Source organism: Narcine bancroftii, chromosome 8 (assembly GCF_036971445.1).
Source record: "Narcine bancroftii isolate sNarBan1 chromosome 8, sNarBan1.hap1, whole genome shotgun sequence".
NCBI classification, from domain to species: Eukaryota; Metazoa; Chordata; class Chondrichthyes; order Torpediniformes; family Narcinidae; genus Narcine; species Narcine bancroftii.
In genome coordinates this window covers 92,651,665-93,228,380 of record NC_091476.1, presented here as the reverse complement: position 1 = coordinate 93,228,380, position 576,716 = coordinate 92,651,665, and the positions used below count along the sequence as shown (strand labels likewise).

At 42.1% G+C, this 576,716-nt stretch overlaps 4 protein-coding genes and 4 long non-coding RNA genes across 14 annotated transcripts; 3 read left to right on the top strand and 5 right to left on the bottom strand.

The window, feature by feature from the left end:
- Window positions 1–80,932: 80,932 nt before the first annotated feature.
- Window positions 80,933–144,942, bottom strand: LOC138741041 (calcium-binding tyrosine phosphorylation-regulated protein-like). 3 transcript variants are annotated; one of them, XR_011343283.1, is made up of 9 exons: window positions 144,860–144,942; window positions 138,729–138,896; window positions 134,570–134,640; window positions 120,740–120,829; window positions 119,560–119,658; window positions 114,748–115,272; window positions 106,292–106,395; window positions 88,921–89,001; window positions 87,318–87,404 (listed from the first exon to the last, which is right to left on the bottom strand). XR_011343283.1 is itself a non-coding variant. In XM_069894514.1 (8 exons), exons 2-8 carry the CDS (start codon window positions 138,880–138,882, stop codon window positions 86,714–86,716), a joined length of 1,734 nt encoding a protein of 577 aa, XP_069750615.1. In that variant the 5' UTR covers window positions 138,883–138,896; window positions 144,860–144,942; the 3' UTR covers window positions 80,933–86,713. The 3 variants fall into 3 exon arrangements, 2 of the variants coding, with proteins under 2 accessions (XP_069750615.1, XP_069750616.1); XM_069894514.1 differs by lacking the exon at window positions 88,921–89,001 and having other exon boundaries at window positions 80,933–87,404; XM_069894515.1 differs by lacking the exons at window positions 87,318–87,404; window positions 88,921–89,001 and adding an exon at window positions 92,169–92,363.
- A 10,227-nt stretch (window positions 144,943–155,169) lies between these two features.
- Window positions 155,170–210,166, top strand: LOC138741038 (uncharacterized). Of its 2 annotated transcripts, XR_011343279.1 has the most exons (5): window positions 155,170–155,605; window positions 156,391–156,451; window positions 169,048–169,201; window positions 199,217–199,308; window positions 208,530–210,166. It is a non-coding gene; the product is annotated as an uncharacterized lncRNA (long non-coding RNA). The 2 variants fall into 2 exon arrangements; XR_011343280.1 differs by lacking the exon at window positions 199,217–199,308 and having other exon boundaries at window positions 155,176–155,605.
- LOC138741037 (V-set and immunoglobulin domain-containing protein 2-like) lies at window positions 165,603–238,255 on the bottom strand. Of its 2 annotated transcripts, XM_069894513.1 has the most exons (8): window positions 238,111–238,255; window positions 227,070–227,150; window positions 194,320–194,483; window positions 189,908–190,115; window positions 187,078–187,239; window positions 181,702–181,827; window positions 169,525–169,663; window positions 165,603–166,104 (listed from the first exon to the last, which is right to left on the bottom strand). In XM_069894513.1, the coding sequence occupies exons 2-8, from the start codon at window positions 227,092–227,094 to the stop codon at window positions 165,990–165,992; spliced, it is 939 nt and encodes a 312-aa protein (XP_069750614.1). In that variant the 5' UTR covers window positions 227,095–227,150; window positions 238,111–238,255; the 3' UTR covers window positions 165,603–165,989. The 2 variants fall into 2 exon arrangements, with proteins under 2 accessions (XP_069750614.1, XP_069750613.1); XM_069894512.1 differs by lacking the exons at window positions 227,070–227,150; window positions 238,111–238,255 and adding an exon at window positions 224,187–224,327.
- Window positions 233,544–243,164, top strand: LOC138741039 (uncharacterized). The gene is made up of 3 exons (XR_011343281.1): window positions 233,544–233,656; window positions 237,962–238,057; window positions 243,023–243,164. It is a non-coding gene; the product is annotated as an uncharacterized lncRNA (long non-coding RNA).
- Window positions 238,555–243,551, bottom strand: LOC138741040 (uncharacterized). Its single transcript, XR_011343282.1, has 2 exons — window positions 241,944–243,551; window positions 238,555–240,467 (listed from the first exon to the last, which is right to left on the bottom strand). It is a non-coding gene; the product is annotated as an uncharacterized lncRNA (long non-coding RNA).
- Window positions 243,552–243,772: 221 nt separating this feature from the next.
- LOC138741035 (endothelial cell-selective adhesion molecule-like) lies at window positions 243,773–377,854 on the bottom strand. Of its 2 annotated transcripts, none has more exons than XM_069894511.1 (8): window positions 377,840–377,854; window positions 357,037–357,115; window positions 274,223–274,371; window positions 268,619–268,817; window positions 267,525–267,680; window positions 263,129–263,251; window positions 262,784–262,925; window positions 243,773–246,162 (listed from the first exon to the last, which is right to left on the bottom strand). In XM_069894511.1, exons 2-8 carry the CDS (start codon window positions 357,089–357,091, stop codon window positions 245,781–245,783), a joined length of 1,206 nt encoding a protein of 401 aa, XP_069750612.1. In that variant the 5' UTR covers window positions 357,092–357,115; window positions 377,840–377,854; the 3' UTR covers window positions 243,773–245,780. The 2 variants fall into 2 exon arrangements, with proteins under 2 accessions (XP_069750612.1, XP_069750611.1); XM_069894510.1 differs by lacking the exon at window positions 377,840–377,854 and adding an exon at window positions 357,323–357,480.
- Window positions 357,382–370,490, top strand: LOC138741036 (uncharacterized). 2 transcript variants are annotated; one of them, XR_011343277.1, is made up of 3 exons: window positions 357,382–357,485; window positions 359,737–359,901; window positions 370,215–370,490. It is a non-coding gene; the product is annotated as an uncharacterized lncRNA (long non-coding RNA). The 2 variants fall into 2 exon arrangements; XR_011343278.1 differs by lacking the exon at window positions 357,382–357,485 and adding an exon at window positions 357,502–357,640.
- msantd2 (Myb/SANT DNA binding domain containing 2) lies at window positions 371,262–421,028 on the bottom strand. Its single transcript, XM_069894509.1, has 4 exons — window positions 420,456–421,028; window positions 403,313–403,661; window positions 379,227–379,287; window positions 371,262–377,928 (listed from the first exon to the last, which is right to left on the bottom strand). Exons 1-4 carry the CDS (start codon window positions 420,825–420,827, stop codon window positions 377,061–377,063), a joined length of 1,650 nt encoding a protein of 549 aa, XP_069750610.1. The 5' UTR covers window positions 420,828–421,028; the 3' UTR covers window positions 371,262–377,060.
- Window positions 421,029–576,716: the final 155,688 nt, after the last annotated feature.

The following is a 576,716-nucleotide window of genomic DNA, read 5'->3' as shown; positions in this document are numbered from 1 at the left end:
TGTTTACATTTGTTATCGGTTTACAGTTCATTATTTGTTTACAAGTATACGCTGTGTAGAGTATTTTTTTGCACCACCAATCAGTGGTAATTCTGCCTTGTAAATAAGTATCTCACTTGTATCTAATTTCATGTACCTATGTATTTTGACAATAAATCTGAAATTGTGCTTTACATCCAGGTGAAACCGTTTAGTGGGGGAATGGAGAGGGGAAATTGAAATGACATGAAACCAGATGCTCAAAATACCACCAAACAGGCAGATCAGGTGTTCTTCAAAAATGTTACCTCATCTACATTTGGTGCCTTGGATGTCAAGGAGCTCACATTGTGAGCATCAAATCTTATAGACGAGGTTAGAGGAGGTGCACATTAATTTCCGCCTCACAAAGGGTTGGTTAGGTCACTGGATGGTGGTGAGGGAGCAAGTGCAGAGACATGGGTTGCATTTCATTTATTATTTTGCTGGAGATAGTTAGAAGGAACAGGGAGGGGTTGGTGGGAAGTGGTAAGAGAAATAGAGGGTCATGGAGAGTGTGGTCTCTGTAGAAAGCAGGGAGAGGGGAAGAAGGGCTGAGATGTTGGACTAGACACAGAGGGTTGGGAAATGAAAGGGTCTGGTGAACTCTACCTCTGTTCTGTCTGGGCTAAAGGCCAGTGAGAGCAGAATTTCTGAAATGGACAAACTGGGTCTGAGGGCCCCATCAACAGAAGGGAGAAGCTATGTTTCCCAAAAAAGGAGAGCATTTCAGAAGTCCAAGAGTGGGAAACCTTGCCTTGAGAGCAGAGAGAGAAAAACAGGAGAAGGATTATAGGAGACAGAATTGAGGTCTATAGGTTTACAATAGATATTGGTAGATGATTTGTCTCATGTTAAGGAGACAGTGAGAATCAGAAACAGAAATGTCTGAAAAAAATCCACACAAGCAGGGTGGAAACTGATGGCAAATGTACCTTTGGACATCCTAAAGTAAGGAAACTATTTCCTGAATGAAAGTTTTGCACCTATTTCACCCTGGTTGTAGAAAGTTTGAACATTTATGCCTCAGCCTTTTCTAAAATATCAGCAATTATATTAACTACAATTATGGATCCAGTTTTGCATTCCCGTTAAAACAAAATAGTAGCTAAGGGAATTCCTCTGTAGCTGTAAGTGAAAACTAAATTGGCCCTACTGTTTGGGTGAACACAATTCTGGATGGTTTATCTTCATTTTCAAAAATGTAAACAATTATGCTGAATGTTATCCTTTTCGAAATAAACTAGGATCATAAAGAAACAAAGATTTGACATCAGTACACAGTAGCAACCAAATGATTGCAATGAAAATGCTGGTTATGGGTTGAGGCACATAAAATCCATTGTATCTGTAATCCTGTTTACTTCTTCTCACTTAAAATGTTAACTGAAATGTTTTGAGTATAAATACAGGTGGTTGATTGATCAAATGGCATGCCTTCTCTCTCTCACATAGATGCATGCATACAGACACAAACACATACGAACACACACAAGTGCATGCATGAACCCATACACACATGCCAACACTTGCCCAAACAAATGTATGCACGAACAAACACATGCACATATGAGCAAATGCACATGCCTAAACACATACATGCACAAACACACAAGCACATACATGAACACACGATCATGTACAAACACATGCATGCACAAACATACACATGCATAAAGAAATGCCCACACACATGCACGCATGAAACACACACATGCACGCATGAAACACACACATGCATGCATGAAACACACACATGCTTGAATACATACACATGCACAAACACCTGCATGCATGAACACATTCAAATGCATGCACACAGGCATGCAAACATGTAAAAATGCAGACACACACATGCTTTCTAAATCCAGTATTTTGTACATCATTTTCACTTTGTGGGAAATAATTTCCTAGTTATTTATTTTAAACACTGTTCATATCAATAATATACTTCTCTTCTAGTGATGGATTCTTGCATATTCTTCACACCCTCACTCTATACTAACAATTTATTCACTCACATTTACAACAAGAACAATTTGTATTTTTATAGTGTCCTTAACAGAACAAAATGTCTCAAAGTGCTTCACAGCAGTGTTATTATAGTCTGATATTCTGCATTAGGAACACTTGACCAAAGGTGCATATTTTAAAGAGAATTTTGTGGAATGAAAGGGTGATAGAGCAGTGGAGAGGACTGGGAACGCCAGGGTTCCTTCTTCAGGCAGCTCCTCAAACTGACGATAACTTACTTCCACTTGAGCTCTGAGGTGGTTAATGACACCAATGTGGGAATTGCAGACCATTCCACAGAAGTGGCAAATGGAGACTGAGTGAGTGGTAAGGTGATGCAACCCTTGTATACCATCTCCTCTATCAGCACATTCTGGATATTCATATCCTCTGTGTGAAAAACTTACCTCTCACTTCTCTTAAACTTCTCCCCATCAGCTTAAACTTGTGCTCTCTAGTTCCAAACTATGCTATCTATGTTCCCCATAATTTTATGATTCTATTAGGTTGCCGCTCTCCATTCTCACTATGTTCCAATGAGAATAAAACCAATCTCCACTTCCTCAGAAGTTTGCGGAGTTTTGGTATGACATTGGAAACTCTGCCAGATTTCTATTAATGTATGGTGCAAAGTGTATAGAGGAGATCACAATGGGAGCACTAGATGTAACATATGAAGCCTGAAGATTCACGTGTTGCTTTACTTTGAAGGACTGTTTTGAACCCTGCACTGTGGTGAGGGAGGAATAGATGGCAAAGGGGTGATTGGTGTGAAGGGAGGAGTGGACAAGTGGAGCCATGGAGGAAGTAGTCTCTACAGAAGACAGAGAGGGGAGAAGGGGAGAAGCATGGAAGATGTGTCTGGTGATGGTATCATATTTGATAGAGGTGTTTAAGATAATGAAAGGGATAAATAGAGTTATGTGGAAAGAGTTTTCTCATTGAGAGTAGGAAAGATGAATACAAGAGGTCAAGGGTTGAGAGTTGACAGGCAAAGGTTTAGGAGTAACATGAGGGGGAACGTCTTTACTCAGAGAGTGGTTACTGTGTGGAAAGGGCTTCCGGGAAAGGTGGTGGAAGCAGGGTCAACTTTGTAATTTAAGAGTTGGATAAGTATATGGATGGGAGGGGAATGGAGGGATATGGGCAGAGTGCTGATAAGTGAGATTAGAGGAGGGTACTTGGATCAGTGCAGATTAGAAGGGCAAAATTGGCCTGTTTTCATGCTGTAATTTTTATATGGTTATAATAGGCTGCAGAAATGAAGGATGATAAGCTGGATAAGGAGGTTGTTGGGATGGTATGCGAGGACACAATGAATCCTGTCCTTGCTACCCATTGGGGTGAAGGGGGCAGGGCAGATGTGCGGGAAATGGTGGATATATGGGTGAGGGCTGAGTTCATGTTAGTAGAGGGGAAGCTACATTGTTTGAAGGTCATCACTGATGATCCTGCATGGTAGACCCTATCCTGGGTGCAGATGCAATGGAGGCAAAGGAATTGAGAGAAAGGAACTGAATCCTTAAAGGGGACTGGTTGCATGGGAGTTTGTAGGTTGATAGAAGTTTGTCTCTTGAGGTGGGGACAGAGAGATCCAGAATGAAAGCAGTGTTGCTAAAGATGGACCAAGTGAATTAAAGTTCAGTGTGGAAGTTGACAGAAAAGTGGGTAAAGTCAATGAACTAGGGTGTGTGTGTGTGTGTATAAAAATTTAAATGGTATTGCATAAACAACAAATCCAAATAAACCTTATATATAGTAACCTATGACCATGTCCTCCTTTGGAATAACCACCCTAATAAAATGCATCATGGATGCATGAGACAGCACCTAACTAGTTGTCAATATAGATGAGGAAGAGTTGAGAGGCTACCAATATTTCCCTCTCTCTTCTTTGGCTTGGCTTCGCGGACGAAGATTTATGGAGGGGGTAAAAAGTCCACGTCAGCTGCAGGCTCGTTTGTGGCTGACCAGTCCGATGCGGGACAGGCAGACACGGATGCAGCGGTTGCAGGGGAAAATTGGTTGGTTGGGGTTGGGTGTTGGGTTTTTCCTCCTTTGCCTTTTGTCAGTGAGGTGGGCTCTGCGGTCTTCTTCAAAGGAGGTTGCTGCCCGCCAAACTGTGAGGCGCCAAGATGCACGGTTTGAGGCGTTATCAGCCCACTGGTGGTGGTCAATGTGGTAGGCACCAAGAGATTTCTTTAGGCAGTCCTTGTACCTTTTTTTTGGTGCACCTCTGTCACGGTGGCCAGTGGAGAGCTCGCCATATAACACGATCTTGGGAAGGCGATGGTCCTCCATTCTGGAGACGTGACCCATCCAGCGCAGCTGGATCTTCAGCAGCGTGGACTCGATGCTGTCGACCTCTGCCATCTCGAGCACCTCGACGCTAGGGATGAAAGCGCTCCAATGGATGTTGAGGATGGAGCGGAGACAACGCTGCTGGAAGCGTTCTAGGAGCCGTAGGTGGTGCCGGTAGAGGACCCATGATTCGGAGCCGAACAGGAGTGTGGGTATGACAACGGCTCTGTATACGCTTATCTTTGTGAGGTTTTTCAGTTGGTTGTTTTTCCAGACTCTTGTGTAGTCTTCCAAAGGCGCTATTTGCCTTGGCGAGTCTGTTGTCTATCTCATTGTCGATCCTTGCATCTGATGAAATGGTGCAGCCGAGATAGGTAAACTGGTTGACCGTTTTGAGTTTTGTGTGCCTGATGGAGATGTGGGGGGGCTGGTAGTCATGGTGGGGAGCTGGCTGATGGAGGACCTCAGTTTTCTTCAGGCTGACTTCCAGGCCAAACATTTTGGCAGTTTCCGCAAAGCAGGACGTCAAGCGCTGAAGAGCTGGCTCTGAATGGGCAACTAAAGCGGCATCGTCTGCAAAGAGTAGTTCACGGACAAGTTTCTCTTGTGTCTTGGTGTGAGCTTGCAGGCGCCTCAGATTGAAGAGACTGCCATCCGTGCGGTACCGGATGTAAACAGCGTCTTCATTGTTGGGGTCTTTCATGGCTTGGTTCAGCATCATGCTGAAGAAGATTGAAAAGAGGGTTGGTGCGAGAACACAGCCTTGCTTCACGCCATTGTTAATGGAGAAGGGTTCAGAGAGCTCATTGCTGTATCTGACCCGACCTTGTTGGTTTTCGTGCAGTTGGATAATCATGTTGTGGAACTTTGGGGGACATCCGATGCGCTCTAGTATTTGCCAAAGCCCTTTCCTGCTCACGGTGTCGAAGGCTTTGGTGAGGTCAACAAAGGTGATGTAGAGTCCTTTGTTTTGTTCTCTGCACTTTTCTTGGAGCTGTCTGAGGGCAAAGACCATGTCAGTAGTTCCTCTGTTTGCGCGAAAGCCGCACTGTGATTCTGGGAGAATATTCTCAGCGACACTAGGTATTATTCTATTTAGTAGAATCCCAGCGAAGATTTTGCCTGCAATGGAGAGCAACGTGATTCCCCTGTAGTTTGATAAAACAAACATTTCCCTCTACCACATTTGCATCCATACAATTCATTAGCTGTAAAATGCCTCAGTATAATCTAAAGCTGTGATAAAAATATCATTTCTTTATTTCTTCAATTTACAGAATAACCAAAGGTTGTTGCTTAACAAACAATCCTAATTAATTAAACAAAACAACAGGTTATCTAATGGGGAAACAGCAAAGATTTTCTGCCAGACCCAAGAGAAAAGGAACAGAAGATTCTGTCCATAACCTGGCCTTCACAGCGAAGAGAAACACAACATCTTGTTACTCCTCCAATTAATTGGAGGAAATTCACTTGTGAATCAATTAGAGAAACATTTTTCTTACTCCCATTAGAATGAGGGATATCCTTCATGGTGAAATTTATTCCTGTTATGGATCTCATGTTAAGGTTAAGTTATATTTCTTATTTTAAAAAGTCTTAGTAAAGTAATTTATAGAGTTAAAATATTGTTTATGTATTCTTAGTAAGTTAGTTGAGGGCTGGTACAGAGTCACACACAGGTCACCACACATTTATAGAGAAACATTGTACTCAGAGTAGAGTTCATTCTTGGGGTCTCAGCATCTTGGAAAGAAAGCTAATGGATCTGAAGTGGTTCTTAATTATTCAAGAACAATGGAATGTTTGTTTTATTAAAATCTGAAGTATCTAAGTATTCACTAAGAAGTGCTGAGGAAGCCATCTGATTTTAAACTAAACCACTTAAGCCTCTTGAACAGAGATGGTCATAGGTTGTTATAGATATGGTTTTGAAAATGGAACAAAATTTTGGTAGAAATAAAACTGATAGTCAGGTCATTTCCAAGAATTGGGACTGACCTTGTTGATGATACTATTACATGATTTGGAGAAATATATTATCGAATTCAGACATTTTTGGATCAATTTCAGTTATAGAAGTCAAAACCCTGTGACACACAGGGGTTGGAACCTTGTGAAAGATAGGGTTGAATTACAGTAACCAGAATAGGTACTGTTGTGTATTCCTCCTGGCAAAAGGGGAACACAGAATAAGTGGCTTTTGAAATAAGTAAGGCCACTTTGCTATCTCTTTGGAAAATAGGACAGAATTCTACTGGGTCCATATATTCATGGAGTTATCCATCTTCAATGATTCAAATGTTTGTTTATATATTTGTTTAATGTATCTTCCTTCATCACCACCTCAGTTTCCAAGCAGGGTTTGGCGGGAGTTTTTAAAAAAAATTAAATTTAAAAAAGTTGTAAAAAGCACAAACAGAACCAAAAATAGCCTAAAAATCTTCTAAAACCACCAATCAGCATTTTCTGCCACCAACTGATTCAAGAAAATGCCAAATTTCAGCCAATTGGCACCAAAGGAGCTAAATCTGGCAACCCTGATTCCAAGGATCTTTTGGACAGAAATATTCTTCATAAGATCCTCTCTATACCTCTTATTCTTTCCCCTAAAACTATGCCCTTTAGTTGTAGATGCCTTTCTCCCTCTTGATGATAGACTGCTGTTGGGGCAGCCACACAGGTAAGTAAGATACACCAACTAAAACAGTATACATTAAATTATCACAATATGCTAAAATGGAAAATAAATATTAAATATAAAAGGATAGATATATAAATATCCACATTTAGTGCATGAAAAATCCCAATGTTTTAATAGTGCAGGCAGATCTTTTCTTGATCCTGGAATCTAACAGGAGGTTTAACAGCTTGAAAGTTGTTGGATAAAAACTGTTATTGAACTAAGAAAGTGGTGGTCTTCAGGCTTCTGTACCTTCTGCCTGAAGGTGATAGCAAGAAGAGATTGCGAGCAGGGCGATGGGGATCCTTTATGATGTGTTCTTCAAGCTGCATTTCATATAGGGATCTTCAATGGACAGGACGGTGGTGTCCACAATGGAGTTGGCTCGGATTATCACCAGTATTCAATTAGCATAGGATTATCATGTATTTAGGGCCCTGATGAGATGAGTTGGTGGAAATATTGTGAACAGGTCAATTCTCCCCATCTAAGGAAGAGCAAGCTTGTGACAGAATGCAATGAGGGTGTACCAGTGAGTTTTTCATTTGAGAATGATTAAGCAGGCCAAGCCAGTGCTCACTTGTACACCTCTGCTGACCAAGTCGTGAATTCTCAATGGAAACTGTGCTTCAAGTTGTAAAGTTGGATATCCTACTCCTGATTCCTTTGACAAGAGTCTAAGTTTTGAAGAGCATTGCCTTCTGCTAAAGTTGACTGTGAATTTTACTGTTTGATAATCAAAGTCACCAAAAGGTATTACAACTGAAGTAAATAAGAAGGAAAAAGATACATTTAATTTTTTTTTAAAAAGAAGATAAGGAAACCTATAATTTAAAAAAAAAATCAATGAAAAACAAAGCCATTTACTGCCTGATCTATAAGCCAATAAAATCAATGGGCCTCCGATCCAATGCCAGAGCCAGCTGGTAGATGTGAAACAATTCCCCAGACTAATGCTTCATCCCATAATAATAATGGTTCAGATGAAGTGCTCAGCACTTCATCCCTGGTCACCAGAATTACATGTGTCATATAGTATTGTCTGCACATTGTACAGTCCCTCAGGATTTTAATCCATTAAGTATCATGGAATGAATATCAGTTATAATATGTAGAGATTTAGCATCATTTCTGAACTTCTAGGGAAATATGTTTTAATACTTAACAACTCTGCTGCTCTCCAAATGCTTGGTATCTGCTCCATTTCTCCACTCAACAGGGGTGCTTGAATAGTTTGTCCACACAGATGCCCTGTTTGAGTTTGAAGTGGGAATGCCATCAAGAAAAAAAAAGAACAGAACTATTTTTTATTTTACAACTTTGGAATGTAATATAAAGTATCAACAAAAAGTGTATTGTTTGTGTGGCTGTTTTTCATTAATCTGCTAGCTGCAGTTTAGCTGAAAACAGTTCAGAGAGAAGACAAAATAAATTTGTGGTTGAGGGGAATTCACAACTCACTTCAGTGAAGGAGCCCATCACATAAGCATCAAAAGTTGACTCCTTTGGAAGTTAGACTTTTACCTTTTCATACAGTGTAATTAAATACTTTATCACCGATGGGCTCATGGAATTTGGAGAAAGACTCTCTGTGGAATATGCTTCTTCCTGGCTGAAATCCAACCTTCAGAGCATAGTTATTCGATCTAAAATAGATTCCATGCTTTTTGTTAAAATGTGTATTACATATTTAACAAAAAAATTAACCCACTTCATCCATCTTAACTGCTTTTGTGGATATTATTTTGCTCATTTGAAGTTCCAAGGCCACTATCCTTTATTCTCTGTACTGGAAAACTAATATTTTTGTATTTCTCTGTTGCATGGAATAAACTGGTGACAGCAGAACAATGACAGCTTAGTTCAAATGTGACCACTCAGCACAGCAGTTGTGCACTTAATGAGAATAATTCCACGTTATCAAATGATTGAATAAGAATGTCAATAGCCACATGTATCCTAATTAACCAAATAAGTTGACCTTTACACAGTTTTCTGCAGTATCATCTCTGTATATTCTTCTCCAAAGCCATGAATAATCCACAAGAGTCTACTTAATATATTCCATGCAGTCGTTTGTACACCATGGAGAACACCACTGACCTTAGCAGCATCTGCCATCAGTGTAACTGGATGGCCGAGGATTGATCCGGTCAGTCGGTGTGTATGTTAATGTGGACAGAATAGGTTGTAGAAAAAAATTAGTGGGGAATGGGTTTTGCTCTCTGAGCTCCCAAAGATTTAATGGGGCAGAATGACCTCCTTAATTGTAACAAAATATTAAAATTGATTGATACAATGGGATTTACTCCAGCACTATTCAAAGCAGGCAAGATGCATTAGTTCTATTTGCAAGAGCACCGGGCATATGGTCTTTTGCCTATCCATAAGATGGTTAGGGGCACAACATCATGATTGGAACTCTGTGCTCAGGAAAAGTGTTACACAAGGTCACCTACTAGGCATCAATTGGGAGGAACATGAAGCACTGTTAAAGGAGCTGCTCTTCCCTCCACCCCACCCCAGAACCACTAAATTCTCATCCAATATTTGGATAGCTCCCCATTTAATTAGCTCATCTTTAGTTATCAAACTGTACGCTTCCAAGACCTTATGCTCTGGAATTAATTTCTAAAATCCTTTTGCTTTAGCTCTCTCTCTCCGCTTTAAAACATTCCTTAAAATCTGAGCAAACTCTTTACCTTCTACCCCAATATGCCTTTACAAACCACAATGTCAACCAAGAAGCCATGATTTTTCTTTAAACTCATACTTCACATTATAAGACAAGATGCTTCTGCACAGCATGAGAAGGTTTGAAGAACCATTTTGTTTCTCAGGTTATAAATGACCCAATTTCTGGATCATTATATTCTGAGCCATTACATTCCACTGGGAGATGCTGCAAGAACAGAAGACACTTGTATAATACTTTATTCCACTCATTACTTCACATTCTCTCACAATGATAGGATTAGTTTTGAATTACAGTTGTCTTTATTGCGATGGAGGTCAATTGCATCAGGAAAAAAAAACAGCATAGCAGCGCAGTTGCAGAACTGGCAGAGCCACTGCCTCACAGCAGCAGTGACCTGGATTCAATCCTAGCCTCAGGTGCTGTCTGTGAGGAGTTTGCATGTTCTCTTTGTGTCTGCATGGGGTTTCCTCCAGGCATTCTGTTTCCTCCCATGTCAAAGGCATGTGGGTTGGCAGGTTAATTGACTTTAAATTGACTCATATGTGTAGGAGAGTGGCAGAATCTGGAGCAGAGTTGATAGGAATGTGAGGAGAATAAAAATAGGTTGAATGGAAACAGGGTGTTGGTCACCATCTACTTGGTGGGCTGAAGGGCCAGTTTCTGCCATGAACTTTATGTAAATGAAAACAATTGACATTTAATGAGCATTTCACTTTGGAAATGATGATTAAAAAGATATATTTCCATCCTGAAATCCTTCACATAGTCTGCATGAACAGTCAGGCTTCCTGGAATATAATGAGGCTCTCAGGTATACATTAGAGCAGCTTATGGAGCAGTTGTTAAAAGTAGGTTGGCTCAATACTGTAGGCTGAAGGACCTGAAGATTTCAATGTTGCATAACTTATAATTAAGGTTGCAGAGGTAAATTCTATTTAGTGGTTGAAAAGATATATTTGTCAAATTGACCAAAGATGGTACCGTCAAAGATCTGCGTGGGTGTAGCATCAAAATGGAAACTTCGTTGATTTGCATTTTGCAGACTATTACATCCAAATTGATTTGGAGATACTGATTTAACTTTCCATGAATTTAATTAAACTTTATGAGACATCTATGGTCTCAGAAGGCAAAGTGAATTTAAATGTTTTTCTTAAATTTAGACATGCAGCCCTGTAATAGGCCATTTCAGCCCATGAGTTTGTGCTGCCAAATTTACACCCAATAAACCTACATCCCCAATACGTTTCAAATGGTGGGAGGAAACTGGAGCCCCCAGGGAAAACCTACACAAACACAGGGAGAACGTACCAACTCCTAACAGACAGGGTGGGATTCAAACCCTGGTCCTGATTGCTGGCACTGTAAAGGCGTTGCGCTAACTGTTCCGCCAACTGTAAATATAAAGAGATTTTTCTTTTACTGTGATTTTCTCAATAACCTGCACTATGTTTCTGTATGCCTCTCTCTTCTCTGCACTATTTGACTATTGTAGCACTATTCCTCACACCCCTGCCTTATTGATGAATGTATTTATTTGCTATCATTGTAAAACTCACTTTACGTTAACTTGCCTGGATAGCACACAAATCAAGGCTTTGACAATAAAAGAACAATTCAACTGAGTGACTCTTTCCTGGATTGAAGACAATAGAGGAATACAGAGAATAGTTGAGTTATTTAGCTGAGCAATCTTCAGAAAAGTTAAAAAAGCAACACTCTGGCATCCGAATATAATGATTGAATGTCTTGCCAGGATTAAATGGAAGCTGCGGTGAACAGGTATAAGGAATGGTGCAGAAGGCTTGTTAATTAGAGCAAACTGCCTTTAGCTGCAGTGAATGACTGCACGTGAACACATTCAGAGAAGAATATCCAAGGAATGTACTGTAAAAACTGGAAGTGAAGGATGCTAAAGATTTTAAGTGTGTTTGAGAAATGCCCCATAATCTTCCAGAGGAACCGTGTCATTGAAAGATGAGTTTTAAGATGCTTCCTCTCGCGTTCACCTTCATTGACGAAAAAGAGCCACAGGCAAAATGTTCAGTCAACATTTGATAATGTTCCTCCATGAGAATATATTAGACGCACAATTGTACGACAATTCTTTACAAATGGCATATAAACAATAGGTTCAGTGGTCAAGTCAAACAACTCATTCAGCTCAATTCATCGAAAGCAGATAGACCATAAAAAAATGCAATGCTAAGCATGACTAAAATAGAAATGAATGAATATTTTATATTTTGTCTCCTTCCCCCTTCTGTGTTATTGTTTTTCTTTGTGGTGGGAAAGCCGTTCAATGGTACATGGGTTAAGAGTGAAAGGGGGAAAATTTAGGGGGAATGGAGGGAGTGTGGAATGAGCTGCCAGCTGAGTTGGTGAATGTGGGCTCAATTTTAACATGTAAGAAGAATTTGGGTTGGTACCTAGATGGGAGAGGTATGGAGAGCTATGGACTGGGTGCAGAATCACAATTTTAACATGTAAGAAGAATTTGGGTAGGTACCTAGATGGGAGAGGTATGGAGAGCTATGGACTGGGTGCATAGTCACAATTTTAACATGCAAGAAGAATTTGGGTTGGTACCTAGATGGGAGAGGTATGGAGAGCTATGGACTGGCTGCAGAATCACAAATTTAACATGTAAGAAGAATTTGGGTTGGTACCTAGATGGGAGAGGTATGGAGAGCTATGGACTGGGTGCAGAATCACAATTTTAACATGTAATAAGAATTTGGGTTGGTACCTAGATGGGAGAGGTATGGAAGACCTATGGACTGGGTCCATATTCACAATTTTAGCATGCAAGAAGAATTTGGGTTGGTACCTAGATGGGAGAGGTATGGAGAGCTATGGACTGGGTGCAGAATCACAATTTTAACATGCAAGAAGAATTTGGGTTGGTACCTAGATGGGAGAGGTATGGAAGAGCTATGGACTGGGTGCAGAATCACAATTTTAACATGCAAGAAGAATTTGGGTTGGTACCTAGATGGGAGAGGTATGGAAGAGCTATGGACTGGGTGCAGAATCACAATTTTAACATGTAAGAAGAATTTGGGTTGGTACCTAGATGGGAGAGGTATAGAAGAGCACCGTTGTGCCATCTTACAACATTACTATATATTTAAAAAAAAACTCAGGAACCAAGAGGGCTGAATCCAGCCCATGGACCCCGGGACGTCGATTAACAAGGTAAGTACGCACATTTTGGCTCTTACCTGTTCGTTTGTCAAATACAACATAATCCGTGTAAATTTTATATTTTTTCTTATATTGAAAAAAATTTGGTAACAAGTCACATAGGTCACAGTATCTGTATAACATAATCTAATATTATAGGAAAAGCATTCCAAGATACTGAAAATACCATAACAAAATAAAATCACAATTAAACACCAGCATTAAAGATTTGTACTTTGCCATTTCAAAAATTCTAGGTGTAACTTTGGTTTTCAAGATTGGTTAAAAAAAATACAGTAAGTTGATATCTTCTGTCCCTTTGGTGTTGAGTGATGGACCTGAGTGTCTTTGATTCAGTGATTGTTCAGGAATCTGGTGACAGTGGGGAAGAAACTGTCCATGTGCCACTGAGTGCTCGTCTTTAGGATCCTGTACCTTTTCCATGATAGTAGCAGAGGAAGAGGGAATGGCCTGGGTCAGTGGGACTCGGCTAAAAAATAGTTCAGCACAGACTTGAAGGGTCGAAGGGGCCTGTTTCCATACTGTAGTATTCTATGGTTCTATCATTCTAATAGATGTAAACCAATGGAGACTATCTTGACCACTTGAGTTTCTAACAAAGGATATTCTGAGACTTCTTTTTCCTGTAACTCACTTTTAAGGTGATGCTTATCTAAAGCCTACAAAGACCAAAGTCTCAGTGATGGAGGTGAAAAGTTTTCATCAGAAGCTGCAAGAGCATCCTGCAAGGTAGGCGAACGTAGAAGGAAGTGACAGTTTGGTTCTGCAAGCTTCCACTGGGGAAGATCAAATTTCCTATCCCTGAACCTATAGAATCCCATTAACAGTGACTAGCTTTGCTGGGACAGGTTTTCCTGTTGTCACAAGAGAGAATGGGGTTCCATTCCCTGATATTCTCCGAGCTTCACTTTTTCATCGTTTTCCGACTGCATCCTATGGTTTGCATCTCCACTGTGCTTCTGTCCCTTGCTCTCTCTATCTAATGAGCCCTGGTCTCACTTTTTAAAATGTGCCACAGTCCACGATTCTTCTGCACACTCTGCAGCTTCAAAATGATATTTAAGCCATGGCCTTTGCCTTCCCGCCCATTTTTTCAGCAATGCAACCTTACATCCCACCTGACAAGCTTTTCTTCCATCTCGAGGACTCCTTTCCTTTTGGCCATTTACTGCTTCAGTGTAACATTAACAACCTTGACTTCCCCTCACTCTCTTCAATCTTGCCACCATTAAACACGCAGCACTCTGCTTACTTCAGTCGTTAAATCTGTGGACAAGGCAGACTGCCCTGGTTGCATCCCCAAATGTGGCTTTATTCTCGACTCTATCCTATTTTCCATTCTGCTGTCTCTTCCCAACTATATCCAGATCACCTCTCGTTTCCTGCAACGTTTTGATAACTTTCAATTCCATAATCTTTACAATGATTATCCAGTCGGAATACATCTCCATTCCCCATCAGATAGGTCTTCAAGCCTTCCATTTCTTCCTGCAACAAACTCCCACCCAGTTCCCTTCCACGAACACACTTCCACATGGCAAACATGTTTTTTCCTCAAAACCTTTTTTGATTCCCTTTACTTTCTGCATATCAAAGGTGTAGCATTAGCCCAAATGACACCTGTCCTTGTTACAAACCAACATTACCACCAGTCCCCAATTCCTTCACCACTGCATTGATGCCTGCATTAGTGCTACTTTCTGCACTCATGCAGAACCCATTGAAGTTATTACCTTTGCAACAACTTCCAGCTGTACTCAAATTCATCCCCAGGCTATTTCTAACACTTTTTTTCTGGACCTCATGTCTCCATATTAGAAGGCAAACTATTCACCAACATTTACTATAAACCTATGGACTCCTACGGTGGTCTTGATTACATCCCCTCCCACAATGCTCCCTGCAAGGTGGCAACCTTTTCCCTCAATTTCTCCACTAAATCTATTTTCAGCTTGAGGCTCTCAGTTTTCAATTTAATTGTTTAAATTTAGACATACAGCACAGTAACAGGCCCTTTTGGCCCAATTGCACTGAATTGACCTACACCCGCAGTACATTTTCCATGGTGGGTGGAAATCGGTGCTCCCGGAGGAAACCCATGCAGACATGGGTTTACAGACAGCAGAAGGATTCAAACCTGGGTTGTTGCTGGCGCTGTAACAGCGTTACACTAACCACTATGGTAATCATGCTGTACCTCACCTCACCTTTCATTCTACCTGCCTCTTCATCTCGTACAGTGATTTTCATCCTTTTGAAACAGTTCGAAAACCACTGTTTTAATCGTACCCAATTGACTCATTATGTGCAGTTTCATTAACTCCAAAGGAAATTTTTCTCAAGCAAAATATTTCAGTAGCAATAGGGTCTAGAGCAGTGATTTTCAACCTTCCCTTCCCACATCCCACTTTAAGCAATCCCTTACTAATCACAGAGCACTTATGGCATCAAGATCACTTAAAATGGGAAGAAAAAGGTTGAGAACCACTGCTCTAGCATATCAACCTTTGCCATTTCTGTCAGTTCCAACAGCATCCCACCATTGTTCACATCTTCCCCCACTCTCGATACCTCCTTTCTGCACAGATTATGCTCTGCATGACTACCTCGCTACTTCATTTCTGCTCAGACTACGCTCTTCTCCTTTCCGACCCACCCACCCATCCTTCCCTGTCCCCTGACTCTTTTTCCTGCAAATGTAGGTGGAATACTTGTCCCAAAACCATCTTTCTCATCACTATGCCGGGATCTGAATGCCCCATCGAGGTGAGGCATAAATTCATGTGCACCTCTTCCAACTTGATGTGCTAACTTCTACATTGGTGAGACCAAAAGTAATCAAAGCAAAGCACTTGCTCTCAATAAATAAGTTATACTGAGCTTCTCACTCCTACAACAACCTGTCCATCCTTGCCTTCTCCTCTTGCTGTAATGAGGCCAAATACATGCACAAAGAACAAATTCTCCTAATCCACTTCAGGAAGGTCTTGTGCCGCAATACAGTGAATTTTCTAATTTCATGTAACCCCCTTCCATACTGACTCACAACCAGGTTCTCTTTCCCTCCCTTCCCAACTCCTCTCAAAACCTCAACCCAATACCCTTCCCCCTGCTTCCATCCACCCATCACTCATGCCTATCCACTTGTGTCAACACCTTTCCCTACCTCCTTCCATCTGCCTATCACCCACAAACCCATCTACCTGTGCCTTCTCTTTATTCTTCCTTGATTCCTCCTTTCTTTCTCCCCTCGACTGAAAGGGCAGCGCTGGAGTGGGGAGCGGTCTCAATGCTCCCCTGTGGGTTCAACCGCCCAGTCTGACTGCTGTCAGTTATATACATTCCTTAAATGGCTTGTTAAAGGATCTGATGGTGATTTATTTTAAAATCCCATGACCACGGGGTTTGGGCAAGATGGTGGTGTCTATGATCGGCAGTGGACACATGGGGATTCAGACTCCAGGGAAGCAGAGGACTGGTGCAGGGCAGCATAAAATGAGAAAACCACACCCACTCACCCCCCCCACCCCCATTTGAGAAGGAGAAACAGAGGAGTTGACCAACAGGATGGTGACCTTGGCAGCAAACCAGTGAGAGATTCTAAGGGCTGCAGAACCCACAGGATGTAGGCTGCTGGTGTCTGTAGTCAAAGGACTTGCACCAGGCTCTGGACTGCTGGAGACTGGCTGATTAGGGTATCTGGTACCAGATATGAAAGGGCACTGGAGGCTTCCTGATCATGTCAGAGGTGCACATCCGGATTGCTGTTGATTCGGACTGAAGCCTGAACGCGGAGGCTGCTGGAGCGCTGGAGGTGAAACCACAGACATCCCTGGCAGGACTCTCTTTTGCTTCTCTCTCTCTCTCTCTTTCTCTCTCTCTCTCTCTCACTCTCTCTCTCTCTAGGTCTAAGTTGGGTGGGGGGGGGGGGGGGGGTGGTCTACTGCCTTACAGTAGACTAAAGGAAATTTAGTCTTGTATCACATTTTGCTGTTTTATTACATGAAGATAAAATAATAATTAAATTTTCTTAAATCTAATTCCATTTGTAAATCGTTTATTTTTATTGGTTGTAACTGAAGAGACGTATACTAATGTTTTTCATTGTTCTGTGGAGAAACTGTGTGGGAGCTCAGTGCCTTCTCCACACTGGCATTATAAATCTTTGACATGTGCATATAGAGTCACATCCTCTGGTGAGTTTTTTTAATTGTTTGATTTCCTCCAGTCAAGACAATATAGTTGCATTTTCCTACATATTCTTTATCTAAGTCGTACAAAAGGATAGTCCCCAAAATAAATGTCGCAGCATCACACTCATTGCAAAATTGTAAATTCAGATGTCTACATCATTATACTGTACACATTTAGTGCATGGATCCATAGCTACAAACCGATACACTAAGATTCATTAAACCAGCTGTTCAGTTTATTAAAAAGTAGCTTTGCAACCCACACAATATCCCAGAGATGCATTTGCCCAGTCACATTAAGACAATTTAATGTAGTACATGATGGAGAGTTATTGCCTGTTTGATCTGAACCCAGCAGCCGCTGTGGGGCATGACATAGGTACTAAAAATGAGTTTCACTGACACTTTTTAAGACTGAATTAAAAATGCAGACGGTGAAAGTCAGCACTCGTGTTTGCTGGCAAGCAATTAGGAAAATGCGGACTTTCAGATAATGGATAAACTATAATAATTTCTTTAGCTTTGATCATGACTATTAGGCCTTTACAGCAACAGCGATCAGGGTGGGGTTTGAATCCCTCGCTGTAAGGGGTTTACACGTTCTCCCTATGTCTGCATGAGTTTTCCCCAGGGGCTCTGGTTTCCTCCTTTTGTTCAAAACATACCGGGGGGGGGTGTAGGTTAATTGGGTGTAAATTGGGCAGCATGGCCTCATGGGCTGAAGTGGCCTGTTACTGTGCTGTATGTCTAAATTCAAATTACATCTGAGTATTATGAGGAATTAACTTTTTTTAAATTCTCAGCTTTCTTCCAGCCACCGTGATGTGTTTATAAGATCTTGCATCCTGTAATTTTTATAATATTTGCTTTATAGGTTTAATGAGAAGCACGTTACAAATAGGAGAACAATGCAATAACAAAAAAAACTGGGGTCTGTCTATTTGTAGTATTTTTGGAAGTATACAAAAATGGTGGCCCTACATCATTATGGATTATAAACAATTTGTACCTCTTTCTATCTTTAAAGTTTGTAATTTTTGCCAGTTCCAGCTAAAAATGGCTTGTCATAACCAATGTATTCACATCAAGATAAGATGTCATCAATCAAAGAAAGAATAGATTGATGTGCAGTAAAGTAGAGCAACTGAAGACCTGCCGTTGTTAGCAAAAAGATGGATTTATTGGCCACCTTAAATGTTTAAATGTCTATACAAACCATTTATGTCCTTGATGATAACATTGGAACTGAATGGTTTTGCAGTTATACTGCAACTATTTTTCTAATTAATGATTTAATAAATCATTATTATTTTCATCATAAACTGTCAAAAAGCTAATAATAAATTGAAATGCATACGTGGTTTTTAGATGTGGCTTCAAGATTAATCCAAATCTTAGCATTTATTTGAGCAACAACTATATTTACCATTGTAAATAACTATATTTACCACTGCCCATTTACAAACAAACAATGTTCAGAAATGATGAATCCTATCAAATAATTAAGAAAATCTTTTCTGCAATGCATCTCCAACGTTATGAAATGCTTTGAGCATCTGATGAAGGAACACATCCCTCAGAGACACTGGACCCATTTAAATTCACCTATAGAAGAAACCATTGCACTGACAATGCTATCCTGGCGAACGACGCCTCATATGCCAACCTGCAGTTCATCGACTTCAGCTCGGCGTTTAATGCAATCATTCCCCAGAGGCTGGTGGAGAATCTGTCCTCACTAGGAGTCAAATCCCCCCCCCCCCACCTTCCAATTGGATTCTAGACTCCCTAACAAAAAGACCACAGTCTGTCTGGGTCAGCAGCAGAACGTCGAGCACCATCACGATAAGCATTGGAGCACCTAAGTGCTATGTGCTCTGCCTGCTCCTGTTCACACTACTGACTCCTGACAGTCTCATCAAGTTTGCAGATGACACAACAGTAGTCGGCCTCATCAGCCACAATGATGAGTTGCATTATAGAGGAGGTGGATATTATAACCTGAGTCTCAATGTGGATAAGACTTAAGGAGATGATTGTGGTCTTCAGGGGGACTAGGAATGGCCACCCTCCAAGTACACATGAATAATTCTTAGTGGGCAGAGTGGAGAGCACGAAGTTCCTCCAAGTCCAATGAACATGTGATCCATCCTGGCCACACATTTCCTCACTTGTCAGGAAGGGGCATCAGCGACTGCACTGAGAAGTCTAAAGTGGGAAATGCTACCAGCCATCATGCCAACTTTCTAAGAGAGCTCCATCAAGAGTGTCCTGGCCAGCTGCGTCACATTGTGGTACAGTTCGTGTAGAGAATTGGATTGGAGGTCAATCCATAGGTCCACAAGAGTGGCAGAGAGAATGACTGGGGTCTCTCTTGCCCCCATCAATGTGATCTACTGGGATCGTTGTCTGAAGAGGGGATGAAAAATCATTGAGAACCCTTCCCACACAGCATAAAATATCTTAGAGTCAACAAAGAGATAGAGGAGTACCAGATCCAGCAACTCCAGGCTGTGAAATAGCTTATTCCCCATGGGCAGTGAGAATGCTGAACAACTAAATGAATTGCTTGTGATGAACTGTGTTACTCTGCAATTGCGGACCCCCGCAGGATCATGAGTTCCCGGTGGCCAGGGGTGTGCAAAGAATTCTGGAGGTGCATGACTTCAGAGGTCAGGTGATTGTGAAAGCATGCCAACTTTAATTTTTTAAACTCCTACTGTTACGAGCCCAGAGGACCCCAAAACCCAGCAGCAACAGAAATTCACCGACAAATGGTTACTTAAACATCAGTAGTGGCCACGATGGCCGGCCACAAGAACCTACTTTTCCCCTGGGATTGACTCTCTGGCCATCAGTTCTTGGTTGACACTGGTTTAGTGTGTTTTCCTCCTCTGGTGTGTTCAGGAAAGAAGAACCCTCCTCTCACAGCCGCCAACAACAGCAGAATCCAGACGAACGGGTCACGGTCAATTCTACTCAATTTCTGCTTGTCGTGGTTGAGCCGGTCCTTCACAAAGTGGGTGATTTTGTTGCGAGCACACTTCCTTCAAGTAGATCTCAAAGGTCACAGCCTAGTTAATTCGAAGACTTTCAAGTCCCTTGCCTTGCACCCCATACAGTTGCCCACACTTCACCTAGACTCGGTGACACTCCCAAAAGTTGAAACCTAGTGGAATTCCCCAGCATTATTACTTTGCAGTTCTTGCTGGCCCTACTGAAACATTGAGTACAGCACCGCATTCCAACTCATGGACGTCCCTGTATGCTTGAGTGTGCAGGCTAGCTCTGGAAAAATTGCGATTGGCTATAGACGAATTTTAAGACATGAAGGAAATGTAGATTGTTCGTTGCTCTGACAACCCTTGGGCATCACTGCTGCATATGGCGTCTGAAGGGTAGAGACCTTGTGGGGACTACGAGCATCTGAGTAACATCTCTAAGGCTGATCACTACCTGGTTCCCCATATACAGGATTTCTCTACAATCCTTCACGGCGCTAAGATTTTCTCCAAAATCAACCTGGTTCGCGGGAATCAGTTCACCCGAATGACATTTCTAAGATTGCCTTGATTACCCCGTTTGGCCTATTTGAATTCCTCTGTCTGCCTTTCAGTTTAAAGTAATGTGGCCCAGATATTTCAATGCCCAATGGACACAGTTACCCAGGGCCTGGATTTCGTATTCATTTATTTGGACAATATCCTTATCGCCAGCCATTCACAGCAGCATCTCCAGGCCCAACTCGTCAACTATGTCAGCAGTTAGATGACAACGAATTAGCAATCATCCTGGCTAAATGCCAGGATGGCCTCACATCAATCAATTTTCTTGGCCACCATATCGGTCAGCATGGAGCGGTTCCACTACCTTCCAAGGTCAAGGCCATTTGCAAATTTCCCAGAGCGTCTACCATTAAAGGCCTGCAGGTGTTTGTTAGTATGATTAACTTTTACCATCGTTTCATGCCAACTGCAGCCAGAGTTAACCAGCCACTTTTCAAACTCTTGTCCGGACATCCCAAGGAACTGAAATGGATTGATGAGGAAATGGCCGCATTCGAGACTGCCAAAGGAGCCACTATGCTTGTGCACCCAAGGATTGACATGGCAACAGCTCTGTCAGTGGATGCGCCAGACTCTGTGGTAGCCAAGGTCCTGGAGAAGCTCATCAACAGCATCTGGAAACCCATTTGAGACCACTGGAGCAAAAGTACAGTGCTTTTGACAGGGAGCTCTTTGCTCCATACTTGGCCATACAGCATTTTTGCAATTTCCTAGAGGGCAGAGGGTGCACGGTCAACACAGATCACAAGCAGTTGACTTTCGCTTTCGCCAAGATGTCAGATCTGTGTTCAGCACAATAATTCTCCTACATTTCAGAGTTTACAACTACAATAAAACACATCGCTGGGAAGAACAATCTAGTCACCGACATTATCCCTCACCACCATAATTTCCTTCCATTCACCTACTCCCAGTATAGACTATACAGCTTTAGCAGCAGCTCAGCAGGAAGATGAGGAGATGGCCACATATCACACTGCCATATCGGGACTGAAATTGGAGAACATATGTTTTGGTCTAACAAATGCCTCCCTACTTTGTGTTATATCCACCGGCCAACTGAGGTCCATTGTACCTGCTACATCAGGTGTTTGGCCCACTCTTCGATTAGGATGACAAGGCTCATGGTGGGCACATTCATATGGCATGGCCTGTGAAAGCAAGTCAGTGCTTGGGCAAGGACATGCATCCAGTGCCAGACCTCGAAACTTCAACCACACCAAAGCCCCACTACAGATTTTTGCACCCATGCAGCACAGGTTTGATCACATTTACATGGATATTGTTGGTCCATTGCCCCCGTCCAGGAGTGCTACTCCCCTCTTCACGGTAGTAGATAGGTTCATGAGGTGGCCAAAGGTTGGCCTGTTCTCCAACAACTCTGCCTCAATTGGATAGATGAACAGCCTTGAGTACTTTTAGGTATCTGTGTGGCACTGGAGGATCTGGGTACATCCTCTGTAGAATTCATTTACGGAGCTCCCCAATAATCCCATGGGATTTCATTCTGTCAGCATGTGGGCAGCAGGAATTTCCAACTTCAGTAGTCACACGCTTAAGGAAAAAGGTGGGTACACTGGCGCCTATCCCAACCACCCAGCACAGGTCTACAACATCATATATTCTGCCTGAACTCAAGGTCAGCCATTATGTTTTCCTGCACAAGGATGTGCACAGGACACCATTGCAACAGCCACATGAAGGTCCTTTCAAGGTGGTACAGAATGACGGCTCCACGTTTGTTGTTGTCATTGGCCCCAGGCAAGAAATTGTTTCTGTAGATTGCCTTAAGCTGGCACCTAGATCAGCCAGTACAGGTGGCATGCCCCTGGCGCAGGGGCCGACCACCAGCCTGTTCTAGGTGAGTCTGCAGTCTCACCTCTGAACTCCAGTTCTGGGGTGGGGTGGGGTAGGGGCATATGTGTGGAGTTATGTGATGAACGGTGTCACTCCATTATCAAACCAATGTCCATATTTGCGGGCCCCGTAGGATCAGGAGTTCCCGGTGGCCGGGGGTGGGGGGGGGGGGGGAAAAAGAGAGGACAAACAACTCTGGGAGGTGCTGCACCACTCGTTACATGATCGTACTAATCCTCTAAGATTCTACAATCTATTTATTTATTTATGTATATTTGTTCTGCACATGTATTATATGTCTGTTACATTTGGTGGTGCATCTGCATGTTTTGCACCACTAACCAGAGAACACTGTTCATTGGATTGTTTTTGTGCAATCAGATGATGAATAAACTTGAAATTGAACATGATCTCACAACTCTTCACAGAAAATGATGTGCTTTTTTGAAATATAGTCATGGTAATGCAGAGAAAAATGTCAGAAAATATATTATTTGACTAAAATAGAATGAGCTTAGCAGATTTGGGAAGACCACTTTGTGCTAACCTCCTTACAAAGTAATACATTATCGCATAAGATGTAAACAAGATAGGCAAAAAGATTGTGGATCTTTCTTTACCTGCCCCGTTGCTTGGTTCTAGAATGTGTGGGGTCCCTGCCCACCTACACTTACCTTTCCTGAAGGCAGAATGAAACATTCTGATCGCCCCATCCCCACAGATTCATCACATGGCCAAGCCAGTTTCAAGTGATAGATGAGTGCAGTTCGAACATCATTCCGGAAGCTTGATACCAATTAAGAGATAGCAGCACACTTGATTGGCTCCTACCCCATCACTAAACTTATTTCATGCACCAGTGGTTTCCACCACTTATAGGATGCATTGCAAGAATTTTACAAGAATCCTTCAATCAAACAAAAATCCCAACTCCATTTCCTACATGCATACAGCATAAAGCACGTCGGAACCATCTGCAAATTCTTCTCCCACCCATTCAACTCAATAACACCCAACTCTTTGATCAAGGCTTTGATTGTCCATCTTAATTTTGCTCGACTTTATCTCACTGCTTTGTTTTGGATTGTTTTATTTCTACATTAAAACCAATGCATGTGAATGTAAATCAATTTCATGAAATATATTCCACAAACTGTATGCACATTGTATCTATCTCAAATCCAAGTTAATACTTTGTGCCCAAAAGAAAAATTCTTCCGATGGTAAAAAGCTTTAAATAAAAATGCTGGAAATGCTGAGCAGATCAGGCAACATCTGGATTGTGAGGGGGGAGGTCATGCCTCACAAGTTTAATTGAGATTTTTTTAAGGAGGTAACCAAAGTAATTGATGAAAGTAGGGTGATACATGTGGTCCATAGGGAATTTAATAAGGCATTTGACAAGGTCCCCCATGAGGTAGTTGTTCATAAAGTCATGAGGCATGGGATCAATGGAAATGTTGCTTTGTGGATATAGAATTGCTTTGCCTGTAGAAAGCAGAGAGTAGTAGTGGACAGAAAGTATTCTGCCAAGAGTTCCACAAGGATCAATTCAGGAACCCCTGATCTTTGTTATTTTTATAAATGACCTGGATGAAGATATAGAGGGATGGGTCAATAAGTTGTGGATAGTGATGAAGGTTACATGGGATATAGACAGGATGCAGAGTTGGGTGGAAATGTGGCAAATGGAGTTCAATCTGGATAAGAATTGAGGTGATGCATCATGCAAGGTCAAACTTGAAGTCAGAGTACATGGTTAATGATAGGATACTCAACAGTGTGGAAGAACAGAGGGATGTTGGAATCCAAATCCATAAATCTCTCAAGGTTGGTATGCTGGGCATCATTAGCTGGGGGATTGAGTTCAGGAGCACTGAGGTGATGTTGCAGCTCTATAAAACTCTGGTGAAGCCACACATAATATTGCGTTCAGTTCTGGTCACCTCATTTCAAGAAGGATGTGGAAGCTATGGAGAGGGTGCAGAGGTGATTTACCAGGATATTGTCTGGATTGGAAAATACTGTACAACTTATACAACAAGGTTAGCAGACCTAGAACTTTTCTCTTTGGAGTGTAAAAGGGTGAGAGGTGACTTAATAGAGGTTTAAAAAATTATAAGAAACATAGATAAGGTAGACAGCCAACACCTTTTCCCCAGGGTGGGGGGAGCAAAGTGAGGGGAGGACACTTTTGGGGAGACATCAGGGGAAACATTTATTCTATTTTTTTTTTTTTTTTTTTTTTAAAACACATGGAGTTGTGAGTTCCTAGAATGCATTGCCAAGGGTGGTAGTAGAGGCTAGAATAATTGGGGCATTTATGAGACTCAGACAGGCACATAGATGAAACAAAAATAGAGGGTTATTTGGAAGGAAGGGTTTCTTTTTTTTAAAAATATGGTATATATATTGATTGGCACAACATTGTGGGCTGAAGGGCCTTTACTGTGTTATAATGTTCTATGCTCTATCCGAGGAGATTTTTTTGATCTACATAACCATTGGATTTATGAACTTAGCTGCAGGTAGAGAAGGTCATAGTTATTCAAGCTATAGTTCCAGAACAAAACCTTGATGCAGCTGGTGAAAGGCAAATAAAGAAGAAACTTTTGATAAAACCTGTAAACACGTTGAACCATACATGCAATTCCAAGTTCAGGTATTCTGTAAATGAATCTCCAGGACTTGCTCTTTGGTTGATTTGAGCCACAGTTGACGGGGTCTATAGCTCACAGATGCTCAAGAAAACAAATTCCAGAAAAATTTTATCACGTCATGAACCACACCTCCTAACTAATCTCGCTATTATTTATTTTATTTTGTGGGTCAGATGAGACACTGGACAATGAGGAGTATTTTTAAATTTTAATTTTTAAACTTTTTTTAAAATGTAGACATACAGCGCTGTAACAGGCCAATTCAGCCCTACGAGTCCATGCTGGCCAATTTACCCCCCATTAACCTACACTTTCAGTACATTTCTGAAGAGTGGGAGAAAACCAGAGGCATGGGGAGAATGTACAAACTCTTTACAGTGTGATTTACAAACCCCGGTCCAGTCCCCATCACTGGCATTGCGCGAACTGCTACTCCAACCGTGCCGCCCAGGGGAAAAAAAAGGAATATTTGTTCGTGGGACGGCCTAGGGCTGAGTTTGCCCAGGTCAATCTTGCACAAATTCAAGTTAACGCGCCACACCAGCAGTGGTAGAAGGCATGGTAAGAAAACTCTCACAGGAGGAAACCAAATCAAGGAAATGTTCTATCAGGGAGGAAGTGAGTTGTTTTCCCACTGGCCAGGATAACATAATTTTCTCACCTTGTGGGTTTCAGGTCTGTTAATGGGACCATCTTAGTAATGGTCCCAGAACACACTTTTTTCTGGCATATCCATTACTGATGGCGTGGAATCCTGTAAAAAAGATGTGTATTCGCGAATCTAGGTATAAACCCTAGACTAGATTTTTTTTAGCAATTCAAATAAAGCCTCTGAACTGAGATTATTCCAGAGTATTTTTTTTTGTGTGTTATTGGCACCCTCTTACAATGAGATAATATGTCAATTAACATAATAAAAAAGGACTTTTAACTAATTCCTGTATTTCTTTTTTTAAACCACTACAAGAGCTTATATGCTGAGGTGAAAGTTTGACATATTTGCAGAGGACTAAAGAGCAGGCCAGTCTTAATTATACAAAGCTCTGTTTCAATGGTGTGCTTCAGAAATATTTCTGTTGTACCATATACTGTATAGCTTTAACAATACTCTTCAAAAATTTGTAAAATGTATGACATTTTGAGGAGGAAAGCATGAATCATGTGTCACAATATTCTTCCACTGGCAATTATTAATAATCTCCAGTTACTAAACTTGTACTCCGGATCCCTCAGAGAACATTGCATTCAGCACCAGATTGTACTGATCTCATCCCAATGCCTGCATGGATCGTGAGAGGAGAAACAGTGACGACCTTCAGCAAAAGCAACTCTAAACGAAAGAAAGAACGCTCTTCTAACATTTCCAGCAACCTAGTTTAGTTGCATTCCCAATAGGATACTTTCACTCCCCCACACGCTGCCCGACCACAATAGAGAAAGCTGAACCAAACGTTTTACCTGGTTATTACTGCAAATACAGCACGATTCAATAGTCTATTGTGGGCAAGACGTTGTCTTCCTGTTGCTTAACTCCACAAACACCAAACCAATGCGACACTGTGTCCTCTGATGCCCCAGGTAAAATTAAATTCTGATCATTTATACTGTGGCCTCCTGCCTTCCCCCAAGGAACTGTGCTGAGGAATTCTCCCACTGTGGTGGGATTTAATTTTTATGTTAGTGTGTGCACCCCTCTTGAACTTGACTGAATAAATTCAATTTTCACGGATTTATTTCTCCTTATCAGTAACAGTTACTAGTTTCAATGAATTATTTATTATTCTTCAGATCACAGGTGGATGTCTATTTCATATTTTTGCCTGCATCTGGAAATGAGCGGGCAAAAAAACCAATAAAATGAAAGGGGTACCGTTAATTGAAATTTAAACATATCATACCTAGTTTGTCTCTCCTTGTAATTTCTTAACTACCTTAGTGAGCAGCACGACTTATATTCAAAGATCTTTTTTTGTGATTGCTGGTTGCCACGCGGCCATTTTATCTAATCAACTATCAGACTTGCATTAATCTCTATCCCTTTGCTTCAAAGGACAGCAGTTGCTTAGCTATTTCATTTTTTATCTATTTGATCTATAGAGTGGAAATTTGAAAATTGTATATGCCAACAAAGCAGATTTTCATATCTTAAAAAAGAAATTGGTACGATGTGAGGAATCATGAACTGCAGCACAATAACAGCAGAACAGAAAGAAAATAAAAAGATGAGATGAATCATGTGTTGATCCTCTCCATGAAGTCTAAATTGTAACGGTTAATAGGCAGATCTTGATGGAGACAATTTTAATCTAGATTCACTTGGCATAAGGCCAAGGATTTACATAAAACAGATTTCAGATTTATTGTCAGAATACATACATACATCGCATAACACTGATTCTTTTTTCCTGCGGGCGCAGCAGAATTACCACTTATTGGCAGTGCGAAGTAAAACTACGTTCACTCATAAACAAATAAATAAGTGACGGTAGGAGTAAGAACTGAGCATGTGCTGGGTGACGTGGATCCTTGATGATTGCTGCTGCTTCCTGATGGCAGTGTTCCCTGTAGATGTTCTCGATGGTGCGGAGGGTTTTACCCATGATGTCAGGGGCTGCATCCATTATCTTTTGCAGGGCTTTACGCACAGGGGTATTGGTGTCCCCATACCAGACAGTGATGCAGCTGGTCAGCACACTTTCCGCCACACATCTGTAGAAATTTGCCAGGGTTTCTGGTGTCACACCAAACCTCCTTGAGGAAGTAGAGATGCTGACGTGCTTTTTTCACGATGCCGTATGTGTACTGGGTCCAGGAAAGATCCTCCAATGCCTCCCCAATCCCTACATCTACACCAGGTGTACCAAAATGCAGCTCCTTAGGGGCAGTGTTAAGGAATTAGACCTGTGGCTTGATGATCTACTGCTCATTATGGAGAGAGGAAATAATAGACAGGAGCTACAGGGAGTTGGTAGAGAGCACATTAGTAGCCGTCCCTCTCACCAATGGGTATATCATCTTGGATAATATTGCTCAGGTTGACCTGCCACACCTCCGGCAATGTGTCTAGCACTGTGTTGTAGAAGGTGAAGAAGCATGCAGATGTGATCGGCATTTACAGTGAGGAAGATGGGAAAGAGATTCTGCAGGTCTGATGAAGACACCTAGATGGTGTGTTACCTCCCAGGTGCCAGGCTATAGGATGTATCTGATTGGGTCCAAAACATTCTGAGGAGGGAGGGTGAACAGCCAGACATCTTGGTACATATTGGTACACATGATATAGGAAAGTATGGATGTTCTGAATGGAAACTACAAGGAATTATAAAAGAAGCTGAGGAGCAGGACCTCCTGCATGGTCATCTCAGGATTACTGTCTGTACTTTGTGCTAGTGAGGGAAAAAATAGTGAGATCAGGCAGATAAATGAGTGGCTAAGAAACTAGTGCAGGGGCAGGGATTTAGATTCTTAGATCTCTGGGATCTCTTTTGCTGAAGGTAGTGTTACGTACCAGACAACAGTGATAAAATTAGCCCAGTCAGTGTTATATTTAAAAGAGTAATTTTAATTATTAATCAACAATTATATAACACCTACTCTAATTTAACTAACTTAACTAAACTTAACTAAATTATATACAATTATCTCACTTAAACTCTATGTGTGAATAAATTGGTGTGTGTGGATACCCCAAGCCACTACATCTCAAGGCTCAATTCTCGGAAGGCAGTTCAAAGTTCAGTTTCAGAAATTCACTGATTACATGAGGGCTTGAAATTGATGCAACATGTGGGCTTTAAGATGGGTGAGACACGCAGGTTTTAAGATGAAGTTAGCAGTTCCTGAAGTTGGTGACAGAACATTGATTACTCATGACACCCTGGTTGAAGTGCTTCAGAGAAATATCCGTTTTAGATAAGTGCCTTCTTCTGCAGTTAGAACCCTTTCTGTGGGTCAGTCAAAGTCAGTGCAGTATTACTTCTGTAACTTTAAAACCCTTTTTGTGGGTCAAAATGGTCTCTCATCCCTCTATAAGCAAATGGAGGAAATCTGAGATTCTGTTTATAACCACATAATGAAGCCAAGTGGGTTTCTCATTGCCACAAAGGAGGTCAAAGAACTGTTTACTGCTGTTCTTGCTTCCTTAAAATGGCCTCTTGAACAAATAATGCTCAGTCTTTTTAAGAAGCTGGTCACATGGTCTTTGCAACTACCTTCTCCAGGGCTTCTGAGTTGACTGCAAATGCATCCAGTAAATGCAACATGATGTTCAAACCTTACTACTAGTTTCGTAGTCACTTCAAATCCTACAGACGGTTTGTTAAATCTGTTCTCCCACTCAAATAAAATGATATAAAAAATGGGAGGATGTCACAGTATGGCCTATACAAAAAGGATGGAATACACCTGAACTCAAAGGGGTCCAAAATCCTGACAGGTAGTTTTAATATAGATATTAAGAAAGGTTCAAACTAATTTTGCAGGGGGATGGGAACCAAAGTGTCAGAGCTGATGAAGGGTGAAATAGAAATAAACCAAGGATAGTGTGCAGCAAAGATGACAGGCAGGTGAATGGACAAAATTGGACCTGGAGGGATGACAGAGACACAGAGATATTCAAAAAGTAGTCTCAAGGTTTCATACACAAAAGCACACAGAATTAGAAACAAGGTGATGATCTTGCAGTTCAATTACAGATTGTGGCCATTACCAAATTGTGACTTAAGGATGGGTGCCATTGGGAGCTGAACATCCAAGGACACTCATTTTATCGAAAGGATAGCCAGGTAGGCAGAGGAGGTAGTGTGGCTCTGCTGGTAAACAACAACATCAAATCATTGGAAAGAAGTGACATAGGATCAGAAGAGGTAGAATCCTTATGGGTTGAGTCAAGAAATGGTAAAGGTAAAAGGTCCCAAATGGCATTTATTGACAGGCCTCCAAACAGCAGCCAAGATGTGGACTACAAAACAAAAAACAGGAATTTTTTAAAAAATGTCAGAAGGACAACGTTACAATAATCATGGGAGATTTTAACATGAAAATAGATCAGGAAAGTCAGGTCAGGATCTGAGGAAGAGAGAAGAGTTTGTGGAACACCTACATGATGGCTTTCTGGAGCAGCTTGTTGATGAGCCCACCAGGGGGATCTGCTGTTTTAGATTGGGTGCTATCAAATGAACCAGAGGTGATTAGAGAGCTGAGGGAAAAGGAATCCTGGGGAGCCAGTGATAACAATAGGATTGATTTCTCTGTGAAATTTGAAAAGGAGAGGCTAAAGCCCAATGTGTCGATATTTCACTGAAGTAAAGGAAATTACAGTCGCATGAGAGAGGATCAAGCCAAAGACACACTAATGGGGAAGACAGCAGATCACCATTGGATGGAGTTTCTGCATAAAATGAGGAAGTGCAGGACAGGAACATACCAAAAGGAAAGAAAGTTGTGAATGGAAAAATGAGACAATTATGGCTGACAAGGGAAGTTAAAGCCAAAGTAAAAGCAAAATAGAGGATATACAAGGAAGCAAAAACAAAAGTGGGAAGAGAGAGGACCGGGAGACTTTTAAAAACTTAGGAAGACAACTAAGAAGGTGATTAGGAAGGAAAAGATAAATTATGGAAGGAAGTTACTAAATAATATCAAAGAGGATACTGAAAGCTTTTTTAAGTTTGCAAAGAGCAAAGAAGAGACAAGAGTAGACATAAGACCATTAGAAAATGATGCTTGAGAGGTTGTAATTGGAGACAAGGAGATGGCAGAGTAACTGGATGAATATTTTGGATCAGGTTTGATGGTAGGAGACATTAGTAGCTCAGCAAACTCTCAAGGGTCTCTGGGCAGTGAAGTGAGTGCTGTCAAGATCATGAGAGAGAAAGTACTTGGGAAGCTAAATAGTCTAAGTGTAGGTGGAATGCACCCTCAAGTTCTGAAAGAGGTTGCTGCAGAGATTGTGGAGGCATTGGCATGGTTCCAGAGGACTGGAGAGTCACAAATGTTACTCCGCTGTTTAAGGGAAGGAGGTAGCAGAAAGGAAACTATAGTCCTTTTAGTCTGGTGCCAATGGTTGTGAAGATGTTCAAATGAATTGTAAAAGATGTGTTAGGGAGTACCTAGAGGAGCATCACAAGATCGTTCCAAGTTAGTATGGTTTCCTTAAAGGAAAATCATGTTTGGCAAATCTACTACAATTTTTTGAGAAGATAACAAACAGGATAGACAGAGGAGGTGGTGGATGTTGTGTAAAAAGGCATTCAACAAGGTGCCACATATAAGGATGCTTAACAAGAGAGCCCATGGAATTACAGGAAGGAGAGAGCATTGGTTAATAGGCAGAAAACAGAAAGTGGGAATAAGGGGATCCTATTTGGGTTGGTTGCCCCTTATAAGCGGTGTTCTGCAGAGGTCAATAGTGGGGGTGCTTCTTTTTACACTGTATATAAATGATTTGGATAATGGAATAGATGGCTTTGTAGCTAAATTTGTGGATGACACCAAAATAAGTAGTAGAGCTGGTGGTGCTGTGGACACTTAACAGGCCGCAGAGAGCTTAGGTTAGATTAAGTGAATGGACAAAGAGATGGCAGATAAAACACAATGTTGGGAAGTGTCCAGTCATACATTTTGGTACAAGAAATAGATGGGCAGACAATTATTTAGATGGGGAGAAAATTCAATGATGCAAAGAGACTTGAAAGTCATCTAGTAGGATACCCAAAAGGTTAACCTCCAGATTGAGTCAGCAGTGAAGAAAGCAAATGCAATGTTGCCATTCATTTCTAGAGGAAATGTAATGAAGCAACTCTATAGGGCACTCGTGAGACCTCAGTATTATGTACAGTTTTTGCCACCTTATTTGAGAAAGGATGTGCTAGCATTGGAGAGGGTTCAGAGAAGATTTACTAGCAATGATACCAGGAATGAAAAGGTTAGCATAGGAGGAACCTTTATCGGCTCTTGGACTGAACTCGCCAGAGTACAGAAGGATGAAAGGGGACCTCAGAGACATTTCAAATGCTGAAAGATCTGGATAGAATAGATGTGACAAAGTTCATTCCCATGGAAGTCTAGGGCAAAAGGCCACAATTTCAGGATAAAAGGGTGTCAATTTAAAATATAAATGCAGAGAAATTTCTTTAGTCAGAGGGTCGTGAGTGTAATTTGGTGCATTTAAGACTGAAATAGACAGGGAGAAGTCCGGGGAATGTTGTTCAATTGGTTGCAATTGGACGGCAAGGGCTCATGGACTGTAAGGGCCTGACATCATGTTGTATATCTATGTATGTATAAAGCAAAGAGAAAGATGGAGAAGAGGCTTTGACAAAGACATAGCTTTGCTTGATCCCATTCATTGCTGGAGTTGGTCCTGTGATGGGTCCTTTAGTTTGAGTCTCCCTGAGAAGCACCATGGTCCCTATGTGCTTCAAAGCCGCCACCATTGTCCCCGTGCTGAAGAAGTCATCTGTGTCCTGCCTCAATGTCCATCATCATGAAGTGCTTCGAGAGACTCATCATGGGGCACATCAAGCTCCTGGTGCCCCTATCAATGGACCCCCTGCAGTTCACATATAGATCCAACTGCTCTATGGACAATGCCATCACCACCACCCTCTATCTAGCCCTCACCCACCTGGAAAATAAGGACTTGTATGTTCAAATGCTGTTTATTGTCTTTAGTTCAGCATTTAACACATTCAGACCTCAGTACCTGAAAGGAAGTTGAGCCTGCAGGGTCTAAACACCTCCCTCGACTATTGGATTCTTGACTCCCTGTCAGGGAGACCTCAAGCAGTCCGGATCAGTAACAGCACTCCCAAGACCATCACACTGAACAGGCTGCGTGCTTAGTCCACTGATGTTTACTCTGCCGACCCAAGACTGTGCAGCTAAACACAGTTTGAACCACATCATCAAGTTTACTGATGACACAACCATAGTGGCCCTGATCAGTAAGAGTGAGGAGTCAGTGTACAGAGATGAGGTGCAGTGGCTAACAGACTGGTGCACAGCCAACAATCTGTATCTGAATGTTAATAAAACAAAAGAGATGGCTGACGACTTCAGGAGGGCCCGGGGGGACCAAGCTCAGCTAACCATTGATGGTTCAACCATTGAGGTCGACAAGAGTACAAGGTTGCTTGGAGTGCACTTGGCAGAGAATCTCACCTGGTCCCTTAACACCATGGCCAAGAAAGCTCAGCAACACCTCTACTTCCTGTGAAGGCTGAGGAAAGTTCATCTCACTACATTCTACAGAGGATGCATTGAGAGCATCCTGTGCAACTGAATCACCACCTGGTTTGGAAGCCGTACCTCCTTGGACCGCAAGACCCTGCAGAGGATAGTGAAGTCAGCGGAAAAGATCATTGGGGGCTCTCCTCCTACAATGAAGGACATTTACAACAGTTGATGCAGGCGAAAGGGAATAAACATTGTGAAGGACTCCACACATCCCTCAGATAAATTATTCTCCTTTCTACTATCTGGTAGGAGGTACTGTAGCACTCAGGGCATTACGTCCAGATTGGGTAACAGTTTTCCCCCCCCAAGCCATCAGGCTTCTGAATTCCAAGAACATATGTGGGTAGTGTACAGTGGACTTTTACTGTATACATCTTAATATTTTAATATTTTAATGTGTTTAACTATTCCAACTTATATTTACGTAAATATGCTCTTTGGTCTTGGAGAAACACTCTCTCGTCTTTATCGTACTAATGTGAAATGAACGATAAATAAAGGTGACTTGACGGAGTAATAACATGCAAGTCATTGGACTGAAACCACATTCCTGAGGACAGAAAAATATATGATCAAGAAGTCCAAATGTACAATATAATGCTGTCCCCTTTTTTCTCTTGGAGTTGTTGAGTGATGAAAATAATGTCATTAGGCTGAGTTGAGCAGACGCTGCAGTTCGGCCAAAGCCCTTGGGAAAATACATGAAGGGAAACACCCACAATGACATTCCTTGTGTCAGACAGCAAGGAGACCCCTCTATAATTTCTGCAATTGGATTTTCTCCTAAGAGTTTGCTGTGAGGTGGAACTACAGAGGACTTCCAGACTCTCCACCTTCTATGCATGTCATTTCTCTTGTTTAATCGGAGTTAATTGGTTGTCTTGGAAAAGTCGTCTCAGTAGGGTCCCAGAGACCTTCAACATGATTTACATGGAATATTATTTTAGTTAATGCCTTTGGTTTGGAGCCTGACAAATGGAAAAAACAACGTGAATGAAGCAGTGGTCAGTGTCTGCTCATCAGGATCTGCCATGGAGTAGTTGACACAGACAGCCTTGAGGTTTCCCACTCAGAGAATGACATAATAACAGTCACTATACTGCAAAAAGAGAATCCTAAATCAACAGTAATGCATTTTGGAAAGTTCCTTATCTGTGAAAGCTAGAATTTTTTTTATATTTGGAAAAGAAAGTTTTCAGATTGCCTGCAGTGATGCCTAAATTTTACTAAATTAATCAAGTCCATGAAATATCAAGGATAGATATACTGTACATGATGCATCTTATTCAGACTTCTGACAGAAGTAAACAAACACTGAGGAAGACATAACAATGGGAGAATTAAACTGGAAATTCTCCTGCCCACAGATGTCATTATTTGGAAATCTCGCGCATATAATCTGGTTTCACAAACTCAACACAAGAAATGGACAAGCTATTTAGAATGTGCAACTCATTCTTCATCCCTGAAGTCATAATATTGCCATGAAAATTTGATTGGTCTCATTACCATTGGTAAAATATCCCATAAAATTGCTTCCTAGGATAACTCATCAATGCAACTTTTGCTATTTTTGTTTGGAGTTGATTGCTTGCATTCAACTCAAAGCAGTTGAAAAATCTCTCGATTTTTATAAATTGCCTGCTTATTAAATAACTAAGCCATACCCATATCCAACCAATGAGAGAAAAATGAAAGCAGAAAATTGACTGCTTCTCTCTCTGCAAATATTGCCTCACCTGCTGGGTATTTCGGTCCATACTCTCTATAGTTCAATAAGATGAATCTCACACTGTCTGTAAAGAGTTTGTATGTTCTCCCCATATCTGGGTACTCTGGTTTCCTCCTATGCTCCAAAGATGCAATTAAAAATAAAACATAGCATGGATTATGTCCTCTCTTAACAGCCCACTTTGATAGCTTCATTAAGAGGGAGTGAGTCCTTGCTGAATGAAAAATGTCTGTGTGTGTATATATATATATATATATATATATATATATATATATAACAATAGGAATGTATGAAGGGCTTGAGCTGAGTTTCTCCAGCAGACTTTTGTGTCTTACTTCTTATCTGGTCAAGGAGTGAGCAGCTGTAATCATAGAGTGAGCATGTGGACTAAAGAATCTAGACAAAGGAATGAGAAAACAATGAGGTGCTGGACCCGAAATGTTGATGGACCATCTCTACCCATGGATGCTGCCTGACCTATTGGGATCCTCCAGCAGCTCCTTGTTGGCTCAAGATTCCAGCATCTTTTAAAAAATTTAGACATACACCATGATAACAGACCACGAGTCCATGAGACCTCATTTAACCTATAACCGCCTGGTACATTTTGAATTGTGGGAGGAAACCAGAGCTCCCCCCTCGCATGGAAACCCACACTGACACAGGGAGAACGTACAAACTCATTACAGACAGCGCAGGATTCAAACCCCGGTTCCAATTGCTGGTGCTGTAAAGGCGTTACACTGACCGCTACGCCAACCCGCGTGATCTTTGTGTTTCTCAAGGTGGAAGTTGTGAAATGTACAGCAGGAGGATAAGTCACAAGCACAGGTTTTTCATGTCTTCCACTCCCAGATGAAATAAAAGAAAACAACTTGAGATAATCTCACAGATGGATGACTCGTACTAACTGAGAAATCACATTTCCTCAAGTCAGAAGATCCAATATTCAATTCAGAAGGCTACAATGCAGCCAGATTTAAAAAAAAAAAAAAGAAATTCTTTTCCTCAAGCTTGCAGTGGGCCTCACTGTAACAGCATAAGACAAATCAAATTAATGTGGCATGTGGCAAACATCAGGAAGTTTAGAGTCCCACATGTGGACTGAACGCAGATATTCAACAAATCAATCACCCAATCTGTATTTGGTTTCTTCAGTGCAGAGGAAACCACATGGTAACCCAATTATTTCTTTTTCAGTTTTGACCAAAATTGACTTTCTCTTCATGTAGATACAAACTTTTGTTTTAGTTTTCCAGCACCTGTAGTTTTGTTGATTTTATTTTCTTCTTGTCAGATTTGCCCATTGTGCCTTCCTCAATCAATAAAGTTCAGACATCTTAACCTTTCCTACTCTGAGCAAGACCACCCCATCCATTCTACCTTTTTCCATTTAATTCTCTCCTTCCTTCTATTGACTGTCCTTCAGAGTAGGTTGTGAACTAGAAATAGTGAAGCACAAGGTTCTAGAAATTCAAAAGTTCATGAAAATAAATGTGAATGTACCACTGCACAAGAAGACCTCAAGCTTGCATTGGGCCTCAATGTAAAAGTATAGGAGGCCACAAATCAAATTGTATCAGACGTCAGACATCAGGAAGCTTAGAGTCACACATGTGTAATGGACCATAGTAGTAAGAATGATGAGTCAGCGTACAGAGATGAGGTACAATTGCTAACGGACTGGTGCAGAGCCAGCACCCTGTATCTGAATTTTAATAAAACAAGAGATGGTTGTCAACTTCAGGAGGGCCCAGGGGGGGACCACGCTTTGCTGACCATTGATGCTCTACCATTGAGTTTGACAAGAATATCAAGTTCCTTGGAGGGTACTTGGTGCAGAATCTCACCTGGTCCCTTAGCACCAGCTCCATAGCCAAGAAAGTCCAGCAGTGCCTCCACTTCCTGGGAAGACTGAGGAAGATTCATCTCCCACCCTCCATCCTCACTACATTCTATAGAGGATGTATTGAGAATATCTTGTGCACCTGTATCACCATCTGGTTTGGAAGCTGTACCTCCTTGACCACAAGACCCTGCAGAGGATACTGAAGTCAGCAGAAAAGATCATTGGGGGCTCTCTTCCAACCATGAAGGACATTTACAACACTCGATGCAGGTGAAAGGAAATAAACATTATTAAGGACCCTACTCTCCGCTCAAGTAAACAGTTCTCCCTTCTACCATTTGGTAGGAGGTACTGTAGTACTCAGGTCCTTATGTCCAGATTGGGCAACAGTATTTTCTCCAAGCCATCAGGCTTCTGAATTCCCAGAATATATGTGTGGACTTTTACTGTGTACATCAATATTTTAATATGTTTAACTTTTATTCTAACATATTTATATATATAGGCTCTATGGTCCTGGAGCTATCTCGTCTTTACCACGTGAACATGGTATGAACGATAAATAAATGTGACTTGACCGTGACATTATTGTGGCTGTGGGCCAACATTGACTATATCATCTTGTTGATTTCACTTTGCTTGGTCAGTTTCTTTTGTGACTCAGTTGAAAATGGACAAGGTGTGGGAATGAAAGGCACAAATAGAATTTATATATCATCAATTACTTGTAAATGAAAATAGATAGCAAGATTAGGGAAGATCAGGGTGCAAGAAGAATGGAGTCTGAGGCTACTAGCAGTTTCTATTTTGCCTCAGAAGCAGCTGGTATCATTATTGTCAAAAGTCAAGTCAATTTATTATCATCTGATTGCACAAGTACAACCTGATGAAACAGCATTCTCCAGTCCTCGGTGCAAAACACGCAGACACACAACCATAGAGACAAATAATACATATGCAGGACAAGTATTCAGATACAAATAAATGAATATTGTTTCATCAATAAGAGAGTCTTGAGAGTCTCGGATGGTTAGTGCGAGCAGTTCCTTTGGTTGTTCAGCGTTCTCACTGCTGTGGGAAGAAGGTGTTTCTCAGCCTGGTGGTGTGGACTTTGTATCTCTTTCCTAACAGGAAAGGCTGAATGATGCGGGGTGGAAGGAGTCCTCAGTGATTTTGTGCACCCTCTTCAGACAATGATTCTGGTAGATCACGTTGATGGGGAGGGTGGGGGCAAGGGAGATTCCAGTGATTCTCTCTGCCTCTCTTGTGGTCCTGTGGATTGACCTCCGATCTATTTCTCTGCAGCAACCGTGTGATGCAGCTGGCCAGGACGCTCTCGATAGAACTCATGTAGAAGGTTGACATAATGGTAGCTGGTGACTTTCTGACAAGTGAGGAGCTGTTGAGTATTCTCAATAGGTCACCAGTTAAGTGAACTCCTAGGAACTTAGTGCTGTTCACTTTCTCCACTTGTTGATGTGTAGTGGAGGGTGGTCAAGGAACAATTTCTTTAACTGGAGTTAGATCAACTGGAATCTGGCACTATCCACTTAGCTACTGGTGCTTGAATTTTAAATCATTTTACAATATCAGTGAGCTCAGAACACTGGCACACCTCAGGGCTATGTATTCAGCCTACTCCTGTTCACACTACTGCCCCACGACTGCATCACCAGATCCAGCTCCAACCGAGTCATCAAGTTTGCAGATGACACAAGATTAGCGAGCCTCATCAGCAACAATGATAAGTTGCACTGCAGAGAAGAGGTGGAAAATTTTGTGATATGGTACAAGTCTAAAAATCTGATTCTCAGCAAAGGAGATGATCATACACTTTAGGAGGACCAGGAATGACCACCCTCCACTACACATCAGCGACTCTAGTAGAGAAAGTGAAGAGCATAAAGTTCCTTGGAGTTTGCTTAACTAGTGATTTATCGTGGAGCACAACATCTCCTCACTTGCCAGGAAGCCACCACAGTGTCTGCACTTACTGAGGCGACAGAAGTGATAAAACTACCAGCCACAATTATGTCAACCTTCTAATAGGAGCTCAATCAAAAGCATTTTGGCCAGCTGCATCACAGTTTCGTGGGGTGGCTGCAGAGAAATGCATCAGAGGTCAATCCACAGGACCATAAAAGTGGCAGAAGGGATCACTGGAACCTCCCTCCCCCCCATCAACGTGATCTACTGGAATCATTGTCTGAAGAGGATATGCAAAATCTTTGAGGACCCCTTTCAGCTGCCCCGTTGGGAAAGAGATACAGGAGGATCAGAGCCAGCACCGGCAGGTTGAGGAGCAGCTTCTTCCCACGGGCAGTGAGGATACTGAAGAACCCACGCTAACCATCTGAGACTCTCATATTAATTGAATTAATTTTTTTTTCTATCTCTGAATACCTGTCCTGCATATGTATTGCTTGCATGTATGTGTGTTGTATCTGGTTGTGTGTCTGCGTGTTCTGCATCAGGAGAAAATAGTTTTGTTGGGTACAATCAGATGACAAATTTGACTTGACTTGAGAAAGCATCTCATTGAGTATTGAGCAACCTGTGTGTTGTGACGCTGGTTGATCAGTTGCCAATGACTGACTGAGCCAGAGCAAGTGTGAGAAAAGCTTGGTGGGGGGGGGGTGTATGTTGAAAACATAGCAAATAATGTTCCATACATCCTGCTTTATTGTGATTTTGATGGGTAAGCAATAAGACTACAGTGAAATTGAATTGTTCTTGCCATTTTTTAAGGTGCAAGTTGGCTTTAAGCAATGCAGACTAGCTTTAATAGAGCTAGCATATCATAATATTCGCCACTGGTGATATAGGAATAGAGTTAGCACTGTGTACTCCCTGCAATCATTAACATGAAGAAGCTATGCAAAGTTTTCATTGCTGTCTGCAGCACAATTCACAGGCTTGAGCTAATCACTCATCACCCTTTCAGAAAGTTCTTGTGGAGCTATGAAATTTGGCCCTCATTAAGTGCCACTGAGATCAAGATGTGATAAACAGGGAATTGACAATTTAAGTAAGTTATTCTTATTCTGGCTATCTCATGTCTAAAATGAGGGCCTCATTTGGTACTCAGCTGAAGAAAAATACCAGCAAACTATAAGCTCAAAACAGTCTCAAGGACATTTCCTACTTGCATCCAATTAGTGCTGGATATGATTAAATCATAATTTTAAATCCTAACTATAATTCATCCTCATGAGAAAAATTAGTCTCCTGTTTAATAATCCATCTAGTCTCTACCCTTTAGCTATCTTTGCAATTTGAGATATTACAATAAGGCATCTTATTTTGTCACTTAATTCTCAGAGCTTTCTAATGTTCTGGTTTCTATAGCAAATCTTAGGTTTCATTAACTTAAAAATCAGTTTTGAATAACTTACAGTTGACAGGCTAATCTTGTTCAGTTTTAGCCACGAGCAAAGACCTTGCAAACAGTGTGATTCGTGCATTTCAGATCTTGGTTAAACCAGAAAGGGCTGTCAGGGATAGTCAATTGTCGAATGTATCCCAATTGAAAACAAACAAAGCTGGAAACATTCAGCAGGTCAAGCAATATCTGTGGAAAGAGAACCAGAATGAATATTTTACATTGAAGACCCTTCACTTTAACTGGGAAAGAATAGGTCCTATCTCTTTAAATAGAACCATAGAACATTACATTAACTCTTAGCCCTCGGTGCCCTTTTTAAACCCTCCAAATCAATGGCACTCACCACCTCTGACTTGACTGTGAATAAAATGAGGGGGACAGAGTAAACATAAACTTTTTCCACTGAGGGTAGGTGAGATACAAATCAGAGGACATCACAGCACAGAAATAGGCCACTTCAGCCTTTCTAGTCTGTGCAGAACCATTTTTTTTCCTAGTCCCACTGACCGGTCCAAATTTTTAAATATTATAAGAGTTTTTTTCTAAAAAATATAACTATTTAGAATATGAATTATGGACATGATTTACAATTTGTGTATGTTAGTGATATACAGAATATCTATTTTATGTAATTATGTTATGAGTGAGGAAACAGGTTTGGAAGGTCTCAATGGCAAGGGCTCTGAACAGTTTTGATGGGGAAGCATTTTATTTACAGAAGGCAAGTATGGGAAATGGTAAATGATGCAACACACACACACTTTACTGCAGCCATGGAAAAGAAATAGCAGATAATTAATAATGAACATGGGGGAAAAAAAGCAATGGAACAAAATATACACATGCATACAATGATCAAGGAAAAAATCTCTACAATGCCCCACCACCCCTTGACTCAGTGCAGGCAAGTGACACTAATTAAATGTTCCCAACCCTTTTAACAGTGCACATCTTACCAACAGTTTCTCCAGCACCCTAGAGTGAATTAGGGTGGTCCCAAGCTAGCAAAGAGAAAGAACAAAGAGCACATGGCACCTTTATAGTGTTGGAGGTTCCAGACCCAATGGCTCAGTGCCAGGAGAGTTAATCCAATTACAACAGCTAATGGCCCAAGGCCAAGTAAAGGCAGGTTGGAGAGTCCAATCCAAGTAATTTACATGGAGCCAAAAACAAGGTGTGCACCAGTGGATGGGGCAGAACCAAACCTTGATTGGCAGCTGATGTGTCCTCCAACTAGGTAAGGGCAGTGCTGTCACATGACAGCCACAATTTTTCCCAATACAAACTATCCATACTATGTAATTGAATTGTACCCTTTTTGTTTGTATAAGTTATTTATTAAAATCAATAAAAATATTTTAAAAAGAAAAAGAAATATTAAATTTAAGCCCACATTAATCATCTCAGCTGATAGCTTGCTCTCTGTGTGAAGAAGTTTCCTTTCACTCTTAACCCATATCCTCTGATTTGTATCTCACCTACCCTCAGTGGAAAAAGTCTATCTACATTTTCTCTGTCTGTCCCCCTCATTTCATTCACAGTCAAGTCAGAAGTGGTGAGTGCCAGTGATTTGGAGGGTTTAAAAAGGGCACCGAGACCTAAGAGTTAAGACAATTAAGAGTTAATTTTTGGGAGTGAGTTTTGTGTTAATTGGGTGGCAGGGACCAATAAAAGGAGGGGTAGCTAAAGGAGTGACCAACTTGGAGTGGCTTAATGTAAGAGTGGAGTTTTGAGGCTTTGGCTGGTAAAGGCTGAGAAAAAGCTAGCTTGTTTGCTACAAGAGAGGTAAGGCAGTTTAATCCTTTAATTAAAGTTAGGTAACATAATCAGCTAGGACAGTGGGTAATCTGGGACAGTGTATTTGTCCCTGATGACTACATTTACAGAAGGTGCATCCAGCTGCAGCTCCTTACAACTTGAGTTGGAGAACTGGAGCAGGAGTTAGATGAAATGCAAATCTTGAGAGAGGTAGAGGTAGTGGCAGACAGGAGTGTCAGGGAGACAGTCACCCCTATAATTCAGGAGACAAGTAGCTGGGTGACTGTCAGGAGAGGGAAGGAGAAGATGCAGACAGTGCAGTGAACCCCTGTGGCTGTTCCCATCAACAACAGGTATACCATTTTGGATACTGTTGATGGGGACCTACAAGTTGAGGTGGTCATGTCTCCGGTGCAGAGGCTGGCCCCCGCAGCTCAGAAAGGAAGTTGGGGAGAAGAGGAGAGAGATAATGATTGGGGATTTGTTGGTTAAACAAATGGATTGGAGGTTTCCTGGATGGTATGTTGCCTCCCGGGTGCCAGGGTCAGGGATGTCTGATTGAGTGCACAGTATTCTGGAGGGAGAGGGTGAGCAGCCAGATGTTGTGGTCTATGTGGGGACCAATGATATAGATAGAAGTGGGGAGAGGTCCTGAAGGAAGACTATAGGGAGTTAGGGAAGGTGGTAATCTCAGGATTGCTGCCTGTGTCATGCACCAGAGAAAATAGGAAGATGTGGCAGATGAATGTGTGGCTAAAGAGTTGGTCCAGGGGCAGGGGTTCAGATTTGCAGATCATTGGAATCTCTTCTGGGGAAGGTCTGACTTGTACAAAAGGGATGGACTGCACCTGAATTGGAGGGGGATCAATATCCTGGCAGGCAGGTTTGCTAGATCTGCTGGGGAGGGTTTAAACTAGTTTGGCAGGGGGATGGAAATCAGAATGAGAGTTTGGAGATTAGAGTAGAAGGACAACTCTATTTGAAGGGAGAGAGGAATCAGATTGTTAAAATTAATGAAGAAAAGGGATTAGTAGGTGGTAATCAAAGGAGCAATTGTAGGGGACATGCTCTTAAATGTATATATTTCAACGCGAGGAGCAGGGTGAGTAAGATGGATGAGCTTAGAGCATAGATTGACACATGGAAATATGATATTATAGCCATCAGTGAAACTTGATTGCAGGAGGGGCATGATTGGCAGTTGAATGCTCCAGAATTCGGTTGCTTTAGGCATGATAGGACAAGGGGGATAAAAGGTAGAGGAGTCGCATTGTTTGTTAGAGAAAACATTACAGTGGTGTTAAGGCAGGATAGATTGGAGGGCTCATTCAGTGAGGCTATTTGGTTAGGAATGGGAAAGGAATGAAAACACTAATGAGGGTGTATTATAGACTCCCTAATGGACAGAGGGAATTAGAGGAGCACATTTGTAAGGAGATAGCATATATGTGTAGTAAACACAAGTTGGTGATTCTAGAACTTTCTGGGATGCCCAAACCATAAAAGAGCTGGATGGATTGGAGTTTGTCAAATGTGTTCAGGAAAGTTTTCTAAATCAATACATAGAGAGAGGGGTCTGTATTGGATCTCGTATTAGGGAACATGATGGGTCAGGTGACAGAGATTTATGTTGGGTAACACTTTGGGTCTAGTGATTATAATACTATATGTTAATTATGAAGAAGGATAGGGCTGGGCCTACAGTTGAGATTCTTGATTGGAACAAGACTAATTTTGAGGAGATGCAAAAGGGTTTAGAAGGTGTGGATTGGGATCATTTATTTTCTGGGAAGGATGCAACAGATAAATGGAGGATATTTACAGGGGAAATTCTGAGAGTACAGAGTCAGTCTGTCCCTGTGAGGATTAAAGGAAAGGTTAGAAAATATAGGGTGCCTTGGTTTTCAAGGGATATTTGGAATTTGGTTTGGAGGAAGAGGGATGTATACAATGGTTATAGACAGCACGGAATAAATATGGAATATAGAGTGCAAAAAAAATCTTAAGAAAGAAATTAGAAAGGCTAAAAGGAAATATGAGGCTGCTTTGGCAGGCAAGGTAAAAAAAAAATTAAAAGAGTTTTACAGGTACATTAAAAGTGAAAGTGAGGCAAAGGAGGAAAAACCCAACACCCAACCCCAACCAACCAATTTTCCCCTGCAACCGTGTCTGCCTGTCCCGGATCGGACTTGTCAGCCACAAACGAGCCTGCAGCTGACGTGGACATTTACCCCCTCCATAAATCTTCGTCCGCGAAGCCAAGCCAAAGAAAGTAGAAGAAAAGTGAAAGAACAGTGAGGGATAAATTGGGCCCCTTGAGGATCAGAGGGGTAGGCTTTGTGAGAAGTCAGAAGAGATGGGGGAAATTTTAAATGACTTTTTTTCTTCAGTATTCCCTATGGAAATAGAGTCAGGTGAAGTAAGGAAATCTGGTAGTGAGTTCATGGAAAATACACAGATTAATGAAGAGGTAGTACTGGCTATTTTAAAGAGAATGTGGTGGAACACTGTAATACATGCATCGTACTGGCTGGCCCACCCTGATACTGCAACTCCTCTCCCTCAGGATTCCGAATCAAGGTGGTACTGCCCAATCCCCTCCCTCAGTACTGCCTTGGAATCGGACCAACAGCATGTAAGAGATGCCTATAAGCTTATAGCTTCCAGCCAAAGTGGTAGATGCGGCCTCGATTTAAGGAAAAGTTGGATAGGTATATGGATGAGACAGGTATGGAAGGTTATGGGATGGGTGAGGATCAATGGAACTAGGAGTGAGAAGGTGTTTGGCATAGACTAGAAAGGCCAAACTTGCCTGCTTCTGTGTTGTTATATGGTTATAATTTTAAATAGGTCCATCAAATCTCTCCTCATTCTTCTAAGCTCCAGGGAAAAAAGTCCTAACCTATTTAACTTTCCCTGTAACTCAGTTCCTGAAGTTCGGGCAACATCCTAGTAAAGATTCTCTGCACTTTTCTATCTCATTGATATCTTTTTCTATAGTTAGGTGACCAAAACTGCACACAATACTCCAAATTTGGGCTTTCCAATGTCTTGTACAACTTTAACATTAAATCCCAACTCCTATACTCAAAACTTTGATTTATGAAGGCCATATGTCAAAAGATCTCTGTATAACCCTATCCACCTATACCACTTTCACGGAATTCGTTATCAGTATTCCCAGATCTCTCTGTTCTATCGCTCTCTTTAGTGCCCTGCCATTTATAATGTAGGTCCTTTCTTGTTTTGTCCTTCCAAAATGTAACACATCACACTTGTCTGCATTAAATTCCATTTGCCATATTTCAACCCATTTTTCCAGCTGGTCCAGATCCCTCTGCAATTTTTGAAAACCTTCTTCGCTGTCCACAACACCTCCAATCTGTAAACTTGCTGATCCAATTTCCCATATTATCATCCAGATCATTGTTATAGATGAAAAACAGCAATGGTCCCAGCACTGATCCTTGAGGCACACCACTAGTCACAGGCTCCAGTCTGAGCGGCATTCATCAACCACGACTCTCCCGCCCAGCCATTACTGAATCCAGTTCACCACTTCACCAGGAATACCTAGCGTATAAACTTTCCTGACTAACCTCCCATGTGGGACCTTGGCAAAGGCCTCAATTATATTTGCTCTTGCTGATGGCAGCACATTGGTTGGTGGAAAGAATAGAAAATACAAAAGCTGTTTGCACTCAAAGACCAAGTCAGTAAACAGGGAGATTACCTGGATTTTTTTAATGGACTTGAATTAATGGAATGATGAGGAAAACAAAGTTGTTAATTTGTCCTTAAAGCAGAGATAGTTAAGTTGAAATTCACAGATGTTGAGATTCAGGAAGAATTTGCATAAAATAAACATGAGATTATTTCCATTAGCGGGGGATGTATTATAAAAATATGCTGGAATATTAAGACATTGACCTCAAGAAAATGCAAGTAGATTCAATAGGGACTTTCAAAGTTTAATTTATCCATATCTGAAGAGGAAAATAAACTGGAGAGATATGTTTAAAGGACAAGGGAGTGGGATTTATTGGCTGGCAATTTGTAAAAGAAGGTACAGGTACAAGTGTGATTACATGAAACCAGTTTACTTCATCTTCTTTTCATTGGTATTTGAGGATCTTAGATGACTCATGTTTTGTTTTGCTTATTCTACTTCTATATTGTGAGTCTAGAATGCAAAATTTTGAAGGAAAATATTTGTCATGCCAGGACTAACTTCACTTTTTGCAGGGCAATTCTCATTTAAAAAGAGAACCTGACTGTCGCTGTGAACTTCAAAGCAATGATTAAAAATCATCTGGGCTCTCATGCAATTAAAATTAGCATTTGGTTACCACAGGTATCTTGATCCTTTAATTAAATATTTGTGGAGAATAATGGGTCAATGTGAATCCAGGACTGTGTAGCTGCTTTCAATTGGTAGATATCAGGTGCTATTGGTAGTTATATCTACATTAAATTAATGGGAAAACACTCACAGTGTGTGCTAATATGTGTCTTCAGCCCTCAACATACCCTAGACACACTCTGGAAATGGCAGTTGATTTACAATTTACCTAGTTTTATGAAATTTACAATTTACCTAGTTTTATGAAATATAATTACTGAGAGAAAAGGGAGGAGCAGGTGAGTAGCAAAACAATTCAGATCCTAGTCAGAGTTAAAGAAATGGAAATAATAAGATAGTCGATCCTTCATTTTAACTGAGGTTTCCGTGCTTGAGCTATGCAAATATTGTATTACGACAACCTTTAAATAGAAACAAAAATTCACTGCACTTTTAAGGAGATTGTGATGGCATACGATGCATAAATCTTCCGCTGCCACATCTAAAAAGTATAAATTAGAAAATAAAACGTGTTCAGTGATGTGGCATTTTTCTCGCCGTCTTGAGGAGATGTTGCTTCATTCAAGGCATTTGCATGATTTGACACAACTGAGGTCTGTGCTTGGTTGCCTGCAATTACTAATTCTCCTAATACATCTTTGGCAATCGCTCTAAAATCCTTGGAGATTCTTTCCCTCACAATTTTACTGAGATGTTTCTTAAAAGGAGAAAACAGATGAAATCCACATCAGCAACATGTATTAAGAAGAGAAAAAAAAAATCACGAGCTTCATCACTAAGCCTTAATTATCAGGGGGAAAATTCCGAGCTCCATTCACGCCGTCTTTTTGTTCTCTTCCAGTTGATCTTTGCGTCAAGACAACCACTAGATCATATTGATTGTCACTGGGAACTTGATGTTCCTAGTCTCAACATTCTTGAGGGAACATTGTAGAGCAAGAATAAATTCAAAAATGGAAATGCAGCAAAAGCTGTTCCTTTAATCACCTGACTGAGGGGCTCATGTTCCAGACAGAATTATGTTGATAACAGCAAAGAGGATCAGCATAACTAGCTCAGTGATTACTCACATCTGCAATAATCGATATGCTCATTAAAAGTTAATGATTCTTTAATAAACACATATAAATTGCAGCATGAGTCATTCTAATGATTTCCTAAAAATCACTCTGCTGCGTGAAGTTTGCATATCCCAAAGCTTAGGTTTAGACAGCAAATTGTCAAATTTATGCATTCATCACTGCATGAGGGTAAAGGAAAATTAGGACACCTTAATAATAGTGCAATTTACTCAAAATAACATTTGGGTGCAATTTACATGAAAAGAGTGTACACAATGAAACACACAGAAAATATAACACCAGTACCATACATTATGAACTGCACAATGCCACAGCTAGTAGCCGTCGAATCTGTAAACACATCTATAGTCACACAATCATGGAATGATACAGAAATTGGCCCTTCAGCCCACCATGACTATGCCAATCATTTTGCCATCCACATGAATTCCATTTTCCCAAATTAAGTCTGTATCCTCTGCCTTGTCAATTCAGATGTGAGATTTCTGATTTATTGTCAGAGTACATACATGAGTTCACTTGCGACCAGGTATGGTCCGACCTAGGAGGGGAGGCAGGCCCCTCCAGCCCGGGTAAGAAACCTGCATAGGAGAAGGCCACTCTGATATAAAAGCTACGACCCAAGGACCTCGCTGCCACGTCCCAGCTTCCTTGGCCACGGCACACGAACCATGGGTGTAAAGGGTGGGCCCAGTGCTGCGCACACTGCACTCCACCTAAAAGCTCCTTTGTGCAGGCCCAAGGACATGTCCACATCCTCCCCCTCCACATACATGAGTTCACATACAACCCTGAGATTCTTTTTTGATGCAGGCATGGCAGAATTGCCACTTATTTGTAGTGTAAACAAAAATGTACATAGTGTGCACATGTAAACAAATAAATTAATGTCAACAAATTGTGTAATACAGAGAGGGAAAAAACAATAAAGTGCACAAATAAGAGCCCTTGAATGAGTCCCTGATTGAGTATATTGTTGGAGTCTGATGGTGGAGGGGTTGCAGCTGAATCAGATGGTGCGAGTCTTGTGGCACCTTGTACCTCTCTCCTGATGGCAGTAGCGATAGCAGAGCAGCCCTCCGATGGCAGCGTTCCTCATGGATGTTCTCAGTGGTGGGGAGGGTTTTATCTCTGATGTCCTGGGCTGTGTCTGCTACCTTCTGCAGGTCTTTACGCTCGGGACTATTGGTGCCCCCACCAGACAGTGATGCAGCCGGTCAAGCATTTCCAACACATCTGTAGAAAATTTGACAGGGTCTCTGGTGTCATGCCAAACCTCTGCAAACTCCTGAAAATGTAGAGGAGCTGACGTGCTTTCTTCATAATGCCATTAATGTGTCAGGTTCAGGAAAGATCCTCCAAGATAGTGACACCAAGAACTTAAATTTGTTCCGATTCTTCAATGATCACTGGATCATACACCTCTGGTTTTTCCTTCCTGAAGTCAACAATCAGATCTTTGGTTTTGGTAACACTAAATGGAAGGTTATTGTTGCTGCACCATTCGCCCAAGTTTTCATTCTCCCTCCTGTATGCTGATCCATCACCACATTTTATACAACCCATTACAATGGTATTTTCAGCAAATTTGTAGATGCTATTGATGTCATACCAAGCCACAAAGTCATAGGTGTAAAGCGAGTAGAGAAGGGGGCTCAGAAAGCAGCCCTGTGGTGCTCTGGTACTGATGGAGATTGTGGAGATGTTCTTACCAATCTTCACTGATTGAGGTGTGGAGGTGAGGAAATTCAGAATCCTGTTACACAGTTGAGTCCTAGGAGTTTACTGATCAGTTTTGAGGGGATGATGGTGTTAAATGCCAAACTCTAGTCAATAAAAAGCATTGTTGCTGTTCAGGTGTTCCAGGGCTTTGTGCAGAGCCATTGAGATGACATCTGCTGTAGACTTGTGGCTATGATAGGTGAATTGGAATGGATCTATGATGTCGCTCAGGCAGCAGCTTATATGCTTCAACACCAGCCTTTCAAAACACTTCATCACTGTTGATGTGAGTGCCACTGGCTGATAATCATTTAGGCAGGTTACCACAGTCTTCTTGGGCACCAGTATGATTGACGCCTGTTTGAAATAGATGGGTACCATGCCCTGCTGGAGTGAGATGCTGAAGATATCCCTGAATGCATTGATAAGTTAGTCAGCACAGGCTTTTAATACTCAGCTGAGTTCTCTGTCCAGATTGGATGTGTTCCTCAGATTCACTCTCCTGAAGGCAGCCCGTGTGTCATCTCTGGATATGGACAGGAGAGGATCATCAGGGGACATGGGGTGTGCAGTGGTGGTTCTTTTTTGTTCCTGTGGTCTGGGAGTGAAGTTTTCCCATCTCCTACTGCATTGAATTCGGTTTTGTACCAGGTTATATTTGATTTTGCTACCTCCTCTGGCAAGAATTACCAGATATCAACAAAATTCTGTTTTTTTTTAAATTCTTCTCAAATACCTTTTAGAATTCCTTCGTCTTGCCTAAACCTTATTCTATGGGGAAAAAAAAATCTGACTATCTATCCTATCTATGCTTCCGAGATATTATCTACCTCACTCCTTACGTCATTGCACCATCTCTTTCACTCATGGGATGTAATGATCCACATTGCTTTAGCTCTGCGATAAAGACCTTGGGTTTAGGTCCTGTCCTTGGGTACTGCATGGAATTTGCACTTTCTCCCTGTGATTGCATGGATTTTCTTTAGGTGCTCCAGTGTTCTCCTCCGTCCTAAAGAGGCTGGGAGGTCAGCCGGTCACTAAACTCTGGTAGTGTGGAAGAGAGCGGCAGAATTTGAGGCAGGGAATGGCGGGAGGGATTGTTGGGAATTTGGGGAGAATATAAAGGTATAGTTTCTGTTCATTTCATTTCTGTTGACTTAATGTAGCAACTTCCTTCCTATTTACTTATGTAACTGCTTGGAGACCAAGTTAGGGGATTTGTCTGTGTCACGTTTTCAATCATTTCCAGTACAGGTTCAGTGGTCTTTAAATCCTTTATTGTTAACACACAAAACTTGTAATCTTTTTTTCTGATATCCTGGGTAGTAGATTCTTAACAACAAAACATTCATATAAAAGTTAACGAGAACTAAATGATGTTCAAATAATACTTCATGATTCTGAAAGAACATTGCAGACAAACCCCTAACTTAGGCTCCAAGCAACTGCATAAGTTAATAGGAAGCAAGTCACTACATTAAATCAACAGAAATTGCTGTAATAAATCAGCAGAAATTGTCACAGAAATTGTTGTACTAAGTCGGAAGAAATTAAGTGAACAGAAACTATGGTATTTTATTAATAAAGAATTATTGTTGGAACAGAAAATAGAAGGATGGAAGATAGAAAATAATCCCTCTGTGTTTGGAGTGATATTGAAAAATTATATGGTGGCCACCTTGGAAATCTCTCAGGCTTGGGGAAGTTTGTAATCCACATCCATCTGCCTCGAGTATTGGCCAGAAAGGGATCTGGATCTTCTAATCTTATAGCAGTGTGTCCTACAGACAAGTTGGTAAAACCATTTCTTGGAAAATAAAAACATTTTGGACAGTTATCAAAGGGGGCAGCCATCATAGAAATGTGGAGTTGCTTTGCAGTTTGCAATCCACATTCATTGGCCTGAGTAATGGCCAGAAAAGGGATTCAAAACTTCTAATTTGTAAAGGCCACAATTCTAGTTAAAGAAATCTGTAGGAGCCCTAAGTGGAACCAGTCAAATTCTTTACAGGAGGCTTCAAAAAATGCTGTGGCAGTTGATGAGTTTGAAAAAACTAATGTCATTCGAATTTTACCTTATCTATGGCCAACTATGGGAATGAAAGAAAAAGACTAGCAAACCGGTCACAGGGAAGGTTAAGACTTGTTCATTGAAATCCAGAGAATCAGATAAATGTTCCAAATCTGGTGCTAAAAATTCATATGAGTAGCGAAATGCTGTAAAAAGGGAGAAATCCAAATGACATGCTGAAGACGTACCTCGTTAAATTTAAGCAGAAAGCTGTGTCTGTTCTGGCTGAGGAAGATCTGAGGTTTACTGGTGGACGTTTGTAACTCAAGGCTTCTGCAGAACACAGAGAAACTGTAATGAGCACAAAACTGACTTTATTTTGTTGGATTTTGTGTTTTGTACTTTGTGCATAAACAGACTCCAGGGTGGTGATAGATGAAGAAAGAAGACCTATGTAATGTTTCAAATGTTATGTAGTTAATTGTTATATAATGGATTAAAGTTGTGTAGTTATTATTATTATTAGAGACATCTCATTATAATAATTAGGGGCCAGTGTAAGAGCCATAGGCGGCTCGGACCTTACCTGTTGCGGTTGCAGGGGTCGGCTGTGTCCACTGGGGTGCGTAGGCCTCTTCCCATCAGTGCATGCGCGAGGGTCAGCACCGTTTATGGAGCGGGGCGGCGGCTGCGCAGTTGGCTCTGCCCGGCAGCCAGGGTCAGCATGTCCGTCAGCATGCTTGCACTTTGGAGCATGATGACACTTATAAATATTTCAGCATGAAAACCAAGTGGGGAATAAAAGCCGTAATATCATTCATGAGTAATTAATGTCCATCTTTTATTGAACACAGCAGAAGAAGGGCTCAGGCCAAAATTTAAAACTGTCTTCAGCTTTCCATAGCTGCTGCATGGCCTGTTGAGTCTCTCCAGCATTTTTGTGAGCTGCATATCTTTAAATTGAAGTAGCTCATAATGGACATTTTTTTGAGATTTTTAACTGATAAACTGATGAGAGAAAGAAGCAGGGAAATATAGGTCTATATTTCAGGAGAAAAAAAGTCATTATCTGGCTCGGGAAGAGACCTCTACTCTAGAGAGTGCAGCAGGATGAGAATTCCAATTGCACTTTGACCAGCTGTGAATGAGTGAGAATAACCATTGATGGAATGATTTGAATCTCCAAAGCAGACGCTTACGGAAAGCAATTTTCTTATGCTGCAGAGGCCATATTCGGGGAGGTTCTTCGCTATGCCAAGAAAGACTACAAAAGCCTGTGATCAATTCATTTAACGGTTGGCAAAGCAGTTAGTGCAATATCTTTACAATGCCAGCGATAGGGACTGAATTCTGTGCTGTCCATAAAGTTTGTACAACACCCCCACCCCCCACCCGTGTCTTTGTGCCTTTTACTGGGGGCTCCAGTTTCCTCCCACCATTCAAAGCGTACTTTGGGTTTAGGTTAATTGGGTTTAAATTGAGTGGCACGGAGTCATGGCCCAAAAGGGCCTGTTACCATGCCATATGTCTTTAATTTAATTGAGACCGAGGCTGGGGAGAGAAAAAATACTGCCTATTCCAGCACTGAACTGAGAAGTGGACAAGGTACGGCTTCCAAGAAATTATCTGGGCAAGCACTCAAGGCTAATTTTAATTTTGTGGAGAAGGCTCAAGCAGCTGAAAAAGTTGCCAGCCCTGATTTAACTGAAAACTTCAATCAAGGCCTGCCTTCTCTCAGAAGTGAAATGGTTCCATCTCCCACTACCCCCTCTCCCAACCCTCTTATAGACACACACACACACACACACACACACACACACACACCACTCCATATTTAATCTGCCAAGATTGATGAAAAATAGTGACAGTCGGCAAAATGGTGTTCACAGTTCACCTCAGATTTTAATATTTAACAAAGGGAATTAAAAGGCAAAGAGAGGTAATCTCGTTTTATTAAGAGAGAATTTTTTTTGATTCTTCTGTTCCCAAAGGATTCTTTCCCCATAATTAATTAAAAGTTCACTGAAAGAATGACAGACAACAATAACTTGGGTTAAAATTCCTTGTTCAAGTTGGAAGATGCTGCACACTTCTTTGAATGCTGCTTTATTTAATTAAAAGCAACATTCATGGTGTATGAAATAAGATCAGGCCTTGAGGTTTGCAACAAATATCTGAAGCTCCTCAATTTACTTGTGCAGGCCTCCTTGCAATTTCACTCATTCATTCACAGCTGATCAAGTTGCTATTTCTTGGACAAAGATCTCCTGTGATTCATGGAGGAAAGAAATTTAATTTGCAGTGGGTGAAATCTGAAGGTGAGAATGTGGCACTAATGAGAAGCTGAGACAGGACCGGTCCAGTGCCATATAACATGATCAGCCTCTGTGCTCCAGCACCTCTGAGGAATTTTATGTAAACTACACAGATAAACAGCACACTTGAGGGAGCAAATTAAAATAGTATGTGTGTATAAATTCACTGGGGTTTGTCTGGTCATGCTGAATTGTCAGTTTGCAATAGTCCAACACATGATTTGCTCAAAAATTGCGGGGAAACCATAAAGTAGTGTGATAGTACAGATTCTATCATCAATGTGTATATGTACAGATTGTAGTGTAGGATGACTGCGATTGGCTGAGAGCATATCCACGCCAACTGGCAGGACTTAAAGGGTTGCTACTAGCCAGACCAGGTTATTCTGGACTCGTCATGTGATATGCTCCAGTCTTTTAGTTAATAAAATTGTGAGCATGTCGAAAGAACCAAAGACTTGTTAATCCAGACCAAGGCTTTTATTAACTAAAAGACTGGAGCATATCACAAGTAGGTCGACCAGTCCAGAATGACCTAGTCTGGCTAGAAGCAATCCTTTAAGACCTGCCAGTAGGCGTGGCTACGCTCTCAACCAATCACAGTCATCCTACACTACGATCTGTACATATACACATTGGTGATAGAACCTGTACCATCACAAATAGATATAGCAAAAAGAGGAGGCCATTTTGCCCATCATGTCTATGCCAGCACTCTACCAAAATGAATCCATGTATACACCACCGAATACATTTTTTCTTCATCGTACATTTATTCAACTGAAGAGCATAAAGGAACCTGTCTCCATCACATTTGCAGGCAATGCATTCCAAGATGTTGTGAAATAAAGCATTTTACCTCATGTTACTCTTAATTCTCTTCCACTTCATATTTTAACAGGGCTCCAGCAAAGGGAAAAGTGTCCCATTGTCCAGTCTGTCCAGCCCCGTCATCATTTAATGTACATCTTTAGGCCCTTTCAAGCAAGGAAAATGCCCGACTGTAAACGTGGAGGTTCTCCACCCTTACGCCTAGAGACTTACCTTTCTGAATGCAAGACGCCGAGTCCAACCCTTCTCGGGGAAGGATAATCGGAGTAGCTGCTGGCTTGAATGTACAGCTGTAGCAAGCGATTGGTTAGGGGCAGGCTGATAACACCGTCAGCCTGCAACCCATCTCCCTGCTCATACCTCAAGGCTGGGTCGGCGAGCAGGAGCCGGCAGGGCAGTGGGAGCCAACAGGGGGCAGCCAGTGCAGGCTGTGACAGCCTCACCGGGCTGCTTCGGCCTTCGGGGCCGCTCTCTGCGGCTCAAAACGTGGCAGATGATGATGGCCGTCTAACCTACCCGTAATCTCCCATGCAACTGGAACTGTTCTGGGAAACACAGAGTGGTTCCAGGTGGAGACCTGGCATGAAATGGCCTTTTGAAACCATTCTCAACTCTGTAACCATAAACCTTTCCTGGATCCTCAGTGACGTAGTCACGTCCTCCCGCGAATGAGGTGACTGCATTTCAAAACAATACTCCAGCAAAAGCCAGACCAGTGTTTCATAAAGGTTCATCATTCCTTCTGTGCTTCAATCTGAGGCGCCTGCAAGTTCACACCAAGACACAAGAGCAACTTGTCCGTGAACTACTCTTTGCAGACGATCACTTTAGTTGCCCATTCAGAGCCAGCTCTTCAGCGCTTGACGTCCTATTTTGCGGAAACTGCCAAAATGTTTGGCCTGGAAGTCAGCCTGAAGAAAACTGAGGTCCTCCATCAGCCAGCTCCCCACCATGACTACCAGCCCCCCCACATTTCCATCGGGCACACAAAACTCAAAACGGTCAACCAGTTTACCTATCTTGGCTGCACCATTTCATCGGATGCAAGGATCGACAATGAGATAGACAACAGACTTGCCAAGGCAAATAGCGCCTTTTGAAGACTACACAAAAGAGTCTGGAAAAACAACCAACTGAAAAACCTCACAAAGATTAGCGAATACAGAGCCGTTGTCATACCCACACTCCTGTTCAGCTCCGAATCATGGGTCCTCTACCGGCATCACCTACGGCTCCTAGAATGCTTTCACCAGCATTGTCTCCGCTCCATCCTCAACATTCATTGGAGCGACTTCATCACCAACATCGATATACTCGAGATGGCAGAGGCCAACAACATCAAATCCACGCTGCTGAAGATCCAACTGCGCTGGGTAGGTCACGTCTCCAGAATGGAGGACCATCGCCTTCCCAAGATCATGTTATATGGCGAGCTCTCCACTAGCCACCGAGACAGAGGTACACCAAAGAAGAGGTACAAGGACTGCCTAAAGAAATCTCTTGGTGCCTGCCACATTGACCACTGCCAGTGGGCTGATATCACCTCAAACCACGCATCTTGGCCCCTCACAGTTCGGCGGGCAGCAACCTCCTTTGAAGAAGACCACAGAGCCCACCTCACTGACAAAAGACAAAGGAGGGAAAACCCAACCCCAACCAACCAATTTTCCCTTGCAACTGCTGCAACTGTGTCTGCCTGTCCCGCATCGGACTTTTCAGCCAAAAATGAGCCTGCAGCTGACGTGGACATTACCCCTCCATTAATCTTCGTCCACGAAGCCAAGCGAAAGAGTAAAATGTGGAATTGTGTGTCTTATTAATCATTTTTTTTAAATTTTCCCTATCACTTTCACATGTTGTCAATGTCATAGAGGCATAGTGTCACACAGCACAGAAACTGTGCTCATGCATTTGATGGTCAAATTGGACATAAAGGGTTATTTGTCCATCAAGTGCCTACCAATACAATTCCCATTTACTAGGATTGTACTTAGTCCATGCCTTTCAATGCCTTGGCAAATCAAGTGCTTGTTCAAATATTTCTTAAATATTGCGAAAGTAACCTCATCATCTCATCAGACAGTGAGTTTCAAATTGCTTCACCGATCCAGCATGCCTTCACAGCTTCAGTAGAGGACTTGGATATGTGGTATTGGGGAGCTCGTCCTGCAACAGAAGGAGATGGATCAGGCTGCAATTGGGAAGGGTTGGTCAAGAATTGGAAAGGTAGGGGTCAGGGTAAGTTACTGGAGTAACTAAATTTTAGTTCTCGGGAGTCACTATCTCGGAGAATCTTTCCTGAACCCAACTAATGGCACCATGAAGAAAGCACATCAACACCTCTATTACCTCAGGAGTTTTTGAAGGTTTGGTATGACACCAGAAACCCTAGCAAATTTTGACAGATGTGTTAAGGAAAGTGTGCTGACCGGCTGCATCAGTTTGTTATGGAGACACCAATACCCCTGAGCATAAAAGGTCTCCAAATGGTAGAGGACCCAGCCTAGGCAAAACCCTCTCCACTATTGAGAATATCTAGATCATCAAAGATCCACAACACCCAGCACTCGCTTTGTTTTCACTGCTGCCATCAGGAAAGAGGCTTAAGTGCCACAAGACTTGCACCACCAGGTTCAGGAAGAGCTGCTACCCCTCCACCATCAGACTCCTCAACAACAAACTCCATCAGGGACTCATTTAAGGGCTCTTACTTCTGCACTTTATTGATTTTTTAAAAATTTTCTGTATTCTAGAATCAGTTTGTTTACATGCATTATTTGTTTACATGTGTATGTCGTGTACAATGTTTTTCCACTACAAATAAGTGGTAATTCTGCCTCGCCCACAGGGAAAAGAATCACAGGGTTGTAAGTGAGCTCATGCACTGTATGTATTTTGACAATAAATCTGAAATCTAATCTAAATCGAGAAAGATCCAGGAAAAAAAAGAGTTCAGAGAAAATTTATTATGATTTTGCCCGGACTTCAGAAACTGAGCTACAGGGAAATGTTAAACAGGTTAGAATTTTATTCTGTGGAACGTAGAAGAATGAGGGGAGATTTGATAGATGTATTTACAATTATGAGGGGGATAGACAGAGTAAATATAGATAGGCTTTTTTCCACTGAGGGTAGGAGAGATGCAAACCAAAGGTAAAGGGCTAAGAGTAAAAAGGGAAAATTTAGGGGGAATGTGAAGAAGAACTTTTTCACACAGAGTGATGAGAGTGTGAAATGAGCTGCCACCTGAGGAAGTGAATATGGGCTCATTTTGAATATTTAAGAGGAATTTGGACAGGTACATGGATGGGAGAGGTATGTAAGGCTATGGACTGGGTGCAGGTCAGTAGGACTGGGTTAAAAAGAATGGTTCGGCACATACTAAAAGGTCCAAAGGGGCCTGTTTCTGTGCTGTAATTTTCTATGGTTCTAAAAGTGAAGGTGTCAGAGTAGAGGTTGGTACAAGTTTTAATTCACATTTATTGTCACACGTAGAGAGGTGCAGTGAAAACGTGTGTTTTGCATGCTATTCAGCAAGTCTTATCCATATCTAATTAGAGCAGAATAAAATACAGTGCAGAGAGTAGAGTAACAATGAGTCATCAATTTGAATGGAGCAATAACATAATCACATAAGAAATAGGAGCAGGGGTTGGCCACCCAGCCCGTCAAGCCTGCACTGCCATTCAATGAGATCATGGCTGATCTGATAATAGGCTCATCTTCACCTACCTTCATTTTCCCCATACCCCTTAATTCCCCTACTATGTAGAAAAAAAACTATCCAACCTTGTCTTAAATATATTTACTGAGGTCGCCTCCACTGCTTCAATGGGCAGCGAATTCCACAGATTCAACTCCCTCTGGGAAAAGCAGTCCTTCCTTAATCTCTGTCCTAAATCTTGAGGCAGTGTCCCCTGGTTCTAATCTCCCCCACCAATGAAACAACTTACCTACCTCTATCTTATCTATGCCTTTCATAATTTTGTATGTTTCTATAAGATCCTCTCTCATTCTTCTAAATTTCTATGAGTACCATCCCAGACGACTCAATCTCTCCTCATCTCTGGAATCAATCTGGTGAACCTCCTCTGCACTGCCCCCGAGTCCAGTGCATCCTTCCTCAAGTAAGGAGACCAGAACTGAAAACAAGATAAATAAACACACAGCTTGTGGAAGGGTTGGACAAGGAATCAGAGAGGCAGGTTATTAATTGGTTCAGGAGGAAGCTGGCAGGGAGGTTGGGAAAAATTGATGGATGGGTTAGAACTGGGGGAAATTAGGGGAGGTTTGTGCAGTGGTGGATAAATTAATGGAGATGTCAGAGAAGTTGCTGGGATGATCAGGGTGGGGTGGAGTGGGAGTTAGTAGAGAGAGGAACTTGCCGAAAATGTTAGGGATCAATTGAAAAAGGGGAAAAGAAAAGAAGTGATTTAAAGAACTAAAATAAGGATTAGCTGGTAATAATTGCACGGAAGGGAGATTTGCAGATCAGTACTCCAAAGGAATTGAGCAAGGTTCACAAGTTGTGGAAGGGTGATTATCATTACTAAGTTAAGAAACATGTGCTCTTTCACCATCAAGAGGATATGAGTTTGGAAGAGGAATTCAGTCATTATGATGAACAGTTAGAAGTAGTCACATTCCACAGAGAGTGACTGAGGAGAATGGAATTTAGTAACTTAGTGGTGGGGAACAAGGACAATGACTTCTATCCTGTCATTGTTTATTTAGTAGAATTTGTTTAAGCCCTATTCAGTACTGAATCTCAGGTTCAACCCAGAGGTAATAAAATAGTTGAGAGAGGTTTGGGTTACAGTGACTCCTGCAAAATAACATGGAAAATACAACTGAAGCCTGTTCATCTGTGCTTTCCCTCATCTGTCCATTAATCTCAAGATGTTGGTAGAGAATTTGGAACAAATGAATCATCCACTTAAAGTGACTCTATTGTAATAACAAGCAAGTAATGAAAATACATCATCTGATATAGTTTCTCTATAATAAGAGACAAAGTGTTTACCTGCCATTGGGTGTAATTGATTGCAGAGCAATGCATTTAATAAATTATGGAAATAAATGTCCATGTGTCATCACTCGTATGATGTGCAGGACTGACTGTAGAATTTATCTTGATATATTGTTATTGAATGAATCCAAATTCACTCGAGGTTAAATGCAGTCAGAGTTCTCAATGAGCTGCTCAGGGAAATGAATGAGTGAAGGTCCCAAAGAGGCAGACAGAAGTGTCAGGAACGAATTACTTCTGACAATACTTCACTTTCTTTAGAAACCTCTCTCAGTCAGCCTTGAAAATAAAGCATCACATTATCACCAACCATTTATTGGTTAATTTTTCAGTTAGTTCACTTCCCCGAGTGAATTTGTTCAAATTTTATGCGCCTTGAGGTGAAGCTTGATACTGAAAAGTCAGAAAGACACTAGGTAATAAAATAGGTAATTGAGCAAAAGAGGTCAAGCCTCATTGTTTCCATGTTTATATGTCTTTGTGAATGTGTAGAGAAACATCATGCTCATATCCGAAAAGATAATGCTTCACTTTACAAGGCAGGACCTCTTATTTTTGTACTTTGGGAGCTTAAGCTGTTGGAAAAGTCTAATCAGTGGTTCTCAACCTTTTTCTTTCCACTCACATACCACTTTAAGTATTCCCTATGGCATATGTGCTCTGTAAGGGATGTGGGTAGAAAGAAAAAGATTGAAAACTATTGTTTTAATCGCACCTCATTGACTCGTTATGTGCACTGTTTCACAACTCCAAAGAAAATGAGCCAATGACTATTTTTCTCAAGCAAAATATTTCAGTAACAATAGGGTCTAGAGCAGTGGTTCTCAACCTTCCCTTCCCACTCGCACCCCACCTTAAGCAATCCCTCACTAATCACAGAGCACTGATGGCATGGGGATTGCTTAAAGTGGGATGCGAGTGGAAAGAAAAAGGTTGAAAACCAATGGACTACCAGACTACCTGTAATTATAATACATCACAGGCACATGACAAGAATCCCTACTTCAATAATATTAAATAATAATTAAAAATAATAACAATATTTTTTAATTCAATAATACAGATACAGGAAGAAAAACAAGTACATATATGACTTTTTAATGCTTAAAGCATAAATTTGATTCAGGTAATATCAATATATGTAATTAATGCAAAACCATAAATCTAGACTGATAAACAGTTTTGGAAGTCTTCCTGAGCCCTATACCACTCTGGGGTTGCACGCAGGCTCTTTATTTCTCGATCTGAACTGAAAGTGTTCTGTTTCAAATTTTGACTTGCGTGGATTTGATGCTTCCCGAAAGTTTCCCCAGACCCACTTCAGGTACCAATCAGTTATTCGATAACCAGTCTCACCTCATCAGACATTATCCCATGGCCCGATTTGTTACTCTCTCTGTGAAAACAATTTGTTTCTCTCTTCCCCTGCTTCGACAAACAGTGTTCAACTTGAAATGTCCATTCTATTTTTTTCCCCACTGAATATTTTCAGTTTTTATTTCAGATCTCCAGCATCTTCATTTTTTTTATTATTCAAACGGTTCATTTTCAGTCAGGATTATTTGATTTACAAGAAATCTGTGGAATCTGTCATCAATTTCAATCAACTTTCCTTAGATTTCACTCTCCTCAAATGTGATTTGCGTATCATAACTCTGCAAGTTTGACTTGCTCGGTGAGCTAAGAACATAAACAACTTGTTTTTACCCAAAATGTATTGTTTCTGATTGGTGTTATGTTGATAGTTTCACTTGACTGCTTCTATTCTGTTCTAAACCAAATTTGGTCAAACAAAGAAGGACCAAAATATTGGCTATCTTTTTGCCTCCACAGATGCTGCCTGAAACCTCTGAATTCCTCTAGCAGTTGTTTTTTGCTCTGAATTCTGTTCTTGATCTGCTCAACATGAAGATCTATATACCCTGTGGCTGTATGCAGAATTGTTCTGTACTTCAGTACAAATGGAGCAAAGTGATTTTCAGTGCTGAGGTTTGCATATCTTGCTTAAATATTCCAAATGGTCTTTCGGACGATCTATTTGAAGCTTACCACTATGAAGAAACAGATCAGACTGCAGATCATTTCAGAAATGAGCTTTTCTGGTAAATCATGAGATTCATATGTAAATCTCAGCACTCAGATCACGACAGGCAGTAGTGGTAATGAAGAAATGGGTTTCACATCAATCCATTTTGAATAGGTATAGATCAAAACCAGAAAAGGTCCAGTAGGCTACAAACATTCAGTATAAGATTCTGCCAGAACCTTTTCTCTCAAATATTAGAACCATAGTACAGTAGGGCACACTAACAGGCCCTTCAGCCATTCTAGTCTATTATTCTGCCAAATCCCACTGACCTGCACCCAGACCACATCCATCCATATCCCTCCCATCCTAGATGTCAAAATTGAGCCTGCATTTGCCAATTCACATTCTCATCACTCTCTACTCCTCCTAATTAAAAAAAAATTAGACATACAGCAGACTAACAGGCCATTTTGGCCCATGAGTCTGTGCCATCCAATTTACATTTAATTAACTTACAACCCCAGTTCATTTTTTTTTTAAAGTTCCCTTTAAACTTTTCCCCTTAACCCTTGCCCTCTAGTATTTATCTCTCCTAAGCTCAGTGGAAAAAGTTACCCATCATAATTGCGAATATCTCTGTCAAATCTCCTCTCATTGTTTGACACTCCAGGGAATAATATCCTGACTTGTTTTAACCTTTCTATGATTCCTCTCAACCCAATTCTGACAAGACAACTCAATGAGGTGACCTTAGGACAGTTCAGTTCCTTGTCACTTCACTGTTCAAATTGTCCATTCTTTTTATGAATTTGAATAGAGTTCTGACAAGGAATGGATAATGTTCCTCCACCACACTTGATTTTTATTGTGGCTTCAAAGGCAGTTCCTGGAAAATCCACTACAGCCACACTAAATATTTTTATTTTCAACATCAGAGCACTCAAGCAATAACTAATAATGGAACACTGTGGAACTCCCACACTTATCTGTCATCATCATTGCTTGATGTCATCTTTGTATCCTTGATACTGCCATAGAAAGTATCATGGATTTGGGTCAACTATTGCTGGTAATGGCTTATCATCAAGTCCTATGGATCGAATCTACCGAGTAAAAACTGATGGAGTATTTGTAGCAACATACCAAATGCTTTAGAAGCTCAGCAGGTCAGGCAGCAAACATGGAAGGCAATAGATAATCAATGTCAGAAATGGCTCCTGATGAAGGGTTACAGCCCAAAGTATTGACTATTTATTGCCTTCCATGGATGCTGTCTGACCTATTGAGTTCCTCCAGCATTTTGTGTGTTACTCCCATTCTCTAGCATCCACAGTCTTTCTTATTTCCTTGATGAATATCACCAGTCTGTGGATTTATTCACAATTAATCTCGTTTGCGTGAGTGAGAGAAGAGCAATGGGTTTCTCTTCCCCATCATCTGTCTCGTGGTTTATCACTGAACTTACACGCAACTCCACACATGACATGCTAATTTTAATCTGCATATGGTGACAGAGTGAAACAATAAATCCTTGAAAAGGATCCCAATCCAAAATACTGACTGACCATTTCTCTCTATGAATTCCTCTCATTGTTTTAAAAACGCAAAAATGCAGGAGGAACTCCGCAGGTCTCACAATGTCCATATCAGGTACACGTATAACCTTCGTAAATAGCATATAGCGGATATAGCCTTTATAACCTGCGTTTCAGGCCTGAGCCTCATTATTTGCACAGAAGTAGGGTAATCTAACATTAGCTCCCATATCCTGAGGATTCTCTGTGTTCAGATTTCAACTAACATAATCAAAATTTGTCAATAGAGGTCAACAGAAGGAGAAGAGATATTGAGATGGCAAAAAAAACTATTAATTCATCAGTGACTGCAATATCAGGAAAGTCTATATGGAACATATCATGATTAGTTCCTTGGTTAGTTTGGCCATTCACGAATATTTTAAGTGATAAATGGAAACTTTGTGTAAATGGTTCGTTCAATTCCGTGACCCAGTTTCTCTAAATCATCTAAATACACGGGGCTCTGCTCTTTCAACAGCCTTTGTAAATGACAGCGTTAATAAACTGGTTTCCAGTCAATTGCAGCACAAATGTCCTGTAGAATATAGCATCATATAGAAAAGAATTTGATGGGAAGGGGAAAAACTGTCATCCTAATGAGAACCTACTGAGAAAGAAGTTCTACTGAAGAAGTGAGAGGATCTAAATTAACAAGTGGAACTGCAAATGTGATCATCTGCAGCTTGCATTGAGCCACATGAAAATTGGTAGAAGTTCAATCGGAGCAAAATGTGTTTCAAAGAGTTTTTCATTCATGGTTCACCAGAAACCAGCACTGGGAGCTGTTACCATTGGTAACTGAGGTGAGACGTTTTACCGAGCATCTGACATGATCCTGTAGATATTTTAATAGTGATAATCCCCAGAATAATGGTGGTCATGAGATCCACCCAGATCATCAACAGCTCCTTGCTCCATGGGTCGCAACAAAGATGAGACAAGCAGCATTACCAATCTCAATGGCAATTGAAATTGACAGATTTGAAATGAAGGGATAATTTCACAAACTAGGCAATAGAGAACTGGAGTTGATGATCATGGCTCAGCATGAATATTATTTGCATTTTATCAGGCCCATTCCTGAGTTATCTTGGGCCTGATACATTCAGGAATGTATTGTCTAAAAAGTTGTGAATAGGACAGAATTTGGTGCAGTTAACTTCTGGCCTTATGATTTATCTCACAACAGTGACTGGGGTAATTAAAATTCAGTCAATTAAATGCTTCTCGAATAATGCATGGCTATCAGAAAGGTGAGCGTGAAATGAGAGAAATCCAGCTAGATCACTCCATTCCTTAGGATAAGAAATGCTGTTGCTATTATCTAATGAGGCATATATGTGAAAAAAATGAGTTCCCTGATCTCAATTGCCTCCTATTTACCATGGACATCCAATCATTATTCATCTCCATCCCCCATACTGAAAGCCTTAAAGCCCTTAGTTTCTTTCTGGACACAGATCCAACCAGTCCCCCTCCATCACCACCCATCTCCAGCCAGCAGAACTTGTCCTCACTCTCAATAACATCCTTTGACATCCCACTTTCTCCAAGTCAAAGGGGTCACCAATGGTATGCACAGGGGCCCGAGCTATGCCTGCCTTTTTATTGGCTATGTGGAGTAATCCATGATACAAGCCTCAAGCCTACACAGGCAAGGCCCCTCAACTCTTCCTCTGCTACTTTGGTGCTCAATGAGCTCATTGACCATCTACTTTGCTGACAACTTCCATATAAAATTCATTTGGTCCATCTCCAACAGCACTTTCCCTTTCCTCCATCTCGGGAGCCAAACTCTCGACAGACATCTTTTAGAAACCCACCAAATCCCACAGCTATCTTGACTACAACTCTTCATACCCTGATCCCTGTAAGTATTCCAGTCCCTTCTCTCAATTCCTGTCACCGTTGCACCTACTCTGAGAACATCAGAGATGTTCTCCTACTTCAAGCAACATGGCCTTCCCTCAACCACCATCAACTTGGCCCTCATCCATTACATCCACATCCTTCCCAGCCCCCTCTGCCCCCATGTGCAACAAGGACAGGATTTCCCTTGTTCTCACCTACCACCCCACCAGCCTGTGTGTCCATCAGATCCTACTCTGCCAATTTTGCACCACTAGAAATGTATTTCCCTCTTTCCCTCTCCCTTTCTGCAGGGACTGCTTCCTCTGTGACTTCCTTGCCCACTCCTCCCTCCTCACCAATTGTCCACTTGGCACCTACCTCGGTGACCGTAGGAGACGCTCCACTTGCACCCACACATCCTCCCTCATCATCATTCCAGGCCCCGAACAGTCCTTCCAAGTGAAGTAATGTTTCACTTGTGAATCTACAGGGGTCATCTACTGCATCCGGTGCTCCCATTGTGGTCTCCTCTACATTGGAGAGACTGGAAGATCGCTTTATTGAGCACCACAGCCTTGTCTGGCACAATAGTGGGGATCTCCTAGTGGCCATGCATTTCAATTCCCAATCCCATTCCTTTGCTGACCTGGTCTCATGCACTGCCAGATTGAGACGACCGTCAAATTGGAGGGACAACACCTCATCCTCAATCTGGACACCCTCCAACCTGATGGCATTATCATCGACTTCTCTGGTTTCCATTAACCCCCTCCACCACCAACTTTTCACCCCTGTCTCCTCTCCCTCAGCTCTGTCTCTTTCTCTCTCCCTTTTTTCCCTTTTCCTTCTGTCTCCTTTCACTGAGCCAGAATCATTTCTCAGCTCTCATTTTATCATATCCAATTAACACCTTTTATTGTTTGGACTCCACCCCATGCCAGTCTTCAGTCTTTATTATGATCCCTTCCTGTTCTTTGCTTATACCTTGAAGACAGGCTTAAGCCTGAAACATCAGTAATAGATCTTTACCTCCTGTGGATGCTATGAAACTGGTTGAGTTCCTCCATCATTTCTATGTGTTTTTAACTCAACACATGTGATTCTAGATCTACAGCATTGCTCTTGACTCTTAACTGCTCTCCAAAATGGCTTCATCACTGGCAATGTAAATTGTTCTGCAATTAACCTGGAAATGTTGTTATTTGCAGTGGGGGGAAAATAGATGATTACTTTCCACCTGCTGCCCAGATAGGCTGCACACTGATATCAGCGATATTATGCCATTTCTATATAACAAGCTGTGTTAACTCAGTCAAGCCTCTGCCTCGTGCAAGTGATTAATGATGTTATTTTTGGCTGCTTCTTTAGCAAGTAACTAAAGCAGGTCAAAGGACACAGTGCTGTTGGCTATATATGAATACATGAATGTAGAAGCAGTATGCATTCACTGACATCGATAAAGGTGCTCTGTGATAAAAAAAATATTTCCAAACAGTAGTACAATGCATTCCTAAAATAAAATATTGTATCCTATTTGCTCTGCACTGGTACAATTCCAGTCTTCATATATAAAAAAAACACATGTGACTGTCCTAGATAATACCTTGGAAAGTGGGGCATTTAGCCTGCTCTACATTCAAGGTGACATTGTAAGCAAAACAATGGACAATTAACCCAGTATATAGCTGTGACTAGTGTCGATGGATGTAGGTTGTGTGTCAAACCTTTACATTACAGCGTAAGCAAACAATACAGCTGACAAACCACTAGAAAGGTGTTGTTTCATTATCACAGGTGCCAAATTTAAGAACCCTAAATATCATTTCAATAATGAAGGGGAATTGTCCAGCAGCCTTTTTGATATTAATGCTTAATTAATTACCAAAAAATACAAGCATAAAAATTGGTTATCACTCTCAATCTTTATTTTTAAGCTTGTGCATAAAATTCAACATTTATGCCAGCTATTCGCAACCTATTTTTGTCTCTGTTCAAAGTTTATAGGCCCCCTTCCCTGCAAAGAAGTCACAAAGAAGGTTCCTTCTGTGCTTCTCTCCTGCCAACTACATAAAACATTTTTAAAATATTTTATGATTTCAGACCCTGGTCCCCTTAAATGTGCTATGGCCCAGAGTGGCTGATTTATGGTCACAAGATTTGCCCAGCATACATGAAAAATACATAGTATAAAAATTGACTAATGCCAATTGAATGTCTCTTCTTTCCAACTTTTTGAAAATTGATCAATGAGGATATATGGTGGAACAAAGTGGAAATGTTTTCCTAATTATTGCAGTAAAGACCTCAGGGAGTTTCATTCATCTGATTGAAGCTGCTCCATTTCGCCATCTTCTGCCCACCTCCTGTAATGTCATCAGGGGTCAGTGAATCATTTGCTACCTCATCGTTCAAACCTACTTTTTTTCTTGTCCCCAGATCCTTCAGGAGTGTGCTTGAAGTGGCACAGTTAGAGTAATGCTTAGCATGACATTATTACAGTGCAGAGACCCGGGTTCGATTCCAGCACTGTCTGCAAGGAGTTTGTACGTTCTCCCCGTGTCCTGCATGGGATTTCCCCGGCTGTTCCGGTTTCTTCCCACCCTCCAAAAGATACTGGGTTGCACATTAATTAGGTGTAATTGAGCAGTGTGGATCTCAATGGCTGAAATTGGCTTCTATGGTGTTGTTAAAAAAAATTATGTTAAATTTAAGCACAGTCCTTGACATCTGACTGCGGTTCAATATTCTTGCCTCAAAGCCATGTCCCTCTCTTGAGAAATGAATAAAAGAATTTAAGTTGACACTTCTGAGCAGTATTCATCCAGTGCTGCTCCACGGAAGGTATTGTCTTTAAGATGAGATGGCATACCTATTGCCATCACAGGTGGATTTAAAAGATGCTATGATATGACCTAAGACATTACATTAGCAACCTTCTATATAGATGCAGTTATTGGAGTTTTAATGGAGCTTTTTTCAGAGCCTGCATCTATGTATTTTGTATAATTCATACAAAGGATAAGGAATAATTATCATCAGAGGAAAGCATAATTATTACATTTCCTTTTCTTCTTAACCTCATCAAGAAGGAAGGAGCAATCTCACATGAATGGCTTGCGACAAAGCATTTGGGCTAGTGTGAGGGTTGGGCGTGTGTCTGAATAACCTAGTCAGAGCCTATTCAGAGGCGGCGGCCATCACAGGTGAGCAGAATCTGCTTCATCACGGTGTGGCCAGGACTATAGAAATATGAAGGTTAAAGGTCAATGTAAACTGTATTATTGTTAAAAAAAACAGCTAGAATCAATAAGACGCTGGATACTATGACTGGTAAACGTAACAACTCCAGTCAAAGTTTGATGAGCGTAGGTGGCCTTGCTCATTAAGAATGTCCTAAAATCACATGTTTCAAATGACAAATAAGCCATCAGCCCAATAAATCTAAGCTATTTTTTTCTCCAGAAGGCAGTCTCCTGCTCACTCCCTGTGATGTTCAAATACTCTCTTTTACAACCAGCTTTGTAACTGGCATAGAACCATAGAATATTAAAGCACAGAAACAGGCCCTTTGGCCCATCCAGTCTGTGCTGAACTATTATTCTGTTTAATCCTGCTGACTTACACCTGGACCTTATTCGTCCATACCCCTCCTATTCATGTACTTGTCCATATTTTTCTTAAATATCTATAAGAAAATGAAAATTATGTTAATAGAACCAGAGGACATTACAGCACAGAACCAGGACTCTTCTAATCAGTGCCGAACCATTTTACTGCCAAATCCCACTGGCCTCTTCCCTCCATACCTCTCCCATCCATATACCTGTCCAAATTCTTCTTAAATTGAGCCTGCATTCACCACTTCAGCTGCCAGTTCGTTCCACACTCCCACCACTCTCTGTGTGAAGAAGTTCCCCCTATGTTCTCCTAAACCTTTTCACTTTCATTCTTAATTCATGTCCTCTGGTTTGCATTTTACCTTACCTCAGTGGAAAAAGCTTATCTGCATTTACTCTGTCTATCCTCCTCATAATCTTGGCACCGCTGGTGTAGCAGTTAGCGCAATGCCTTTACAATGCAAGCGGTCAGGACTGGGGTTCAAATCCTGAGCAGTCTGTAGGACTTTGTATGTTCTCTCCATATCTGCATGGGTTTTTCCTGGGGCTCCGGATTCCTCCCACCATTCGAAATGTACTGGGAGTGTAGGTTAATTGGGTGTAAATTTAGTGGTACGGACTCATGGTCCGAAATGGCCTGTTACCGTGCTGTATGCATATGTAAGTTTAAAATTTAAAATTTAAATTTAAAATAATTTTAAATACCTCTATCAAATCTCCCCACATTCTTCTACGCTCCAGGAAATAAATTCCTAACCTATTTAACCTTTCTCTGTAACTCAGCTCCTGAAATCTGGGCAACATCCTAGTAAATCTTCTCAGGACTCTTGCTATCTTACAGATATCTTTCCTGTAGTTAGGTGACCAATTTTGAACACAATATTCCAAATTTTGCCTCACCAATATCATATACAACTTTATCATAACATCCCAACTGAATAATTTGATTTATGAAGGCCAATGTGCCAAAAGATCTCTTTACAATCCTACTAACTCTTGGTTTGTCCTTCCAAAATGCATCACCTCACACTTGTCTGCATTAAATCCCATCTGCCATTTTTTCCAGCTGGTCCAGATCTCTCTGCAAGCTTTGAAAGCCTTGGCTATCCACAACACCTCCAATCTTAATGTCATCTGCAAACTTTCTGATCCAATTTACCACATTATCATCTAGATCATTGATATAGATGACACACAACAATGGTCCCAGAACTGATCCCTGAGGCTTGCCACCAGTCACAGGCCTCCAGTCTGAGAAGCAATCATCCACCACCACTCACATCCAGCCATTGTCAATCCAGTTCACTACTTCACCATGAATACCGAGCATCTGAACTTTCCTCACTAACCTCCCATGTAGGACCTTGTCAAAGGCCTTACTAAAGTCCATGTAGAGAACATTCACAGCCTTTCCTTCACCAACTTTCCTAGTAACCTCCTCAGAATATTCTAAAATACAGCGTTCCATACAAAAAAGCCATATTGACTATCCCTAATGAGTCCCTAGCTATCCAAATAATTGCATACCCCATATTTACCTACTACTGACGTCAGGCTAACTACCCTCCAATTTCAAGATTTAATTTTGGAGCCTTTATCAAACAACAGAACTATGTGAGCTACCCTCTAACCTTTGGGCACCACACCCGTGGTTAAGGACATTTTAAATATTTCTGCAGAGCCCCTATACTAACCTCCCTTGAAGTCTAAGGGAATATCTTGTCAGGCCCTTGGGCTTTATCCATGCTTATTTGCTTTAAGAGAGTAAGCACTTCCTCTTCTTTAATCTGTATAGGATTCATGACTCACTGTTTGTTTTCCTTTCTTCCCATTGACTCTGTGCCCACTTCCTGAGTGAATGCAAAAAAAAATAATTTAAGATCTTCCCCATCTCTTTTAGCTTCATACATAGCCAACCACTCTGATCTTCAAGGGGACCAATTTTGTCCCTTACTATTTTTTGGCTCTTAATTTACCTGTAGAAACCCCAATGAATTTCCTTCACATTGGGCCATTTCAGTTCGGGCTTCTGCCTGGAGACCGGCTTACGGGGTGGATTGAAAATCTGGTCTGCAGCCCATTCAAAGGAGAAGCGCCTCATAGTTCCCTCCAGATCCCAGTGTAGTTGGGCCGACTGGTGCCATAGCGCCACCCGTCACCAATACACGGCAGAGCCATGGCCATCTTCCCTACCCATAATCCCCCACACAGTTGAAACCGCTCTATGGTTCCCAGAACAGTTCCAGCTGCATGGGGGATTATGGGTAGGGAAGACAATCATTGCTCTGCTGCATTGTGAGCCACAGAGAATGGCCCCGAAGGCCGAAATCCCAGCCCACACCAGCTGCCTCCTGATGGTCCCTGCTGCCCCGCCGGTCCCCGCTGCCACGCTCTACCCAGAATGCTCCTGCTGCCCAGACTGCCCTGAGGACTCCCCGCTGCTCCTGACTTGGAGGGAAAGGGGTGAGTGGGGAGATGGGTCACGGGCTGACGGCATCATTGGCCCACTCCCAAACAGCCGCCTAGTGCAGCTGCCAATTCAGATTGATCAGCAGAGGGCTGCATTGTGGAGATTATCCCTCTTGGATAGGGGTTGGAATATGCGGCTCGGAGACCACCTCTGCTCATTCAGAAAGGTAAGTCATTATGCATATTGGCGGAGTTTTTTCGCCTTTATATCCCAACTTTTGGGTTATCTGAAATGGCTTATTGCCTGCCAAAGCAACCTCGTGTTTTCTTTTAGCCTTCCTGATTTCTTTCTTGTGGTTTTCTTGCATTATTATACTCCTCAATACCTCATTTTCTCCATGTTGCCTATACCTGCTGCATACTTCTCTCTTCCTTTGAACCAGATCCCTAATATCCCTCAAAAACCAAGATTCACTATGCATACTAACTTTGCCTTTAATCCTAACAGGAGCATTCAAACTCTGCCCTCTCAAAATTTCACCTTTGAAGGTCCTCCACTTACTTCACACATTCTTGCCCAGAAACAACTTATCCCATCTAGATCCTTTCTCATTTCCTCAAAATTGACCTTTCTCCAATTTATAATCTCAACTCAAGGCCCACACCTATTTTTCTCCATAATTAACTTGAAAATAATCTTCTTTAAAAATAGGACTGACGAAGGGTATCAACTGTAAGGTAAAACATCATGAGATGGGAATGTGTAGGGAGTTACCCTGTACAGGGCAGTAACAAGAAGGGGAGGTGTCCTTGTACTCCTGTTAGGTAAAACATCATGAGATGGGAACGTACAGGGCTGTAACAAGATGTAAATGCATCCTTGTACTTACAAGATAAGAGAGACATTGATGGATTGAGAGGCAGGAAGCTAGCAGGGAAAGGATAGCAACAGTTTTAGTCATTGGACAAGTAATGATATGATGATGTTCTAAGCACATATCCAAGGGTATAAAAAATCACCATTTTGCTGATAACGGCAGAATGCATTCTCCGACTAACTTTGTTAGTCGCAAGTGTTACAATCCGGTAATAAAGAACAAAGAACCCTGATTTCGACTCAGCCTGGTGTTTGTCTCACTCATTCATGAACAAAGCAGACCTAACACAACCCATTTCCCTTCACAGATGCTGCCCTGACTTACTGAGCTCCTCCAGCAGTTTGCTTTCTGCTCCAGATTCTAGCATGTGCTCTTTCTCATGTTGCTAGGAATCCTGCTGCTGTTTATACCAGCAAAGTGTAATTGCTGGTATTCACCAAATGTGCAACCATTGCCTGAAAATTCAATTGCATTACTTATTTTTGTAGTTGGATGTGAATGTTTTTTGTCTGTAAAAAAAACTGAGTAATGAAACTCTAGCCGCTTTCAGGTGGCCAGACTACCTGACTGTAAAGCCACCTATTCTACCCCAATGCGGCTGTCGGGCAGCCACCTGAAAGTGGAGAACCTGGCCAGGAGGAGCACTTACCTAACCATCCTCCTGTAGCTATATTCTCCGGCTCGGAGCATCGCCCGTTGCACCTGAAAGCAGCCGGCACGTTCAGGTGACAGAAAGGCGCCTTCTCTTGGGCCAACTGAACATCCCAGCTGCACTCCCCCAGCCGCGTCCGCCGGCGCATCATCTGCGTCCGAGCACCTGAAAGCGGCTATTGACTGGCTGTTGCCTTCCATAGATGCTGCATTGGCCTGCTGAATTCCTCCAACACGTTTGAGTACTGCACTATTACCCTGCTATTTTGTATCATGGCAACCATTTTGATCAGGCATTTCCTGTGATCCTCATGTCGCGAACTCTTCTTTGTCTTTTATCCATTTGAATTTAGAAAACATGATCTCAAAACCACAGCATCAAGCTCTGAAAACACACAACTAATTACTTAAACACATCCATGAGCCCTTAGTCATTCAATACCCACTTATCTTCTACTTTAAGCTCTCCATTCATTTTTTTTTGCTGATTCATGATAATTCCTGATAATTTCACAATCTGACATCTCCAACACTGTAAGTTTTCCTTCACTCCCTCTGATTCCAAACCTGTACAACTCGCTTGTTCCACTCCTAAACCCAATTCACAGGCTCGCCTGCTCCATCTCAACGAACCCTCCCATTTCAACAGGCGGGCCTCATTTGCAGCCAAAGTAGTTGTGTGGTCCAAAACCAAAGCAGGCATGTGGCCCAAAACATCTGTACCATCCCAGCACGCCTTAGTGAGTGCACAGTAATTTTATGTATGTTGGCTTTCCCTGACTAACAACCCTTTTTTATTCATCAACTTCTGTTCACTGACAGATATTTTCCAACTATTTTCAGACTTTTGAATGGACCTCTAATAAGATGATGCTCCTGGACTTTTTAAATGTACACTTCTCTCTATTCTGCACTTTGTTCCAGTAACACTGTTCCCTGCACATTTGTTTCAATATTAAGACCATATGACACTGGAACAGAAATAGGCTAGTCAACCCATTGGGTCTGCCCCACAATTCAATCATGGGCTGATCCATTTTCCCACTCAGCTCCACTGCCCGGCCTTGCCCCCCCCATATCTTTTGATGCCCCAGATAATCAAGAACCTATTACTCTCTGCCTTAAATATACCTAATAACATGGCTTGCACAACTGCCTGTGGCAACAAATTCCACAGATTCACCACCCTCTGGCTAAAGAAATTATTTGTCTCTCTATTCCAAGTGGTTGCCCTTTAATCTTGAAGTTGTACCTTCGTGTCCTAGACTCTGCCACCATAGGAAATAACCGTTCTGCATCTACCCTGTCCATGCCTTTCAATATTCGGAATGTTTCACTGAGATCCACCCCTCATTTTCCTAAATTCCAACGAGCACAGCCAAAAGCCATCAAATTTTTCTCAGATGATAACCCTTTCATTCTTGGAATCATCCTTATGAACTTCCTCTGAACCTGATCTGACATCAGTGTATCCTTTCTTCAAAGAGGTGCCCAAAACTGCTCACAGTACTTCGTGAGGTCACATAATGCCCAAAGACCTCAACATCACATCCCTGCACTTATATTCTATTGCTCTTGAAATTAATGCTAGCATTGAATTTGTCTTCTTCACCTCCAAATCAACCTGCAAGTTTACTTCAGGAGACTCCCAGCTCCTCTTGCATCTGTACATTTTCCATTTTCTCCCCATTTAGGAAAAAAAGTCTGCCCATTTATTCCTTCTCCAAAAGTGCATAATCGTACATTTTCCGACACTGTATTTCATTTGGCCTACTCTCTGTGAATAGAAACTGTGAAACTATGGTTTCGGGACTGTGAATGCAAGAGAAATGAAAAATTTGGGAGAACAGAGTGTTGGGACCAGGCTTTGGGTAAGTGAATTTTAAAAAAGGGAGCAGAAGACAATTTAAGTGTTAATTAGAAAGGTGATTGGTGGGAGTGGGCAGTAACAAGGAGGGGAAGCGGAGTGACCAGTCCAGAGCGGGCAGCGTTTGAGTGGCTAAGAGGGCAAGTGATGCTTTGGCTTGCAAGGCTTCGGTGAGAAAAGGCTGAGGACGAGCTTCTTTCAGGTAACATCTTTGCATTTAAACAAAGAAAATGTAATGGAGATGGCAGCTAAGGCAGCAGAATGCTTTGAATGCAGGATGTGGGAAATCTGTGACAGCACAATTGTCCCTGATAACTACACCTGCAAAATGAACATCCAGCTGCAACTCTAGTTAGGGAACTGGAGCTGGAACTGGTTGAACTCCAGATCATTCGGGAAGCAGAGGGCAGGTAGCTGGGTGACTGTTAGGAGAGGGAAGGGAAGTAGGCAGACAGTGCAGTACTTCCTGTGGCTGTTTCCCTCAATAATAAGCATACTGTTTTGGATATTGTTGGTGGGAATGATCTACCAGGAACAAGTTAAGTCACAGAGTCTGGCCCTTTGGCTCAGAAGGGAAGGGGGAGAAGAGGAGAGCTATGGTGATTGGGGATTTGTTGGTTAGGTGAACAGATAGGAGGTTCTATGAATGAAATCAAGGCTCCCAGATGGTATGGTTTCCCCAGGTGCCATTGTCAAGGATGTCTCTGATCAAGTTCATAGCATTCTCAGGTGGGAGGGTGAGCACCCAGATGTCATGGTTCACTTGGGGACCAATGACAAAGATGAGATTAGAGATGAGGTCCTGAGGAGGGAATATAGAGAGTTAAGAAAGAAGTTGAAACCAGGACCTCAAGGGTGGTAATCTTGGGATTACTGCATGTGCCACGTGCCAGTGAGGGTAGAAATAGGAAGTTGTGGCTGAAGAGTTGGTACATGGGACAGGGGTTCAGATTTGTGGATCATTGGGATCTCTTATAGGGAAGGTCTGATCCGTGCAAAAAGGACATGCTTCATCTGAACTGGAGAGCGACCAATATCCTGGAGGGTAGATTTGCTAGAGCTGTTGGGAAGGATTTAAACTAGTTTGGCAGGGGGAATGGGAACAAGAATAAGAGTGCAGAGACTAGAGCAGAAGGTGAAAAGCAAGATGCAGTGTTCTGAGTTTGTGAGGAATGGTAGGCAGGGGAGGAAACATAAATGTAGTCAGTTAGAGAGTTTGAGATGTCATGCACTAGGAGCATGGGGAATAAAGGAACAGAGCAAGGATCAATATATGGAACTATGATGTTGTGGCCATTACAGAGACTTGGCCTGTAGAAGGACAGGATTGACTAATGCAGGTACTGGGGTTTAGGTGAAGGAATAGGATGGGAGGTAAGAGACAGGGTTGGGGGGGAGGGGGGGGAGTTGCTGTATTAATCAGGGATAGTATCACAGTTATAGAAAGGGAGGATGCTGCAGAGGGAATGTCTACTGAGTCAGTGTAGGTGGAAGTTAGAAATAGAAAGTGAACAATCACTCTACTGAGAGTAGTCTACAGGCCCCCAAATAGCCCTTGGGACACTGAGGAACAGATAAGGAGGCAGAATTTGGAATGGTGCAGAAATTACAGGGTTGTTTTATGGGAGACTTCAACTTCGCTAATACTGCCTGGGACTTTCTGACTGCAAAGGATAGATGGGGCTGAATTGTCAAGTGTATTCAAGAATGATTCCTGATACATTATGTGGACCAGCTAACAAGAGGAGATACCGTACTGGATCTAATACTGGCTAATGAACCTGGTCAGATGGTAGACCTCTTGGTGGGGGAGCATGTTGGTGAAAGTGATCACAACTACCTGGTTTTTAGCATAGCTATGGACAAAGATAGAAGCAGCCAAAATGGGAAAGTACTTAATTGGGGAAGGGCTAATTACGAATGGAAGAGGCAGGAACTAGTGAGAGTAAAATGGAAACAGCTGTTCAAGGGTGAAGGCACAGAACTAATGCGGAGAAAGTTTAGAGACCACTTGCACTGAGTTCAGGATAGGTTTGTCGCACTGGGACAACGATAAGAGGGTAAGAAAAGGTAACCATGGTTGTTAAGAGAAAGAAGGAAATATACATTAAATTTAGAAAGTAGGAAACAGGAAGGTCTCACAAGAAGTATATCGTAGGCAGGAAGGAACTTAAGAAAGGATTTATGAGAGCTCAAAGGGAAACCCCAAGGACCCCTATGTGTATGTGAACAACGGAAGAATGATGAGAAGGAAGGTGGGACCGCTTAAGGATAAATGAGGCAACATGTGCCTGGAGGTGGAAGAGGTTGGGAAGGTCCTAAATGAATACTTTGCATCAGTATTCACAAGAGAAAAAGACCTTAATCAGGGTGAGGTCGATGGATGATGTTGAGATCAAGGAAGTATTGATTCCTGAAAGATCATTATCAATGCCTCCACAATTTCTACCACTACTTCTTTCAGAACCCAAGGGTGCAAGCCATCTGATTCCAGAGACTTAATTATCCTTAGACCATTCAGCATTCAGAGCACCTTCTCCCTTGAAGTTGTAAATACATTCATTTCTTTTCACTAATACCATTTGACATCCAGCACATTGTTAATACCTTCTGCAGTGAAGGTTGATGCAAAATACTCACTTAGTTCCTCTGCAAACTCCATGTCTATTATTATTTCTCTGGCATCATTTTCTGGTGGTCCTATAGAATATCTACTCTCACCTCTCTTTTACTCTTTATATTCTTGAAGAAGCTTTTTGCATCCTCTTTGATATTGTTTGGTAGCCTACTTACATACTTTATATTTTCCCTCCTTATGAGTTTTTTTTAGTCACCTTCTGTAAGTTTTTTTTAAAAACTTCCCAGTCTTCTAACTTCCCACTCATTTCTGCTTCCTTGTGTGCTCCCTCTTTTGCTTTTATATTGGTTTTGACTTCCCTTGACAGCCAGAGTTGTGGCATTTTTTTCCATTTAAATATTTTCTCTTTTTTTGGTATGTATCAATCCTGCACCTTTCTCATTTCTCACAGAAACTGCATCCAATGCTGCTCTGCCATCCTCCCGACTAATGCCCCCTTCCAGTCTATTTTGGCCAGTTCCTCTGTCATGCCACTGGAATTCCCTTTACTCCACTGAAGGGCTGACACATCTGACTTCAGTTTTTCCTTATTGAATATCAAATTGAACTCAATCATATTGTGATCACTTTCCCCCTAATGGTTTGTTTACCCTAAGCCCTCTAATCATCTCTGGTGTATTGCTTAACACCCAATCCAGCACAGCTGATCCCTGAGTGGATTCATCAACAAGCTGCTCTAAAAAAACAATCTTGTAGGCATTCAACAAATTCTCTCTCTTGAGATCTAGTCCAAACCAGTATTTCCAAATCTACTTGCATGATAAAACCCCCATTTGCCTTTCTCACACGCCTTTTCAATTTGCTTTTGTAATTTGTTGTCCATATTCCTGTTTGGAGGTCTCTATATAGCAGCCAACAATGTCTTTTTATCCTTGGCAATTCTTAGCTCAACTCACAATGATTCTACATCTTCTGATCTATTTCACCTCTTCCTAACGATTTCATGTTATTCCTTAGCCACAGAGCCACACAACACCCTCTGCTTACCTGCTTATCCTTTTGATATACTGTGTATCCATGGACATTCAGCTCCCAATGACATCCATACTCTGCCAGGACTCTGCGATGGCCACTGTGAATCTGTAGTTGTACTACAAGCTCATCCACTTTATTTTTCATGCTACGTGCATTTAAATACAAAACCTTTTGCTTTCTATGTGTTATATTTTTTGACTCAATGGCTGCAATTTTGCCCTATCTGCCTTTCTTTCAGCACATTCTCCCAACCAGCTATCTCTATGTGTGTGCCAACCACCTCTTCTTCTGCCTCTTCAATTTGGTTCCCAACCCCCTGCGAATTTAGTTTAAACCCCTCCCCCTCCAGACAGCAATTAGCAAACTCCCTGCTCAGATATTGGTTCCTATCTAATTCCGGTGCAACTGCCCCAACCCTCCCCCCCCCCCCACCCCCCACCCCCCCAACCCCTGTGCAGGTCACTCTTTCCACATAAAAGGTTCTAATAATCCAAGAACTTAAAATCCTGCTTCATCTCCTCAGCTACTCATTTGTCTGCACTATCTTCATATTCTGACCTTCCCTAGCTCGTGGCACCCAGAGTAATCAAAGATAACCACATTGGAGGCCCTGTTCTTCAACCTCTTTCCTAACTCCCTAAACTTGCTTTCAGGTTCTCTAACCCATTTCTGTCTATGCCATTGGTTTCCATATGTACCACAACATTTGGCCGCTCACCCTCCTCTTTAAGAATATTCTGCAACTACAGTGGGGAATGGCTGCAGGATGACCTTGCACTGACTTCTTTCTCCCCTTATCTCTCTTAGTGTTCACCTATCTACCAGCTAAATCCTGCACTCTGGGTGTAACCAGCTCCTCAGAAGTTTTTATCTATGATTTGCTTAGCCTCCCAAATGTTGTTCACTTCATCCAACTCCAGCACCAATTCCTTAATATGGACTTTCAGATGAAATTGGTTGTCCTTCCTGCAGGTGTCATCATCAGGGAAAACAGCACATTCCATAAATTCCCACATCCTACAGGAGGAGCATTCCACTGCCAAATCAGCCATCACTCCTGCAATGTAGTACCAGCTACCAAGACCAAATCAGCACTAATGAAAGGAAAATACTTACCCGCTTCTTTGGCCGCAGCGTCTTCTTGCCAAAGCCTCAACTCCCCACTCCTACATTGGGCCACTTACGCAATGGCACCACTACAATGGCCGCCCCGTTTGTGCATACTTCATTTTTCTTGGTTCATGTTAATAAATCACGATTTGATTAGTCCGCTAAAGTGAAAAGCCCTGCAAATGCTCCTTTTTAATCTTTTTTTCCTGACCTGTGTGTAACTCTCTGTGTCCTAGTGAATCGATAAGTTCGTTTACATTGTACTACCTGTTGTAATTAAGTATGCATTGATTTGCCTGGATAGCAGGTAAAACAAAGCTTTTCACTCAATCTTGGTACATGTGACAATAAATATATCAATTCTAAAAAAAATTGATTTATCATTGCAAGGCACCTGGCCTTTTTCACCAGTTCGTACATGAAATTAATTACCTGAAAAAGCTGGAGTGAAACAAGGAAGTTAGCAGATGCTGTGACTGTAGTAAACACATAAAAATGCTGGATGATCACAGTGTCCAGAGGAGGTAAGATCGTTAACCAATGTTTCAGGCCTGAGCGCTTCATCAAGGTATGAGCAAAAATCAGACAGGCACCTGTATAGAAATAGTTTTGGAGGGAGAGAAGAGTGGGCATGGGAAAAAAAATCACAGGCCGAGAGCCAAAAGATCAAAATTGGACATGGTTAAGAGGAGAGAAAAGATGAGTATTGATTGGAGAAGTAGGTGTCTCTATGAGTGCAGAACTGGAGGAAAGAAGACATAGGGATAGGAGAAAGGGAATAATGGGGGGAGGGGGCAGAAACTGGAGGTCAATGTTATTGCCATCTGGTTGGAGAGTGCTCATAAGGAACATGAGGTGTTGTTGCTCCAATATGCATTTCACATGAATATGCAGGAGTCATCTACTGGATGTGGCACTTCTGTTGTGCCCTCCTCTACATCGGAGAGACTAGGAGATGGCTTCATTGAGAATCTTCACACAATAGCAAGGATCTCCTTGGGGCAACCCATTTTAATTCTCCACCCCATTCCCATGCCTGTCTTTCATGCCTATCCATGGTCTCATGCACTGTTAGACTGAGACCAACTGCAAATTGGATGAAGAACATCATATTCTCTCTGGGCACTCTCCAACCTCAACATTGACTTCTCCAGTTTCTAATCACTCCCCCCTCCTCCATCCCTCCACCCTGTCTCTCCTCTTCCCCTATCCCTATGTCTCCTTTCATCTAGCTCTGCATTAACAGAGCCACCCCCTCCCTCAATCAATTTTTATCTTTTCTCTCCTGTCCAATTATGGTTATTGACCTGGGCTCCTCCCCTGCTCTTTCTTCCATCTTCCCTCAGCCTCTTCATTCAGGTGCCTGGCTGCCTATGCTCTAGATGAAGGGCTCAGGCCCAAAAAAAAGTCCACCATTTTTGTGTATTTACCCCTGAAAGAGCTAATTGCAGTACCATTCTAGCTAATAAAAATATTCAGTCACCCATGATTGCATCAGTCTTCCCTTTTTCAAAGATGCATTTGAACCTCTTTGCATGAACAGAGTGTTAATTGGCTCATTGCTCCACATGGCTTCCTGTCTCAGTTATGTTAAGTTTTGTTTATGGTGTCACTTTGAAAAACTCATCCAAGGCAAATCTATCCTGTGAAGTTTTGAATTTGAATTAGGTTTTTTTTTACAGCTGGCCTTATGATACAACTTAAAATAGGGCTCAACTAAGAAAAAAATTGGTTCCTCACATAGCATTCAGGTGCATGAAGAGTGGAGACACATAAATATATAGAGCAAATGTAAATCATTTAAAGCTAACTACAACCATTCAATTTTTAATCAATATATTAGGTGCTTTATTACACTTTCAGTAACACATTAGCATCATAATGTCAGCAAATAATTCAAAACAAAACAAAAATGAAATCAGTCGGACACAGCAGCAATTTTACATAAATTATTCTTCATCTATTCTGAATCTCTGAGCCCTGGACACTCCAAATTTTTGCTTAATTAAATATTCAACCATCTACAATATGGTCTGCTGTTTTCATTAGCTATATGCATTCATATTAATTATTTATTCATTCAGGTTCCTTGCTGTTTGGCGTTATTCATTATTAAATACGACAAAAATCGATGTAGTAGACTTAAATTAGGGATTCAGCTTCTTCCAATAACCAGTTTGTTTTGAGCATCTTGTCAATTACATTTATAATGTCTTAATTAGAAGAAGCATAGGGGAGACCATTTATTTTTAAAAATGGTTTAATTACATAAATTATCCATTCACTAATAGTGACTCCTGAAAAGGGCTTCTGAACATAACGGGATTGACTTGATAAGATAACTTGTAAAACACCAAATTGTACATAGGACACTGTCCTCATTGCTTCTTTCTCTATTTAATACCAAAGTCAATGGAAACTTGAATGAATAAAGAATAACTGTTGTAATTGGGTGTGTATCTGATAATTTATCTTAAAATCAGATAAACAGTTCAAAATTAAATTAAACACACTTGCTTATTATAAATTTGAAATAGTGTTTATGTTCAATGTCTATTTTTAATATGATTTGCTTAATCTGTTGTACTATTAAATGCACAAAGAATTTATCTCAAAGTAAGGAATGCAATTTCACAAGGGTTATAAAATTTGGGACTATTTTCAAATCAAACTACCTATGATATTCAGCCTATTCTAATGGTCCAGACAGGATGCATACACAGAAGCAATTGAAATAGTTGTATTAAAAGGAAGAATTTCTAATTCCACTGCAATTAATATAATAAAATTCTTAAACTAAGATCGAGCACGCTTGGTGCAAGGTGAGTTGCTGTCGTCTTGAGAAAATCATTGGGAATTCTAACAAGCGGATGATATCACACAATAGGTGTTTCCTTCTACTTCCTCGAAATTTTGCATCAAGTATCTACAATTTAATATGCACACTTTATAAGCAGGTTTGAAATGGGTTAATAACTAAAATGGGATGAAACATCGCACACACTTGCCCCAACTCAGTTCAGTCGTACGTAACATCTGGTGCTACCTGTATAGAGTTTGAATGTTCTTTTGGTGACTGTAATGGGCTTTTTCTTAGTGCTCAGGTTTCCTCCAACAACTCAAATATGTGCAGGTTTAATTGGCCACAGCAAATTGCCCCAAATATGGATAGTGACAGCATGTGGGAGATTGACAGGTATGTGGGGATAAGAATATGAGATCAGTTTAAGATTAGAGTTAATGGGTAATTGGTGATCAGCAGAGGTTCAGTAGACATAAGAGCCTATTTCCATACCTTATACCACAATGACGTCAGAATTAATTTAATCTTCAGCAATCTTAACACAAAGGCTCTTAACATAGAAACACAGAAGATAGGAGCAGGAGTAGGTCATTCAACCCTTCGAGCCTGCTCCGCCATTCAACGAGATCATGGCTGATCTTAAAGTTCAGTACCCCGTCCCCGCCTTCTCTCCGTAACCTTTAATACCCTTATACTGAAGAAATAGATCTAATTTCCTCTTAAATAGATTTAATGAACCTGCCTCCACTGCCCTCTGTGGCAATGAATTCCACAGATTCACCACCCTCTGGGTCAAGAAATTCCTCCTCATCTCGGTCCTAAATGGTTTGCCTATTATCCTCAAACCATGGTCCCGGGTTCTGGATTTTCCCATCATTGGAAACATCCCATCTGCATCCATTCTGTCCAGTCCTGCCAGAATTTTATATGTCTCTTCTTGAAAGGTAGTGGTGAGAGGGGGTAAAGTTATACCAAGCAGTCTTTGCATGCAGTCTTACTTCATCATGCTCCATATTTTCACCTTAAAAGGTATAGATTTATCTGCAGTTTATTCTACACCATTTATAATTTTGGATAAGAAATCAAACAATTTTTTGCATGCCCATCTTTCTCAAGAATTACTAAGTTGCTTGGATCAGTGAAACGATTTTGGCTGACCCTAAAATCAGCACAAAGTTTTGGAAACACTAAATTCAGCAATATAACCCTGGGTTAAAAACAAGTTCCGTTACCTAGGTCTGTCTTTAACTCAAATTTGTATTTAAGTCGGAACAAGAACATATGGTTCTTATTTAGTATCAGTCATATGTTTATCTTAGTATATAGCATACGTAGTATATATTTTACCTTTCTATGCATGAAAAACACTTTAGAAACACTTCCAAATACACTACAATATCTATTTGTCTAATGTCGTTTACTCCTAACCCTAACCCAGGGGTTTTGCCTCCATACAAACTGGTGTTTTTCAGTGGTTTGGAAACTCGCTGGTCTGCTCCTAACCCTAAACCTAATGTGTTGTTCAGAGGTTTAGAAATTCACTGGTCTTCCCCTACTCAAACCCAGCGGATCCCCTCCATACGAACTAGCATTGTTCAGTGGTTTGCAAACTTGCTGGCCTGCCACATTGGAGCAGAGACCAAAAAACTGATTCCCATCAGTGTAATAAGGCAGCATGCTGTGGGATAGTGCAGGGAGTCTGATTACAATGGGGACAGCAATAACTTTCACCATAGCCACTTAACTCTCTCTATTCCACAGCTTAGTGCCTACATTTCAAATATTTTAAACTGGAGTCTTGCAAAGTATTATGAAGTGGTTTAAATAGCAACAACAATAAAACTTTGCAAATGTAAAACTGTGGGTCAGAAATTTCAAACTGCACTATGTCAAACCCCACACTTTTCAAAACTCCGTTACACAGATTCACAATGTTTAAATCCGTACTTTTCAATTTCAAATCTGCTCCCGCACTTGCAACATGCAGTGTGCTACTCTCTCGCGATGCTGGGTAATGGCAACATCTTGTGAGAGTATTTACAGTATAGTCTCTCACGATGCTAACTCAACCATACTCAAACTGGAAGTTGATAACATTCAACTTCCAGCCAGCTTGTCAGTTTGTAAGTACTAGCCTTTTGTAAATCGGACGTTTGTAACCCGAGGACTCCATCTTCCATACAGAAGATCTCAAAGCCCTTCATTTCTCCTTTTCTTTTTTTTCTTGACAAGAGACCTAACCAGTCACCTTCCACAATTACCCTCTTCACCTGGCAGAACTTGTTCTCACTCTTAATAACTTTTTCTTGGACTCATCCCACTTTCAAGTCAAAGGAGTAGCCAAGGGTACCTGCATGGATCCCAGCTGTGCCTAACTGTTTGTGGGCTTTGTGGAGCATTCCATAATGCAAGCCTACACAGGACTCCCCCTCAATTCTTCCTCCACTATATTGATGACTACATTGGGACTGCCTCATGCACTCATGAGCTTGTCAAATGTGTTAACTTCATGGACAGCTGCTACCCTGACTGCAAACTCACCTGGTGCATCTCCGGAAACACACTCTCCTTTTTTGATCTCTGTCTCCATCTTGGGTAACAAGCCTTCCACCGACATAGTTTATAAACCCATCAACTCACACAACTACCGCAAATGCACTTCTTCCCATCCAGTCCCCCGCAAGGCTTCTATCCCCCTTCTCACAATTTCTCCATCTCCACCACATCTATTTCCAAGATGAGATCTTCCAGACCAGAATATCTGATATGTTCTTGTTCTTCCAAAAACGTGGCTTCCCCACCACCATCATCAACTCCGACCTTACCTGCATCTCCTCCATTTCCAACTCATCTGCCTTGGTCCCTTCTGCTGCCAAATACAGAATTCCTCTTGTCTTTACCCACCACTTCATTAGCCTCTGCAATTTCTGCCACCTATAACAGAACCCCCCCAGACATATCTTTCCCTCTCCACCTTCTGTAGGGACTGCTCCCTCCAAGACTCCCTCGCCCCCTCCCCCCCAGCAGATTCCCCTGTAGATGCAGGAGATGGCACATGTTCCCACACCTCCTCCCTCACCACCATTCTGGGCCCCAAACTGTTCTTTCAAGTGAAGCAACACCAGTTGCGTATCCACAGGAATTATCTACTGCATCCTGTGCTCTATTTGTGGCCTTCTCTACATCGAAGAGACTGGATACAGACTAGATTGCTTCACTGAGCACCTTTACTCTCTCCGCATCAGTGACAGGGATCTCCCAGTGGCCAACCACTTCAATTCTGTACCCTACTCTATCCTATGTCTATCCATGGCCTCATGTACTATCCCACCAAGACCACCAGTAAATTGAGGGAACAACGCTTGATGCTTGATTTTCTGTCTGGGCACTCTCCAACTGGATGGCATTGACTCTCAGGTTTCTGCTAGCCTACCCTCTGTTCTCCCTCCCTTCCCTTTCCCTGTCTTCTTTCCTCCAGCTCTCTCTCATTCACAGAGCCATCCCCCATTCCCCTGCTTGCTGGTGCACCCTCCACCCTTTATCCAACTTTTAACTCCTGCTTCTAGGACTGTGGACTTCCTCCTGGCCCTATTTTGTTTGGGCACCTGTCCACATTTTGTCCATACCTTAATGAAGGGCTCAAGCCCGAAACATGGTTATGTATCGTTGCAACATAATGTACACTGCTTGACTTGAGGAGTTTCTCCAGCATTGTGTTTTTACCACATGTATCATGTTCCAGGACTTTGTGTAGTGCCAGTGGGATGGCACAGATCTGATGCTGTGGTTGGCAAATTTGAATGGATTCATGTCACTGCTTTTATATTTTTATACTTCAACACCAGCCTCTCTAAATACTTCATCACTGTGGGCACAGGTAGGATTGAGCCCTATTTGAAACATGTGAATACCACATTTGGCAGGAGTGAGATGTTGAAGATATCTGCGAATACATTTGCAAGTTGGTAAGCACAGGTTTTTAGTATTCAGCTGGGTACTCTGTTTGTACTAGATGCTTTCCTTGGATTCACTCTCCTAAAGGTAGCCCGCACATCATCTTCTATTAGTGACAGTAGAGGATCATTAGGGGATTTGGGAGTAAAGATTATTTAATGAAAGAGATGAAGGTTCCAGATTTGGAAAGGTATGGCATCAGATATGCAGGGTTTGAAAGGAAGGTCAAGCAGTCAATCAGATGGATGCCATGGCATATCTCCAGATGCCTCCACATATTTGTGTTTCATACACAGAGAGATGCTGTAAGGATGTCATTGTCAAAAGAATAACTGTCTCTCCCTTTCACCTATTTACTCTCACATGTCCATCAACTGCCTACTGATCTTACTGCCTTTCAACTACATAACAGCACCATCTTTGGGGTGCTCTTTTAGTAACAGGCCACTTCAGCCCAGGAGTCTGTGCAGCCAAATTTATACCCGATTAATCTACACTCCCAGTACATTTTGAACAGTGGAGGAAACCAAAGCCCCCCGGGGAAAACTTACACAGACCCAGGGAGAACATGAAAATTCCTTACAGACAGCATTGGATTCGAACCCTGGTCCGGTCTCAATCGCTGGTTCTTTAAAGGTGTTGCGCTAAGCACTTTGCCAACCATGCCACTCAGTGGAGGGGTTTGGGGGATGGAACCAAGCAGTCAGAGGGTGAAAGTTCAGCAGCTGTACTATCCGCTATGCTACAGCCATCGAGATTTTTATTATACTTATTAAATATTTTCTGTTTATCTCAAAGATAGCCAATATATTTCAAAGTTAATGGACTATGGGGCTTGAATATTTATTCTACCATATTGCTGCATTCCTCAGCACTGTGAATTTCTTCTGGTGATGGATTGGCAATAACTTTCATGTCAGCCTCTGTAGTAACATCTGTGCAGTCCTGATCTATATTTGCCTGACCTTGACTATCATTCAGCACACCACTAAATTCATGTTGATTCATAGATTCTTCTGAGACTTTATCACCACCTTGAGGACTAACATCAATCTCATTCCTTTCATGATCTCCTTGGCCCATATCCTTTTTTACTACAAAACCCAGCTCAGTGCCACAGATGTCAACATTTGCAGTGCTACCAGATGTTGCCTCTACAAAATCTTTCTGGTCCAATTCAATCCCATAGATATCATGTCCAACCTTCTCAGTGGCCATGTCCTGCTCAGGTTTATTTTGTTCGCTCATAGCTGATAGCAGTTCTGCTCTACAGATGTTTGCATCTAACTTCATGTTTTCTTTGCCCATTGGGGATCCAAGCTCTGCAGCACAAATATTAATCTCTGCAGTGTCATCCTTTGCTCTTGAATGGAAACCACTGACTTCAATTCTATTCCTACTTTCTTCATGGCTTATTGCTGTAACTTCTTCAAAGTTGATATTTTCTTCTTCAGTAAATGCCAGCTCTTCTCCTGAGCTGTAATCAATTCTGCTGGTACCTGGACATGCTTCAGAAAATAAGTCACCATCAGCTCTGAAAAAGAAATAAATCTTCTTTGAACTAACTCCAACACTTCATTATATCTCATGCAAACAATGAGAAGCTTGAAAGACTTAGCAGGTCAGGCAGCATTGGTGGAGGGAAATGGACAATAAACATTTCAGGTTGGGACTTTTGAGGCTGATCAGATACCAACCCAAAATGTTGTCTGTCCATTTCTTTTTATGGATGCTTGCTGACCTGCTCAAGGTTCCAGCATCTGTAGTAACTGTATTTTTCCTATGCTATCTGTTTTTATATCAGAATGTGCCTCTGCATTCATAATCAGGCCAGATTCATTCCATCAAAGGTCGTGTTTTGCTCATTTGTGGAGGACCTTTCAAATTATTTTGCAGTCTGTCTCGTTCTTCATTGTGATGCATGAAAAATAGTTCCCAATTAATCTTACTCAGACAGATCATAATCTGGCAAAAATGGAAAATAAAAAAGTAGCAATTGAGTATGCAAAAGTGTTGAAAGAGTCGTATAAGTTTAAACCAAATTGCATATATGGGTCTAGGATACTGAACCACGAAATGGAATGTGCTTCCATAACAAATATTCCTGCTTGACAAAATCAGATTTCAAAAAAGAAAATTGTTTTAACCAAATAAAGTTCTATTGAACATAAATTTAAAATATAGCATAATTAATCAGAACAAGAGAGGATGCAATTTATACCCATCCATAGAAACATAGAAGATAGGAGCAGGAATAGGTCATTCGACCCTTCGAGCCTGCTCCGCCATTCAATGAGATCATGGCTGATCTTAAAGTTCAGTACCCCGTCCCCGCCTTCTCTCCGTAACCTTTAATACCCTTATACTGAAGAAATAGATCTAATTCCCTCTTAAATAGATTTAATGAACCTGCCTCTACTGCCCTCTGTGGCAATGAATTCCACAGATTCACCACCCTCTGGGTCAAGAAATTTCTCCTCATCTCGGTCCTAAATGGCTTGCCTATTATCCTCAAACCATGGCCCCGGGTTCTGGATTTTCCCATCATTGGAAACATCCCATCTGCATCCACTCTGTCCAGTCCTGCCAGAATTTTATAGGTCTCTATGAGATCCCCTCTCAATCTTCTAAACTCAAGCGAGTACAATCCCAATTTGCGCAATCTTTCCTCATAAGTCATTCCTGCCATTCCAGGTATCAGCCTGGTGAATCGCCTCTGCACTCCCTCCATTGCAAGAACATCCTTCCTTAGATAAGGTGACCCAAAGCACAATGTACAATTTAGCCAATTGAATCGCAAAGGAATTTGGCTTGAGGCTCTTTATGTTTAATAACAATGAAGTAACAAAAAATAAGGCAGGAAAATGGACCCATAAGATGCTGGAATTGAGAGTATAAAAATAATTGCTGGAGGAACTCAGCAGGTCTGGCAGCATCCAAGAAGGGAAATGGACAGTTGACATTTTGCCTCAGGACTGAGAAAGGAGAGGGAAGACAGGTATTAAATAGTAAAGAGGAGGAGGAGGATGGATTCAGACTTAAGTTTTGACCTGAATGGTCGACTGTCCATTTCCCTGCTTGTCCTGCAGAGTTCATCCAGCAGTTCTTTATGGCAGGAAAATCCCGCTTAGCTGAAAAAATAGAAAAAAATTAACAATTAATTTAAAACTTTAAAATCAATAATACGAAATCACCTGTTCAAGTGTTCTACTTGCATAAACTGTCACCAATTAGAAAAATGTTAATCTTTTTATAAAAATAATCAAGTGACTGTCGTGCTTGAAAACGTTTACAACTTAATTATTTCAACATTGAAAATGTTCTTCATCAATAAAATGTTAATAACTCGGTGAAGGAGAGGTAACCTATTCAAAATTAATAGATGCAGATGTAAATTGGGTGTCAAGGCACATATGACTCAGAAAGAAAGCGGAGTGAGACTATTTACTCTCAGGAATTTTGCTCCTATTGTTTGATTTGCTTGGGATGCAATATTAGATCACAGTGATGTTAGTGGGATGGATCCTATCGGTTACCTTCACCTGCTTTTCCAGATTTTCTATAAAGAACCAATAATATGAGGTTCCTTTCTGTTACTTAAATAAAATAAAACTAGAAAAAGACATATTCATACATATCAGTCTTATGCATTGATGTGAAGGTGTAACTTCTAAAGTGCCTAATTTAACAAAATAGTAACAAATCAATTCACTAATTAAAAATACTTAATTCCTCAATTGTGAGATATGCAAATATAATTATAACATTACATATCTGCAATTTGAGGAATGCAACAAAATGGCCAAGAGAGAAGTATCATATTAGCAACTTGCCACACAAGCTGCTCTTGACTGTTCCATGGAACATAGACGGTCTATGAAGTGAGCAGCAAATGGGAGTGATAGCCACTACTTACTTTCATTTCCAATGGGAAGGTGACCAGTTTGGCAGCAAGGCATGCCATTGCTGAGCCAATTTCCTACTGACTGCCAAGTTCCTAACAAAGTCAGTTCCTTCCTGCACTGCTGGGGCTGGTGTAATCTCCTAGCTGTTGAACTGGCAGGTAACTCCCCCTCCACCCCCACCCCCCCAACTGCTCCTACTTAGCAATCCATCTCCACTAAGATTTTTCATACCTCCTGGAGGCCAAGAGGTCTCTGGCTGAATGAGACCCCAGCCTTTACCAAGTTTCCCAAGTCTGGGATTCCTGAAGTGGTGAAATTAAAATATAATTGCTTGCCCAAAATACCAACAGGCGTATCTTGGACAAACTATTAAATGAAGACAGAAATGCATTTAAAGTTTTAAAAATTTTATTTACTTTTTTCTCACTCCCAATTCCTTCCACTTAATTGACATGGTGTAATTTCTCATCTGCATTCCAGGAGTATGAAACTACCTCAAGAAAAATAACCAAGGAAATGGGAACAACATTTCATGCAACTTGGGCATGTACAAAAGTAAATACTTTTTGGGAAGAATTAAATCAGATACTAAATAAAATTACCAAAAATAACATACCATAAAAACCAGAGATATTTCTTTTAAGTAACATAAGAAGTAGAGAATTAGGCCTCAAATTGGATTAAGTGCAAAAATTCATTATGATAGCCTTAGTGATAGCAAAAAAATGTATAATGTCAACTTGGAAAATGGAAGAGAGCATGAGTATACAGCAATGGTACATGGAAATGAATAAATGTATTCCATTGGAAAAAATAACATATAATTTCAAAAATTAGGTCACAATGTTTGAACAAATTTGGGAACCGTACATGGAACATATCAGAGAGAGCTTGCCCATGACCTCCATCCCCTAAACTGAGAATGAAAATGATAAGAAGACAAAATGACTAGATTCAGTGTGTAATAAATAAATGATGCATTTTTCTTGTTTATTTTCCTTTGTGTGAAGATATTGTTTTATGGTTTTATTCTATTGTACATGTTGAATATTTATGGATTTGGAGGGGGGTGGGTAGAGGGGAGGGAGGGAAAGGGGAAATAAAAAAGAGGAGAAAAGACCACTGTGTAAATTTAATGAGAAATTTTTGTATATATTTTGATTGATATGGTTCATAGAGTGAAAAATAAAAAATTATAAAAAATAGAAAAAGAACCAAGATTTCCGTGTTAGCACCTGTATCCTATAAACCATTGGAGTGAGTACTGGTCATGTGAATGAGGTTCCCAGCCTGATGAAGGATGAGTGAGATAGGATATACTGCTCATCTGTTATTGGACAGTGACTGAAGTTCATTACGCCTGCAAGGTATTTGAGATTCATGAGCATATGTACAGTCAGTCTCCCTGGCTCACGATTCTTCAATCATATACAATTTCAGCCCACCATCTTCAACTTCACTCATGTATAATTCTGGTACATATTAAGTGCAAAGATGATTCGGGCACAAAGCACACAATAAAATTTCACAGAATGTTTTAAGCTTAGACTAATTAAGTCCAAACAGTATCAATAATCGATGGACTCTCTAAGATACTGTCCATATGTAAATTTATTCTGTCCATTTTAAATATATCAATGCTTGCAACATTTGTACATCTATTAAAGGTACAATTGTTTAAGATAATGTGGAAACAGTACTATAATGCCCTCCAATGAAAGGAAATTGCAAGAGCTCTGAGATAATAACTGCTTCTCCTTTTTAACCTTTCCATTTATATCAGCCATCGACATGCAACCAAGAAGAGTGCAGGCAACCTTCCTTCTCCAGGCCTTTCCCATTATTGACTTAATCAGTGCACTGTCAGTTTTGCTATTGTAGGTCATGATCCAATTTTCCTTCAATAAAGATAAACAACTTTATTGCAGCTTCTTCAACATTATACTAGAAATTAGAACTGGAAACTTCCACTATAAATGTTATCATTCTGTAAGTCAGCAGATTTCAACTTGACAAACAACATTTCGATTAGAAAACAAGTATTATGATAGATACTATTATTTACATAAAAGAACCTTACCTATTTTTATTGCAAGCTTCAAATAATAATGGAATGAAGAAACATCTTTCTGTCTGATTCTAGGGTCCAGCTATGAGGTGTTCTCATCTTTCACCACTTTTATCAAACTCCTGAATTTGGGCTTGCTTCTTGATCTATGTTGTGAATAAGTCTCAGCTTTGAGCAGTGATTTCACTGTCCATCCATTTCATTTTTAAAAATATATACATCAGGAGTTCACCTCAACTCTCACTGTCTTGAACATGATGACCTAAATGGAATGTCTAAACATTTCATCAAAGCTATAGCATAGTTTAATAAACAAATATCAGAAAATTACAATTGGGAGATCTTCACAAAAGGGAAAATACATACAATTCACTGACAAATAGCTCCCTTGTTTATAGACATTTCCATATCTATCCACTTTCTTTAATTGCTTGTGTTTTACATTGTTTATGGATGAAACAGGGTCACAGATTCAACTGAACAGAGTCATAGCCCTCAAGCTGTTCTCTTGATTTGGGATCTGCATAATCAGTGAAAGAATGCATAAACGGAATTGTGTTTGAAAAGAAAACAAATCATAATGTGTGTTTATTTTTCACAGTATCTGGAATACCAAGATGTGGAATAATTGGAAATTGCCCAACAAAATCATAAATTTTTGCAATATTATTATGTCTCCACAAAATGTGGTTTTCAATAATATGGGGTATGATAGATATGCTTTAAATTTCTTGGATGAAAATTATCAGCAAATCCTTTTTCATTGGTTTTGTGCATCATTCATACAACCCAAAATTGCAGCATCCTTCGCAATAATGTCAAGTGATGACAACAATATTGAAGTCAATCGGACTCATATTTCCTGAAGCACCATCTTTTGAGCCCACACATATTTAGGAATGATTGATGGTTCTGGATTAGCATAAATATAAGATGCACGAAGCCACAAATAGCAGAGTAAGTGCATGATTTGGATTGCTACTTTAGAGGTTTACCCTCACGCTAAGTGTAGTATCTCATGCAATCAGGTTTGGTTACTTTTCTCTCCGAGGATTGAAATTTTAAAAAACCATATTTTCAATAAAGATAAACAAAGATTGGATTGAACTATGTCTTTGCTTTTCAACCAACACAATGGAGGAAGTGCCCCAAAATTGATAGAGCCAAAAAGGCAAAGCATGAAAAAAACACCATAGTACACCATTGATTTAAAAATAGATAATAAACACAAAAGATAGGTAGTTAATAAATATTCACAATAATCATAGTGGAGGTGGGGTGAGGTGAGGAAAAACCCAACACCCAACCCCAACCCACCAATTTTCCCTTGCAACCGCTGCAACCGTGCCTGCCTGTCCCGCATCGGACTTGTCAGTCACCAACGAGCCTGCAGCAGACGTGGACATTACCCCTCCATAAATCTTCATCCGCACAAAGCCAAGCCAAAGAAAGAATCATAGTGGAAGAAGAATAGTGGCATTACAATAGTGCAGACAGTCTTTGTGTGGCGTTGGAGCAGTTCCTGATGAGTGTAATCAAGAGATTCAAGAACCTGATAGTCATTGGGGGGAAAAAAAAATTCATGTAACTGGAGATGCTGGTTTTCAGGTTTCTGTTGCTTCTATCCACAGGTAGCAGTCAGAAGAGGTGACCAGGGAATGGGGGTCCTTTATGATGTTGGCAGGCTTCTTGAGTAACTTCTTCAGTACCTTTCCATAGATATCTTCAGTACATTCAACTTCTCATGGCTGAAGATGATGGCAGAGACAGAGTCTCACCATAAATAATATGGACCCAGAAGTGTAACTGTAGAGCTGTAGGCACAGTGCTCTGGAAAGTAGAATTAAGTTGGGAAGTTCTTTTGTAAGTGTACTCCCCACACATATTCATTGCCAAAGACTGTGCGTACATCATATTGACCTGAATGTTTATTTTCTTGGGAGTTAACATTCTAAGGCCTGTTCATATCTTCTATTTTTGGGGAAATTAATTACAATCCAGGATGTTGGGAACTTGCCCAAGTTCATATTTTCATGTGTGCCAGCAAATAATGTTGTAGCATTCCTACATATACAATACCAACATTCCTTATGCTGAACAAAACAGACTGTATGTCTGCTCCAAGCTATGTTTGCTCTTTTCTCTGCACCACTTATTTTAATTACAATTAATTCATGGAAATGTTGTTAGTCATTTTAATGTGATAAGCCATTATGAGCACAAGGATTAACATTATCAATTGACCTCACAGCAGACTACATGTAGGGGTCCTGACTGAGTTCTTTGATGAAGCACTGGGGTGAATAGATGAGTATAATATAGTTGATGTATATATGGGTTTCCATAAAACCGTATGAAGTAGGAGCAGAATTAGGTCATTCAGCCCATCAAGTCTGCTCTGCCATTTGAATATGGCTGATATATTTTTCCTCTCAACTCCATTCTCTAGCCTTCTCCCTCAACCTGTGTCACTCTCACTAATCAAGAATCTATCAACCTCTGCTTTATATATACCCAATGACTAGACTTCCACAGTCTTCTGTGGAAATAAAGTCCACAGATTCACCATTCTTTGGCTGAGGAAATTTCTTATCAACACTGTTCTAAAGAGAAATCCTTTTATTCTTGGTTTGTGCCCTCCAGTTCAAAACCTTCCTACTACAGGAAACGTCTCCCAAGTCCACTCTATCCAGTCCATTCAATAATATTCAATGAGTTTCAATGAGATTCACACCCTCATTCTTAAGCTCCAGTACAGACCCAGAACCATCAAAGGGTCCTCAGACATTAACCTTCTCATCCCTAGGATCATTCTCACAAACCCAAAACTAGTCTTGTAAACAGGCATTTGCTAACATTGTGATAGTACAGATCTATCACCAATGTATATAGTGTATATAGTTACAGTATCTAGACTGTGCTTACAGCGATTGGCTGAGAGCTAAGCCACGCCTACTGTCTGGGCCTTAAAGGGTTGTGTCCCTAGCCAGGTCGGATCATTCCGGACTGGTCGGCCACCCGTGAAGAGCTCCTGTCTTTTGCTAATAAAAGCCTTGGTCTGGATCAACAAGTCTTTGGTTCTTTCGACGAGCTCTACAATTTTATTAGCAAAAGACAGGAGCTCTTCACAGGTGGCCGACCAGTCCGGAATGATCCGACCTGGCGAGGGACACAACCCTTTAAGGCCCAGACAGTAGGTGTGGCTTAGCTCTCAGCCAATCGCTGTAAGCACAGTCTAGATACTGTAACTATATACACTATATACATTGGTGATAGATCTGTACTATCACAAACATATCAAACAATAGACTTGCTAGCAAAAGTAAACCTCATGCAAATCAACCCGAAATAAAGGGCCAGAGGAATACAATGGTGGTAAACTGATGTTTTTTATTCTGAAGGAAAGTGAGCAGTAATGACCTTCAGGGGATAGTGTGAGGATTATTCCTCTTTGTAATAATCCATCAGTGGCCTGGACTTGAGTGTTCACAGTAAAATATCAAAGTTTGAAGAGAAAAAAAAGATCAATGAATGAGATACTGAATAAGATACCATAGTTCAAGGGTTAGTAAATTTGAATGTCTAAAAAATCAGTGTCATAGAGAAAAGAATGTATTGCAAATTGTAATAATCCAAAATAAAATGCCCAAAGGATGTTAAATGTTAAAATTCAGTATCCAATTATAAATAATTAGAAGCTCAGAATATTCAGAAACTCACATGGTGTGTTCATCATGAGACAATGTCTGGAGCTACCCTGATTTTGTCACGATACTAGTCAGAGAGATGATCCTTAGAGACTCCTCAAGATGTGATTCAGCTGCCTGAACCAGCTAGGGGTATCCTGCAGTTCCTTTCAAAGGCAAACTGCTGTAGCATCATAGGTTTAACAATTTGTGGCAAAACAAAGACAGCAAGAAACTTGTGATTGGTTTAAAAAGTGATAATATATGTCTACTTATTTTATTAAAACTTTGATATGTAAAGCTAACATTAAGTACCAACCGGTGTGGCAATGATGAATGTGACAAGAATGTGATAAACAGCTTCATTCAAGCAAATTGCTACAGCGATCTGTCATGTGACAGAAAATATTTGTCATGGAACTGGGAGTTGCAATGGATAAACAAGTTTTATGCATTGATCAAGTGAACTTTCAAATGGAATTTTGAGTGGTGCTAAAGATTATAAACACAGGAGCTACGCTTATATTCGCTTTTGCCAGCATAAAGGATGTGAGAGCAGTTTCTTTTCCCTTGAAAACTGTTTCCTGGATTGGTTGGACAGATTTTTCCTTCAAACATTAGTCATGGCCAAGCAGAGTCAAAGCCTATTGACTCTGAGATTTGCTTTTGCCAGGGAAAGCAGAAGGGTATGCGAAAACCATATTACTTGAGTAACATAAGAGTACTTTTTCCTTGCTGCTAAAGGTGTCATAAACAATTTTCTTGAACATACTGAATTGACCAGAGCCGTATTGTAATTAACCAGTGCTTTGCGTCACACTCATGAGGGCAAAATCCTGGCCTAATTTCCAGAAATAGGAAGGACAGGAAATACATAAAGAGTAAAAAGTGGAAAATCAACATTTGGTGTTAAGGCATGAGATATATGCTTGAGATTGACTTGATGGGTTTACTCCATTAGATCAGATGCAACTCATTGCTGAATGAAGCAAGTCATTGACATCTTTTCAATTTAGAGGGCCAATGGGTAAGTTACCAATGTACCAAAATGCGATGACCAACTCCATCAGTTAAAAGTCTTGTTATTTCCTGTTAATGCACAACAGTATGGACCCTTCCCATTGCCTCAACAGCAATATCTTGCGGATCACCATTTACTAGAAAATCACCAGAAACTGCTTCTTAATTACTGTGGCATTAGACAGAGCAGTGAATGATATTTACCTTGTAAATACATTCCACCAACTCAAAGGCTCAAATCAGAATTGTAGTTACTTCTAAAGACACTGGCATATATTCTCCATTTGCTATGTTGGGTACATCTCCAAAGACATTCCGAATCATTCAGCACAAAGATTCCCACTGGTCTACTGTCTGTCAACCAAACATTTCACTCAAGTCCCACATTTGTGCAATCTGTGCAGTATATGCTATATCCCCCCCTGGATGGCGCAAGCTATGAAAGTTTCCTCCTACTGCAGGGAGAACCCCCAATCTTATATCAACAGAGACTATCACTTGGGTTCTTTAACGACTACAAAATGCTGGAGATGCTTCCAAACACCAGTGTCAGTTCCCTCGCTGCAAGTACTGAAGTGGATCAGGAATATGGAATGAGTAATAAATGCCAATCTCCTGACATTTCTGAACAAATCTCATTATAAAGCAGAAAGAGAAGTCCAAATCTACTGACTGCCACTGTTCCCTAATAAGCAACTGTCCATCAATGATCTTCTGCATAGTTCATGAAAACCTGAAGAAAATAATGCAATATGCCAATCTTTCTATAATGCCATTAAAATCCAAAACCACATAATCAGTGAGAAATAAGCTTTCTGTGTGATTTTACATCCTGTAGCGGTGGCTACACTGCTAACTGAAGAATCGCACAACCAGACGGGTTGAATTCAGTGAGCAAAACTGATTTATTGCAGGCTGCCTGGCTGGTCTTATACTCTCAGCCCAGACCTGGCTGAGAACTGTTCTGGGGGCCCCGACGTCACTGGGGCATCATGTGGGTCGCCAAGCATGGGCTTCTGAGCCCAGTGCCAAGGTTGGGAGGAAACCCCCCAACTGCGCCATTTTAGCTAGCTGCCCCGCCACATGCATGACAAATGGGACTGGTTCGCTTGCTGAATGGCGTTCCGCCACACAGCCCCCCCCCCCCCACAGAACTGGCGCCAATGTCTTTTTCTGTTGGGTGGCCTCGCTTCTTGGATTGGGCCACAACTAATGGCTCAGTGAGGTCGAGGTGGGCTGACTTTAACCTGTCCACCATAAACAGTTCCCTCTTACCACCGATGTCCAGTGTGAAAGTGGATCCCAAAAGCTGGACGACTTTGTACGGCCCTTCGTATGGTCTTTGTAGAGGTGCTGTGGATGAGCCCTGCCTGATAAAAACATACTCTGCAGAATACAGCTCGCTGGGGGACGTGGGCCGTGTCTGGGCGGCGGCGGTGGGGGTGTGAAGGAGTCCAACTGGGCCCAAAGGCAGGTAAGAAGTAGACCGTGCGATAACTGCTGGGGGTTGTGAGGTATGATGACGAGCTAGCGGTGCACCGTAAACCAGCTCGGCTGATAACGCCTGTAGGTCTTCTTTGGGTGTCGAGCGGATGCCCAGGAGCACCCAAAGCAGCTCGTCCATCCAGTCGGGGTCGGTGAGGCAGGCCATCAGTGCCGACTTAAGGTGGCGATGCAAACGCTCGACTAGCCCATTAGCCTGTGAATGATAGGCCGTGGTGTGATGTAGCTCGATCCCCAGCCTGTTGGCGAGCTATGCCCAGAATGCAGAATTGAACTGGGTGCCCCGATCACTGGTGAGGTGGTTCGGGACGCCGGTTCGGGCAACCCAACCGTTCAAAAGCACTTGGGAGCAGGAATCCATGGAGGCATCTGGCATCATGATTGCCTCGGGCCAGCGAGTGGTGCAAAAAGGTAACGGTTACCTCGGGAAACAGGTAAGTGTCCGATGATGTCCACATGTATGTGGCTGAACTGTTCCCGGACGTGTTCAAAATTTTGTATAGGTGCTCTGGTGTGCCTGTGTACCTTGGAAAGCTGGCAATGGGTGCAGGTTTTGGCCCAGTCCACAATCTGCTTCCGAAGCCCATGCCAGACGAAACGTTCTGCCACCATACGGACCGTGAACCTGATGGAAGGGTGGGAAAGATCATGGATATGGTGGAAGATCTTGCCTGCACCACTGCTGGGGAACCACTGGATGCGGGGTGACCATGGAGACATTGCACAGGACGGTGCCCTCCCCGTGAGGAGTCGGGAGGTCCTAGAACTGCAGGGCCGTGACGGCAGTCCTGAAGGCCCGCGTCTCCTCATCGGACTTCTGGTCCCAGGCGAGCCGGTCGAAGACGAGGCTGAGTGTCAGCACACAATTGGCCAGTCATGAGAGTGCGTCGGTGACCACGTTGTCTTTCCCCGTCTTATGCTGAATGTCGGTGGTGAACTCCGACACGAAGGAAAGGTGACACTGTTGACAGGACGACCAGGAATCTCTTGCTATAGCGAGCGCCTGAGTTAGGGGTTTGTGGTTGGTAAAAATGGTGAAAGGCCTCCCCTCCAAGAAATAGCAGAAATGGTGCACCGCCAGGTACATGCCCAGCAACCCATGGTCAAAAGCGCTATACTTGCGCTCTGGCGGGCGAAGAAGTCTGCTAAAGAATGCCAGTGGTTTTCACTGTCCGTTCACCCAATGCTCCAGGACAGCGTTGACAGCTGTGGCAGCGGCATCGACGGAGAGCACCATATGTAGATCAGTGCGTGGGTGGTCGAGCAGGGTAGCCTTTGCGAGGGCATCTTTCGTGGCTTTGAATGTCCTGCTGGCCTCTGGAGTCCAGGCAAGTGTCTTGTCTTTGGCCGCAATGAGGGCAAAGAACGGCTGCATGATGCGCGCAGCGCCTGGAATGAAGCGGGTATAGAAACTGACCGTACCCGCGAACTCCTGTTGCCCCTTGAGGTTGTCCGGGCGTGGGAACTCCCTGACTCCAGTGACCTTCGTAGCGGCAGGTATAGCTCCTTCGGCCGTGATGGTATGGCCCAGGAACTGCATGGACTCTTTCCCGAACTGGCATTTGGCCGGATTGATCGTTTGGCCGAAGTCGGCCAGTCGGGAGAAGAGGGTGCACAGGTGAAACTTGTGTTGTGCCCAGTCTCTGCTGGTGACAAGGATGTCGCCCAGGTAAATGAATACGAAATTCAAATCCCTGCCCCTGTGTTCATGAGGCGCTGGAAGGTCTGGGCGGCATTCTTGAGCCCGAACGGCATGCTTAGGAACTCGAACAAGCCGAAGGGGGTGATGATGGACGTTTTGGGTATGTCCTCGGGGTGCATCGGAATTTGGTGATACCTGCACACCAGGTTGACCTTGGAGAATGCCCTCGCACCTTGCAGGTTGGCCGTAAAGTCCTGGATGTGAGGGATCAGGTAACAGTCAGGTACTGTCGCGTTATTAAGCTGTCGATAATCTCCGCAGAGGCGACAGCCGCCGGAGGCTTTCGGGACCAGGTGGAGTGGTGAAGCCCAAGGAATGTCGGAGCATCAAATGATCCCCAGCTCCTGCAGATGCAAGAACTCTTCCTTCACTATCTGGAGCCTATCCAGCAGGAGCCAGCGTGCCTTGGCATTGACCGGCGGGCCTTGGGTGGGGACGTAATAAAACACCCCAAAGCATGGTGAGGTGGTAGAGAACTGCAGCTTGAGGAGGGATGGGAACCATCCATAATATGATGAAACTCGTCCTTGGGCGTGCTGACCATGGCCATATGCAGCTGCTCTGTGCAAGAGGCATTGAGGTGAACGGATTGGAAGGTACAGGCAACTACCAGTTGCCTACCTTGAATCTTGACCAGGAGTCCGTGGGCAAGGAGGAAGTCGACACCCAGGATGGCGGTTGAGAGGGACAAAACGGTGAACCTCCACGAGAACTTCCGCTGGCCGATCTGGAAGTGAACGGTCTTGTCTCCATAGGTTTGGATCTCCGTCAAATTGACTGCATGGAGGGGAGGTCCTCGAGGCCAGTTCCAGGACTTGATGGCTGTGGCCGGGATGACGCTGATCTGGGCCCCGGTGTCGACGAGGAAGCATCGGCTGCAGACTGAATCCCGCAGGAAGAGAAGGCTGTGTTCTTGGCCAGCCGCCGCAGCCATTAACAACGGCCAGCCTGCTCATTTCCCTGGAATGAGCAGGGCTGCCGACACCTCTGAGCCTTGGCTCCCCAGCGCTGGTGGAAGAAGCAGAGGGCTGAAATGGATGGCTTGCTTCTGATTATGCTCTTTGAGGCCCCTGAAGGGGCCGGGTGTTCCACCGCAGCGCTAGAGGAAGGCTTGGTATGGTCATACCCATGACTCGTAACCTACTGGACTGCTGAGCCCTCCGGGAATCGTTCGAGCTATAGCTCCTGAGCCTTTTAAGCGACCTTCCTAGGGTCGATGAAGCTCTCCTGAGACAGTAACAGCTTGATGTCATCAGGCAGATGGTCGAGGAAAATGCGCTCAAAGAGTGGGCAGTTGGTGTGATTGCCTATGAGCGCGAGCATCTCCTCCATCAACTCGATTAGAGTTCTGTCTCCCAAGGCATCGAGGAGCAGCATCCGGGTGGCACGCTGGCGCCGAGAGGTCAAGGGAGCCGGTGAGCACCCGCTTAATGGTCCCGTACTTATCTTCCGCGGGTGGGTGCTGAACGAGGTGCAGCACTCGTTTGGCGGTGGCCTGGTCCAGGGCTGCGAACACATGGTAAAACTTGGTTGAATCCAATGAAATCTGGCTGAGGTGAAACTGAGACTCTGCGTGGCTGAACCAGGTCTCCAGCTCCTGAACCCAGAAGTCAGGAAGCTTGATGGCTATAAAGTTGATCGAAGGGTCGTTCATGTCGGGTTCAAAGACACTTGTTTTCAGATACATTAAATGGAACCACTGACATTCCTCTGAATTGGAGCCTCCACTAACCCAGAAAGCAGCAGGAGAATAGGCCACTGAGTGATATGACATCATCAAGATTCTGACAACCATAGATACATTGACATGCTGACAGGAATCATAACTTCTATTGGTTGGGTTGTTTCCTCCTGTGCTGCCATGGAAGGTGTGTCCTTAGCTATCATTCTCAGCATTATGGTTGGTTCCACAATTGTTAATGTGCAGCTGGGCATATTCACAATGTTAGAAAGGATGATGTTCAGTTCAGTACAAAATCTTGGGCATCATTATTCCAGGTATTTTCACACACTAGGGATTTGAGGCACCATAGATTCCTCAGTCTTAGTGTGCATCTCAATTCTGCAGCTCTGTGTTTGCACCACAGAGAACTAATTCATGGCCTGGCAAAAGTGTATTTGGTGAATTATCTAGGGCAGATCCTTTCTCCAATTTGCTCCTTCAAGCCCATGAAGAAGCAAGACCTGAATTGGAAGTTGCAAGTATTGCTATATGGAAATGAAAAAGACAGGATGGCATTGTTCAATGATAAGTGGGAGGGAAAAGGAGGGCAGGGACAATTTAATCCATCTTTACATTATCAAGATAGAATAGGTACTAATTTGTAGAGAAGCTAAAAGTAAGAAGTTAGTGTGGCAGATTATAGGTATGTTTTAAGGAGATAAATTGGGATAAGTTTTTTTAGTGTAGGTCATATGCAAACACTTCAAAACAGATCTCATTTAAAATAGTGGAGCTCTGCTCAAGCCAGACAGGTCGGCTCCAAGAGCCTTTACAAAACTTTGAAGAGTGCCCAAGGGACTTCACTAGCAGATTGTTGTTTTGAAAAGCAACAGATGAAAGAACTCGGAGGAGTAGATTCGGAGCCACAGGCTGTCTGGGAGAGCTGTTTGCCATTCTAAGAGAGTCATGTGGTTTTTGCAAGCAGAGAGGGAGTCAAACAGGCTTTTCTCTGAGAGAGAGATCAGTTCTACAGTTTTACAGTCAGCAGCAACAGCTGGGACTGGAATAGGACAAGCTGGCAAAATTATGGAAAAACCCCATTTTGAAGAGGGGTTGTGAGTGCTGGTCAAAGCCCTTGTGATTCATTCAAGAGGAGAGGCTGCATACTGTTTCACTTGAAATAAGAGAAAAAAAAAAGGGACTCTGTGGTGACCTGAAAGGAAGAGGTTATCGTCAGGAAAATCCTGATGGGCCATGTTTCTTCGGCAAAACAACACTGAAGTGGCTGATTAAAAGGAATCAGTTGTGGGTGTCCAGGGAACAACAAATCTCTCTCTGAAAACTGACAAGAACCTTCCTGAGCTGTAACCATTTACCTTTCAAGCACCAAAGACTGGTGAACTTCATAAATGTTAAATTGTGTGCACAATACAAGAATTGCCTGAAACTAGTAAACATGGAGGAATGAGAAGTGAGATTGGTCTGTAAATCAAAGAACTTTTCTGAACTTACACAAACACACACATTACATACATGTGTGCTTAGAATTAGAAGGGGCTTGTTAGGTTAAGTTAGTTAATAGTGATAAGTTAAAGTGTGATCCTGTTTTCATGTTTAAAGATAATTAAAAGCAACTTTTGTTGAAGCAATCACTTGTCTTGGTAAATATCTATTGCTGCTGGATTTTGGGGTCCTCTGGGCTCATAACAATAGATTAGGTCCACAAGCTCTGAAGTGGCTTAGCCCAAGATTACTATGAATCATTTGCTCCAAGTAACCCTTCTCCAGTCTGTTACTGTAAAAACAAACAAATCTCCAGGGAGAGAGTGCCAGTGAATATGATGTCATCCTATGCAATGGGTGAATAGCTTTGTGAGTGTTTAATGTATATTCAGTGTTGTGAGATATACTGTATGTATAAATATTTCAGTTGTGATAATAGTCATGAGTGAAATGGGTGTGGATTCGATTTATTCCTATTTGGTTGGTGAGGAGCAAGATTACTGCAATAGGCCTAGGACACCAATGAAAGCATTTATCATTTTGGCCATTCATCCCACCAGTTTTTATTTTGACCAGCTTTCTAGCCACCTCACTGCAAGAGGTTCTTCCAAGTGTACATCTGATTGGAGAATGTGCCATTTTATGTGTGCAATTTAGTGATTTTCATGAACACATCTTGTGCATTTAGGAGGTGTCAATCATGGTGTTCTTCAAGTTTCATGCAAAATCAAACTGACGCCAGACTTGGACCTATAAAGGCAGAAATGGCCATTCTGTCCAATCATTGTGCAGATTGGGAAGCATTGGCAAAACTAGTTGTACAAGATGCAGGCATTCCATCTAACTGACATTCAGTTCAAGTTCTGGGAGCAAGACATGGACTACAACAGGGAAGTGGTCAAGGTCCAGCAAACTACCAAGGGCAGAAATGAAACACTGAAAGGAGATGCTAAAACTCATGGATTAACCAAGATCAAACAAAACACTCATTCATCCCAAGAAGTCAGAAGTTTGAATTCAGTCTTGACATGATAGGAAATGTATGCCTGTGCTGCAAAGGAAACTGAAACCTCTAGTTAGTTACGTAAACATTGGCGTAGGATTGGCCACAAGAGAGTGCACTTTGAAAAATAATCAGGTCTAAGCTCCATTCAATGCATGTGCAAGGTTGGATTTGTATGCTCCCTAGATTTGGCATGTAAGTTTTCAGATGAACATCACCATCACCATCTCCATGCTCATCACCCTTCACCAATGGGCTAGCTCTTTGCAGTTCTCAGCTGTGTCCTCTTGCAGCTGATGTAACGCGAGCATTGGCCTCAATAGCTGATTGACTTTAAATCTCCCTCCCATCCCCACTGTCACCTGTGTGATATATTATGATAAATTTAACATTTGTTAACACATGGTCAGTAATTCAAAATGGTTGGGCTGGGTGCAATGCAAGATGTCATGCATCAGAATGACTGATATAAAAAATTGTTCATTTTGCATAGGAAACTTAATTCTGCATTTACAGTTAATTCAGATTGGCTGCATAGCCTATTTCTGCTCTTCTGGTGTTTTGGTCTAAAATGACATCCAGAACCCAGAAAATCTACAAGTACAACACCACTACAAAAGTCATCATGATTATCGGAGTTTGACTGCAGATATTAGAGGGGTCTCACCACCTCCCTAACAGGAAAAACTTGACCTTATCAGCCACAACTTATGCCACATGGTTCCTTTTCTTTCAGGATCTGAAACTGGTAATAGGTGATAATAATTAATACAGAAATAAAAACTGGCAATAGTGGTACAAGATAAAAAATATATATTATTCTGTGTTCAAACTGAAAGCAAAGCCAAATGTAGCAGGAATCCACATCTCACAGTGAAAAGAACACCAATCATATGCCTCCTCAGTTTGTTCAATTTACTTTTTAGACTGAAAGAAGTATTTGGTTGAGGAAGAGCAAATTGAATTAGCAGGATTCCTTTTCCTTGCTTTTTCAGAACCTGGGAATTGTTGGCGAGATCAGTGTTTATTATCTATACTGCCTTGCCCTTGAGAAGTTACTGGTGAACTATCTTCCAGAACTGCTGCAATCTTTATGGTGAATCTACTACCACAATATCATTGGGAAGGAAGTTCCAGGATTTAGGCCTAACTTCAACGAAAAATGACAGTATGTTTCAAGATCATGATGAGGTATGACAGAGGTGAATCTGCATATGCTATGTTTCCCTTAGCCTGTGGTCCTTGTCCTTCTTGGGGATAGCGTTCACAGGTTTGTTGACGTAGCCTTGGTGAGTAGCTGCAAATGCATTTTTGTTTCTGGTATACATTATAGCGAGGGCATAATAAATGTATGTTTTGGGTACTGGATAGGGATCCAATAAAGCGCGTTTCTTTGCCCTGGATTATATTGAACTTCTTCAGAGTTATCCATCCTCAATTGAGCCTTACAGTCAATGGGTTTCAGGAAGTAAACAACTTACCTCAGGATATCCAACTTCCCACAGCCCAATATCTAAGTTGTTGGTCCAACTGAGTTTCTAATCAATGGTAACTCCATGATGTTGATGGTGGGAACTTGGCACTGTTAACGCCTTTGATTGTCCAGAGTTGGTGATTAGACAATCTCCTATTGGAGAAAGTCATTGCTTGATATTGTGATAGTGCATTTATCACTTGCTTCTTCTCAGCTCATCCCCAAATATTGTCTGCATTTTGTTGTCTTCAGGAATGGGTTGCATAATTTGGTCAAGAGATGCAATGAACATGCCCCTTTCTGACAATTTTGAACAAATCTTTTTTCAGTACATTGAAATTTCAATTAAATCTATAGATCCAAAGTCAAGGTCCAGGGGATGAAACTTCCTGATATGAACCATTACAGAACAACATACAAGGCAATACGTGTTGAAAAGAATACTGTACCATCCAGGTGGCTTGCCCCATCTATGAATTCATGCAGAGAAAAACTCCCTTATTTTCTGAACATTATCACATTTGTTTATTATCCTGATAGCTCGATATTTAAGTAATTTAAATTCATTATTTAAATTTCAAAGGCATTTTTCTCCACTTGGTTTGTTCAATGTAAACAGAATGCTTTGTCAGAAGAATATTTACGGAAGGAATACAAAGAGCTTTCTTTTATTTTTTTAAATAAGTGTACATTTGAAAGTCAAAGTTCTCAAAGTTAAAATGTCTATTGTTCTCTCTGTGAAGGAAAAAGAAAGCTCACTAATGTAGATATTTTTAAAAGAGCTCTGATTCAATGTTTGAAATATAGCAGAGAAGTCAAAATACTATAGGAGCCAGCAATAGAAACACAGGGTGATATGAACATATTTGTTTGTCTGCTCATTACAGAACTCACTCAGGTGGAATTGGTGCATCTTCTTCCAATTTCTTCCTTGTCCTGTAACCTCTGTACGTTGACTGTATGATTACAGCAGCTTGTTCTTCATTTACATGTGTGTCCTGAAATTTTTTAAAAAAGGGGTTAGTGGTTCCATGTCGTATTTTTCAAAGTTAAAATGGTATTCTAGGATTAAACAGGGAAGTCTACAGAAGCGCACTTTGAGTGCAATACACAAATGTGCAGGAGAAACTCACAGGTCGTGTAGTGGGTATAGGAAGTAAAAGGTAACTACTGATTTGGACCTGAGCCTTTCGTCAAGGTATGAGCAAAAACAGGCAGGTGCCTGAATAAAATGGTGAGAGGAGGGGAAGGACACAGACTAACAAGTGATTACAGGTGGGAGGGAAGAGAGTTAAAAAGCTGAGAAGTGATGGGGAGAGGGTAGGTTTTTAGAAGGAGGTAGGGAACTGGACAAAAAGAGATAGAGGGATAGGGAAAGAGAGAGACTCAGGGGAGAAGTTTAATGGAAATTAAAAACGCAAAATGCTGGAGAAACTCAGCAGGTCAAATAGTGTCCTTTATGTAGCAAAGGCAGAGATACCTAACCGATGTTTCGGGCTTGAGCCCTTCAAGGAAAACACAGAAAAGGCAGAAGCAGGATATAAAAGTCCGATCTATCCCACTTCTGCCTTTTCTGATTTTTCCTTGAAGAAAGGGCTCAGGCCCAAAATGTCAATAATATATTTTTGTCAAAAAGGTCCTAGATGCTGAATAAACCAGCATTTTGGTGTTTTTAGACATATTATTATCTTCTGGGCTGCTCTCAACTCAAAGACTAATATAAAACCTTTCAAATACGCTGGAGATCCCTTCTCTCTGGTAGAGCTCCTGACCTGCAGTTGAGGCAGTACGTGATTGTGAGGCCGGCTAAGTTCCTCCAGCAACTTTGCTTTTTTAAATGATTTTTTTAGTTGTCTCCTGTCTGACTCACATGGTTCTCACAGGCATAGTTCCCATTGTCAGCGCTGTGGCCCTGTGTTCCTTCAAGAGCAGTCATTTATAACGGAATGAGAACATCTTCATTTCCATAATAACTTCCAATCTTGGAACCAATATTATATTCAAATGCTCTTGATGATTTCAATGCTGAACCCATCTTTGAATGTGGTAAAAACTATATAATGTGCTGACTTCATTTCATGAAAAAAGGAAATCAGAATTTATGAGCTGTAGAAATGGTGGAGATGCTCATAAATGTACATATGGAGCTGCTGCACTCCAAACATGATGACTAAAGCTTCTTTATGCAGCTGAGAGTTCTTTTCTCTGCTGTTGCAATTTCTTAGAACCATCTTTTTTTTTAAAAAACTTTATGATTTTCAAAATACATAAAAACAGTACTAAAAAATCAAAATAATCTAAAACATAAATCCATCCCACCCTCCCCCCCACCCTCAGCATGCCCCACAAGGGGAGCCAAAAAGAATATATATCCACCGAATACAGAAATAAACTATATATTATCTTAAGATATTTCTAAACCCATACATTTCAAATAAGGTGATCACATTTGAACAAAAAAAAAGTATAATTATCATACAAATTATATGTTATTGTTTTCCATATAAATACAGGATCTCAATTCATTGGGCCAACGAACTATATTTACTTCTACATTATCACAATACACTTCCGTGCTACTGCCAGTGCTTGACGAACAAAAGCTATCTGAAACTTATCCAACCCCAAACCAGTCAACGAGACAACACAACCCAATTTAAAAAAATTCTGGATCTAATGGTAATTTAATCTTATGTGGCGGTGCAGATCCTCATGGTGAACCGGCCCCGCTTGTATCGCCACGTGGCGGGGCAGCCATGGGGAAATGGGGTCGTCAAAGGTTTCTCTCTGACTCCAGTATCCCTTCTAGCGGGCGCCCTGGGCAGTGATTATGATGTCACAATGCACCAGGTGACTGAGCTCAAGCTGCCCTTAAAGGGGCGCGCTGAATTGGAATAAAAACAGTCGTTAACGACCATCAGTGTGGTAGCAGTGATTTCCTTCACCTCAGCAATCGCCACAGTGGTGACTCCAAGGGGCCCAAACGTCTATCTGGACCCGGAGAACGATGGACGGAGCCGAGGTGAACGCTGTAGCCCTCAAACTTCCCCCCCCCTTTATGGCCCCATCACCCACAGACGTGGTTCGGGCAGGCAGAGGCACAATTCCACCTCCACAACATCTCAGCCGACGCCACAGAATTTTACCACGTCGTGGGCGCGCTGGACCAGGACACAGCAGCAAGGGTGGACGACATCATTTACCGTCCACCAGGAGTGGGCAAGTATACCACCATCAAAAATCTACTCCTGGGGAAGTTTGGCCTCACTCCCCAGCAGTATGCTGCCAGGCTCTTACACCTGGATGGGTTGGGGGATCGCAGCCCCTCAGCCTTCATGGACAAAATGCTGGCCCTGGCGGAGGATCATAAACTGTGTTTCCTCTTCCACCAGATATTCCTTGAACAGATGCCCAAAGATATCTGGCTCCATCTGTCCGAAGAGGACTTTTCCGACTCCCGCAAGGCCGCAGCCCGGGCAGATGCCCTTTGGCATGCAAAACAGGAGAAAGAGGCAGCCCACAGCCAAGTCTCCAAGCCAGGGCTCCGCCGTCCGCAGGATACCCCCAAGCACAAACCGAAGGAAACCCAGTCAACATAGTGTGTTTATCACCAGCGCTGGGGAGTGAAAGCCTGCAAGTGCCGTCAGCCCTGCGACTTCCTGCCAGCCCTGCGACTTCCAGGGGAACGGCCAGGCCAACCACCGTTAATGGTGGACTTTAGACGTCTAAAGTCCACGTGAACAGCCTCCTTTACATCACTGACAAGTCCAATGGCCACCGGATCCTGGTGGACACAGGGGCTAAGCTGAGTGCCCTCCCCACTACTGCGCTGAACCCAGACCCCCAGTCCAACCCTGCTGGCTGCCAATGGTTCTACAATCAAGACCTATGGCACACATAGGGCACAGATACATATCGGGGATGAAAAGTTCACTCGGAGGTTCGTCCTGGCCTCGGTGGGCACCGTGCTGTTAGGGGCTGACTTCCTAAGGGTTCACAGTCTGCTGGTGGATGTGAGGGGCAGGAGGCTGCTCAATGCCCACACCTTATGCTCGGTGTGCCTGGGCACAGCGGACGACGACAGACTCAAAATCGCCACGGTAGTCACCGCCACAGACGAGTTCGCCGAGATCCTCAGTGAGTTCTCTGCCATCCTGGAGTCATGCTTCGACATTGCCTCCCACCCCCGCCAAGGATTTTTCCATCACATCTCCACAAAAGGAACCCCGCTGCATGCCAGAGCTAGGCGGTTGCCACTGGAGAAGCTAAAACAGGCAAAGGAGGAATTCTCAGGCTCCAGGATCTGGACATCATTTGGCGGTTGGACACCACTTGGACGGCACCACTACACGTGGTCCTGAAGTCATCAGGGGGCTTGGAGGCCCTACGGAGACTACAGACGGCTAAATGACGCCACAACTCCAGACAGGTACCCAATCCCCCATATCCAGGATTTCGCGGCCAACCTCCAAGGCGCGCAGTTCTTTTCAAAAGTCGATCTGGTGCGCGGATACCACCAGATCCCATTCCACCCTGATGACTTTTGAAAGACCGCCATAATCACCACTTTCGGCTTGTTCGAATTCCTCCAGATGCCACTCAGGTTGAAAACGCAGCCCAGACATTCCAGCGCCTCATGGACGCAGTGGGTAGGGATTTGGACTTTGTCTTTATCTACCTAGATGAAATCCTGGCAGCCAGCCTCAGCCGCGAAGGGCACAAGGCCCACCTCCGTACCCTGTTCGCCCGGCTGGCAGAATTAGGCCTCAGGTTCAACAAGGGCAAATGCCAATTTTGGAAACAGCATTGCAGTTCCTGGGGCACGCCATCTCAGCGACTGGGGCAGCTCCAGCACTGGAGAAATTGGCAGCCGTCCAGCGTTTGACCAAACCCTCCTCCCTCAAGGGCCTGCAGGAATTTGTGGGAATGGTAAATTTTTACCATAGATTCATCCCCAATGACGCCCGCGTCATGCGTCCTCTTTTCGTGCTGATCCCGATGAAAGAGAAGACCCTGGCCTGGTCGGAGGAGGTGGACGAGGCCTTTGCAGCAACGAAACAGGCCCTCGCAGAGGCAACTTTATTGGTGCACCCGCATCTGGAAGCACACATGACGCTCTCGGTTGACGCTTCCGCCATGGCGGTCGAGGGAGTACTGGAACAGTGGCTGGATGGGCAGTGGCGCCCGCTGGCCTTTTTCAGTAAGCAGTTGCGGCCGCCGGAGCTTAAGTACAGTGCGTTCAAACGAGAACTCCAGGCACTGTACTCGGCCATCTGCCACTTCCGATACTTCTTGGAGGCCAGATCTTTCACTGTTTTTACTGATCACAAGCCCCTCACCCAAGCACCAAGGATCTGTGGTTGGCCAGGCAACAGCGCCAACTGTCCTATGTGTCCGAATTCACTACAGACATCTGGCACCGGGAGGGCAAGGACAATGTAGTCGCGGATGCGCTCTCCCACCTGGCCATCAGCCCGCTAGCTCCTGGCCTTGACTACACACATCTAGCGCAGGCCCAGTAGTACGACGCCAAACTTCAAGCTCTCCGGACCGCCATCTCAGGTCTCCAGTTCGAGGATATTTAGCTTCCTGACTCTGCCCAGCCACTGTTCTGTGACACCTCCACCAGCTCATGGCACCCGGTAGTCTCACAGGAATGGAGGCTAGGTTCATCAGCTCTATCCACAATCTCGCCCGTCCCTCAGTAAAGACTACCGTGCGTATGGTGGCACAGTGATTTGTCTGGCATGGCCTCAAAAAGGAGGTGGCAGCGCTAACCCACAATTGAATCAGGTACCAGACATCTAAAGTCCACTGGCACACGTAGGCCCCTATTCAACATTTCGACTTGGCAACGCGGAGGTTCCAGCATATCTACGTGGATGCTGTGGGTCCCTTGCTGGTGTCCAGGGAGTCGCGATACCTGTTTATCATAATGGACAGAGCAACCAGCCGGAAGCCATCCTGGTCCATGAGGCGTCAGTGGAGACCTGTGCTAGAGCTCTGGTCAGCCAGTGGATTGCTCGTTCCGGCGTGCCGGTGCACATCACGAGCGACAGAGGCACCCAATTTACATCCGCACCATGGTTGCAGCTGGCAAGGCATTTAGGGGTAACTCTGCACCACGGCCTACCACCCACAGTCTAACGGGTTAGTAGAGAGGTTCCCCTGACGCCTAAAGTCCGCTCTGATGGCCCCAACTTGGTGGACGAGTTGCCCTGAGTTCTCCTTGGGATTAGAATGGCCCAAGGAGGACATGCAAGTCTCGTCAGCAGAAATGGTTTACGGCGAGCCACTCTCCCTGCCAGGTGAATTCTTTGGCCCGGAGGGCTAAGACGATGCACAACAAAAGTGAGCGGGTCGTGGACGTCCGTAAATGACTGGGCAACCTAACCCCACCGCCCCCATCGCACCACGGCACCCGACCATCCCATCGACCGAAAGATCTGGATGTGGCGCAATTTGTGTTAGTCCGGAGAGGACCACAGAGGGCTCCGCTGCAGCGCCCATACGAAGGGCCGGGGCCAGCCGCCAAAGTGACAGGATGTGTGGCTGTTTCTGGGGGGGGGGGGGGTCGTGTGGCAGCGCACATCCTCATGGCGAACCGGCCCTGGTTGTATCTCCACGTGGCGGGGTAGCCATGGGGAAATGGCGTCATCAGAGGTTTCTCTCTGACTCCAGCATCCCTTCCAGCCCCCACCCTGGGCAGCGATTATGATGTCACAATTCACCAGGTGACTAAGCTCATGCTGCCATTAAAGGGACGCACTGAATTTGAATAAGAACAGTTGTTAACGACCATCAGTGAGGCAGCAGTGATTTCCTTTAGCTCCTGCAATCGCCACACTTAAATAATTTTTTTTTAAATACTCTAATTTTGTTCCCAAAATGGTTTGACCTTATCACAAAGCCAAATTGAGTGCAAAAATGTTCCAATTTGCTGTTCACATCTAAACCATAAATCTGAACTACTAAATCGTTATTTTTCCAATTTCTCAGGGGTCAAATACAACTGATGCAAAAAATTATAATTAACCATACTATATTTTACATTAAGTAATTTAGTCACCCCATCTTGGCACATATTTTCCCAGTCTTCCTGAAGTATACAAGATAAATCCCCTTGCCATTTATTTCTAGATTTATTTAAGTTTGGTTTATCCATACTATCCTGCAACAAAGCATACATATCAGAAATAAAACACTTTTTTAACGAATGCAAAATCAAAAATTCAAATTTCGTTAATTTAGGTATTTTCATTTCTCTTCAAAAATTATCCCTTACCAATGCTCTAACTTGATAATACACAAATAAAGAATTCGCTGATATTCCACATTTTTTTTAAGTTGGTTAAAAGAAAGAAATTGTCCTTCTTCAAAACAATCCTCTATCACCTTTATACCTTCAAGCTCCCATTCCTTTAAATACCTATTATTAAATGAAAAAGGAATAAGTCTATTTTGATATAATGGAGTTTGAATTGATATCTTATCTTTCATACCCATAATAGAATTCCTTTTAGCCTAAATCTCTAATAAATGTTTTAAAACCGGCACATTATATCCCTGTAGTAAACCAGAGTTCCACTTAAATATAAACTGATGAACCTGAAACTCAGAGATACTAGCTAATCCCACATTGGCCCAAGGGGGGGGCTGTGTAACATCCAACATCCTATTAATAAGTTTTAATTGTGTGGCTTCATAATAATTTTGAAAATGAGGCATACTTCCACGTCAATTTTTGCAGTGATATTCTCGCTAGCTTCCGCTTCCATAAAAATTTCCTTACTGCCGTATTCAAATCTTAGAAAAATACTTCTGGAGTTAAACAAGGAATCGACTGAAAAAGATATTGAATACGAGGAAAAATATTCATCTTCATACAATTTACCCGCACTATTAGTGACAACAGTAAATCTTTCCATTTAATCAAATCTGTCTTAATCTTTCCCATTAATGGTACATAATTTAATTTATAAAGTGATTGGTATTTTGCATTAACCATTACTCCTAAATATTTAATTTTATCAGACCATCGTAATTTAGTAATCTGTCTACACTCACTATAATCCCTATCTGATAATGGCAGTATTTCACTTTTATCCCAATTTACTTTATATCCAGATAATACACCATATTGCTCCAAATATTCTTGCAAAAATTTTAAAGATTGTTCTGGATATGTCAAATATATCAACACATCATCAGCAAACAAATTAATCTTATATTCATCATCTGCAATCTTTATCCCTTTAATATTATCATTTTGTCTTATTGTTTGACCAATGCAAACAGGGCTGGTGACAATGGACAATCTTGACATGTTGATCGCGTTAACTTAAATGATGAAGTTTGACCATTTGTCACCACCCTACCAACTGGAGTTTTATATAATGCCTTAACCCAACCAGTAAAGAATGGTCCAAATTTAAATTTTTCTAACATTTTAAATAAAAAATTCCACTCAATTCGATTTACTGTTGAGTTTTATAAGGTGTTTTATAAAGATTTGTCTCCTGTGTTTTTAGATGTATTTCAACAAATAACACAGGAGCAATCTTTACCAAAATCATGTTCAAGTGTGATAATTACAGTAATACCAAAAAAAGATAGAGTCCATTGAATGTGGCCTCATATCGACCAATTTCATTATTGAATGTAGATTATAAAATAATAGCCTAAATATTGGCAAATAGACTTGCTAAATATTTGCCTCAGTTAGTACATGTTGATCAAGCAGGTTTTATTAAGAATAGGCATGCTTCTGATAATATTCTTGGAATGATTACGTTGATCAATGCATCGAGTCAGCAACCCAACCTACGCGCTTGACACGGAAAAAGCTTAGAACCATCTTTCGTCAATGCAGCACCAACGTAATCTCTGTTTCTTGATTAGTAGACCAGCACAAGAGCAGCAATTCTTTAGATAGATCCAAAAGCTTTTTTCTTTCTTGAGCTCCAATCTACATCCTTTTGCAACAATCTGCGCTAAGCATGTAATACTTCAAATATCCCAAATACTGTATATATTTAGCTCAGTTATTGGACTCTGCAATTTACCCATTTGCTCTTCTTGAAAACTCTGTCTATCTATGCTTTAAATGAAGCTGCCTCTACTGCTTTCTTGGGCCTATAATTCAACAGATAAATGTCCTGATGAAGAGAAAAATTTCCCAAACTGAAATTAGTGCAAAATTGCTCTGTTCCAAGTTAATGTAATTTTCAAATATATAGCAACTTTTTTTGTTGCCTCTAAATATTTCTGGCCCAGAATCCTTAATTCTGGAAGAATGTGTGCAAAACAATACAATAATTATTGGATTGGAAAGCTAAACTGTTACTTACCATTTGTGGTTCCTCTGAGGACTGCATTTTCTCTTCTTCATCTTCTGCTGATCCTGTTGTAATCATTTGACCAGTTGTCTGTTCTTTTGACTCTTTTTCTAATGATGCTGAAATCTGTTGAGAAGCCGTTTCTTCCAAAGACTCTTGCTCTGGTGCTACTGTGATCATTACGGGTGCATTGACTTCCAATTCTCCTTGCTTTGATGTTGTTGAAATTACCTGAGAGTCGGTCTTTTCCAAAGGACTTTCTTCTGGACCTACTGCAATCACCTGAGGAGTCATTCCTTCCAATGCATTTTCTTCTGCTGCAGTTATCTCAGGGGTGGGGCCTTTACCTGGAACTTCTGCAGTTGCCACAGCTATCATTTTCGAGTCTGCGTCATCTAAAGGACCTTGTTCTGCTGCTGCTCCAGTCAACACTTGGGACTTCTCTTCCAATGAACCTTTCCTGGGTACTTTAACTGCTGCAGAGGTTCTACCATCCTCTCCACGTACCACTGAGTGTTTTGAGTGCTTTTCCTTATCCTGTTAAAACAAATTCATTATTTTCATTTTTGTACTGTTGAAATTCATTATGAATTTTGATTAATAATCAAATCAACTCCACCTTTTTAATCAATGAAATTACACTTCTTTTTGTCTGAGTTTTCTCTTACAGCAAGTATAGCTTCCCTCAGAATGATTTTTTTTTATGCATTTGCTATGTGAAAAAATCTATAAAGCAATTTATTTTAAGCATATAGCATGGTAACGGGTGCTTCAGGCCCAGGAACCTGTGCCACCCAAATGCCTCAATTAACCTACAGCTCTTGTACATTTTGACGGGTGGGAGGAAACCGGAGTGTCCAGGGAAAATCCACGCAGGCACTGGGAAAATGTACAAACTCCTTACCGATAGTGTCAGATTCAAACTTGGTCGATGGTGCTGTAATAGCTTTGCGCTAACCGCAACACTTAACCATGCTACCCAATCAATTCTTTAAAAGTTGTTTATTTAATTTCACTCATTTTGATCTCAAACCTTATCCATAACATTTTGCTTATGTTCATGTGGGAGCAGGATATTATTTTTTCTCTTGCTCATGCCAACTCCCCTGTTCAATTAGATTATGACTGTACTTCACCTTCATTTGCCTCCTGTAGCTCCAAACCTTATCAGCCCTCTGAGAACCAATCTGTGCCACATCTGAGGCTTGAAACACTGTGGCTAAAACATAGCATAGTATTCTAGCTTGGGTTCAACAGAGGCTCTACACAATGCATTATTTCATAGAACCTCTGTTGAACCCGAGCTAGAATACATAGCATAGTATTCTAATGTTTTTAATGAATGGAATGGTGGATGACTTTTAGCATTGATCAGAAACATCTTTGAGATAAAGTTATCAGCCATTTCCTCCTTACAATCTTGTAAATCTCCAGGACCAGATGGTTATCCAGTTTAATTTTATAAATTTTCTCTCAAATGACTTGTACCTCACATAAGTTTGGTGTTTGTTGATTCTTTTAAATATGGAAAGCTTCCATTATCTTTTAATGAGGCTTGTATATCTCTTATTTTGAAAAAAGGGAAAGATCCTGTTAAATGTGCTTCGTATAGACCGATTTCATTACTTAACATAGTTATAAAAATATTATCAAAAAGTTTGGCCCGTCGATTAGAGACTATTTTACCAAAAACTATTGATCCGGATCAAACAGGTTTATCAAAAATCATTATTCTTATTATAATATACATCAATTATTGAACATCTTATATTCACCCTCTACTTCAGCTGTTGAATGTGACCATTTACTAGACACAGAGAAGGCTTTTGATCAGGTGGAATGGGACTATTTGTTTGCTATTTTAGATAAGTTTAATTTTGGTTCAGATTTTATTAAATTGATTAAATTATTGTACTTATGTCCCATGACCAAAATTCATACAAATTCACAACAGTCAATTTTTTTTAGGCTTTATCAGAGAACTCGATAAGGTTGCCCTTTAAGCTTATTGCTTTTTGTCTTGGCATTAGAACCCCTTGTCATAACTTTATGGGAGTGTAGAGATTTTTCAGGGATGATTAGGAATGGAGTTGAACACAAAGTTTTCTAATATGCAGATGATATTTTGCTTTTTATTTCAAATCTAGAGGTTTCTATACCAAATATATTAAACATATTTGCTCACATGGGCCAGTTTTCAGGCTATAAATTAAATATGTATAAGAGTGAATTATTACCCCTTAAAAGGGGCTTCTGTAAGATATTCCAGTTTCCCTTTTAAATTAGTAAATGATCAGTATCGATATCTTGGACTAACTATTGCTAAGAATTATAAGAATTTATTGAAGGAATTTTTTTCTTTAACATTTAATCAGGTTAAAGTATTATTATCGGGATGGTCACCTTTGTCTATTACTATGATTGGATGCATTAATTTGATAAGATGAATATATTACTGAAATTTCTATATCTTTTCTGTCTATATCAATTTTTATCCCTAAATTCTTTTTGGATTCACTGAATTTGCTTATTTCTTTGTATATATGGAAGGAAAACAACCTTGTTTAAACAAAGTGCATCTTCAAAAAACTAAATTTCAGATTCTATTATTGGGCAGTCAATATATGCTTTGTTAAAATTTGATAAATTAGTGGACCACCCTTCTTGGGTGGAAATGGAAGTGAATTTTTCATAAAATACATCTATCTTAGCAATCCTTGGCTTCTTTAAACTTTTTCTTTTTTAAACTAACAACTAATCTGATAATGAGACGCAAGTTGAAAATATGGGTACAATTTAGAATTTTTTTGTAATCGTAATATTTTCTCTCTTACCAGACCTATTACAGCTAACCATCTTTTTTTCCCTACTTTGTCAGATATAGGTCTTAGGGAGTGGTGTAGATTGGGTTTTAAAACTTTTAAAGACATTTTTATTCAAGACAATTTTGCCTCTTTTGAACAACTGAGGACAAAATTTAAATGACCTAATAATCATTTTTGCAGATATCTGCAAGTTAGATATGTTGTTCAGTCTAAATTTTCTGATTTTCCATGGATTTCTGAAACAAACATTCTTGATATACGTTTTGATTTTAAACTTTCTCATAGAGGTTCAATATCAATTATTTATAGTAATCTCATGGATTTAAAAATACCTTAATTAGTGAAGATTAAGTGTCATGGAACATGACTTGGTCTTGTCACTCAGAAATGAAGACTGGGATATTGTTTTAAATTGGATTAACGAATCCCACTTCTGTGCACAACATTGTTTATTGCAGTTCAAAGTGCTGCATAGAGCACATATTTCAAAATTTAAACTATCTGGTTTTATTCTGATATTGATTCATTATGTGAGAAATATAAAATTTTTGAAGCTTCAAAAACCCTAGTTTAGAAGATTTTTGGAAAAATTATTTTCAAACTTTATCAGTTATTTTTAAGGTCAAATTAGAACCAAGCTCCTTAATTGCTCTATTTGGTTTCTCTCAAGAAGAAGGAATATTACTTACCATCTCAGAAGTGAATTTTAGCATTTATCTCATTGATAGCTCGACGGGCAATTTTGATGAAATGTAAAGACAGTACCCCACCTACTCATAATCAATGGTTACAGGAGATAATGGCTTTTCTAAGTTTAGAAAAAAAAAATTAGATACAATGTTAAAGAGGTAAAAATGAATTTTTACAAGACATGGAGTATTGCCATAATTTAACATATTAGGGTGCTTGGATTCTCCCAAGCAGTGCTATCTGGTTTTCGAATATTGTCTTTCATTTCCCTTGTTTAGAGGGAAGGGTTTGATTAATGGGGGAGGGTCTTTTTTCTTCTTTTTTGTTTTCTTTTGAGTTATTTTGTAAAAAGAGTTTGATTGAGAGGAGTACACACAATTTATACTATGTAATATTTAAGTATTTTTTGAGAAGTACAAATTGTCTGACCTTTCTTATATTTCAATCTATGTATTGGATTAATATGTGTGTATTTTTTAATTAAACTCAATAAAGATATTTTTAAAAGAAAGAGATAAAGTTTGACATTCCACTAGCTTTTTGCATGATTTTACTACCTGTCTGTCGGTATATGATTTACATAACAAAAAGAAAAATGCTAGAGGAACTCAACAAGTCAAGAAGTGTTTCTGAGAAAACACAGCCAACTTTTCAGGTCAAAATCTCTTCACTGAATTCCAAAATGTCTTTATTCCTAAATCTCCTTCTTCCAGTGTGGTAACTACTCTTAACAAATGGAGCAGAATCACCTATATTGAATGGACGGCTTACCCCCACCCCCCCCACCCCCGCACTATATTCCATGCTGACCAAGCTGTCACTGTGATGAATCTCTTTTGCTCACAAATGTCTAAAGGTCATTCAGGAATTGTTAAAAGCCACAAAAAAAAGCTTAAAACATCCAGAAATATCAAAAGGATTTCAAATTTAGAGGTCTCAACACACATACAAACAAATATTACCTTTAAACAATTAACTCAAAGAAGAAAGGCCAATTTACTTTCACCCAGCAGCTGATATCTCTCACTGATTCTGCTGTGCCCCAGTCTGTGAATTTGGGAAAGTTTGCTTTGCCCTGTTGTCCATTAGTGCAGCAGTCCATTGAAATTGAGTTCTACTACAGTCTAAACTAAGGAATGTTTCATTTAAGGACTTGTCTGCTGAAGATTCTCATGGATCATAGCAAATAATTAGCTTCATAGTTTCTGACCATGCTGATGGTCATCCACCATTCCATTCATTAAAAACATATCTAAAAGCTATAATATGCTATCAATGCTCTTCCTACTCTGTAAACCTGGTGCTTTACCTGTAGCATCATAGAAATAGTCTGTTGGGAAATAGATGTGAAATACATTGGTTTGTTTATGCATATTTTTTGTAATACTTCAAGAGCCTCTTCCTGGTCCTGTTAGAGAGAAAGGGAATAATAATTAGCAATTTAAATATTATAAAACACACAAATAGACCAGCTTTAATATTGCATAATAGCCTAAGAACTAATATTTTTGTTATTCCAAGCCACACCTAGAGAAAATGGAGCCAATGGTTAAAAACTTGGTTGGGGTTAGTACCTTGAACACCAGCATCTAATATATCTCTCATGTTGCAATTTCTTCTTCAGTCTTGAGATTTATATCCCTGAGTTTAGCATCATTTAATGTCTAACTTTTCACTGTTTCTTTTCACTCTTCCCAATTCTGCTGACTTCTCACACTGTGAGCCTCAGCCTTTCACTTCCTCTGTTCTCAGCTATTTTTCTGCTCCTGGGAAATGAAAGATTGCAACTTGGATTTTGTCAATACGTACCAACCAATTTCACTGAGCACCTTCATTCTGTCTGCATCAATGACCGGGATCTTCCAGTGGCCAACCATTTCAATTCTGTGCCCCAATCCTGTGCTGACATGTCTGTCCATGGCCTCATGTACTGTCAAACCAAGGCCACCCGTAAATTGGAGGAGCAACAGCTAATATTCTGTCTGGGCCCTCTCCAACTAGACAGCATTAACATCAACTTCTCCCGATTCTGCTCGATCACACTCCGCCTTCTTTGCTTCCTATTCCTGTCTTCTTTCCTCCAGCTCTAAATCCCTTTCCTCTCAATTCACGGAACCATCCCCCCTCTTGGTTTGCTATTGTACCCTCCACCCCTTATCCACCTATTATGTCCTGCCTGTGGGCCTGTTCTCCTCTCCTTGCCCATCCCCCCTTCCATTTTGTTCGGGTTCCTGCCTACAATTTGCTTATACTTTGATATGAAGTGCTCAAGCCTGAAACATTGGTTACATATCTTTATCTTTGCTATATAAAGTACACAGTTTGACCTGCTGAGTTTCTTTAGCATTCAAGCATTTCTTGTTTCATTTAGTTTCATCATCTGCAGTTTTTTACCCCTTTCCAGTGGGTTTAATTTGCCTTGTTCCTAAAACCTAAAAGTAGGAGATAGTAAAGATGTGAATCTATGAATACAGATAAGTGAATCTTACCACAGCACTTTCATCTTTTTTCTGGTATTCTGCATCATTTGTCACAAGAGCAGATTTTGGTTCTTTTTCAGGTATGGATGTTCTTTTTTCCTACGAAAAAGAAATGGATCATTATCCTGATTATACAGGGCAAGGTAACAATTAAATTAGTACTATTATTTTTTTTTAAATCATTGCAATTTGCCTTTGTGGTGAAGTGAGCATACAAGTTATTTAAAACAAAAGAAAATAAACAATAAGTAGGCTCTACGCTGTGAAATATCACAAAACATTTCAAAACGCGTTCTAATATTTAGTTGAGGATAGAGTGTTGGATTCAAGATGCATTGAGCTATCAGCCAATAACGCTGCTTAATTAAATCCTTAGGAAGAATCCTCCCACATTACAGAAAACCTCTTCACGTTGTATTGCCTAGATCAGCCATTCTCATCGGGGGCCCTGTCACCTCCCCCCACCCCCCCCCCCTCCACCCCACTCTGGGGCCCACAGCACATTTAAGTAAAAGTCTTGCATTCTTTTCACCTCGCAATACAGGACTTTTTTTGTGTAGTCAGAAGGATAGAAATACGGAAGAAACAAAATTTGACTACTTCACAGGAAAGGAGGCCCATAAACTTTGAGCACTGCCCTCAGGGAGCCATGGCTGCAAAAAGATCGAGAATGGATGGCTTAGATAATATTTTGCATTCTTGGAATGGCCCTTGAACTTAATCTGCCCTTTTTGAATTTTGATTTTGTTGCACTTTCTTGGCTAAACTTACACTAAAGATATTAGGTACTATAATACTGTCAATTATTCTAATGCTGATGTAGTAGTCGATTGTAGTTTCAAGCGAGTTTTAATCAGCAAATTCTAAAATTCAAACCAGATATTGAGGTGGAGAATATTTAAGTGGATTGATTCATGGGATAGGATGATTTTGAGTCTACTGGGAAATCAGCTTCAGGTTGCTAATTTTGTATTTTTATGGATATAGGACAAGGGGAGGATAAACCAGCCCACTCATAGGAGTTAGACACATTTTAAACATTCTAAATCAATCTGGAATCATTATCATAAACCTTAGACCTTAAGATATAATATAAAATATAATATAAACCTCAGCACAATTATATGATTTCTTCTTGTAATTACATCTGCTATTACCATTAAAATATTACATTATATTACTTTGATGTTAAATGTATAAATTAATTATTCTTACTTTTCTGAGTTAGGTCACCATGCAGGATTTAAGTGCAGTGATTTTAATTTTACCTTTCCAAGCAAGCTTAGAATTAAGTAATGGGAAATTTATATTAAAATTATTTAAATCAAATGCAGACCAAATTCATTGACATTAAATGATAGTATTTTATGTCATGTTCTTTGGTGCTGCATCAGTTGGCATTGACAAGGCTGGTACTATTACCCAACATGCCATTTGTTTTCACACAGAGTGCTAGGATGCAATTTACACCATTGATTCTGCATACAGTGAGATCTACGTTGTAGAGAAGTCTAAACAATTCTTTCATTTTAATTTGAGAAAAGTTGTGCATTTCCAGTTCTGTTTCTGACTGTGCATGAGTGCTATGCAATTTGGATTGTGGAAATCAGATGAGAAAAATGAATGGGAATCAAATCAAATCTGATTTAAATCAAGCAGCCTTGTAATTCATGTGTGGTATTCTTTGTCCAAATCCTGTAATCAAATTAAAAAAGAGAATAAAGAAATTATTTATTTTATTTAACAATATGACATGATAGAAGATGATTCTGGCCATTTAAATCTGTGTCAGCCAATTATGTCCAATTAACCCTAACCCTAACCCAATGCTGTTCATTTTTGGAGGGTAGGAGGAAACCAGAGCACCCAAGGAAAACCCATGCAGATCAGGGGGAAGAATGTAAAAACTCGGGACAGTGGCACTGTAATAGTGTTGCGCTTGGGGGGCGGCACGGTTGATGAGGTGGTTAGCGCAACACCTATACAGCGCCAGTGATTGGACTGGACCAGGGTTTGAATCTAATGCTGTCTGTAAGGAGTTTGTACGTTCTCCAAGTGCCTGCCTGGGTTTTCTCTGGAGTCTCTGGTTTCCTCCCACCATTCAAAAGCGTACAGGGGTATAGGTTAATTGGAGGTAAAATTAGGCAGCACAGATTCGTGAGCCGAAATGGCCTGTTACCGTGCTGTTTGTCTTAATAAATAATTAACCGTGCCGCCCTATAATTGCCTCCTTAATATTCCTATTATTGGTGGAGGGTGAACCATAATTCAAAACAATTGCAATCAAAATAAAGATAAATGTAGATAAAACAACAGAATTCCAATATAATGTTTGATTGGAATTGTATTTTAATGGTCGATATTACAATGGAAAAAAATGTGACCCCCCACCTCTAAACAATAGTCCTACCATGTTGGCTTGGCTTGGCTTCGCGGACGAAGATTTATGGAGGGGGTAAATGTCCACATCAGCTGCAGGCTCGTTTGTGGCTGACAAGTCCAATGCGGGACAGGCAGACACGGTTGCAGCGATTGCAGGGGAAAATTGGTTGGTTGGGGTTGGGTGTTGGGTTTTTCCTCCTTTGCCTTTTGTCAGTGAGGTTGGCTCTGCGGTCTTCTTCAAAGGATGTTGCTGCCCGCCGAACTGTGAGGCGCCAAGATGCACGGTTTGAGGCGATATCAGCCCACTGGCGGTGGTCAATGTGGCAGGCACCAAGAGATTTCTTTAGGCAGTCCTTGTACCTCTTCTTTGGTGCACCTCTGTCACGGTGGCCAGTGGAGAGCTCACCATATAACACGATCTTGGGAAGGCGATGGTCCTCCATTCTGGAGACGTGACCCACCCAGCGCAGCTGGATCTTCAGCAGCGTGGACTCGATGCTGTCGACCTCTGCCATCTCGAGTACTTCGACGTTAGGGATGAAGGTGCTCCAATGAATGTTGAGGATGGAGCGGAGACAACGCTGGTGGAAGCGTTCTAGGAGCCGTAGGTGATGCCGGTAGAGGACCCATGATTCGGAGCCGAACAGGAGTGTGGGTATGACAACGGCTCTGTATACGCTTATCTTTGTGAGGTTTTTCAGTTGGTTGTTTTTCCAGACTCTTTTGTGTAGTCTTCCAAAGGTGCTATTTGCCTTGGCGAGTCTGTTATCTATCTCGTTGTCGATCCTTGCATCTGATGAAATGGTGCAGCCGAGATAGGTAAACTGGTTGACCATTTTGAGTTTTGTGTGCCCGATGGAGATGTTGGGGGGCTGGTAGACATGGTGGGGAGCTGGCTGATGGAGGACCTCAGTTTTCTTCAGGCTGACTTCCAGGCCAAACATTTTGGCAGTTTCCGCAAAACAGGACGTCAAGTGCTGAAGAGCTGGCTCTGAATGGGCAACTAAAGCGGCATCGTCTGCAAAGAGTAGTTCACGGACAAGTTTCTCTTGTGTCTTGGTGTGAGCTTGCAGGCGCCTCAGATTGAAGAGACTGCCATCCGTGCGGTACAATGAGTCCTACCATAGACTGCAAGGATAACATTAATGATTTTAATGCCTCAGACTTTCTGCAGACATTCTTTCTGATTACAAAGCTATAAAACAAATTCAAGACTGATAAGAACATAGTATGGCAGCAATCTGAGCTCCTTGTTTTTACTTAAATATAAAAAGCCATTAAAAGCCAGTGCTGTTTAGCCTGCAACTGTTGTAGTGACCAACTATATCTATAGGTCCAGACTCAGATAGCTAGAAATGATGGCCAGCCACTGCCTTTAGGGTGGCAGGAAGCTATGTCACTCATTCCAAGAATTGGCCAGATCCTGTGGAGGTATTGGCATGGTTGATGGCAGGTTATTTCCACCCACAATTTACAACATCTACCTCTAGCCAGGAGAAGAGAGAGATCATCTATAATACTGAGCAATTTGCTATCCAAAGTAACTTCACTGATGTTGAAAACTTTCATCCATTCCTCTATGACATGACAGTGACAACTCATGGTTGACCTATTTCAACACTGTTGAAAATGTCACAGTAGCCACTGATTGTCCTCATTTGGGCATTCAGGCAGAAATTTGCTGTCCTTTGTCTGGCAAACCATTCACTTGTCCTTATATGGGAACTGAGAGAGTCACTCTGCAGTTCCCACTTTAGATCATCAGTTGTTTTGTTCAATGTGGGCACATTGTATGAGTAGTCCTAGTCATTGACGAGTATGAGACAGAAAGGTGTGTAGCTGACTTGCTTAAACTTAAGAGAAAGTTTGGAGGTAATAAAGTTCTTCTAGTTTTGACTCCATTGTGATAATAATGTGTGAAGTAGTTATAAGTATATGTACAGCTGCATAATACTAAAAACACACAGGAATAGGAGGCAAAGATTTTAATGATGAAAGGTGAGAATTGATTTTCACTCTGTGAAAGGAGACAAAGGGAAAAGGAAGGAGAGAGAGAGAGAGAACTGGGGAAAAACAATAGGGGGATGAAGAAGGGGCCGTTTAACAGAAAATGGAGAAGTTGATGTTAATGCCATCTGGTTGAATTTGTGGTTGGATTCAATCCGGCAATGCATGAGACGATGGACAGACATGTCAGCAAGGGAATGGGATGGAGAATTTAAATGGATGGCCACTGGGAGATCCACGCTATTGCAGTGGACTGTCCCTCGCAATAGCATGGATCTGCCAGATGCCACTCTGCACCTCTCTTCCCTTTTTCCTCTGTCTCCTTTCATAGACCCAAAATCAATTCTCACCTTTCCTCTTAACATATCTAATTAACACATTTTGTTGGTCTGGACTCCTTCCCCTCCCATACTTCAGTCTTTATTTTCACTCCTACCTATTCATTTGTACCTTAAAGAAGTGCTCAGACCTGAAATGTCATTAATATATCCTTACCTCCCATGGACGCTGTAAGACCAGCACAGTTCCTCTAGCATTTTTGAGTGTACGCCAGCAAGATCAATGCCATTCTTCAGCAGATTTGCTTAATTCCATGTTATCAAAAAAACAACAAAGTGCACTGGATGCTGGAAAGGCTACGTGCCCTGAAATGAAACTCTTGCCCCAGAACTTGCAATCCCCTTGGCTAAGGTGTTCCAGTACAGCTACTGCCCTGGCATCATCCTGACAATGTGGAAAATTGGCCAAGCACTCCCTGTCCACAAGAAGAGGTACAAACTGAAGATGGCCATTTAGCCCCTCATTTGTCTACTCTCAATCATCAGTAAAGTGATCTAAGAGATAATTGATGTAAATGCCTGCAGCATTTGCTTAGCAATATCTCCACGAAAGTTCACTTTGGGTTCCACTGAACCATATTACTCCAAATCTGGATAAAAGAGCTAATCCCATAAAATGAAGTGAGAGTGGCACTAAGGCAGCATTTGATTGAAACTGCTAAACTGAAGTCAATGCGAATCAGGGGAAAACCCACCGCTGGTTGAAATTGTAAAGCAACGGAAGATAGTTGAGATGGTTAGAGATCATTCATCTCTGCAGTTTCTCATGATAGGTCCAAACATTTTCAACTGCTGTCTCAATGACTTTCTGTCAATTGAAAGGTAGAAGTAAGGGTATTTGCTGATGATCGCTCAATGTTCAGCACCATTCGCGACTCCCCGTATAGTGAAGGAGTTCACAACCAAATGCATCAAGACCTGGACAAATCCAGGCCTGGCCTTAGAGGTGCCTGGTGATAACCTGGAAGAGAAAATCAAACAAATATCACCCCCTGATATTCAATAACATTAACAGCACTGAATCCCTTACTATCAATATCCTGGGGGTTGTCATTAACTAGGAACTGAACTGGAGTAGCCACAACATTATATAGCTCTCAGAGGACGTCGGAGGCCAGGAATCCTGCAACAATGAACATACCTTCAACTTTCCAAAGCCTGACCATCATCTAAAAGGCTCAAGTCAAGATAATGACACAATACTCTTCTTTTTCCTGAATGAGTGTAGCATCAAGAACACTCAACCAGCTCAATACCATAAAGGTTCAATAACATACCAACCTACTTCATCGGCACCAATCACTCACACCACCACCATCACATAATAGCCACATTTGGAGCCAACCACAGGATGGACTTGAACAAATCATCAAGATAGCATCTTCCAATCTTAAGACATCTACCAGGTCACAGGTCAAAGTAGAAAAAGCATGGAAATGCCACCTTCTAAAAGTTGCCCTCCAGGCCACATGCCATCCTGACTTGGAAATACCTTATTCCTTCACCATCACTGGATCAAAATCCTGGAACTCCCTCCCTCACACCTCAAGGACTGCAGCAATTCAAGAAGGCAGCTCAATACCATCATCTCAAGGGCAATTAGGGATAAGCAAATAACTGCTTGGCTAGCCTGCACCCACATCCCTTGATTAAATTTCTAATCTGTAATAAAAAGTGAGCAAACCATTTTGTAGGGTTTGCATACAAATTAAGTACAACAAGCATAAGGGACAACTATATAGAGGAATAACAGTGGAATAGAACATGCTTGACTTTGTTCTCTGCCTAGACCATCTGCCTTTATTTCCCACTTGCCCACAAGTGAACTCTCACCTTGACCCCAATGCCCTTGACATGGATTTACAACCTGGCCCCGGCCATCTACAGACCAGGGCTCCCAACGCCGCCAATAACACAGATATCTATCCTGATCTGGCATCCATGCTGACACCCTTGCCAACCTCAGCCTCCACAAGGCTGCTACCTTGGATACCTCTGCTTCTGGATCATCTCCCCCACCATCGCTCCTTAACCTTCCATATCCCTTCACACTTCTGCCTATTCAAAACCCATCTACTCCTTTGTGCTCCCACCTCCTTTCCCAAATCCTCAGACTTTCTCATCTTCCCCATCCACCAACTTTCAAGTCAAGATAGTGACAGATTATGTTATATATTATATTGCATATGATTTTGGGAGATAAAGTGTGGCAGGTTTTTTTTAGTGCAGGTCACATACAAACACATCAGAACAGATCTCATTTAAAATACTGGAGCTCTGCTCAAGCCAGACAGGCCGGCTCTGAAGGCCTTTGCAAAAGCTTTGGGGAGTGCCCAAGGGACTTCACTAATGGATTGTTGTTTTGAAAAGCAATAGATGAAAGAATTCGGAAGATTAGGTCTGGAGCCCCAGTCTGTCTGAGTGCAGTTGGTTGTTCTAAGAGGGTCATCTGTCTCTGAGTGAGAAAGAGAGAGAGAGAAAGAGAGAGAAAGAGAGAGAGAGAGAGAGAGAGGGTGAGAGAGAGAGAGAGAATTCAGTTCTACATTGTTACAGTCAGCAGCAGCAGGTGGCACTGGAACAAGACAAGCTGGCAAGCTTGTGGAAAAACCTCTTGAAGACGGGCTGTGATTTCTTAGTTCAGCCTGGTCAAAGCCCTTGTGGTCCATACATGAGTAGAGGCTGCATAATGTTTCACTTGAAATAAGGGAAGCAAAAAGGAACTCTGTGATGACCTGGAGGAAAGAGGTTATCATCTGGAAAACCCTGATGGGGCAAGTTTCTTCGGCAAGACCCTGAAGTGGCTAATCTAAAGGAATCAGTTGTGAGTGTCTAATGAGCAACAAATCACTCTTTGAAAACAGACAAGAACCTTCCCTAGCAGTAACCATTTACTTTTCAAGCACCAAAGCCTGTTGAACTTCATAAATGCTAAATTCTGTGCACAGTATAAGAATTGCCTGACACCGGTGAACTTGGATGAGTGAGAAGTGAGATTGGAGTGAATCAAATAACTTTTTTTGAACATATATACACTTATTTTGTGGGTTGCTTTGAAAGCATATATACAGGGTCAAATTATTAGTTATTCAGCAAAAGTTAAAAAGCAATATCTGGCAGAAAGTTTGACGTTGGAGAAACAGATAAATAAGTTGGAAAAAGACTTTCAGAAGAATACTACTGAAAAGGCAACATTGACCAAGTTGAAACTTCGCTATAATACATTGCAAACATATCAATATGAGCGGTTAATTCAAAGATCTAAACAGTGTTATTATGAATTAGGAGATAGAGCTCATAAGGTATTAGCTTGGCAATTAAAGACTGAACAAGTTTCGAGAACTATTAATGCTATTAAAAAGATTTCAATAGTTACTTATAAACCTCAGGATATTAATGATCAATTTTGTTCATTTTATCAGAAATTATATACTTCCAAAGAAGTACAGGATAATGGTTCTATTGAATCTTTTTTATCTGCTTTAGATTTGCCAGTTTTAGAAGAAGATGAAGTGGAAGAACTGGAGATCCCAATTACAGATTTTGAAATTAAGGAAGCTATACAGGCGATGCCAAATGGGAAATCTGGAGATGATGGATTTACTGTAGAGTTTTATAATATGTTTTATGAAGATTTGTCTCCTATATTTATGGAGGTGCTTCAACAAATAACTGATGAACAATCATTACCAGAATATTTTTCAAGAGTGATAATCACAGTAACTCCAAAGAAAGAGAGAGACCCATTGAATGTAGCTTCATATTGGCCAATTTCTTTATTAAATGTAGATTAAAAAATAATAGCTAAAATATTGGCGAATAGACTTGCTAAATATTTACCTCAATCGGTACACGCTGACCAAGCAGGTTTTATTAAGAATAAGTATGCTTCAGACAATATTCTTAGACTGATTAGGTTGATCAATGCGTCGAGCGGCAGCAGGCCAACCAACCAATGGTTGTTGCACTTGATGCGGAAAAAGCATTTGATCGGGCTAAATGGAACTTTTTATTTAAAGTGTTAGAAAAGTTTAATTTTGGACCATTTTTTACTGGTTGGGTTAAGGCATTATATAAAAATCCAGTTGCTAGGGTGGTGAGGAATGGCCAAACATCTTCATCGTTTAAGTTAGCACGATCAACGCATCAAAGCTGTCCATTGTCACAAGCCTTATTTGCATTGGTCATAGAACCGTTAGCTCAAGCAATTAGACAAAATGACAACATTTTATTGGCGGTGTTGGGAGCCCTGGTCTGTAGATGGCTGGGGCCAGGTTGTAAATCCATGTCAAGGGCATTGGGGTCAAGGTGAGAGTTCACTTGTGGGCAAGTGGAAAATAAAGGTAGATGGTCTTGGCAGAGAACAAAGTCAAGCATGTTCTATTCCACTGTTATTCCTCCTCTATATAGTTGTCCCTTAAGCTTGTTGTACTTAATTTGTATGCAAACCCTACAAAATGGTTTGCTCACTTTTTATTACAGATTAGAATTTTAATCAAGGGATGTGGGTGCAGGCTAACCAAGCATTTACTTGCCTATCCCTAATTGCCCTTGAGATGATGGTATTGAGCTGCCTTCTTGAATTGCTGCAGCCCTTGAGGTGTGAGGGAGGGAGTTCCAGGATTTTGATCCAGTGATGGTGAAGGAATAAAAATTGCAGAAGATGAATACAAGATTAACTTATTTATATATTTAACACATCCACAACGATCTTTGAAACATTTACAAAAGTGTTTGGAGCAATATGGAATATTATCTGGGTATAAAGTAAATTGGGATAAGAGTGAAATATTACCAATTTCAGATGGGGGATTATACACAGTGTAAACAGATGACAAGATTGCGATGGTTTGATAATTGTTGATGCAGATTATAAATCTTTATATAAATTAAATTATGTACCATTATTGAAAAAGATTAAAGTGGATTTGAATAAATGGAAAGATCTTCCGTTAACATTAATAGGCCGGGTAAATTGTATCAAGATGAATATCTTTCCACGTATTCAATACCTTTTTCAATCGATTCCATGTTTACTTCCAAAAGTATTTTTTCAAGATCTGAATATGGTGGTGCCGAAATTTTTATGGAAGGGAAAGTTAGCTAGGGTAGCATTACAGAAACTGACGTGGAAATATGCTTTAGGAGGACTTCAATTGCCTCATTTTCAAAACTATTATGAAGCTGCACAATTAAAATTTGTTAATAGGATGTTAGATACTACACAACCTCCTAGTTAGGCCAAGGTGGAGTTAGCCTGTATTTCTGAGTTTCAGATTCATCAGTTTATATTTAAGTGGAATTCTCGTTTATTACAGGGATATAATATGCCTGTTTTAAAACACTTATTAGGGATTTGGAATAAAAGGAATTTTATTATAGGTTCGAGGGGTAAGATATCGTCTCAAACTCCTTATATCAAAATAGGGTTATCCCTTTTTCAATGAATAATATGTATTTTAAGATTTGGGATTCTGAGGGTATAAGGGTGATTGAAGATTGTTTTGAAGAAGGACAGTTTCTTTCTTTTAATCGACTTAGGGAAAACTTTGGAATACCATTTAATTCTTTATTTGTGTATTATCAAGTTCATGCTTTGGTAAGGGATAATTTTGGAAGAGATATGAATTTACCTGAATTAACAAAGTTTGAGTTTTTGATTTTGCATACATTTAAAAAGGGTTTTATTTCTGATATGTATGCTTTGTTACAATATAGTATGAATAAATGAAGTTTAAATAAATCTAGAAATAAATGGGAAGATGATTTATCTTATGCTATACCTCAGGATGGATTGGGAGGTTATGTGTCAAGATGGGGTGACTAAATTACTTAATGTAAGATATAGTTTAGTAAATTATAATTTTTTTTAAATCAATTGTATTTGACTCTTGAGAAATTGAAAAAATATGGAGTTAGTAATTCGAATTTATGTTTTAGATGTGGATTACATACTGGAACATTTTTACATGTAGTTTGGATTTGTGATAAAGTTCAACCCTTATGGGGAAAAAGTTTTTGAAAAATTATTTAAGATTAAATTGCCATTAGACCCAGAAATATTTTTGCTGGGTTATACTGTATCTTTGACTGGTTTGGGGTAGGAAAAGTTTCAGATAGATTTTGCTCATTTAGCATTGGTGGTAGGGCGAAATGTATCGCGATTACTTGGAAAGATAATGTAGAAGTGAATATAGTCCACTGGCATAGTGAATTGAGATCTTGTATTAAAATCACATATAATTTGCATGATAATTATTCTTTTTTTGTTCAGATGTGGTCACCTTATTTGAAATGTATGGGTTTAGAAATATCCTAAATCTTTTTGTTATAAGTTTGAGGTATTACACTGTTTATGTATGTAATTAATTAATATATTTTCTTTTCCTCCCCTTGAAGGGCTTGCTGAGGGTGGGAGGGAGGGGGTGTGGGTTTATATTGTTTCAGGTGTTTTTATTATCTTTATGTATTTTGAAAATTTTAAATAAAGTTTTTTTTAAAGAACTTGTATACACATTACATACATGTGTGCTTAGAATTAGAAGGGGATTAAGTTAATAGTAATAAGTTAAAGTTTGATCCTGTTTTCATTTTTGAAGATAATTAAAAGCATCTTTTGTTTAAGTAACCATTTGTCTTGAATTTCTATTGCTGCTGAGTTTTAGGGTCCTCTGGGCTCATAACACCCTCCTCTGACCCTTCCACCCTCTGCCTCCCCTTCAGACCTTCCCTATCCACCCTCTGAACTCCCCAACACTCAAACTGCACCCTGTGACTTCCTCAACCCTCCATTTTCCACTCCGATCCCCTTCACCCTCCTCCCCTTGACACACACCATCACACTGACTCCCACTTTGACCCCTGCTTGGTCTTTCCTCTGACATTCCCTTTCAGAGATGGAATGCTCTGTCCTCAGTAGAGGCCTCACCTTCATCCCCCTTCACCCACACCTCATTGAGTTCATGCACAACGACGAACTCTTCTTTTATTGTCTCCGTCTCTGAGCCCACTTCTTACACCATGATTCTCCACCCCCTCGGAACACCCTGTTTCCTGTCTGAAGCTTTCTTCCTCCTCTTGAATACCTTGTCCTGGCCAGCTTCCCACTCTGGATCTTTGTATTTCCAATGGCCGCCAAGACATCAACCATCTCAACTTCACCACTCCCCTCTCTTTTCCTAATCTCAACCCCTCTGAATTTTCTGCCCTTCACTCTCTCCGCACAAATACCAACTTAACTATCAAGTAAGTAAGTTAGTACTTTATTGTCATTGCTTAAGAAAAATGCAACAAAATTTTAAAACGCAACCACGGTATTCACAAATACAGCATACAAGAGCATATAAAATAATAAAAACAAGAAAGAAAGAGAAAAGCATCATTAAAACTATACAAAATACAAATACACTAATTGGCGGAGTTTAATTCTCAAGTGGCTCTGGGATAGAATAATTTTCATGCATGATTTAATGGACCTGTATCATTACCCGAGGGCAATAGGTCAAATAAATGATAGCCGGGTGAGTAGAATCCTTAAGAATATTAGCTGCTTTCCTGATACAGCGAGATCAAAATAAATCCTCCAAAGGAGACAAGGAACACCCAATGATCTTCTGGGCCATATTGATAACCCTCTGAAGATCCTTCTTATTTGTTGCTGTACAGCTGGCAAACCACATGGGAATGCAATAAGTCACTCGGCTTTTAATAGAGCAGCAATAGAAGGACATCAATAACTTTTCCATCGACTAATCTTCCTCAGGACTCTCAGGAAATATGCCTTCTTGACTATAGTGGTGGTATTAATAGTCCAAGAAAGATCCTCAGCCAAATACGTTCCCAGAAACTTAAAAGTAGTAACCCTTTCCCATTAATATACAATGGCTCATAACACCCTCCTCTGACCCTTCCACCCTCTGCCTCCCCATTAATATACAATGGAGCTGGGGCCATACTGTTCCTCCTGAAATCCATTATGAGCTCTTTCGTCTTCAAGGAATTCAATACCAGATTGTTTTCCGAGCACCAAACTGACAGTCTGTGGACTTCTTCCACATAGGCTGACTTGTCGCCCCCTTGAAAAGAGCCCAACCACAGTCGTGTCATCCACAAATTTTATGATGGTATGAGAGGAATACTCAGAGACATAATCATAGGTATAAAGAGAATATAACATTGGGCTCAACACACAGCCCTACGGGGAATTAGTGCTAAGTGTGAGAGTAGGTGAATAATGAGTGCCTATTTTTACAGTCTGGGAACAATTTGTAAAAAGTCCTTGATCCATATACAAATCGATCTGGAAAATCCTAGGTCAGCAAGTTTATCAACCAGTCTACCTGGAATAACAGTATTAAAAGCAGAACCAAAGTCTATAAAAAGCAACCTCACATAGCATCCATGTTGTTCTAAATGGGTCAATGCTAAGTGAAGAACAGTGGCAATAGCATCCACAGTAGACCCATTAGCCCTGTATGCAAACTGGTGTGGATTGAAGGTGGATAGGAGATTGGCATTAATGTGCTGCAAAACCAGCCTCTTGAAGCACTTCATAATAGCTGGTGTTAAAGGAATTTTTGTTAACGCTAATTGTATAAGCACTTGATAACCTTCTTTTTAGGCAGTGGAATGATTATAGCAGCCTCTAAGCACGGCAAAATGATAAATTTTGACAGGAACCTGTTGAAAATCTTCATGAAGACCTGAGAAAGATGGTTCACACACTCCTTCTGCCTGACACACCATCGGGGCCAGCAGCTTTCCTAGGGTTCACCGCTCTAAGTGCTCATCTCACCTCATGTCCCTTCAGACAAAAAGTAGAAATGACTACACAAAGGCCTCCAACCCTAAGTTTTTGATTCTCCTGCAAGAAAGACATTTTTTTTTTGTATAGCTGATCAAATTCACTATAATTTTCAAGTCAATGAAGGTTTTGTTTTGAAGCAGTATGTCCAATTTTCCAAAACATTCAGTCAGCTGGCAGTGGAAGATGCAAAAGGAGTTACCATGCCACACAGGGAGTAAATGCATCATATATGGATTCCAAAATACATTCAATTGAGATTCATAGATTTAGGAAATTTGGGATCACCCCATCTCTCAAATTATCACTAACCTTGAATATGTGGTTGTTGTAGAATCGATCCTCTAATTGTGCGGCCCAATCTGCAGGGTCGATACCAGATTCTATATAGAACAACAGGATGCATAGGAGAGAAAAGAGAAATATGTTCCAAGGATAAATATGGAAATATGTATCATTTGTTTGAAAATAATGTCACAAATTTTACCCTTTCAGCATTTATGGTGCTTAAAACATTTTAATCATTACAGCTTCTCATGTTCAAGATTTAATACCAGGACAATCATTGCAAATGTCATCAAATTAGTTTTTAATTGTCTTTTGCAATATTTATATTAATAATTATGTATCAGATCGGGCGGCACAGTTAGTGTAGTGGTTAGCGCAACACTGTTATAGCACCAGAGACTGCGGTTCAAATCTAGTGCTGTCTGTCAGGAGTTTCTATGTTCTTCCTATGTCTGTGTGGATTTCCTCCAGGTGCTCCAGTTTCATCCCACCCTTCAAAATTTATGGGGGTTATGGGTTAATTGGGTGTAATTGGGCAACATCGGCTCGTGGGATAGAAGGGCCTGTTAACATGCTGTATTTCTAAAGTTAAAAAATATAAACATTTTTTAAAATTAAAAAATGTTTTAAAAGTTGGAGGCTGTGATGAAACATTGCACATTGTTGGATAGATGTTAGTGTTGTAAACGTGTGCAAGAATAGATTAGATAGAGGTACTGATAATTCTGCAGTATGTCTTTGGAATTATGGCCAGGACATTGTCTGATTCTATCAAGGTAAAATGGGGATATTTTTTGAACCTCCACTTCTGCCACTAGATTAAAGATGGGTCTTTGCTTTGGCTTGGCTTCGCGGACGAAGATTTATGGAGGGGTATGTCCAAGTCTGCTGCAGGCTCGTTGGTGACTGACAAGTCCAATGCGGGACAGGTAGGCATGGTTGCAGCGGTTGCAAGGGAAAATTGGTTGGTTGGGGTTGGGTGTTGGGTTTTTCCTCTTTTGTCTTTTGTCAGTGAGGTGGGCTCTGTGGTCTTCTTCAAAGGAGGTTGCTGCCCGCCGAAATGTGAGGCGCCAAGATGCATGGTTGGAGGCGAGATCAGCCCACTGGCGGTGGTCAATGTGGCAGGCACCAAGAGATTTCTTGAAGCAGTCCTTGTACCTCTTCTTTGGTGCACCTCTGTCTCGGTGGCCAGTGGAGAGCTCGCCATATAACACGATCTTGGAAAGTCGATGGTCCTCCATTCTGGAGACGTGACCCACCCAGCGCAGTTGGGTCTTCAGCAGCATGGATTTGATGCTTGTGGACTCTGCCAGCTCGAGTACTTCGATGTTGGTGATGATGTCATTCCAATGAATGTTGAGGATGGAGCAGAGACAGCGCTGATGGAAGCGTTCTAGGAGCCGTAGGTGATGCCGGTAGAGGACCCAAGATTCAGAGCCGAACAGGAGCGTGGTTATGACAATGGCTCTGTACACGTTGATCTTTGTGTGTTTCTTCGGATGGTTGTTCTTGCAGACTCTTTTGTGTAGTCTTCCAAAGGCGCTATTTGCCTTGGCGAGTCTGTTGTCTATCTCTTTGTCGATCCTTGCATCAGATGAAATGGTGCAGCCGAGGTAGGTAAACTGGTTGACCGTTTTGAGTTCTGTGTGCCTGATGGAGATGTGGGGAGCTGGCTGATGGAGGACCTGTTTTCTTCAGGCTGACTTCCAGGCCAAACATTTTGACAGTTTCTGCAAAACAGGACGTCATGCGCTGGAGAGCTGGTTCAACATGGTTATCCAACTGCACGAAAACCAACAAGGTCGGGTCAGATACAGCAATGAGCTCTCTGAACCCTTCTCCATTGACAACGGCATGAAGCGAGGCTGCGTCCTCGCACCAACCCTCTTTACTATCTTCTTCAGCATGATGCTGAAACAAGCCATGAAAGACCTCAACAATGAAGATGCTGTTTACATCCGGTACTGTACGGATGGCAGTCTCTTCAATCTGAGGCGCCTGCAAGCTCACACCAAGACACAAGAGCAACTTGTTCATGAACTACTCTTTGCAGACGATGCCACTTTAGTTGCCAATTCAGAGCCAGCTCTCCAGTGCAAGACGTCCTGTTTTGCGGAAACTGCTAAAATGTTTGGCCTGGAAGTCAGCCTGAAGAAAACTGTCATCCATCAGCCAGCTCCCCACAATGTTACCAGCACCCCCACATCTGCATCGGGCACACAGAACTCAAAACGGTCAACCAGTTTACCTAACTCAGCTGCACCATTTCATCTGATGCAAGGATCGACAACGAGATAGACAACAGACTCGCCAAGGCAAATAGCGCCTTTGGAAGACTACACAAAAGAGTCTAGAAAAACAACCACCCGAAGAAACACACAAAGATCAACGTGTACAGAGCCGTTGTCATAACCACGCTCCTGTTCAGCTCCGAATCATGGTTCCTCTACCGGCATCACCTACGGCTCCTAGAACGCTTCCACCAGCGTTGTCTCTGCTCCATCCTCAACATTCATTGGAATGACTTCATCACCAACATCGAAGTACCTCACTGACAATAGACAAAGGAGGAAAAACCCAACACCCAACCCCAACCAACCAATTTTCCCTTGCAACCGCTGTAACCGTGCCTGCCTGTCTCACATCGGACTTGTCAGTCAACTATATTGGTATTGGTGTAACTGAGACAATCTTAGCTCTAGACATTTAAATCTCTCACCCAGAGCATATGCAATGATCTTCCCACCCTCATAGCCTCTTCCATAAGTCATTCATCATGTACAAGCATTAATTCATCAACTGAAGGAGGCTTTCCTATTGGATTTGACATGCCACAAGACTTCATAACAAAACCATAAGCCTCTTTCACACTTGCGTCTCACTAAATCGGCCATTCAGTGTCCTGAGATAAGAATGGGGGTTTGGCTTTTCACACTTGACTACTCCTAACTGGGACACTGGATGCTTTCACACTTGCAAGGAGCCATCCCCAGGGTTAGGACTGTTCTACCTTCTACTGGTGATATTATGACGCATCGAGCAATGGTGGACCAGCTCTAAATCCTGATCAATATATTATGATCTTATATTTGAACAAAATTAATCATGCCTAATTATAACATAATTAAGCTTTATGTACAGCACAGCATGAGCCCTTCAGCCCCTGTTGTTTATAAGGGTCCATGGGAAAGTGCTGTCAATATATACCAATAGCAGACAATTTTTAAACAGGGTGGGAAAGTTGGTAGCGCTATAGTGCACAATTTATAAACCGTAGTAAAGTTTGTAGTGCTATAGCGCACAATTTATGTAGCGTGGGAAAGTTGGTAGCACTATTGCGTACTATTTATAAATACTATGGAAACAAGCGATAGCAGAACTCTGCTCCATGACATTCTGGGAACTCAGGTATGCCATTGCTTTTTCCCCAAGGTCTTTATAAATTGTGCACTACCAATTTTCCCATGCTATTTAAAAATTGTCCGCAATTGCTATTTATTTCCTCTCTCTCTCTCTCTCACTGCAACTTTCCCATGGCAAAATTTATACCTTCATTTTAATATTTCCTTCCTTTCACGTCCCTGCATTCATGCAAAAACTTGGATCATTTCAATCCCACAATGCAATTGCCCATTTCATACCTGCATGATTGCAACACCAGCGTCTACAGACGGCAGGAATTGTAATAGGGGTCAAGGCCAGCAATACCCGACATGAGATGATGTTATATGACGCCGGCGTTGAGCTGGTTTTGCTTTCACACTAGACACTTTAAAGGCTGATTGGCGGTTAATTCCTGGGATCACTTGCAAGTGTGAAAGAGGCCATATTAACATTAACTCCAGATACTCACTTAGTGAGAATTTAGAAAATATTTACACAACCAATCATATGAAAAAATATCATTCAGCATGGAACAACATTCAGCCCCGTGCAGATCTTAATGGACAAGAGAGAGGTTAAATGGTAGCAAATCCCAGAATTCTAGGGTGAGACAGTTGAAGGCAGCAAGAATAATAGAGGTGTAGCAGAGAGAAAATCTGGTGAGTCGCAGCGTTAGAAACATAAAGAGCAAGTACATAAAGGTATCAAAATGCAAAGGATAAGATTTTTTAAATGAAAATTAAGTGATTGCAGGACATGTAGGTTAGAGATCTTAGGACATGGGAATAATTGGAATTACCTGTCCTCTTTTTCAGCAAATCTTCAAAATAGGTCACAGCAAACCCTATGATATCATGTGGCTGTTCCCTCAGCACCTCTCTGGACAGCCCCTCCAATAAATTCCCAAAGCCAAGGGGAATCCGGAGGGTGGTATTGGAAAATGGCACTGACATATTGGTACAACCTCCTGAAAATAATATCCCACCCTCTGTGAATTAGAACCTTTGACTCTCCCTACCTTGAATCCTTATCCCTCAGAAATTCTTTAGCCCTACTCTTATCACTTTCAAAAGGCTTGATCCTTGCTCTCCGATTCACAGGTCCCTCTCTCTATTCCAGTTCCATACGCCTCCCAATATACCAGATCGCTCCCTCACCCAATCTCACTATTCGAGATCTCCTCTTCTTGACCCAGATTTTTGATGAACCCCTGCTGCTCCACTACCTAATCTCAGATGCATCTTTCCCCTATCTTAGGACTTTCCCTCTTCTGATTCAAGTACCTCCTCTCCCAATTCTAGGGTTTTCCTCTCTGTAAAACCTATTCCTCCACCTACTCCTGTATCTCACAGATCATTCCCTATTTCCTCTCTCAGATTATTCCCTATTTCTCGCCCTCTCCTTGGTCTTCCTATTCCAGCTCTATCCCGGATCCTTCCCCAAACCTCCCTCTACCTTCTCACTGTCCTAGCTCTCTCTATCCCTTTTCCAAACCTTTCCTTCTCCCTCTCTGTCCCAACTCTCCCCTATTCCTTTAACCAAGCTTTTTTCTTCCACCCGTCCCAGAACTGCCTGTTCCAGACCACCCTCCCTGTCATTTTCCCAATTCTTCCTCACTCTTCCTGTTCGAGCTCTCCCTATTCCTTTCCCAAACCTTCCTTCTTCCCCTTCCACATCTCCCTCTCCCACTCTCTCCCTCCCTTACCCAAACCACCCCCCCGTCTGTGATCTCCCTCTCCCACTCTCTCCCTCCCTTACCCAAACCACCCCCATTCTGTGATCTCCCTCTCCCTTACCCAAACCACCCCCCCGACTGTGATCTCCCTCTCCCACTCCTTTACCCAAACCAACCCCCCGTCTGTGATCTCCCTCTCCCACTCTCTCGCTCCCTTACCCAAACCACCCCCCCGTCTGTGATCTCCCTCTCCCACTCCCTTACCCAAACCACCCCCACCGTCTGTGATCTCCCTCTCCCACTCCCTTACCCAAACCACCCCCCTGTCTGTGATCTCCCTCTCCCACTCTCTCCCTCCCTTACCCAAACCACCCCCCCGTCTGTGATCACCCTTTCCCACTCCCTTACCCAAACCACCCCACCTGTCTGTGATCTCCCTCTCCCACTCTCTCCCTCCCTTACCCAAACCACCCCCCGTCTGTGATCTCCCTCTCCCACTCCCTTACCCAAACCACCACCTCGTCTGTGATCTCCCTCTCCCACTCTCTCCCTCCCTTACCCAAACCACCCCCCCGTCTGTGATCTCCCTCTCCCACTCTCTCCCTCCCTTACCCAAACCACCCTCCCATCTGTGATCTCCATCTCCCTTACCCAAACCACCCCCCCGTCTGTGATCTCCCTCTCCCACTCCTTTACCCAAACCACCCCCCGTCTGTGATCTCCCTCTCCCACTCTCTCCCTCCCTTACCCAAACCACCCCCCCTCGTCTGTGATCTCCCTCTCCCACTCCCTTACCCAAACCACCCCCCCCGTCTGTGATCTCCCTCTCCCACTCCCTTACCCAAACCACCCCCCCTGTCTGTGATCTCCCTCTCCCACTCTCTCCCTCCCTTACCCAAACCACCGCCCCCGTCTGTGATCTCCCTCTCCCACTCCCTTACCCAAACCACCCCCCGTCTGTGATCTCCCTCTCCCACTCCCTTACCCAAACCACCCCCCCCCCCGTCTGTGATCTCCCTCTCCCTCTCTCTCCCTCCCTTACCCAAACCACCCCCCCGTCTGTGCTCTCCCTCTCCCACTCCCTTACCCAAACCACCCCCCCTGTCTGTGATCTCCCTCTCCCACTCTCTCCCTCCCTTACCCAAACCACCCCCCCTGTCTGTGATCTCCCTCTCCCACTCCCTTACCCAAACCACCCCCCGTCTGTGATCTCCCTCTCCCACTCTCTCCCATTCCCTTACCCTAACCACCCCCCGTCTGTGATCTCCCTCTCCCACTCTCTCCCTCCCTTACCCAAACCACCCCCCCTGTCTGTGATCTCCCTCTCCCACTCCCTTACCCAAACCACCCCCCCTGTCTGTGATCTCCCTCTCCCACTCTCTCCCTCCCTTACCCAAACCACCCCCCCTGTCTGTGATCTCCCTCTCCCACTCCCTTACCCAAACCACCCCCCGTCTGTGATCTCCCTCTCCCACTCTCTCCCATTCCCTTACCCTAACCACCCCCCGTCTGTGATCTCCCTCTCCCACTCTCTCCCTCCCTTACCCAAACCACCCCCCCTGTCTGTGATCTCCCTCTCCCACTCCCTTACCTAAACCACCCCCCCTGTCTATGATCTCCCGCTCCCACTCTCTCCCTCCCTTACCCAAACCACCCCCCGTCTGTGATCCCCCTCTCCCACTCTCTCCCTCCCTTACCCAAACCACCTCCCCGTCTGTGATCTCCCTCTCCTACTCTCTCCCTCCCTTACCCAAACCACCCCCCCCACGTCTGTGATCTCCCTCTCCCATTCCCTTACCCTAACCACCCCCCGTCTGTGATCTCCCTCTCCCACTCTCTCCCTCCCTTACCCAAACCACCCCCCCTGTCTGTGATCTCCCTCTCCCACTCTCTTACCCAAACCACCCCCCCGTCTGTGATCTCCCTCTCCCACTCCCTTACCCAAACCACCCCCCCCTGTCTGTGATCTCCCTCTCCCACTCCCTTACCCAAACCACCCCCCCTGTCTGTGATCTCCCTCTCCCACTCTCTTACCCAAACCACCCCCCCGTCTGTGAACTCCCTCTCCCACTCTCTTACCCAAACCACCCCCCCGTCTGTGATCTCCCTCTCCCACTCCCTTACCCAAACCACCCCCCCCATGTCTGTGATCTCCCTCTCCCACTCCCTTACCCAAACCACCCCCCCTGTCTGTGATCTCCCTCTCCCACTCTCTCCCTCCCTTACCCAAACCACCCCCCGTCTGTGATCTCCCTCTCCCACTCTCTCCCTCCCTTACCCAAACCACTCCCCCGTCTGTGATCTCCCTCTCCCACTCTCTCCCTCCCTTACCCAAACCACCCCCCGTCTGTGATCTCCCTCTCCCACTCTCTCCCTCCCTTACCCAAACCACTCCCCCGTCTGTGATCTCCCTCTCCCACTCCTTTACCCAAACCACCCCCCGTCTGTGATCTCCCTCTCCCACTCCCTTACCCAAACCACCCCCCCCTTGTCTGTGATCTCCCTCTCCCACTCCCTTACCCAAACCACCCCCCCCTGTCTGTGATCTCCCTCTCCCACTCTCTCCCTCCCTTACCCAAACCACCCCCCGTCTGTGATCTCCCTCTCCCACTCTCTCCCTCCCTTACCCAAACAACCCCCCCGTCTGTGATCTCCCTCTCCCACTCCTTTACCCAAACCACCCCCCGTCTGTGATCTCCCTCTCCCACTCCCTTACCCAAACCACCCCCCCTTGTCTGTGATCTCCCTCTCCCACTCCCTTACCCAAACCACCACCCCCCCCCTTGTCTGTGATCTCCCTCTTCCACTCTCTCCCTCCCTTACCCAAACCACCCCCCCTGTCTGTGATCTCCCTCTCCCACTCTCTTACCCAAACCACCCCCCCGTCTGTGATCTCCCTCTCCCACTCCCTTACCCAAACCACCCCCCCCTGTCTGTGATCTCCCTCTCCCACTCCCTTACCCAAACCACCCCCCCTGTCTGTGATCTCCCTCTCCCACTCTCTTACCCAAACCACCCCCCCGTCTGTGATCTCCCTCTCCCACTCTCTTACCCAAACCACCCCCCCGTCTGTGATCTCCCTCTCCCACTCCCTTACCCAAACCACCCCCCCCCCTGTCTGTGATCTCCCTCTCCCACTCCCTTACCCAAACCACCCCCCCTGTCTGTGATCTCCCTCTCCCACTCTCTTACCCAAACCACCCCCCGTCTGTGATCTCCCTCTCCCACTCCCTTACCCAAACCACACCCACCTTGTCTGTGATCTCCCTCTCCCACTCCCTTACCCAAACCACCCCCCCTGTCTGTGATCTCCCTCTCCCACTCCCTTACCCAAACCACCCCCCCTTGTCTGTGATCTCCCTCTCCCACTCCCTTACCCAAACCACCACCCCCCCCCCTTGTCTGTGATCTCCCTCTTCCACTCTCTCCCTCCCTTACCCAAACCACCCCCCCTGTCTGTGATCTCCCTCTCCCACTCTCTTACCCAAACCACCCCCCCGTCTGTGATCTCCCTCTCCCACTCCCTTACCCAAACCACCCCCCCCTGTCTGTGATCTCCCTCTCCCACTCCCTTACCCAAACCACCCCCCCCCTGTCTGTGATCTCCCTCTCCCACTCCCTTACCCAAACCACCCCCCCTGTCTGTGATCTCCCTCTCCCACTCTCTTACCCAAACCACCCCCCGTCTGTGATCTCCCTCTCCCACTCCCTTACCCAAACCACCCCCCCCTTGTCTGTGATCTCCCTCTCCCACTCCCTTACCCAAACCACCCCCCCTGTCTGTGATCTCCCTCTCCCACTCCCTTACCCAAACCACCCCCCCTTGTCTGTGATCTCCCTCTCCCACTCCCTTACCCAAACCACCACCCCCCCCCCTTGTCTGTGATCTCCCTCTTCCACTCTCTCCCTCCCTTACCCAAACCACCCACCCTGTCTGTGATCTCCCTCTCCCACTCTCTTACCCAAACCACCCCCCCGTCTGTGATCTCCCTCTCCCACTCCCTTACCCAAACCACCCCCCCCCTGTCTGTGATCTCCCTCTCCCACTCCCTTACCCAAACCACCCCCCCTGTCTGTGATCTCCCTCTCCCACTCCCTTACCCAAACCACCCCCCCCGTCTGTGATCTCCCTCTCCCACTCCCTTACCCAAACCACCCCCCCCGTCTGTGATCTCCCTCTCCCACTCCCTTACCCAAACCACCCCCCCCGTCTGTGATCTCCCTCTCCCACTCCCTTACCCAAACCACCCCCCCCGTCTGTGATCTCCCTCTCCCACTCCCTTACCCAAACCACCCCCCCGTCTGTGATCTCCCTCTCCCACTCTCTTACCCAAACCACCCCCCCGTCTGTGATCTCCCTCTCCCACTCCCTTACCCAAACCACCCCCCCCCTGTCTGTGATCTCCCTCTCCCACTCCCTTACCCAAACCACCCCCCCTGTCTGTGATCTCCCTCTCCCACTCTCTTACCCAAACCACCCCCCCGTCTGTGATCTCCCTCTCCCACTCTCTTACCCAAACCACCCCCCCGTATGTGATCTCCCTCTCCCACTCCCTTACCCAAACCACCCCCCGTCTGTGATCTCCCTCTCCCACTCTCTTACCCAAACCACCCCCCGTCTGTGATCTCCCTCTCCCACTCCCTTACCCAAACCACCCCCCCTTGTCTGTGATCTCCCTCTCCCATTCCCTTACCCAAACCACCCCCCCTGTCTGTGATCTCCCTCTCCCACTCTCTTACCCAAACCACCCCCCGTCTGTGATCTCCCTCTCCCACTCCCTTACCCAAACCACCCCCCCCTGTCTGTGATCTCCCTCTCCCACTCCCTTACCCAAACCACCCCCCCTGTCTGTGATCTCCCTCTCCCACTCCCTTACCCAAACCACCCCCCCTTGTCTGTGATCTCCCTCTCCCACTCCCTTACCCAAACCACCACCCCCCCCCCCTTGTCTGTGATCTCCCTCTCCCACTCTCTCCCTCCCTTACCCAAACAACCCCCCCGTCTGTGATCTCCCTCTCCCTCCCTTACCCAAACCACCCCCCCTGTCTGTGATCTCCCTCTCCCTCCCTTACCCAAACCACCCCCCCTGTCTGTGATCTCCCTCTCCCACTCTCTTACCCAAACCACCCCCTGTCTGTGATCTCCCTCTCCCACTCCCTTACCCAAACCACCCCCCGTCTGTGATCTCCCTCTCCCATACCCAAACCACCCCCCCTGTCTGTGATCTCCCTCTCCCACTCTCTCCCTCCCTTACCCAAACCTTCCTTCCTCCCTCCCCTGTTCCGGATCTCCCTCTCCTCTCGCTCCCCCCAGGCCCCTCCGCTCGGTGCCCGTGCCGCCGCCCCACTGCTTATTGCGGGCCGACTCTCTCCACGGGTCGGTTGCCGAGTTTGTTGAATCGTTCGTTGCCTGGAGACGTGCGAACGGAAACCTCGCCTACGGAAAGCGCAAAGGTCGAAATAGGGCAATCAGGACCCAATGGTTCCTCTTGGATTCAAGGGTGGTTATAATAACGTTACCCCTCAATAAATGAAAGGGAGACCTTGTTAAATATGTTGTCAATGTCATTGTAATGTTTAACTCGATGTTTGCAATCACCTGTAATTACTTGGACACCGAGAACAACAGCAAGTGCTTCCATGTCAACCTGAGACACTGAAAGTAATTGGACAGAGTGGAACCTGCACCTAATATTTTTTTCATTCAAATTATTGGAAAGAAGAGGGAGGATAAAGCTTGAATGGGATCCCATCGGTTACTTATTGGAATGCAGGAAAGGACGTTTGGCCCATCAATTCTATGCCAGCTCTGAGAGCGTCACCATCACAACCTTGCTCATTTGTTTGAAACATTTCACATCTCAACAACTGCCACCCCCAATCCTTGCATCACTCAATTAACCCACCAATCTTCACATTATTGTGATATGGGGGCCAACCAGACACTTGGGATCTTGATGAAGGATTTTGCCTCAAAGTATTGAGTGACCATTTCTACTCATGGATGCTGTCTGACCTATCTAGTTCCTTCAGCATTTCTTTGTCTGCACTTGGCGGTAATTCATATAGTTAAAGGGAGAATGTGCAAACTCCACGCAAGACAGCACCCAACGTCAGAATGAGACCCAGGTTACTGTACAACAGCACAATCTGCTGTGACATTTGTGCTTGGTTAGTTTGCTGGAGTCCTTCTTTTGGGATAAAGGGAATTGCTAAAGAGGATCCCACTCTGTGATGCTGGTATCTTAATACTATTCTACCTTAAGAAATTATTTGTATTATATGGTATATTATATGCATTATTGATCCTAGGCCTTGCAATTTAGTTGAGAGTTGATCTCTGCAGCAAAGAATATTCTGTTTATAGCTCTAACACTTACTTGTTGATTGAGGAAGAAACCATAAATATGCATGTAAATACTAAGCAAAGGGGTCTGTTTTCGGCCAGGATCTGTATCTGTGATACCTCGACTATTCCGTTTAAGGTGAACTAAGCAACACAAGTCACATAAACAGGAAAATTATGTGTGAAGTGAAATGTTGCATTTCAGAGAGAAATGAATAGGTACATTTATGAGCAATAAATGTGAAGCATCAAACATGGGTAGACAGTGGATCAACCCATTCACATTGAGCAACTGTAGTTTTGAAAAGATCACAGGATTGATCCAGTTGACATTCACACTTTGGGTGCACTGGCTCTTCTCCCAATCAGACCATCGGTCAGGTAAGTTTGGCAGCCACCATTTTGCGGAGTAGCTTTGAAGGCCTCCATTCAAATGAGTGGTAATGATGAAAATTACAGATTAGTGGAAATTAATTAGTGGGACTGAAAGAGAAAATAAAAACTAAGTTGACAGCATAGTGAACATTCATATGCCATCATCATGCTTCCTCAACTGGCACTTCAAGCATTGCCATCACATTTCCCCCTCATCGTGCATGGGCCAGCCAGCCACGCACAGCCTGCGGAACCCAGGATGCTGCAGGTAAGTGCCCTTTCTGCCCCTTAATTTGTCCACTATTTGGGGCCGGAGGGTGTAGGGCCTATACCCCAAAATGGAGGACAATTTAACATCCAGCTCGAAGTGGCACTGGACAGAGGGCAGAGGGCTCAAAAGCCAGACAGTCCAGCCTAAAACTGGATATCTAGCCAGCCTATCCAGCCACCCTCCCCCCTATCCAGCCCCCCTCCCTAGCCCCTGTCCAGTGCCGGGATTTCATTCCTGGGGATCGATGAATAACCACGTAGTTTCTGAATGGGTCGACAGATTAAAACGTTTGGGGACCTCTGGATTGAAGCTGAAGTGTGTTTATATAGGTCAGCACACCATCTTAGGCCAAAGGACCCTTACTGTATTGCACTGTTTTATGTTCTGTAGAGCTTTATATAGCTTACCTCAAGTCAAGTCACCTTTATTTATTATTCATACCATGCTTGCATGCTAGCATTTCTCCAAAACAACGGAGCATATTTACATAAATATAGATTAGAATAGAAGTTCAAAGCATTTAAAATATTAAGACTTGTACATTAGCAGTCCATGGTACCCTATCCACATATATTCTGGGAGATCAAGAGTCTGATGGCTTGGGGGTAAAAGCTCCTGCCCAATCTGGACAATAGGGCCTAAGTGCTGCAGTTCCTCTTACCAGATGACAGAAGAGAGAACAGTTGACCTGAGGGATATGTGGAGTCCTTCACAATGTTTATGGCCTTTCACCTGCATCGAGTGTTGTAAATGTCCTTCATGGTAGGAAGCGAGCCCCCAATGATCTTTTCCGCTGATTTCAATATCCTCTGCGGGGTCTTGCGGTCCGAGAAGGTACAGTTTCCACACCAGTCAGTGATACAGTTGCGCAGGATGCTCTCGATAAATCTTCTGTAGAATGTAGTGCAGATGGAAGGTGGGAGTTGAACTTTCCTCAGCCTTCGCAGGAAGTAGAGGCGCTGCTGGGCTTTCTTGGATATGGACCTGGTGTTAAGGGACCATGTGAGTTTCTCCATCAAGTGCACTCCATGGAACTTGATTGACCTCAACAGTAGAGCCGTCAATGATCAGCAGAGCGTGGTCCCCAGGGCCCTCTTGAAGTCAACAATCATCTGTAGTTTTTTTTTTATAAGTTCAAATGCAGGTTGTTGGCTGTGCACCAGTCCGTTAGCAACTGCACCTCAACTCTATACACTGACTCCTCATTCGTACTGATCAGGCTGACCACGGTTGTGTCATCAGTGAACTTGATGATGTTGTTCAAGCTGTGTTAACTGCACGATCTCAGATGCGGACTTGTGTGCATGCAAGCTCGATAACACATTGAAAAGTCATTAAAGGTGAGAAATAGTATGGGATTGCAGCGTGTCAAATGACTCAAAGACTTGTTGACTCAAACCAAGGCTTTTATTACAAAAGACTGGAGTGTCATACATTGAGGTCGTCCAGTCCAGACTGACCTGGGTCTGGTAAGGAGCAGCCCTTTATGACCTGCCAGTAGGCATGGCTACGGCTCTCAGCCAATCACTATTACTATATGTAAATATATACAAATATGTACATTGGTGATAGTATCCTGATAGTATACTATCACAGGGATGTCATCGGAACTTGATAAAATAAAAGTTATATTTCCACAATATATCTATCTCAAATTTAAGAACAGATAACCATTGATAGGACCTTCTTTAGAAAGCACACTTTCATTATTAATTTATTTGCCTTATTAACATGCATAATGTACAATCCTGTTTAATCTGCTTTGGAACCTTTAGTTTTCTTTTCTCATATATTTGAATATTATGCTCATTTTTCTGTAATGCCAACAGTTTCTGTAAGAGATATACAGATACTTATGTTATTCTCACATAAGTTTCAATGGCATCCTGCAAATGATGTGAACGTGAAAAGATTCAACTCACATGGCTATTTTCTGAAATGTTTCATCTCATGATTTACTTTCACAATATGGCTTAACACCAAAGTTAGTCTCTCCACAATAGAAACCAGGGCATCTTATATTTTATTCAGGATGACTCACCTCATTAACTGAGATGCTGAATATTTGTGACAAAGACACTTTGTTTTCTCTATTTACCCATTCTCCACAGTTTGACATTTGTAATCAAACAATTACAAATCCAGTGCAGTAGGAGACGGCAAAGTTTCATTCCCAGACAAACTCAATGCCTTCTTCACCTGTTTTGACCTCTAGAATAGGAAAGGACCATCATTGCGCACCCCTATGCCCCCTGATGATTCTCTCCAGTCTGAGGATGATGTGTGGGCTACCTTCAGGAGAGTGAATCCAAGGAAAGCATCCTATTCAGATGGAGTACCAGATCAAGTTTAAAAATCTGTGCTGTCCAACTTACCAACATATTCACGGATATCTTCAACATCTCACTCCGGCAGGGCAAGCGTTGTAAGTGAGGAAACAGATACAGTAGGTCTCAAAGGCAAGGACTCTGGACACACAGTTTTGGTAGGAAAGGATTTTATTTACAGAAGACCCTCACCTTGGTCACTACTCAATCCCATAGGGATTGAAAATCTACAGGGAACACTGCCAGAGGAGAGCAGCAGCAATCATCAAGGATCCACACCACCCAGCATATGCTTTGTTCTCACTGCTACCATCAGGAAAGAGATATAGGTGCCACAAAACTTGAACCACCAGATTCAGGAACAGCTGCTACTCCTCCACCATCAGACTCCTCAACAACAAACTCAATCAGGGAGTCAGTTAAGGACTCTTAATTTTGCACTTCTTTTTTTCCTCTCAGTAATGCACAGTCAGTTTGTTTACATATCTTTATTTGTTTACATGTGTACATTGTGCACAGTTTTTTTTGCATGACCAGTAAATGGTAATTTTGAAGGAAAATGAATTTCAGGGTTTTATGTTATGTCATGTATGTACTCTGACAGACAATAAATCTGAAATCTGAATCTCAATTCTCAAATGTGAATCTCAATTTACATTCCAGATTTTATTCAAGATTATTTGTATACATTTTGGTGTGACCATGCAAATCAAGGGAAAAAATTGTCTTTGTCCCAAACATTATGGAGACCACTGTATTTCTTTGTCCGCAGATGCTCCCTCCTGAGTGTTACTGCTATTTTCTGGTTTACATTCACCAAAATATTCAGGCTCAATCATTGAAAAAAGCTTTACAATTCTTCCCTTAATCCACGTTGGGAGAGTTATAATGACAAATGTCTAGAACATTGATCCAACCTTCTCTATACAGTTGTGCTGAACGTGGAAATACATAAGGAAGGTAGTGAGTTACCTGGACATCTCCAGATCCTGCCATCCAATGCAGGTCACATGGCATCCACACAGGAAGTAAGTAGTTTGGCACTCCTGAAGAAGAGCTCAGCCTGAACAATCGACTGGATTTTACTTCCTGTGGATGCTACATGACCTGCTGAGTGTCTCTGGCACTTTTGTGTGCTCCATCTTGTAGAAGTAACCCTTAGGTTCTGTAATAGTTTTGATTTAATTAGTGATCCAGGAGGATGTGATTAATTCTCAGGCTGAGCTGTGGATGACACAGCTAATGGGTGGAAAACCCTTAGCCTTCACAATTGTCCAATGAGCCAAAGCCAGCTGTTACCAGGATGGTTACAAAAAAAAACAGCTGCAGAGAGACCAGACAAGTTGTTATCTCGGTGTGAATGACTGTTAGTGTGGGAAAATAAAAACGCTAGAAGTTGAACTATATTTTCTCACCCTCTTGTTCTATTTGCATGTTGCCTGGACTTACTTGTACCTCTAATTTTCTATCCTGCTTCTACTTTCTGAATACCTTCTAACACTTTCCCAATAACCAATATTAGGGTGCTTGGTTTGTAGATTCCTGTGTTCTCTCTTCCTCTACTCGTGAATAGGGACATTGCATTTATGATTTTAATCCACTGGGTCCTTTCCAGAATCTGGGGAATGCAGGAAGATCACAACCAATGTATTCACTATCTCTGTGTCCACTCCTTTTAAGACCCCAAGAAGTAGGACGTCTTTCTTATGAGCAAAACTTGATGAAGTACTCCAGCCCAAAACGTTGGTTATGTATCTTTATCTTTGCTAAAGTAGACTATTTGACCTGCAGAGTTTCTCCAGTATTGTGTTTTTAACTTCACTCATGGTGTCTGCAGACTTTTTGTGTTTTACCTCTTATATGTTTGTTTTCTTTCTTTTTATTTTCCAGTTGGTTTCAAAGATGTTTACAATTTTCTAACATTAATCTCCACAATGTTATATACCTTTTCCTCTTATTTATAATACTGTCTTTAGCATCCTGAATTAGCCATGGATGGCTCACATTTTGAGTAGCGTCTTAATTTATACATGGAATATACTTTTTCCAAAATATTGCCTTAAATAGTTGCCTACGCTTGTCAACTGACTTATCTTTTTACTATTTTCTGTTGACTTCATGGGAACACCTTCATAGTCACGTTCCACACTATTCTGACTTGGAAATGTATTGTCATTCCTTCAGCGCCCCAGAGTCATTGAATGTCCCCTCACAACAGCATTGTGGGAGGATTTTTTGAACCACAGAAGCTGTAGCAGGTGATTCACCTCCACTTCTTGAGGGAAATTGGAAGGAGAATAAAACTTTACTTTCCAGTGAAGTCCGGACACCCCTCCCCAAAACAAATGAATTAATTTTAAGTTTAAAATACGTTCTTAATCTCGAGCAGAATGTGAAATTCCACCACATTATAATCATCCACAAGAATATGCATTAATCCTGCATCACTGTGCGTGACTGGATCTAAAATATCCTATTCCCTAACTGGTTAACAATGTATTGTTCTGAGAACCCTTCCGGAATTGATTTTGTGATATCGTTTTCAAGGGCACCTTCGATAAATCAAAATGGCAAATGGAAATTAAATTCACCCTCAGTGTTGCAGTATCTTTCTTGCTTTTTGCTGTGCCCTACATATCAGCGATCATTAGGAAACTTGTAGACTACTCCCACTAGTTAATTCTTTCCACTTTTATTTATAATTTCCACAGAAGCTAATTCTCCATGTTACTTGTCAGGTCAAGATCATTTCTCAGAACTGCACTGATTTTATCTTTTAGTAACCACGTGATTTACATTCTGTTTGTTTTTCACAAATAGCATGCAATTCCCACTCTTGGTCACCTTTGCTCACTTTCTGTAAATGTTTATGTATTATACTAATTGATTTCTACTTGTATCATAAGTTCATTTTCCTAGTTACAAATGTTGCATACAGTGCAACATTAGTTTTACCTTTTAAGCTGTTTATCCCCATCAAGTGCATGCTAATTTTTGCATGTTCTGTCTCTTCCTATTCTACTCTTTCATCTCATTCACTGTATCACCAACCTGCATCATCAACTGGAACTTTAATATTTTCCTCATAATTGAGAATGTCATTGTTCAACCCATCAAGTTTATCTGGTTCTCAGAGCAATTCTGTAATCCTTTTGCTCACTTATTATCTCACAGATCCTTCACCCCCCACCCCCAATTCCCCTGTCACCCACATACACTGTGGGTAATCTTATAATAGTCAATTAATGTAACAATCTTTTGGTACATGGAAAGAAACCAAATGACCTGGAGGAACCAACCCAGTCATAGAGAAAACATACAAACTCCACACTGACCACATCCGAGATTAGGACTGAACCTGAGATCTTGGATTTATGAGGTAGTAACATGAACAACTGTGCCACCATATCAATCTATCTCTCAACATTTTAGTTTTCCCATTATCTGAACCCACCCCACCACTATTTTTTTAACTTAGAAATACAGCACTGAGATACCCATGAATCTGTGCCTCCCAAATGCACCATATGATCAATTAACCTATTAACCCTGTACGTCTTTAAAATTTGGGGGGAAACCAAAGCACCCAGAAGAAGCACACACAGAAACGAGGAGAATGAATAAACTCCTTTGTACTCCGACAGTGCCGGATTCAAACTCAGGTCACTGACACTCTAATAGAGTTGTACTAACGACTACACTAACCATTCTTATTTGAAGCCTTTTGGAAATCAAGGGATATCAATATAACCGGAAAGTGGATAGGGTAGAAGTTCAGTCATCATATTATTTAATGGCAATGCAGGCTTTAAAGGCTATAAGGCCCCCTCCTGCATCTATTCCTCATATTCATGTTTTCTTCTTTGGCTTGGCTTCACGGACGAAGATTTATGGAGGGGGTAAAAGTCCACGTCAGCTGCAGGCTCGTTTGTGGCTGACAAGTCCGATGCGGGACAGGCAGACACGGTTGCAGCGGCTGCAGGGGAAAATTGGTTGGTTGGGGTTGGGTGTTGGGTTTTTCCTCCTTTGCCTTTTGTCAGTGAGGTGGGCTCTGCGGTCTTCTTCAAAGGAGGTTGCTGCCCGCCAAACTGTGAGGTGCCAAGATGCACGGTTTGAGGCGATATCAGCCCACTGGCGGTGGTCAATGGGGCAGGCACCAAGAGATTTCTTTAGGCAGTCCTTGTACCTTTTCTTTGGTGCACCTCTGTCATGGTGGCCAGTGGAGAGCTCGCCATATAACAGGATCTTGGGAAGGCGATGGTCCTCCATTCTGGAGACGTGACCCACCAAGCGCAGCTGGATCTTCAGCAGCGTGGACTCGATGCTGTCGACCTCTGCCATCTCGAGTACTTCGACGTTAGGGATGAAAGCGCTCCAATGGATGTTGAGGATGGAGCGGAGACAATGCTGGTGGAAGCGTTCTAGGAGCCGTATTCATGTATTTACTAGCTTACCATACAAGTTGGTCTCCCATACTTCATGAGTGCTATTTTTAATAGTACATTGTGAATTACAGCTGAAAACTAAAACAAAATATTGATTGAGGTGCTTGAGGAGATTCAGTATGTCACAGAAGACTCTCAAAAACTTCTACAGGAGTACCGTGGAGAGCATTCTGGCTGGTTGCTATTATTTTAATTTTTTTATATATATATTATTGTTGTAAGATGGTTCATTATATGAATGTTTGCACTGTAACGCTGTTGCTAAAAACACCGAATTTCATGACTTGTTCATGACAATAAATTCTGATTCTGATGTTTAGGTAAAAGCTAATGTCCTTCTACCAATGGAGCAGGGATCTATTTTGATCAAATCAATTATTTTATTATTCAACACTCTTTAACAATAAATATGAAAGAATACAAAATCACTAAGATGGCTCTGCTGAGGTAAATCAAAATTGCGGTATTAATGAAATATATATACAATACCAGCACGCAACCTTTAAAAGTAAATTAAATATTGGAATGATTGCACAGTGCACTTTTCTGGAAGGTTTGTATGCCTAATTAATTATACACACTCATGAAATGATGTAATATTCTTAAACCTTTAACCAAAGACAAACATTAGCACAGAGTAGCTCAATCCATTTCCCTTCCTTATAGTAAATGAAGGGCATTCACTCTTAAATTGTTGAACTTTCAACATCCACTTTCATATTTTAATGATACAGTATTACCTTATAATATTTTACTTCTGTGTTACAAGATCAAACCAGCAACCAGAAAGAAGGCATATCACACAGGGGTAAAGATGAACAATTACTTTATTAACAAAAATTCACCTTCAAACTTTAATTCAAAATCCCCCCTTTTATAACAATGCCCACTTGTTACTATGCAAATCTCAATAACAGTGTAAAACTAATAAATACCCCAGCCTAAATATAACATATGTAATTAAAGTCTAAGTAATATTTACTACCAGCCCACAGAAAAACTTAGACACAAAACAAACACAAAATACACAAGACTCACAAAACTTCGATCTCAATCGAAGCAAAGGTCATAAACAAAATTCAGTTTGTTTGGTAAACTGAAACCAAAAGAGAGAGAGAGAGAGGGAGAGGGAGAGGGAGAGAGAGAGAGAGAGAGAGAGAGAGAGAGAGAGAGAGAGAGAGAGAGAGAGAGCACAAAATTCGAAGTTGACTTGTGTTGCTTGCAGAGAGAGGCTTGGTCCAGATCCTTATGGCTGCCTTCTGAATGTTCATCCCTTTTTGAAATCCCAACATTCTAAACTGTCCTCTAGACCATCACTCATGCTCTGGGCCTTCTTCCACTCCACAGCCACACCCAGTGGTGGTTTATTGTCCAAGTCCATAAATTTTTAGATCATTTTCTGCACATGCTCAATCCGTCTCCCACTCTCAGCAGTCCACCTTCATCTTGGCTCTTAAAGGCAAACTGTCACTTTTTAACATAAAACCACACAACACATAGGCCAATACACAACACAGAATTCTGTAACACTCTGCCATACATCATGTTGGCATCAATGACACAGCTTTACAATTAACTTTTTATTCTTTTGTCATGTGGTGAGAGGTAGAATTAAATAAAGCATAAATATTTACCTGAAAGAAATGCATGTAAACATTTGATCAAAAATACATATCCACCCTCTGCCAGCAAACAGCTTTATTTTTTTATCTTCATTGAGTCAATATTATACTGTTTGTCACACTTTGATATGCAGACAATGAAGCCATTATCCAGTGTCATCTTTTACCTTTGTGATCAAAGTAGCACTGATTTCCATATGGTCAAACTTTGCATTTTATTCCCAGTAGTGCGTATGATGTTTCCTCCAATTTCCTAGCAAATCTTGACAGTAGACAATGGTAGTAAACTTCACTTGCCAACACCTCTGTTGAGGCCTATTAATCATTTCCTCAGCAGAACCAGGCTTTTGATATGAAGTGTGGTATAATAGCAGAGCCATTGCAAGGAAGGGGAAGTGACTAAATTTTCTGTTATATGAACTGTTGACTAACTGGTTGTGATCTGGAAAAAATTAGGCAAACCACTTGTCAAAAGGTGCACAAGTTATTATGTTTGCTGATTGCAGGTGAATTTCATAATCGGATGAGTCACAAATGAAGCTGAAAACTTTGAAATCACTCGTTCAATGATCTACCTCTCACCATATGACAAAATGAAGATCATTCATATGGCAGGTGAGTCAAGAGCAAGATTTTTAATCCCTTCATTCACAGGAGATGGGTGTGTTGATAGCAAGATGACCCTTTAACCCCTTTTCCCAGAGTTTTAATTATGAAGATCTCAAAAAAGGTTTCCAGTGTTGCAGCATAGATGCATCAAAATCAAAAATCTTCGCAATTCTGACTGCAATATATTATCCTTCTGAGTCAGCTATTTCTCTCTGAGGCATCATCACATTCAAATGCTGTCTTCCACACATCGCCTTTACATCCATGATTGAAACTACTCTTTAAAGTTCAGATTTATTGTCAGAGTACATACATGACATCATATACAACCAAGATTCTTTTTCTTGCAGGTGAGGCAGAATTACTACTTGCGGTAGTTCAAAAATTGTACTCAAGAAGACACTATACATGTAGACAAATAAAGAAATATAAACAAACTGATCGTGCAATACAGAGAGAAAAAATTAAAGTGTAAAAGTAAGATTCCTTAAGTGAGGCCCTGACTGAGTTTGTTGTTGAGAACTTGATGGAGGGATAGCAGCTGTTCCTGAACCTGGTGGTGCGAGTCTTGTGGCACCTCTACATCTTTCCTGACGGTGGCAGCGAGAACAGAGTGTGCACTGGGTGGTGTGGTTACCTCCATCCTTTTACTATTGAACCACGCTCATGGAATTAACTGCAATGGCTATCTTGTCCCCGAGAAGTCCCAAACATTACTCCTGACCACATACTTTCCTTTCACAGTGACCTTTTCTGCAACTTAAATTTAATGTGTTTTCTCTCTTTTGCAGGTGTGAGAAAGGATATTTGACCTGAAATATTTTCTTTTTCCACAAAATGTCACCTGGCCTAGTAGGTGTTTTCCACATTTTCTAGTTTTCTTTTAGATCTCCAGCATCTGAAGCTTTTTTTAAAAAAAATGTGTTCTCTGATTAAGTCAATAGTTATTTCTATTTCTTTGGTCCAGTGCAATGACGTTATTTTACCTAATTCTCCTTGAAACAGTGATGGCACAGCTTCTTGTACCCCCACAATCTATTTGATGAATGGTTTCCAAACCAGTGGTGGTTAGGGTTTTCATGATTCTGACCAAGGAGCAGAAAAGAAATGAAAATTTGGTGAAGGATGGTGATCTTCCACTAAATTTTTTTTAAATTATACAGTAACAGGCCCTGTCAGCCCACAAACCCATTCTGCCCAAGTACACCCAATTAACCTACGCCCCTGGTATGTTTTAAATGGTAGGACGAAACCAGGGCACCCGAAGGAAACCCACGCAGATATGGGGAGAATGTACAAACTCCTTACAGATAGTGCGGGATTTGAACCACAGCCGCAGGCATTGTAACAGTGTTGCTAATGCGCCACACCATATTCTGGCTCCAAACAGTGGGATTGTCACTTCTGGGTCACGGAGACTTTAAATACAGAACAGCGGAAGACACCCCTCAAGATCTGACTCTAGCTTAGTGGATTTCAAATAAAAGCAAAAGCTTCTCTATGTCACTAATTAGTATTTTTAGGCTTACTTTAAGAATGGAGTTCAACTGGGCAGCGTAGATTTCCTCAGCTTTCCTTGCACTTGGACCGGGAAAGCTTTTGTTGAGTCCAATCTTTGGTTAACATTGTGTAAATCCTGTGGTCACATTGCTTTCCTGAAAAAGTGGCTATGGAAAGATCAGAAATTAATTTTCTTTCTACTTGTGTTAATTTAAGTGCATACAATGTTTTTTTTTACATGTTCAAATGTGATGCAGTGGTACTGCAGTTAATGCAGTCATTCTCAACCTTTTCCTTTCCATTCACATCCCACTTGAAGTATTCCCTAAGCCATCAGTGCTCTGTGATTAGTAAGGGATTACTTAAGGTGGTTGACTTCCAGGCCAAACATTTTGGTAGTTTCCGCAAAACAGGACGTCATGCGCTGGAGAGCTGGCTCTGAATGGGCAACTAAAGCGGCATCGTCTGCAAAGAGTAGTTCACGGACAAGTTGCTCTTGTGTCTAGGTGTGAGCTTGCAGGCGCCTCAGATTGAAGAGACTGCCATCCGTGCGGTACCGGATGTAAACAGCGTCTTCATTGTTGAGGTCTTTCATGGCTTGTTTCAGCATCATGCTGAAGAAGATAGTGAAGAGGGTTGGTGCGAGGACGCTGCCTTGCTTCACGCCGTTGTCAATGGAGAAGGGTTTGGAGAGCTCATTTCTGTATGTGACCCGACCTTGTTGGTTTTCGAGCAGTTGGATAACCATGTTGAGGAACTTGGGGGGCCATCCGAGGCGCTCTAGTATTTGCCAAAGCCCTTTCCTGCTCACGGTGTCAAAGGCTTTGGTGAGGTCAACAAAGGTGATGTAGAGTCATTTGTTTTGTTCTCTGCACTTTTCTTGGAGCTGTCTGAGGGCAAAGACCATGTCAGTAGTTCCTCTGTTTGCGCGAAAGCCCCACTGTGATTCTGGGAGGACATTTTCGGCGATACTAGGTATTAGTCTATTAAGGAGAATCCTAGCGAAGATTTTGCCTGCAATGGAGAGCAGCGTGATTCCCCTGTAGTTTGAGCAGACTGATTTCTCGCCTTTGTTTTTGTACAGGGTGATGATGATGTCATCACGAAGGTCCTGAGGCAGCTTTCCTTGGTCCCAGCAGAGCATGAAAAACTCATGCAGTTTGGTATGCAGAGCTTTGCCGCCAGCCTTCCAGACCTCTGGGGGGCCTGGAAGTCAGCCTGAAGAAAACTGAGGTCCTCCATCAGCCAGCTCCCCACCATGACTACCAGCCCCCCCACATCTCCATCGGGCACACAGAACTCAAAACGGTCAACCAGTTTACCTACCTCGGCTGCACCATTTCATCAGATGCAAGGATCGACAACGAGATAGACAACCGACTCGCCAAGGCAAATAGCGCCTTTGGAAGACTATGCAAAAGAATCTGGAAAAACAACCACCTGAAGAAACACACAAAGATCAGCGTGTACAGAGCCGTTGTCATACCCAAGCTCCTGTTCGGCTCTGAATCATGGGTCCTCTACCGGCATCACCTACGGCTCCTAGAACGCTTCCATCAGCGCTGTCTCCGCTCCATTCTCAACATTCATTGGAATGACTTCATCAGCAACATCAAAGTATTTGAGCTGGCAGAGTCCGCATGCTGCTGAAGACCCAACTGCGCTTGGTGGGTCACATCTCCAGATTGGAGGACCATTTCCTTCCCAAGATCATGTTATATGGCGAGCTCTCCACTGGCCACTGAGACAGAGGTGCACCAAAGAAGAGGTACAAGGACTGCTTAAAGAATTCTCTTGGTGCCTGCCACATTGACCACCGCCAGTGGGCTGATATCACTTCCAACCGTGCATCTTGATGCCTCACAGTTCGGCGGGCAGCAACCTCCTTTGAAGAAGACTGCAGAGCCCACCTCACTGACAAAAGACAAAGGAGGAAAAACCCAACACCCAACCCCAACCAACCAATTTTCCCTTGCAACTGCTGCTACCGTGCCTGCCTGTCCCGCATCGGACTTCTCAGTCACCAATGAGCCTGCAGCAGACATGGACATACCCCTCCATAAATCTTCATCCGCGAAGCCAAGCCAAAGAAAGACTTAAGGTGGTATGTGAGTGGAAAGGGAAGGTTGAGAATCATTGCTCTAGACCCAATTGTTACTGAAATATTTTGCTTGAGAAAAATTGTCATTGGCCCATTTCCTTTGGAGTTATGAAACCGTGCACATAATGAGTCAATTAGGTATGATTAAAGCAGCAATTTTCAAACTTTTTCTTACCACACACATACCACCTTAAGCAATGCTTTTCTAACCACAGAGCACCTATGGCATAGGGATTACTTAAAGTGAGTGGTATGCGAGTGGAAAGAAAAAGGTTGAGAACCACTGAGTTAATGTATCTGTCTCACATTGCAATTACCAGATTTTAATCCTAGCATCCGATTCTGTTGGCTTATTCTCCCCGTGACCATGCAAGTTCCTATCATCTGCTCTGGTTTAGCTTTACATCCCAAAAATGCTGGTTGGTGGGTGAATTGGCCACTGTAAATTCCTGCTAATTAGGTGAGTGGACAGAGTTTTGGTTTAGTAATGGGCAGCTGTGAGAGAATAAGTAACAGGTAAAATAAAAAGGAGAATGGTATTGACTTGAGATCTGCATAGATTAGATGGGCAGAACAACCTCCTATTTTGTAAGGGAATGACGCATGAAAAATAATTGGGAATCATGTTGTCAGTTATCATTTAGAATCTATATTTTGTGAATGTGGATGACAAAGAAGCTCACCAACATTTGATCTAAATGATGATTTTGACAGATGTTGGCATTAAGAACTTTTTTCTCTCTTAAGTACTCCACAGGTAGAGCTTGACAATTATAGATCCTTAATGACCTTGGAATACTCTAGACCTCTGTGGACAGCAGGGAACTGACCTTCCAGTAAAAGCATGTATCAAAGGATTCACTGCAAGGTAGTGCATCAGTGTCATGCAGCACAGAAACAGGCCCTTCAGCCCAACATGTCCCTGTCAACCAAGTTGCCAACTTGAGCTAGTCTTATTTGACTGTGTTTGGCCCATCACCCTCTAAACCTTACACGTGCCTTTTCAACATTGTCCTTGGACTAGCCAGATAGGAGAGCTTACCTGTCAGTAAGATGATGACCCCTGAGATATTTCAGACAAGATGATGCTTGAAAGTGGTGATATTCCCACCAAGTTTCTATCTGGATTACCAACCTGCACATTTTATGCCCTGAAAGAATATTTGGTGAAGTAATTATGACCCGCTGGTACTTTAGTCCTTGGATTCTAACCTGTAGGTATATCCCAGCTTTACAATGGAGGAGGCACCAAAATGTTCTGAGGTAATTTAATTCTAAACCTCATTGTGGCAGACCAAGCAGCCACACAGCTGGACAAACAAAATCACTGCACCAAATGGCCGGCATAGAATGGTGCAGGCTCCCCTTCATTGCCAAGGAGAAGCCCACGTTTGCAGACCCGCATGAGTTGATGGAGCGTGTTTCTTCCCTGCTGGCATGTTGCCAGAGAGACAATGACTCTGCAGCGTGTTAACTTCACTCAACTTTATAAAGCACACTGACATAACTCCCCTTTATGAGCCGCGCTGACATCACTCCCCTTTATGAAGCGCGCTGACATTACTCCCCTTTATGAGCCGCGCTGACATCACTCCCCTTTATGAGCCGCACTGACATCACTCCCCTTTATGTGGTGCGTGATGTTTAAAATAAAAAAACAGATGGTAGTTGACTCTTCTCTTATAAGCTGTGTTTCTTGAGCTCTGCAGTTAGTCCCACTAAACTGCTGGCCCTGATGTGTGCTCAACATTTTTGGCCCAACAGTGAAACACAGAGAGAAAGCCAGCAGAATGGATGCCACTATTGCACCTCATGAGGTGGCTGTGAAACTGCCCACCTTCTGGCCTCACAGACCACGTCCATGGTTCCATCAGGATGAAGCTCAGTTCTACATTAGGAACAGAACATATGAAGCCACCAAATTCTGGTGTGGAGTCACCTTATTAGATGAAGATTCTGCTGCCAAGGTAGATGATTTTATCACCAACCCACCCGAGGAGGATCAATACAGTGCTTTTAAAGCACACCTCCTCGCAACTTTCGGCAGGTCTGACCTGGAAAGAGGCACACCTTGATGACTTAGGGAACAGAAGGCCGTCAGAACTGATGAATGAAATGCTTACATTAGCAGATGGCCATTTCCACTGCTTAATGTTTAGGGCAGCCTTCTTGGAACGGATCCTTCGTGACATCTCCCTGCTGTTCTCTTCTGCTAACTTCTCCAAACCAAGGGAAGTGGCGAGGAAGGCAGACAGACTTCACAGGGGACCGCAGCCACCTGTGGCAAAGTTTCAATAGGTCACCTTGGACAGTCAAGTCAATGCAGCCGCCATTTCTACGACAAGCTACCGAGGAAGAAAAAGCCATTGGAGAACAGTGAGTGATGTTTCTACCGCAGAAAGTGGGGAAGGAATGCACGCCGCTGTGTGCCACCATGCAGTTACATGGTTGACTCCCAGGGAAACAATAATCCCAACTGTGGTTGGTGACCAGACTGACCTATTATATACCTCTGATAAGTGCATAGGATGCAAACTGCTAGTCAACACCGTAACTCAGGACAGTATCTTCCTGTCATCCTCTTACAAGCAGGAATCTCGAGTGCCTCAAGCCGACTTGCATGCCACCAATGGCACTATGATTAGCAGTTATGATACCAAGTCAATAGAACTGGTATTAGAGGACACACCTTACCGCTGGACTTTCACTCTAGTGGCTGTAGGACAGCCCATTTTTGGAGCAGACTTTCTGAGGGCACATGACTTGTGTGCATTTGGCAAACACACAATTGACTTTTTGGAACACAGGATTTTGAATGCAGGCGCAACCCCACTTCCAGACAAAGTATCAGTCATTCGGGCCTTCCCAAAGCCCACTATAGTTAAAGAGGTACAAGAATTCCTGGGAATGGTTAACTTTTATAACAAGTTCATCCCAGCAGCTGCCAGGATCATGAAGCCCTTGTTCAACATCCTCAACGGCAAACCTAAAAAACTGCTCTGGACTACAAAGGCCACAGAAACATTTGGCAAAGCAAAAGCTGATGCCTTGTCCAGGACAGAGGTCAATGTCATTACAGGAGGGCTGCATCTCTGGGCTCTTCCAATAGCCCAACAAGAGGAGCTTTCTGTGCAGCTATTATGGACCTGCTCTTAGCCGACGTTCCATTGGGCCCCGACCAGGTGAACATATTTTGTGATATTTCAACTGGCCACCCATGATCAATCATCCCACTGTCTTGGCAGACACTCCTGTCCCATCAATCTGTCCACACAACCATTAAGCTTATGTCCTCAAAATATGTCTGGCATTGTGTAAGGAAGCAGGTCACTCACTGGACCTGAACATGCCTCTCCTACCAGGCAGCTAAAGTTCAACGGCTCACTCAAACATTGCTTCAACAATTTCCACCTACGACTCAAAGGTTTCAGCAAGTACACATAGACATTGTGGGCCCACTGCTCATGTCCAGAGGTCAACAGTATATGCAAACAATGGTTGACCATTTTACCCACTGGCCAGAAGTTACACCACTGATGGACATCATGGCTGAAACGTGTGCTCAGACTTTTCTCTCAACCTGGGCTGCTTGATTTGGAGTTGCAGTCCATCAAACCTCTGACAGGGGGATCTCAGTTTACTTCAACCTTGTGGACAAACCTGGCGAGACTTGCAGTATGCAATTACACCATACTACAGTGTACCACCTGCAGGCTAATGGGCTTATGGAACGTTTCCACAGCATCTGCAACAAGCCTTGCTGGCAAGACTTAACGGGCCTCAGTGGGCAGATGAGTTACCCTGGGTGCTATTGGGTATTAGAATGGCACCTAAGGATGAACTGGAGACCTTCTCAGCAGAATTAGTTTACAGCACTCCACTCCTAGTACCGGCAGACATCACTCCTTCTCCAGCCAAAGATAGATCCTCGGTTACAGGGGAATTACAAGAACTAAGAAACAAGATGGGTTCCCTGGCTTCAGTTCCAGCAACTCATCATGGATCACTGCCTACACACATTCCTATCACTCTCAATTCTACTTCTTATGTCTTTGTTCAACATCCATTCCACGCTACACTCCTGCAGCAACCTTATGAGGGGCCTTATAAAGTACAGCAGCACAATGGATCCATAGTGCTATTGGACATTGGTATCAACCAGAATGTTTTACATGAGACAGACTGAAGCTTGCACACATGGACATTGCTGAACCTGAGCATGTCCCACCTCCCAAGTGCCGGGGATGCCCTCCTAAAATACCCAAAGTTGTGACATTGCAGCTGTGCAACGATTCGGCGGGTGGCAGACTGAGTGGCCGCACAGCTGCACAGGCAGAATCACCGCACTGAGTGGCTGGCACAGAATGGCGCCAGCTCCCCTTCTTTGCCCAGGAGAAGCCCGCATTTTCAGACCCACATGGGTTGATGGAGGTTGTTGCTTCCCTGCTGGCAATGTTGCCAGAGAGACAATGACTGCAGCATGCTAACCTTACTCCTCTTTATGAAGCACGTTGACATCGCTCCCCTTTATGAGACGTGCTGACATCGCTCCCCTTTATGACGTGCAGTGACATCGCTCCCCTTTATGAGACAAGCTGACATCGCTCCCCTTTATGAGACGTGCTGACATCGCTCCCCTTTATGACGTGCAGTGACATCGCTCCCTTTATGAGACAAGCTGACATCGCTCCCCTTTATGAAGTGCACTAACATCACTCCCCTTTATGAGACGCACTGACATCACTTCCCTTTATGCGCCCGATTGTTTAAAATAAACAGTTGGTAGTTGACTCTTCTCTGGTAAGCTGTATTTCTTGAGCTCTGCAGATAGTCCCACTAAACTTATAAAAGGAATAGGCCTAATAACAACTGTCCAGAGGTGCTCAATCACAGATAATCCCCAAAACATAGAAAGGAACAGCCTTATGTGAAGATGGCTGAATGTTTTATCATGTAAAACATGTAACATCTATTCAAAAATGTTGGGAACCACAGGACTAATCTGTCCAACCAGCCTGGACATCCTCATTGTACCTCTATGTCAGAGCTCAAAGGAGTGCACAAATGCCACATAAAAACATGGTTTATTGAGATAGTACAAACACTTGGGCCTGGCATACAAAGTGCTGAAGTAACATTTGCTAACCCTAACATAATACAAGCCTCCTTCTTCAAGATGCTCCAGCTTGCATTGCAATGAAAAGCTGAGAGCAACCTGGGTGTCACGAAGAGAAATGAAGTCCTAAAGTTAACACATTTAAACATGTGCAAAGGACTCTTGGATAGAAGGAAGGAAATCAAAGAATGAGATCAATAGGTCATTTTTAGGTTTCATTCTTTCAGCAATATCAGGTATGTTGATCTAAAATAACAGAACTATCAACAGAATCAAAGCCAAAAGCAGCTTTATTCCATGAGCAAAAGAGCAATTGGATTCTTGACTTCCTGTCAGGGAGACCTCAAGCAGTCCAGATCAGTAACAGCACTTCCAAGACCATCACACTGAGCACAGCCCCCCAGGGCTGTTCACTCTGCTGATCTCAAACCACATCATCAATATCGCTGACAACATGACTGTGGTGGGCCTTATTAGTAAGAATGATGAGTCTGCGTACAGAGATGAGGTACAGTCGCTAACAGACTGCTGCAGTATCTGAAAATTAATAAAACAAAAGAGATGGTTGTTGACTCCAGGAGGGCCTGTGGGAACTACGCTCAGCCTATCATTGACGGCTTGACCGTTGAGGTTGTCAAAAGTATCAAGTTCCTAGGAGTGCTCTTGGCGGAGAATCTCACCTGATCCCTTAACACCAGCTCCAAGTAGCATCTCTACTTCCTGTGAAAGCTGAGGAAAATTCATCTCACTACATTCGACAGAGGATGTATTGAGAGCATCCTGTGCAACTGCATCACAATCTGGTTTGGACCGCAAGACTCTGCAGAGGATAGTAAAGTCAGTGGAAAAGATAATTGGGGGCTCTCTTCCTACCATGAATGACAGCTACAACATGATGCAGGCAAAAAGGCAATAAACATTGTGAAGATCTTCACACACCCATCATGTAAACATTTCTCCCTTCTGTTATCTGGTAGGCGGTACCGTTGCAAGTCATTACGTCCAGATTGGGCAATAGTTTTTTTTTCCCCAAACCATCAGGGTCCTGAATTCCCAGAACATATGTGGATAGTGTAATGTATATATTTTAATATTTCAATGTGTTTAATTTCTATTCTAACTTATATTTATGTAAATCTGCGCTGTGGTCCTGGAGAAACGCTATCTCGTCTTTACTGTGCGAGCCTGGTACGAATGATAAATAAAGGTGACTTGACTAGAGTCTGAAGAAATATTGTTGTGCAAAACAAATCTTTGTTTCTCAGTTTTGATACTTGGGTTTGAAATTCTTTTTCAATATTTTTATTGGTTTCATCAAATAAATGTAACATAGGTACATGACAATAAAATAAAGTATTAACAAATCTTATATAACGATAAAAATGGTACTGAAACCTACATAAATTAAAAAAGGAAACAAAAAAAAGACTATACTAATTTTCTAAATATCAATCCCCTCCCGTCAGAGGCTAACACACAAACACTCCACGACTAATAATAAAAAGGAAGGTAAACATTGGAACCAAAGAACAGAAACTGGTTAATCTTACAAATTTTGAGGGTTATTAAGAAAAGAACACCATAAAGAAACAAAGATTCATTTCAGTAGTGGAACATCTTATTTTTTTCCCCAAAGTCAGAAATTGTTTGAACTTGCAATAGTTTGAAATTGATCACACAATAATATTAAACTTTGAGTTCATGCTATTTGACCTGGTTTCTTGGTTGTGTGCAGACGATCCCAGTAAGTTGGAAAATGATTCTTTACCTGGAGCCACCGTGTCCTCTCTAAAAACAACACAAGTCAACCACTGAAAGAAGAATCAAGAGCATAATCTTAAGTGCAATTGTTTCAAGTGGTACAGATTTGCAACTTCCCATGTTCACTCCAGAGCTCTAATGCTGGCTGTTTGCATGTTTCCCCATGTGTTAGAGCTTGATCCCAAAGATATGCTGAATGCTAGTTAACAGGTTTCTGTGAATTACTGCCATCTTAAGGAAATGGATAAAGAATCCAAGTGGAGCTGTCAGGCATGATAGACAGAAGAAGTTACAGGGAACTAAATTGGAATGAGATTAATGGGAATGCATATACTCAATAGGCCAAGTAGTTTCCTTCAATGTTATAAGAAAATATGAGAAAATAGTTTAATATATGTTCAGAGAAATACATTGTGTCTGTGGTTGGGAATCATGAAAAAGGTTATCAAAAGCAAAGATAAGTTATAATTCATCATTGAACATTATTCACAGACATATTGTCTCAAAATAATCAACAATCAGAACAAAAGTGAGACATTTTTTCACCCAAATAATTGTGAATGTTTCAAATTCTCTGCCTATGACAGGGGTGTCAAACTCAAATTCACAGAGGGCCAAAATTAAAAACTTGGACTAAGTCGAGGGCCGAACTAAATATTTATTGAAAATTTTCAACAACATCTGCATGTTTTCTCTTCTTTCAACATATGTAATGTTAAACTTTTTCTTATTAAAATAAATGTTTAATAATAGTTTTGGATAAACTCTTTCCAGAAGCATTAACAAATGAGAAATAAAATATTCAATAAATAATATTTCTCTATAGAGGATTTGTCAAATGTTGCTAGTGTGCTGTCGAATAGTAAAATCTGAGGGCTATTGAGAATGTGGGAGAATAACATGATTCCTGAAACAATCAAATGGGTGACTGATTGTGGGCATGAACTCTAGCAGGGTTATTTGCCATGCCCTTTTTCCATTGGTACAGATATCCTTTGATTTACACACTTTTCAAGTTTTATGCCTAATGAGCTTGTATCCAGGTGCTGGACCATTTTTAACCAGGAATATATTTATCACTGTGACATGAAACTATTGGAAGATCGTTTTATCCTGAGATTAAAGTTCATAATCCTTACTCAGGCCTGTGTGCGGGAGGGCGGGGTTTGCGGGCAATCGGGTTGGACAACGACAGTGCGGGGGCATCGGCTCTCGCTGCAGGGTGGCATCTCGGCGGATCAGCGGCCCCATCACCGTGAGTCGCGGGTCGGCCTGCGGCAGGGAGGGGGAGTGGGCAACGGTCCTGGCGAGGTCAGGCCCCCCCGAGTTTCTGCCGGACCCCCCTTGACCTGCTGCGTTTCTCCCGGACCCCCTTGACCTGCTGAGTTTCTGCCGGACCCCCTTGACCTGCTGAGTTTCTCCCGGACCTCCCTTGACCAGCTGAGTTTCTCCTGGATCCCCCTTTGACCTGCTGAGTTTCTCCAAGACCCCTCCCCCTTGACCTGCTGAGTTTCTCTCGGAACCCCCTTTGACCTGCTGAGTTTCTCCCGGATCCCCCTTTTCTTTCCGTGCCGGTGTCCCAGGACCTTTCCAGGGCAGTCTCCGCGCTCAGGACCGCGCTGGGATCCTGGTCAGCGGTGGAGGAGCAGGTGAGCGCGGCTAATCCCGATCCAGCCCATGCCACTCCCGAGATTGGCGGGGGGTTCCACCCTACCTGCCCGACCAGCCTCGCTCTCCACGTGTACTCCGGGCACCCGCCGCTGGTCTGGTGGGAAGGCGCAGGGCGGCCGGCGGCCGGCACCCCCATCGCCCGGTGGGGAGCCCCAATCTTCCCTCCGGCGTCTTGACTCCATCTGCAGCTCCAAGAAACGCTGTGCCACTGGGGTTCCGGGCGCTGGGAAGCGGCCTTGGCTTCCCCTGTCACCGGCCAGGCCGCGCTGCGGTGGGGGGGGTGGTTGGGGGGACACGACAGCGTGTTTATAAAACCACCCACCACTACTTTTCAAGGACCAGGATTTTTCTCTCTCTCTCTCACCCTGGGACACAGCGGTTACTGTGCATGCGCTATACTGGCGTGCTGCCAGCGGGCCACCTCTAATACATTTTTGATATGATCTTACGGGCCAAATATAATTATATCGTGGGCCAAATTTGGCCCGCGGGCCAGAGTTTGACATGTGTGGCCTATGGTGTATCTCCATGAAATTTTAAAAAAATATTTGGAGGTAGTTGATGTCAGTGGAAACAGATAACTTCTGAAGGGAATAAGTATGGATTAGAAACCATTAGCGTGAATTAGGTAATGGACAGCAGAGATTTAGATGGGCTGAATTTGCTGGTACGATTACACTTGAGTTCAACTGTTTGTATGTAAAATATTTGACAGAGAAGAGTTAGTATCTGAGTTGTGCTTCCATACAAACTGCTCCGGTAATTCGTGGCACCTTTGGTTCACAAAACAGGATTTTCCTAGTGTGATAGTACAGATCTATCACCAATGTACATAGTGTATATAGTTACTGTATCTAGACTGTGCTTACAGCGATTGGCTGAGAGCTAAGCCACACCTATTGTCTGGGCCTTAAAGGGTTGTGTCCCTAGCCAGGTCGGATCATTCCGGACTGGTCGGCCACCTGTGAAGAGCTCCAGTCTTTTGCTAATAAAAGCCTTGGTTTGGATCAACAAGTCTTTGGTTCTTTCGACGAGCTCTACACCTAGCATGTTTCAAGAGCTCTCTAGCTCTTCAGCAAAATTATAAAGTAAATTTTCTGCAGAAATTTAGAACTAATCCTAAACAATGAAAGCTCTGAATGATGTATTACAGAAAACCTCAAGAAGGCCAGATGGATGATAGTTAAAGCTTTAGTCTCATTTCTGTGAATCCAAAAGTGTTAATTTTAGCTAAATTTTAATATTTAATTTTCTCACTCTTAATCTAATACTTCTTTTGTTTTCTTGATTTTGATTCAGCCTCATATTTTACGAATAAGAAATAATTTTAATTCCGTAACTCACCAAGGTCCCAGACAAATGGAATAAATGTGGAAATAATGTTTCTGCTGGCTGTGTTATTTACAATGAGAGGTCATTGTCTCAAAATAAAGAGTCAACCATCCAGGACAAGGTAATTGTGAATGTTTCAAATTCTCTGCCTATGGTGTATCAGTTATAGAGTACATTCAAGAGAAAGATCAACAGAGTTTTAGATATTGAGGAAATTGAAGGATATGTGGTTTTGCAGATAAGTGATGCTAAGGTGAAGATCAATCTTGATTTTCTTGAGTTTAGAGCAGACAAGCCGGGGTGGGGAGAGCAGGGGGGTGGGGTGAATGGTCAACTTCTATTCTTTATGTTTATAGAGCATGGCACAAAATAGCCCAGTGTACAAAATGGCGGTTATTACCTTCCTTAATTAGAACTACTGAGACCAAGCTTAAATATTCAAACCTCAATTCATGCCCTGGGTACGAGTCCTTGGACTGCTTCTTCCTTTGGTGAAGTAAATAGTATGTGACAATGGCAATCAGAAGGAGAGCCATAAGGACACCAAATATAGATCCAATAATCACTCCAACCTCATTGTTCACTGTAAGAAAAAAATATTATTACTCATAGCAAAGCTACTCACAACTTTACATTTGGTTTAGATTTAGCTTTGATTGGTCAGATGTCAGTCTCTTTTCTCACAGCTGATTACAACCTACTTACAGCAGACGGCAGTCAATCATCTCACCTAAATGGAGCCACCCAGTGCAATCTTCTACACTCACTTAATTTTGCATATCAATGTTTCAAAAATGATATGCATTGCTGTGGTGTCTTTGATGTAGGAGTGCATCCTTGTAAATTTAAAGGAATGGTATCAAATAAGAAGTAATACCAACTTATACAAGGATATTCTGAGCCACATCACTAGAATATTGCTTAAACAGATAAATTGTGAGCAGTGTTTGAAAAGAGAAGAGACACAAATGAGCAGAGACATTGGGGAAAATAAAATCCAGGATTGACAGACTTGGCAGCTAAGGACATGGTCAAATAGTGGATGATTAACTCACAAAATGGTCAATAAGTTAAAATTGGAGGTGCATATGTATCTCAAAGGATATGGGTAAGTATTGTTTCAGCAGAAACAAATTTAGATTAGCAAATATAGGGTGATGTGGGCAGCAAACTAACTAAGGTTTAGAGGAATTTAGAGGAAACAAGAACATGGACGATGGTTCCATATAGGATAGGCTAGGGAAACGGTTATACATTACATAGCAGTTAGTGCAATGCTGTTACAGTGCCAGTGATTGGGTTTGAATCTGGAACTGCCTGTAAGGAGTTTGTATGTTCTTCCCATATCTGCTTCAGTTTGTCTGGGTGCTTCTCCTACCATTCAAAATGTACTGGGGTGGATGCAATTGGGTGACATGGGCCAAAAGGGCCTGATACCGTGCTGAATGTCTAAATTTAAAGTTTAGAATTTTGAAACAGGTTCTTAGTAATGGCAAAGATCTTCAATCGAGATTGGATATGACACTTTCAACAATACTGCATGGCCTTGGTAAAATACTAGAAACAGAAGTCCATTGAATGATGAGGACCAAGGCCATTGATGGGTCAAGAATTAGAAGGAATAGTTTTCTTTTAGCAGAATCATTTGGAAAAGCCATTCTGTCAGCATAAACCTGAATAGGGAGTAGTGACTAATGGGATCTGATATTTGGAAGCTATAATATCCTCCAGGATTGCCTTAGAGAGGAAAGCAAGTCTTGTGATGAGCAATATTTGTCATTGACATGGATGAGGTGCAAGGAGTATTTAAAAAGGGATACTGATCAAAGTGTTGAAGAATAGGGGCATATGCATGAAGTGAGACAAACATGAACAATATCTTCTAACAGGCAGCTAGGAAGGGGAGCTTTATGGTCAGTAGTTCAATGTCAGACTCAGGTCAGTTTAGAATACTTACTACCGCATTACTTGCGCCCAATGCCCAGCCGGCCACCTGAGCTCTTGAGCAGCCCAGGAATGCCGGCCTGTTCGGAGCCACGGCCAATGCTGAACCAGTAGCGGCGCTCGGTCTCGGAACTCCAGCCGAAGTTGTCCAGGTGGAAGGCCCACTGCAGGTGCTGGTGCGACTCCAGCAGCCGCTCGATGTCCAATCAGAAGCGGCGGGGGAGTCCCAGCAGCTGGAAGTAATCGAACCGCTGCAGGGCCCAGCAGGAAGGGCAGAATAAAGTGGACGGTTCAGGGCTTGCCCCGCACCGCCAGCACCCGGTCGCGGCAGGAGAGAACGCACGCAGGCCGCTCGGAACAGCGGCTCGGTACCAGAGCTCGAGGTCTCGGCCCAGGGACTGGGGCCTCACCCCAGCCGGCCACCTGAGTTCTTGAGCAGCCCAGGAACACCGGCCCGTCAGGACGGCCAAGCAGACCGTACACATCAAGCGCATTACAAAGACGAAGTTTAACAGAAGTTTGTAGTATAACTACAAAGATATGGTTCGACCTAAAAGGGGAGGCAGGCCTCTTCAGCCCAGTTAAGCAACCTGCATAGGAGAAGGACACTCCGATATAAAACCTATGACCCAAGGACCTCGCTGCCCCGTCCCAGCTTGCTTGGCCACGGCACACGAACCATGGGTGTAAAGGGTGGGGCCAGTACTGCGCACACTGCACTCCACCTAAAAGCTCCTTGGCGCAGGCCCGAGGACATGTCCACATCCTCCCCCTCAAAAGATGCACACAAACTCAAGCGAGCATGCTGGAACATCAGAACCATGCTAGACACGGCTGACAGCCACTGACCTGAACGTAGGTCTGCCCTCATCGCACATGAACTCCTCAGACTCGACATCGACATAGCCGCTCTCAGCGAAGTCCGCCTTGCAGATGTAGGCAGCCTCCAAGGACATGGCGCGGGCTACACACTCTACTGGTATGGCAAGCCTCAGGCTGAACGATGCCTATCTGGTGTTGGCTTCATGGTCAAGAACTTCATTGTCTCCAAACTCGAAAACCTCCTGACAGGCCACTCGGATCGGATCATGTCCATGCGACTCCCCCTTCAAAACAAGCGTCACATCACCCTCATCAGTGTCTATGCTCCAACCCTTCAAGCGGAATCAGCAGAAAAGGACAAGTTCTACACCGACCTGCGCAACCTCATCCAATGCATACCTACAACCGACAAGGTTGTCATCCTTGGCGACTTCAACGCTCGCATCGGCAAAGACTCAGAAACCTGGTCAGGAATCCTGGGCAAGCATGGTGTTGGCAAGTGCAATGACAACGGGCGCCTCCTGTTGGAGCTCTGCGCAGAACAGCGGCTTGTCATTACTAACACCCTTTTCCAGCAGAGAGACAGTCTGAAGACTACCTGGATGTATCCCCGATCCAAACACTGGCACCTCCTGGACTACGTTCTGGTGCCAGGAAGAGACAAACGAGATGTGCTCCACACCAGCGTCTTGCCCAGCGCGGAATGCCACACTGACCACCGCCTTGTTCGCTGCAAGCTCAACCTTCACTTCAAGCCAAAGTTCAAGAACAATGGAGCCTCCAGAAAGAGGTTCAATGTTGGAAACTTGCAGTCAGACGAAGTGAGAGGAAACTTCCAGGCAAACCTCCAAGCAAAGCTCGAGGATGCAAACTGCCTCATGGACACGTCTCCTGAAACCCTCTGGGATCAGCTGAAAACGGCCATTCTGCAATCCACTGAAGAGGTACTGGGCTTCTCCTCCAGGAAAAACAAGGACTGGTTTGACAAAAACAACCAGGAAATCCAGGAACTGCTGGCAAAGAAGCTATCTGCCCACCAGGCTCACCTTGCAAAGCCTTCCTGGCCAGAGAAGAAACGAGCCTTCCGTCTCGCATGCAGCCATCTTCAGCGCAAACTCCGGGAGATCCAAAATGAGAGGTGGACCAGCCTCGCCAAATGAACCCAGCTTAGCACCGACATTGGCGACTTCAGGGGTTTTTATGAGACACTAAAGGTGGTGTAGGGCCCCTCACCCCAAGTCCAAAACCCTCTGCGCAGCTTAGATGGCGAAGTCCTCCTCAGCGACAAGATCTCCATCCTCAATCGATGGTCAGAACAGTTCCAATCTCTTTCCAGTGCCAACCGCTCAGTCCAAGAATCCGCCCTGTTCCAGCTCCCTCAACAGCCCTTGAGTCTAGAGCTGGATGAGGTCCTTACCCGGGAATTGACATATAAGGCAATTGAACAACTGAAAAGTGGCAAAGCAGCAGGTATGGATGGAATCCCCCCAGAGGTCTGGAAGGCCGGCGGCAAAACTCTACATGCCAAACTGCAGGAGTTTTTCATGCTCTGTTGGGACCAAGGAAAGCTGCCTCAGGACCTTCGTGATGCCATCATCATCACCCTGTACAAAAACAAAGGCGAGAAATCAGACTGCTCAAACGACAGGGGAATTACGCTGCTCTCCATTGCAGGCAAAATCTTGGCTAGGATTCTCCTTAATAGACTACTACCTAGTGTCGCCCAAAATGTCCTCCCAGAATCACAGTGTGGCTTTCGCGCTAACAGAGGAACTACTGGCATGGTCTTTGCCCTCAGACAGCTCCAAGAAAAGTGCAGAGAACAAAACAAAGGACTCTACATCACCTTTGTTGACCTTACCAAAGCCTTCAACACCGTGAGCAGGAAAGGGCTTTGGCAAATACTAGAGTGCCTCGGATGCCCCCCTCAGTTCCTCAGCATGCTTATCCAACTGCACGTAAACCAACAAGGTCGGTCAGATACAGCAATGAGCTCTCCGAACCCTTCCCCATTGACAACGGCGTGAAGCAAGGCTGCGTCCTTGCACCAACCCTCTTTTCAATCTTCTTCAGCATGATGCTGAAACAAGCCATGAAAGACCTCAACAATGAAGACGCTGTTTACATCCAGTAACGCACGGATGGCAGTCTCTTCAATCTGAGGTGCCTGCAAGCTCACACTAAGACGCAAGAGCAACTTTTCCGTGAACTACTCTTTGCAGACGATGTCGCTTTAGTTGCCCATTCAGAGCCAGCTCTCCAGTGCATGATGTCCTGTTTTGCGGAAACTGCCAAAATGTTTGGCCTAGAAGTCAGCCTGAAGAAAACTGAGGTCCTCCATCAGCCAGCTCCCCACCATGACTACCAGCCCCCCCCACATCTCCATCGGGCACACAGAACTCAAAACGGTCAACCAGTTTACCTACCTCGGCTGCGCCATTTCATCAGATGCAAGGATCGACAACGAGATAGACAACAGACTCGCCAAGGCAAATAGCGCCTTTGGAAGACTACACAAAAGAGTCTGGAAAAACAACCACCTGAAGAAACACACAAAGATCAGCGTGTACAGAGCCGTTGTCATACCCACGCTCCTGTTCGGCTCCGAATCATGGGTCCTCTACCGGCATCACCTATGGCTCCTAGAACGCTTCTATCTGCGCCGTCTCCGCTCTATCCTCCACATTCATTGGAATGACATCATCACCAACATCGAAGTACTCGAGCTGGCAGAGTCCACAAGCATCAAATCCATGCTGCTGAAGACCCAACTGCGCTGCGTGGGTAACGTCTCCAGAATGGAGGACCATCGACTTTCCAAGATCGTGTTATATGGCGAGCTATCCACTGGCCACCGAGACAGAGGTGCACCAAAGAAGAGGTACAAGGACTGCTTCAAGAAATCTCTTGGTGCCTGCCACATTGACCACCGCCAGTGGGCTGATATCGCCTCCAACCGTGCATCTTGGCGCCTCACATTTCGGCGGGCAGCAACCTCCTTTGAAGAAGACCACAGAGCCCACCTCACTGACAAAAGACAAAGGAGGAAAAACCCAACACCTAACCCCAACCAACCAATTTTCCCTTGCAACCGCTGCAACCGTGCCTGCCCGTCCCGCATCGGACTTGTCAGTCACCAACGAGCCTGCAGCAGACGTGGACCTACCCCTCCATAAATCTTCGTCCGCGAAGCCAAGCCAAAGAGTTCAATGGAGATAAGTTCAATAGTGCAGAAGTAAGAGAATTTAGATGGCATGATGACTAAGTTTGCAAATGACATGAAAACTGATGACATACTGGACAATGAAGAAGTTTATTCTAAGGTTACCACAGGATCTAGATTCTAGATCAACTGGGAAAATGGGCAAAAGAATGGCTGATGGAATTTAACTCAGACAAGTAGGAAACAATGCATTTTAGGGAATTAAACCAGCCCTGGGCATACACAGACCCCTTGGGATTGTGAGTGAATATTGAAACCTTAGGGTACAAGCAAATGAAAGTCAGTTGGTGAAAACAGTCTTTGGTATGCATGCCTTTATTGAAATATTGAGTATTGGAGTTGAGACATCATTTTATAGCTGTACAACTCGTTGATTAAGCTGCTATAGAAAGCTATGATTAAGCTAAAAATGGTGAGAAGAGATGCACAGGAATATTGCCTGGATCAGAGAGCTTGGATTATAAAGAAAGATTGGATAGGCTGGCACTGTGTCCCCTGGAGCAAAGGAGGCTAAGAAGTAACCATGTAGAGGTTTATAAAATTATGAGGGACATAGATAGGGCAGAAAGTCACAGTATTCTTCTTAAGGGCAGGGGAGCCTAAAGCAAAAGAGCAGAGATTTGAGAGTAAATATTTGAAGATCCAAGGAGCAGGAGTTGCACACAGAGGCATGTTGGTTAGAGGAATGAGAGTTGCTAGACACAAGTGCAATTACAACAGTTGAAACACATTTAGACAGATAAATAGATTACAAGATCACAAGATAAAGGAACAGAAGTAGGCCATTCAGTCCATCAAGTCTTCTCTGCAAATCCACCCTAACCTAAACTGTTCTCACATCTAGTTCCAAATTCTGCCCTTCTCCACATGTCCCTCGATACCCTGACTAATTAGATACCCATCAATCTCCCCCTTAAACTCCTCCAATGATTGGGTATGTGGCAGCGAATTCCACAAATCCAACACCCTCTGGCTAAAGAAATTTCTCCTCGTTGCTGTTTTAAATTGGTACCTTCTAATTCTAAGACTGTGCCCTCTTGACCTGGATTCATCCACCAAGGGAAACATCTTATTCACATCTACCCTGTCCAAATCTTTCAGGTTTTGAAATATTTCTATGAGATCCCCTCTCATTCTTTCATACCCCAATGAATACAGTCCAAGAGCTGCTAAACTTTCCACATATCTTATCCCTTGCATTCCAGGAATCATCCTGGTAAATCTTCTCTGTACTCTTGCCAACATCAGTACATGCCTTCTAAGATAAGGGGCCCAAAACTCTCTAAATGAGGTCTCACTAGTGCTCCATACAGCCACATCAACACCTTTATATACACTATTCCTCTTGAAATGAATCCCAACATAGCATTCGCTTGCTTTACTTCAATAGTGAATTCAGAGGGAAGGGGGTGGAGAACTAAGAGAGAGAAGACAAGGGGAGGGGAAGCAAGGGGAGGTGGTTAAATTTTAGGTCATCCTGCACGAGCACCTCCTAGTTCCTTTGCTCTTACAAATTATGAATTTTTTCCCCATCCAAAATGTCCTCTTCCAAAATGTACAACGGTACATTTCTCAACATTGTATCTCATCTGCCATTTCTTTGCCCATTCTACTGTCCAAGTCTCTCTGAAACCTTTTGGTTTATTCAATACTTCCTACTCCACCACCTACCTTGGTGTCATCTGCAAACTTTGTCACAAAAACATTCAATCCATAATCTAAATAATCAATATACATTGTAAAAAGAAGCCAACCCACTGTGGAACATGACTAGTAACCAGCAACCAACCAGAACAGAATCTCTTTATTCCTATCCTTTGCTTTCTGCCTATCAGCCAATGCTCCACCCAATCTAATATTTTTCCTGTAATTCCATGAGCTTTCATCTTATTAAGCAGCCTTTTATGTTGCACCTTATCAAAAGCCTTTTTAAAATCCAAATATACAGCCTCTCCCTTGTCCACCCTACTTGAGATTTCTTCAAAAATTTCCAATAGGTTGGTCAGGCAGGATCTTCCCTTCATGAACCCATGCTGGCTTGGTCCTATCATGCAATGCACCTTGAGGTATTTCATAATTTCGTACTTGAGAATTGACTCCAATAACTTTCCAACCACTGACGTCAGACTAAATAGGCCTATAATTTCCATTTTTCTGCCTCTGTTCTTTCTTAAACAGTGGAACTACATCTGCAACCTTTCCAATCCTCCAGAACCATGCCAGAGCCTATTGAGTTCTGGAAAACCAATTCCAATGCCTCCACAATCTCCAAACCACCTCCTTCAGAACCCATGGGTACACTTCATCTGATCATTCAGCTTACTAAGCACTATCTTTCTAGTAATCCTGACTGTACTTAATTCTATTCCCTGAGACCTCTGTCTATCAGGTATATTGCTATTGTCTTCCTCAATGAAGACTGATTTTATATTTATATTTACTTTTTATATAATTTTTTTAAATCTTAGCAGAAAAGACTTCTTTGTAAATCAGTCAAACACAGGCAAATGGAAAAACACAGTGCTGGAGAAACTCAGCAGGTCAAACAGTGTACCTTATATAACAAAGATAAAGATCTATAACCAATGTTTTGGGCTTCACCAAGGTATGGAAAAATGTCAGCAGGTGTCTGCATAAAATGGTAAGGAAGTGGAGGGCTGGGGGAGGAGCATGATCCCAAAGGCAGGAAGTAATAGGTGGAGAAGGGTGAGAGGGCACAGCAGCAAGCAGGGTGAGGAGGGGTGGCTAGGTGAATTCAGAGGGAAGGGGGTGGAGAACTAAGAGAGAGAAGACAAGGGGAGGGGAAGCAAGGGTAGGTTAGCAGAAACTAGATAAGTCAATTTTAATGCCATTCGGCTGGAGAGTGGCCAGAAGGAAAATCAGGTGTTGTTTCTTCAATTTACTGGAGCTTTTGGTGGGATAAAACATGAGAGCATTGACAGACATGAGAGTATGGGAGTGGGATGCAGAATTGAAATGGTTGTCCACTGGGAGGTCCCTGTCACTGGTGCACACTGAGAAAAGGTGCTCAGTGAAGCAATCTCCCAGTATGCATCCTGTCTCTCTGATGTAGAGAAGACTACATATCTGTCCATGGTCTCATGTACTATCCCACCAAGACCACCTGTAAATTGGAGGAAAAACCCCTGATTTTCCATCTGGGTACTCTCCACCTGGATGGTATTAACATCGACCTCTCCAGTTTCTGCTAACCTGCTCTCCTTTCTCTCTCTCCCTTCCCTTTCCTCTGTCTTCTTTCCCTCAACTCTGTACCCCCTTCCCTCTGCATTCACCTAACCATCCCTCCTCCCCCTGTTTGCTGCTGTGCCTTCCTTATTTTATTACCTCCTGCCTTTGGGATCATGCTCCTCTCCCACTTCTCTCCCCCATACATTTTTCCATATGTTCATGAAGAGTCCATACCTTGATGAAGGGTTCAAGTACAAAACATTGGTTATGTGTCTTTATCTTTACTATATAAAGTACACTGTTTGATCTGCTGAGTTTCTACAGCATAATGCTTTTACTTCAATCACAGTGTCTGCAAACTTCAATTTTTTTACTACAAGCAAATGGAATTTGCCTGGATAGACACATTAATAAGCACAAAGGCCCTGTTCCATTCTGTATAACCATGAATCTATAAAGATGACCTCATTGGCAGGAAAATTTCAGAGATAGTCCTACGGGAACACAAAAGAAATTAGAGAGATTTTTTTAAAATCTTTACATTCCACTAAATAAACTGAACAAAACTTGTCACGTGTAAATATCATTCCTGATATCAGCATTAATTTGAATCCATATCCCCTTATCCCAGTCCCTCTGCTAAAAAAATTATAGTTCCAGATTAACTTTTTCATATAAGTTTCTCCCAGTTATGAGACCTGCTGACATCGCTCCCCTGTCAGATATCCTATCTCTGAGAAACAATATAACATCTTACTGCATTAAAATGCCCTTTTTCAGATTAAAATAATGCCACTTGAAAATATTCAATCTGACCTCAATCTTGATCAAATAGATAGTTTTAGGAAGAAGCATGGACTAAGAAATTAATCTGGACTTCCACGGGAATTTTCCTTCACTCATCACAGAACACTTGGAAACAACATTGGGTGCAATATCTCTTGAGCTTATGTGTCAAGTGTTATGAGCCCAGAGGACCCCAAAACCCATAGCAACAGAAATTTACCAAGACAAATGGTGACTTAAACAAAGGTTACTTTTAATGATCTTTAAACATGAAAACAGGATCAAAATTTAACGTTACTATTAACTTAACCCCCTTCTAATTCTAAGTGCACGTGTAGGTAATGTGTATACAAGTTCAGAAATGTTCTTTAATTCACGGTCCATTCTCACTTCTCCAAGTTCACTGGTTGCAGGCAATTCTTATACTGTGCAGAGAATTTAACATTTATGAATTTCACCAGGATTCAGTGCTTGAAAGGTAAATAGTTACTGCTCAGGAAGGTTCTTGTCAGATTTCAGAGAGAAATTTGTTGCTCGTTGGACACCCACAACTATTTCCTTCTGATCAGCCATCTCAGTGTCTTGCCGAAGATACTTGCCCCATCAGGATTTTCCAGATGATAACCCCTTTCTTTCAGGTCACCACAGAGTTCCTTTTTTTTCCCCTTATTTCAAGTGAAACATTAGGCAGCCAGACATCTCTTCTTGTATGGACCACAAGGGCCAGGTTGAACTAAGAACTCACAACCCATCTTCAAAATGGGGTTTTTCCACAAGCTTGCCAGCTTGTCCTGTTCCAGTCCCAACTGCTGCTCCTGAACTGTAGAAACTAATTTTCTATCTCTCTATCTCTCTCTCTCTCTCTCTCTGTCTCTCACAGAGAAAACCACATGACCCTCTTAGAACAGCCAACTGCACTCAGACAGAGTGCGGCTCCGGACCGAATCTTCCGAGTTTGCTCATCTGTTGCTTTCCAAAACAATAATCCATTACTCCACAGCATGTCCAATTAACACCTACTTGTGAAGTCCTTATAGACACTCTTCAAAGTCACCCAGAGCCTGGACTGTCTGGCTTGAGCAGAGCTCTGGCATTTTAAATATCTGTTTTGAAGTGTTTGTATATGACCTACACTAAAATAAAACCTGCCACAATGTATCTCCCAAAAACATATCTATATACAATATCAAATATAACATAATCTGTCATACAGGTAATGACCCAAATAGAACAGTGGCATCAAATGAGCTCAATGTGCATGGTTTTACCCTCAGGAAAGAAGCTTAACTTTTGTAAAACAGTCCCTCTCTGAGATCTCACCATATTTTTTTTATTTCCATGGATTCTATGCTGATCCAACAACTGCTTTCCTATTCATACTTTCTTTGAGGAGACGATTAAAAAAATGTCAGATCAGACACAAGGTGAATGATATGTGATGTTAGTTTTACATTCCATTGTGCCAATAGAATTGCAGTGATATCTCACACAAGCATTCCTCCCTGAACCAACATGATTTTTCACTGTACTTTATTGGCCGTGTCACTGAGAGGGAAGTTGGGCTATTAAGTTATCAATTATACATATTGCTCTTCAGCATATATTAGATTTGAACAGTGCAGATTCTCCATGAGAAAAATAAGGTTTAATTTTTATCACATTGTACTGCAATATCTTGAAATCCCAGAAAATCGGATAAAGATTTCTAATTTTTTGTACAAGATTGGATAGTTCATGGACACAGGAATTCTCAACTCTTAGGCACTATAAAACATTTCACGGCTAGATCCCAACCAAACTGTTAATCTCAGATGATAATAAATTTGGAAATCATTTAAAAGCAAATCAGAATCCACTTTGTTACATTTTGAAATTTTACTGTGGAAATCCTGTTGTAAAACACTATTGAGCAAAGCAGATTCTCAGGATTGAGTTTATTTTTGCACTTTATCTCATCACCAACAGCCTAGAAACAAGCTGTGTAAACTTTAAGTGCTGTATGGTTCAAAATAGATTTCACCCGAAGTAAATTTGCATCAATGATCATCTCATGGTAAAATTACACCGACTACAAAATTTAACTGGGACATGATCTATCTAAACATGATTGATGTTTCCTAGAATCAGACATCTGCCTAAAGATGGAGCAAGAGTCCTTGTCAAGTTGAATTAAGGAGTTTTATAACTACATTTAAAGCAAAAGTGTAGCTAGGAAGAGGTTAGGACTTTCTATTGTTTGCATGTTTGATACTGGACTCCAGAATCACCTACTCACTCATCCCATTAGCTTGTCACTGTCACACATATGGAAGGGTTTGCAGTACAACATAAGTGAAGCAAACCACCCTCAGACCCATGGAACTCCCTGAGAAGAATGAAACATTTAACCAGCTGCAAGATTTTAAGAATCCTGACAGAGCTAATGTTAAACACAATGATGTTGTAACACACCAAAAATAGGTGCAGTCTTATTTCTATCATTGACAAGATGACACAGGGTAGTGAAGCATTGTGTTTCAAGACAAATCAGGAAAATTATGCTGTAAACATCCAAGTACAGTTTGTTGCCATCCGATGGCATTACTTGCAGCTAACATTAGGTCAGTTTCTAATGAGGGTTTAATTGTCCACACTGAAGAAGAGTTCTATATCATTACCTGTGACTGTCAGAACCAACTGACATGATTGTTCCCCAAGGACATTGGACGACACACATCTGTAGACTCCTGATTCCTCCATTGTAAGGTTCTTCAAAAACAGTGTGCCCTTTTTGGAATCTACACCTAAAAAGGAAGATGTAAATCAAATGTAAGAAATGCATAATCCAGAAAGGATCATATATTGTCATTTTTCATTTCAATTTTAAATTATTAAACTATTTTTGAGGTTCACTAGCTTCAGCCATAAATCATGAAAAACACATAATCTCCAGACATGCACAACAGTTTCATTGGGATGTGGGGTAAAAGAAAATTAATACTTTTATAAGTAAATTAAACCCTGTTGCTCAATTTTACTTGCAGATGTAACGAGCACTAAAACGTAAATGAAAGTCAAAACAGCAAAAATTTGTAGTGTGCATATGTATCATTTGTCTGCATGTGTGTTTGCAGTGTATCATTCCAAGGACCAAAGAATGCTATTTCGTTGGGTTGTACTTGTACAATCGGTTGATAAATAAGCTGTAACTTTAACTTGAGATGTTGGCTGTCTGAAATAAAAACAGAATTGCTAGAAACACCTATACGGTCAAGCATCATCTATGGAAAGAAAAATAGTATTAAAATTTCAAGTCAAAGACCACTCATTAGAACAAAATTATAAACTCTAGTTTTTCCTTTCATCTTCTGAGTGCTCTGATTCCTGTCACAATATACTTTGAAGAAGGGCTCAGGGCTGAAACATTGGTTATACATCTTTACCTCCTATGGATGCTGCGAGACCTGCTGAACTCCTCCAACAAATTTGCTGGAGAAAATACCACAGTGTCTGCAGATTTTCCTGTTTCACTCCTGCCACAATATAGTTCAGTTGAGCGTTTCTGATTGTTATTATTCCCTCTTTTAGTTCCATGTGTTCTCATTCCTTTTGGGCTTCCTCAGCTACAGAAGCAGTCACTGTTTTTAGCATGCATTTGTTCCATGTTGCAGGCTATCTTTGGATGTTGTTAGATCTCTTTATAATCACTTCACTTGAATGCTATTAACCAGATGGAGCACATTGGCAAGGAAACAGAATAATCTGTCACAATTCCTGGTTTGATGTACATGCAAAGAGTTCTATTAGAAGATCCTTGGCAGGGTGAAGATAGACAGAAGGCATGTCTTCCACAATCAAATAGCATTAAATGTATCCTGAATACCTTCTTGACACACAGCCACACAGAAGATGCATGTAAAACATGAAACAAAGCAAGGTGTGGTGGTACACCACCAGCCTACTGCAGGGGATGACCTCTGTACCTGCAGAAGAACACGGGAGGACAGGGTAACACCTGGCCAGCTGTCAATCAGCCGACCTGAATGGACAAACTCCACCCGGTTGGCTGTCAATCGCCCTCCGGGATATAAGATGGGTCCAGCCCTTTGGAAGCCAGTCTCAGAGCTTGCACCAGCATTCTCACAGCTAGCTCTGTGAAGGTTTAAGTTGAATAAAGCCTGTAGAACAGACTTTAAGCTTTGTGCATTTGCTTCTGTTCAATAGTGCACCACACAAGGAAGTCAATTTTGCCAACATATAGTATTAACAGGTGGGAGAACTTAGTCCTTTGGGATGTAAATATTTTGCACAAAATTTCTGTTATGAGCCACACAAACTCTTTTTGTAGTTCTCTCTCTGAAATATGAACAACAAAATTATTCTATAATTTTATTGTTTACATTTCTGATACCACCATTCATTATCATGGTCACAATTGGGCCTATGTACACAATGCCAAGCCTACTTGTTCAATGGTTTCTGAGACCAATTAGAATATTCATTTATATTCAAGGTGATTCATATTCTGACAGAACTTGCAATTGAACAACTATGCATACTGGAGCAGGGTGTGAAAAATGGAGTGATAACACTGGGGCTTTTTGGCTATCTAAAGAACAAGATGAAATCCTTGCCATTGAGGGAATGCAGCAAAGGCTCACCAGACCGATTCCTGAGATGGCAGGACTGAAGAAAGATTGGGTAGAGTGAGGGTTATACTCCTTGGAATTTAGGAGCACGAGAGGGGCATATAAAATTCTGAAAGGACGAGACAGGTTAGAGATAAGAAGAATATTGACAATGTTGGGCAAGTCTAGAACAAGGAGTCATCGAAGGATAAGGGGTAAGCGATTTAGGACAGAGATTTCAAACTTCTTCTACTATTACATGCTTAACTATTGCACACTAAAAGCAGACAATGCCTCTGTAGCTAAGGAAGCCCAAAGGGAATGAGAACACAATGTGAAACTCCCTACTACAGAATGCTGTTGGGGTTAGTTTATTGGATATATTCAGAAAAAAGTCAGATGTGGCCTTTATGGCTAAAGGCATAAACAATAATGGAGAGAAAGTAGGTATGGGGTACCTGCACCGAAGTCGTATGATCATCCGTGATTGTGTGAATAATGAAGCAGACTTGAAGGGCCGAATGGCCTATTCCTGCACCAGTATTCCACGATTTTATGAAAGCAAATATATTATAAATGAAACGCTTTATCAGAATTGAACTGTCTCAAAGTTGCTCAAACAATAATAGATTTACAAAGTTACTGAAATAAAAACAGAATTGCTAGAAACACCTATACGGTCAAGCATCATCTGTGGAAAGAAAAATAGTATTATAATTTCAAGTCAAAGACCACTCATTAGAACAAAATTATAAACTCTAGTTTTTCCTTTCAACCTAACAATTTTATTAGGTTAATGTCTTGATGGCTTCCGAATTAACAGTCAAGACCAGGGGATATTCTGAGCAAGTGAAGCATATGAGGAAGAGATATGAACTGGCAGAGTGTAATCTCAACCGGGGAGTTTACAGTAATTGTGATTTTCCTTCAGAGAATGGTGTTTTTTTTTCCCTCCTGCAGTATGAGAAAAAGTTTATATTCACAGTCTAACTTAGAAAGACCATATCTCCAGCTATTTTGAAACACATGCTATGGCTGTGTCATTGCCTTTTTCAAAGTATCTAGGTTGACTGAACACAATGGCTCTCAGAACAAGTGTCCAAAAATGCAGTCTTCAGCCATCTGAAGAAGCATACAGTCAAGAGCACAGAAAGAATTTGCAAAATGACTGATATAATTGCACTACCAATCAACCACAATCAGACAGAGAATCACAATAACAATAAAAGGATTAGGGGTTTTATTTGGGAGGAATCACAGCAAGATACCGCCCAGACACAGAATCCATGCTGGCTAACAACCATCCACTTACAAAAACCCAACATTAATCCCATTCTCCCTAGATTCCATAAACTCCTCCCTCACCCTCCTGTTTCTACAACTCAGCCCACCCTTGGGATAATTTGCTGTGGTGGATTAGCCACCTAACAAGATGTCTTTGGAATGCGGAAGGAAATGTGAAAACCCAGCACCGACCGGCACCCACTTGCTGAGCCACTATGCTTCCCAAGGCAGCAAGGGTATTATTTTCTTTGAGCAGTGCATTCTCTTTCAGTGTGAAAATAGAAGAAAAAAAAAACTCCAGCTATATAAAATCTGAAATAAAACAAGAAAATGCTGGTCAGGCAACATTTGTGGAAAGAGAAATCGTCAACGTCATGCAAAGAGAAAAATAAACAAGTCATTATTAGCAGAAAATTAAATAGAAGAGGGTTGGGTTGACCAAATGGAATGTTTCATAGAGTAAGACTAAATTAGATAATCAGGCGGTTAGAATTAGATCAGGATTCTTTGTGTAATGTGTTGCCAATGTGAAGGCCAGGGGGTGTGCCAAGCAAGCCAGACTGTACTAATAGAAAAAGAGAAACTGAGCCAAAATTTTGACAGAAAGAAATGGCCTATAGTTTTCGAACAATGGAAGAGACTGGGGGTATCAAACGTCTGCAACAATGATGAGAAATTTACTGTGTGTTATTCAAGTATCAATAAGCTAAAAAGCTCAAGTTCAAAGGGCACTTCTTTACCATTGAGTTTCTCCAGCAGTATATTTTTTTTTGCTCCAGGTTCCAGTATCTGTAGTCTCTTCATGTCTCCTTTTCCCAAATTGAAAATGGGTTACAAAATAGATGAAGGGAATTATAGACAGAAGACTAGACTAGATGAGAGATAGAAGATGCTCCAAGAAGGAACAAAACACAAGAGAAACTCAGTGGCTCAAGCAGCATCATTGGGAGATAAAGAATTGTCAGTCATTCGGGACATTGAGACCAAAAATGCAGAGGGGAGGTAGCTGGAATAAGGAGGAGAGGGTAGGAGGGATGAGACAAAGACATTGAGGGATTTATGAATCATGGTGGTTAATGGAATAATGGAAAGATGGAGAGGGTGAAGGGTAGAGTTTGGAGATGGGACCAGGTGATTGATAGGTGCCAGGCACAGAAAGAGAGAGAGTGGTGAAGAAAGCTTTTGGTATGCTGGTTTTTATAAATCAAAGCCTCGAATATAGGAGTTGAGAAGTGATGCTGAGACTATTCAAGGCACTAGTGAAACCAAATTTAGAATATTGTGTACAGTTCTGGTCACCAAATTATAGGAAGGATATCAATGAGGTATAGAGGGTGCAGAGAAGATTTACTGACATGTTCCCTGGATTTCAAAATCTAGATTACAAAGAATGATTGAATAGATTAGGTCTTTATTCATTGGAGCGTAGAAGGTTGAAGGGCGATTTGATAGAGGTTTTTAAAATTGTGAGAGGGATAGATAGAGTAGATGTGAATATGCTCTTTCCCTTGAGGGCAGGTTCGATTAAAACAAGAGGTCACGAGTTGAGAGTTGGGGGAAAAAGTTTAGAGGTAACATGAGGGGGGAACTTCACTCAAAGAGTGGTGGCTGAGTGGAATGACCTTCTGCAAGAGGTGGTCACAGCAAAGTCAATCTTGTCCTTTAAAGAAAAGTTAGATAGGTATATGGATGAGAGGCGATTGGAGGGTTGTGGGCAAAGTGCAGGTAGGTAGGACTAGAGGAAATCACTTTGACCGGTACAGACTAGAAGGGCTGAAATGGCCTGTTTCTGTACTATAATTGTTGTATGGTTATAAAAAGAAAGAGAGAGAGAAGAGCAAGATGATTCAGAGGAAGGTGGCAGTGGAGAGTTCACAAAGGATGATAAAGTAGGAACAAAAGTTACCAGTGCTGGAATCTGATGTCGGTAATATGAACCATCAGGGGAAAGGAGAAGGACAAATGGGACAGAATAGAACAGGAATTGGGAGGGGATGCAATGGGTGAAGTATATGTCCAGAGCTGGATACAGGTGGAACTACAGACCCACTTGACACATTTCCATACTTGCAACATTGATTAACTTCAAATATAATTTGGGATTGCTCGTAAATGCTCAAAGAGAAGCATCATCCAAGATACCTTTTTCTATGATTCTTGGTGACGATGTTATGGTGGCAGATTTGACCTCTGACCACTTGTACTGAGGTGCTGGGCGACCCACTGCTGAGCTGCAGGACAATGTAACGTTGTTTCCTATGTATGCCTTCCCAATCACTTGACACTTTGGACGCGATGGTGGTACTGCACATTGAAACAAAGTGGCTCAAATCAGTATCACTAACAAAGTAGATTGTTCAACCTATAAATGAATTAATGCAGCAACTATTTCAAATATGATTAAGGAGCTTGGAGCTATCTATATATCTTTATGGTCCTAAACAACATGGCAACATGGCACAATAGGGTGGCATGGTTGGTGAGGCAGTTAGCATGATGCCTTTATAGCACCAGTTCTCCCCATGACTGCATTGGTTTTCTGCGGGGGCTCCAATTTCCTCCCACCATTCAAAATGTACCAGGGGTGTAGATTAACAGGGTGTAAATTGGGTGGCATGGAGTTGTGGGCCGAAGAGCCTGTTACTGTGCTATATGTCTCAATTTTTAAAAAATTAAAAATTAAAACACAGAACCATGTAACCATGTAACAGTTACAGCATAGAAACAGGGCAACTTGGCCCTTCTAGTCCATGCTGAACACTTTTGCCCACTTCACCCCACTGACCTACACTCAACCCGTAACCCTCCATTCCTTTCCCATTCATTTACTTATACAACTTCTCCTTAAATGGAACCTACCTCTGCTACTTTGTCTAGAGGCTCATTCCACACACACACCACTCTCTGTGTAAATAAGTTTCCCCACCCTCATGTTTCCTCTAAACTTTTGCCCTATAACTTTCAACTAATGTCCTCTCATTTGTATCTCCCCCTTTCTTAAAGGAAAAAGCCTCTTCACATCAACTCTATCTATACCCCTAATAATTTATGGATCATTCAAATAATGGTTGTTGATTGTCAACACAATTCAATAAATTAGGTGAGGCCTTTCTTCTTGTACTATGGGACAAGGATAACTTACTTACATTTTGTGAAGGCAAGGTCATGCCTCATGAGTCTAATTGAGTTTTTGAGGAGGTAACAAAAGAAATTGATGAGGGTAGGGCAGTAGATGTGGTCTACATGGATTTTAGCAAGGCATTTGACCCTAACCCTAACCCTAACCCTAACCCTAACCCTAACCCCTAACCCTAACCCTAACCCTCTATGCTTTCAAGGTGCCTGTTGTTCATGTGTCCAAGGCTCACAGGAAGATAGGGCACATGCTACACATTGAACTATAGGCTTGGTGTTGGATACACCATGGAACAAGATAAGTTGTGAACCTGTTAATTAGCATGTTATCATGTATTGAAAGGGTAACAGATTTATGAAGGCAGTCACATTGGGAAAGATTCTCCATGATCTCTCTTGGTGGAAATCTTTTTTTAATTGCACAGAGAGTTATTACCAATGGTGTTTCCAACTGTTAAAAAAATCTAGCTTCCTCATGCAGGCTAATGTCCCCCACATGAGACTCACCCAGAAAGTCATGAGGCACAGGAACCATGGAAAATTGGCTGTAAGGATAAATAATTGGCTGATAGGAAGAAAGCAGAGAGTAGTAGTGGAAGGAAAGTATTCTGCCTGAAGGTCGGTGACTAGTGGAGTGCAGCAGGGATCTGTTCTGGGACCCCGGCTCTTTGTGATTTTTATAAATGACCTAGTGAAGAGATGGAAGGATGGGCCAGTATGTTTGCATATAACACAAAGTTTGGAGGAGTTGAAGGTTGTCAAAGGTTACAAGATTATATAGATATGATGCAGGGGTGGGCAGAAAAATAGCAATCTGGATAAGTGTGAAGTGATGCATTTTGGAAGGACAAACCATAAGACTGAGTACAGGGTTGATGGTTGGTTACAAGGGTGTGGATGAACAGAGGGTCCTTGGGGGTGAAATCCATATATCCCTCAAGGTTGCCGCACAGATTGATAGGATAGTTAAGAAGGCCTATGGGATGTTGGGCTTCATTAATAGGGGGATTGAATTCAGAAATAGGGAGGACATGTTGCAACTCTACAAATCTCGGGTAAGACCACACTTAGTGTATTGCGTTCAGTTCTGATCATCTCATTATAGGAAGGATGTGGAAGCTATGGAGAAGGTGCCAAGGAGATTTACCAGGATGTTGCCTGGATTGGGAAACAAGTCTTATGAGGCAAGGTTAGCAGAACTGGGACTTTTCACTTTGGAGGATAGAAGGATGAGAGGAGACTTGATAGAGATCTACGAGATTATGAGAGGCATAGATAATGTGGATAGCCAGCACCTGTTTCCTAGGGCAGGATCAGCAAATGTCAGAGGACATGTGTACAAAATTAAGGGAGGGAAGTTTAGGGGAGACATCAGGGGTAACTATTTTACACAGAGGGTTGTGGATGCCTTAAATGCCTTGCCATGGATGGTGGTGGAGGCTGAAACATTGAGGGCATTTAAGAAACTCTTAGACAGACACATTGATGAAAGGAAAATAGAGGGTTTTGGAGTAGAGAGGATTTAGTACATTTTTAAGGAAGGATCCTTGAAGCATTTGGAAGTGCTTGCTTTGGGAATCTCGTGATAGAAATGCAGTCATACAAAACTAGTTCAGTGTTATCAGACCTTTAATGCTAAGGACATTGCACAAAATGTTTACAATAGGAAAAAATTTTGCATTCACTATTAAACTTTTTGTATCTTCTTATGAAAATTTTGATTTAATAATAGTTTTGTTGGAATGTTGGCATGATTTTAAATTATTTGCTCCCCGTTTTCAACATTTAAAGATATAAGTTAAGAACCAACAGGAAGAAAAGAGCTTCTTCTCCTTACCTTGCACTATTAAATTAATGAATGCCTCAGAGGGTCCAACAAAGTCTGGAGGATTGTTGATATCACAGGAATACGTGCCAGTATCTGATGACTTGGTGTTTTCAAGAAAAATGGAAGCATCTCCTTTGGTTGGATCCTGATCAATCAGTTTGATTCTTTTGGCCAAAGGCCCAAGTTTGTAAACTGTTCCACCAGTGTAGTAAAGAATCTAAACAGACATAACTATTTTTCAAAATCATTCATTAAAATAAATTTATCATCAGGATCTTGATTCCATGAATCCAACCATTGCGATTGTGAGACCATGAATCTCTCAGAGGCTCCCGGTTCAGCCTTAATACTTAGAAGCTAATTGCTTCCCACTAGTTAATCCTTTCTCTTTGCATGGATTCCAGTGTGGAACTAGCTTGCAACTGTACTTATTTTAGATTAATAACAGGCTGCACTGTTGGCGTAGTGGTTAGTGCATTACCTTTACAGCACCAGCGATCGGGACCAGGGTTTGTCTGTCAGGAGATTGTAGGTTCTTCCCACGTCTGCGTGGGTTTTCCCCTGGGGGCTCCAGTCTGCTCCCACCATTCAAAATGTGCCAGTTAATTGGGTGTAAATTGAGTAGCACGAACTCGTGGGCCATTTTATGCCTTATTCTCACAACCCTCTTTCTTACCTACCCTTGATTCTGTAACACATTTGCAATTGCTTAATTCCTTTGCTACAGTGTTTTCTCAATGTTTATCATAAATTCCTTCCCCCCCACCCCAAAAAAAAACAATGTCTGGAAGAATTCAGAAGGTGGGTTGCAAAATCTGGAGATGAAGGGATGGTCAATGTTTTGGGTCAAGATTCTTTATCAGGAATCACAGGAGATGCTTGACCTGCTGCATTCCTCCAGCAGTTTGTTTTTTGCTCCACGTTTCAGCGTCTGGTAAACTCCTGTGTCTCCATGAATCCTCCTGTGTCTCTAAGGGTCCCGTATTTGCCCTTGCTTATCCTTCCCTTCTTACTTAAGTGTATAAACTCCCAAAATCTATTTTTATGCTTCCTGCCAGTGTACTTTCATAGCTTATCTTGCCTTTGTCTGACAATTTATTGGTCTTCCTTTGCTGGGTTCTTAAATGCTCCCAGTCTTCAGGCCTTCTGCTATTTCTGGCTTCTTTATAAACCTCCAAACTTCCATTTCTCTTGTCAGCATGGATGAATCACTTCTTGTTGTGGGCCTTGATGCTCAAAAGGATGTTTTATTTTTCCTCCACAATTTATGCATTACTTCCTTAAATGCTCAGCTTTGCCTGTGGAAAGTTTCAATTTCTCAATCATCCACAACCAATGTCTTTTTATCCCTCCATAGTTTCCTTGGTTTCAATTTAAGTCCCCAGTTTCACTTGGAATGACAACGCTTACAAACCGATTGAAAAATGTATATAACTTCAGGGATTGCTATGTTGCCCAGCTCTGATACTTCCTCATAAATCCAGCCCAAGGCCATGAAAACCGACTTCCATCTTGATTTAAGACCTCATCTGCAGCCATGACTTTATGTCACAGACATGTGTTGGAGGGTCATGGAATCATCAAGTCATACACGACAGAAATGAGCTCTCAACCTACCATGTCCATGCTGACCTTCTTGCTTATCTACACTAATCCCATTTGGCCACATTCGGACCATGTCTTTCTAAGCCTTGCTATTTACAGAAGAAAACATGGAGATTACATCTGATTCTACCATCTTCCTGGCACTGCATTCTAGACATCAACCACTCTCTGGCTAAAACTCTTACCCCTAAGATTCCCTTCTTCCAATCTTAAACCTCTGCCATAATTTCATTTAGTCAACCATAACATTCCCGTCAATCGCAAAAGTTTTTGGGTGGCATCATAAGTCCTGAAGTGGACCATCATAAATGGGCTGCTGAAGTGGTTTGCGAACAGCATCATGCTGGAGGAACACACAAGTACAGCATTGTAAATAATTTGGCCCATACACTGCAGGTGATGCCAGCCCTGTAGAAGTAGGTTGGAGTAATATCATCTTTTCAGGAAGACGATCAACATAACTAGCCAGATTATAGAGCGTTGTGCTTGGACTTGGATTCACAAACATGCCTGGCAAGGTTAACGTAGTGCCATATACTAGGTCTGCCACTGAACATCTAAGATCTGCCTTAACAGCAATACGCACTCCAAGGAGAACCATGGGCGAATGTTCACTCCATCTGGACACATCCACACTTGCTGTTAATGCTGCCTTCAAATGTGGATGGAAACACTCAAAGACACCATTGGACTGTGGAAGGTAAGCCATAGTACAAAGATGGGTAGTACCCAGAACATCAGTGAGAGCTCGAAACAACGCCGACTTGAACTGAGACCCTCGATCCATGGTAATTATATGACACTATCCTTATTCTAATATATCCTAATTGCAGAGTATCATCTTCCAAAGTGTGAGCTGTGATAACACAAATTTAGATCTATTTAATCAAACAAATCAAACTCTGTGGCTGTTACTTTATATAGTTTTAATTCATAAACATTTTGCATAACTTTGCAATAAGACTTTCATAACAATGAATAACAAGGTATTTACTCTATGATAGAGATATAAAAAGTATATGAAGATAAAAATGATTATAAAAAGCTTTTAAAGAGATACACAAAGGTATTTAAAGATATACAAAATCTTAAAGAGATACACAAACTTTAGAGATACATAATTCAAAGAAAAATTTCTCATGCTCACATTTCCTTCACATCTTGTAGAATGAAAGAGTAAGCCGTTAGCCTGTGCAGATATTATGATGTATCACATTATAATCACTATGGTAACACTACAAACAATAGTTCTCTTAAAGAGACAGGTACAAAATTAGCTAAGAATTAAAAATACAGGTTTTAACCTTTGCAGTAATAGAGACCAGAACGCCAAAAGATCGAATCCAATAATCCATAAAAGCCCTAGCTACAGTCTCCACAGAGATGTATAGGAATGGCATCCTGCCACCTGGTAGTCAAATCTTCACATGTGAGCAGATAAATATATCTCCGAGATGGCGGAAGCGGGTCTACCAAATCTAGGCGCACGTACTGGAAACTGGAATCCAGAACAACAAAATCCTCCATCTTTGATTTCATGTGCCTGGAGACTTTAGAGCATTGACATGACAAGTAGGTCCTTGCTCATAATCCAACATCCTGTTTAACATGAAGCCAGATAAAACATTCCGAACTCGTTTGATTGATGCTCTTCTGCCAGGATGCGATAGATTGTGAAGAAACTCAAAATTCATCTGCCTCATAGCTGCCAGCACAAAAGGCCTAGGCTTTCCTGTGGAAAAATCACAGACTAACTTTTCACCTGATTCATCCAGGGTCACACCTTGAAGATGGAGTCCAGAGTTGATTGGTGTGCTGTGTATGACCCATGGTTGTGAAATCGATGGCAGTAGTTATAGGTATGGAGTCAATGTTGTGCCTGGACAGGGCATTGGCCACAGCATTCGCTTTTTCTCAGATGTGCTGAATGTCTAATGAAAATTGTAGAATGAAGTCCTAATGCCAAATCTCTCTGGGCGAGTAGAGAGGCGTGCTTGTACTCCTAGTATGTGTAAGAGGCTGATGGTTTGTATAAATGGTGAAAGGACCGCTTCCCAATAAAAAGCAGAAATGTTTCACTGCAAGATAGATGGCCAAGAGTTCTTCACCAAATGTACAATATTTTGCCTGAGCCAGTGACAGCTTGGCTGAAAAATAACATCAGAGGTTTCAATTGCTCATAGACTCATTCTTCTCACATTGCTCCCACAGCACTGACAGATGCATCTATGGTAAGAGTGAGCAAGGCATTGGGCTTTTGATGTACAAGCATCATTGCTTTGCAAGCACAGTCTTGAAAACATCATCTCCCTGTCACTCTATTAGGTCCATGTCTTTCTAAGCCCTTCCTGTCCATATATCTGTCCAAATATGTATCCAGTGTTGTAACTGTGCCCACTTCTATAGCATTCTCTGGCAGTTCATTCCAGATACAGACGATCTTCTGAATAAAAAAGTTACTCTCAGGTCCCTCTTAAATCTCTCACCTTAAATGCAAGGCTTCTCATTCTAGAATTGTCTACCTTGGGAGCATTCACATTACCCCAGCCTCCTCTTGGTTTGAGAAACCTGTATCAGATCACCCCCTCAACTTCCTTCACTCCAGGGAAAACAAGCCATCCCATCCAATCTCTCTCCATAACTGTACTTTCCCAGTCCAGCTCTATGTTTTGATGTTGAGACAGTACTGTTAATTGGACCACAGCTATGTTTGAGAGAAGGGACCACATATTATTTTGTTCCCCTGTAGTTTGGCATTTGGTTGTGAGCAGGTGACACTTTGAGCTATAGAGAGACAAGGCACAACTAAATCTTACCTTCTCTGCGTCTGCATCTTCACTTGGGCCTGGTCTAAATCGCCACTCGAGGGTGAACGTGGACTGGACATGCGTTCTGTAACTGCATCTAAGGGTTGCATTGTTGCCAATATTTACTATCACATTCGGCTGATTTGTTGTGACATATATTGATTGTATTACATCTAGAAAAATAGATTTGAGAGAATTATTTCCATGAAATGGTTCTTCTTAACAATAAACCTTTTCTAGAACCCTATCTTAAATTTTAAATGACATTGAAAGGGGCTATTAAGCCCACTGAGTCAATAAGCGATCTGCAAATAGCCCCATTCTCACACTAACTATCCCCGTAATTTAGTAGAACATAACACCACAGTACAGCCCCTTCAGCCATGATGTTGTGCCACCTATTTAAACCTATTCCACAACATTCTAATCCTTCCTTACTTTGTGCCCATAACACTTTTTCTTACATCCATGTTCTTACTGTACTAGCCTTGACACCACCCCTGGAAATACATTCTAGCCACCCACCACTCTCTGTGTGAAAAAAACTTACCTCTGACATCTTCCTTAACATTCCCTTCACTTACCTTACACAGATGTCTTGTGCTATTTGCTATTGTCACCTTGGGAAAAAGGTGCTGTTCACCCTATCTATGCCCCCCATAATCTTATATACCATTGGTAAGTCACCTCTCAACCTTCGCCAATTGTAAGAGGAAAGCCCTAACTCTCATAATCTTGTTCTCCAGTCCACGCAAAGTGCTAGGGTATTTTTTCCACACTCTCTCTAAAGCATCTACATCCTTCCTGTAATGAGGTGACCAGAACTGAATGCAAAATTCCAAATGTGGTCTAACCAGAGTTTTATAGAGCTGCAACATGTCCTCACAGCTCTTGTAATTTTTTTTCTTTTTTCTGTAATTTCTCTCCATTCCCATCAATTCACCGCCAGATTTTCGCACCTGCACACCAGGGATAATTAATTTACCAATCCACACATCCTTGGGATGTGGGAAGAAACTGGAGCTTCCAAGACCAACCCACTTGGTCACAGGGAGAATGTTGAAGTTCACACAGGCAGCACAGGAGCTAAAAGATGTGAGGCAGCAGTTTGACCAGCTCAATCACTGTGCCAAGGTCATCATTTATTCCCTATCCCTGCTTAAGATAGATTGAACTGTGTCATTGAATGTTGCATGTGCTAGTCTTCAGCAGAAATCACTCATCACAATGAAGTGTGATGGGTCATGCTATATTTTATATTGTATGTTTCAAAGGAGATACATTGTGGTCGGTTTTATTTTAGAGTAGGTCATATACAAACACTTCAAAACAGATCTCATTTAAAATGCCAGAGCTCTGCTCAAGCCAGACAGTCCAGGCTCCAGGTGCCTTTCCAAAAACTTTGAAGAATACCTACAGAGACTTCACAAGTAGGTGTTAATTGAACATGCTGTGGAGTTATGGATTATTGCTTTGGAAAGAAAGAGATGAACGAACTCAGTAGATTGGATCCGGTGCCGCACTCTGTCACATAAAAACACTTTGAAAGAGATCTCATTTAAAATATATCTATATACAATATAAAATATAACATCATCTGTCACAGAAGAAACTTCATCGCACTGCGTGGCAACTTGATTTGGAGCTGTCACCACTACATCAATGAGGGACATTGGCTTAGCTGTCTGAATAAGTTCATCTTTGTTCTCCACTTACCATCTATAATCAGTAAATATCATTAGTGGGGCAGACATGTAGCCCTCATTCCAAGAAAGTTAATTACCAGATGCACGAGTGTTAACTATCACATGGTTAAACTGGCCAATTATATTGAAAGAGACCCAAATCTTCTGAATCCTGCAGTTCAGTGAGCAACTAAGGCCTTCACTACAAAAAAAAAGAGCACCATAGAGATGACTTCCAGTGATGAGTCAAATTGGAATATTGTGTGCAGGTTTAATCTTCCTATCCAAGTCAGGATGTAGCAGTGCAGTGGAAGTTGTTCAAATTGATTCCTGGGATGTTGAGCTAGGTGTATATGAGTGATGAAGCACTCTGAGCCAACATTGTCTGGAGTTTACATGACTGAAAACAAACCTCACTCTAATATACACGTTATTTTGGGGCTTGACAAGGAAAATGCAGAATTGATGTTACCCCAGGCTGAGATATCTGGGCTCCAGAGTGACAAACTTAAAACGAGGAGTTATTATTCTGGACAGATATGAAGAAAAAAGTCTTCACACAGAGTGAGAACAAGCTTTGAAATTCTCCACTCAGGAAATTTAGGAAGGCTCAGTTTCCATGAATATTCAGAATCAATTGAATTTTAGGTGTTAAGGAAATCAAAGGAAAATGACATTGAGAAAAAAGATCACCCATGAATAACGTGGAAGTGCAAGGTGATGAATGATCTACTGATTATGTTTTTTTGTGTATTTAAGCAAAAATTGTTGCTGCTTTTGACTATTTCACTATTACATCACAATAATTTGTGAAGTGCAGTCTTCCAATGCTGGCCATCATTCTGGGTTTTTTTTAGCAACTGCTGCTCAGCCGAACATATTCATTTGTCCTCAATTTTCATGGAAGAACAGAGAGGTATCAGTCCATCAAAAAAAAAATCAGAAGCAGGGAAGCTTTGCTCTGTGATAACTGTTAGTGCCACAGTGTTACAGTGCCAGTGATCGGGACTGGGGTTCAAGGAGTTTTTACATTCACCCCATGTTTACATGGGTTTTCTCCAGGGCCTCCAGTTTCCTCCCACCATTCAAAACATAGTGGGGGGTATCGGTCAATTGGGTTTAATTGGGTGGCACGGGCTTGTGGGCAGAAATGGCTTGTTACTGTGTTGTGTGTCTAAATTTAAAATTTAAATATAAACATTTAAAATCATGTGAGAGGAAAAGGATAAAAACACCCAAATTTAAATCAAATTTGTAGATTGCAGTTATATTTTCATTGGGTTTTCTTATAATGAATTGCAAGGTCAGATAAATAAAACCCTTGAGTAATTATTCTACCTCACACCAAGGAGTTTGTACACTCTCCACGAGTCTGCGTGGGTTTTCTCCAGGGTCTCCAGTTTCTTCCCACCCTTCAAAATGTACCAGGATTTAGGTTAATGGTGTGTAAATTGTTTGGCACGGGCTCGTAGGGGTGAATTGGCCTGTTACAGTGGTGAATGACTAAATTTTTTTAAAAATTAAAACCATGATGTTCCCCTTTAGCTGCCTTGTTGTTTGATGGCAGTGAATCCTTGATACAGAACTCCAACCCTTCTCAGTGATAACACATCCAGAAGAGGGCAATTTTATTTCACCGGATGAATGGTAAATGGGAGCAATCAAATTAACTAACGTTTTGAAAAGTCATCTTATTTCACTTTCCATTGAATGTTCTTTTTTCTTTGAATATTTTATTTATAATAAGCACATGCATAAATATGGTTTTCATATATCAAAGTATTATATAAAAGGAATGATTAAATACATGTTAATTTTATATAAAGAGGTGAGCAAACTGATCAGTCGGGGTTCGATTGAAGCAACTTTAATTCCTCAACAATTGCATGATTAGCTCAGTGACATCGCCAATTTAAGTAATGCTTAGCTGCGGGGTCTGGGCACAAGATGGCGTAACAGCATTGGCGGAGCTGCTGCCATTGTAGCGCAGCTGCTGGTGTGGACCTGGGAGAGTAGGGAGCCGAGACACAGCGCTCCTCTGCCAACAGCTCCATACAGGCTTTCATGGCCTGTTAAAGGAGCTGATAGTGTTTTATTTTAAAATCCTCCAACCACAGGGACTGGGCCCAAGATGGTGGCGCCTGTGCTGGCAGCAACCTTCGAGGGATTGCAAACTGTAGGGAAGCAGAAGACTGGTGTAGGCACCAGAAAATGGGGAGAATATCCCCTTTTTGAGAAGAAAGAGCAGAGAACATGACCCTACATGACATTGACCACAGCAGCAGTCCAGTTAAGGGCTCTGTGAATAAAGAACATACAGGCAGCGGGCGGTTGGTGACTCAGGGTGTGGAATTCAAGCAGGCTGTGGGCTGCTGGCCACTTGCAATCAAAGGACTCACACCAGGTTGTGAACTGCTGGAGACTAGCTCAAGACTGGCTAAAGGAGTACCAGAACCGGGATGTGAGAAGGTGCTGAATGTGAGAGTGGCTCTCAAGGGGCCTCAGGCACTGAAGGCTTCCTGAGTGTGTCAGAGGTTTGGATCTGGAGCTCAGGTTGCCATTGGTTTGGACTGAAATCTGTCTGGCTGCGGGAGTGCTGGAGGTGAATCCACAAACACTTGGGACTCTCAGTTGCTTCACTATCTCTGACTGTAAGGGGTACCAGGCAATATCTGTTGATAGCAAATCTTTGTCACCTTACAGCAGGCTAAATGAAATTCTGTGTAATATTACATCTGTTTTATTACATGACAATAAAAGTATCTTGAATCAGGATGCCCAATCCAAACTTACTTCAAGCTTATGCTGTAACCTTTTTGGTCCCCTTAACACACTGCAGAGCTAATTAATTCCCATAATTTATTTTGGACAGAGCTTGATAACACAGAAGACACAAGATCATTGGAAGTTACCACAAATATTAAGGTTATAAGGGAGGAATTAAATTTAAATATTTATTAAATTAAATTTGTGTTAATTGCTTTAGCAGTTTCTAGGAAATGAATTGCAATATCAATGGAAGTCAGAAATAGATTTAGGCATGGAACGATGGTGTGCAGAACTTTGTAATTGTATACCATAAGAGAAAATTGCTTATAATCTGCGAGATAAATATCCTATTTTTTGGAAAATTTGGAGCCCATATTTACAACATTTTGGTTTGCACGGGCAAAGGAAAGGAATGAGTTGCGATGACTAACAGCCCTTTGTATAATTTTTAGTACAAATCCATAAATCTTTGTCCGCGAAGCCAAGCCAAAGAATAATGGTGAATGAAGAACATGCAGGCACCATGTGAAGATTTCATTTCTTGGTAACGTCCAATGGACTTTTCTGTATAAATGTTTATTTCTTGGCATTTTCCAGTTTTTTCTTCCTTTCTCTTTTCTTTTTTAGGGGTGGGAGAGTGGGAGGGTGGGGTGAGGCGGATGGGAGTATATTACCACGTAATAATTTAAAAAAAAATAGTTTACAATTGAATGTAAAGTAATTATATTGTGGTTTAAAATTTATAAGTAAAGTATTCCAAAAAAAAGGTGCAACATAGTTTTTGAGGCGTTGTGCAGATGCTTCTGTGGTGCCTACACCTGCTGAATCTGGTCTTGGTTTGAAATCAGTTAATCTATAAATTTATAAATAGAAATAAATATGTAAAAATTATCATGAGGAATTAATAGAATTGAATTGAGTGTGAACTATATGATGGTGGCTTACTCCAAATGAGTTATATTGTTCATTCCCTTCAGTTTTTCCCAATCTTACTCAGCCAACAAATATTCTGGGACACTCCCTCATTGCTGTAAGATCATTTCTTTTCAGCCAATTCAAATGCCCTTCAGGACTAACAATGTGAACCCACCTCACTGATAAATATGTACATAAAGCTCTATTTATAGAGCTCAGGTGAACCATGGGATTTGTTCTAAAAATTATAGAAAGGGCTGTTAGTCATCGCACTCGTTCCTTTCCCCTTTCACTGTTCACAAACACAGATGCCCAGCAAAGTCTTAGAAACCTGGATGCAATTTGATGTAATACTCTTTCCTGTTAATTTATCTTTTCTATATTTTAGTTGAAAGTTTAACCACTGGGTTAAAGACACCTTAAGGGAAAGATAAGCAGTAATAAAAACACAGGCTTCACACATACCAACAACGCAGGTACCTTCCATAATACTGGCTGAGATATCATCAGCCAAAGGAAATCACATAAGCTGCAGATGCCAGACATCAGAGGTAAAATCAGGCAATACTGGAAACATTCAGCAGATCAAGTAGGTTTTGGAAAGAGAAACTGAGTTACTAATTCAGATCAAAAACAAAGAATCACCAGTCTACGATGCTAACCCTCTTTCCACAGATATTGACTGATCCGTTGTTTGCAAAACTTTCCGTTCTTATATTGAGGGTATTGCAGAAGCAGCAAGATCAGCCTTGAGAAGAAACACTGATGCTGTGAATTACGGAAAGTAACTTCATGTCGAACTGAATGATGCAGGGTTAGAAGAATGAATGAGTGCAAAAAAATCAGCGAAGTCAGTGACCTGGTGACTGGCTTATTTGACCTGTATGGAAGTGTACATCAGAAATGGGAACTAAATGTATTGCAAAAATGATTTCCATCGTATGAAAAAAATACTGTGGCTACTGGAAGCTCAAACTCTTCCATTGTTCTACTTGTTTTCCACCTATGTGCTGACAATACCACAGTAGTGTTTTTTTATAAAAGGGAGTGTTGAGTCAGGAGAGTAAAAGCCAGAGGTATTAGATCGAGCGATCATTTAGAGGTGGAGCGGGTGAGCAAATTTAAATTCCTCGGAGTCACTATCTTGGAGGACCTCTCCTGTACTAAACACATGAATACCATCGTGAAGAAAGCACATCAGTGCCTCTACTTCCCCAGGAGTTTGCGGAGGTTTGGTATGACATCAAAAAACCTTGGCAACCTTCTACAGATGTGTAGTGGATAGTCTGCTGACCAGCTACATCATGGCCTGGTATGGGCACACCAATACCTCTGAGTGGAAAGCCCAGCAAAAGTTAGTGAACTCAGGTAAAAGCAAAACTCTCCCCATTGTTGAGAAAATCTACATAGAGCATTGCTGTCAGAGAGTAGCGGCAATCATCGAAGATCCACACCACCCAGGGCATATTCTGCTTTTGTTGATGCCATCAGAAAAGAGGTATAGGTGCCACGTGACTTGTACCACCAGGTTCAGGAACAGTTTTTATTTTGCATTACCAATCAGTTGAAATACTGTCAGCTTCCACGAAAAAAAGAATCTCAGTGTTGTATGTAATATCATGTATGTACCCTGAAAATAAATCTGAAATCTGAACTTTGAAAAATGAAAACAGAAGATACCTGATGAAGACCCCAAGCTTGAATATTCATCACCTTTTAGTTCCTATGGATGGTACATGACCTGCTGAGTTTCTCCAGCATATTTGTTTATTGCACTCAACCCCAGCATCTGTAGATTTTCTTGTTTAACTAGATCCTGAAAATACTCAGCAGGTCAGAAATGATATAGTCGTCAACAGGAAACATTAACTCAATTTCTCTTCACAAACACTGCCTGGTCAACTGAGCATCCTTATGTTTTTCTTTCAACTCCCTTTGCATTTGTCAGCACGAGTTTTTCGGACAGATATCAGCAGGCTGCCCTTGTAAAACCTACCCAGCACGAGTCAGCACTTTCACACAAAGATGAGAAACCATCAGCAGAATGGGGATGAGGCTGGTTGGCGTAACAGTCAGTGCAACACCTTTATAGCATCAGCGATTGGGACCGGGGTTTGAATTCCGTGCTGTCTGTAAGGAGTTTGTACGTTCTCTCCGTGTCTGTGTAGGTTTTCCCCAGCGTCTCCGGTTTCCTCCCACTGTTCAAAACATACCGGGGCTGTAGGTTAATTGAGCGTAAATTGGGTGGCATGGACTCGTGGGCTGGAAGGGCCTGTTACCGTGCTGTATGTTGAAACATTGCCTTGACGTTTTCTGTTTATTTATTCATGTGGTTTTCATTAGAAAACTTTGCATTTTATTACTCATGTCAGTATCCTTAAGGTGGTGAGCCAGCTTCATGAACTATTTTCTTCTTTGGCATGGCTTCGCGGATGAAGATTTATGGAGGGGTATGTCCACGTCTGCTGCAGGCTTGTTGGTGACTGACAAGTCCGATGCGGGACAGGCAGTCACGGTTGCAAGGGAAAATTGGTTGGTTGGGGTTGGGTGTTGGGTTTTTCCTCCTTTGCCTTTTGTCAGTGAGGTGGGCTCTGCGGTCTTCTTCAAAGCAGGTTGCTGCCCGCTGCACTGTGAGGCGCCAAGATGCACGGTTGGAGGCGAGATCAGCCCACTGGCGGTGGTCAATGCGGCAGGCACCAAGAGATTTCTTTAAGCAGTCCTTGTACCTCTTTTTTGGTGCACCTCTGTCTCGGTGGCCAGTGGAGAGCTCGCCATATAACACGATCTTGGCAAGGTGATGGTCCTCCATTCTGGAGATGTTACCCACCCAGGCAGTTGGGTGAATTATTCTTTGGCTTGGTTTCACGGACAAAGATTTACGGAGGGGTAATGTCCACGTAAGCTGCAGGCTCGTTTGTGGCTGACAAGTCCAATATGGGACAGGCAGACACGGTTGCAGCAGTTGCAGGGGAAAATTGGTTGGTTGGGGTTGGGTGTTGGGTTTTCCCTCCTTTGTCTTTTGTCAGTGAGGTGGGCTCTGCGGTCTTCTTCAAAGGAGGTTGCTGCCGCCGAACTGTGAGGCACCAAGATGCACGGTTTGAGGTAATATCAGCCCACTGGCGGTGGTCAATGTGGCAGGCACCAAGAGATTTCTTTAGGCAGTCCTTGTACCTCTTCTTTGGTGCACCCCTGTCACGGTGGCCAGTGGAGAGCTCGCCATATAACCCGATCTTGGGAAGGCGATGGTCCTCCATTCTGGAGACGTGACCAACCCAGCGCAGTTTGATCGTCAGCAGCGTGGATTCGATGCTGTTGGCCTCTTTCATCTCGAGTACTTCGATGTTGGAGATGAAGTCGCTCCAATGAATGTTGAGGATGGAGCGGAGACAATGCTGGTGGAAGCGTTCTAGGAGCCGTAGGTGATGCCGGTAGAGGACCCATGATTCGGAGCCGAACAGGAGTGTGGGTATGACAACGGCTTTGTATACTCTAATCTTTGTGAGGATTTTCAGTTGGTTGTTTTTCCAGACTCTTTTGTGTAGTCTTCCAAAGGCGCTATTTGCCTTGGCGAGTCTGTTGTCTATCTCATTGTCGATCCTTGCATCTGATGAAATGGTGCAGCCGAGATAGGTAAACTGGTTGACCGTTTTGAGTTTTGTGTGCCCGATGGAGATGTGGGGGTGCTGGTAGTCATGGTGGGGAGCTGGCTGATGGAAGACCTCAGTTTTCTTCAGGGTGACTTCCAGGCCAAACATTTTGGCAGTTTCTGCAAAACAGGACGTCAAGCGCTGAAGAGATGGCTCTGAATGGGCAACTAAAGCGGCATCGCCTGGCAAAGAGTAGTTCATGGACAAGTTGCTCTTGTGTCTTGGTGTGAGCTTGCAGACGCCTCAGATTGAAGAGACTGCCATCCGTGCGGTACCGGATGTAAACACCGTCTTCATTGTTGAGGTCTTTCATGGCTTGTTTCAGCATCATGCTGAAGAAAATTGAAAAGAAGGTTGGTGCGAGAACGCAGCCTTGCTTCACGCCATTGTTAATGGAGAAGGGTTCAGAGAGCTCATTGCTGTATCTGACCTGACCTTGTTGGTTTTCGTGCAGTTGGATAACTATGTTGAAGAACTTTGGGGGGCATCCGAGGCACTCTAGTATTTGCCAAAGCCCTTTCCTGCTCACGGTGTCAAAGGCTTTGGTGAGGTCAACAAAGGTGATGTAGAGTCCTTTGCTTTGTTCTCTGCACTTTTCTTGGAGCTGTCTTAGGGCAAAGACCATGTCAGTAGTTCCTCTGTTTGCGCGAAAGCCGCACTGTGATTCTGGGAGAACATTTTCGGCGACACTAGGTATTATTCTATTTAGGAGAATCCTAGCGAAGATCTTGCTTGCAATGGAGAGCAGCATGATTCCCCTGTAGTTTGAGCAGTCTGATTTCTCGCCTTTGTTTTTGTACAGGGTGAGGATGATGGCATCACGAAGGTCCTGAGGCAGATTTCATTGGTCCTAGCAGAGCTTCAGAAACTCATGCAGCTTGGCATGCAGAGTTTTGCCGCCAGCCTTCCAGACCTCTGGGGGGATTCCATCCATACCTGCTGCTTTGCCACTTTTCAGTTGTTCAATTGCCTTGTATGTCTCTTCCCGGGTGAGAACCTTATCCAGCTCTAGCCTTAAGGGCTGTTGAGGGAGCTGGAGCAGGGTGGATTCTTGGATTGAGCGGTTCGCACTGAAAAGAGATTGGTAGTGTTCTGACCATAGGTTGAGGATGGAGATCTTGTCGCTGAGGAGGACTTTGCTGTCTGAGCTGCGTAGCTGGCTTTGGACTTGGGTTGAGGGGCCGTACACAGCCTTTAGAGCCTCGTAAAAAACCCCTGAAGTCACCATTGTCCGCGCTGAGCTGGATTCGTTTAGTGAGGCTAGTCCACCACTCATTTTGGATCTCCCGGAGTTTGCGCTGAAGATGGCTGCATGCGCGACGGAAGGCTCATTTCTTCTCTGGCCAGGACGGCTTTGCAAGGTGAGCCTGCTGGGCAGCTCACTTCCTTGCCAGCAGCTCCTGGATTTCCTGGTTGTTTTCGTCGAACCAGTCCTTGTTTTTCCTGGTGGAGAAGCCCAGTACCTCTTCAGTGGATTGCAGTATGGCAGTCTTCAGCTGATCCCAGAGGGTTTCAGGGGACAAGTCCGTGAGGCGGATTGAATCCTCAAGCTTTGCTTTGAGGTTTGCCTGGAAGTTTCCTCTCACTTCGTCTGACTGCAAGTTTCCAACATTGAACCTCTTTCTGAGGGCTTTATTGTTCCTGGACTTTGGCTTGAAGTGAAGGTTGAGCTTGCAGCGAGCCAGCCATTGGTCAATGTGGCATTCCGCACTGGGCATGACCCTGGTGTGGAGCACATCTCGTTTGTCTCTTTCTCGTACCAGGACGTAGTCCAGGAGGTGCCAGTGTTTGGATCGGGGATGCATCCAAGTAGTCTTCAGGCTGTCCCTCTGCTGAAAAAGGGTGTTTGTAATGACAAGCCGCTGTTCTGCGCAGAGCTCCAACAGGAGGCGCCCATTCTCGTTGCACTTGCTGACACCATGCTTGCCCAGGATTTCTGGCCAGGTTTCTGAGTCTTTGCCGACACGAGCGTTGAAGTCGCCAAGGATGACAACCTTGTTGGCTGTAGGGGTGCGTTGAATGAGGTTGCGCAGATCAGTGTAGAACTTGTCCTTTTTTGCTGGTTCCGCCTGGAGGGTTGGTGCATAGACACTGATGAGGGTGATGCGACGCTTGTTTTGAAGGGGGAGTCACATGGACATGATCCGGTCCGAGTGGTCTGTCGGGAAGTTTTCGAGTTTGGAGGCAATGGAGTTCTTGACCATGAAGCCAACATCAGATAGGCGTCGTTCATCCATAGGCTTGCCAGACCAGTAGAGTGTGTAGCCTGCGCCGTGTTCTTGGAGGCTGCCTACATCTACAAGGCGGACTTCACTGACAGCGGCTATGTTGACGTCAAGTCTGAGGAGTTCATGTGCGATGAGGGCAGACCGACGTTCAGGTCGGTGGCTGTCATCCTTGTCTAGCATGGTTCTGATGTTCCAGCATGCTAGCTTGAGTTTGTGAGCATCTTTTGAGGGGGAGGACGTGGGGGGGGAGGACGTGGACATGTCCTCGGGCCTGCGCAAAGGAGCTTTTAGGTGGAGTGCAGTGTACGCAGTACTGACCCCACCCTTTACACCGATGGTTCGTGTGCCGTGGCCAAGCAAGCTGGGACGTGGCAGCAAGGTCTTTGGGTCGTAGGTTTTATATCAGAATGGCCTTCTCCTATGCAAGTTTCGTACCTGGGCTGGAGTGGCCTGCCTCCCCTCCTAGGTCGGACCATACCTGGTCGCAAATTACCTGTGGACATGGCCTAGGTAAGTTTAATTGGGTTCTCTAACTACCTCTGAGGTAGGTCAGGGACCCGGTTGGATTCTGACGGGGTTAACCGAGTCACACCCTTTCTTACTGCTGTGTAACTGGGGTGTAAAATGTAAAAAGCGAGGGGGAGGCGGCGGCCCCGGCCTCGGTAGAGCGAAGCAGGCAGAGGCCCCGGTCCGGGCAGAAAGAAGGAGGCGGCGGCCCCAGTCCGGGCAGAAGCGAGCTATAACAGATGGAGAAATGGGGATATTTTTTCTAGGTCAGAGTAACAGGTCACTTTCAGGAGAACCTGGAGATGGTGATGTACTTTACACCTCGGTACTCCCTGAAGGTTGAGGTTTGGGAATTTGGATGTACCATGAAAAGACCTTAGAGAGTAACTACTACACATTGTACACATTGTGGAATATCATACCAGTTAAGTGAGTTTGGCAAGTGCTGGATGGAGAGCCTATTTGGCTTAAATTCTACTAATTTCTGTGAGTGATGTGGGATCTTTGCTCATTCAAAGCAAGTGGAGAACCACACACCATGTTCTTGACTTGTGTCCATTGCATGGGAAAAAAAATCTTTGGGAGTAAGGAATGAGTCAAAAAACAAATTGTGCAGAGGGTACGGAGAGACTGCAGATAGGTATAAATAGGTTAAGTGATGGACAAGGAATCTTGCTGATATGGATTCAGAATTAGCTTGCCTACAGAAACCAGAAAGTAGTAGTGAATGGGAATTATTCTGCTTCTGCCTGGAGGTCAGTGACCAGTGGAGTACTACAGGGATCTGTTCTGAGATCTGTTCTGAGACCCCTGCTCTTTGTGATTTTTACAAAGTTGTGGAGGATGGCTCTGTAAGTTTGTGGATGATGCAAAGTTTGGAGCAGTTGTGGATAATGTTGAAGGTTGTTGTAGGTTACAACAGTATATAGATAGCAAGCAGAGTTGAACAGAAATTTGGTAAATGGAGTTCAATCAAAATAAGTGTAATGTGATGCATTTCAGAAGTGATCAAATAGTTGAGAAGGCCTATGGTATGCTGGGTTTCATTAGTCAAGGTGATATAGTAGCCAGCTCTTCAGCGGTTGACGTCCTGTTTTGCGGAAACTGCCAAAATGTTTGGCCTGGAAGTCAGCCTGAAGAAAACTGAGGTCCTCCATCAGCCAGCTCCCCACCATGACTACCAGCCCTCCCACATCTCGAACGGGCACACAAAACTCAAAACGGTCAACCAGTTTACCTATCTCGGCTGCACCATTTCATCGGATGCAAGGATCGACAATGCTGGTCCTCTACCGGCATCACCTACGGCTCCTAGAACACTTCCACCAGCATTGTCTCCGCTCCATCCTCTACATTCATTGGAGCGACTTCATCCCTAACATCGAAGTACTCGAGATGGCAGAGGCCGACAGCATCAAATCCACGCTGTTGAAGATCCAACTGCGCTGGGTAGGTCACGTCTCCAGAATGGAGGACCATCGCCTCCCCAAGATTGTGTTATATGGCGAGCTCTCCACTGGCCATCGTGTCAGAGGTGCACCAAAGAAGAGGTACAAGGACTGCCTAAAGAAATCTCTTGGTGCCTGCCACATTGACCACCACCAGTGGGCTGATATCACCTCAAACCGTGCATCTTGACACCTCACAGTTCGGCGGGCAGCAACCTCCTTTGAAGAAGACCGCAGAGCCCACCTCACTGACAAAAGACAAAGGAGGAAAAACCCAACACCCAACCCCAACCAACCAATTTTCCCTTGCAACCGCTGCAACCGTGTCTGCCTGTCCCGCATCGGACTTGTCAGCCACAAACGAGCCTGCAGCTGACGTGGACATTTACCCCTCCATAAATCTTCGTCCACAAAGCCAAGCCAAAGAAAAAAAGAAATTTTCTGATAAGACCACACGTAGAATATTGTGTTCCATTCTGGTCACCTCATTACAGGAAGGATGTGGAAGCTAAGGAAAGGGTGCAGAGGAGATTTGCCAGTATGTTGCCTGGATTAGAAAATATATCTTATGAGCCAAGGTTAGCAGAGCTAGGGCTTTTCTCTTTGGAGCAAAGAATGAGAGGTGACTTAATAGAGGTCCACAAGTCTATGTAAGATGTAGATAAGGTCGACAAGTAACACCTTTTTCCCAGGACAGGAGTTGCAGACACCAGAGGACATCTACACAAAGTGAAGTGAGGGAAGTTTTGGGGAGACATCAGGGGTAAGGTTTATTTACACAGGGAGTGTGGGTTCTGAAATGCCTTGCTGGGGTGATGGTGAGACTGGAACAACAGGAGCATTTAAGAGACTATTAGATGGGCACATTGATGAAAGAAAAATATAGGGTTTTGAGGTAGGGAGGGTTTTGTTTTGTTTAGGTATATAAAGGAAAGCTCAACATCATAGGCCAAAGGGCCCGTATTATGCTGTAACATTTAATGAGAATGTCTGCCACTTGTTTCTTTGGTTTTACTGCAGGGACATGGAGCTACTTTATTACCTTAAGACTTAGAAATGGAACTGAGCATTATGGATTAACCACTAAACATCCCCATCTCTACTACACTGGATGAAAGATCATTGATGCAGCTTTGATGGTGGTTGGACCTTGGACTGCACTCCTGAAGAACTTGTTGTGAAGCTGGAAAAGTTGCAGGGAAGATTTCTGAGGACTTTGTCAGGACTCAGGTATCTGTGCTCTCAGGAAAGAGTGAGCAATCGGTAGCTTTATTTTTCGGAGCACAAAATCATGAGGGGAATAGATAGAGTGAATGAAGGAGTCTTTTGCTCAGAGAAGGGGAATCAGTAACTAGAGGACATAGGTTTAAGGTAAGGCGGGGACAGATTTAACTTTACTTTTACATAAAGGATGGGGGAGTGTGTATGATACAGGCTGTCCATAGACATTCGGCAACCCTGGGGGAACTTTCTTTTCCTTGTCTTTCTCTCACTGGTAATTTCTGTTGATGATGAATCTGTCTGCCTCATGGCAGACTAAAGGAAATTTCATGTGGTGAACTGCTAAAGTGTACTCTGTTCCTGATTTCCTGATAACCTGGTTCCACCCCATCCTGTGACTGTACCTACAGCCCTTCCCTCTCTTGACCTTGTATAAAGCCTCCATCACCTTCCCCAGAAAGCCCGGGTCATGACACAGGTTGAGGTCCTTGTCTATTGTGAATAAAATCCTGCAGATCAGTGGCTCAGCCTCAGCCTTTTGAGTTACTTACTGTGAGTCAGTAATTTTACATTGTTTTTATTACTAAACAATAAAGGAATCTTGAGGTGGTTGAGCAGGTTCTAAGGCAAAGTTTAGGGGGAAAAAAAATAAACAAGTACATGGATAGGGTGGGTTTAGAGGAATATGGGCCAAATGTAGGTCAGTGGGACTTATGTGGGTGGAACATTTTGGCTGGTGTGGGCAAGTTCGGCCAAAGGGCCTGTTTCCATGCTATATGACCCTGACTTTGATCCAAGGAACTGGTCTCCAACAACCACAACTATTTTCCCTTGTGCCTGGACATGTTTCCATTTCAACTGATTGAGATTTACCCTGATCGTACACTCAGCAATTTCTGCTTGCTGCAACTCCCTGGTATCACTTGTGGTGTCATTGGTACAGGGCTCAACAGTATGACTGAACAATGGTGACTTGCCGAGAGTTATTTTCACTGATAGAGCAGTCACATTCACACTAGAATTGTTTTACTAAGAAGATTTGTTCAGAGCAAGGCCTTCTGGTCAAGTGCTACTGCAAACTGACTGAGTAGTCATGTCAGTTTGAAGCTGAAATGAAACTCCTCTGGGGAATGTGTTCTAATTCTGCCAGGCAGAGTTTAGAGAATTATTCATATCAGTGCTAGTTAAGCAGTGGTATTTCCAAACCTCAGTGTTTTAATTAACCATGCATTTTGGTGCTCACATAATGAATAATTACAGGCTCCAATCAAGGGTTGGCATCGAAAGATCCTAGAATTCCTGGGCGGAAGTCAAGAGAATGGTTCAATGAAAGAGATTAGAAAATTGCTTCTTCAAGGCAAAGAGTTCAGATCATTAAGCTGGTAGGGGTACAGAAATAAAAAGCACACCGTGCTGGAGAAGCTCATCAAAATTTGATGCAGGGCTCAAGCCTGAAATGTCATTTATGTATCTTTAACTTTGCTACATAAAAGAGGACACTTTACCTGCTAAGCTTCTCCAGCATGGTGTGCTTTTTACTTCAACTACGGTGTCAACAGAATTTTGTGATTTACTTCAGGGTGCAGAAATTATTCACGAGAATGCTGCCGGGACGGGGGGAGGTTGTCGCGGCGGGAAGGGGAGGGATGGAGGTGGGGTGGGGGGGCGGGGAGGGTAGAGAGAGGCTGGATAGGGCTAGCAATTTTCTGTCTGGAGCATAAGGGGGAATCCAAGAGGGGTTCATAAACTCATGAGGGCTATAGATGAAATAAGAGGGAAGAGATATGAAAGGAACCTAAGGGGCATCTTTATCACAAAAACAGCTGCCAGATGAGGTAGCAGAAGCAAAGATAATGGATATATTCAAAAGACATTTACACAGGTACATGGATGGTGGTACAGTTGGTGCAGTAGTTAGCGCAATGCCGTTACAGCGCCAATGACTGGGATCAGGATGAGAATCCTGCACTGTCTGTAAGGAGTTTGTACGTTCTTCCCGTATCTGTGTGAATTTCCATGGGGACTCCAGTTTCCTTCCACTACTCGAAATGTATCGAGAGTGTAGGTTAATTGGGTGTAAATTGGACAGCATGGAGTCGTGGGGTGAAATGGTCTGTTACCGTGCTGTATGTCTAAATTTCAATTAAAAAAAAATAAAATTTAATTTAAAAATTTAAATTTAAATTTGATGAGAAAGGTTCAGAGGGGTTGAGGCCGAATGAGGGCAAATGGGATCAGCATTGCTAACATGCTCAATATAGGTCAAATGGCCTGTTTCTATGATGTAGAACTCTGTGACTACAGTATATTCAATGAACAAAACCAACAAGGTCGGGTCAGATACAGCAATGAGCTCTCTGAACCCTTCTCCATTAACAATGGCATGAAGCAAGGCTGCGTTCTCGCACCAACCCTCTTCAATCTTCTTCAGCATGATGCTGAACCAAGCCATGAAAGACCTCAACAATGAAGACGCTGTTTACATCTGGTACCGCACGGATGGCAGTCTCTTCAATCTGAGGCGCCTGCAAGCTCACACCAAGACACAAGAGCAACTTGTTGTGAACTACTCTTTGCAGACGATGCCGCTTTAGTTGCCCATTCAGAGCCAGCTCTTCAGCGGTTGACGTCCTGTTTTGCAGAAACTGCCAAAATGTTTGGCCTGGAAGTCAGCCTGAAGAAAACTGAGGTCCTCCATCAGCCAGCTCCCCACCATGACTACCAGCCGCCCCAACATCTCCATCGGGCACACAAAACTCAAAACGGTCAACCAGTTTACCTATCTCGGCTGCACCATTTCATCGGATGCAAGGATCGACAACGAGATAGACAACAGACTCGCCAAGGCAAATAGCGCCTTTGGAAGACTACACAAAAGAGTCTGGAAAAACAACCAACTGAAAAACCTCACAAAGATTAGCGTATACAGAGCCGTTGTCATACCCACACCTCTGTTCGGCTCCGAATCATGGGTCCTCTACCGGCATCACCTACAGCTCCTAGAACGCTTCCACCAGCATTGTCTCAGCTCCATCCTCAACATTCATTGGAGCGACTTCATCCCTAACATCGAAGTACTCGAGATGGTAGAGGCCTACAGCATTGAATCCACGCTGCTGAAGATCCAACTGCGCTGGGTAGGTCATGTCTCCAGAATGGAGGACCATCACCTTCCCAAGATCGTGTTATATGGTGAGCTCTCCACTGGCCACCGTGACAGAGGTGCACCAAAGAAGAGATACATAAAGCCTAAAGAAATCTCTTGGTGCCTGCCATATTGACCACCGCCAGTGGGCTGATATCACCTCAAACCGTACATCTTGGCGCCTCACAGTTCGGCGGGCAGCAACCTCCTTTGAAGAAGACCGCAGAGCCCACCTCACTGACAAACGACAAAGGAGGAAAAACCCAACACCCAACCCCAACCAACCAATTTTCCCTTGGCACCGCTGGAACCGTGTCTGCCTGTCCCGCATCAGACTTGTCAGCCACAAACGAGCCTGCAGCTGACGTGGACATTTACCCCTCCATAAATCTTCGTCCGCGAAGCCAAGCCAAAGAAAGGGAACAGATGCATTTTAACGAGGATCTGGCTGAAAGTTGTCCAGGTCAGGCTGCTGCTCAATTGAAAACTCCAGTGAAAAAGCATCCCACTCACTCAAATGTTCACAATAATGCCCTCGTCTCCTGACCCTATCCTTCCTCACACATGGCAGCTCTCTGAATGCATTGACCATCCTAAGGCAGGTTTTGGGTGGAATTCCAGCTCGATCTTTCTTCACTTGTTTGAAGCTAATTTCATGATCAGTTTTATTTTGCTGTTAGCAAAAATAGGAAAAACTCTGTCTCAGGTGAAACAGGGTTATTGTTTCATGTCTTTGGCCTTTTTTAACATTGGGATGGATAAATGAGCAAATTAAAGTAATAAAAGCAATATCAGTCAATGAACACATAGACGTTGCTGAGTCAGGTCTGATAATTCCAGGCTTCACTATTTTCCTGCCCTTCTCACATTTCAGTTTCAAGCCCTCCTAAAGAAGTTACTCCATACAATCTCCTTGCTATAGAGCAGCCATTCTTAGCCTTTAATGTGGTTATGGGACTCTGCTCTAAGTATATGAGCCCACTTCCCTGTGAATCGGTCATTTAGTTGGTTTCTTCCATACTTCTCTCCTACCGACGACATAAAAAACAATTTAGGATTTCAGTCCATGATCCCCCATAAATGTGCTGTGGCCCACACCGGAGCCATGTTTTGCCCCCCACCCCCCCCCCACCCCAATCCCTGCACCAGTTTGGAATATTAATTAAATCAGCATTGTATTCTGTTTTTTTTCTCTCTTCTCCTGAGCTTTTCCCTGAATACAGTTCCACAGACACAAGGAATTGTGGATATTGGCATCTGGAGCAAAAGAGAGCTGCTGGGAAGAACACAGAAGGTCAGGCAACATCTCCTGAGGCAAAGGGATGCCCGGTGTTTTTTGAGTCGAGATTCTGTGTCAGTCATGATGCAGGGTCTCAACCTGAAACACTCACCCTCCCTTTACCTCGAGAGCTGTTGTCTGACCCGCTGAGTTCCTCCTGTAGCTAGTCTTTTTTTACAAAAATTCCACAGATACCATGCCAACACACCTGGACATTTTCCACAGGAAGATCATTTTGGCATCAAACTTTCCCTGTTAATGGTTAAAATGGGGTGGGGAGGGGGGAATATTTGGGTTTTGGATATTTTAAAAATGCTTCTTGTTACAAAGGCTTTTGGCATAGATACATTGTTATTAATTGTGCCCAACGCTAATACTATTACAGCCCCAGCGACCTGGGTTTGCATCTGGTGCTATCTGTTGGGAGTTGGGTACATTCTCTCCATGACTGTATGGGTTTCCTCTGGGTGCTCCCATCCTCCAAAAATGTACAAGGTTTGTAGGTTGGTGTATATTGGCGACATGGGCATGTATGTCTGAAGAGCCTAATAACTGTGCGCTATTTCTAATTTTAAAAAAGAAAAAAAATTTAAAATTAAACCCTAAAGAAATTCATTAACACAGACCCTAACGGCAACACTCACCCTGAATCTAAACCATATACAATGCAATCTTAAAAGCCAGTCCAACGTCATTGTTATTCAAAACCTGCAGTATGACCTAGTGTAGTGAAAAGTGTAATGTGTTGGCATATTAATAAACATAGAAGATTAAAGTTACAACAGGGACTGATCATGTTATTAACACTTGCTGTGATACGTGTTATAAAACATATAAAAAATAAAAGGCAACTAAGCCATTTATGACCAAGTGCTTTCTCTAACACAGTCTAGCCTTGATAAAGAGTTTCGAATAGAAATATTGACTGTGTAGCAGTTCATCGGAGGCTCAATCCAACCTGCTCAGGAGGTTCCGAGCAACATCATGACGCCACAATACAATGACGTCACTTGGAACATGTAGGGTTTTCAAAGCCGGCAGTGACTGTTTGAGTAAATGACTTTTACTGAACTTCGACTCGACTACGTCTCTTTATTTCGCACTGCAACACAGTTGCTACATTGGTGAATCTGACAGGCCCAAATGGATTTTGACCCAACATGGACAACGCAACAGTTTTGCTCAAACTGCCTGTCTTTTGGACCACTTAACCTGAAATTTGGTTCAGGCAGGCTGAGGTGCAGTTCCACATTGGCAAGATAGAAGTGGACGCCACTAAGTACTATCATGTGGTAAGCACCCTCGACCAGGACATGTCCGGTCAAGTAATGGATTTCCTTCGAGATGCACCAGCTCTCGCAAGTACGAAGCCCTAAAAGACTCCCTTCTCTGGATTTATTGTCTCTCACAGCACATACGAGCTTCACAGCTCCTCCATATAGATGACGTGGGTGACCACATCCCTTTGGAGTTAATTAATTACATGTTGTTGCTGACAGATGGCCATAGCTTCCTCTTCAAGCAGTTGTTTTTAGAGCATATGCCAGAAGACATCTGCCTCATGTTGGCTGACAAGGACTTTAATAACTCTTGGACAGTGGCCGCCCATACAGACATTCTGTGGCGCATGAAACAGCAAGGCACAAGGCCCACAGAAATTTGTGCTGCATCACACCCAAAGGCCCAGGCTCCACAAGTACTGGCAACGAGGGCGCACATTCCCCCGGGCAAGCATGACTCATTGACCATGGCTACGGAGGATGGCCCCTGTAACAGTCTACTCTACGTCTGGGATGAACTCTCCAAGCACAAATTTCTAGTCAACACAGGTGTGGAGGTTAGTGTCCTTCCTCCTTCAGGCTTTGACACCCGTACCAGAAGCATGGGACACAGTGGTGAATAACAGTTTTATTTGTACATACGTTACACGAACTATACCCCTGAAATTCGGCAACAATAAGTTCACATGGATGTTCATTCTTACTGTTGTGACCCGGCCATTGCTGGGTGCCAACTTCCTGAGAATCCACTGACTGATGGTGGACTTAAAAGGGCATTGGTTGGTGAACACCACAGCATTCCAGACTTTCCGCCTTGGAAAAGCCAAACCACCTGCCCTGTACCTAGATGCCATGGAATACTTGAACACAAATTCACCAAACTTCTTACGGATTTTACGGACTTTGTCACTCCCCAGTTCTCCATTGTCACACCAAAACATGGCGTTGTACATCACATCCTCACCCAAGGACCTCCTCTACACGACCGAGTCCAATACCTGCCGCCCAACAAATTGTGGCTTGCAAAACAAGAGTTCCACAAATGGAGGAACTGGAAATCATACACAGGCCTGATAGCCTGTGGGCTTCCCTGCTACATATGGTGCCAAAAGCCATGGGAGGCTGGAGACCTTGAGGGGATTACAGGCATCTCAACAACACTACCATTGCAGATCACTACCCTGTGCCTCATATACAGGACTTTACAGCTAATCTTCATGGGGCCAGGATATTTTCCAAAATTGACTTGGTGGGTGGGTACCACCAAATACCTGTAAACTCAAAGGATGTGCCCAAGACAGCCATCATAATAGCATTCAAATTTTTGAGAATACCTTTTGGGCTCAAAAATAATGGTCAAACATTCCAGTGACTGATGGACACAATAGAGAATGGCATGGACTTCCTTTCTGAATACTTGGATGACAGACTCATTGCCAGCCACTCCCATAAAGAGCTCCTGTAGCATCTGTGTTTACTCTGTTGCCATCAACAGGAGTTTGAGCTAACTGTAAACCCTGACAAATGCAAATTTGGGCAGTCCTCTCTCTCAAGTTCTTGGAACATTAGATCAGTAGCCAGGGTGTCATTCTATTGACTAGGATGCTGGAAGCCATCCTCAAGTTTGTGAGACCCGATATGAACAAAGGTCTCCAGGAATTTGTGGGGATGGTCAATTTCTATCATTGTTTTCTACCATCTGCAGCCCTAATTATGAATCCCCTCTTCAACTTTATATCTAGTGATGCCAAAGAACTCGAGTGGACAAAGGAGACAATGGTAGCATTCCAGTAGACCAAACAGGCTCGAGCAAAGGCAACATTGCTGGTCCACACACAAATGGATAAACCAACTGCCTTGATGATAGACACATTTAACACAGCAGTAGGCGGGGTCTTGGAACTGTACACCAATGGTCAATGGAAGCCTCTAGCATTTTTTAGTTGGCACCTCTGCCCTCAGAAAATGAAATACAGCACATTCAATAGGGAACTGCTGATGCTGTACCTAGAGACTTCCACTATTTTTTGGAAGGTAAGGACTTCACAGTTTTTATTGACCACCAGCCATTAACGTTCACCTTTGCAAAGGCATAAGATCCCTGGTCAGTCTGCCAGCAACATCACCTATCTTACTTATCCGTATTTTCAACCAAGATTAAACATATCTCCAGTGAGAGTAATGTGGTGGCTGATGCCCAGTCCTGCTCCTCCGTTCAAGCAGTACGTGCCTCTCTCCAGGTGTAGACTACACGACGCTCACCAAAGTTCAGTGCCAGTATGATAAACTCCCAGCTTATAGAACTGCTATCACGAGCCTGCAACTCGAGGATGTAGCATTTGGTCTGCAATATACCACTCTCCTGTGTGATATTTCCATGGGTCAGGCTCACCCTATTGTCCCGGCTGCATGGAGACATTGCATTTTTGATGCCACCCCTCCATCCATCTGATAACCGACAAGTGTGTATGGAATGGACTCAAAAACCAGGTCACATACTGGGCAAAGACATGCATAGACTGCCAACCTACAAAAGTGCAAAGGCACATGAATGCGCCGCTTCAGTTTTTCAGCCACCACAGCGCAGATTCGATCACATGCATGTCGACATTCTCAGCCCACTTCTGGTGCCACGAGGGTCTATGTTCACTATGATGGACTCATCGAGTGATTCATGCACCAGAGCTTTTATTTCTGCCTGAGTATCTCAGTTTGGCCTACCCACACAGATCACCTCTGACAGAGGCCCACAGTTTACCTCCCCACTCTGGCATGTTTTTGTTGCTACTGATGGGAATGCAGCTCCACCACACGACACCCTACCACCTGCAGTTGAATGGCCTAGTGAAGTAGTTCCATGGGCACATGAGGTCTGCAACGGTGACCCGCCTCCTGGGATCTGATTGGGAGGACAAGGTGCCCTGGATTCTCCTGGGAATAAAAACAGCACCCAAGGAAGATTTCAACTCCTCATCGGCAGTGTTGATTTATGGATCCCGTTCCATAACCTGGGAGATCATGCCCACAGCATGCAGACAGGAGGTGCCATTGATTGAAGTCTTAAGCAGACTGCGGGAGCCTTTGGAAAAATCCCCCAGTTCCCACGTCATGGCATGGAACACCAACATCCTTCATCCCAAAAGAACTCTGAGACTGTAAGTTTGTGTTTGTGCACCACAAGCCACACTTACAGAGGTCATATGAGGGCCCCTTCAGAGTGCTACAAAACAATCATCCAACATGTTCTAGACATTGGGAGGCACCCAGAGACATTTACAATTGAATGACTAAAACCTACTTATCTCAACATTGATTGACCCTTGCCACAAACCCCATTGTGAAAGCCCAAGCCCTTTTAAGTCCACCATCAGTCAACGGATTCTAATGGTACCAGTGATTTAACCTCCTACCATCAGTTCAGGGGAGCCATTTAGCAGATCACCAGAGGCTTAATTGAACCAGCTCAGGAGGTTCCGAGTGGCGTCATAATGTCACAATGCGATTATATCATTTGGAACGCGTGGGGTTTTCAAAAGCTGTGCATGACTGCTAAAGTAAATGACTTTTACTGAACTAAGACTTGACTGTGATGAGGCATATTATATTTTATATTATATATAAATATGTCTTTAAAAGAGATAGATTGTGGGGGTGTTTAGTGTAGGTTACCACAAAGATAGTAACACTTCACAAAAGACATCTCATTTAAATTGCAAGAGCTCTGCATGAGAAGAGATGTCATGTCCACAGTGACTTTACAGAAACTTTGAAGAATGCCTGGAGACTTCACAAGTAGGTGTTAATTGGACTGATACTGTGGAGTGAATGGATTATTGTTTAGAAAGTAACAGATGGTCAGGCAGAAACTGATTCTGGTGCTGGCAATCTGCTTGCAGTTTGCTGTTCTAAGAGGGGTCATGTGGTTTTGCAAACAGAGAGAGAAAAAAGACCAAGCAGGCTTTCTCTAAGAGAGAGAGAGAGAGAGAGAGAGAGAGAGAGAGAGAGAGAGAGAGAGAGAGAGAGAGAGAGAGAGAGAGAGAACTGACCTGCAGTGGCTATTGGAAGCTAGTGGAAAACCACAATTTGGAGACGGGTTGTGAGTTCTGAGTTCAGCCTGTTCAAAGCCCTTACAAAAAAAATAATGGCTGGCTAGAGTGTTTCTCCTGAAATAAGGAACTCTGTGGTGACCTGGAAGAAGAGATTATCACTTGGAAAACCTACGATGGGGCAAGTTTCTTCGGCAAGACACTGAAGTACTGATCGTGGGAAATCAGTTTGTGTGTGCTCAACAAGCAACAAATCTCTCTCTGAAACCAACTAGAAACTTCCTGAGTGGTAACCATTTACCTTTTTCACCAAAGCCTGGTGAAAATTCATAAATGTTAAATTCTGTGTACAGTATAAGAATTGTCTGATACCGTTGAACTTGGAGGAGTGAGAAGTGAATGATTGGACTGTGAATCAAAACTTTCCTGAACAAATACACATTACATACACATGTGCTTAGAATTATAAGGGGGTTAAGTTAATAGTAATAAGTTAAAGTTTGATCCTGTTTTCATGTTTAAAGAAAATTAAAAGCAACTTTTGTTCAAATAACCATTTGTCTTGGTTAATTTCTGTTGCTGCTGGGTTTTGGGGTCCTCTGGGCCCATAACAATTGTGTCTGATCATTTTCCCATTCTTCATTTTGCACTGTGACACAGCTGCCACACCGAACCATTTTGACTGGTGCATGCTGTCGGATCTGCTGAATTCCTCCAGCAATTCTTTGTCTGCTCAATAAGATCATGTCTAGCCTTCTATTTTCATTCTCTCTTTCACCATATATTTTGTTTTTGGCTAAAGAGAAATTTGTGCATCAAAAATTCATGGTAATTTACAGTCCTCAAAACATCGTAGATTCACAAGCCATAGTCAAGAAATCTCTTTGACCTCTTATTTCAAGACTATGAATCTGAATGCTAACTGTCCAGGCAAAAGAAATCATCTTCCCAGTATCTCTCCTCCCTGGTCCTTTGAGAATTTTGTATTTCAGAAGGTGTATCTCTCATTATTCTAATCTCATTGCTTTGTCCATTCCATTTTGATGCCAATTAAATATGATTTGGGTAAGATGGTTAACATGTGGTATATGTGATGAGTATGATTTACGCCACATGAACTTTGTCTCACATACAGAATTTAAAAATAAAATTGATGCAAAAGCATCAACAAGATTCTGACAGCAATTTATAACTAAATGTTGGAGTAGTGTTCTCTCTGGCAGCAAGAGGCAGCTGTAACTATGGCAACGCTCTTGTGATTTCCATTCAAAGTGCAATGACTTAGAGGGGGACTCTTCATTACAAAATGGAGGAAGGACAATGAGATGGACTCGTGCTACAGAACCATGAAGATTTGTGAGAACAAATGGCAAATTCAGGGCATATTACCAAAGAAAAAAATATAGGAATACAAATGAGCCGCTGAAGGAAGACTCTGATTTATTTTAAGCTGCAGCTGGAATATGCTGTGGGCCAGACCCGATTGTTGTTCAGGAACAGTGAGATCAGATAAACCAGGGCTTTGCCATCACCCAAATCTTTCTTGTGCTCCACAAGGCTTTCTCAGCAGTTGCTCCATATTCGCTTCCTAGGTTGCCCTGTGGTGCTATGTAATAACACCACTAGATCATCAGGGGTTATCCCAGTGACCTTGTATATAAAGCAGTCCAGAGCTACAGTCTAGTCTTCCAGGTTCATCTTGCAGAGAGACAAGACCTCTTAGTGTACATATTAGTTTATTAAAGCTGTCTTATACTCGCACTACTGGTGTGGTTATTGTCAGTACAATTTAATAAACTAATATCATAGCTACTAGGATGGAATGTGCTTCTGCTCCAACGCGTGTTCCTGACCACCTGGAGACTCTTCCTGAGGAATAGAATCCGGGGATGACCAGCACGCACATGTAACCGAGGATAGAGATGGCAAGGGAACGCTATACTGGAATCATGGTGGAACGCGGGGAAGACCGCAGAAGTACAATAGGGCAGGTAAAAAATGGCCAAGAGCCCTGCCTGCCCATCGGTTCACCGGTGCAGGCGCTGCTGACCCTAAACCCTGGTCTGATCAGAAAGGGGCCACTACAAGCGCGGGTGGAAGGATCTCCACAAGTCGTGCTCCCGATCACCATATATGTGCAGAATTCCTGACCATTCCAAAATCAGGGAAAGCAGACACTGCTACCGTCACTCCCCCAGCAGCAGTTTTCCCAGTACCATGGAGACCTGACGCTACTGCTGGGATCCCCCCAAACCCGCTGCCAATGTCCCAAAGCCAGAGACACAGCCAACAGGCCCAAGCACCCAGGTTATTTCTCCAGCAGACACAAGCCCCACAGCGACTCTACCAGCAGCTCCCAGTACCCCAGAGTCTGCCCTTGCTACACCTAGACCCAGAGACCACATGGAGACCGGGAACGACCCCTGGGGTTCCACCACATTACCTAAGGGACCAGAGACTTCAGCTTAGCCATGTGCTGTGACCAGACAGGCTGGAGCTCGACCCCAGAGATCCCGGAGCCGGCACGCACTTCGGCCGCTGGCAGAGATGCTTTCTGAATTACGTGGAGGGTGCTGAGGCATTGGATAAAGAGCTAATAATGTTGCTGTTAGCGCAGCTGGGAGACCACCCTTACTCACTTATACAGGATGCCTGGTCCTACCAAGAGGCAATGAGCACTTTACAGAGGCATTACAGTAAGGGGTCATAGTGAACTCCACTCCCGGTACAGACTCATGACCAGGTCACAACAAGTAGGGGACTCTGCCAGAGACTTTATACTCTCTCTGAAAGTCCTGGGGAGATGCTGCAACTTTAAAGCAGTATCAGCTCAGGAGTATGCAGAGTACCTTATTAGGGACAGAATTGTTGTGGGCATACGGTACCTTGAGACGAGACATCGATTGCTGGAGAAAGGAATGGTGGGGCTAGATGAGTCAAGACTATTGCAGAAGCTTTAGAAAGCACCAGGAAAGAATTGGAGGAATACTCACAGGTCCCTGGGGCTTGGACAAGCGTCACATTGCTGGACTCTCTAATCCCACGAAAAAAAAAGTATGCTGCCTCACAGGAATTCACAGCAGCACACCTTAAGGGTCCCAAGTGCTTTTTCTGTGGACAAAGAAAGCACCCCAGAGCCCTCTGCCCTGCCAGAGAAAATGTCTGTTCCAACTGTGGAAAACATGGTAATTATTCAAAAGTCTGCAGAAGCCCCAAGGCCACAACCAAGGCCCATTCTCATGCTAATGAAAGGCGGGAAAGCTCTTCTTTCTCCACAGACAAACAGAAGAAGAAGAATGCCATGTGCAGCCGGCTATCTTGGACAAATGCTACGGAGCAGAGGATACAGTCTTCAGGAGACGAATATGACGCCTAGTACTATCAGATGGAAGGACACGAAGGACACACCAGACTTGCTTCCCTACGCATAAATCAGGCAAGACCACACAAGTTATCTGATGCCACTGTGTGCATCAAAATTAATGATGTGAGGGTAAATTGCTTAATCAATAGTGGAAGCACTGAAAGTTTTATTGACCAGGGGTTAGTCAACTGCCTTGCCCTCCCCACAAGCCCAAGTGAGCACCAGATCCTGTTAGCAGCCAGCAGCCTTGCGGCTGAGGTTAAACAGTTTTGCAGGATTACTCTAGAAATCCAGGGCACAAAATACAAAGGATTCAAATTACTAGAACTCTATCACCTCTGTGGCCCGGTACTATTGGGGTTAGATTTTCAGTGCCAGCTAGAAAGCATTACAATAGTGCACAACAGGTCTCACCCCGCACCCCCCCCCCCCAGAACTACGCCTTACGAAGAAACAACACTGCAGCCTGTCCTGAACATAGAACCCCCTCCGCTGTTCACACACCTGACCCCAGAATGCACACCAATAGCCATAAAGAGCAGAAGGTACAGCACGAGGGACAGAGCCTTCATTAGGACAGAGGTCCGCAGGCTACTACAGGAGGGCATTATAGTGCAGAGCCCCATCCCCTGGAGAGCCCAGGTGGTTGTAGTAAAGTCAGGAGAAAAAAACTGCGCATGGTAGTGGATTACAGCCAGACAATCAATGAATTTACGCAACTAGATGCCAACCCCCACTACGCATAGCAGACATGGTCAACAACATTGCATAGTATAAGGTGTTCTCTACCATAGACCTAAAGGTAGCATACCATCAAATGCCCATTAAAAACAGCGATCACATTTACACGCCATTTGAGGCAGATGGCAGGCTGTATCAATTTCTACGACTCCCCTTCGGTGTCACCGATGGAGTGTCCCTGTTCCAGAGAGAAATGGACCGAATAGTAGATGAGTTCCAACTGAAAGCAATGTTCCCCTACAAGAGCTGCCCCATCTGCGTGGAGTGCAAACCACAATTTTACCGGCCAGACAAAGCCACCCTGATAAAAGCTACCAAACCTTTCGAGCACCTCAGCCTCAATTTTAAAGGCCCACTTCCGTCCAATAATAGAAATGTCTATTTCCTAAACGTAATAGATGAATATTCCCCTTTCCCCTTCACAATCCCATGTTCTGGTGTATCAGCAGCCACTGTTATAAAATGCGTCCAACCCATCTTCAGCATATTTGGGTACCCGAACTAAATTCACACAGACAGGGGTGCTGCATTCATGAGCGTGGAAGTACAGCAGTACCTGCACGAGAGAGGGATTGCTACCAGCCGCACTACAAGTTACAATCCCAGGGGTAATGGACAAGTCGAAAGGGAAAATGCCACTATCTGGAAAATGGTCCTCTTGACCATAAAAGCAAAAGACCTGCCTGATACTAGATGGCAAGAAGTGTTGCCAGAGGCCCTACACTCTATACATTCTTTGTTGTGTACTGGCACTAACATGACCCACATGAACGTATCTTTTCTTTCACAAGGAAAGCCACGACGGGCACAGTGCTGCCTAAGTGGATGATGACACCAGGACCTGTTCTCCTTTGGAAGCACTGCAGACCCCACAAAGTGGACCCGCTGGTGGATCAAGTGGAGTTGAGGCACGCGAACCCTCAGTACACCTTCGTCACATTCACAGATGGAAGAAAAGACTCGGTGGCCACCAGGGATCTCGCACCGGCCGGATGTGTGAACAACGCGGAGGAAACACAGATGTCTACAGATCAACAAGGAGCACAGCAGCAGTCACTAGAACAGTCGTCCATCGAGTCACCCCAGAGGACTCTACCACCCACCCCGGAAATCAGGACCCTGGGTAGGCCCGCCCCACAAATATCACCACCCTAGGCTCGGTGGCAGGTCCTAATCCCATACAAGATCCCCAGCCCACACAGCCACATGACCTGCTAGTACTTCCCACTCCCACATCTCCACCAAGAAAGGGTGAAAGGCAGACCACACTCCCCACCCCTATACCACTACCAAGGAGGTCCAGAAGGCAACGGAAGCCACGGAAAATTTTGGACTTATGAACTTACAAACAAGGGAAGGAGGACGGGGGTGGGGGTGGGGGGGTGTGGGGAATAACAATTTTTAAGGTGGGGGTGAATGTGGTGATATGTAATTACACCACTCGGTCACCATAGGTCATCCCGGTGACCTTGTATATAAAGCTAGCCAATTGGACCTTGCCTGATCAAATGCCCAGCTGAGTTGTGGCCCTATTAGTCTGCTCGTCATGTCAATGGCCGTGACCTCGGCTGCAACATCACAAGCTACACATAATCACTCACCGAAACATGGGGTGAAGAGGATGGAAGAAATGATCAGGGTAATTTTCCGCAGCATTCTCGGAGAAATGTTGGTGTGATGTCGTCCCACTCCCTTCCACTGCTATCTGGGCCAAAGGAATGGAAGTGTTTTGTTTCGTGATCAGGGACTTTATCTCTCCCAGGCCCTGAGCAAACATTACACTGTATTTTTATCAGACTTATACAACAGTAAGCAAACAGTATGGAACCAATAGAGAAGTTAGGTTCTCGAAAATATATATTTTCATTTATAAAAATGATTGGAATTACCTCAAATCTTTTTTAAAAAGCATTTGTAACTTGCTAGTATTAAAACACAGCCTGTCTTGGTTTAAGTTCCTGTAAATATTGCTTATGAGGCATGATTTGTCTTTGTAAATAACAAAAGTGAGTGACTGAAGCCTCTTTTTGGAACAAGCTGAAACCCTTCAGTATTTATATTGTGTGTGGATAAGCTGTGTCTCATACCACCAAGTGGAAGGTCATACATTTCTCCTCTGTGAAACCACCTACTGATCAGAAATAAAACCAAAACCTGGAGGAAACACTCAGTAGGTCAGACTGCACCCATGGAAAGCGAAATAGTTAATGTTTCATTAATACTAACTATTTCCCTTTTTTTACAAATGCTAAGTGTTTCCAGCATTTCTGGATTTATTTTAGATTTCTAACATCTGCATTTATTGATTTTAAATCTATTTATTTTCTGAATGATTTACTATTCAAACATTATTCTCCGAGACTCATTTCAAAAGACCTGCTCACCACCACTCCTTCCCACCCCACTCTCTCTCTCTCTCTCTCTCTCTCTCTCTCTCTCTCTTCCTCCCTCCCTTTCACTTTATCACCACTGCATACTAAACATGTTTGGCAACCTTCAGTACATTCCTAGAACCTTCTCTCTGACAAGACTTTCCCCCACCCCCACCCCAGATTCTCTCATGAAAAAGGCCTCCTTTGATTGATCTTGCTTTGAGACAGAGCCATATTCCTCTTTTGCCTGAAGAAATTCCCTCCAGTCTGTGATAGTACATCTATCACCAATGTACATAGTGTATATAATTACTGTATCTAGACTGTGCTTACAGCGATTGGCTGAGAGCTAAGCCACACCTATTGTCTGGGCCTTAAAGGGTTGTGTCCCTAGCCAGGTCGGATCATTCCGGACTGGTCGGCCACCTGTGAAGATCTCCGGTCTTTTGCTAATAAGAGCCTTGGTTTGGATCAACAAGTCTTTGGTTCTTTCGACGAGCTCTACACTGTCCTCTCTCTCCCTTCGCATCTTCTTTCTCTGCCCCTTGAAAGCCATTTTTCTGCTCAGAGACATCACTTTTCCTTTCTGCGAGTGGATACGGCAGCCTTTGTTACTTCTGTCCGTACTTCACAAATGTTTTCATCCAAAACTCACTTAATTCTTATCTCCTTCTCATGAATAGGGCGCTCACAATGAAAATATTCTCAGGCTTGTACAGAGCCTCTTCTTTGAGCTAATAACAACACAGAATTGATGAATTGATGCCCTCGTAGATTAGAGAAGTTCTAGAAGAGGTTTGAATGTTCTTATGTGACATGATCCTGTTACCTTAGGATCTTTAAGCAGGGGAATAATACATCACCTGGCCCAAAAATTCTAGACTGTGAAAGTCATGTTGAAGATATGAAGCATCATTGGCCAGTATGTGCAGTGTACGAGGTCAGCTTGTGAAATCTCTGCAATATAAGTTGCTCTGAGACACCAATGGTTAAGGTTCAAAAAGTGGAGTGTTGCAGGTCATGGAATCAGAGAAGCAGAATATTCAAGCACAACTCATTCAAGATTCAATATTCTTTTGTAATTTCCTTTAGTATCCCATCGGCAGAAATTACCCAGCACCCCTTATAGAAAGTGAAGCAAAACAGAGTCCGTCCAGAATCACTGAATGTCCATGGATTCTCCTCCAGTGTTTCCTCTGCCTCTACACCCACACAGCCTTCATTCCAAACCATTGGCAAACCAAGCTCCAGATCCAAACCTCTGACACAACCAAGGAGCCCTCAGTGCCCTCAACACTCTTTGCATCTCAGTTCAGATAACTGGTACCACTTCAGCCAGTCTCCAACAGTCCACAGCCTGGTGCAAGTCCCTTGACTGCAGTCGCCAGCAGCTCGCACCCTGCGTGGGTTCCTTGTCTCGAGTTACCAACAGCCCACTACCTGTGTGTTCTTCAGCCATAGAGCCCCTTGATGGTCCACTGCTATAATTACCATTCCGTGGGTCATCTGCTCTGCTTCTCCCTTTACAATGGGGTGGTCTCCCTGTTTTCTGGTGCACTGCACCAGTCCTCAGCTTCTCTGGACTCTGCAATCCCTCATGGTCGCTGCCAAACACAGGTGGTGCCAGTTTGGGCTCAGATCCCACAGTTGCAAGATTTTAAAATAATCCACCATTGACTTCTTTAACAAGCCAATTAAAGCCTCTACAGAGTTGATGGCAGTAAGAATGGGCAGTTGAACCCTGCCGGGGAGTTCTATGTCTACATTTCCCACTCTCCACGCGTCTGCACCAGTGGCAGTGCTGCCATTACAGCAGCTTTGGCAGCAGAGCTATTTTTTAAATGCTAACTAGTGGGCACTCTTCCATCGTGAACAGGGATGGCTAAATGGAGGGGTCCAGGATTAGAGGGGTCATAATGGAAAAGGAGATCATGCATGATCACCAGGCAATGGCCATCTGCAGCAAGAGACATTCAGCCTCTGCTCTAAGCATTCAATTGCATTGCCTTTATCCTGGAGGCTACCATTAATCAGAAACACACCTGGACTGCCACACTAAGAGCTGTGACTACAAGATCTGGGATGGGTGTTCTGTCATGAGTGTCACATTACCTGTTGCCCCAAAGACTTTCATCATCTACAGGCATGGGCCCAGGTTTTGATGGAATGCAGAGACACAAGAGATTGCAGATTCTGGAAACGAGAGCAAAAGAAAAATTTGAAACAAGGTTCTGACCCTAAACATCAATTGTCCATTCCCCACGATGAACGCTGCCTAGCCAACCAAGTTCGTTCAACCTTTCAAAGTTTAAAGTTCTGATTTATTGTCAAAGTAAATACATGACTTTACATACAACCCTGAGATTCTTTTTTCCTGTGGGCCAGGAAGAATTTCTACTGATCAGTAGTTCAAAAAACTATACTCAAGAAAAGATACGAGTGCAAAAGAAGGAAATGTAAACAAATAAAAAGTGCAAACTGACTGCAATACAGATATTCAACAATAAATCATATGCAAAGTAAGAGCCCTTAAATGAGTGTGCCTTATTCCATGTCCTCTAGTCTTTGTCTCTCCAAACTTCAGTAGAAAAAGCCTGCTTGCATTTACTTTATCTCAAGTCCTCATAATTTTGGATACTTCCATCAAATCTCCCCTCAGACTCCAGGGAATAAACTATTCATCCTTTCCCTGTAACTCAGCTCCTCAAATACCAGAAACATCTTTATAATTCTTTCTGTAGCAAGGTGATTTAAACTGCACATTCTTTTAATTTTAATTTATTTACAGCACAGTAGAAGCTGATTCCAGACATTTAAACTCATGCTGCCCAATTCCACTCAAATTAACAACCATCCCCATACATTTGAAGAGTGAGAGGAGACCAGAGCCACTGGGGAAAACCCACGCAGACACAGGGAGAACATACATACTCCTTCCAAAGAGTACCGCATTCAAACCCAATCATTGGTGCTGTAATTGTGTTGCCCTCACTACTATGCTAACCATTCCCCCCAGTTACACATTAGGGCAATTTGCCGTAGACAATTAATCTACCAACCCATGCTATTTGGCACAGAGGATGCTGATGTGCAACTGAAGGCATGTTTAATGATCAGCATTCTGAAGAAATGCTACTTCATCGCACATCCTGACGGAAGATCTCAGACCTCTGAGGCTGTCATGGCATTTGGTGTAACAAACGCTCCCTCTGGTGGACGAAGAGCTCATTTGCCTTGACAACTGCACAAAGCTCTGCTCATTCAATAACACTGGACAATTGCAACATGCGTAACCTCGTGTTTATTGTATTTCTCATAGTTCCGGAGCATAGCTTTTCCCATGTTTCATTTTTTATCTTTATGTTTAGATCTTGTTCCCATTTTTGTTTGGGTTTACAGCACCACGCCCCAAAAGTTAAATAAATTGGACCCAACAGTATCAGACAGATGTTTTCGCTGTAAGAAGGAATCGGGAACAACAGTACAAGCAATTTGGGCATGTGAGAAAGTGGAAAAGTTTTGGGAAGATCTAAACCAGGTATTAAATAAAACCTCAAAAAGCAACATGCCAAAAAATCCAGAGATCTTTCTTCTAAGTAATATAAGAAGTAAAGAACTTGGACTCGATTTGGATGGAGCACAAAAAAGATTTATTATGTTAGCCTTAGCTGTAGCAAAAAAATGTATTATGTCAACCTGGAAATTAGAAGACAGCCTGAGAATACAGCAATGGTACATAGAAATGAATAAATGTATTCCATTGGAAAAAATAACATTCTTCTTTGGCTTGGCTTCGCGGACGAAGATTTATGGAGGGGGTAAAAAGTCCACGTCAGCTGCAGGTTCGTTTGTGGCTGACCAGTCCGATGCGGGACAGACAGACACGATTGCAGCGGTTGCAAGGGAAAATTGGTTGGTTGGGGTTGGGTGTTGGGTTTTTCCTCCTTTGCCTTTTGTCAGTGAGGTGGGCTCTGTGGTCTTCTTCAAAGGAGGCTGCTGCCCGCCAAACTGTGAGGCGCCAAGATGCACGGTTTGAGGCGTTATCAGCCCACTGGCGGTGGTCAATGTGGCAGGCACCAAGAGATTTCTTTAGGCAGTCCTTGTACCTTTTCTTTGGTGCACCTCTGTCACGGTGGCCAGTGGAGAGCTCGCCATATAATACGATCTTGGGAAGGCGATGGTCCTCCATTCTGGAGACGTGACCCATCCAGCGCAGCTGGATCTTCAGCAGCGTGGACTCGATGCTGTCGACCTCTGCCATCTCGAGTACCTCGACGTTAGGGGTGAGTATAACATATAATTTAAGAAATAACATCACAGTATTCGAACGAATTTGGGAACCGTACATGGAACACAACAGAGAAGTCCTACCGCGGACCTCCACCACCTAAAATGACAGAAGGAGAAGAAGATGAAATGAACTGACCCAGTGTGTAAAAGTAGATGACACAAATTTCTTGTTTATTTTCATTGTGTGATGACATTGTTTAATGGGTTTATTGTACTGTATATGTTGAACGTTGAGTGAGTGGGGAGGGGGGTAAAGGAGGGAGGGAAGGGAGGGGGGAAAAGGGGAGAAAATGACACTATATTCAAGAGGGAAATGTTTGTGTGTATTTTGGTCAGTATGATTCATAGTGTGAAAAATAAATAAAAAATTTTAAAAATAACACTGGACAATGAAGATTTTGCTTCCTGAACAGTTTTGGGTGCATTTTATGGAGTTTGGACTGCTGTTCACGAAAATCACCTTAATATTTTCCTATCATGTATTTTAGATAGAACACATTTTAGTGATTTCCTGTCATATTTTAAGCCTACCTCAAGCACACAAAACCATGAATGTGCAACATGTCATTCAAGATTCATTTTCTGCATTCGCACTTGGACGTCTTCCCTGCTGATCTTGGTGCAGTCAGTGACAAACAAGTTGAAAGGTTTCACCAGGATATTGCAACCATGGAAAAGCAGTATCAGGGCAACTGGAATCCATCAACGCTGGCCGACTATTGTTGGACACTGACGCAAGAGGCATCAGATGCTGAGTAGAAACAAAAATCAGCGTAAAAACATTTTTAGGTCAGTTGAACTAACGCAATGTGTCAGCATCATGATGTGATTAAATGTGTTAAATTCAATAAAAGTTACTTTAATGTTTCTGCAACTTTCTACGTGATACAGCAAATCTGAAATCATCTTTGTGTTCAGCTTGAAGTTGTCTATCATCACCCCCCACCTTTTTTCCAGGAAGCAGTCCTTTTGAAAAAAAATTGTTGTCTGGTAAATCAATCCACCACCAAGCAGTCTGATAATGAGGTTCATGTTGGCAAAGGCTTATGCACGTTTTCTTCTCCTCACTGGGATACTTCAGCCTGGACCCAGGCTATAGTCTGAAATCTTCCATCTTTGGTGTAAGCCTGTTTGCATGTTCCTTCTTGGGTTGAAGCAGTTGAAATACACCACCCAAGAAGCGTCCCAAGAGGTACTACACTCTGCGTGGTCTTAGGCAGTGTACCAGCCCCTGAAATTGTTGACAGCTCCTTCCAGTATTTTTATAAGGCAAGATGGTGGCAGTGCTGCAACGACATAACTGCTCTTGGTGCGGACTTGGGAAGAGTGTGGGAGCAGAGTCCTAGTCTTTCAGAGCTCCTCTGTGGGCTCCTACTGCCCAGTCATCCTGCCTGATGGCCCCCTGTGTAGGTTCGACTTGCCCTCAAAAATGATGGGTTTTCCACCAAAGGTCCATGAAGGTCTGGCATCTGGTGGATTGGACCTCAAGGGTTGATAGCTCCGGGGGCCAGTGGGTTGGTGCAAAGCACCAGAGATCTTCCACACTGTCCCAAAAAAATGGCAGCACTGCCAGACCTGTTGAAAATGCAATGCTGCCACAGATACGGACCCAGAACAGTGGGGAGCAGAGACACAGTACTGCTCCACAAGGTTCTACTGCCTGGTCCTCATGCCAATAGCTCCAAACAGTCTTAAAATAGCTTGTCAAAGTAGCCTGTGGTGTTCTTTTAAATCTTGAACAACTTCAGGGTCTTCAGCCAAAGATGTGCTGGGATTCCAGGGAGCAGAAACAGAGAGAACAACCCCTCTGTTGAGAAGGAGAAAAGTAGGAGATGACCTGACAGGATGGTGATAATGGCAGCGGATCAGGGAGGGGCTCAGTGCCTGAAGGACCCACTCAAGCTGTCAGCTGCTGGCAATTGGCAGTCTAAGGACTCACACAGATCTGCAGGCAGCTGACTCAAGGGAACCAGTTAACGGAAGTGTAATTCGAAAGAGCACTGAGCGAAAGAAGGCCTCTGGAAGGGCTTTGAAAGTTGAAGACTTCCTGATCGTATCAGAGATTTGGATCTGGAGCTCAGATTCCTGATGGTTTGAACAGGAGTGTGAATGGCTGCAGAAACACTGGAAGAGAATCCACGGACACTCAATGTTTCTGAAAGAACTTTATTTTGCTTCCCTTTCTCCTATTGTTAGGGGCACGGGCAATGCTTGTGGAAAGTTGGAGTACTGTGTATCATGTATGTTGCATTTTTAATATATGATTACATATCATTAAAATGAATCTTTGAACCACTGCCCATCAAAAGCCTGGGAGGGGACTCTACCAGGAATGAAACCAAAGCAGTGGACCAGCGTGGAGCTCGGCAAATGAAGGCCTCACACCAGGCCATGGGCTGCTGGCGACCAGCTTGTGGGGACCAGGTATAGGGATAGAATTCATGAGGGTGCTGCAGTTACTCGGAAGCTGATGGCTTCCTAATCACCTTGGGAAGCCAAGGGGGTCGAGGAGAGTGGCGTGGATGGTTCAAACACAGGTTCATTGCTGGACAGGACAGGAGGAGGCTGCGCTGTCGTGAAGGTTAAGTGGGCATAGGATGAGGTGGCAGGATCCATGCACACTTGATGTCTCTGGAGGGACTCTGCTTTTCTTTTGGATAGTGACCCTGTATCGATGGCACCTCTTTGTGTGCTTAACAATGAACAGAAACTTATGTCTTGCTAACACTCTGAATAGTTAAGGATATTAAAGATCAAATAGATTTGAATTTTTTTTTAATAATAAAAATTAAAATAATAGAAAAATAGCAGAAACAGTAAAATATAATAATGCAAGAGGCATTAGGGCACCATTAGTACAGGGCCAGTAACGCTGTCTGTAAGGAGATTGTACCTTCTCTCCATGTCTGTGTTGGTTTGCTCTGGATGCTCCAGTTTCCATCCACCCTTCCAAAATGTACAGGGTTGTAGGTCAATTGGGCTGAACCGGCTCATGGGCCGAAAGGGCCTGTGATCATGCTGCGTGTCTAAATTTTAAAAAAAAAGATGCTTCTCTCCGAAGTGCAAGTCAAATGGATGAAGTAATTCTCTGTTCTCCAGCTCTGTACTCCTGGTACAAAACATTCTGCATCTTCCCCCTCTCTCCTGCCAAACTCAGTTATGGGTCCCAACACTGATCAGGACAGTACCTGCCTTAGGTCATTTTGGACTTCTAGGCACTCGTGCCTGATGCATTCATGTTGAGCACGGTGTACTCTCTGCCCACTTCCTCAGTCCTCTCCTTGTCCTCTGAGAGAGAAGGATTACAAGGTGGATCTTGTACCTGATGCCTAATTTTAGATTTTACTATTGGGCAGCTAATATTAGATGCGTCGCTTTTTGGATTCATTACAAAGATAGAATGGACGCTTCAAATTGGATTAATTTATAAATTAACTCTACTAAAAAATATTCTCTTATTTCCATTCTTGGAGCACCATTACCCTTTTCATCTTCTAAGTTAACCGATAATTTTGTGGTTAAACATAATTTGAGAATTTGTTTTCAATTTAGAAAATCTTTTGGATATCATAAATTTTTACTGGCTAGCCCTGCATTAATTTTGATTTTCTCTCACCTTCTGTGCAAGACTTGGCTTTAAGTGAATTTAAAGTTGGGGATCAAGTCTGTTCAAGATTTATTTATTGATATAATTTAGCTTCATTTGAACAACTATCTTCTAAATTCAAATGACCCAAGCATCACTTCTTTAGGAGTGAATTGAATTCTTTATTGTTGAGGCTTCCTCGGGACATTTATATAAATATGATAGGGATAAGTTATAAATTTAAACTGGATCAAAAAAAAGCTGATTTCAGCTTGGTATGATTTTTTATTAAAGTCTAGGGGGAAATCCCTGGATAAGATTAAAAAGTTATGGGAGCAAGATCTTCAGCTTTCATTTTCTAATATTCGATGGGAATCTATTTTAAAATTAGTAAATTCTTCTTTTTGTGCCCAAAACTCACCTCTACAATTTAAGGTCATACATCGAGCCTACTTTTCTGAAGTTCATTTAGCTAAATTTTACTCCCAACGTTTCTTGGCAACGTGACAGGTGCAGGACTGAAGAAGGTACTGTTACACATGTTCTGTACTTCTCTTTCCCTTTTTTGACAAGACATTTTTTGTACCTTATCTTTAGTCCTTAATGTAAATTTGAGACCAAATCCCTTAATTGCTCTATTTGGATTAACTAAAATAATTGACTTGAATTTAACAGTCTCTCAATCCTTTATTGCTTCCTTTATTGCTAGCCATTCAATACTGATGAAATGGAAAGATGCTGTCCCTCCTACTCGTACACAAAGGCTATCCGTTATGAGGGCATGTTTAACTGGGAAAAATCAGATGCTCGACCAATGTAGCAGGTTTGAATTTCTTTTTAATTTATTGGGTCCTTTTATAAATAATTTCATAATTTATTATTCAGATATGGCATTGTGGTTTTAGTCTTCTCTATATGGTAGTAAATTAATATGCAATGACCAACAACTTCAGATGGGAAGGGGGTAGATTTTATAGAATAGCTATATATATATATATATATATAATTATATATATATATATATATATATATATATATATAGTCTTTTTTAATTTGCCATTTTATATTTCTTTGTGCATAATATACTTCTTGACTTTCTTTTTGTTTGTTAAAGTACTTTTTTTATATATAATTTTTTCTACATATAATTACTACACCTGTATATTCCTTTTTACATTCTTCCTCTGTTTAATGGCTTTTACTTGTTTATTATTATTGAAAACAATAAAAATATTGAAAAGAGGGAATACATGTGAAGGAAGTTGAGATGTCCACAGACCTTGAAATGAGGTAGCCTGGGCTTTGCCTCTGGTTAAGAATCCGTCATTCCAAGGTCAATCACTGTCATGAATGCTTCCCTACAGAAGTGACATCATTCAGTAAAACTTCCTTGCCCCCTAAATCAGGTCCTGCTGCCACCTGTCACATGCTTTCTGCTCCAGGAGGAGAGTGGATGGTGCTTGTAAATGAGTATGTTTGCAGATGTATTAGTGTGTTGTGATTCCTCATGTGCCTGAAGGGTTATCTTTGGGTTTGCCTTTTCTCTGGGTGCTCCATTTTTCTCTTATAAGACATGTATGTTGGAAGATTAATTAGCCACTGTAATTTTCCCCAAGTGTACCGTACGCACAAGTGGAAGAATCCAGGCGAGTTGATATGGAGAATAAAATTACGCAAATGTAATGGTCAGTGTGGACCTAGTGAACCAAAGGGCTTGTTTCTCTGTGACACTCTATATCTGAGTGTTTGGCTCTATCTCTCCGAAGTGTGAGTGAAAGTTGCACAGTGTATGATTCGCATGTGGTTTCACATTGGACACAGTTTTTGAGGTTGTCATGATTGTCCAGATCTGAGAAATATAGTGTGAGATGGAAAATTACTCATGTCAAATCATTCCATTTTTCTGAAGGACCATTGCCATATCTTGAGGTTAAAGGTAAAGGTTCTATTATTGTTCATGTAGTACTACATTTAGAATGTAACATACATGAAACTCTTTAACTTTGTCGACTGTAGGGAAAACAGAGAGTCGCCACTTTGTCAAGCGCTCCTCATAGAAATGAGGCCCCAGCGAGAAACAAACTCGTGACCCCTGGCTTACAAGACCAGTGCTCTAACCACTGAGCTAGTGGAGCCTCTTAAGTTCTCCTGGCTGTTGCCTCCTGGTTGTGTTTGAAGCCAGCTGTGTCATTCCATCCTCCACTCTCTCTCCCCAACCCCTACAAATGCAGGACATCAGTGCTCTACCTCTTGAATGTTAAATGCACAGATTTCCATTTAAGCCCTTGCAGAACTCTCTGTAATCAGCATTTAATCCTGAAATCCCAGGCTTAACCATACTTTTAAGTAAGATTTGTCTTATTAACACAGATGGTGCCTGCTCTCATCCATTCCCCAAAATTAGCGCTTCTTCTTTGCTCCTTGATGCACTCAGACCAATAAAGCATGCACTAATAATGTTGCTTTACACGTGCTGCCCATTAACAGGGAACAAGAATGACTTGGTCCAAAGCTGAATGAATGGGTACTTCTGTTCATTGAAGTGCACAACGAATGCACCAAACAGAGTGCTAAATTAAGCTAAATCCCATCTGCTACCATATGATCCATATCCCTCTCTTCTCTGGATATCAATTTATCTATCTGGAAGCCTCTTAAATGCTAATATTGTGTCTGTTTTTACCACTATCCTTGACAGCCCATTCAAGGCAGCCAACACTCTCTGTGTGAAAACTTCCCCAGCCCATTTCCATTAAACTTTCCCCCTCTCACCTTATATGCCTATCCTCTGGTATTTGATATTTTTTATCCTGGGACAAAGATTCAGACTGTTAAATCTATCAATGCCTCTCCTACTTTCTATTAGGTCACCCCTTAGCTCCCAACACTCTAGAGATAACAACCAATTTATTGCTCATGCCTTCTAATCCACATAGTATCCTGGTAAATCTGTATACTTTCCAATGTCTTCACATCCTTCCAGTAATGGGGTGACCAGGATTCCATACAATACTTTAAATATTGAATAAAGTATGAAGCAACTTCCTTACTCTTGCTCAATGTCCTGCCTAATAAAGGCAAACATGTCATATGCCAACTTTACCACATGATGTACCCTAATAATGCTGTTTATTGCCATACACATAAGTACAAGGAATATATATGCACCAAAATTCTTAATAGCTAGACCCAAAGAGGTACTTTTGTCAGAGTCAATTATAATAGTATACATTAAATAACCCCAGTAGAGAACAAGATCATAAATATAATAGATAATAAATGTTGACACCTACAGTTAGTACAAGAAAAAAAAGTTCAGAGAATGACATAGTGCAATGGTGCAGACAGGTCTTTTTATGTACCCAAAGTTGTTTATGGTTAGGGTAACTTGGGGAAGTCAAGAGCCTGATAGGTATTGATGAAAAATTACTGTTCTTGAACTTGGACTTAACCATAGGTATGAGAAGAGGCTGTGACCAGGGTGATAGGGGTCCTTTCTGATGTTTGCTGCCTTCTTGAGGCAGCCCTTCAGCTGGATGTAATGAATGGGAGGTTGGAGTCTGTGATGGGCCTGCTGATGTTTGCTACTTTTTGCAGCCTCCTGCATTCCTGGCTACTTGAATTACCAAACCTTTGAACCTTGGTTTGGAACCTTGGAGCCTTGGTTTAGAACCTTGGAACCTTGGTTTGGAACCTTGGAACCTTGGTTTGGAACTTTGGAGATTCAGGTAATAAGGGTAATGAGGCAGTACCATACACTTGCCTTTATCAGTCAGGGTATTGAATAGAAAAGTCAGGAATTCATGTTGCTACTGTACAAAACTTTGGTTCAGCCACGTTTGGAGTATTGTGTGCAGTTCTGGTCATTGCATTACAGGAGGCTTTGGAGAGGTTCATGAGGATGTTGCCTGGATTGGAGAGTATTTTAGTTACAGGGAGTGTTTGGACAAACACACACATCAGTACCGGAGCACCACACGACTGCCTTCTCAACCCTCTATTCATTTTACTCCTACAACTGCGCCTCCTATGACAGCAACACCATCTACAAATTTGCTTATAATATCATGGTAGTAGGTGGTATAAAAAGGGCCAATGAGCCAGCATACAGGAGGGAGATTGAAACTTGCCTGAATGGAGCACCAACATCAACCTCGTACTCAATGGTACCAAAACCAAGGAGATGATTGTTGACTTCAAGAAGAGAAAACCAGTGGTATACAATCCAGTGATCATAGGGGGATCAGAGGTGGAGAGGGTGAGCAAATTTAAGTTCTTGAGATTCACTATCTCGGAGGATCTTTCCTGGACCCAACACACAAAAGGCATCGTGAAGAAAGCATGTCAGCGCCTCTACATCTTGAGGAGTTTACAGAGGTTTGGTATAACGTCAGAAACCCTGGCAAATTTCTTCAGAGGTGTGGTGGAATGTGCGCTGATCGGCTGCATTTTTGCCCTCTGGTATAGGGACACCAATGTCCCTGAGCGAAAAGCCATGCAAAAGGTCATGGGCACAGTCCAGGACATCACCATCGAGAATATCTACAGGCCTTGCTGTCATCGGAGAGCAGCAGCAATCATCAAGGAATCACACCATCCAGCACACACACTGTTCTCACTGGTACCATCAGGAATGAGTATAGGTGTCACAGAATTTGCACCTCAAGGTTCAGGAACAGCTGCTTCCCTGCCACCATCAGACTCCTCAACAACAAACTCAATCAGGGACTCATTTAAGGACCCTTCTGCACTTTATTGATTTTTTTTCCTCTCTGTATTGCACAGTCAATTTGTTCACATTTCTTTCTTTGTTCACGTGTGTGTGTATGCTGAGTCCATTTTTTTTTTTGCCCTGCCAATATGTGGTTACACTGGCTCGCCTGCAGGAAAAAAATCTCAATGTTGTATGTGATGTCATGTATGTGCGATGACAATAAATCTGAATCTGTTGTCTCTGGAGTTTCAGATATGAAGGGGTGACCTGATAGTAAATAAAATTATGGGATGAGCAGAGGGTATAAATGTCAAATTCAAGAGGACACATGTTTAAACTGGTGACGGGGGTGGGGGGAAGAGGGTAGTTTAAAGCAAAATTATTGAGGCGATTATTTTTTTTACACTTCCACAGGGAGTGGTCGATGTCTGCCAGGGTGCAGGATGGGGGAGATGGTGGAAGCAAATACTATTGCAAAATTTAAGCAGTATTTAGACATTACATGAACAGGTAGGGTATAGCGTGTTATCAACCATATAAGGTAGATGGGATGTTTAAATTACCGTCAGCACAGTCATTGTGGGCGAAAGGGCCCTGCTTCATTCCTTCATATTCTATGTACAGTTCTTTAGAAATATAATTCATTCCCACTAGGTTGGGGTGCTGTGCAATCAATCTGGGCTGTGAGAGGATAGGGACTGAGAAATTCTTGCAGATAGGTGTGATAGTACAGGATACTACCACCAATGTATATATTTGTATATATTTACATATAGTAATAGTGATTGGCTGTGAGCCGTAGCCACGCCCACTGGCAGGTCATAAAGGGCTGCTCCTTACCAGACCCAGGTCAGTCTGGACTGGTCGACCGTGCTGTAATACGTTTCAGTCTTTTGTTGATTAAAGTCTTGGCTTGGGCTAACAAGTCTTTGGATCAATAGGTCAATGAGAGTATATGTTCTGGACCTTGATGCAAAATATTTGCTCCAAAAATACACTAAAAAATCTGATTGGCAAGTAGTTCAGAGTTTATTAATATAAAAGGAACAATTAATTCAATCTACGAATAGAAGTCTGATGAATGTTGAGGCGCATCATCCTTGTCTATTTCAAAAGAGACCCAGTAATGTCAGAATAACAAAGATGTATAATGTTCAAACAGGTTGACTCCACTCAAGTTAGTCAAAAACCTTTCCATTAAATACAAATATCAATAAAATATCATGTACAAAAACCAAACGATTGGTAAAACAGAACTGATGCAAAAATCCAGCCTCTTTATATGTAACAATGCCATCAGGTTTCAGGATAAGCAGGGTGCATGAGGTGTTGGTAAAGTTGTGTGGTCAGCCTCAAGCCAGACCAATAGCATCAGTGAACGGTCGCTCTTTTTCCAATCTCACTACCCTGACATTCAGCACCCCACACAGTTCGAACTATACGCATTATAAAAAATGTAGTCTGAGTAGCTGTTTTTAAAAATTCGTCACTGAACATAAATATTTTTCTGCCATTTCACAACAGTGGAACCCCTTCCTTGATTCACTGTTTTACCTCACTTTTGAGCCTTGGCGCAATGCAATGACGAGAACTTGCTTTCAAACTTTCCTGCACCAGAGGTCTCAGTTGATGATTTACATCTAACATTCCAGTAATGATTTCAGTCAAACCCCGAGAAGCAATCTCTGGATTTGACAGAGGCAGTCCCACAGACAAGACTGGTTAGGTTGGCTGGCAGTTTTATTTGTCTGGGTTTAAAATGTCAATCATATTACAGCAGGGTATCTGAATTAAAATTCCTCCAGGAATTTAAGAATATTCCGTCCCTCCCCGCATGTAGCTGTACCCCTCTGGCTCTTCTGCTTTGGGCATCTAAACAGATCATTTAAAAGGATGTCCATTCCAATTTTTTTCTTGTCTATTTGTACCTAATCTTTAACAGCCCAAGAAATAACTAACAATTTTTATAAATTAATGAAACAGATTCAAGGTGTTATTTGTGGAATGCAATTAACAATTTAATTAGTAGTTAAAACAGGGACCATGTGATCTACTTGATCATGTAAAATGTTGAAAGGAAATATAAAAATGTAGGAAGCGATGAGGTCCGAGACTGTAGGGAGATAACCTGAACTCAAGGTAACACCATCAAGGACTAATTTGGACAATGAATGTTCCTGATGTAATGTCCATGCATGTTGCTATGGCTATAAAGAGAGGCTGCTTCACTGTATCAAGGCCTTAATCCTGGAAATTGTCTGTGGATTTTCAATCTATAATTTCAAAGGACAAACCTCAGGCTTGAAGAGAACAAAATTCATAATTTATTCTTGAAAAGTATGTTTTTCCTAAATTAGATACATCGGGTTGTGGCTTTTTCACTCAATGTTGAATCACCTCCCCTTCTCAATGAAATTCTTCATAAAGATTCAAGAACCCCTAACTCCCCTAGATATCACAGCAGAGTGGTGTAAATCGTCCATCAGAGCTCATCCCATTTCAGTCATTTGCTTCCTCACCAGACCCACCAGGGAGAGATGATTTTGTTTTCTGATGCAATACATATTTGAAGGAATTGTCCAATCCGTTACACCGAATATTTTGAATTAATACCAGTGATTAAGTGAGAAGGTTTGCAGGATTGCGGATCAGAGTTATGAACAACTCTTTCACAGGGGAAAACAGGTCAGCATCCCTCTCGATACTGAAACACCAAAGTTGCAGATGCTGGAGTCCAGAGCAAACAGAGAATTGCTAGAACGTTGACTGACCATATCTACCCATGGATGCTGTCTGACCTGTTGAGTTCCTCCAGCAATTCCTTGTTTGCTTCTTGCTTTAATATTTCATCATTTGACTGTGAACGGGGCAGTTTTTTTGAAGCAGCAAGTGGTCTTCAGTGATTCAGTTCTTCATTACCCTAGCAAGTAAGGTTCTATTTCAGTTATTCTCTGAGTATAAGGTAAATACCCTGAGCTCAACCCACTGTTAACTGAACACAGCATTTCTTAAATAGACAGGCAAAATATTAGTCAATCACAGTAACAACCAGATTCTTCGCTGCCCTTTTTAGAGACAGCAAACTTTACATATTAATGTTACAGGATTTGCATATTAATAACTAAATATATTAACAAAGATTGTTGGCGTCATATCCAGAAAACTCCTTTCATCTTGTTAATGGGAATGATTTTATCATTTTTTATCTTCAGTTGGAATCATGGCAGGTCATTTAGCTGACATTGTCTAACAGGCAAGCATTAATTAGAACAAATGGAAGCCTTCCAATTTGCATAATAATTCCTCTCTCTCCCGCAAATGAAATAAGCATGCAAAGTAGAGCACTCAAATTCTTCAGAATAACGTAATATCCTTATCTCAGTCAGACCAAACTGTTTATGTATGATTTTCCTTAATGTGCATGTTTTTCAAGTGGATCTCAGTTCCTGACGCCAACAATGTGTGCACGCTGCATGAAAATGTGTTAAATTTTAAACAATACTCCCCCCACCCCCAAAAACTGCATCCATGTGAAGTATTTAGTAATATATATTTTCAAGGAATTTCTGACAATATTAGGGCAAACATCAAAGCATTTTTCAGGACTCCATCTTCAGCTGTGAGGAAACATATCAATAATCAAATCTGTAAGCTATGAATGGTTGGAAGGTTTTAGGCAAATAAATGCTCAAGGCATTCTACACAGAGCATGAAATTGCCCTTAACAAAATCCAGTGCTTTCCTCCCGTCCACTTCTGGGTGCCTAACTTCTATAAGCTTCTTTTTTTACACCGCTATAACTCAGTCCAAGCCATACAGCTCCCATACAATTGTGCATTGTTTACAGACCACTGCAGCATAACTAATGTAAATAATCCCTAAATACAAGCTTCTCACCAAACTCTGACCAGTGACCAAGAAAATATTACCTGCTTTTAAAAGTACAAACTGAAAAGACTACTAAAAAGGTTTGAAGCGCACTACACCCTTCAGGGAAATGGGAATATCCATTTTGATACAACCCAAAAGATATGGTTAGACTAAACAGATAACATGTAAACACAAGTTGAGCTGGAGCTCATTATTGACAAGTGGCGCTGAGAAGATGCCAGGAGATCTGTATCATTGACCAAAGCATTCTATACTCTGCCCTGTTATCAGAAGAATTTCAGTGTGGCAATGTTTCATAAATGACTGACGATTTCTCTAGTGAAAGTCACCTGAAGTGCGAAATTGGGATCAAAAGTATTATTGCATTCTGTAATAATTACCAATCACATAAATAATCAAGGCTTCTATTGGGTTTATGGTTTAGGCCATCAACTGTTACAGGTCTATAATCAATGTTGACCGAGAACCACATTCATGTAATAGCAAAATTCTTCACATCACTCACCCTTTATCTGGAAATCATTTTCCCCTGCTGTCTGTTAAACATCAAATACCTGTGAATGTGGTTGGGGAGAGGGGAGGGGAGGGGATGAGTGGGATAAATTGAGAGAGTGACAGAGGGGAAGAGTAAAAATTTGGGGGCATTAAGTTAATATTCATATTAATTAAATAATCAACTGCTAAAGCCAAAAGTTTTTGATTAGATAGCAATGGTAGAAAAAAAAAGAGTAGCACATGCTATCTGGTTAAACAAGGAAAGGGCAGTTTGATTTCTTGCTCCCATTAAATTGGCCCTTTCTGGAAACCGATTTAATTGTTCACTTCAAAGATCCCCAAAAGGAAAAGCAATTTAACCCCATAAACCAAATCATGTCTGCTCAAGAATTTTCTGTGGCCTTCCCTGTACCTCTGTAAAGCACTCCTTACATAAAGAGGACAGCATTAGGAAACCTTACTTGGACAATTTGTTAAGGTGGATGGTGTACAGAATTCTGTTAAGAAATGTCCACTCCTTAAGTTGCAAATTCCCACCTTTTGATCATAATATCATAAGCATGTTTCTTCAATCAGTGGAAAGAGCCATTCAACATGAACTTTTCAATACCTCTAATTTTCTCCAAAACAAGCTTTTTCTACCCAATTCAAACTTAATGAGCTGATTTATTATTTGCAATACAGAAATGTGCTGGAGAAACTCAGCAGGTCATGCAGCATCTATAAAGGCTAACCAACATTTCAGGCTTGAGCCTTTCATCAAGGTATGGAGAAAAAGCAGGCGTGCACCTGAATAAAAAGGTGGGAGAGAGGGTCTTGCACTTGACCGCAACGGCTGCAGCCTTTCCTGTTTAATTGGCTGATTATTTCCCCGTTTTCCCTTCTTTTCTTGAACAATTACTTTCTTCCAAGTTATGAGGTCAATTCTGGGTCTTGGAAATCGCAGAGAAGCAAAATCAATGCATTTGCTATCAGCGTACTTGAAACTATTGGATGTACATCATTAAGACCAATAGATTTATTGGTTTATTCTGATTAATATTTTTAATTATTTTCATTTTCTAATATTTACTATGTTATATTTTTCAGACTTTTCAGATCCCAATTCTCCCACACGATGATACTGTAAATTCTGTGCCTGCCACTGTGAAAACAAATGCAAAGTACCGTATTTGCTTTAATGTTCCTGCCACTTCCTGATTCTCGATTATAATTATTCCTGTCTCTCCCTCTGAAGGATTCATATTATCTTTTGTTGATCTCTTTCTCTTTGCATATTTGCTTAGTTTTATTAGTGCATTTTCAACTTCTGTTTTCTTTGTCCTTACCTATTTCTTCATTCATTAAAATGTAACAATTGTAACATTTTCCAGTTTTTATTCCTTACGTAAATACATTCATTAAAAATCATCAGTTATGAATATTTGAAATAGGAATGTTTTGCACTATGATGTATCTGCAAAACACCGAATTTCATGACTTGTTCACGACAATAAATAATTTGGATTCTGATTTATTTAAGAGTTTGTCACTCTTTGGCTTGGCTTCGCGGACGAAGATTTATGGAGGGGGTAAAAAGTCCACGTCAGCTGCAGGCTCGTTTGTGGCTGACCAGTCCGATGCGGGACAGGCAGACACGATTGCAGCGGTTGCAAGGGAAAATTGGTTGGTTGGGGTTGGGTGTTGGGTTTTTCCTCCTTTGCCTTTTGTCAGTGAGGTGGGCTCTGCGGTCTTCTTCAAAGGAGGCTGCTGCCCGCCAAACTGTGAGGCGCCAAGATGCACGGTTTGAGGCGTTATCAGCCCACTGGCGGTGGTCAATGTGGCAGGCACCAAGAGATTTCTTTAGGCAGTCCTTGTACCTTTTCTTTGGTGCACCTCTGTCACGGTGGCCAGTGGAGAGCTCGCCATATAATACGATCTTGGGAAGGCAATGGTCCTCCATTCTGGAGACGTGACCCATCCAGCGCAGCTGGATCTTCAGCAGCGTGGACTCGATGCTGTCGACCTCTGCCATCTCGAGTACCTCGACGTTAGGGGTGTGAGCGCTCCAATGGATGTTGAGGATGGAGCGGAGACAACGCTGGTGGAAGCGTTCTAGGAGCCGTAGGTGGTGCCGGTAGAGGACCCATGATTCGGAGCCGAACAGGAGTGTGGGTATGACAACGGCTCTGTATACACTTATCTTTGTGAGGTTTTTCAGTTGGTTGTTTTTCCAGACTCTTTTGTGTAGTCTTCCAAAGGCGCTATTTGCCTTGGCGAGTCTGTTGTCTATCTCATTGTCGATCCTTGCATCTGATGAAATGGTGCAGCCGAGATAGGTAAACTGGTTGACCGTTTTGAGTTTTGTGTGCTACATTGTGTCACTACATTCCCAAATAATGGCAGATAAGCAATCTACTATACCAAAAATCTCCAAGTACTTTGTGATACTGGATGAGCTGGGTTCTTGTATATTCCCAACATGCTTATATCAAATAATGCGTTTCCATCATAGACAAAGGGAAGCTAAATAATTAAGTTCATGAAAATTTATCTACATCATAGGCCAGCAAGAATGAAGCATAAGCAATGCTGCTCTTCGTTCAGAGTTTCTCAGTATTGATTCTCATGTTCAAGGGGCAGCATAGTTAGCATGGCCGTTGGCATAATGCTGTTACAGAACCAGGGACTCAGATTCAAATCTCCTGGCGTTTGAAAGGAGTTTGCATGTTCTCTTCGTGTCTGCATAGGTTCCTTCCTGTATTCCAAAGATGTTCAGGATTAGTAGGTTCATTGGTCACATGGGTGTACTTGGGCAGCGCGGGCTTGTGGAACGGAGGGTCTGTTTCCGTGCTGTATCTCAGCATTAAAAACAATTCTTCTCATTTCAGCCCCCTCCAAATTCGCACTTTGCTCACTACGATTGAACCAGTCCGTTTCCCACATACTGATGGTAAAGCCTCACACATGGGAAGAGGTCATTCAGCCTTCCAGTTGATTTTGCTGCTCAGTTTTATCCCTCGTCCACAACTAAAATCTGCTACATTCTCTCTCAAAAAATCAATTGCCTTAATGCAATCCTTCGGAGCGAATTAATTCCTGATTCATATACTTCTGTGCATCCCGACTTGGCTCCAAAGAAAAAGAGATTATATTACCTTGTACTCAATTTCTGAGAAAGGAAATACATTTTTTTTCCATCAATATTGTTGGATATAACCTTTTTTTTTGTTGTTTTGATCTGATCATCTGTCAATCTTCTGCAGCCATAGATGATTTCAACGCAGGGGTGAAGTTGCAGAGACAAAAGCGATCCTGGTAGTAACATTATTATCTCATGTTGAAAGACGAGAGAAAGACTGCTACAAGGGAGAAATTCTTAAATGACTCGAAGGAAAAAAAATACATTATGATGTAAATCAGTAGTGGTATCTCTCCTGTGTCAAGCCAGTCTGAATTCCTCTTCGCTGGGGATTAGTGAATGCAATTTTACAGTACCTTTTATGGCCATAGCTAAAACAGTGAATGAATCTTCTTTAAAACAAGCCAAATATTGATTTGAGGTGCTCTTAGAGCACTAGTTTAGTGGCAGGACTATAGTTAGGATTATAAGGATTCAGACTTGAGAAACTATGATGTTTGAAATGTTAGTGGGATGCCAAGGTAGAAATGGCCCCCTGCTCATCAAGCCACCAAATATCAACTCCTGGATTCCTTAAATTTTCAAAAGGAGTTGCAAGACTTCAAGTCACAGTTTATAAATGTTGTAACATTTCACCATAAATAGTTGTCATCCAAACCCTATTCTTTGGTAACCAGAGGAAAATTATCTAGAATTTCCACACGCCATGGCCCCACCAAGCTTCCACTACACCAGCGATCCGACTTGACTCTGGGCTGGCACCATAACTGGCACAGCCCCCTTTCTGGTGAGATTTGATGAAGTAATCGAGGGCAATGTTTGTTGTTCTTTTGCTGTTTGCAGCCGAGCTCCATTCTGCCACTTCGGGGAAGGAGTAGAGTGGTGAGTATTAACTGGTTTTGGGCCAGTTTTTGGATGCTTGATACTTCCGGTGCTGCTAACACCTGCTGCAGTGATAGTTGAAGCAGTGTCTGATGGTGGCTTGGCTGGATATGGTTTGTAGGCATGCATTGTACTATTCACCGAGGACAGGGTGCCATTTTTGGAGATTATGTCAGAGCTCCCATTCTTAAGCCATATGTTTCCTACTGGTGCCTGGGCATCCTCTCTGTGAACAAAACAAATATTAAACTTATTGCAATTTGTAGCTCTCCAAGCAAGGACAGAGAGGATCATTTTCTGTGAATCATTTTTCTCATCACAATCAGGAAACCCAATGCTTTGCTTGTCTGTCCAGCTATAACAAGGTGAAAAGACATTATATATGTGAAACTCAACTGTCATTCTGAACTATGAATTTTACTTTACTGAATATACCTTCTTTCTCTGAACTCTGTAAACATCTTTAGTAAAATTACCAGCATGCCATTAAATCAAGGTTTCCACCCTAAATTTGAAATGCATGAAGCTGCAGCAATAGCTGATCTGATACATACACGCACATGCACGCACACCAGCCCCCCCCCCCCCCACCCCCCCACAGCCACATGCGCACTCACACACACGTATACCCATAACAATAAGCCTGAAGATCACTATGTTACTAATTCCCAGGCTGTCAATCTGTTAAATATAAGTCAGGTGTTTTCCAAAGGAAAGCACAGGATACTGCTTTGTGGAGCTGACAGTTTAATCATTTCATTGGTTTAGTGTCAAATGTCAATCACCTCTCAGTTTTTTAAGTCATAACAACAAGAATTTAAAAAAAAAAAAAATTATTTTGTGTTAAATTCCAAGTGGAGCCATAAGTTGTACCTGGTGATCAAATTAAAGTTATTGGGTCTGATATAACTTCCATTAGAAGAAGCTATTGCAAGAGTAAAATTTGTCCCCTACCCAACACCACACTTGGGATTTTTGAATGTTTAATTAAGTGACAGAACTGACATGGCACAGTTCTTTAACACTTGAAATGATTTCAGATATTTGTTTTAAGATCCATCAAGGAAAAATAAAAAGATTTCCAACATTTTTAACTTCTTACATAATTCGCAAGCCTCAAAGAAATTTATTTTCGATAAACATAAGGGATAATAACATACAAATTATACATAACCAATCATAGCAATCAGATTTAACATACAAGTTCAGTTTATAGCAACTATTTTTGGTTGTAAGGTCACAAAATTCAGATGTTGGAGCAGAAATTGGCAGAAGTGGAATAAATCCCATGTGAATGTGTTACTGTTACCAGGATATTGTTAGTAGTAAATCAGTGAGGTTAAGGTGAATGGCAAGCTCACAGTGAAATATTCTAATATGGATGAATGAATGCCATTGCCAATGTACAAATGGCTTGCAGGTCCAGGACAGTTTTCTCAAATAATATGTTGATGGCTCAACTTGGACCTCCTGTTGGGAAATGAGGCAAAGCAAATAGCTGTAGTGTCACGGGCACATCTTTGCAGCCAATGACCATTGTTCTATTCATTTTTAAATGGTTAAGAAAGAGATGGGACTGGTCTACAGGTTTAAAGTCCTAAACTGCAGCAAGGCTAATTCTGAAGCCATATAGCAGAAAATTGCAAAGGTTGACTGGGAAAGGCAGGTAAAAAGACATCGTGCAAGCGGGAGACTTTGAAAAGTGAGTGGAGAGAAAGAGAGAGAGAGAGAGAGAGAGAGAGAGAGAGAGAGAGAGAGAGAGAGAGAGAGAGAGAGAGAGATCAAGGATACACAAAAGTGGTTGGCCTCAAAACTAACAACAATGAATCTCACTACAGAGAAGAAATGGAAAATTTCATGTGATGGTGTTAGAAAAGCAACTCGAGTCTCAATGAGTAAAAGACAAAAGAGCTGATTGTGGACTTCAGGAAGACTAAGGACAATCACCCTCCATGCACATCAATAGATCATTAGTGGAGAGAGTAGGGAGCACCAAGTTCCTCGGAGTCCACTTAAAAAGCGACCTATCCTGGACACACATCTCCCCACTTGTCAAGAAGCTAAGACAGCAAATGCTCTTCCAGAGAAGACTGAGGTGGGAAAGGCTACAGACAACCATACTGTCAACTTTGTGACGCAGCCAACCAGGACGGTCTTGATCGAACTCCTATAGAAGGTTGACAGAACGGTGGTCTGGTTGCTGTAGTTAAGTGGTTTTCAAACTTTTTATTTCCACTCATATATCACCTTAAGCAATCCCTATGCCATAGAAAAGAAAAAGTTTGAAAACCACTGTTTTAATTGTACCTAATGGACTTACGTGCGATGTTTCATAACTCCAAAGGAAATGGGACAAGCAAAATATTTCAATAACAATTGGGTCTAGAGCAATGGTTTTCAACTTTTTTTCGCAACCCCTACCATCCCCCACGCAGCATCTTCCATCTTCTCCCTTCGAGAAAGTATCAGAGCCAGAACCATTGAGCTGAGAAACAGTTTCTTCCCATGGGCAGTGAGTTTGCTGAATGGCTGATGAACTGCTCAGACAAACCCTCAGAGACTCTACTATTTATTTAACAATATTTATTTATTTTTAATAGATTGTGGAGGGTCACGTGGCTTCTCCCTCTGGAACCTGGTGGGAGTGTGGATTGTGGAGAATCATGTGGCCTCTCTGGCTGAAGCCTAGTCAGAAATCACCTCACCTGCCAATCAAGGATTAGATCTATCCAAAGGTGAGGCTGATGCATGATCAGTCCTCGCAGGTCACATGGACAAGTTCTGCATTGAAAAGGCCAAGCACGTGCATGTGGAGACCATCACTGGACTCTAGGCTATGGGCCATGGACAGCTGGTCCCGGGTCCTGAGTCATGGGCAATGCTTGAAACCAGGTTCATTTGATATATTTGTAATTAATTTACTGTTTGTTAGTGTGCTGTGTCTGCGAGAGGTAGAGATATTTGATAGTACTCTGTGTTTCCATGAAATGTTGAAGATTGAGGAATATCCTAATCAAGGTTTATATTAAATCATAAGGAAGCTAACAATTTTGTCCAGGAAGAAGAGTCCAAAATTAAGGGGCATAAGGCTTAAGATGAGAGGGGTAAGTTTTCAAAAGGACCTGAGGGGAATTTTTTTGACATAGAGGGTGGGAAGTTTCATGGAACAATCTTACCAAAGGAAACTGCAAAAGCAGGTAAAATTGTGACATTTAGACAGAAGAGTGGATAGGATATTGGCCAAATGCATGCATATAGGATGATCACAGTTAATCTATTGTCAGCATGGATGGGTTGGCCTGCAGGGGCCTGTTTCTGTTCTTTATAATTCTATAATTCTGTGACAGTCAACAATGAGCGTATCAACAGATGTTTCAAAAGACTGTAATGTGTGCAGAGATCTGCAATCTTCCATAATTGAAACTTAAGGAGCTAAATATATTTACCATTTGTTTTCTTTCTACTGTCCGTATCAATTTTTTCTCATGAACCCTTTGTACATTTCCTCATGGAGTCTGACAGCATGGAAACAGGCCCAAAGATCCAGCTTGTCCATGCTGAACAATGTGCCCTCTTGCTTTAATCCCACACCCACAATCAGACCATCCTCTCTAATTTCTCTCCCCCTCTCCCACCATCATCCATAAAGGAAGCTAATTACCTCCTTCAACCACTTTGCCTGGCACCTTGTTCCACATGCCCACCACTCTAAAAAACAGTCCCCTCATTCCCCTATAAATCCTCATTTTACAGTTATGCCCCCTTGTCTTATTTTCTTCTTCTCTAGAAAAAAGATTGCCACTCTCTTATCTACACCCCCTCATGATTTTATACCCTCACAACCTCCTATGATAAAAGGAAAACAAACCTAGTTTTCCCAGACTCTCATGATAGTTTAACTTCCTTTATCCTGGCAACAACTTTGTAAACTTCTTATTTATTCTTTCCAATTTTACAATAGCCTTCTGATATATGTGGATTGTGGAGGAACATGTGGTCTCCCCTCTGAACAATGTGGATTGCAAATGGTCATGTAACCTCCCTGTCTCAAACTTCTTCGGAAGTCGCATCACCTGCCAATCAAGGTTGGACTCCACCCACCTATTAGTGCACACCTTACCGTTGGCTCATTTAAATTAGTCAGAGTCATCTTTGGCCAGATGCCCAGCTGAGAACAGTACAAAACATTGATGCATACCACATTCTTTCTCTCTCTCTCTCTCTCTCTCTCTCTCTCTCTCTCTCTCTCTCTCTCTCTAGCTTTTGGTCAAAGCCCTGGATATAGTTTCACACCATGTCATTACTGTGGATGTCACTGGAGGAGTTGCGGGCAATGTGTGCTCTACAATTAAGTTGAGCCGTAGCACTGCAGTAGATCAGTGGTTGCAGAGAGCCGTACCCCTGTTAGTACAGGTGTTTGAAACTCCCTGTCTGTGAAGTGTGTACACGTGCAGGAGCACGTAGAAGATAGGCGGTCACTGGTATCAGTATCCAACCTGGGTTCAATGTGCATATCAATATAGTTGTTTAGTAGTAATTAAGTTTCATTTGACATATTCCTGTTTTTCTCCCTTGTGTTCAATCAGGTTATCTTTGATTATAACACATGTCCAGGCTCGATTTTCTGTGAACCTACTGAACCTGATACTTTCCAAACACAACAATTGGCACTGCAAGCAGGATTTGAAGAATTTCGGCTGGACACACACACGCATGGATGGAGGACGAACCATTGTGCTAATGAGTTTGTGTGTGGGTGTCCTGTTGGGTGCATGTGTTATTGTATACCTGCTCACCAATGGGGGCAGCAGAAGCTGACCCACAGCTAGTAAAGGAACCTTGGGGTCAGAATATAAAATCCCTGGGTAGAATGATAGCCTCCAGGGGTTCAGCCATTTGACAAGCTGGAGCCCTCATGGAGAAAAGATAGGGGACCACGTGGTCTTGAAAAATCAGGATTTCTAGAGACTGAGGGGAGTCAAGGAGGTAGCTTCCAAGCTGATTGCAACACAGCAGCTGCAAGCAGCTCACTGATCTGGCTGGCAGCTTGATCCAGGCAAAGTCTGAGCCATTGTCCAGCAGGGGGAAGAGGATGGGGAATGGGTAAGTGTGGATGGATGGTGATGACCATGAGAAACTGATACGTACGACACATGTGCACCCCACTGTGTGCCTGAGCCTTTCCAAGCCCGTCTAGTGACCGCATCATCCCAGACCTGCCACAATGGCACCCCACCATCCGTCCAAATTGGGGACGCAGCCAAATATGAGGGGGCCCTCAGGTGGGCATGTATGCGGTCACTGAGAGATAATGGAGACCCAGGTCTACTCCCACAAGAAGGTAACCAGGTGTAATATGATCGATGGTACTCGGAGACTGGTGTGGAGTACAAACACACTTTTATTAGCCTACAACTAATGGCCAGTATCTACAGAGGTCTTCAGGCAATTCTGAGGTAAGGCGGGAAAACAGGGTTTATATCAGGACCAATGGGGGTGAAGCCAAGAGGTGTCGGCCGTCTAATCTACACATAGACAGTGAATTCCAGTTCACTGCATTCACCCCTTCCTTCAGAAAAAAACCTGTGGGCGAAAACAGAGACCATGTTCAGCAAGGAATATTTACAATTATTTACAAGTTGAGCCTGTCTGGGGGCCTGGTTATTCTAGTTGAGCGTCTCAATACTGGTGGACTTTGCTCTTCCAGAACTTCCTGGGACTCGTGTGGTTTCTGGGTTTGAAAGGGGGCTCGGGGGTCCAGGGTCGAATGGTGGTTCTGTTGGGACCATGTCGCCTGGAAACCTGCATGGGGACCTCAGTTCCTGAAGATGCCAGGTCTCTGATCGAGATAGTGTCCTCCCTGCCATCCGGGTTGGTGTGCAGTAGGTGCACTTTCTCAACCAGAGGGTTCATTTTGCTTCTCCTCACATGCTTTTTTAGCAGGTCCAGCCCTGGGGCTAAAAGCCATGCTGGAAGAGTCACCCCTGTTGTGGATTTCCTCAGGAATGCAAACATTAGCTTGTGAGGAGTTGCATTGGTCCCTGTGCAAAGAAGCAATCTTATGGAATGGAGCACGATGGGCAGGACCTCTTGCCAGCATGAACCTGGAAGGCCTTTATTCCGGAGGCCAATTTTACAACGTTCCGAACCGTTGCACACTCCTTTTCAACTTGTCCGTTCCCCCGGGGGTTGTAGCTAGTCTTCCTGTTTGAGATAATGCCTCTTGCAAGCAGGTATCGGTGTAGCTCTTCGCTCATAAATGATGAGCCCGGTCACTATGAATAGAGCTGGGATACCCGAATATGGTGAAAATGGAGTGCAGAGCTCTGATCTGTGTGGTGGTGGTGGTATCTGGACAGGGGATGGCCAGACGCTTGATCTGGAACATGTACTTACTGACATTGTACATGATGTTGAGGGATTTGGCTTTGTGGAGAAATTTCTGAAGATTGGCGTCGTGGTCCTCCAGATTATGTCCGCAAATGGTGATGTTTTCAAGATAGGGGAATGTAGCCCTTAACTCGTACCTAACTACCATTTCGTCCATCGACCAGGACCCCGTTCATAATACCGAAAGGGACCCTCAAGAACTGATAAAGTCAGCCATCTAGCTCGAATGCTGTGTAGGGACAGTCGTCGGAATGGATTGGCAGCTGGTGATATACAGCTTTCAGGTCAATGGTCGAACGGACCCAGTACTGCGCAATTTCATTCACCATGTCCGAAATTCGGGGGAGGGGGTATGCGTCCAGGAGTGTGAGTGATTAATGCTTTGGCTATAGTCAATCACTAGCCTGGGCTTCCCCCCCCCACCTCCCCCTCTAACAAATACCACCAGGGCTCTCCACGGGCTGTTGCTAGGTTCAATAATTTTCTCTTTAAGCAGCTGCTGGGCTTCGGATCTAATAAATTCCTGGTCCCCTGCTCTGTATCGTTTACTCTTTGTGGCTGTCAGCTTACAGTCGGGGGTTAAGTTCTGGAACACGGGTGGGGGTTCTATATTCAGTGTGGAGAGATCACATGTGGTGTCCGGCTTTTGGGGCCTTCTGTCCCGCACTGTGATTGGGGGAAGTGGGCCTGAGTCATGGTCACATTTTTAAAGTAACACAGGAAGTCCAGGCCCAGCAACACAGAAGCACACAAACCATTCAATACATACAGTCGGAACTTGCAGAATATCCCCCCTTTAACAGATAAGTGTTGTGGTGGTACACCACCGGTCTACTCCAGGGGGCAACATCTGTACCTGTAGGAGTATACCACTGGCCTACTACTGGGGGCAACCACTGTACCTGCAGGAGTGTAAGGGGACAGGACCACACCTGGCCGGCTGTCAATTAGTCGGCCTGAAGGGCTCAAGCCCCACCCGGGCAGGTGTCAATCACCCTCCGGGATATAAGCCTGAGCCGGCCTCCCGAAGCTCACTCAGAGTTACTGCAGCTACAGCCAACCTGGCTCTGTGGAAGTGTTTGTGGATTAAAGTCTGTTGTACAGTCTTTACCTTGTGTGTGTCTTATTCTGGCTAACAGCGCACCACAATTTAATCCACAAAATTTTCCCACGGCTGCCATGGAAAAACTCTTGAGTGCAGGGAGCCTCAAAGTCGACCCACGCCACCCGGAAGCCTAGACACACTTCGAGATCTGGCAACACGCGGTCAAGACAATCATCGAGGCGCATGAAGGTGGCATCCTGGACTCAGATCGGAAGAGGCTGGCCCTACTCCGGTCAAAACTGGGTCCCCATGCCTTCCAGGCAACCAAAGGCTGCTCCACGTACAAGAGCGCAATGGACACTCTCGCGAACTTGTACAAGCCCCCCGTGAATGTGCTCTGTGCAAGGTACCTCGTCAACACCTGAGCCCAACAACCTGGGGAGACGGCTGAGTCTTACCTGGGACACCTGCGAGAGATGGCCCGACCATGTTTGGCTGAACCCGGGGTAGGCACAGAGGATGCCTTCGTCCGAGGGCCATACTCGAGGGCCATCTGGCAGAAGCTGCTGGAAGACAATATCTATGCCCTAACCAAGACAGTGGAAGTGGTCCAAACCCTGGAAGTGGCAGCCCTGCGCATCGAAGCCTTCATTTCCAGGTTCCCCCAGGCTCCCTCATGGCCCTCTCAGACTGCAGCAGCATCCCCAGACTGAGCTGGGGAGGAAAATTTCGCTGTGGGTCCTGGTGTGGGTCAGACCAACGATCGCACCAAAACTGCCCGGCTAGGAACTAGTACTGTTCCCGATGCGACAAGAAAGGCCACTTCGCTAAAGTGTGCCTCTCAAAGCCAGCCGGCAGCTCAGCGGCCCTCTACGACCTCCCCACCTCCCCACAGACCCTTCCACCTGGGTGTGCCAGCCGGCGCCATTGTTCTCGCTACAACTTCCTCCTTCCCCAACTTCGACAGTTCAGCATCCGGCCCCGCCAGCGACAGTTGCAGCGTGCACCCCGAGCACCTGGACCAGCCCCCGCCCTCGCCAGCGCCGCTCGCCGAGGACTACAGCGACATCACTTCCAGCTCACAGCGTGACGTCTCTTCCAGCTGACATAATGACATCATTGCTGCCGGCCGCGATGATGTCACTCCCCCCGGTGCAACGAACATGGCTGGGGAAGGAGGCCAGCCATGCAGCAGGCCCCTATGTGCCACCGCCATCTTGGACCAGACAGCGGCCGACACGGAGGGCCCCTGACGACGATGAGAATGACGTGATCAACATGAGCGATAACCAGGCCGCCCTACCTACACTCCCCATGCCTCCAGGTGCCAACGGCTGCCACACACCACACCCCATGACCGATGTCAACGTGGTCAACACAGGCAATGACTAGGCTGCCCTACTGATGCTCCCCACGCCTCCGGATGCCATAAATTGCTGCGCACAACTGGAGAGCGATGATTCCAACTCCGAGATGGTCCTGGCCCCACCACGCTGACCACGACATCCCTCATGACCTCGGGCGCTCTATGACGGACATGCAAGTCAACGGACAGGTAACAAATTGCCTGTTCAACAGTGGCAGCACCAAAAGCTTCATTCACCCAAGCATGGCCCACTCCCTGAGATTAAAGGTCCACCCCACCACCTGCTCGATCGCCCTCATCGCCAAGTATAAATAAGACTGTTGGTTCCCTCAAGCACTGCTCGGCTGATATAACTGTGGGAGAGGAGACTTACACAGGGTTCAGGCTCCTGGTCATGCCCAAACTCTGCACCCCAATCCTCCTAGGCCTAGATTTCCAGTGCCACTTGCAGATTGTCACCCTTGCCTTTGGGGGGGGGCCCCAACATCCACTCACATTACACAGCACACCAACCCTACCAGCCCCGGCCAACCTGCGGCCTCTCCACACTACGCATCATCTCACCGGCGTTCTTCCAACATTTTGCGCTAGGCTGCGTCGATCACCAGCAGAAGTAGGCACTATTGCACCGCAGACAGAGACTTCATCAAGGCGGAGATGCGGCGACTCCTGGTGGAAGGTGTCAGCCCTTGGAGAGCTCAATTCCTGGTGGTCAAAGGGGGAAGTAAGCCGAGGATGGGTCGTGGATTACAGCCAGACCAATAACCGGTACACCCAACTGGACGCCTAACCCCTGCCGAGGATCACCGACATGGTCAATGAAATAGCCCACTACCAGGGTTTCTCCACAACTGACCTGAAGTCAGCGTATCACCAAATCCCCATCCACCCGAAGGACAAGCCCTACACCACCTTTGAGGCAGACGGGCACCTGTACCAGTTCCGCCGAGTTCCCTTTGGGGTCACGAATGGGGTGTCCATCTTCCAGCAGGAGATGGATTGCATGGTAGACCGGCATAAGCTGAAGGCGACGTTCCCGTAGCTGATAACTTCACTATCTGCGGCCGTGACCAGCAGGACCACGATGCTAACCTGGAGAAATTCCTCCAGACGGCCGAGGTTCTGAACCTCACTTACAATAAGGAGAAGTGTGTGTTTAGCACCACCCGCCTTGCCATCCTGGGGTACATCATGGCACATGATCCAGAAAGGATGCGCCCATTAATGGAGTTACCCCTCCTCCCCCCCCCCCCCATGCTAAAGACCCTCCGCAGGTGCCTTGGCCTATTCTCTTATTACTCACAGTGGGTCCCTCGCTTCTCGGACAAGGTCCGCCCACTGGCCCAAGCTACAACTTTTCCCCTCCCACCCGAGGCGCAGGCAGCCTTCATCCGCTTCAGGCAGTACATCGCGGACGCCACAATGCAGGCCGTCGATGAGGCAATGCCTCCGAAGTAGCCCTCACCGCTACCCTCAACCAAGGGTGGGTGCCCAGTCACTTTCTTCTCTAGGACCCTCCACGTCTCCCAGCTAGGGAATTCTGCCACTGAAAAGGAGGCCTAGGCGATTGTGGAAGCGGTCCGCCACTGGCACCACTACCTGGCCGGCAGGAGATTCACCCTCCTCACGGACCAGCGGGCCATGGCGTTCATGTTTAACACTACCCACAAGAGCAAGAGCAAGAACGACAAGATCCTGTGCTGGAGAGTCGAACTGGTAACCTACAGCTATGACATCCAGTACCGCCCCGGGAAGTTTAACGACTCCCCGATGCCCTCTCGTGGACCTGCACGTCTATGCATGACAACAGGCTGCAGGCATTGCATAAGTCCCTCTGCCATCCAGGTGTCACCAGGTTGTACCACTTCAATAAGTCCCGGAACCTGCCGTATACCATCAGGGACGTCAGGGACATGACTGAGGCCTGCCGAGTCTGTGAGGAGTGTAAACCCCGTTTCTTCCGCCCACCCCAGGCCCATGTTGTAAAGGCTACTCAGCCCTTCGAGCGTCTCAGCATGGACTTCAAAGGGCCCCGAACCGAAACGTCTACTTCCTCACGGTAGTGGACGAGTACTCACGCTTCCCTTTCGCTATCCCTTGCCCAGACACCTCCACAGCCACTGTCATCAGGGCCCTGGGGCAGATGTTCACCATGTTTGGCTACCCTGCTTTTATTCACAGCGACCAGGGGTCTAGTTTCATGAGTGATGAGCTGAGCCAGTACCTGACGGCGAGGGGCATTGCGACCAGTCACATGATGAGCTATAACCCGAGAGGCAATAGGCAAGTGGAATGCGAAAACGGGGTGGTCTGGAAGGCAGTCCTCCTCGTTCTCAAGTTGAAAGAGTGGGCCATTGAGTACTGGTAGGACGCCCTTGCCGAGGCACTCCATGCCTTTCGGTCACTGCTGTGCATGGCTACCAACAAGACCCCTCATGAACGTCTGTTCTCATTCCCCAGAAAGTCAGTGATTGGAATGTCCCACCCAGCAAGGCTCACATCCCCGGGACCAGTGCTCCTGCGTAAGCATGTATGGACACACAAAGCCGAAGCCCTGGTCGAGCAGGTCTTCCTCCTACATGCGAACCACAACTATGCCTATGTTAGGTTCGGCAGTGGCAGGGAGGACACCGTCTCAACCAGGGACCAGGCACCAGTAGGAGCACCCACCACACCACGCCATCCTTCAGCCCAGGACGACACCGACCAGGCATACATCCCCGTGGCCAGGCAGCTATGGAGCCCGCAGGACCTCCTTGACCTCCAGGGGCCTGCTTCAGCCCTGGGAGATGAAGCCGTCCCCCCCACCCATCCAATACGACCTTCATACATTGACCCTGGCCTCCCCCACCACCCCTCTGGTTGCTTTTAAAGAAGGGGTGAACGTGGTGGTACACCACCGGCTTACGTCAGGGGGAAACATCTGTACCTGCAAGAGTGTAAGGGGACAGGACAACACCTGGCCGGCTGTTAATCAGTTGACCTGAATGGATCAAGCCCCACCGGTCGGGTGTCAATCACCCTCCAGGATATATGTCTGCACCGGCCTCCCAAAGCTCACTCAGAGTTACTGCAGCTATAGCCAGCCTGACTCTGTGGAAGTCTTTGTGGATTAAAGCCTGTTGTTGTCTTTACCTTGTGTGTGTCTGATTCTGGCGCACAACAAGTGTACAGTTCAATACCTCTTGAGTAGTCACTGAACACTAAATAAATACTATAGTTTGTGGATAAACTTTAATTTGTACCACCAAGCAGTCTTAGAGTTTATAAAGCTCTCCGTCGAGCCAGTGTCTTACAATTCGTCGGATGTCTGTTTACCCTCACCTCCATCATTGAGTTGCTCAGCTGGTGGGGTATTACTTGGTCAAGGATGATGGATGCCAGCACTCCAGAGGCAGCATCTCTCCCCTGAGGGTGTCGCCTTGATCCGCAGGCCAGTGAGGTGGTTTCAACCACGAGAAGCAGCAAGATGGCCGCCATTTCCGCCATTGCTTCTCTTCCAGTAGCAGTGCTGGCCATTGTTCCTGCCATTGCTTCTCTTCTGATAGCAATTCCCGCCACAACATACAGCAAGATAGCGGTGGTGAGCAGCGTGGAGAGGCCGGGGCCCATTCCTCTGGGTTTGGGCATGGGGAGTACTACTGTTTGGGGGCTGCACATGCAGTAGCCTTCCAGGGTTTCCTCTTTGCCTGACAGACTTTTGCACAGTGTCCTCTCTTACCCCACCTAGAACACATGGTGTCTTTCACAGGGCATCTAGCGTGGGGGTGTTTGGACTGCCCACAGAAGTAGCACCTGGGGCAGCTGCTGTGCGCCACAGGCCTGGTTTTCGGAGAAGGTGCTGTTATCATTGGTGAGGTTGTCCGCTCCCAGTTGGGCCTATTCGAGGGATTTTGCTAGATCGAGCATACTGGCAAAGTCCTTCTTCCCCAGTTCTAGGATTCTCTGCCACACATACCTTGAAGTTACTCCAGCCACGATCATGTCCCGAACTTGCTCTTCTTCCCTCACCTGCACTGAGACCGCTTCATAATGGCACTTCCTTATTAGTTTCCATAGTTCCAGGACGTAGTCGTCCAGCGATTCACTCAGTTGTTGCCAATGCTGTGAGAGTCAGTGTCTCACCAGCACGTTGTTCTTGGGCCTCATGTAGTGGGCCTTCAGACCCTCAATGGCCATCATGTATGTTGCGCAGTCCCTGATGACCGTGTATCCCTTGGGGCCGACTCGAGAGAGGAGGGCCAATCTCCAGAGGGCATCTGTAGAGCTCGTCGAAAAAAACCAAAGACTTGTTGATCCAAACCAAGGCTTTTATTAGCAAAAGACAGGAGCTCTTCACAGGTGGCCGACCAGTCAGAAATGATCCGACCTGGCTAGGGACACAACCCTTTAAGGTCCAGACAGTAGGCGTGGCTAAGCTCTCAGCCAATCGCTGTAAGCACAGTCATTACATACTCTAGATTCTGTAACTATATACATTGGTGATAGGTCTGTACTATCACAGCATCAGAGCGGAAGACTTCTTTGGTGGCCATGATGTAGGATTGAAAACACTCGAACCAGTCGGTGAATTCTGGAGACAGAGGTTCAACCTGGAGTATGTTGGGCTTCAGGAGAGCTTCCATCCTGTCTTCAAAAGTAAGTTAATAAAATTGTAACGTGATCAATAGTACTCAGAGACTTGTGTGGAGTACAAACACGCTTTTATTAGCTTACAACTAATGGCCAGTATCTACAGAGTTCATCAGATAACTCTGAGGTAAGGTGAGAAAACAGGGTTTATATCAGGACTGATGGGGGCGGATTAGCCATCTAATCTACACAGACCAATACCACCAGTTGCCAGGCGAAAACAGCCATGCAGCTGCTACAGCTGTGGGGCGAGGGGGCCCCCAAAGACCACTTCTTTCAATCGGGAAGTGAGAACCCTGGGTTCTCTGTCTGAACCACAGTCGATTTGCAACACCTTGCGGGCATGGCCAGAAGGGGGTCAATGATGGCACCACCCCATGGGAAAGGGTGGTGACTGCGGACCAGGCCAGGTTTCCTGTCCTCCAAGAATGTGGCCTTCACAGCTATCTGCAGTGGCACACCATTGGCAAGGGGACAGAGGTTGTTAGGGAGTGGGCACTTATCGTGGGCATCTATGGGAGCGCCAGTTACCACTACTTCCCAGGGAGCACGAAGGTGACTGGTGCCTTGGTGGGCTATTTAGTCGTAACCATACACCCAAACCTTAGAGGGGTAGTCTTGCCCCTCATGGGACTGGCAATTGAGGAAACAGTCTAGGAAGCCATTACTATCCTGGAGAGATTAAAGTTCACCTGCTCAAGTTTGCAGGGTTGAGGTGATGTTCAGTGACATCACCTTACCAGAGACTCACAGAGACGTTATGCTCTCTGGAGAGAGCATTGCGGGAGTGGGGGCAGAGCGGGGGAAGCCCCATAGGTGTGGAGCTTCCCATGCACCACCCACTGATCTAGACAAGCCTCCCCCTGGTCCTCCCCCAACCGAGGTGGTCCCTGACTAATCTACCTTTTGAGCTCTCCCAAACCCACCCTCCCCCACTTCCACCCTCCAAAGGAGGACTACCCTTCAAGCTGTTCCTTTTCTCAATGTGAGGGTTTATGAAACACTCTTCAAAACAGACTACTGTGATCTCATCATTGATTCCAGCCATCAAAACCTGCTCGTTTAAGCAGAAGGGAGCTGTTGTCAGGAACTATGCAGAAAATGCTTAGCAGACAGGCAAGAGCAGTTACCATGGGCACATTATCACAGGATGTTCCAACTTAACAGCATCCACAACCTTTGTCATGAACCTTTCCATTACAGCCTTTGTATTGAACCTTTCCATTTCAGCCTTTGTAATGCACCTTTTTAATTGAACCCTGAACTATGGTATTTACTCTTGACTAATGTCTTTCAGTACATTCTCAGGAAAATGTAGTTCCACCTTTTAATTACTATGAGGCAGATCATCCACTAACAGGAAATATTGTATATATTTTGTAACCACTCAGCAATAACAACATCCCTCCAGTCCTCCCCAATAATATAAACTTAAATCCACTTTTATTTAAAAGTACTAATTTGGCCAACTTTCAGTCCTGACTCCTCCTGGCTATCATTACAGAGAACCAACACAAGCACATATGGCATCGTTTAAAGGGAACGCAAGCAGGAACGGCATCCTGGTGCCCAGAAAAACAGGGCATTCCCATGAGAATACAGGTACACTCTGGATGCACGCTTGCCAGCCTGTCCCCTGCCTCACCATGGGATAGCACGGCGACAGGCATCTGGGCTCTGTGGAGAGGGAGCAACGAAATGTGAAGCCAAGGATGCCCTAGCGAAGAGAGGGCTTTTGCACGTTATGGTTGACCTTGTACTGCCTGTTCGCAGACGTTGGTGGCAAAGGTGCACACATACAGCAGCTTAGCCGGAGAAATCAGGCATGTGTGTCAGTGAACAGACTAGGGAGCAGTTCCCACAGCACCCTGCTCCATCAGGAACACAACGACCCTGTTTGGTCAGGGGTGGGTGGCGGGGGGTGGGGGGGTGGGGAGCTGGTGAAGCATTGACACTGAGTTTGATAATGTGCCTGTCCATCATACTGAAGGCATTTGTGTATATATCGATCCACTGGATTGGCATTGTTTTAGATATGTTTTTACAGTTATAACACGTTACTTAGATTAGAAAATGATGTGACTTGCGAGGAATGGAATGTTATATATGGATGTGAAGAAACACATAATCTTCCTGTCTGGAACATTGTGGATTATGGATGGTCGCGTGACCTCCTTGTCTCAAACTTATTTGGAAGTCGCATCATCTGCCAATCAAGGTTGGACTCCGGCCACCCATTAGTGCACACCTTCCCATTGGCTCATTTAAATGACTCCATGTCATCATTGGCCAGAGTGTGATAGGTCAGTGCTTGCAGAGAGCCGCACCCCCATTGGTACAGGGAATCAGGAGTGTGTTTGAAAGTCCCTGTCTATACAAGTGTGTACACGTGTGGGAGCATGTCGAAGATAGGTGGCCACTAGTATCGGAGTCCAATGTGGGTTCGATGTGAATGTCACATAGTAATTAAGTATTGTTTGATGTCTTCCCCTGCTTGTCTCCCAAGAGTTCAATAACCTTTGATTGTTATACTTGTATCCAAACTCGTCTTTCTGTGAATCCATCAAACCTGATACTTTCCAAACTCAACACCTTTCTATAGCTGGGCAACCAAAACTGTGCACAATATTCTAAGTGTGGCCTCACCAATGTCTTGTTCAACTTCAACATGTAGTCCCAACACTTGTATTCAATGCTCCATTCGATGAAGGGCAGCATCCCTCTTCGCTATTCTGTCCACTTGAGCTGCTATCTTTCATGAGCTATGTACTTGCACCCACAGGTCTTTCTATAAATCATATTCTGGTTGGTTGCCAGTTGCTTGTGGTGTTTCACAAGGGTTGGTGTTGGGCCAGTTCTTTTTCCCTTGAATATCAATGATTGAGATTATGGAATGAATGGTTATCACAATAAAGAGTGCCCATCTTACATCAATGTTTGTTATCCCCTAGCCTGTTCTGCTTCAATGCACTTCCTTTGCTTTGGTCATTCTCCTCAGCCCTTTTTAATCTCTCTCTCTCTCCGACTTGACTCCCCACCCCCTCCAGCCAGACTGGTTTATAGCCTCCAGGGTAAATCTGTCATCAGAATATTGGTCCCCTTCTGGTTCAGGTGTACCCCATCTCTCATGTACAGGTTACCTGTGCCCCAGAAGAGATTTCAATTGTTTATACATCAGAAACCCTCTGTCAGCCCACATGTATCCACACTCTGCCCTCCGATTTCTACTCCCACTGCCACGTGGCACTGGTAACAATCCAAAGATTACCACATTGGAGCTCTTACTTTCTAAATTCTTGTATCTGCTTTACAGAACCTCATCCCATTTCCTACCTCTATCATTGTGTGCCACCATTTTTGCCTGCTTTTTTTAAATTTAAGCCACCATTAAACCATGAAAACTCAGACACTTACTTTATCTCATTCGCTAGATCTTCCTCCTTTTCTGCAATGCTCTTCCTTTGATAGTTGCAATAGAAAACAATGATAGCGACCAGCAAGCACATTCCCAAAAAGACCGCAATAACTGCTCCAGCAATGAGCCCTGCGTTATTTGCTGTGGAAAAATGAAGCACTTTGAAGATGAACCATTCCTTGGGTACGGTATTCAAATCCCAAAGGAAAACAAGAAAAACAAAACTCCTAATTTCACATATTACCCAATGCTGCTTAGTGTGATATCTATTCACCTTGGGGGAGTAGCGATAGGTGAGAAGGATTGGAACTGGGGCCACCCCTATCTATACATTATGTACTTACAAGTTATCACCTCCATCTGTATTGAGCAGGATGCATTCCCTGCTAAATTTATGGATCTGCAAGTGTACAATCCAGACATCTCCTTCGTGAGGTTCTTCAATAACAGAGTTCCAATTTGGGGATCTAGAATTTTAAAAAATATTAAGAAATTCAAAGTACAGTTGAAACTCCAAGTCTTCAATCCCCGTGATTATGTCAGAAATGCATCCCAACTGCCTTTTTATTTACACCCTCCACAATTAGATCAGAAGTCCTTTCTTTTCCATTTAACTGCTTCCAGTGATATGATATGGATGTTTTCTTTGAAGTGAAGTAGTCCTTTCTGGTCCAGGGATATAACCCGTCTTGTCTATAACCTCATTAAGCACATTAACACCATTCTCTGGGAGGGTCTGACATGATTATAATAGCTGATGGTGATCCCCATAGACCTTGATGGGACCAGCAAGCAGAACCAAAGCAACTCTCTTCCTTTTTAATTTGTAAGCCTGTAACAAGCCCCTAACTATTGTGGTTTAGATCCAGACCTTATCCATGACAGAGAGATGCATCGATTTACCCGCCTTTTCCTCCAATCAGATGCTTCCCAGATTTCCAACTGCGATACTGATCAATCCTAACCAATTTACCACTCAAAGGATTCCAAAAATATTTTCAAGTTTCTCCAATTTATAGAATTCCTGATGCAGAAACTTTTACATGGCTCTTCAATGGCTGGATGTGTATCACCGCCCTCTTATCACTGCTACCACCACAGAGGAGGTACAGAAGCCTGAGGACAAACACCCAGTAGCACAAAAGCAAATTCTTCCCCTATGCCATCGGATTTCTGAATGGGCAATTACCTCACTTTGTCTTCTTTTACACTCATTTATTTCTTTTTATATGCAACTTATAACAATATTTGCACCTGTGATGCCGCCACAAAACAACAAATTTCATGACATGTGGACAACAATAAATTCTGATTCCCACAAAGCAAGATCTCGGTTCCTCAACACGTAATAAATCCTCTTTATTTTCTGGCTAAAAAAATCTGACGGTTTAGCTATTCAGCAGGTCACTATCTGAACACCTGCAGATTAGTTCTTATTCCCCTCATGTTGGTACCTGCCACAGATCTGGGCTTTAATAGCAGAGAAACCATTACACGTAACCTAATAATGCTGACTAAGTAAAATCCCTTATCAGAATTAAAGGATTGGCATTGTTTATCGGGCAACAAAGTTAAAAGGCTGCAGATATTCCTAGATTTATGAATGTTCCATTTATGAAATTTCACATAATGCCATCAACACTATGGAAAAAGTAGCTTCGATTCACACATTTTTTTCTCCGCCCATCAGAATAAACTGCACCAAAATACTCACAAAAACTTTTGCCTTGCATTTTGAATTTATAACATTTCCTTTCATTAAATGTTTTCCATTAGATAATAAAATGGGATGAACATAGGCTAAGTGGGGATAGGTGCCTGATAATAGAAAGTAATGTGGCCCTTAAGCCCATCGAGTCTGTGCCAACCATTATCCACCCATTCACACTCATCCTGCATCAATCGCATTTCTTAGTCTACCCATTTTCCCATCAATTCTCTTCTGATTCTACGACTCACCAATCTACTTGGGACAATTTATAATGGCCCATCAACCTTCTAACCCATTTACCTTTGGGATTAGAGGAATGCAGAGCACCTGGAGGAACCCCATACAGTCAGAGGGAGAATGCGCAAAATTCATGCAGACGACAACAAAGGTTAGAATTAAATCTCGTTCTCCGGTGCTCGAATAGCTGCAGCACTGTGCGCGGATTCAGTAAGCTCTTTCCAAAACTCTCTGTGACACAAAGAGACGTTCTGAGGTCACGGAAAGTAAGTCTTGCTTTCTGCATCCTCAATAGTCAGGTCTACATGACTGAATGAAAAAGAGATACCTCGTTCAACATTCTAGGAAATTTGTAATAATTAATCTGAAGGGCACCTTTGGGGACTTTTCTGTAAATCATTTTTATACACCTGAAGAACAACTTATGAGCTCATTAAAAGATGCTCAGGAGAAGACACTGTGCACCAATCGAGAGGGAGCTGCACCAACAAAAGGGTCATGAAACATGAATCTATCAGGATCATTCTACAAACTGTCTCTGCTTCCTTCCTTCAGTTTAAGAGCCAACATCAACTTTGCATGAATTTATGAAATACTCTGAAAAATTACAAAAAATGGAGAGAAGCACATGTTCATATATGCACTTGCCTTTATTATTAGAATAGGGTAATGATGGGGAGAGTCCACGTTCAGTAAAGGAATTCTACACATCATTGTGTTGAAATACATTGTCAGCATCTGGGGCACTCATAAAAGAGCCTTCTGAAAAGCCTCAGTTATTGGATTGTAAGCCACAAGACTTTTGTTGGCCTGTGCATGTCTTCCTCGCCCATTAACATCCGCAACAAATTAAGCTCCAAATCTCACAGTGAGTGATTTTGTTACCTACAAAGTCATTACACTCCAAAGTAACCCATTACATTTGAAGTGCTCAATTATTTTAAAGATATGCAATATTATATTCATAGATTGTTTTTTTTTGCTTGATAATACTGGAAACACATAGTTTTTTTTTATTTACTAGTCTATAGTTTATTTAACCCATCTCCCAGTGTAAACATGTGACAATATTGCAGAAAACAGTTTTCATGCAGATGACACCATTTACGTGTCACTGACATTAATATATTCTTGTCTCTTTCCAAGCCTGATTTGGTCACTTGTACAAGAGTTTTCTTTAATGATACACTGTTGCATTTGCAACTAAGACAAATACCTCCCAACTTCTGTTATCCATCTCACAATCCATTTTATATTGAGGGAAATTCCAAGCTTCCAATTCAAGTTTTAATTGGTTTAAAGCAGAAAAAAAAAATTTCTGGTGCAATTATGGTGAAAAACCAAGACGATAGCATTAAGACAAGTTTATTGACATTTGATTGTATGAGTGCAACGTTCTGAACTGGGCAATTTAAAGTAAGTTGTGTAGATGCTGCAAATCAAAGAACCTTAGAACACTATCGCACAGAAATAGGCCCGTTGGCCCTTCTAGTCTGTGGCAAACTATTATACTGCTTCATCTCAATGACCTGCACCTAGTCCATATCCATCTGTACCCTTTCCAACTTCTTCTTAAATGTTAAAATTGAGCCCACATTCACTACTGCAGCTGGCAGGTCATTCCAAATTCCCACCAACCTCTGTGTGGAAAAAGTTACCCCTCATGTTCCCCTTAAACTTTTCCCCTTTCACCTTTAAGCTTGTATCTCACCTCACCTCAGTGGAAAAACTCTATTTGCATTTACCTGATCTGCACCCCTCTTGATTGCGTATACCACTTTTTTCTCTCAAATTCTACTCTGCTCCAGGGAGCAATCTCCTTACCTGTTTAACTTTTCCCTGAAACTCAGTTCCTCAAGATCAGGTAGCATCCTATAAATTCTTCTCTGCACTCTTTCAATCTTATTGATATCTTTCCAGTAGATACATGACAAAAACTGCACACAATACTCCAAATTTGGCCTCACCTATGTCTTATACATTTTTACCATGACATCCCAACTCCTGTACTCAATACTTTGATTTATAAAGGCCAATGTGCCAAAAGCTCTCTTTACAACCAGCAATGCCACCTTCAGGGAATTATGTATCTGTGTTCCCAGATTCCTCTGAGGAGGGGAAGATGTGTCTGGTGGTAGAATCCCATTGTGGGTGGCAGAAATTGCAGGGGATGATATTTTCATACCCTCCCTCTTTTATTCCCACTGCTCTTGAGCTTTACTACAATTACATGTTCCTCCACCACATTTTTTTCAGCCCATTAAATCTAACCAGATTAAGCTTTTTCACTTTGATAACAAAGCAAACCATTGCTACTTTTCTCAGATTTGTGAACTCTTGATCCTTCCAACACTGAGAAATGTTCCCTTCCATTTCTTTGGTCCTAATGTTTTTTTTGTGATGTTGAATGTTTCCACCTCTATTGACCCTACTGCATTGATACAAGGGGCCCTTCTTCTGCAGACATCTTTTGTTTGGCTTTGCAGGACATTTGTAATAGGTTAAGATTTACCCTTCCCCTATTAGAAAACAGCAGGAAGGGATGCCAAAGAGAATTGGAAACCCCAAACATCCTGGATCCTGTCCAACATCACAAGGGCAGCCACACTGAAATGACCGAATGTGCACATATCACAGCATCAGGACATCTTAAGGCACTCGAGAGAAAATTAAGCACACTTGAAAGCTAAACTGCGGTGCATGGTGTGAATTCTTTGGGACCTTTCTGGTTTATCCAGGAGAGTTCACGCAGAGACAGCAAACACTGAAAGCACTTTAAGGGTCGTACTCACTGTGAGCTGGGATAGTAAAACGCTGCTGCTTGGGAGCAATCCGTTGCCATGTGTAGGTGGGTACTGGTTTGCCACTTGTTGAGTGACAGCTCAGGGTCACATTATGGCCAATAAAGCGGCTACCGCTGATGCTGCAGTTTGGAGTGGATGGTGGAACTAATTTGAAAAGAACAGGAATATCAATTAATGAGACAAGTGTTTAAAATGTGGAGCACATTGCAATTGTGACAACACTTTGAGTGAACTCCTTGAACTTAAGAATGTACTGTTTTTTTTAATAAATTATTTTTAAAATTCATTTACAAGTTGTGGACCAAAAATGAATACAAAGGTTCATCAAAACAGCTGAGAAGGTCATTTGGATCTCCCTTTCCTCTATTGAAGACATTCACTGGGAACTTTGCTTAAACAGGGCTCAAAGAATTATCGATGACCCTTTCCATCCAGCACACAGAATCTTTATTACAGTACACCTAACATCAAGAAGGAGGTACACGAGCATCAAAATCAGGACTGCCAGGCTGGAAAATAGCTTCTTCCTACAGACTGAGATTGATAAAGTGTCCTGTAACCAAGTAAATCATCAATTTATTTAAAAGATATCTTTAAGTATACGTCATTGTGTGTGTGTGTGTGTGTGTGTGTGTGTGTGTGTGTGTGTGTGTGTGTGTGTGTGTGTGTGTGTGTGTGTGTGTGTGTGTGTGTGTGTGTGTGTGTGTGTGTGAGAGAGAGAGAGACAGAAACATTGCTTTGTCTGGTTGTCCAAGTATAGTCAGATAATAATAAACTTGAACTTGAGGCAAGACCAGAACATATTCATCTTTTACAATTAGTGTCAACCACCCTCAAACTCCAGTCCTATCCAATTCTGGTAAATCTCCTTCCCTCCCCACACCATCCGCAGCCTCCAGTGTATAATCCCTCAACCAGTCTTGTGCTGTCTGTCCTCTCCAGGCTCTGCCCACTCTCATGATATCTGCAGTGTTTGTTCATCCTGCAGCCACCTGCCTTGAGTTCAAAGACCAAGGGAGCCATGCAATGCATCCTTGTAATTTAAGTCATTAGCTCACACTAGAGCCAAGAGTAATACGTACTCAACACGGACAAGTTGGTTTCTCCAATCTTCAGTGACTCAGGATTTTCAGTGACCACTGTGCAAGTGTAGTGAGCCGAATCATCTAAGTTGGTGTTGTTGATATATATGGAGACATCTCTGTTTGGCTTTGAATGCAGGAAATTAACTCGGTTTTTGTATTTAACTTGTCTAATCTTGTTGTCAGAATACATTATTATCTAGGGTAAAGAAACAAAATACATGTTAGAAGAGAAAAGAAAACACCATGTTATCAAAAAATCAAACCAAATCATTATATTCCTGAACGTTAATGTTCGTCGTGAATTCCTGTTGATGTCGAACTGTAATAATCTCCAGATTTTTTGGCCTATAATTGAAGGAGAAATTTAAGCAGCCCGCCCAGAGATTCGTTAACCCAAGTTGGTCAATTGTAGGGTACAAAGCTAAGGATCCCATTTCATGGTGTCCCCATATACTTCACCTTGCTTATAGTATTTTCACCCATAGAAGAGCAAAACTATACCTGCACCAGCCTCATTCCCTGAGCACTGCAAAGTCCCATCACTGTAAGGCAATGGATCCCTAGAAAGCTAGCTAAAGGGGTCTTGCATGGTAAACACATCTCAATCCTTTACCCAAACAGAAATCCTCCAGGCTGTCAACCACTTACTTTGCAGCTTTGAGTTGCAAGACTGATCCTTATTCAAGGACGCAGCAATGAACCTTAATGTACATACCATTGTTGTCATTGACTTCATTCACAAGCATGGCAAAGTCTGTGCACCAAAGAGAACAGTCCTCATGATGCCAAGCAGGAACCCTGGCAGAACAGCAAGGTGCACTTGTGAGTGAAGGCCAGGAATGTGGCACATAAGTCTGACCAAGGTTGTCTAAGAAAACCAGGTATGACCTATGCAAACCCATCAGGAAAGCCAAAAAGCAGATTTGAGACCCAGACAAGCCTGTCAGATACCAGGCAAGTGCCATCACAGGCTCCATAGTAAAACCGGGCAAGTTGGCAAACAACAAAGCCAGACAAGCTCAGTATAATCTTCGCTCACATTGAGCTGGAGGCCAGAAAACCAGTAGAATACACTTCTTCTTCCTCAATCACAGTCATTGCCGCAGATGACAGATCAACCTGCAGAAAGAGTCTTTATGTGCCTCCTTCCTCTCCCTCCAGACTGAAGTACCCACCCTCTTCAAAAAAGGCCACAAACATCCTGGTCCTGGAGAAGAATGGCATGAATGACCACTGGCTGGTGGCTCTGACCTCCACCATCGTGAAGTTCTTCGAGAGACTGGTTCTGATTCATATCATCTCCACCCTCCCTTGACCCACAATTTACATATCCATGCAACAGGTCGCTCAGATGCCGTCTCCCTGGCCCAAAACTCAGCCCTGGAACAACTGAACACCGAGGTCAGATGACTATTTATCAACTATGCTTTCAAATTCATCCCCTTACTACAGAATCTTAGTTGCAGCACCTAAATCCACGATCTTCAGTCCCGCAGGCCACAATCAGCAAGGATTGGTGACAGCATCTCCTCCACAATCATCCTCAGCCTCATGGTGCTCCAGTGTTGTCCATGGAGGGCCTTACTGTGTTCCTGTACACCCAAACATCCCTCCAACTCCATCTGTGAATTCACAGAAGACACCACTGCTGTATGCTGCATCTATTCAAGATTCAAGATTATTTTATGGTCATGTAATAAACAAATGTAATATTACACAAAATTGCATTTAATCTGCTGTAAAGCAGACAGATTCACCATCAGCAGAAATTGTCTGGCAGCCCTTGCAGTCAGGGAAAGAGAAGCAAAAGGGAGGTACCCCAGAGTCGATGAGAGTCCATGGATTTGCCTCCAGCGCTATTGTAGCCTCTAGAGTCACATAGACCATCCAAGCTATTAGCAACCCAAGCTCCAGATCCAAACCTCCATCATGATCAGAAAGTTTTCACCACCCAAGGCTCTTGGAAGCCCTTCCCGCCCTTGGCTCCCTCTTGCATCCAAGTTCCAATACCTGGTACTCCTTCAGCAAGTCTTGAGCCAGTCTCCAGCGGTCCGCAGCCTGGTATGAGTCTTTTGATTGCAAGTTGCTGGCAGCCCACAGCCTGCATGGGTTCCTCACCTCAAGTCACCAACAGCCCATCACCTGTGTGTTCTTCAGCCACAGAGCCCCTCACTGCTCTGCCATTGTGGTCACTGTCCCATCGGGACATCTCTTTCTCAGGGGGGGGGGGTGGAAGGAGTGCTTTCCCTGTTTCCTCGTGCCATGCACTAGTCCTCTGTGCCCCCAGTGTTTGTAACCCCTTGAGGCCGCTGCCAAACACAGGCACCACCATCTTGGCCCCACACCCCACTGCTCCAGGAATTTTTTTTTTAAATCACCATTTGTGCCTTTAACTGGCTGATTAAACCCTGTACAGAGCTGTCAAAAGTTGAACTGGGTGGTAGAACCCTGCGGAGGAGCCTTGAGTCTCCTCACTCCCCCCCCCCCCCCCCCAACTCTCTATGGGTCTATACCAGCTGCAACATTGCCATTGGAACAGCTCAAGCAACATCACCATATCTACTGCTCAAAACAAGTTCAGCTCAACAAGTCACAGTATGGAGGGAGAGAGAAAGGGATTTGTGGTTTGGTGCCAGGAAAATGGCCTCTCTCTCAATATCAGTAAGAACAAAGAGTTGCTTATAGACTTCTGGAATAGGGACGGAGCTCACTCCCTGATCTGATTCAGTGGTGGAATTAGTAGACAGCTTTAAGCTCCTAGGTGTAAACATCTCCAGTGATTTGTCCTTGTGTACCCATGTCGATGTAATAGCCTAGAAGAGCATCAGCACCTCTGAGAAGTCTGGGGAAATTTGGCATATCACCTGCATCCCTTAACAATGTCTATTGGTGCCCCATTGAAAGGTTCGGTCGTGTCACGGCCTGGTTTGGAAACTCGTGCACTCATGAATGCAAAAAGGAAAATTAAGCCAATTCCATCATGGGCACCAACTTCCCATCCATTGAAGATATTGGGTGGCACTGTTGATGCAGTAGTTAGTGCAACGCCTTTACAGCACCAGTGATTGGGACTGGGGTTCGAATCCCACGCTGTCTGCAAGGAGTTTGTATGTTCTCCCCGTGTCTGCATGGGTTTTCCCCAGGGGTTCCAGTTTCTTTCCATCATTCAAAACATACCAGGGGGTGTAGGCTAACTGGGTGTAAATTTGGCAGCACAGACTCGTGGGCTGAAATGGCCCATTACTGTGCTGTATGTCTAAATTTAAGATGGCAACCAAAATCATTATTGATGGACCCACATCACCCTGGTCACATCTCTTCACACTACTTCTTTCAAGCAGATGGTACAGAGTCCAGCATCAAGAATAGTCTTTATTCATCAGCTCTGAAATTTCTCCACGCTATTCCAACCCTAAACTTCTGTAGGATCACCAAAAGTTCTGTCTGCACTACTGACACTTCAATACTTTTCTTGCACCAAATAGAACCATAAATATTTATTTATCGATCCTTTGATTTTTCTTTTTCTGCCTTGTATTTGTGGTAATTAATTTTTTTACTATGTAGTCGGTGCATCACTTGTACCTGTTTGGCTGCAGTAAAAATTTCAATGAATCTGTACACCATACTTTTGCATATGACATTAAATTCACATTGAACATTAAGGGTGCATCTCTACATGGTACAGGAACTGCTTAATGCAAGACCGGAACAAATAGCTGAGGGTTGTGTACGTGGCTCAAGCAATTGTACATGCCCACCTCTCCTCCATTGACTCTGTCTGTAACTCCTGCTGCTGTGGTAAAGCAACCAACATATGAAAAGTCTCAACCCCCCCCCCCCACCCCAGTCACACTCTCTTCACCCTCCTTCCATCAGGAAGAAGACCATCAAGTATGAGACCATGCACCACCGGATTCTTTCCTGCTCTTATCAGGCTCTTGAATTAACCTCAAACCAGTAAAAATATTCTGTCTTTGCTCCATTACCAACCAACCTCTCCTTATAACTCTACTGTGTCTTACTTGTACTATGCAGGAGATGCCCAATTGGTCTACTCCCAAAACCACCTCTATCACTGCATCTTTGTGTATGTGACAACAAACTTGAACTTGAACATGAAAATGAACACTCGTTCATCCTGTCCAGGTTGACAATGTGAAGCCAGACAGGGAAATGGCCAAGCCTATGTAAATGGTTTGAGATTTGTTTTTTTGATTGGTTCACCTGGATCCAGAAATATTTTGCCCAAGTCTGATTTCATCCTATGCCACACAGGGAGTTTGCATTCTCTGACAACATAGAAGGAAGCTATTTGGTCCTCTGAGTCTCTGAGCCATTCTATCAATCCCATTCCCTGACTTACTGTAAATGCTGGTGCATAAGACAACTCATATATAAGATGACACCCCCCTGAATTTCCACCTAAAATGTAGGTTTTGAGCTATACTTGCTGTATAAGACTACCCCAAGTTTGGCACGTAACACTGAGCAGTGGAGAAGTTAAAAGCAAATTACCCAGTAAAGGTTTAAATTTTATTAGCATATTTTAAAATAAACCACCTTTGCCGCAGTTGGACTAGGCGGACAGACCCCACTGGAGAGCACTGAGACTTCACTGCTAAGGTTCGGATTTTAAACTTGGCATGCAAGATGACCTCTGGCTGTGGGGTGACGTTTCTAAAAGTTCAAGGACCATCTTATATTTTCCTGTATCCTATTACCTCTCATAATTCTCCTTCCACTCACCTACACCAGGGGTAGAGGACAATCAATCTTATAACCGTCATGACTTTGGCATGTGGAAAGAAACCAGGAGAAACCAATGCAGTTTCCATCTCCACACAGACAGCACTGGAGATCAAAATCAAACCCGTATCACTGCAGGTTTGCACCCACAACTCTATCTGCTGCATCAATGTATCGCCCATTCTTGACCACACATCTATTGACCATTTGGGGGTCTTTTTTTATTTTGGTGCCAACATGAATACAGCTTGGATTTTCTTTTTTTTTTGTTTTCATCAAAATTTCTGGATATACCGGTACCAAAATACTTCCGGAAGTCAACCACACAAATATAGAAATTTGCAATTCTTAAAATCTATCAGAGTCCCCTTCAGATTCAATATATTACCCTTGACAGTTAAATCAAAAGTGGAAGCTGGAACCTATAAACACTATTTAGAATGCAATGCATGATGTTGATGAAAACTTTAAACTGAAACCAATTCCATAGAACCATAAAACACAATCATACAGACTCTTTTCTGCCTAACCCCACTGACCTGCATCTGGACCATATCCCTCCCAGCTATGAACCTATCCAAATTTCTCTTAAATATCTAAATTGAGCCTTCATTTACCTATTCAACTGCATCTTATCCCACACTCCCAATGCATGAAGAAGTTCCTGCTCATGTTCCTGTTAAACTTTTCTCCTTTCACCCTTAACCCTTGTCCTCTAGTTTTTATCTTTCCTAGCTGAAGTGGAAACTGCTTGCTTGTATATACTCTATCATAAATCACCCATCGTTCAGAATAGACAACTCATCTTGGGTATCAATTTCTTGTTGCTGTGATATCACTTCGTTCACCTACCACTCCTTCAGTCCCCTTGGTCCAGATCACAGATGTAACATTTAGATGTGCCAGGTCCGTGATAATCTGGCTGGTCAGGACAACTGAATTCCCAATGGAGACACGCTGTTTGTGCTTCATCTCCAGCTGTATTTTCGGCGACACTACATCTACAAAAGACAGAAGTTTTAATAATTTAAACATACATATTAAGAACAAGAATAAGACACTCCAGACTAATCAGATTATAACCTTCACGTCACTTACCCATCTGTGTTGCCAAGGCCATTCAGAATCTCATGTGCATTCAAATCCCTTTTGACGCTTCTAAGCTTTAGCCTCACCCAGTAGTTCTCAACCTTTTTCTTTCCACTCACATCCCATCTTAAAGTAATCCCTATTGCTATCTGTGCTCTGCGATTAGAAAGGGATTGCTTAAGGTAAGGTGGGATGTGAGTGTGAAGGGAAGGTTGAGAATCATTGCTCTGGACCCAATTGCTACCAAAATATTTTGCTTGAGAAAAATGGTCATTGGCCCATTTCCTTTAGAGTGATGAAACTGTGCACATTATGAGTCAATTAGGGACAATTAAAACAGTGGTTTTCAACTTTTTTCTTTCCACCAACAAACCACCTTAAGGAATCCCTTACTAATCACAGAGCACCGATGGCATAGGGAATACTTAAAGTGATATGTGAGTGGAAAGAAAAAGGTTGAGAACCATTGGGCCCCAGCCTGTTCAACACCTCTCCTCATTAAGGCAACTTGACCATTCCATGCATTTTCCAGTAAACCTCTGAAGTGTTTTCAAAGTTTATTATCTGAATGGTGACAAAGTACAAGAAAGGGCGGTGCAATGAGACCTGGGTGTCATGGTCCATCAGAAATTGGTTGGAATCCTGATTTAGCAGCGAAGAAAGCAAATGGTAAATTGGCCTTTATTGTGAGATGTTTTGAATATACTTTCTCAAAAGTCTAAGGAGATTTAGCATGTCATCAAATACTCAATGAAAACTGCACTTGCACCGTGAAAAGAATGCCGACTGGTTGCATCACATCCTAGGTAGGCAATTTGAGTGTCCAGGCATGGAGAAGGCTGCAGAAGGCAGCAAAATGAGCCAGTCCATCACAGGCTCTGAGATCCTATCTACTAAAGACATCTATGCAACACGCTGGCTCAAGAAGGCAGGCAAAATCAGTAAAAGACCCCCAACATGTTGGTCACAACCTCTTCTCACTGCTACCATCAGATAGACGGTGCAGAAGCACAAAGACCAGCACCTCTATGTTTAAGAACAATTTTTTTTATCAGTTACACTAATCATGAACTGCTCAGATACCAGACAAAGGATCGTCTGCAGTATTGCAACGCCACAGTTGTACTTGCATTATGCTGACCATGAATATTTATAATCTATTTTTGTATTTATTAACTCTTTTTAATTTAATTCATATTATTGCCGTTGTTTTTTAATGAAGCACCTGTTCAACTGGAGCCAGTAAGAATTTCAGTGCATATATACATTATACAATGTATATGACAATTACTGTCGAAGTTGGGATTTCTTACTGCAGTTGTATGGGATCAGGATAGTCTGTAGGATTCTGGGGTCGAATGCAATGCACAAGTATGCTGGAGAAACTTAGCAGGTCACACAGCATCCATAGAAGAAAAGGATAACTAACATTTCCAGCCGGGGCCCTTTGTCAAGTAGAAGTAAAAAACTGGCAGGTGCCTGATGAAAAGGTATGTGGGGGTGGGAGGAGCAGAATGGTCTGTGTAGTGTGCCAAGTTTTGGTCTTCTAATCGGAGGAAGACTGTCCAGAGCAAGGGATCACAGTCTAAGGATAAGGGGTAAGCCTTGAAAGACTGACAAGAGGAAAGAGCTTCACTTGGAGAGTCGTGAACTTGTGGAACTCCCTACCACAGAGAGTGGTCGAGGCTACTTCATTAGAAATATTAGAAAGGGAGTTGATGTGGGGCATATGGAGAGAAAGCGGGAATAGCATACTGAAATCATATGACCACCCATGATTGTATTGAATGATAGTGCAGGTTTGCCTGGTCTACTTCTGCAACTGTTTAAGTAATTTTTAAGTAATCCCAGAATTGGTCTCATCCATGCTCTAGTGTAGCTACTCTAACTTCCTCAACAATAAATAATACAATTTGTTTTATCTTTTCTAATTACATGTTTTATCAATAGACGAGCCCAACATTGTTAGCCAATGGTTGGCTCTGAGGACTATTTAGAGTTTATATAGGTATAGAAAAAGTGACTTTTGGAGACACTATTTTGAGAACAAAGATGTCAAAAAATGAATTATTAGATACAAGAGTCAACGCTAGTGTCATACCTTGCGACTGCAAACCACAACTGGTGCCTAATTCCTTCATGAGTCAAGCAAAAGAAAAACTTGTCAAACTCGGGGGAGGAGGTGGGGCGTTGGTGAAATTAACTCACAATGCACGACCACAAGAAGCTAAACACAACCTGCTGGTGTAACTCAGCAGGTCAAGCAGATATGACAGTCAAACTACACAGAAAATATCAAACAACTCAAATCAGGCTGCCAACACTGAGCAATGTCCTCTGCTGCATCCCAAGGCAGCGCTCATAATTAGCCAGAGCCTAACTTTATAAAACTGGATTTATCTCGCACCTGGATTCATTATACATGGGTGAATTGTTAAAAGTATCTGACTGTCGAATACAAAAGGTTGTATCCTCATACTAACTAGGTTGTCGCATAATCCAATCCCCTTGAAGGATGAATCATTAAACTGAAAAGGAAGACCCCATCAATGTAGAACTGAATTGCTACCATTGGTGGGGTGGTGAAACTTCTGCTTGGACCCAAGTCATGCTGCTTCAGAAAATCAGAAAATCTGATTATGAAAAGTTCTGAGGGAGCATCGTTCTACCAGTTGTGCCTAAGATAAGAATGCTTGAAGTGTCAAATCCTGAAAATGGAGAATGATTTAATTTCATGACTTGATCTCCTTCAATCCCTCTCCTTGTTCACATAGAATTGACATGTTTTAGATTGTTGTACATAATAAATTACTGTAAATTTATGTTGGAAACACATCGCTGTTGTAGATCAAGAGGGCAATTGGAAACGAACAGCTCATCAAGAAAGAAACAAAACTATACCAGGTGTTGCTTTAGAGCTCTTGAGTGCTGAGATATTTTCAATTTCTGCTAAAATGGCCCTATATAATGTAAACACTGTGCAATTAACCATAGTTAATTAGGCAGCCTCCGCTGAAATGAACTGCATCATTAGCCCCGAATGGAACTGGTGCGACTCTGCAATCATGATGGAAGGAGAATGACACAATGAACAGCGAAAATGCATTACGTTACAAACAGGAGTGAGCAATTTTCATCTCAAATTCCTGCAGGCAAATCTCAGGCTGTGAAGGACCTCCTTTGCTCCACCACTTCCTTCCCAGTGGTTCTGGTTGATTGATGCTAGTTCAGTTTTTTGTTGTCCTCAACTTTCCCCTACCCTTCCCCCATAACCTATCATCCTGCTGTCTGCATTAACTGTGTGATGGCATTCAAGCACTGTTCACCAGTGAACAATTATAACTCCCCTTCCCTCCCAAGACAGCATCAAAGAAATATCATCTGCCTATTATCATTTGGTTGGGCCAAGGCATAGCTGAGTATAGTCTGTATATCACAGTCACATGTGACCCTTGGGGACACACAGGAGACAGCAGATGCTGGAAACTGAAGGTAAACACAATCTACTGGAGGTACTCAGTGGGCAAGCACCATCAGTGGGAGAAAAGGAATGGTCGATGTTTTGAGCCAAAACCTTTTCTCGATACTCTATTGAATGGTGGAGCAGGTTCAAAGGATTGAATGTCCTTCTCCTGGTCCTATGTTCTATGTTTCTCTCAGAATAAGACATCTAAAAACAATTTCAAAAGATTAAGAAGCAGCACACAATCAGAACGGACAAAAGGGTAGAAGTTCTTACTTTGATTGGTGTCTGGATTATTTTCATGTAAAGGATTGAATCTTTATTGCTTGGATACCTGAGCTGTGATTCCTTCCAATAGCAACTAAAAAACATTTTAATAATTGAGCCTGCTTGGTTTACAATAAATTATGACAATTTATGATTTGTATAATGTCTAATATTTTCAAAATTTCCTTCGACATTGACTATTCTGCCCCAACATCATAAGTAGTCAATATGTTATTCTTGTCATAAGGCAATTCAACTTCAAGGGACTTCCAGACTCATTCAGTACACCATTCCTTTAGCGAGCATCCAGGTAGAACACTCATTACAAAGTTATTACTGGATCCAGAACCTTCAAAACTGAACCAAAAGAATCAGATAGGGCTGTAAATACAAGTTAGCAGAACATGACATCCTTCTCCTCCACAGTTATTTTGATAATAGCATTTGAGCAAGGCATTCACTCAGTGTGTGTCATAGCCAACATTCTTTTGGTCCATGGAAAGATAAATGAACAAATTGTTGACCTTGCAACTGGCTTAGGAAATCAACACTACATAGACACCTGCTATAGCTTTTGCCTCAATAACAACTGCACTGGACAAAGCAACTGCATAAAAATGACCCCAGCACCATGCTCTGAGTGGTCAATTATACCAGCAATTCTATAGAATCTACAATTAATTCTCTCAGTTTATTACTGGATGCCGCAATTTTGGCTTTGCTCCATTTGAGATCACTCATCCCATTCACTATTTGTATATCTTGAAGTGTCTGTTTGATTATACAATACAAATTATTTCAATGTTCAAAGTCAAAGTTCAGATTTATTATCATACTGCACACATGACTTCACCTACAACTCTGAGATCCTTTTTCCTGTGGGCCAGGTATCGGGAGTGCAAAAAAACTGTACTCAAGAAAAGATAGATGCTGTATACAAAAGAGAGAGAGAGAAAATTGTCTGCAAATTCCTTGGCATAAGGCAATTCAACCATAAGGCGTGGCAGGTTAGCATTGCAGTTACCACCATGCAGTTACAGCGCCACTGACTCGGGTTCTAAACTGACGCTGTTTGTATGTTCTCCCCATGTCTGCATGGATTTCCTCTGGGAGCTCCAGTTTCCTCCCACCATCCAAACTATACAGGGGTTATAGGTTAATTGAGTGCAACTGGGTGGCACAGGCTCGTGGACCTGATTCCGTGTGGTATTTCTACATTTTATAAAAAAATAATAATTTAACATTTAAATTTAAGTTAAAAAATTATGCCTAACGTGCATCACAGGGATTAATCATTTTTAATTATGGTGAGATCTGTTTACTACTGTGATTGGGGCAAGCTCATAAAGTACAGACATTCTGAATACTTTTTTTATCCACTTGAATAGAAAAATTGGAACATCATATTGCAGCTGTACAGGAAGTTGGGGAGATCATGCTTGAGTGTGCAGTTCCAGTATTGCAGGAAGGATGTGATTATGTCAGGGATGGTGCAAAAATTATTTGCAAAGAAGTTGTCAGGACTGGAGGCCCTGATTCACATGGATAGGCTGGGAATGTTTTCTTTGGAATGAAGGTGGCTGAGGGGTAACTCTAGAGAGATTTATAAAATCAAGAGAGGTCTAGATAAGGTGGATGGTCATAGTCTTTACCCCAAAGAAGTGGTCTGAAAACTGGAGGAGTATGGGCATTATAATTTTATACATCAACTGTACTCAACTCCTCAGAAATTAAAGAGATATAATTTAATTTCTTCAGATTTATGTTTTAGATGTACTAAAGAAGTAGGTTCCTTTTTACATTCGACTTGGTTATGTGATAAGATTAAACCTTTTTGGATACAACTTAAGGAATTTTTAGAGAAACTTTTAAAGATTCAATTGCCAGTGGACCCAGCATTATTTCTATTAGGTAATGTTAAAATGTTGAGTTTGACTTTGAGATTGACTAAGTATCAAATTGCGGTTTTAAGGTTGGCAATGGCTGTGGCAAGAAAATGTATAGCCATAACTTGGAAAAATGAAATTGATTTGAGGTTGCAGAGATGGCATCTGGAATTGAGATCATGTATTCTTTTGGAAAAAATAGCATATAATTTATGTGATAATTATCTTTTTTTCCCCTGAAAGTGTGGAGCTCTTATTTGGACTATATGGGGTTAAAATGTTCAATTCCCTAGAGCTCGTCGTGGTGGTGTTACTTTGATTCATGGCAGTACTTTTTGTGTTTTTGATGGTTTGAATCTTCTGCTTCTTTCTTTGGGGTTTATTTGGGGTGGGTATGAGGGATGGGACGTGGGGGAGTGGGGGGGGTTGTTCATTTATTTGTATTGTATCTTCAATTTTTTAAATAATATTCAAAAAAAAGATGAGGGGGAAGATTTAAAGAGGAATTGAGGTGAAACTTTTTTTAAACACAGAGAGTGGTGGATCTATCAAATGAGCTGCCAGAAGGAAGTAATAGAGATGGATACAATAGCAATGCTTAAAAACATTGGATAGATTTAGTGGGACATGGGCCAAAAGCAGACAAATGGGACAAACCCAGGGAGGCCTTAGTCAGCTTGGGTGAGTTGGGTTGTAGATTCTGTGCTGTTCATCTCTTTGGCTCTGTGAATGACCACAAATGTACACCCAAAATTTGAGATCATTGGTGATGTCCAGTTGCACATCAGAAATGTGGAACCTAGCACAATATTTAATTACAAATAGAGCCTATCCCCTTAAACAAACTTTGTCTCTCTCCAAAAGTGAACAAATTGACCAAGTTGCAGCTAAATTATGGTTTCTAGCAGTTGGTAAACAAATCTTTGAACACAGGTCATTTTCTGATTAGAAATAAAAATAAAACACAAAATAAATAAGTGGCTTAATTTCATTTTCTATAACCTAAATTTGCTCAGTTTATAGTTTGTGGTTAAATAAAACCTTGGGAGATCTGATGCTAGTGTTGTACAAGATGGGATAAAGTTTCAATTTAAGGTTTGTCCAGGACAGTGCAGTTATTGAAACCCCTACCAAAATTAACTTGTATAATGATTATCATACAGTCTTCTCTAAATGAAGATACATCATGAAATAGAATCTTCTTTTTTCTGAATTTAAGTGGAGGGGTAACTGGAAGTCCTGCAGACTGGGTGCAGGTGTTCTACAACATGGTCACCTAGCAGAGAGAGGATGTTACCTTATGAAGACCAAATGTAGTACTGTAGATTGGAAGAAGCACAAGTGGAGCCTTGACTCACTTAGGAGGACCAGTTGGGTCCCAGGATAGTGCGATGGAAAGAGGTAAAAGGATGAGTTGTTTGTCTGGCTGTGCCTTGGTAATAGCTAGGCACTATGTCACCCTTGCGAGCATTTGGAAATGACTGGCAACTTCCACATTTTTGTGTATGCCGAAGCATTTTCTGTACTCACAAGCAAGAGAAAAGATTCTCATCTTCAGAAAACTGATTTAAAGATCACACAAATTGTCACTCATCTCTTGCCACTTGCATTGATAAAGATTTTTACCAATGTGAAAAGTGCTCATCTTCAGCTACTTCCTGTGGAATTTAAATTTAGCTAAATGTGTGGACATTCCAAAACTAGTATAACTGAAAGTTAATGCACCCTGCTTCCCTGATTATCGTACGCTATTGTAGTCGGTCTACCTTACGCATCTGCTTGGCTACAGCGAGAATTTAGGTGCATCTGTGCATAGCCTTTATGTACATGACAATAAATTCTTATTACACCTGGATGACACAGATGTTAATCAGGCCCTTGCCTCCCTTTTGATGATGGGCTCTGGGCCAAAATGGTAGTTATTAGATTCAGAATTTATTATCATGAAACTCTGCGATTTGTGGCAGCGTCACAGAGCAAATATTCATATTATAACCATCTTATGGCATTACTATATAAAAAAAAGCATGAAATGTAAGGCAGGGTCTTTAGTTCATTGATTATTCAGGAATCTGATGGCAGCGGGGAAGAGCTTGGCTTTGTGATGTTGAGTGCTCGTCTTTAGGCTCCTGTACCTTTTTCCCAATGGTAGCAGAGTGAAGAGGGCATGGCCTGGGTGGTGGGGGTCTTTGAGGATAGAGGCTGCTTTTTTAAGACATCGCCTCACGTAGACATCCTCGATGGAGTCAAGTCTGGTGCAGGTGATGTCTGCTTCTTTATCTTTGCTTCGTAAAGAACGCTGCATTACTTGGCTGAGTTTCTCCAACATTTTTGTGTAAACTACAATCACAGTGCCTGCAGACTTTCTTGTTCAATTCCATTTTACCTCCACATTTCTTTCAGGGAGAAGCAGTTCGATGCTAAATGAAGCTCAATTTATTCAATCACTCTTCTTAATTTGATTAGTAAGCATGCACCCGGGGAGGAAGCATGGAGCTGATGAGACAATTACATTGTGCATGAAAGAATAGACAATGACCAGCAAGTTTTTATGACATTCCGTCTGTAATGCTGTAGGTTTGATACTACTTGTTTTTAGTGGGTTATCACCACCAATAAAGTAATGAACATCCACATCAAAGAGATAAATTATATTTTTTTCAAACCTGACTCTTCATGAAATGCAATTTTATTCTCGCCATGAAAAGCAAATATTTAGTAAGATTGATGTCCATTATAGGTAAGAAAATATACTTTAAAACTGTTGATTCTAATGTTGAAGCCAGATTTACAACAATTTAGATAGGCTAAGTCCATACCGCTTAAACATATATGCCTCCCAGACAATTAACATAAAGGGATGAGACAAAATAAAATAGAAAAACTCTTCTATTTAAACAAAACTTTTGTTTCTGAAACCTCTTTGATTGCATCTTTAAACAGGGTTGGCATTTTGAGCTTCTAAGTATGAAACATTTTTTTATAACTTTATTTGGATTGGTTTCAGTTCTTTGTGAAATGAGACTACCATTCTGGTTTCTATCTGGATTTCACCCAATCTCCACTTTTGGTATTCTGCTTAAGCAATCAGCTTGACCAATGTCCTTTTATGTACATGATCTCTATTTAATAAGACTGAAGGAATTGGTACCTTTCTCCTTCTCAGATTAAAAAGGACTGTGAGAAAGCGTGGACCTCAAAAGGCTTGTTTCACTGATGCAAATAGGGAACCTATTACCCCTGACGGACACCCCACCCAAACAGGGGAGAGCCATTTTATGTCAGCACCTCAGAAAAGTCTTCTGTGATTAAATTGTCTGCAGCTTTGAGTTGATGACTAACAGAATTTGGTGTAGTGGTTTTCAATTCATACACAATTGAAGAAGCAATTGCAAGCACAGACCTTTCCGAACCCTAGCACCAAAGCAAGACAAAGCCTTCACAATTTAGCAGATGCTGGGAAACAAAATTAATCAGGCAGTCATTTTATGCACAAAGGGTAAAGGTTCCATTTATTGGAATGTAATTACCAGTTTTTTATAATGTAACATACATGAAATTCTTTGACTTTTGTCTCCCGTAAGGCAGACAGAGAGTCACCACTTTGTCCAGCACCCCTCACAGAAACCTACAGCACCCGGTATTGCTAGGTGGTCTCCCCTCCAAATACTGACCAGGCCCAAGCCTGCTTAGCCTCCAAGATCAGGCAATCTCAGGCATATTCAGCCTATTAGGCCTCTCTTGGTTTTGGTGGTGGGGAATATGGAACAAGCATCAGAGGAGGTAGTTGACGCAGGTCTGATTGCAGTGTTTAAGAAACATTTGGACAGATACATGGATAGGATTGGTTTAGAAGGATATGAGCCGAATGCAGAAAGGTGAGTGTAGTGTGGGTGGGGCATTTTGCTTGGCATGAGCAGGTTTGGCCCAAGGGTCCGTTTCCTCACTCCAAGACTCTACGACACCATGAGAAGGTGTCCAGACACTGATGGCTCTGGTCATTTATTTGAACTGGAAGAGTCAAAGAATCATAATAGCACAAGAGGAAACATTTGGCCCATCTTATCTGTGCCAGCTCCTTGCAGACATTATGAGTCAAACCCATTCCCCTGTTGTTTCTCTGCAATAATTTCTCTCCAGTGTCCCCTTTAGAAAGTCCAATCTGAGTTTATTTCTGCCATCATTACATAGAGCAAGTTCCAGATCATAACCACCCTCTGAGCAGAAGCCATGTTGTCCTTGGATTCCTGCTGTACCTTTTTCCCCACTTTAAGCATTGATATCCTTGATGTTTGAACCATCCGCCATTGGGCCAACCACCTTCAGTTCACCCAATCCAAACCAGACATGATCTTGAACATCTCCATCAAATCTCCTCTGCATACTCGCAAGCCTCAAGGAGAACAACCTCAGCTCCTCCAATGTAACGCAGCTCACATCTCCTATCTGTGGAACAATATTAGTAATTTGTTATGGTTCCCTCTTCAGAACCAATAATAAGTTCCAATATTCCAACTGATGCTGAATCAATATTTCAAAGTATCCTGCCTTCTTCTGTGCACAATACTCATGATTGGAGAGTGGACTTCAAGTTGGGGACATCAAGGGCAAGTGATAGAACAATACAACACAGCCCTTCAGTCCTCAATGCTGTGCAGACCTATATGAACCTACTCCACAACAATCAAATCCTTCCCCTCCTCACACCCAGAGCCCTCTATTTTTCTTACATCCATGTGACTTAGAGTCCCTAAGATACCAGCCTCCACCACCAGGCACCCACCACTCTCTGTTTTAAAAATAACTTATCTCTGGCACCTCCCATAAACTTCCCTCCACTCTCGTTAAACGGATGCCCTCTGGTATTTCCTATTGTCGCCGGAGGAAAAGGGTGCTGGCTGTTCATCCTATCTATGCTCATCATAATCTTATATACCTCTATTAGGCCATCCTTCATCACGCCAAAATGAAAAGCCCTAGCTCACTCAACCTTTACTCATAAGAACTGTTCTCCAATCCAGGCAGTATCCTGATAAATCTCCTCTGCAACCTCTCTAAAGCTTCAACTTTCCTATAAACAAGGCAAGCAGGAACAGAGTAGAACCCTCTAACCAGAATGTTATGGAGCTATAACATTGTCCAACTGAGTTCAGGGTGAGGTGTTGATAGGCTGTTGGCTGACCTAATGAGATTGGCTCATTGTTCTGTTCCTTTGTTTAATGCCCCACCAGCTTCCCCAACTTGGCTCAGCCTGTAGTTAATGGGCAGGTTCTCAGACCCCTTTAGAAGTATTGGCAAGTGCAACACTATTACAAATACCAGCAACCTAGGTCCAAATCCGGCGCTATCTGTTAATGTTTGTCAAGCTGAGAATAAATTATTAATTTAACAGAACCCAACCTACCAGCTACACTAAAAGTTGCTGGAATCTAGTGACCAGAAATAAAAACACAATCCTGAACTCTTATCAAAAGTAAATTCTGAAGACATTTGAATCAACCACTGTCAACATAGAATGATACACCAGGAGGCAGCATTGTGTAATTAAATTAACATTTCACTTTACCAGTTATAGCTGCATTTATTTATACAGTATTTCATGACAGAAGGCACATGCTGTATGCCAATCAAAGGGATGGGTTCATAAAGTAGCAGGTTTGCTTCATTATGCTTAGGTTTGTTGGGATAATAATACTAAGGTCCTTTTACATTTTGTTCCGGGATTTTTACGGCTTTTTATACTACACCAGATGTGTAAAAGGCAGAGACACGGAATGTGGAGGTGGGGGGCTCATTCCAGTCCTGGCTTTTTTTCCAGCAGCAGAGGTAGTAACTGCGCCGGAATGCCATCTGTGTAAAAGGGGCAACCTGGTACCATAAAGGGAAAGGATATGTATGTGTACCATATTAACCAGTAAAGATTTAAAACTTGGGACAAAACATACAAGTAGAACATCAGGAATTTTTTAAAAAATAATAATACCGCTGTCCCACTCTGTCCCAGCCACCCGCTGCCTGCTCTCTGATGCTGTGGGCTGCTTGTGGAGAGGGGTGAGGGCAATCACCAAGTGTGGCTGGGTGCAGCACCAACCTGGCAAGGTATAATTCCCAGTACATCACTGATTTGTCATTAGATCTGCCAAACTGAGGTGCAATTATATGGCAAAGTTAAAAGGCAGAGTTGATCTGGCTGACAGTGTGTAGTTCACTAGGGAATACCTGACCAGCAGGCACTTGGGGTTTAGCCCATCTTGGATGTCTATGCCTGCTCCCATAAATGCAGAAATGAGCTGTAGATGAAATGGCTGGAGCCAGAGATGAAATTAGCTGGTGGTGAAATAGTGGGTGCATCCTCTACTAGATTCATTGTTTTGTTAGGTGAGTGAAGCACTGATATGTTGTTGGGAGGAGGAGAGATGATTTAATTCATAAGTACATAATTCCTGGTTTTGACAGGACAGATGTGGGGTGGCTATTTGTCTTTCAAAAAGGGTTCAGAATCAGGAACTCTACAGGAGAGTGTGAATGTTCAGTTACTGACAGTTAAAGACAGACCTTCAGATATTAAGGGAGAGGAGTTTAGTCTTAGGGAGGGGCAATGCAATAAAAGACCAACCCCCACATTGATCCCACCGCCCCACTCTCAGCTGTCCTCTGGGGTTTCTAGTTACCTTGTACTGTTAGCAAGTTGGTCTGTGAGTTTGACCTCAGTTTGAAAAGTCTGAAGCTACCAACATTATCTTTTGTTATCTGTCACCAGCCCCCAATGGTAGATAGTGGTGATTAGTAAGAGATTGCTTAAGGTTGTACGTGAGTGGAAAGAAAAAGTTTGAAAACCACTGTTTTAATCGTACCTAATTGACTCATTATGTGCACAGTTTCATAACTCCAAAGGAAATGAGCCAATGACAATTTGTCTCAAGCAAAATATTTCAGTCACATTTGGGTCTAGAGCAGTGATTCTCAACCTTCCCTTCCCACTCACATACCACCTTAAGTAATCCCTTACTAATCACAGAGCATTGATGGCATAGGGAATACTTAAAGTGGTATGTGAGTGGAAAGAAAAAGTTTGAACACCACTGCTACAAATCAATACTTGCAGTAGATTTTCCCATGCTCTTCTATAAATTGTGCACACGTATTTTATTCCCGCTACGATTTTCCCATGCTCTTCTATTAATTGTTTTGTATTAATAAAAGTAAAGTTTGATTGCAAACTTTTGTGGCCAAACTCATCTCTCTCGAATCTGACACTTTCTCAAGACAACAATGACCAGTGCTGGGCCCGACAGCAGGCCACCATAAGAGTCTCCTGACAGCCCACCACCAGCTCCCACACTGATCCCACCACCCTGCTCCTCCCCACCACCCCTCCCCCCGACCCTAACAGCATGCCACCAGCCATTCTTTTGGATAAAAAGTGCGTCTAACATGGTGTCAAATACGGTTTGTTATAGATGGCACCAACACTTAGTATTGTTATCCCAACAACACGTCCCGTCTCTTTTGCTCCCAAATTGCTAGTTGTGTAAAAAGACACACTGACCTGATATTAAGCCGGCTTTGTTTAGTTCAGTGTAAGTGACCAAAGCCAGCTTCATGCTGGGTCTTGCTTACAGTAATATATCTCCAGATTTGTGTGTAAAAAGCATTACTAAATGTGGCTCAATACACAAAAGTGCTGGGAAAACTCAGCAAAGATATATACCCAATGTTTCAGGCCTGAGCCCTTCGTCAAGGTATGAGCAAAAAGCAGAAAGGTGCCTGAATAAAACCGTGGGGGGGGGGGCAAGAGAGGGGGAGAAGCGCAGACCCACAGGCAAGGGGACATAGGTGAATATGGTGGGAAGGCAGGAGAGCTGGGAAGTGGTATGGGGAGGGAATAGTTCTCTGAATAGAGAAGGAAGGAGGTGGGGAGCTGGAGGAAAGGACAGGGAGAGGGGATCAGATAAAGAGAGAGGGACAGTCAGATAGAGAGAGAGAGAAAGAATGATGGAGAGAGATAGAGAGTGGGAGAGTCAAAGAGAGTCAAAGAGAGAGAGAGAGAGAGAGAGAGAGAGAGAGAGAGAGAGAGAGAGAGAGAGAGAGAGAGAGAGAGAGAGAGAGAGAGAGAGAGAGAGTGAGAGAGAGACCTAATGAAAACCAGAGATGTTATTGTTAATGCCAAGAGGTTGGAGGGTGCCCAGATGGAATATTAGGTGTTGTTCCTCCAATTTATGGGAAGCCTCAGTTTGCCAATACGTAATGTAGTTTGCAGTAAGTAAGAAAGTGAGTCACTTTGACAGGATACCTGGTTTTTGACCGATTTATATAGCTCTGATATTTATGTGGCTAGTCCAATTGGATTCCTTTTTCATGGTTATCTGCTGGGTTTTGATGGTAGAAATCATATTGCCATGGGAAGTTTAGGCAGGAGGTTAAACTCCTTCATTGGATATAGTCTTTGAGTCCTGCTTATGTCGGTATTTGTGCACTCAGTGAGGACTATTGCTTTTGTTGAGAGGTTGCTCATGGAATTGAATACTAAGCAATCGGAGAATGTCCCTGTGTCTGACAGAAGAATGGTCAGTGAAGAAAGCTGAAGATAACTGGCACTTGGGCATTACCTTAGGGGACACCTGTGGTCACATCCATAGCCTGAAATGATTGAAATCCATAACTAGAAACATCTTCTGTTTGAGTAAGGATTTGGAAGGATTTCCCTTTGACGCCCATTCACATTTACTGAGCCAGAAATTTGGCCCACTTTTTGACCAAGAATACAATTAGATCTCAAATAAGTTACACCTAGTGAAATCCCAGTTGTAAATATCATGTAGTTTCTTGCTAAGTGCTGCTTCAGTACACCATAAACCACAGTTAACATTATTTGGTGATGATTAAGGGGAGTCTGTGAAATAGCAATGTTTTGAGTAAGTCACAATGATTGAAGTAAAAACACAATGCTGGAGAAACTCAGCAGGTCAGGCAGTGCACTTTACACAGCAAAGATACATAACCAATATTTCGGGTTTAAGCCCAGTGGAGGGGAGGAGCACAGGTAGGAGGAGCGAGTCAGTATTGATCTACTTTGTGGAGCGGAATAGATGGGGACTCTCGACATTGTCATATATATGTTAGAGTTATAAATGGAACAGGTTAGCTCAGGGCCTGGCTCATCTTCCAACCCTACAGCTGGGATGTTGTCTGATCTCATTGGCTTCTGTCATATCTCTTTGTCACATCTTAATATTACAAAAGAGTGAATTGAACAGGCTCGGGCAGTGGTTTTCAAACTTTTTCTTTCCACTCACATACCATTTAAATAATCCTTATGCCATAGGTCCTCTGTGATTAGTAAGGGATTGCTTAAGGTGGGATGTGGGTGGAAAGAAAAAGTTTGAAAGCCACTGCTCTAGACCCAATTGTTACTGAAATATTTTGCTTGCGATTAAAACAGTGGTTTTCAAACTTTTTCTTTCCACCCACATACCACCTTAAGTAATCCCTTACTAGTCACAGAGCACCTACAGTATAGGGATTATTTAAGGTAACATGTGAGTGGAAAGAAAAAGTTTGAAAACCAGTGAGCTAGACAGTAGCTTCTGTAAAAGAGGGACCCTAGAAGAAAGTCAAGGTAGAAAATCCACTTTTAACTGAAGATATTCCCACATGCTTTTGCCTTCCTTTCGCTTTTAGACCCTGGTCTCCACCATCAGAAGGCAGGGATGACTTTGGAGCTGTCTTGTCATGGTAGCTGTGCAATTATTCACCATCATCCATGACCAGACATAACAAGGCTCCAGAGCTTCGGACTGATCCTGCAGCTGTGCAATCACTCGGCTCAGCAGATCGCACACTGCCTTTCTTTATGCTTTCTTGGAGCACCACTAATCACCAGTAGCGGCAACTTCTGATATCAGGAGGAAACCAAAGGGTGAGGGACCTGCTCCCAATCCAACAAGGTGAACAACTGCAGCCGAGTTGCTATAACTTTGCTCCTTCTTCCACTCTTCCAGTAAAGACGCGCCTGAGATGGAAAATTCAGCAAATGGGGACAACTGCAGGCTGGAGCTCAATTAGAGAGCTTCAGTGGGCAGCACGATGGCTCATCAGGAGGTGCTGCTGTGTCAAGGCTGCAGCAATTTGGTCTCTGTTCATCTGTATGGAGCTTGGATGTTCCCCCTGCGACTACATAAATTTCTCCGTATGTTTCACTTTCCTTCTGCATCCCAAATATGTACCGATTCCTGTGTCAATTGTCTGCTGCAAGTTATTCCCTGTGCAAGTGACCGGTCGGACCATCAGGGTAAGTGGCTGGCCCAGACTCTCCCACTTGCTGTCATCTAAGACTTCCATGATAGAGAACAGGAAGCTTTAGGTGGAGGTTCTGTCTGTAGCCTTCGTGCCGCACTGTAAATATATAGGCTGATCCTTTGTATGCCCATCTGCCAGAATGTTACTGAGCAGTCCTCTTCCAGAAGAATTCCCTCTGTGAACCCTTTGGAAGAAGAAGAGTGAGCAAGTCTCATCCTGCTCCACTGTGGATTCTGGATTGGAAGATGATCTTGGAGGACTCCAAGGTGATTAGCCCAGCTTGCTGTTTCTTCTCTTTCAGAATTCCTCTCACATCCACCCCTTCTCAATTGCAGAAGTGGGAGTTGCTGCAAGTCAGTCTGGAGTTAGCTCAGTTCTCTCTGCCTCTTTCTTGATCTCCATATGTCTTTGAGGATAAAAAAAAACTTCTGATGTTCTCCTTGGTCGCTTCTCACCAGGTCACTGGGGAGTCAAAGAAGGGTTTCAAGGTTTTCCGTCCAGCATACTCCTTTTTTAGTTCCTCTTTGTTCTCTGAGGTCAGCATGTGAGAGAGAGAAAAAATTACAAACAATCGAGAAGGCAAGCGGGATTAAAGGGATTATTCGGAGAGCTGGCATTGACTCAAGGGGCTGAATGGCCTCTCTCATTGTTGTCAGATAATATGAGGAATAAGGTATTGATTTCAGCCTTCACTTGTACGGATAATGGAAGGCTTGGATTATTGCCACAGTCAGTATTCTGCTTGAAACCACCGTACACATGATCCAAGGTTGCAATATTCTTTAAACAAATGGGTCCCTGTTCCTACACAAGTGTATCTTATCTGCAAAGCTCATTGAGGAATGTGGTCTTTACAAGTTCATGAATCTCACTTCCACCATATTCGATCTACTCTACCACTAAACCCCAGTAAAACAAATAAACATCCTTCTCAAAAAGAGCACACTGGACTCCAGCTCCACTGAAGGAAGTTAAGTATCCTTGCTGGTACAATCTGAAGTTTTGGACAAATTCATCCATTGCTTGAAATCTGAAAAAATTGTTTGAGGCTATTGGAAACAATATCCATACATCTAATTAGTAGTATATAGCGATTGTTAGCCAGGCCCCGTTCTGTATTACCTGACCTTGCTTGTATAAAAGAATAGTTCTTTCATGAGCAGGGGTCTGTAAACCTTTCATGATTCTGATTTATAAGCAGTACATTGTTTTGTATTGTTCTGTAGCAAACAATTCCAAGTTTCTCCATCAAACTTCCCTTTCCTGTAGGGACAAAGGATTCAAAGGTTCCTTTTATTGTCATGTAACTAATGCAAAAAATGTAATAGGCTTCAACTTTTGCCAGCCATATAAAGTCAAAGAGTCGCCCTCCCAATAAAAAGAGAAAGAGAAGCAAAAACAGGAAGGTTAGCGTAGTGGTTAGTGCCACGCTGTTATAGCATCAGTGATCTGGACCAGGGTTAGAATCCTGTGCCACCTGCAAACAGTTTGTACATTGTCCCTGTGGGTTTCCTCCGAGGACTCCGGTTTCCTCCCGCCGTTTCGAAGCCTACAGAGTGTTTAGGTCAATTGGGTGTAATTGGGTGGCATGGGCTCACAGGCTGAAATGGCCTGTTATCACGTGGGATGTCTAAATTTACAATTTATTTAAAAATTATAAAAGAGAGCCCCTTCAGAAACACCTAATGCCCGTGGATTCGTCTCCAGTGCCCCTACATCCTCTGCAGTCACACACCCTTTTGTTTAAACCAGTGGCTCTCAATCTTTTTTCTTTCCACTCACATCCCACTTTCAGTAATCCCTATGCCAAAGGTGCTCTATGATTAGTAAGGGATTGCTTAAGGTGGTCCTTGGGTGGAAAGAGAAAGGATGAGAACCACTGGGTTAGAGGCCAATCATCTCAGCCATGGGACATCTCTACAGGAGGTTCCTCGGGATAGTGTCAGAAGCCCCTCCATCTTCAGCTGCTTTATCAGTGGCCTTCCTCCACTCACAAGGTTAGAAGTACAGGTGTTCGCAAATGATTGCACTATGTTCAGCACCATTTGTGATTTTTTTTAAATGTAAACGAACAGCAAGGTTACAGGCCAAATACCCCGATTAACCTACAACCCTCATACATTTTGAAAGGTGGGAGGAAACTCATGCAGACACAGGGAGAATGTACAAACTCCTTACAGACACCACAGGATTCAAACCTGGGTCGCCAGCAGTGTAACAGCATTATAATAACTGCTATGCTAACCATACTCTTTTGTGTAGTCTTCCAAAGGCGCTATTTGCCTTGGCGAGTCTGTTGTCTATCTCATTGTCGATGAGAAGACTACACAAAAGAGTCTGGAAAAACAACCAACTGAAAAACCTCACAAAGATAAGCGTATACAGAGCCGTTGTCATACCCACACTCCTCTTCGGCTCCGAATCATGGGTCCTCTACCGGCACCACCTACGGCTCCTAGAACGCTTCCACCACCGTTGTCTCCGCTCCATCCTCAACATCCATTGGAGCGCTTACACCCCTAACGTCGAAGTACTCGAGATGGCAGAGGTCGACAGCATCGAGTCCACGCTGCTGAAGATCCAGCTGCGCTGGATGGGTCACGTCTCCAGAATGGAGGACCATCGCCTTCCCAAGATCGTGTTATATGGCGAGCTCTCCACTGGCCACCGTGACAGAGGTGCACCAAAGAAAAGGTACAAGGACTGCCTAAAGAAATCTCTTGGTGCCTGCCACATTGACCACCGCCAGTGGGCTGATAACGCCTCAAACCGTGCATCTTGGCGCCTCACAGTTTGGCGGGCAGCAACCTCCTTTGAAGAAGACCGCAGAGCCCACCTCACTGACAAAAGGCAAAGGAGGAAAAACCCAACACCCAACCACAACCAACCAATTTTCCCTTGCAACCGCTGCAATCGTGTCTGCCTGTCCCGCATCGGACTTGTCAGCCACAAACGAGCCTGTAGCTGACGTGGACTTTTTACCCCCTCCATAAATCTTCGTCCGCGAAGCCAAGCCAAAGATGCTAACCATGGAATTCCTTGTCAGATAATGAAGCATTCCACATCCAAATACAACAGCACCTGAACAATATAGATGGCAAGTAACATATATGCCACACAAGTGCCAGGCAATGATAGTGCCCAATGAGAAAAAAAAATCAACCATCACCCCTCAACATTCAATGGCATTTCTATGACTGAATCGCCAACCATCATTGACCAGAAACTAAACTTGGTAGGCACAACAAAGAGATGGTCAGAGGCTAGGAATCCTGCAGCAATAAATTCAACAGCCTGTCTACCATCTACAGGTCTGGCATGTGATGGAACACTTGCTAATTGCTTAGATGAGAGCAGCTAAAATAGCAATCAAGTGGAACATTACCAAAAAAGACACTTGATAAACACCTCATGCACAACCATTCACTCACTCCACCACTAACACACAGTTGCAGTTATTTGAACGAGCTACAGGATGCATTGCAGTAACTCACCAAAACTCCTTAGAGAGCACCTTCCAATTCCACCCCCTCTACCAGGTACAATGGATGAGCAGCAAAAGCAATGGGATACCACCACTTGCAACTCACCATTACAGCCTTCATCACCATCCTGTGTTGGAAGCATATCGGCGTTCCTTCACTGTAGTTGGGTCAAGACCTTAGGAACTCTCTCCCGGGTGACTTGAGAACTGCAGCGGCTAATGAAGGTAGCTCCCCAGCACCTTCTCAAGAGCAAATAGGATGGCCGATTAAATATTAGCTCAGCCTGAAAAGCCAACTCCCCGTGAATGAATAATAAAACGGTTGCTAGTACCGTGAAACTCCCAAAAAAAACGCACCAGTTGTAGTTACCATCTTTTTTAAAGAGCAAATGTGCAAAATCAAATTCTATTAAATTAAAATAGGAAACAAAGGAGACATTCGGGCAATGTTGGTAGAGAGAGAGAAAGACAACAATTGACATATTGGGTTGGAGACCTTTCATTGAAACGGGAAACGTTAGAAAATTGCAGGTCGCATCGGTGAGAGCTGCCCCTTGGATACTGGTGAACTGTTGTCTTCTGTGCTCCTCGTATTATGTGTGCCTTTCCAAATGCCCCAATTTGGGACAGTTAAAATAAAAGGCTGGTTCCAAATGGCCACAGTTGAGTAGAATGGTTGTCTTAACAATGATAACACAGCTTTCCACTTTTCACATCTAAGCTATATGAGAAGAGTGAAATAAACACTGTCATTATTTTACGTTTAGCTCAGACAAGCATGCCCATTAAGGAGCACTCCCTCACATTCTTCAGTGACATTTCCAAATCAATAACAGTTATGCATGCCTTGCTGATTGCAAGTTCCTGTGTATTAAAAGCTTTGACTGGAGTACAGTTTGCTATATGCCCACTGACAAATCAATCTCTCATTCCACAGATACATCATAAAGTGACAGGGCCATGATAAATTCTTCTATTCAGTGATATCATCCACAACTGTGCCACTTTTGGTTTTTGACTGCCAGTGCCAAAGTTGCAGCTTTCAACATTCTCCGAGAGGGCCGGTTAAAATGGCTGCCCAATGTTTCGTCAGCCTTATCAAATGAGACTCACGACTTAATTCCCACTTCTGCTGGTTAGGGGATGTAAGGAGTGGTAATGTCACTGGAGATAAATCGATTCAGCTCAAACAAGCCAATGGGAACATCTGAACCTTACCGCAGATGCCACGAATTGTGTTTAGTGGGAATACGAGGTAGTTATTCCCAGAGTGTTTCAAGGGCTTCAAGTGAGTTCCATTGCAAGTGTGTCAGCATGGTGCCTTTCAATGTACTGGCTTGTGGGTTTATGTACAGCTTGCAGTTGACTGCAATGTTGACTCAAATAGGTTAACTCAAATTAAACTTACTTAGATTGCTGGGTCTAACTTCTGAGGACACGTGTCCTACGGAACCATCCCAAAGAGCCAACATTGTCTGTCTCCAGATGACACCCAACAACTACATTGCACTTATGGTCAACCACTCCAATTAGTTGCTCCTGCAACCCGGTTAAAAGGTCATTGACAGGCTGTAATCAATCACTAATCATGATGGGCTGACAGACCTAACTGAGCAGATCCTTTCCAGCAAAGAGGAGAAAAATTTGTGTGCGATGATGGCACAAAATTATTTCCCAACTGTTCATTTGGAAAACCACAATGGATCCCTCAACCCAGCAAGAGGTTTTGATGGAGAACAGGCTGCATAAGATTCCCATTATCAGATCGAACAACTCCCCTCCAGCACTGGGTGCTCAGGCCAAGATCTTACTGATAGTTGGCACAGGACAGGATTGATCCTGGTGCATTAAAATCTAGATGCAAAAATAAAGGAGGAAACTGAGCCAAATGTAGAAAGACAGTAGGTGGCAAGATACGAGTACAGACCAATTAGGTGACACTCAAGTGGGATCAGAGAAGCATCACCCCAGTGTACAGACCAGAGAACTTTTTGGGAAGAGAAGGAATGTTTGTGTTGGTAACTTTTTATTTCCACGATTCCTGAGATGCAAACATTGAAGAGACACTGCGCCAAGTGACCCAGATTTGAATCCACCACTGTCTGTGAGTAGTTTGTCCATTCTCCCCGTGTCCGTTTGACTTCCCCCAGGTGCTCCTGTCTCCACCATGCTCCAAAGATGTACAGGGTTATTCGTTTAATTGGTCACATGGGTGTATTTGGGAAGAAAAGGCTTGTGGACCAGATGGGCCTGTATCTCTGAATTAAAAATTAAAATTAAAACCAAGTCAACACCTACAAGATATGGTGGAATCGATGTCAGAGCAGTTCATGAGGAAACTGCAGAGCTCAAAAGAGTTCGTAATGTATCCTGATGCAGAGTAAATCAGCATTGAAAGTGGTCATTCGACCCTAAGAAGATTCAAGACAATGAGTGGACCCGTGGTGGAGCACAATTTACAAATTTGTAAACATACGTGTAACCTTTATTTTACGAGATACGGAGCAGCATACTATGTACTGTCAGTTATAAAAGGATTATTATTGCTTTCAGGCTGTTGTCTCCCTGTGTTGCAGCATTGTAAAAAGCTTCCAAAGTTAATGTAGGAAAGCCACTGGAATGAACAGTCCTATTTGTTGGAGTCCCCAAATTTTGGTGAGCTTGCTCAACCTATCACACTATAATCAGAGAACTCAGACCACATACACAAAACTTCTCAAGAGATACAACAAGGGCTTGAAAATTAGCCACAGAAAATTAGAGCTGGAAGAAGGGTTACCAGATGTGCTGGCAGGCATCTCATGCTGCAGAACAACTCCCGCTCAGAACAATCAGCTCAATGATAGGTTTTCCATTCAGTAGCTATGAGGCCTATAGAAGTAGGCCCTGCAGGACATGGATATGAGCATGTGCAGATAATTTCCCACGCCAGAAACACAGGTCATGACCTTTGGCTCACCAGCTTCTGAGAAAACTCCCAAATGACAGGAACTGATTTCCTGCTTAACCCTCTGAGAATCCCCAGTAGCACTGTGACAACTGCTTAGATATTTGCCTTGCTTTCCATTCTTAAAAAGATAGATGCTGTAAGTCATGTTTGAAAGTACAATGTGTTGAAAGAAGTTGGAGCCTGATGCAGCCCCTTCCTTTCTGCAATAAATTCTTTTTATTTTAAAACATCAAAAATGGTTCAGTTCCATCATCAGGACATTTTAGTAACACAGTTTGGCTGAGCACAAGCACATTCATGGATCCAGATCAACATCAAGGCAGCAGTTGGAAAGGGGCCAAAGTTAGAAAACACCATGCCAATTTCTTTTTTTCATAGAAGAGACTCAATAGCCCGCAGATGCCAGAATATGGAGCAAAAGACAAATTGCCAGAGGAACTCAGCAGGTCAGGCAGCACCTGTTGATGGAAGTAAAGAAGCAACATTAACCGACTTCCACTTTCCCTCCACAGATGCTGACCTACCTAATGAGTTCCTCCAACAGCTCATTTTTGTTTCTTTAGATAAACTCCAAGCAGAAATTCAGTTCAGCAGAATGCAGAGTTCTAACCGAAAGGAAAAGATGCTTTGGCCATGCGGTTTACCCAACGAAAGATAAACAACTGGCCCATCATAATCCAGACACAAATTTAATAAGAATTTAAAGAGTACTAAAATTACTAGATATCCACACAATTTTCGCGTAGTGCTGAGAAAGAACATTGTACATTGTACAATCATTGACCTTCTCTTCTCCATCTGATCATAAAATGTCTGATTTCAGTAATATATTCCATATAGATCTTTCATCTCACATGGTATTACATCATAACAGCCTTTGAAGTCCTTCTGAACCTTTTAACATCTTCATGCTAATAAATATAATTTAATGTTTGTCTTCCCAAATTTAAAATCAAAATAATTGTCTTTGTTTGATGTTTCCCTCCTGCTTCCGAGATGTCTAGGATTGACCAGGCAAATCCTTCTTAAGTAAATAGTCCATTATTCTCAGTATCTCAAGAACCATCAGAAAATATTTCATCTCTCTGCTTCAACTGTAATCACAGCAGACTTCTATCTCTGAGGTGAAGTCAGCAGCCATCTTGAAAGAATCTCTGTGTTTTTAAAATGTAAATGTGTTGCCTTTGTGCCACTGAAACCAATCCCACAAAATAACATTAATTAAATCATATAAATATGAAATACATTTTAACATTAAACTAAAGATTAATCATAGCAAATTCAGCACATCTCTTACTAACCACAGAGCATCAATGGCATTCTATGCTATAGGTGCTCTGTGGTTAGTAAGGGATTACTTAAAGTGAAAAAAGGTTGAGAACCACTGTTCTCATGTCACAACAGCAAAATCAATGACATAATGCAGGATGATTGAATATCCGCTGTGTGCATTGCATGCACGAGTGAGTTAAAGCCAAGGTGGAGATGGATCCAATTTACATGCATTGTCAGTGGTTAACATTTGGAAAATGTTGGAGCAAACAATGGAACTTCACCGGAGACTGTCCCACCCAAAATGCACAGGAAATACAAAAATGAAGAGATTACAACTGAGGCCATTAATTTGGTTTAAAGAGATGGACACCTGGATCATTTCCCTCCAATTTTCCCCCTTGCACTAAGGATGATTGTAACCTTCCCCACTCCTCATTACCCTGCCCTCCAGCCACTCTCTACTTCACATTTAACTGTATCCCACGAATAAAAGCAGTCTCTTTCAACTTGCCATGACAAATTTTGAAAGAGTTGTTTTGTTTCAACAATGTTCCGTCAATTTCAAGGGATGTCACCTTCACTTAAAATGTTTGCATTGAAGTTCCTACCTCACGGGCCACTTTATGATTGTCTCCATTAACCATTGAAATCATTTCTTGACCCTTCCCTCTCATGGATATTTTCTTCATTCTGTTCACCCCTGAGCCACTTTGCAACTTAAAAATACTTTTCTCTGAAGAGTCTTGGATGTGAAGTGGAAACTCTGAATGTTTTGAGCATTTTTTTTAACTGTGATCACAAGACAGATTGTGCAAAGGGAGATATATACATGAGTAGTTCGACTACCAACCATTCAGCGACAAATTATATTCTAAACATCTCACAAATGTTGCTGGAAGTGCATTTCCTATGTTGGCACTGGTTATCCAAAAGATTATTCAACAGATCGGACACGGAACTGCTCCAAACAAAGGAATTTCATTGCGCTTGCTTCTGGAGGGTCATCTGACCAGGCAGGTTGAAAGCGTCAATCAAACTGAGTCCATCCACATGTGAGGGTGCACCTTATGATCGGCTCTCTTGAACACCTTCCCTCATTTGGACATATCTGAGCTAGCCGCTTCAGAAAGCCCATCATATGCAGCAGCGCTCTTTCTTTTTCTCCTGAGAACAAACCCTAGCTCCACTCCAGGTTGCAAGCTGTGGGCAATAGTGGAGAGTCAATTGTGTATGCTGGCACAGAATGGGGGGCTTTTGTGGTGCATATTGAGAAAAGATGTTTGTGCCTAATTCTTGCTATCAGAGTCGTTAGATTCTGTAGTTAAGTGGGATACCATGTGTGTTGGTGGTGTGTACTGTTTATTTAACCCTCGTTTCACAATCAGGAGTTGCGATTATAGGTGATTAACCAGTACCCGATGCATATGAATTGTGTGTAGTTTCTATGTCTGTGTGAGTGTGATGCCTGTTGTGACTTACCCCATGTGTAAATAAAGATCCTTATTGGTGATTAAACTGTGTTCAGTTCTTGGACCCTTTGAACTTGTTCTCCACATCACAGTACTTGGACCCTTTGAACTTGTTCTCCACATCACAGTACTGAGGACATTGAGACCTTTAACTTCTGATCATGGATCTCACTGTTGCTTATGCAATCTGGCACAAACCAGATGTCACATCTTTCCATCTTCCAAATGGTAATTGCACATCAAGCAAGCTTAAGTTACTATAAACTTTATGATGTCATGTGGATATTAACGGGACTGTGAAGAGGTGTGTTCACATTCCCGTCTCTATCTAAAATACCACAACATGGAAAGCTGATATTGAAGCAGGAAACTGTTTCAAACTCCCTTTAATAAAAATCACAATAATTTACAAGGAGCAGATTTGGACAGGACCTGGCACATGAAAAGTAATCACTCCAGTGACACACTTAAATTATCCCCAATTAGGCAAAAAAAAATAATGTTCCAGCTTTCTATTACTAAAATAATTTTTCATGATATTGAAACACAGTTTTATTGTCCTAATTTGAATTACCTTTCTTATTTTCTAGACCAGTGGTGTTTGAGGACAGGAGGTCATCCTGTTCCCCAAAGTTTCTCTGGCTGCCATCTAAACAGATGTTGTCAGTACTTTGCTGCTTTTTTTTTATCATTTCTGGGTGTGGTGCGCTGAGGTAGCAGCGAGCAAGCACAAAACTCAAAAGTCTTTACAACAGGCTTTATTCAGGTAAAAGTCTGAACACCAGTTCATGCTTCAGCGGCTCCCGTGTGACTGGCTCAGGAGGGGCCGGCTCAAGTCTATATTCAGGTCGCTGATTGACAGCCAGCTAGGTGGAGTCACCCCTTAGGTGGTCTTCCTGCAGGTACAGAGATTGCCCCCTGCAGTAGGCTGGTGGTCGTATCACCCACACTGGGATTAGTCATTGCTGTTGATCAAGGATTCAAAACTACACTCCAGAATGAGAAAGTTGGAGGGTTGTTTTGACCCCCCCCCCTCCCGGCTCCCCGTGTCAAATTAATGTTTTGTGGATCATTTCTTGTCTTGAGCAGTGCAGCAATGATCAGTTTGTTCAATATTACTAATTAAATATGCATTCTACATAACTAGTAGCAGACAGTAATCTGGTAAAAAAAGGTTTGGAGCTTCAGTGATTGGAACGTCAGTTAATGATGTAAGAACACGCGTCTGAATTCAACAACTGCAGGGAGCTGATTACTGACACTTTAATAGAATTCCACTCCAGTCATGGATCCCAACCTGAAAAAACCTGTTCAGTTTTACTCTTATTTTCTGTTAGTTAACCTATCCTGGTATATTAGCCCCGATCATTTGTGCTCTGCTCTGTGTATCACCTTAGAGTAAGCTATAGGAAAGTTCAATACACCACATCCTCTGGTTCACCTAATCAATTCTAGTCACAACCTCAAAAACCTCATCGATTTATCAAAGTTAATTTCCTTTAACCAAAGCAATGTTGATTAGTCAATTCTATTTTTTTTGTCATTATTGATTTCTTAAATAACTTCCAGCACTTCAACTACAACTGATATCAAGTCCACAGGTTCTCTCCCTCCCTCCCACCTTCCCGTTTGTGGGTACCATTTGGTACCATTGTAATTTTGGAAAATGCAACTTTTTCATCCACAGCTTCTTCCTTCAAAATCTGAGGATGCAAATCATCAGGACCTGTGAATTAAATGCCTTTCAATCATATTAAGCCCACTAAATGTTTTTTTTAAATCTAATTTCATTCAGCTCTTTGCTCACTCTGAACTTCTGGTCTTCCGTGACTTCTGGCAGTCCACAAATAATAATCTGCCGTTTCTTAATATAACTGCTTTTGTCTGTTTAAAAGGTACCAAATTAAGCCTTGCTAATGTCTTCCTTTTATATACTTAGAGGAGCTTTTACAGTATTTTGGCTGAAGTTTATCATATTCAGATTTTTCAGATGTATTGTTAGAATATATACATGACATCACATACAACCCTGAGATTCATTTTCTTGTGGGTGCAGCAGAATTACCATCAATTGGTAGTGCAAAAATTGAACTGTACACAGCATAAACATCAACAAATATAAGAACTGTAGACAGATAATGAATATAAACACTGTGCAATACAGAGAGAACAAGATCAAATCAATAAAGTGCAGAAGAGTCCTTAAATTAAGCTCTGATTGAATTTGTCATTGAGGAGCCTGATAGTAGAGGAGTAGCAGCTGTTCCTGAACCTGATGGTGCAAGTCTTGTGGCACCTACACCTCTTTCCTGATGGTAGCAGCAAGAACAGAGCGTGTGCTGGGTGGTGTGGGTCTTTGATGATTGCTGCTGCCCTCTGACAGCAGCATTCCCTGTAGATGTACTCAATAGTAGGGAAGGGGGAGGGGGGATGTGATGCCCTGGGCTGTGTCCACGACCTTTTGGAGGGCTTTATGCTCAGGGGTATTGGTGTCCCCATACTAGACTGTGATGCAACCGGTCAGCACACTTTTCACCACGCACTACCAGCACACAGTAAGTAACTCAAAAGACTGAGTCTGAGTCACTGATGTTCAAGCTTTTATTCACAATGGACAAAGACCTCATCCTGTGTCATGACCCAGGCTTTCTGGGGAAGGGTAAAGGTGCCAGAGGCTTTACACAAGGTCAAAAGAGGGAGGGGCCACAGGTACAGTCACAGAACAGGCCAGAGCCAGGTCATCAGGAATACAACAGCTCAGTTGTTCACCACAACTACTTTCCCTTTCCTAGTTCTCCATTGAAAAATCTGATATTGCTCCAGTCCTTAGGCTAATTCCTTATGTGGCTATATTTTAAACCTATTCTTTTCTTCTAATACTAATATGTCTTTTTTTTAAAGTGTGAATTCCTGTTCAGTTTTGGGACTTTAAAGTCTATACTACACATTAATTATTAAAATGTATGCATTGATGATTAGTTTTTAAATGTTGATTCTCTAATGTAGGCGACTGATATACAGGCCTCAGGAAAATATCCAAATATCCACATTTCAAATCCCATTAATAAACATGATTTTGTAGAAAGCCATCTGATGATAGAGTTCAGAGAAATCAGTAATCGGAGCCTTAGTTTGCCATCTTATCTGAGAACTCCTCAAATGAGACCTTGGCACAATTATCACAAGGCAAGGAGAGAAACTGAAGAGAAAAATGGAATCCCAATGTAATTCAAAGCAAATTGACTTGAAACAGAAATGTTTATTTTGCACATTTTGAGTTCAGCGTGGAAATATTTTGAAATGAAATCTGGCTGTGAAGGTTTTATTCTGAGACTTGAAAAAAAAATCAGTAAAATGAGCCTTGACTAATGTAACAATTTCATTTTGAAATGAAACTCTTGTAAGTCACACCGTGCCAGAATCAAATAAATATCAAACCAATTGAGTGAACATGAAAGCAAGATTGTAGTAAAAACACACAAATGGTGGAGGAACTCAGCTGATCCTGCAGCGTCCATAGTAGGTAAAGATATATAACCAACATTTCGGGCCAGAGACCTTATTCAAGTTACTTTGAAGAAGGGATTCAGCCCTGAAACATCAGTGATATATCTTTCCCTCCAATGGACGCTACGAGACCTGCTGAATTCCTGCAGCATTTTTTTAATCCATGAAATTGTTCATGCTTTTGCAACTGTGGTTCATTGTGCAATGGACATCTGCATGCCTCAAGTGGAGAGATCAGAGTTCATGCAAATTATATGCAAACTAAATAAACATGTATCAGCAAGTGAGCAAACCGGACTTCACCGGGGAGTTCTGAACTAAAGACTGGTACTGAGACTGTAATATCTCTCCAGCCCAAGAGAGAGCAAGATCAGTGCAAGCTACTTCTTTGCAATATATTCCAATTCTAAACTTCCAAGATAATTTTCATTCCCAGTTTGGTGGTATTTAACCTATATATATGACACCAGATAAGATACATTTCATCTTTGGCAACAGGTCATTCAAAACAAAGATCCATTTGCCGCAATGAGGAAAATAGCCTCCTGCAACTAGATTTAAATGGATTATGGAAAGAGACATTTGGAACTGTGGCTGTGGGAAGTGGGTAGGGGAATTCATTTTTGTTGGAAATGTACTCTCATAATTGTTTAGTACGTTTATTCAGAAAGTGTCTGCTCTTTCCTCAAGCATTAAAGCTTCTTAAACTGAAAAAAAAAACTGTGGGAAGATATTAAGGCAACAGTGTGCTGTTGGAAAAGCTAATTAGAAGCTTACACGATGTCTAGCTGATTAGTGGGTGCAGAGCCTGGGGGTAGGATTAAGATACGTCTGAACCATGAAGATGTAATATTGGAGACACATTTAATAATTGTGATGTTCTCGTATGCTTGCATGGAATCTTTTTCAATGCACTGGCCAATGTTTGACTCCTCAATGCACATCAAAAAAAAAACTGCTAATTAAGTTATTCCATCAGACTCTTGGGGACATCGCTTTAAGAGTATTCACTAACTTCACCCCAACTCATCCTAGCTCACCAAGTTTGCATTCTTTTGCCGGCATTTAGTCCATATCCTTCATATGTCCATACCTTTTCATACAATTGGTCCAAATAATTTTTGAACTCAAAATTGTACCTCTTTCTATTGCTTCCTTTGGTGTCTCATTTTGAATACAAACAACCTTCTGAGTGAATATGTTGCACCTCTGCTCCCTCGTAAATCTTTTCCCTCTCAAATTAAACCTATGCCCTCCAGTTCTAGCACTCGTTTTGAGGGAACGAACGAAAGGATATGCAGTCATCAGGGACTGCTCTTCATTGAGGCATTAAAGGCTCAGTACCTGAAATTGCAAAGCAAGGTCCTAGTGAGGCACTGACTCCCACTACATCACCAGTGGCCAAGAGACACCATTGATGGCTACCTGCTGGACCTGTGACTGCTTTCCAAGAAGTCCAAGTATGAATCAGCTATGGGCCGCGTTCGTGAGGAAGAACAGATCTGGGACACTCTAGTCGCGGGGGTCTGCTCAAGGTACATGAGGCAACAACTGCTCGAGTCAGGAAAGAAGGACCTGGCTAGTCACGTTGAGCTGGCCAAATCATTGGAACAGGCCAAGCTCAAGAACGACAACCTCGAAGCCAGTGAACTCGCTCACCCAGGTGATCCCTTCCAAGGTCCGGCTGCTCCTGCCCTAACAGCTGCCACTTCCTGTGCCAGTGAGGGCTTTTTCTGCGGCAAGAGCCAGCATCCCCGATCTCGTTGCCCGGCAAAGGACTCAGTCTGTTCCAGCTGTGGCAAGAAAGGGCAATGGGTGAGGGTTTGTTGCGCGAGGGGAAGCCCAGGGAAGTCCGTGGCCTTCACCACTCCCGGATCCGATTCCAGCCCCAAGACGTCTGCCCTGAATTCACCCGAAACCACTTGCTGCGCTGCACGCCGATGGAGGGTGGCAGCGAGGAAATGGCGCAAAAAGGCTCAGTGGCCATCTTGCCACGACCCAAATTCAAACTCGGCGCCATCATTATCAGAGGAGGAAAGAGTGTGATCATCTTGCCATGTCATGAGGTTGGCACCATCTTACCCACACAGGTCAACACAAGACAGTGGGGGCCACTCGAGGGAGGAGCATGGAGTCTCCGGGCACCTAACCTCGATGGTCCTGGATCAGGACAAACCTCACCAGCTCAGCAACTCCATTGTGACTGTGAAGTTAAACGAACATTCCAGTAAATGTCTAATTGACACAGGCTCCACTGAAAGCTTCATAGACTCACGGACTGTGCAAAAATACAACCTGAAGATGTATCCTTCTAATTACCGCATATTTCTCATGTCTCATTTGCATTATACGCGTATTCAACAACATTGTATAGTACATCTGGTGTTTAAAGGAGGGGGGGATTTCTGTAAATTTTGCTTCTATATACTTAATGAATTGTGTGCTCCAGTGTTGTTGGGTCTGGACTTCCTGTGCCACCTTAAAAGCATGACGTTAAAGTATTCTGGTCCCTTTCCCCCTGTAACCATTCGGAACTAAGGGCCCTTAAAATCAGAACCCACATGCAGCCTCTCCATACTGAATAGCGACCCTCCCCCTTCCCGAATCTGTCCTCAGACTGCAAACCCATTGCTACCAAGAGCAGGAGGTACAGCACAGACTTTATAAAGTCTGAGACACAACGTCTGCTCGACGAAGGCATCATCGAACCTAGCACCAGCCCATGGAGAGCACAAGTGTAGTGGTAAAGGGGGAAAACAAGTCCAGGCTAGCAATTGACTGTAACCAAACTATTAACTGGTACAGATTCCTGGATGCATACCCCCTCCCTCAAATTTCGGACACGGTGAATGATATTGTACATTTTCGGATCTATTCGACCATCGACCTGAAAGCTGCTCATCACCAGCTGCCAATCCTTTCCAAGGACCATATACGGCATTTGAGGCTAACGGTCGTCTCTATCAATTCTAGAGGGTTCCTTTTGGCATTAACGGGGTTTCTATCTTCCAGAGTGGTAGACGAGTATGGGTTGAAGGTTACCTTCCCCTACCTCGATAATGTCACCATCTGTGGCCATACCTTGGAAGACCATGATGCCAACCTCCAGAGTTTTCTCCACGTGGCGAAAGCCCTGAACCTCACTTATAACTCTGATAAGTGCGTGTTCAGGACTAAACGTCTGGCTATCCTTGGCTACACGGTAGAGAATGACATCATTGCCCCCGATCCCGATAGGATGCGCCCCCTGTTAGAGCTCCCCATTCCCAGGACCACAAAGGCTTTGAGGAGATTCCTGGGTTTTTTTTTCATATTACGCCCAGTGGATTCCTCAATACGCTGATAAGATTCGCCCTCTTTTAAAAGCCACCAATTTCCCTCTCGGCTGTAGCCCAAACGGCTTTGAACTACCTCCTGAACCACATTGTGAAAGCTGCCATGCACACAATGGACAAGAATGTGGCTTTCCAAATGGAAAACAATGCTTCAGAGGTAGCCCTGGCTGCTACCCTCAACAGGCTGGCAGGCCAGTTGCATCTTTTTGTGAATATTACTAGGCCACGAGCTACAGAACCCATCAGTGGAAAAGGACACTCAAGCCACTGTAGAAGCTCTAAGGCACTGGAGACACTACCTGGCTGATAGAAGATTTACGCTCCTCACTGACCAGTGTTCAATCACATTCATGTTTAATAATGTCAAGAGGGGCAAAATCAAGAATGACAGATTGAGAATCGAGCTCTCCACCTACAATTATAATGTTGCCTGTCAGCCAGGAGCTCTTAATAACCCTCCAGATGCCTTACCCAGTGGAAGCTGTGCTCTGCACACACCAGCCAACTGCAGTCTCTGCATAATGAGCTCTGTCATCCAGGGATCGCCCACATGGCTCACCCACATGACTCATTTTGTCAAGGTGGGTAATCTGCTTTACTCCAGGGAAAATGTCAGGAAAATGACCCTCCATGAACAGGAACACCTTCCTCTCAATCATTGACGAGTATTCTCACTTCCCGATTGCCATTCCATGTCCAGACATGTTCACTTCATCAATCATAAAAAGCCCTAGACTCCATTTTCGCCCGGTTTGGGTATCCCAGCTATATTCACAGCGACCTGGACTCTGCCATTATGAGTGACGAACTACATCAGTACCTGCTGTGAGGGGCATTTCGTTCAGCAGGACTACTAGCTACAGCGCCTGGGGGAACGGGCAGGTTGAAAAGTAGAACACCACAGTCTGGAAGGCTGTCAAACTGGCCCTGAAGTCAAAAAACCTTCCAGACTCATTCTGACAGGAAGTCCTCCCCATCAAGCTCCATTCTATCCGGTCGCTACCATGAACCGCAACCAATGCTACTCCTCACGAGCTCCTATACACTTTCAAAAGAAGATCTATATCCGGAACTACACTCCCAATCTGGCTCAGCACTCCTGGTGCAGTCCTTCTCAGGAAGCACGTGAGGAGAAACAAGACCGACCCGCTGGTGAAAAGATTGAAATTGGTCCACACTAATCCCACGTATGGCTATGTGGAGAACCCAGATGACAAGGAGGACACCATCTCCATCAGGGACCTGGCACCCACCAGAACAAAGGGTCTGTTACCTCAAGTGCCCTGTGAGCTACGGAGCTCATTTTCACTGCCCCCAGTCAGGGCCTCAGGGCATCCGGTTCAGGAGGAAAGTGCATCCCCCTCCACCATTGAGCCAGAGACCAAGGCCGCCTCTCCTCTCTCACAAGGGGACCAGAAGACCCAAGGAGTCCAAGACGCCCCTGGTGCTAAGGCGCTCTACCAGGATCTCTAGACCCCCAGTCCACTTAAATCTGTAAATTTGCAAATAACTTTATATTTTGTTACAATTTTTTTCTGAACTCATGTTCTCCATCTTCATTCACAGACCCTAAATTCTACAGGAAGAGGTGAATGCAGTGAACTGGAATTCATTGGTAGTGTGCTGTGGTGATAGCTGGACCTGCCTCCTGGCCCCACCCCCATCTGCTCACTGATAACCCTGGTTTCCCACTTAAATCTTGACCCCTTCTGAAGACTATTAGTTATAAGTTAATAAAAGCATTTGTTCTCCATCCAGTCGTGAGAGCTTTTGTTCACACTACAGCCACTTTACAGTTATCCCCCAGCCATATGTCCTCTATTCAGCCCCTATCTATAACCTCAGTCCTTTGATCCCAGTGATGTCCTAATACAACCCTTCTGCACCATTTCTAAATTAATAACATAGAAGCATTCCAGTGTGTAAAAAATAATAAAATTGAGTTTCCTATATCATAACAAAACTGCAATCCACAATTACACTGATCTGTAGACCTCCAAGGAACATCCTAAGATTCTGACTGTGCAAATGCAAGTCCATCTTTCCCCATTGCCTTTTGTTGGATTTTCTGCAAAATAATGCTGGCTGCTGACGTAAACCCAATAGTGCACAAATGCCTTGAGAGCCAACAATTTTTAAACTATATACATTTTGCTCATACCTTGATGAAGGGCTCAAGCCTACAACATTGGACATGTACCATTATCTTTGCTATATAAAAGGATACCGTTTGACCTGAAGATTTTCTCCAGCATTGTGTTTTTACTTCAATCGCGGTGTCTGCAGACTTTGTGTTGTACTCATTTTCCAACTATGTTGTCTACTGGCTTAAAATGTGTTTACTTAAAAGTAGTGTCCGACTGCAACAATAAAAATTTAATAATGCTTTATCTTTGAGCTACAGGCATGCTCAGGGGAGTCTTGGGCGTTTGCTGCACAAGGACTAATGGTGGTGACCAAAACTTCTCCTTGGAATACAAATTAATTGTTTACCAGAGCAGCCTCATCAGTAGCAGAGCTGGAAATAGTTGACTCGATCTTCCAAAAATTGGCCTCATTTTTAATCTCAGGAAGCAGGTTATTTTTCTCCCATTCCAAACAGATGTTTGATGATTTTTTTTAAATTGATTTCCTTTCGGCGCTCTCCAATTTATTTTCTGCCTATTCTTTTCATCCAACCCTTAACAAAAACTAATTTAATTTCTTAATCATCTGTTATTACTGAGAACTTGCTATATTCAAAGTGCCAATCTAACTTTGGACACAAACATTCTTTATTTAAGGAACACGGAGAAAAATATATGCAAGATCTGTCCTTTTGTTCCTTTAAACTCCACAGCTACGTTGTCGAAGTAAAATTCAATGATAACTTACATTATGTAGCACACAAAGAGAGCAAAAGGACACAAGGCATTTCTGAGGAACATTAGCAAGTGAAAGTTAACAGGAAGGTTATGCTGGGTACAAAAAGGCATTTCAACCAACTCATTTGAGAGGTGGAGAGCTTGAAGAGGAAATACTCAGCAGATCAAGAAACCATGGGAAAGAAATGGAGTTAATGTTTCAGATCAGTTATGTTTCTAAAGGAATGGAGTTTAAAAGCAAAATCACCTACAATAGTTTGGATCGACTACAACGGCTGTGCCGTGGTTGTCGATGAGTAAGCGACTTCCTCCAGTAAATATTTCTGCACTTTCCTTCACTCATCTCTGATTCAATGAATAACCAGATTCAGAGTCTAGGTCACCGCTGCAGCAGAAATATTCAAGGTGATCTTCAATGATAATGGAAAGCAGCATGTTCCAGCAGTATTGGCAGGGCCTGACACTAACTTCCACTGACAAACACAGCACATTACAGGAGCGCTCTGTCTTGGAATAGATATCAGCAAGTGAGTGTCGATGCTACCCCAATCAAAAGTCCATACATAGCTTTTCCCTTCTGGAAATCCAATTATGATAACTTTTAAAACTGGAATAAGATTTAACTTCCAAGTTCAAAACAATCAATACTATTGTCCCTTTGGAAATATGATATACAAATAAAAAACGCCAGATGTTGCAAACCTGACATAAAGCATGAAAATGGGGAAGGGGTTATATTCCATGACACTAACTTTCCATTCACATTGGGAAAAATTAGTAAGCATTAAAACTGTAAAAGTTCACATTGCTGTTTCTCATTCCACTGGTGCTGTTTCACCAGCTGGGTATTTCCATGTTTTTATTTTGTTTTTGCAAATAAAAGATTGAAATTATTGATTAAAAGGGGAATAAAAGTTTCCCCAACTTTCCATAAACTGTTTCATTAAGCTGTTTCAAAGTTCAGATTTATTGTCAGAGTACATGCACGACATACAACCTTGAGATTCTTTTTCTCGCAGGCCAGGCAGAATTTCTACTGATTTCTGGTGTAAAAAAAACTGTACTCAAGAAAAGATACATATACAAGAGAGAGATGTAAAAAGGATGGGAAAACAAATTGTGCAATACAGAAAATAAATATTCAAAAATAAATAATGTGCAAAGTAAGGGCCTTAAATGGGTCTCTGATTGAATTTGTTGTTTAGAAGTCTAGGGGTGGAGGGGAAGCAGCTGTTCCTGAACCTGGTGGTACACGTCTTGTGGCATCTTTCCCGAGGGCAGCACCGAGAATAGAGTGTGTCCTGGGTGGTGTGGTTCCTTAATGATTGCTGATGTTCTCCAACACCAGCATTCCCTGTAGATTTTCTGGAAGGTGGGGAGATATTTTGCCTGTGATATCCTGGGATGTGTCCACTACCTTTTGCAGGACTTTCCACTTAGAAGTATTGGTGTCCCAACACCAAGCCATGATGCAGCCAGTCAGCATACTTTCCACTACGCGTCAGCAGAGGCTTTATGTCATACCAAACCTTCACAAACTCTTACAAAAGTAGAAGCGCTGACGTGCTTTCTTCATGATGACACTTGACTTTGACAAACCAACATCAAATTTACCAATTGACATTTAGACAATAAAAACATAATATAAAATCTATGTCATTACAATTAGTATCATCTCATTTTAAAAAATAACAAGTACTGGGTGGAGATACAATTTTACATGCACGTCAGTTCTGCTTAATAGGAGCACTAAGAAATAGACGTGTTTATCCTGGGTAGCCAGTCACAAGGCACGTTCCAAGTGAAACACACCTTACATTCCCTCTGGGAACACTCCAACTGGATAGAATTACTGGTTTCTGCTAGCCACTACCCACCCCCCCCCCCCACCTCATCCCCCATCTTTTTTTATGTCCTCCTTGCTCTAGCACTATCTATCTCTCTCTCTCTCTCTCTCCCCCCTCCTTTTCCCTCTGTCTCCTTTCCCTCAGTTCTGCTTCCACAGAGGCCCGAACGACCCCCTTCCACCAATCAATTCTCACTTTTCCTGTCTCTTGTGTCCTATCCATAGCTAATGAACACCTTTTGTCTCATTCTGCTCTCCTCCCCCTTTCCTCCCGAAACTTTTCACTCATACATTGAAGAAGGCCTCAGGCCCAAAACGTTACTTGTATACCTCCTATGAATTCTGCGGGACCTACCAAGTTCCTCCAGTATTTCAGTTTTTAATAAGGCATGTTCCACCAAGGTTTTCTGATCAAAACATTTGAGGACATGGTCAATGATGGTCCTTATAAAGCCTCTTCTCCTACCATAAGCTCCCACACTGCTCCTCCACCTGCATCACCTCCACCTGCATCACCTCCACCTGCATCACCTCCACCTGCATCACCTCCACCTGCATCACCTGCACCTGCATCACCTGCACCTGCATCACCTCCACCTGCATCACCTCCACCTGCATCACCTCCACCTGCATCACCTCCACCTGCATCACCTCCACCTGCATCACCTCCACCTGCATCACCTCCACCTGCATCACCTCCACCTGCATCACCTCCACCTGCATCACCTCCACCTGCATCACCTCCACCTGCATCACCTCCACCTGCATCACCTCCACCTGCATCACCTCCACCTGCATCACCTCCACCTGCATCACCTCCACCTGCATCACCTCCACCTGCATCACCTCTCACCTGCATCACCTCTCACCTGCATCACCTCTCACCTGCATCACCTCTCACCTGCATCACCTCTCACCTGCATCACCTCTCACCTGCATCACCTCTCACCTCCCCCTCCATCTGCACCACCTCCACCTGCATCACCTCCACTTCCATAAGCTCCCACAATGCTCCTCCACCTGCATCATCATTTTATCTTTCACGTTTCTTGCTACAGAGAATTATTTGGACCTTGGGCAGTAATTGCTCCAAGTGCAACTCTTATTCACCTGATGCTATTTTTAAAAAAAAGATAAATTGACGACATTTCCAATCTGGAACAGGATGAAATTGGTTGACTGCAGCCAATTAACTTTCCTTGATCTAATAATGGGTACAATGGTACAACAGTTACAGCCTCCCATATGCTTTCCTCAAAAAGACTGAAAACTCTGCATGGCCACGTCAACATTCGCTTTTGCTCTGTGCTACAAGCTCATGCCACACACCTCGATGCAATCTAACAAGCAGACCGCCAATGCAGCAAAATGAGGACAGGTGGTACCAGTCATGAAAGATCATTGTTTTCAATACATTAGTGACAAACTGCAGTACATATAGCCAGAGGAAACATCTTTGCCATTTTGTTTTATGAAGGTTAACCCAAAACAATAATTAATGCATTTTATGGCCTGGGGAAAAATTTGAGTAATACTGACTTGTAAAATATTTGTTTCCAGATATGAATGCTAATGTAGAGATAATCTTATGGTGTTTGACTGTTCAGACATTCAAATTAAATGTGACCAAGTCAATGTGACCATAAACCTCCTGCAAGGCATGACATATTGGAAAATACAACAACTACAAATCAATTTCACCCAAGAAAATTCTCTCTTTGTGTTAGCTGGTTTGAATGTTGCCTTGTGTGGGAAATTGTCCAGTTATTTAGTTTTCTCCTGAAGACACTAACTTGTGCTGAGTTGGAGCTTAATGTTTCCTCCAAGTACAAGTGTAATTGGATAAAGGATCAGCAGTTCAAACACGGGCTTTATTTTATTCCCCATACGGAAGCTATTATCTAGCTCACCTCACAAACCCACTGCCAGGTGAACCTGGGTCAGTGTAATACAGTATAAGCCACGATTCTAAACTAGCAAATTTCAGCTGGGTTTGACTCAGGACTTCGCTGGAAACACAAAATAGGTGCAACATAGTGGTAAACCACTCACTGTGTTGAGTCCTATTTGTTCTTTGTATGAATAATTCAGCTCACCTCAATCCCCCCACCACCCCACCTTCTCCCTGTCAGTCTGAAATTCTCAGATTCTACCTCCCCTTTTGAATGCTGTAATTTGCCTTTATTCCAACCCCTGGCAGTACATTCCTGACCCTGACCCAGTGCACAGACCTCTTCCTCATATAACTTTGTTCTTTTGCTAAACACATTTGTCCCGTGCTTATTGGTTCGACACCCATCTGCCGATATAAACTGGTTCCCTCTACCTACTATCTGCTCTCTACGATTTTAAATATCCCTGCCAGATCTTATTACTACATCCTCTGTTCCAGGAATAACTCAGCTTCTCTTGTCCATCCATATCATTTTAGTTTATCTCTCTACCCTCTCAAAAGCCTTTAAATCTATTCTAAAATGTTGTACCTACACCTATTTCTCCATTTGTGACTGAAACCAGTGTTTTCTGCAGATTCACTGTGGCTTCTCTGCTTTTGTACTCTGCGATTCTATTTGTGGTCCAAGTGCTCCTCAAGCTTGCCTTTCTCGTAAAATGAATTGCACACAAAGGCACACTCTAGAATTGTTCCACTGGGTTGATACAGGTATTGCCTTTTCAGTCTTCCAACCAATTCATAATACTTCACATTCTACCTATCAATTCCACAAGCCTATGTGTACATTCTATTACAATCCTCCTCATGGCTCACTTTGATTTTATGCTTCGTGCAAATTTAGAAGCGAACCCCTTTGCACGCAAGCCAAAAGTAATCATTTATAAAGGAAAACAATGGTCCGAGTATTGACTGCTGTATACTAATGTCCAAAAACAAAACCTAACCCTATTATCCTCGGGAGCTAGCCAATTTTCTGCAGAATATTTTATTCCATGGCCTCCAATCTTGATAATGCCTGTCAAGAGGCATCTTTTCAAGCTCATGTTGGAAATCTAGATGTGATCATGGTGACCACAATTCCCTTGCTGTTACTTCAAGAGTTTTAATTGGATTGCCATAATTTGCCTGTCACAAAATCCATGCTGCTTTTCTAAACAATCCATACTTATCCAAGTATCTGTTTATACTGTTCTGGATTGTTTCTACAAATTTCTCCAAGTTGGCCAACAATTACTAGGTTTATCACTCTTCTCTTTATCGACTGCTCAAGAGTTAAAATAATGCAGCTTTTTCATAAATCTTTTTTTCCACAGGAAGGGAGACTTAGGTCAGTTCCTGCAAACACCCTGCCCTAATGAGCCAAACTCGTAGCAAGGGCAGAAAACAGGCAGGTATCACTTTTATTTTGTTGTCAAGAATTCAATTTGGAAGTATTTAGAAGTCGTTACAAAATGCAAACTATAAAAATGCATACAAAATTAGAAGGCAAGGGAAAATTCACTCAGACCCAACCGAAGCCTTGTGTGTTTGTTGGGTTAAGCAGGGGTCAAACAGTCCACTAACATTTGTAGCTTTGGCTGGTGCCATCTTAGGCCCTGCAGCAAAGTCAATGTTGCTCTATGTGTCCTTTATCCCCCTCAGCCATTGCACTACACTAACACATCTTGGTACAAATATACACTGGCCTAGAAATTCCTCTGCCAATAAAATATCATTGCATTTCAGAAACCTCCAAGAAGATTGCAAACTTTGAGCACTGTTTGAAGAAATATATTGGCTAGCCTCTCTTGTGTGTGATGTCCATGGTGCAAAGTGTTTTAGAAAAAGATATTGCTGAAAAATTCTACATGAATTCTTTACAGGCATGAGTTCATGCTCATGTACATACACATGCAAACATACATACACAGTTACTGCATCCTTAGAACTACATATACAAATATCCCTACTTTGAAAAAAATGGGTATTTACAGAATTATTTAAATTATGTTTTTTTTTACTGCCTCCCTTAAACTATTTGAATTTTCACAATGGTATTCTTATCTTTGATGTTACATTGTTTCTAGTACAGGGGACTCACAGCCTCTTGACTGAACCGATGACTCTTAAAGAATAGATGACTCAGTATCGATGCCAAGAACATACTCATTGCCTGACGTTATTCAGTGGCTTTAGGATCTCCATGTAACCTCCGATCCACGTGACCACTGTTGTTTTTCACCTGTACGGTTTAAATGTTGCATCATTGTTAAAGTCATTTTGGGAAGATTGTCATGAGGAAAAACAAAGGTACAAACAATAAAAATGTCTAAAAATTAACATTACACAGCAACACAAGCACTCTCTGCAATAATTTTAGGCTAACTTGAAGGCCATTGTTGTTGACTGAACTCCAAAACATTCCTTAGTGCAATGTCAAGTAACAGCAGATCACTGAAAACACTGAACTGTCCACAAGACAAGCGCAATCTCAATAGTTACTCTGGGACTACAGTACACAGCAGCAGCTCTTCAAATGGAATCACAGCTCAGTGAGAGGGGATCGAATTGCAAGCATCATAGAAGAAATGTAAGCATCATGGCAGGAGCATTCTTGGTACCCAACATAGGCAAGACTGGCATGTGGATCCAAACCAGTGAGAGCTTCTTAATTACATCCACACAGAGCAGCTTCTTTCTGCCATGTTCAGCTGCATGAACTCATGCACTCCCTACCAACATAGTTCTCCCATATTGCTTAATTAATCCCCACTGGGGTAGCAGTGGGGTGGCATAGCATCTCATAGCTCCAGTGACCCACGTTTAATCCGGACTTGAATTGTCTGTGTGCATGTTCTCCCTCTGACTGAGCAGGTTTCCTGAGGAGGCTCCATTTTTCTCTTGCGTATCGAAGACATACAAGTTGGTAGGTTAATTGGCCAGTGTTTCCCTTTGTGCAGAATCCTATCGATGAGAATACGAGGATAATCTGTAAGGAGTTCTCTCGTGTCTGCATGGGTTTCCTGTGGGTGCTCCGGTTTCCTCCTACCCTTTAAAATGTACTAGATTGTAGATTAATTGGGTATAATTGGGTGGTTTGGGCTCATGGATCGAAAGGGCCCGTTACAGGGGTGTATGTCTAATTAAATTTTTTTTAATTTAAATAAAATGGGATCATTGAAGAATCAACATGAATGGATGCTAGTTAGTTGGTGCAGACTCAAGTGCAGAAGAGGCCACGTTTTGTGACTCCAATCCAGTCTCAGTCTCAGTGTTTCTGTTACTGAGAACCATCACTGCCTTTCACATATGGCCCAGGGAAAGCTAGGGTCCAGAGGCATTCTGAACCAAATATACCACCTCACTTCATACTCCCACTTCACAAGAGAGCACAGGACAGCCTGCAAAATCTCAGAGACATCAATTTACAACCAAAGCCACCCATCTGTTGCATGGTAAACCATTAAGGCTCTTCACAGGAACAATTATAAAGCAATACACAGAGGTTGTTCAGATCCAATGGCTGAAAGATTCTTTGAGGACATTATTTTTTCAGAAATCTTTTAATACAAGAGCAAAGTAATTTTGGATGGAAAATTCATGCAAGGAATTCCAGAGGAAGCCAATGAAGCAAAAATATCTTTTCTCCAAAGGTAATTTCTTTTTTGAAAAAAGCACAAATTCGAGGGAACAAAAATCTTGGAAGATTTTAGAAGACTACAGAAGTAGTGATTCTAAGAGATATTGTATTATTGTTTTCTCTTTTTCAGCCCTTTCATAGAAACATTGAAAATGAGAGAAATAGGACATTAGATCATTTGAATCTGCTTCACCATGAGGTGGAATCGCAGCCTGACATCAATCTTATGACCATTTACGCTGCTCTCTCTTTCAACATATATCTTCTTTCAACTTGGTGGCCTACAAATAACTTTCACTAATATCTTCAGTCCTTTGATTTTTCCAAACATGTGGAAAAATCTTTGGCATCCTGTGGTGGAGAATTCCACAGATTCGCCCCCTTGAGTGAAGAAACATCTATATATATTACCCTGTATTGAGACTGCAGTCATTGGTTCCAGACACCTGCCCCATCCTGGGGAAACATCCTCCTCATATCCAGTCTCTTGAGTCCTGTCATAACTTTGTACATTTCATATAAATACAGTCAGTCAACTTATTTTTTCCCCTCACACTCCAGTTCCCCTATCCCAAGAATTAATCTGGTGAACATTTTCTGCACTCCCTCTTTAATAGAATGAATGGCCTGGATAGTGGACATGGAGAGTTTTCCAGTAGTGGGAGAGTCTGGGACCAGGGCTTAAAATTAAAGGACGACCTTTTAGATTTCTTCAGCCAGAGTGTGGTGAATCTGTGGAATTTGTTGCCACTGCCAGTTGTGGAGGCCACATCATTGGGTTCATATGTAAAGCGGAGGTCGATACAAATCTGATTATGGAGGTTATCAAAGGGTATGGGAAGTAGGTATGGGACTGCGAGGGAAAATGCATCAGCAACGATTTAAATGGTGGAGCAAAAAAATAGCTGTTTAGCCTATTTTTGCTCCTATGTCTTAAAGTAATTCTTTCTAAAGCCAAAACTACACACAACACTCCTGTGGTCTCATCAGATTCTGTATCATTCAAGCAAGATATTCTCAGACCTTTATTTAAAATGTCTTGCAATGAAGGCCATTGTACCACTTGCTCTCTTGACCTGCTTGTTCCTCCAGCATTGTTTCTTCCAGTGACTGATGTCTGCAGTGCACAATATTTTGACTCCTGTTTGGTGGCCTACAAATAACTTCAACCAGTATGCTGTGACCTTTGCTATTTCCTTGTTCAACACAAACTGATTCTACTTCTATATTGTCATCTGCTGATCTTGTCATACCCCAGCATTGCCTTCCTCCTTTATTAATAGTAATACACCATATCCTTTTCCCTATCCTTCCGAAATGTGAAATATCCTTGAACATCAAGCACACAGTTCAATGAACCTGAGCCACATTTCTGTATGGGAAATTAGACTGTCCCAATTTCATCCATTCACTTTATTGCATTTTGACCTATCACCTCTAAATTCTGCCCGGCTTTAATCTCACAAGTCCTTCGTTCCTGCTTCTACTTATTGTTGCTTAATAAATTTCCATTTTCCCCTTCTGGTTCCTCTTTGTCATTGGCCTTTACAGAGAGGTAATTCTGGAATGTTAACTCCCCTTATGCTTAAAGAACTTGAAGGCATTACCTGGAGGTTTGATTAGGGGTCAGTCACCATCGTTCAGGAGTGTTATATATGGAGACTTGAATTAGGCATCCAATTTTGAAGTGAGCTTTTACTGCACCATAACAAAATCTCTTCCTTGGACTGGGTTGAATTTATTGCAAATAATGACCTCTGTCACATTATGTGGGGTCCTCATGGACAGAAATGCCTTCTGTTGATCTACCCTTAGGATATGAAGGTGATTGACTTTTGTATTCATTAGTATCTCTATCCCTAATGTGTTTCCGAAATCAATCGATCACTGTTGTCCCCTCACTTCCCTTCCCTCCCACAGGCAGTATATTTTCAACGACATTTGATGGATGATCCTTCTAGTAATGACCGAGGAACTTCCGCAACTATAATTGAACTTTCCCCAGAATAAAAGTCATTCACAGATAAGCATTATTGCAAAAGCACTATTTCATTTGACCCACGGTACTGTGCACTTGGAAGAGAGACACTGCTTAACCATGTCGTCAAATAGTGTTGTCAGGATAACATTAAACATGTATATGCACAGAAAATTTAGTCTAATGAGGTCAGCCCATCCCCTTCCCCTTTCTGGGAAGAAGAACTTAAACCTTCTCAATCTCCTCTGGTGCCTGCAACATCCTCTGAGTAAACTAAAGGCAATTATTTCAAGTATGATCTAATCTAATCTTAGCTTTTACATCTACAAACCTTCCCACAACATCTAATTGATCACAGAACAAACAAAGAATTGCTGGAGTAGCACTGCAGGTCAAACATCATCCATGGGGAGAAAGGTTCAGTCACTGCTTTGGGTCTGGACCTTTTATCAAGATTACAGGGTGAAGTGAGGGTACGTATACAAAGTGGGAAAGAAGCTGGGGTAGGGGGTCCAAGAGGTGATAGTACTGAAAAGGTGAGAGGTGGAGAAACAGGTAGAGAGCAAAGCTATGAGAAAAGAGGAGGAAGAAACATTAGAAGGGGATTTCTTTCCCCCCACAGGAGTTGGCAAAGAAGAGATGGAAAAAGTGGAATCAGATGGGGTGGGGATTATATAAAAATTAGAAAAATCATTGATTATACTGTTTAGGCTTTAAGGCAGAGGTGCGTGGAGTTGGCCCTCAAGTTCATATTTGGCTTGCCCTCACAATGGATGAGGTCAAGAATTGACATGTCGGCATAGGAATGGATGGCTACAGGAAGCTCACATTTAGACCCACAGGCAGAGTGCAAATGTTTGACAAGGTCGGGATGAGGAATGGCACAATATATGACACCTGGGCAGCCTGAAACATCAATTCTCCTCATCATGCAACAGGGCCAAAGTTTATGCTTAAATTCTCAGTAACCAACTAGATCTAATGTTGAAAATCCGAACAAAAATAGGCAATGTCTGGTTTCAGGACAGCTTCTAAAAAATGCTTCCATGTTACTGTTTGATTATACTGTGACCTTTAATTGTAGACATGCAGGAATCTCTCAGTCAGTAACTGGAGGACAATTCTAATGAAAATCATCCCTTAAATTATAAATTCTTTTTTTTTTCTCTCCACAGATGCTTCCCAACACCTGGTATCTCCAGTGTTTTCTATTTCAATTTCAGATTTCCGATTTCAGCAGTTTTTGTTTTGTTTTTGGATGAATTTTTCTAATCCAGTGCCATTTCAGCCCTTCTCCCTCTTGGTGAATCAGGCTCAGCGTGAGCATAATGAAACACATATCTGTACAGTATTTTACCCCAAAGGGTTCTCCCAACATAGGAGATGCTGGACAGTAATGGCAGCATGCTGTTTGACTATGAGGTGTCACACCTGGATCCTAACCCATTCATACACACTCCCTGCCCCCCCCCCCCCATTCTTGTTCGGTTTTCACTCAGAGGGTAGTCCGCATCTGGAATGAGCTGCCATAGGAAAATGTACATGCAGTCACAACTTCAACATTCAAGGACATTTGGGCATAGATATTAACAGAAAGAGCTTTGAAGGTGTAGAGCTCGTCGAAAGAACCAAAGACTTGTTGATCCAAACCAAGGCTTTTATTAGCAAAAGACCGGAGCTCTTCACAGGTGGCCGACCAGTCCGGAATGATCCGACCTGGCTAGGGACACAACCCTTTAAGGCCCAAACAATAGGTGTGGCTTAGCTCTCAGCCAATCGCTGTAAGCACAGTCTAGATACAGTAACTATATACACTATGTACATTGGTGATAGATCTGTACTATCACAGAAGGATATGGACTAAATGAGGCAAATGGAACTAGGCCAGAACACCAACTTAGACCCGTTGAGACAAAGGGCCTGTTTCACATTGTACGACTCCCTGACTACATGACTCTATGGATCTGAGTGAACTCAGTTCTTTACAGGAACACTGGCCAGCACCTCACCCAAGTAATTTACCAAGAGGGGAATATTTTCATTTTTAAAAAATAAATTAGAGATACAGCATGGTGACAGGTCCTTCCGGCCCACGAGCCTGGGCCGACAAATACACCCACATGATCTATTAACCCCATACATCTTTGGAAAACTATTGGGAATCTAAACTAAAAACTGAAAATGCTGCAAACAGCCAGCAGATCAGGCTGCATCTGTGGATAGAGAGGGACGGTCAATATTTCAAGTCCAGCACACTTCATCAGAAGCCAGTGAGCTGTACTCTTTCAGCGTCTGCAAAGTCTTGTAAACCTAGACTGGGCATCAAGCTGGAAGAACAATGCGACCAAAAAAAATCTTTCCTTTTCTGATGATGAGGCTTATTATACTTTTAAAAACAGCGCATTGTACCTTAAATTCTGTTTTTAAACAAAATTCGAATACATACAAAAGATTTTTGTTCAAACTTACAACAGAAACACATTAGATTAATTTGGGCAATGGATACAAATATATCCAATCTCTCCTTATCACCCTCCACTTTCTTAGTTTAGGGCAAGGAAACAGCTGTATCCTTTGAATACCAATATTCAACCAGTTCTGTTTTCCTGCCCTTTAACTTGAAATAGCAGGAAAGGCTGCCACTGGGAGATAAGGAGATCTTTAAAAAAATTAAACCAACAGAAGTCCAAACAATGCTAAAACAAACAGAGCTGATGCTGTACATCAGGCAGTAACAGCAAACTCTACAGGAAACCTTTAGAGATAGTCTGGATAAGTGGGTTTAAAATCTGGAACCTCCACGTTTAGCAACTTTCAGCTCGGTCTTTACAAGATCAACACAACTCATCATTTGAAGAATGCAAGAAAGCAACTTGGTAATGAAGTCTCCATTTGCTTCTTTTCTCCTTTAACAGGAGACGACTGTTTTTGAACACTGATTAGCAGGTCACATCACTTCTCCGCTGTGGGAACACTCTGTCCTCAGAATCAAAAGGTTAGAGGTTCATGCTCCCTTCCATTGACTGGTCAGAATAAGTTCGTCTGACATCTCCCAAGGGAGCTAACGTTAAGCCAAAGCCATGACTGTTGAAGAATCTCATGCAGTTATCTCAAGAAAGCAGCCGATTTGCATCAAACATGTATGAAACAGCAATGTGATAATGAACAGATATTCTAATTTAGTCAGGTTTATTAGATATAGATGTGCTGAGATCACTGGAGATGACTTCCATTCTTTCATAAATAACGCCATGGGAATTTTTTTCAACCAGTGGACATGGTTTTAACTCCCCAAGTCTATATTAGAGGGCCAAGCTGGATTTTTATACTCAAGTCTCTTTGATTTTACATGTACATTTTAATATTTGAATTTTATCATTTTGTAATCGCTGAATTTAAAAAAGATACAACTTTTTTTTACATCTCCCAGTGTAAACATTAATGTAGCTTACACACAATTCACATGGATGCTTCACAAAATGTCTAGAAACATAAAACTTTTCACATAGTCTAGCCAAGCGGCAAAGAAAACCTGTGTCAAAGAGGAATGAACTGAAGTTCCTCTGTGACACATACAGCGTGCAAAATCCTATTGTGTCCAAGCATATGAACACATTCTTCATTTGAAAGTGCATGGTTGAAGACTTGCCACTGAGAGCAAATTTATTATCATTTGCTTTGTTTACATGGGACACAAACAAAATGAGGAATTGTTACCCCCTTCTCCCTCATCAGTCCCATATAACCACACAGAAGCTTTACTAACTATCGGCATAAATCTTTATCCTCCACACTTTCATTCCTCGATTTACTTTATTTCACCCTGTCAATATATTCTTCCATTCCTTTCTCTCCAAGCTGATAGACATTAACACTATCAGAATCCAATGTCATAGATGTGTAGAGCACAGGAACAAGCCCGTCTGCTCACCACATCCATGCTAACCTTTTTGTTCCTGTACTTTCAAATGGGGAAATAGGTGTGCACTTTGACATCAGCCGAACCCACCTCTCGACCCTCTGCTTGTCTCCAGTATCAGACTTCACATCATTTCCCCAACACATGCAACTTCTGTGGCCACTTGTCAATTTGAATGTGTCCTTCAGCTGAGATTTAACCCTTAACCAAACGATGCTTCGTAGTCAAGAAGTATAGGCATGATATTCACCCTAACTCAGTGACTATATAATTTTGGGCACTCTGTGGAGTGAAAATGAGACATTTGTATTGGAACATAAAAATAATTAAATTATTGTATAGCTATTATATATGTATGAGCTGACCCGCCCCCTGCACCTGTGACTCCTCCCCCACTCCAGAAAACCCAATAAGGGCTGTTATGCCCAAACTCATCCCTCAGTACCTGCTTTGGAATCTGGTCAGCAACACGCGAGATGTGTTGATGTCATAAGGTGATTAAAGCCTATTAATCACACTCTCAGTCTAATGTGGTTGATCGATAGCACCACATTAGTGAAAAGGCCACAGCATACATTTCACCTCCTGCCATGTCAGTAGTTATGCGGATCAGATCGGTTGATGAATTGATCCTTTTCAATTAGTGTCAGATATGAAAATCAATACCTTATGTTGTACACCTTTGACAAAAGTCCAACCTCACCTTTCTCCTTCTCCAACTTGATCTACTAACTACAGGTCAAATTTCTTATCCAAAAAATGTTATTTTCTTAAAGGCTTAAAATTGCAAAATAAAAACTGAGAAGTGCTGGATAACACTCCGCAGGTCAGGTAGCATCTGCGGGTGTTGGGACCCTTCAGAACTGAAATAAAATTACATAGAAATTAAATGGTAACCAAATTGTGCAGATGCAAAATTGTCCTTCAGACAATTTGGTTCATTAGTTTCTCTGGTGTAATTCTCAGCAAAACAATGATCTCTTGGAATGTACTTGCAGACTTCCTAGTTGCAAAACATCCGGAAAATTGTCCTCCCATTTGCATCGAATGCAAAACAGGATTCCAATTGCTCACGGCGCTAGATTTACAACTTAGAAAGCATGAACCTTTGAAAGGGATATGCAAATTTCATTTCCAGTGAAAAATACTGCCACATTTTATATTTTAACAGTATATTTAAAATGTTACAGTTTCAACTGTAACTTTACATACATGTTCCAGTCCTAAATTTTCACTTCATAAAATGTTTCGAAATACCCATTAAACATGATGTTGTTTGTTCACTAGTGCAAACATTCTCAAACATTTTTTTTGTGGCTATGGCCCCCTTAGGACTCTGCTCAAAGTTTATGGGCCCCCTTCCCTGTGAAGCAGTCAAGTTTAGATGGTTTCCTCCGTACTTCTCTCCTACTGATGAAATAAGAAATCATTTTATAAAAATTATAATTTCAGTCTGTGGCACTCTTAAATGTGCTGTGGACCCATGGAGATTGGCGGCTCTAATGTCCTGGTTGTGTAGTCTGCAACGTGATTGACTACTTGGCCTCCATTATGATCTGTTGCCGAGTTTGAGGAATCACATAGGAATGATGTTCCACCAGAGGTCCCAGAAAATGCTTTCAGTTATGTTGCCCAGCCATATTCAACTATTTGATCAGAGGGGAAAAGTTTAAAGGAGATGTGAGGAGTTTCACTCACAGAAAATGGTAGGTGCCAGGAATGGGTTGCCAAGGGTAGTGGTGGAAATACAGACATGTGGATATGCAGGGAATGGAAGGATATGGATCATGTGGTGCAAGTTAAGTTTAATTTGACATTACATTCAACACAGACATCAGGGACCCGAGAGTCTGTTCCTGTGCTATACTATTCAATATTCCCAAATCTCAAGAACATTATGGTTCAAAGTTTAATTAATCACTGTAAATGGTTTCTGATGTGTAAATTAGCGGTGAAATCTAGGAATGTGTATAATTGATGAGAAGGAGGTGTGTTTAAAATGGTTTGGGGTGAGATTAATATAAAAATGATTTTTTGATGACCTAGTCCAACTCAGTGGGCTGAAGGGTCAGTTTCCATGCTCTATCACCCGATAACCTACCTGTACTGACACCAACGACTTGGAAAGTGATAGGAACATCTTCTGTTACCTATTTGATCTAATTGGAAAAAAAATGCTGAATTTGAAGAAACTAAGTTGCAGGAGGACAACATGATTTAATTCAGTGATCTTCACATAACAAAAATAACATCATCACTGGTAGTGATCTGAGTTTGAAGGGATCTTATCCTGGGAAAGCACAGTCTGAGAGGCTGTCATTTGTTGTGCACTGAAGTAGAGGTCAGTAGCTGTGGGCCCAAGCTTCCCTCTGCCTTCTGTCCCTCAGGAGAGCTTTTGGCTGGGTGACAAGTTACAGACTTACATCACTAACCTCACCCTTCTCAATACGCACACTCCAACACTCCATCTCCCCTGAGAATATCAAAGAATCCCATGTTCTAATGGTTAAAACAGATTAACCTGCTGAAACAACTCCAGAAAGCATGAACAATGAAGAGTTGAGGTATTCATGTGGAATATTTCCTCTACACGCTGTATGTTCTCCCTGTATCCGTGTGGATTTTCCTCAGGGACTCCAGTTTCCTCTCACCTTTGGAATAAAATATACCGCGAGTCGGAGGTCAATTGGGTGTAAGTGGGTGACACAGGCTCAAGGGCTGAAATGGCCTGTAACCATGCTGTATGTCTAAATTTAAATTTAACTCTACAGAGGCATTAATTTGTTAACATGCTAAAAATTATAAACAAGAAAACAACTTTTTCCAGTAATATAGTGTTTTATTTTAATTCAAGTCAACTTCAGGGACCAGGGTTTAATGCTAAAATAGCAACCTCCCCCATACCTCCTCATTGATAGGAATTAGATAAGAGATAAAAGTAATTGGGAAAACAAAGTTCTTTTTCCCTGCAACAAAGTCAATATTATGTTTCAAAAGCAAATTAATGGAAAGGTGGAGAGGAAGAGCAAGGATAACACAGCAATGATGGGCTGAATGGCATTCTATTGTGCTGCTTCTATGATTTCAAAATCCCCAAGACTCGCCACTCATAGGGAAACTGCGTACCCACTCATGGATGTAAACTGCAACGTGCAAATACATTCTGTCTTTAATAATGTTCCTGTGTGTTATAAACTCAGCTATGTATAAAACTCACACACATTCCCAGTCACAAGTTATCTTCAAGGCAGTGAGATCAACTTAATTTAATATGTACAGTTTTAATGTGTGTAAAAATATGAACTCATGTTTACATATCTGGAGTAAAGAAATCTTTAGATATTCAATAAAACCATGCAGAAATTATTGAGCCACACAAAGAGCTAACATGTAACATAGCAAAGCAAGCCAAGCTCACAAATAATGTATGATGTGGGCATTCAGTTCATTTTTGGGTGACTTCATTGTATTTGGTCACTATCACAGATCCCTCAATTCTGGGAACACTAAGAAGCAATCCGAAGTATCACAATGGATATTTTTAACTTCCTGGGAAAGAAAAAGAAATGAGGATGTTACAGGCATTAAAGGGTCAAATACTCCACAGCAAAACCAATATAAATTACTTAATTACACCCATGGCTTGAATTTGGCATGGAAGGGAGGAAGATCACTTCCCTGAGCACTTTCACTCCGTCCGCATCAGTGACAGGGAGCTCCCAGTGGCCAACCATTTCAATTTCAAGCATGAAAGTCTGCAGACACTGCGACTCTATTAAAAACACACCGAAATGCTGGAGGAACTCAGCTGGTCTTTTCAGCGTCTACAGGGGACAAAGATATATTGCTGATATTTTGGGCCTGAGCCCTTTTAGGCTCCTATATACACTGCAGTGGTTTTAGCATTTCGGTGTGTTTTTATTAATTTCAATTCTGGGCCCTGCTCACACACTGACATGTCCATCCATGGCTTTAGATACTGTCAAACCAAGATCACATGTAACTTGGAAGAGCAACACCTAATTTTCCATCTAGGCACTGATACTGTGACAGAATATAGATGTTTTTGGGAGATAAATTGGGGCGGGTTTGTTAGTGTAGGACACACACAAACACTTTAAAACAGATTTTATTTAAAATACTGGAGCTCTGCTAATTCTAGACATGTCAGGGCCTCAGAGCCTTTGCAAAAGCTTTGGAGAGTGCCCAAGAGATTTCACTAATGGATTATTGTTTACAAAAAGGCAATAGATGAAAGAGATTGTGGGAGCCGCATTCTGTCTGCAGTGGAAATTGCTTTTCTAAGAGGGTCATGTGGTTTTGCAAGCAGAGAGAGTAAAACAAGTTTTCTCAGAGAGAGAGAGTGTGAGAGAGAGAGAGAGACAGACAGACAGACAGATAGACAGACAGACAGACATCTCTTCTACAGTGTTACAGTCAGTAACAGCAGCTGGGACTGGAAAAGGACAAGCTGGTAAGCTTGAGGAAAACCTTATTTGGAAGATGGGTTGTGAGTGCTTAGTTCAGCCTGGTCAAAGCCCTTGTGGTTCATGCAAAAGGAGAGGACTAATGTTCCACTTGAAATAAGAGAAACAAGAAGGAACTCTGTGGAGACCTGAAAGAAAGAGGTTATCGTCTGGAGAACCCTGAGGGGGCAAGTTTCTTTGGCAAGTCACTGAAGTGGCTGGTTACAAGGAATCAGTTGTGGGTGTCCAGCATACCACAAATCTCTCTCTGAAAGCCGACAAGAACCTTCCTGAGCGGTAACCATTTACCTTTTGAGTGCCAAAGCCTGGTGAACTTTATAAATGTTAAATTCTGTGCATAGTATAAGAATTGCCTGCAACCAGTGAACTTGGAGGAACGAGAAGTGAGATTGGACTGTGAATCAAAGAATGTTTCTGAACTTACACACATATTATATACACATACGCTTAGAATTAGAAGGGGGTTAAGTTAAAAGTAATAAAGTTTAATCCTATTTTTATGTTTAAAGATAATTAAAAGCAACTTTTGTTTAAGTAACCATTTGTCTTGGTGAATATCTATTGCTGCTGGGTTTTGGGGTCCTCTGTCGTAACAATACACCATCAATAACTCACATTAGACTAGAAGTCATGATGAATAGGTTTAATCACCATAAACTGAAAGCATGTCTCAAATATTGCTGGCCCAGTTCCAAGCCAGGCACTGAGGGAGAGATTTGGGTGTAACTGCCTTTATGCAAATTCTAAGGGGAGGAGTTACAGGTACAGGGATGGGCCAGCCCATACAACTTATTCATATTAGACAGCACTAAAAGTTACACAGTGGTTCCACCACAGGTACTCTGCAAACTGATGGCATTAACGTCGACCTCCAGTTTCTGTTAGCCCACTCCCCATTTTCTTCCCCATTCTGCTGTCTCCTTTTCTCCAGCTCTCTTCCCCATTCCTCTCCATTCACAGAGCCATCCCCTTCCCTGTTTGCTGTTCCTCCCTTATCCACCTACTACCTTCTGCCCATGGGACCCTGCTCCTCCCCTTGCCCCTCCCTCCTTCCAGATTGTTCAGACACCTGCCTACATTTTGTTCATACCTTGATGAAGGTCTCAAGCCCAAAACACTGGTTATGTATCTCTATTTTTGCTATACAAAGTACACTGTTTGACCAGCTGAGTTTCACCATCGTTGTGTTTTTACTTCAATCACGGTGTCTGCAGATATTTGTGTTTTAACTCGTCTAGTTGCACTGTGTGGTGTAGTCCATTTCTGACTGACTGCAAGTTTGCTACCTACCTTGCACTGATTTAAGAAGCAACACCAGAATCCAATTTTAATCTAAGTCAGGTGAACAAGCAGGAAGTCACCTTGTACTGCCTGGGTTTGGCCCCAGGTGAATCTTGGACTCAAGCCAAATATTAAAAGCAAGTGGAAAAAAAGTCTATCTGCATTTCCTAGACCAAAAGGGGTGAGAAGATTGGATATTTACCCTGTCCTCTCAAAGCTTCACTAGCCAAGAACAAAACTCTCCAGACTGTTCTCTCGTGAGAATGGCAGTTCTACTTGCAGCCTCCAATATAACACTGGGTACTGCAGCCATTTGCCAATGAATACAGTGTAACTGCAGCTGAATCAAGCTAGAATAGAGAATTACAATTGTTCTGTTCCATGCAGAAGGTAGCATTCAAACAACCAAGCCTTCACAGCAAAGTAAAAACACAACGCTGAAGAAACTCAGCAGGTCAAACAGTGTACTTTATATAGCAAAGATAGCGGTACACAACCAATGTTTCTGGTCTGAGCCCTTCATCAAGGTATGGAAAAATGTCGGTAGATGTCTGAACAAAATGGTGAGGGGTGAAGGAGGAGCACCGTCCCAAAGGCAGAAGGTTAGAAGCGGATAAGGGAGGGCGGGCACAGCAGCAATCAGAGGGGAAGGTGGGAGCGATGGGGATGGAGAGCTGGAGGAAAGACGACAAGGGGAAGGAGAGGGAGGGAGGGAGAACGGAGAGTCGATGTTAATGGAAGCTGGCGAAGAGTGATCAGAGATGGAAAATCAAGAACTACTCCTCCAATTTACGGGTGGTCTTGGTGGGATAGTACACGAGGCCATGGGAAAATATGTGAGTGTGGGAGTGGGACACAGAACTGAAATGGTTGGCCAATGGGAGCTTCTGGACACTGAAACAGACAGATCAAAGGTGCTCAGTGGCTCAAGTCCAAAACATTAGTTATGTATCTTTATCTTTGCTATATAAAATACCCTGTTTGACCTGCTGAATTTCTCCCACATTTACTTCAGCCACAATGTCTGCAGACATCCATGTTTAACTTCACAACAGAGTTACCTCACATTCCCTACTCTGCCTTTCACATCATACAGGCCACAAACAGACTCCAGGCCATCTACACCAATCATCAAGTGTTAAGTTACAGGAATTCAGTTTTCTTTCAATTCTCCTCACATTTCTATCAGCTTCCCCTCACATTTTTCCATTCACCTATAGACAAGGAGCCATCTTACAGTGGTTAATTAACCTGTCAGCCAACACGACTCTGGGACGTGAATGATACCTGATCTGTTGGGGCAATCCCACAGACACAAGAACGTGCAAACTCCACAGCCAGTGTTGGAGGTCCGGATTGAATACTGACAGTGAGAGGAAGCAGTTCTGAGATGTGCCCCATTCTCTTGAACTTTTTAAATATAGCATTAACCAATAGTAGGAATAGGTTGTTCAGTCACTCAAGTGAACTCCATAATTCAATAATCATGTCTGATCTTATCGCTCATTCAGATTTCTCTCCAATCCCCACAACCTCTCACAGTATTAACAGCAATAAACCTATTGATCTCAATTTTGTATAAACTTAATCACTGTACATCCACAACCTGAAGATGAAGATTTATGACCCTATGCAAAGAAACCTCTCCTCAATCCCAATTGGTTGAATCAATGCCCTTAGATGATGCCCCTTAACTCTCCAACCAACAGTAGCTGACTCAATCATGACAACTTCTCTTGTGCATCTTAAGTGAGATTCCCTCTCATTCTTCTAAGACATGCTCTTTTTTCAAAGGTTGCTATTGAATCTTTTTCAGGCAAATGGTCTTTCTTTTCAATGACCTTCCACCCATTACCTTTGAAAACAATTTCACGGACCATCATATTTTGAGCATCTCCATTTAACCCTCCCCTTAAAGATCTCCGTTTTAAGGAGAACCCACAGAAATGATTCAAGAAGAAAAATAAAATAAGTTGGCAATGTTGCTAAGAAACAATCATGTTGGAGTGTATAAATGGGGAAATTGTTATTTATTTTTAATAGCTAAGGAAAGAAACACACCTAATTAGCTAATTGTAGTGTTTTTGGTAGACACTGCAATTGAAGTTACACCCATGCATTCCCTACAAGAGAAGGAAATGAATTTCAATCAACCCTGTGTGCCACAAACCAATCAATCAAACTGCTTTTGCAACCAGCAAGATGAACCGTTCCAACTCCAAATTTCTACAAAGCCCCTTTGAAGCCCACAACTTCCACTGCAAAGAAGGACAAAACCAAAAGTTACCATCTGCAAATTACTCCACCCTTCAAAATTTTAAAACTCTCAACTCAATTTTGGAAGAACCTTCACACATTGACAACAAGAAGCCAGGGCAACATCTCACCAACTCATTTATGGCTGCTCTAAATTTAACCAAAAAAATAAATGCAAACAGCAAGTTAATTGATCTGAAATTAGCCTATAGATATGCAGAAATCATTTTACAATATAAATCCTATTAAGATAGAGGGCTATTCAAAGGCTGAGCAGATGACAAGAAAGGTTAAAGTGATCAAAGGATTAAGTCAGAGATCATTGTCAACAAATTCTGCCATTGCTCTTCCGTCACCTTGATACTCCATTACAAGCCCTTACAGTGATATGGAAGGATAGATGGCTTGATAATGAGGACGGAATTCTCCTCTAGTGGATGCAGTCTTGATTCACTGGTTGCACATTTTGCCTCTCAGGCCAAAGGTTCTCGTCCAAACACAGCCCAAATTCAGTGCAAAACTATCTGTGATGATTTTTTTGAATGAAGTATAAAGACAAAGTTCCAGTTCTCTTTTCAAGTGACCCAGAAAGAGCACATACTTTTAGTTAGTGAGCTTGTGCATACCATCTTTCTGCTGTCCTGTCTGACTCGATGAGCAAAAAAAAACACCCGACCTTTCCCCTTTGTCAAATTTATCAATGTTATTGGTGAATCCTCAAATTCAACAACCCATCGATGCTCCTTGTTTACAAAGAGTAGCCACCTTGGAACTGGACTATGTTAGAAATTATCCTTATACAGCATTCATAGCAAGCCTGGAGCTAGAAATAGGCTTTATCTGGTTAGCCAGGAAATAGTGGAAGTGTTCCTTTCAAAGCTTTGAGAACAATATTTCACGTTATAAGATTGAATCATGAGTTCTTACCTCTTCTTATGAACACTATAAAATATATTATTTTATCTCTCTGCAGGGGGATTATAAATAGGTTAAGTGAGTGGGAAAGGGTCTGGCAGATGGAGTGCAATGTTGGCAAATGTGAGATTATCCACTTTGGAAGGAAAAAAATGGAAGATCAGAATATGATTTAAATAGCAAGCGATTGCAGCATGTTGCTGTGAGGAAGGACTTGGGAGTGATTGTGCATGAATCGCAAAAGGTTGGTTTGCAGGCTATCAGGAAGGCAAATGGAATGTTGTTCTTCACTGCTATAGGGAAGTTATGCTGCCACTGTACAAGGTATAGGCGATAACACATCTGGAGTACTGCGTACAGTTCTGGTCTCCTTATTTGAGGCAGGATGTACTGGCTTTGGAGGTGGTGCAGAGGAGGTTCACCAGGTTGATTCCAAAGATGAAGGGGTTACCCTATGAAGAGATTGAGTCATAAGGGAATGTACCCACTGGAATTTAGAAGAATGAGAGGGGATCTTTAAAAAATATAAAATTATGAAAGGCATGGATAAGATTGAGGTAGGTAAATTGTTTCCTTTGGTGGGGACTAGAACTAGGGAACAAAGCATCAAGATTCATGGCAGTAGATTTAGGACAGAGATATGGAGGAACTGCTTTTCCCAGAGGGTGGTGAATCTCTGGAATTGGAAGCAGTGGAGGCGACCTAAGTAAATATATTTTAGACAAGGTTGGATAGATGTTTACATAGCAAGGGAATTAAGGGATATGGGGGAAAAGCAGGTAGGTAGAGATGAGCCCATCATCGGATCAGCCATGATCACACTGAATGACAGAGCATGCTCGACCGCCTACTCCTGCTCCCATTTGCATTTACATGTCCTGATGTAATATCAGTATTTTCAAAAATCTTCAATGACTGTAGACCTTGTCACCCAGTAAATATCAGATATTAGCAGGAGCACACAAATCATCTCTGCAGATGAGCGCAAACTACTTTAGCATGAGGATTAAAGGCAAATCCTGCTGTACTTAAGAGTAGTAGAGATTAGCAAGGCATTAACTCAGCAGTGTACATTATACTGCAGGTTGCTCAAGTACAGTTTAATTCTATAGGGCTGGGTGAAAAGTCAAACCTATGCACACCGAAAGCAAACGAGAATTAGCTACCAGCGCTTGACAAGAAAATCCTGAGATTACCTGCGAATCAGTCAGGACTGCCTCTAACTGCAATAAAAGTGAACTCACTCCCAGTTCAGTCAGTGCATTTTAATCCACAAAATAAATACTTTATGTGTGTGTGTATTTTTAAATGCTTCATGTGGCTGAGTGACACTTTGGCAATCTCTGTCTTACTTAACTTTTGCTAAATTCTAATATGTGCATGAATACAGGAATGGGATAAAAGTGTGAGATTAGGATTTGCTTGGGGATTTGATTATTTGGTCTCATTAGGAATGAGCAGCTATCATTGCTCTCCATAAAATGAATAAAAGCAAGAAATGATTGAAAATGTCAATAATTAATATTTCAGCTTCAAAACATACAGAAGTATCCAACCAATAATTGTGCCTGCTTTACATTTGCGCTAGACTGAACAGATGGAATCTTGTACTTCATAGACATTTCACAAGCTCATGCAATATCAAACCAAAATAGATTTTGAATGAGTATCAGACAAAGAAAATATAACACAACCTAGCAAATTAACATTTTTAATCTCACATGGAACTTTATATACCCTGACAATGTTCCAGAGAAATTCAGGAACAGTGGTTTATTTTTCAAGGGCTCCTCTATTGTCCTGGCAAGCACAGGGGACAAACTAGGCAACGTGTCCCACAAGCAGTAATCAGGTGACGTGCTGACATTTGCGAAGTGCCAAAAGACGCTGGCTAGGTTTTTTTTTTAAATACCACCATGGAGTTTCTGTTTCTACAAGAAGAATCAAGAAATAACAAGGGAGGCACCAACCATGAAAGTGAGATAAAATGTTAGTACTAAAGCAGCCAGTGTATTGGCAATGCAATGAGAAAAGGTGAGCGGTTGAAGCACGGACTTCTAGTTCTACAGGGGGATGAAATCATGACATTTGCCAGTCATTATATACAGTACATCAATACTGACTAGGAGCTTTCTGGATAAATTTACAAAGACAATAGAAAAGTACACCGCTATGGGAGTGATAGTAATTCCCCAGGAGTCACGATGCAGGAACTGCTCCCTTGATTTTTCAGTTTTATCCAATGACTCTCAGATATGCTCAGCTAAATGTGTGATGTTCCCGATTTGTCAGGAATGTAATTGCAGCACCTTCCCAACCGAATTATCAATATTTACATTGAACCAAGGACAACATAAATAACAAGAGACCAAAGTTGCTTATTCCGATAAGTATTCCAGTTTCTCTCCCTCTCTCCACCCCTCTATTCTCTGCTAATCACATTAATTCTCTCAACCATACCAGGCCTTTAAAAATTGAACTGGAGGGGGACAAGGTTCATATAATGGGACATCAAAAAGAAATTAAGCAGAGGAAAGTGAGGATGAAAATCAAAGCAAAAATTGAATCCAAAGTTAAAATTTGTAAAAAGTTAAAGCTTAAGGCACACACTGAAGGTAGACGAGTTATCAGGAACCGATATCTGACCCTCAAGTGCCTTAAAAGGAATGGCACCAGTGACAGTAGACTGGCCCATTAGTTGAAGTTTCTCACTCAGCTCCAGGGGGGTACCTGGATCATGATCGTATTGAATGGCGGAGCAGGCTCAATGGGCCATTTTTGGCCTACTCCTGTTCCTACTTCCTATGTTCCTATGTTCCTATGAGATAAAAAGCTGGGAACTATAGGTTCGCTAGCTGAATATCTGTTGTTGGTGAGATACTGGGGTCTATAATTATGGAAGAAATAATGAGTGATTGACAGCTTTATACAATCAAACCACCTGCAGGACAGTCTCAAATGAAGGGACATAGTTACAAACTACAGAGCAACCATTTAAAATTTATGGTGAATCTCTTGAACATTTAATCTCAAAGAGTTGTGAAGACAGGATAAATCTGGGTATTTTAAGAGCAATTACATAAACTTTAGAAAGATCAGGGAATTGACAGCTGTGTAGCATTGAAGGAGAGTTGGGGCCTGGGACCAATCAAATTGAATAGCTAGACAAGCTTTAGAGATTGAGTGATCTATTCCCATTTTCTTGCTTTCTGCGCAACTATCTGACCCCACTAATAAAAGTGCAGTTATCTACTCTATTCCCATGTAAATTCTTTCCCAGTGGAAAGGACCTGTTGAAGTGGAAAGGATGAAACAAAGTCGCTCGGATAATTACTAAATACAATTCCAGAGGATAACACTCTTTTCCCTATTTTCTTTGGCTTGGCTTCGCAGACGAAGATTTATGGAGGGGGTAAAAGTCCACGTCAGCTGCAGGCTCGTTTGTGGCTGACAAGTCCGATGCGGGACAGGCAGACACGGTTGCAGCGGCTGCAGGGGAAAATTGGTTGGTTGGGGTTGGGTGTTGGGTTTTTCCTCCTTTGCTGACCACAATTCCCTAATCTTTGCTCCTTGCCGTTTTTCAGCCAGCTCATTCAATGCACTGTTGAACCGATTACACTGCAGACTAATAGCATTTTTGCTGTGTACCTCTCAACCCATTCCTTTGCTCACGCATCACGGTTGGTGTAGTGGTTAGCGCAACAGCGCCAGCGATTAGGACTGGGTTTCGAAACCCTCGCGGTTTGTACGTTCTCCCCATGTTTGCATGGGTTTTCCCCGGGAGCTCCGGTTTCCTCCCACTCCTCAAAATGTACCAGGGGTGTAGTTTAATTGGGTGTAAAATTGGGTGGCACAGACTCGTGGGCTGAAATGGCCTGTTACCGTGCTGTATGTCTACATTTTTTTTAATTAAATCATCATACCGTGACAGAGGACTTAGATTACAGGATATGTGGCTCATCCATGAGCAGGCCCAATCTAGATTTATAGTGACATCAACACAGTACAATGATTACAAAGCAATGAGTTTGAAAATGCACAACCTAGATCTGAGACTCTGAGGAAAACCAAACAATTTGCCATAGCTCCTGCTCCTCTCATAATACCTAGAAAACAAATGAGTAGCAGAAACCCCTTCCAAAATGTTCAGCTTCCTTAGCCTGCCATTTAATAGGCCAAAACCAGCTTTAAAATAAAACTTTGAATAATTAAAAGACTAGGCAGTATCCAATTGCACTGCATTGCAGTACAGGTAGTTCACTTGAGATGTTTAGGTGAGACTCCAATGACCAAAGTATTCAATATGAAAATCAACCCTGAGTGATTGCTATTTGTTTTCTTTTGAAAGTATTATGCAATGTCCAAAAGAATTCTGTAATTTAATGAAGTTAAAGCATTTATATTGCCAATTATTTAGTTAACAACTAAACTGGAGATTATTTAAAAAATTAATTGCTGATAGTATCATATATTTGGTCAGTGTCAAAAGAAGGTGAAAATAGAGTCATAAAACTTTCCATTATTGGGCCGACTTTCCCAGACCAGTTAATTTAAATTAATTAGCAAATGAAATCTACATAAGAAACACTTTGGTCAATTCAATAGAGTTTAAATCAATCACTTTTAAAGCCTTTTACTGGAACTTATATTTACCAAATGTAGTGCCACAGGCTCTGATAAATGTTAGTTGGAGCAGCTACTTCATCAGCCAAAGTCACATCAATCATTATAGAGCTGTATGGGGTGGGAGGGTAAGCACAATTTTAACTGAATGAGAAATATTCAGTTGAAGAATGTCGGCCTTTCAATCAATGAGGCTTGGACAAAAGGGGCAGAGGAAGAGATGAGGAGAGAGGACAATCAACTCTTCCAACTCCTTTTGGGTTGGCAGGATAATCTAATTATTCTCCTACCAGGTGGATCACAAATAGGGGGGTGAAAAATGTACATCCAGGGTTGGAGTTCACTAGGATCCATCCATTCTCAAATATCATGGAAGGAGACAATTTGTCCCATAGAATCTATCAGGCCATGAGTACCAATCCCCCACTTATTTTCCTGCAGCCCATTCTCACTCAAATGTCCATCAGCTCCACTCATTTATACCTGTGATAGCTAACTGTGGCAAAATTACCTCAGCATCCTTTTGGATATGGATGGAAACTGGAGCACATGTGGAAAAGCCATGTAGTCACACAAGGAAAATGCAAGCTAAACAGACAGCACTAGAGGTCCAGCTTGAACCCAGGTCAATGGAGTTGAGAGGCAGTAGCACACTACTTGTTGTGCCTCAGCAGCCAGGTAGCAGGAAACTCAAGAGACCACCTTTGCACCAGGGCTGAGATTAAATATTCACTCCTTCAGCAAATGTCCCTTCTCCCTTGGCCTGAATAGTACCTACTTAACCAACAGTTTAAGTAGTTGGCTAAGTACAGTTTTTTTCTTAATCTAAAACCTGCAAATGCCAGAAATCCAAAAACAAACAAACAAACATTTTTTTACGCCAACTCATGCAGCATCTGCAGAGAGAAGATCGATGATCATTTAAGATTGATGGCCTTTCACTAGAAACACTTCATACGATGCTCTGCTTTCAATAATCTAAAAGTAGTTCTTTTTGTCTGGAATTCCGTCATCTTGTAGGTGTTACTTTTGTTCATTTATTCTTGTAAAAGGTATCTTGACCACTCCCCATTGAAACAAAAGTATTCAATAGACAAAGAAAAAAAAAGAAAAATTAAAGTTGTTAAAATAATAAAATTTCAGAAAATATACTTTTAACATCATGTTTCCTTTTTCAATATTTTTATTGGTTTAATCAAATAAATGTTACAGAGGTACCTGACAATCTTCTTTGGCTTGGCTTCGCGGACGAAGATTTATGGAGGGGGTAAAAAGTCCACGTCAGCTGCAGGCTCGTTTGTGGCTGACAAGTCCGATGCGGGACAGGCAGACACGGTTGCAGCGATTGCAGGGGAATATTGGTTGGTTGGGGTTGGGTGTTGGGTTTTTCCTCCTTTGCCTTTTGTCAGTGAGGTGGGCTCTGTGGTCTTCTTCAAAGGAGGTTGCTGCCCGCCAAACTGTGAGGCGCCAAGATGCACGGTTTGAGGCGTTATCAGCCCACTGGCGGTGGTCAATGTGGCAGGCACCAAGAGATTTCTTTAGGCAGTCCTTGTACCTTTTCTTTGGTGCACCTCTGTCACGGTGGCCAGTGGAGAGCTCGCCATATAACACGATCTTGGGAAGGCGATGGTCCTCCATTCTGGAGACGTGACCCATCCAGCGCAGCTGGATCTTCAGCAGCGTGGACTCGATGCTGTCGACCTCTGCCATCTCGAGTACTTCGACGTTAGGGATGAAAGTGCTCCAATGGATGTTGAGGGTGGAGCGGAGACAAATCAATATATAGCAATACAAATAGTACTGGAACCTATGTTACATTTAAAAAGAAATTAAAAAAAACAAACTCACTATCCTCATTATCAATCCCTTACGTTTAGAGGCTTCTGCCTTAACACAAACACTCCACTACCACTAACAAGAAAAAAAGGTAAACAATGGGTTCAAAAACCAGAAACTAGTAAATTTTACAATTTTTTTTAAAGTAATTAAGAACCCCATAAAGAAACAAAGTTAAGATTTGTTTCAATAGTGTTTTTCTCCCCTTCAAGTCAAACACGCCATCACGTCAGACAACCATCGAGTGTGAGTGGGAGGGACAGCATCTTTCCATCTCATTAAAATGGCTCTTCTGACGATAAGGGAGGCGAGGGCAACGACACGGGATTGTGAAACAATAACAGACCTGTAGGCCCACTTCTTCCAAAGACAGCGAGAAAATAATTTGGAGCCAAAGTAATGATAAGAACTAAAGACAAGGTAGGAAATAACCCTTCCCAAAAATTGGAAAGAGAAGGACACACCAGAACATACGATACATGTTCTAAAAATAGTCAAGAATCTATTGGATTACAAAGTCAATTGTAATTTGAACCTTGTGGCATCATCAATATAGTTTAATCACTTTAATTACCATCAATATTAGTTGAATAATTTCAATTAATTACATTCAATACAACACCTGTTGCAATTTAAGCCAACCAAGTTTAGCCAAAGCAACTCAGCCAGACATACCGGGTTTGGATTGAAATGATCAGGTGTGTTACACTGAACTGGCCCACTAGTGCAACATGAAAGTCTGCAGGTGATATGAAAAACACAAGCATGCTGGAGGGTCTCAGCAGGTCTCAGAGTGGCCATAGGAGGTAAAGATATATAATTAACATGTCAGACCTGAGCCCTTCTTCCCTTCTTCAAGGCAAGAAAAGTGTAGGCCCAAACCATTATGGGCAGCACAGTTGGTGTCGCAGTTAGCACAATGCCTTTACAGGACCAGCGGTCAGGACTGGTCCAAGGTTCGAATCCCATGCTGTCTGTAAAGAGTCTGTACATTCTTCCTGTGTCTGCTGGGATTTTCTCCGGGGGCTCCAGTTTCTTTCCACCATTCAAAATGTTCCAGGGGTGTAGGTTCATGGGTGGCACAGACTCATGAGCCTAAATGGCCTGTTACAGTGCTGTGTGTAAATTTAAACATTTTAATTTACATTTTTTTAATTAAAAATGAGTTATACATGTATATCTTTACCTCCCATGAATGTTACAAGACTTGCTGAGTTCCTTCAGCATTCTTGCATTTTTACACCTCAACCACGTCCAGTTCAGTGTTGACGTTGCCTGCATCCCTGGCCAGACAATGAGAGCAGAATATTCCCTCAGTATCAGCGAGCACTTTTCCAGATGATAGCTTCAACCATCTGGTTGACCATGATGCATAATTATGCATAGACAACTGCAAAACATCTTCCTTGGATATTCATGACAAGTTTGACTCAGAGTCAGTGCCTGGATATGATATTCTACAAATCAATTGGGTAGTTAAGGCAGCTTTTGGTGTGTTGGCCTTCATTACTCATTAGTCAGGGGATTAAGTTCAAGAGCCATGAGGTTCTTTTACAGTTGTACAAAACTCTGATTTGGAGTTCTGTATTCAGTTCTGCTCTCCTCATCTATGGCAACGTTGAAGCTTTAGGGTGGGTACAGAAGAGATTTACCAGGATGATTAGAAAACTAATCTTACGAGGAAAGGTTGAGTGAGATAGGGCTTTTCTCCATTAAGCAATGAAGGATGAGACACAACTTACTACAGGTGTACAAGAGGCATACAGTGGACAGCAGCACCTTCTTCCCAAGGTGGAAATGGCTAATACTCGAGACATCTGTATAAGGTGAGTGAAGGAAAGTTTAAGATGTCAGAGGAATGCACTGCTAGGGGTGGTGGTGAATGCAGATACAACAGGGATATTTAAAAGACTCCTAGGTAGGCACAAGGAGGTCAGGAAAAAAAAATGGAAGGATATGGGCTGTGAGGTAGGATTGATCGTGGACTTTATTTACACAAGTCAGCACAACCACATGGGCCAAAAAGCCAGTTCTGTGCTATGTTGTTCTATGTTATTCAACTGGTGGAGTTGGGCAAGGTCATCAAGCTTGGGTTTTAATTTTACAGTTGATCAGTCTTTAAAACCTCACAGGTTTTTTTTTTTTTACACAAGTTGTTGCAACAGTTATTGTTGTTAATGTAGCAAGAAAACTGTAGGGAGTCTCTCAAAAGGATAAATAAAATGTGTATTTGTGCTGACAGGAGATTCACAATCTATGCTTTGTAAATACAACAACTTAAAATTTATCTCATTGCCAGTTCCACAACAATCCAACAATCATTCATATGTGGAAATGCTTTTGAGATTATTTTTTCTTTGGCTTGGCTTTGCGGACGAAGATTTATGGAGGGGGTAAATGTCCACGTCAGCTGCAGGCTCGTTTGTGGCTGACAAGTCCGATGCGGGACAGGCAGACACGGTTGCAGGGGAAAATTGGTTGGTTGGGGTTGGGTGTTGGGTTTTTCCTCCTTTGTCTTTTGTCAGTGAGGTGGGTAACTGATTACACAAGTGCAAATGCTTCACTTTGGAGCATAGAGGTATCATGCAATGGTAGTGAACATTTCAGATCAATCCTAATATGTCAACAACACCACGGTAGTGGGTTGTATAAAAGGAAGGGGATGAGTCAGTGTACAGGATGGAGATTCGGCTGAATGGTTCACCAACAACCACCTTGCACTCAGTATCACCAAACTAAGGAGCTGATTGTTGACTTCAGGAAAGGAAAGCCAGAGGTATACAGTCCGGTGACCATTGGGGGATCAGAGGTGGAGAGTGTGAGCACATTTAGGTTCTTGGAAGTCACTATCTCAGAGGAACTTTCCTGGACCCAACACACAACTGGCATCGGGAAGGAAGCACATCAGTGCCTCTCATTCCTCAGGAGGTTTGGTGTGACACCAAAAACCCTGGCAAATTTCTACAGAGAGTGTGCTGACTGGTGCATTATGGTCTGGTATGGGAACACCAATATACCTGAGCGTAAACCCCTTCAAAAGATAGTGGATACAGCCCAAGCATCACGGCCAAAACCCTCCCCGCTATTGAGTACATTTAGAGGGAACGCAGCCTTCAGAAGGCAGCAGCAATCATCAAAGACCCACACCACCCGGCACACACTGTTCTCACTGCTGTCATCAGGAAAGAGCTTTGCTGCCACAAGACTCCTACCACCAGGTTCAAGAACAGCTGCTACCCCTCCACCATCAGACTTCTCGACAACAAACTCAATCAGAGACTCATTTAAGGACTCTTACTTGTGCACTTTATTGATTTTCTTTTATTCTCTCTGTATTGCATTTTGTTTATGTTCATTTTCTGTTTACAGTTATTTTGTTTGTTTGCATGTTCATGCTGTGTACAGTTTATTTTGTACACTACCAATCAGTGGTAATTCTGCCGCAACCATAGGAAAAAGGAATCTCAGGATTATATGTGATATTATGTATGTATTCTGACAATACTTTACATTGCAAGTTGCACTTTGTAGAGGAGAAATGGCTTTGATTTTGTAGACCATTTATTTTAAAAGCAGCTATCTTTTTGGACTGTGTATTATATATATATATCCAGGAGAACACGATATATGGTTTACACAATGTTAAGTAGAATCTTAAATTGATGACATTAATTGATCTTGATGTTCTGAAGCACACCATCAATAAAAGTCCTTTATAAGTTGCAACATTCACAAAAGAAACACTGCTGCAAGCAATAAGGGGAAATAAAGAAAGATTATCGAGAGTTAGGTTGCTCAGTCACAGGACTATACATAGTGCAATCCTGGTACAGGTAGTTGTCTAGACAGGATAGAGACCATATAACAGAATTGAATGCCTATTATCCAGTTTCCTTTTTATACATTCATATGGAAACTTCCACTTTTAAATTACATTATGGATTGCTTTTGGCTCGGAATTTCCTGAATTTAAACTTCCCTAGCAAGCCCTACCCCCACAACTCTCCTTCTGATTGGTCAAGCTCAAGTCAAAAGATTTAATCCGATAAAGGGTTCTGACCCAAACATTGACTGACTGTTTCTGAACTGTCGAGTTTCTCCAGCAATTCTCGGTTTGCTCCAGATTCTAGCATCTGAAACTTTTGTGTTTCTCTGCAGATTTAACCTTCCCGACATTCTAAGGTGAAAGAGAGTTAAGGCTTTCGGATTCAAAGGAGTCGTCATAATCTCATTAATCCAATGAGATCACATAAATGATCACCATCCATCCGGTTACCGCCAGAGACAGCCATGGTTTAGCCATCATCTTCACAGGGACGTGGTGAGAGTAAGCGCATGGCTCTACTCATTTTTTTGAGATTATCCTGTCATCTCCCAATTTAAAATGATATGAAGGTGTAGTTCCTCATTGTCTCCAACAGTATCAATTGTTAAAGAACAAGCTAAATGAAAATGGGAATTCTCACAGGCATTATAGAGCACCTATAGCAATTGATAAGAGTCTGAGGGGTGGGGGAGGAAGGGGGGAAGAAAGGAGGGGGTGGGGGAAAGAAAGGAGGGGGTGGGGGGAAGAAAGGAGGGGGTGGGGGGAAGAAAGGAGGGGGTGGGGGGAAGAAAGGAGGGGGTGGGGGGAAGAAAGGAGGGGGTGGGGGGAAGAAAGGAGGGGTGGGGGGAAGAAAGGAGGGGGTGGAAGAAAGAACTAGACTGTTGCTGAGGGTGCAGAAGGTCACCTGCCCAGAGAACTTGAACTGGAAAACTGTGGAAGATAAAGATGTAAATGAAGAAAGAACTACAATAATCACAAAAGGAAAAAAAAAATATCCACAGCTATTTTCAATAAACAGGTTATAAAGGGCAAAAAGCTGATGGTGCTCCTCCCCCTGCCCTTCCTCCCCACTCTTTCCTTACCTCCACCTTTTTTTATTCATGCACTTGCCTTTTATCCCCCCGCTCATGTCTTCACAAAAAAAACTTGGGCCTGAATCATTGGTTACCTTTTACTTCCTATGGATGTTGCATGAGCTGTTGAGTGCGTGTGTTGCAGGCTCTCCCATTCATGGCTTTCCTCCAGATGGTGTGAGCAAACAGGCTGACCTTGGAAAGGGCAGCTTGTTGGAGACTAATTAAGTTACTTCCCCAGCAATCCCATCCATGCACAATGCACCAGGAAATCAGGGCATGGCAAGCAGGAACTGAAATCCTGATAGTTCTGTTCCCTTCACCCACAGCTGACCGGACTTCATCCAGATGTCTTTGGAAACTAATTAATCTCAAGGTACAGCCAACATCTTGTGTCACAGTTACGTGAGCTTTCTTAATTCCAGGCAGCTATTTGATTGAGCATTTGGATTATTACATTTATATTATTTATATGGAAAATTAATGCACTCTCCACTTAGACCCCAAATCCACCCATCATGTGGAAATGGAACGTGCCTCAAGGACCTTCACCAATCCTTTCGAAAATGATACAGAGTCAGAGAGCACAGATCACTGACACTATCATGCGTGCACTTGCAGTTATTTCATTTCATTCTCTTCTCGTTCTCGTCTCCCCACTCACCTCCACACAAGGTGCAATTTGCAGTGGCCAATTAACCTATCGGCCCACATTTTTGAAAGAAAAAAGGAGCAGCCCAAGTGAAACTCAGACGGTCACAGGCTAGAACATGCACAGTCAATTCCTCAGGTCACACGGGGAATCATGCGCAGGGAAAGAAAAAAAATTAACCCTCATACAACATGGAAATAGGCTGCTCATCCCAACAGCCAACCAAAACCTCTCAGCCACACTCATCCCTGCACTTGACCCACACCCCTTCCTCTTCAGGTATCTGTTCATTTTTTTCCTTGAACATTGCAATTGTACCTGCCTCATCCACCTCCTCTGGCAGCCTATTCCTCATCACCATCTGTGTAAAAACAAAAATTACCCCTCAGATAACTTTTGAATCAATCTCCCCTCACCTTAAACCTATGTCCTCTGGTCACTGATTCCCCAAAGCCTCTCTGCATTAACCCAATCTATTCCTCTCATAATTTTGTATACCCAGGCATTAAGTTACGTTGATACAATTTGTGAGCTTTGACCAAAGAGTCACATTAATAGTTGGCATAGAGTGCTTCATTAAATTTGAAAAAAAATTCTCATTGTTTTTTTGACATGTTAGATTCTAAACTTCCTTCACCTTATATATGAGCAGAGTTTGTCTTCTGACCAAAGGTAGAACATAATAGATACCCTCAGAAGAAAAAGCAACATGTCATCTCCAGATATTACTCATCTCAGAATGTTTTAGTCCGAATTATTTTCTGGGGAATGGGGAATCTAAATGCAGAACTTGCATGTTTGGAAGATCAGAATTTATTGTTGTGAAATTCATGTTTTGCAACACCATCATCGTGCAGACATTTAGATTACATTACTATAAATAAAAAAAATAATAGTCCATGAAAAGTAAGGCAGTGTCTTTGGTTTCATTGATCATTCGGGGATCTGATGGCGGCGGGGAAGAAGCTGTCCTTGTGCCGCTGAGTGCTCGTCTTCAGGCTCCTGTTCCTTTTTCCCTATGGTAGCAGAGTGAAGAGCGTATGGCCTGGGTGGTGGGGGCCTTTGATTCCTATTGCAGATTAATTATTCTATTCAGTGCTGAAAATGTAAAGTGCATGGACTATATTTGTGTGATGTACCTATCTAACACCTTGGGTTAACCTGGGATACAAGCTTGCATTTTATGATAGAAAAGGGGAAAATTGAAAGAAGTTGGAGATAGGTTTCAAATTAGAGGGGACATTTTTAAGGGAGACTTGATGGGCAGGTTTTTCACATAGAGAGTACATTGAACAAGCTACCAGAGGAGGTGATAGGCAAGTACAATCACAATATCTCAAAATCAAGTACTTGAGTTGGAGAGGAATGGGCCAAATGAAAAAAATGGGAGTAGTTAGATCGGCATCTTCATTGGCATGGATGAGTCAGGCCAAAAGCCTGTTACACGCCAATATTTTTTTTTTAAATGGCAGTATTGCTGTGGTGGAGTGTCAGGAAAGAAGACAGCACTCTTCCACAGTGCTCTACAACCCAATCCAACTAAAGACAGCTCTGTACAGTCTTCAAAATCCTGTGTCTGCAGTGGCTGAGCCCAAGATGGCAGTGCCTGTGTTCAGCAGCAGTTTCCAGGGGCTAGAGTCTACCAGAGGACTGGCACTGGACACCAGAAAACAAAGAGATCACTCACCCCCTCCCCGTTTGAGAAGGAGAAGAGGAGTTGACTCTGTGGGATGGTGACCTCGGAGACAGACCAGCGAGGGGCTCTGCGACTGAAGAACACACAGGTGGCGGGCTGTTGGTGATTAAGGTGAGGAACCCACATAGGCTGCAGGAGATTGGCTGAAGGGGAACCGAGTGTCTGAGCCAGGATGCAAGAAGGTACTGAAAGCTTCCAGATCATGTCAGGTTTGAATCTGGAGCTCAGGTTACTGATGGTTTGGACTAAAGGCTGTGTGGCTACAGGAGAGCTGGAGACAAATTCTTGGGCACTCAGTGACTCTTTCTCCGACCTTAAGGGTGTATTGTGGAAGATTGTGGCTGTCATGTGACAGCACTGCCCATTATCTGGTCAGAACACACACCAACTACCAATCAAGGTATGGCCCCACCCCACATCAGTGCACACCTGACCACTGTACTTGGTCTTGTGCCAGTGACCTTTGCAATCAATTAGACCTTGCTGGCACTGAACCATTGGTCCATGTAAATGGACTGGGCTGGACCCCCCCCCCCCAACCCTCCAATACTGTAGAGTGCTTGGTTATTTCTCATTGCCATTTGCCATCTTTGAATTCATTCCAGGCCAAGTGCCATGGAAAGGCACTGAAGACATTGTTGATGAGGTGTGCACTATTATAGGGTTGGGAGCATTTTAGTTAGTGTCTTTGGTAGCATAGAACCATGCCTGCAGTGAGTCAAGGGGTGGCAGGTATCATATTCTTTTACCTTGAGTGTATGTACCAAATTCGGGGGGGGGGAGGGGGGTGGTGGTATGTAGGTGTGTATTTTTTTCCATGCTCATCTTCTATAAATTGTGCACGTGTCTCATTCCCATCACGATTTTCACACACTCGTTTACAATAAATTGTGCGCGTGTTTGATCCCCATTGCAATCTTCCCACGTGTGCCTTCTGTAATAAAATTATGACTGCCAGACTGTGTTCAGACTGAGTCCTTGCTTTTGAGACCCATCAAATCTGTTTATTCACTCACAACAAAGGGACATGGGACAATTTCTGCTAAAGGCAATTTTGTGTAATATTACATCTGTTTTATTACAAGACAATAAAAGAACCTTGAATCTTTCTGAAAATCTGGTAATGTTGATTATAATGCTACTAGATTGTTGTAAAATCTCTGCAAATTCACCTCCTTCCAGGAGGAAACGTCATCTTTCCCTAGTCTACCTTATGTGAGTGGTCAGGGCCATTAATGTGGTGATTATCATCCAGATGGCCTAGGAAACAATTGGAAATTAATAGTAAATGCTTTGTCAGTGACATGCATGTCACATAAATAATTCAGTGATGGAGTTTGAATTTTTGTTCAGGATGTAGATCAGATTAATATCCATGATTATTGCACTGTTCATCAAACCACACATTCACACAGAGTTAGCCTATGTTAGCTACTCTACCTTGTATAATGGCTTTGCTTCATGTAAAGGGACCACATACTTTGTATTTTATTTTACATTTCAAGTAAATATTTAACTCCAACATTATCCTTTTCTTTTGTATTCCTTAATGGATATTGAGATTTATCCAAGAACTGTTCTGGCAACTTTCCCAGTGTAAGATAAGAATTACTTCAACAGATTTATAATGCCTCAGGAAAAGATCAGGTTCAAACTCTGGCCCATGCTAAGTCAGTAGAGGTGTGACAAATGGTGTGACAAACTGTGCGAGTGTGGGGGTGAGGGATTGGGCATGCAGTTAGAGAGGGGAGGATAATGGAACCATTCAGTGCTACCGTTAGTAGAGATGTTGCCTCACAGTTCCAGTGACTCAGGTTCAATTTGTGCGCTCTCCCTGTGAACTTGTGGGGTTCCTCCAAGTGCGCCTGTTTCCTCCCATCTTCTAAACGCATGCAGATTGGAAACTTAACTGGCTACAGTAAATTTTCCCCAGAGTGTCAATTATGGTTTTTAGACTACAGGCATGTAACAGCACAATCAAGGAATTTTGCCACTACACGGGCAGTCTAAAAAGGTATGCGCAGGAATTTTGAGTCAATTCCTGCCCCGTGATTTATCCTGCAGGACCCCTTTTTGGAGGAAACCTGCGTGTAAATCGTACCAGAAGAATTCATTGACGGTCATTCACTCTACTGCACGTCCAATCACCAGGACTGTTGCGCTCAGATACTTGCAGTCTAAAAAGGCACCCAGTGTGAACGACCACACAGGCAGTAATTATGTTAAATTTTTCCACAATTTTCCTGATATTGCAGTCTAAAAGCCATAAGTGAGTAGAAACTAAGATGTGGAAGCAGGGAGTTGATGGAAAAGTGGGGAGAATAAGAATGGAATTAGTGTACATTTGGTGTAAATGAATGCTTGGTGGTTGGCATGGAGTTAGTGAGTAGATTCTGTATGCCCCTCATTAAATTTTAACTCTATGATCCTAAAACCCCGATCCATAGCATGCAGTGTAATGCACGGTGGAGTTAGGAACGCAGACAACAGTGCAGCAGTTACGATCCTGAAAACATAATTTAATGTTAAAATTGATGATGCTCAGAAAAGCATCAGAAGGCTGCGATTGTCAATTCTTTTTGTTGCAATACAGCTTTTTTTTAAAAAAAGGAGTGATCAAGTAAGTCAGGGAACACATACAAACTGCAGACACTAGATGAAGTGGCTCTAATCAGTCAGCATCCAAAGAGACAATCAATGTTCCGGGGCTGGAGTCCCAACCTGAGCTGTTGACTGTCCAATTTTCTCCAAGGATGGGTCTTGATCTGGTGAGAGCCTTCAGCTTTGTGTTGTATGTAGGTATGTATTTTTCCCATGCTCATCTTCTATAAATTGTGCACGTGTCTTATTCCCATCACGATTTTCACACTCGTTTACAATAAATTGTGCGCGTGTTTGATCCCCATTGCAATCTTCCCACGTGTGCCTTCTGTAATAAAATTATGACTGCCAGACTGTGTTCAGACTGAGTCCTTGCTTTTGAGACCCATCAAATCTGTTTATTCACTCACAACAAAGGGACATGGGACAATTTCTGCTAAAGGCAATTTTGTGTAATATTACATCTGTTTTATTACAAGACAATAAAAGAACCTTGAATCTTTCTGAAAATCTGGTAATGTTGATTATAACGCTACTGGATTATTGTAAAATCTCTGCAAATTCACCTCCTTCCAGGAGGAAACGTCATCTTTCCCTTGTTGTTTGGTAAATTAAGTCCCTCAGTTCAAATGGCTTCATCATTACATGATCAGCACCAAAATCCAGCATGTTCAAAGCAATTTTTTGGGTAATTCAAGTTATTATTCTTCACAGAGCAATATTTAGCAATGAAATTAAGGCAACTCTACATTGCAGTGCAGAGTGAAATGACATTAGTATAGTACAATCTCTGTAGAGTTGTAATATAATCACTGGTCCTTGGAGGGTTAATGGAGGAGGCGGTCACTCCCAAAGTCACTTTGTATAGAGTAATGTTATTTTTGTTTCTTTTCTTTAGTTAGATGCCGCCCCTCTGCCCCAGGGTCGTGAGAAAAACAGTGGGCAAGTTTCCCAACAGTAACACAACTAACGTCAGTACAAAATGCAAACATACCAGTGTCAAGCAGTAAGTTTCCATAATCTGCCACAAGTATGTGGTGGAGGAACATACAAACTTTGCTGTCCCCAACTTCAGCCATCCCAGACACAGTGCTTCAAGGACATAGCTACAAGTATTAACGTTAAGGGCCATTAAATTTAAATTCCATTCTACAGTCAACTTAGTAAAATAGTTATCATATAGAAGTTGGACGATTAGACAGAGTGCATGGCTGAGGTACTAAATTATTACTTTGCATCTATCTTTATTGGAGAATAGCACCAATGAACAGAGCCAATATTGGTCAGCATGTAAATAGACACACAGAGTCACGGTGTCATACAGTGTAGAAATAGGCTCTTCTGTCCAATATGTCATGCTAACCATTTTGCCATCTGCACTAAAAAAGGGTTGCAGTACAGAGATATCCAAAGAGATGTCCTATAACAGTGGTTCTCAACCTTTTTTTCTCTCCCTCATACAATTTTAAGTAATCCCTATGCCACCGGTGCTCTATGATGGGTAAGGGATTGCTTAAGGTGGTATATGGGTGGGAAGGGAAGGCTCTGGATTTGATTGTTCCCGAAGTATTTTGCTTGAGAAAAATAGTCACTGGCCCATTTCTTTGGAGTTATGAAACCGTGAACATAATGAGTCAATTAGGTACGACTAAGAGTAGTTTTCAAACTTTTTCTTTCCACACACATCCCACCTTAAGCAATTCCTTACTAATCACAGAGCATCGATGGCATAGGGATTATTTAAAGTGGTACGTGAGTGGCAAGCAAAAGGTTGGGAACCTCTGTCCTATAACATTGGATATTGACATGATTTTTTGCTGATGAGGGTTGTGAGGCTGATACAGAGTTGTCTGAAGAGGACACACAAAGAAGTGGAGATCCCTTTCACGCCACACACAGCATCTTTCAGCCGCTTCCATCGTGAGAGAGATGCAGACGTATCAGAGCCAGCACCGCCAGGCTGAGAAGCAGCTTCTCTCCGATGGGCAGCGAGAAGGCTAAACGACCAAAGGAACTGTTCACACCACCCATGCGAGATTCTCACAATTATGAAACAATATTTATTTGTATCTATGAATACTTGTTCTGAATATGTATTGTTTGTCTGTATGTGTGATACATCTGGCTGTGTGTTTGCATGCTTTACACCTAGGATCATTCGGATAACAATAGACACGGGTTGAAATAATCCATCAAGGAGACAAAGTACCACATTAAAATGGTTTTTGCAAAGTTAATGCCTGTGGGATTATTAGGACATTTGCTATGTGGATACAAAATTATATTGGTGATTTTTGTGCAGACTGGGGGAGAAAGGTACACTGGTAATTCCTTAGATGTCAAATCAGTAATCACAAACACTGATTTTTCTGATGTACAGCTTGGTGATTGGGAACATAGCAGGTATTCAGAAGTTTGAGGGTATGAAAGTTTCAATTGCGGTAAGATGGGAAAAGGACAGTAACAACCTTTGGCATAGCTAAAATAGACTAGTAATCCAGAAGATTGTTCAGCTGGTTGGACAGAAACTGCTCCGAGCAAAGGATAATCCATGTGCTTGCATCTGACCAGGCAGGTTGAAAGTCATTTCCCCATGCCAATCAAGGTTAGATCCACCCATTGGTGAGGTGTATGCCAGCACCTAGTGGGGACTATTTGTGAAATGCACCTTGGGTGACTGTAGTATCTCACCCATTTTAGATTATAACCAGACTTGTACCTTTAAGTTGCTCTGTGTGCCGTGACTGCTCGTGAAAGAGGGGTGGTGAGTCCTGTTTGCTTAGCCCTCGTTTCATAATCAGCATTGTTTTATCAGGAGGTGCGATTATCAATGATTAACCAGCTGTCAATAGCCCTTTCTCCACTGGCATCCCAGTAAATTGGCCGTGCAGTGCCAGTGAATGGGAAGCCCTGTGTGCCATCTCCACTGGAACACCCACAACGGGGATTGGAGTGTTCGACCTTCAACTGGAAAGGGGCAACTTTCTGCTGTCCCTTTTCCACTGCTTTTTAATCAACACCAGTGATATAAGTAGGGACAAAGGTGGTTAATCCCCAGCCTGAAATGGCATCATTTCACATCGGTGTTCAGACAATGTTCCTTTTCCACTGGAGCCTGTCCCAGTAAATTCCTAGTTAATTCCTGGGTCAGGATGCCAGTGCAAAAGGGGCTAATGTGTATAATGTATGTGTAATTGCTTTGTCCGTGGGTGTGAGTGTGTTCCCTGTTGCAAACTCCCTCACGTTTCAATAAAGACAACTGTTTGTTAATAAACTTTGTCCAGGACTTGTTACTCTTTGAATTCATCAAACCTATTCTCCCCATCACACTAGTGAAGTAAATCAAATTTAAGCAAGTGGTAATTAACATATGTTGGTCAGAAGAATTAGGAACATGTTTAACAGGTGGGGAAAATGGTATATGTAAAACTTTTGTGGATTACATACATTACACCAGTGGAGATGGGATTGCTCAGTGAGCAGATTATAGACTTAATGGGCTAAATGACCTCTTTCTATGTCATAAAAAAGAATAGAAATTTATATTTTAAAAAGGAAGCTGGATAAAGAGATCAAAGAAAATGGTATCTTTGGCTCCTTGGGTTTCTGCAATTGAATGCAACAAGACAAAAGTTCTGCTAACTCTCAGCTTAAATGCTTTGTTTCATTCTGGAAGTTGTAATTCTGAAAGGAGGTCAAAGTTTTAGGGTGGGCAAGGATGAGATTTCACAGTCCTGGGGCAGGTACTTGGAAACACCAAAGAGGTCCCCTCAGAGCAGGAAAGCTTGTGAGGGAGGAGTGGTCAAAAATCGCCAACATTTTTGAGGGAGTAAATAGGAGAATTTTCTACTGGCAAAAGAAACAGTGACCAATCCAAGGTCTTTCCTTTAAAAAAAATACACAGCAAATCGACACGGAATGCAGTGATAGAAAGAGGATTTTGTAGAACAATTAAGAAGATTAGATAAATACTGAAAATTATGAAGTGTATGTGTATTGAGAGTGGGGTGAAAGCATTAGAATAATGGGGGGATGGGATAAGCTGAATAACTTTACCAAACAGTTGGCATAGACTCAGTATGGTGATTGCCCTCTTGCGTTGCATCATGCCTCAAGAGCTTACAACAGCCTCCTTTCCAAGATTCTATCTTCATAAATCTCTGCTGTTTTAGTATAAATGCAGTATAACGGTTGTCACTAATTTTTTCTGAAGTTCCTCCAATGCACAGCATCATTTCCACAATGGGGAGAGAGTGGAGGAATGTGGTACCGAGAGAGCCTGGCTGGCTTGCAGGCTCAAGAGGCAGAAGACCTACTGTTCATCTATTTCTATGTTTCACTCACTCATTTGAATGAACCTCTTTTAAGGCTATAGGAAGTAAGAAACATAGCCAATCATCCAGCATCCAGGCCAAGCCCCCTTCACTCTGCTACCACCGGGGAAAAGGTACAGGAGCCTTAAGACGAGCACTCAACAGCACAAGGACAGTTTCTTCCCCGCTCCCATCAGATTCCTGAATAATCAGTGAACCAAAGACACTGCCTTACTTTTCGTGCACTATTATTTTTTTTTATTTATAGTAATGTTGTAAGATGGTTATAATCAATATGTTTGCTCTATGACGCTGCCGCAAAACCCCGAATTTCAGGACCTGTACATGACAATAAATCTTGATTCTGAAAGCTCTGATTTCCCATCCATTGAAGACAGGTATGTGAGGCAATGCCTCAAGAAGGCAGCTCACATCACTTAAGGACTGATCATAATCTCTTCTCACTGCTACTTTCAGGTACAGAATCTCTAGGCTCAAGAACAGTTTATTTCCAATGGCTATCAGGCTCCCCTTAGTACCCTTATTATAAAATAGTCAGGAACTACAAAACAAAAACCTGTCTGCACCTTATAACAGCACCATTTTTCTTTAACTGTGAATAATTATTATCTTTAATAGATATGATCTCGTTCCACTTTGAGGAAATTTAATGTATATGACTGGAGATGTGTTTCTTTTAAACAGAAGTACTTGTTTGACTGCAGTAGGCAAGAATTTCAGTGCACATACATGTAAATTGTACAATAAACCCTATCAATAGGACTATCAACTTTTGCCATTCGTAAACTAAGTGTGAAGGCAACAGAAAGATGCAAAGAAAGAAAATGAAAAGAAACCCATCATTCCCATGGCCTCAGGGTATCCCAGAGCACTTCATAGCAATTAAGTACTTATGAAAGACAATTAATTTCAGCTGCCGATATAGACAGCATGATCCATAAATGTCAAAGGAATAAATGACAGAACCAGATGTTTTGGGTTTTGTTTGAGAAACAAACATTGACCAGGATTTTGGAAGACCTCCCATAGTCCTCTGCTCTATTGTTAAAATTAGCCAAGGCGTATTGACGTATTGCTGTGATTCAAAGGAGACATCTCATTCAGGCATTGCATCTTCTTCACTCAGATGTCAGCCTAAAGGTGCATGCCCAGAGATGTGAGGGGAGTTAGGAATGCAAAGCGTCTGATTCAGCTTTCAAATCAGGTCCACACCATGAGAATCCCAGAGGTCTTTATATTTTTTACCCCAGTCATTATTCAACGTGTTAACTTTGCCTGCCAATGGAAAGGTTCATGCAAATGGAGACAAGAACATTCAAGTGGCCTCTTCCTACACTTTACTATTCTCTGAGAACCTTGGGTTCTCTCAGTTTTCTAAATACTTTGTGACAGCTGGAGGTATTGTGCTCTCTTCCCATGTTTGATAAGAAATGTTGAGGGTATCTCCAGAGTTTTGTGATACAAATTCCCTCCAAGGTCTGCTCTTTTCCAGCAGTGTGGACCAAATAGTACTCCAGGTAGTCAGTGTATGTTTTACATAAAGTATATCCCACTGTTTCAAGTCCAAAGCAGAATGCGAGCCAGAATGTCTGTACTAAATCAGGATGGGTGAGAATTTTAATCTCTTCACTTTGAAATAGTTAAGCAAAGATCATCTCCTGGTTGTGCAAACAAAGGAACACAATGATAGCTTGAACTGCTGTTAGAAAATACACTGGACAATGAGGACAGCACTGAGCAATTACAAAGTTTGGAAGTGAAAAGGCACAGAGCAAGGATTCTTGTCCTGGGCACTACCTAGAGAGTTCGAACAGTGAAGGTATGTATGGGCCTCTTTGGTTTTTACAGGTGCATCTGGGACTGAAACAGCAATGCTGTCCAAAGTTGTCTGGAGTTGTGGGAAGAGGATGATGAAGAAAGGGAGAAGTAATTAAATCAACAGCTCCTTAAAAACTGCAGTTTCGCATGACACAACACACATTTTAAAACGAGCCCAATTACTAGAAATACCGATCATGTAAAGTGTGAACTGCTTCAGGTCAACTAATTCTCATCAGAACTAAACGTTTCCGGGAAATAACCACTTTTAAAATTCAGGAAAACTGATCATTGGGGTGGGGGTGAATGCGGAAAGGTGTCGGCGGGGGGTGGGGGGCGGGTGAACATGGAAAGGTCTCGGGGGAGGCGGGGTGCTTTATAACAAAGGGCAAGATGATAGAAAGCAAAATGGTATGGAATAGGATGAGAAGCTAATGTTTAATTCAGATTGTGTGAATAGAAGTAGCCCATTGATTCACATAAACAGCTGAATCAGAATTGAATCCAGAAGGCAGTAAAATCCATCTGAGGGATATTTTGTATAAATGCTCAGTTACTTCAAACCATACCCAATCTTAAAACTGAAAATAAACATGAAAAGGGCTGCTTTTTTCCTAACAATGGCACACCCTGAAAAAGTTCCAAACATCATAAAGTACTTCAACATTGGTGAGTAAAAATAACACACAACTTCCATTTTATTCATTTGATTTCCTAATAAGGTCTTCTTTGATTGTTTCCCACCAACTGGATAATATTAATCATTTCAAAGGATTCCATTTGGTCAATGTCACTTCTGTTCAAGTTTAGTTATTTTATCAAATAATTTTGGAGGTCAATAATTTATAATTGCATGCAAATTTGTCTCTTTTTTTCCCTTATTTTCTGTAATAGGCATGGATATATATTTTTAAAGGAAGCAAAGATTCATGTCCCATAACTGGTACAATTTTCCCAGAATGGGAGTTTTCTGGAACCGAGGGAAATCTTTCCATTTTTCCACCTCTTGGGACATGCACTTGTATCTTGCAGGCATTTGTGGAATCAGATGTTTCAAGGCATTCTAGCTAAAGCAAAAAATCATCTTAAAACAATATTTTCTAATAAATTACTTCAGGTTATGTATCTATTTCACACTCAAGCCGCCTTGGATACACGGTCTTCCTCATCATTTGCCCTTGCATCTGATTTACGCAATCCTCCGATGCTGTAAACCAAACTCCGAGCATGTAGTAAGCCTCTCTTCCCCCGATCATCAAGGTCTGTAGCATGTTAAAAGGATTCTCCACAGTAAGACTCATGATAAAGGCAAGCAGTTTCTGAAAGGAAAACTGAAAGTACTGGAAACACTAAACGGGTCTGGCAGCATCAGTGAAAACAGAAACAAAGCTCCAGGTTTAAGATCTTTTGTCACGCAGACATAATCGTCTTTCCACAGAGGCTGCCTGGCCTACAAGGATTTTCCAGTATCTGCTTTTATTTCTGATGTCCGCCACTTGTTGCCTTTACATCATTTGCAATTGCGGAATGGGGTCAGTTTAAAAGCATTCAATCATCAGCTAGTGAAAATTGTACAATAAACTATTTTTTAAAAATTGCACGTCCTGATAAATCGAAATTTAAAAAAAAAGTTACTGGAAAAACTCAACAGGTCAGTCTGCACCTGTGGAAAGAGAAACAATTTCTCCTTCCACTGTTACTGACTGAACTGTTTGACTTTTTCCCAGCAGCTTCTGATTTAAAAGATATAATATCTACTTGCATTAATGACATTTCAATCTCTATATTTTGGATATCCTACAGTGTCCTATGCTTGTTTCTCTCAGTGCATTACCTGCCAGGGCCTCTCCACACAGATCACTGGGACACTGTACTCTATACATCACCCTGAACAAAGTCACTTTGTGTCACCAAGTTTTACAGGGCTTGGTTCTCATGATTCCTGCTTAACAAACACGACTATACTTGCAAGGTAGCACCCCGATCACTTATCAGCCTTTTTCCCCTCTCCTGCCCTCCCACCCACATCCACCTGTGACCTCTTGACTGCGCTCAACCTCTGCCCCCGTCCCACCCCTTCCCTTGTCCCCCACTTTTTTTTAAATTCAAACGCCTGCCTGTTTTCTGCTCCTACCTGGATGAAGGGCTCAGGGCTTATATACTTTTGCTGCTAAGATTCTTCCAGCACTTGTGTGTGTTACATCACAAATCGGTCTCGACCATATCCAATAATTTAATCACTTACGTGAAATTTAAATCTACAATTGATTACCGGAGACACTAATGCAATAGAACAAAAGGTATGGAGACCCAAAAATCACAAGCTAATTTGTTCCAATGAAATTTAACTCGTCCAATGTTCCACAAGTTGTAAAGGAACAGCAGCAGGGCCATTCGGCCCCAATTCAATGCGAGGAGGTTGAATATTCACACGAAACAAAGGGTCATAAAAGGAGGGCAGGTAGCAGGAACCTGCCAGGTTTAATTCCTTCGCTTAAGTGGGAGAGCGGAGACGTTGGACCGGAGGTTAAAATAAAACCTTGGAGGTGGCCTCACTGAAAAGGATAGGAATTTAAAAAATCACGAACTCGTCCGCCTTCCAGCCCCAAAGTTTAAAATCAAAATAACGGGGAGGTGAACGGAACGAGCCCAATGGGAACAAGAGGAGAGATCGCAGGCTCACCGAGACCAGCAGCAGGTTGGTTGGTGAAGGCTCGCCTTCAGGGATCTTTTTTTAAAAGTTTTTTTTTGCAATTGATTTGTGATCCACTCCTGATAAGTTGATACGACCGATCGCCTTCTCAAATCCATCGGCCCCATTATTGCCCCAAGCCAATTCCCACCTGAGCTTCGAAAGCTAGTGGATTTTATTTGCCGAAGAGCCAGGGAGATCCCCACTTGACTTAGCGAGGTCTCGAAATCCCGCATTAAATGTGATGTTTTCTGCATTGCCTTTAAACTACTGGTGAAAGTAAACATCGTCCAGATTTTATTTAAAATCTAGTATTTAGCAGGAGGATTAAAGTTCCTTTCTGCTTGTAACCCCATTAAAAATAAATCTTACCGTCACTTCTAGTTACCATGACCAGAAACCAGAGTATCAATTTCATTGCATCCATACCGACTCCCTCCGATTTAATATCCTGATGGGTCCGGGGGGTGGAGGGGGGGAGAAAAATAAATAAACAGCTCCGTATTAGTTTCCTGCAAGGTATCGTTTGCAAACAGTCCGACTGGCGTTAATTCAGGACCTCGATGCAATTAAACCACGCTGATGGAGCGCAGGCAGAGAAGCTCCGGGGTCGCCGAGCAATTGCAATGCAGCCGCCGACTGTCAATCAAATCCCTACCTGCCTGACTACGCTCCGCCCAATCAACATCCGGCTGCAATTGATTGGTTGCGGGGAGGACCCATTGTCTGTCACCCCGGGTGCACCTGCACATCCGAAAGTAGTAGAGCGACCGTGGCCGTCTCCCAGCGATCAACTTGACGAGGACTTGCAGTTGTGCGGAGTTAGTGTCCCCAACTTTAAGATTGGGGGGGGGGGGGGGGGTTGCAGCGAATCATTTCCAAGTCCAGGACAGGTTCTTGGACAGAACCGTGAACGGGGGCCAAAGTCCACCCGACCTCAGGCAAGGAGACGATGACCTGACCCAAGACGATAAAGGTGTGCAACCTTGAGCAGAAATCAGAAGGGATTCACGGATAGGAAGAGCCAGTCAACCTTTCCGCCTGGGGCAGAGTCCACTGTTGACTTGTCCACTCGGATAGCACAATGCTCTGAGCTGTCGATTCAGCTGGTCATTGGGGGCTCTCTTCCTACCATGAAGGGCATCTACGACACTCCATGCAAGCGAAAGGCAATAGACATCGTGAAGGACTCTTCCTAGGATTAGGGCCTCTCGGTCCAGATTGGGCAAGTGTTTTCCCCCAAGCCATCAGACCCCTGAATTCCCAGAACATATGCGGATAGTGTCCCAAGGTCCTTTACTGTTTGTCTTAATATTTTAATGTGTTTAACTTCTATTCTAACTTATATTTATGTAAATGCACTCTGGAAAAAACACTATCTTGTCCTTACCGGGACGATAAATAAAGGTGACTTGAAACCTGAAGCAAAAACAATTTGGAGCAAATTCAGTTGCATGAAGAATAATTGTCGTTGGTTAAGGTGAGAATGCAGAGGAGAGATCAGCAGTCTAATGAGGATAGGATGGAGGGGATTGTAGATGAAGCTAAGTAGTGTCCTGGCCTCACAGTATCAGAGGCTTGGGTAAGGGTTCAATCGTGACTTCAGCAGCTGTCTGTGTGGAGTTTGCACACTTTCCATTTGGCCCACTCGTGTTTCCTCCTGGCACTCTGGTTTCCTCCATGTGCCAGAGATTTGTGGGGCAGTAGGTTAACTGGCCACTCTAAATTGCCCCAAATCTGTAGGTCATCTAGGGCAGTGCTTCTCACCCTTTTTTTGTTCACCAGTCACGTACAATCTTAACCAATAAGGTTGAGAACCATTGATTGAGAGGGAGTTCATGAAAATGTTTGGAGAGTAAAAAGTAAAATTATTATAGGATTGTCTTGATGGGTGTTTGATGGTGAGCCTGTTTCCCTGCTGAATGTATTAGTAATCCTCTGAGAGGAAAAGATTTCCATCGTCTCTGTTTCGAGCAGGTGATCCCTTATTTTTGAAGTTCTGGATTCGCCTGCCAAAGAAGGCATCTTCTCCTCATCCAAGAGAGTCAACATCATAATGAACCCCCATCACTTGGTCACAATCACTTCTCTCTACTACCTTCGGGAAGGTATGGGAGCTTGAAGTTCAGCACTTCCAGGGTCAAGAACACTTTATTTTGCCCAAACAGCTCACCAGACTCTGAACCTCCCCTTACAGCCCTAAACATAAATCAGTGTGGCACCACAAAAATGACTGCACCATTGAAATGCCACCTTTTTTCTTGCACTAACTGTATATATAATTTATTGCTTATATTTAATATCCCTATTCTGTACTGAACAAATCAATGTATACTCTGTACATACAATCTCATTCTTTCCTTTTCCCTCTGTATCCTTTCCTCCAATCTGTATTCACAGATTCCCCCCCCCCCCCAGCTGCCAATTCTCAGCTTTCCTCTCCTTCCCAATCATCACCTTTTATCTGTTGGTCCCCCTGTCCTTTCTTTCCTTCTCTCCCAGCCTTTTAATTCAGGTGCCTGTCTACTTTTTACTCGTACCTTGAAGGAGTCCTCAGGTACAAAGTATCAGATATAAAGATATATCTTTACCACCTATGGACGCTGTGAGGCCTTCAGAGTTCCTCCAGCATTGTTGTGTTTTCACTTTGTACATTGTGGTAGTACTATTGTACAAAAAAAATGTTTGGCTACAGCTTCTCAGTGCATATGCACATTGTGTGTGTACCGATAATCATCATTATCAGTTGTTTAGACCCTTCAGAATATTGTGTTTAAACAATTTCCTTGTAACTTTTCCAAATTCCAAAAGGTACAAGCCTCAATGGCCATTCTTTGCTCAAAGGCGGCTCAGGCAAATTCAATACTAAAGGTCTCTAACTGTAGCCTTCTGTCATCTTCATTGATGCATTACAGAAACCTCCAGAAAATAGGGTGCAAAGTATGACAGCAATTGGTGTGCGAGAGAGGAATACAAGAATTTTGTTTTTAAATATATACTATTGTATATTGTAATGACAAATCAAAGTATATTCCAAAGTTGTATTTAAAACTTTGTTTTATTATTGTTCAGGAAAAAAAGAGGTAAAAACACAGTGACACTGCTAATGGAGCCAATGCCTCACATGCTTCATTCTTGACCTTGGTGCCCCCTGTGTGGAGTTTGCATGTTTTGACTGTTTTCACATGGAGTTCCAGTGGATGCTCCAGTTTTCTCCCACATTCCAAATGTTTGCAGGTGAGTAACCTATTGCTTTTCTCTCTTTCCAATTCTGTTTCTCTAAACTAAAACTTTGATTGGCAAGCAAATTTTCTGAACAGTTGGGTGTTGGGTCTTATTTACTGGCAAATATTTTCCCACATCTTGGATCTGGTGCAGTAAAGATATTCAAGAATTTTGCTGGAACTGTTGAATCTGAATTACAATAAGAGGCTGGGACCTTTCTCCCAAAAGTGCAGGAAGCTGAAGTGTAACTTTATTGAGGAATATAAAATCATGAGGGAATTTCCCTTTCCTGGTGAATGTTCAGTGCCCTCCATAATGTTTCAGACAAAACAATTTTTTCTTTATTTGCTCCCTGTGCTCGTTTTAAATTTGTAAATCAAACATTTCACAGGTAATTAAAGTGCACATACCAGATTTTATTCAAGGTTCTTTGTTCACAATTTGGTTTGACCATGTAGAAATTACAGCACTTTTGAAATACATAGTCCCCTCATTTCAGGGAACCATAATTTGGCCTTGCAGGTGCTTGTGAATACTCAGATAAATTTAATTGCTTCATTAGTGGAGGTATAGGAGAGTCAGGCTTGCCTCAAAGCTTTTGATCATTTTTGGAGCCTGTAGTCGCCATTTATTTTTAAACACGAGGACGAGAGCAGTCCCAATAAAAGTCAAAGAGATGAGGCTGACAAGAATGAAACAGGAAGCAAGATCAATTGTCAGTGGCCAATTTTCCTACCTATACATCTTTGGGCTGTGGCAGAAAACCATAGCACGTGCTGGGGGGGGGGGGGGGTGGGGGGTGACATTTAGAGACAACATGTTAACTCCATACTATCAGCATCAGAGGTCAAAATTGAACCCAAGATATCAGAGCTGTGAGGTGGCTACACGATCTACTGTCCATGTTTGTGAGGCTGCTATTTAATTCTGCGCCCTTGAGGAATTAGATGTTCACCAAAATTAAGCTTCATACTTCTATGTCAATAAATATTCACCTCCCTATCTTCCAGACTCCAGGCAGCCACAGAGCAATTACCTCCATCGTATTGTCTGCTATCATGAATGATCAATGCCGGCACACTCATCTCTATCCATGCCTCGGCCACTTTCCAATATATACAGCCTATTGCATACCCCTCTCTTGGGAATTTCCTAAAGCAGAGCGTTTGGGAGCAGCAAACACATGTGGGATTCAGCCCAGAGCACAAAATCTAGGCTGACACTCCAATGGTTAGAGATGTTAGATAATTCGTCCCAAAAGGTGATGCAAAGAAATACCATTCAAAAAGCAATGTAGAACCCCATCTCCCAGACCCTCATCCATTTAATCAAACTATATAATTCTAACCTCTACACAATTTGCTTTTCAACTCAATTTAGTATCATGAGCAAATTTAGATAATCTGCATATTGGTCCCCTCCTCCAAACCATTTATGCATATGGACCAAATTCCAACCCCTTTAAGCACATCTTCTAGGTAGAGTGCTGAAGCACCATAGAAGTATTCAGAATGAATGCAGGAATCAATTCACCAAGGACTGGATCCAAGATCTGCGCAATATGCATGGCATTATGGTCCAATGCCGCCCTCATGTGGTTCAGTATCAAATTACAGTGTAAATTAGCAGATTTATTTTCATTCGCCATTTCTCATATTTCCAAAGATCAGCTGAAAGATGAAACTGAACAATGCATGATAAAAGCAGATAGTTCTCAGTGAGGCACTTGGCAGATCTTTGTCCTTAAGGGCAGCAACAACTAATAGGATACAAAACATGAGGAGATAATTTGTTGCAGAATACTAAAAAAGGTCGATGCATTGGGCAGATGTGTGGTAGATGAAGTTTAATGTGGAGAAAATGGAGATGATGCATTTGGTAGGAAGACTGAGGAGAGGCAATAAGCAGGAGCCGAGCCACAAGGGGATATGGGTGCAAAGGTCATTCAATGCAGTAGTGCAAGTTGAAGAAATGTACTCACATAATTTTACACTTCAGCACATAGACGTGTAGGGTTGGATCCAGAGATGCACAAGAATGATTCAAAGGATTATGAACTGCAGTTAGAATGAAACCATTTCCTTTGGGAAATACTGACAGAAGACCTGATTGACATATATCAATGAACAAATGGGGCTCAACATGGTGGATTGCAACAGGCTGCTCCCCTTGGTGGACATGTTAAGGACCAGAAGTCACAAGTTTACAATAAAGGAGAAGGGAATTAACAGGGATGCAAGGAAAAACATTTTTGCAGTAGATTGTTAGCAATTATTGAAAGAGACAAGATTTAGAGGCTTTTAGATATACAGAGAATGGATGAGGCACTGAGATTTAGCATGATGTTCAGCCATTGTGCATGGAGGGGCCCATTTCTGTGCTGTCGTCTTCAGTGCTGATATAAAGCATTCTAGCTGCAGATGTGATGAAATATGTTCCAGTGCAGCATTTAATAGGATATTATAGAAATATAGGGCAAGGTAAACATTTTAAGGCAATGGTAGAGTCAGAGGGTAGAACTTACAAGTTGATCTCAAGAGAGCCTGTACTGACATGATGATGTAAATCATCTTTTGTGCTGTAGCCATTCTAAGAAGCAACAAAATTTCAAATTTTCAACTTAATATTATAGTGATGGAAGAGGGCACGATTCAAATATATATAAAATTCATAAAAAAATATTTGAAGAATCCAATCACAAACCTGAACTGCAGATACATGGGAACAAAATGGATGGTAGCATATGTCAAATTTGATTAACACTACAATATTTTGGCCCAGAGCAGACTCCAAAATTCTTTTTTTTTCAAAAACTTCTCCAACATTCTGTTGGCATTTTTTTTTGTTAAAACTGCTTTTAAAATTTATTTAGAGACAAGAGCATGGTAAAAGGCCCTTCTGGCCCATGGGTTCACACCATCCAAATACACTCATCTGATTAACGTATTAACCCCATAACTTTGGAAAATAGGAGGAAAGCAGATCACGTGGAGGGAACCATGTGGTTATGAGAACATACAAACAGCACTGGGTTCAAACCTGGGTTGCTGGCGCAGTAATAGTGTTGTGTGATCCACTTCTCAAACCTCCTCTGATAGATATCGTTGCATAAGTATTTTGTCTGGGGGCTTCAAATCAAGGGCAAAGGCAGTAATTATTTGTAGCACCAGATGCTAGGAGGGGATAGTTAGCATGCAGACACTGATTCTGATCTTTCACCCCTTAAGCCTATTTCACTCTTCAATTTTTATAGACTAATATGCATCTCAACTCCACATTCTAGGGATAGCAAAATCAAGGAAAAAATCCATTCTGTTAAATGCATCCTAACCCAAGTTGTCTTTCAGGAAACATTCCAGATCACGACCACCCTTCACATGACCCTAAAGATCAGCCTGAATGGCTGATTCTGCATAGCCTCTGCTGTTAAAGATTTTTTTCTCTATCAGTTGGATCAATTCTTCTGATCATCTAAATACTTTAATTATATTCACAGAAAAATGTTGAAGGAAATGTGTCTAGTCTGTGTAGTACATCCCAATAACTCGGCTATTTCAGCAATTAAAACATATCAAGGTGAATCTGTGCTATGCCCCTTCGAACAGTATTTACATAGCTGTGTTTTCGGTTCTTCTGTCAATTTAGTTGGAACTAATTCAGATGAGTTGCAATACTCTGTAATTAACCATTAAACAAATAAATAGAAAGATGAGTTTAAAATGGTAGCTTTCAATTTCAGAATATGCCTAACATGGTCAAGATTGTTAAAACTGCAAGATCAACAGTTTGGTTTGGCAAACCAGCACTTTCGTCATTTTTGCCAGAAAGTGGATTCAGTCATTACAGAGCAGATTCATTGCTCTTTTCAATTGTCCCCCTTGCCTGCTTATTGTGGCCATAAGTTTATCAATGAAAGTCAGCAGGCTACCCCGTGATCTGTCCCAACTCATCACTCCTCGTGTGTGGTCCGAGAACAAGTTCAGAAAGTTGATTCAACTGCAGGAGATGCAAAGCCCAATTTTGTCTTTGTGTGACATCTGCACAAACATATCTGTAGATCAACAACAATTGTTTAATCTAATCAAGGGTTGTCAAACCAAGAGACCTCATCACCAAATGCATACTGTACCTGCTGTAAACTAATATCAGCAATTTCTGCTACCAGCAAACTCAATAACTAAATTTAAAATTAACATAACTGATCTTCATTTGTGACCATTACCTGGTAAATGTTTCTCCTTAATCATTAAATGCGCATCACAAAGTTCAACAAATTATTGCTTGGTTTGTTACAGCTTCAGTGAGCCTTTTTGATTACTTGCTCAAAATGTTTAATGAATTCACGTGCAATACCAGAAGGTTGCATCAGATAATTAAATTACAGTACATGTAAACTAATTTAAATAATCTGGTGAGCCAAGTTTAGGAATACTCTCCCTGACTTACAACCATACATACATAAAACTGAAAATAAAACCATAAATATTAAAAAAATAAAGAAAAATATGCAAATATAAAAATTATGCTTTTGGAATGAAAGTATGGATAATAGCACCTATGGCAAGAGTGCCCAACCTCTTACAAAAAATAGCCTTGGTGGCCTCCATACTGTATTTGATGAATGATAAAAACAGATAAGTGAATTTCCAAGATAAGACTGATCAGTCAGAATGGAATATCTGTAGTTTACTTTATAGGATTATCTGGATTGTTCATTCTTCAACTGTTTGGAAAGATATTAATTCACTCCCCTTAATAAATATCAGTTAGGATACCTTCATTGAGGGTTATTGGTAGTATTTCTTTGAGAGTTCCAATATAGCAATTCATTAAAGATAATGCTCTGCAAATTAGTGAATCTAAAGATAGACAAGACCCCTAGTCCTGGTGGAATGAATCTTAAGGTACTGAAAAAAAAAAACGAAAAGTTATAGTAGGAGGATTGGTCATAAACTTCCAAGATTTTTGGATTCTGGACTGGACAGGTCCAGGCAGATTGGAAAACAGCAAATGCCAAGCAATGTATTTTTTTTTTTAAAGGCAGCTTTTGCCAATTAGCTTAACATCAACAGTCTGAAGAAATGTTTGAAGAAATAATTAAGGAATAGCAAGACATTGCAATAGAAATTGTTCCATCAGGCAGGGGCTGCAGGGATTTGGGTAGGGCAGATCCTATTTGACAAACTGAGTTATTTGAGAATATAATGAGTAAAGTGGATAGAGAGGAGCTGATGGATGTTATCTCCTTCAATATTCAGAAGCCATTCAATAAGGAGCTACATTTTTTTTTATAAAAAACCTTCTCCATTAGATAAGGATGCATGCAGTTGGGGTAAAGTATTGGCAATGGATAGAGGACTGGTTGACTAATAGAAGGCAGCTGGAATAAATGGGTGTTTCTCTGGTTGACAGTGATGAGTGGAGTGCCACATGGGTTGGTAGTAGACACACATTTGTTTGTGATGTACATTTTGATGATTTAGGACTACGTGTTGCATATCTGAATATGCAGATACTAAATTAATTGGAAAAGAAAATTGTGCAGAGTATGTGGAGACTTTGCAGACATGTAGACAGGTTGAGTAAGTGGACAGAGTTCTAGAAATGGCTGTTGATAAATGTGAGGTCATACATTTTGGAAGGAAAAATAGATCAGAGCTCAATGGTGAGAGATTGCAGTGCGCTGTTGTGCTGAGGGACTTGGGAATGCTTGTTCACGAATCGCAACGGTTGCTTTGTAGGTACAACAGGTAATCAAGAAATGCAAAAATGTTGGCCTTCATTGCAAGAGGGGTTGAATTTAAGAGCAAGGAGATTTTGGTGAGGATGCATACAGTTCTGGTTCCCCCAATTGAGAAAAGATGTGCTGGCTTTGGAGGCGGTCCTCAGAGGCCTACCAGATTGATTCCAGAGATAGGGTGATAAGCCCATGAGGAAAGATGGCATCACCTGGAACTGCACGGCTGTAATGTTGCAGAATCACAAAATTATGAGTGATCGACAAGATAGCCAGTTGTTCCCACTGGCAGGCAAGACTAGAATAAGGGGACAGAGCCTCAGGATTTGCAGGGAGTAGAGTTGAGGAGGAACTGCTTTTTCAAGAGTGCTGAATCTACAGAATTCTCTGCTCAAGAAAACAGTACATAAAAAAAATACATCATTAAGTATATTTAAGACAGTTAGATTGTTAAATAGGGGAATTATGGAGAAAAGGAGGTGTCTGGCTGCAAGTCCACAGCCAGATCAGCCATGATCTTATTGAATGTCTGACCACCCTCCATGAGCCAGATGGCATCCTCCTACTCCATTTGCAAGTTCATGCATTTCGAGTGGCTTCTGTAGTCCTTCACTGAAATATAACTCACTGAAAAATTTTCTAATTTTTCATTGGATAATCTATCCCAAGATTCTTGTCATTACTTTATTGAATGAACTGTCATATTAAAAGATGCCTGCCTTTAAATCCCTCATGGCTAAATGTGGTATGGTATTTGCTCCCTACCCTAAACACATTTCATTTCTACACTCCCATTCAACAAACGTGATCACAATTTTTTTTACCTTTCCCGCCCACTCCACATCCTGCGTTTACTACTTCGTTTTGGAATTGATGACACCCTACCATTACCAAAATAAAAACCATTTTCCTCAACTCAACCAACTTAAGTAGCCCATTGACCAATGTAGCACAGCAAAGGAGCAGTTTTCATCAGAGACCACTGCAGGGTATCTCCCAAGGTCAACATAAGGCAAGAAGCAACCTGACTGTTGCTCATGTTGAGATTTCCTACCTTTATAATATTTGAGAAATTGAACTGGGATATCTCTTGACATTATAACATCTGTCGCAATGGTAGCTATTCTATAAATATTTGAGTGTATAAACCTGCAAAATACAAGCAGGTTTACGATTCAGATCAAATTATTTAATGTCAAATTATGCAAAAAAAATTAAGGCTGCATTATCAGTTTCCTGTGGGTACCTCCGCACATTTATCAGAGAAAAATACAAGTTTTCCTCTTGTGTAGTTAATTTGTGGACAACGATGTATTTAAAATGGGATTATAAACTAGTTTCAATCAACTATTTCGTGATAAAGGAACACTTTCCTAGCATTATATTTGACAGAAACATAGGCAATTGAAGGAATGGTGCCGACTGGCACATTCTAGGCTGCAGGAGTACATAATGAGACTTGGCACAACCAACACAAGAGTTCTACAGGAAAGGACTGTCTAGGATCATCTGACTACCAGATGGAGCAGCTATGATTGGTGGGGATACAATAGAAGAGGGAGTAATGCTGTGGCTGGGGGAGGGGTCCATATTAGTGGCAATGGTGCTGTAAATGGTTACCACAAAATGAAAATAAGCATATGACAATGTATGTTTTTAAAAAGTTTTCCTTTATGTACAAATATGACACAATGTGAAAAATCCTTGCACTGCATATTTTTTTGTTTTGAAGTCTATTTTGAATTTTTAGAATAAAATTAAATAATAATGTTCAACTTTAAAAATGCCTTTGAATAAGATGGAAATTGTTCAAACCATGAAAGTTGCTCAGAGATTTTTGGTTGAATGGATTTTCATACCCTAAAGTGCTGGAGGTTTACCAATCTTTGCAACAAAAAATGAAATCAAGGTTACATAAATGACAATAATTGAATCTCAAACCATTTACATGATTTCCAGGTACTAACATATTACAGTAGTGCAGAATTCAGTTGCTACATGGAGTTTGCATGTCCTCTGTGTCCGTGTGGGACCCCTCTGGGTGCTGCAATTCCCTCGTATGTTTGGAAGAAGTGTGATTAATTAACTATTGTAAATTAGTGGACATATATGCCAGGGGAAACTGAATGAGATTGTTGGGCATGTGAGAAACAAGGAAATAATTTTGTGGAGGATTGGAGAGAGGAATGGGACAGATGGGAATGCTGTGAGCCATTAGAAAAATCAACTAACCAAATGGTTGCCTATGCAATTGAAAATAAATAAGTATCCAATTTGATGCATTATGTTGCAGCAACTTTTTTTTTAGGGGAAAAAAGTGCAAAATATGAAATTGTACACAATTTTTGAAAATAGCTGATGGAAAAAATAATGAAACTGAAGGTGGACACATCTTCAGGATCCAATTTAAAGATCCAATTTAGAGCTGCTCTTTCAGGATCTGGACAAAATTCTAATAAATCCTCTCTGCACTTTTACCATCTTATCTTTCCTGTAGTTAGGTGACCAAAACTAAACACAATACTCCAAATTTGGCCTCACCAATGTCTTATACAACTTTACTATAACATCCCAACTGCTACACTTTTAATTTATGAAGGCCAATATGTCAAAAGCTCTTTACCCCCTGATCTACCTGTGACACCACTTTCACAGAATTATACATCTGTATTTCTAGATCCCTCTGTTCTACCACACTCCTCAGTGCCCTACCATTTCTTGGTCTGTCCTTCCAAAATTCAACACCTCACACTTGTCTGCATAAATTCTATCTGTCATTTTTCAGCCCATTTTTCCACCTGGTCCAGATTCTTCGGCAAGCTTTGAAAGCCACAACGCCTCTAATCTTCGTGTAATCTGTAAACTTGCTAATCCAATTTACCACATTATCATCCAGATCATTGATGTGCATGACAAACAACAATGGTCCCAGCACTGATCCCTGAGGTACACCACAAGCCTCCAGTCTGAAAATCAATCATCCAGGATCTTTCATTGGCTTCTCCCGTATGGCCAATGTCGAATCCAGTTTACTACCTTCCTGACAAACCTCCCCTGAGGGACCTTGTCAAAGGCCTTACTGAAGTCCAGGTAAATAACATTCACAACCTTTCATCAACTTTCCTGGTTAACTCCTTAAAAAAAACCATCAGATTGGTTACACACGACCTACCACCGCACAAAGCCACGTTGACTATCCCTAATCAGTCCCTGGCTATCCAAATACTTGTATGTCCCCTACAATTTCTAAACCAGTCTCCCTTAAGGTTCTTTACATAGACGGCCACTCTGATCTTCAAGGGGACAAATTTTCTTTTGCTATCATTTTGCTCTTCATATAGAAACCCTTTGGATTTTCCTTTACATTGATTGACAAAGCAACCTCGTATCTTCATTTGGTCTTCCCGATTTCCTCGAGTTTATTTTTCTTGGATTTTCTCATTCCCTGAAGCATCTGCTTCATGAGTAATTTTACAGCTTATCATTAATTCTACTTCTCGCTCTTTATGGGTTTACATTCCAGTTCATTTAACTTTCCACATAACAATAAAACCTCACCTTCCCTCTGCATTTTTTTAATATATATATTTAAATTTGGATCTCTGATTACCATTTCTGTCCTGGAAAATTTTATACACTTCATTCAATTTATTTAGGATCCTCAACTCAACTGTCACGAGGCCCTTGAACCAATTTTGCTGGCCCATGTAACTGAAGCAAAGGAAGAAATTCCGGTTGTCATTCTGTCTGATCTCTTCTAAAACATCCAAGGCCTGGGCTTCTTTACACCCATGAATAATTTAGAGATAAAAGAGTCAGGATAATGGTCATTGTGCATTAGCTGCCAGTAGCATTAAGATATTAAAATAGGAGTCAAATTCAATCCATAATCAAGAATAATAGAGGCAATATATAACAAATTAAAAATAGCTAGAAACAGCTAAATCACAATTAAAAGTGAATGTTGTACAGTTGCCAAAGCAAAATTGGACTGGACTGTTGCTAGAAGGATGGCATTTAATGGAATGAAAAAATCCTTTGAGTTGATTAGCACCACGCAAAACTTGAAAAGTGATCTTATTGTCAATCGAAGTAAAAGGCTTACTGGTACAGTCTGGACATACAAAAAGGGATGATCACTTACTGAATATGAGATCCCACTAAATTACTTTCTGGTACAAGCAGGAACCCTGCTTACGTGCAAATATTCTGATGAAGTGATAGCTTAGCCCCTTCAAGAAAGCCTGGGCTCTGACAACTCCCTGAGTAACCAGAAAATAACAGATCAGGGGTCAGAACCAATCAGTATAAAAAAAACTTGCCGAAGAACAGATCAGAATTTATTGTCATGAACAAGTCATGAAATTCATATCATTTCTAAACTAGCAATGATACGATGCGTTAGTTTTTGAAGCTAAAGAGCCAAGATCCAATGAGATAAACAAATACACTTGTTATTCATTTTGGTTTGACATATTTCTATTATTGACTATAGCCTGCAGAGACAATGATCATCTTCAGCTTAGAGGAAACAAATTACAAATTTAACTGTTTATTGTCACCTGAGATCAGAATTTTTTTAGTATAGATGAGAAAAGAATGATGCAGAGGATCAACGAAAGAATACATGGGAGGGCAAAGCTCATGTCAGAACGAATTTCATTTTGGGAAAGTAAGACTGTTCCCAAAACGAACCATTTTCTCTTATTTAAATGGTGAGAAGCTTGAAACCATGGAGCAACAGCAATTCAAGGCATCATGCATCAAAATAACAAAGTCAATCGTACTTGATGAAGGGCTCAAGCTTGGAACATTGTTTTTTTTATCTTTACCTTTGCAATATAGACTTGTTTGACCTGCTGAATTTCTCCAGCGTTGTGTTTTTTGCTTCAATCAGTGTCTGCAGACTTGTGTGTTTGACTCTGTGCAAAACTCTGAATACGCGTTACTTAGAAAACGAAGACACCTAACAACACAAATGCTGGAATTCACAGCAAAAAAAAAAAAGCAAGACTTAATGAAGACTGTTCTTTATTTATCACTGATGCTGCTTGGCCTGCTGAGTTCCTCTAGATTATTTTATTTCCCCCACTTCAATAAAAGCGTGAAATGGATTTGAGCTATGGGAGGGTGGAGCGGAATCAGCATTGTAATGAGGGTGTAAAAGGAAATGTAGGGGCCAGTTTCAGAGACTTGTCAAATTGATTTGAAACATTTTAGTCAGATCACTCCTTAAAGGTTTTGCTATTGTAAAGAGGCAAAGTACTTCTTCAAGCACAAATTAACCTGACATTGTTTCTTCCTAACCCAACTGCAACATATTAAAATTTCATTTAGTTAAGGATATCAAGGGATAAACCACTACTTTTTTTTTTGCATGGAATTGAGAAAAGGTCTGCAAACTAAATGTTTGATGAAACAGCTTGTGCAGTGAAATCATCTACTGTTCCTTTTTTTAAAATATATAGCAACAGGAAACCAAGAGCATTGGATCATGTCACTTTCTATATCTGTGACCAATGGTTTGTTTAGTCATCCCCATCAGCTCTTCATCCAACTCCCACCCAGCTCTAACTCATCTTACGACTTTGAGTTCAAGATATTAGTATTTAATGAATGGTTGTTTTCTCATCTGTAAAATCTGAAATGTATTGTTTTATTAGATAAGGTATCCACACAGATAATAAAGTCATAATTATTTTTAATATCTAATAATTTATAGCTTAATGCTGCATCAAGAGAATGCAAGACATATCTCACCAAAATAGCCCAGAGCCCCTGGGACTTCCCATTGAAAATAATGGAAAATCCCCAAAGTTCTTTAGTGAGGGCCGTGAGTGAGGATTATATTCCTCAATATTGTAAAAGATCTTGTCTTGATCACTCGGAACCAACATTCTAATCCATACTTATTTTTCAGTCACAAGCATTTGCTGGTCAGCAGCGATGCCATAGTTTTTCCTTGAAGGATAAATCATTTCATAAAGTATTACAATATAATCAATAACAGCAGGGATAAATACCACATAATATTTCAGTTAAGAAAAAAATGGAAAAAAAACTTGTTCGTGTTTTTGTCGCCATTCTGTAATTACTTTTTCTTCTCACAAATTTGAAGTTAGGTTTTAATGCCACCACAATGTGGTTACTTGGACAATGGTGCAGGAATCAGCACTTGCTGATTAAATCTTCACACCTTGTCCTGATCTGGCTGTCATACTGTCCATGTGCATCATTGGTCAGCTACACAAGAGGAATGGCTGCCTTGTTTAACAAAATCAAAGCTTTACACTGCTTAATTACAGCAAAAAGAACATTTGAAATAAAACTTTGGAAAAAAAATTCAAAACACAAAAATGTAAAAATACAATTTTTTTTTTGTTTAAAGTTACCTCATCTTCATCTTTATATGATCAACAGTGTCTATACTAAGAATGATACAGTTCAGCCTACCTGGTTGGTCAATGGTCAGAACAATGGTTTGCTCTGGAAATTCTGTTCAGTTATTTGGGTTTTGCTTTGCTGACCATTTCATTTGGTCTTCAATTGTATGGGAATTGCAGTACAGTAATCCTAAATAAATTAGGGAGTGCATAAAACTGCTACATTTGAATGCTTCCACAATGTTGCCCCTGGGCAAGTTTCCAAACAGTGTGCACTCTGGTGACCCAAAAGAAACACGCACCCTGTCATCGCAGGTCCAGGAGTCTAAGCATCCGTGCCTTCTTTGGCTGGTAGAAAACCACGCAAGGACAGTCCAGTACTTTATCGTGAGATTGGAATGTTTCCAGACTGCCCAAGTTGTAGATTCGTGAAACTTCTCACAGGACTTTGAGATAAGGCTGCAGAGATGCGAATGCATTCATTGCATTTCTTAACAAAGATCACAGATCTAATTAAAAATTAACAGAATAGCTGATGACGAGCAGAATTAAACATTTAATGGTTTCCAAAGGAAAGTGATTGGAGGGATCTTCCAGAGGGACTACTATAAAGTTGGAAGCTGCCCCAATAATCTTGTGGGTAAGGACACCATCCAGTATAGTGCTAAACTTTATACACCACAAAATTCCTGAGCTGTATTTCATTCGCTAATATCCTGGGCACAAGCAGTGTGCTTCATTTAACTTTAATATGGTAGATGGGGAACTAAATGAACAAATGTTCTTGATCACAACCAATGAAATCACAGGAAAGCAACGATGCTGTGAGAAGGTGTGAACTTTGGCAACACCTGCCATGTTGTCTAGTTATAAGCTGCCAACATTTGATGTTTAGGTTCACTAACCAACATTATTCAAGATACTAGAAGGCTGTTTCTACCTGCAGACCCAGACCTAAGTAACAGTTGGCATCAGGACATGAGGGGAGAAGCAAAGAGGGGCATGCTGCTTCAAGCAAGACTACCATATTTATACATTAAACTGACTCTGAAACAAAGATAGTTTGCCTTAATTTAGATGCACATCAACTAACTATAAGGTGCCTTTCATTCAGGATCAGCAAGTTGGGAATCAAATCCTAATTAAATGATCCTTGTGAATATCCTATTTTGCATAGTTTCCTAGAACTGAATTCAAACATTGATCTCAGCTCTCAAGCTTGCAGGTGTGTGTATATATATGTCAGTTTTAATTAGATAAGAAAATTCTTATCATAATAAGATTTCCTGTAATAGCTTCTTAAAAATATGGAAATTCATGTTTAGGGAAAACTGAGTGACAGCCATAGTTTCAAAACTAACCCACTGATCAACACGAGCTTAAAAAATAAATAACCAAGTGGTCAACAAGACCCATTAAGTTTTTCGGACTGAATGATGAAATAACTCCACTAAGCTCTGCTTCTATCACTAATAGGTCGAGGTGTAGACAGCAATCTGTATTGTCTCAGTGCCCATAACCACGAGCTAACAAGACTTGCAGATCGGTACCTCTTTTTTGTCCCCAACATTAGAAGGCAATCTTGTTTTTGCTGAGATCAGGGGTTTACCTTTTCAATGTTTAATGATACTCATATGTCCACAAATAAGAGGTTGTCTGTCCTGTAATATTTCTGAAAAATAATTTCAACAAACCACAGTTTACTGAGTGAAAGACAATTAGTTCAGGGGCTGGACTGGATGAATGTTTTCTTTAAAAGGAAAAATAAGGGGAAAAGGTAGTTACTGAATGCAGTCTTGAGGTAAAATTAATTGAGCAGTTTGAAAATATGATTAACACTAAAACATTTTTCTTAGTGCTACTAGAGGAATACATTTAGATTACATTTGAAATAATTGCATTTACTGTGAAGTGTATATATTATTGTGACACGTTCATACACTCTTTACCAAGCACATCAGAGATTTACTGGTGCCATTGCAACAGGATTCTGCTGTTTAAGAAAAAAGGCAACGGGTCCACATTTATAAAGAGTAAAACAGCGAAGCCAGGCTTGGTCGGAATTGTTATTGTTCATGGATATTAGTCTGCAACTTCATGCTTTTTGTTTTAATGTAAAGATACTTCATCGAATAAATAGCACCTAAAGTAGTGCTACCTCTGCTTTTGGGGAAATTCTAACCAAGAATTCTAGGTCTAAATATTTCAAGTTGTGTGGTTCTGGAGAAAGATTCTCGGTCACCCACTAATGCGTGATCTCAACGTATTGCTTGTACTTTTTTAATAAAAAGCTTTTCGTGGCAGAAAACTTTTTTTTTAAATGAAGCTGAAAATCCTGACCCACCCCCCATGATATTAGACCAGCATGGTCAGCATCCAGAAACTCCAACATGACCTTCATACTCATTGACTTAAAGATACTTCCCAAGTATCTTGGGGAATTTGATTTCGACAAACTGATTACAGGAAACCCCTGCCATCTGGCATCTATGGGGACTGGTAGGTGCCAGATAAGTGAATTTTTATGGTTGCTTGAGATCGAGTGTAATGTGTTGGGCAAACTAATGGCAAGGGGTGCCAATTTTCAACCTGTTTTCCACAATTTTTTTTGTCAGTTGCTTGAACTCTGGTTAAGAGAGGTTTTACTATCACTCCACGTTTATTGTACATGGCACAAAATAACAATGATGATTGCATTCCCCCTCCTCCTGGCAATTTCAATGAGAGTGACAAGACTATTTTAAAGCTCAGCAAATCATTACTTGACCTTTTGTGACACTGGGCTTAGTTCCATTAGGGGATTACTCACAACTGAAATGGTCCAATGACATACTGTTTTCAGTTAGGTTTTAACAAGGCATGTTGGACATTTAGACAGTTCTGCTTTGACTTCTAAACTCAGTGTTAGGAAGTTAAAGCTAGATTTGTGAGAATCAAACAAACATTTGTATCACATTAGCCTACAGACTAGAAGGGCATGAAATTAGCATTTTGGACTCCTTTTCATGTGAGGAATGGTCTGTTGCTATTTTGCATTCTATTATCTATATTACAATTATTCACAGAAACATATTCCACCCTGCCAAAAATGGACCAAATTCCATAAAATAGCTGATGAAATAGGACTCAAATCAGAGCAACTTTCCTTGCTTCGGTCAGGCAGCATACACATCCAGACAGTAAGTGGATGCCTACAAGCGGGAGATAGAGGGTTGAAATATTATGGCCTTGTATGACACCAGATCCAATGGTGTGTCCTGTCAACCAGAGTTTTGGACACATGCATAATTTGCAACAAACAGAATTAGGGATCATGATTAGTTTATTCACTTCAATGCATAAATTTATGCTCTTGCTATCTCCCAAATTGAATCAGCACAGATAAGGCAGCAAATTTGAGGAGTTTCTTATCTATTTGGCTGTTTTACAGAATTCATAGAAGAATATCCAAATCTCCACTGTTTCATTAATGGCCTGAAAATTAAATGAAGTTTTTTTGTTAAATTTGCTGAATTTTTTTAAAAATGAGAGCACTTTATTTCACCCTCAAGTTGTAGGACAAACCCCCATTTTCATATCAGGGAACTGAAGAAAAATCTATCCAAAATACTTAAAACCCTGACAAATGACACTGTTGTGTGCACAGCCACACAAAAAGTGGCCTGTTTGATTGAACTAATTGTGGAAAGCCACTTGGCTGAAACTTCTGCCAAGTCCCTGGTGCTGAGATGGCACCTTACATAGCGAGAGGACTTGAACAAATAACGAGAGAAATGAAAATAGTAGAAAAGTATCATTTTGATGTTATTCTTTAAAGATAATTAAAGGTAAATACTATTCATTCAAGCATTGACTTGAACCTTATTCAAAAAGTGCTGTTTACACGCCTTTATAAAGTTAGTCCTGATAGTAATTCACGTCATGGATGGAGTCCATTTTAACATAGTCCAGATAGAAATGGGCAATGCAAATCATCCGGTTACTTTTAGACACCATGATCAATAAACTGAGGCGATCATAACAGAGGATTTCAAATTGGGATTCTTCTCATTAAGGGTTTAACTACATGTTCCCACCACCATCCTGCTCCACAATTTTCATTGTGGCCATCTGTTCCCACTGCATTTCTCCCACTCTGTCCAACATGTTACGCACTCAAATCAAACCCAGGATATTTTCAAGGCACTGTGCACATTGTTTCAAGTGCCAGGACAATTGCTGCTGAGCAGGTTGGAGTTAGGAAAAGATGCTTAGAAAATGAGGTTCTCCGGATTGTGTTTCTGATAAAAGTAAGGTAATATTTTATCAAAGGAGGAAGATTAGATTAAAACTTTGGCCAACTGAGGCTACTCCAGAGCAGCTTCTAAACAATAGAACATGAGCGATTTCTTCCTCATCAATAGAAAAGGCATGATTCCTTGGACAAGTCCTATTTCAATTCCGTCATCCCTTTTCTCCTTTCTAAACCTCACGCCCAACTTAAATACTTGTCTGTCACTCAACACAATTGGGAGCACAGTCTGTAACCCAATGAAATCACCACAAAAGTGACTGTTGGGTTTGAACGCTGGGTAATGCTAAAACCACAGAATACAAGTATAGCATGCGTTCCAACATATGACCACATTACTGTAGCACTCAGGTATTTTTGCAGCTTGCATTCTTGCCCTAAACTGTAAACAGGTTGGCCTACAGGGTACACTGTGCACCCAATGGACTGAAACCAAGTCATCAGATCTTTAAAGCCACAAGGTACTGAGGCTTCAATGATCATTTCCTTGAGTTGAGCTTTTATTCCATAGAACAGACCAACTCCAAATTCAATCTCCACCATTTAGTTCTTATCCTGTACTTCAATTCCATCCAGTTTTGACCAAAGTGGCTCAATGTTGTCTTTGCCTTCTCCCTCAGCCATAATGGTATTGAAAACCTTCAAGTACAGCAAATGTGTGAAGCTTTAAAATCAAAACCCTGACGTTATTGCAGATCTAAATGTGACCAGGCAGAAATCTTGCACATCACAAATTGAATATGTTGGCTATGGTTGGAATTTACTTTGTGAACCGTAAAGAATACCCCATGGCTTTTTCCAAACATTCTTGCACGCAGCCCGAAGAGAGATACTCTTTTTCTACTTCTATAAATTTGATGTAAATAGATCTGGAAATGGCTCCTGATTGGCAGTTTTCAGAGAGGAAGTTGTTGATGGTACACATCTCCACAGCCAGCATCTTGGCAGGTGGTTGAAAGTGTTGCAATATACACTGACGAATGGTTTTCTCCTCTGCCACACCAAGATAACAGTAGCGAATTTTTAACTTCATCTCACTGCCATCACTAAGTTCATTTTGCTGAAGTGATGGTCCTGCAGTTGTGCCCCCAGAATCCCGTTGCAGAGACACCCTTGGCAGCACCCTAATCCCATAATCTCGGCGTGGGGATAAACTCTCTCCCTCTGCCTCTTCACAACCAATGACATACAAGCCATTGGTATCCGGGATCCCGCCCGGAAGCAAATATTGTACAACGTTGTCACTGGCTGCTCGGGAAAGTGCGATGGGTATCCATTCAAAAGCAAAGTGCAGCTCGAGACAACGTGCCTCACTTTTTGTGATCTCAAAAATTTTGTAATAGACTTTTTTCCAGTTCATTTTTTGACGTTTAACAGCTATCACTTTGCCTTCTGATCTCTCTGGATTTAAATATTCCTTCAGTCTCTTTCCAACTGGCACCTGGGAACTGATTTCTGCATAATGATATCGTATGTCTTCCACCCATCTTGTATTATAACCAATGGCAAAGATACCAAGTTTATTTGCGAGGTACATACTGCCAAGTTCGTCGTAACTTTGGAAATCCTGCCATTTTGGCTGGACCACGTCCAAAAGTGCCGTGAGCGCCTTCAGAATCTCTGGTTTCCTTGAAAAGAGCAAATTGTAAAGAGGTCAGAAAAATATAAACTGTATATATAGGTTATGATATTTACAAAATAATCAAGTAGAGTTCAGGGGGCACATCATTTAGTTGATTAACCCCATTCCAGAGTCCTATAACCTTTTAAGTGTACATGTCGTCCCCAACATGTCTACTTTCAACATTTGAACAAGACAGTCAGGTCATGACAACTTGTGCATTCAAATACCTTCATCTCCCATTTTTTGAAAATTATCTTATATCGGTGTCTATTTCCAACACAGTTATTAATGAAAGTCATTTATTCTAGATTTGGAGACACTAATAAAATGTATCTAGACAGTGGCACTACAGTCTGATAGGGAATACATTCACCATTCAAGCCTCTTACTGATCTCTGGTGAGGAAGAAGTGAAACTTTTACAGATCAGGTAAAAATTCTCAAAACAGAACAGAAAATGTCAAGCCTCAGTTTTCCATCAATCAGACACCCAATTACTCTAGCGGCCATTGCTGTTCTTCCTCACCAAATTGAGTGCAGCCCCAAAACAATATTTGCTCTTACAAGTGGGTGGTGAAGCTCCATGAGAAATTATGACTGCAGTTAAACATTAATCAGGGAGGATACTATTAATAAATTAATGCCTCATCAGCACTGGGAGAAGTAGAATGAATTAGTATCTCCAAGTATCTGGGATGAGAGAGGGGTGAGAACTGTGGTGGGAGGAGGGGAAGAGAGAAAGAGGACGGAAGTTCTGTTAACAAATTAAATTGATCAGGAATGGTGTCTCCATCAGTTCTTCACAAATTATTCTTTAAAGTTAATCATTAAAATCTATGTCAAGCTTTTGTCCTTGTCAATACTTAGTATGTGACATGAAGACTACGGTCTGAAAGATGCTTGTTTGCAGAAGTGTACTTTAAAAAATGACTCAATTAATAAATCCGATTTAGATTAATTTGCCCCATTTTAAGTTTCTCTGCATACTGACGTTAACTTTGGGAAAAGTTAACCAAACTTCACTTTTCCAGGGTTTGTCATGGAGTATCAACAGAATAGGAAATAATGAACATAATCACAGCTGTAGCATATTTACTTTAATGTGCACATCCTATCGAGCAATAATCACTAAAGACTGCATACTTTGCCTGGTTTTCATATTCTCCTGATCAGTAATCAGTACTGACCCATTAATACAGATCAAGATGGGAAATTAAAGTAATTCTACTTCCTTGCACTTGCAAGATTTTCAAATCCACTTCCTGCAAGGATTGTATGTTTAAAATTGTAAGAGGAGACTTACTGCATGTTTTCTGTGGAATCACGTTGTGCTGTTGGCTTCTTCCTTACAAAATTCATAACTTCTGAGAAGAAAAAATGTTTTAAAAGAGTTGGTTAATTTGTCTATTTATTTTCACAATGTATTCTGAACATGCCCTGAAATTACCCCAAAATAAACTGCAAAACACCTAGTCAAAGTAAGGCAAACACGAAGAAAAAGGCTACTTGGCTTGAACATATTTAAAACGACAAAATACAATGGCGAGAGCAAAAGTATATTAATTGATACAATCATGATTACACCAGAGGTTTTAGTTCTCAGATAAATTTATCCACACCAGTGATGAACTAAAATAGGTAATGTTGCAGTGGTAGCTATACAGAGTTGAAAGAACGAAACCAGTACTCAGTGGGCTCATCTGCACTCCAGTTGTTAACTTCCTGCACTGCGCCTTACAAGGCTTTCCGCAAGTCCCAGCCTCACACCAGAAGTGACGTCGTGCTGCAGTCCCATGCGCATGCGGACCCAACCGGTAGAAGAGACACTCCCAGCGGCGCCATCGTGTTACGGCCGTAACATGCAGAGCCGGTTCGCCTGCTGTCATGGATGTGTACTGCCACAATGTCTCTTTTTCCATCTGATCTTACCCAAGTAGCTATCCAAAGATGGTTCTTGCTCTTGTATTAAAAAAAATAGAGAACTAGAAAAATCAAAACAGGCCATACAGAGATAAAAACAACAAAAAAATGCATCCTGAAAGTCAGACTGAAAATATGAGAGCCACTGCTCAAAAAGTACAGGGTATTCCCTCAAAAATATTTCAGTCAACTTTAGAGTATCTTAGGGACAATGGCTTCTATTCCCCTGCTGCCAGACTATTTAGAGATACAGCACAGTAACGGGCGCTCTTCCTTCCCATAAACCTGCACCGCCCCAAATACATTCGTGACCATCCAGAGCACTCAGAAGAAACTCATGCAGACGTGGGTAGAATGTACAAACTTATTCTAGATGTTGCTGAAAAAGTGTTGTACTAACCGTGCCATTCATATTAAATGAGTTTAAAGAGTACAAAATCATTTCAAAATGCAAATTTTACAAGCAACATTACTGAATAAGTGTCTCCTTGAAAATCAAGGAGATTAATGTGGTCTTTTTCATGGTTTCAGTTCCACTCCCTCCTCACTTTTCCATTTACTCCCATAATATTAATTTTTGGCAGGAGCGTAGAAAACTCAGAAGCACGGTTCATTTTGTACCATTGGCCCAGGAGGAGCACTGGTTAGAATGCTGCTCCTCTTCAAAAATAAATGGCAGCGCTGCTGGAGCAGACCTGCAGAGAGCGGGGAATGAAGTCTCAACGGTCCACCACAGTGTCCAACCACCCAATCTGACTGCCACTGGCTCTGTACAGGCTTTAAACACCCTGTTAAAAGGAGCCTGTGATAATTTATTTTAAAATCTGTTCCAAGCTGGCGGCATCGATGATGAGCAGCAGCCATGAGAGGCTGCACACTCTAGTGAACCGGAGGACTAAGGCAGAGCAACAGAAAATGGGACTCCATGGGAAGGAGAAGCAGAGGAGATGACCGACCCACAGGACTGTGACCAGTGAAGTGCTCCAAGACTGAAGAACACATAGATTGTTGTTGTCTCAAGGCAAGGTACCCACATAGGATGTGGGCTACTGCCAACTGCAGTCAATGGACTCACAAGAGGCTATGGACTGCTGGAGATTGGCTGAAAGAGTACCAAGTATCGGAACAGAGATGCAAGAGGCTTCCTGAACGCGTCATAGGTGAGCATCTGGAGCTTGGGTTTTGAATGAAGGCTGCGGAGGGTGTGGGAGTGCAGGAAGTGAAGCCATGGATATTCAGCAACCATGGGGGTATTTCTCTTTTGCTTCTCTTTCTCTGGCTGTATGGAGCACTGGACAATTTTTGCTGGTAGCAAATCTGCCTGCCTTACAGTAGACTAAAGGACATTTTGTGTAATATCACATTTTCTGTTTTATTGCATGACAAAATAATCTTGAAACAGTTTGTGGGACATTAAGAACCTCAGCTGAAAGGTTTTCCTATTATAGATAGTTGAAATGAAATAGAAAAAACATTCACTGATATTTATTACATTTTTCTAAGATTTGTTTCAACAAAAAGTCCCTTTTCAACTGTGTGTGTTAAGTTGTTTTGCACAGCAGCCATATGAACTGGGTTACTGTCAAAAGTGTCTAAATGGTCAGATAATTCAGAATGAAAATAAATAATAATACAATGGAATAATTTTATTGCTTAAAAATAATAACTCTGGACTCAAAGTTATCAGTGTTCATCTGGGAAGCAGAGATTTTGTGTTTTTTTCTCTCTGGGCCACTCTTAATCTGTTGAGATGCATCTATAAAACATCCTTCAAGAAAGGATTCAATCACAAAATGAATTCCACTCAAATAAAGAGCTCAAATACAACATTAACAACAGTTATAGGCTACTTGATTTTAACCAAAGAAATTCAATTTAAAAAGTTTTCAGTGAAATAACTCTACATCCACAACCCAAAACAGAATTTGGCTTCTGCTTCACAAGTGCCGAAATGCACATTCCTTCTCAGTGCTCTCTCCACATAGAAATCACATATTTCTGTGGGATGAATGGTAGCCTAGGGTTAATTTCCCCTACCTCCTCTCCTTTCATAAACACCGATAATCCAAAAGGGCAGCATGAACTTCCACAGCCTGCATAGCAGGGAAATCTGCCTGTTGACTATGTCAGGCTAAACTGGTGCAAGCCCTGTAATCCCATTGAAATAATGAGAGAAAAAATAACCTGTTAGGAGAAAAGTAAATTACGTTTATTCAATTAGGCTCACTTCAATGTTTCTAATTGTGTTCTTTGTGATAAATACAAAATCTTTTTAAAATAATACAATATTGTTGACAGGTTTTCAAATGTCACTGAACAATTAAAAATTCTCAAATTTTCAAAAGCAGTTACAGCTGGCAGCTGGAGAGCCTGGGTCAGGGTCTTATGAACAAAGACATTCCACATATGCAGTTAGTCCTGGAGCTGCAATGACCCCAGGTCATTCTGAAAGAAACAGCCCAGCCTATGGCAGTTTATTTTAAAAATAAGAGATGAGGAGATACAAGCCCTTCTGGGACTCAGGTGTGTGCCACCTAACCACACCCATGTAACCATTTAACCCACTAAACCTCATTGGAACGTGGGAAGGAACAGGCACACCTGGAAGAATCCTACACGGACATGGGGAAAGCATACTAACTCCTTACTGTCAGTGACAGATTAAAATCTGACGCTGTGGTAACCCAACACCCAATCCCAACCAACCAATTTTCCCCTGCAACCGTGTCTGCCTGTCCCGCATCGGGCTTGTCAGCCACAAACGAGCCTGCAGCTGACGTGGACATTTACCCCCTCCATAAATCTTCGTCCGCGAAGCCAAGCCAAAGAAAGAAAGAACTGTGCTACTCATTTCTGTGCATGACACTTTTTACGTTGTAGTCCACATCCCTTGTAAAATATTGATGTGATACCACATTTACTTGCCACAAATAATCAGATGCCTCAGGATGCCTTGAATGGACAAAATGGAGCAAGGGAATGGCTGACTGCTGAGGTGTGGAGCGAGTAAAATAAAATTCCCGAGTGAATATTTTAGCTACATAGTTAGAAAGACTATTAAAAAATCTATTTTCGTAAACAATTAGATTGATTCAATACCATTATTTCCCCCAGACGTCCAACAATTCTACCTCATGGCTTGAACACAAAGAGGTGACAAACTTCCCAAATGCTGCACATGTACAAAGCACCCTCTTCAAGTTTCCACTGGTTGTGACGTACTCTCCTGTAATGGAGGATTAAAACCATGTACCCAGATGCTTTTTGCTTGTGTGGAACTGACGACACTGGGTCCACACGCAGGTCACCTTACTTTCAGAACTAGCAGATGTAATTAAACTCAGCCATGGGGACTTATCTGAAGATACACTTTGAAATGGAATTCCACTGTGAGGCCCAGGGAAAGCAGTTGTCAAATGCAACACTCTGAAATTGATGAATTGGTCACAACCTGTCTTGCTCGAGAAGTTTTCATAAGTCTTTGTATCTACGAGATAAACCAGGAAATTATAACATCCTGGTTCCATAATAATTAATCTTCTAAATTGTAGAATGTAATGTTCAGTTTTGATTTTGACTGACAAATATTAGAAGGAGTAGCGCATGATTAATTGTTTTTGGGGTATATAAGCCTGTGGTCCTGCTGCTGAAGTTTAGACTCTCCGAGGGGTGGGAACACCCCTTGTCAAGAAGGAAGAACAGCCAGAGTCCGAGCAACGTCCCGGTCGGGGGAGGTGGAGAGGCTGCTACCGGCGCCCTGACAACCTACTACAAGTGTGCAGTCGTTGCCTCGCTTCGGCAGTTGGGACCAGTCCAAGCGTTGATAAGTATACTTGGGAAGGGCTTGCATATTGTAGTGTGAAATCAGCTTTTGAATTAGTAATAAACATTTGTATAAACTGAACTGCTCTCGGTGTGTGTGTCTATTTTCTTTCGGTAGCTCAAACACTGTGATCAATCTAAAATGAACAAAGTGAGAGGTATAAGTTTACCCAGACATCTCCTCTGCCACCTTTGAGCTACTGATTTTGCACAATAAATCCCTCAGTGAAACATCGTAGAGTTTCTGTTCCAGGACACCTGAAATGTGCTTTTTTTTGGAAATGTGGCTTTCGCTTTGCAGTACTTGATGGAGCCCTCAATCAACAGCTCTTCTATCTCCCATATTCCTGTTCTCACTCAACTTACCCCAGGACATGCAGATGGAATTATTTTGGTCCAAGCCCTTCACCTTATCTTTGCATTCTGCGCATACAGACTCCTCCATAATGTTTGGGACAAAGGCACTCTTTTTGTCGATTTGCCCCTGTACTCAGTTTTTAATTTGTAAGCAAACATTTCTCATGTGATTAAAGTGCACATTCCAGATTTTATTTAAGGTTATTTGTATATATTTTGGTTTGACCCTGTAGAACTGGTCACTCATGGAGCCTCACATATCCCTCCCCCAACACACTCTCCCTAGCCACATCCAAATGGAACTTTAGATGAGGTGGAGTGGCCTCCACAACAGCACATTTTATGCAGTACCTGTGCTTTGTCTGCAATAGCCAACCTGTGCTTCCAGATGCATACAATTCAACTTTCCCATTCCTACGTCAATTCATCTGACCTACCTTATAGTCTGCTTGGATCGTCTACGATCCATTGGCAAAAACATTGACTTTTCCTCTTTCAGGTGAACCTCACCTACATCCATTCCTTCCTTTCTCTTTCTCCCAGGTAATCTTATAACATTCCCTTACATTCCCCCCCAGCCCAGTCCAATTTAATCCATCCTCTCTCTCCTGATTCTGATCATTATTCCTCCCTAATCTAGTTCCATTCATCAAATTCCTTATCAAATTTAAGTGTGCAGCCCATTGTTCCGTCCACTTATTACCTGCCAGGAAGTCTCTAGCTCCACCCTCCCCTCACCCTAACTGGCTCACCTTGTTACACTCAATCTTGATGCAGGATAAATACAAAATATCATCTATCCCTCTGGCCCCACAGATGCTGCCTGACCTATTGAATTTCTGGCCTACTAATTTTTAAAATGTCTCCATCCAAATCTAATCAGAACCAGAATTATTAAGTCAATATCATCTTGTTATGGGAAGTACTAAACATAGAAAGGATTTTATGGTTATCTAAATGAACATGGAAAGCACAGCCTTTTTTGGCTACTGTAGACACTTCCAAAATGAGAGAAACATTAATTAACTAACTACATTCAGGAGATCTCCATGTGGGTGGCAATAATCTACAAATGTAGACAGCAAACAATCTCATTTCCCCCAATGAGAAATACGTTTGGCCAAGTGTGATTCATCTGCAATTCTCTCAACTGAATTGGCTGACTGACCTCAAGTTTACTCGCACCCAACCATGTGATTGCTTAAAGCCCTCCAAAAGGTAGTGGACACAATCCAGGACATCTCAAGCAAAACCCTCCCCACTATTGAGTACATTCACAGGGAACACTGCCATCGGAGGGCAGTTCTTAATCATACAGAAGAAAAATAAGGCTGTATATACAGTCACCATTCAGATGAAAGTAAGTCTTTGGCACGCAAAAGAGGTTACCCGGATTTCAAGGGGTGGTTTTACGAAATGAAATGGAGTATCGGTAAGGACTAGAACAAATGTAGGTCAGCTACTTCCAGAAGATTGGGATTTTCGTAGCTTCCTCACCAATGAAATATGTTAACTTAAAAATCACATCTGCGGATGTCATTAACATTAACGACATCCCAAAGGCCTTTGACATCTTCACCACAAGAACTGTGACTGCTTCTGAAATAAAAAATGTGGCCATAACCACAACAGGACATGAAAATTTGTGCTTTACTGTAGTCCTTTGCTGCATTACAAGGGGGCAGTAAATTGAAGCCAATGATCATAGTTAAGAATAATATTGCCATGAGAAAAGAATGCCCAATATTGGATGGACCTCAATGTAATGAAATTGTGGGTAGAAAGGTGTTATAAGCCTAGACCAGGCAGTTTTTCCCTCCCTCCAAAGAACGTGAATCATATTTGATTCCATGGCACCTCACAAAAGAGCATTCAACTCAAAAGACTATAAATTCTGTTGGCGCCCACATGGCAGTAAATCCGGGTGGGCTGACATGTAAAAGGCAGCCACTCGATATTTCCGTTAATCATCCATGCAAGACGTTCATCAGATCAGAATGGAAGGAATAGATACAGAACAGCACTCCTGAATTCACCTCAGCCAGATGCAACGGTTGAAAAGAACAACCTATACTGAAGTTTGCAAATAGGTTGCCAGAGTGTGGGATAAGTTAACACCAGTACACGCAATGGATTCAGAAAAATCAGCATGGCATAGTGACGGTGATGACATGTCAGTATCGACTACAGTAACGGAAGAACCGTCGCAGGCTGTCCTTTCGTATTTTAATGATGAGTGAACAATCCAAATTTGAAGGATTTGCAGGGGCTACAGATTCTGATGATGAAAATGAACAATGTGATCCTTTGGGTGGCATGGTGAGTGTCGCGGTTACACTAGTAACCCAGGTTCAGTAACCACTGCTGTCTGTCAGGAGTTTGTACATTTCCCGTGTCTGATTGGCTTTCCTCCAACCCTCCAGGTAAATCGGTGCATTTATTTATTTATTTTTACTTTAACACGTTTCAATGCTTTTTTTACTTGTAACTTAAGATGTTATCTGGTTATTTTAAATTAAAGCAATTTAAAAAACCCAATTTAAATTAGAACCAATGGATGGTCAATTTACTTCACTTTTATATTCAATGTGTAAAAGATTCTTGCATACAACATGCATGCATATAACACAGTGGGTTACCTGTTTTTTTTTAAAAAAACACACATAACGCACGCATTTCAAGCATAAAAATAGGGTAGTTACAGTCCCACAATCTCTCCCCATAGATTGCACCAATTCATGTAATTTCATACTATCTGGCTCGTATTTGAATGCAGTTAAATCTGCCTCTACTTAACTCTAGTAGTGCACTTTGGACCATAATCACTTGTGTCCATTTTTATTTCCTCACATAACTTTTGGAATCTGCTTCGTTATAGGGCATAGGGAACAGTTTATCTCTAATTACACAGTCTCTGTAAGCTATTTTAAGATTTCAAATACAGGTGTACCCCACTTTATGAAACTAGAGCTTTCCGAGGAAACCGTTCACAAGCCAAAATGGCGTAAAGTGAAGACCCATTCACCTCTATGGGAGGCTATTTTTGTAAAAGCAAAAAAAAACTATTCAAAAGCCATTTAAATCCTTTTTTTAAAAAGCGAACATGACTTTCTTTGTAAAAGTGAATTTTTGTAATTCAAGTATTCATAAAGCAGGGTATACCCGTACTTCAAGCAGATCTCCTTGCAACCTGTGTTCAATGTAGAACAAACTCAGTCTCTGCAATTTATGGAGTTTCTTAACCTCTGGAATCATGTGAGTTAATCTCTCCTGCACCCTTTTTAAAGCCTTTGTACATCTTTGCTAAAGCGCAACACACAGACTGAACACAGTACTCTAGTTGTGGCCAAACAAATGTATTTTACTTACTTTTTTTTGCAAACTTCAACTATGAAACTCAAAAATATTCCGTCTGGCTCTGGAAATGGCTGCACAGGGTAGATGATAAAAAGCAGTAATGGATCTCAAAATTGAATACGCCAATTAAAATTCCACACCTCTTGGATGGATTTTGAGAAGCTTTTCTGGGGGTGGAGGATAATTATTAACTCAATGATAGAGCAATTGTTGAATTAGTAAAGATACGAATCTTGCGCACACAAACACTGCCTTGCGTTCCTAAGGAGACACTCGATTAACAGTATGGTACACAGTTTAAGGCCACACAATCGACTTTTCCTATACAGGAAAAAAATTATCAGATCTTCAACCAATGACTAAACAAAACCTGCAACACTCTACAATAATTATTTATTTTAAAAGGGAGCTATGTCCACTAAATAATTTTCTTAATTTGAAAACTTCAACAGGTTTCATTTCTACAGGTTTGCTAGCTATTACAATAATGCCAAAGAACAAGCAAATGATGGAAGCCTGAAATGTGACCTGCAAAAAGGAGATCTACAGAATGATATGTTCACTTGGGTCAGAGTATGTGTAACAACCCCCCAGAATACACAAACTGTATATGAACAAAATTCCAAATGGAACCCTGCTTCCTGAGCCAGTTCTGTAATTTGTGAATTCCACATATTCACATTGCCAGCTAAATTTAACCCATTATTGAATCAGACTGACATACAGATTCTCAGTTAAGATGCTTGAGAAACACCTGCAAACTAACAATTAATAAATAACACTGATCTGGCTGAATAAAATTGTTGGATTCCAGTGTTTTTTCTAGGATTTGAAATGAAATATTCACTCTCTCAATGACTGCTACCAGGGTGAGATCATCAGGAATCTTCCTGTAATGCTTTCACCAGCCCTTGAAGATTGCTCATATGTTGCAAAATTATGCTTTCTCCTCCCTTAGAAAATTACCCAAAATAAGGAAGCAAGACAATATTAATACCATTTTTTTTAAAAAGACACTACCAACAGCTGGATCTTAACTAATATCCCACATGCAAAGTTCACTAGTTCCAAAGCTTCCAATTATTTGGGCAGTTTAGATGAAATCTGAAGAACACTATAGATGGCTGTGAGGTTACATTACCTGATGAGCTGAAAACCTATGTCTGCTTTGAGCAGAAGAACCAAACAGTACCTACTAGAATCCCTGAAAAGGCTGAGAACCTTGTGATAACTGTCTCTGAAGATGGACAACATCAGAATATCATTCAAGAGGGTGAACCCTCGCAAGGCGTCAGGCCCTGACAGCATACCTAGCAGGGCATTGAAAATCTGCACCAACCAACTAGCCAGAGTGTTCATGGACATTTTCAACCTCTCATTGCTGCAGTCAGAGGTTCCCACCTGTTTCAAAAGGGCATCAATAATCCTGGCACCAGAGAAGAGTCGAGTGAACAACTCAATGACTACCACCCAAGAGCACTAACTTCTACTGTGATTAAATGCCTTGAGAGGCTGGTCATGGTCAGAATTAACACATACCTAAGCAGGACCCACTGCAATTCGCCTCTCATCACAATCACTCCACAGCAGATGCAATATCGCTGGCTCTCCACTCAGCTCTAGATCACCTCAAACAGCAATTCATACACATGACTGCTCTTCATCGTCTACAGCTCAGCCCTCAATATCATTATTCTCTCAGTGCTGGTCAAGAAGCTACATACTCTATGCCTCTGTAACCCCCTCTGCAACTGGATCCTTGACTTTCTCATCGGAATACCACAGTCAGTACGAATTGGAAGCAACGTCATCTCCTCATTGATTATCAACACAGGTGCACCCCAAGGATGTGTGCTTAGCCCACTACTCTACTCGCTGTGTGGCAATTCCAAAGCTATCTACAAGTTTGCCTAGGACAACAGTTGTCGGCAGAATCACAAACAGGAATGAGAAAGCATACAGGAGGGAAATAGATCAGCTCGTTGAATGGTATAATGGCAACAACCTTGAGCCCGATTTGATGACAGTAACAGCGAAGAACCACCTCTCTGCACCCCCACATCCCCTGACGATCCCATCTTGTCTGCATCTGAGGATGACATGCGTGCTGCCTTCAGGAGAGTGAATCCGAGGAAAGCACCCGGTCTGGATGGAGTTCCTGGCTGAGTACTGAAAATCTGTGCAGATCAACTTACAAAGATATTCACGGACATCTTCAATACCTCACTTCAGCAGGGTGTGCTACCCAACTGTTTCAAACAGGCATCAATCATACTGATGCCCAAAGAGTTCAGTCACCTGCCTTAACAACTATCAATCAGTATCACTTACATCAACTGCACTGAAATGTTTTGAAAGGCTGGTGATGAAGCAGATCAGCTCCTGTCTGAGCGGTGACATGGATCCATTCCAGCTTGTCTATCGTGACAACAGGTCTACAGCAGGTGCCATCTCATTTGCCCTACACAAAGCCCTGGAACATCTAAACAGCAAAGGTGCATACATCAGGATACTCTTGATCAACTACAGTTCGGTATTTAACACCATCATCCCCCCAAAACTATCATCAAACTCTAAGACCTGGGAGTTGACACCCCACTGTGTAAATGGGTCATGGATTTCATCACCTGCAGACCATAATCAGCGATGACGACTAAGAATTTTTCCTCCACAATCACCATCATTACCAGAGCACCACAGGACTGCGTCCTTCCCCCCCCCCCCACCCTCTACTTACTTTACGCCTAAGCTCGGGATGACAATAACACATTTTCCGATGATACCATGGAGACTGGGTTGTATAAAGAATGGGGATGCACCTGCACTCAATAGCCCTTTTTATGGAGTGACGCTGCATTGGAGCTGGCTCAACGAGGGGAAAAAAAGTGAACTTACATTTTATGGAGAAGGCCTAGAAAGGCTGATCTAGCTTCAGAAGTCATCCTCCGGAGATGAGGGAGGTGGGGAAAGTGGTGCAGTAGTGTGGCCTGTCACCGTGAGCAATGGCAGTCTTCGTTACCTATAATCCCCCATGCAGCTGGAACTGCTCTGCTCTGCATAGGGGATTATGGGTAACAAAGAGCCACTGATCCCGCATTAAAACAAAAAAAAGTTCTCATGATAAAACTTAAGGTTCCTTCTTCCAGCTCTTCTGCAAGGTGCTGCCCCTCTGGCATGCCAAGCCTGGCTCTTCACTCCCCTCTTTCATCCATTGGACTCCCTAGCTCTGGTTCTCCACTCCCCCTCACCTTGCACATCCATTCCTGCTCTCTCTGGTTACTCACTGACCTCCAAACCTTGGTCTCGGCGGCCTTGGTGAAAGAGCGAGGGATGGAGGGGGAATGGGAAGAGGAAATTTCTGGGTGGCAGGAGAGAGCCCTAATCTCAGCACCAATCACTGTTGGAGCCCTGATGGTGGCTCCTGGGTAATGGACTGATGACCCCTAAGTAGCCGCTTTGAGTGGCATTGCCTTTATAGAACAAGCTGCAGAGGCTCACTTCATCTTTGGGGCTATCCCCTAGACCAGGGATGTCAAACTCAAATTCATGGAGGGCCAAAATTAAAAACTTGGACTAAGTCGAGGGCCGAACTAAATATTTATTGAAAATTTTCAACAACATCTGCATGTTTTCTCTTCTTTCAACATATGTAATGTTAAACTTTTTCTTATTAAAATAAATGTTTAATAATAGTTTTGGATAAACTCTTTCCAAAAGCATTAACAAATGAGAAATAAAATATTCAATAAATAATATTTAATAGGATTTGTCAAATGTTGCTAGTGTGCTGTCAAATAGTAAAATCTGAGGGCTATTGAGAATGTGGGAGAATAACATGATTCCTGAAACAATCAAATGGGTGACTGATTGTGGGCATGAACTCTAGCAGGGTTATTTGCCATGCCCTTTTTCCATTGGTACAGATATCCTTTCATTTACACACTTTTCAAGTTTTATGCCTAATGAGCTTGTATCCAGGTGCAGGACCATTTTTAACCAGGAATATATTTATCACTGTGACATGAAACTATTGGAAGATCGTTTTATCCTGAGATTAAAGTTCATAATACTTACTCAGGCCTGAGAGCAGGAGGGCGGGGTTTGCGGGCGATCGGGTTGGACAACGACAGTGCGGGGGCATCGGCTCTCGCTGCAGGGCGGCATCTCGGCGGATCAGCGGCCCCGTCACCGTGAGTCGCGGATCAGCCTGCGGCAGGGAGGGGGAGTGGGCAACGGTCCTGGAGAGGTCAGGCCCGAGGCCTCCGGTTCCGGGCGCTGGGAAGCGGCTTTGGCTTCCCACGACACCGGCCAGGCCCCAAAACCAGAGTCCACGGTGAGACCCTGCAACGTAAACAGAGGAGGTGGGGGCGATTAGCAGGCTGACGCCAATGCATTCTGGGATTTGTTGTATTACTGTGCATGCGCTATACTGGCGCGGCGGCCAGCGGGCCACCTCTAATACATTTTTGAAATGATCTTGCGGGCCAAATATAATTATATCGCAGGCCAAATTTGGCCTGCGGGCCAGAGTTTGACATGTGTGTCCTAGACGAATCGGAGTTCGCATCCAGCATCTGCCATTGGTGTTTTTATAAAAGTAGTTGAACTGATGTCAAGGTGGAGAATAAATGCCTTTACCTTTGCTTTTTGTTTTCTTTCCACCCCCTCTTCCCACCCCCCATTATGAAAAGGCATATCACCAAAAGGAGCTGATTGTTGACTTTAAGAAAGGTAAGCCAGAAGTTTACAATCTAGTCTAGTGATCATGGGGGGGGGGGGGGGGGGGGTGGTGGAGAGGGGAGGAAAATCAAAGGTGGAGAGGGTGAGCACATTTAGGTTTTTGGGAGTCACTATCGCAACACTCCAATGGCATCATGAAGAAACCACGTTGGTGCCTCTACTTCATCAGGAGTATAACACCAAAAGCCCTGGCAAATTTCTACAGATGAGTGGTGGAAAGTGTGCTGACCAGCTGCATCGCGATCTGGTATGGGAGCACCAATACCCTTGAGCGCAAAACCCTCCAAAAGCTAGTGGACACAGCCCAGGACATCACAGGCAAAACCCTCCGAACTATTGAGTACATCTACAGGGCTTGCCGCCATTGGAGGGCAGCAGCAATCATCAAAGACCCTCACCACCCACCACACGCCCTGTTCTTACTGCTGCCAATAATAAGAGTTATAAGTGCCACTAGATGCACCACCAGGTTCAGGAACAGCTGCTACCCCTCCACCATCAGTCTCCTCAACAACAAAATCAATCAGGGACTAATTTATGGACTCTTTCTTGTGCTCTTTACTGATTTTTCTTTGGCTCCCTGTATTGCAGTTTGTTTACATTTGTTATCTGTTTACAGTTCTTTTGATTGTTTAGATAGGGACAGGAAGTAGGAACAGGAGTAGGCTAAAAATGGCCCATCGAGCCTGCTCCGCCATTCAATAAGATCATGGCTGATCTAATTTATGACCTAACTCCACCTACCTGCCTTCTCCCCATATCCCCTAATTCCTCTATCATGTAAAAATGTATCTAACCGAATTTTAAATATGTTTAATGAAGCAGCCTCAACCACTTCCCTGGATAGAGAATTCCAAACATTCACTACTCTCTGGGAAAAACTATTTTTCCTTATCTCTGTCCTAAATCTACTCCCCCGAATCTTGAGACTGTGTCCTCTCGTTTTAGTTTCCCCGGCCAACTCAAAAAACCTTCCTACATCTATCCTATCCATACCCTTCATAATCCTGTTTCTTTAAGATCTCCTCTCATTCTTCTGAACTCGAGCGAATACAATCCTAGACGATTTAATCTTTAATCATAAGTCAACCTCTTCATCCCAGGGATCAACCTAGTAAACCTCCACTGGACCGTCTTCAAAGCCAGTATATCCTTCCTCAAATATGGAGACCAGAACTGGACACAGTACTCCAGGTGCGGTCTCACCAGTACCTTATACAGTTGCAACATTACCTCCCTACACCTGAATTCAATTCCTCTAGCGATGAAGGCCAACATTCAATTTGCATTCTTAATAACCTGCTGCACCTGCAACCTAACTTTTTGCGATTCATGCACAAGCACTCCCAAGTCCCTCTGCACAACAACATGCTGTAGTTTTTCACCCTTTAAATAATATTCAGCTGTTATTTTTCTTGCCAAAGTGGATAACCTCACACTTACTAACATTGTACTCCATCTGCCAGACCTTTGCCCACTCATCCATCTTAACTATATCCCTCTGCAGACTCTCCACATATAACCATTTACGGAGCGGAAACAGGCCATGTCGGCCTTTCGAGTCCGCACCGGTTCACTGATTTTGTGCGCCCTCTTCAGGCATTGGTCCCGGTAGATCTTCATTCAATAATGATGGACGAACTCCTTCTTCAGCTCCTTGAGCAGTGCTCTCTCCTGCTCCAGAGTCACCTCTGCACGTATCCTTATTACAATTTGCTCTTCCACTCAATTTGGTGTCATCCGCAAACTTGGCTACACCACATTTTGTCCCCCCTCCAAGTCATCAATGTAAATGATGAACAGTTGCGGGTCTAGCACCGACCCCTGCGGCACCCCACTTACTACTCTATGCCAACCTGAAAAACTCCCACTTATCTCAACTCTCTGCCTCCTGTCAGACAACCAATTTTCGATCCATGCCAATAGACTTCCCCGGACTCCACTTTCCTGTAACTTACTGAGAAGTCTCTTGTGCGGCACCTTACCAAACGCTTTCTGGAATTCCAAATATACAACATCAACCTGTTCCCATCTATCCACCGCACCCATTACATCCTCAAAGAATCCTAACAAATTTGTCAAACAAGATCTTCCCTTTCTAAAACCATGCTGCTTCTGCCTGATTGAACCCTTACGTTCCAAAAGTTTCACTATTTCATCTTTAATGACGGCTTCAAGCATTTTTCCAACTACAGACGTCAAGCTAATTGGCCGATAATTTCCAGTCTTCTGCCTACATCCCTTCTTAAAAAGTGGCGTGACATTTGCTGTCTTCCAGTCTGCTGGGACCTGCCCAGAATCCAAGGAATTTTGGTATATGACCACCAATGCATCAACTATAACTTCTGCCATTTCCTTCAGAACCCTTGGATGCATATCATCAGGACCAGGTGATTTGTCTGGCTTTAGTCCCATTAGTTTCTCCATCACTACTTCCTTTGTAACAACTATTTTATCAAGGCCTTCCCCACATTCGCATCCTTAACTCCGCACTTGGGCATGCTGGATGTGTCTTCCACCGTGAAGACTGACACAAAATATTTGTTCAATGCCTCGGCCATTTCCTCATGTTTTGCTACCAGTTTTCCTTTCTCATCCTCCAAGGGTCCCATGTTAACTCTGGCCACCCTCTTCCATTTTATATATTTATAAATTTTTTTGCTTTGTTTTTATATTTTGTGCCAATTTACTTTCATAATCCTTTTTCCCATTTCTCATTACCCGCTTTGTAACCCCTTGTTGTCTCTTAGAGTTATCCCAATCTTCCAGTTTCCCACTGCTCTTTGCAGCTTTGTACACCTGCACCTTCAATTTTATACTCTCCTTTATTTCCTTTGTTAACCATGGTTGATTTTTCCCTCCCTTGCTGCCCTTTTTCCTGACCGGAATATATTTTTGTTGAGCATTACAAAATATTTATTTGAAAATCTTCCACTGTTCCTCAACTGTTTCATCAATTAACCTGTGCTCCCAGTCCACTCTGCCCAATTCCTCCCTCATCCTATGGTAGTCACCCCTGTTTAAGCATAATATATTAGTTTTAGATCTAACTATTTCCCCTTCCACCTGAATGAGAAATTCAATCATACTACGATCGCTATTTCCCAGATGGTCTCTGACTATTACATCATTTACTCTACCTATCTCATTGCACAACACTAGATCCAGGAGAGCATTTTCTCTTGTTGGTTCCTTAACATGCTGCTCAAAAAAGCTATCACAGATGCATTCTATGAATTCCTCTTCCAGACTCCCACGACCAACTTGATTTTCCCAATCTATGTGGAAGTTAAAGTCCCCCATGACTACTGCCGTATCATTATTACATGCCTCACTTATCTCTCTATTTATTTCCTGTGCCACTAAACTATTGCTATTTGGTGGGCGATAGATAACACCCACCAATAATTTTTTCCCCTTTGTTATTCTTTATCTCTACCCAAATGGACTCAACATTATGCTCATCCCTCACTACTGCCTGGAGCTCATCTTTGATTAAGAATGCAACTCCACCTCCCTTACCATCCTGTCTATCTCTTTGCACCACCTGATACCCTTGAAAATTTAATTCCCATTTAGGGTCACCTTGTAGCCATGTTTCCGTGATGGCTACCAAATCATAGGCATGGGTACTGATTTGCGCCTCAAGTTCACTAACCTTATTTCTAATACTGCGGGCATTCAGATAAAATGCCCTTATGCTCTTTGTCCTTTTAATATTTCGCTGTGTGCAGTTTATCTTTTCCACAACCAATTAGTAGTAATTCTGCCGCACCTGCAGGAAAAGGGAATCTCAGGGTTGTATGTGATGTCATGTATTATGACAATAAATCTGAAATCAATGACAGCAAAACCAAGGAGAAGGAGATGATTGTGGACTTCAGGAGGAAGTCAGAGGAACACCACCCAGTCCTCAGAGGGCTCAATAGTGGAGAGGTTCAAGAAATTCAAATTCCTGGGTGTTAACATCTTCGAAGATCTGTTGAAGCAATCACAAAGAAGGCTCGCCAGCGCCTATACTTTGTGAGGTGTTGGAGAAGGTTCGTGTGCCACCGAAGACTCTTGTAAATGTCTACAGGTGTACCATAGAGCATTCTGGCTGGTTGTATCACTGCCTGGTATGGAGGTGCCAACTCTCAAGACAATAATAAACTCCAAGTGGTTGTTAACTCAGCCTACGACTTCACTCCATTAAAAACATCTACACGAGAAGTGTCTTAAAAAAGCATCTATTCTCAAAGACCCCCACCAACCAGGCCATGCCCTCTTCACTCTGCTGCCATCGGGAAAAAGGTACAGGAGCCTAAAGACAAGCACTCAGTGGCACAAGGGCAGCTTCTTCCCTGTTGCCATCAGATTCCCATATAATCCATGAACCAACGATACTGCCTTACTTTTCATGCACTCTTTAAAAAAATATACAGTGTTGCAAGATGGCTAGAATATGATTATTTCCTCTATGATGCAGCTGCAAAACACTGAATTTTTTGACTTGTTCATGACAATAAATCCTGAAAATATTAAGCATAATCCTAATTAGTCCTCTAATGCCCTCCAGTTTCATACTGCCTTCCTCTCCAAAGTAAGCATTCAATTCAATTCAATGTTCGTGCAGAATATTCCTGTAGCTGCATGAGCAGAACCTTCGTTAAGACACTGAGCAGGGTACCTCTAACCCACTGAGAAAACTGACTAGTATCTGCATGAGCAGAACCCTCGTTAAGACACTGAGCTGGGTACCTCTAACCCACTGAGAAAACTGAATAGTAGAAATGAGAATTAAAATGCAGTTTTCTGCAAATACATACAATGTACTGTACTTGTGCAAGTTATTTAATCTTTCTATTCTTCTAATTTTTTTTCCCTTGGCAGGCGAGAAAATACTGTTGGATGGAAATAGACCTCGCAACTCAATACTTCAGGGTTTGCACAATGAACACCCAACTTTTGTCCCAAGGAACGGAAAAGAATTTTTGCCTCACGGACGAGCGATGGATCATATTCATTACTGTGAAATTATAAATGTATAATCCTCTTTCAAAGATATACATCTTTGAGCTTGCACAAGTATTCTCTTTAGACGATACCAACAAAAAGGGTACAAACATACAAGGAATTGAATGCTTAAAATGATAATTTTTGCATTCCTACCAATCTCAACAATTGGGTAGGGGCAGTTTTTGTGACTTTTTTTAAATGATACAGTAAAACAGGATAGTCACACAGATCCTAACATATGAAATAACTTGGAGCACAAAATACAAGACAAATCTTTGAGATTATCAATAACTAAAACACATTCATTCCAATATCCAGAGAAGATAAATCCTTATATTTTAAACTGTCAACCAAAGATTGGGATTTGGTGCAGTTTCGTGCATTGACCTTTACTAGAAGAGTCTAATGCATCTTCTAGTAATGTGTTTTCTACTTGCTGTTCTTGACCAATCTACCATAACCACCACTTAGAGACATCTTCAGACACAAACCAAGTTCTTGAGAACGCAAGACATCCACAGGGAGCATTGCTTTAATAGTGATCCAAGGATTATCAAGGATCCCTACAATCCATCATACCAGAGCTTTGACCTACTACCATCAGGAAGGAGGTAGAGGAGCATCAAAATCAGAAATGCCAGGCTGAGAAATAGCTTCTTCCCACAGGCTGGGAGATTGAGGAACCTTGGGTCTCTTATAAATAAGTAAATTATTCTGAAGTATTTATAAATATTTATATCATGTTTTTATGCATATATAGGATCATTATGGGATGGATATTAGGTGTGCACACCGTGGTTCGGAGAAATGCTGTTTCGTTTGGTCATATGTATAGAGTCAGATGGTAAGAAGAAGGAGAACACCAAATTGCCTGTCAAGCCTGTGCTGTCATTTATCAAGCTCCCTGATATTGCCATTGATTCAGCTCCACCTACCTGCTTTCTTCTCCATAAACTTTAATTCCCTATCTATGCAAAAATCTATGCCTTAAATATATTTAATGAAGCAGCTTCTCCTGCTTTCTGAGCAAATTCTACAATGACTGCCTGGGAAAAGCAGTTCCTCCTCATCTCCATTCTAAATCCACTCTCCCAAATCTTAAGGCTATGTTGCCTTGTTCTCGTCTCACCTACCAGTGGAAACAACTTTCCTGCCTCCATCTTATCTAGCTCTTTTATAATTTCATATTTTTCTTTAAGATCCCCTCTCATTCTGAATTCCACCAAATATAGTCCCAGACAACTTAATCTCTCCTCACTGGCTAACCCCCCTCATAGACAGAATCAATTTGATGAACCTCATCTACACCACCTCCAAAACCAGTGTTTTTCTCAATTAAAGAGATCTAAAATGTATGCAGTACTCAGGTGCGTCATCACCACTACCCTCTAGTGTTACAGTAGAACTTCCCTGCTTTTAAATTCAATCCCTCTGGCAATGAAGGCCAACATTCCATTCAACTTCTTGATTATGTTAGAGGTGCAAACTAACTTTTAGTGATTCATGTACAGGCACTGCCAGTTCAAGCAACAATCTTTCACCATTTAAACAATAATCTATTTTTGCTTCTAAAGTGGACGATCTCTTATTTACCTACATTGTACTCCATATGCCAGACCCTTACCCAATCTCCCAACCTATCTTGATCTCTCTGAATCCTCAGCATAATTTGCTTTTCCACTCAACTTAGTGATATTAGCAAAGTTATACACAAGTAGTATAAATTTAATAGTTGTATTTAACACGTGAGACTTTCCATAATTCAGGTGAACAATGCCAGAAATTTCTTACTTTCAAATATCTTTCTGACATTGCCCCTTTACTAGAAGGGCCAATGTGGCCTGTTTCCGTACTGTAATTGTTATATGATTATATGATAATGATTATACAGCTGACTAATATCAAATTTTTATTCTGGTCTCTTGATTATCCTCAAGTTTAGTTCACACTCCACAAAGGGAACCCTGCCTTCATCCAAGGTCCTTAAGTTCTGTAATTTCTTCTTCTTCCCCCCCCCCATCTTTCTGCCTCTCTCTTTCTACTTTAAAGAAGTTGAAGATTCACAGTGACAGCAGATTTTCAGTCCCATTTTGGGAAACTTTGTGTGTCACCTATCAAATGCAGTTTATGACTCTTCTGTGAAGTGTTTTGGAACTGTTTCAAAGGATATTACAAAATACAAGGTACAAGATAAAGGGTAATGGCAAAATAGAAGTTACTAAATCGATGACAGGACACAAATTCAATCATCTCTAAGGCATGCTGGGATCAAAAAGCTTACATCAAATCAGCTGGTAAAATGACTGTGAAACAGACTAGAATCTCATAAACCAAGACAAGTGGAGCGGCGGCTACTCTGCTCCTGCAATAACACATGCAACCAGATGGGTTGAGCTCAGTGCGCAGACTAGTTTATTGCATGCTGCTAGGCTGCACTTGTACTCCCAGCCCGGACCAGGCTGAGAACAGCGCTGGAGGGCGCTGACGTCACCCGAGTGTCACGTGGTCCCCAACGTGGGTTTCTGAGCCCTGAGCTGGAAGGAAGGGAAACCCCCGACGGCGCCACTTTGGCTGGCTACTCCGCCAAGTGGCTTACAAGTGGGGCCGGATCGCCTGCCTTTCGGTGAGCCGCCACACCAGATTCATTTAATGGCACCAAGGACAAGAGTGGTAATCATCGTTACCTATCCTGAAGGATCATTAATTGATTCTGGACCGACTACCGTGGTTAGGTCTTTCCAGCCTTCTATTAGTGACCAGGCAAGCCGGTGGGGGGGGGGGGGGGGGGGGGGGGGGCGAAATAAGAGATGGGAATACTGAGTCACAGCAACTTCTACATTCTAGGGATGATTCAAATTGTACAGGAGTGCATCTTGCTCATTTCCAAAATTTCACGCATCATAGTTTTCAATTCAAAATTCAAGAATGGATCCTGAAACAATAATCATGATTTTATTTCTGACTTTCACGTAAAAAAAAATCATCTGTGGAAATATTGACATTTTTTAAAAATTGAGATAATGAATGAATGCTTTTCCCATGTGCACACACATATATCAAATGACAAATAGGATTGGTTCATATAATCATTAACATTAAATCAAACGGAGTAATATGAAACACTGGTTTTGGAGGTGATGCAGATGAGGTGCATCAAATTGATTCCGGATATGAGGGGGTTAGCCAATGAAGAGGCATTTCAAAGTCAATAAAAGGCATGATTCTGTGGACTAACAAAGCCATTGCAATATTGTGACCTTGTCAATCACTAACAAAATTAACCTGGTCTGTCCCTGAATTTGTCTCATCATTAAAGGGTAACATTACCAAGCTTTCATGCAAATGACCGGAAGTACTGAAAACAATTCAAATTCAATGTTCGTCTTAAATCCTTAGCTTAGAAAATCACCTCAGTAATGGAGCAAAACTGACCTGTTGATTTGAGTGGCTCGAATAATTCTGACTTTGTGTCACTTCCGACAGCCTTCCCTTCAGCATCAATAGAAAAGCAACTTTGAAATAAATCAAGGCTGGCTGAATTGTAGATCTGCTTTTGAATGGGGTTACAGAGAAAGGATGAAATGGGATTGAAAAAAGTTTGTTTAAATAGGCCTGATATCTTACTTGAGTTAAACATTTTAATTACATTCCATCCATGGAAGAAATGAAAGTGGGTTTTGTTAGGTCTGCTTTGTTCATGAATGAGTGAGACAAACACCAGGCTGAGTCGAAATCAGGGTTCTTTGTTCTTTATTACCGGATTGTAACACTTGCGACCAACCATGTTAGTCGGAGAATGCATTCTGCCGTTATCAGCAAAATGGTGATTTTTTATACCCTTGGATATGTGCTTAGAACATCATCATATCATTACTTGTCCAATGACTAAAACTGTTGCTATCCTTTCCCTGCTAGCTTCCTGCCTCTCAATCCATCAATGTCTCTCTTATCTTGTAAGTACAAGGATGCATTCACATCTTGTTACAGCCCTGTACATTCCCATCTCATGATGTTTTACCTAACAGGAGTACAAGGACACCTCCCCTTCTTGTTACAGCCCTGTACCGGGTAACTCCCTACACATTCCCATCTCATGATGTTTTACCTAACAGGAGTACAAGGACACCTCCCCTTCTTGTTACTGCCCTGTACAGGGTAACTCCCTACACATTCCCATCTCATGATGTTTTACCTTACAGTTTGTATAAAAAGAGATGATGAGTCAGTATACAGAAAGGAGAGTGAAAACTTGGCTGAATGGTGCACCAACAACAACCTCACACTCAATGTCACCAAAAGTAAGGAGTTGATTATTGACTTCAGGAAGGGATAACCAGAGATATACAATCCAGTGATAATTGGGGGATCAGGGGTGGAGAGAGTGAGCAAATTTATGTTCTTGGGAGACATGATCTCAGAGGATCTTTCCTAGTCCATCACACCTTTGGCAATGTATAGGAAGCATGTCAAGTCCTCTACTTCCTCAGGAGTTTGTGGAGGTTTGGTTATGACATCTGAAACCCTGGTAAATTTCTACAGAGGTGTGATGGAAAGTGTGCTGACAGGTTGCTTCATAGTCTGGTATGTAGACACCAAGATTCCTGAGCATAAAGCCCTGCAAAAGGTAGTGGACATCACAGGCAAGACCTTCCCATCATCAAGAACATTTACAGGGAATGTTGCCATCAGAGAGCAGCAGCAATCATCAAGGATCCACATCACCCAGAAAACTCTGTTCTTGCTACTACCGGCAGGAAAGAGGTAGAGGTGCCACAAGCCTCGGACCACCAGGTTCAGGAACGGCTGCTCCCCTCCACCATCAGGATCCTCAACAATAAATTCAGACTCATTTAAGGACTTTTGCCTTTTACTGATGTTTTTTCTCTGTTGAACAGTTTGTTCATATTTCTTACTTTGTTTCATGTAGCTTCTTGAGTACAGTTTTTCCACTACCAATAAGTGGTTACCCTGCCTCACCCACAGGAAAAAGAATCTCAGGGTTGTTTCTGATGTCATGTACATACTCTGACAAGAAAACTGAACTTGAACTTGTTGACAGTGAATTATCCAACTGTACTGTGGGATTAATTACTTTACAAAATAGTGTTATTACTTATTATTAGATAAATCTCCAAAATCTGTAATTAGAACTAAAATGGCTAAACAGTTAATGGTGTTAGTGAAATACATGAATTTGGTAGCTATATGGAGAAAGTTAAATCCTAAGGAGAAAGAGTTTTCATTTTATTCATTCTGTCATGATTCTTATTCTAGAATAGATTTATAGTATTGGCACAATTACGGGGTCGAGTTTTGAAGGCTGAATATAAGAGTAGGATTTTGTCTGATCATCCTTTGTTATTAATTATGTGTACAAGCTCGGAGAGAGTGGAGAATATTTATCGTTGGAGATTGTTAAAAAATCCTGAATTTAGTAAATTTATAAGGGATCAAATGCAACATTTTTTGAAAATAAATATACGCTCAGTTGAGAGTAAATTTGTTTTATGGGATGCTTTGAAAGCTTATTTACAGGGACAAATTATTAGTTACACTTAAAATTAAGAAATAACATATGGCTGAGATTAGCAAATTGGAGAAGGAGATAGCGTTTTTGGAAAAGGATTTACAGTGAAATTCTACGCAAGTTAAGAAAGCACGTTTAGTTAATATGAAATTATGATATAATTCGTTACAAACACAAGTTTGAGAAATTATTACAGAGAACTAAACAGCGATATTATGAGTTGGATAAAATAAATAAATAAAATGGTAAAGCATTACAGAGACAGAGCTGGTCATAATTTTCAGCTGTCAAAATGGGAACTGACTGCATTTTGGCTAAATCCAGAAGTGCCTCAGTCACTGGTCTCAAACACGAAAGCAAGTACTAAAACTGCTATCTTTAGATTACTGAAGGGGATGACTGATGCTATCGGTAACCATAGTATCATAAACAGGCCAATTCATGGTTGTGTATAATTATTTACACCCATAGAGAATTATTGCATGTTTCAAAACATATGATTGCATAGTATTTTTACACTCCTGAACTCGTTAGTTCAATTGACATAACTTTCTACCATACAAGGCCATTAAATCAACCATGGAGACAAACTACTTCAAATGCAAAGGATACCAGACAAAAGATCCTCTTCTCATTATACTAAAGTACAACGCCAGTAAGTTGCTCACCCACATCCTCATCTGCGTCCTGGTACACAGAAAGATCCTGCCTCTGATAGGTCTGCAATTCCTGCTTCTCATTCAAAAGCAGCTCCTGCTTGATGAACAATTCTGGTTTTTGGTTTCCCCAATTTTCCAACTCTGTTGGCTGCACCTCCCGGCTTTCTTCCAGATTAATAGTGACTGGCTTGGTGTCCTGGTAGAGTCCACTGCTGTCAATAAGGACAGGCTGATAGGCATGTTGTTCCCATACAACAGGCACTCGTCCAAATACCTGCTCCAGCTGCTGAAATGTATAGTTACAGGTTCTTTTACCACGACCTCGTTCTTTCACTCGACTGTAGCACCTCTTTAGAGTCTGTATAGGAATGAAAATGTCAGATCTTAAAACACTTTCAAGGTACACATGCAAAATACTGTATAAATCAAAATCTTGTATTTTTCAGAACATCAAAAATTAGAACTACTTTCTTCCCTCCCATTGAGCAAAATTCAGAAAACCCTTTATGCTTGATCCCGCTATTACCTAATCTTGATGCAAAAGTACATTCTTTGTGTTCTTGATACTGTCCTGCATTACAGGCTCAGCTTGCCCTTCAGTGAACAAAATCTTAATACAGTCAAAAATTATTTTTGCTTTCTTAATAAATGTCAAGCTAAGTAAGAGAAAGGCAACAAAACAGGGTCAATTTCCCATCAGTATCATAGTGTCTTTACTCCCTGGGGTGGAAGAGGCTAAGAGAGGGACCTAATAAAAGTTATTTTATTAAATCATAAGGTACGCAGTCAGTCTTTTCACCACAATGTCAATATAAAGCTAAAAGCATCCAAGATGAGAGGGGAAAAGATTTAAAAAGATTCCCGAGGGGATAAAAAAAATTACCCAATGGCACCTTTGCCACAAAGAGGGTGCAGAGTATATGGAACAAACTGTCAGGGGAAATGGTGGAAGCAGAGACAATTGTAATGTTCAAAAGACATTTAGAAAAGTGCATGGACAGGAAACATTTGGAAGAATATGGGTCAAATGGGACTAGCATTGGTCAGCATTGACAAGATGAATGAAGGGCATTTTCCCACTCAGAATGGTATAACATTATAACTTTAAAAAAATATATTTATCACTTGTGTCAATACCAATTATTCAATTATATATAGATAATATAAAAAAAATTACATTTTTCCCCAAAAACCCCTCCCCCCCCCCCAGGAGGAAAAAAAGGAAGAAAAAAGACCTAGACTACATATTAATAATTAAGCATATTCTATTGTATCTCCTGATTATTGATTGAGAGGAGTAGATGGTGTGGATGGGTTTTTATTAACAAATTCCATATATGGTTCCCAAATCTTATAATTTAAGGTTGGGAAATTTTTAAGTAATTTTTTTTCTAGTGGTATACAATTTTGTATTTCAGTGTTCCATCTGTCCATCATTTTAATTTCTTAAAATATTTTCCACGTCACTGACGCACTTTTTTTTGCTACCTCTATTGCTACATTAAGAAATTTTTCTTGATATTTATCCAACTTCAATTTCACACCTTCTTCATATACATTACCAAGTAAAAATATTCTCAAATCTTTTTGTATTTTTATCTTCATAATTTTGGCTAATAATATACTCAAATCTTCCCAAAATGTTTCCACTTTAACACAGGACAAAATTAAATATACAAAGGTCCCTACTTCCTTATTACATCTAAAACATTTATCAGAATAATTTGAGCTTAATCCTTTTAATTTATGTAGAGTATAATACAATTGATGTAAAAAAATATACTGTACCATTTGATATCTAACATTAATTGTATTTGTTACACTATCTTGGCACAATAACCATATAACTACTTACAGCACAGAACAGGCCAGTTCGGCCCTACTAATCCATGCCGTAACAAATCCCCACCCTCCTAGTCCCACTGACCAGCACCCGGTCCATACCCTCCAGTCCTCTCCTCTCCATGTAACTATCCAGTCTTTCCTTAAATGTAACCAATGATCCCGCCTCAACCACGTCTGCCGGAAGCACATTCCACATTCCTACCACCCTTTGCGTAAAGAAATTTCCCCTCATGTTCCCCTTATAATTTTCCCCCTTCAATCTTAAACCATGCGCTCTAGTTTGAATCTCCCCCACTCTTAATTGAAAAAGCCTATCCACATTTACTCTGTCTGTCCCTTTTAAAATCTTAAACACCTCTATCTAGTCTCCCCTCAATCTTCTCCGCTCCAGAGAAAAAAGCCCTAGTCTGCACAACCTTTCCCCGTAACTCAAACCTTGAAATCCTGTCAACATTCTCGTGAACCTTCTCTGCACTCTCTCTATTTTGTTTATATCTTTCCTATAATTTGGTGACCAAAACTGTACACAGTTCTCCAAATTTGGCCTCACCAATGCCTTGTACAATTTCATCATAACCTCCCTACTCTTGAATTCAATACTCCGATTTATGAAGGCCAACATTCCAAATGCCTTCTTCACCACACCATCTACCTGAGTATCAGCCTTGAGGGTACTATTTACCATCACTCCTAAATCCCTTTGTTGCTCTGCACATCTCAATAGCCTACCATTTAATGCATATGACCTATTTAGATTTGCCTTTCCAAAATGTAACTCCTCACACTTATCTGTATTAAATTCCATCAGCCATTTCTCAGCCCACACCTCCAGCCTTCCTAAATCACCTTTTAATCTACGGTAATCTTCCTCACTGTCCACAACACCACCAATCTTTGTATCATCCGCAAACTTGCTTATCTAATTCTCCACCCCTACTTCCAGATCGGTAATATATATAACAAACAATAGTGGACCCAGGACTGATCCCTGAGGAACTCCACTAGTCACCGGCCTCCAATTGGACAAACAATTTTCTACCACTACTCTCTGACACCTCCCATCCAACCATTGCTGAATCCATTTCACTACCTCCTTATTTATACCTAATGCCTCCACCTTTTTTCCTAACCTCCTGTGGGGAACTTTGTCAAAAGCTTTACTAAAGTCTAAATAGACAACATCCACAGCTTTCCCTTCATCAACCTTTATTGTAACCCCCTTGAAAAACTCAATCAGGTTTGTCAAGCATGATCTACCCCTGACAAAACCATGCTGATTACTCCCTATCAATCCCTGTATCTCCAAATATTTGTAAATAGCATCTCTCAGAACACTTTCCATCAACTTGCCCACCACAGACGTCAGACTCACGGGCCTATAATTCCCAGGTTTACATTTGGACCCTTTCTTAAACAGCGGAACCACATGCGCCACCCTCCAATCCTTTGGCACTACCCCCGTGGCCAGTGACATCCTAAATATCTCTGTTAATGGCCCCACTATCTGTCCACAAGCTTCCCTGAGTGTCCTTGGGAATATTTTGTCCGGTCCCGGAGATTTATCCACCTTTATCTTTTTCAACACAGCCATCACTACCTCCTCAGTTATCCTTATATGCTTCATGACCTCCCCACTATTTTTCTTTACTTCAACTGGTTCAATATTTTTTTCCCTAGTGAATACAGAGGCAAAGAAATCATTCAAAGTTTCCCCCATTTCCTCTGACTTCTCACTCAGCCTACCCTCGAAATCTTCAAGGGGTCCAATTTTATCCCTCACTAATCTTTTACTTTTAATGTACCTATAGAAACCCTTTGGATTTATTTTTACTCTGTCTGCCAAAGCCTCTTCGTGCCTTTTTTTGGCCTTTCTAATTTCTTTCTTAAGATTCCTTCTACACTCCTTGTAGTCCTCCTTCAAATTCTCATTATACCTCTTGTACACCTCCCTTTTTCTCCTAACCAAATTTCCAATATTCCTCGAAAACCAAGCCTTCCTATGACTTCCAGCCTTTCCTTTGATCCTCACTGGGACATATCTACTCTGTACCCTCAAAATTTCTTTTTTGAATATCCTCCATTTTTCATTTACATCCTTACCTGAAAATATCCTGTCCCACTCAATACTCCCCAAATCCCTTCTTATTCCTTCGAAATTTGCTCTTCTCCAATCTAGAACCTCAACTTTAGGCCCCTCCTTACTCTTCCCTAAAACTAACAGAGTTATGATCACTAGACCCAATTTGTTCTCCAACATTAATGTCCGATACCTGACCTAGCTCGTTCCCTAACAGGAGATCCAGTATTACACCCTCCCGAGTCGGTTCTTCTACTAATTGATTTAGAAATCAATCTTGAACACATTTAATGAACTCTTGCCCATCCAGCCCTCTAACTATATGGGTATCCCAATCAATCTGAGGGAAGTTAAAATCTCCAATGATCACTACCTTATGATTCTCACACATATATGTTATCTCCCTACAAACTCCAGAGGAAAACCATCTTTTCCTGGGGGTTTATTATTCTGTTGTCGCCGCGTGCTACTTGAAAGATGCACACGTAGTGCAGTCAGGTTAAGATCTGTGTTTTATTCCCATTATAAACCAAAGGTAATTGCCTTTTTTTTGCCGGTTTAGCCCAGTTCTAAGATCTTCTCTTACTTCATAATGAAGAAATTTAACAAATATCGGACACGTGGGAGACGCTTGCCTTCAACTGTCCAGCTTGGCGCAGCAAGATCACTACAGGATCCCGTGCAGCTGAAGTCGGGCGCCTCACCGAGGTGCAACAAAAGCGTGCTGTGCACAAGACCCGAGTAGCATTCACTGCCACGACAGCACCCACCCACTTGTGTCCCACATGTGGGTGAGCCTTCGGGGCCCAGATTGGCCTCACCAGTCACTTCCAGACCCATAGCCACCAATCTCCCATTTAATTTTGAAGTCATGGTCATCTTCGACTACGAAGGATGAACAACAACAATTTGCCCTTAAGTATTGTATACTTGCTGAAGTTAACTAGAACATGGAGCTTAACAGGAACTCTAGTAGCAGACTCAGAACCATGTATCCCATTTCACTCATACGCTCCAATCATCAATGATAGTATGCACTTCCTCATGTCAGTGAGGATACAGGTCCCACATTGTATCCCACTTTCCAACAACACATTCCACTATACCTTCGACACCACAACATTAATTTGGCTCAAACATGACTCTTCCTTTCTCAGTGTCTTTTTATTTTATTCTTTTTCTGTTTCAGAAAAACAGGAATATTGAGATTGACCTCTCTCCATGGCGAAGCAATTGAGTTGAAAGGTGACATCACAGGATTTTGCTTTGTCAAAATATGAGGCAGTATTCCAATCACATCAGAGTGAATACCACAAAAATTGGTTCGACATGCAGGATCATGAGGCAAGTCAACAGCATCAAGTCCAGGGAGTCAATCAGTTTGTGTACTTAGTTCTTGCTGGGGAAAGTCATGCACAAATTCTGCCTGAAACATGCAGACAAGAACTACAGTGGAGCAGTTCCTGAACAAAGTGTTAGGTCTGCTTTGTTCATGAATGAGTGAGACAAACACCAGGCTGAGTCGAAATCAGGGTTCTTTGTTCTTTATTACCGGATTGTAACACTTGCGACTAAACATGTTAGTCGGAGAATGCATTCTGCCGTTATCAGCAAAATGGTGATTTTTTATACCCTTGGATATGTGCTTAGAACATCATCATATCATTACTTGTCCAATGACTAAAACTGTTGCTATCCTTTCCCTGCTAGCTTCCTGCCTCTCAATCCATCAATGTCTCTCTTATCTTGTAAGTACAAGGATGCATTCACATCTTGTTACTGCCCCGTACATTCCCATCTCATGATGTTTTACCTAACAGGAGTACAAGGACACCTCCCCTTCTTGTTACAGCCTTGTACAGGGTAACTCCCTACACATTCCCATCTCATGATGTTTTACCTTACAAAAGCCAAATAGACATCTATCAACTACTGGGAACGTTGCCTGGCCAGTGAAAAGACCTGCTGAAGATGGCTGAGAGTTTGAGATGGCTATCTTCAATCTTATTTTAAGCTCTGAACAGAGCAGACAAGTTGTAGTGCCTTCTGTAATGTTTGGAAGAAAGACACCTTTTTTTCCTTTATTTGACCCTGTGCTCCAGTTTAAAAAAAAACAATGCATGTGATTAAAATGCTCATTTCAGATTTTATTCAAGGTTGTTTGTATAAATTTTGATTTGTCCATGTAGAAATTACAGCACTTTTTATATATAGTTTCCCCATTTCAGGGCACCACATTTGGGACATTTGGCATCACGTGTTTGTGATTATTTGGGTACATTTAATTGCTTCATTGGTGCAGGTTTAAAAGAGCTAGACTTAGTACTAAGCTTTCAATCATCTTTGGAGACTGTAATTGCCATTTTTTTTCCAACATGAGGATCAGCGTCGTGCCAATGAAAGTCAAATAAGCCATTAGGAGGCTGAAAAACAAGAATAAAACAGTAAAAGACATCACCCAAACCTTAGGATTATGAAAATTAACTGTAGGGAACACCACTGAGAAGAAAGAGCATACTGGTGAGCTCAGTACAGGTGCTCCCCAACTTACAATAGTCTGACACAATTTTTCGAAGTTACGATGGTTCAAATCCATACTTTCATTTCGATTTCTGATCTGTTCCCGTGCTTGCGATATAAGCTTTAGCATCTCCACCACCCTCAGCATCCACCAATTAATTTTAGTTCAATGGTTCAAACATACATCATGCCCTGTGTGCTATCAGTTGCTCTCGCCAACTTACAATGGGTTTGCCAGAATGCAACCCCATCGTAAGTTGGTGAGCACCTGTAATCACAAAGGAAGGTGTGGCTATGTCAATGACTACACTGCAAGAGGCAAACCACTAGTTAGCCATGGAAGCAGAAATGTCAGATTACAGTTTGCCAAGAAGCTTTTAAAGGACTCTGCAGAATTCTGGAAAAAGGTCTTGTGGATAGATCAACTTGTATCAGAGTGATGGCAAGAGCAAAGCGTGTGGATGTAAAGGAAATGCCCAAGATCCAAAGCATACCACCTCATCTGTGAAACATTGTGTTGCATGGTTTGATATGGCCTGGACATGTATGGCTGCCATAGCTACTGGCAAACTTATCTTCACTGATGATACAACTGCTGATGGCAGTAGCAAAATGAATTTGGATTTGAAGAAGTAACATCTTATCTGCTCAAGTTCAAGCAAATGCCTTCAAACTCATTGGATGGCATGTCATCCTACAGCAAGACAAAGATCCCAAACATACTGCTAAAGCAATAAAGGAGTTTTTCAATCTAAAAACTGGAAAATTCTTGAATGACCAAATCAGTCACCCAATCAACAACTAATTATATATACCTTCCAATATGCTGAAGAGAAAACTTAAAAGGGATAAGCCCCCAAGACAAGCAGGAGCTGAAGATGGCTGTAGTTGAGGCCTGGCAGAGCATCACCAGAGAAGCTGGCACCTAGTGATGTCTACAAATCAGAGAATTCAAGCAGTCATTGCATGCAAGAGATATGCAATAAAGTGCCAAACAGGACTACTTTAATATACGTATCATTTCTATGTCAAAAATATGGTTCCCTTGAATGAGGTGACTACGTATAAATATTGCTGTAATTTCCTCATGGTCAAACCAAAATGTATATATATAATCTTGAACAAAATCTGGAATGTACACTTTAATCACATGTGAATTGTCTGCTTACAAATTTTAAACTGTGGAGCATGGGCAAATAAAGGGAAAAAAAGTATCTTTGTCCCAAACATTAGAGAGCACTCAATTTACTTCATCATCATATTGAAAACAGAGATGCAAGATTTCCTCGTGAAATTAATTGGCAATGCTGTTGTCCATTTCACTCCCATCAATATACATGACAGCCATTGGCCAGAAAAGTTTTGGAAGCAATCACAAATATTCTGAATACTTACAGCAAGCTGTGTACTTTATGACAAAGGACTCATTTCTTGGAAGTCACTCCTAGCCCCTTTTAAATTGCAGCACCTGGGTCGCCCTCTTTGGACCAGGGTACGATTACTTGGCAATTACTGGGACAAAGGTCCTGGAAGTACCTTTCAAATCACAGGAGGATCTACCCATTAAACCAGGCAATTTAAGGAGGATCCCACCCTATGTTGATGCAGAGAATGATGCGCCAAGCACTTACTGGAAGTACTACTGATGTTCAGACACTGGCTGCCCGGTGACACACACACACAACTGACATCATCAGAATAAGCAGGTCAGACATTTTTGATTTCAAACAGGCTGTGGACGAGAACTTGGTAAGCTTAAGTGGGTTCCCTGACTACCTCCGAAGTAGATCAGGGACCTGGTTGGATCCTTTCAAACTGCTGTGTAACTGGGGCGCTAACTGTGCAAATTGCCCTGTTAACCCCCATTTTACACGGCAGTTTGAAAGGGCCTAGTATCTCAGAGGATCTTTCCTGGACCCAACACACTCATGGAATTGTAAAAAAATCATATTTCCTCAGGAGTTTGTAGGTTTGGTATGAAATCAGAAACCCTGGCAAATTTCTACAGATGTATGATGGAAAGTGTACTGACCAGCTTCATCATGGTCTGGTGTGAGAACACCAATACCCTGGAGTCGATAGCACTCCAAAAAGTAGTGGATGCAGCCCTGGACATCGCAGGCAAAATGCTCCCTACCATCAAGAACATCTATAAGGAACACTGCAATCAAAGAGCCACAGCAATCATCAAGGATCCACATCAAGCACATGCTCTGTTCTCACTGGTAGCATTAGGATAGAGGTAGAGGTGCCACAAGACTCGCACCATCAGGTTCAGGAACAGCTGCTCCCCCTCCACCATCAGACTCAACAACAAACTCAAAGACTTTTGCACCTTATTGATTTCTTTTCCTCATTGTATTGCAGTTTCTTTACATTGAATACTACCTGACAAAATAACCTCTAGCACCCACATATTATCTACCTTACACATCAATGCAATGGCATGGCAAAATATAGGCATGATCTGAAGAGATAACTAACATTTGAGTCAGAAAACTGTCAGGCAATGATCATTTAAATGAGAGCAGAACCACATGCACTTGATACTCAACAACATGATCATCTTATCATCAATATCCACGAGATATTACCTGAAACTCCACTGGGCTTGCTGCATAAATAACGAGGCTTCAAGGGAAGGTCAGAGGCTGGTAACCTGTAGCAAGCCATTTGCTTCCCAATACCTCAAAGCCTTTCCACTAATTACAACTTCCACTTGCTAGTTCAACTTTCAAGCTGCTCAACACCAATGTTAAGAAAACCTTGCTGTTTACTGCAGTCACACTGTCAACTGCCTATCATGTTTCATCAAGGTTAAGAAACCTGGTTCTATGGCATCCCATCTAAAATCTTAAGCAATCGTTCCCTCTTCCACCAGCACACAAACACCCCAGTGTATGTGAGTGAGAAAAATACTGCAGTTATTTACCTATGCTCTTCCAGTAACCCCTTCCAAATCTGCACCCTCTATTACCAACAAGTGCAAGGGCTTAAAGCACCGGCTGCATGTTCAGCTGAGGTGCATATCATATACATGTGGAAATATGTTACCATTGCTTCATCATCAGGTTCTAAATCCTGCAGCCACACCACCTCCGCGCTGAGGAAGTACCTTTACCTTAACAACAGTGCAATTTCAAGAGGTAACATTTGAGTTTATTCAATAAGATTTATTCTGACCCTCTCCTCTTTAAGCTCGAAAGTATCACAATGGGCATATGAAGTGTAGGGTTAAATGATGGTGACCTATTGGATAGAATTAGGTTAATTGGGTGCCTAAATCTGGGATGCTTCTATGAATATAACTTGAATAAGATAGATTGATGCACTTCATACATCAATTATTTGATTTATGTATATTGTTTGTATGCTCACATGATTATAGCTGCATGTGAAAATAAAAGGTTTAAAAACAGGAGGCAATGACCATACGTAGCAAGGCAGCCAAACTCCACAACACTTGAATCAATAACTTGCTATGGCATTACCATGTTTCAATTTTCCAATATTCTAGGTATCCCCACTTTCTCAGAGAAAACTAAAGATGGGCAACTCCTACAACACTCCCAATCAAAAAAAAATCAACTGCAGCATCCAAAATGCTGAATACCTCCATTTGAACATGAATGGTTCCAATCTTGGTGCTCTGAAGAGCAATGGTCACAGATTCCACAGCAGTACACTGCTAGCCTGGAAATTGCAACTCCTGCCATTATGCTCAACTAGCTGCCATCCAAGCTTGGGCCACTTGCGTCACAGTTGCGTTCCTGTGGCAATGGACTTCATGTCTGTGACGACACTTTAGTGATGAGTTTTCAGCAAACTGTTTGGTTGGATGAATGTATGACGAGTGCAATGTCCATATAGCGATGAATTATGAATCAGTTTTTCCCCAGGGATGACCATCACAACTTCAAAGCTGTTAGTCAAGCCACTGGTTCAAATTGCTGTTGCTCAAGGAGAGGTGCCACAGTGTGAAGTAGCACCAGCTCGTCCAAATGGTTACCGGTTATGTCCATCATATTAAAGGAACACTCATTCACCAACCTGCCTGCAGCCTCCTGAAGAACCCTGCATAAAATTAGTTGGATAGACAATTGTGAAATATTCAGAGGGAATGCAGAAGATGAACCATTATGCTGTTTTGACGTTGACCGGGGGTGCAAAAAGTTCTGAGGCGTGAACTGCTCAACTTTGGACATGATTTTTGGAGAATGGGAACAATGAAAGTGGCAGTTTGCTAAATGGCAATGGAATCACTATTGGTATCTCCATGTTACATCTCATGGGTGTTGGGAGACCAGCATGTACTTTTAATAGTTATTTGCAGAGAACTCTGTGATTCAATTCAATGCTTCTTGTGAGTGAACACTCATGGTGACTCAAGTTTACGTTCATTGTCACATGTACCAAGTTCCAATTATAGGGGGATGCATTGTGAGTAGGCCAGTTGGATATCTCGTACATGGGTATAACGAGTGCAAAAGCGCAGCTACAGAGTCTGGTGACTGAGTGAGCACCCAGGAAGGGGGACACATTCTAAAATGAGAATATTGCATTTATTTGTCCAAGTTTGGTAAGCACTAACTGCTCTTTCCTTTTTACCATGCAGTACAAGCTTTAGTGTATTTCTACCATCAGCTGGAATGTGGTATATCAATGTTCCAAGGACTACATTCATGCTGGATTGCAATGCAAGGTCAGTGCAGTTCAGGGGTTGTCATGATTGGGCCAGGGTGTCTTTCATGAGGTACAAAATTGCTCCAGGTCTTTATGATTGCACAGAACGCTCCTCAGATCTATAACTGGCAGAAATGTACACACCTTTGAGGTTGGCAGTCTCTCTTACTCCAGCATATAAACAGAGTTTAACATCCAGAATAATTGATCGCTTCCAGGATATTGCTGCTGGTAGAATGGAACAGTGAACTAATTGAGAAAATATTGAAACTTCTGTGACTCTGAAGCTCACCTCCAGGTACTGCATTCACAGTTGCCCATCATTGCAAGCTGAAGTGATTGGAAGATCTTGCTGCAATTAACATTGAACTACTTCATTGTGACGAAAGATACTGGAATAGGGTTCAAAAGTGAATCTCAGAAGTAATGAAGGTAGAGACCTTTATTTTATTCAGCATTTACTAGTTTCTTATCCTCCTACTATTATTACATGCGTGGAGGAGCAGGGTTGTGGTGGCCAAACCATGAAACATGCAAGAGTCTCTGAACAGTGTGGAATCTCATGTTGAATATTGTAAGGTAAAACATCATGAGATGGGAATGTGTAAGGAGTTACCCTGTACAGGGCTGTAACAAGATTTAAATGCATCCTTGTACTTACAAGATAAGAGAGACATTGATGGATTGAGAGGCAGGAAGCTAGCAGGGAAAGGATAGCAACAGTTTTAGTCATTGGACAAGTAATGATATGATGATGTTCTAAGCATGTATCCAAGGGTATAAAAAATCACCATTTTGCTGATAACGGCAGAATGCATTCTCCGACTACCATTGTTAGTCGCAAGTGTTACAATCCGGTAATAAAGAACAAAGAACCCTGATTTCGACTCAGTCTGGTGTTTGTCTCACTCATTCATGAACAAAGCAGACCTAACAATTTGTAGATGGCCCTGGCCCTTTGTACCACTTTAAGTAATCCCTATGCCATCAGTGCTCTGTGATTGGTAAAGGATTGCTTAAGGTGATATGTGAGTGGGAAGGTAAGGTTAAGAATCACTGCTCTCGACCCAATTGTTACAGAGATATTTTGCGTGAGAAAAATTGTCATCGGCTCATTTCCTTTTGAGTTATGAAACCGTGCACGTAACGAGTCAATGAGGTAAGATTAAAATAATGGTTTTCAATTTTTTTTCTTTCCACCCACATCCCACTTTAAGCAATCCCTTACTAATCACAGAGCACCTATGGCACAGGAAATACTTCAAGTGGGATGTGAGTGGAAAGAAAAAGTTTGAGCACCTCTGCACTACATTTTCTGTTTGCACGTGTCTTTGATGGCAATTGTTTCTCCTGCAGATCCAACAGCTCAAAATAAAGTGAACTCAATTATAAATGTCACAGTGCCTTATGCCCCAACTGATGATCATTTGTCCAAAAAAAATTCTGAGTGGAGCATTTCCTCAAATGCCAAGTGGAGAATGTTGACTATTGTAAGGTAAAACATCATGAGATGGGAATGTGTAAGGAGTTACCCTGTACAGGGCTGTAACAAGATGTGAATGCATCCTTGTACTTACAAGATAAGAGAGACATTGATGGATTGAGAGGCAGGAAGCTAGCAGGGAAAGGATAGCAACAGTTTTAGTCATTGGACAAGTAATGATATGATGATGTTCTAAGCACGTATCCAAGGGTATAAAAAATCACCATTTTGCTGATAACGGCAGAATGCATTCTCCGACTAACATGGTTAGTTGCAAGTGTTACAATCCGGTAATAAAGAACAAAGAACCCTGATTTCGACTCAGTCTGGTGTTTGTCTCACTCATTCATGAACAAAGCAGACCTAACACTATGTAGATTTGACAATCATACACAGACTTGTATAATTGTGTTATCTGGCTGAACTCAACAAGCTCACTTCTAAATTAAATGACAAGATACAAATAATTTTTTTTTCCTTTACAAAGCATAGCTGAAGTGCTTGTGCTCATTGTTCAGACTCACCTCCACAGTGCACATACGAACATCACTTATGCACGAACATGTAAAGCGCACAACCTTAAAAACTCATTATGCTTCATTCAATCCAACTTGTAGATCAGTGAATTAAATAGTCCTTAAACAGTGTGCTATCCAATTGTATTTCTAGATCCAAATGTGTTACCATGTTGGTTTTTTTCAAATTGTGGGATCTTGCTGTGTGTACCTTGTTCAATTTATTTGTCTGTGCAACAGTGACCTCAAAAAAGTGCCCAGATGAAGCATTTTTGGTTGCAATAAGATGTTATACGAATACTTTTACAATCCATGAAGCCATTGGTTTGAGAACAGAATGCTATTATATAAATCATTGTATTTTGAATGAAGAATTGCTGTTTGCAGGCAAACTTTGAGATGAGATAGTAATTATAGTTAACATAGCTGATTGTATCATGCTATTATGGTGCCAGCAACCTGGATTTAAATCCACCACTGCCAGTTAGGAGATTGTAGTTTCTCGCTGTGACCTGGGGTTTCCTCCAGGTGCTCCAGTTTCCTCCCACATTCCAAAGACGTACAGGTTAGTAGGATAAGTGGTCATTTGGGTGATAATGAGCTCATCTGCCAGAAGGGCCTGTTACCATGCTGTATCTCTAAATTAAAATTAAATTAAATTACATCTGTGAGACAAGATACAAGCTATTCATTAGATAAATAAAATTATGAAAGGAGGTTATTTCCACTGGCAGATGGACAAGATTCAAAGAGTAGATTTAAGACAAAGATTAAGAAGAGGGCGCACAAAATCAGTGAACCGGTGCAGACTCAAAAGGCCAACATGGCCTGTTTCCGCTCCGTAAATGGTTATATGGTTATATGGTTAATTGCTTCTCAGAGACAACAGTTGAATCTGTGGAATTTCCTGCCAAATGAAGCCACAGAGGTTGCTTTATTAAATGCATTTAAGATAGATGGAGATATTTTTGGACAATAGGATAATTCAGGGTTATGCATGAAGGGTGGGCAAGTGAAGCTGCGTCCATGGCCAGATCAGCCATGTTCTTATATAGCAGGCTATGATTATTCAGGAGGCTCGACAGGCCAAATAGCCGACCCCTACTTTTGTTCATATGGCTCTTAATTAATTTTAAATAAAAGCAACTGTCACACTCATAAAATGTATTTAGGATGTTCATTAACTACATGTGTGTCCATTATATTTGATAACACTTTTCCACACAACAGTATAACAGCTTGAACATTGTGCATCCTGCAGCAAAAATTAAAATAGAACTGCACAAACAGCTTTTGCCTACAGTCTTTCAATTATAGTTGTCAATGAAATATTGTCAACTTTGTCGCAAAAATTAAGGTCAACAAGTTGAAAGCAAGTTTGCAAAGCACAAAATTTATTTTCTCTATAGAGCTTGACTGGCTTGGTGAGTGTGGTAAGTGCGTTTTTTTTTAATTGATGCTGAACTAGACCCAAATACAGCAAAAACCCCAGTATCCAACACCCATGGGGGATTGTTAGATGCCAGATAAGTGAATTTGCTGGTTGCTTGAGACTGCGCACTGCATGGATTGGCAAACTGATCACAAGGGGGCGCCAATTGTAAACGTTCATATTTTTTGTTGATTTTTTTTTGCTATTTGCTCGAGTTCTGGATAACAGGGATTTTATTGTACTTATTTACTCACATAACAAATGGCAAAATTGTGTTTTTAAATACCCTTAAGATTTTTTTAAATATGCACTCCATTCATACCAAAATAAAAAAATTAAAATTATTGGTATTTGAATTTGAAAAGTTAAAGTATTCATAAGATCTTATTATGAGTAGGTGATCCATTACGGATAATTTTTAATGTTTAATGACTGGTAAAAATTAGAAAAAACTTTATAGACCCTCTCTTACATTTAAAGAAAGTTAGTTTCTCTGATATTTCATTCATGAGTAAAATGAGAAGAATAATATTGGGAAAAAAAGAGAATCTGCATTTATTTTTCATCTTTCACCTTGGTACACTTCCAAATATTTTAGAATCTATTAAGTACCAGTGAAAATGGTTACCATTATAAAACAAATTTTTAAAATGCAAAAGTTCTAATAAAATAAATGTAATAGTTGTCAGCAAGTGGTAAAAGTGACAAGACCATCCCCGCTAATGGCAAATTGTGACATTCAAAATTTACAGCTCGAGCTTCATTTATTAACGTGTCATTCAAAAACTGTCATCTAAAAAAATGTAACTCTTCTATATCACTACATTGGTTTTTCCAACGATCTGCTTATATTTCTGGAATACGCCTTTACTTTAATAACCAATGGAAGTGATCCCAAGTAACAAATAGTTCAATTCATCCAAAATGAATATGTCAACTGCACAAAGCATCACTAATTTTTCAATCAGACAACAAATACTTGCTATTTAAACAACCCTATATCATGGAGACAGTTTATTTTTAAACTTGCAATCTTAGATTTTTTTCAAAAAGTAATGAAACTACAGGACATCACAGATGATACTAAAATATTTAAAAAAACTTAAAATACTTAAGAACTGTAGGAGTTGGATAAACTGGGCAGGTAAAAAAAAATAATTCTAAAACAATGTCACTAGAAAATAATATCGCAAGTGAATGAAAGGTAAAAAAAAACAAACGACAACATAGAAATATTCAAAGTGATAATATGGCAACCATATCGTTGAAACAGTTGAGTGCAACTTGGAAGATGACTTTCCCAAGCTGCACAACACAATACAGACCACACCTTGAATCCTGCAGTCAGTTCCAGAGAGACAGGAGAATCACTCAAGGCCTGGACACGAGCCAGGAGGGAAAACATAGCATGAGTCTGATCACCAGTATCAAATGAATGTCAATGATTACAACAAAAAAATAACAGCCTTGGGGGAAGGCAACAAAGGCATTTTGTTTCCAAGGACATATATTTCATTCTTGGAGCTACCAAATTTACCCTATTCTTCCTCGAATTTCATATATTCGGGGGTTCGTAAAACCAGAATGGCTATTGCAGATTAAGAAATAGGAAAGGTAAAGCAAATAAAAAAAACTGAGGTAAAAGCAAAGGCTCCCATCTTTTAATTTAGAGATTAGGAACTGCTACATACAAAAGGAAAAAATTCAAGATTGAGGGAAAAAAAATCAAATCTGTTGGTGATAGGATTCTGAATATGGCTAGACTGACTATATTAAGCTTTTAACATTTGTGAACATGGAAGCATAAATTAAGACTGCTGTACGCTCAGGAATGGGTATGGTAAAATAGTTAAGTAATGACACAAAGATATTGGCTACTGATTCTGAAACATATTTGTATTCTATTAGAAGAGGAAATCCAAATTGAGGTAATTAAAATAGATCTGGAATGAAAAACTAGATGGTAAACATGAAACCAGGTTCATCATCATGCCAAGGAAGAAACCAAGTCTATTCATGACACTATACCCATGATCCAAAACTACTTAACAAAGGAGATATTAAATCTCTTCCCGACAAGCCATGTACTCATCCGGTGATTTTATTTTAAAATAATGAGTGGCTCGTGAATGTACTGCAGGTGATAGTGGGAAGCAGATTTAATTGTAGCTTTCACACAGGAACTGAATGGAATGCAGAACGAAGGGCAAAAGGTAGCCAATGGGTTAGATTGAACTGGAATTAATAGAGACTTAAAGGGCTAAAAGGCCTCCAATGCTATAACCAAGTGCATTAATTTCTTATCAATTTCCAGACCAAAGCAACATTAACCATTTGCAAGACATAAATAGGAAAACTAGGTCTTATAAATGACCAAAAGTGAATAATTTAAAAATAAGAATGATGATTTAGGATACACGTTAATCTCATAAGTCTCGCTACTGCATGGATTAATTGGTTTTAGATACCAGTTGAAGAAATAGAGAACCCGATGTACCCATCACTAACTGTACTACTTACAAGGTGCTAAATAGTGGATGCAAGACCCTGGTTATTGGTTAGTGTTATGCTAGTTTACTCGTCGGGGTCTAGGGTACCTTTATCCTCTCCTTGCACTGGTTGGCGCTTCTCTCGTAGCCCATCTCCCGTAGGGCCTGCGAGATCCTGTCGAAGATGTGCGAGTTGCGCAGGTTGCCCTCCAGGACATCCTGCAGCCGCTCGTCGCCCCACACGGCGATCAGTGCGTTGGTCTCGGCCGGGGTCCAGGAGATGCCGCGGCAGGCGGGCGGCCGGCTCGGGCTGGGAGCAGGGTTCTCCACCACCACGCTGGTCCAGCTCGGGGTCGGGGGCTCGCTGGAAGGATTGCAAGCGACCTCGGACCAGGTGGGAGAGACGATTTCAAGCGGGGCATCGGCCGCTGCGCTCGGCCAGCTCCGACTCGGGGAGTCCGCTGCCCTGGGCGCCGCCATCGTCCACCGTCCACATCCGGACACCCGCCCAGGAATTGTGGGACACAGAGGGGCAACCCCCGAGCCCCCACCCACGCAAACCGCCACGGCCCCCGGAACATCAGCCACATCCCATTCGTAAATACCGCACTGCCGCGAACTTAATTATTTCGCCCACACCTCACCATGTTCATGGAGGCAGAAAGAGGACCATTTGATAGGTAAGGGGAGTGCCATGCATAGAGGATTGTGGGATGGTATTTCACCCGCGCCCCTCACAAAAATGGCGAGTGGGCGGCGACTTTCATTTTAAGGGCCACTTAGCAGCAGAAAATGCCCCTAAGTATTCTTAACCGCAATATTATCCAGTCGCAGATTGTTTTCTTACGATGCAAAAGGTAATCATTCCGAAGATTAGAGTTGGCAGAGCGCATGGGGAGGCTCTCAACCCTCTCAAAGATGGCGTCTTCATTTTTTTTTAAATTCAGTTCGTTAACTACAAAACCGCAAACTTGAATGAAATGCTGCAAACTAGATAAGCAAGGCAACAGGCGGGACTGCCGTCCAGCTGAAAAGCAAATAGTTCAACGGTTTTATCTCCGAAACCGAGAAAGGTCGGTGCCCCCAACAAAGATGGCGCCTGCAGCAAAAGTGACTCCACTTCGAGGTGATTAAGACGCTTCTTTGGTTCCACCCAATTCCCAAACCGAATCGTGCAAAACTGAAGCAGCTTAATCAACACCTTTACCTCACCCCATCTAAAAACAATATGCAACTTGAAAACACAAATGTACGTACTTTAGATTTTATGATAGCAGGTCATATGGGTCGAGGCTCTTGCCCCCTTCAAAGATGGGGCCACCGACTCCCGCTCGGAGCATTATGGGACAAAAGACCCAACATGGAGAACCTGCCCCCTTGAGATGGCGTCAACAGAACTACTTGACTGGGTCACTTGGATGATAAGTGTGCAACAAACCTACAATATTTTAAGTATTTACTATTATTTATTCAATTTAGAAATGGTGTGTAGATTTTAGGATTATTAAACGTGATAATATTTTGATAACTATAGATGTAAATCTCCTGCCCCAAACAAAGATGGCGTTAGTCACAGTGCCTTGAGAATTATGGGACAAAGAGGGGATCTTATGGTCAAGTATCAAAACATTCTTTGAAAGAGAATGTGTTCAACAAACGTGGTCTAGTCAACATAAATTTGGCACACTTTTTGATGTTGGTTGGTCTAAATGCATTTATTAAAAAGCGTACTTCGTATACCACCAATAACCACATCTTGTCAGCAACCCCTCACCCCACTTTGTTTCCCATCCCATAGAAATTACTCTGTGACTCCATGATCTGCTTTTTCCTGTCCACCCAACCATAACTGTACCCTAGCTCTTTGCAATCAGAGGCACATGTCAGCAGCACATGTTCCTCCTCCGATCTAGACTATTGCATTCGGTACTCTCATTACGGCCACCAACAAAACCATTTTGGGCTGCACTTGTGGTACCTCAGCAGCCATCTTCTGTTTCTGATTGCTTTTCATTTCGCTTCCTTTCCCATTCACATGTTGATCTGTCAGTTCATGGCCTTCACTGCCACTGAGGTCAAAGACAAAGTAGGGGAACAACACATTTTCACTAAGGTAGCTTACATCATAAAAGGAGAAATATTGAAATTTCTAATTGCACTGTCCATGGTCTTTTCCCATTTCCACTGGTCCATGTAGATTATTTCTCCTATGTTCACCTTTTCCTTTCCTCCACTCTCCAGTGGTTATGTTAGCCCATCATCCCCTCCTTATCTGATTCCACCATAACCTCCAGCTGATTCTCTGCCTTTCGTCTCCCCATCTGGATCCATCTGCCCAATTCATTTTTAATTTTTTTTTCCACCCATCACTCACTACTCTCTTTCCCAGAATTATGTGGCCCACCTCCACCATTACATCGGCACATTACCCACAACCAATCACCTTCCTGCCTCTTTGTTCTCCCTCTCACTTCCACCTTACCCCACTTATCACATTTGTTCCTGATATATTGACCATCTGTTTGCCTCATATTTCGAGCTCCCATTTCATTTAGTGTGAGTATCATTTTAAGGGCTAGTACAGGCTGCAGCCATTCACAGCTGAGGAGAGACTGGGTGGCATCAACTAGTACTGACTGTACCAAAACTCACTACATTGGAGAGGAGAAAGAAAATTGGGTGCTTTTTCCAGGAACTCAAGTGGTGAGAGAGTCCTGTGGGGGAACTCTGAAGGAACTGCAGTTTATTGACCAACGGCCACCTCATCAAACATGGAACAGGAACAACTCTGTGTTAATATGGACAATTTGGCTGATTCTCCCTGTCAGGTGAATTATTGAACCCCACAATGACCAAAGAAGGGTCACTTTGATTGACCCGTACCTAGGTTTTGAAAGCATCATGGAAGTCACAAGTTTTGTTTCGCCTACGCAAGGAAAAGGGGAGTTGTAACAACTGTTCGTACGAAAGGACATTTCTCTCTGAGAAACTCGATGAGGATACGTGAGTTTTCAGCAGTCCGGTCACTCAGTCTCCCCCTTCTCCTTCTGTGCATCAGTTTAAAAGCTTGCTTTTCAACAATGGATTTCTAAGACTGAACTTGTACATTTCCACATAGTTGGTTTTGATTTGACTAATATGCTATACTATTAGTACTTATTAATAAATAGTGCTTTTTTTAAAAAAAACAATGACACTGCCTTGGTGAATTTCCATTGCTGCTGGTCTGCGATGTAACAAATTGGGGCTTGTTTGGGATCTGACCAAATTTGGCGCTCATTGATCGATTTATTTTCTATTGGATTGATTGAATTCCTTTTTGAAAGCCAATTAAAAGGCTTGTGTGCATGGGAAAACAGCGGCAATAGACATTGATGAGTTTTTGAAATTGCCTTCCTCTGAGGATTTGTAGAGGGCAAAAAAGGGTGAGTTGGTGGTTATTGCCCAAAAGTTGGGACTTGTTGCAACAAAACTGTCTATAAAAAAGGTGCCAATCTGGAGGATTATAGTTAAAAACTATAAAGCAGAAGGGAAGTTTGGAGAGGAGGAGTTAGTACAGTTCCCCAAGAATAAATCCCCTGAGCAGCAGTTACCGTTGGAACAGATAGAGTTAGAAAAACATAGATGTGAAGTGGAAGAGGCAGAGAGCAAAGGCAGTTTGAGAGAGAGAAGATGAAAAATGGAGTTCCACCTTCTGGACCTAGTGCAAGGTTTGTGATCAGACGGGAGCTTAGGTTAGTTCCTTAATTTGATGAGGCTGAGATTGATAAATACTTCCAGCATTTTGAAAAAGTTGCTGAGAGTTTAAAGTGGCCACAAGACCATTGGTCCCTCAAGTTACAAAGTGTGATTAAGGGGAAGGCCCAGCAGGCTTACTCTGCCTTACAATTGAACAAGCTGTTGATTATGAGACTATAAAGCTTAAAGTTTATGAATTGGTTTCAGAGGTTTATAGGCAAAAATTCAGGAATTTGAGGAGATCGGTGAACCAGTCTTCTATGGATTTTGCAAATGGCAAAACTGTGTGTTTTGACCGATGGTGCACATAAAAAAAAATGATTATGACAGACTGAGAGAGCTGGTGTTAGTTGAGAAAATTAACTGATGCGTTCCTAATGATGTAAAAGCGTATTTAGTCAAAAAGGGAGTGGAAACTTGGCAGGAAACTGATAAATTGCCAGATGAATATGCTTTAACCCACAAGGTTAAGCTGCACCAAGTAAAACTTTCCAAAAGGGGAATATGGACTATCCAAAAGATAAAGGTTCCATTATTGTCACATCATACTATATTTAGAATGTAACATACATTAAGTAACTTAGAAAATAAATCGGGAAGTAGTGCTGGGGTAAAAATGAAGGGAAGCAAGTAAAGCACATACTTTCGGGTCCCTTTTGCCACTATTGTAAGAAACCTGGTCACATGATAGCAAATTGTTCTGTGCTGATAAAAAAAGAAAAAGGAGGCGGAGCCAGATGCATCTATTCAAACAGATGAAACACATAGAAATTAAAAAGGTTCCAGACCTGCTGATAACATGAGAGATGAATTCAAATATTTTGTGTAAGAGAGTTTGGTTTCAGTAAAGGAATGAACAATGATCCAGCGACATTCCAAAGAATTGTTAATTCTGTGATTCAAGGTTTAGAGCATACAGATGCCTCCATTAATGATTTGGTTTCGGGGAATGACACCTGGGAAGCATCTATCTCTGAGTTAGAGAAATTGTTTGACAAACTTTCAAAAGCAAACCTTACTGTTAAGTTAGCTAAAAGTGAATTTAGTCATGCTACTGTGACTTATCTTGGTTATCTTGTTGGTCAAGGCAAGTTAGCGCCTGTTCAGGCAAAAGTTCAGACTATGTCCAAGTATCCCATTCCCCTAGGTAAGAAAACTATAAGGAGGTTTTTGTGAATGGTAGGGTATTATCGAAAGTTCTGCAAAAATTTTGCTGATATCACCCATCCTTCAACTAACCTTCTGAAGAGGGGTGAAAAGTTTGTTTGGACAGAACTTTGTCAGGAAGCATTTGATAAACTGAAAGCCATTTTATGTCACCAGCCTGTGCTTATGTCACCTGACTTTGAGAAGCCATTTTGCTTTAGCAATAGATGCTAGTGATGAAGCTGCAGGAGCAGTGTTATTACCAAAGAGTGGTCATGATGATATTGACCATCCAGTGGCTCACTTATCCAACAAATTCAACAAACATCAAAAGAATTATTCTACTATAGAGAAAGAATGATTGCCACTTGTACTGGCTTTGCAGCATTTCAATATTTACATATGCATAGTCAAGGACCACTTGCTGTGCATAATTATCATAATTGTTTTGTGTTCTTGAGTAAAATGAAAAACAAAAATAGACCATTGTTAAACTAGAGTCTAATTCTGAAGGGATATGATTTAATGATAACGTATTAGAGGCAAGGATAATGTATTTGCTGATTGCCCTTCAAGATGTTAAGTTTGCAATGTTCTGCAGAAAATTGACACATTTTTCATATTTGTTGCTGAAAAATGTTATTTTTGTCTGTATTATATCATGTAACAATAGTGAATGTATTATTTCAAACATAGTAGGTTGCAGTTAAAATTTTCTTTCTTTGGGGTAGCTATTATGAGCTCCCTTTTCATTTAGTGTAAGTATCACTTTCAGGGCTAGTACCAGCTGCAACCATTCATAGCTTTGGAGAGACTGGATGGCATCAGCTAGAACAAGCTGTGCCAAAATTCTCTACCTTGATGAGAAGGAGGAACATTATGTGCTTTTTCCAGGGACACAGGTGATGAGGGAGTCCTGTGGGGGAAACACTGAAGGAACAGCACTTAATTGACCAGTGGCTATCTCATTGAACACTGAGCAGGAATGACTCTTTGTTTTACTGGACAGTTCAGCCGATTCTCCCTGTCAGAAGAATTATTGAACCCCAATGTAACCAAAGGAAAGGTCACTTTGATTGACCCGTACCTGAGTTTTGTAAGCATTCTGGAAGTCATGAGTTTCGTTTCCCCTATGCAAAGAAGAGTTGTGACAACTGTTAGTACGAAAGGATATTTCTCTGGAAGAAACTCAATGAAGATTTGTGAGTTTTTGGCAGTATCCTGTCACTCAGTCTCAACCATCTCCTTTGTGATTACAGACTTTCAGTTTAAAAGTCTGTGTTTCAACTTTGAAATGACTTTGGAGTTACTTTCCAGAATTGTGCCTAAGCTGCATTGGTTTGGGTATCTCTCTCTCTCTCTCTCTCTCTCTCTCTCTCTCTCTCTCTCTCTCTCTCTCTCTCTCTCTCTCTCTCTCTCACACTCACACACACACACATTCGTGCATTTGCACACAGTTGGTTTTGATTTGACTAATGTGTTATATTATGAGTAATTATTAATAAATAGTGTTTTAAAAGAAAAACAATAACACTGCCTTGGTGAATTTCCATTGCTGCTGATGTGCAACATAATACTCTCCAGGTGCTGCCGAATCTGCTGAGTCCTTCTAGCAGTTTTTTTTCGCTCGAGATTCCAGGATTTGCAGTCTCTTGTGTCTCTGTTCTTCTTTTTGGGTCTGCATCATTTCTGAAATTCAGTGGAAATCTACGTTGGAAATACTTCACAAAGTTGAAGTCCAAGTTCACATTTAATGTCACAGTACATACATAACATCACATACAACCCAGAGATTCCAGAGGGCCAGGTAGTTATCGGTAGTGCAAACTGTAATCAAGAAAAATATATGTTGTGGCTGGTATGCCACTGCAAAAGAAAGAAACACGCTGAGTCGAGCAGAGTTTCAGTTCAACTGATTTACTCATTCAAAAGAGACCCAGCGACCCTTGTGCCTTGCAGGGCGGAAGTGACATCGGCTTCTAGGCCGAGGCTTTGGCCAGCACTGAGAGTCCCTGTGGATGCTACTGGCTGCTAGAGTTGATTTGCTTGCCACGTGGGTGAGCCAGCACAACGTGTACAAAAAAGAGAAATGCAAATAAACCAAAATTAAACTGTAATGCAGCAAAAATAAATATTCAGTAATAAATAATGTACAAAGTCAGAGTCCTGAAATGGGACTCTGATTGAGACTGTTGTTTAGAAGTCTGATGGTGAAGGGGAGCTGCTGTTCCTGAACCTGATGATGTGAGTCTTGTCAAACCTATACCTCTTTCCTGCTGGCAGTAGCGAGAACAGAGCATTTGCTGGGTAGCGTGGATCCTTGATGATTGCTGTAGCTCTCCAATGGCAGATTTCCATATAGATTTTCTTGATGGTGGGGAGTTTTGCCTGTGATGTATTGGGCTGTATCCACTATTCATTTGCAGGGCTTTCCGCTCAGAGGCATTGGTGCCCCCATAACAGGCCGAGATGCAGCCAGTTGGCACATTTTCCACTCCACGTCTATAGAAGTTTGCCAAGATTTCTGATGTCGTACCAAACCCCTGCAAACTCCTGAGGAAATAGAGGTGCTGATGTGCTTTCTTCCTGATGACAAAGGAAATTTGAAGTCAAATATTATCTTTCCACACATGGCATCTGTTCTGTCGAGTATTTCCAGCATGTTTTTTTCTTCCATGATGTTATAGTTAATAAAATAGTGTGTTTAATTACCTTTTGTTTTCCACATGTTCCAGCTGTGTTGTAGCACTTTTCAGCTTTTGTACCTTTTAAAGATTTGTTATTATTGTTAAATGTGAAACCCAGCAGTCAATTATGGATCAAATGAAGTAATGGACCAAATCCATTTTAATGTTAGTTGAGGAATAAATGCTTGCTGTCAAATGGGGAGAAGTCATCTGTTCTTCTATGAGTTGTATTAAACGATAGTTTCATCTCAAATGAAAATTGGCCTTTGAGTAGTTCATCATTCCTGTTCAAAACGTACTCCAATAGAAACACACAAACCAGCGAAAGATTATTCTTTTCCCTTTTGCACTGGGAAAGAGAGGCAAAAAATGGGGTTGATGTGGCTATCGGAATAATAATGAAATACTCTAGTTAACATAAAGTCTATGCACATTATTCGTTGCTGGACAGAAGGGGTTTGGCTGTCAATTGAATCTGTTCAGATGGAGCTGGAATTTATCAGTATTCAGCTTACAGGGGTTGGAGGGCACCCTGGGACTTAACCCTCATGTTTTATCTCCTGTGTCAATTTTATTGTTCTTTAGTCATTTCTATGATATAATGTAAACAAATATAGTGTAAACAAACCTACTCCAATCAGGTAGGGCAGCAAAATGTAAAATAGAATAGCAAAATTACAGGCATTCACAACCTGGAGCCATTCAAGGCACCCTCAAATCTCTGAGGCTTTTTAGCACAGAGATTGGTGGGTGCCTGTAATGCATTGCCAGGTGTGGTAGTGGAGGCTGATACAATTGGGACATTTGAAGGACTCTTAGATAGGTACAAGAATGTAAGAAAAATGGAGAGTTATGAGATGTGAGTTTGGCATTGGGTAGACTGCGCTGGGTGGGTCACGTCTCCAGAATGGAGGACCATCGCCTTCCCAAGATCGTGTTATATGGTGAGCTCTCCACTGGCCACCGTAACAGAGGTGCACCAAAGAAGAGGTACAAGGACTGCCTAAAGAAATCTCTTGGTGCCTGCCACATTGACCACCGCCAGTGGGCTGATATCGCCTCAAACTGTGCATCTTGGCACCTCACAGTTCGGCGGGCAGCAACCTCCTTTGAAGAAGACCGCAGAGCCCACCTCACTGACAAAAGACAAAGGAGGAAAAACCCAACACCCAACCCCAACCCACCAATTTTCCCTGGCAACCGCTGCAACCGTGCCTGCCTGTCCCGCATCGGACTTGTCGGTCACCAACGAGCCTGCAGCAGACGTGGGCATCCCCCTCCACAAATCTTCGTCCGCGAAGCCAAGCCAAAGAAAAAAGAAGATTGATATGGAGCGGGTTCGTCCAGGTTCACACAAATCATTGGGCTAAAGGGCCCATATTGAACTATACTAAAATGTTCTAAAATTCCTATACGCAGGCTAGATACAGGGATGACAGGTGCACAATTAGATAAACTTGAATGTATTGAACCTTAGATTTTTCTACCCTAAAGGTCTTCAAAGGCTCAGTTGCAGGGTTCACTCAAAAGAACAGATTTCTGGAGATCAAAGGTTATAGAGATGTTGTTAGAAAATGGCACTAAAATGGAAGATCAAACAGAATGAATGGCAAGTTAGTGTGTCCATGCTGGCCAATAAAAGCAATTTGAGTTCATACCAAGTCTATGTATGCCTTAAAATTTGGCTTCTCTTTTAACTTCCACTGCCTTTCTGATCGGAGGCTTGTGACCAGTCTTACATGCTCCCATTTCCATTTGAGTATGACAGTAACTTTAAGAGCTAACACATTAAGCTGCAAGTTTGGAGAGGACTGTGGATGACAGCAGACTGAGACAGCATGTGCTCATTGCACTACTCCTGAAAGACGGTGTCCAGAGACACAGGGTGCAAAGTCAGGTGACCAACATATTAAAGAAACAGTACACTGTTTGATCAGGGGCCACTTTTAAGGAAGCAGCAGTTGGACAAGCATCTCTTTCAAGGGATACTGTGCTGAAGTTGCCTCATGTGGTCATGGACAATTTGTCTGATTTCTCTCTGTAAAGAGAATTAGTATACCCCACCATGGCCAAAGGAAGAGCCACTTTTGAAGGGGGATTAGTGTAGCACACTGTGACCAAAAAGGAAGGTCACTATTTCAGCTGAACCCACGAAAGGGTTCTGGAAGTTTTGTGAAAGCTTTGTTTCCCCTAGAAAAAGAAAAGGGGAGTTTGGACTACCACTCATCTGAAAGGACTTTTCTTTGGAAGCACCTCGACAAGGATTTTGTGAGCTTACAACCGTCTGTTACCCTGGTCTCTCCCACCTACTCCTTGATTACTCCCTTACTAATCACAAAGCTCCTATGGCATAGGGATTACTTAAGGTGGTATGTGAGTGGTAAGAAAAAGGTTGAAAACCACTGGGTTAGAGGGATGTGTCTAAAACAGGGTATTGATTTGTGACAGAAAGAAGATTTAAAGGAGATCTGAAGGGCAGATTTTTAACATAGAGAATAGTTGACATCTGGAATGAGCTGCCGGGGAAATAGTAGACACAATGGGTGGACAACATGCTTTTATGCTATACAACTCGATGACTTACGACCAGGACGCCTTCTACTATGTGCAGCAAAACAAATAAAGGACATTCAATTTACCTACATTGAATTGCCGAGAAAGACCTTGACGTACAAACTCTGAATTCTGAATCCAGTTTTCTTTATATTCTTTCAAAGTGACTTACAAGAGATCAGTACTGGTCTCACAGCTATCAGGAGATAACTGATCCACAATAGGAGAAATTCAGCAAGTCAAAAAGTGTACTTTATATAGCAAAGATAAAGATACAAGGTCAACGTTTGGAGATTGAGCTATTCATGTACTCCAAGCTTTTTGCAAAGTAAAATCAAGAAAGCATCTTCCTCGCTACAGTAACTGTTTACTTTTTGTCAGAGAACTCCCAGATTGAGAAGATAAAAATCATAAAAACCTACTGAAAATGACCAAAATAATAAAGAGAAAATATAGGAGAAGATATAAGAAGACACAAGGAAAGGAAAATGACAAAGGTAAACAAGCAAGCATTAAAAGGAGCAGATGAGGAAAAAACTTTGCTGGTAACCGAGCCAGCCCGCCTCGTGGCTTTCAAAATGGCAGAGGCGACCAGAGGCCAACGTAGAAAAGAAGATGGAATGGATTGCAGCACGAAGAACAGAATAAAAAGGCAGGTAGAGATGAGTCGAAGTCAGAGGATGGGGATGCTCCCCCCTCCTGGAACCGCCAGTGAGGGAGTCGAGAACTGACTTGTGAGAGGAACGGTTGGTGGAATCATGGGAAGAGTTGGGGACGTCAGAGACGAGGCCTTCAGTGTGGGAGGAACTGGAAAGGTTTGAAGCTCCTCATGAGCAGTAGGATCGACGGGCGTTCGGTAGCCAGTGTTGGAGGAAGAGGCGGGGGGGGGAGGCCTGGGAAGTGACAATCGGGTGTGAGGTGATAATGGCAACCGAAGGGTGGGAGAGGAATGAACCAGAGCAAGGGGAGCGCCCGAACAGATGGGGGAACCTGGCGAACATGGAGGTCGCCCCTACAATGGTGCAAGAAGGCGGAGGAGCAGCAGCAGGAGATGGAGGAGTGACAGCAACAGTGGAGATGAGAATTGAAGGAACAATCTGCAGAGAATTGCAGGGAGAAGGTGTAGATGACCAGGCTGGGAGAAGCCAGAGGGGTGACTTGACAGAGGGGGAAGAGGAGGGGATATAGACCCATCCCCAAGGGATATGTTGAAAGCAGTGGAGGAGGGGGAGAGGCACGTCTCTGAGAAAAGTTAGATTAAAAAAACCACATATCTTGGTTCAGGGGCTAAATAAAATTCAGGGGACCCTGAGTAGGTTAACAAACAGGGTGGCAGACGTGGACGACAAGGAGAAGGAAAACTCTGATAGAATCAGGGCAACGGAGGCAGAGATGGAAGCATAGGCCAAGGATGGGGAGAAGATGTGGCTAAAAATAGACTTCCTGGAAAATCATAGAGAAGGAACAATGTTAAAATTGTTAGATTAAGGGAGGGTATAGAAGGGAGTGATATGATTACCTTCCTTCAAGACTAGATCCCGAAGACATTGGGCAAAGACAAGGAGGGGGATAATATAGAAATAGAAAGAGTGCATTGGTCCCCTGCCCCATGCCTGGGTCCTGGCCAGAAGCCACACTCTATCTTGATGAGGCTTTTAAGGTTCCAGGATTTTGCACGCTGCAACAGTGGGGAATAAGGAAAACCCTTTGGAGATTAAGGGCAAAAGATTTTTACCTCGACATCAGTGCAGAACTGTTAAAAAGGAGGAAAGAGTTTAATTCTGTAAAAAGGACACTCAGACAGAAAGGATATGAATTTGCTCTTTGCCATCCAGTGACACTGAAAGTAACGATGTCCGGGGGAAAAAAGGCATTTTTCACGGGTTTTAGGGGGGCCCAGGAATATGCCAATGAACTGCCAAGGGTCGAAAAATGAGCATTAAAGGAAGAGAGAACATTATAGATATTGAGCTATTGGAAAGATGAACATATAGTCAATATATAAGCAGTATATATGATTAATAGTTGTCTGAAAACTGAAATATGACAATTAAGTATGATCAGTGAATTGGGATAAAATATGTAAAACAAAATGTGAAGGTAGTTAAGGGTTGAATAGTTATGTTGAAATTTAGTTATTTGTTAAATGTGTGGGTTGAAGTTTATAAGATAATAGTTAAACTATGTATATGTTAATGAGAAATAGGATTATCTGGGATGGCTCTGGGATGGAGGGAGTAGAAGAAGGGAGAGAAGGATGGGTACATCAGACGTGATCCATAAGAAAGAGGGAGATGGCGCCAACATTTTGGTTGCCAGAGCTAGAAAATGGGGGGAAAGGGAGGAAGAAGGAGTGGTTTAGGAGAAGAAGATTGGTTAATGGGAGAGGTAGTAAGGAGACAGGGGTTTATTGTTATAAGGTGTGTCTGTGTCGTGATCATTGATGTTTTTGCAGGTTGGGTTGTAGACGTGACATGCTGGTCCGGAGGCTCAAGGACAAAAGATTGGATGAACATTGGATGGGGGACGATGGGGGTGGGGGGGGAGCATAAACGTGAGAGGATCTCTGGGGATATGATTTATTCGATTAAATATCTGAGTTTTAATGGGTTTTTAAAAATATTTTATTTAAAATATAATCAACCATGATTACACCAATAATACAAATATATCCTTAAATTTGACATGGATAAAATATATTTTTTTAAAAACCTTCTATCCACCCCTAACCCCTACAATAATACAGGTAGGGTCTTAACCCATATCTGTTGAAGAAACCGGAGTTTTGTAACTTCATTAGAGCTCAGATAGACCTGTTCTGTGACACTAACTTTAACTCTACTGTGGATAAATTTCTCATTTGGGACACTTTAAAGGGCAAATAATTGGATATATTCAAACAATTAAGAGACTATTTGAGAGAGGTGGAACAATTGGAAATTATTGGACTAGAGTGGGGCGTGGCAAGATTGCGTAAGGAACAGACGTGTCTTCCAGTCCTCTCCTGACTCTGATTTATTGTTTTGTTTCTAAGTGCCCGTTAAAATTCTTTAAAAAGTTTAAAAATAGTAAGAGATGCTGAATTAATGCCTAATGGTACATTTGTTTAAAAAAAAGTAAAAGAAAACACCAACAGATTGTTAAAAAGTTACATTTCCCGAAATTATCTGAGCCTACCTGTTTACAAGAAGCCAGGACTCAGCGTGGAATGGATCCAGGAGAAGAAGCGCAGGATTCGGCATTGGAGCTCCACTCTATACCGGTAGGGCTCTCTAAAGATAGCACTCGGCAGCCTTTAGAACAAAGGGCTGGCCGGGTGCGTGTATTTCAAACAACGACCGCTGTGAGCGCTGTCACCGAGACTTTGACAGCTGAATCAGCTGGGGCGCCGCCAGCTGGAGAGTTAAAGAGCCGACCTCCGATTGATATAGCGGTGGCGCTGCGAAATGCACCACCAGTTATGACATTTTCCCCAGGTATGGATATAATGGAGGCTTTTGATGAAATATGACTTAAGGATAACCCTGACTATCAGCCTCCTGATATTGCTGAGGGGGCTGTGGCAGGGGTTTCCACATGGAGCCATACTGCAAGAAAGGCTGCTAAACCAAGGGAAGGGACAGAAGACCCTTTGGTTTCTCAGAAACTGCAGGATCCTACCATGTCTGAATCTACTTTTGCTTATATGATTGTTAAGAATCTTGAATTTAAGATATACTCTTCAATGAAACAGCTCGGTAACTCTATGACCAACGTCTATTCTAAGCTTAATGAATTGGTGAATATCAATACTCAACAGATGGCTGACTATGGAGCATTTAAACTTGAAACCACTGAAAGACTTGATATGTATGATCAAGGTTTAGTTGATGTACAAGACCAACTGCAAGATGTAAACAAAACAATTGAAACATTGCAGATTCAGAATAAAAATCTAGCAAAAAAAAGTTGATTATTTGGAGAACCAATCTAGACGTTACAACGTAGAAATTGTTGGTTTGCCAGAAGACATAAAAGGGCCAGATCCAAGAAAATTTTTTACCGAATGGATTCCAATAGTGTTAGGGTTTAATATTGGAATGTGCTCATAGAGCTTTAAGAAGGAAACCTTTTTCAGGACAGAATCCGAGACCTGTTCTGGTCCGTTGTTTAAACTATTGTGATAGAGAGACAATTTTACGTGTGGCTATTAGAAACACTCAGCAAAATAGATCTCCTTTGATGGTCCAGAAAAATCGTGTTTTTTTTAAATCCGGATTTGAGTCAAGAAATTATGTTTCAACGACGTGAATTTAATTCTGTGAAAGAGTTGTTGTGGAAAAAAGGATACAAGGCAACTTTTAGGTACCCTGCGGTATTGAAGATTTTTCAGGATGGATATCAGCCAAAGTTTTTTGATAATCCTAAAGAAGCTATAGACTTTGCTTAATCTTTACCGATCACGCAATTTCAAGAATGATGTAGTCCTCCTTGGTCTCCAAAGAGAGTGGAGATACAAGATGGGAATCAGATTCCAAGAAGAAATGGAAGCAATGGTGGTCGAAGTGATAAAATTGATTTTAAAAAAATACATCTTTTTTTTAATTTTGGAAGATTTTAGTCATTGATGATAGTTTAATATGAAATGGAAATTGGGAGAGGGAACTGGGTGGGCACTATTTTCCAGAAGTCGTCAGCTATGTGTGAGTCATCTCACACCCAGTATTTTGTGGGAGTTACCGCATTGTGCGGTTTAAACAGGAGGAGGTAGTAGTAACCTCCTGCCTGTTTTTTTTTTCTTCTTAATTTTTGGGTGAAGGAGTGGAGTTTTTTTTATTACTTTTTTTTTAAATACATATTTTTTTTTTCTTTTTCTTTTTTCTTTTTTTATTTGTTTTTGATTGTAGTTTTAACAGGGAATAAGAGGAGGATTTTTTTTGTTTTTTTTTTCTTGTGTTGAGTTGCTGAAAGGAATGTCTAAATTGAAGTTTGCTTCTTTTAATGTCCAGGGTTTAAATAGTCCCATTAAGTGTAAGAAAGTACTTGCTTACTTAAAAAAAATTAAAAGTTGATGTGGCTTTTTTACAGGAAACTCATTTGACAGATAAGGAACATTTGAAACTCAAACGTGAATGGGTTGGACAAGTTTTTTATTCTTCATTTAATTCAAAAGCAAAAGGAGTGGCAATTTTGGTGCACAAGAATTTACCATTTCAGTTACAGAATGAAGAGAAAAATGATGGAAGATTATTAAAATTGAACTGTACAATTTTTAATGAAGCTTGGACTTTGCTTGATGTTTATGCTCCGAATGTTGAGGATACAGCTTTTGTTGTCAATATGTCTTTGTTACTTGGACAATCAAATTCTAATGTGATGATTGGGGGAGATTTGAATGTGGTATTGGAGCCGTTATTGGACAAGTATCCAAGAGTAATTAAGAAATCGAAGATGGCAGCTCAAGTAACTAATATGATGTCAGATTTGAATTTAGTTGATATTTGGCGAAGATTTAATCCTACAGAGAAAGATTTTTCTTTTTATTCATCACGACATAATTATTTTTCTAGAATGGATTATTTTTTTAATTTCAACACATTTGCAGGTTAGGGTTACATCTGTGGATTATAAGCAAGACTGGTTTCAGACCATTCATTATTATTATTAGAAATCAGAGTTCACAGGATGTTCAGAGAGCTCCAAGATGGAGATTCAACACTATGTTACTGCAAAAACTGGAATTTATTAGTTATTTAAAACAACAAATTGAGGTTTTTATTAGTAATAATACTAATTCTGTTTCTAGTCATTTTGATTTATGGGATGCAATGAAAGCTTTTTTACGAGGTCAAATTATTAGTTATGCTTCTAAAGTAAAGAAAGAGAGAATTAAAGAGATTGAAGATTTAGAGAAAAAGATAACTGTTACTGAAAAAGAATTTCAAAAAAATGCTACTGAAACGGAAATTACTGGACTAGAAAAGAAAAATATAGAGAATTATCAAGTAAGAAGCTCAGGTATAATACACTTCAAACCTATAGAAAAGAGAAGACCATTTTAAGGTCGAGGCAGAAATATTATGAGCTCGGGGAAAGGGCCCATAAAGTTCTCTCCTGGCAGCTGAGGGCAGAACAGGCCTCAAGAATAATTAATGCAATACAAAGTGGGAATGACAGAATTTCATACAAGTCAAAGGAAATTAATGATATTTTCCAGCACTTTTATGAACAATTATATAAAACAGAGTCAAGGGAGGAATCAGGAAAAATAGATGATTTCCTGTCAAAATTGAAACTGCCAAATTTAGGTCCAGAAGAGCAAGAGGAGCTGAATACCTCCTTTACAACAGAAGAGATAGAGGAAGCATTAAGTCAACTGCAAGCTGGCAGTTCTCTGGGGGAGGACGGGATCCCCCCTGAATTCTGCAGGGAATGTAAGGATCTTTTAATCCCCCTCTTTATGGAGGTTGTGGTGACCTGTACTCTTCCTGAATCTTTTTCAATGGCAATAATTATGGTGATTCTTAAAAAAGGATAGGGTCCCACTGAAACCATATTCTTATAGACCTATCTTGCTACTGAATGTGGACTACAAGATTCTTGACAATGCCATGGAAAATAGATTGGCTAAACATTTGCCGAAATTAATAAATATCGATCAAGCAGGCTTTGCAGAAGCAACAGGCTGCAGATAATATATGCAGACTGTTAAGCATTATTCAATTAGCACGGTCAAGGGGCGATCCAAGTGTAGCTGTGGCCCTGAATGCGGAGAAAGCATTTGACAAATTAGAGTGGAACTTTTTATTCAAAATGCTGGAGAAAATGGGGTTGGGTTCAACTTTTATAAATTGGATTAGGGCGCTATATCATGCACCCAAGGCTAAAGTTGTGACCAATGGGCAAGTATCTTCTGCCTTCCCATTATCTAGATCTAGCAGAAAGGGGTCTCTGTTATCTCCGCCTCTATTCATATTAACTATTGAACCATTGGTGGAAGCCATTTGCTGAGATGCAGACATTAAGGGCTTCAGAGTGGGCCAGGAAGAACACAAAATCAATCTGTGCGCTGATATATCTGATAGACCTTGTAAACCCATTGGCCAGCTTTCATTCCATGCTGGAAGATTATGGAAAGATCTCTGTGTATGGAATAATAGGGATAAAAGCAAAATTATGCCACTCACAAAGGGGGACTACAGTGAATTGAAAAAAGTCAATTGAGATGGCCGCTAATAATGGGGATTAAGTACCTGGGGTGGGGGGTGGGGGGGTCAAGGTAGACAACACTTTATCAAATTTGTACAATCTTAATTATATCCCCTTGCTTAAAAAAATTGAGGACTTAGATAGGTGGATGACCTTGCCTATCACATTGATAGGCAGGGTCAATTGTGTAAAATTGAATGTGTTGCCGAGGCTCCAATACCTCTTTAGACTTTGCCCATAGCGTTACCCTGGAGCTTCTTTCAGACTTCAACACACAGGTAATTAGATTCCTTTGGAACAAAAAGGTAGCCAAGGTCTCCATGCAAAAATTAACATGGGAATATGGTCTGGATGGATTGAGATTACCAGGTATCAAAAAATATATTGGGCAGCCCAGTCAAGGTGGATCACCTCTCTATTTGATGAGGGAGGTGCACCATCCTGGGCATAAATTGGTCTACACATGGTAGGTGAGAAATTAGCAGGAGAATTTATTTATAAATGGGATGCCAAGAAGGACAACCCTTTGCTAAAACAAATGCTATATGCGTGGAACAAAATTAACCAATGTATTGGCCTGAAAGTGAGGTTGTCTCCAAATGCCCCCTCCCCTCCGCGACTCAGAACAATTTAATACCATTGACCATTGATAACAAGATCCTGAACACCTAATGCCAAAAGGGGATCAAGTGCATCGAGGACTGTTATGATCAGGGGCAGCTCATGACATTTGAGCAGTTAAGAATTAAATATGATTTGTCAAATTGGACACTCTTTTGCTACTTTAAGTTAAGTACTTTCTTGAAGGACAAATTCGGTATAGCCATGGTCCTACCAGAGTGCAGTGACATGGAGACTCTGATTTGAAGAGAGAAAATTTTTAAAAGTTTATTTTGGCAATGTATTCCCTGCTCCAAACAGAAGGCCCCAAACCGGGACTTCATAGGTTAAAGTAGAAATGGGAGTTTGACCGAGGTGTTACGATAAATGGTGCTGGTCGGTCCTGTGTCGTAATAGTATGACCACAATAATTAACTCACAATATAGACTGGTGCAGTATAACTTTCTTCACCAGCTATACCTCATGCCGCAGTCATTGAATAAAGGCAAGCCAGAAATTTTGGATCAATGCTTCAGGTGTGGCATGGAGACAGGAACCTTTGTACACTCAACTCGGTCATGCTCCAAGATGAGGTCCTTTTGGGTAGAGCTAGACCAAGCCCAAGAGAAAATCATAGGTGAAGAGTTTCTACAGGACCCAGAGTTATTCTACAGGACCCAGAGTTATTCTTGTTGGGAAACATCATGGACATAAGGCTTACAATGAAGGTGTCCAAATTTCAAATCCAATTTGTGTTGATTGCTCTGGTGGTAGCATAGCGGTTACCTGGAAGTCAGACTCTCATCTGGACATTGCGCATTGGAATATGGAAATGCAGAGCTGTGTTCCCTTGGAGAAAGTTACTTATAATCTAAGGAAAAACTATGAAACTTTTCTTAAAATCTGGCAATTGGTGCAAGATATAGTGCGGACCCCTGTGCTTCGCTGCCTGCACCCCCATCCCACCCCCTGTCCATCCTCTCCTGGGGGCTGGATGGGGGAGGGGTGGTGGTCCATTCTAATGAGGCTAAGTCGAAATGAATGTAGGAGACTGGGAGGATGGGCCTTGAGTTCCGACAGACCCCATGGTTAGTGTGTTTTTCTTTTTCTTTTTTAATTTGTTATTTGTCCTTGGTCAGTGGCATCTTGTTTTTTTTTAATGATACATAAGTGTTTTTTTTCCTTTTCATGTCAGTTAAGTTTCTTTATTTAAATGGTTATTGTGTTCTTTTTTGTTATTTTGTGTTGTGGGTGGAGGGGGAGATAAAGCCAGACTCAGTAGAAGAAATTTAAGTATACTTGATGAACTTGCTTGTACTGTGAATTCTTGGAACCGTCTGAGTTTGGAAAAATCACAAATAAAATATTCCAAAAAAAAGTGGCTATTGATTCAATGATGAGAATTCCCTGATGAGACTCCAGTTAAGCCATTGACAATTTAAGGACACAATAAATCAGAACACGTGGACCATGTTTACTCAGATCATAATGTCTGGATGTCATGGCACCTGCTTCCGCACAATCACTTTCAACCGAGTCTATTTCATCTCTTCCTGACACTTTCAATCCTGAGTAAGAGAAGGGACACAAATCTGTTTTTTTTTTCATTTCTTTGGATAACTGTGCTCATTTTTTTAAAGCCTTTAGGAGGCTTTCAGGTAAGTCTTCGAAGGGCAGGTCATGCATGAACGAATAGCAAGATGCTAGTCAATGTTTGTTAGAACTTGTGTGGTTATTGTCAGGATAATGTCATATTTTTTCCTAATAATATACATATCTAGGTGACTTAACACTCTGGTGTCGGGAAGCAAAATTCAATAGTTTGAGTAAGAAGTTGAAATGTTTTATCTATAAATGCAATCAAAACTTTATTGTCACGAGCATGTCACAATTTGTTTTACAGCATAGTGCAAATAATGCTATAAAATTATATTTAAAAATAAATTGGTGCAAAAATACGAGAAAATGAGGTCATGTTTGTGGTTCATCGTCTGTTCAGATATTTGATGACAAAGGTGAAAAAGCTGTCCCTGTCTTGTTCAGTGTTCACCTCCTGTATTTCCTTCCTGATGGTGGCAGTGTGAAGCGGGCATAGCCTATGTGATGAGGGTCTTTGAGGTGAGGGACTGCTTTCTTTTGATGGAGTGAAGACAGATTCTCAGAGATGTTGACTCCTAGGAATTTGAAGTTCTTCTCCCTCTCCATTGCTGACCCCTTGATGAGGACTGGTTCATGTTCTCCTAATTTCTCCTTTTTGAAATCTGCAATCAGCTAATGTTGAGTGCAAAGCTGTTGTGGTGGGACCACTCAACCAGCTGATCTATCTCCCGCTTGTACACTTCCTCATTGCTGTCTGTGATACTGCTGACTACTGTGGTGTCATTGGCAAATTTGTAGATGGCATTTGAATTACGCCTAATTGCGCAGTCATGGGTGTATAGCGAGTAGAGGGCTAAGCAAACCTCCTTGAGGTGCGCCTGTGTTGTCAGCGAGGAGCAAATGTTGTTCCTAATTCATACTGACTGTGGTCTTCTGATGAGGAAGTTAAGGATCAATTGCAGAGGTTGGTGCAGAGCAGAGGTCTAGATTTTAGCACTTGTTGACGTGATGGTGTTGAAACCTGAGCTGTAGTCATTGAAGAGTAACCTGATGTGTGTATTGCTGTTGTTTAGGTGATCCTGAGCTGAGTGGCGAGCCAGTGATATTGCATCTGCTGTTGAGTGATTGTGATGGTCGGTGAATTGCAGTGGCTCCAGATCTTCAGTTCAGTGCAAGTTAATTCTGACCATGACCAACCTCTAAGTATTTCAACTGAAGCTCTTCACTACTTGACATCGTCTAGTCACGTTTCAATTTCCTGGAACAAGGTTGTAATGTTTTTTTGGTGTAATAACAGTCTGGTTACTGGAAGAGCATTCTCTTTCACTTTGGTGTTGTACAGCCATTCTTCTCTAAAAGAAGGTTTTTACATGATATGGGTTGCCTGGATTTTCTTTTTGAAGGAAAGTCCTGAAGGACTGTCTGTGGAATATAGACAATTGTGCTGTAGCTGAAAGTGAGATTGACTGCCTGAACAGGAACATAAAAGGCTTAAACTTGGATACCAGACAATTCAAGACGCTGATAGACTGACACTCTTCTGTAGTAGCTCTTAAAATATACTGCCATTGATTAAATGTCCAGATCAGGGGTTGAGGCATAGACATACCCCTACCACAAGTCACTCTCCCTTGCTATCTTCATTTTAATCTTTGGAGTCAGATCTCGAGCTTAAGTTTGTGTGCCAGGATACAGTGAAAATACGCATTTTTGTGTGTTATCCAGCAAGTCAACCCATACACAAGTACAACAATTTAAACCTAAAATGGAGTGCAGTTGTAGAGAGAGATCAGTTGTAATGGAGCAACAGTAATATTACACTCAAATGAAGATTGTTTAGAAGCAATCCTTGAAACTGGTGATGCATAATTTCTTGCACCTAAATCTTCCTCCTGATGGAAGAAGAGAGTGTGGCTGAGTCCTTGAAAGTATTGGTTGCTTTCCTGAGGTAATAGGAAGTGTTGATGGAGGGGAAGGACTCATTGTGTGATGGTCTGAATTGTGTTTGTCTCTTTGTAGTTTTTGTGGTCTTTGGGCAGGGCTATTCCCATGCCAGGCAGTGGTTCATCTTGGCAGTAATAGGTTCTCATGCATAGAAATTAGATGAAGGTAGTATTTCTCAATCTATGGACCTCTGGTGGGTCTGTGGTTTTGTTAAGGTCATTCGTGGTGACAGTGAATTCTGATCTTACTAATGGAAATCAAAGAGGTGAACAGATTGTAAAGTTGACAACAACAAAAAATCCACCCAAACAATTCCTGTTGGTGGTCTGGGAATGAGGTAGAGTTCCCAGTCCTTCACTAGGTTGTTATTGATGGGATTGTTATAGGTTCTCCATTATAAGTCTTTAAGGTGGTTTAATGATGAAAAAATGGTTGCAAACCACCAGATTAAAGAATAGAAAAGAGTAGGAAATGTGGATCATCTCAGGTTGATTAAGTGGTTGCATTTGGAACTGCCACAAGGATAACTGCTATGGCTTCCGTTTCTATATGGAATTTAGCATTCAGTTATAGAAAAAAAGTTAAGGAATAAAACTATAATTTGTTAATATTATGCACGAAAATTTTTACAGCCATGGACACTAACAGATTTAGTAATTTCATGCTTAAGTTATAGGACTAGAAGTTGGAGTTCGGGATATTGATCCAGATACACAAGTTTAAATTGCACTGTAGCAGATAACTCGAACAAATAAAAGCTTGTGTTACTAATCATAACCATGAAGTTACAAGATTGGCATCAAAGTTGTGTTCTCTCATCAGGAAAGCAAATCTGTCATCTGACCCTTGTCTGGACTTTTGTGTGACTATAGACATAAAAGTGATTGACTTTTACTTGCCTCTCGAGTTCAGTCGCGATAGGGATGGACAGTAGATAAAGGAACTCATTAGGTTTCCTCATTGGTGATGATGGTATTTTCTTGGAGCCTTTTCCTGTTGAACTATCCATACTATTCACAAGCCAATGTGCAGAATTTTGATCTGATCCATTGGTTATAAAACCTAGCTCTTACACTTGGCACAAGCCTCATTTTAAACTGTGCCTTGTGCTTCTTCATGTCTCCTTTTGCATTTCTCATTGATTAGTGTTGGACTCTTGCCTTTATACTAATTGTTTTGAGAGATGTGCCGACCCTTGAGATTACAGGTTTTGGTTAACTATGATTCTCAAGCTGAGGGCACATTATACCTCCAGATGCCCAGATTTAAGATACTGTGGTGGCACACCGTTAGGTAGGCGAACCAGCCCCACTTGTAACACATGCGGCGGGGCAGCCGGCCAAAATGGTGCCGTCGGGGGTTTCCCCTTCAACCTCTGCACCGGGCTCAGAAGCCCGCGCTTGGGGACCCATGTGATGCCCTGGTGACGTCAGCACCCCCAGCATGGTTCTCAGCCAGGTCCAGGCTGGGAGTATAAGGCCAGCCAGGCAGCCTGCAATAAATCGGTTCTGCTCACTGAGCTCAACCCGTCTGGTTGTGTGTTATTTCAGTTAGTAGTGTAGCTGCCGCTACAATTGGTGACCCCGACAGATTCAAAAACCTTTGAACCCAACATGAGTGACCCTTCAGTCAGTGCTATAGGCGTCAAGCTCCCTGACTTCTGGGTGCAGGAGCTGGAGACCTGGTTCAGCCATGCAGAGGCTCAGTTTCACCTCTGCCAGATTTCCTCAGACACGACCAGGTTCTACCATGTGGTCGCCACCCTGGACCAGGTCACTGCCAAACGTGCGCTGCACCTCATTCAACACCCACCCATGGAAGATAAACATGGGACCATCAAACGGGTGCTCACCGGCTCCCTTGGATTTTCCAGGCGCCAGCGTGCCGCTCGGATGCTGCACCTTGACGCCTTGGGGGACAGGTCCCCGATTGAGCTAATGGATGACATGCTCACACTCATAGGTGAACACACCAACTGTCCACTTTTTGAGCGCATCTTTCTCGACCATCTGTCTGAGGACATCCGGCCGCTACTGGCCCAAGAGACCTTTGCTGACCCGAGGTAGGTTGCTCAGAAGGCTTAAGAGCTATGGCTTGAGCAATTCCCGGAGGGCTCAGCTGTCCAGCAGGTCGCGAGTCATGGGCATGACCACTCCAAGCCTTTCTCTATCGCTGCGGTAGAACACCTGGTCCCTACAGGGCCCACAAAGAGCATAACCAGAGGCAAGGCATCTATTCCGGGCCTCTGCTTCTACCACCAGTGCTGAGGAGCCAAGGCTCAGAAGTGTCATCAGCCCTGCTCGTTCCAGGGAAACAAGCAGGCTGCCCGCTGTTAATGGCTGCGGTGGCTGGCCAAAGACACAGCCTTCTCTACCTGTGGGATTCAGTCAGCAGTCAACGTTTCCTCGTCGACACTGGGGCGCAGATCAGCGTCATTCTGGCCAAGACGACCATAGAGTCCAGGAACCGGCCTCGAGGACCTCCCCTCCATGCGGCCAATGCAACAGAAATCCAGACATATGGAGACAAGACCGTCCACTTCCAGATCAGCCAGCAAAAGTTCTCATGGAGGTTCACCATCTCATTCCTTCTGATCGCCATCCTGGGTGCCGACTTTCTCCTCGCCCACAGGCTCCTGGTTGACATTCGGGGTAGGCGTCTGGTATATGCCTGTACTTTCCAGGCTATTCGTCTCAACACCTCCTGCACAGAGCAGCCGCAGATGGCCACAATCAGCATGCCCAAGGATGAGTTCCAGTGTATCGTGGATGAGTTTCCAGCCCTCCTCAAGCAACAGTTCTCTGCTGCCTCACCATGCCATGGGGTGTTCCATCACATCTCCACCCAAGGCTCTATGGTCTACACCAAGGCACGCCGGCTTCTGCTGGATAAGCTCCAGGTGGCAAAGGAAGAGTTTTTGCATCTGCTGGAGCTGGGAATCATTCGGCGCTCTGACAGCCCTTGGGCCTCACTGTTCCACCTGGTCCTGAAAGCCTCCGGTGGCTGATGCCCCTGCGGAGACTACTGGCAGCTCAACAAGGCGACAGTTCCTGACCGTTACCCGATCCCTGACATCCAAGACTTTATGGCCAACCTTCATGACACGAGGGTATTCTCCAAGGTCGACCTGGTGCGTGGGTATCACCAAATCCCGGTGCACCCCAGGGACATACCCAAGACGACCATCATCAACCCCTTCAGCTTGTTCGAATTCCTTCCCATGCCGTTTGGGCTCAAGAACACTGCACAGACCTTCCAGCGCCTTATGGACTCAGTGGGCAGGGACGTAGATTTTGTCTTCATTGACTTGGATGACATCCTTGTTACCAGCAGGAATTGGGCACAACACAAGGCCCACCTGCACACCCTCCTCTCCCGACTGGCTGACTTTGGCCTCATGATCAACCCAGCCAAGTGCCAGTTCGGGAAATAGTCCATGCAGTTCCTGGACCATACCATCATGGCCGAATGAGCCACGCCCGCCGCTATGAAGGTCACCACAATCAAATAGTTCCCATGCCCGGACAACCTCAAGAGGCTGCAGGAGGTCGTGGGTATGGGTCAACTTCTATAACAGTTTCATCCCAGGCGCTGTGCGCATCATGCAGCCGTTCCCATATCGCGACCACACACAAAATGTTTGCCTGGACTCCAGAGGCCTGCAGGGCATTTGAGCCATGAAGGATGTAGTCGCGAAGGCTACCATGCTCGCCCGCCCACACACCCACTTGCATATGGCGCTCTCCGTCGATGCCTCTGCCACAGCTGTCGACGCCATCCTGGAGCAGCAAGTGAATAGACAGTGGAAGCCACTAGTGTTCTTCAGCCAGCTTCTTCGCCCACCAGAGCGCAAGTATAGCGCCTTCGACCATGAGTTACTGGGCATATACCTGGCGGTGAGGCATTTTAAATATTTCTTGGAGGGAAGGACTTTTACCATCTTTACCGACCACAAACCCCTCACTAAGGCAAAGGATCCCTGGTCAGCCCACCAACAGCGTCACCTCTCCTTCGTGTCGGAGTTTACCACCGACATTTGGCACAAGGTGGGGAAGGACAACGTGGTTGCTGATGCACTCTCGCGACGGGCCATCTGCGCGCTGACATCCGGCCTCGACTTCGACCAGCTCGCCTGGGACCAGAAGTACAACGAGGAGACGCGAGCCTTCAGGACTGCCATCACAGGCCTGCGGCTCCAGGACCTCCTGGCTCCTAGCGGTGAGGGCACCGTCCTGTGCGATGTCTCCATGGGCTCCCAGCGACCAGTGGTTCCCCAGCAGTGGCGCAGGCAAGTCTTCCACCATATCCATGACCTTTTGCACCCTTCCATCAGACCCACGGTCCGTATGATGGCAGAGTGTTTCGTCTGACACGGGCTGCAGAAGTAGATCGTGGGGTGGGCCAGAACCTGCACCCATTGCCAGCTTTCCAAGGTGCACAGGCACACTCGAGTGCCCGTACAGGAGTTCAAGCACATCCGGGAATGGTTCAGCCACACTCACGTAGACATCGTCGGGCCCTTACCCGTTTCCCGGGGTAACTGTTACCTTTTCACGCTAGTGGACTGCACCACTCGTTGGCCCGAGGCGATCCCGATGCCGTTTACGATGGAAAGACTGAAGCCAGCACACCTCGACCCCACCGAACCAGTAGTTGTGGCTCAGCCCAAGAAGCGATGCCGCCCGACTATAAAGGACATCAGTGCCGATTCTGGGGGGGCTGTGTGGCGGCACGCCGTTAGGCAGGCGAACCGGCCTGCTTGTAACGCGGCAGGGCAGCTGGCCAAAATGGCGCCGTGGGGGGTTTCCCCTTCGACCTCGGCACCGAGCTCAGAAGTCTGTGCTTGGGGACCTACGTGACGTCAGCGCCCCCAGCGAGTTTCTCATCCAGGTCTGGGCTGGGAGTACAAGGCCAGCCAGGCAGCCTGCAATAAATCAGTTCTGCTCACTGAGCTCAACCCGTCTGGTTGGTTTTTAATTCAGTTAGCAGTGTAGCTGCCGCTACAATACCAAATCTTTCCTCAATCTATCCCAGTTAGTGCAACATTATCGCCAATAGAGGACATCTCCAGTAAACTCTCGAGATGGTGCTATATTCACTCCTAAAGATGTCATGAGCATCAGTGACAGATAAATTACTGGGGTAAGATTTATTCGATCACCACCTGCTTCAGACCTGATCTGTAGTTGTCATTCACAACTCTGTCAGCTTGATTGTAAGTCATTGCACCTAGTCACTCCTTGTGACGGTTGATGAAGTTTCACCCCCCCCCCCCCCCCCCCGCCCATGTACTGTGCCCTTTTTCCTTTCAATCCTTCCTCTCATTGTCATCAGACATAGATGAGCACTGGTTTATCAACTGGGGGAAGAATGTGCCTTTTGCCGTAATGATCTGATGCCATGAGGCACCATTGGACTTGGAGCCAATGCTGAGGACTCCCAGGGCCACTCCTTCTCAGTTCACTGCCATCCACATTGGGTATATCCTGCCAGATGTAGCATTAAAATGGCACCAAAAGTACTGGTCATTAATTTTGTAATGGAGATGAAAAAATATGATTGATTTAAATGTAATAATGGAATAACAGGTAAATAGTCTGAAGTGTTTGATTCCATGCTGGTAAGTAATTGTGCAGATTCTTTTGCTGTGCTCTGTTTCTCTTGTTCAACACTGGGTGGCAGTATTGGTGCTGAGTTCAGCCCACAGAGAACATTACCCAAAGAGGATCTCTGAACTCCCAAGTTTTCAGTTCAAATATTTGAATGAAATCCACTACAAACTTTTTCAAGCCAAGAACATCATTCTTTTAAGTGTTTAATCAGCAAACTAATTTTGGAAAGAACAAATTAGAATAAGCAACATTGTAGAAATTAAAAAAAATATATTTGGTTGTTAACTTTAGCTATTATTCTCTCCTATTTCTAGCCTGTTCATATTTATTTGTTGTCTTGCAGTTTAGGGGAAATCTGGTATTAAATAATAAAAGTTGAGGTTGACTTTATAGCATAGTTCAGGCCTTTTGGGCCACAATGATGTTTTACTGATGTATGTAACACTACTGAACAAACTAAACCTTCCCTACCTTACACCCATAAACCACTTTTTCTTACATCCATGTACCTGTCTAAGAGTCTTCTAAATGTCCCTATTGTGCCAGCTTTACCACCAACCCAGCAATGCATTCCAAGAACTCACTACTCTGTGTGGGGGGAAAAAACATTAACTGCTGTCATCTCCTCTTAACTTTCCTCACCTTGTACAGATGTCCTCTGATATTTGCTGCTCTTGCCCTGCGCGAAAAAAGGTTCTGGCTGTTCACCTTATCTGTGCCTCTCATAATCTTGTAAACCTATCCTCCTCTTTGCTTCAAAGATTAAAAACCCCTAGCCCTGTTAATTTTGTCTCATAAGACCAGTTCTCCAATCCAGCAACATCTCCTCTGCACCCTCACCACACCTTCCACATCCTTCCAGTAATGAGGCGACCAGAACTGAATACAATATTCAAGGTGTGGTCTAACTAGTGTTTTACCTCATGGCTCTTGAACTCAATCCTTGACTAATGAGAGGAGCACAAGATCTCCTGTCCGTGGGTTTGATGGCGAGGTTTGGATTGGTGTGGAGAGAGCCAGGCATTCTGAGGGGGTGAGATGGGAATGAGCGAGTGGAGTAGTGAGATTGTTGGTCTGGACTCCTGCCCCCAGCCAGCACTGTCTGTATTCTGAGTTTCAGGGTTTTTTTTTGTGTTTATATCCTGACTATTGAAGGCGAGCATGCCATAAGCCTTCAATAGTACTCTATCAACCTGTGGGGAAGCTTTAAGTGATGAATGGATTTGGATCCCAAGGTCCATCCATTTTTCCACATTCGTCAAGCTAAGTAAATATCAGAAAATTAAACACAAAAAAGTTTTCCTGAAATTGCAGTTTCTAAAAGTGCTGAGTGACATAAGGGAAACCTGTGCACGGATTTCTGTAAAATGGTACAGGCCTGAGGGGCTTGAAGGGCTCCTTCTATAACTTTACATAACATTTTGTCTGTTGAGCTTGATTCAGAGCTCTAGCCAACTATGTAGGCTAAACAGGTAACTAAAAGATGTGCAGCAGTAAAGCACAAGCTTCCTGTTTCAATTGAGAACACCCATATTGCTGCACCTTTGGGTTGAAGTGGTCAACAGACATGGATTCTAGCTGGTCAAATCCCTGGTAATGCAGGTAATGTTTGAGAGATTTGGAAAAAAAACAGATATTAGAAGCATCTTGGAGTTGAATAGTTTTGAAGAAAGACTAAGTGTTCATAAGTAAGACATTTTCATATGAACCCTCATAATATTTCTCTTTTCACACTTGCGCTTTTGGACTGAGCAGAAATTTTCTTCATCTCTGCAGTGGGAAGTTTGGGATCCTCTTCCCGAATCCTGCCTAAAACTAGGCAATGAAGCTCAACAAGCTTTATTCCATTTTTGGTTCTGGTGCTTGGATCCCATATCCACATTGACAACACCTATTTTCATTACCTGACTTCTCCAGCATCTCCCTTCTGCTAACAGCCTCATTCATACTTGCATTGCCTACATAAAGCTTCTGTTGGCCCTTACCATTCAATTTTCTGTCAACTCCATCCAATGCTCTGCTGTCCATGTCCAAACTCTCAGCAACCTGGCTGACCGTCAACCTTGTTCTTGCTGGCCTACATAGGCTCCTAGTTAAAGCTCATCCATCGTCATCCCACTTCATGATTATTATTACCTTCGCTAACCCAGTAAACCTCTGATATATCTGATGCCTTGACGCCTAGCTACTTTAGAATTCTTGGACTAAATTGTACCATCAGTTAAATTCATGGTCTCAAAATCCCCAAGCTGTTAAATTACTATCCAGAATATCTGGCACTATACAGTATTCTCCTGATGAAACTGCTTTCCAGCCTGGCCAAGCTTTGTTATGTCTTTTTTTTCTGAATGTGGTTTGGCACCTGTAAAATGAGTGGAACATTAAAGGTGGAAGATGTGCACCAGAAGTTGGGGATTTAAAAATAGACTTGATGTGTTAAGTTTACATGGTTAGTGTAATGCTGTTACAGGTCTAGAAACCCAGGTTTGAATCCAGTGTTGTCTGTAAGGAGTTTGCATGTTCTCAGTGTCTGCGTGGTTTCCTCCGAGTGCTTGAGTTTCTTCCCACCTTCAAAACTTATGAGGGTTGTATGTTAATTGGGTGGCGTGGGCTGGAAGAGCCTGTTACTGTGCTGTTTGTCTAAATTACAATATAATTTGAAACAATGTGCTGAATTGACATGGTATGGAAGTAGAACAAGTCCAACTCCAACCACAAAGTGGTTCGTAGGTCTTTATAGAATAGAGGTTCTTTCCACTGACGTAGTGTGTCATCACTGAGAAATAACTAGAACAGGGTAAGCTAGAAACCTTGCCATTTGCACACCAACCTCCAAACAATCTTTCTGTCTTATTTACTGTTTTGCTTTCAGAAGTGTTCCTTTTGAACAGATGACAAAGACATTCATTTAAGCTACATATTTTGCAAGCTCAGGCTGTATCAGTGTTTTACAGCTATTGATGTAATCTTGGCTATTACTGTCATGTTTAGCACGTCGCAGATGATTGCACAGGATGCTTCAAAAAGTGATGGAATGATGAGCATGTGATCTGTTTTTGTGAAGTTTGTCATGCACATTGTGCAGTGTACATGTATGCCAAAATTCTAATTTGCTGCAGCCAAACAGGTACTTGTAAAGAAAAAAATATATAACAGTAAACACAGAAATCTACATTACAGGCCTTTTGGCTCACTGTATTGTGTTGACCTAATAACCAATTCTAACAACTAACTCAAATTTCCTTACTGCACAAATCTTTATTTTTCTGATCCTGTACCTGCCTCCATGACTGTTGTTGGCAGCATATTCCATTTTGTGTTGGGGGGGAATGAAGAATGAGTTAATAAGAGGTAATAAATATTCACAGTCATCCCAGTGCCAAAAAAAGTGAGTTGCAATAGAGCAAGCCGAGCAGCTAATGGTTTTATTACCAAGGGGAGGTTCAAGAGTCCCATAGCTATTGGAGAGAAACTGTTCTTGAACTGAGAACTTCTGATTTTCAGGATTCTATACCTTCTGTCTGAAATTAGTGGTGTGAAGAGGTTGAAACCAGGTTTATGGTTATGATGGCTGCATTCTTGAGACATCGCATCACATAGATGTCAGCAATGGATGGGAGATTGGATCCTGTGATGCACCTGGCTGTTTGCTACCTTCTGCCTTCTGTGTTACTGGGGAAGGGAATTCCCAAACCAGGCTGTGATACAACCAGCCAGTATACTTTCCACAGTGCATCTGTAGAAGTTTGCTGGAGTATCCAACAACGTGACAATTCTTCTTAAACTTCTTAGGAGATAGAGGTGCTTGTGAGCTGCCTTTATGGTTACCTCTATGTGCTGGCTCTAGGAAATGTCTTCTGAAGTCCCAGGAACTTGAAGTTTCTAATTTTCTCCACCTCCTAACCATCCACATAGACAGGGGTCTGGTTCCTCAGCCTCTCCTATCTAAAATCAACAATCAGGCCCTTAGTCTTGGTGATGGTGATTGTTCTGGCACCACCCAACCAGATTCTCTAGCTTCATTCTGTATTCTTACATCATTTCTAGTTATTTGGCCAACAATAGTGATTCCTCGGTGAATTTGTAGATTGAGTTGGAGCTGAACTTGGCTACAGAGTCATGGATGTACAAGGAATAAAATGGGGACCAAGCATGCAGTATTGATGGTCAGGATGAGATGACTTTCTGATGCGCACAAATCAGGTTTCTGCTAATGAGTAAGAAGAGGGTCCATTTGCAGAAGGACGGACAGTGTCCCAGATCATTTAGTTTTGTTGATATGGTGTTGAATGGTGAGTTGTAGTCAATGAATAATAGGCTGATGGTGTTTCTGTGATGTAAGTAATCTAACAGGACCAGTGAGATGGCATCATTGACCAGTTATAATAGAAGTGGTTCTGGGCCGATCCAGAGATGAGAGTTGATTAACCATTGTTACAAGCCCAAAGGACTCAAAAAGCAGCAGGAACAGACAATGGCTACTTAAAAAAAATCTGGTTTTATTTTCTTAATACAAAATAATAAGATCAATATTTAGGTTAAGTTGATAGTAATAACACCCCCTTCTAATTCTAAGTGCACTTGTATGTAATGTTTGAACTCAGGAAAGTTCTTTCTCACAGTCCAATTTTTCATCTCCAAGTTCACTGGTATCAGGCAGTCTTCCATACTGTGCACAGAATTGAACAGATATTATATTCATCCGGCTCTGATGCTTTAAATTAAGTTAAAGGAAGGTCTTTGGTGTCAGAGAGAGATTTGTTGTTCATTGGACACAAACTGATATCCTTCAATCAGCCACTGAAGTGTCTTACTGAAGAAACTTGCCCACTCTTGGGTTTTTCCAAAAGATAACCTCTTCTTCCAGTTTACCACAATGAGTTCTTCTTTCACCCCTATTTCAGGAGAAACATAATAACCAGCCACAACCTCCGTAATTGACTACAAAGATTTAGAATAGGCTGAACTCAGAGCTCAAAATCCATCTTGAAGTGGGGTCTTGCTGCAGGTCTGCCAACTTGCAGCCTTCACCACAAACTGCTGCAGAATGCTCTCGCAAATAATGGATTTTTTCTCTCCGCAAAACCATATGGCCCCCTCTTAAGACCACAAGCTTCAACCAGGATAGAGCAAAAGACTTCAGTTCTTGAGCATGGACATTGTTTAAACATGCTGGTCCATTAACACCTACTTGTGAAACTCTCGCAAGCACTTCTCATTGGTTCGGCAAAGTCAACTGCAGATGTGAAGTCTACCCTTACATAGCTCTTGTATGGCAAATTAGATATTTGTGAAATGTGACCTGATAACTAAACCTCACAATCTTACCCTTTTAAGATGTATTTTATCATAGTTTTATTAACTTATTCTGTAACACCAATCTCTTGAAGCACTTCATCACAGTAGATATCAATTCTAGCTGATAGTCATTGAGGCTTGTCTGTCACCTTGCTCTTTTTGGGCATCAAAATGATGGATACCCTTTTGAACCAGGACCTTTGACCCCTGTAGCAAGAGGCTGTGAATTTCTGAATTATATCCAAATTCAAGAAAATCAAAGATGTCGAGAAATAACAAAGTCTCTTCAAATGTTCTGACCTCAAGAGAGTGTAGAGAGAAATATCTCGACCATGACAATAAAATCTCTCCAGATTAGTATATTTCTAGCTCAAAAAGGAAGCGAGCAGTGCTGGACCCAATTCTGGGAAATAATCTCAGGAGTGAGGAGCATTATGGAATATTAGTTACATATCAGAGAACACCCATTTGTGGAAATGTGGATCTGGAGGTTGCAATCTTCAATAGATTGAATGAAGATCAGATGCAGGTGGACTGAAATCAAAGGTTCTCTGGTGAAGCAGTAGAGAATTTCTCTTTTTTTTAAAAAACAAAAAATGAGAGCTTTGGTGAAATCGGGATCTTCCCCATGAAAAAAGGGAAGTTTTTTTTAAAAAAAGGGCTAAAAAGAGACACCAAGGGAGGTTTGAGATGTTTATCTCATGACTCAACAGGGGAAAAAAAAGAAGCTGAATTTAAATGATTCAATTTTAGGCTGTGCTAATTTCATGAAGCACAGAATTTTAGTGAACAGTGAAAGAGATAAAAGCACATACAAGGAGAAGATTAACTTGTATGAAATTGGCTCAGATGTGAAGTCAATGAAGTAGGGTTGAGGAGGCAAGGGAATGACAGCGACCCCAACTCCTGTTGGATTGTACTCACACCTGTGCATTTTCAAGCATCGGTTGCTCAAAGGTGCAAGATTATAAATATGAATCAATTCTACATCACCTTGGTTAAGGGCATGAAGGCCAAACACAGCAACCTTTCTCTGGCTCATGTCCATTTCCTAAGATAGTAATCACATTACAGCATTAGATGCAAGACATTTTGTGACAAGAGGATATCAGATATTGGATGAGTTGTTAAATAGTCATTGTAAATAAAGTAGAGCATCGTACATCAGCAAGCAGGTTGCATTGCATGTAACAGTAAAACCATGTGTGTTACATAAACCCAGATATGCTGGGTAAACAATGATACTTTTCTCCTCTTGAAGATGTATTTTAAAATTCAAATGTGGATATGCGGCACAGTAACATGAGCCTGTGCTACCCAATTGACCTACAACCCTTCTTGTTTGAAGGGTGGGAGGAAACCAGAGCGCCCAAAGGAAATCCACGCAGATACTGGGAGAACGTACAAACTCCTTACAGACAGCGTCAAATTCGAACCAGGGTCACTGGCACTGTAACAGCGTTGTACTAACACTGCTGCCTGTAATGAGAATTTCTTGTGTTCTGATCTCTAGTGGAACAAAACTTTCAAATTAAGACCAGGTCATCAGCATTCTCTATTCTGTGTTTGTATAACTCCTCTTGACTGAGCAAAAGGTGCATTGAGTATTTTGAATGCAGGTGTATTGTCGTCCTGTCATGTTGGCTGTCCATCACTTTGCAGTCATATTCTCAGAATTCTCAATCCAGTTACAAGGTGCCATAAGTTTAAAAAAAAATCTCTCACTGCTCATTTCTTACAGCGAGTCGCATTTGGCAGTGATGTTGATGGAAGAATCCACAACCCCATCTGCCCTGTCCAGGGAGCCAAAAACTCTTTGGAGAGAAATAAAAAGGATTGTAGCCCAGCAGCATGGTGTCAGAGGCAGAGAAGAACAGGCTTCCCCACCAGATGGTTATCAGTTTGGGTCTCAGTGCTGTCTCTCAAACCCAGGACCCACAACTGGGATAAATTCCATAAATTCTCAGTGCTCTCAACAGCCTCCTGGAACAAAAACTGTTTCGCCTTCAGATTTGAATATTTCTTGCTTAATAAGTTCTCTAGTTTTAGAACTCCTACTCAAGTTGGGGTGGAGGGGGGGATTTGTAAACATCTACAAGGTAACCCATCAATATCGTGTTCGGTGTGGGGGGAAAGAAAGGTCCCAGACTTTCTTAATTGAAGCCCACTCCTGGTCATGTATTATTTTTGAGGGGGAGGTGGTACTTTATTAAGCTACTTCAAATACATTGAAGTTTTTCTGCTCTGTGGAAACCTTGCTGCAGTTGCCCATTTACAGAGTTACATTTATTCAAGTATAATTAACACGCAAAACCAAAATGAAAGAGAAAATAATTATAAAAGGACAAGAAAGAAAAATGTAAATATTCACAATTGGCTGGTCGTGCAAAATATGCTGTCTGTGTTGTAGACAGATCTTTGTCTTAGTTAGAATAATGTTTTATTTAAAAGGCAGTGATGCTATAATGGCAGCATTGTCTCTGTTCCAGACCTAAGAGAGAGAAAGGGGGAGAGGGGAAAGAGAGGAGTGAAGACAAGAACAGCATGGTCCTACTACCTGGTCCTGATATTGATGGCTTTGTACAGCCTTTAAATGGCTTGTTAAAGGTGACAGCAGTGTTTGTAAATCCTGCAGCCAGGGAGGTCTGCACCCAAGATGTCTGTGCTGGGCAGCAAACTGAGGGGTTGCAGACTCTGGGAGTAATGGGCTGGAGAAGGGCATCAGAAACAGGCAGAATTTCTCTTACCCCCCCCCCCCCCCACCCCTGTTGAGAAGAGGCAAAGGAGACGACCCTGCAGGACAGTGACCACAGCAGTGGAGCAGTAGGTGCTTAGCGGCTGAAGGACCAAAACAGGCTGCAGGCAGTTGACAACTTGTAGTTGAAGGACTCTTAGAATCTAAGCTGCTGGCAACTTGCAGAAGATGGGCCCATGCAGGCTGATGGAGACTGGCTCACGGGAACCAGATATAAGAACCAGAATTTGAGAGCATGCTGAGGGCAAGAGGAGATCCCGAAGGACCTTGGGTGTTGAAATATTCCTGATTGAATCGGGGGTTTGGATCTGGTGTTTGGGTTGCCAATGGATTGAACAGGGTCTGTGTGGCTGTAGAGACTGCAGGACTGCTGACGGCAAATCCACGGACACTTGGTCTCTCTGAAGAGGCTCTCTTTTGTTTCTTTTCCTTACTGTTAAGGGTGCTGGACAATGCTAATTTCAACTTTGTTTGCCTTCCAGCAGGAAAAAGTTGATTTTTTGGAAATATTGCAACTGTTGTATAAATACATGACAAAATCAATTTTGATCTTGTGGTTAGAGCAGAACAGGAAGGTTCAAGAGCCTGATTTTTGTGCTTCCAGCTACAAAAAGTTCAATTAAGCTGGTCATTACACTATTGAACAAATCCCTGCTGACTCCCTGACTTTCTTACTGAAGGTTTAAACTTGTTCTTGGAACAAGTTGCCAACATCTGAGTTAAATCAATTGTCTTTCAATTATTTGCTGCATTCTGATGTCCCTTGTTAAACAATGGCACATCAAATCCACTCCTGTAGCTTGGCCAGACAGGACTGAAAATTGCATCCAGAATGTCTGCAATATCCCCTCTTGCTTCTTTTAAACCCCTGGAATAAATTTCCTTTTCACCTGGTAATTTTTCTATTTTCAAGGCAAAGAAACCCTGTAATACTTTTTGTTTAATTCTCTGTAACCCACCAAATATTTCACATGTGCTTCAACTAAATTGTTAGTTACCCATCCTCTTTTGTGAAGAGCTGCAAAATATTCATTGGAAACATTGTCACATCTTGCACCTCCACCCAACTATTACCTTTTGAGTCTCTAGTGGACCTTGGTCTCACTGTAGTAATCCTTTTTGTATAGTCATAAAATTATTTGCATCATTTTAGATTTATTTGACAATATATTTTCATACATTTTCAATGCTTTCCTAATTTCCATTTTAACCTCAGCACTATTTTTTTCGGGCATTAATTGAGGCAGGCAACACTAACAGGCCCTCCCCACCCACAAACCTGTGCTGCCCACATACCCCAATTAACCCACAACCCCTTACTTTTTTTTGAAGGGTGGGAAGAATCCAGAGTACCGGAGAAACTCGCGCAGGCAAGGGGAAGAACATATAAACTCCTTAGACAGTGGCGGATTCAAACCCGAGTCGCTGGCTCTGCAATAATGTTGTACTAACCATGGCATCCCTTGTGTTGTGAAGCCAGATAAAAGGTTCTATAGTTTGGCCTTCTCTCACCCTTTGTGTGGTTGATGATCAATAGGGACATTTTTTTAAATACTCCCTGTGCTGCTTCATCAAGATTTTCAAACTACCAACATAACTTCACCAGAAGGGTAGAATAACACTTCTTCACTGATGCAAGGAAAGCAGGAGCAGTTACTGTAATTTCTTGACTAGCAATAAAGGTGTGATGATATGGTTTATTGTATGGACAGGCACGGGCTGGCCCACCCTCCTGATGACATCCTCTCCTAGACTCCTCCCTTGTGACCCAGGCCAAAAAGATCAAGTCACCTCTTCCTTCCCTGCACTTCCCTAGCTTGGGCCCGGGCCAGCAAGTCTTGTGTGTAATAAAGCCTATCGTTCTCCTCAGTCTTTGTGATTATTGGGGAAACTGGTAGTGCCCAACAAAAGGATGTTTTTGGGAGTGCATTTTTGTCTGTGTTTGTTGATATTTTGTGTGTGTGTGTTATACCAGTGTGCAAGAAATTATTATTACAAGCACTTGACATTGCACCTTTGAATTCAAACAAGTGTCCACAGGGCTTAAAACTAAGGATGGCAAAACCCAGATGCAGAAATATCAGGAATCAATCAGATATTTGTGTTATTGGACTGGATTAATCGATAATCTGAAGTGCTTTAGCACAAACACAAAAGATTATTAACAGCTGGAACTTTTCATTGCAGCCAGAAACTTTGGGGGAACTTTTTTAAACTATGATGCTCTCAAGATTAAATCATGAGAAAGGACAAATTGAAAATTATCGATATTTGGAAAGATGGCAGGACTGTCAGACCTGCTGCAGCAGCAGGTCTCCTGCTGGTGTCAGCCCACAAGGAGCAAGGGAATGCTGCATCTCTGTTCCCATGGGGTCCAGCCACCCAGTCGATTGCCATCGACTCAACACTGGCTTTGAACAGCCCATTGAGGGAGCCTACAGTGCTCTTATTTGAAATCCTGCGACGGCGGGTCTGCACCCAAGATGGTGACTCCTATTAATTGGTGTCTTGGGTAAACTTGTACCTCTCACTTTGTTCATTTTAGATTGGTCACAGTGTTTGAGCTACCGAAAGAAAATAGACACACACACCGAGAGCAGTTCAGTTTAAACAAATGGTTTATTACAAATTCAAAAGCTGATTTCAAACTACAATATGCAAGCCCTTCCCAATTATACTTATCAATGCCTGGACTGGTCCCAACTGCCGAAGCGAGGCAATGACCGCACACTTGTAGTAGGTTGTCAGGGCGTCGGTAGCAGCTTCTCCACCTACCCTGACCGGGACGTTAGCTGGACTCTAGAAGTTCTTCTTGCTGAGAGATGTTGCCACCTCTCGGAGTGTCTCAAACTTCAGCAGCGGGACCATGGCTTATATTACCCAAAAACTGCTTACCCAAGCACCTATTCCCAGCGCAGCAAGAAAGATAAGCGAGCAAGCTAGCATGCTAGGTTTCTATCGAATAACATAATTTTCAGCTTATCACTTTGAATACAATGGTTTATTTTGCATCAAGGCTAGGCCTCTGACAGTCTGTGACCAAAACAAGCAGGAAGATTAAATGTTCTTGGTACACTGATGTCCTTTCTTCAGATAACAGCATCTCTGGCCCCTCGGTGGAATTTAGCTTGTCTGCTGATTCTAAAAAAACAAGCAGGTTCTCAGCCTTGTAGAAACAAAGGCTGCAAAAGTAAAAAAAAAACAACAAGCAGGTTCTCAGCCTTGCAAAAGCAAAGGCTACAAGTAAAAAACACGGTTTAAATCTTCCATTATATTCGGCAGCAGCCACGAGGGGCTGGAGGCTCCGGGGAAGCAGAGGACTCGAGCAGAGCACCAGAAAACAGGAGGATCACCCAATCTGAGAAGCAGAGGGGACGACCCACGGGTCGGTGACCATAGTGGTGGATGAGTGAGGGGGCTCTATGGCTGAGGGACCAGTGTATGCAGTGGCCTGCTGGTGACTCGAGGCAAGGAAGCTGTGGACTGCTGGAGACTGGCTCAAATTAGCTTGAGGGGTACCAGGTATCGAAACCGGGATGCGAGGAAGTGCCGAGGGCGCTGAAGTTTACCTGACCTTGTCAGAGGATCGGATCTAGACTGGAGTCTGTGTGGCTGTGAAAGCACGAGATGTGAAACTCTGTGACTAGTGGGGGGACCTCACTTTTGCTTCTGACTGTTGATCTGACTCTAGGTGGTGCTTGGGCAATTCCTGCCGGTGGTGAATCTGTCTGCCTTGCAACAGGCAAAAAGAAATTTCATGTAATATGACACTGTTTTATTACATAATCTTGTAATTACATAATAATCTTTATTTGTTTTCAAAATATCCTGACATTCCACTCCATGTTAAAATAAGAATTCTGTCCACTTGTATATGGAGGCAAAATACTTAACAAGAAACCAGACTACGAAAGCAGAAAATATTTCAAGTACTGATGATGTGTGTCCTCTTGTCCTTAATGTTAATAACTAATTTTAAATTTTGTATTTTGACATACAGCATCGTAACAGGCCATTTCAGCCCACAAGTCCATGCCGCCCAATTAACCTACATCCCTGGTACTTGTCAAACAGTGGGAGGAAACCGAAGCCCTTGGGGAAAACCCACATGGACACGAGGAGAACGTATAAATTCCGTACATACAGCATGGGATTTGAATCCCAATTGCTGGCACTGTAAAGACCTTGCGTTAACCGCTGCACCCACACTGCTGTCCCTAATTTGGTTTGCATTTCCCAACAATTGATAGTTTTTCATATTTCCAGCATCTATGATTTTCTTCTTGCTCCATTTTGAATGAATTCTGCTCTGAGGGATGCATTTTGTATTTGTCCAGATGAGCTACAAAGGGCAAAAGTTATGGCTGAGGGTTGGGGTTGAAGTTGATTCTGATGCAGGTGTAAGTTGCAACAGGTTGGAGATTGAATGCAATCAGACATCAGTAAGTGTCTGTCATCTGGTGCATTTGGAAGTGATAGAATACACTGGGTTGAATCATCTGTTTGGTGCAAGGTTTTATTGGAACAGCTGTCATTTTCATATTTGGTATGTGTGTGCATGCTGTCTATTTATCTGGGGAGGTCTTGCAGTTGTCCTGGTTTTTAGCAGCTCTATTCCTTTCAATTAGCAAATGTGAGCAATTAGAAAAAAAAGCAACAGCAGGTGAGGAAAGTGTTCACTTCTTCTGTTATCTGTAAATTGTGGCTGTGCTCCTATTGCAGAGAAATCTCTCAGTTCATCTCTTCCATGGCATTTCTGGGAACATTCAGCAGGTCAGGCAGAAAGAATTATTCCCCTTCTTTCCCTCCATCCCCCACCCCCATATAATTCATGAACTGTTGAGTATTTCCAGCATTTTCTGTTCTTTATTTTGGACTTTGAATATCTAGTTTTTTCGGTTTACATTTTCCGTGAGATTTTTAAATTTCAGTTTTTAAATTTAGACATTCAACACAGTAACAGGCCCTTCCTGCCCATGAGCCTGTTCCGCCCAATGACGTCATATTAGCTGACAACCCCATTACATTTTGAATGGTGGGAGGACACTGGAGCACCCAGAGGAAACCCACGCAGACACGGGGATAATGTACGAACTCCCTACAGACAAAGCCGGATTTGACCCCAGTCGATCCAGGATGGCGCAGTAACACCGTACACTAACCGCTATGCTAACCATGCTTCCCTTTTCACCACAGCTCCGTTGTGTTCAATTCTGCATGTTTGATCTCCTATTATTAACAGTTCTCTTCAACTAGCGCCATTACTTCTTCAAAATTGCCAATCGTCAACCTCTTTCCACTACCTCCCCAACTCAAAATGCCCTCCCTTGACTCTGATCCATTTCTGAGCTGTTTACCCTTCCCTAAAGTCCTCAAGCACTCTGCTCTGAAGCTCCCATCAAATCCCTTCGAATAATTCCTGAAACACATGACCTTTCTGGTTTTCTATTCTGACGCTTGCCCACCAGTTCGCTTACCATCATTTCCTATTTTCTTTTTAAAGACTGTGGTATACTCTGCCTCTATCACAGTTACACATGACAGCCGTCCATGTTTAAATAAATTTAATTTACTTTCTTTCAGAGATGAAATCAAATTTATGTCCTCTTGTCATCAAGTCAAAAAATTCTTTTTAATCAAAAAGCATTCTGTTTGCACTGGACCAATAAATATATGGAAGGTCTGAAATATTCGTGGCAAGCATTGCTTTTATCCGCGCAAACGTGGTTGAGAATCAAACAATTAATAAAGCTTGTTATTAATGTTTTAAAATCTATAATTCGTTGAGGTTTCATTGAACAACTTACCTGTATCATGTTTATCTTGTGAATTTTCTTCACTGCAATCTGCTGAGGAAGGTTTTAACCGGGACAGATGACCAAAGGTGCCAGAGCACAAAATGATATTTGTCATGTCAAGGCACTTCAGTTAATATCGTCAAGCTGAACTTTAATGTCTTAACAAAGAAAGAAAATTTCATATTTAGCTCTTTCGCACCTGATATTTTCTGCTACAGAAAATCTGTTCTTTTAGTAAACTTAAAGGAAAGAGTTAAAATTCCCTGCTGAACATCCTCTTCAAAGAAAGAATGTTGAAATCCAAGCTGGAATCTTTGTTCTTTGCTTTTCCTTGTCCGTAGAAATTCATGGAGTGCCTCTAATTCCTCCTGTCAGTGACAGCTGAGAGAATTTACACACACTTTCATCTTTGGCCTCGGTCCAAAACCGTTATTCTCTTGGGAGCAGTTATGAGCACTTTGATTGGGTAAACAGTGTCTCATTTTTTTCCCTCGAGGGAGACAATTCCCATCCTGGAAACTGGAGCAATGACCATAGCGATTGGGTTTTTACAGTGATCCATCTATCAAGGAGATCTCTGCTGCCAGGCACTCTCCGTTGGCCTCCTTACCAAGCTCAGGCCCAGCTGAGGCCTATCCCAGAAGACAGCACTGCACAGTGAGTCCACTTCCCCAGAGTCTGTGATGACCAGGTGCTGGAAAGACCGAAGATGGTGGAGTAATTTTCTATCCCCTCCTATCACACACACATGCATGGAGCATAGACTGCTTAATAGCCTTTACATTACACAGCCACTCATTAGTGAAATGTGTAATGGATGCACCTTAATGATAGAATGTGTAATACTGAAACAGCTGATCTTTTACTAACGACAAACAGAATGGCTGTCAGTTCAAGGGTGAGAGAAAGATGTCACTGGGTTTGACCAACCTTTAACTCTAAAGTAGATTTTAATAATATTTCAATTGTCACTCAAATTAGTGAATCATCTAAGGATACTTAAGAAAACAACATGATACATTTAAAAAAATTGTTTAAACATTATCATAATTATTCAAATAAATATAAAAGACAAAGCACTGTTGCATTTATTTTCTAATTCATTTCAATTCTCCTGAGTGGCACTGAAGAGTTCACACCCCTCTCCTGAACTACTGCACCGGTTGTTCAAACCTAACCATTGAAATTCAGTCATGTTATGGACTTGTACAATATGGAAATGAGGCCTTTTGGCTCTCTAAGCCAGTGCTGATCATTGAGCACCCATTTTCACAACAGTCCCATCATCTCCCTGAAATTCTAACACCCACCTCCATAATGGTGACCATTTAGTGGCCAATTAACCACCCAACCTATAAGCATTTGGCGGTAGGAAGAAACCAGAAAACCAAGAGGAAACCCATGTGGTCACAGTGTGAATAGGAAAGCTCAACACAGACAGCACGGGGTTACTGGAGCTGTGAAGCAACAGCTCTTCTTGCTGTACTGCTGGGGTTCATGGGCTGGTTAACCATGGGATGTATGGTAGTCAATCCAAATCTTCCCACACCAATAAATTACACTCAGCAGCATTTTCCAGCAGGAGTGGAAATCTTTAGAAATATTCATCTCTTTTCTCATCAGTAAAGGTATGCTTGTCTCCACATGCACATTGGCCACACTTTGAAATGTCACTATTGGCTGGAAAGTACTCTCTCTATCCTGAAGTCATAGAAAGTGCTGCATAAATTTATTTTGTTATTTCCCTATTGGATGGTTGTTAGCCTGAGGAACTATATAGGCCCCACCCTAGAAGGGGAGGGTAGGGGAAGAAAATTGTAACGTCTTTTCAATGTCAGCCTCGGCATAGAGGCTGGCTAAAAGCTGAATGAAAAGGTATTTCTTACCTTTTCATGCAGGCCCAGAAAAGCTTGTGTTATGAGCACAGAGGACCCCAAAACCCAGCAGCAATAGATATTCCCCATGACAAATTGTTACTTGAACAGAAGTTGCTTTTATTATCTTTAAACATGAAAATAGAATCAAACTTTAACTTATCTCTATTGACTAACTTAACCCCCTTCTAATTCTAAGCGCACGTGTATATAATGTGTGTGTAATTTCAGAAAAATGATTTGATTCACAGTCCAATCTCACTTCTCATTCCTCCAAGTTCACTGGTTGCAGGCAATTCTTATACTGTGCACAGAATTTAACATTAATAAAGTTCACTGGGCTTTGAAAGGTAAATGGTTACCACTCAGGAAGGTTCTTGTCAGTTCTCAGAGAGATTTGTTGTTCCTTTTTAATCAGCCACTTCTGTGTCTTGCTGACGAAACTTTCCCCTTCATGGTTCTCCAGATGATAACCTCTTTCAGGTCACCACAGAGTTAATTTTTGTTCCAAATGAAACATTAGACAGCCTGTCTTCTCCTCTTGCATCAACCACAAGGGCTTTAACCAGGCTTTCTTACAACTGAGCTCTCCATAAGCTTTCCAGCTTGTCCTGTTCTAGTCCCAGCTGCTGGCTGCAACACTGTACAAGTGATCACTCTTTCTCTCTTTCTTCTCTCTTTCTCCCCCCCCCCCCCCCAGTTTGACTCTCTGCTTGCAAAACCACATTACCCTCTCAGAGCAGCAAGTTCTCTCCCTGACAGCAGTGCCTCCAATATGCTCTTTCAACTGTTGCCTTTTACAAACAACAATCCATTAGTGAAGTCTCTTGAGCACTCTTCAAAAGCTCTGGAGCCGATACATCTACCACAGGGCAGAGCTCCAGTATTTTAAATAAGATCTGTTTTAAAGTATTTGTATGTGACCTACTCTAACAAATCTTTCCCAATTTATCTCCAAAAAGCATATTTATATACTCTGTCACACTGCTCTGATGTCCACTTTCAGCTTAGAGGCGGCTGGGGCGTAGATGAGGTGTTCAGGAGGCATGGCTACTGGTGCCATGAGCCATACATATAGGCCGAGCAATGGCCAACTTCATCACCCACAAATCCCATGCAACCAGAACCAGACTGGGTAGACTGCCATTGTTCTGCTGCATATTAAACTGCTGGTGCCGATGAGCAGCCCTGAAGGCTGAAGCAGCCCAGTGAGGTGCCGGAGTAACTGGCGGGGCTGTCACAGCCCACCCCTGCTCTGACTGCCCCCGTCGGTCGCCCCTGCCCTGACTGCCCCCATCAGTCGCCCCTGCCCTGACTGCCCCCATCAGTCGCCCCTGCCCTGAGAGGGTCATGGGGGGAGAAGGAGAGGGGTAAGTGAGGGGGAGAGAGAAAAGTGTGGCTTGACAGTGTCACTGCCACATCATCAGCCCACCCCTAGTCAGCCACTTGTAGCAGCAGTACATTCATGATGAATGGCGGAATGCTTCACTCCACCGCTGACACTACCTCAGAGAGGGATTGGAGTTGGCGCCTCAGAGCCATTCGGCAAGTAAGAGAATCTCCACCTTTACGTTTGGATTTTTTGGCTTTATGAAAGGGTTTATAATCTTAGCAAAAACAGGTGGTGCATAACCTACCAGATTTGTGAAAGTGATAAATCTGCATGAAAAATAGCAACTCATTCAACAGTTGCAAGCAAGAACATGACATGTTAATCCATTAAACTCAGTCCTCAACACTGTCTGCCTAGTGACTGCTAAGAGGTTTAATTAGTCCTGCATCAATCTTCTGATTATTAACAAAAACCTTAATTTGGATGAATGACAATTGCACAATTGTCTTTTATTTATGGCTTTTAACTGCCTTTTGGGCACTCTATTAAAAATATTAATTCTAATATTCTCTACACTTGCTGCTTTGTGCACAGGCATTAACCTCTTGGTATGTAATGAGCTCACACTGACAAAATAACACTCCAGCAAACAAGACTGCTCAATGTGTAGATTTCCTCTAAATTGGGCAACCTGGAACATCCTGGGTTTTGGTCTCAACTGTCACAGTCCTGGGGACCTTTCTGCTTCAGGACAGAAAACTAATATGTTCTTGCTAGTCTGAGTGTGAAGTGAAGGTGTGAGACTTGCAATATTTCATGCTGATTTGCTAACTGGGAAAGATTGCTGAGCAGAGTTAATAACACAGTAAATGCTGGAGGTACTCAGCGGATCTTGCAGCATCCATAGGAGGTAAGATATATTACTGACATTTTGGGCAAGGGCCCTTCAAGGTATGAAGAAAGCTCTCATCTTCTGAATAAAATGTATTTTTTTTACACATTCTGATAATTACACTGTAATAAATTTGCATACTTACCTCAAATCTGATTCTCAGCTCTCTCTTGACTTATCTAGTACTTGTTTAGGGGCTTCCGCCTGAACTAAGAACGAATTCACTGTAATAAATGTGCATACTTACCTCAAATCCGATTCCCAGCTCTCTCTTGATTTATCTAGCACTTGTTTAAGGGCTTCCGCCTGAAGTAAGAACTAAAGCTGTACTGGGGTTATTGGGGGAGCTGAATTTAATGGACATCTGAAGGAGGCTTCATTCAAAGGAGAGGGATTATTCTTTCTATTCAAGACAATATGACTCCTACTCCAGGAGAGATATATTTTTGACCAGCTCAATTACAAATACAAAGTGAGACTTTAATCAGACAATTCACTTCTTGTTTTGACCATTGAAATGCCAGATAAGTAAGACTGTTCACAGATGGCGCTTTAATACTTTGCTGTTAAAAAGGCTATATTTTTGTAATTTTACTCAGAATCAAATTAATATGTTCTGTGAGACAAACTGTAACTCAACTCTGAACAAATTTTTACTTTGGAATATGTTTAAGGCAAACTTACAGGGCCAAATTATTAGATATGTCTCTAGGATTTAAAAAGAATATATGAGGGAGGTGGATGAATTGGAAAAGGAGATCATAAATTTAGAAAAGGACTTCAAAAAGGCTCTGTGGAAAAACCTAGAAGACTGAGTAAGAAGCTTAAATACAATACAATAAATATATATAGAATGGAAAAAAATGATAACAAAAATCTAAGCAATGTTAATATGAGCTAGGGGAAAGAGCCCACAAGGTCCTCTCCTGGCAGTTAAAATCCGAGCAAGCCTCGAGGATGATAAATGCAATTAAGTCAAATACGGACAGGACATAAATGAAGCTTTTAAACAATTTTGTATGAACTTGTAGGAATCTCAATCAGTAATTGAGATTCTTCAAAGAATTTGAAGATTTATTGAAACCTCTATTTATGGAAATATTAGATCAAGTAGTGGCAACCTGTATTCTCCCAGAGATCTTCTCAGTAGCAATTATTACAGTGATTGACAAAAAGATAGGGACCCATTGAAACTGTCATCTTATCGGCCCAGTTGAATATGGACTATAAGCATTGCTAAAGTTCTGGAAAATAGATTGGCAGTATACTTGCCTAAATTAATAAATGTAGATCAGACAGGTTTCATGCAGAAAAGGCAGTCTGCAGATAATGTTAGCAGACTGCTCAGTGTTATTCATCTGACACAAACGAGGGATGAATTGAGATTTGCTCTGCCCTAGATGCGGAGAAAGCTTTCAACAGACATGAGTGGGACTATTTATTTAAAGTTTTGCAAAAATTTGGACAAGAAGAGTTATTTATTAATTGGGTTAAAGCTCTATATTATGAGCTCTAGAGGAGAAAATAATCACTAATAGTCAAATCTCATTGGAGTTCCTGTTATCCAGATCCATTAGACAAGGTTGTCCATTATCTCCAGTCCTTTTTGTCCTGGCTATTGAACTGTTAGCTGAATTTATCTACCAAGATCCAGTCATAAAAGGCTTCACAGTTAACCAGGAAGAACATAAAAATCAATCTATTTGCTGACACTGTTCTGATATATCTGACAGACCCACAGAGTTCATTACAAAAATTGCAATCTAAATTGGATTTTTTGGGACTTTCTTGGGCTATAAAATTAATTGGGATAAAAGTGAAGTTATGCCACTTATGGGTGGGAATTATGATCATGTTAAAAGAGACTCTCAATTTAAGTTGCCGTTTAATGGGATGAAATATTTAGGTATTAAGATCATACAATTTGTTCAAATTCAGTAAGTTATTATCTTCCCTTGCTTTGGAAAATTGAGAATGGTTTAAAGTAATTGGAAGAGTTATCCAATTATTTGATTGGAAGGGTCAATTGTATAAAAATGAATATATTGCCTAAATTACCATATATTTTCCAAAAATTTACCTGTTTTACTACCACGATGACTGTTTCAGAATTTAAATAAATATATTAGGAAGTTTTTTATGGAAGGGTAAGTTCCCCAGAGTCTCTATCTATAAATTAACCTGGAATTATGAACTAGGAGGATTAAAGCTCCTAGACTTTAAAAAAAAAAATTTAATTAAAAAAAATATATATATATATTATTGGGCAACCAAAATAAAGTTTGTCACATCCCTCTTTGACAGAGGAGACAAGTCATCTTGGGTAAAGTTGGAACTGCATAAGGTTGGTGAGAGGATAACAGAAAATTTTATATATAAATGGAATTCTAAATTATTTTTTGATCCTAAGGAAGCCCCCTTACTAAAACATATTATTACAATTTGGAATAAACTCTTGTGGTCAAATTGGTATTAGGGAAGGCCTTTCACTCAAAAGACCCCGAGCTCAAAATAAATTAATTCCGTTAACAATTGATAATAAAATTCTAGAAACTTGGTCTCAGAGAGGGATCAAATATATTGAAGATTGTTTTGAGGAGGTATAATTTATAACATTTAAACAAATCAGGAATAAATTTGGTGTTTTAAATGCATTCTTTTTCTGCTAACTTCAATTAAGATCTTGAGTAAGAGATAAATTATGTTTAGCACTGACTTGACCACAATGTACTGAAGTAGATACTCTGGTTCAAAAGGGATCACAAAGAAATTAATTTCAAATATTATTTCTTACTCAATAAATATTTTTCTAAAAAAAAGTCAAATAAACTTCCGCATTGCCCGTTTTGAGCTGAACATGTCATCTTGTGTCATCAGGAACATCGTATTCATTAGCCCTTATTTGTAGACCGCTTGCAGTCTAAACTGCAGACGGTATGTTTTTTAAAAAGAAATCTCTAGGGCTCTTGCAGGAAAAATATCGGGATGGAAATTAGCTACTAATTTCAGTTCCAATCTTTTTACACAGTCTGTGTTGTGGGAAATTTGTGCAAATTTCCCGCTTCTCAGTGGCTGTGTAAAAGTTATAAATGTAATAAATGGCTGGGGGAGGAATTCAGTCCAAAGGAGAAGTGATAATTGAATATGGATAAGAGGCCAGGAGAAAGCAAGGGAAAGGTGAGAATTGAAGGGATTTGGCTCTGTGAATGCAGAGCTGAGGTAAGGGAGACAGGGTGGAAAAAGGAAGAGAGAGAGAGATCAACAGGAAAAGAGACATGGGGGAGGGATGACTAACAGAATCTGGAGAAGTTAATGTTATTGTTAGGAGGTTGGAGGGTGCCCAGACAGAAGATGTGGTGTTCTTCCTCCAATTTGTGGTGGTCTCAGTCTGGCAGTGAATGGACAAATATGTTGACAAGGGAGTGGGGTGGGGAATTGAAATGGGTGGCCACGGAGATCCCACCCATTGTGGCGGATAGAGCCAAGGTGCTCAATCTTCTAGTATCTCCAAGGGAAACAATGTTTTCTGGACCGATTTGAAATGTTAAATTAATTCCAGAGGATGGAGACAATGGGAGGATCAAGAATAAAGATGCATCATAAATAAGAGAGCTAGAGTGAAAGACTGGTATTTGTAGAGTGGGGATAGGTGATGCGGGGAAATTTTTAAGTGATTTTAATTTGTCTGTTCTCTAGAGCCATTGAGCAACTGATCTTTCATTGGAATTTCATACTTTGGAAGATGCTTGCCTATCCTTCATTTATCTGCCTCTTCTTCACATTTGAGTTTTGTTAGTGAGCATTTGGTGGAAAATTGACAGCATAAGATAAATTTTAGGCACTGGCTATGGCTCATTAATAAGATTTCTATCTGTACATTGAAAAAAAAATGGATTCAAATTCTGTCACTGACTGGGTACAGTATCTATGCTGGTCCCATATATAAATGACTATCATTCAGATGAAGCATTAAAATAAAGTTTCTTCCAAATCATCATTTGAAGGTAAAAAGATAGCATTCCCACAAATCAAAGAACAATGAGCTCGCTTGGACATTTTCAGACAACCCTGAGATTCTTTTTCTGCGGGGCAAGGCAGAATCACCACTTAATAATGGTGCAAAAAAAAACTGTTCACAGTGTATACATTGTAAACAAAGAACTGTAAACTGATAACAAATGTAAACAAACTGCAATACAGAGAGAATAATAAAGATCAATAAAGTGTACAAGAGTCCTAAAATGAGTCCCTGATTGAGTTTGTTGTTGACTGTGATGGTGGAGGGGTAGCAGCTGTTCCTGAAACTAGCAGTGTGAGTCTTGTGGCACCTATACCTCTTTCCTGATGGCAACAGTGAGAACAGATGGGTGGTGTGGATCCTTGATAATTGCTGCTGCTCTCCGATAGCATTGCTCCCTATAGATGTTCCCAATAGTGGGGAGGGTTTTGCCTGTGATCCTGGGCCATGTTCACTATCTTTTGCAGGGCTTTCCGCTCAGGGGTATTGGTGTCCCTAGACTAGACCATGATGCAGCCACTCAGCAGACTTTCCACCACACATCTGTAGAAATTTGCCAGGGGTTTTGGTGTCGCACCAAATTTCCTCAAACACCTGAGGAAGTAGAGGTGCTGATCTGCTTCCATCATATGCTTTCCGCTCAGGGGTATTGGTGTCCCTAGACTAGACCATGATGCAGCCACTCAGCAGACTTTCCACCACACATCTGTAGAAATTTGCCAGGGGTTTTGGTGTCGTACCAAATTTCCTCAAACACCTGAGGAAGTAGAGGTGCTGATCTGCTTCCATCATATGCCTTAAGTGTGTTTGGATCCGGGAAGGATCCTCTGAGATGGTGACTCCCAAGAACTTAAATTTGCTCACCCTCTCCACCTCTGATTACTGGATTGTATACTTCTGGGTTTCCCTTCCTGAGATCAACAATCAGCTCCCTAGTTTTGGTGACGTTGAGTGCAAGGTTGTTGTTGGTGAACCATTCAGCCAAGTTTTCAATCTCCCTCCTGTACGCTGACTCTTCACCTTCCTTTATACAACCCACTATAATGAATTCGTCAGAAAGTCTGTAGATGGTGTTATTTTTGTAGTGAGACTGATTTGTAGGTGTAAGATGAATAGAGCAGAGGGCTAAGAACACAGCCATGTGGTGCTCTGTTACTGATGGAGATTGTGGAAGAGATGTTCTTGCCAATCCTCACTATAGTCTGTAGGTGAGGAAATCCATGATCCAATTACACAGGGGTGTTGAATCACAGATGATGGAGTTTGCTAATCAGTTTTGAGGTGTTAAATGCCAAACTGTAGTCAATTGAAAGCATCTTTTCTGTCCAAGACTTTGTGTACAGCCAGTGAGATGGATTTGCCATCATGGACTGTTCTACAGTCTTTCCAAAATTCTTTAACTATCTTAATTTGTCATTTGTGAAGTGCAGAGCATTTTTCTGACAGAGTTTACTGAAGAGCAATAAGAGCACTGGTGACCTAATTTAGAGATACAACATGGTGATCGTCCCTTCTGGCCGATGAGCCCACACTGCCCCAAGGCACCCACGGGCCCAATCAACTGACAAACCCCTACGTCTCTGGAACGTGGATGGGGTGGTGGTGAAATGGAGCATGCAGAGGAAACCCACATCTTTATGGGGAGAATGTACAAACTCCTTGCAGAGACGATTAATTTGAACCTGGCTCATTGGCGTTACAGTAGTGTTACGATAGCACTGTGATATTTGCTACACGAACCATGCTGCTTTATGGTGCATCAAGTTGAAAGCAGTTAGCAAAACGCAGAGCATGAAATGAACTCAAATGACTATGTGTTCGCTGTGAACGAACTCTTCCTGAAACATACAGGCTCTCATGACAACAAAAGAGTGTGTTCATTTTGTGCTTGGAATGGTTCCATTTTTAAATTGGTTCACAATAAATCTATTGGTTTCTTATGAATCAGAGCTGTACTTTTTCAGTGGCTTTTTCCTGTAGTACTGGATAACCTAAACTTATTCTCCTACAAACCACATATTGCCTAAATCATCATCCCAAATCAACTCTCCTTTTGGACTGAGATCCTATTCCCTTAGTGAAATGTTGAAGATATTTGATTTTGTACAAGCTAGTATTTTGCTTATCTAATTATTCTTTTAAAAATTAAATTATTGAAATGTAATACTATTAAACCCATATATATATTAAGGAAAAAGAAATAAAGCAGAAAGAAAATAACACAGCGAGAAATAGTGCATAGTTAGCTACTGTAAGAAGTCTCTTTAAAAAGTAATGGAGGTAATTTTATTTTCAATAATTGTTAAAAGGAGTGATCAGTCTCCATTATTCATTCCCTGATTTCCATTTTTATTCACTTTAAATTTTGAAAATGTGTAACAGTCCTCTAAACTGGTTTTATTTTTTTTGCTTTTTTTTCTCAAAAAATGTTACCTGCGATGGGCCTTTGGCCTCTTGCAGTTTAATTATTGTCTGGATAAATTCAAGCCTCATTTTGCAGATCACTGATTTAGAGTTTTTAGACAGCAGGCATGAGATGACACAATCAACGAAATTTGCCGTTACTTGGACAGTCTAAAAAGTGCAGGAATTTTTAGTCAATTCCTGCACCGTGATTTATCCTGCAGGACCCCTACTATTTTTTCGAGGGAAGCCTGCAGTCCAAATCGCACTGCAAAACTCACCGTGAATTTTGACGTCCAGCTGATGACTCAGGCCGCATTAAAAAATCCGGGACTAATGCGCACAGCAACTTGAGGCGTGCAGTGTAAATGACCCCAAGGTGAGTAATTATGTTAATTTATGTTAAATTATCCACAGATTTTTCCAACATTGCTGTCTTTAAAAAAAAGCACTACTCTCTCTGAATATCAAAAATTAACAGAAGAACAGCAAACAATTTTTGTTTACATAATGTCTTTTATTGGCAAATTCCCAACCAAACTTAAAGTGCAGTTTTGAAATGCTCCATTAAACAACTGAAATAATTGTTTAAAAAGTTGTTAACTCGATAGCTTCTCGTAATTCAATCAGCAGGCAAACGTGCCACCATCTGGGGAACAAAAATGGTCTCAGACAAGTATTATTAGTCAGCAGTTTTATAAATGTTGTGACTGAAAAATGATCCTTTTTGCTGGAATGGAGGAAATTAATGGATTTTGCAAACCCAGCAGCCATTTACACTTCATAATCAGTCAACCCACCAGTTTAGTGAATATAGGAGTGACCTCGTAAGTTACTGGACCTGTGCTCATCTTTGAAATGAAATACTTTTGGATTTGCTTTTATGTACCTGATGCGATTCAAAATTTTAGTCCATGTAAATCAAAAGCCGCCAGTTGTGTGAAAGGATTGAACATTCTGAAAAATAAGAACTAGGCTCCAGTTGAAAACATTACATTTTGAACTGATTAATTTGTACATTTCTCGTGGTTTTTAAATTTTTTTTTCCTGATGATCCCTGATGTAGGCCAGCTCTGCAGAGCACAATGTAGGCTGTCTCCTTTGAGTTCTGCGATTGATGAGCGACTTTCTCACTGGAGCCACCATTAAGCAGATGAGTTCTTAATTCGCTATTCTATTCAATTGTACCAATCAAAGAACAGGAGATTATTCCTCGCTATCAGGACCATTCATACACAAATTATTTATGAAGTGCTTTTTTTTCTTCATAGGACTTTAGTGTGAAAGTAGTTGCCTCAATTATAACATTATTGTCTCAATGCTACATTAGTGAGTAAATTTAAACAATCAAAAAGCACTTAGGAATGTCCTGATATTGTGAAAGATATAATGTAAATGGGATTTTTATAATTTGGGTTTGTTCTGGTCACAATTCGATTGTCAATCATGTCATAAAGTAGCATCAATTCATCAGTTACTTGCTTTGTTTCAGTTAAGTTTGATCTCTTCACTTACAACTTAGTTACAGCCTTGTTGGATTGATTTATCTGAATAGCTCAAAGTATAACCATTGTTATAAAGGCAGGAACGATTCTGTGTAATCCAACGAATGTGGTTATCTATCTATAGGACCTCAAAACCTGTAAGCCATTCTCAAGACTCGAGTTACAGCAGAGCAGGATGTTTGGTCCCTTCACTGGACTCTGGTCTCATCTCCTCTACCTTGTACACTATACAGATTTGAGGATGAATTGCAGTATCTTCTCCAGGTTTCTTTATCATTGCCTCCTTTCTCTTTGACCTATATGGTAACAAAGATGAGAGAAAGAATGTTGTGGGAGCATGAGTGGTCTGAATTGTGTTTGATTCAAAGACTGAGATTTCTGCTCCTTTTCTAAATCTTACTCCTGTATGATCACATCGGCTAATTTTCCGCCTGAATGCTGTGGGATCCCAACCTGATCAGGTGTCACTGTTGGCTCCATCTGTAGTCCAGCAATAGGCATCTGCCAGTCAAATCCTTCCATGCTTGCAGTGTGACATCAGGATCTGACTACCAGAAAAGGTAGCATTGGTTTTATTTGGAAGCATGGTTGCAGCCAGTTCAATTTGGATCATTATCACCACCATACCCTTTCTAAATCGTACATCACAGAATGTTTGTGACTGCTTGATATATCAAAAAAATCACCTTCAGAAAGGCACTGGGGATGAGCAACAAGTACAGGCATGAAAATGTCAATTGCAACTAGGAACAAATAAAGAGAAACAGCAGGCGCTGCTGTAAAATTTACACTGGTAAGGACAAGGTTCAGCGCCATGGGCTAGAAAAATGAATGATCATTGCGCAAACCCAAATGTGGAGTATGGTCACTTGTGACTGGTATCCAACCATGGCTTGAGAGCATGAAAGAGAGATAGAAATAAAGAATAAATTTGGGATCACAGTGTTAAATAATTGAAGAAATATGCCTGGCTTCTTTAAAAAGTTGTTCAATGCTTTCATCTGGTAAAAGGCTCGAGTGGTGCGATGCAAGTGGGGCAGCTTCGACTGCTAGTTAATGAAGCCTGTGACATTTACCGCAGTCAGTATTTACATAATGACTATTGAAAACTATTGAGAAAAGCTGATGCAGTCAGTCCAGGATGTGAGGGATCAGGAGACCACAGATCATGAAAGGAGCCCCAGGCTGGTGTTGATCAAACAAAAAATCTGTTTTATTAACCCTGTGTATATGCAAGTACTCATGTTTTTTTTTAAATCTGTGTTAGTGCAGTCATCACTTTTCACCCAGGAGCTGAGAATTGTTATGCCTGCACTCAAATGGAAGGTAAATGCTCATCGAGATCCAGATGGAAGTTACATAATGGAAATTGTATTTCACCAACAAGCAATCCTGGTTAGTGTGAGGTGTGACTTTGAAAAGGAATAATGTTGGGAATCAGCCGAATTGAACTGGCTGTGGTTCTATTCTGTCAGAACAGTTACTTCCTGGACCTACCAGGTTCCACTGCAAGTATGGAAAGAACTAATTGGCAGATGCTCTGCTGCTGAACTACTTATGGACCACAATGTGATACCTAATCGTGCTCATTGATTGTGATCCTATGCCAGTCGGCACTGTGTTGCCAAAGGGAACATTGGCTATACACTAGATATCAAGGGGGAATGAATGACACAAATGCTATTCCTGGCTGAAAGAAGGTGGTGAAGTCTTGCTTATCACATGGGTTGTTAATTATTCTCCAGTCATTGTGTTGAGGCTTTCTTTATGTAGATCAGATGCTTTATTGAGATGAAGTTGATTGAAGTATGTACAGACATGTGTACATGATATACGAGGAGATTAAACACAGTGTATGTTTATTCAAGTCCTCTTTACAAATTGTTTCTATAAACAATGTTCCAGCATATATAGTAGTTACACAAGGGGTAATGGTCATAAAATTAACAATTGTTGTTCACAATTGTACTCAGAGGATTTGGGGGTGCAGCTGATGCTAAGCTGGATTTTTTGGATATTGCTGGGAAACTGAGAACTTTTTGTTGCTTCTACCTACTTTCTCAATAAAATTAACGCTGCATGCAGTTAGCTACACTCCAAAATACTCCAAATCTGCCATTTTCAGGTGTACTGTGAGATAATATCTATATCAGTGCAGTGTAATTCTCAATCATCTGAAAAGTGTTCTTCCCCTTATTATCTCAGTGTGTTGCCAAAATTCAAATCTTAACCAGCACCACCAAAAAAAATACATTGTGTGTCAGAGGTGCATTGAGTGGCATTTTAACCACCCACTGGTTGGAACCCAAAAAAATCTGTTTAGAGTGAAGCACCAAAGTCCGCAGACACTGTGATTGTAGTAAAAATACAGAAATGCTGGAGGATCTCAGCAGGTTTTGCAGCTTCCAAAGGAGGTAAAGATGTATGTAAAACTGACATTTTGTGCTTGAGCTTTTCTTCAAGGTCAGGGCTCAGGCCTGAAATGTTGGCTATATATCCTTGCCTCCTATGGATGTGGTGGGACCTACTGAATTCTTTCAGCATTTGTTGGGATGCCACTTAACACCCTCTGAAGCCAATGGAGTGTTAAAATAGTCAAAATGTCAAACTTTGCCATTGCTGTTTCATTTCCTCTTGCCACACTTCCACCAGGCAGTCTGGGTTAAAAATGTCCCTCCCCCTCCTCGTCTCTCTCAATTTTTTGAAGTGTATCTACTTGAACACAGTGCCCAGATTTCAGCACTGAATTTTAGAGTAAACAAGATCATAACTACAAATGGTCCATTATGGAGCCATTTGGCCTGACTACTTCTACATATGGAAAATTCCCTGTGCCAGTAACCTTGGACTTGCCAAACTGGTTGTTTGTTGAATTTCTATTTGTAGCGATTTGCTGGCACATTGGTGCTATGTTTACAGACACTGCAATGAAAGTAATTCACGGTGTGGAGTGCAGTGAGAGACTTTGACATTGACGTATTTCTTATTTATGTATTTCTATTATCAGCTCAAATTTCCACAAGAAAATGGAATTGGGATTCCCTCTTCCTATTCACTTTGACATTCTACACATTCCAAAGATCTGTCTTCATTTTTTAAAGCTTTTATTGAGATTGAAAGGCAATTTATATCCAATAAGCCTCTATTCAAAAGGAGAAGGTAATTTTTCGTACTAAAAATGGTGTATCCCAGCAAGTGCTGGATCACAATATATAACCATAATAAAACCACATGGAGTTGTCAACTGAGCTCTTAAAAAGGGCAGAAGATATCTCTATCATTTTGACCAGGTTATGGCCTCAAGCCACTGGGGTCCCATGGTGAGTTGAAGACAATGAGGTGGCAGTGTGTGTGTGTTTGCATTGACTTCCCACTGAGAGTATAATTAAAACAGACGGAAAACAGAGGTGATAATGTGCTTTCTCGGAGGCTGGTTGCTGTAGTAGTTTGATTAATGATGCCGAGCGATACAGAGACGCAGATGTATTTGCAGGGTAGACACCACAACGGCCCACTGAGACTGAACTAAGGGATGCAACCTTGATCGATGGACATACTCGGGGGGTGGGGGGGGGTGGTTGTGGGATCAGCTGGACAACAGTCCACTCTCTCAGCATTTGACTGGCCCCTTCCAGATTTCAGCTTTTCATTTCAGTTGACTTTAACCTTGTGAATGCCACTGGAGTGCTGCCTCATTGCCAAAGCTTCTTCAGAGGGACAATGTCTCACTTAAAGGAGTGAGTTGTTCCAAATGGCTCTATTTGTTTTAGCTATTAACCATTTCATTGCAGGAGTAGATATTTGCGCCCCTCCCCCCCCCCCACCATGACGTTAGTTTTGGCATTCAGTCTGATCATGGCTGAACTTTTACCTCAGCACCATTTTCCTGTAATAACCCCATGTCACAGTCCTAAAACGTGAAAATATGTTTTTGGACTCACTGAATTGGTGCTGACCATCATGCACCCATTTATACAAATTCCATTTTATTTGCCTGCATTCACCTTTCTCTCGCTAGATTCTTACCACCCACTTATACACTAGGGATAATTTACAGTGGCCATTAAATGTAAAAACCCACCTTGATCATCAGGAGGAAACCTACATTGTCATGGGAAAAGATCTAATTCTATTCGCGTGGCATTGGAGATTAGGATTGCACTTGAGTTACTGGAACTGTGAAACAGACCTTTTCCAGCTGTACCAGTGTGCCACCTCTTTTTTATGGTCTCTGAAAGTTCCCAATGTTTCTCTGTTTGCTTGTCTCTGTCTCCTGTCCTGCTTCCAATTTGCTCTATATCTAAAATTCTATCATGGTTGTCTCAAACTTGTCCAGTGAAGGAGGCTCCACAGTCTTCCATAATGGAGACTTCAAAGTATTCATTGCCCTCTTGGTGAAAAATGTTCTTCTCGATGCAGTCCATAGCTGACCCCTTAATTGGAAACTGTGATCCATGATTTAGTCCAGATGCACAGCGCCCTCGGATCTTCTACCTGATGCTCCATTCGGTGACTGTCTCTCTGGCTGTGACCTATAATTTGAAAGGGACACCTGCCTGTCGGGGAAAGAGTGGCAGTGCTTGTTCAACAGCTTGCTTTGCTATTTCAAAATCAGTCTGTTGTTTGGGTCCCCATAAGAATGTGGATCTACTGTTGAGGTCATCAAGCGTATCAAGTTCCTTGGAGTGCATTTGGTGGAGAATCTCACCTGGTCCCTTAACATTTACTCCATAGCCAAGAAAGTCCAGCAGTGCCTCTACTTCCTGCAAAGGCTGAGGAAAGTTCATCTCCCACCCTCCATCCTCGCTACATTCTATAGAGGATGTATTGAGAGCGTCCTGTGCAACTGCATCACCACCTGGTTTGGAAACTGTACTACCTCAGACCGTAAGACCTTGCAAAGGATAATGAAGACAGCAGAAAAGATTACTGAGGCCTCTCTTCCTACCATGACGGACATTTACAACACATGAAGCACATGGAAAATAATAAACATTGTGAATGACTTCACACACCCCTCATGTAAACCTTTCTCCCTGCTGCCATCTGGTAAGAGGTACCGAAGCATTTGGGCCCTTGCATCCAGATTGGGCAACAGTTTTCTCCCCCAAGCCATCAGGCTCCTGAATTCCCAGAACATATGTGAATAGAGTACTGTGGACTTTTACTATATATGTCTTAATATTTTAACTTGTAGTTATGAAAATCTGCTCTGTGGTCCTGGAGAAATGAATTTGCCATGTGAACATGTTATTAACAACAAATAAAGGTGACTTGACTTGTAGAGTAGTCTAAGGAGCATGGGGTATTTGCTGCTGCCAATAACCTAAGAGGCCCACTAAGCTCTGGGTGTTGGTTTTGTTCGAGAGCACGGCAAAATTCAAAATCTTATTCTTGGCACTCTTGGGCCTGAGTTCCATTGCATTCCGAGGAATAGGACATTCTGCCAGTGCCAGGGTAGTTCTAGCAGTGTTCCCCTGATCACAGCAGTGGCTCCTCAACCAGAAGTTTCCTTGTGAAGCCAGCATGCAAACACTGATGTCTCCAGAGTAACCAGGTCGGCCATTTTACTTTTCAAACTACTGGACCATGATGCCCAGGTAAACTTAATGGTTTCCCTGCCCATCTCTGAAGTAGGCCAGAGACCTGGTTGGGTTCTGACTGGGTTGATCCAGTTGGACCCTTTCAAATCACCATGCAAATTGCCCAGTTTACCCCCATTTTACATGGCAGTTTGCAAGGGCCTCCCATCCCAAGTAAATGCAAATTGGTACTGGGAGTTGGGGTGGAGGGGTCTGGAGAAGGCATTAGGAAATCCACCACTGCATACCAAACTTATCTGCACATCCTGCAATATCTTCTGCTAGATTGACTACATCGGCAGCAGTAAGAGTGGAGGGAGATTTGTTAAGGTGTCTGTAGTCCACCATCATGCGCAACGACCTATTCTTTTTGCGGACAGGCCAGACGGGTCAAGGCTGCAGGTCTAATGATGCCCTCCCACAGTTGGGTCTGAATGGCCTCAGTAATATATTGAGTGTCCCCCAGCACTCTATACTGTCAGCTACAGACATCCTTGGAGGGAGGGACGACAGCAACTAGTTCCAATCTAGCTGCCCCAACTACAACTTTAGCTTGTGCAAAGCCCCCCCACCATGTGAACTTGCCCCTGTTGGTATAAAGGGACTGTCCCTTTGAGATGTTGATCCCCAGAATACTTCAGGTGATGCCATTATTAAAACTGTTATGGGTCACAGAGGTTGACTTCCCTCGCAGGTAAAAGGGAACTCCCTAGCCCCTTGTTCTTTCCATGGGGTTGCCTCAGATGATGGTGTGTTGTGCACCTGTGTCTATGAGTGCCATCTACCACTGACTGTTCCCCCTTTCCCAATGTACAACCACGCGTATGTGGCCTCCGGTCCACCGGGTGGGTGAGGTCAATGGAATAAATGCACTGGAGGCACTGGTGAGAGCAGTGTTGAGGTCTGCTACCCTGTGGGTGAAGTTTCCTGCCAGCAAAAATGGGACACTACCTGTCTTAGTAGGTCTCTGAGCTCAATCTTGAGGATAAGAGAGAGTGTTTCAAGTGGGGGAGGGGCAGAGACAGTGTTGGCGCGGGAGCAGCCCACATGGTTCGGAGGTTGGGGGAGCTACCTGTGTCGGGCTTGATTCTAGGGTGGGTATGGACTTTCCCCGGCAAGATTTCCCACCCCCTCTCCCACAAAGCTCTTTCCACAGTACATAAATGGCAGATGATGGGATCCTATCGATGCTAGTGGAGTCCATCCCTGGACATGCAGATCCAGGTATAGCTGTTTACACGTAAAATAATGGTTATGCCTCTATCCTTGGTCTCTGCCCTACAGATCTGGGCAGAAGTCCCGTGCTACATGTATTCTAGCCCTTCCAGGAGGGTGATGACATCCCGCATAGTCTAGCCTGTCCCATGAGAAGAAGGACCACTCTCCTCAAATCGGGGAGCACAGTAGTGACCAAGTATCCCACTAGTGAGCTGGTCACCCTGTGTTTTCTTGAAAAGTTATGATCGCAGGTTTCCTCGTAAATGCTGTTCACTATTGTCCACTCACTAATGACCTTCGTGCCTTCACTGACTATGCTCCATTGTAAATCTTACTTGAGAAGGGTAGGGTACCCGATCTGTCTCAGATCCCTGCGGTGCCCATAGGGCATTGTTAACACTGTGCAGGTCGGACAGGTTCCTCAGGGTGCTCGCTTCCTGGTGAGAGGCTCACCTGGGGAGGGGGGGGGGCCTCATCCCACAGTTGGAGCAGCCACGTGGGCTGGTGCTCACCTGACCGCTGGCGATACTGTAAGATCTTGTACTCTTTCAATGGGTAAACCAATTATCAAGGAGCCTGGATTTTAAAAAGCCAAATGCAAAAATTTATTTGAATCCTGCTCCTTGGCCTCTCTTTTTCTTTGAAATTTGTTTTGAATTTGGTTTTTTTTATGTAGTTTACAGTTTTTTATTTCTTGAAATTCCATTATATGGCCATTATTTTAAAAGTTATACTTCTGGCAAATTTTCCACCCTTTTAAATTGAAAAGTGTGCCATAGATGGTGACACATAGCGGAGTTGGGGGGTGGGGAGGGGACATGGATGCCGAAGCTAAGATCAGCTGGTGAGGCAAAGACCGGGATGGCCCCATTCAAGTGGTGCCTGGGGCATGTGCCCTGGCTGCCATACCCTAGATCTGCCTATGCTCTCATTGGTTTACCCGGGAATCCTATCCTCGGTGCCTGCACTGGCTTTCTTGCCCCTGTTTCAAAACATTTCCTCCCCCCACCTACCCCCACATCTGTGTTCAGCCAAGTCCTTTGAGAACCTGCTCGCAATGCCAATTGTTATGAGTGAAATAACCAATTCCATGGGTCTCAAAAACAAGGACTCTGAGCGCAGTCTGGCAGTAAATTACCTTATTTACAGAAGACGCTTGTTGGAAGATCACAAAAGGGATAAGGTTCTCACATACATTCAGACCCCGGGCAGTTCCTGGGTTAAAAATGAGTTCCGGTTCCTCGGTCTGACTTTAATTTAAATTTGTATATAAATTGGAACAGGTACATACAGTCTTTATTTAGCGTCAGTTAGTCAAATGTTTATCTTGGAATATACTATATATTTTACCTTTATATGCATATAAAACACTTCCCAATACACTAAAACATCTTAAACATACAATATATAATAAAGCAGTACATAATACAGGTAATAACACAGTACTGTACATAATAGAGGTAACTACATACAGTCATAAGATCATGATTAAAAGTTAACACAGGAGAAGAGGATGGAGAGATGGCTACTCTCTCGCGATTCTGGGCTATTGGCTGCGCCCCCAACCCCCACAACCCTCCTGCATCTTCGCCCTCCCTTTCACTCAGTTCTCCTTCCCTTTCGCTTGCCCTTCCTCCCTCTCTTGTGCTCACTTGCCTCTCCCTCCCACTCACTTTCCCACCCCTCCCTCCCTTGTGCTCACTTGCTTCCCCTCTTACGAATGTTCCCGGGAAATACGGTATGCTACTCTCTTGCGACGCTGGGTCATGCCAGCATCATGCGAGTGTATCCTACAGCATAACCACACTCAAACTGGAAGTTCATGGCATTCTACTTCTAGTTGGCTTCTCGGTATGTAAGTATGAGTTGTTTGTAAATCTGGCGTTTTCAGCCTGAGGACTGCCTGTACATACAATCAACGAAAAGAAACAATACGATACCCCTTGGCTCAGTGCAGGCACGGCTCTATGCTACTTGGGACACTAACTAAGATGCTCTCAACCCCTTAACTGTGCATGATACTTAGCCTGGCCTGGAGTGAAGCAGGATGGTCCCTTGAAGATGGCAACAAAAAAGAGGCAAGCACACGTGACACCCTTTATAGTACTAGAGGGCCAGGGTGGGGGGGGGGGGGATGGGTCCAGTTCAAGTAATCAAGCTAATGGCTTGGTGCCGGAAAGGTCTAATTGATTAAAAAGGCCGATGGCCCAAAGTGAAGTACAAAATTACTTAAAAGGGCCAATGGTCATGTGCACATTAATGGGTGAGTCTGGGCCAAACCTTGATTGGAAAATGGTGTGTCTTCCCATCAGATAATGGGCAGTGCTGTCATGTGGCAGCCACAACCCTCCACGATACAGGAATTGAGTTGTCTAGTTATTTTGAACTCTCTTCAGTAGATAACACCCCAATCCTGGCAATCAAACTGCTGAACATTAATGGAGTTCTCTTGATCAAAGCTATATCTTAGACTTCAATGCTAAATTGGGACACATGATTCCAGGTGTGTCTTTCCATGCCCTAAATAAATACAATATTTTTTTTTGTTCTCATATCTATGATAAAGGCCAATACAATATTCCTCAGTTTAAACACTAGGATACATGCCACCTTCCAACAATGGAATTTTGGATGCATCCTTTGTTTCTCGAGCTACCTCTTTCAAATCCTTGCGAGCAGGTCATTAGATCCTGGGGAATTTATTGGCTCAGACCCATTAATTTCTCCAAAGTTTTGTTTTCCCTCATGCTACTTTCCTTCGATTTCCTCTTTCACCCCAGACTTGTCTTTAACTGTTTCCATTTCTGATGTATTTTACCACAAAGACAGTAACAATTAATTGTTTAATTACACTGCCAATTTTCTCGTGTAATTTTTCTTGTCTTGATTTGTAAGGGTCCCACCTATATTTTTGCTTACACTCTTTGCATATTGATAGAGACTCCTATACCTTTCTTGGACCCAGCACACTAAAGGCATCATGAAGAAAGCATGTCAGCACCTCTACTCCCTCGGGTGTTTATGGAGGTTTGGTATGACATTGGAAACACTGGCAAATTTCTACAGGCATGTGGTGGAAAGAATGTTGACTGGTTGGACACAGCCCAGGACATCTCAGGCAAAAACCCTTCCCATCAAGAGCACCCATGGGGAACACATTTGGAGAGCAGCAGCAATCATCAAGGATCCATGCCACTTAGCACACGCTCTGTTCCCACCGCTACTATGAAGAAAGAGGTCTAGGTGCCACAAGACTCGTACCACCAGTTTCAGGAACAGCTGCTACCCCTCCATCATCCGACTCCTCAACCAGAAACTCAATCAGGGACCATTATGCACTTTATTGTTTTTTTCCTCTCTCCATATTGCAGTCAGTTTGTTTACATTTCTTCATTTGTCTATCTGTATATTGTGTACAGTTTTTTTACACGACCTCGCAGGAAAAAAATCTCAGGCTTGTATGTGATGTCATCTATGTACATGACAATAAATCTGAAATTCATGTTTCTCATCAGATTGTTCTCCTCTTTGCTCTTCCTTTTCAACGTCTTGATTTTATCATTGTCTATTCTAAAATTTTCCCAAGAATCTTCAGGCCAGTTTCTCTCTTTTTGGCAATATTATGTCTTTAATCTAGTGATGTAAATCACAAAATTCTGCAGACACTGTGGTTGAAGTAAAAAAATACACACACAACGCTGGAGAAGCTCAGCATTTCAAATAATGTCCTTTATGTAGCAAAGGTAAATTGAGTGATTAACTTGTTAGCTGTGGTTCGACAACATTTCCTGTTGAAGTTTTTGTGCCTTGAACAGGATATATTTATTTGTTTGAGTTGTGTATTATTGCTTTAAATTTTAATGTCATTTTCCAATAAACTATATTCAATTTATATCTTGTCGTCTTCATTTGTTTTTTAAATTACAGTTTATGGTTTAAGGCCAAACAAAATCACCTCTAGATTTTCTATGAAATTCTATCATCAATTGCATTAAATTTTCATTTTTGACATTAACCACAATTCCCCATACTTTTTTTTAAAGAGTGGGAGGAAACCAAAGCATTTGGAGGAAACCCGCGAAGACAGGGGGAGAACATTTAAATTTATTACAGACGGCACAGGATTTGAACCCAGAGGACAATAAAGTGCTACCCTAACCATGCCACCCCTTTCTCACGTGTCTTTTCTCTTGTTGATTCCATAATACTTCATATACACTCCATGAATTTGTCTATCACACTAATGCTACCAATTTAATTTGTTATATACGTTAAAGTCACCAATTATTATTATATTGTAATTTCTTGATTGATACTGTGCCATGCATTCACAGTTTGGGGGCTTATCTTTGCACTGTCACTTTTTTTTTTGCTTCACTTGAACCAATTCAATTGCTTGATTTTTTTTTCTGATCTAAATGCCTTCCTTTCTATTTTACTGATTATTTACTGTCACCCTTTTCCACTTGGCCACTCTTCTAAAAGTTAAGCATCCTGAAATATTTCAATTCTCAATTTTTATAACTTTGCCACCTTGTTTCCGTAATGACCCTTAAATTGTAATTATTGAGTAGAATCTATCCCATCATTCACCTATCTTGTGAATGTAGCAGGCATTCAGATGAGATTCTGCAATTTTTAAAAACTTTTTTTTCCTGCTCTTACTCCGAAAGCTCTGTCCCTTCCTGAGACAATTTTGCTTTATTATTCCTTTTTTCTACCATTCACTATCACTTTGTCCTTTATCTCATTGCGAAAATGTTGTTTTCGCACAAATATTATCTCTGTAAAGCATTCAGGTTAGCTTCAAAAAGGCCATTCAATTCCTCAAAATCAATTCCTTTGATACTTTAACTACTGGTGAAGATCTAACTGATGTATTTCTATTGTGTAGAAAGAATCACACTCATTCTTGTATTGCAATATCCTGATGTGTCTATTCTGTGAGATTAATTTGATGTGGTTCAAGGTGATCGGTAGATACATGGAACAAAAGAGCACAGCAAAATAGAAGCCCGATTAGGCCATTTACTCCATCAAGCGGCACGTTGGCGTAATGCAGTTTCCCAAACTGGGTCTGCGGAAAAGTGTAGGGCTTCCGTGGAAGGAATGTGTAGTAATAACTATAACTAGTAATAACTGTTTTTCTTTAAACTATTCTTTACCTGTGTCTTTAAATCTGTGTTTCTATACCGGCAGCAAACAATTGCCTCAACCCAAACAAAATGCCATTTTCAACCAATGAGACTTGGATTTCTTTTGCCACATGGCTGGCCACATTTAAAAAATTTAAACTAAAAGATATTCCACATATGCAGTATAGTGGAAATGGCCTTTGCTGACTCTTTATGGTTTTTGTGTTCATCCTCCCTCTCACTCGCTCACTTGCTCCCTCCTCTCCTCCCTCTCGCTGAGGTTGGTGTGGGAACTGGTAATGGAGTCAGTATGGGCGCCAGAATGATGTTAGTCGGGACCGGGACCTGCATTAATGGAGGCATCGGGGCTACGGTGTTTTTCCAGTCAGGGTCATTGTCAGAGGCAACGGTGGCTCTAGTGTCTGGTTGGTGGAGACATAGGTTAGTAGTGGAAGTGTTGGAAACTCGGGCCTGTGAGCAGCAGGGGCTGGGATGCAAACCCACATCAGATGCATCAGGAGCTCCACCTGCGGGCAGCCAGGGCCAAGGTAGATACCTGCATCAGAAACACTGGAAGATCTAGCCTGTGGGTGGCTGGGGACGGGTTGGAAACCCATTTCTGGAAAGTCGGAGATGGTGGGCATTTGGGGTCTGGGAGTTGGCAATATTTGGAATTTGGTTAATATTCAGATGAAACAAAATAATCAAATTCTGAAGAAATGGGATTTTTCAAGCACTGTCTCAGATTATTTACTGTTTGAGAAAAAGAATTTAAATTAGACTTGACCACGCTCGAACTGGAAATTGACGCCATTCTACTTCCAGTCACGTTCCGGTTCACGATTATGGGAGTCCATGATTTTCAAGTGTGCCTCAAAAGTGTTCCACAAGCTAAAATGTTTGGGAAGCCCTGGAAGTCCTTTACAGCCCTGGAAGCCCTTTACAGCACCAACGATTGGGACCAGGGTTCAAATCCTGCACTGTCTGTAAGGAGTTTTGTACGCTCTCCCCAAGTCTACATAGGTTTCAGTTTCCTCCCACCATTCGAAATGTACCGGGGTTTTGGGTTAATTGCGTGTAAATTGGGTGGCACAGACTCGTAGGCTGAAATGGCCTGTTACCGTGTTGTATGTCTAAAGTCTGTCTCACAACTCATTATGATCATGGCTGATCTATGCTGGTTTCAAGGATAGATAAATATTCATAGTTGCAATTTGTAGAAAACAAAAAAAAATGTTTTAATTGTGCAATCAGATCTTTTGGACCTGAAATAGTTTATAGTTAGGGTAACTGGTATTAATTTGAGAGATACTGTGCAGCTTTGGTGGCACGCCACTAGGCAGGCGAATCAGCCCCGCTTGTAATCCACGCGGCAGGGCAGCCAGCCAAAATGGCGCCATCGGGGGTTTTCCCCTTCTCAGCACTGGGGTCAGAAGCCCGCGCTGGGGGACCACGTGACGCCCGAGTGACGTTGGCCCCTCCCCAGCGCGGTTCTCAGCCAGGTCCGTCTGGGGTGGGAGCCAGCACATATCAGTTTTCTGCTCACTGAGCTCAACCCGTCTGGTTGTGTGTTCTTTCAGTAGCAGTGTAGCTTCCGCTACACAGCATCTAAAGATTTCTCCCTCCCACTGATTCTGCCTGACCTGTAGAATATCTCCACTATTTCTGTTTTATTTCAGATTTCCAGCAGCTGCAACCTTTTTCATTTAGGATTATGGTTGTGTGTAAAAAGTGAAGATGTGCTGTGAATTTCAATCTTAGTGAGTAATGCATTGCAAAAGATCATCTGGACTTGTGAGCCAGCAGTAGGTTTGCTGAAGAACCTATTTTTGGAATTTTCAGTTTGTTTGATGAGCTTGGCTTCAATATTCTATTCAGTCTGGTTCGGTATAAGAATATGTGTCTCAATTTTGTCACATAAATACATTCATTTGCTATGATTTCTCATGAACTCGCAACTGATTCTTACCCATACAGGATAAGTGGGAGTTTGAGCAGTTCTTGGCTGGGTCAGTGCTTGTATTGTGGAGTGTGTTCTGTTGGACTGGTGTTGATCACTTGTGTTTGGGGGTCAGGGTATGTGGGTGAAAGTTGCATTATCTATTCCTGAAACATACTTAAAAAACAGTTCAAAGCAATTTGAAGACATTATAAATATATTTCTTTGTATTTCATTGTACAATATCTTTCTTTATATTTCTCAGTAATCAAATATGATGTTCCAATAGAATTCCTTCCATTTTTTCTTCACTTTGAGGATAGAAATTGAATTGATTCATTTTCCAATCCCATTGTGGATTTGCTTGTTAATTCCAGAAGCAGAAACCATACTCTCAAAATTGGCTTCTGATTGTTTGAAGACGAGCTCTATCAGACCAATTTTCCAGACAATTGAGAAAAACACATCATGTCATTGGATTTACCAAGTTAATCCTTTGTCATCTGTTTCAGCCTGAAATTGAGTACTTCAGTTTCGTCGTACAATAGCTTTTCTGCAGCCTGAAGGACTGGACTGCACAATAACATTACACTGTGGATAATCCATCACTTGTCAGTTTTGTGCTTGTGACTTGCTTTATGTGTACTAAGTAACACCAGAGATAACTTTATCTCTTGCCAGAACTTCCCCCAGTGTTTGTGCTTTTGTACCATCTTTGAGTTTGTCACCGTTGAACATTGATGGCATGGACAACATTAAATGGAGTTTAATGTTCAATTCTGAATGCAATACCTTAGATGGTGTTCAGAAAAGATTTATGAGCATGGTTCCTGGGATGATGGTCTATGGTTACAAGGATGGATCAGACATGCTGGAACTGTTATCTTTGGAGAAGATAAGGTTGAGAGAAGAATTAATTGAATTGCATAAAATGATATGGGTTTGAGACAGAGTGGATAGTGGGAGACGGTTGTCATTGCAGTGCTTGAGGATTGGAGATCACAGGTATAAAAAGGGAGAATTAATGTACACACATGTATTTGAAACTTGGAATGCACTGTCTGCAGAACTTGTGGAGGCAGGTTCCATTATACTATTGAGGAAGGAAGATAAGTATATGCTGGCAAAAATTGCAAGGCTATAGAGAAAGGACCAGTGGGTAGAACTAGTGAGTTACTCTGGCTGAGAGCCAACAGGGACAAAAGGTCCAAATGGTTAAGCTTGGAAGCAAATCCAAAATGAGGTGATCAGGACGTTCTGATCACTTGGACAAAAGATGTATCCAAGATCTATCCACTCGTCTTCCATTATAAGTGGCGCCTATCTGTCTCTGGAACTAGCAATTACATGGCAGAAAGGCACCGTTTTAAATACTGATGACACCTTTGCCGCATCTTCTCTTGATCTCCACTAATTCTCTGAAATATGATTTGCTTCCATCTTTGAACTGGACTTCTTTTTAACTGGGGCAGATGTAGAGAAGCTGTGATTTTTTTCCCCCAGAGCTCCATGCTATCACCTGATATGGTTTTGTCACCTTAGGTGGATGGAGGATCAGTTTGCACCACTTTTTTTTCCCTAATTGCTCTTGGGACTTCACACTTTGTTTTCATATCTTAGATGTTGCGTGATTGCTAAGGAAAGGGATGATGTGAGTGGGGAAGTGCGGTTAGCATAGCAGTTAGTGCAATACTATTGCATTGCCAGTGATCCAACAGTGTCTGTAAGGAGTTTGTATGCTCTCCCTGTGTCTGCGTGGGTTTACCCTAGGTGCTTGTAAGTTCATTGGTGTATTTGGGCAGCACGGAATTGTGGGCCTGTTACTGTGCTAAATTTTAAAAACATTCATCTAGTGGATGGCCATCTTGAATGTAGGGCAGGTTTCTCAGGCTCGCTATTGTTTGACTTTGGTTTTACTTATTTACTAAGATGGCCAAAATTCTTTTCTGGCATCGGTTGCTCTCTCTACTCTGAAAGCAGTAGTTCCTCCTGTTCATTCTCCAATATTTACCCTCAAGTTTTGGGAATCTTTCCCGCTGACGTCGCCGCACAGGCCACTCTAGGTCAGTTGACCTTTGTCTTTGCTGTTGCTCAGAAAGTGCATTGACACCTGTATGAAGACTGGAACGTCCTCAGCTGTAGCAATCCTTGCTGTAAAAGGCATGCAGGATGGAAAGGAGAGGAAAGCGAGAGCAAGTGGGTCAAACAAGGAGTGAAGCTATGTGAGAATAAGAAAATAAAATACACTGGGAGGCCCACAGAAATGAGGGCTGAATTATATGGGATCAGTGTCATTGTAAGAATTGAAGAGAAAAAGACCAGGAGAGTGGTTCAACTTTTGAAATGGCAGTAAGTCATTCTGTGGCAGACCTAAGTTGTGATTGAAAGCAGCTCATTGTTATTATTGCTACTTTTGACACTTCACTCACTGACCCAAAATATCAGATTAATTGAATATTGGTGCCAATGCCATTACACTGATTTAATGCCATTGCACATAAAGCTCTTTTTTGGTAAAAACGTATAAAATATTACAAAGTCTGGTTTAAATGGCAACAGATTTGTCCAAGAACTTAGTGGTCTCAAAAAACTGTGGCGGGTGGGGGGGGATGGGGATGGGAAAATGTAAAAGCTGTCACTGAATGGATGTTGAATCCTGACTTGCTGGTGGGAGCAGTTTAAGAGGACTTTCCTCTCAGAAGAATCTAGGCAAGGTACACATAATCCATTCAATAATTGTGGAATAAATAGTGTTTCATTCCTGACTTGCTGGTGGGAGCAGTTTAAGAGGACTTTCCTCTCAGAAGAATCTAGGCAAGGTACACAAAATCCATTCAATAATTGTGGAATAAATAGTGTTTCATTCCTTAACACTAGTCACAATATAAACAAAACTATTTTAATGAAAGTTTTCTGAAAGCTCAATGCTGCATTTGCACAAAGAGCAAGGGGTGGGAGGTGGGGATTACAATTTCATTGCTCTCCTTCCCTGATCCATTTGCTTCGGAATTACGTGCAACATATTATTTTAAAATATTGTTTCTGAAAGATGTGCCCTTTTGCAGAGTGATGCTGAGAGTGAAATCAAATGAATTGGAGTTTCTTGATTGGCACCGTGACGAATTCTCACATCCTCTTTTTGAGCAGAATTTTTTTCCATACAAAAAAAAATTTATGGGACCCTTATCACCTCCTTTACCGTCTTACAGAAGTGACATAGATGTAAGCAACTGCTCTCGGAACCCTGTCAAACTCTGCGTGGTGGCTAATCTATTTGGTTGCCTGCGGCGCACTCAATTTGTAATGCCATAATCATGGTAATCCTTGTAATTAGAATTGTACAATTAGATATCTGATTGCTCCCTTTTTCATTCGTGTGATATGAAGAATTGTTAATGACATCTGGCCTACTGCACTCTAAAGCTGCATTTCATTTTGTATTGTTACCCTTCAGGCTATAAGTAATTAAACTTTCATTGTACCAATATTGAGCACTGTATTGTCTCATGATTTGCCTTAATTCTTTATGGTATGTAAAATAAAATGACTTCCTGTCTTTTAATTTTTTAGCTGAATGTTCACCTACTTTTTCAAGCAAAAAATATAAATTCAACGCAGTTTGGCAAATGAAAAGGTTGAATTTAAATTCTGTGGAAACACTGTTATTTCTGCTTAAATGAACCTGTTTCCTCCTGTGGCAGACACATCCATCCATAGCATTGAAACTGCAGGTACTTGGTGTTCAGAATAACATGCCTGCATTTGTGCCAATCCAGAATACACAAAAAGCACAGAAAACACCCGTAAAACTAAAATTCTAATGTATAAATACGCAAGTAGCCATTCGTATTAGTATTTGACCAAGAATAGTACTTTAAAAAGTTTTGATTCTGATCTTCGGCGTGAGATGAAAAGATTTTCTGATTCTTCTGAAATAGTTAATGAATAGTTAATATAGTGTAATTTTTTTCTGTCTGTGGTTTGCAATAAAATTCCTTACAAATTTATGGCAATTTTTTTTTTAATTGTGCAATGACAGACAAGGGTGGAGTGGAGGGGAAGAAATACACGGGCCCAGCCAATTGTGCCAAGCAGTTGTGGTGTCTTGTTTATCATATTATGGACAGGGGTGCAGTACTAATTTCTCGGGGCTGGAGCTCACCAAAAATGGTGACCAGGAAGTGCCTGGAGCGGCCCCATGAGGGCCCCGGAGCTGCCCCCTGAGGTGCTGGACCAGTGCTCCAGTGAACTCTGCACTCCTGATTTTGGAGACTCCCAAAAGTACTTGGAAGGCATGTTGCAGGAAAAAGTTATATTTGGGTCCCTTTGTACATTTGGCTTCATTGAATTTAATGGAACTTACCGTCTGGAGAAATCTGCAATGGGCAACTGAGATTTTGTACAAGTGTTTAGCACTTGCAGTCAGATTTTCTGGGAGAGTGGGAGAGAAAAAAAACCAAGTCACATCTGTCGATGTTATTTTCCATGCTCTCTTAATTTCCCAATTTCAAAACGTAATCTTCACAGAAACATAAGCGATGATATTCCGAATTACTTTCTTATTAATCCAATAAATCAAGCTCTGTAAATGCAGCTGTAACTAGCTTTAATTTGTTGATAACTATTAAATATTTTGCATAACTTTGCATTGATATTTTCATAATGATGGATAAACAAAACATTTGGCTATATTTAAAAGATGATAATAAGAGATGATCAATAGATGATTAAGACAAAATAAGATGAATTCAAAGAAAAGTGTTTCAATGCTTACGCCTCCTCCATGGTTCTTTGAAGAATGAAAGCAAGCTCCCCATACACCCAGATTTTACAATATATAACGTCATAGTAACACTACAAACAACAATTTTTCTTAAAGAGATAGTCATAACATTAAGAAGTAAAAACATAAGGTTTTAACCTTCACAACATTCAATTTGGAAAGTTTCCTTCTGGCAGAAGGACTATTCACATCTGATCCCGTCATCAAAATATGTGGAAGTGCATTTTTCACAGGACTGGACCTAGAAATTTGTCCCAGAGATTACAAGCTGTGCAAAATTGTGCCATTGAAAGTCACAGATCTGTAGGAATTCTTGGTGTGTATATGTGATGCAAACGGCAAGGTACAGATATCGTCAAATGATGATCTGCATAGTAGTAACAAATGGAACCAGCCAAATTAATGTTGTTTTCCAAAGGCAGATCAGAACCAAGGTAAACTCTGCCATTTGACCCAAATTTCTACTTCTCTCTCATGAAATGCTGTCTTGGGTGACCGTTGAATGCTACCACAGTAATGTTAAAAACGCTGAGCAATATCCAAAACAAAGCAGCCATTTAATTGTCACTTTTCTTTAAATGTTTACTCCTTCCATCATGGGCACGTCATATCCACATTGATCCACGTTCATCAGCAGCTATATTTAGAGGAGTTTGATGAGATTTGGTGTGTCACCGAAGACTCTCAAAAACTTTTACATGTGTACTGTGGAGAGTATGCTGGCTGGTTGCATCACTACCAATGCTCAGTACTGTATAAGAAAAAACTCCAAAAACTCCAGAGGATTGCTAACTGTTGCTTGTGATCGCTTGTGCCATCACGAGCACCAGTCTTCACTCCATTGAGGACATCTACAAGAGGTGGTATCTTAAGAAAGCAGCCTCTATCCTCGAGGATCCCCACCACCCAGGCCACACCCTCTGCTACCATTGGGGGGAAAAGGTACGGGAACCTGAAGATGAGCACTCAATGGCGCAAGGACAGATTCTGAATGAACAATGAACTACGGGCACTGTGTTCCTTTGACTTTTTCTTTCTTGGACTATTTTTATTTATTTTGTAAGGTTGCTTATATAATGTACAATACCAGGCTTTTTGGTATGACACGTGCGCAGGGGTCAATTTCTATTGTGTATGCCTATTAAGTACCTGTGTTTGGAGAGGGATTTTTCCCTTTCCCTTTTTCTTGTTAACCTAAAGGCTGATTTTATTTATATATAATTGATCCAGTTATATACTTTTTTTTTATAAATTTTAAAACAGTAATAGTTACATTCAATTTCAAAAATTATTTCAAAAAATTATATGTGTGTTATATATAATCCCACCCCACCATTCCACCCTCCCACCTCCCCTTCCCCCAACCCCTATAGAAAATTTTTTAAAAAAAGAAAAACCAGAGAATGCCAAGAGAATAAAACATTTAATCCATAAGGTCTATATTGGAGGTTACTGGTTGTATACTGGTTTGAACATTTCCTGTATTTTATATTTCTATATTTTTGGCCTCTGGAATCACAGTGAATATGATGGAAATAATCACACAAGGCGTGTTTAAAGGGAATCAAATGGATTTACTCTTCATCGCCTGCGCAACCCTTTGCGAAGCCAGAATCACACACTCATCGCACGCTGATGTCCCATGCACTGAAGTGGCATAGCCAGTTCCATGCCTTCTGAGAGTTGTAGTGCCACCATAGCGCTAAATAGGCAATTATATGTTGTTTTCCAAAGGCAGATCAGAACCAAGGTAAATTCTGCCATTTGACCCAAGTTTCCACTTCTCTCTCATGAAATGCTGTCTTGGGTGACCGTTGAGTGCTATCATGGCGGTCATGATAGACTTTTGGTGGAGATGTTGAAAGCTTGTTTTTTTAAAAAAATATTTTATTTCTGATTTTATCAACAAACGATACCAAATTATCATCACACATACGTAATTAAACGTGAATCATTAATAAGTGTTCCAAATATGACCCTTATCCTCCCTCCCCCAAACAAAACCCCTAATGAAGAAAAAAAATGTGAAAAAGGAAGGAAAGTAAAAGAGAGAGAAGGAAACAGGAGAAAGGTAAAAGAGAAGAACTAGGAAAGAGAAAAAGAGAAAGAGCTATCTCGATCTGAAATCCAATTCATTAAAGAGGCACAATTATTTTTTATCTGAATTTCAATAAAGGGAAGAAAAATAAATAGAATGAAGCTTGTTTATGGAAAAGTTGGAATTGATCTGGTTGTTTAATTGTTGCTTCTACAATTGTTGATATGGAGAGCTAGAACCAAAGCATTCAGTTAGTGAATGACCATCTTGAATGTCAGGCAGGTTTCTCAGGCTGTGATTGTTTTAACTTTAGTTCTACTTTATTACTAAGATGGCTAAACCTTCTCTGGCATTGGTTGCTCTCTCTGCACTGAAAGCAGCACTTCCTCCTGTTCATTCTCCAATATTTACCCTTGACGCCACACCCTCATGTTTTTGAAATCTTTCCCATCGACATCCCTGTGCTCAGGATTCTATTCCCACAGGCCCATATCGCCCAATTGATCTTTGTCTTTGCTGTTGCTCAGAAAGTGCATTGGCACTGTATGAAGGCAGGAACGCCCTCAGCTGTAGCAATCCTTACTGTGAAGGACGTGAAACATGGAAAAGATAGGAAAGCATGAGCAAGTGAATCGAACAAGGAGTGAAGTTATGTGAGAAAAAGAGACAAAACTAGCAATCTGGAAATAAGAAAATAAAATACGCTGGGAGGCACACAGAAATGAGGGCTGAATGATATGGAGGTACCTACTCTCAGTACGAGAAAACACTCCAGAGGGTTGCTAACTTGCAGGATCACGGGCATCAGTCTTCATTCCATCGATGACATCTACAAGAGGGGGGTGTCTTAGAAAGTATCTTTATCCTCAAGCAGCTCCAACAACCAGGCCATTCCCTCTTCACTCTGCTACCATCAGAGTAAAGGTTCGGGAGTCTGAAGACGAGCACTAGGCGGCTCAAGGACAGTCTCTTCCCCTCTGCTATCAGATTCTGAATGAACAATGAATGACAGGCACTGCCTTACTTTGACTTTCTTTCTTGCACTATTTTTATTTATTTTGCAAGGTGGTTTACATAAATGTTCGCACTACAGTGCTGCCACAAAACGATGAATTTCGTGACATGTTCATGACAATAAATTCTGAGTCTGATTCTGGCATCAGGATTGCACTGTAGATAATAACAAAGCTGCATTGCAGCTTCCACCGCATGCAGACGACACGTGGGAATAGAGCAAACTCAATTTATCTCCAAGTTGTACACCGTTCTGACTTTGAAGCGATTCACTTTATCATTACTGATGCAAAATCATTGGATTTCCCACTTCAACTGCACTCTGAGAGAACTTCTGGGAGTACATCCTAGGATTTCATAAAACTTCAAGAGCAATAAAACTTTCTGTTGTCATTGCCACCCACATAAATTCACAGGTACAAGTGTATGAGGGTCATTTCAAGAAGCCTTCCTTTAAACATTAGAGCAGAGTTGAGATAAAATTGATGGTTTTAAAAGCATTGGTAGTTCAGATTGGATTTTTATAACTGGTTGTGAAGATTGCAAGCACACGGTATGATAGTGAAACAAGAAAGTATGCAGACTCTGCGATTGTAGTACATACGCAACTCACTATGTCCCACAGGAGGCAAGGATATATAACCAATGTTTCAGGGCCCTTCAAGATATAAGCAAAAAGCAGGCAGGCGTCTGAAGAAAAAGATGAGGCGTGGAGCATAGGCCAACACCAAGAGACCACAGGTGAACATGGTGTTATGCACGTCAAAAGAACCAAAGACTTGTTGATCCAAACCAAGGCTTTTATTAACTAAAAGACTGGAGCATATCACAAGTAGGTCGACCAGTCCAGATTGACCTGGTCTGGGTAGGAGCGATCCTTTAAGACCTACCAGTAAGGGTGGCTACACTCTCAGCCAATCACAGTCAGCCTACACTACCATCTGTACATATGTACATATACACATTGGTGATAGAATCTGTACTATCACATTCACCCCTTCTTTGAGAACCGACCCCAGGGTGGATAGAGGTTAGGGGATATACCGGTCAGGGGGCCTGACCATCCGGCGTGACTGCCGTGATTGGGGTCTCTGGAGTTGTGTCGCCGGGTGCGGCCACTGCTTCGCTCAATTCCCCAACGGCATTGTCAACAGTTTGGCCGGAGCTGGTGGGGTGGTGCTGGTCCCTCTGTTCAAGCACATGACCTGGGGGAGAAGGAATAGCGGGAGGTTGGGTTAAAGGCACTGCTGCACCTGATCCGGCTTGGGCTAGGTCCCTTACCGAGACAGTGTCCTCCCGTCTGTCCGGGTACTCAACTTAGGCATAATGCGGGTTCTCATGGAGCAGAGTCACTCGGTCAACCAAGGGGTCGTTATTAGAGTACCGGACGTGGCGTCGTAAAAGGACTGGACTGGGAACCGTGAGCCATGCCAGTATGGTCGTATCCGACTCGGATTTCCTTGGGAAAGAGAACATCCTTTCATGGGGGGTGGCATTGGTTGCGGTGCATAGGAGGGAGCAGATGGAGTGTAGGGCACTAGTGAGCACATCCTGCCAGCAAGAGGTGGGGAGACATTTGGACCGGAGGGCAAGCGTAACCGCTTTCCAGACGGTGGCATTCTCTCTTTCAGCTTACCCATTACTGAGTGGATTATAGCTGGTAGTCCTGCTTGATGCAATAACCCGCTCCAGAAGGTACTGCCGCAGCTCCGCGCTCATAAACAAGGAACCCCTGTCACTGTGGATGTAACTGGGGTACCCAAAGATGGCAAAGATGCTGTGCAGGGCCTCTATAACTGAGTCATGTCCGAGCAGGGCACAGCAAACAGGAATCGGAAGTACTCATCGATGGCCGTAAGGATGTAGGTGTTACGGTTGGTCGATGGTAGGGGCCCCTTGAAGTCTACGCTGAGACGCTCAAAGGGGCGGGTGGCTTTGATGATGTGGGTGTTCTCCGAACGGAAGAAGTGGGGCTTGCACTCACCGCACACTGGGTAGGCTCGGGTCATAGAGCGAATCTCCTCGACGGTGAAGGGCAGGTTGCAAGATTTGTCAAAGTGTGCGAACCTAGTGACCCCTGGATGACAGAGCTCCTCGTGGAGTTTCTGCAGCCTGTCCAGTTGCATGTTGGTGCAAGTCCCCCTGGAGAGGGCATCTGGCGGGTCGTTGAGTTTACCTGGCCGATACAGTATGTCATAATTAAAGGTGGAGAGCTCGATTCTCCACCTGGTGATTTTGTCATTCTTGATCTTACCTCGCTGGGTATTGCTAAACATGAAGGAGACCGCGCATTGGTTGGTCAGCAGCATAAAGCAACTGCCAGTGAGGTCATGTCTCCAATGATGTACTGCTTCAACTATGGCCTGGGCCTCCTTCTCGACAGAAGAGTGTCGGCTCTCAGGACCCTGGAGGGTTCTGGAGAAGAAGGCTACTGGCTGGCTGGCCTGGTTCAAAGTGGCTGCCAGTGCAAAGTCAGACACATCGCTTTCGACTTGGAATGGAATGGACTCGTCGATGGCATGCAGCGTTGCAGCAGTGATGTCCGATTTGATGTGGTAGAAGGCCACTCTGACTTCGGTTGACAGGGGGAAGGAGGTGGTCTTGATTAGTGGCCGTGCCTTGTCGGCATAGTGTGGAACTCATTGGGCATAGTAAGAGGAAAAAACCCAGGCAGCGTTTGAGTGCCTTCTGGGTGTAAGGGGGAGGGGCAAGTCCATGAGGGGATGCATGCAGTCAGGGTCTGGCATGAACACCCCGTTCTCCACCACACAACCCAGAATTGCGAGCCGAGTGGTCCGGAAGACACACTTGTCGAAATTGTAAGTCAAGTGCAGCCGAGTTGCAGTCTGAAAAAATTTCTCAAGATTGGCATCGTGATCCTCCGTGTCATGGCCGCAGATGATGACATTGTCCAGATATGGGAAAGTAGCAGTCAGTCTATTCTGGACCACCATCCGGTCTATTTCCCGCTGGAAAACTGCAACGCCATCTGTGACCCCAAAGGGTACCTTGAGGAATTGATACAGCCGGCCATTCGCTTCGAAGGCCGTGAAAGGTCGGTCTTCACGGCGGATCGGGAGCTGATGATAGGCCGAACATAAGTCAATGGTGGAAAATACTCGGTATTAGGCGATCTGATTCACCACATCCGTGATCCGTGGAAGGGGGTACGCGTCCAGGAGCGTGAAGTGGTTGATAGTCTGGCTATAGTCAACCACCATCCTCAGCTTCTCCCCGTTTTTAACAACCACTACCTGGGCCTTCCATGGACTTGAGCTAGGTTCGATAATGCCCTCATCCAGCGCACCTCGCTTGTGATAAATTTCCTGTGTTCAGAACTATATTGCCGGCTTTTGGTGGCCACCGGCTTCCAGCCAGGGATGAGATTTGCGAAAAGTACTGGCGGAGCAACTCGGAGGGTGGAGAGACTACAGGTGAGGCTCCGGGGTGCGAGGGTGGGTGGCTCAGTCTGCCGCTGGCAGGAGGTTCCCAGGGTGGAGTGGTTACAGACAGAGAGCGGAGCGTGAGGCCTCCCAAAGTGCAGGGAAATGGTTTGAAACTGGCGCTGAAAATTCAGTCCCAGCAGAACAGGGGTGCACAATTGGGGAAGGACTAATAGTTTGAAGTCTGTGAACGTGATGTCCTGGACTTTCAGGGTCACCACGCAGTACCCCTTTACCCCAGTCGAGTGCGATCTGGTCACCAATGAAATCCTCTGTGCAGTGGGGAGAATAGCCAGTCCGCAACGGTGGGCCAGGTCCAGGCGGATAAAACTGTCAGTTGACCCAGAGTCAAATAAGCAAGTGGTATAGTGTCCATGCACTTTAATCAGTTCCATTGCTTTTGTGAGGGGTTGGGGGAAAGTCCTGATCAAAGGCCTGGTCGGACGTTAGGGTGAACGTCATTGCGGCGAGGGTGGGTTGTACCTTCTGCGCTCGGTGTCTGCCTCTTGACATCAGGCGTTGCCACGCGGTGGAGTCTCGCTCTCATTGGACGAGAGCTCTGAGGAAGAAGTGTTTGAAATGGAGAGTGGCAATTTGGCTTCACACGAGGCACTGTGTTTGACGGTGGCCATTTTGGAGTGACAGACTGTAGCAAAGTGGTCGTTTTTAAGGCACTTCTGGCACCTGGCTTTTCTCGCTGGGCACTGGGACCTACTGTGCTTGTTCTTCCCACAGAAATAACACTTTGGGGTTGCATCGGACAGTGTAGCGGCAGTAGTAGGGTAGAGGGAGGGCATCCTACTCACATCAGAGTGTGGGGTCCAGCCCCGAGAGTATATGTCCATACTTAAGACCGCAGCCTCCATCGTCTCTGTGATCCGGATCACATCCTCTAGGTTTTCTCCCCCATGCTTTAGCAAGCGGTGCCTCACCTCATTTGATCGAATCTTGGCCACATAGGCAACCCGAATTAGATCGTCTGTGGTCTCTGCAGCAGTTCTGTCTGTGCAGGCACAGTCCCTGCCCATTGCCCCTAGTGTCTGAATATAAGCTTTACAGGACTCACTGGGCTGTTGCCTCCTTGTAGAAAGTTTGTACCGAGCATAGACCCTGTTCACTGGTCGCTCGTAGACCCCTTCCAGCACCTTCATGGCTGCAGCGTAAGTGGTCGCGTCCTGAACACTCTGGTAGACTCTCGGGGACACCATAGTCATTAATATTAGTAGTCAACGGCTGTCCTCTATCACGGCAGGATCAGAGAGCTGTAAGTACGTTTCGAAGCATCTCACCCAGTCCTTAAAGTCATTCGAGGCTGTAGCTGACTGTGGGTCGATGTCGAGGCGTTCCAGCCATAACATACGCTCCATCCCTTTAAAATTTATTTTAGTTAATAAAATTGTAATGCGCGTCGCAAGAACCAGACTTGTTGATCCAAACCAAGGCTTTTATTAACTAAAAGACTGGAGCATATCACAAGTAGGTTGACCAGTCCAGAATGACCTGGTCTGGCTAGGAGCAATCCTTTAAGACATGCCAGTAGGTGTGGCTACATTCTCAGCTAATCCCAGTCATCCTACACTACCATCTGTACATATGTACATATACACATTGGTGATAGAATCTGTACTATCACACATGGTAAAAGACAAAAGCTGAGAACTGTTTGGGTGAGGGGGGCTAGCTCTATGAATGCAGAGCTGGAAGAAAGGAGACCGATGGATGGAGAACAAGAGACAGGGAAGAAACCAGAGAAGTTGATGTTAATGCCATCTGGTTGGATGATTACCCAGACAGAATACGAGGTGTTCTTCCACCTTTTGATGAGTGTTCTCTGTTGGCCAGGACATGATACCATGTTGGCATAGGAATGGGGTTGGAATTGAAATGGGTTGCCACTGGGAGATCCCCATTACCACAGCAGACAAAAAGTACTCAATGAAACAATCTTCCAGTCTGTATGCAGTCTCTCCAAAATGGAAGAGACCACAACGGGAGCACTGGATGCAGTAGATGACCCCTGCAGATTCACAAATGAAGTGTTGCTTCACCTGGAAGAACTGTTTTGGGCGCTGACTGGTGGTGAGAGAGGAGGTGTGAATTCAAGTGTAGCTTTTTTACCAGTCACAGGGATAGGTTTTAAGGGGGCAATTGGTTGAAAGGGATGAGTGGATGAGGAGTCACAGTGGGAGGCACTTGTCCTGGCTTCCTCCACTTCCAGAGGAAAACAAGGACAGGGTTCCCTTTGTCCTCATCTACCACCCCACTAGCCTCCACGTCCAATGTGTCATCCTCCCCAATTTGTATCCTACCACCAGCCACATCCTTCCCTCTGCTCCACTTTCCACAGAGAGCACTCCCTCCATTTTCAACTTTTCTCTCCTGTCCTCTGATCCATGTCCACCTATGGCATCTTGGGTGTGGGCCTGTGCTCCTCCACTTGCTCCTTCTTCCCTCCTCCCCCCACTTTTATATTCGGGCATCTGCCTGCTTTTTACTCACATCTTGATGAAGGACTCTGGTCAGAATCAGAATCTATTGTCATGAGCATGGCAAGAAAATCATTGTTTTGCGGCCACATCAATGTGCATTTCTATAAACCACGTTACAAAATAAAAAAATGGAGCAAGAAAAAGTCAAAGGCAGTGTCTGTGGTTCATTGTTATTTCAGGTATCTGATGGCAGCGGGAAAGAAGCTGTCCTTGTGCTGCTGAGGGCTCATCTTCAAGCTTTTTCCCAATGGTAGCAGAGTAAAAAGAGCATGGCCTTGGTGGTGGGGGTTCTTTGAGGTTAGAGGCTGTGTTCTGAACACACCGCCTCTTATAGATGTCCTCAATGAAGTGTAGTCTAGTGCCTGTGATGTTGCAAGCTGAGTTAACAACCCTCTGGAGTTTATTCTTGTCCTGAACATAGGCACCTCTACACCAGAGAGTGATGCAACCAACCAGAATACTCTCCACGGTACACCTGTAGAAGATTTTGAGAGTCTTCAGTGATATACTGAATATCCTCAAACACCTCACAAAGTATAGCCGTTGACAAGCTTTTCTTCATGATTGCATCAACATGGAGCCTCCAGGACAGATCCTCAGAGATGTTGACACCCATAAATTTTAAGTTCTTGACCCCCTCCACCATTGGTTATATATTTTTGCCTCCTATGGATGCTGTGGGACCTGCTGAATTTCTCTAGCAATTTTGTGGATTTACTGCAGGGAGGGATTGATTTGGCATTTAATAATGTTTTTAATTATTAATTTTTTTGAGATGAGGATTGGTAAAGCTTGTGTGTATTGAGCACAAATGAGAAAGCAATATTAAGCCACCTTCTTTTAGTGCTGCATTTCTTCTAATGAAGGTACTTTCGTAATACTGTTGGGAAGGAAGTCCCAGGATTTAGACCCCATTCCTCCCCCCCCCCCCCCCCCTCACTACTCATCATCAACAATGAAAGACTTGCAATAAGTTTCCAATTCAGAATGTTGTGCATCTTGGAGAGAAATTTGTACAATGCATAATTCCTATTCATCTTCTTTTGTTCTGTTTCTATGGTCAAGGTTGTGTTGTAGCCACTGTATGCTTAAGGTGGAGGGAATGTGTTTGGGATAATCAACCAAATTGCTTCATCCTGCATGATGTTGAGTTTCTTGAGAATCATTGGAACTCTACTCATCCAGGCAAGTGGGAAAGATTCCAGTGATATGCCTTGCAAATCGAGGAATCGAGGAAAATGCCTTAAAATGTCAGAAAGTGAGTCCGGATATCCAACTTCTGACCTGTTCTTGTCATCCAGATATTAATGTATCTGGTCCAGAGAAGTTTTTTGGTCAATGATAATCCCCAGGATGTTTACAGTGAGGACCTCGACAATGGTTCAGGTGCTCCTCAACTTACGATGGGGTTGTGTACTGGCAACACCATCCTAAGTCGAAAAATCAACATTTTGAATACCTTTATTCCACATTGACGTATAGAGCTGAGAGCACACTGGGCATGAAGAATGTTTGAAGCATTGAACTAAAATTAATTGCTGGATGGGGAGGATGCCTAAGTGACAGGGTCATCAATTTCCTCTTTTTTCTTCTCACTAGAAGCAGGAGACAAACATTGGCATTTGGTAGTGATGATAGGTTGTTTACAGTGCATTCATTCATGTGATCACTACAGAGACTGTTAGCATGGTTGAGTCAGCATTGCGAGAGAGTATGCTGTACGATACTCTCACAAGATGCTGCCACCCCACAGCATCACGAGAGAGTAGCGTATCACGTATCGCAAACGCAGGAATGGATTTGAAATTGAAAGTACAGATTCGAACCATCGTAAATTTGAAAGATTGTAAGTCAGACCATCATAAGTAGGAAAGCACCTGTAATTCCATTCAATGCCAAAGATGCCTGGTTATGCCCTCGTGACAGCACTATTGATGGCATCTTCCATCACTTTGCTAAAGATTGGGAGTAGACAGATTGGTCAGTACTTAGTTTGAATTTGTCCTTTTTGTGAACAAAGTATACGTTGAAAAATTTCTACTTTGTCAGGAAGATGCCAGTCTTGTAACTCAACTGGAAAAATTAAGTCAAGCTGAACAGTTGTACAAAAGTTAAATGAACAGCAATCCTGTTGGGAGAACTATTTAGACTAGATGTATAATTTTGTGACATCCTGGTCTGATGTAATGTGTCAAGTCAGTAAATTTAATGTCTCAAGTTGTAAATTTGGGTCCATAACAATGGCCCAAGGTCCAACTGCACTGGATTCACATGACATCACAAAAGTAACCTTGCTTCTCAAATCTTTGGAGCATCATTTGAATTCCAGTCACATCCATTATGCATTCTTGATGATTGAGCTAGAAGAATGTAGAAACTTAGACATGCTTGCAAACATCCAGCATGGTAATAGGCCATTTCAGACCATGAGTCCTTGCCACCCAATTAATGTACACCCCCCCCCAGTACATTTTGAAAGGTGGGGGAAACTGGAGCCCCCCAGGGAAAACTTATGCAGACATGGTGGGGGGGGGGGAACGTACAAACTCTTTACAGACGGCGTGGGATTTGCTGTCAAGGTATTGTACTAACTGCTAGGCCAACCATGGTGCCTTTTAGCAGTTGCAAAGAACACACAAGTATACATATAAATCTTAATACCTGTAAAACAAATTCTTCAAGCAGTATGGCAAAATTCACCACAATTTGTGCAGAAAAATCTTAAAAGCCATCGGAAGAATTCTATATATCCTGCATCAAAAAGTCATCAAACAGCATAAGAGATGCCCACAAAATAACAGTCAGTGCAACAGAACTCCATGTGTATTTGCATTGAATTGGTTTTATATAACAAGACTCCTACAGACAGCAGTTAGACTCCAAATATTAAATGACCATGAGATCCAGAAATCAGGTCTTTGATCTGATTTCAATGCAAAAAGGGCATTGCTACGAATGTCGGCTAGAGAGGATATGCATTGGTTCAGTAATCCTGCCAGTACATCCGTAAACTTTTAGAAGAATGCCAGAGGGCAGAGATTGCTGTTGCTGGGCCACCATGTGGTTGGATTGGGATTAAGGTCTTGAACAATGAACCCCTTTTAATTCAAATGATCAAAAGTGATGGTGCACTAAAAATGAATTTCATTGCTGAGGTCTGCCTTCTGTGGGAAGTAGCTCCCAAAATAAAGGAGGTGATTCACATTTTCTAAAGGTCGGGTTAAATTTATTGACATCTGATTATAGAAGTACAACCCGATGAAACAACGTTCTCCGATCCTCGATGCAATACATGCAGACGCATAACCAGACATAACACACATACACGAATGACAAGCATTTTCATCTATAAAAATAAATATTGTTTTGTACAAATGCAAGTCTCGGATGGATAGTGTGAGCAGTTCCTTTGGTCATTCAGCATTCTCACTGCCAGTAAGAAGCTGCTACTCCTCAGATGAGATACGCCTGTATCTCTTTCCCCAAGGGAGCAGCTGAAAGTTGCTGTAAAAATGTCAAATACCAAAGGGTGTGTTTTGAAGGTGTGTTGTCTGTGGGGGAGGCTTCCTGTCTCTTGCTGGTGGTCATGTGGCCTCCCCACTTGAAATTCATTCAGAAGTCACACCACCTATCATTACGTGATGTACTTTTTGTTCCACTCAGTTACAAATTTATAGACAATGTTACAAGTTGCAGGTGGAATACCCGTTATGATTGGGCTCAGACTACTGGTCAGTGCACACCTTGCCATTGCTGGGTCAAATCATTCAACGTCCTTATTGGCTCAAGCCCTGTATTTATTGCCAGTACAGAGGACACTAACTCTCTCTACCTTGTGGTCACTGCTGCAGACATCGCTTGGAAGGGTCGCGGGTAAGGTGCACATGGGACCGAAGCTGAGCCGTGATATTGCTATAGCTCAAATTGCTATAGATCAATACTGGCAGTAGAGCCACTGCTTTCAACTGATCAGGGGTCCGAGGGCATGTGAATACCCCTGTGGGTACAGTGGTACCAGATCCACCTCCCCTAATTCAGGAGTCCAGGAGGATGTGTATAACCCCTACTTATTGGGTGAGAATGACTGCATCGCCAGTGTAAATTGATACTTGAGTACGATCTAACGTTCTTCCTTGTTTGTTTCCCATTACAATCTGTTCCTACGCTCCCTTGTAAATTGTGCGCGTATGTTTCCACATTCCCTTATAAATTCTTTCTTATAAATTGTTGTATTAATAAAGTTACTTTTGATTGCAAACCCTTGTGTCCAGACTCGTCTTTGAACCCACCATAACATTTTCTCAACAAAATAAGAGAGAGGGAAGTTTAAAGATGTGTGGGATAGGTTGGTGGGTGCCTGGAATGGGTGCCAGTAATAATGAAAGTAGAGCTTAAGGGCTTTTCGATACATGAATATGTAGAAAATTGTGGAAAATAGATAAAATGCCACCAGAAGAGATTTAGTTTAATTTGTTTGTTGTAAACGTGGGATGAAGGTGTACTGTTCTATGTTCCAGGAATTTTATCTGTACTGCACTGGCCTTTCATCTAATAAAACATGCATGGGTATTATGTGTATGCTTCATTGAATTAAATAAAAGATAATTGACATTGTACTTGAAGAATGAGCCTTTTCCAAAATACTTTGCATAGAAATGAAGATTTTGTTTTACATGGTAAATTTTATATATCTCTTGAATGATATTAACACCACTGTGAATCCCAATAAGAATTGTGCGAAGAGCAAATGTGGCAGCAGTTTCTACCTTTGGTTAATTTTATACATGGTACTGGATGAAGAAGAAATGACGGGCAAGGTTCTTAGCTTTGGTTCTTACTGGAGTTTTTAACATCAGCCTGGAGCATGGGATAAAACCTTCATACTAATGTCTCACAGTAGGATGGCGTTATTTTTACGTTTTCAATGTTGAGTAATTCAGTTCATTTTAATGCATTGTTCTGACTGAGCAAACAAAGAATTGCTGGAGGAACTCAACAAGGCAGACAGTATCTATGCGTAAAAACTGTTAGTCATTGGTCAATTCCAAATACTTGAACAAGACAAGTTAGCTCATTGTGAAATCTTAACAGTTTTAACTGGATTTACTCACTGTTGAATTGGGACACTCAATAATGTTACAGGATATAATAATTTAATATGATTCCTCTGGTTGAAGAGTCTAGAATACTGCATCTTACTGCCACTAATCCACAGTATTTACTGGAAATCCCTAAATGCCCTGCTGATGGCTGCTGTAAAGAATTCTTTGAAGTTCAATTGAATTTGCTGCAGGATGGATTTGAGAAATAATTTCAGTCATAGCTTTTTGGGAATTCTTCTGATGCCAGCATTCCTTGTCTGTAAACTGCCACTAAGGAGCTATTGTATCAGCTGAACAAACAGCTGATTTCCAGGCTATTATGCCAGTCTTGAACTTTGCTGTATGTATCACAATGAATTACCAAACCCTCTTTGTTTGAAAAGACCTGTCTCTGGCTGTAATGACCATTAAAATAGGATGTTGCTTTTGTTAATTAAATATCTTTCCTAATAAATAGAGTCATGTGGACAGTATAATTGAACTGCATAACATTGTTAGTGTGTCCCAAAGCACTTGATAATCAATGATTTACAAATCACTTACTTTGTAGACCACCAATTCATGAATAGCAAGATCCCATGAAGAACTTGTAAGATAAAAGTATATAAAATTGTCAGAGTCATTTTCCTAGCCACCGCCAGTGGGCTGATATCGCCTCCAACCGTGCATCTTGGTGCCTCACAGTTCGGCGGCCAGCAACCTCCTTTGAAGAAGACCGCAGAGCCCACCTCACTGACAAAAGACAAAGGAGGAAAAACCCAACACCCAACCCCAACCAACCAATTTTCCCTTGCAACCGCTGCAACCGTGCCTGCTTGTCCCGCATCGGACTTGTCAGTCACCAACGAGCCTGCAGCAGACGTGGACATACTCCTCCATAAATCTTCGTTCGCGAAGCCAAGCCAAAGAAGAAAAAGAAAGAAATATCAAGTACTAGAGGGCATAGATGCAACGTGCAAGGAGAAGAGCTTTGAATGAGATTTGCGAGGTTTTTCCACGCAGAGTGCAGTAGGAGCCAGGGAGGCGATGGAAGCAGATATGACAGTCGTAATTAGGAGACATTTGGAGAGGCATGTAATAAGCAGGGGACGTGGTTGGGGGGTAGAATGGGGGGAATAAAGATGATGTGCAGGCAGATTGGATTTGTTTAACTGGCAACATGGTTGATGCAGAGATGGTGGGACAGAGGTCCTATTTCTGTACTATCGTATGTTTAAGTCATGATGTCTCAGTGATAAATGTTGACCAGATGATTTTCCTGCTTTTCAAAAGAACCACGGGATTAGAAGAATGAATGGAACATGCAGCTTATCCATTTCCAATATCCAATTAGATCTGAATCTCAACTCCATTGACTTGACTTGGTTGTCATAACATAAGAGGATTATCAAGTTCTACAATGTAAAAAAAAATTGGCCCTTCAGCCCACCATGTGAATTCTGCCTATTTTACTTAACTATAGTAATTCCATTGACTCACATTTAGTTAGTCCTTGGCCTTCTTTACCTTGGTAATTCATACAGTTGGATGTTCTTAAAATGTTGTCTCCACCACCTCTTTTGGCACCACATTCTAGTCACCACTCACCTCTGTTTGGAAAATGTTTCCCTTGAATCCCCTCTAAGCTTTGTATTTCTTACCTTAATCCTCTAGCCTCTTTCTTTAGATGCTCGAATGAAAGAAAAGAGTTTTTATTTTCTATCAATCCATCTCACTTGCCAATTGACCAACTTTGATTAGTTCACCCTCAGCCTCCTCTGCCCTAGGAAAAACAAATCAAGCCTATCAAAGTTCTCCTTGCAACTGAAATGACCCAATCCAGGTGATATCCTGGTGAGACACAAGAGACTTCAGATGCTGGCATCTGGAGCAAAAAAAAATCAATCTGCTGGAGGAAGTCAGCAAGTCAAACAGCATCAGTGAGATGTTTCAGGACAGAATGCTGTATTAAGACAGGTGAGTAACATTTGCAGTCTCTCTGTGACAGTCACCTTCCTATTGTGTGGTGACCAAAACTGTGCACAATACTTTCACACATCTTTTGGTGTAATTATGCAGTAACATTTCAGTGTTTTGGTATTCAGCATTCAGATGGAAAAGGATACCAGATAACACTGACAATTTCACTCCAAAATAGCCTTCTATTTTTTGTACAATTAAACAGGCTTACAGGACTTTGGTGTATAGGTCAACATTCACCTCTGTGTTAAACACAGATTGGACTGAGCAACATCATTGTTCAAAGTGCCCCTGAGTCAGGAAGAGAAAACATTTGGAGTCCAGAGGGGGATTGAACTGGAGTGTGACACTACAGCTGGTTGAATAACCATCAATAGATAACACTGTGGCATCAGCAGGCCTCCTTGATCCAGGAAAAGTACATAACAGTACCAAAGTTGATAAAGTCACTACTGCTGAATAGCATTCAATCGGATAATCGAAATAGCAATTTCAGGAAAAAGGAATTTGAAAAAATACATTGTAAACTAGTGATGACAGTATTGTGGAATGGGCCAATGTTTCATGCCTTACCTCTCCATGTACAAAGAACTAAAAATGGGGAGAGATAAAAGATGGAATGTTAAATTACTAAAAGCCAAAAATGACCCCTATTAAGTCCATATTTGCATGTGACTAATGATATTAAAAAAGGACAAAAATCACTCAAATAGAGCCATGCTTTCATCTCCAGACAGAGTGCTGGGAGAGGATTAAACGTTAACTAGGCAAAAGACATCAGGAACAGCTGGACTTACTTAAGAGATGAGCTTCATTAATGACAAAATACCCATTGGCAGATGTCCTGCATAATATTAAATGATGATAATGGAATAATTCTGGACTGGACTGGAATTCTGATCCAATTAATCAAACTATAAACAAGCTTTATGCATATTCTCAGACAGTTGCCACAGCCCATGGCAACTCCCCCTCCCCCACTAACCCGTCCCTCCTGTCTCCACCCTTTGCCCCATTATATGTCCTGCGAACAATGACTGTAGTGAACTATTTGCTGCACATGCCTCCAGGGATTGTTGTGACAGGTGAATGAAAATCTTACCTCCTGACTTCCCATTTGTCAAGCTATCCTCCCCACTAATCTCTAACGATACTCAGCCTTCCACACCCATCAGCAAAGCTGGCTTGAGACAATGCATTTGCATCAAATGTTGAATGGTCATGGATACAAGATTGAGTTTTTAATGGTTTCATCTTGTTCAGTTGGCAATCTGCCTAATTTTTACATGTTAGCAAGGACCTCAAGCTCTCATAACTGAGCTTTCAAATTTTTCCCCTCTCATTTCCAATCTGTGGGTAAGATAATTTTGCATACCAGAAAAAAGGAAGGAAAGAAAATTAGAACAAACCAATGGGAGAAAAGCACAAGCTCTTTAATTTGTTCACCTATCAAATCCCCACTTTGTTGCTCAGTGGCCAGAGTCAGTGAGAAATAAACTACAGAAACTGGTCCTTTGTCCCAATGTCCATTCTGGCCAACAGTTACTCATTATGCACTAATCCTGCCCTAACCAGTTTAATTATTCCTGCACTCCCATCTACTTCTTCCAGGTTCTACCCCTCTTCTAGACACTCAGGGCAATTGATCCACCAACCTGCATATTTTTGGAAACTGAGAGGAAACCAGAGCATCACGGTCACAGGGAGAATGTGAAAGCTCTACATGGTCAGCACCGGAAGTAAGGGGTAAATTGGTTTGTGAAGCTGTGAGGCAGTAGCTCTCTTTGAGCCACTCTGCCTGTTCTCTAAATTAAAAAGAATCACCTTTCAGATCTCCCCTTGTCAGATTTCTTTTTCATGCCTGTTGGCCTTTTGATTTCTTATCGAGTTTGTTAATTTTCACATGCAGCAGGATGAAGTGATACAGCAAGTTAGATACATACAGAAGTGGAGAGTTACAGAGCTAGATCAGTTAGAGCAAAGGAATCATAATGGCAGGAAGGAAACAGTCCTTGAATCTAGTGGTGCATGATCTCATGCCGTGAATCTTCCTAATATGTTCTAACATTGAACTGATTTCTCTTGTGTTTTAACATTTGCAGAATAAGTTTGTGCCAAGTGCCTTATCCACAAGGTACCTTCTCTTGATGGAAGTGTAACAGGCCCTGTCACAGGGATAACAACACCTCATAATCTCACTAGTCACCCCCTCCTACAGGATGGCATTAACATCGACTTCTTTGGTTTTCATTAGCTTCCTCTCCTCTCCCGAATCATTCTTGTCTCCTTTCCTCTGTCTCTCTTCCCTTTTCCCTCTGTTCAGAGTCAAAACCAAACCCCCCTCCTCCAATAAATTTTCATTTTCCTCTCATCATATCAAATTAACACCTTATGTCTGCTGGTCTGTACTCCTCCCCCTCCCATTCTTCCCCTTTCACCTGTCTTTTAATGTAGGTGTTTGACTGTTTGTTTACTCATATCTCATACCTCGAGAAGTCAGCCTGAAGAAAACTGAGGTCCTCCATCAGCCAGCTCCCCACCATGACTACCAGCCCCCCCACATCTCCATCGGGCACACAAAACTCAAAACGGTCAACCAGTTTACCTATCTCGGCTGCACCATTTCATCAGATGCAAGGATCGACAACGAGATAGACAACAGACTCGCCAAGGCAAATAGCACCTTTGGAAGACTACACAAAAGAGTCTGGAAAAACAACCAACTGAAAAACCTCACAAAGATAAGCGTATACAGAGCCGTTGTCATACCCACACTCCTGTTCGGCTCCGAATCATGGGTCCTCTACCGGCATCACCTACGGCTCCTAGAACGCTTCCACCAGTGTTGTCTCCGCTCCATCCTCAACATTCATTGGAGCGACTTTATCCCCAACATCGAAGTACTCGAGATGGCAGAGGCCGACAGCATCGAATCCACGCTGTTGAAGATCCAACTGCGCTGGATAGGTCATGTCTCCAGAATGGAGGACCATCGCCTTCCCAAGATCGTGTTATATGGCGAGCTCTCCACTGGCCATCGTGTCAGAGGTGCACCAAAGAAGAGGTACAAGGACTGCCTAAAGAAATCTCTTGGTGCCTGCCACGTTGACCACCGCCAGTGGGCTGGTATCGCCTCAAACCGTGCATCTTGGTGCCTCACAGTTCGGCGGGCAGTAACCTCCTTTGAAGAAGACCGCAGAGCCCACCTCACTGACAAAAGACAAAGGAGGAAAATCCCAACACCCAACCCCAACCAACCAATTTTCCCCTGCAACCGCTGCAACTGTGTCTGCCTGTCCTGCATCGGACTTGTCAGCCACAAACGAGCCTGCAGCTGACGTGGACATTTACCCCTCCATAAATCTTCGTCCACGAAGCCAAGCCAAAGATACTCATACCTCGAGAAAGGGCCCAGGCCTGAAACCTTGTCCTATGGACACTGCGAGACCTGCTGATTTCCTCTAGCATTTCTGTGGCTTTACTATGATCTGCAGACTTTCATGTCTCATTCCTGTCACAGCACAGGGATGCTCTGCTTCTTCTTTAACTAGTTACAGAATAAGTTAATACAATGATGGGGTAAGATGTATCTTAAAAAGGTACAGATTATGGGGGTTTAGTTTAGGAACACTTCACAAACAGACATCTCAGTAAAATTTCACAAAAGCCATCTCATTTGAAATGCAAGAGCTATGCCTAAAATGGAATGTTCATGTTTACAGTGACTTTGAAGAGTGCTCATGAAGACTTTACAAGTAGGTGTTAATTGGACTGATGGAAATAGACTCTTGTCTTTAAAGAAACAGATGTCCAGGCTCAGAAACTGATTAATTTATTGCCAGGAGCCAGTGATCTAAGTCTGGTTGAAGAGTTTGCTGTTCTAAGAGGGGTCATGTGGTTTTGCAAACAGAGAGAGTCAATTTACTGCAGCAGGTTTGTGGTTAACCCTGCAAAATTGGGAGACCTGCAATAAGACCCCATTTGAAGACGGGTTTTGAATTCTGAGTTCAGCCTATTCTAAACGCTTGTAGTCAATTACAAGGGGACGTGGCTGATTAAGATGTTTCTCCTGGAATAGGGAAAAAATAACTCTTTGTGGTAACCTAGAAGGAGGTTATCTTCGGCTAGACACTGAAGTGACTAATTGAAGGAGATCAGTTTGTGTGTGTCTTCAATAAACAACGAATATCTCTCTCTGAAACTAATAAAGACCTTCCTTTGTGGTAACAATTTAAGTTAAAACACCAGAGCTTGATAAAGATCATATATGTTCAATTCTGTGCACAGTATGGAAAATTGCATGATAACAGTGAACTTGGAGAAGTAAAATTGAATGATTGGACAGTGAAACAAAGAACTTTCCTGAACACATACATATTACATACTCATGTGCTTAGAATTAAAAAAGGGTTAAGTTAATAGTAACAAGTTAAATATGGATATTATTATGTATGAAGAAAATTAAAGGCGTTTTTGCTTAAGTAACCAATGTCTTGGTGAATTTCTGTTGCTGCTGGACTTTGGAGTCCCCTGGGCTTGTAACAAACTGATCTGTTGACACTACCACTTTAACTCACTGAAGGAAGCAGTAAAATGAACTCTTAAAGGTTGAGCTGTGCGTGAACATATGAACAAGAGGGCTTTCAAACCCTCAAGTCCATTTCACATGCATTTGGGTCAGCTTTAGTTTCTTTGTTTGTATATCATCTGCAGTCTTATTTACTTTTCAGCAAGAGACTGCTGGCCGTTCTATTGAATCTTCTAGGCACAGCATCAGTCCTGTTGGAGATGCCATCTTTCAGATGAGGTATTAAATAAGGATTAATGTGTCATCTACACTCCCATGAGCAAAGGTGGTAGGGGAGAGCTCCCTTGATTTCAAACTAACATTGTTTCTGTCTATTCATGACCAATATGACCTGGGTATTTACCTTCTGTGGCTATGCTGCATAGAAATTGGCTTTAATGTTTTCTACTTTACATTTTATTTAGCTTTTATTGGCTTTAAAATGTTTTTAGAAATGCCAGATTTGGGATTAATATCATGATGTTATTTTCCAAGAACTGTACAAAAGTAAGGCAATCCACACTTTGCTTTTTCAACACAAATTTCAGAATGTGCTTGTGACATTCCCTGTGAGCTCAGTTTCCCGTGTTAAACCTCATGATGTATCACACTGTTTAACCCCATTTACTCCAATCTGCATATAGATTAGAATTTGCATGTTGTATCCCCATTCCTTCGAGCAGGAATATCTGTGCTGTGTGCTTGGCTAAGTAGAGCAGATGTCACCGGACACAATCTCATTAATCTTGTTGACATGCTCCTGTGTTTTGATGGACTAATCACTTTCTCAAATCTGAAAATGAAGAGACTCTCCCCCTTCTTCCATTCTAAGGCTCTTAAATTTAAACTGATCTGTTGAACACCAGCTTCCAACTCTGAGGTTACATTTGATTGCAGTTCATGGCACAGGCAACCATGTCTTTTGCAGACACTGAGGACAAAGTCCAACAACTAACTTTGGAAGGTGCCACTGCCATTGAATTCAGGATGCATGATTTTAATTGTACTTTGTTACCTCTACCCCCTTTCAAACCACCAATTCCGTATGGGTTAACCAGCTAATTTAGTGGGTCCGTACCCGGTGAATGTGCAGTGTGAAACTTCCCAACCTGACAGGGCGAGTTACATTCAACTGGGCTCTGACGCTTGGCAGGGGCAAGTATCAGAGCTTGGCCGAATTAACTCACTAATCAGTTTCTGGTGACGAGAAAGCACAGCCTGCTCTCGCATTGTCACTGCTGGAGGTGGGACCCCCCCCCCCCCCCGTAAAAGTCCCGGGTTGCTGATTAACCAGGTACATCAGGGTGCAGTGGGAAAAGCTCCTGAGTGCAGCATGTCCGGTAAGTTTTCCTGTTTCTCTCTTCATGCCTGCTGCGCAATTAAAGCTGAGTGCGTGTAAAGCTGAGTCCCTGTCACTGGCATGCGTTATTATTAGTGTTGGTGGAGAATGGGCAGAAATAGATCTAAATCAAAAACTCTGCAAATATGATTTTAAAAATTAAATGAACAAGCACAGAAGGTGGTTCTTCCAGGGGGAAGGTTAACCTTTTTGTTTCGATCCTTCAGAAACAACAATAAAAAACACATTTCCCCCTTCTCTTAATACTGACATAGTGCTGCCTGACTGTTAGCTTGCAACCATTAATATTTAATTTGATAAATCCTCAGATAAAACAGGAATATTACTCAAGCTCATTAATTTACAGAGAAAATGAGCCTTGGCCTGACAGATCCTTGCTGTACTATGCTCGCTAACTCTCTCTTCTAATCTTAACCTTTGTAATCTCAGTCTCCTCTCTGTTATCATGCAAATAGGGGGCTGCTGCTCACAAACACACGGTTATTGCATGTGTGTCTCTCTGTGTGAGTGCCTGGGTGCGTCTCTTTTTTACTAACACTACTCTGCCACTTTTCCATCACCACTACCCCTTGTCCCTCAACTTGCCTGCAATAACTTTTGAAGGGAAAATGATTACAATCACCTTCATTGGGAGACTTTGGCTTCTAGTAAATTTGTTCTTGGGTACTTCCAAATCTACCAGTATGAAGCATTTTGGACCTGCATTCTGAGGTTGTTGTCTTTGGTTAAAAGCACTGAAAAAGGATAGTTTTGCTTTTGTTAATCTAGAACAGTGCTTTTCAAACTGCCCCCCTAAACTTTCATTCCACCTTCAGCAATCCATACACCATTGGTGCTCTGTGATTAGTAAGGGATTGCTAAAGGTGGTGTGTGAGTGGAAAGAAAAAGTTTGAAAACCACTGGTTTGACTCGTTATGTGTGTGGTTTTATAACTCCAAAGGGAATGGGTCAATGACAATTTTTCTCAAGCAAAATATTTTGGTAACAATTGGGTCCAGAGCAGTGGTTCTCAACCTTCCCTTCTCACACACAAAACACCTTCAGCAATCCCTTACCAATCACAGACCATTTATGGCATAGGGATTACTGAAGGTAGAATGTGAGTTGGGGGGTGGGGGCAGTTTGAAAACTACTGGCCTATAATATGCCAGTGTACCAGACTTCAACTGGGACTTTATCTGAAGGCTGCACCTGCAATTGGAGTCAGGTGACTCAGGCAGTTGGATTTGAAAAGCTAAGATCAGCAGGAAGCTGATTGGGTAATAGAGATCATGTTATCTAGGGTACTTATGACACAGGGTGGTATACTCACTTCAACCCAACAGTTTAGAGTGATGGCACATTTTGACTGGAGTTCCACACAGTACATGCAGGAGTGGGTAGGAAATTTACAACCAACTAGTATTTTTTTTCCCCTTCATTGGTGACCCCGACATGATCTGCGTTTACGTACTTTACTGTTCTACTGTCTACAGGGGAGATGTTCATTTTCATTGATGGATAATGTAGAGACAGAGGAGGCGAGCAGGTCGACCACCACTGCAGTTGTACCGTTCATTGGGGTGGTCAGTTTAAAGCTACCACCGTTTTGGCTCTCTAATCCAGTATTATGGTTTGCACAGGTGGAGGCACAATTTCCTACCTGGAACATAACATCACAGGAGACGCGTTTTGCCTCTTTGCAACCGGACATGGTACAAGAAATACGTGACTTCTTAATTTCTCCAGCAATTGAAGACCATTATAACAAGCTTAAAGCCAAGCTGATCAGACACCCTAGCACTTTAAAACAGCGATGTTTACCCTGCCTTCTTATCTCAGAAGAGCTGGGAGGTAGGAAGCCATCGTAGTTTCTTCTGCAAAGGTACCAGCTGTTAAAAGACTGCAAGCTGGAGGACAACATCCTAAAGCTGTTAATTTTACAGTGCCTGCCCGTTAATGCTCATCATATCCTGGCGTCAACATTGGAGGCTGTAGACATCGACAAATTCACTAAGATCACTGACAAGATCTTAAAGGTGGCTATGCTGGGAAGGTCGGTGCGAATAGTCAGTGCTCCTGAGCCTCCTTCCATACAGCGGTCGTCAATGACGGAACTGTGGCGTACTGTTGATCAACTCATGCATGAAGTTCAGGCGCTCAACTGCCACATCACCACGGATCAGCCACAGTGACAGCCTGAAAGGGCAGCATTGTTCATGTCAGGGGCGGAGCCACAGCTGCAACTATATACCATTGCATGCTGGTGCCGAATGCTGGTATTACCGAAGATTCGCCGACAAAGCTCAAGACTTTGTGTCGCCCTGCTCTCAAGCTAAAGAGCAGGGAAACGCTCAAGCCAGGGACTAGGCTGCTGACCAGTCATCCACTATTTTACATTACAGACAAAGGCCAGGGCATTCATTTTCTAGTAGACACTGGAGCGAAGTTAGCATTCCCCCTCTATCATTCAACTACTAGCTGTCAATAAATCGCCCATTTCTACACAAGGAGGAAGATTACTCACACTTAATCTTGGCCTGCGGCATGTTTTTATATAGGTTTTTATCATTGACGATGTACCCACACCCATCATTGGAGCTGATTTCTTACGTGAGTGTGGACTACTGGTGGATGTCAAGTACAACAAACTTATTGACTCCACTACCAGTTCAGGGGATCATCGATGATACACAAAATGTCAGTCCATCCATTATGACCATGACATCGACTACACATTTTGAATTCCTTCTTCGTGAGTATCTGGAGATTACTTGCCCAATTTACAAGAATACCGAGGTTAAGCACTCTGTCACCCACCATATACAAACACATGGACTGCCCATTTTGGCTCGGTCTCAGCAGATTGATAAGGCTAAATTTGATCATATTGTATCAACTACTGCGGCAGCGCAACCGAGTAAAGAGATGTCCACACAGCGTGAGGGTGAACCAAAGAATGACTTTATTGGTTTGAATTCGCTGCGTCTCTGCGTTGGCCCGACCACTTTCGATGACATACCTGCTGGCTTCTGGAAATGATATCAACGCGTCGTGGTGTCACTCTCCAGCCGGTGGGCTGATATGCGAAAGTGGAGGACTTCTTCGGCTTCAAGAAGAGCTAGGCGCAGGCCCCTTCTTGGCAGTGAAAAGGAGGCCATGCTACCTTGGACCGGCCATGTGTTGCGGTGAGTAGACCGTTTACTTGCGCGGTTGTTCAGCCTGCTACACCACCATCCCCCCCCCCCCACAGAATCACCGCCACTCTCTGAGCGGTCTGACTTACAGTTTTTGGGCAGTCTACCTCTGTGTTTGACCCGAGGGTCCAGGGCTGGCAGGTCAGAGTCCAGATGTGCGACTTTGAGGCAGTCGACTGTGAATCTGTCCTGTCGGCCGCCAATGGCCAATGTGAAAACCACACTGTCTCTCCGCAGTACCTTGAAGGGGCCTTCATATGGGCATTGTAGGGGGGGGTCACTTGCTGTCCTCTGAATATGAAAATGTAGTGGGTGAACTGCAGGTCTGCTGAAATGTATCTGGATGGCAAGCCATGTCTGGATGGTGGTGGAGTGTGGGGGGGGGGGGGGGTTGTCCGCCCACTTGATCTCTCAGCCTGTGCAGGACATCTAATGAGCTGGTCTGGGGAGGGTGAAATGTAGATCCCCTGGGATGGAGAGTGGTGTGCCATACACCATCTCTGCAATTGATGCTGGCTGGTCCTCCTTCGGTGCCGTGCGGATCCTGAGCAGTACCTACAGGACCTCGTCCATCCACTTTTGGCCCAGTCAGTCGAGCTTTCAATGCGGCCTTTAGGTGGTGGTGGAACCGTTTGACCAGTCCATTTTTGGGGGATGGTAGGCTGTTAAACGGTGGATTTGGCTGCCACAGAATTTTGCCAGGTTGGACCAGAGGGAGGAGGTTAACTGTGCTCCTCGGTCCGATGTGTTGTTGGTCAGGACTCAGGTGGTGAGGAAACCTCATCTGTCGACAAGCATGAACAGATATCTCATACCCTGGCTCACTGGGAGAGGACTGACGAGGTTGATGAGGATATGTGTTGCGGTGGCTCAAAAGTCTTTGGTGTGCCGGTACATCTTGCTGGAGGTTCAAGCCCACAGGATAGTGTCTCGGCAGAGACCATGCCACATGAACTTGTCCGAGAGCAGGCAGTGGATCTTATGGAGGAGTGTGATAAACCATATATCAGTTCAAAAACCCACCATCACCAGGTCACGGGTAGGATCGGCCTTGGGGACCTGGTGGAGATGTCTCACAGCAAGGTTGGTTCTCCTGGTGTGGGGCAGAAATTACTGACCTTCAAGGTGGTGATGGCCATCTGGCATGCCTGGATATCTGCGTCCTCCCTCTGGTCCTTGGTGAGCTGGGTAACATCGAGCCCTCCACAGGATGCGGCAATAGCGGACCAGGACAGCGTATCAGCTACTACGTTGGCCTTGCTGGTGACGTGGCAGATATCCATGGTGAATTCCGATATGCAAGTGAGGTGCCATTGTAGTCTTGCTCAGAGATCTTGCTCAGCGCGTAGTTCAACGGTTTGTGGATTTTGTAGGCCGTGAACACTCTCCCCTCTAGCGTGTAGCAGAAGTGCCGTTTCGCCAGGTACAAGGCCAGCAGTTCGCGGTCAAATGCGCTACACTTGAGCTCTGGTGTTTCGAGGTGCTTACTGAAGAAATCAAGGGGTTATCAGTGCTTATCAACCCATTGCTCTAGCATGGAGCCCACCGCTCTGTCTGAAGTGACCATTGTGAGGGCAAGGGGGGAGGTGAGATCTGGTTGTGTCAGTACCATGGCCTTCACCAGTGCTGATTTTGTGGTTTGGAAAGCCTACGCAACCTTCGGCATTCATTGTGGTGTCTTGTCACCGAGTTTGACAAGGCTGAACGGGCTGCATGAGGGTGGAAGCTCCCAGGAGGAAGCAATGGTAGAAGATGAACATCCCCAGGAACTCCTGTAGTCCTTTGGTCACGCTCAGCTTAGGGAAGTTCTGGATGGCCTCCACCTTGTCGGGTAGTGGTGTGACACCTTCTGGGGTGATGTGATGCCCCAGGAAGTCTATTGTTTGCAGGCTGAACTGGCACTTGGCCGGGTTCACTCTGAGCCTGAACTGCTGCAGTCTGTCGAACAGGCGGGTGAGGTGCATCCTGTAGGTGCTGGCTTCGGGGCTGGTAATGAGGATGTAATCTAGATAAATGAAGATGAAGTTAAGGTCCCTGCTGACAACATCCATTAGCCACTGGACTGTCTGGGCCGTGTTTTTGAGATAGAATGGCATTCTTAGGAATTCAGAGAGACCGAAAGATATGATGAGGCAATCTTCTGGATGTCGCTTGGGTGTACCGAGATTTGGTGGTATCCCTTTATGAGGTCCTCCTTGGAGAATACCCTGCAGCCCCGTAGCCTTGTGGCGAAATCCTGGATGTGTGGAATGGGCTGTCTGTCGGGTCCGTCACCTCATTTAGATGTCAGTAGTCGCCACACAGACACCAACAGCCGGAGCTCTTCTGCATCATGTGGAGCGGGGAGGCCCATAGGCTGTTGGAAGAGTGGACGACTCCCAACTCCTCCATTGCAATGAACTTGGCTTTGGCTTGTTGGAGCTTGTCTGGTGGGAGGCGCCAGGCTCGTGCATGCACCGGGGCAGGGGGGAGGGGGAGTGGGGTGCGGCGGTCTCTATGTGGTGCTCCATGCCTTGTGGTGGGTTGGAGTCATGGAAGTTTGGTGCCAATAAAGCTGGGTATTTTGCCAGTAAGGAGGTGTACACATCTTGGTCCAGGGCATAGATTCCCAGTGGCAGGAAAGAACATCTCCACAGGGTGAGGGGCAAAGACTGGAAAGTTGTGGCCTTTATTAAATGGCATCTTGTCTTGTCTACCAGCAGCTCATGAGCCCAGAGGAAATCTGCTCTGAGTAGTGCCTGTCCCACAGCCGTGATGGTGCACTCCCACTGGAAATCGGCGTCTGCAACAAGGGTGGTGACCAGGCAGGTCCCATAGCTGGGAATGGAGGACCCGTTGGCTGCTTGCAGGGGAAAGCTTTTGGTGGTGTTGTTTCTCACCTCAAAGGATGTGGGCAGGCTAATCTTCACTCCCATGTCGATGAGGAAGTCCCTCTTGGTCCTCTGGTCTTTGAGGTAGAATAGGCCTTTCTGTGTTCCAGTCGCTGAAGCCACTATCGGTGGCTGGCCTGCCTGTTTCCCATCGCCGTGTTGGTTTTGCCGGTGGGGTACGAGCATGGGGGTGGGGGGGGGGGGCGGGTGAACCACCAGGTATTCCTGCCCCATCAGCAGTGGTAGAAATAATACTCATTGTTCTTCTCCATGCGCCCTTTGGTTTGTTCGTGCTGCAGCTACTACTGGTGTCTCTGGTGGGCTGGCTGGGGTGGTGGCACCGATTGTGTAGACTGGTTGCATGTGAAGGGAGCTCTGCTATGGCGTGCAGAACAGCCTGTCTGCTTCCTTGGCTTTGAGGTGTGGGGCACTGAAATCCATATCTGAAACTGCCAGTTTCGAGAGGAATAGGGCCTCGAACAGGAAACAGTCTGTGTGCCTGTCTGCCAGAGTCACCATCTTGTGCATTAGCTCAGGCTCTGCATGTTGAGGATTCTGATGGTGCGCTCTTGCTGGCTAAGCACTAGGGTGTCCAGGAGGAAATGTATGAAGGAGCTTACTTTGGCAGCTGTGGCGGCGTGCAGGGCACTGACAATGTGCCAGAGCTTGGTGTCCTCTGAAATGATTCCCTTGATGTGGAACTGTGACTCAGCCAGCTGTGACCAGTTCCTGGGCTGACTTTCCCAGAATGGCGAGAGATGTAATCCCACCGTGTTGGTAGCAGGCGCTGCGAGTGTAGATTCAGCCGGTTGCTGGTTCCAAAATGTTGGAACCGTCGGGGTCACCACTGTAGTGACTGCTGCGGCAGTGCTGCCGAATAAAGAGACGTCCAGACAGCATGAGGGTGAACAAAAGAATGACTTTTTGGTTTGAATTCGCCGTGTCTCCGCGCTGGCCCGCCCACTTCCGGTGATGTTCCCGCCAGCTTCCGGAAGTGATGTCAAAGTGTCGCAGAGTTACTCTCTGGTCAGTGGGCCACTAAGCGGAAGTGGAGGACTTCTTCGCCCGCATGTAGCACTAGGCGCGGGCTCCTTCTTGGCAGTGATGGGGATCTTGGATCGGCTGCGTGTGGCGGCGATTCGACCCATTTACTCATGCGGTCACTCGGCCCACTACAATATGTTGGAACTGGGAATCATTCGATAGTCTGACAGCAACTATTGTCTCCCCTCCACATGGTTCCCAAGAAAACACTTGGAGGTTGGTGCCCATGTGGAGACTACCGTGTCCTGAATGCCCGTGCAATGCCTGATCGGTACCCTCCAGGATTTTTCATCATCTCTTAGTGGTTGTCATATTTTCTCCAAGATCAATTTAATTAAGGCACACCATCAAATCCCAGTGGAGCCTGCTGACATATACAAGACAACCATCATGACTCCTCTTGGACTTTGAGTGGATACATATGCCATTTAGTTTAGAAAATGTGGCACAGATATTTCAAAGGCTGATGGATGATGTGGTTCGTGGTTTTCCTTTTGTCTACGTTTATATAGATGATCTGTTAGTAGCCAGTTCTATAGACGACGAACATGAGATTCATCTCTGACTGCTCCTCGAGCTTTTGTGTGAGTACAGCTTAGTTGTCAACCCAGCCAAGTTTGGAGTACTGTTACTCACCTTTCTGGGCCATATAGTTGATGAAAACAGGATTTACCCTCTGATGACAAGGTGAAGGCCATCTGTGATTTTTCCATTCCTTCATCATTCACGAAGCTGAGGAAGTTTCTTGGTCTGATCAATTTTTACAGAAGGTTCATCCAGCACTGCACTGACAAACTCCAACCACTCACGAGCTCGCTGAAGAACAGGGCTAAGAAAAATCAGTCCACCACACTGAACGAGACGGAGCTTTCAGTCTTCCATTGTGCTAAGAGCAACCTGCTAATGTGACTTCTCTGGTTTATCCTTGACACGATGTTCCATTATGTCTCATTGTCGTTGCCTCAGATGTTGGAGTAGGTGGAGCCATTCAAAAGCCTGGCAACTGCTTAACTTTTTCTCCAAGCGACTTCAACCTGCTGAGACCAAGTTTAGCACATTTGGTCATGAAATGCTGGCTATTTACTTTGCAGTCAAACATTTTTGCCATCCACTCAAGGGCCGCACATTCACCGATCACAAGCCTTTGACGTATGCTTTTTGTTTTGAGCTGGACAGGTACTCCCCACGTGAAGACCGTCACTTGGATTATATATTGCAGTTCACCTATATTCAACACATCAAAGGGAAGGAAAACACAGGAGCAGATGCACTGTCACACCTGCATGTAGATGTATTGCATACTTCCTCTTTCAGTGACCAGGAGGAGGAAGGGGGGGACGACTGGGGTGCAGTTCAACAATCAACCTCGCACTCATTCAAGTGTTTGCCCTTGCCAGCAAGTAATGGACTATCTGGTGTGATGTATCTACTGGACATAAATGATCCTATTTTACCAAGAAACATCGGCAGTTTGTTTTCAAACCTTTTGATGGAATGTCGCATCCTGTTATATGGTCTACACCAGGGGTGTCAAACTCAAATTCACAGAGGGCCAAAATTAAAAACTTGGACTAAGTCATGGGCCAAACTAAATATTGATTGAAAATTTTTAACAACATCTGCATGTTTTCTCTTCTTTCAACATATGTAATGTTAAACTTTTTCTTATTAAAATAAATGTTTAATAATAGTTTTGGTTAAACTCTTTCCAGAAGAAGCATTAACAAATGAGAAATAAAATATTCAATAAATAATATTTCTCTATAGCCTTTAAGCTCCTTTTAAATGTATTTTTTTTCACAAGCCAACAAGTCAAAAAAATAACAACTTGCTTCAATGACAAACAGGTTTGTCTTTTAAAATGATGAACATATAGTCTGCCTCCCACCTGTCTTGAAAGGTCCTGTTTTCTGTCTTTCGTTTGGCCATTTTTCGTAAGGGGTTTATTACATGTGAGTTGGGTGACAGGTCGCAGATGTTAATGAAAGTAAAGAGAGGAGGTGGGGGCGATTAGCGGGCTGACAGGCCGGCGCCAACGCATTTGCAAAGCATTCTGGGATTTGTAGCATTAGCTGTGCATGCGCTATACTGGCGCGGCAGCCAGCGGGCCAGCTCTAATACATATTTGATATGATCTTGCGGGCCAAATATAATTATATCACAGGCCAAATTTGGCCCACGGACCTGAGTTTGACATGTGTGGTCTACACAAAAGCTGATGACGTCTCACTTTTTATGGCCTAACGTGAATTAGGATATTAAGCAGTGGGCTAGGAGCTGCATCGCCTGTCAGAAAGTCAAAGTTCACTATCATACTAGAGCTCCCCTTGTCACATACGCTACGCCACACACCAGATTTCAACATCTACACATTGATCTGGTAGGTCCTCTCCCTCCATCAAATGAGTACAGTTATCATCTCACCTGTATTGACCGTTTCAGCAGGTGGGCTGATGCTCTACCTATTCATGATATGACAGCTGAGACAGGAGCCAGAGGCTTAGTCCATCACTGGGTAACACGTTACGGCGCACCATCTACGATCACGACAGTTGGAATTCCAACTCTTTCACAAATTGACCAATCTACTTGATAGTACACGTTCTGGCACAACAGCCTGTCATCCTGCAGCTAATGGGATTATCAAACACTTTATTTGTCAACTTAACGCAGCATTGAAACCCCAGCAGAACCAAAAACAGTGTTATGAGTACTTGCCAATTATACTACTGGGCATCTGTACGCCTGTAAAAGAAGTAGGCTGCACACCAGTTGAACTAGTGTATGGGATTACACTAACAGTACCTGGACAGATAGTTGCACCTGATTGACCTATATTAATACTAGACTATGGCAGTACATGACAAATATCACTCCTTCCAAGACGTGTACAAAGTATTATATCACTTGTACCAGCTGAGCTCAGTTCGTGTTCATATGCATTCATCAGACATGATGCAGTACATCAATCCCTCCAGACACCATACACTGGACCATGTAAGGTGATACGCAGGTCTCCCAAGTATTTAGTTCTTGATATATTTAGTTCTGTTAGCATTGACTGTCTCAAAGTTGCTCACTTATTTACATCGATGATCAGGAATGAACCAGTTGTGCCAGTAAGCAGAAACACCACTTCTACTACTACTACTACCCCTGACGGGGATAACACATCCCTACTTGCAACACCTCCGCCTGTAAAAACAACAAGGTGTAGGATAAAAGTACACTAGCCAACTCATTATGCAAAATATTTCAACACCAGAAAAGACTCTTGATATTATACATCTGTAATGCTACCTTTTTTCTCATTATCAATCACTTGTGCCCACACTTAGTGCTCTTGTGATCTGGGAGGGAACGATTGTAGCAGACTTCAGCAGGGGTTTTATCTCAAGCTGCCCCTGGCAATTGGAGTCAGGTGACTCAGGAAGTTGAGTTTGAATAGCTCAGATCAGCAGGAAGCAGATTGGGCAATAGAGATCAAGCGATTCAGAGAACTTGTGACACAGGGTGGTATTAATTCACTTCAACCCAGCAGTCTAGAGGGATGGTACTTTTTGACTGGTGTTCCATCCAGTACATGCAGCAGTGAGTTAGGAAATTTACAACTGACTAGTTTATTTTTCTACACCAGCGACCTTGCACATTCGCCAAAAGGTTCATGCCCATGCATTAAATCCAGGCCTGAAATTCCAGGAGTGTTGAATTGTATGACTCATGTAGATACCTCTCGCCTGAATCCAAATATTTGCTAACATAGCTCTGGCTACAATTCAAGTTATTGGTAACCCACAGTCTCTTCAATTTCTTTTGCCATTTTTAAAATTGTTTGGATTCTTCGAAATCCACTTTTCACAGGAAAATATACACGTGGATGGTCAGAGGCTTTTCCCCCAGGCTGAAATGGCTAGAATGAAGGGGAATAATTTTAAGGTGTTTAGGAGTAAGAATTAAGTTCTTCCCAGAGAGTGGAGGGTGCATGGAATGTACTGCTGGCAATGGTGGTGGAGGTAGGTACAATGAAGAGACTATTGGAAAAATGGAGGGTAAAGCAGTAGATAATTTCTAAGCAGTTATTTGAGTAGGTTATTAGGTCAGCGCAACTGTGGGCTGAAGTGCCTGTTATGTACTGTAGATTTCTATTTTCTAATAATATCCCTACTGTTATCTACTGTTACCGTCACAGTTAGCGGGTAGCATGATTAGCATGGAGGTTAGTGCGATGCTGTTACAGTGCCAATGTCCCAAGTCTGAATCCGTCAGGGGTGGTCGGGGTGGCTGGCGATGCAGGCAGGGTAGTGCATGGCAGTGAGGAGGGGTGGGTCTACGGGAAGCAGGGTCCTGTGGTTGATGGGTGGGGGGGGAGGATGTTAACTCCAGGAGGGTTCTGGAGTTCCCAGGATGGGCTCCCGCCGGTGCCAGGTCCTGAGTTGAGATGGTGTCCTCACTTCTATTAGCGTGTGCCACATAGGCGTAACATGGGTTGGCATGGAAGAGGTGTACCTGCTCAACAAGAGGGACGGTTTTGTGAGTCCTCATGTGTCTACGGAGGAGGACTGGTCCCAGAGACATCAGCCATACCAGCGGAGTGACTGCTGTTGCCGATTCTTGGGGAAGGAAAAGAGGCATTCGTGGGGGGTCTGGTTGGTAGCTGTACATAAGAGTGACCATATAGCATGGAGTGCCCTGGGAAGAGCCTCCTTCTAGTAGTTAGTGGACCATCCTTTCAGACTTAAGGGCCAGGAGGACTGCCTTCCAGATTACCCTATTCTCACATTCTACCTGCCTGTTGCTTCTGGGGTTGTAGCTAGTCATGTGCCTAGATGCAATGCCTCACATTGTCAGGTACTGGTCTAGTTCCTCTATTACCCCTCCTGCCAGAAGCCGTTGCACCTCGGCTTTGATGAAGTCCCTGTCGGCTGCACTGTAATGCCTGCTTTTGGCTGCAATGGGCTTGCAGTCTGGCATCAGGTGGTTGAAAAGGGAAGGAGGGGGTACCCATAAGGAGGACAGTCCACAGGTGGGGCGGGGTGGTCGCTAGGTTTGGCATTGTGGATGGGGCTGGACCGCTGAAAGCTAGAGTGACACTGTAGAGATGGTACAGAAAATCTAGTCCCAGGATCACCAGGGTGCAGAGCTCTGGCATGTCCAGGAGCCTGAACCCTTTGTATGTTTCTCCTCCCACAGTCAAATTTACAGAACAGCACACCAGCGCTGTGATGGAGTGGTCCTGGGATGCAAAAGCGATGGAAAAGTTCGCTTGGTGTACTTTGAGTGACAGCATACGGACCATGTGCGGCTGCACAAAGCTCTCAGTACTACTGCTATCGAATGGACATTTTATTTCCTTCCCGTCAGCAGCGATGTCCATCATTTGAACACCCAATTCCATGGGGAATGTTGTCCGACAACGTGGTGGACACTAGAACTGACTTGGGGTCTGAGTTGCCGCTCCAAGCTGGCAGTGGCAAGTAGCATTTAGTAGATGCAGGCATCCTCTTCTGGTCAATAGTGTGTGCCAGTGTGGGGTGCGGCAAGTGTGCTGTCTGGGGCTGTTTGTGTGCGCACACATTGACAGCATTGTAGGGTCGGTGGGGTGGAAGTGAAGTGTTCGGTTTGGGCGGAAGTCAGCTGGTCCAAGATGGCGGCGTCTGTGGGGACCACATGGCAGCAGCACAGTTCCATGGCCGAACAGGAAGTGACATCACTGATACGGGTGGAAGTGGCAGGCAGAGCAATGGCGCTGCCCGATAATCGCATGAGTAAGTGCCTGGAGGGTCGAGGGGGAGGGTTTCCAACTGGTCGCGGAGGGCCGTAGCGCTCTCGGCAGCTTTGGAGAGGCACACTTTGGCAAAGTGGCCTTTCTTACAACATCAGGAGCGAGTTCCTCAAGGGGCAGTTCTTTTAGGAGCGTCTGTGGATGCACATCGGGTCCTGCAGCACTTACAGCAGCGAGATGCATTGCCGGTGATGAGCACTTCTTCACAGTAGGCCCCTCAGCGGTGGCAATCATCTGCGTCGGCCAGGCTGGGGGAGGTGGCAGGTGAGCATCAAAGGGTTCTGCATGGTGGCTGCAACTTCCAGAAAATTTCATCAATGACGCTTGCGAGGGAAGCATTGCTTTCTTCCAGCAGTCTCTGTTAGGTTGCCCTTGATCGCAGGCCTCGCACACATGCATCCCAGATGAGTCACTCCACTTCCCCAGCGATCATCCTAGACTCAGTCATGCACAGGAGTGCTAGTTCATGCAGTGCCCCAATGTAAGCCTCTACTGTCTCACCTGGTTGTTGTAGCCAGGTACTTGGAGTAGAATATGTTTGCTGGCAGCTAGTAGATGTTTTCCAGTATGGCCATCGCCAGTTCATACTCAGTGCAGTAACGGATGGCCTGGAGCATGAACGAGCCCAGTTTTGTATGCAGTACCTTGAGTCTCCTTTGGTCTGAATTAATGACCTTAGCCTGAGTGCGGATGATTGCCCTGACTGCATGCTTCCAGATCTCGAAGTGGGCTGGAGCTTCAGGGCTTGATATGCAGCATTTTTAAGCTGAGAAACCTCTCCTTGGTTCTTTTAAAATTAAGCTAATTAAATTGTGATGCGCTGCTGTGCGAACAAACCAGCTCAAACTATGAAAGCTGTACTACAGGCTTTAATTAGCTTAAAACCTGCACCCAAAGATCAGTATCCCTTCTGGCTCCATGTGCTCTACTCCTACCTTTATATGGGGCCAGTTATTGGCAGGGAGTAGGTGGAGCCAGCCTCCCAGGTTACCTCCCTGCAGGTACAGTTGGTGTATGTTTTCTCATCAATGTATTTGGAATTCACCACTGGTGTTCTAATTTGTTGCAGGATATCACCTTTGCAGCAAATTCTTGGCCACTGAGGGTCATACAATATTCCCTCAGTTCCATTCCATCCTTGCAGTAGATAAAAATGTAGAGTTAAAGTGGAAGGCTGGTAATGTGTTGCATACATGTACTGTGCAAGTGAAGCTACATTTCAATTCCCATAGTTGTGCAGCATACCCAGACAGAAGAAAGTGCTATCATCTATAAAGGATCTTACATGCTCTCAGCAGGTCCCAATACACTTCAAAGCCAATGTGCTTCAAGTGTATTTGAAATGAAATGGCTGTGGTTATGATGACACAGTGGGCTTGATTGTTGTGGATATTATAAATCAGATAGTTTTTAGTGTCTGCCGACCTGCAGTCCAAGAAATCGATTTGCAATGTGTAGATAGTAAATTCTTCTCCATTTTCCTGTTTAGTGGGTCAAGTGGACAGGATAGAATTTCTAGTTAAACATCTTTTATTGAAGGGAAATAGCATTCAAGTAACTGCAATGATTGACAGAAATAACATATCAAAGGTCGCATATTTAATACTCACTAATTTGGTTCCCCTAGAAAAAGAACCACAAACAATAATTGCATATTATTCTGTGAAATAACTATCTAAAGTATAAATTATAAATTAATTAAGGTTTGCACAGTCAAAAACAATGAATTTCGCTCAACAGTTGACTTCTGATCCTCTCAAATTTAATGCTAAATTGCTAAATATAACCATTCAATCATATATGTCTACCAATCAAACTAAGAGCTAACCACATATATACTGCTGTACACTTCACATAACTTTCATCAGACCTTTACTAACAAATAGAGAATGTCTGAAGAACTGAACCAGTCAAGAAGCATCAATTGAAAGAAAAATCAGCTCGAACTTCAGGTCAGTGGCCTTTCCTCAGAACTGGTCAGTATAATATTAACTGTTTTCTCTTTCAAGGTGCTGCTTGACTGGCTAAGTTCTCCCAGCATTTTCTGCAGTTTTAATTGTTTTCCTTCACATCTTTGTTACCTTAGCCAAATATAAGGATGAATACAGTATATCACAACTATTAGGCCCCAAAATCTGATGTAGACTAATACCTCATTAACTACCACTGCGATTGTGCCTAGTTTCCCAAAATATTCCCAAATATTAGAATCAGAATTTAATGTCATGAACACCTCACAAATTTCATTGATTTACAGCAGAAAATGACATTAAATTATGTAGTCACATTACATATAAAATTACAGTTATATATAAATGAATTAATGCAAAATAAGAGAAATTGAGGTAGTGTCTCTAGATCACGGTTCGGAAATCTGATGGCAGAAGGGAAGAAGCGGTCCTTGTGCTGCTGGGTGCTGGTACCTTTTTCCTGATGGAAGCAGCATGGAGAGGGCATAGCCTGGGTGGTGAGGGTCCTTGAGTATAGAGGCTGCTTTCTTAAGACACCATCTCTGACAGATGTCCTTAATGGAGTGGAGACTGATGTCTGTGATGGCGACATCACAACTCTTGTAGTATTAATGTGAATATTTAAAAAAATAAAGTGAATTAAAACACAAAATGGAAGTCTGATGTCTGAAAGATTAAGGGGAGGCACCATCAGCGTGATACAGACTGGTACGACTTTCATAAGGCACCAACAGATGGCTTTGGAATGCAGGCAGTGCAGATGAGGAATGTAACCCAGCATTTTTCCTGTTCTGTGCTTTGGCACTTGCATACCAGACAGTGATGCCACCAATCAGAATGCTTTCTGTGGTACACCTGTAATTTGCAAGAGTCTTTTGTGACATACCATAACTCAGCAAGTATATCACAAACCCATCAAGAATTTCATCTTTTTTTCTAATAGTCCCCATAACTTCTTCCCTTTGATCCACTATGTAACTGTTACTTTCAGTCCTTGTTGTCAATGGAACCTGTTGGCTTCTGAATTTCCTTCTCCATATAGTTTTGATTGCACATAACTAATTCATCATCATTTTAAACCTTTCCTGCAGTATCTCTTACTGAGGTGACATTGGTAACGTCATGCATGGGATCTTCAGCTTCTTCAAATACACTCTACATAATATCACAGTCCTTCCAGTATCTCAAATTCAGTCCAATTTAGGCCATTCAGTCGCTCCTTGAACTGCTGAAGCATTATGGACAATATGCCCTTTTCTGATCCCTTTGAAGTCCCTTCATGGCAGCACATCAGCGAAGGAACTGAAGGGTTCCTGACTGCCTCTTGAGCTCAGGTTGCCAACGGTTTAGACTGGACTCTGGGTGGCTGCGGGAGCACTGGAGGTGAATCCACGGATACTCAGTGATTCTGGGGGAACTCTCTTCTGCTTCTCTTTCTCTGACTGTAAGGTCATTTCTGCCAATGGTGAATCTATATGCCTTGCAGCAGGCAAGACCGATTTCATGAAATATGACAGTGTTATGTTACGGAGTCCAGAGGACCCCAAAAACCAGTAGCGATAGATATGCACCACGTCACAGTGTTACTTAAACAAAAGTTGTTTATAATTATATTTGAACAAGAAAACAGAATTAAACTTTAACTTATTACTTAACCTACCTAACTACTTAATCCCCCTCTCATACTAAGTGCTGGTGTGTGTAATGTATATTTAAGATTAGAAAAGTTCTTGGATCACAGTCTAATCTCACTGGTTTCCGGCAATTCTTGCACAGAAGTTAGCATTAACAAAGTTCACCAATCTTTGGTGCTTAACAGGAAAATGGTTACCACTCAGGAAGGTTCTTGCTGGTTTTCAGAGAGAGATTCCTTTTCCAGGACATCCGCAACTGATTCCTTCTCAATCAGCCTTGCTGATGAAACCTGCCCCCTTCAGGGTTCTCCAGATGATCCTTTCTTTCAGGTCACCTTTCAGTCCGCCAATCTCCTCCTTTGACAAGGCAGCCTTTCAAAGTTTGCCAGCTTGTCCTTCGGGAACGGATTTCTGTCTCCTCTCTCTCTATTTCACACCCTCCCTCTCTGAGAGCAAAACTGTCCTCCTCTGCCTGCAAAGATCACATGCTCTCCCATGCAAGCTGCTGTCCATACTTTGTTGCCTCCTGCAAAAAGCATTCTGCTAAGGTCCTGTGAATATTCTGTGTTTTAAAAATGTGTGTGTGTGTAAGCTGGTCTAACAATACCTCCCAAACCACCTCTAAATCCTCTGTCACAGTTATTACATGACAATAAATTGAATCTCGAACCTTGATTTGAATGAGAATGAGTTTATTGTCATATGCATTGCACAATGTTTGTATGGTCAAAAGTTCTTCCTTGCTGTAGCCAAAAAGGTAAATTGTAAAACTATAATAGTAAACTAATTGAATTAAATTAAAAAGAGACAATAAATACTTATGATAGATAAAATTTAACAGTAGTGTTTAGTGCATAAAAAATGTCCTTGTTACAACACTCAAATGAAGCTTCTCAATTACCCACAACCCAGTGATATCAGGAAGATAACAGTTTTGTCCTAACCTGGCAAACAGCTGTCAATAATGCAAATCGGTTCCAAATTGGCTATGTGTGAAGACTCTGAATACCCAATTGCTCACCAAAGCCAAAAGGCTCCATCTTGTGTCTTTGGTTCAATCTGGACACCTTGCATCAATCTACATTTCTGTTTTGCTTGATTCTGTGCTCCAAAGCACCTTTTATCCACTCCTGATAATCTCTGTAGAAGCTTATGTTATGGTCACCTTCCTTTTTTTTTAAATTTTTTATTTTTCACACCATAAGTCACATAGGCCATGATATACACTTTTTCTTTTTCACACATTTACAGTGACTTTTTCTCCCCCCCTCCCTCCTCCCAAGCCACCCCCCCACCCCCCCCCCCCCCTCTCATCCATTTTAGGTATACAATCTAGGTTGCATTAATTCAGTCAGACAATGTTGTCATTCAACAAAAGTACACCAGAAATTCTACAGAATCCATTCTTTTCTTTCCTTCTCCTTCCATCAACTTAGGTAATGTTTGTCCCCGGTAGGTTTTCGCTATTGTATTTAATGTAAGGCTCCCATACTTGTTCGAATATTTCAATATTATTTCTTAAACTATATGTTATTTTTTCTAATGGAATACATTTATTCATTTCTATATACCATTGTTGTATTTTCAAATTATCTTCCAATTTCCAGGTTGACATAATACATTTTTTTGCTACGGCTAGGGCTATCATAACAAATCTTTTTTGTGCATCCTCCAAATCAATTCCAAATTCTTTGTTTTTTATGTTACTTAGGAGAAAGATCTCTGGATTCTTTGGTATATTGTTTTCTGTTATTTTATTTAATATCTGATTGAGATCATCCCAAAATTTTTCTACTCTCTCACATGTCCAGATTGCATGAATTGTTGTTCCCATTTCTTTTTTACATCGAAAACATCTATCAGATACTGTTGGGTCCCATTTATTTAACTTTTGCGGTGTAATGTATAGTCTGTGTAACCAATTATATTGTATCATACACAGCCTCGTATTTATTGTATTTCTCATCGTTCCAGAACATAATTTCTCCCATGTTTCCTTCTTTATCTTTATATTTAAATCCTGTTCCCATTTTTGTTTAGTTTTACCATTTGTTTCCTCATTCTCCTTTTCTTGCAGTTTAATATACATATTTGTTATAAATCTTTTGATTAACATTGTATCTGTAATCACATATTCAAGGTTACTTCCCTCTGGTAAACTCAAATTGCTTCCTAATTTATCCTTCAAGTAGGATCTCAGTTGGTAATATGCCAGCGCTGTATCTCCAGTTATATTGTACTTATCTCTCATTTGTTCAAAGGATAAGAATCTACTTCCTGAAAAACAATTTTCTATTCTTTTAATCCCTTTTTTTCCCCATTCTCTAAAGGAAAGGTTGTCTATTGTAAAAGGGAGTAGCTTATTTTGCGTCAATATTAGTTTTGGTAATTGATAATTTGTTTTATTTCTATCTACATGGATCTTCTTCCAAATATTGAGGAGATGATGTAATACTGGAGAAGTTCTATGTTGTACCAATTTTTCGTCCCATTTATATAATATGTGTTCAGCTATCTTTTCCCCTATTTTATCTAATTCTAATCTCGTCCAGTCTGGTTTTTCCCTTGTTTGATAAAAATCTGATAGGTATCTTAATTGTGCGGCTCTATAATAATTTTTAAAGTTTGGCAATTGTAAGCCTCCTTGTTTATACCATTCTGTCAATTTATCTAGTGCTATCCTCGGTTTCCCCCCTCTCCATAAAAATTTCCTTATTATTTTCTTTAACTCTTTGAAGAATTTTTCTGTCAGTTGTATTGGCAGTGCCTGAAATAAGTATAATATCCTTGGAAAAATGTTCATTTTAATACAGTTTATCCTTCCTATCAGTGTTAGTGGTAGATCTTTCCAATGCTCTAAATCGTCCTGTAATTTTTTCATTAGTGGATTATAATTGAGTTTATATAATTGGCCTAGATTTTTGTTTATTTGTACACCTAGGTATCTTATTGCCTACATTTGCCATCTGAATGGAGATTCCTTCTTAAATTTTGAGAAATCCGCATTATTCATAGGCATTGCTTCACTTTTATTTACGTTTATCTTGTAACCCGACACTTCTCCATATTCCTTCAATTTCTTATATAATTCTTTTATTGATAGTTCTGGTTCTGTTAAGTACACTATAACATCATCCGCAAATAGACTGATTTTATATTCCCTGTCTTTTATTTTTATTCCTTTTATATTATTATCTATTCTTATCAATTCTGCTAGTGGTTCTATAGCTAGCGCAAACAATAAAGGTGATAGTGGGCATCCCTGCCGCGTTGACCTGCTTAAGTTAAATTGCTTTGATACATGTCCATTTACTGTCACTTTCGCTAATGGTCCCTTATATAATGCTTTAATCCAATTAATATACTTCTCCGGTAAACTGAATTTTTGCAATACTTTGAACAAATAATTCCATTCTACTCTGTCGAAGGCCTTCTCTGCGTCTAAAGCAACTGCTACTGCAGGTGCTTTATTTCCTTCTACTGCATGAATTAAGTTAATAAATTTACAAATATTGTCTGTTGTGCGTCTTTTTTTGATAAATCCAGTTTGGTCTAAATTTACCATTTTCGGTACCTGTTCTGCTAATCTGTTTGCTAATAGTTTAGCTATTATCTTATAGTCTGTGTTTAGCAAAGGTATTGGTCTATATGATGCTGGTAAGAGTGGATCTTTCCCTTGTTTTAGTATTACTATAATTATTGCTGTTTTACATGAATCTGGTAAGCTTTGTGTTTCATCAATCTGGTTGATTACATCTAGGAGGGGCAGTATTAATAAGTCTTTAAATGTTTTGTAGAATTCTATTGGAAATCCATCCTCCCCTGGTGTCTTATTATTTGGTAATTTTTTTATTATCTCTTGTATTTCTACTATTCCAAATGGTTCTGTTAATTTATTTTGTTCCTCTATTTGTAGTTTTGGTAGTTCAATTTTAGTCAAAAACTCCTCTATTTTCCCTTCTTTCCCTTCGTTTTCAGTTCGGTATAATTGTTCATAGAATTCTCTAAAGTTTTCCTTAATTTCTTTTGGATTATATGTAATTTGTTTGTCTTTTTTCCTTGATGCCAATACCATTTTCTTAGCTTGTTCTGTCTTAAGCTGCCATGCTAGGATTTTGTGCGTTTTTTCCCCTAGTTCATAATATTTCTGTTTTGTCTTCATTATATTCTTCTCTACCTTATATGTTTGTAATGTTTCATTACAAAATTCTCTTCTTTTAGTTGTATCTTCCTTCATTGCTATTTTTTTTTCTATGTTTACTATTTCCCTTTCCAACTGCTCTGTTTCCTGATTATAGTCCTTCTTCATCTTGGTTACATAGCTTATTATTTGCCCTCTAATGAATGCTTTCATTGCGTCCCATAGTATAAACCTATCTTCCACTGATTCTGTATTTACTTCAAAATACATTTTTAATTGTTTTTCAATAAATTCTCTAAAATCCTGTCTTTTAAGTAGCATGGGGTTTAATCTCCATCTATACATTCTTGGAGGGATGTCCTCTAGCTTTACTGTCAATATTAAGGGTGAATGGTCCGATAGTATTCTCGCTTTATATTCTGTTTTTCTTACTCTATCCTGCATACTAGCTGATAACAAAAATAGGTCTATTCTTGAGTATGTTTTATGTCTAGCCGAGTAGTATGAGTATTCCTTTTCTTTTGGGTTTTGTTTCCTCCATATATCCAAAAGTTTCATTTCTTGCATTAATTTAATTCTAAATTTGGTTATTTTGTTCTTCCTGTTAATTTTTTTCCCCGTTTTATCCATATTTGGATCCAAATTCAGGTTGAAATCCCCTCCTATTAGTATGTTCCCTTGCGTATTAGCTACCTTCAAAAAGATATCTTGCATAAACTTTTGATCTTCTTCGTTAGGTGAATATACATTAAGTAGATTCCAAAACTCTGAATATATCTGACATTTTATCATAACATATCTCCCTGCTGGATCTATTATTTCCTCTTCTATTTTAAATGGCACATTTTTACTAATTAATATAGCCACTCCTCTTGCTTTTGAATTATATGATGCTGCTGTTACATGTCCTACCCAATCTCTCTTTAATTTCTTGTGCTCCAATTCAGTTAAGTGTGTTTCTTGGACAAATGCTATATCAATTTTTTCCTTTTTCAGTAAATTTAGTAGTTTCTTCCTTTTAATTTGGTTATGTATTCCATTAATATTTAAAGTCATATAGTTCAGCATAGCCATTTTATACTTTGTTTATCTTCTCTTTCCGTTTTTCCATCATTACCTTTCCTCCTTTTCCATTTCTGTTTTCTTATTTTTGACTCTTTATAAGACAACATTCCTACAACATCCAACATTTTCCTTATTCTCCTATTTATATCTTCTTTATCCCCAATCTCCCCTTCCCCTCCTGAGTTGTCCTTTATCCCTTGTCGGACAACCACATCTCCCCTCTCCATTTGGGTTTGCGAATTCACTCGCAAGCGTCAACTGATTTTGCAGTGACCGCTATTTCTCCCCAACCAGCCCTCCCCAGAAAAGATTTCACTTTTCATATGTCACAAAGGTCACTCTTTTAATTCCCTCCTTATTCTCTCTATTCCATTACCTTCCCTTATTCATTCTTGTCTATACTATCTATATTTTCCTCTAAGTACAGATACCTTCACGTATGCACATTTTATCTATTCACTCTTATACCTCTTTACCCACATACATATCAATCGTTATCATTTTTACTCTCATTACCCGTCTTCATCCCTCAGTCTATTTTTGTAATTGTTCGCAAATTTTCGTGCTTCTTCTGGGTCCGAGAATAGTCTGTTTTGTTGTGCTGGAATAAATATTTTCAATACCGCTGGATGCTTTAGTATAAATTTATACCCTTTCTTCCATAAAATCGCCTTTGCTGTATTGAACTCTTTTCTCTTCTTTAGGAGTTCAAAACTTATATCTGGATAAATGAAGATTTTTTGCCCTTTATACTCCAGTGGTTTGTTGCCCTCTCTTACTTTTTCCATTGTCTTCTCCAGTACCTTTTCTCTTGTAGTATATCTTAGGAATTTTACTACAATAGATCTTGGTTTTTGTTGTGGTTGTGGTTTAGAGGCCAATGCTCTATGTGCCCTTTCTATTTCCATTTCTTGCTGTAGTTCTGGACATCCTAGGGTCTTAGGGATCCAATCTTTTATAAACTCCCTCATATTCTTGCCTTCTTCATCTTCCTTAAGGCCCACTATCTTTATGTTATTTCTTCTGTTATAATTTTCCATTATATCTATTTTTTGAGCTAACAGTTCTTGTGTCTCTATCGCTTTTTTATTAGATTCCTCCAATTTCTTTTTTAAGTCTTCTACCTCCATTTCTGCTGCTACTGCCCGCTCTTCCATCTTGTCCATTTTCTTTCCCATTTCTGTTAAGGTCATATCTATTTTATTCATTTTCTCTTCTGCATTGTTTATTCTTCTTCTTAAATCATTAAATTCCTTTGTTTGCCATTCTTTAAATGACTCCATGTATCCTTTAATAAGAGAAAGTACCTCCTTTATCTTGCCTTTCTTTTCTTCTTCTATTTCACTATACTCTTCCTCTTCTTCTTCCTCTGGGTTGGCCATCTGTTGTTTCTTTGTTGCCCTTTTCTTCTCTTCTTTCTTGTTTCCATTGTCTTCTGTGGTCTCTTCTTGCTGCAGGTGTTCTGCAGCTGTCGTTGCCGGCTGTGGAGATCGACTCCCCAGCTGGTCCCCCCTCCCGTCCATGCGTTTTTTTCATGCGCATCGCACATGCGCGACTCCTCGCGCATGCGCGGTTGCGCACTTTTACTCGGCTCAGCGAGCCATTTTTGTAGTCCATTATCTACCGACCTGAGGGAGCGGTTTTCTCTCTCCACAGCGGGCCTCTTCGGACAGGTAAGGCCTTCACCTTCTTCCTCCGTTGTCTTCTCTTCCTCTCTTCTTATCGTTGCTTTCGATTTTTCTTTTTTTGTCGCCATCTTCTTTCCACCTTTATACTCACTTTTCTTTAACTTTTATTTCTGTGCCTTTGTGTTTTCCTTTGTTTTTCCCGACTTTTCTGGAGAGGGCTGGAGTTCACTGTCCGGCCACTACTCCATTACGTGACTCCTCTCCCTTATGGTCACCTTGCTGAAGGTCTCACTGCTTCTGACCATGGTGAAGGGAGTATGTCAAGCTCTTCATGATGAATGCTCAAATGATCCTCTGGTTACAGTGGTGACTGGTTTCTCATTCTCCATGGTCACTCTCTTAAAGCTGTAATTGTTAGTCCTGATGTATACAACTTTGATTTCCAGACTCCTTGCTCCCTCTCAGCTCATTGGTGATGGCCTTCTGATACACCCCACAGTTTCAGGTTCTCCAGACTTCTGTAATTCCTTGAAACACAAAATCTCTCAATTAAAGGGATTCAATCTGATCAATGCCTATGATTGTAGGTACATAAATTTAACGCACAACCTCAGGACCCATTTGCTTTCTTGGCAACCCAACTGTCTGTCTCTTCCATAACCTGTAGAAATCTGCCTGCTGAACACCAATTTACCCTGCATCAACAAAAATGCTCAGAGATTTTCAATTTGCCCCTTATTCTGCATTGGGCTTGATTTGCAGCAGTATCTGTGTATGCTGATCATGTTGCCTTCTGTAAAAACATTGTTTATAACTTTGTTTGCAAGTATATACTAACTTTCACACAGCATGCTTAATTTTACCTCTTTATTTGCCAATTCTAACGGAAGGATGGTACTCCATTGGGACAATGCCATAGCTTTACCATCTTACACTTGACACAAATAAGAATGACCATACTTGTTGGCAGCTACTGACAACAATGGACAGATATTTTCAAAAGGTTTTCTTCCTGAAAAAAATGGGAATTATGATAGATAATTTCAAGCTGAACACAGATATTTTCAGATCTGCTGTATCATGTAGGAAGTTGGAGAATCATTAATTTAACTTTTAAGTTAATCGCATAATGACGCTGACACATTGCGTTAGTTTAACTGACCTAAAAATGTTTGGCTGCTGTTTCATTTGTACTCGACATCTCGTGTCAGTGTCAAACAATAGTCGGCCAGCATTGATGGATTCCGGTTGCCCTGATACAGTACTTTTTTTTTCCATGGTCGCAAATCCTGGTGAAACCTTTCACCATGTTTGTCACTGACTGCACCAAGATCAGCAGGGAAGACGTCCAAGTGCAAATGCAGAAAATGAATCTTGAATGACATGTTGCACATTCATGGTTTTGTGTGCTTCAAGTAGACTTAAAATATGACAGAGGTTATATCTTAAAAATGGTCAGTGATAGGAAACCTTTAGGGTGATTTTCATGATCAGTTACTCAAAATTCATAAAATGCATCCAAAAAGTGTTCAGGAAGCAAAATCTTCATGATCCAGTGCAATTGAAGCATGTTGAATTAACATTTCAAGATCAAGACATCAAGTGTCGTCTATGACATCCTTTCATTTACAATCTTGACAGAGTTCCTGTGTTTGATGTTCGCTGTTTCCTCAGCAACTGTACAAATCACAATAATGTGACTTAACTGTGAAGAACGAGGCCACTCCATTATTACCACCCCTTTGAGGTTGCTTCCTTGCTGTGTCTCGGTGTCATGTCCTGAGCAAGTCTGTTTGTGCTGTGGGCTCATGGCTGAGCTACAGTTGCTACGTGCAACTAGGGTCCAGAATGCAATGTAGATAAAGGGGCAGCTATATAATCTGTCAGTCGCCTCTTCATACTCTGGGCTGTGATTCTCAATCCCTCAGCTAACAGACCCTGTTTCATGACCCATAACCCAAGCAATTTCACAGTGACCAATCCAAAAAAGATTCAAAAGATGCATCGCTCAGAGAATATTTTTCTCCTGATACCTTCTGAACTAGTCCCTGGTTGCAAGTACGAAATGTATAACATGTTAAACTTCTGAAGATGCTGAATTAAATGCCCTAATAAAATTCTCACATTTTCATCAGAGAGCTTAAAACATGAATACATGTTTTATACATCTTCGGTCCTACTACTACCAATGATACCACCTTCCTTTTTCTCTGGTGTCCAGGCTGCTCTGTTCTGAATCCTCTCTGGTGACCTCAGTGATCACATTTGTTCTCGGCCGCATCTCCATCTGCCTCCTATGCAGAGGACACCTCTCGCAGAGCACCCTTCAGCTTTATCAAAGTTTCTCACCCCAGACAATTTTCTGCCACCCTTCTGCACATTGAATATTTCACTGCACTTGCTCTTTGGCTTCTACTCATGCAATTGCTAACCCCACCACACTCCCTCGCACATCTGCCATTTCTGCACGTTTCATTCATCGTGTGCACCTTGCTGAGATGCCAGACAAAACAGCCACCTTGTGGACGAAGGCAGCGACGATCATTAGTGGCTCATGTTGATATTCCTGTGACTGTCTTCTTTTTCTGTTGAAGAAGAATAGATAGAGACAACATTCACCGAAAAGTTGTGTATTGCTTGAAAACATAAGGTCATATCTTGGGAGCCCTGCTTTGGTTATTGCATTTTTTAGCCAGTGTCCAAGGATAATTCCTGCTGTTGCACCTACTAACTTTGCTCAGCAGTGGATTGTGATACCATTGAGGGTAAATGGATGTGACCAACTATGAATTTACACGTTCAATTTATAATTTTGATCAGAGAATCTCTTCATATTCTTTCAAACTTAATAACCTTGTGAATGCTTATTGTAGCATTTGGGAGTGTATCTGTGAAGCATAATAGAGAACTTGTATCAGTTACCTTATTAAACTGTATTGAATTCCTGTGATAGGGATCTTTTATGGAAATACTTGCCACGGAGTGTCAGATCCGTAGAGTGTGCAGGGAAAGAGGTTGGAAATAGGAGCAAAAGAAGAAGGAGTAATTGTGGGCTGTTCAATGATCATTGGTGATTCTCTGCCTCATCCACATTACCTGTTATCTTTGGGCAGCATGGTTACTGTAGTGGTTTGTGGTTAGCACAAAGCTATTGCAATGCCAGTAACCCAGGTTCAATCCAGCACTGTGAGGAGTTTGTCTGTTCTTTCTCCCTGTGTCTTTGTGGGTTTCCTCTGAGTGCCCTGGTTTCCTCCCACATTCCAAAGCCGTACAGGGTGAGTCAGTTAATTGGCCATATGGGTGTATTTGGGCAGCGTGGGCCTGATGTTCCCATGCTTTATCTCTAAAATTTTAAAAAACCTGAATGAATCTCAACAGTGAGCATCAACAAGCTTCTGGAGAATTCTAAAGACGAGTAAGGAAATGCCTCCCATTCCCGCCCAGGCCTGAAATGTTGTTTGCCCTTTGCTTCCCCTGGATGCGGTGTGATCTGCTGAGTTTCTCCAGCACGTTTGCCAATTGCCCTGCACATGTACACTGTTGTCGCTGTAGGTGCTGCTTTCATTGAACAATGGAATCACAGACTGAAAACAAAACTCTATAAAAGGGACAGTGGAGGGAAAAATCATCAGAACCCGATCGACATTTTACTGAAACTTGGAGGAGAAGAAGTAGAGTATCAATTTTTCAGAGCTGCTTCTTTTGATGCTGCCCACATCCATCCCGAGATCAGGTGTGCCCTGTTTGACTAAAAAAGGCAGCGCTATCTGCTGTAATCTGCAGCTAATCACATTTGTGTGCACAATAGAGATCTAATGAAGACAATATATAAAGGAATATTGAATTGCTAACAATCACTTCATCAATTTGGACACTTACTAGTTAGTGCCATTAATATTTAATAACAGTAATGAATACCTACTTAATTTTCTCTAAATGACCAGAGTTATCAGATGTTAAACTTTAAGCAAGTTAAGTGCTCCCATTCAGTCTGACATGCTTTGAGAGGAATCCACCCTCCAGGGAGAAGCTACACAATGGCATTGTTCTCCAGGGCTGGAATTTAACCTTCATCTTTTGTGACTTGCCGGACAAAATAACATTCATTTGCAATTTACTTCTCATTTCTGTGCCAATTCCAAATGGTTTCAGTCTAGATTAATTTTTGCTCACTTGGTTCTGTCCTTTCCCTGCTTGTCGGAAATTTCAGGAACCTGTGCCATAGTCTGCACCAAGCATCATGTCAAACCATCAGGGTTGGCAACAGAGACTGGGGAATGTGACACAGTTTGATTTCTTGCCCCTTCCTTGCCCAGAGACCAATTGCAGTGACCTTGAATACACACTTCCAGGCACAGAGTGTAAGTCGATGAATTTTCTAGCCTCTTGGCAAATTGCAATTATAAAGCCCTTTTATTGTAAAGGACTTTTTCTTGGCTTCATGGACAACCATTGAAAAACTGCTAGGTTCCAGAGAAATAGTTTGAAACAGCACAGTACCCTTTGGTGCACCGAGTCTACAATAACCATCAAAATCAAATTTACACTAATTCAGCACATATTCATAATAATAAGAACATAAGAAATAGAACTGGAGTTGGCCATCTGGCCTGTCGAGCCTGCTCTATCATTCAATAAAATGACTGCTGATCTGGCTGTGGTCTCAACAGCACGTCCCTGCCTTTACCCCATGACCCTAATTCCCCTATTATGTAAAGATAGTTATGAAGCAGCCTCTACTGCTACCTTGGGTAAAGAATACGACAAATACATTCTTCTTTCTTTGGCTTGGCTTCGCGGACGAAGATTTATGGAGGGGGTAAAAGTCCACGTCAGCTGCAGGCTCGTTTGTGGCTGACAAGTCCAATGCATTTCAGGCAGGCACGGTTGCAGCGGTTGCAAGGGAAAATTGGTGGGTTGGGGTTGGGTGTTGGGTTTTTCCTCCTTTGTCTTTTGTCAGTGAGGTGGGCTCCGCGGTCTTCTTCAAAGGAGGATACAGCCCGCCGAACTGTGAGGCGCCAAGATGCACGGTTGGACAAATACATGACTCTCTGGGAAAATGTTATTATAGTCTCAGGTGCCTTGTCTTTACTTCCCCTCTGCTGTTTTAGGGGCTTCCCCTTGGTCTCAGCCCTCAATGCCTGGTATCAGAAGGGCTCTAGACTGTGGTCCTTCCCGATAGTGCTCACGTGTTGGCTTTGCCAAGCCAAGCACATACTCCTGCAGCCTGGAATGTGCCGCTCGGCAGCTTTCCAGCACTGATATCTCTGTGTGCTGAAAGACCAACAGGTCTTTCATCGAGTTGATGATCTTCCAGCAGTCAGGATGGCTGACTGGGTGTGTCTCCAGGAGCAGTGATAATAATGGTGTAAATAAGTGAATGGAACAATGTACAATGCTTAAAATGTATGGCTATGAAACTAAGATGGGAAGAGAGTTTGCATGTTTTCCTTTTGTAAATGATTTATTGTGAATAAAGTCTATTTTTGGTTTAAAAAAAAAATGGTCTCAGGCAACTCAATCTCTCCACACAGGCTAACCCTCTCATCTCTGGAATCATCCTGTTGAGACTCATCTGCATTTTCTGAAGTAAGGAGACCAGAACTGCTCGCAGTTTTGCAGGTGCAGGTTCATTGGTTCCCTGTACAGTTTCAGCAAAACCTCCCTCCTCCTCAATTCAATCCCTCTCACATTGAAGGCCAACATTCCACTTCATTGTTTGCAGGTGCAGCAGGCTATCAAGAAGCCAAATTGCTAGAGGCCTTGAATTCCAGAGCAGGGAGGTTATGCTGCAATTGTAGAGAGTATTGGAGAGGTTGCATCTGGAAAACTGTATTCAGTTCTAGTCTCTTAATTGAGGAAGGATAGACTAGCTTTGGAGACAGTGCAAAGGAGGTTCACCTTGTTGATTCTAGAGATGAGGGGATTAGGCCTTGCAGAGAGATTGAGTCGTCTGGGACTACTTGCTGGAATTCAGAAGAATGAAAAGCAATGGATGACTGTTTTCTTCTCTCTTTTTGTACCAGGGTAGTGTGAAATCAGTAAGAATGCACATGCTCCTTCAATTGTATGACAACATGCTACTGTTTATTAAACAGACCTAGTGCCTGAGAAATCAATAATTTTAATTTATTTAAATGCTTTCCAGACCCAATTGAAACATTCACCAGCTGATAAACAGATAATATAAACCTATATTAAAGGGAAAATTAGGGGGAACTTTTTTCGCAGAGTGCCATGAGTGTGGAACGAGCTGCCAGCTGAAGTGATGAATGTGGGGTCCATTTTGACATTTAAGAAAAGTTTGGATAGATATCTGGATGGGAGAGGTATGGAGGGCTATGGTCCGAGTGCAGGTCAATTGGATCAGACAGAATAATAGTTTGGCGTGAATCAGATGGGCTGAGCATCCTGTTTCTGAGCTGTAGTTTTCTATGGGTCCATAAACGAACCCGTAAGGAATATGGGGAATGAGGAGCAGGTGCAAACCCTCAGCCTCTCAAACCTGCCACTTCATTCAATATGATTGTGAACGATCTGCCTCAGACCTTGTCCCCTCCTCTGTGCTAGTTAAGCCAATTAACAAAAGATATCTGAGATGGAATTGGGGAAAATTTTGAATACTGCAAATACAGATTACTTATTGTTTGAAAGGTTCATCGAACAATATCCAATTGTAGCTTTCAAAGAGGAATCAGGTAAACATTTGAAAAGTGAAAAGAATGGTCAGGACTCTGGAGGAAGTGTGGGGCTGATCTGGATATCTCTTCCAAACTTCTAGCACTGAGGAGCTGATGGTTTCTCTTCTCACACTATAATTTAACAGTACTGCGAAGAAGGTATAAACTTTTCCTCGCATTTCACATGTTCAAGATACAGGCAACTACTGAACTGTGAGGAAATAGCTCAGAGTTTGCAGTATTGTACCTCCATCAAAGTTCAATGAAATATTTTCCTTAAAATCCACACAGGTCCGTCGACAGGTGCCACGAGATGTTCAATACTGCAAACTCTGGGCTATTTTCTCACGGTCCAATAGTTGCCTGTATCTTGAACATGTGAAATGTGAGGAAAATCAGTAATAAAACTGAAGGCAGCCCTGCATCTAGGACTAGAGTGAACAGTGCAATCCATCGTGTTATCCATGATCAATGGCTTCACGTTGAACACTGTGAATTCTGTGTCAGCAGGTACACATAAAGGAATACAGAAGAAAAGACAGGCTGAACAAAGCATAATTTTATTTAAAATTTTAACTATTGCCCCAAAAAATTAATAGCTGACGATACAAAACTTGTTTTTTTTTCAGTAAGAATGATTGGCAGGAATTAACAATTCTCATGTTACTAAAAGTGTTCTACTCATTATTGAAATAACAAGAAAAAAATAATAGTGGAGATTCGTCTGGCACATTTCATGCAAGTCAACAGTGTGGTAGAGAGAAGCTGCTATCAATCTGAAGCTGAAAGTGGAAGTTGGAGCTTAGCAAAAATGTTCACCCCCTTGGTTAAATTTGCTCTCTTATCAGAGCAGATAACATACTATTTGCTGTCATATAATAAAAGAGAAATGAAATATTATACGATATTGCCTTTAGCCTTGCCCACTGTCCATTACAGTCAGAGAAAGAGTAGCAAAAGAGAGTCCCTTCAAAGTCCCATAGATTCGCCTCCCGTGCTCCCGCAGCCTCTACAGCCGCCCAATGCTCCAATTCCGTTCAGGCCATTGACAACCAGAGCTCAAGTTCAAACCTCGAACACGATGAAAAAGCCTTCAGCACCAGGGACCTTCTTGCCCTCAGCACCCTCCCAAATCCCTGTTCTGATACCTGGTTCTCATGATACAGTCTCCAGCAACCCGCAGCCAGTGTGGATTCCTCCAATAAGACATTGGTGAGGCCAAATCTGGAGTATTGTGTGCAGGTTTTGTCACCTAACTACAGGAAATATATCAATAAGATTTAAAAAAAACAATTGGAATTTGTTAAATTAGCATTAGCAAGAAAATGTATTGCAATTCTTGGAAAGCGGATACATCTTTGACTGTGCCAAGGTGGCATGCTGAAATTCAAAGTTGTATTCCTTTGGAAAAAAATACTTATAATTCAGGAAATAAATACATGTTTACAAATTTGGTGCCCGTACACTCAAATACTAGGATTAAATTAGTAGTGATGTCCTTTCTGTCCCTCTAGCCCTGCAGAATTTTCTTCTGTATGTTTATGTTTAGAACTGATGATTTGTACTGCATGACATCTCTCTCTTCAGTCCAAAGACCTTTTTTTACTTGCACTTTTTTTCTTTTCTTTTTATACCTATAATTTTTTTTACTTTATATATTGTCTTTTATTTGGGGAGCTAGGGAGAGGTTTTTTGGGGTGAGGTGAAAACCATCATGTATGTAATCAATTTGTTTTTTTATATCTATTATTATAATGGTTGGAGTTACTGCATGTATGGAATATTAAATAAAATATTTTTTTAAAAATATATGGAGGGCTATGGACTGGGTGTAGGTCAATGGGACAAGGCACAGACTAGAAGGGCCATAGGGGCCTGTTTCTGTGCTGTAGTGTTCTATGGTTCTAGGTCACCAACAACTCGCCACCTGTTTGCATCCTTCAAGCGCAGAGCCCCTCGCTAGTCCGCCACCATGGTCACCATCCTTGGGGTGGTTTCCTCTGCTTCTCTTTCTCAACAGGAAGTGTTCTTCCTGTCACTAGTGCCCTGCATTGGTCCACTGCCTCCTAGGAGTCTGCAACCCTTTGTAGCCATTCCCAGACTCAGGAGCCACCATCTTGGGCCCAGGCTCAGGATTTTAAAGAAAATGCTGTTATCTCCTTGAAATGGCCTTTTAAAACCTGCACCTAGCTGTGGGCAGTAAGACCGGGAGGTAAAACCCTTTGTGGGAGTGCGGCATCTCAGCTCCACGCTCTTCGCAGGTCTGCACCAGCGGCAGCTCTGCTATTGCAGCAGCCCTGGTAGTGCCTCTATTTTCTAATCTTCAACTACATAACACCTCTCGCCTCGCTGATTCTTGACAACCAAATCTGACTTTGTTTGCCCTATGTTTTCCCAGCTTAGCCAATAGAAAGTGAGTAGACAACCAAGAGCAGTGACTATCCTTTCCCTTTCCCTGTTAGAGTTAGCAGCTGTTTAATGAGTGTGCTGCAGGCAAACGACTGAACAGCTTGTTTGTAGCATTTGGGAAAATGGGACAGGGTTCACATAGAGGTGAAGGCTCGCTTGCAGGAGAGAAACAATGGAGGGGCACTGACTCAGCCAGGATACTTTTTGTTCTCCGTTCACAAGACAAATACTTGGTATGAGAGATAGTTTGAGGAGTGGCACAGAGTTTGATTTATGATTGCCTCACTGGGGACCAAAGCTGGGATCAGGTTTATGATTGTCCATGTGGTGAGCTCCAAATCCCATACAAGCCATGATGGGAAGGTACGAAACAGAGATGAGCTGCTTTCACAGTGACTAGAGACATTGCTAAATGAGTTGTCCAGCCATTCATGCACCGTTCACAGCAAGCATTGGCAAAGACCTGTGCTTTGTCTGCCAGTACATTGGCTCAGGAAGTCTCAATTCAATTCATGTAGGTTCATGACATCCAACAGAGAGATGGCACTTCAATTTATTCACTGACATTTGAATTCCACCCCAAATTATGGAGATGAAATTAGTGTTAACCCCTTGTGCTGTTCTGCAACACAGATTGTTTCAATAACCATTGAATAACCCAGAATCCTTTGCAGTTGCAATCTCTCAAACCTGTTTTACCCTTCTATTAAATCTCTGCCAAAACGATATTTAAAATTTGTTGACGCTGCATCCCTTAAAATAAATAACAAGCGAAAATCAATGATCCTGTCATAGGATTTTTCATTCTCATATTCTCTTACGACACAGACGATGATTATTTAACCCAGCAAATCTATTCCAGCTCCCAGAGCAATCCCCTTAATCCCATTCTCCTGCATCCATCCCTTATTCGCTCTCAAATGCTCATCAATTCTCCTTTCAACCAGCTACCTAAGTTACCCTACCAACCAGCATATGTTTGGGATGTGGGAGTAAGCCAGAGCTCCCAGGGAAACCCAAGTGGTCATAGAATATACAGACTCCACACAGTCAACATCAGAGATGAGGTTCAAATCCAATCACTGGAGTTCTGCAGTAGCAGTGTTGCCTGTTATGCTATGATCACCCTTGTGATCCCATGTCTCAGCACTTTTGAGAAAGGAAGATCCAATATTTCCATGATTGAAATCGATGCTCTCATTCTAAAACTGTGCCTCCGACTTCAAATGAACATTGTTGCTCATTTTGTGGGATTTTTTTTTTTCCTTGGATCACATGTTAAGCACAATGTAATTGGGTCCTCAGTTGGACTTTGGAACCACACTGCAGTACTCAAAAGCAACCACAATCTGGGCCCAAATGACTGAAGAAAAATTTCTACCTCATTAGTCTCATAGGACATTTTAATTGCCTGATTATCAAACATATGGTTAATTAGTGTTAAAGTTAGTCATTGTGTGAGATGTTTGGCCAATCCCATTCCTGACCTGAGCTGAGTACTTGTAATTTATTTTCTGTGCACATCCTGACCGTGGAGCACTTCCGTAAAATCTGAAAGACTCGTACCACGTTGTACATACAATGGTATTGACCAAGAACAGAGAATGAACCATGGAGCCATAAAACACAGAAAATAGTCTCTTTGGCCCTTCTAGTCTGTGCTGAACTGTCCTGGGTAGAATAACATGTAGAATAATAGTGTAGTGACAACCACCTGCACCTAGTTCATAGCCTTCCATACCCCTCCCATCCATGTTGTTACAGAGTTCTGTGTTGTGTATTGACTTATGTGTTATGTGGTTTTATCTTAAAAAGTGACAGTTTGCCTTTGAGAGCCAAGGTGAAGGTGGACTGCAGAGAGTGGGAGACGGACTGGGCATGTGCAGAAGAGGACCTAGAAATTTCTGGATTTGGAAGACAAACCACCACTGGGTGTGGCTGTGGAGTGGAAGGAGGCCCAAGCAGAGTCATTGTCTAGGAGGCAGTTTGGAATGTTGGGCATTTTAAAAGGGATGAACATTCCGAAGGCAGGCGGAAGGATCCGGACCAAGCCTTTGTTCCTCTCTCTGCAAGCAACACAAGAAGACCACTTCGAATTTTGTGCTCTCTTTCACTCTCAAAGATCTTTTGGCTTCAGTTTACCAAGCAAACTGGATTTTGTTTACGATCTTTTCTTCGATTGTAATCAAAGTTTTGTGAATCTTATGTGTTTTGTGTTTGTTTTGTGTCTAAGTTTTTTTTCTGTGGGCTGGTTGGAAATATAACTTAGACTTTGATTACATATGTTATATTTAGGCTGGGGAATTTATTAGTTTTACACTGTTATAGAAATTTGTATATTAACCAGTGGGCATTGTTATAAAAGGGAGGATTTTGAATTAAAGTTTGAAGGTGAAATTTTGTTAATAAAGTTATTGTTCATCTCTACCCCTGTGTGATATGCCTTCTTTGTGGTTGCTGGTTTGATCTTGTAACAATGTACCATCCATAGTTTCATTAAATGTGAAAATTGAGACGCATTCACCACTTCAGCTGGCAGCTCTTTCCACACTCACACTACACTTTGTGTGAAGAACTTCCCTCTAATTTTCCGCTTAAACTTTTCCCATTTCACCCTTATCCCATGTCTTCTGGTTTGTATCTCACTTAAACCTAGTGGAAAAAGCCTACATACATTTGCTCAGTCTATGCTCCTCATAATTTTGTCAAATTTCTGTCAAATCTTCCCTCATTCTTCTACGCTCCAGGGAATAAAGTCCTAACCTGTTTAACCTTTCCTGAGTTCCCTATAACTCAGTGTAACAAAAATTATCTCAGGGCGTAACAATATCTGTCTCTGAGGGTGACGTCAGAGCATCATTCAAGAGGGTGAACCCTCGCAAGACGTCAGGCCCTGACAATATACCTGGCAGGGGACTGAAAATCTGTACTAGCTGGCATGTTTATGGACTTTTTCATCCTCTCATTGCAGCAGTCAGAGATTCCCACTTGCTTCAAAAAGGCACCAATCATTCCAGTAACAAAGAAGAGTAGTGTGAGCTGCCTCAACAACTACCGCCCAGTAGCACTAACCTCTACTGTGATGAAATGCTTTGAGAGATTGGTCATGGCCAGAATTGACATGTACCTAAGCAAAGATATGGACCACGCAATTCACCTATCATCACAATCGCTCCACAGCAGATGCAATATCGCTGGCTCTCCATTCAGCTCTGGATCAGCTCGAAAACAGCAATTTATACATATAGCTAATCTTCATCAATTGCAGCTCAGCCTTCAATACCATTATTCCCTCAGTGCTGGTCAAGAAGCTACAAACTCGAGGCCTCAGTACCCTTCTCTGCAAGTGGATCCTTAACTTTCTATTGGAAGACTAAAGTCAGTACAAATTGGAAATAATGCCTCCTCCTCACTAATTATCAACAGACTCACCCCAAGGATATGTGCTTAGCCCACTGCTCTACTCATTATACACCCATGACTGTGTGGCCAGGCACAATTCCAATGCCATCTACAAGTTTATGAATGACACCACAGTCATGGGCAGAATCACAAACAGCAAAGAGGAAGACTACAGGAGGGAGATAGATCAGCTCGTTGAATAGTGTAGTGACAACAACCTTGCACTCAATGTCAGCAAAATCAATGAGATGATTGTGGACTTCAGCAGGAAGTCAAGGGAACACAACTCAGTCCTCACTGAAGGTTCATTAGTGGAGAGGGTCACGAACTTCAAATGCTTGGGTGTCAAGATCTCCAAGGATCCGTCCTGGAGACTCCACATTGATGCAATCAGAACGAAGGCTCTCCAGCAGCTAAACCTACAGGTGTACCATGGAGACCATTCTGGCTGGTTGTATCACTGCCTGGTATAGAGGCACCAACTCTCTGGACAAGAATAAACTCCAGAGTGTTGTTAATTTGGCCTGCGTCATTACAGGCAGCAGACTTCACTCCAACAAGGACATCTACATAAGGCAGTGTCTTAAAAAAAAGCAGCCTCTATCCTCAAAGACCCCCACCGCCCAGGCCATGCCCTCTTCACTCTGCTGCACTCAGGAAAAAGGTACAGGAGCCTAAAGACAAGCACTCAGCAGCACAAGGACAGCTCCTCCCTTGCTGCCATCAGATTCCTGAATAATCAATGAACCATAGACACTGCCTTACTTTTCCGGCATTATTATCTTTATTTACACTCATATTGTAAGATGGTTATAATAGGAATGTTTGCCCTGTGATGCTGCCACAAACCACCAAATTTCATGACTTGTTCATAATAATAAATTCTGATTCTGATAATGTGCTGATCTTAATGTGGATGTTGTCTCCGCTCCATCCTCAACATCCATTGGAGCGCTCACACCCCTAACGTCGAGGTACTCGAGATGGCAGAGGTCGACAGCATCGAGTCCACGCTGCTGAAGATCCAGCTGCGCTGGATGGGTCACGTCTCCAGAATGGAGGACCATCGCCTTCCCAAGATCGTATTATATGGCGAGCTCTCCACTGGCCACCGTGACAGAGGTGCACCAAAGAAAAGGTACAAGGACTGCCTAAAGAAATCTCTTGGTGCCTGCCACATTGACCACCGCCAGTGGGCTGATAACGCCTCAAACCGTGCATCTTGGCGCCTCACAGTTTGGCGGGCAGCAGCCTCCTTTGAAGAAGACCGCAGAGCCCACCTCACTGACAAAAGGCAAAGGAGGAAAAACCCAACACCCAACCCCAACCAACCAATTTTCCCTTGCAACCGCTGCAATCGTGTCTGCCTGTCCCGCATCGGACTGGTCAGCCACAAACGAGCCTGCAGCTGACGTGGACTTTTTACCCCCTCCATAAATCTTCGTCCGCGAAGCCAAGCCAAAGACAATGTGGCATAGAGCTGGACAAGCATGGCATACGATGACTCATTTCAAACCCAAATGTTTTATCTGAACATATATCCAACCTCAGCCTTCCACCATACACATATTCCTTTAAGCAGGGCTCAGGCACAAAATGTCAGCAATATATCTCGATTTTTTTTTACGCTCGCTGTTAAACCGGCTGAGTTTCTCCAGTTATTTTGATGAGTTTTTACTACAATCACAGCATCTGTAGACTTTCATGTTTCACCACACACATATATAGTTGGATGCCTTTAAGCTTGTGGGCCAGGATCTAATGTGAAACACTGTGAAATGTTTTTGTGATGTGATAATCTTCGTGTGGTCATTAACAGACTTATAGACTTGAGTAGATTGAATGTTTATAGCATGAAATTAATGGCTTGAACCATAATTAATTAGGGTGGCACGGTTGGTTTTGCAGTTAGCGCAACGCAACGCAATGGGGCTGGGGTTCGAATCCCATGCTGGCTGTAAGGAGTTGGTGCTTTCTCCCCATGTCTGTGTGTGTTTTTCCCGGGGGCTCTGGTTTCCTCCCACGGTTCAAAACCAGGGATGTAGGTTAATTGGATGTAAATTGGGCGGCTTGGACTCGTGAACTGAAATGGCCTGTTACCATTCTGTGTGCTTAAAAACTTTTAAATATTATTACTGTCCTTATTTTAAATATAAACAGATAATTATAAAAATAGGGGGCAGCTGAAGATGTGTCGAAGATGTAATCTCATTGAAGGTGGAGCAAATTCAGGGTTCAAATTTCCTTTTATTATCACATAATAAAAAAATTGTTATCTTCATGTTATACTTCCAATTGTTGCCTGCTGTAAGGTAAACAAAGAGTCGTGATGAGCATTTCATGGTGCCCTGAACAACAGGGGAAAGAGAGGCAAAAGAGTACCTTCAGAGACTCTGAGTGTTTTGAAGCAATACAGACTACTATTCAAACCATTGGCAGCCCAAGCTCCAGATCCAAACCTTGAACATGATCAGGAAGTCTTCGGAGCCCAATGCCCTCCAGGAGCCTTTCTTGCTCTCAACACTCTCACAAATCCCTCCAGCCAGCCCCCTCTCCATTCCCAAATGATGGGTGATGGTGTGTTGAATGTGATCATTTTAATTTTAATTTAGACATACAGGCCATTTCACAAGTCCGTGGCACCAAGTTTGCGCCCTGCTAACCTATACCCCTGGCACATTTTTGTTTTGAGTGGTGAGAGGAAATGGAGCTCCTGGAGAAAACCTACCCAGACATGGGGAGAACGTGCGAACTCCTTACATGCAGTGCGGGACTCGATCCCCGGCCTGGATTAATTGCTGGCACTGTAAAGGCATTGCGCTAACCGTTACGCCAACTGTGCCTCCCTAATGAAAATGAGTTTATTGTGTACACATCGGGTAATGTGCATATCCCAAAATTCTTACTTTCTGCAGCCAAATAGGCACTTATAAAGAAAAATATAAAATAGTAAACTAATTAATTAAATTAAAATGGACAATAAATGCATAATATTCACAATAATCCTTGTGCAAAAAAAGGGGGATTAGTGTACCCAGGGGAGCTTCAAACGTCTGAATATCCATTGGAAAGAAATTATTCTTGAACCTAGATGTGCTGGTTTTCAGGTTTCTGAACCTTCTATCCATAGGTAGCGGTGGGAAGAGGTTGTGACCTGGGTGAAGGGGGTCCTTTAAGATGCTGGGTGTTTTCTTGAGGCACTGCCTCGCTTACATTTACAATGACTGGGACATTAGAGCCTGAGATGGATCTGGCTATGTATGCTCCCTTCTGCAGCTTCTACGTTCATGGGCACTTGTGTTGCCAAACCAGGCCGTGATGCAACAAGTCAGTATACTTTCACGGGGCACAGAACACAGAGTCTGATTGAGTGGGATAGGTAGTGGAGCAGAGGTGTGGGAGGTGGAAGAGATGTGTGTATACACCTTTAAGAACTGTTTATCCTGTGTGACACTAAAGGAGGCCATTCAGTCCATCAGCTCCCTACTGGGCCTCGATGTGCACAGGAATCCCATTCCTTTCGTTCCTTACTCTTCTGTACCCCATGCAACTTGACCATTCTCGCCCTTTATCTCCATTTGTTTGTTTTTGCAATTAATATCTTGTAATCAGTAATTGTTTAACTTATCAGCAGATCTTTAGAACTTGGGAACTTGGGAACTTGGGAAGAAACCAGGCCAAACAGGCTGAACGCCATACAAAGAGCCCAAGGTCAAGTGTGAAACAACAGCACCAACTGTGGCAGCCCTGTCCCACTCAATGACGTTTGGTCTATTATTGAATCAATCACTGCTGTTAATTGAGTCCATTATGCCCTTCAGTAAAGATATTTGGCTAGCTGTTCCATCTTGTTTACTTCTCTTTTGGAATAGCATATCGGATTAGTAAATATGCAGACGATACTAAGATAGGTGGAATAGTGGATAATGAAGAAGGTTTTCAAGGATTGCAGAGGGATTTGGGCTGCTTAGAAAAGTGGGCTGAAAAATGGCAGATGGAATTTAATGCTGATAAGTGTGAGGTGCTTCATTTTGGTAAGAAGAATCAGAATAGGACATACGTGGTAAATGGGAGAGCATTGATGAATACAGAAGAGCAGAAAGATTTAGGAGTAACGGTACATCGTTCCCTGAAGGTAGAAACTCACGTGAATAGGGTGGTGAAGAAGGCTTTTAGTATGCTGGCCTTTATCAATCATTGCATGGAATATAGGAGTTGGGAGGTGATGTTGAGATTGTATAAGACGTTGGTGCGGCCTAATTTGGAGTTCTGTGTGCAGTTCTGGTCGCCTAATTATAGGAAGGATATAAACAGAGTGGAGAGAGTGCAGAGAAGGTTTACCAGAATGTTACCTGGATTTAAGCATCTAGAGTATAGGGAGAGATTGGACAGATTAGGTCTTTATTCTTTGGAGTGTAGAAGGTTGAGAGGGGATTTGATAGAAGTATTTAAGATTATTAAAGGGATAGACAGAGTGGATGTGGATAGACTATTTCCGTTAAGAGGAGGAAAGATTAAAACAAGAGGACATGAGTTAAGAATTAAGGGGCAGAGGTTTAGAGGTAACATGAGGGGGAACTTCTTTACTCAGAGAGTGGTAGCCGTGTGGAATGAGCTTCCGGGAGAAGTAGTGGCAGCGGAGTCAATTGTATTATTTAAGAAAAGGTTGGACAGGTATATGGATGAGAAGAAGATGGAGGGTTATGGGCATTGTGCAGGGAGGTGGGACTAGAGAGGGGTGTTTGGTTCGGTGCGGACTAGAAGGGCCTAATGGCCTGTTTCCGTGCTGTAATTGTTATGTTATGTTATGTTATGTTATAAAACACATGGATGTTATTCTGTTTAGAGCAGAAAGTGTACAGGCATTTAGGAGTGAATTCAGGAGAAGTAGAAGGAGGCAATTAATGTTCATGTCCTTCATAGTAATGGCTTAAGAGGCTAGAGTCAAAGACCAGGGGAGTACCAGAGGTTGCTTCAGAAATACGATTTGATGAGCTTCTGTCGAAAATGAGCAGAATTGTAACTTTATTGTCCTTGAAGAATGAGAGCCAGTGATGGTCAGGGAGTGCCTAGCAAGCAAACGGGATAGTCTTATGAAGTAATTTTGAGAGTTAATAATATGAAAAATTCACTCTTGTTCATTTCTCCACTTTCGTGCCTGACCTGTTAGTATTTCCAGAATTTTTTAATACTGTTTCAGATGTTGAGCAAGCATAACATTTTGTTTTTATATTAGGATCCATGAGATGTTGATTCTCCACCTTTATGCATAGAATGTCAAGCTATCAAGCATTATAATATTGAGAAATATTTTGTAATGGAAATTAAATTGTTTTTTTGATTACTTTAATGCTTCCTATTGAATGCACTCCATGAATTGAAAACCAAAAGATTGAATATTTAATTTGCATTTCATTTTATTAAGTTTCTTCAAAGGCTCTTTTTTTTTGCAGACAACTGAGTACAGTGGAGTCACAGCATAGAAGGCATTTGTGTTGACCAATGTTGCATAGAGCACTATAAACATCAAATCTCCTTGCCTGTGCTTTGCCATTTTATTGATGCATACTTTCTGTTTATGGAATCATGGAATAACATATGGAAGAATAATGAATCACATTTGATTTGCAGGAAATTCCCAGGCAAAACCCTCCCCACCATCAAGAACATCTGCAGGGAAAGCAGCCACCGGAGAGCAACAGCAATCGCCCAGGATGCACTCGACCCGCCAGACTCTCTGTTCTCGCTGCTGCCATCAGGAAAGAGGTAGAGTTGCCACAAGACTCACACCACCAGGTTCAGGAACAGCTGCTACCCCTCCACCATCAGACTCTTCCTTTTGTAGTTAATTATTTTTTTTCCTCTCTGTATTGCACAGTCAGTTTGTTTACATTTCTTTATTAGTTTGCATGTGTACATTCGGAACCATTTTTTTTTGCACTAATTAACCATATAACCACTTACAGCACAGAACAGGCCAGTTCGGCCCTACTAGTCCATGCCGTAGCAAATCCCCATCCTCCTAGGCCCACTGACCAGCACCCGGTCCATACCCCTCTAGTCCCCTCCTATCCATGTAACGATCCAGTCTTTCCTTAAATGTAACCAATGATCCCACCTCGACCACGTCTGCCGGAAGCTCATTCCACATCCCCACCACCCTCTGCGTAAAGAAATTTCCCCTCAAGTTCCCCTTATAATTTTCCCCCTTCAATCTTAAACCATGTCCTCTAGTTTGAATCTCCCCCTTTCTTAATTGAAAAAGCCTATCCACATTTACTCTGTCTACCTCGCCCGCAGGAAAAAGGATCTCAGGGTTGTATGTTATGTCATGTACGTACTCTGACAATAAATCTGAATTGTGAAATCTGAAGAGTTAATTCAATGTATGCATACCACAACATCCATGAAATATTTCCAAAATACACAAATGTGCTGGAAAAACTCAGCAGGTCTCGCAGCATCTATAGGAAGAAACATTGCTTCCCATGGACGCTGTGGGACCTGCTAAGTTTCTCGAGCATGTTTGTGCATTACACTCAATCCCACCATCTGCAGACTTTCTTGTTTAACTCCACGCACCCTTCCTCATTTGCTGACCCCAACAGAACCATAGCCAAGGGTAATTTGTGCTGCTCCTATATCGCAAGAGAGAAGTCAGCACAAATTTGTCTGCTCTCGTGAAATAGTCTGATGTCTAATCAAAAGTTTTTTTTTAAAGTTTAATGTAAACTAAATCAGAATTTTGTTTTTGTTATGTTTCCCCAGTGCCAAGCATTAGTGGAAGTTTTCCAGCAAAGTGATGAATGATTTGGTGCAAGAATAAGCATTTAGATCCATAAATAGTCCAGATCAAATTACAAGATCACTATGTATTGGAGGTGCCATCTTTCAGATGGGATGGTAAACCATGTGGATGTAAACAATCACCTGACACTATACTGAAGAGCAGGAGTCCTTCCCTTTCTTTTTGCCAATAATTCCTTTATAAACTCTCTCAGAAATCCAGAAACTGGTGACCTTGTCACAATCATATTAGTCTGCTGCAGTTTCTACATTTCAATGATGAATCATGGATTTTCAATATTCAGGAGGGACTGACAGAAAGGAAAAGGAGGTGGGATAGCATTGTTGGTTAGAGAAGAGTTAAAAGCAATAGAAAGGAAGGATGTTAGCTTGAATGATGTGGAATGAATGTGCGTAGAGCTGCAAAATGCAAGGGGGAAGAAGACATTTGTGGGAGTTGTATATAGACCACCTAACAGTAGTAGAAAGGTTGGGGATGGCATCATACAGGAAATTGGAAATGCGTGCAACAAAGGCAAGGTAGTTATAATGGGTGACTTTAATCTCCATATAGACTGGATGAATTAAATTGGTAAGGGTACTGATGAGAACAATTTCTTAGAAGGTATACGGGATAATTTTCTAACCCAGTATGTTGAAGAACCAATGAGGGAACAGCCCATTCTCAACTGGGTTCTGAGTAATGAGGAAGGGTTAGTTAAGGATTTTGTTGTGCGAAGCCCTTTGGGCAAGAGGGACCACAATATGGTGGAATTTTACATTAGGATGGAAAGTGATAGGGTTAATTCCGTAACTCAGGTTCTGAACTTAAAGAAGGGTGACTTTGAAGGTATGAGCCATGAATTGATTAAGTTAGATTGGCAAATGTTACTTTAAGGTTTAACTGTAGAAAGGCAATGGCAAGCATTTAAGGATCACCTGGATGAAATTCAGTGTTTGTTCATCCCGGTTTGGAAAAAGAATAACTCAAGGAGGGTAGTACATCCTTGGATAACAAGGGAAATCAGGACGAGTATCAAGTGTAAAGAGGGAGCGTATAGACTGGCCAGGAAAGACAGAATACCAGAGGATTGGGAGAAATTCAGAGTTCTACAGAGGAAGACAAAGGGATTAATCAGGAAAGGCAAAAGAGATTATGAGAGAAAGTTGGCAGGGAACATAAAAAATGACTGCAAAAGTTTTTATAGATATGTAAAGAGAAAGAGACTAGTAAAGACAAATGTGGGTCCCTTGCAGTCAGAAACAGGTGAATTGGTCATGGGGAACAAGGACATGGCAGACCAATTAAATAACTACTTTAGTTTGGTCTTCACTCGGGAAAATATGAATAATCTTCAGGAAATAATAGGGTACCATGGGGCTAATGTGACGGAAGGACTGGGGAAAATAAGTGTAAGTTATGAGGTTGTGTTGGATAAATTGAAGGGATTAAAGTCAGACAAGTCCCCAGGGCCAGATGGTATGCATCCCAGATTGCTAAAAGAAGTAGCTCATGAAATAGTGGATGCATTGTTGATAATTTTTCAAAACTCTTTAGATTCTGGAGTAGTTTCTGAGGACTGGAGGGTGGCTAATGTAACTCCACTTTTTAAAAAGGGAGGGAAAGATAAATCAGAGAATTATAGCTTGACATCGGTAGTGGGGATAATGTTATTAAAGATGTGATTGCGGTACATCTGGAAAGTGGTGAATTCATTGGTCAGAGCAGTATGGTTTTATGGAGGGAAAATCGTGTCTGACTAATCTTATTGAATTTTTTGAGGATGTAACTAGTAGAGTGGATAGGGGAGAACCAGTAGATGTGGTTTACCTGGATTTTCAGAAGGCTTTTGATAAGGTCCCACACAGGAGATTACTATACAAACTTAAGGCACACGGTATAGGGGATATGGTATTGAGGTGGATAGAGAATTGGTTGACAGATAGGAAGCAAAGAGTAGGAATAAACGGGTACTTTTCTCGGAATGGCAGTCAGTTACTAGTGGGTTACCACAGGCTCAGTGTTAGGACCCCAGTTATTTACGATATATATTAATGATTTAGATGAGGAAATAGAAAACAACATTTCCAAGTTTGCAGATGACACGAAGCTGGGTGGCATTGTAAGCCGTGTAGAGGCTATTAAGAGTGTGCAGGGTGACTTGGACAGGTTGGGTGAGTGGGCAAATGCATGGCAGTTGCAATATAATGTGGATAAATATGTGCTTATCCACTTTTGAGGAAAGAATGGGAGGGCTGAGTACTATCTTAATGGTATCCAATTAGGAAAAGGGGAGATGCAAAGAGACCTGGGTGTTGCTGTGCATCAGTCATTAAAAGTGGGCAGGCAGGCGCAGCAAGCAGTAAAAAAAGGCGAATGGTACGTTGGCGTTCATATCAAGAGGATTCGAGTTCAGGAGCAGAAAGGTATTGATGCAGTTGTATAGGGCCTTGGTGAGTCCTCACCTGGAGTATTGTGTTCAGTTTTGGTCTCCTTATCTGAGGTAGGACATCATTGCCATGGAGAGAGTGCAGAAAAGGTTGACCAGATTGATACCAGGGATGGTGGGACTTGCATATGAAGAAAGGCTAGAACGACTGGGCTTGTACTCGCTGGAGTTTAGACGATTAAGAGGAGATTTAATAGAAACGTTCAAAATTCTTAGGGGATTTGACAGGCGAGATGCAGGAAGATTGTTCCCAATGTTGAATAAGTCTAGAACCAGGGGTCACAGTTTAAGGATAAAGGGGAAGTCCTTTAGGACTGAGATGAGGCAGAATTTTTTCACTCAGAGGGTGGTGAATTTATGGAATTCTCTGCCACAGGAAGTGATTGAGGCCGGTTCCATAGCTATATTTAAGAGAGTTAGATTTAGTACTTGTGACTAGGGGGATCAGGGGCTATGGAGAGAGAGAGCTGGAACAGGGTACTGAGTGGATGATCAGCCATGATCAAAATGAATGGCGGTGGAGGCTTGAAGGGCTGAATGGCCTACTCCTACACCTATTTTCTATGACTCTATAGTAAAGTGCTTCATTGACCATCAAGTACTCTGCACTTATCCTGAAATCCTGAACACAATTTCAAAGTGTCATCATTTCTTATCAAATGGGTTTAGTCCATCCAGGAAGACAGGATCACATTGTACACTGATCCCCACAGCGCTTGCTCGCAAACACCTACTGTTAGTGCTGCAAAGAGAAATCACCCATTACTAAATTCTCAAAGCTTACTGAAATGAGAAGTGGTAAGCTTGTAATTGGTAATAAAAAAAAGGTGGATGATAACTATACAGTTATCTTTGTCATCAGAACCCTGTAATTATGTTCAGTCCTACTCAAAGGAAAAAAAAACTTTCCTGTCAGTTGCTAACCCTTGTTAGCTTTTATTATGTCGTAGATGGGGCTAGTTTCGAGTAGTTATGTTCCCAGTGGGTGATGGCAGCTGAGGCTTCCTTTCTCTGTCCCAATATCCCTTGTGCTATAGTCTCAGATGAGGGACAGTGATCGATAGACTACATGATAAACACTCTATAATAAACTTGTCAGGGCTGCAGACTCTCCTGCATGATGTGCTTTACTGTACTATTTAGTGAAATTCATTATTCTATCTGACCTACTTTTGACATTTTAAGAGATTCTGATTTTGACACAATTTTTGCAACTTTAAGTCTCAATCTTTTGCATTCCATTTGAAGAATTTTGTCAGCAAGTGTCTTTTTAAAATGAGTTTTAATCTGAAATTCTGTCCTTTGTCCTAATTTCCCTGATTCACTCATCTTTCCTTTACTAGAACACATTTCCTACCATCCAATCCCAAAGTACAGAATATGCCCAACGTGCCATTCCATATTCTGAGAACGTAATATATTATTAATTCATGGAAAGTTTTATATTCTGCACTATTCCATTAACTTTCAATTCCCCTTTCTTTAGAGTAATTACAGAGACATCAATAGCATTTGAGTTAGCCTGTAATAATTGTTGAATGTGATCTTTTGGACACACGGAATGCTTACTGGGTTCAGATCATTTTCCTGCATTTTTTTTTCTCGCTGGTAGATATACCTTCAGATTTACTTGTAATTTTTTTTTTGGTTTTGCCTCTCTGAGGAATGTACTTAATTGCATTGGAAGGCAGTTCTGACCCTCAAGGTACTGGTGAGTATGAATTGGTCTACTGTCCGACCCATGTGAAATGTCGCATCAGGTAGGGTGGTGGGGGGGGGGGGGGGGGGGGTGGTATTTTTCAATCATTGTCATCAGATAGAACAAACCTGCAGCAACATTTGTTGAGACTACATGTCCTTTTTTTTTGACTGTTCAGTCACCTGAATTGGGAACATTAGTACATTCTGCATTTCCCTTGGACCAGGGGCATTGACGACCAATGGACTTCACTACATAAGAAGATTAAGTGTTTCTGGCACAGTTCATGACCTTGCAAAAGGCATTATATAAATGCAGGTATTTTCTAGTATCCCTAAATATTGGAAATATTTCCTCTCATCAAGCAGTATCTGTGGAGAGGGAAGCAGAGACCACAGTTCAGATCTATGACCTTTCATCAGAACTGCTTGAACACATTTGTTTCATTTGCAGGGAAGGCGAGTAAGGTAGGGATGGTTGGAACCGAAAAAAAATCTCTGATTGGTTGAGACCAAAAAAGTAAATATGGTAGTTGGAGGAAGAATGTGTGTCTTTTTCTGCATTTAATGCAGCAAATAGCAGAGCTGTGAAACATATCAGAGGTCAGGTAACACTAGCAAAGTTTTGATTTTCCGTGTCTTGAACTATAATTGTTATCCTGCACTGTAGAGTTCGCATGGAAGGCATGTTCAGAATTGGATGCAAAACGCAAATGTGCTGCAGAATTTCAACATCCATAGGAAATAAAGGGTGCAGTGAACTGGAATTCAGGACTATGTATTGTTCAAATGGCTGGCTCCTCCCCTGGCTCCACCCTCACCTATCCCAATATAACCCTGGTTTTCCCGCCTTACCTCAGATTTACCTGAGGACTGTTCTGTCTACCAGCCATTGATTGTAAGCTATTAAAAGCATGTTTGTACTCCTCAGTTGTCTCTGAGTGCAATCAGTCGCGTTACAATTTTAATAACTTAACTTTGAAAGCCAGTTATGCTCCAGATTGACTCTCTGTCCTCTAAGGCCCTGGAGGAATTTGCCTGCAGGCCGGAGCACTTCTACTCCTACCTGATGGCCACACAAGATGTCTTTAACTTGGATAGTCTTTGGAATTTGGCACTTCTCTCTTGAATCAGCCCCAAGGGGTTCGCTGTCATCAGAGACTCTGCTTCCTATGAGTTGGTCATAGAAGGCTTGAAGGCCCTCAACATGAGGTCCCAGAATGATGTGCTGGTGAGGTACCAACTCTCTCAAAGTCAGCAGCGTCCAGATGAGTCACTGGACGACTATGTTCTTGAACTGTGGGCCCTGACCAGAAAATGCCTCTATGAAGGTACAATTCCGGCACACCCTTGTGGCAGGAGTGAGGTCAAGGTATGTGAGGCAGTGACTGCTGGAGTTGGGGAAGAAAGACTTGGTCAGCACCCTGGAGCTGGCGAAAGCACTCGAACAGACCCAACTGGGACCTGACGACCTCATGGGTGAAAGTGGCGCCTTTTAGAGGACCAGATCATTGCGACACTGATGATCCCTGCAGCCCCAGCACTGACTGCGATGGCCACGCACAACCGGGGATGCTACTTCTATGGACAGGCACAGCACCCCCATGCCCGATGCCCCGCAAAGGACTCCGTGTGTGTGGGCAGGATGTGGTAAACGAGGGCGCTGGGTGAAGGTCTGCCGGGCCAAAGGGAACCGAAAGAGGGCGACTACATGTGCAACCCTCGATTCATTGCTTGACCTGTGCCCGAGTCACTAAGCGTCAGGCTCCACCTCTCCATGCTGTTTGCCGCCACCACTTGCTGCACCTCGTAGCATCGTGGGAAGCCACGGTGGCCATTTTGTTGTGCCTCATGGTCAACACCATCTTGTTTGCCTGCGGACCAAGAGGAGAGAGTCATCATCAGCATGGGGAGTGACAGGGTTTCCAGAGTACTGGATCAGGCAATACCTAACTAATTGATTAACTTGGGTAAATGGATATTTGACTGATTGCTTAGTGGACACTGGCTTCACTGAGAGCTTTATAAGCTTTGCGACGGCTCTGCGGTACGACTTAAGAGTGTACCCGATGGACTATCGTAGTTTCCTAGCTTCGCACTCGCACTCTTCAATGATCCAAAGGTATTGTATAGTACATCTAACTTTAAAAGGTGGGGGTGTGGGAGGAATATTCTAAGTTCAGATTGTATGTACTGAAGGATACTGGGCCTGGACTTCCCGTGTCACCTTCAAAGTGTGACCATGGAGTACTCTGGCCCATTCACTCCAAACACAGTGCGGAATGGAAGGTCCCAAAAGCCAGACACCACATGTGGTCTCTCCACCCAAAATATTGATCTCCCTCCCCATTGTTTCCGAACCTGACTCGATTGCAAACCAATAGCTACAAAGAGCAGGCGATACAGTGTGCAGGATCTGGAATTTATTCGAGCCAAGACACAGCAGCTGCTCAAAGTAAACATAATTGAGCCTAGCAACAGCCCATGGAGAACCCAGGTGGTAGTCGTGAAAGGGGAAGAAAAGTCCAGGCTAGTGATTGACTATAGCCAAACAATTAACCGTTTCACACTCCTGAATGCGTACCCCCTCCCTTTAATTTCAGACATGGTTAACAAAATTGAGCAATACCGAGTCTATTCGACCTTCGACCTGAAAGCTACGTATCTTCAGTTATCGATCCATTCTGAAGACCGCCCATACACAGAATTTGAGGCAGACGAAGGCTCTATCAGTTCCGGAGGGTCCCTTTTGGTATCACCAATGGAGTCTCGGTCTTCCAGAGACAGATGGACCAAATGGTTGACGAGTATGGGTTGAAGGCCACCTTCCCTTCTCTTGACAACGTCACCATTTATGGACACTATCTTGAAGTCCATGACGCCAACCTCCAGAGGTTTCTCCACACGGCTAAGGCCCTGAACCTCATGTACAACTTCAGTAAGTGTATGTACCGGATGAAATATCTGGTGATCCTGGGTTATGTGGTGGAGAAATGCGTCATTGGCCTGACCCTGATAGAATGTTACACCACCTGATCCCGAGGACCATGAAATCCTTTAAGAGGTACCTGGGCTTCTTCTCCTACTACACCCAATGGGTCCTTCACTACTTGGATAAGGTCCACCCCTTCTTAAAGCCTGCCTCTTTGCCATTGTCAGCCGAAGCCCAGGTGGCTTTTGAGTATGTTTGGAACTGCATTGCAAAGGCCACTATGCATGCGGTAGATGAGAACACATCCTTCCAGGTGGAAAGCGATGCCTCTGACTTAGCTCTGGCCATTACCCTTAACCTGGCCGGCAGGCCAGTTGCCTTTTTCTCCCGCACCCTACAAGGCCACAAGCTTTGGAACCCATCTGTGGAGAAAGAGGCTTAAGCCATTGTAGAGGCAATCAAGCACTGGAGGCATTACCTGGCCATTACCTGGCCAACAGAAAATTCACACTGTTCACCGACCAGAGATCAGTGACATTTATGTTTAATAATGCAAAAAGGAGCAAAATAAAGAATGGTAAGATCACTAGGTGGAGGATTGAAATTTCCACCTTTAATTATGACATAGCATCAGGCCAAATACTCTCAATGAACCTCCAGATGCCCTGTCAAGATGAAGCTGTGCCTCTGCACACACCGGCCAGTTGTGGTCACTGCATGATGGGCTTTTGTGCCCAGGTTTCACTCGCATGGCTCATTTCGTCAAGGCTGCAACCTGTCCTACACCATCGAGGACATCAGGGAAATGACCAGGTCCTGCCAGGTCTGCGCAGAGTGCAAGCCACACTTCTACCCCCCTGACAAAGCCCACCTGAAAAAGGCATCCCACACCTTTGAACGACTCAATGTCCCCACCCTTCCAACATCAGAAATGTGTACTTTCTCAGCGTCATTGATGAGTATTCATGCTTTCCGTTCACCATCCCCTGCCGAGACATGACCACCATCACGGTCATCAGGACCTTGCACTCTATTTTCACCTTGTTCAGGTATCCCAGCTATATCCATAGCAACTGGGGCTCATTGTTTACCTGCTCATAAGGGGAATCGTCTCAGGCAGGATGACTTGCTACAATCCCCGGTGGAATGGACAAGTTGAAAAATAGAAGGCCGTGAAATTGTCTCTCCAGTCCAAAGGTCTTCCAGACTCATGCATGGTGCTCCACTCCATAAGGTCGCTCCTCTGCAGGGCAACCAACCCAACTCCTCACGAGCTTATGTTTACATTCCAGAGGAAATCCACATCTGGGACTATTCTCCCAGCTTGACTAATGGCACCAGGGCCAGTCCATCTGAGAAAGCACTTGTGGAGAAGCAAGACAGACCCCCTGATCAAGAGGGTCCACCTGCTGCACATCAACCCAACTTATACCCAAGTGGCATACCCTGACAGCAGAGAGGACACCATCTCAATCAGAGTCCTGGCACCCACCAGAACTGAGGATCCGATGCCTCATGAGCCAGGAACTACCAAGTACCCCATTCAGGGTCCCGGAGGATACTGATCAGGAAGTGGACCAATCCACCCCACGACCTGAGCAGGAGCCCTTGAGACCCACTGATGCTGTACCACTGGGGGTCCAGGAAGTTTGGGAAGCCCAAAGTCCTCCAGTACTGCAGCACTCAACCAGAATTAATAGACCCCTTCCAGACTTGTAAATACTGTGAAACCTTGTTAGAACGCGATTCGTTAAGCCGTGGAATCGCTTATAGCGCAGGTGTCTTCAACCCCAAAATACTAAGGGACAATCAGCCAGCGACCCAACTCCCCACATCTGACAGCCACCGTCCTTGCATCTGACAACCTCCCTCCCCACTGCCCCTGCCTCCCAGCGCGGGACTTCGGGGCAGAGGCTGCCGGCATGGGACTTCGGTGCAGGGGCGGTTGGCACAGGATTTTGAAGCAGGGTCTGCCAGCACAGGATGTCAGGGCAGGGGTGGCTGGCATGGGACAACAGGGCTGGGGCTGCTGCCCCTGCCCTGATGTCCCGCACTGGCCACCCCTGCCCCAACATCCCACACCGGCAGCCCTAGCCCTTACGTCCCGTGGTGGCAGCCCCTGCCCTGAAGTCCCACGCTGGCTGCCCCTACATCTGTTCCACAACTCGGCTGTAACATGGTATGAAATCTTGGACCCCAGCTACTACGTTCTAACGAGGTTTTACTGTATTTGTAAGGTATTCGTTTTTTTTTAATGAACAGTCTCTATTTTTCACCCACAGGCTCCATTCTGAAGGAAGGGGTGAATGCAGTGAAATGGAATTCACTGTCGGTGTATTGTTCAGATGGCTGGTTCCTCCCCTGGCTCCACCCTCACCTACCCCAACATAAACCTTTATTTTCCCACCTTAACTCAAATTCACTTGAGGACTGTTGTGTCTACTGGCCATTGATTGAAAGCTATTAAAATCGTGTTTGTACTCCTCACTTGTCTCTAAGTGCATTCAGTCGTATTATAAAGGGCAACCAATGTTTAGGGCTCAGGAATGAAGCATTGGTTATCCTTTACTTCCTATGGATGCTGCGTGTCCATCTGAGTTTCTCCAGCTCATTTGTGTGTTGCACTTTGACACTAGCTTCTGCAGATTTTCTTGTTTAACAATGACTGCAGCCAACTTTGGTTTGTTGCATATTTCTTTTGTGGAGAATGCTCTGGGTTTGGAATCTGCCAGCTTGGAACAGAAACAACACCAAAGAAAAGGTTGGGATGTGGGCTTTGCAGGTTGAGCCAGTGTTAATTGCCTTTCTCCGATTGTCCTTGAGAAGGTGGTGATGAGCTGTCTTCTGCAGTAGTTGAAGTATTAATAAAGCCACAAAACTTAGGGAGGGAGTTCCACAGTTTTGACCCAGCTTCTAAATCAGACGGATGTAGATGTCATCTGGTAACTGCAACAGAATAAGAGTGCAGAAACCTACCTTGATGACTGTCAACTAGTAGCACTTACATTAACAATGAAGTGTTTTGAAAGGCTGGTGATGATGCAGATCAGCTCCTGTCTGAGCAGTGACGTGGATCCATTCCAGTTTGCCTATCCTAGTAACAGGTCTACAGCAGATGCCATCTCACTGGCTCTACATTTCAGCATTATACACCATAATCTCCTCAAAACTGATCAGCACACTCTAAGACCTGGGAGTTAACACCCCACTGAGTAATTTGATCTTGGATTTCCTCATCTACAGACCAGAATCAGTAAAGATTGGTAATAACTTCTCCTCCACAATCTCCATCAGTACTGGAGCACCACAGGGCTGAGTTCTTAGCCCCCTGCTCTTCTCACTTTTTTTTTCTTTTTTTTTCCAATTTTTTATTTTTCACACCATAAATCACATTAACCATGATACACACTTTTTCCTTTTCACACATATACAGTGCCATTTTCTCCCCCCCCCTCCCTCCTCCCATCCCACCCTCCCTACCTCCCCCCCTCCCGTCCATTTAAGGTACAAAATCTAGGATACATTAAACCAGTCAGACAATGTTGTCATTCAATAAAAATACACCAGAAATTCTACTGAGTCCATTCTTTTCATTTCCTTTTCCTTCCGTTAACTTAGGTAGTGATTGTCCCCGGTAGGTTTTTGCTATTGTGTTTCATGTAAGGCTCCCATATTTGTTCGAATATTTCAATATTATTTCTTAAACTATATGTTATTTTTTATAATGGAATACATTTATTTATTTCTATATACCATTGTTGTATTTTCAAATTATCTTCCAATTTCCAGGTTGACATAATACATTTTTTTGCTACGGCTAGAGCTATCTTAACAAATCTTTTTTGTGCATCCTCCAAATCAATTCCAAATTCTTTGTTTTTTATGTTACTTAGGAGGAAGATCTCTGGATTCTTTGGTATATTGTTTTCTGTTATTTTATTTAATATCTGATTTAGATCTTCCCAAAATTTGTCTACTTTCTCACATGTCCAGATTGCATGAATTGTTGTTCCCATTTCTTTTTTACATCTAAAACATCTATCAGATACTGTTGGGTCCCATTTATTTAACTTTTGAGGTGTAATGTATAGCCTGTGTATCCAGTTATATTGTATCATACGTAACCTCGTATTTATTGTATTTCTCATCGTTCCAGAGCATAACTTCTCCCATGTTTCCTTTTTTATCTTTATATTTAAATCTTGTTCCCATTTTTGTTTAGTTTTACCATTTGTTTCCTCATTCTCCTTTTCTTGCAGTTTAATATACATATTTGTTATAAATCTTTTGATTATCATTGTATCTGTAATCACATATTCAAAGATACTTCCCTCTGGCAAACTCAAACTGCTTCCTAATTTATCCTTCAAGTAGGATCTCAATTGGTAATATGCCAGTACTGTATCTTGAGTTATATTGTATTTATCTTTCATTTGTTCAAAGGATAATAATCTATTTCCTGAAAAACAATTTTTTATTCTTTTAATCCCTTTTTTCTCCCATTCTCTAAAGGAAAGGTTATCTATTGTAAAAGGGAGTAACTTGTTTTGCATCAATATTAGTTTTGGTAATTGATAATTTGTTTTATTTCTTTCTACATGAATCTTCTTCCAAATATTGAGTAGATGATGTAATACTGGAGAACTTCTATGTTGTACCAATTTTTCATCCCATTTATATAATATGTGTTCAGGTATCTTTTCCCCTATTTTATCTAATTCTGATCTAGTCCAATCTGGCTTTTCCCTTGTCTGATAAAAATCTGATAGGTATCTTAATTGTGCGGCTCTATAATAATTTTTAAAGTTTGGCAGTTGTAAGCCTCCTTGTTTATACCATTCTGCTAATTTATCTAGTGCTATCCTCGGTTTCCCCCCTTTCCATAAAAATTTCCTTATTATTTTCTTTAACTCCTTGAAGAATTTCTCTGTCAGTTGTATTGGCAATGCCTGAAATAGGGTATAATATCCTTGGAAAAATGTTCATTTTAATACAGTTTATCCTTCCTATTAGTGTTAGTGGTAAATCTTTCCAATGCTCTAAATCGTCCTGTAATTTTTTCATTAGTGGATAATAATTGAGTTTATATAGTTGGCCGAGATTTTTATTTATTTGTACACCTAGGTATCTTATTGCTTGCATTTGCCATCTAAATGCTGATTCCTTCTTAAATTTTGAGAAATCCGCATTATTCATAGGCATTGCTTCACTTTTATTTACGTTGATCTTGTAACCCGACACTTCTCCATATTCCTTCAATTTCTTATATAATTCTTTTATTGATAGTTCTGGTTCTGTTAAGTATACTATAACATCATCCGCAAATAAACTGATTTTATATTCCTTGTCTTTTATTTTTATCCCTTTTATATTATTTTCTGTTCTTATCAATTCTGCTAGTGGTTCTATAGCTAACGCAAACAATAAAGGTGATAGTGGGCATCCCTGCCGTGTTGACCTGCTTAAGTTAAATTGCTTTGATACATGTCCATTTACTGTCACTTTCGCTAATGGTCCCTTATATAATGCTTTAATCCAATTAATATACTTCTCCGGTAAGCTGAATTTTTGCAATACTTTGAACAAATAATTCCATTCTACTCTATCAAAGGCCTTCTCTGCGTCTAAAGCAACTGCTACTGTTGGCGCTTTATTCCCTTCTACTGCATGAATTAAGTTAATAAATTTACAAATATTGTCTGTTGTGCGTCTTTTTTTGATAAATCCAGTTTGGTCTAGATTTACCATTTTCGGTACATACTCTGCTAATCTGTTTGCTAATAGTTTAGCTATTATCTTATAATCTGTGTTAAGTAAAGATATTGGTCTATATGACGCTGGTGTGAGTGGATCTTTCCCTTGCTTTAGTATTACTGTAATTATTGCTGTTTTACATGAATCTGGTAAGCTTTGTGTTTTATCAATTTGGTTGATTACTTCCAGGAGGGGTGGAATTAATAAGTCTTTAAATGTTTTATAGAATTCTATTGGGAATCCATCCTCTCCTGGTGTCTTATTATTTGGTAATTTTTTTATTATCTCTTGTATTTCTACTATTCCAAATGGCTCTGTTAATTTATTTTGTTCCTCTATTTGTAGTTTTGGTAGTTCAATTTTAGTTAGAAATTCATCTATTTTCCCTTCTTTCCCTTCGTTTTCAGTTTGGTATAATTGTTCATAGAATTCTCTAAAGTTTTCCTTGATCTCCTTTGGATTATATGTGATTTGTTTGTCTTTTTTCCTTGATGCCAATACCATTTTCTTAGCTTGTTCTGTCTTAAGCTGCCATGCTAGAATTTTGTGCGCTTTTTCCCCTAGTTCATAATATTTCTGTTTTGTCTTCATTATATTCTTCTCCACCTTATATGTTTGTAGTGTTTCATATTTTATTTTTTTATCTGCCAATTCTCTTCTTTTAGTTGTATCTTCCTTCATTGCTAATTCTTTTTCTATATTTCCAACTGCTCTGTTTCCTGATTATAGTCCTTCTTCATCTTGGTTACATAACTTATTATTTGCCCTCTAATGAACGCTTTCATTGCATCCCATAGTATAAACCTATCTTTCACTGATTCCGTGTTTATTTCAAAATACATTTTAATTTGTCTTTCAATTAATTCTCTAAAATCCTGCCTTTTGAGTAACATAGAGTTTAATCTCCATCTATACATTCTTGGAGGGATGTCCTCTAACTTTATTGTCAATGTTAAGGGTGAATGGTCCGATAATATTCTAGCTTTATATTCTGTTTTTCTTACTCTATCTTGCATACGAGCTGATAACAAAAATAGATCTATTCTTGAGTATGTTTTATGTCTAGCCGAGTAATATGAATATTCCTTTTCCTTTGGGTGTTGTTTCCTCCATATATCCAAAAGTTGCATTTCTTCCATTGATTTAATTATAAATTTGATTACTTTGTTCTTTCCGTTAATTTTTTTCCCAGTTTTGTCCATATTTGAATCCAAATTCAGGTTGAAATCCCCTCCTATTAATATGTTCCCTTGCGTATCTGCTATCTTCAAAAAGATATCTTGCATAAACTTTTGATCTTCTTCGTTAAGTGAATATACATTGAGTAGATTCCAAAACTCCGAATATATCTGACATTTTATCATTACATATCTCCCTGCTGGATCTATTATTTCCTCTTCTATTTTAAATGGCACATTTTTACTAATTAATATAGCTACTCCTCTTGCTTTTGAATTAAACGATGCTGCTGTTACGTGTCCTACCCAATCTCTCTTTAATTTTTTGTGCTCCAATTCAGTTAAATGTGTTTCTTGCACAAATGCTATATCAATTTTTTTCTTTTTTCAGTAAATTTAGCAGTTTCTTTGTTTTAATTTGGTTATGTATTCCATTAATATTTAAAGTCATATAGTTCAACATAGCCATTTTATACTTTGTTTATCTTCCCTTTCCGTTTCTCCATCATTACCTTTCCTTCTTATCCATTTCTGTTTTCTTGTTTTGAACCCTTTATAAGACAACATTCCTAAAACATCAACTATTTTCCTTATTCTCCTATTTAATACTTCTTTAGCCCCAATCTCCCCTTCCCCTCATGAGTTGTCCTTTATCCCTAGTCGGACAACCACATCTCCCCTCTTCATTTGGATTTGCGAATTCACTCGCAAGCGTCAGCTGATTTTGCAGTGACCGTAACTCCTCCCCAGCCAGCGCCCCCCAGAAAAGATTTCACTTTTCATATACAACAAAGGTCACTCTTTTAATTCCCTCCTTATTCCCTCTATTCCATTTCCTTCCCTTATTAATTCTTGTCTATACTCTCTATATTTTCCTCTAAATACAGATACATTCATGTATGCACACTATACATATACACACATATACCTCTTTACCCACATACATATAAATCGTGGTCATTTTTACTCTTATTACTTGTCTTCATCTCTCTGCTTGTTTTGTAGTTGTTCTGCAAATTTCCTTGCTTCCTCTGGATCCGAGAATAGTTTTTTTCCATAAGATCGTTTTCGCTGTATTGAACTCCTTCCTCTTCTTCAGGAGTTCAAAACTTATGTGTCTTTTTAGTTCGCAATCTTTGTACTCTTGTTACACGTCTTCATCTCTCAGTCTATTTTGTAATTGTTCTGCAGACTTTCGTGCTTCCTCTGGATCCGAGAATAGTCTGTTTTGCTGTCCTGGAATAAATATTTTCAATACCGCTGGATGCTTTAGTATAAATTTATACCCTTTCTTCCATAAAATCGCCTTTGCTGTATTGAACTCCTTTCTCTTCTTCAGGAGTTCAAAACTTATATCTGGATAAATGAAGATTTTTCGCCCTTTGTACTCCAGTGGCTTGTTGTCCTCTCTTACTTTTTCCATTGTTTTCTCCAGTACCTTTTCTCTTGTAGTATATCTTAGGAATTTTACTAAAATAGATCTTGGCTTTTGTTGTGGTTGTGGTTTAAAGGCCAATGCTCTATGTGCCCTTTCTATTTCCATTTCTTGCTGTAGTTCTGGACATCCTAGGATCCTGGGGATCCAATCTTTTATAAACTCTCTCATATTCTTGCCTTCTTCATCTTCCTTAAGGCCCACTATCTTTATGTTATTTCTTCTGTTATAATTTTCCATTATATCTATGTTCTGAGCTAACAGCTCTTGTGTCTCTTTAACTTTTTTATTAGATTCCTCTAATTTCTTTTTTAAGTCCTCTACCTCCATTTCTACTGCTGCTTCCCACTCTTCCATCTTGTCCATTCTCTTTCCCATTTCTGTTAAGGTCATATCTATTTTATTCATTTTCTCTTCTGCATTGTTTATTCTTCTTCTTAAATCATTAAATTCTTGCGCTTGCCATTCTTTAAATGACTCCATGTATCCTTTAATAAGAGAAAGTACCTCCTTTATCTTGCCTTTCTTTTCTTCTTCTATTTCACTGTACTCTTCCTCTTCTTCTTCCTCTGGGTTGGCCATCTGTTGTTTCTTTGTTGTCCTTTTCTTCTCTTCTTTCTTGTTTCTATTGTCTTCTATGTTCTCCTCTTGCTGCTGCTGTTCTGTAGCTGTCGTTGCCGGCTGTGGAGATGGACTCCCCAGCTGGTCACCCCTCCCGTCAGTGTGTTTTGTTACATGCGCATCGCGCATGCGCGACTCCTCGCGCATGCGCGGTTGCGCACTTTTACTCGGCTCAGCGAGCCATTTTTGTAGTCCACTTTCTACCGACCTGCGGGAGCAGGTTTCTCTCTCCACCGCGGGCCTCTTTGAACAGGTAAGGCCTTCTCCTTCTTCTTCCGTTGTCTTCTCTTCCTCTCTTCTTACCGTTGGTTTTGATTTTTCTTTTTTTGTCGCCACCTTCTTTCCACCTTTATACTCACTTTACTTTAATTTTTATTTTTGTGCCTTTGTGTTTTCCTTTATTTTTTCCGACTTTTCTGGAGAGGCCTGGAGTTCACCGTCCGGCCACTACTCCATCACGTGACTCCTCCCTGCTCTTCTCACTTTACACCTATAACTGTGTGGCTCAGTACAAAAATAACACCATCTACTAATTTGTTGATGATACCACAGTAGTGGGTTGTATAAAGGAAGGGATGAGTCAGCGTACAGGATGGAGATTGATAACTAGGCTGAATGGTTCACCAACAACAACCTTGCACTCAATGTCACCAAAACTAAGGAGCTGATTGTTGATCATTGGGGATCAGATGGTGGAGAGGGTAGCAAATTTAAGTTCCTGGTGTTCACTATCTCAGAGGATATTTTCTGGATCCAAACACCAAAGGCATCGTGAAGGACCTCTACTTCCTCAGGAGTTTGCGGAAGTTTGGTTTGACACCAGAAATCCTGGCAAATTTCTACAGGGGTGTGGTGTATAGTGTGCTGACCAGCTGCATCACAGTCTGGTATGGAAACATCAATGCCCCTGAGCATAAAGCCCTCCAAAAGATAGTGGACACAGCCCAGAACATCACAGGCAAAGCCCTCCCCACTATTGAGCATGCCTACTGGGAACAATGCTGTTGGACAGCAGCAGCAATCATCGAAGATGCTCACCACCCAGCACTCTGTTCACTCTGCTGCCATCAGGAACGACAAGACTTGCACCACCAGGTTCAGGGACAGCTGCTCCCCCTCCACCATCAGTCTCCTCAACAACGAACTCAATCAGGGACTCATTTAAGGGCTCTTACTTCTGCACTTTATTGATTTTTAAAATTCTCTCTGTATAGCACAGTCAGTTTGTTTACATATTTTACACTGTGTACAGTTTATTTTTTGCGTTACTATTTAGTGGTAATTTTGCCGTGCCCACAGGAAAAAAGAATCTCAGAGTTGTATGTGATATCATGTATGTACTCTGACAATAAGTCTGAACTCAACCAGTATTGGAGCAGGCAGTTGAGGAGTACACTAGCAATGATAATGGTACTTATTTCAACACATCTCGAAACAATATTCTCGCATGATTATACAACTTCCAGAGAACAACTGATAAAAGCTGTACAAACTCCGAGAGATGCAATATAAAGAAAAAATGAAGATGAGCTGCTTTTGGCTGCCAAAACAATAGGACTCAGTTCCATTCAGTCAGTTTTGTCATGGCCTCAGTATATGACCTGAAGAATTATGGTAATGTAATGGAAAAGATTAGCCTTGTAATATTTCCTAAAGATGCTCTTTATTCTTCTTTCAAAGGAGAAAACTGAAAAATCAGCACAGAACTCACTTTGCTGGGATGTCCAAATAATGGTGACGTTTCCTCTTCCATTGAAGCTCTCCATCAAAGTTATAGAATTTGTTGGATTTTTGACACGGCTTCAAGTTACTCTTTTCTCAAACTTGACCTTGCTAAACGGAAAGGGAAGATAAACAAAGTATAAAATGGCAACGCTGAACTATGTGACTTTAAATATTAACGGAATACATAACCAAATTAAAACAAAGAAACTGCTAAATTTACTGAAAAAAGAAAAAATTGATATAGCATTTGTGCAAGAAACACATTTAACTGAATTGGAGCACAAAAAATTAAAGAGAGATTGGGTAGGACACGTAACAGCAGCGTCGTATAATTCAAAAGCAAGAGGGGTAGCTATATTAATTAGTAAAAATGTGCCAATTAAAATAGAAGAGGAAATAATAGATCCAGCAGGGAGATATGTAATGATAAAATGTCAGATATATTCGGAGTTTTGGAATCTACTCAATGTATATTCACCTAACGAAGAAGATCAAAAGTTTATGCAAGATATCTTTTTGAAGATAGCAGATACGCAAGGGAACATATTAATAGGAGGGGATTTCAACCTGAATTTGGATTCAAATATGGACAAAACTGGGAAAAAAAATTAACAGAAAGAACAAAGTAATCAAATTTATAATTAAATCGATGGAAGAAATGCAACTTTTGGATATATGGAGGAAACAACACCCAAAGGAAAAGGAATATTCATATTACTCGGCTAGACATAAAACATACTCAAGAATAGACCTATTTTTGTTATAAGCACGTATGCACGATAGAGTAAGAAAAACAGAATATAAAGCTAGAATATTATCGGACCATTCACCCTTAACATTGACAATAAAGTTAGAGGACATCCCTCCAAGAATGTATAGATGGAGATTAAACTCCATGTTACTCAAGAGGCAGGATTTTAGAGAATTAATTGAAAGACAAATTAAAATGTATTTTGAAATAAACACGGAATCAGTGAAAGATAAGTTTATACTATGGGATGCAATGAAAGCGTTCATTAGAGGGCAAATAATAAGTTATGTAACCAAGATGAAGAAGGACTATAATCAGGAAACAGAGCAGTTGGAAATATAGAAAAAGAATTAGCAATGAAGGAAGATACAACTAAAAGAAGAGAATTGGCAGATAAAAAAAATAAAATATGAAACACTACAAACATATAAGGTGGAGAAGAATATAATGAAGACAAAACAGAAATATTATGAACTAGGGGAAAGAGCGCACAAAATTCTAGCATGGCAGCTTAAGACAGAACAAGCTAAGAAAATGGTATTGGCATCAAGGTAAAAAGACAAACAAATCACATATAATCCAAAGGAGATCAAGGAAAACTTTAGAGAATTCTATGAACAATTATACCAAACTGAAAACGAAGGGAAAGAAGGGAAAATAGATGAATTTCTAACTAAAATTGAACTACCAAAACTACAAATAGAGGAACAAAATAAATTAACAGAACCATTTGGAATAGTAGAAATACAAGAGATAATAAAAAAATTACCAAATAATAAGACACCAGGAGAGGATGGATTCCCAATAGAATTCTATAAAACATTTAAAGATTTATTAATTCCTCCCCTCCTGGAAGTAATCAACCAGATTGATAAAACACAAAGCTTACCAGATTCATGTAAAACAGCAATAATTACAGTAATACTAAAGCAAGGGAAAGATCCACTCGCACCAGCGTCATATAGACCAATATCTTTACTTAACACAGATTATAAGATAATAGCTAAACTATTAGCAAACAGATTAGCAGAGTATGTAACGAAAAGGGTAAATCTAGACCAAACTGGATTTATTAAAAAAAGACACACAACAGACAATATTTGTAAATTTATTAACTTAATTCATGCAGTAGAAGGGAGTAAAGCGCCAACAGTAGCAGTTGATTTAGACACAGAGAAGGCCTTTGACAGAGTAGAATGGAATTATTTATTCAAAGTATTGCAAAAATTCAGTTTACCAGACAAGTATATTAATTGAATTAAAGCATTATATAAGGGACCATTGGCGAAAGTGACAGTAAATGGATATGTATCAAAGCAATTTAACTTAAGCAGGTCAACACGGCAGGGATGCCCACTATCACCTTTATTGTTCGCGTTAGCTATAGAACCACTAGCAGAATTGATAAGAACAGAAAATAATATAAAAGGGATAAAAATAAAAGACAAGGAATATAAAATCAGTTTATTTGCGGATGATGTTATAGTATACTTAACAGAACCAGAACTATCAATAAAAGAATTATATAAGAAATTGAAGGAATATGGAGAAGTGTCGGGTTACAAGATTAATGTAAATAAAAGTGAAGCAATGCCTATGAATAATGCAGATTTCTCTAAATTTAAGAAGGAATCACCATTCAGATGGCAAGTGCAAGCAATAAGA

Coding starts and splice junctions, on each gene's coding strand:
- LOC138741041 (XM_069894514.1), bottom strand. CDS start 138,882: ATGTCAGTGCCATTTTCCAATACCACCCTCCGGATTCCCCTTGGCTTT. Junction 115,273..119,559: donor CTATTTCTATGATGCTACAG/GTAAAGCACCAG, acceptor TTGTTTTAACAG/GATAAGGAAAAGCACTCAAA. Junction 87,405..106,291: donor GATGCACCAATTCCACCTGA/GTGAGTTCTGTA, acceptor TTTCTTTTTCAG/AGCTGATGGTGACTTATTTT.
- LOC138741037 (XM_069894512.1), bottom strand. CDS start 224,241: ATGCTGCGGAAAATTACCCTGATCATTTCTTCCATCCTCTTCACCCCA. Junction 194,484..224,186: donor CCTCTTCACCCCATGTTTCG/GTGAGTGATTAT, acceptor CTATTTTTCTAG/ATGTAATACAATCAATATAT. Junction 181,828..187,077: donor ACCAAGAATCATAGAAAAAG/GTATCTTGGATG, acceptor CTTCCTTTTTAG/GTGTAGATTCCAAAAAGGGC.
- LOC138741035 (XM_069894510.1), bottom strand. CDS start 357,352: ATGTTGATTGGGCGGAGCGTAGTCAGGCAG. Junction 274,372..357,036: donor CATGGTAACTAGAAGTGACG/GTAAGATTTATT, acceptor TGTCTTTTGTAG/ATGTAGTGTCGCCGAAAATA. Junction 246,163..262,783: donor GATCTAGCGAATGAGATAAA/GTAAGTGTCTGA, acceptor TTTTGTTCACAG/AGAGGATGCCCAGGCACCAG.
- msantd2 (XM_069894509.1), bottom strand. CDS start 420,827: ATGGCGGCGCCCAGGGCAGCGGACTCCCCGAGTCGGAGCTGGCCGAGC. Junction 379,288..403,312: donor GGACGCAGATGAGGATGTGG/GTGAGCAACTTA, acceptor TTTTCTTCTCAG/AAGTTATGAATTTTGTAAGG. Junction 377,929..379,226: donor GATTCCACAGAAAACATGCA/GTAAGTCTCCTC, acceptor GCTCTTTTCAAG/GAAACCAGAGATTCTGAAGG.